The sequence below is a fragment of the Schistocerca piceifrons genome, chromosome 2, assembly GCF_021461385.2.
Source record: "Schistocerca piceifrons isolate TAMUIC-IGC-003096 chromosome 2, iqSchPice1.1, whole genome shotgun sequence".
In the NCBI taxonomy this organism is placed as follows: Eukaryota; Metazoa; Arthropoda; class Insecta; order Orthoptera; family Acrididae; genus Schistocerca; species Schistocerca piceifrons.
Window position 1 is genome coordinate 1,035,633,495 of NC_060139.1, and position 576,716 is coordinate 1,036,210,210.

A 576,716-nucleotide genomic window follows, 5' to 3' on the forward strand; every position below is an offset into this window, starting at 1 on the left:
GGCTTAAGCAAGCAGAAAATATTGAAAACAGGGAAAAATGTAACAGCAGTGGTGCTGTGCACTTACAGGAGAGATGTCAGCTGAGTGGCATTATCTGCCAAGGATTGCACCAGGCTGTGAACCACAAGAATATAGCGATGCAGAATATCTAGACAATCTAATGTAATTGCAGAGTGTATAGAAACGTTGAAGAATGAGATCGCGTTTTGAACTTCTGCATCGTATACTACGATTAGAATTGCTCCCTACGAAAACTACTGTTCGGTGTTTCTGGTACGGTATATGTGGTGTCACCGCCAGACACCACACTTGCTAGGTGGTAGCCTTTAAATCGGCCGCGGTCCGGTAGTATACGTCGGACCCGCGTGTCGCCACTATCAGTGATTGCAGACCGAGCGCCGCCACACGGCAGGTCTAGAGAGACGTCCTAGCACTCGCCCCAGTTGTACAGCCGACTTTGCTAGAGATGGTTCACTGACAAATTACGCTCTCATTTGCCGAGACGATAGTTAGCATAGCCTTCAGCTACGTAATTTGCTACGACCTAGCAAGGCGCCGTTACCAGTTACTATTGATGCTGTAAAACATGTACCGTCAAGAGCGATGTTCACCAATTATGGATTAAAGTTAAGTATTCCAACAGATACGTACTATTTTTGCTAGTCTCATATCCCTGACCTGTTCCAGACCTCACGCCAACTTGCGTGAGCTTAAACGCGTGCCTTTCGGCTACCCGTCATTGTGGATTGGCTGTCTCGCCAGTCCACAACAGTACATAAATGACGTAGTAGATGGTAGGACTGTCGATAGTATTGGTAAGTGAAGAAACATAAATGAATGCGTGAAAGAGAAACTGGTCCATTTCGTATCCGTACAAAATATAGATTGTTCTTTCCATTAGTGCATTCGGCTTCTCTTAACCCTGAGCGACCATTTGCCGAAAATTCCACACTGCCATCGGGTGGACGACGGTTCGATCCCGCGACCGGCCATCCTGATTTAGGTTTTCCGTGATTTCCCTAAATCGCTCCAGGCAAATGCCGGGATGGTTCCTTTCAAAGGGCACGACCGACTTCCTTCCCCGTCCTTCCCTAATCCGATGAGACCGATGCCCTCGCTGTCTGGTCTCCTTCCCCAAAACAACCCCAACCCCCTCAACACTGCCATCTGTTGATCAGCAGAGCTCGATAAAGGTATTGCGGTCGTTCCAGAGCTCACGAAACAGCCGAATCTGTAGTTGTTGCCAGATCTCGCCCACACAACTACGGACTCGGTCGCTTCGTGAGCTCTGGAAAGACCGCTACACCTTTATCGAGCTCTGCTGATCAACAGATGGCAGTGTGGAATTTTCGGCACGTGGTGGGTCAGGGTTAAGAGAAGCCGAATACACTAAACAAAAGAACATCGGTAAACCGAAGCACAGGACTCATAACGAAAAGGTTGCGGAGTGTACTGCAAAAGTAAGATACAAATTGCCTTTCATAAGTAATGAAAATTAGTTGATTACGTAACTTCTGCGCTTTTATGTAAGTAAAGCAATTACTTTTGATGCATGTACAGTTTACATGCACAAACATAAAACTTTCTATAATTATTTTTGTTATCTGTATTCAGTAGAACGTCCTTTGTCATGATCAAAGGCTCAAGTTTTCTCTTATTACTGGTTAGTGCGAAAGTTGTTCAGCAATAACAGAAACATATTTATATAAGCTCGACGAAGTACTGAAGCGATGTTTGATATATTTTTGTTTTGCATTTTTTCTTAAATTTTGCCCTTTTTTTGAGGAAATTGCGTTTTCTAACGCTATGTGATAAATCTCTACTGTTTTTATTTTTGCACCTTCCCTCTGTTTCACCTTACAAATAAACAGTTTTTGAGTAAAACCAAACTTAAACGTTGGCAGTTTCAGTTTTGCTACAAATACTGTTTATTTTTAAGGAACAGGCAGCGGGATAAGTATGTAGGAAAAAAATGTTCCATGGCTCTTTACATATGCTCACTCAGTTTCTAGAAGGGAATCTAGTAAGACAGTGATAGAGTACGCAAAGAAATGAGGTAACGCCTGATAAGTATGCAACACACCTAACGTACAGATGACACCGTTGCGACGTTAACTGACCAAAGCCACTAGGAAAATTGATGTAATCTAAGCTTACTTACGATGGTCTACCGAAACCTACGGTAGTATTACAACTCTTAACTACGAGTGAAGACTATCTTGGTGTCATAAACGGTGCTATAACGTGTTTTTCATAACTCGAAAACGCCTTACACAACGAAATAGCATTTCTGCCTCTGCTCCAAACTCCTCTATTGTTCTTTATTTTTTTTCCCTGCCTCTTCTAAAAGTCATTCAGTGCGTTATTCCATTCCGAGCGCGCCAGTCGTGCGCAGGCTTCATTGACGAGCAGATTATTCCACCCAGCTCAATATCGGTCCCGAATGAAGCGGCTCATTCCCGTAATGGCTTTTCTCCAACGAGCGTTTACTCGCCGGAACTGCATTGGAGGGATGCGGAACCACATTTGAGATCGAAACTACGTCAGCAGCACGCGTTTGCTCCACTAGGCCATTAATCAAAAAGCTGCCGTCAAATACAGGGCGCGCGGATTCGATTCTCGCCGCAGAACAGGCCTTAACGAACTGCTAATGTCGTATTCATTCCGACGACCAGCGCCGATTAAAGCCACGACATTAAAATTGTACAGTTTAGATCCATTTTGAAATCTCTGCAGTCAGTACAGGGTGTATCAAAAAGAATCATCCGGTTTGACACGTCTGTATTTCTGAAACTAATAAACATGTACAATGAATTTTGTTTTTTGATGAACGGGAAACTCAGTTTTTTTCATACCTTTTCATAGGTATTCAATATCACCCCCGCCCCCCCCCCCCCCCCAATGAGATGCGCGGCATATGTCAATTCGGTATTCAAATTGTTCCCACACTCCAGCAAGCATGTCTTGAATTACATATTCCACAGCTGCTTGCGGTTTCGAGGGAAATCTAGTAAGGCAGTAATAGAGTACGCAAACAAATGAGGTAACGCCTGATAAGTATGCAACACTTGCGACCTTAACTGACCAAAGCCACTAGGAGAGCTAATGTAGTCTACGCTTACTTACTATAGTCTGCCGTAACCTACGGTAGTATTACAGCCCTTAGCTACTACTAAAGACTACCTTGGTGTCATAAACGGTCTGTGACGTGTCTTTCATAATTCATTCACTGTTGTTGGTAAAGGAGGTACATAAACAAGAATATTTTATAAACCCCGGCAAGAAATAATCATATACAGCCAGGTCCGGTGACCTTGGAGACCAGTAATGTAAGGCTGAATCATCTGGTCCAGTGCAACCAATCCATTGTTCACTAATCCTTAGATTTAAAAAATTCCACACTTCCGGATGCTAGTGTGGCGGTGCCCCGTCCTGTTGGTAAATGAAGTCGTTCAAATCGGTCTCCAACTGTGGGAAAAGAAAGTTGTCAAGCAAATCGAGATATGTGCTTCCTGTAACAGTGTTCTCGGCAAAGAAAAATGGACCATACACATTTTCCCGTGAAACTGCACATAACACATTAAGTTTTGGAGAGACCCTCTAACGTAGTACAACTTCATGTGTTTGTTCCGTATCCCATAATCTCACATTATGACGACTGAACTGTCCATTTTAATGGAATGTTGCTTCGTCACTAAACACTAAGTGTGGAAGAAAACTGTCATCCTCTATCTTGCCAAGAACGAAATTACAAAACTCCACACACTGTCACCTTCACAAAGAGCTTGCAGTAGCTGAATTTTGTATGGTTTCATGTGTAAACGTCGACGCAACACACGCCAGACGGACATGGGGGGGGGGGGGGGGGGGGGGTGCGTCCATGCTGAGCTGTCGAGCTACAGGGCGAGCGGATTTCTGCGGACTCCTTGTGAAACTGTGGCGGATGCCTTCGATGTCTGTGTCAGACACTCTGGGATGGCCCGGCGATTTGTCTTTACAGAAACCACTTTTTTCTGGAAATTGTTCCCGCCATGCTCTGTGCTGTAGGAGGATCCACACCATACCTGGTACGAAAGTGACGCTGAACAGTTATTACTGACCCCCAGTTAGACAGTTCAGTTCATTGCCTGCCGTGACATCAATACAGTACTCTGAAAACTACCTTCCAACTTAGCAGTCGATGCCAAAGGAGAACAAAGGATCGTTGAGTGTCTGCATAATATCATAGACTGCCAAGAGACAGCAAATTAACATAGATATCGTTGTATGGTGTTTAGAACATAAGTCCCATGAATGAAATTGTACCAAAGTACCTTTTTGTAACATACTCTAAATAAATGTTATTTGTTATTTCTTATGTGCCGCCACATTTCTGTTTTAGTAGCACCCTACAAACAAGTGGCAAGCGCGCACATGGCTACCTAATTGAACTGTAGCAGTTTTGTGGTACTGTGGATGTTTGAGCTGATTTAAGGGGCGGTAGCACGTCAAACGGGCCGACTTGGAGCAGGAAAGGTACCACAGGACATTTTAATTTCCACTGTCTATACTTTTACAAATAAATTCATAAAACGTGGTCAGCGTGACGAGTAAGGATTCAGGATTCACACTCAACGCAGTGTTTGACGTCCAAAACCATAACAAAACAAAATTTTTTACATGTGAAATTTCATCATTTTTTCACTTATTTTGGCTGCATTTGTTGCTAGAGGTACACTTTTCTTCATAAGTAAGAGAGATTCTTCGAAGAATTTTTCACAGCATACAAACCGTACTTACAGGTGTATGAAACTGTAGAATTTATTTAACTTACGAAAAAATGAATGAAAAAACTCAATTTTATAGTTAATTATCTTAATTTTTACCACAGTTCTTAATATATTTGGAAAAATCTAGAGTTTCATACACCTGAAGTATGGTTTGTATGCTGTGCAAAACTCTTCGAAGAACCCCTCTCGCAGTTCACCCCGTCGGAGGTTCGGGTCTTCCCTTGGACATGTAAGTGTGTGTTGTCATTAGCGTAAGTTAGTTTAAGTTAGATTAAGTAGTGCGTAAGCCTAGGGACCGATGACCTCAGCAGTTTGGTCCCATAGAAATTTCCACAAATTTCCAAACTTTCCAAGAATCTCTCGTACTTATGAAGAAAAGTGTAACTGCAGCAAAAAGTGTATCAAAATAAGTGAAACAAAAGATAAAATTTCACATGTAAAAAAATTTATTTTGTTATGTTTTTGGACTTCAAACACTGCTTTGAGTGTGAATCCTGAATCCTTCCTCATCATACTGACGAAGTTTTCTGAATTTATTTGTAAAAGTATAGACAGTGGAAATTAAATTTCCTCTGGTGCCTCTCCTGCTCCATTTCGTCCCATTTGGCGTCCTACCCCCCTTAATAGCAGCATTCTGTTACTAAATTATTTCTTGCTACATCGCACCCCCCCCCCCTCCCGCCCCCCACGTATTTAGTGGTAAGTTGGCCGATTGGATAGCGCGTCAAAAACTGAACGCTGACCAAACATGTACTGACTCGTGGGAACAAAAAAACCACACACACGTGCAATATCGAGTGTCGTTGATGACCGTCGTGTCTTGGTTGTGTGGTCACGGCATTATACTACGAAGGGGGGGATGAGGGTTCAAACCTCTCTTGTGCGCATTTTCTTTTCACAAAATTAAGAACTGTCGCTCCAGCCATTGATGTGTCTCTTCGCTGTATTCAGATTTGTGAATGTGTCGTGGCGTGATAACCGTTTGCAACAGCGACGTGTAATGAAGGGGCCTCCGGACATATGTTCTCCTCTGTGTTCTACGTGGGTACCTAAAGTAAATCTTATGCGTTTCATCATGGAAGTTTTGACTCGTGAATTCCTTCGTTGTAATGTAGTTCACACCCGTTTATTTGTTGTTTTCATATCTCTGAGAGGTCTATGCGGCATCTCGCCTGCGCTCGCTATTCATCACATCTACATCTACATTTATACTCCGCAAGCCACCCAACGGTGTGTGGCGGAGGGCACTGCATCAGTTCCCTGACAAGGAATGTCTTATTGTTCGGCAAGTAGTATAGACGATGCACGCCATGTTGTAACGCCCAGTGCCACCATCCGATATGTTTCTTAAGCTAGCTAATGGGCAAAACGAACATTGTCACTAAAAGCAGTCACCGCTTGCTGCGCACACGCGTCAAGAGAACAGGTGTAACAATAACTAAGTAAAGAGTAAATGCAGGTGTTGTTGCCTGAGTTTCAGCGGCCGCGATGATAATTACTGTTGGGAAAGCGGTCGTTATTTACTTTCCTGGTATGTGACTTCATGTACTCCAAGCAAGACCACGTAGTGCATAATTCGGCGTTTCTCGGCGTTATTACCTGCTCTCGGCTGTAACGAGGGCTAACGGGACAACCGGAGCGAGATGGAATACGTACCGAGTTGATGAAGCCGTTGATTACTTCCCGCCAAGTTGTCAGATAGTTCCGCCGGAAGGCAACCCCGTAAGCATGGTATTTACCTCAGCTAACGAGGCCACCGCCGAGCGGTCGGTAATATAAAACTTTTGGAGATATATTCCGCTTCATATAAGACACTGTTCGTTTAGTTTTCCTTTACCCAAACATATCAGCACTTTTGCGTTGTCTTGAATACCTTCTTATTGTTCAGACTGAAAATTGTTACTACATGGTAACATTCCAATTTCAGCTGAACATTATTTATATATCTATGACTGATAATTAGGCGTCAGATTTTTGCGGCGGTTACGTATGTAGCTAATGACACGTTTTACATAACGGAGACACAAAATGTTGCATGTTTATGGGGAAAAAACGTTTATATAGCTTTAGATATACACTATGTGATCAAAAGTATCCGTACACCTGGCTGAAAATGACTTAACAAGTTCGTGGCGCCCTCAATCTGTAATGCTGGGATTCAGAATGGTGTTTGCCCACCCTTATCCTTGATGATAGCTTGCACTCTCGCAGGCATACGTCAGTGAGGTGCTGGAAGGCTTCTTGTGGAGTGGCAGCCCATTGGTCACGGACTGTTGCACTGAGGAGAGGGTATCGATGTCGGTCGGTGAGGCCTGGCACGCAGCCCATTGGTCACGGACTGTTGCACTGAGGAGAGGGTATCGATGTCGGTCGGTGAGGCCTGGCACGAAATCGGCGTTCCAAAAGATCCCAAAGGTGTTCTGTAGCATTCAGGTCAGGACTCTGTGCAGGGTAGTCCGTTACAGGGATGTTATCGTCGTGTAACCAGTTCGCCACAGGCCGTGCATTATGAACAGGTGCTCGATCGTGTTGAAAGATGCAATCGCCATTCCCGAATTGAATTTCAACAACGGGAAGCAGGAAGGTGTTTAAAACAGCAATGTAAGTCTGTGCTGTGATAGTGCCACACAAAACAACAAGGGGTGCAAACCTCCTCCATGAAAAACACGACGACACCATAACACCACCGCCTCCGAATGTTACTGTTGGCACTACACACGCTGGCAGGTGGCGTTCACCTTGCATCCGCCATACCCACACCCTGCCATCAGATCGCCACATTGTGTACCGTGATTCCTCACTCCACACAACCTATTTCCACTGTTCAATCGTCCAGTGTTTACGCTCATTACGCCAAGCGAGGTGTCGTTTAGCATTTACCGGCGTGATGTGTGGCTTATGAGCAGCCGCTCGACCATGATATCCAAGTTTTCTCACCTGCCGCCTGTCATAGTACTTGCAGTGGATCCTGATGCAGTTTGTAATTCCCGTTTGATGGTCTGGATAGATATCTACCTATTACACATTACGACCCTCTTCAGCTGTCGGCGGTCTCTGTCAGTCAGCAGACGAGGTCGGCCTGTACGCGTTTGTGCTGTACGTGTCCCTTCACGTTTCCACTTGACTATCACATCAGAAACAGTGGACCTAGGGATGTTTAGGAGTGTGGAAATCTCGCGTACAGACGTATGACACAAGTGACACCCACTCGCCTGACCACGTTCGAAGTCCGTGAGCTCCGCGGAGCGTTCCATTCTGCTCTCTCACGATATCTAATGACCACTGAGGTCGCTGATATGGAGTATCTGGCGGTAGGTGGCAGCACAATGCACCTAACATAAAAAATGTATGTTTTTGGGGTGTCCTGATACTTTTGATCACATAGGTACCTTACATGACGCTAACATATACTTCTTATAGAGTGTCATCTGCAAACAACAAAACAGTTTTTATTCTTCTGTTTTTCATCCATTTAGACCGAATGTTGCGTTATTCAGCATAGCATATTATTCACGATTTTTGATTCTGTAGGTTTTTTACGGTTAGTTGCGACGTTCTGTTGTTTGCAGATGACAGGCTGTAAAAGTGTGTTATTCTTATAGCGCTACAAGCACAAAATAATAGTAATTAGAAATAAAAGAAACTAATTAGAAATAAAAGAAGGGCTATACTTAAAGTTCTGAATGATCCATTTACAGTAATTGCGTTTTTATGGTAACTTTAATTTGCGTTAGCTTGCTTTGAGCAAAATTCTACTGTAGCAGCACAACCCGGATGCTTCGATTACCTTCTGTTCTGGTTTTCACACAATCCATGTGATTCTCTACCATACAGTGCTGTCCTCCAAACGAACATTCTTCGAAATTTCTTCCTCAAATTAAGTTGTGTGTGTGATACCAGCAGACTTCAGTTGGCCAGGAATGCTTATTTTGCCAAAGCTCCGCCCGTCTTGAATTATTTTGCTGCGTAATTCCTTAACTTTATCTATTTCGTGATCACCAGTTATGATGTTAAGCTTCTCGCATTTTTTATTTCTGCTACTTCTCATTACTTTCATCTTTCTTCGATTTACTCTCTGCCCATATTCTGTGCTTACTATACTGTCCATTTCATTATTTTGTTGGAGGCATCAGCGGGAAAAAGTTTCCAAAAGGTTTAAGATTATGTGTAAAGTTTGTTGGAAGTCACAAAGTGCTCTCAGTTTCAAATTTTGGATGACTATTACTGCGCGTCGTATGTTACGCTGGGTCACGTAAAACAGACAGTTTCTAACATTAATACTTGTCTTAATGTGTTATGATTTAAAACTGAGGTAATCACTGAATAAAACAAAACTTTTTTACTTTATAAATTTTTTTAAACTTCATAACAAACAAACTGTTCCATCAGATTACCAGGACTGTCAAAGTGTTCCGTCAGAGGAAAAGTTTGGGAACCCCTGAGGTAGGAGAACTCTTCCGGTTAACTTTGAATCCACTTTCTGTTACGGTTTTATTCGGTCAATTTTCGCGGCCCCATGTGCGTGCACTCTTGGCGGTGGCCTATCTCGCAACCCCTCGGTACGACCCTGGTATAGGGATGTGAGAAACCGACCGATTGAAATCGAATTCGGTATATTATTTATGAATAAGCGGTATTTTTCAGTATTTGTTTGGTCTTGGTTGTGAGAGGCTTTTTTTGATGCTAATAACTGGGCAAAAGAAGTTACATGAATTTGTGCTAAAATTTTAGGTTTTTAAATTTACGACTAATGTTTTTACTAAAATTTCATTTGCTTTGAAATATTCCATTATTAAAAAACAGGGAAAGCGATCTGTGCTATTTTATTAACAACGCCAACAGTTAGAAACGAGCAAAAAAAAATGCGTGACATAAGAATCTGTGAATCGATACAGCTTTAATGAGGCAATAATGTACGTGCTGTCATTTACTAGGCCAAGCAGTGAGCCTTTTGTATTTGGGTAACAGAGCAGATGTACGCCAAGTTTGTCATTTGTAGCCCAAAAATATTTGTCGTTGCTAGGGAGTTCTCTGACTTCTGAACGATTGGTATCATCTTTGATATTGTTTGTGCTGAAAGGAGTCGACTTACAGAACAACACATTATAGAGCGAGTATACATGAACAGACTGGACAGTAAATAATGGCCAATGGATTATTACTGAAATTTTAACTCCTATCAAGTAATTGTTCCTGATAAACATTGTATTTTGCCACCTACCGAAATTCTTCATTTGAGTTTTTGGAAGAGCGTTTTTACTTTTTTCATCAACAATATCAATTGTTATCAAATTCCTGTTAAAAAATAAATAAATATAGTTTACTACAAAACGGACTTTTCATTCGAAGCAATCGAAGAAAAAGAACGCTGCAAATTTTACACAAAAGCTTATTTGTCTGATATTCGTAACAAATAATGAAAGAGAGAGGAAAATAAGGCAACAGTAATAAATTCAAAACTTAACAATTCACCGATTGTTCGTGATAATAGCAGAAATTAGCTGATATGCTTCCTGTGTCTACATAGTACGCCTTTAGCTGTGCAGCCGTTGGAAACGAGCGACATAACACAATAATCATTCTCCAACCCCAGTCTTCATCCTTTAACACTGTGTCGGCCGGAGTGGCCGTGTGGTTCTAGGCGCTACAGTCTGGAGCCGAGCGACCGCTACGGTCGCACGTTCGAATCCTCCCTCGGCCATGGATGTGTATGATGTCCTTAGTTAGGTTTAAGTAGTTGTAAGTTCTAGGGGACTGATGACCTCAGATGTTAAGTCCCACAGTGCTCAGAGCCATTTGAACCATTTTTTTTAACTACAAATAAAAGAATGGTAATAGATACATAAACCCATAGTACCCGAAACACCAACATGAAAAAAGAAAAACATTACAAACTTATGCACCAGCCTAACAAAAGGTTGAAAATTTCTAAGGCTCCTGAGATATTTGCGTTGTACATTACAGGATAACATAAAATCAAATCATCAAATAAAATAGGTAAATCAAAGAAACCTTAGTCCGTATACTGTTTGCTGGTTTTCTCGAGCCGGCCGCTGTGGCCGAGCGGTTCTAGGCGCTTCAGTCCGGAACCACGCTGCTTCTGCTATGGTCGCAGGTTCGAATCCTGCCTCGGGCATGAATGTGTGTGATGTCCTTATGTCAGTTAGCTATAAGTAGTTCTAAGTTGTAGGGGTCTGATGACCTCAGATGTTAAGTCCCATAGTGCTCAGAGCCATTTGAACCATTATTGACACTATTCGGGAGTTGGTTTGGGAATTCATTTCGCACCCACCTTATTCACCTGATCTTGCGCCCTCAGATTTTCATCTTTCCCGATCTCTATCAAGTAATCTTTAAAGAATATCCTTTCTCGATGAAAACACGCTCCGAACATAGTCGACGAGTCATTCGCCTCAAAACCACGTGATTTCTACGGTCGCGGAATCGAAAAGCTGCTCCAGCGTTGGGAGACTGTTGTAACTAGCGAAGGAGAATATATTATTGATGGATAAAGTCTCTGTTATGTGTATCTATCGTGTTTATCAAACTTACGCAAAAACGCTGCGAACTTATGCACAAACCCAACACGTTTGTTACTGGAGATAATAACAAAACAAAATTTGGATTATTACAGAAAGAGCTTATTTTGAGACGTTACAACATTGACATTAAATTGAAGATGAAAAAGAAAAAAAACAAAATCGGTGTAACCGAAAACTGGTTGCCTAACATATAACCGTCATTCCCACACTGGTGTCGGATGGGAGGTGCACGGACCAGCTACTCGCGTTCCCTTGCAGTAGCAGGTGCAACGGCAAACGGCGGTCTGGTAGTGGTGAGAGCGAAAAGTTGCGCGCCGTTGTCTGCAGCAGGTGCGGCCTTGGGGAGTTGCCTCCGCAGCCATTACCACTGCTGCCGCCTCCCCCCGCCTCCCCCAACCACACCAACTCCCGCCCACAACATCCCTCAGCCTCTCTGTAACCGACTCCAAATCACCTGCCTCTGCACTGGAATATCAGGTGCCCACTGTCCGACATCTCTCTCTCTCTCTCTCTCTCTCTCTCTCTCTCTCTCTCTCTCTGCATTCATGCTATCAGCTTTCAGCGCTAGATCACGTGTACTCCTGCTTAGAGCTGTTGCATATCGTATATATTCGTCACTGAGTAATGAGTACCCCATTAGACTGGAAATACCGTTGCTGCCTGAAGTGTTTCGTTACTAACATGTTTTCATCCCGGCACGCAGTTCGCTCCCGACTCGGGCCAAGTCGGTAGTTTTCCTCTTCCTCCAATTCGTCACCCTTAGCAGATTCGGAGGAGTAACGGGAACATTTCTTTACTCGCCTGCCTTCTTTCCCCGAACGTTCGTGCCTACTCGGTATTTTTGGTGTTTCTCCACTTCCATATTCTCAGCAGAGCTCTTCCCCAGTGAGTAGAGTTGTAAAACTAACGTAGGCTACAGTAACTATCATACAGGGTGACAGTTATTTAACAGTATGAAATAAAATCGTGATAACTCCTGAACAGTTTACGTTAGGACTTTCAAACTGCACGGTTGGCCACGGGGCACGATGGGAATTAGTATGCGCATCCATGGTTTGGTTTAGCGACGAAGACCAGTTTCATTTGGATGGGTTCATCAATAAACAAAATTGCCGCATTTGGGGGATTGAGAATCCGCTTTTCGCGATCGAGAAGTCTCACTGGGTGACTGTGTGGTGTCCAGCGTCCAGTCACGGAATAATCGTTGCGTTATTGCTTGATGGCACGGTGACTACGGAACGGTACGTGAAGGCTTTGGAAGATGATTTCATCCCCATTATCCAAAGTGACCCCTGATTTCGACAAGATGTGGTTCATGCAAGACGGAGCTCGACCGATCGATGCAGGAGAGTGTTTGATGCCCTGGAGGAGCACTTTGGGGGCAACATTCTGGCTCTGGGGTACCCAGAGGCCACTGCCAAGGGCCTCGATTGTCCGCCATATTTTCCGGATCCGAACACATGCGACTCCTTTTTGTGGGGCTATATTAAAGACAAGGTGTACATCAATAACTCCAAAACTATTGCTGAGCTGAAAACAGCCATTCAGGAGGTCATAGACTGCATCGAAGTTCCGATACTTTAGCGGCTCATGCAGAATTTCGCTATTCCTCTGTGCCACGACGTCGACAGTGATGTCTGCAGCTCGTGGTCTAGTGGCTAGGCTTGCTGCCTCTGGGTCACGGGGTCCCGCGTTCGATTCCCGGCCGGGTTGGGTATTTGATCTGCCCGGGGACTGGGTGTTTGTGTTGACCTCATCAAGTCATCCTTACCATCATTTACCAACATCATTCGTGACAGTGGCTAGATTGGACTGTGAAAAAATGGGGACTTTGTACGGGCGCTGATGGCCCCACAGTGATGGCAGGCATATCGAACATCTCATAGCCTAAATCCGAATATCTGTAGTGACGTTTACATGTTGAATAAAATGTGTGCACGCTATAGTTTGTAAGTAATTTAAGTTTTTTTGTCATCTAGTTCAATAACTGTCACCCTGTAAGCAAGCGTAGACTATGGAAGTTTCCGTAGTAGCCTTGGTCAGTAAGATCGTAACCGCGTTGCCTGTACTTTATATGTGTTGCATACATTTACTAGATTCCCATAGAAAACGAAAGCGGTGAACAGTTTAGAAACTGAATGAGAATATACAAATGGCAGCGTAACTTCTGGAACATTTTTCTTCTACATAGTTATTCTCCTGCTCGTTATTTAAAAATAAACTGAATTTACAGCAAATTGAAATTGGCGATGTTCAGTTATTATCCGAATAGTGTTTATAACGTGAAACTTCGGGATGTTGTAGTAAAAAAGCAAAACAGATTTATCATACGGCGCTACAAAATGCAATTTCCTAAATGAAAGAGTAAAGTTTATAAAATCGCAAAGCAAAAACATGTCAAACATCGCTTCAATACTTCGTAGAGCTTGTATAAAACATGTTCCTATTATTCATAATAAACTTTCGCACTCAGCAATAATATCACGAAATTCCTTCCTTTGATCATGATGAACGTTCCACTGAGTACAAAATACCAAAAATAATTATATAGATTTCTGTGGGTGTAAACTGTATTTGCATCAAAAGTAATTGATTTGGTTACATAAAAGCGCAGCAGTTACGCGATCAACCAATTTTTATTTCTTGTAGAACGCAATTAATATTTTGTAAGAATATAAATACACAACGGACTGCCGGCCGGAGTGGCCGTGTGGTTCTAGGCGCTCCAGTCTGGAACCGAACGACCGCTACGGTCGCAGGTTCGAATCCTGCCTCGGGCATGGATGTGTGTGATGTCCTTAGGTTAGTTAGGTTTAATTAGTTTTAAGTTCTAGGCGACTGATGACCTCAGAAGTTAAGTCGCATAGTGCTCAGAGCCATTTGAACCATTTTGAACACAACGGATTAACACTAGACGATGTGCGTATCTAATTATGTACAAAGCAAATAAAAAAACCACAGGGAAGTCGTCGGCCCCCAGTCTCTCTCTCTCTCTCTCTCTCTCTCTCTCTCTCTGTCTGTCTGTCTCTTCTTTCCCGAGTAGTGCTACGAACACTGTGGGTAATAGTAACATTTACTACGTCATTTACGTACTCTACCGAACCTACCAAACCGCAGCTCTAGTAATGATAGAATATATCTTGTCGCTCGTCATGTTTTCTTCCACGCATGCAATTTGTGTCCGACTCGGACGGTGTCCGCATTATTCGTATTCCTCCAGTCTCTTCGTTCCACACTTAGGGTGTTTTCGCCGTACGGGAGATGGCCGTATTTTCCACACCTCGTAACGTTATACGGGATATGTAACAGTGCTACGACACATGGCCGGAACACAGATGATGCCGTTCGGCGGCCGTACAGTACAGTGTACACTATGAGACCAAAAGTATCCGGACACCCCAAAAACATACGTTTTTCGTATTAGGTGCATTGTGCTGCCACATACTGCCTGGTACTACATATCAGCGACGTCAGTAGTCATTAGACATCGTGAGAAAAGAATAGGGCGCTCCGCGGAACTCACGGACTTCGAACGTGGTCAGGTGATTGGGTGTCACTTGTGTCATACGTCTGTACGCGAGATTTCCACACTCCTAAACATCCCTAGGTCCACTGTTTCTGATGTGATAGTCAAGTGGAAACGTGAAGGGACACGTACAGTACAAAAGCGTACAGTCCGACCAAGTCTGTTAACTGACAGAGACCGCCGACAGTTGCAGAGGGTCGTAATGTGTAACAGGCAGACATCTATCCAGACCATCACACAGGAATTCCAACTGCTGGATCCACTGCAAGCACTATGACAGTTAGGCGGGAGGTGAGAAAACTTGGCGCTTCAGTCAGGAACCGCGCTGCTGCCACGGTCGCAGGTTCGAATCCTGTCTCGGGCATGTATGTGTGTGATGTCCTTAAGTTAGTTAGGTTTAAGTAGTTCTAAGTCTAGGGGACTGATGACCTCAGATGTTAAGTCCCATAGTGATCAGAGCCATTTGAACCATTTTTTTGAGAAAACTTGGATTTCATGGTCGAGCGGCTGCTCATAAGCCACACATCACCCCGTTTAATACCAAACGACGCCTCCCCTGGTGTAAGTAGCGTGAACATTGGACGACTGAACATTCGAAAAACGTTGTGTGGAGTGACGAATCGCGGCACACAATGTGACGATCCAATGGCAGGGTGTGGGTATGGCGAATGCCCTGTGAACGTCATCTGCCAGCGTGTGTAGTGCCAACAGTAAAATTCGGAGGAGGTGGTGTTATAGTGTGGTCGTGTTTTACATGAAGGGAGCTTGCACCCCTTTTTGTTTTGCGTGGCACTACCACAGCACAGGCTTACATTGATGTTTTCAGCACCTTCTTGCTTTGCACTGTTGAAGAGCAATTCGGGGATGGCGATTGCATCTTTCAACACGATCGAGCACCTGTTCATAATGCGCGGCCTGTGGTGGAGTGGTTACACGACAATAACATCTCTGTAATGGACTGACCTGCACAGACTCCTGACCTGAATCGTACAGAACACCTTTGGGATGTTTTGGAACGCCGACATCGTGCCACACTCACCGACCGACATCGATACCTCTCCTCAGTGCAGCACTCCGTGAAGAATGGGCTGCCATTCCCCAAGAAACCTTCCAGCACCTCACTGAACGTATGCCTGCGAGAGTGGAAGCTGTCATCGAAGCTAAGGGTGGGCCAACACCATATTGAATTCCAGCATTACCGATGGAGGGCGCCACGAACTTGTAAGTCAGTTTCAGCCAGGTGTCCGCATACTTTTGATCACAGATAATATGTGGCCTTGGCTTGCCACTGCAGTCGTCGGCGGACGTACAGCTTAACTACAGTGTGTCCCAGTAGAAGCCTACGTCAGACAGTGGCGTGGCGATGCAGTTTGGATTTTATTTCGATATGACAACTAATTCAATGTTTGAAACTTAATGGCAGTACATCCATTGTGGATGTTCAGCAGTACGTACAAGAGAAAAATATGTTCGGGAAAGGGAACCAGCTCAGGTGGCGCATTCATAAACACAGCTATACCCGTAACTTGATAGGTTAGCAAAACAGTATTTGTGTGTATTGGTTGTATCAGTAGTGACGTTAAGAACGAAAATAACGACTAATAAATAATTCGTAATGAGTATGTGTCGCGACAACACAACGTTAAAAAATTTAATTCTTAATTTTACAGCCGTACTAGTGGTTCTCGACTGGTTTTTTTATTTGTAAACACGTATTTTCAAGGAGCCTATCGCTGACGTATAATACTCGCGTAAGCCTATATCACCTGTTTTATTAACTTCACAGAACAATAGTAAATGTTCATTTTTTTATTAGGTAAAATGGTTTTTGGTCATTGATCCATACTGCAACTCATTTTTTACTATTGCATATAGTTCTGCCACAACGTTATTTCATTGAAAAGTAAAGTATTAGCAAAATGCATGTAACAGGAACGAAAAATAGTTGAATTTATCGTTATAAACGTACATTTTATTGCAGAATAAATATTAAAACACTTCTTTCTTGCACGGATAGTAGTATTGCCGGTAGTATTGATAACATTGGAAGGGGATGAAATACGAATGAATGTGTATAAGAGCAACTGGGAGCCGACGAGTTCTTTTGGGTTTTGTGTGTTTGTTTGTTTTGCACATAATTAGAAGGGCACTTCGTCCAGTGTTAGTCCGTTGTGTATTTCGTATCCTTGCAAAACGTATCTTACGTTTTGTAATTAATAAAAATTAGTTGATCGCGTATGTTTTGCGCTTTTATGGAACCAAAGCAGTTACTTTTGATGCAAGTACAGTTTACACCCACAAAAATTAAAAATGTACATAATTGTTGTTGTTGTTTTTGTACTCAATACAACGTTCATCATCATGATGAAAGGCAGTGTTTCGTGTCATTATTGTTAACTACGAAAATTATTTGTAAATAACTGAAACATGTTTTATACAAGCGGCGTTTGATTTTTTTGCCTTGAGGTTTTTTTACCTTTTTTTGAGGAAATTGTGTTTTCTAGCGTTGTATGATAATTCTGTACTGGTTTTTTCTTTATTTTCAGTACAACAGTTTTCGAATGAAAACTGTATTAAACATTGACAGTTTCAATTTTGCCATAGATACTGCTTATCTTTAAGTAACGGACAGAGGGATAACTTTGTAGAACGAAAAATTCTGTTGGTTACGCAGCCCCTTTCTATATCCTCATTCAGTTTCTAGACGGTTCACCGCTTCCGGCTTCTAGGGGGATTTAGTAAGACCTTGATCGCTTGCGCAAACAAAGCGATCGCAATGAGGTAACGCCTGAAAGTATGCAACACACCTAACGTAAGGTAGCGTGGATACTCTGTTAAGAGACTCGGACTACTAGAAGAATTACCGTAGCCTATGCTTACTAGGTCTACGGTACCCTTCCGTAGTTTTACGACTCTATTCATATCACGTTGCTATTCTAGGATCCCCGCTGCCGTCCTTGCACCACTTTGATGTTTTGATGAAAGCGAAGTCCTCGTGCTGGCAGAGGTGGCCGAGCGGTTCTAGGCGCTACAGTCTGGAACCGCACGACCGCTACGGTCGCAGGTTCGAATCCTGCCTCGGGCATGGATGTGTGTGATGTCCTTAGGTTAGGTTTAAGTAGTTCTAAGTTCTAGGGGACTGATGACCTCAGCAGTTAAGTCCCATAGTGCTCAGAGCCATTTGAACTCCTCGTTCCTCACTGACATCATCCAAACTTTCAGGGAAGAAATCATGGTGAGTGTCCAAAGAGCGAACGTCGAGGCTCATAACAGTATAACTCCTCCAACTTTTCGAACATGTGGCCCGCGTTAGAAATATCTGGTAACCCCAGTTATTCAGAGTAAGTGCCGGACAACTCACTTTTATAAGGAACGCAACACTGGTCCCTGACAGTGTTCAGTTAAATGTGAACACGACGAGGCCCTGAAGGCAGTTCTAGAAGAAGGGTCGAAACGTCGATCATACAGAAGAAATATGACGCAATTTAACAACTCAGAATTTTTTCCTTCGGTAGAAATACACTTCGAGACCTTTTTACTGCCTGATGACTCACTGGCAACCTCCCTGAATGATATCCCGTGCCCCCCCCCCCCCTTTCCTCACTAACAGACATTTTTGCAATTGAAAGTATACTATCTGATCAAAAGTGTCAGGACATACCTGTGCAGTGCAGGAGAGGTGGAGCCGCGAATTTAAAAGAAGACAGGGAGTGTTGTACCGTCTGTAGAGAATCAGTAACGGCGGAATGGGTAGGTCTGGAGAGCTCAGCGACTTCGAACTAGTCATTGGATGTAACCTGGATAACAAAACCACGAGGACATTTCAACCCTTCTAAAGCTGCCCAAGTCGATTGGTGATGTTATTGTGAAGTGGAAACGAGGAGCAACAACCATAGCTAAACAAAGACCAAGCAGACCTCGGGTAATAATGGAAAAGAACCGTCGAGGACTGGGGAGCATGGTTGTAAAAAAAAGAAAAAAAAACCACGTGAAATCAGCAGAAAGAATCACTCGTGAGTTCCAAACTGTTGCCAGCAGTCGAGCTAGCACAGTGGCTGTGCGCAGGGCGTTAAAAAGAATTGGGTACAGTGTTCGAGCAACGCCTCGTAACTCATGTACATTTCTATTGTCATTCCTAAGAGACGTGAGAGGTGGCGTAAAGAACGGCACCATGGGACGTTTATGGCAGGAAACGAGTGACTGGAGTGATAGACTCACGCAATACTCTGCCAATCCGATGGAAACGACTGCCTTTGGCGAACGCCTGGAGGACGTTACGTGCCATTATCCACAGGGCCAACGGCGAAGTACGGAGGTATTGCCCTTAAGAAGGGATATGAACACATTTTACAGTTTTATGAACTGCTTACAGTCCGGAGACGATTATCGTTTGTACCAGCATGACAGTCCACCAAGTCAGCATCTGTGAGGCAATAACATTCCTGAAATGTAGGACAGAAAGGAGATTAGCATTGCTCGTAATGACATTGCAGATCTAGATTTCTGCTGATAGTGCGGCATTCATCAGCGTGTTATAACTAGTCGTTTAGACTGGTCGTTGTTATAACGACACATATTCCAGTGTAACTCAGGCGTGTAGCCGGCCGGAGTGGCCGAGCGGTTCTAGGCGCTTCAGTCTGGAACCGCGCGACCGCTACGGTCGCAGGTTCGAATCCTACCTCCGGCATGGATGTGTGTGATGTTCTTAGGTTAGTTAGGTTTAAGTAGTTCTAAGTTCTAGGGGACTCATGACCTCAGAAGCTAAGTCCCATAGTGATCAGAGCCATTTGAACCATTTTTTTTTTCAGGCGTGTACAAGAATTAATAGATGAACGTGTACGTACCTGAGTTAGATTGGATTGTGTGTCGTTATAATTACGTTCAATCTACATGACTGCTTATAATGCACTGATGATAGCTGCACTGTCAGTTGAAATCTAGATCTACAGTTACAATCACTGTACTCCATAACTACGGCAGTGGCATTGGTATAGCAACCTTAATAGATCCTTAGTCTTGATTGCACAAGATAGGTTTATTTAATCTTCACGTATGACGTCTTTCGCTCTTTCTAGCCATCATCAGACAATCTGAGGAAATTACAAACTGGTATAAGTATTAAATTGTTATTAAAGACAATAATAAATGAATAAATTAAAAATAACAGAAGGAAGACAAACATCGATTGGGCTATGGAGCACAGGGCCACGAACAGGCAGATCTTTCGCTGTTAGGTTTAACGAGTATTTACTGACAAAAAAGATCAAGGGGAAAAAGTTTTCCCCCTTTGCCCAGCACCTCAAATGTTCTGGTCATCGGCTCCCAGTTTCAGAAAACCTTAAAATCCTTCATTTACGCAATAAAGGCAAGAAACTGACTCTATTCGAAGAATTTGAAATTTCTAAGCATGTCTCTTCCAAAGCTCCGAATCTAATAAACGAGCAAGTCTGTTCGAAACATGAAACATTTTTTTATATAAAATTGCGTATCTTTAAATGGCGCTTGCTACCCACATTACTTACTGAATATTTTATTTAAGCCTTAGAAAACAGCCAGTTAAGTTGTAGCGCTCCACCTACTGAGCCCTATCTCACTAACGTCCCACAGGGCCTTGACAATTACTTGGCAGCCTAGTTGCCGGCACCACAGCGCGTGCTCTAATTGTTATAAACAGACCATAGTTGTGTTCATGGGGCGGTTTCTTCATGGGCAAGTTACAGTGGTTAACGCTGCTTATGACTCCGTCGTTTCATATTTTACTGAAAATATTTTAACCGTTTTTCTGTTATTAGTGCCCATTTGTCTGCGAAAGGTGTATTAGCCTAGCCTTTATATGAGTGTATTTTGCACTCATGAACTTTTCTGCTCACTTCGCCGATTTGCCTAAGTCGGGTACTTCTTGCACGCCTTAATAGCTTTCTTTTTTCTACTGTCATTAGCTTTTTTCGTGTTGTTGCTAGCTTATATAAAAAGCATTGACAGTAGCTATCTGGCTATAACCTCCCGATTCTATGGGATTTTTAATTATGTTCGACGCCTCGATCACGATTAGGAAGAGTTTTTATTCGTTAACCGTGCAATATTTTATGAGTTGATATTTATACCCCTCACCCCCCTCTGAAACACAAATGTGGCTCTGTGCTCCATAGTCCAATTGATGTTTGTCTTCTTTCTGTCATTTTTAATTTATTTATTTGTTTATCATTGTTTTTAACAGCAATTTATAATACTTTGTAATTTCCCCAGATCGTCTGATGGCGCCTAGGGAAAACGCGTCACATGCGAAGGTTAAATAAGCCTATCTTGTGCAAACAAGACTGTTTTTTTTCTATATCTAGATCTGCAATGTCATTACGACCGAAGCTGACCTACTTTCTGTCCTGGATTACATTACGGTCGTAGTGCACAATCATTCCCATGGAATCGCACATCATGATTCCTGAAACGGACTGGCCTGCCCACAGCCCCGACCTGAACCCAATGCAACACCTCTGGGATGAGTCAGGACGTCGACTTCGCTGTAGAGTGAAACGGGACCCTTGATACGTCCGTATACGACTCTGACAGGGTACGCGTACGTAAGCATCCTGTCTGATCACCTACATACATTCATGTCCATTGTGCGCTCCGACGGACTTCAGCGATTCCAGCAGGACAACGCTACACCCCAAACGTCCAGAACTGCTACAGGGTGGCTGGCCATCAAACTCCACAGACATGGACATTATCGAGCATATCTGGCTGTTCAAAAGAGGTCTCCACCCTCTCGTATTCTTACGGATTTACGGACAGCTCTGCAGGATTCATGGTGTCAGTTCCCTCCAACACTACTTCAGACGTTAGTCGAGTCCATGCCACGTCGTGTTGCGGCACTTAAGCGTGCTCGCGGGGGACCTACACGATATTACGCCGGTGTAGCAGTTTCTTTGGCTCTTCAGTGTATATTTGTTTCAGGCTATGCTTAGAAGCAGAACGCTGATGGTCGAAGTGAAAGCTGCAGGGCTAGACTGACAACTTTTTTCGAGGATAACGTAATAGGATTGTGGACATTCCTAATGATAATGCAACTGTTTTATTTAACGTTACATCTAAATGTGCATTGAAGGCAATTCCGCGTAATTTTGACAGTTACAATTGTGGTTTGATGGATTTACATTGCAGATTTTGTAAGGCAAAACGTTTCGCTTCAGAGGTTAGTGTACATGATACAACGGCATTCATATTGTAAGGTCGAAAGGAAAAAGTTAGTGTACATTGCCGGTATTAACACGAAATATATTTTTCAATGTTCTTTATCCAAGGACGCACACTACAAATGACCGAGAATTCAAGAGAAATCAAAGAATTATTTCAATAATATTTGTAGCTGCAATCACCATTTTCTGTGGTCCGTTCTGATGCCAAAATTTCAGACAGTTTTATTTGGGGTTTATCACAGACGTCATTTTTTATCACAGGTCAGGTCCAGTGACTTTCCGTATGGTCGTTCACCATGTTATGCGGAATTATTTTGTTATGACATCGAAACCGCTATTCGCTAGATACCGATTGAACAATGAAATCAGTCATGCAATAATAATATTAATGTAATGACTGAAACTACCATTGAATCAGAAAACGCGACTCTTTTTGTGCGTTCTTGCACTGTGATGAAAGGTTGCTGTGCAAGAGTCGAAAAATGGTTCAAATGGCTCTGAGCACTATGGGACTTAACATCTTAGGTCATCAGTCCCCTAGAACTTAGAACTACTTAAACCTAACTAACCTAAGGACATCACACACATCCATGCCCGAGGCAGGATTCGAACCTGCGACCGTAGCAGTCCCGCGGTTCCGGACTGCAGCGCCTAGAACCGCACGGCCACTGCGGCCGGCGCAAGAGTCGAAAATGAAAATAGAGTAACTTGTATTGCTATTATTTGTATTAACCGATAAAAATTTAGACTTCTGGCGTTACAATGACGTAATTCAAACAATATGGCCTCTAAGATGGTGAGCCACCTTTCGAAAGAAAAAAAAAAAAAAAGATACGGTGTCTTTTTTAGGAAACTTTGGTACAGTCGAAATCATCTCTGTTTTAGATTCGTCAGTGGATCCCTTAGCATATTCATTATCACTTCCTAATGGAGGTGCTGGGTGACGTGTTAATTTGTTTCATAATGTACAAAATACATCCACTGCGAGACAGACTAGAAATAAAGTTACTATGTCGCAATATGCATGCCGTCGACTTGCAGTTACAGTATAGTGTTCAGGTAAGAACTAAGAGCGGGCATGTGAATAAATTCCCGTCAATTATATAATAAAATTTGACTTGCGTTACTGTGTAAAAGCCGTTGGTCTATTAATAGGTGTCCGGATACTATTGGCCAGATAGAGTATGTGTACCGTTGTATGTGAATTTTCGTTTTAAAGAATACAGAAATTTTTATTGTACGCCCATGGCCACGTACAAGGATCTACGTCTTCTTGTTGTTTTGTAACCTATCCACTTGTGGAGACTTATACCACTTTGACAAAACACGATCTGCGTGCTGCCGTGTATTTGTGGTGCCAGAACGCGTGGTGGTGGGGCCTTTGTGCAGCGCCGCGCCGCCGCCAGGGTAACAGACGCAGCGAGAGTGCCTCTCTAGAGCCGTAGCGACGTCCGTTTGGGGACTAAAGTGTAGCCAGCCGGGGGTGCGAAGATGTGCAGCGCCGCTTTCCGCGGGCTGTGTGCACTTGGCACCGAACCAGCGCCGGCGCCGGCAGTAAAAGGGGATGAAGCTTGTCTCGCCACGTGAAATACTGCAGATAAGCCAACTCGTTCCCCGCGCCCCCCTGCTCGCGCTAATGCGGGGCCCCTCGGCGGAAGATAAAAAAAAAGGGGGGGTGGGGAGGAGAGAGTGCGCGCGTTTTATTGCACGCCGAGCGGAATTGCAGAAATTTGACGCCGAGTTCTCAAAAACCGTGCCTCTAAACTTTATTACTCGAGCCGGCGGGTGACTGTCTTACGCTGCCGCGGGTTGATTCACAAAAGAACTCCCCTCCCAGCTGTGGCGGAAGGCTGCCCCTGTAATTTCCTTCCCCCCATCAAACGCTCCGTTCAGAGGCAGGCGAGCTCTGCGACGTCGGTGGCGGTGAGAAACGGCTGAAATCGCTTACATTGAGAAAAGCTCCAGGGCCTTGGGAGATCCGCGTCTACAGATACTATACAGAACCAGTAAATCCCCAACTCAGAGTCTTTAAAGAAGAAGCGATCTCCACTGTATAAAACAGCTTCAAACGTCTGATTACTTTACAAATGAGTTAATGTGTTAAACATTTGACGTTAGGCGTATAAAATCGTTATAGCTGTAGATGCAAAATCTTAAATATATCGTGAAACTTCCTGGCAGATTAAAACTGTGTGTCGGACCGAGACTCGAACTCGGGACCTTTGCCTTTCGCGGGCAAGTGCTCTACCAACTGAGCTACCCAAGCACGACTCACGCCCCGTCCTCACAGCTTTACTTCTGCTCATCTCCTACCTTCCAAACTTTACAGAAGCTCTCCAGCGAACCTTGCAGAACTAGCACTCCTGAAAGAAAGGATATTGCGGAGACATGGCTTAGCCACAGCCTGGGGGATGTTTCTAGAATGAAATCTTCACTCTACAGCGGAGTGTGCGCTGATATGGAACTTACTGGCAGATTAAACCTGTGTGCCGGACCGAGACTCGAACTCGGGACCTTTGCCTTTCTCGTGTTCGTTACTTTCGGAGTATAGGCCCGTAGACAAATGAAAAAGTTGGAAGATGGTTTGAAATTATGTTTAAAGTCCGTTAAGTCGCGTCCACACTGAACTTCAAACATGTTTTCAAATGTTTCGGAACTGGAAACATAAACAGGTTGCAGTGTCGGTACAGATCAAAGGAAACAATGTTCCGGGCCAGTTACCACATGTTACTGCTGCACGGCGGTAGCATATGTTAATGTGTTGCGTTGTGCAGTCTCCTGTTTTCAGTTGTACCGTGTAGTTTTGTAGTAGCGTATAAAGTTTTTCCAGGGAAAATTGGAATGGATAAGCGATCAGATTGTTGGATTCTTTTTATTGTATCAGGTGGAGGAACGTTTATGGAATATAAGAAGAAAGGAATACAGCAACAGCAACAAAAGACATGACGCACTGATTAGAAACGCTGCAGCTTTTCAGCAAGACGAAGATTGCTTCCGAAAGATCAAATGTTCTCATTTTGGGCGATCTGTTTGTGTTAAAAACCATTCAACAGTCAAGCTCGCACGAGATTTTTTTTTTTTAATTTAAGACAACCGCTTTCAACAGGCTGTGCTGTCATCTTCAGGTCTTACAATCTTTTTGTTGTGAAACATTTCCATTTTACGCTGACTTCACACACAAGATGTCAAGTGGATAAAAGTAGCTTATCAACACACAAGAAAATAAAATACTAACGTCTGATATAGGGACAGACATAAGCTGCTAGTGCTAACGGGATTGATTTTTCTCATTTTCGGAGATCTGAAGGGCGACCTGTTTAATTGTTAAAAACCATTCAAGAGACAAGAACGCATAAAATAATTCAACAGCCAAGGTTGCATTAAATATTTTTTCTTAAATTTAAGACAACCGGTTTCAACAAGCTATGCTGTCATCTTCAGGTCTTAAAATCTTTCTGTTGTAAAACATTTTCATTTTACGCTGACACCACATACAAGATGTCAAGTGGATAAAAATAGCACATCATAAAATGTTTGTCATCGCTAAAAATATTTTTTTAAAAAACATAAAGCACCTTGTGTGCAGGCTATGTCTGTATACATATTGTTCGTAGTTGCTTGTTGCATCGCACAAACACGATACACAAAAGCTGTTTTTATCCACTTGACATCTTGTGTGTGATGTCAGCCTAAAATGAACATGTTTGTAACAAACAGACTTTAAGACCAGAAATGCCTGCATAGTCTGTTGAAACCGTTTGCCTTAATAAAAAAAAAGCGTTTTATGCGATCTTGGCTGTTGAATGGTCTTTAACGAGAAAAGAGAAAGATTGTGGCAAGCAAGTCGTCAGGCTGTGTTGCCGACACTATGTTTTAAAGCAGTTTGTTTGGTTATGAGCTGTTGCAGTTCGCTGACGATGTTCTCGAACGAAAGGAAACAAAACATCCTGTGGAACATGGCTCTGAGCGCTATGGGACTTAACATCTGAGGTCATCAGTCGCCTAGAACTTAGAACTACTTAAACATAACTAAGCTAAGGACATCACACACATCCATGCCCGAGGCAGGATTCGAACCTGCGACAGTAGGCTCCAGACTGAAGCGCCTAGATCCGCTCGCCCACAGTGGCCGGCCCTGTGGAAGAAGCGATACAAAAATTATACTTGCTTAATTTCATCCATAGCTATTTTTTCAAGGTACACTTCCTTGTGATCTTAAAAAATGATCTTCAAACTCGTCTCGAATTGTTTGTAAGCCTTCCGTGGTATATTCTGGGGCGCAGTAAAAGTCGATGCAGTGTCATCTCGTCTCTTTGTGCCTGGAATCATCTCACCTGTGTGTGTGTGATAGGAATCCAAGCTGCCTTGTGGGTTCTATTGCTTCGTAGCCTCTGCTTTTCTACTTAAAAAGTTGTGTAAACACACAGCAGTAAGGGTAACATTTCGTGTTTTCTCCGCTGCCTTTCGGAACAGACGAGAAACCGAAACTATAATATCGAATGTGTTCTCGTCAGCCATTCGTGCCTTTCATAATCGGTCATTAAAATTCCTTTCCTTCGAACCTTTATCATCCGTTGTGGGTATGGTTTGATAATACTTTCCTCTAGAAGAAAAGCATCGTTTGTTGCAATAACATGATAAGAGCTTTGTCCCTCCAGGTAAACATTCAGCTTGTGGAAAGTCCAGGTTATTTTTGTCAGTTAGTTCACTTACGGTCGCGTTCTAAGTTGTGGCAAGGCGTCAATGACAATAAGCAGCAAAATGCTAAATGACCCTCTGTAGTTACACAAGTCGCTCCCACTAGAAACAGGGCATTGTAGTACTATATGCTTCCCACCAGTTGCTCCACTCGATGGAGTTAGTGATGTTTGGTTGAGAACGCTTTTGCTGATTCACGCCAGTCATTTTCGGTCGGCAACATCGGAAAAATATAATGATGATTACCTGACATTGACAGCCGTATTGGAGGCGACCGCAGAGTCAAAACACGTTGTTCTTCTTACTACAGAAATTCATTCGCCTAGATAGCATAAAGATACACAGTGATTAATAGTTTCAGCGAAATTAAATCGCGATATTCAGATCACGTATTCAGAAAAAAAATTACAGGGCCAGTCAATTTGGTCGACTATTCACATTAATTGGACACAACTGTAACGTATGTAAAGGAACAATTGTGGAAAATCCTAACGTCGAATCAACATAAACTGCATACAAATTCAATGTAAACATACCAAATACAGACAATATTCAAGAGTGCCGTCTCTCGTCACACATTAAAAGAAAGATGTGTGAACTGTGCGCAGAGCCCGCATCTCGTGGTCGTGCGGTAGCGTTCTCGCTTCCCACGCCCGGGTTCCCGAGTTCGATTCCCGGCGGGGTCAGGGATTTTCTCTGCCTCGTGATGGCTGGGTGTTGTGTGATGTCCTTAGGTTAGTTAGGTTTAAGTAGTTCTAAGTTCTAGGGGACTGATGACCATGGATGTTAAGTCCCATAGTGCTCAGAGCCATTTGAACCATTTGAACCATTTGAACTGTGCGCAGTAGTCAAAAATTAAATTACATACGGCGTATTTAAAATTGTTTTATGTTGTGTCCTTGTTGACATCTGACAGGAAACTTACGAAGCAATCAACGGAATATGTCATGTTTTGAGGTGACACTAGATGGCAGCAGTCTTGTACAACATATCAATACGTCATCGAAACAAAATGCAAAGAATTTTATATTCTTTAAACATATAAAAAGCCATAAAATTAAAATGGATTATATGTGTGGTTTTACAAATGTATACGTTAAATAATTAATAAAAACATGTTTTTACTGTATCTTATTTCAGTGTTATGGTCACTGTTACCAGTTTCATAAAGTAGTAAACTATTAACGTTACAATCATACGTTCTTTGTCTATAGAGATTAAAAATACGAAAACGGTATTGTGTGACTTTGCTGCATGGGAGTGTAGAGTCTCGTGTAATAATGTGTCTTCAGTGATTAGCTGATGTGCGCTGAGTAGCTCAAGGTGTAGGTTATGGCACATATTAAGTCTGTTACCTGAGTCAAGGTTCAGGTTGAGATTTGTGTTACATGTTGACTCACTATACAAAAGCTTCGGACCAAACTCCAACATTAAACTTAAAAAGAGAGAGAAGGGCTGCAAGGTGCAACCATAAAAACACCTGAGGCGGCACGTCGTTATTGTCTATGAAACACGCTGGTGAGCTCTGTTCTAAGCTGTTGCAGCACCTTCCAACGTAATAGCAGTTACAGTTATGTAAAGATAAGAATATATTAAAAAAGCTATCAATGCAGTACATAAAAGACCATTACAATAGCAGGTATCAGATAGCATAAATATCAATAAAAGTAACGACTTCATAGAACACCCCAAGTAATAGTAGTATGAGGTAAAGATAATATAATTTCTGAAATGGTAACGACACTTGTAACAATAACACGAATGCCACGCTGAACTACTGCCTACACATCGGAGTTACGCTACGTTGCATATACGCCCTCTAACGGAAACTTCTTGATGACTCCTTGTTCTAAAATCCCCCAAGGTATTGTTCTCATCTGGATCCCGAAAAAACGTTAAGTGAAATTGCAGCGCGAACCAAGGTATTTAAGCAGCTATTCATCCTGCGCTTCATACGGAACATGAAACGGGAAGAAATGGAGTGGGACGTACACGCTGTTCGCACGCCACTTTCGGGATTCGTACTGGCATTCCGGCCACGGACGTGGAATTCTCCTCGTGGATTAACGATGACCGTCAGTGTGCCGGCCATCCTGGATATGGTTTTTAAGCGGTTTCACAATACGACTCAGCCAGTAGCGGGCTGTTACCCATGACCACCCTCAGTCAAACGATTCTCAAACTTTTAGGAAAAACGTTCACACTTTCCCGTGGGATAGCGCATGTACAGATAGATGGGGTACACAATTTCCGTCCGTCGGAGAGGGGAGGGGGAGGGGAGAGGAGGCGGCAGGAAGGGAATCCGGCCATCCTCTACCAGCAGTATTGCCAAACCCAATAACTAAAATACCGACCCCGTGAAGGCACGGCATGTTGTTGTTGTTGTTGTTGTTGTTGTTGTGGTCTTCAGTCCAGAGACTGGCTTGACGCAGCTCTCCATACTACTCTATCCGGTGCAAGCTTCTTCATCTACTGCAACCTACAGCCTTCTGAATCAGTTTAGTGTATTCATCTCTTGGTCCCCCTCTACGATTTTTACCTTCCACGCTTCGTCCCAGTACTAAATTGGTGATCCCTTGATGCCTCACAACGTGTCCCACCAGCTGATCCCTTCTTCTAATCAAGTTGTGCCACAAATTCCGCTTCTCCCCAATTCTATGCAGTACCTCCTCAGTAGTTACGTGAGCTACCCATTTAATCTTCAGCATTCTTATGCAGCACCACATTTCGAAAGCTTCTATTCTCTTCTTGTCTAAACCTTTTATCGTCCATGTTTCACTTCCATACATGGTTACAATCTATAAAACTACTTTCAGAAAGGACTTCCTCACAATTAAATCTATACTCGATGTTAACAAATTTCTCTTCATCAGAAACGCTTCTCTTGCCATAGCCAGTCTACATTTTATATCCTCTCTACTTCGACCATCGTCAGTTATTTTGCTCTCCTGTCTCATTTCCTAATCTAATTCCCTCAGCATCACCTGATATAATTCGACTGCATTCCATTATCCTCGTTTTGCTTTTGTTGTTGTTCATCTCATATGCTCCTTTCAAGACACTGTCCATTCCGTTCAACTGATCTTTGAGGTCCTTTGCTGTCTCTGACAGAATTACAATGTCATCGGCGAACCTCAAAGTTTTTATTTCTTCTCCATGGATTTTAATTCCTACTCCGAATTTTTCTTTTGTTTCCTTTACTGCTTGCTCAATATACAGATTGAATAACATCGGGGAGAGGCTACAACCCTGTCTCACTGCCTTCCCAACCACTGCTTCCCTTTCATGTCCCTCGACTCTTATAACTGCCATCTGGTTTCTGTACAAATTGTAACTATCCTTTCGCTCCCTGTATTTTACCCCTGCCACTTTCAGAATTTGAAAGAGAGTATTCCAGTCAACATTGTCGAAAGCTTTCTTTAAGTCTGCAAATGCTAGAAACGTAGGTTTACGTTTCCTTAATCTTTCTTCTAAGATAAGTCGTAGGATCAGTATTGCCTCACGTGTTCCAACATTTCTACGGAATCCAAACTGATCTTCCCCGAGGTCGGCTTCTACCAGTTTTTCCATTCGTCTGTAAACAATTCGTGTTAGTATTTTGCAGCCATGACTTATTAAAATGATAGTTCGGTAATTTTCACACCTCTCAACACCTTCTTTGTTTGGGATTGGGAGTGTTATATTCTTCTTGAAGTCTGAGGGTATTTCGCCTGTCTTATACATCTTGCTCACCAGATGGTAAAGTTTTGTCATGGCTGGCTCTTCCAAGGCTATCAGTAGTTCTAATGGAATATTGTCTACTCCCGGGGCCTTGTTTCGACTTACGTCTTTCAGTGCTCTGTCAAATTCTTGACGCAGTATCATGTCTCCCATTTCATCTTCATCTATGTCCTCTTCCATTTCCATAATTGCGCCCTCAAGTACATCACCCTTATATAGACCCCTTAATGCTTCTTCCACCTCTCTGCTTCCCCTTCTTTGCTTAGAAATGGTTTTCCATCTGAGCTCTTGGTTTTCAGATAGGTGGTTCTTTTTTCTCCAAAGGTCTTTTTAACTTTCCTGTGGCAGTATCTATCTTACCCCCTAGTGATGTATGCCTCTGCATCCTTGACGTTACATTTGTCCTCTAGCCGTCCCTGTGTAGCCATTTCGCACTCTCATTTTTGAGACGTTTGTATTTCTTTTCGCCTGCTTCATTTACTGCATTTTTATGTTTTCTTCTTTCGTCAATTAAATTGAGTATCTCCTCAGTTACCCAAGGATTTCTACTAGCCCTCGTCTTTTTACCTACTTGATCTTCAGCTGCCTTCACTATTTCATCTCTCAAAGCTACCCATTCTTCTTCTGGTGTCGTAGATTCCCACCTTTTTGCAGTTTCTTCAGTTTTAATCCATAGTTCATAAACAATAAATCGTGATCAGAGTCCACATCTGCTCCTCTAAATCCAAAGGTACGGTATAGAGGACACGAAAAAGAAGAATGATAGGAAGTATCCTCTTCCATGCACTGGTTTGTGGAGTACAGATGTAGATGCCTCGCAGCATGCGTATTCTCCGTAGCTACGAATGTATGACACCAGTACTAGCGTTTTTTCCAACACGTGAAAACACGATTTGCATTCCAATGAAGCGCATTCGAACGACAGAAAGTCAGTAAAGAACGGAAATGAATTCCTTTTCTCTGTGTGTGTATCTGTGACTGTGGAGTGACATTGACTAACAGCAAACAACGCGGGATTAGCAATCCGCAAGTGAAAGGCTTGTGCGCATTCGCCCGACATGTGTGCCAGAACAAAGCTCTGCGGGAACCAGTCGCCTATGATGAATGGAGTTGGTTCAGGATAAACACTGTAGAAATCTCTCGCAGGTTCTAACAAAATGATGCAGCAGCCCTGCAGGTAACGATGTTTCCCACAGTCACACATATATCGTTTTTTTTTTTATCCTCGGGCTGGGTTCATGAGGGCCGCCACGACTTACTATACGGAGCTAATCTCTTCATCTGAGAGCGGCACGTACACCCAACACTCTCATTATATGTTCTCCTAAAATTTTTGCCCTTTATGGCCGCCCTCTGGTACCATGGTGGTCATTCTTAGATGTCTTAAAACACGTCTTGTTATCCTGTCCCTTTACGAGGTGTGGCTAGAAAAAAACCGGACTAGTACTGGTGAAACAATAAAACGAATGCAATAAGGCTGAAAGTCGCGTGGCCTGTCACACGACTCTCGCTCCGCCTACTGCTCGAGTTTCATCTGCCTCCTGCACTCAGTCTGCCCGTGGCGTCTGTTTTAAGTAGTTGACGTTTTGTCTGTGCGTCGGAAAATGTTGAGTGTACAGAAAGAACAGCGTGTTAACATCAAATTTTGTTTCAAACTAGGAAAATCTGCAAGTGAAACGTTTGTAATGTTACAAGTGTACGGCGATGATTGTTTATCGCGAACACAAGTGTTTGAGCGGTTTAAACGATTTAAAGATGGCCGCGAAGACACCAGTGATGACACTCGCACTGGCAGACCATTGTCAGCAAAAACTGATGCAAACATTGCAAAAATCGGTAAACTTGTTCGACAAGATCGCCGTTTAACAATCAGAGCAGGTCTGAGTTAACAGGAGATGACAAGGAAAGTGTTAGGCAGATTCTTCATGAAAGTTTCAACATGAACAATGTGTGTTCAAAAATGGTTCCAAAGTGTCTCACAATTGAACAGAAGGAACGCCGAAGAATGATTTGTTCTGACATCCTGGAAAACATTGAAAGTGATCCCACCTTCTTACAAAATGTTATTACTTGCGATGAATCGTGGTTTTTTACTTACGATCCCGAAACTAAACGCCAATCGATGCATTGGAAAACTCCTGGTTCTCCACGACAAAAAAAAAGCACGAATGTCAAAATCGAAATTCAAGGCAATTATGATTGTTTTTTTTTTTTTTTGACGTCAAAGGGATTGTGCACATTGATTGGGTACCACAGGGACAAACAGTGAATCAGCATTACTACATTAGCGTCCTGGGTACCCTACGTGAGCGAGTACGGAGAAAACGGAACGATTTGTGGAGAAAAAAGTCATGGATCCTTCACCAAGACAATGCCCCAGCTCACAGTGCGTTGTCAGTGAAGACGTTTTTGGCAAAACACAACATTCCCATCTTAGATCATCCACCCTACTCACCTGATTTGGCCCCCTGTGACTTTTTTCTTTTCCCTAAAGTCAAGTCAGCTTTGAAAGGAACTAGATTTGAGACTGTTGAAGCAGTAAAAGAAAAAGCGACGGAAGTAATGTATGGACTTACCGAAAATGATCTGCAGCATTGCTATGAACAGTAGAAAATTCGTATGGAGCGGTGTAGAGACCGAGGAGGAGAGTACATTGAAGGAGATAACATGAAATTGTAAATAATTGTAAATAAATGTTTTTTCCAGCATCAGTCCGGTTTTTTTCTAGCCGCACCTCGTATAGTCGATGTTGTCTTAATTTTCGTTTTCTCTCCGATAAGATACTCTACATTTGTTACATTGATAGCCCACTTAATTTTCAGCGTCATTCTGTAATGCTGCATTTCAGACACTTCTTTTCCACAGTCCAATCAGTGGTTAGAATGAGTTTAAAACAAGCGACCACCGCAGGGAAAGAGATCAACATCAGGAAGGCTCCCGCCAGCATAAGGAAAGGATACCGATTATGCTGTGAACCGTCTCAATACACTCCTATCAATTTATTTATAGACACTATCTTTAAAAACATGTAAGATAAAGCAGTCTTATACGCGAAGACTGATTTGAGCAGGCTGTGCTTTAGTGGTGGAGATGGTATGCTCATGCCATCTTCGGATCTTTGTATCATAGAGATCAACATTTAATTCAAAACGGAGGAGGACTGCGAAGGGAAGTAAACGAAGACGTTTATGCTTTCATAAGATGAAGTATTTTGGTTCTTTTGTGTGTGTGTGTGTGTGTGTGTGTGTGTGTGTGTGTGTGTGTGTGTGTGTGTACCGGGTGATCAAAAAGTCAGTATAAATTTGAAAAATTAATAAATCACGGAATAATGTAGATAGAGAGGTACAAATTGACACACATGCTTGGAATGACATGGGGTTTTATTAGAACCAAAAAAATACAAACGTTCAAAAAATGTCCGACAGATGGCGCTTCATCTGACCAGAATAGCAATAATTAGCACAACAAAATAAGACAAAGCAAAGATGATGATCTTTACAGGAAATGCTCAATATGTCCACCATCATTCCTGAACAATAGCTGTAGTCGAGGAATAATGTTGTGAACAACACTGTAAAGCATATCCGGAGTTATGGTGAGGCATTGGCGTCGGATGTTGTCTTTCAGCATCCCTAGAGAGATATCGGTCGATCTCGATACACTTGCGACTTCAGGTAACCCCAAAGCCAGTAATCGCACGGACTGAGGTGTGGGGACCTGGGAGGCCAAGCATGACGAAAGTGGCGGCTGAGCACACGATCACCACCAAACGACGCGCGCAAGAGATCATTCACGCGTCTAGCAATACTTTGTTTTGTTTTTGGTTCTAATAAAACCTCATGTCATTCAAAGCAGCTGTGTCAATTTTTACCTCTCTATCTACTTTATTCCGTGGTTTAATAAGTTTTCAAATTTATACTGACTTTTTGATCACCCGGTATGTATGTATGTGAAGAAGGAAACTTGTTCGTCCGAAAGATCACTTTTCATGTGGCCAGATTTTAAGGGGATTAACATTAGAAGTATGGTTTAGCCAGATTATTCTCTTCGAATCTTTCACCTTTCATATTTTACTCTACGTACGGCGAATAATGTGACATGAAAACTAAAGGTATCTAAAATGGCAAGGTATTGTACTTTTCAGTTACCTGCCTGCGGATGGGTTTTTATGCTGATTGGCACCAGGAAACGTTGTTCCAGCGAGCTGACCGTACCTAAATCTTCATGACTACTCTGTAATTCACACGTAAGTGCCTGGCAGTGTGTTCAACGAACCACTTTCACCCTATTTCTCTACCGCCCCATTCGGGAACAGCGCCGCGGAAAAAAAACGGACACTCAAATGTTTCCGTGCGAGCTCTGATATCTCACATTTTATTACAATCTTCGTTTGTCCCTATGTAGGTGGGCGCCAACAAAATATTTTCACATTTGGAGGAGAACTTTGGAGAGATGTCGCTGCAACGAGGCACGCCTTTGTTTTAATGATTGCTACCCCAACTTGCGTGTCAAATCCGTGGCTCACTCTCCCCTGTATCGTGATAATACGAAACTAGCTTCCCTTCCGTGAACCGTTCCTCTGTCTTCCGTCAATCCTATCTGGTAAAGATCCCATACAGCACAACAGTATTGTAGCAGAGGACGGACAAGAATAGTGTAGGCAGTCTCTTTAGTTGACATGTTGAATCTCCTACGTGTGCTGCCAATAATTTGCCTTCACACAACATTATCTATGAGAATTCCTGTGTATTTAGTTGACCTGACAGCCTTTAGATTTGTGTGGTTTATCGTGTAACCGAAATTTAATTCCTTTTAGAACTCATGTGGATGACCTCACACTTCTCATTAGTTAGACTCTGTTGCCACTTTCGCACCATACAGATATCTTGTCTAAATAGGTTTACAATTGGTTTTCATCTTCTGATGACGATGCTAGGCGGTAAATGACAGCATCATCTACAATCAATCTAAGATGGCTGCTCACATTTTCTCCTAAATCACTTATATGAATAGAAGGAGTGGAGGGCCTACAACAGTTCCTTGGGAAACGCCAGATGTCACTTCAGTCTAGCTCGATGACTTTCCGTCAGTTACTTTGAACTGTGATCTTTCCGACAGGAAATCACGAATCCAGTCGTACAACTGAGACGATACTCTGTAGGCACACGATTTGATTAGAAGTCTCCTGTAAGGAAGGGTATCAAGAACCTTTTGGAAATCTAAAAATATGGAATCAATTCGAGATCCCCTGTCATTACTTCGCTAGAGTAAAGAGCTAGTTGTATTTCACAAGAACAGTGTTTTCTGAATACGTATTGGCTATTTGTCAGTTAACCATTTGCGTCGACGTAATTCATAAGGCTATATGTTCGAAAATCCTACTGCAAATCGACATCAGTGATATGGGTCAGTAATTCCTCTGATTACTCTTACTTCATTTCTTGAGTATCGTTGTGAACTGCGCAACTTTCCAGTCTTTCGGTACAAGTCTTTCGTCGAGCAAGCAGTTTGGATATGATTGTTAAGTACAGAGCTAAACTATCAGCATACTCTGAAAGGAATCTAATTGATATACTTTCTAGAGCGGACGAGTTGCATTGATTAAGTGAATTAAGCTGCACCGAGGATATCTACTTAAAATTACTCATGTTGACTGCTGTTCTTGATTGGAATTTGTGGAATATTTATTTCGTTTTCTTTGATGAAGGAATTTCGGTAAACCGTATTTACAAACTCTCCTTTAATGGGACTGCCATCGGTAATATTACCATTGGTATCGCGCAGTGAAGGTATCAATTGCATCTTGTCACTGCTGTACTTCAGATACGAGCAGAATCTCTTTGGATCTTCTGCCAGTTTTCGGAAACAGTTTCGTCGTGGAAGCTGTTAAAAGCATCTTGCATTGAAGTTCGGGTTAAATTTCGAGTTTCTATGAAACATCGCCAACTTTAGTGATTTTTGCGTTCATTTGAATTTGGCATGCTGTTTTCGTTGTTCTGCAAGAGTTTTTTTGACCTTGTTAGTGTACTATGAGGAGTCAGTTCCGTCTCTTATTAATTTGTTTGGTATAAAACTCTTCATCGCTGTCGGTACTATTTCTTTGAATTTAAGGCACGTCAGGTCTGCGCTTACATAGTTCGAAAGAAAATGACTGTCGTCGTAATAACCCATAGCTGGTTTTGAATGACTGGCGGCATCATTACTTCGTGATGACAGAGGTTGCGTCCATGTTTGCAGTGGTGGTGCCGGCGCTCTCGTAGCAACGTTCAACGGATTTCTCTGCTTCTTCTGAGTGTCGAGAGTTCGCGCGCATACACACACACACACACACACACACACACACACACAGTATAGTTGCTGTCCCTGTTGAAGCTGTTTTCGCACATTTTAATTTCTACTGTTTCTTTAATGTATGTAGAAGAGTGGTACGAGTTTTTAGTTTCATCAAACACTGTTCTGTGTTTATTTGTGGAACTATATTCAGCAATAGCTGGTTTCTCGAGTTCTCTATTTTTAATGTGCCTTTGGTGTTCTGCACAGCGATCGGCAACTATATGGATAGAATGAGCGATGTAGCTGCTTATGTACTCTCAGGAAATCTTATAAATTCTAGAGACGCTGATACCGATAGTGTCTCCAACCTGACGCAACGTCTCATTTATCATCGCAGGTAGGAAAGTAGGTCTCCTGTCTCATGTTCCAATGACCGTAAACATTTTATTTGATGTAGCACGTCAGGGAGGAAGAAGTACAGTAAGTACATCGTCACGTTGTTGTTCAATATTTCCGCGTTTTCGTTCTTGGACAGCGCTAACTTTATATTTTGAACCCTACACCCATTCTTTCAAAACACGTACTGTAGACTATTAATCTCGGAATCCAGGTGGTTCTCGTCACAAACAGTTGTAGCCTCGTGTGTTAATGTACTGTTTAAAACAGCTGTCTTCTGGACAGAGCCACCGCAAGTATTTGCCCTGAGTTGTGAATCAGTGCGGCTCGACTTGCTGTATACGGAGTGGGCGAGCCGGGAGTCCTCCAACCGATTTTATTTCAACCAGAATACCTGGAAAAAAAAAAGGCAGCTTCCCCTCTCTCTTCGTCACGACAGTGAACCATATGTTCCGAGGGATACTATCCATGTAATCAATGAACTGTTCCACAGTGTATTGTACAAAGATGCCGTCGCGAGAAACTTCGATCTCATTTCTTAAATCACTGCATGGCACACAGTTCTCAAAGTTTCATATAATGAACGCCTTTGAAGTGCAATGTTCCTCAACGTTTTGCTGCAGCGATGGACTGAACTCTGATGTAAAAAACTTACTTTTTTCTACTATTATTGTAATATTAAAACATCTCTATTGTTATTATTATTATGATTATTATTGTTGTTGTTACTATTATTATTATTGTTACTATTGTTAGTGTGGCTATGGTGGTCAAGCAGGTGGAATACTAGACTCCAGCCCTGGGGGTCCTGGGTTTAATTCCAGATATGGGTGGGGATTATTCCTCATTCCAGTCCTCTAGACGGCACCAGATCCACTCGGCCTGTTATCAAATGGGTACCGGACATCTTTCCTGGGGTTAAAAGGCGGCCAAGGTGATGAGCCTGCCACCCTCCCTCTCCTTATGCCGTGACGAAGATCGCCTGCGCCTACACTAAGTCATACCAATAGCCCAGCCTCGAGCTTATTCCAGAGACTTTACTTTTATTGATGTTACTAGCCTTTTCCATGCAGCTTTGCTTGTGTATGTGTTTGACACATATGCTGCAGACATCTTCTCCTACTCCCTTTCTGTGTTCATATCTTCCTCCTTCCAGTATCTCTGCTCACTTCATCCTCCCAACTCTACTTACCATGTCTTCCTTCACATTCTGTCTCTGTATCTCCTCCTCCCACTCTCTTTGTCCATGTCCTCTGACCCTCTCCTTGACCAAATCCTACACCCTCACTCTGTCCTCATCCTGCTCCCCTCCCTCTGCCCATATCCTCCTGCCCTTTTCCAAATGCCCAGTACCCCTCTATACATTTCCACTTGCCTCCAGCATCTACCCCCACTCAGTGTATATCTCCTCCTCCCTGTCCCTCTATCTGCCCCCACCTCATCTAACTCTCTGAACATCTCCTCCACTCGCTCTCTGTGTCTCTCCTCCTCATTCCATTTCTCTGGTCAGCTCATTCTACCTGTCTCTCACTATCCATCTCCTCCTTCCCCCCCTCTCTGCTCAACTGTCCCCATCTGCAGGTGTAGCCCCTGCAAGGCTATCCACACAACACACCTCCTCCCCCCCCCCGTCTTCTCCACACTTTCTTGCCTCCCCCCCCTCTCTGTCCATCCCCTTCACCCCCCCCACCCCTCTGTTGATGTCCTCTTTCCTCTGTCCACCTCACCTTTGCCCTCTCCCACCATCTCCATCCCACCCCATCACTCAGCTCAGCCGTGCCCATCTGCACATGTAGCATCGGCAAAGGAGGTCGATCAGGAAAACCGATACTACTACCACACAACATGCCTCTCGTGCAGGGCAGCCTACAAATTCTGGGCTGGAAACCCGTCTCATGTTCCTGATGTGTAGACTGCAACATCAAAGCAAGGCTGTAAGGCAGATCAATACTATCCCCACACAATCTGCCTGCCATGCAGGGCAGCCTATATGCAGGGGCCGGGAAAAACGCAAACGCGTTTTTGGCAGTATCTTCGCTTCTATTGGAGCTAAGAGGTTATAAGCACCACAGTGCTGACACTTGTGAGCCATGCTGTTTTTCTGCCAAATTTGTTGAAATCGATCCAGGGGTTTCAGGGGAGATCCCAAACATACACACAAACACTCTGCTTTATATATACAGACATTATCATCAAAGTCCTTGGCATGTGTGTCATGTTAATATTGGACTGTAGGGAGGGGGGAACAGGAAAGGGAGGTAATGACAGTGTCACGTAAAGTGCCCTCTGCCACCCACCGTTGGGTGGCTTGCGGAGTATAAGTGTAGATGTAGATGTAACAGTGGCTGTGGACTGGGCAACATACAGTGAGAGCAGCTTACATACTAAACAACAAAAGTAAACTCTGAAAGGAGTGTAGACGTTTCTCTCAGACTCCCCTCTTCCTGTAACTGAGACACTGCGCTGAAGATAAAACATAGTTGTAATACCCTACTAAATGACGAACACTCTGTGACATTCCATCAGAGCTGGACTCGGGATACGCCTGTCGAGTTGTAGCCACAGCACGTTTATGGCGACCTCCGCTCGACAGGCCTGCCTTTGGGACAGCGCCTCTGCCCTGTACACACACCTAGTTTTACTGTCGTCTGCCGCCATTCCAATGCGCTACGTCACGTCTGCCGCTCCCCCGCGTCACCCCGCCGCTCGGGCGATGACGGATGCGTCCTTTTCCCGCCCGAGCTGGCACAGGAAAATTACAGGCTTTCACCCGGAGCCGCGCTCCTCCCTGTCTCCGCCGAGTTTTCAGAGGAGCGCCGCCGCGGGAGCGGTCTGGTGTTTTCGCGAGGGAGCGCCGCGGACTTTCCGCGCCGTCCCCCGTCACGATGTCACTGACCCTGCCATGCCAGCGGCGACTCCCGCAGCTACACAAAGTTTCGCCGTCCTGCCGTCGTTGCTGCTACCCGCAGTGTTTTTGCAGAGGGAATTCTCTCTCGCCGTCGGGCATTGCATTCAATTTGCTGCTCCGAGCTAGTCGCTTCGTCGCAATTCGTTGGCCGCTCCTTCCGCCTCATTTACTGGAACGCCCCTGCACGTCCTGTCACTTGATGACGTCTGCTGGACCCTCCTGCACCAAGTTCGCGAACATAAACCGTGAATTGCTCTCATCGCCCTATTGACTGCAGCGATTTGCTCCAACATATGCCAACACAGTGGTAATACGCTAAGTGAAAAAACTTTCGCATATCTCTGTAAGTGTACGAGGCCTGTTCAAAAAATTCCGGAACTTCGCCTAAAAAAGTATTCTACGCTTACCTTTTACTTATTGTGCATGGTCTCCTTCGACATACTCTCCTCCAGAGTTGGTATACCGCTCCCAAAGCCGTTTCCACTTCCGGAAGCAGTCTTGGTACGCCTCTTGCTGGATCGTGCGAAGTGCCATCTGCGACTTTTCTTTTATCTCGTCTGTCGTTGCAAATCTTCATCCTTTCAACGGGGACTTTCAACTTGTAAATAAAAAAAAAAGTCTCCAGGGGCCAGGTCTGGAGAGTACGGATAATGAGGCAGTACAGTGATTTCGTTTTTTGTGCAGAAGTCATGCATCAAGAGGGGTGAATGTGTAAGTGCGTTAACGTGATGCAAGAGCCAAGAGTTGCCCCGCCACATTTTAGGCCGTTCCCTTCTCACATTTTCTCACAGGCGTCGCGACACGTCCCTATAGTACCATCGATTAGCACTTTGTCCCCTTGCCACGCATTCATGATGAACTATTCCTTCAAATTCAAACAAAACTATCAGCATGGCTTTGACATTTAACCTGACCTGACGAGCTTTTTTTGGCCTTGGAGACCCTTTCTCTACCCATTGTGAATATTGAACCTTTGTCTCAGCATCATAACCGTAGATCCACGTCTCATCACCAGTTATGATTCTCTTGAGAAACATCTCGTCCTCATTTGCGCGGTCCAAAAGCTCTTCACAGATTGCGACGTGGTCTTTCTGGTCTTGACTCATGAGCCGTGGGACGAACTTGGCGGCACAACGATGCATTCCAAGATCCGATATCAGGATTTCATGACATGATCCAACTGAAATGTTACATTCTTCCTGCAATCTCCTGGACAGTGAATCTTCTATCGGCACACACAATTTCCTTTACGTTCCTAACATGAGCGTCGTCAGTAGACGTCGAAGGTCGTCCTGAACGAGGGTCATCTTTAAGCTTAACACCGAGCGCGGCTTAAGCACTCATCACAGTAGGCTTCCTGCATCATTTGGTGTGAGCTTCACGCAAAATTTAATGCAGACGCTTTGCTCCCCTAACTGTGCCATCTCCAAATTCGCAAACCGTTCGACACAATGTTCTACTCAATACTTCACTGGACAGTACATAACAGACATACAGCCGGCCGGTGTGGCCATGCGGTTCTAGGCACTTCAGTCTGGAACCGCGTGACCGCTACGGTTCGAATCCTGCCTCGGCCATGGATGTGTGTGATGTCCTTAGGTTAGTTAGGTTTAAGTAGTTCTAAGTTCTAGGGGACTAGAGCCATTTGAACCATTTGAAAAGAAATACAACAATGAAACTTCCGGCAGTTACACGTTAAACACAGGCGTGTGCAGGGATGCCAACCGTATTTCGCTTCAACACACCGTTTATGCTTAATTACGAATGTTCCTGAGTTTTTTGAACAGATCTTGTATATCAGTAACCACCACTACCAATTATTTAAAGAATGGAACTCACATACATAAAATAGTTTGAAGCGTTTTGGCTTTAGCTGCGCTTGAGTGTTTATGACGTGGCTGTTGAAATGTGTGTCTTACAATGATATAAGTTTGTAGGTAAATTCATTGGTATTTGTAGATACTGTCTGCAAAGTGTTGCGAATTGAATTAGCTGTAAAGGAGTGATAATTCAAAAGTAAAAGCCTGATGCTCAAGTCTTACTATATGAACAGCGAAAATTTAGCGAGCGATAAAGTTTTTTTCCGTTCATCATTTCGTGACGGGTGTCAGCGAGAAAGAGTTTTTATGTGCCCAGTTTGCTGGAGGTCGCTAAGCGCTCTTGTTCTCAAATACTGAACAAATGTAGTTTGGGTAAGTTGCTCGGCATGACTTGCGCTGCGTCGAGACATTTACACAATTTTTACCTAGTAGTTCACTTACTGGACTGAACCTTTAATGTAAGGCTACACCTCCCAATTAATAGAGTGTGCATAGGTTTCAATGACGTTAGCTGCATTTGGGCATTGAAATGTGAAAATTTGTGCCAGACCGGGACTCAAACCGGGACTCCCCGCTTTACGCGAACGATCGCCTTAACCGCCTCGACCATACGAGATATTTCCCTTCCGACCCAATTTCCAGCCTGTTGCTCACTGCTGACGTAGCGAAAGAGATCGGGCATTGGTGTTTATCCGCACTGAAGGAAAGGATCTTTGGTCGTGGACACCTTATTAGTAATCGCAGTACGTAAATTAATAGCTGACGGCATCATTTTTAATTTTTAAATTGTATCAAACACTGAAAAACTGCCGTTGGATAGGCAACTTGTGAGTGAGACTGTGTGACCGCTTTGCTTATCTTATTGCGCAAAAGGAGTAACGACTGCGAAACGAGACCCCGGCGCGAAGAGCCATCTGAAGATAGATTTTTAATAAATCCGAAACTGTCAATGGTTATTTTCCATACACTTTTTAAACCACGAGTGTGGCTGGTTGGTGTTTTAAATTATAAACCTTACGACTGTACCACATCCACGGTTCCCATAATGCCTAATGTCGACAAGACAACGAATTTCAAGGTGTCCGATTGTGGAATTTGGGCCCGCATCGTCTTTCGGCGGGGAGACACGGCTAATAGCGTATTCTGGTCGAAAATGATGCTGTCATTAGAACAGAAAACGTCAGATTTTTTTTTTATTTTTCCAAAATCGTCGAACTATACGCGGATAATCCGCACCCGCTTCCTGCATGGCGAAGTCTGGGCTCGGAGCGCGCGTCCTGTTCAGTCGTGGAATTCGCCTCATAGAGCACTGATAGCAGAACTCGACTCGTTTCAAAACTAGCAGGCAGTAAATGCGCCTGTCGGCCCGCGGCGTTTTATTCGCCGCCGTGGCCGCTGCCGGCGAGATAACGGCCGGCGGCCGCAGTTCTATCTAGGCACGTGCATCATCTGCCCGCCGTCCGGCCAGTGGACGGAAGCGGCCGCCGTGCGCCTGGGGCGCCGCCGCCGCGGCTGCAGCCGACATCGATCTGGTTGCTGGGGCAACGCCGCTCCCCCCACCGCCACTCCCCTCCAGCTCCTCATCCTCCCTACCACTCGAGCTGCGGCAGGCCCGCCACTGCCTCGCTGTGCGCACGCCCTCCCTCCCCCCCCCCCCCCCCCTGTCATTCATGTTTCGCTGCTTTAACCTGCCAAGGCCGCCCCGCACGTGCTCCCAGTGCTCTGGCGACCCCCTTCGAGAGATCGAAACAATAAAATCGTCAATTTCAAGGATTAAACGTGGCGTATCTTCAGTCTTCGTGGGCCAGCCTTATCCGTGCCATTTCTTTTTGACTCTTCAGACTCCTTTTTCACTATACAGGGTGGTCCACTGATAGTGACCGGGCCAAATATCTCACGAAATAAGCATTAAACGAAAAAACTACAATGAACGAAACTCGTCTAGCTCGAAGGGGAAAACCAGATGGCGCTATCGTTGGCCCGCTAGATGGCGCTGCCATAGGTCAAACGGATATCAACTGCGTTTTTTTAAAATAGGAACCCCCCTTTTTTTAATTACATATTCTTGTAGTACGTAAAGAAATATGAATGATTCAGTTGAACCACTTTTTTCGCTTTGTGATAGATGGCGCTGTAATAGTCACAAATGTATGGCTCACAATTTTACACGAACAGTTGGTATCAGGTAGGTTTTCTAAACTGAAACACAGAACGTAGGTACGTTTGAACATTTTATTTCGGTTGTTCCAATGTGATACATGTACCTTTGTGAACTTATCATTTCTGAGAACGCATGCTGTTACAGCGTGATTGCCTGTAAATACCACATTAATGCAATAAATGCTCAAAATGATGTCCGTCAACCTCAATGCATTTGGCCATACGTGTAACGACATTTCTCTCAACAGTGAGTAGTTCGCATTCCGTAATGTTCGCTGACGCATCTTGTCAGGCGTTGTCGGTGGATCACGATAGCAAATATCCTTCAACTTTCCCCACAGAAAGAAATCTGGGGGCGTGAGATCTGGTGAACGTGCGGGCCACGGTCTGGTCCTTCGACGACCAATCCACCTGTCATGAAATATGCTATTCAGTACCGCTTCAACCGCACGCGAGATATGTGCCGGACATCCATCATGTTGGAAGTACATCGCCATTCTGTCGTGCAGTGAATCTTGTGGTAACATCGGTAGAACATTACGTAGGAAATCAGCATATATTGCACCATTTAGATTGCCATCGACAAAATGAGGGCCAATTATCCTTCCTCCCATAATGCCGCACCATACATCAACCCGCCAAGGTCGCTGATGTTCCACTTGTCGCAGCCATCGTGGACTTTCCGTTGCACAATAGTGCATACTATGCCGGTTTACGTTACTGCTGTTGGTGAATGACGCTTCGTCGCTAAATAGAACGCGTGCAAAAAATCTGTCATTGTCCCGTAATTTCTCTTGTGCCCAGTGGCAGAGCTGTACACGACGATCAGAGTCGTCGCAATGCAATTCCTGGTGCATAGAAATATGGTACGGCTGCAATCGATGTTGATGTAGCATCCTCAACACCGACGTTTTTGAGATTCCCGATTATCGCGCCATTTGTCTGCTGCTGATGTGCGGATTAGCCGCGACAGCAGCTGAAACACCTACACTGGCATCATCATTTGTAGCAGGTCGTGGTTGACGTTTCGCACGTGGCTGAACACTTCGTGTTTCCTTAAATAACGTAACTATCCGGCGAACGGTCCGGACACTTGGATGTTGTCGTCCAGGATACCGAGCAGCATACACAGCACACGGCCGTTGGGCATTTTGATCACAATAGCCATACATCAACACGATATCGTCCTTTTCCGGAATTGGTAAACGGTCCATTTTAACACGGGTAATGTATCACGAAGCAAATACCGTCCGCACTGGCGGAATGTTATGTGATACCACGCACTTATACTTTTGTGACTATTACAGCGCCATCTATCACAAAGCGAAAAAAGTGGCCCAACTAAAACATCCATATTTCTTTACGTACTACACGAATATGTAATAAAAATGGGGGTTCCCATTTTAAGAAACGCAGTTGATATCCGTTTGACCTATGGCAGCGCTATATAGCGGGCCAACCATAGCACCATCTGGTTTCCCCCTTCAAGCTAGACAAGTTTCATTCTTTGTAGTTTTTTCGTTTGAAGCTTATTTCGTGAGATATTTGGCCCGGTCACTATCAATGGACCACCCTGTATAAGCAAAGAGTGTCGTCCAGTGTGAGGCCCCCACTATTAATGAACGAGCGAAATATCGCAGGCTAACTAAGGCGGGAGACTGTCGAAGACTTCGACCCGGTCTTGTAGCAGCCGCCGGCCATCCTATTTTGTGGCTGTAGAGGGCGCTCGAAGGCATGGCTCAGCGGGAGTGCAACATTGGATCGGCCGAGCTCCTGCACGACGACTGTCAGCAACGTCCACTTTCCATTGCCGACTATGAGTCACCGGTGACGTTGGAATCGATCTATGATATCATAATTTCAAAATAAGAAAAGGAAGCAATGGCTAATGCACAACCGAAAGAAAAGTGGAGTACTTAGAGACTTCACATTTTCTTTTATTAGTTTCAGGCGAAAATCACTCCACAAGATGCTGCAACATCGCATAAGGATGCACACTAGGCGTTTGTCTGACTTCGTTACAAATTATAAAACATAGGTGTACGAGATACTTACTCGACGAAGTACATTTGTATGATTGCACCATTGCAATAAAGGCCACGTAATTCTTAATTTAAAATCTAGTGAAACTAAATTAAATGTGTGTATGTCCTTTTTGGCCGTCAATCGCTGCCTTAGGAGTATGGCTGCTTGGTATTGTCCGTGTATTTAACGCCAATTCGGCGACTTGCGCGTCGATGATGATGAAATGGTAATCAGTACTTCACGAAAATGTAGTCGCGAGTGGACAAAACACACGATCCAGTCGGGAATTGAACCCAGCGCCCCGTAATCGAGTGTTAGCAACACCAACGACAAGACTATGAGCTGCTGACAAAATTCCAGCTATACACTATCTCATGAAAAGTATTCAGACAGGTGATAACGGACATTACTGTGGGCTGTGTCGACTCTTCGCCTTTAAGACGCCTTGAACTAGATTGAGAACACTGTCAATGAGTTCTTTGAAGGAGTGACAGCCCATTCTTCCTCAAGAACCGAAACCAGAGAAGGTAGTTAAAGTTGGACACTGGGGCCTGGAGCAAAGTCAATGTTCTGAATCGTCCTAAAGGCTTCAGTTCGGGGCTCTGGCAGGGCAGGGCAGTCCAGTTCGGGAGTGTTATTGTCCTCAGACAATGACCTTATGGATGACGCTTTGTGACAGCGAGTACTGTCGTGCTGATACAATCACCATCGCTAAACTGGTTCTCTGTTGTGCGTAGTACATTATGCTCTACAAGTGTTTTCTATACCTCCCGAATTTAGGGTCTTCTGAGGCACATTAAGGGGGACACTCGCTAACACGAAAACACAATCTCCTGTGTACTTCACTGTTGACACTACGCATGATGGCAGGTAATGTTCCATAGGCAATCACCGAACCCACATCTTTCCAGCGTGATACATCACTTCAGATAACTCGTTTCCAGTAACGCACGGTTAAGTGGCGTCGTCTTTACCCTACTTGCAGGGTCGCTTAGAAAGGACTACAGATGTTGTTGTTGTTGTTGTTGTGGTCTTCAGTCCTGAGACTGGTTTGATGCAGCTCTCCATGCTACTCTATCCTGTGCCAGCTTCTTCATCTCCCAGTACCTGCTGCAACCTACATCCTTCTGAATTTGCTTAGTGTATTCATCTCTTGGTCTCCCTCTACGATTTTTACCCTCCACGCTGACCTCCAATACTAAATTGGTGATCCCTTGATGCCTCAGAACATGTCCTACCAACCGATCCCTTCTACAGATATACGTGGCTTATGAGGAGACTGCTTGACCGTTTTACCCCATTATTTGTAGCTCCCTATGCACGGTCTTTATGCTAACTAGACTCCTGGTAGCACCTTGGAACTCACGGGTGAGTCCTTCCGCTGATTCCATGCAATGTTTTATAACGACCCTTCGCAATGGCCGACGGTCCCTGTATATGAGGGCATGATTTAGCTTTTGTTCTTCCTTCTCACTTCCATTTCACAGTCACATCGCCAACAGTCAGCTTGGCAGCTTTACAAGGTTGCTGATGAATATGTTACTCAGGTTACATCCGGTGACTCGCCCGCGTTCGAAGTCTCTGAATTCTCCTGACTGACTCATTCCGCTGTTACTGCCCTCTACCGACAACGCAATACTCGGAAAAGCTTCAGAAAACGAAAAGCTCGCTTTTACAAAGACAGATGAAATGGCAAGTAGATTTGACCACTTACCTATTCATTGAAGAAAAATAGTCCTCAGTTTTTAAAATATTGCACTGTGTAATTGTCCTTGGGTTATAGTAAAGCGCGTAAAATATTTGGTAATGCCTAACGCGCAATTGCCTGCCCAAGATGGCAGTGGCGTGAAACTGCTATTTCGGACGGGACCTCAGCCGGTGTCTTAACGCGGCCATAGCTGAAAGCGCCCTGCACCTAAACCTGCCACGTTAAAGTGCCCGTATAATACATATTTCATGGCTTGCAATGGTAAGCACCGCTCTTATTTTCTCTCTACATGGTCCTTCAATATTAATCTATTACATCATTCGTTGCTGGAACTTAACTCTCTTCTAATAGCTTCATTTTTTGTTTTTTCTGACATTGCAAGTCCTTTCACGGCTCTTTGCGACTTCATTTCAGACACTTGAACCTTGTTTCTGAGACGTTTGGTGAGTGTGCGGGTCTGACTAGAGAAGTACAGCAACTGCCACTGTTTATACAATTCCGTTTCTGTTTATTTCCTCACAATACCTTTTTGGAGTGCTGTCAAATGCCACGAATATAATATTGCTATTCTACAAGATTTTTACCTGCATTTTGATCTTCCTGGTAGCAGATATTGGCGTCAGTGATCACAGAATTAACGAAAATCGCAGACAAGTGGAAAGGCGTCTGGACCGGGTAGTTTATCGTAGGTTGCTGAAACAACGAAGGGTACCTAGCGATTGAAAAAAAAAACACCGGCCGTTCTTGTTTTCAAAAAGGGCCATCAAACATAGTTAGAAACCTATATCGGTCACGTCAATGCGTTGTATAGTTATGGAACATGTTTGTATAGTTATGGAACATGTTCTACGTTTACACATTATGACGTTTCTCGCGAACGAAATCTCCTCTATAATAACCAAAATAGATTCCGTAAACAGAGATGTTGCAAAAGACAGCTTGCTGTTTTCATCCTCGATATCCAGAGCCTCACAGACAAAGGCGCCCAGGTTTGTTGTTGTTGTTGTTGTGGTCTTCAGTCCTGAGACTGGTTTGATGCAGCTCTCCATGCTACTCTATCCTGTGCAAGCTTTTTCATCTCCCAGTACCTACTGCAACCTACATCCTTCTGAATCTGCTTAGTGTATTCATCTCTTGGTCTCCCTCTACGATTTTTACCCTCCACGCTGCCCTCCAATACTAAATTGGTGATCCCTTGATGCCTCAGAACATGTCCTACCAACCGATCCCTTCTTCTGGTCAAGTTGTGCCACAAACTTCTCTTCTCCCCAATCCTATTCAATACTTCCTCATTAGTTATGTGATCTACCCATCTAATCTTCAGCATTCTTCTGTAGCACCACATTTCGAAAGCTTCTATTCTCTTCTTGTCCAAACTATTTATCGTCCATGTTTCACTTCCATACATGGATACACACCATACAAATACTTTCAGAAATGACTTCCTGACACTTAAGTCAATACTGGATGTTAACAAATTTCTCTTCTTCAGAAACACTTTCCTTGCCATTGCCAGCCTACATTTTATATCCTCCCTACTTCGACCATCATCAGTTATTTTGCTCCCCATATAGCAAAACTCCTTTACTACTTTAAGTGCCTCATTTCCTAATCTAATTCCTTCAGCATCACCTGACTTAATTAGACTACATTCCATTATCCTTGTTTTGCTTTTGTTGATGTTCATCTTAAATCCTCCTTTCAAGACACTGTCCATTCCATTCAACTGCTCTTCCAAGTCCTTTGCTGTCTCTGACAGAATTACAATGTCATCGGCGAACCTCAAAGTTTTTATTTCTTCTCCATGGATTTTAATACCTACTCCGAATTTTTCTTTTGTTTCCTTTACTGCTTGCTCATTATACAGATTGAACAACATCGGGGAGAGGCTACAACCCTGTCTTACTCCCTTCCCAACCACTGCTTCCCTTTCATGTCCCTCGACTCTTATAACTGCCATCTGGTTTCTGTACAAATTGTAAATAGCCTTTCGCTCCCTGTATTTTACCCCTGCCACCTTTAGAATTTGAAAGAGAGTATTCCAGTCAACATTGTCAAAAGCTTTCTCTAAGTCTACAAATGCTAGAAACGTAGGTTTGCCTTTCCTTAATCTATTTTCTAAGATAAGTCGTAAGGTCAGTATTGCCTCACGTGTTCCAGTGTTTCTACGGAATCCAAACTGATCTTCCCCGAGGTTGGCTTCTACTAGTTTTTCCATTCGTCTGTAAAGAATTCGTGTTAGCATTTTGCAGCTGTGACTTATTAAGCTGATAGTTCGGTAATTTTCACATCTGTCAACACCTGCTTTCTTTGGGATTGGAATTATTATATTCTTCTTGAAGTCTGAGGGTATTTCGCCTGTTTCGTACATCTTGCTCACCAGATGGGAGAGTTTTGTCAGGACTGGCTCTCCCACGGCCGTCAGTAGTTCCAATGGAATATTGTCTACTCCGGGGGCCTTGTTTCGACTCAGGTCTTTCAGTGCTCTGTCAAACTCTTCACGCAGTATCATATCTCCCATTTCATCTTCATCTACATCCTCTTCCATTCTCCTCCTCTTCCTCTTCCGCCCAGGTTTATCGCAAATATATTATCTCTCGGAATGTCGACAGGTTTTAGAGTGCTGCAGACATACTGATATGACCGAATTTTCAGAATCTAGTGAGTGTACATGTTTCGCAAATTTAGACAATTCAATGGACAGTGTTATTTGAACGAGGGGCGTTCAATAAGTAAAGCAACACATTTTTTCTGAAAGCAAGTTGGTTTTATTCAGGATTCCAATACACTATTTTATTCCCCACTCTCTTGGCTAGAAGACACTATTTTTTTAATATAATCCCCGTTCAATGCAACGCCCATACCCACCTTACTGGGATGGCCTGTATGCGCACGTGGTACCTATCTGCTGGTGCACTTCGGAGCCAACGTATTGCTGCACCAATAACTTGCCCATCATCCACGTACTGCTTGCCGCGGAGTCCATCCTTCATTGGGCCAAACAGATGGAAGTCTGAAGGTGCGAGATCCGGGCAGTAGGGTCGATGACGTAGAACAGGCCAATCAAGTTTTGTGATCTCCTCTCGGGTGCTCAAGACGTGTGTAATGACTTGCGTTGTTGTGAAAAAGGAGAAGTTCGTTTGAATTTTTGTGGCGATGAACACACTGCAGGGGTCAGTTGTGTCCGGCCCGCTGGCACGTGGGAGCTCAGACAGGTTTGCCTTACCTTGTTGTCATGTCCTCGCCCAAGGACTCGCCGTGCTTTTGTTCAATGCCAGGTCTTGCTAGACATTCTGCAAGCGCGTATGAATATCTGCGATACTCTCCTTTTCCGTGAACAGAAACTCAATGACATGTTTCTGCTTAGAAAGCACCTCCGTTACAGATTTTGGAGACTGTCTATAGCGCCGCCACGTATCGAAATTTTATGAAACAATAGGGGGCCGGCCGAAGTGGCCGTGCGGTTAAAGGCGCTGCAGTCTGGAACCGCAAGACCGCTACGGTCGCAGGTTCGAATCCTGCCTCGGGCATGGATGTCTGTGATGTCCTTAGGTTAGTTAGGTTTAACTAGTTCTAAGTTCTAGGGGACTAATGACCTCAGCAGTTGAGTCCCATAGTGCTCAGAGCCATTTGAACCATTTGAAACAATAGGGGGCTGGACCGGGAATATTCCACGATGTCCCACAACCAATTCTGCATTTTTTCAACGAAACTGACCGAGGAAAAAAGTATTGTGTTACTTACTGATTGCTCCTCGCAATGTAAGTCGTTTCCAATATCTTTTGGACGTTGCTTATTGCGTCATCGTAACTTTTATCAGAGGTACCTGTGTTTGTGGCTCAATCCTGTTCTCCTGCAGAAGACACGCTACTGATTATCTCTGTTGATCCATTTTGGACATGCGATAGCGACTGTGTCAAATATTGAGCAATGAAATTCGCCGTGCAATTGAGATGTTATTTTATGCTCGCTACCAGTTTTGGAAATTCATTACGCCATCTTCAGGCCCCATGTACTCCTCTAAAAAATAGTAGATATTGGCATAGTGGGGCCATATGTTTGTGAACGTCGTAACACAAATGCTTCCTTCAAAGACTTGACTGCAACTCCGTTACGTCTTCGAATGTTTAAACAGTCTGAGCTCCGAAAATCGAAATCTGGCATGAGCCCTGGAGGAGATAAGAAGGAAGTCGGTCGTCTAGAGAGAAGCAAGTGGTCCCGTGAGTCCAGGCCGCGGCGTGTTATGGACCGTTCGTAGTAGCGTTGATGAGCGTGAAAATGAGCAATAACGCCGTGTAATGGCGTCGGGTTCCCCACAGAGGCGAGGGAACAATAAGCGGGGCACTGACGTGCTATCACGACACAGTGCAGCAGAGAAAAGGAGTAGAGCTTCGCATCGTTTCTATCAAAAGTTTTATTTACAATTAGTTAACGTCATCACATCCGTATACTATGGACACCATAAATAAGTGGTTCTTTATCTTACAAGGGGAGGCCACTACATTAGGATTACGGATTTACTTAAAACTTTGTACACCTTTAGTAGGCCATTAAAACAACATATTGTGCAAATAGTAAAGTGCACTACCCTGACAATTCCGAGGAGAAGTTTTACACGTCTGTTATGTAACTGATGTATCTGTGCGGAGGTACTGCCTGTTGGAGTTCATGGTGGTCAAGTGGTTAGCGTTCCAACTTCGTAAGACAAGCGTGTATGAGGCGACGGTTCGACTCCCGCTGAAAACTTCATTTTTTTAAGTACAACTGTAAATTCTGCGATATTCAAAAAACTTGCACCTACGCTATTCGTTCTCGCTACGTGAAACATAAATCCACGTGTTGTCTCTTGTCTTCCTTTTAATAAACAGCAATCACGAACTAATATCTGGACGGCAATATGAGAATACACACATCAAAAAAAAAGTTTTGCGTCACCTCGGTTCCTTGAGTTCCGGAACTTGTACAGAAAATTGGAATAGAGATCAACATAAACATCATTTCCGCCCTTTTTATTGCTCATGAAAACCACACATTGCATGTTGTACCACCTTACAGTAAGACCTTCAGCAATGGTGGTCCAGATTGCTGTACACACCGGTACCTCTAATACCCAGTAGCACGTCCTCTTGCATTGATGCATGCCTGTATTCGTCGTGGCATACTATCCACATGTTCATCAAGGCACTGCTGGTCCAGATTGTCCCTCTCCTCAACGGCGATCCGGCGTTGATCCCTCAGAGCGATTGGTGGGTCACGTCGTCCATAAACACCCTTTTTCAATCTCTCTCAGGCATGTTCGATAGGGTTCATGTCTGGAGAACGTGCTGGCCACTCTAGTCGAGCGATGTCGTTATCCTGAAGGAAGTCATTCACGAGATATGCGCGATGGGGGCGCGACCTGTCGTCCATGAAGACAAATGTCTCGCCAATATGCTGCCGATATGGTTGCACTGTCGGTCGGAGAATGGCATTCTCGTATCGTACAGCCGTTACGGCACCTTCCATGACCACCAGCGGTGTACGTCGGCCCCACATAATGCCACCCCAAAACAGCTGGGAACCTCCATCTTGCTGCGCTCTGTGGACAGTGTGTCTAAGGTGTTCAGCCTGACCGGGTTGACTCCAAACACGTCTCCGACGATTGTCTGGTTGAAGGCATATGCGACACTCATCGGTGAAGAGAACGTGATGCCAATCCTGAGCAGTTCATTCGGCGTGTTGTTGGGCCCATCTTTACCGCGCTGCATGGTGTCGTGGTTGCAAAGATGGACCTCGCCATGGACGTCGGGAGTGAAGTTGGGCATCGTGCAGCCTCTTGCGCACAGTTTGAGTCGTAACATTACGTTCTGTGGCTGCACGAAAAGCATTAGTGGTGATGTTGCTGTCAGGGTTCCTCCGAGCCATAATCCGTAGGTAGCGGTCATCCACTGCAGTAGTAGCCCTTGGGGGCCTGAGCGAGGCCTGTCATCGACAGTTCCTGTCTCTCTGTATCTACTCCATGTCCCAACAACATCGCTTTGGTTCACTCAGAGACGCCTGGACACTTCCCTTGTTGAGAACCCTTCCTGGCCCAAAGTAACAATGCGGACGCGATCAAACCGCTGTATTGACCGTCTAGGCATGGTTGAACTACAGACAACACGAACCGTGTACCTCCTACCTGGTGGAATGACTGGGACTGGTCGGCTGTCGGACCCCCTCTGTCTAATAGGCGCTGCTCATGCCTGGTTGTTTACATCTTTGGTGAAAGAGACTATGTCTGTGATACAATATCCGCAGTCAACGTCTATCTTTAGGAGTTCTGGGAACCGGGCGATGCAAAACTTTTTTTTGATGTGTGTATAAAAGGCGGGAGGCTTATGCTCTTATCCGAGTTAGGTATCTTATTATTTCTACGTAGTCAGATTTGAAATTTAATCTGTAACAATTATCACTAAAAAGTAGTAAGTTATACTAAAATATGCTAATGAACACACGAAATATGTTCTGTAGTTTTTCATTAACACTAACATAAACATCTGGAATGTTTGTGAAGAGGTAAACAGAAAGAAGACAAAAAATGAGTGCGGTTTCAGTGTCACAAATCAGATTCGTGGTTAGTTTACCATAAACTGACGTAAAAAAAAGAAAGATACAGGGTACCTGTATCTGATATCCTCTTCAGTCCTGAGCTTGAATTTTTTCAATGAAAAGTTTTCACTGGCGGTCACTGCATTATTCTGAGACAAAACAAGATTAAAATACTAAATTTCAAAAACTGGTGTGATGCACCAATGTTTTAGAAAATATTCAAAGTGAATAGTATTTATGTGGTGTCACCTCCAGACACAACACTTGCTAGGTGGTAGCTTTTAAATCGGCCGCTGTCCGGTAGTATACGTCGGACCCGCGTTTCGCCACTATCAGTGATTGCAGACCGAGCGCCACCACACGGCAGGTCTAGAGAGACGTCCTAGCACTCGCCCCAGTTGTACAGCCGACTTTGCTAGCGATGGTTCACTGACAAATTACGCTCTCATTTGCCGAGACGATAGTTAGCATAGCCTTCAGCTACGTCATTTGCTACGACCTGGCAAGGCGCCATTATCAATTGCTATTTATCCTGTGATGCATGTACCGTCAGACCGATGTTCACTAATTACGAATTAAAGTTAAGTATTCTAGTCGTTACTTACGTTCTTTGCTACTATAAATTCCCTTACCTGTTCCAGACCTCACGCCAGCTTGCGTGAGCTTAAACGCGTGCCTTTCGGCTTCCTCTCCTAGTGGCTTGGCTGTCTTGCCAAGTCACAACAATTTAAGTTAGAAAATAACTGTTGTGTTGTTGTGGTCTTCAGTCCTGAGACTGGTTTGATGCAGCTCTCCATGCTACTCTATCCTGAGCAAGCTTTTTCATCTCCCAGTACCTACTGCAACCTACATCCTTCTGAATCTGCTTAGTGTATTCATCTCTTGGACTCCCTCTACGATTTTTACCCTCCACGCTGCCCTCCAATACTAAATTGGTGATCCCTTGATGCCTCAGAACATGTCCTACCAACCGATCCCTTCTTCTGGTCAAGTTGTGCCACAAACTTCTCTTCTCCCCAATCCTATTCAATACTTCCTCATTAGTTATGTGATCTACCCATCTAATCTTCAGCATTCTTCTGTAGCACCACATTTCGAAAGCTTCTATTCTCTTCTTGTCCAAACTATTTATCGTCCCTGTTTCACTTCCATACATGGCTACACTCCATACGAATACTTTCAGAAATGACTTCCTGACACTTAAATCAATACTGGATGTTAACAAATTTCTCTTCTTCAGAAACGCTTTCCTTGCCATTGCCAGCCTACATTTTATATCCTCTCTACTTCGACCATCATCAGTTATTTTGCTCCCCAAATAGCAAAACTCCTTTACTACTTTAAGTGCCTCATTTCCTAATCTAATTCCCTCAGCATCACCCGACTTAATTTGACTACATTCCATTATCCTTGTTTTGCTTTTGTTGATGTTCATCTTATATCCTCCTTTCAAGACACTGTCCATTCCATTCAACTGCTCTTCCAAGTCCTTTGCTGTCTCTGAGAGAATTACAATGTCATCGGCGAACCTCAAAGTTTTTATTTCTTCTCCATGAATTTTAATACCTACTCCGAATTTTTCTTTTGTTTCCTTTACTGCTTGCTCAATATACAGATTGAACAATATCGGGGAGAGGCTACAACCCTGTCTTACTCCCTTCCCAACCACTGCTTCCCTTTCATGTCTCTCGACTCTTATAACTGCCACCTGGTTTCTGTACAAATTGTAAATAGCCTTTCGCTCCCTGTATTTTACCCCTGCCACCTTTAGAATTTGAAAGAGAGTATTCCAGTTAACATTGTCAAAAGCTTTCTCTAAGTCTACAAATGCTAGAAACGTAGGTTTACCTTTCCTTAATCTTTCTTCTAAGATAAGTCGTAAGGTCAGTATTGCCTCACGTGTTCCTACATTTCTGTGGAATCCAAACTGATCTTCGCCGAGGTCGGCTTCTACCAGTTTTTCCATTCGTCTGTAAAGAATTTGTGTTAGTATTTTGCAGCTGTAACGAATTAAGCTGATAGTTCGGTAATTTTCACATCTGTCAACACCTGCTTTCTTTGGGATTGGAATTATTATATTCTTCTTGAAGTCTGAGGGTATTTCGCCTGTCTCATACATCTTCCTCACCAGATGGAAGAGTTTTGTCAGGACTGGCTCTCCCACGGCCGTCAGTAGTTCCAATGGAATATTGTCTACTCCGGGGGCTTTGTTTCGACTTAGGTCTTTCAGTGCTCTGTCAAACTCTTCACGCAGTATCATATCTCCCATTTCATCTTCATCTACATCCTCTTCCATTTCCATAATATTGTCCTCAAGTACATCGCCCTTGTATAGACCCTCTATATACTCCTTCCACCTTTCTGCTTTCCCTTCTTTGCTTAGAACTGGGTTTCCATCTGAGCTCTTGATATTCATACAAGTCGTTCTCTTATTTCCAAAGGTCTCTTTAATTTTCCTGTAGGCGGTATCTATCTTACCCCTAGTGAGATAGGCCTCTACATCCTTACATTTGTCCTCTAGCCATCCCTGCTTAGCCATTTTGCACTTCCTGTCGATCTCATTTTTGAGACGTTTGTATTCCTTTTTGCCCGTTTCACTTACTGCATTTTTATATTTTCTCCTTTCATCAATTAAATTCAATATTTCTTCTGTTACCCAAGGATTTCTACTAGCCCTCGTCTTTTTACCTACTTGATCCTCTGCTGCCTTCACTACTTCATCCCTCAAAGCTACCCATTCTTCTTCTACTGTATTTATTTCCCCCATTCCTGTCAATTGCTCCCTTATGCTCTCCCTGAATCTCTGTACAACCTCTGGTTCTTTTAGTTTATCCAGGTCCCATCTCCTTAAATTCCCACCTTTTTGCAGTTTCTTCAGTTTTAATCTACAGGTCATAACCAATAGATTGTGGTCAGTCCACATGTGCCCCTGGAAATGTCTTACAATTTAAAACCTGGTTCCTAAATCTCTGTCTTACCATTATATAATCTATCTGATACCTTTTAGTATCTCCAGGGTTCTTCCATGTATACAACCTTCTTTCATGATTCTTAAACCAAGTGTTAGTTATGATTATGTTGTGCTCTGTGCAAAATTCTACCAGGCGGATTCCTCTTTCATTTCTGTCCCCCAATCCATATTCACCTACTATGTTTCCTTCTCTCCCTTTTCCTACACTCGAATTCCAGTCACCCATGACTATTAAATTTTCGTCTCCCTTCACAATCTGAATAATTTCTTTTATTTCATCATACATTTCTTCAATTTCTTCGTCATCTGCAGAGCTAGTTGGCATATAAACTTGTACTACTGTAGTAGGTGTGGGCTTCGTATCTATCTTGGCCACAATAATGCGTTCACTATGCTGTTTGTAGTAGCTTACCCGCATTCCTATTTTCGTATTCATTATTAAACCTACTCCTGCATTACCCCTATTTGATTTTGTGTTTATAACCCTGTAGTCACCTGACCAGAAGTCTTGTTCCTCCTGCCACCGAACTTCACTAATTCCCACTATATCTAACTTCAACCTATCCATTTCCCTTTTTAAATTTTCTAACCTACCTGCCCGATTAAGGGATCTGACATTCCACGCTCCGATCCGTAGAACGCCAGTTTTCTTTCTCCTGATAACGACATCCTCTTGAGTAGTCCCCGCCCGGAGATCCGAATGGGGGACTATTTTACCTCCGGAATATTTTACCCAAGAGGACGCCATCATCATGTAATCATACAGTAAAGCTGCATGCCCTTGGGAAAAATTACGGCTGTAGTTTCCCCTTGCTTTCAGCCGTTCGCAGTAACGGCACGGCAAGGCCGTTTTGGTTATTGTTACAAGGCCAGATCAGTCAATCATCCAGACTGTTGCCCTTGCAACTACTGAAAAGGCTGCTGCCCCTCTTCAGGAACCACACGTTTGTCTGGCCTCTCAACAGATACCCCTCCGTTGTGGTTGCACCTACGGTACGGCTATCTGTATCGCTGAGGCACGCAAGCCTCCCCACCAACGGCAATATTTAAAAACCTCAATATTAACACATGAAAATTATGAAAATCTTGCCACTGGAATGTGAAAGCGTAGGCCGTTGCGGAATTTAGTCTCAGTGCCACATGGAATAAAATATTTCCCTGTATTGTTGTGATGAAATAAACAATCACTTATTCGATGGTGTAGGGTCAATTAGCTTATTATACCATCTGCTAAACACATTCTAGTCCAAAATAACTAAGAACAAATACAAATTACCCTTATTTCTCGCAGACATGCTGACACTGGGATAAACAGTTTCGTTAAGCAGATGCTGTCACCTGCTGGGAACATGAAGAAAGCACAGGGTGTAAACTGTAATCTACAATCAGTTAGTGCTAGTTTGTTCCATGAGCTAGAAAAAAAAATTTGGATATAGCACATACTATACGTAAGGACTGAGGAGGATATGCATTGCAGACACATGACAATGGCTACACACAGGCGAAACTACGTTTTAGTGAACAATATGAAAGAGAAGGACGTTTGTCATAACAATAAGATCTACTGCAGATCGAAATAATTATATTGTACTTGTTAAATATTGGCACAAGTTTTATTTGCATCTTTTGCATTATTACGGCTTGATGCGTAACACAGAGTGGTTAAACTTTCGCTACTTGACCCAGTACAGACGGAAAACAATTTACCGTGTGGGTACCCAGCTTTATGGGATTGATGTTCAGACTGTGCGCTGCAGGATTTCCGTTGTTAGTAACGTTTCTGTCATGAGTTCCCAAAAGGCGCCGGTACTGATACGGCGGCGTAGGGTTGAAACACAGGCATCAGGGAGCATTACTGCTCGGTCAGCACGGGTCTGGACAAGGGGACCAGTGCTGGGCCGAGTGGCCGAGCGGTTCTAGGCGCTACAGTCCGGAACCGCGCTGCAACGGTCGCAGGTTCGAATCCTGCCTCGGGCATGGATGTGTGCGATGTCCTTAGGTTAGTTCGGTTTAAGTAGTTCTAAGTTCTAGGGGACTGATGACCTCAGAAGTTAAGTCCCATAGTGCTCAGAGCCATTTGAACCAAGGTGACCAGTGTTTTATTCGTAAAGCTGTCTTATCAAAACAACAGCAATACTGCCGCTACTCTTCGCGAGTATCGACGCATGAAATGGTTCGCAGGTTCGAATTAAACAGCGATTTGGGAATTCCTCCTAGGAGAGGCAAATTGCGCAACAAATTGTTAAAGAAGTTATTGTTGCCATGACAGAATGCTGGACGGAATGTGCGATATTCAAGCAGTGCACGATCTGTGTCACTACAGCGGAACTCTCCATGACGCACTGTTCGAAAACTGCTGCGAACAATTCTCCTGCACTCTCTAGTGCGCCTCCAGGCTATCGTGGATGCAGATGGTCGTTACATTGGCCAACGTTTGTAACCTATAACGTAACTATTGGACGCAATTAAGAAATATTTTTCAGTTGTTTGCTCGTTATTTCTCTTCCGCATGTCCTTACAAATATTTCCACAAAGTTTCTTTGCCCTACTATCACTCGCTTCTCATCGGGGCCCCGCTCCAGTAGCGAAAGCTCAGTTATAACTACGCTGCGCAATATTGTCAACGGAGAGCATTTGTTGTAAATTGTTGGCAAAAGCTCGCCTGTAAATCATTTGTTGATGTTCCCTTACCACTAAACGTGGATCGCTCAGCGAAACAATCGGACAACCAGAATACTTCCTAACTTTCACTGCTATTCTTTTCAATGAAGGGCTGGTTTTTTACGTTACGTGATGTAATTTCTTTTCTCTGTGCTCAGACCCAGTGTGTCTTTACACCATATTTCAGCGCGTTTTTGTAAAGTTACCCTGCATGTTTTAATGTGTAACCCATTCACATACGCCAGTGTAATCATCTTCTGCCGCCCAGTGTTGCAGTGTTAGTTTTACAGCTTCCAGCGCTAAGACTTTCCCAAACAGAAGTTTAAGACTTTTACGTGTGAAAGATAACAGTGCCGCTAAGCAATAGAGATAAGGCAGCGGACATATAGTAATTGTCAACCGTGCTGATGTAGGACTCTGATGGCTGTGAGCACTATGGGACGTAACATCTGAGGTCATCAGTCCCCTAGAACTTAGAACTACGTAAACCTAACTAGCGTAAGGGCATCACATACATCCATACCCGAGGCAAGCTTCGATCCTGCGACCGTAGCGGTTTCGGGGTTCCAGACTGAAGCGCCCAGAACCGCTCGGCTACAACAGCCGGCCGATGAAGGACAGGAACGCCCTAGGCAAGACCATCTCACCAACCTTATGGCCAACATGGAAGCACACAGTAGAGCATGGACTGCCTTCCGTTGTGATCACATACTCTGTTGAGAACCATGCCCCTCCTTAAACTGTCCGCGGGACGATCATAAATTGCCATGACTTCAGTGCAATTATTATCTTTTATAAAAGTGTCATTTCTGTTCGTTTCACTGCGTATTTCTTTCAGTTACCTTCTGCACTTCTATTTCTGCATTTTCCAAATTTCATCGAACTATGTCACTTGCTAGTGATACATTATGCGAAAGTTACTTCCGTTCTGAAGTTTTGCACACCACTGTATATGGGTAGCGAAATACTTGGCGTAACGTTCAATAAAGCATCTTTCTGTGGTTGGAAGTGACAGTACACAGTCCACATTTCAACTCATCCCACAGACCAAAACCACCACCCAAATAATACTGAAATTGATCTCAAGATCTTCAAAGAAAGCAATAGTCTCTACCAAAATCTTACAGTAGAGGAGAACTACCGCAAACAAGAAGTAGTAATACAAGGAAAAATGTTTGAACGAATAGAAAATAGTACGCAACAAGAAACTGTTTTGCAACACTTAATGAATTTTACAAAGACGCTTCCTCTTTCGCTCGGAGACACACACACACAAAATCAAATAACTTTCTCGGCCAGAAGACGAACCACGAAAACTCGCGCAAAACCTTCAAAATTGGCGCCACACTGAGGGGGAAAAAGAGATGAACACGTGAGTGGTGTTGTGTGTGAAAACGGGTGATACCAGATGAGGGTAAAACGTGAAAGGCGTGAAAAGAGTGTACATTATTACAACCGAAAAACTAAACGAAACAAAGACCCACAAAAAGACTGAAAACATAAGTACAGGACACACATCACTACTACTCTCGAAGAACGCATTTCAAAATTAATAACTCTTGAATCAAGTTCTTCTGACAACTGTGAAGATACTCTCAAACCATAAAAGGGCGTAAACGCAAGCCGATCTGTACAAATTCGCTTTCACAATTTATGTAATTCCAGGTGAGCGATCAATACAAAATAACGCATATCTTATAGTTTTTAGGCCTAAAATAGAAAAACTAACATAATTTTAGTACAGTACTTTTACAGAAACAAATCGACACCCACAAAAAATGACGCGTAGGTTTCCAAACGTGTGTGTGTGTGTGTGTGTGTGTGTGTGTGTGTGTGTGTGTGTGTGTGTATATTTACTAAGTTTACAGATTCTTAATGGCATGCTCATGCGAAGCAACTGGGAGGGAAACGCCACTGAGTTATACACCAGAGATGTGGCGGTCGTTTGCTGTTTGCGCTCTCTTAGCAGCAGCACATCGATAATGAATGCTGCAACGAAATCGCAAAAACATCTTCGCTGCGCGAAGCACCTCACAGTGCCACGAGTGGCCTCAACAACCAAGGCCGGCTTTGTTTACCCGTGCAAATATTTGCACTTCTCACTCCACCACTCCGGGCGCCTTATTGACTAGATACCTGCGATTTCAGGTTCGCACCAGCATTTTTCTCCGGTAAAAGGGACCACGTTCATCAGACGTACAAATTGTAGTCGATACTGTTGGTGTGCCACCAGTTAGCTCCTCCTTGTACTCTGCCGGCCTTTCCAAGCAAGTAAACATGCCTCTTACGTGTTTATTTTAAATTTTAAATGCTTTCGGGCAACGGCCTATACGACGGAATTCAAAGTCAAGACGAAATTGAAGTTACTTCGTACGTAGGACCCATCCATACGGAATATTTTCAAACTTAATGTCTAGACACTTTTGTCGTCAAATACTGAATTGAATACTGAGTCATTACAAAGTTAATAAATTAGCGCGGTGGTCATTCTTGTGGTGATTCTTGTGGAAAATATGGAATTCTCATGGAATTAAATTTTACCTGGAAACATCAGGGAAATCTCAGGGAATGTCACTAATTTCATCACTTTTCAGAAACCTCAGTGTTTTTAACCTAGCACTGAAATTTAATTTTATTGATTTATAAGTCACAAATATGAATGTCAAAGTGTGTTAATTGTATGAATGTTATTCCACGTAATTATCAAGTGTGAATAGTCACCCTAACTAATCGAATTAAAGAAAGAATGAGTTACGAAATAAAAAATTAATTAAGTTCCTTTTACAAAGCATAATGAACACAGATTTACAGATATAATTGCGTAGGCTTCCGCGGCCAGAGTAAGTCGACATAAAAGTTTTCTGGATTTGGTACCGCGTCATAATGTGAAAACTAATGCTGCTGGAGAAAAACCAACGTTTCGGCCACTATTGCAGCGGCCCAGAAAACTTTTATGACGACAGATTTACAGGTTTTACTGTTTATACAACTAGTCGGAGTGAGAGCTTAATATACTGTAATATTTTTGCGCTTTGTTTTGTGTTACAATCCTCACGAAATATGTAGTAATTGCAACTGAGACAGAAAAAGGTGTTCCGTTTTGTTGATAATCTCGTAACATGCTATTAACCTATTAATGGTGACAATTTCATTCCGCTTGGGACCAGCGGACGTGCCGTCTCTTTTAGGCAACACTCGGACGAATGTGGTTAAAGTTTTAAAGTTCTGTGCCCTGTCAAATGTTTTTACAAAGATTTTAGGGAGAGGCTTTTAATTTGCTCACTGAGTGACAAGCTCGCCCATATTTTATGTAAGTGGCCAGCCAATAACAATTTCCTGTGACATTCTTGTTGCTATGTTTCCCCTTTCCTTAGGTTTTGCTTTCTTATGTAGCATTTTCCTTCTCTTCCTGCTTTCTTTGAGTGTGTGCTTTAGTTTTCTTAGGTCTGTCCACATTCGTTCCTTTTAATGTGTGTCAGGGCGCTGATGACCTCGATGTTGAGCGCCCATAAGCCCCAACACATCACCACCACCACCGGACGGTAGGCAGATTGGTTATGGACTGTTGGATAGCCTGGAACGAAACTCCTTCGAAGTTAATGTCCTCGTTACACTCCGTTGACCATTCTGCCTTCGCCTTCACTGCAAGAAGTCGATAGTAGAATCAGCACGGAAGGTATATTGAAGTGTGTGCGCCGGCCGCTGTGGCCGAGCTTCTCTACGCGCTTCAGTCCGGAACCGTGCTGCTGCTACGGTCGCAGGTTAGAATCCTGCCTCGGACATGGATGTGTGTGGTGACGTCAGGTTCGTTAGGTTTAAGTGCTTCTAAGTCTAGCGGACTGATGGCCTCAGATGTTAAGTCCCATAGCGCTCAGAGCCATTTGAACCGTTTGTGCCAGTCGTAGTGCAGCACCTGGACATGGTATGGACTCAAAAAGTCGTGTGAAGTCCCCTGGAGAAACAGTCAGCCACACTGCATCTGTAGCCGACCACAATAGCGAAAGTGTCACCGGCTCTAGATTTAGTGCACGAACTGACCTCTCGATTGTGTCCAATAAATGTTCGATGGTATTCATGTCGGGCGATCTGGTTGGCCAGATCACTCACTCGAACTGCAGAGAGTATTCTCCAAACCAATCGCGAAAAGTTGTGGCCCCATGACATGGCACGTTCTTTGTTCGGGAACATGAATGGCTGAAAATGGCCTCGAAGTAGCCGAACGTAAGCATTTCCAATCAATGATCGGTCCATTCCGTCTAAACACAGCCCACAGCTTCATGGAGCCTCCGCCAGCTTGTACAGTGCCTTGTCATCACATTGAGTTCTGCGGTTATTTCACGCAGTGTTGCTTGTCTTTAAGCACTGACAACTCTGCGCAAACGCCGCTGCTGTCGGTGGTGAGATAATGCCTGAAGACAGGTGTTCTGGGCACACTTTTGACGCGATGGATCTCGTAATATTGAATTCCCTAACTATTTCCGCCTAACTATTTCCGAAATGAAATGTCCCGTGCGTCTGGCCCCAACTATCATTCAGCGATCAGAGTCTATTAATCCCCGTCGTCCGACCATAATCACGTCAAAAACTTTTTCACCTGAGTTACCTGAGTACAGTCCGCCCCTGGTAGCTGAGTGGTCAGCGCGACGGAATGTCATACCTAACGGCCCGGGTTCGATTCCCGCCAAGGTCGGAGATTTCGTCCGCTCAGGGACTGGGTGTTGTGTTGTCCTTATCATCCCTTCATCCCCATCGACACGAAAGTCAACTCGAAAGACTTGCACTCGGCGGACGGTCTACCGGAGGCCCTAGCCACACGGCATTTCCATTTTACCTGAGTGCAAATGACAACTCCGCCGATGCGCTGTCCGTCTATACCTTGCATACGCGATTCTATCGCCATCAGTATATGTGCATATCGCTATCCCATAATTTCTGCCACTTCAGTGTTAGTTAGGATTATTTGCTTTTTTCATTATGTTCTACTCGCCCCTTTTGTTTGCGCCTACAATAAACACCCTGTATTCATGCCACTGTTTCTGCTCCTCCTCTGTTTCTCCTGCCTTCGTCTCTCTCTCTCTCTCTCTCTCTCTCCTCTCTCTCCTCCCTCTCCTCTCTCTGCCGCCCCCCTCTCTCTCTCTCTCTCCTCCCTCTCTCTGGCCCCTCTCCCTCTCTCTCTGTCTCTTTCTCTCTCTCTCTCTCTCTCTCTCCCCTCCCTCTCTCTGGCCCCTCTCCCCCTCTCCTCTCTCTCCCCCCTCTCCCCATCTCCCCCCTCTTTCTCTCCCCCTCTCCCCTCTCTCTCCCTCTCTCTCCCCTCTCTCTCCCCTCTCTCCCCCTCTCTCCCCCCTCTCTCCCCCCTCTCTCTCCCCTCTCTCTACCCCTCTCCCCTCTCTCTCCCCTCTCTCCCCCTCTCTCCCCCCCCTCTCTCCCCTCTCTCTCCCCCCTCTCTCTCCCCTCTCTCTCTCCCCCCTCCCCCTCTCTCCCCCTCTCCCCTCTCTCCCCCCTCTCCCCTCTCTCCCCCTCTCCCCTCTCTCCCCCCTCTCCCCTCTCTCCCCCCTCTCCCCTCTCTCCCCCCTCTCCCCTCTCTCCCCCCTCTCCCCTCTCTCCCCCCTCTCCCCTCTGTCTCCCCCTCTCCCCTCTCTCTACCCCTCTCCCCTCTCTCCCTCTCTCCCCTCTCTCCCCTCTCTCTCCCCTCTCTCTCCCTCTCTCCCCTCTCTCTCCCCTCTCTCTCTCCCCCCTCTCTCCCCCCTCTCTCCCCCCTCTCCCCTCTCTCTCCCCTCTCCTCTCTCTCTCCCCCCTCTCCTCTCTCTCTCCCCCACCGCTACCTCTCTCCCCCTGCTCCCATTTTCTCCCTCCCCCGCCATACCCTCGGCTCCTCAGGTGCTGTGTGTAATTTCGTTTCGGCCCAAAGCGCGGCATCTTGAGGCAGCGGCGCGCGCGCCAGCGCGGCGGTATCGACGGGGCTGGGTGCGTGGGCGGCGGTCATCGATCCTGGTGCGCGGTCCGCGGGCCGTCCCGTGACGGGGCGCAGGCAGCCCTCGTTAGCAGCAAAAGCGGGCTCTGCCGCACAAACTTTCGCCGCCGCCGCCGCTCTCGATTCTGCGGCCATCCGCGACAGCTGTGCGCTACTGTCACACCGGGCCTCGCTCTGTTCGCCGACGAGACCCAGACCTGAGCAGTAGACACCGGCGTCTAGGTTGAAGCCGGGTTCTTCGACTTTTGGAAGGCGTTCGATACACTTCCGCACTGCCGCCTAATCAACACAACGAAATATCAGACCAGCTGTATGACTCGATTGAACAATTTCTAGCAAACGGATAGAAAGCTTCAGACGTGAGAGTAACTTCGGGGTATCCGAAACTAGTGTTATTGGGCCATTAATTTTCACAATACGTTTGCGACGTTCAATAAATAATGCAACATACGAGGGTAATCCCAAAAGTAAGGTCTCCTATTTTTTATAAGTATAGAACTCTGTGTGGCAGTTGGTCACACTGTTGTGAAGAGTGCTTCACGCGCTGTGTGTAAACATGCGCACGCCGCGCTGAGCGCTAAGTCTTGGCTTGGCAGCCGTTGAGAATAGAGCTCCCTTTGGATGTTACCGCCAAGTGGGAACTGCGCGCAGTTATTCGGTTTTTGAACGCAAAGGGCACTGCGCCGATTGAAATCCATCGCCAACTGACGGAAGTGTACGGTGAGTCGTGCATGGATGTCAAAAATGTTCGTAAGTGGTGTAGAGAGTTTGCAGCTGGTCGGACCGAAATTCACGACGAACAAAGGAACGGGAGACCGTCAACTTCTGAGGAGACAGTGTTGAAGGTTGAGCAAAGCTTGTGTGAAGATCGGCGGATCAGCCTGGATGACCATCTGCACGTTGGTTCCTGAGGTTTCCCGAAGCACCGCTCACAGAATTTTAACGGAAACATTGAACTACCGGAAGGTGTGCGCAAGATGGATGCCATGCATGCCGACTGAGGACCACATGCGGCAACGAGTTGATGCTTCCCGCGACAGGACAACTTTCTGGACAATTCTCACGAGTGGCGAAACTTGGGCATACCACTTTACACGTGAGACCAAGCAACAATCACGCCAGTTCATAACTTTGTGAACATCGTAGCGGCGAGCTGGTATGACATGGGCATACAAAAACTGCCACAGTCTACAAAAATGCATCTACAGAAATGGTGATTATGTCGAAAAATAGCTAAATGTTCAAGCTGTAAACTGATGTAAACCATTGTAGAAATCTTTTGGGATTACCCTCGTATTAAAAAAAAAAATAGGTTGTTTTTGTTCAGGATTCCAATATACCATATTATCCCCCGCGCTCTTGGCTACATAACTCTATTTTTCAACATAATCTTCGTTAAATACGATGGCCTTATGCCACCTTACTGGGGGAATCTGTACGCCCGCGTGGTACCACTCTGCTTCCCACGAAGTGCATCCTTCATTGGGTCAAACGGATAGAAGTCGAAAGTGCGAGGTGCGTGAAACCTGGTAGTCAAGGAAGGCTGGATTCGGTTATTATTGTGGACGGGGTCGTAATCAGTTTCTATTGGTTCCCTTTTGCAATAGCACACATTTATTTTAACTCAATAATTCCAGACTCAGCAATAAATCAAGATATCACATGTTATTAATGAAGGAATCAACAACTGTGTAATTAATAGTGCTTTCAGTACGTTACAATTTACCAAATGAGCATAAAATACAGACACAGCAAATGATGTTTTAAAAACAAGCCAATGTGATCCCAATTAGAATTTTAAGGCAAGTAACGACGGTCACGGCTGAAGGCCTTTAGCGCCAAGAACGGCAATTATAAAAAAAATTAACAAACATACTGTAAAACAGCAATGCAGTAGCAAAGGTTAATCTGAAAAGACAGGCATCTCATCACCAAACGGGCGAGACAAAATGATGATAAACTTGGTAGCACAACCATTTAAACCTGCTGTAACGCCAAGAATGGCAATTATATAAAAAAATTTAGAAACATACAATAAAACCGCAAATACAATAATAAAACACGTGGGCCAGTCACAGACGATGCACCAGGAATCGACCTCTGAGTAGGTCCGACAAAAACACTTTTGCAACTGATGAGATAGCCAAGAGTTGCATTCACTTCACGAGATGGTAACTCAGACTAGTGGCAGTCTAACGAATGACTAATGATAATCTTGCTGAGGCTACCTGACGTCCAATAAACCAAATGCAAGGTGTAAAAACATGGCAAAGCCGGGGCGGGCGGTCTGGACTCTGTCCGCAGAATACTGTGCATAGAGCGCCCGGAACGAGAAAGGAATCACTATCACCAGAGTAGAAGAATCTCCAACCAAACTCCAATCAAGAAAGCTGTGAAAACTGCACGCCTCACCAGACAGCAGCGGCAAGGCGAGGAAACGTAGACTATCGTTACATACACTAACCCCCAGGGCAGGTAACTGGGGCGTTAGCGGCCACGAGGCAGGAAAAATACCGCTGGTTGAACTTAACAAATAGTAACAAACTGAACGCAAAAAATAGTAATTACAAGTCCAGGAAAGCTAATCAGATCCGCCTTCCCTAAGCACTCCACTCGCTGCTCTTCGCCTCGGCGACACTACGAGCAGCAACACGAACCCAAGTCACTGGAGAGTCGCAAGACCTCGCAATGTGGAGGTTTCTCTACTTGAATCCAATCTACTTGACACAAAGGTACTCCGTATGTGAGAGTGTGTGTGTGTGTGTCTGTGTGTGTGTGTGTGTGTGTGTGTGTGTGTGTGTTTCAAGTTTGCTATAGCCAGTTAGCTTGTCTAACAAAACCTAATTTGTCATTGTCTTCCGAGAGGCAGTGTCCGTAACTGCCTGCTGCATATCCTCGTCCCACAGGAGTCGTCGACCCTGCAGGGCTTTTTCTGATGGACCAAAGCCGTGATAATCGCACGGGGTGAGAGCAGGACTGTACGGGGGGGAGGCACTTGAGCGTCTTCCACTTGAGTTGGTGTAACTCCTTCATTACGACATTTGTGATATGAACTATGCGCAACATTCCACAACGGTAGTTTTCGACACACGTACTGCTCCATAAACATTCTTCATTCTCCAATGGATGTCTACCATTTTACCATTGTTTGCCTTTCGGCACCTAAGAAAAGAATGACACAACGCTGGTCTCGATTGGAAGCATTTAATAACAACGTCGCCATAGTTCACCTTCCGCATTTACCGCATGCACATCGGAAGATCACCAATGCCTTACTACTCCGTTGCCTACATGTCTTTGCTTATCTACCAGCATCGGAGTCGCCCTACGTTGCGTATACACTGTACCAACGCCCTGAAACGGAAACTTTTTAATCCTCTCTTATACTTGCCCTTTAATACTAAATCCGTTGCTACTCTTCTTTTATTCCACGTTGTCATCGTCAATTCATACTTCTTTCCATTAAATTTGAATCCATACTGTCCCACCACCACCACCACCACGTCCTCCTTCTCCTATATATTTAGTGTTTCAGGTATCATGTTGTGGTCTTCCGTCCAGAGACTGGTTTGATGCAGCTCTCCATGCTACTCTATCCTGTGCAAGCTTCATCATCTCCCAGTACCTACTGCAACCTACATCCTTCTGAATCTGCTTAGTGTATTTATCTCTTGGTCTCCCTCTACGATTTTTACCCTCCACGCTGCCATCCAATATAAAATTGGTGATCCCTTGATGCCTCAGAACATGTCCTGCCAACCGATCCCTTCTTCTAGTCAAGTTGTGCCACAAACTTCTCTTCTCCCCAATTCTGTTCAATACCTCCTCATTAGTTACGTGATCTACCCATGTAATCTTCAGCGTTCTTCTGTAGCACCACATTTCAAAAGCTTCGGTTCTCTTCTTCTCCAACTATTTATCGTCCACGTTTCACTTTCGTACGTGGTTACATTCCATACAAATACTTTCAGAAACAACTTCCTGACACTTAAATCTATACTCGATGTTAACAACTTTCTCTTCTTCAGAAACGCTTTCCTTCCACTGCCAGTCTACATTTTATATCCTCTCTGCTTCGACTATCATCAATTATTTTGCTCCCCAAATAGAAAAACTCATCTACTACTTTAAGTGTCTCATTTCCTAATCTAATACCCTCAGCATCACCCGATTTAATTTGACTGCATTCCATTATCCTCATTTTCCGTTCTTTGACATACATCTTTTATCCTCCTTTCAAGACACTGTCCATCTGTTCAACTGCTCTTCCAGGTCCTTTGCTGCCTCTGATAGAATTACAATGTCATCGGTGAACCTCAGGTAACATTTCCCCTCATAATTAAACCATCTACAAACAGTATTGCTTTCATATTTTCACATGTTCCTCGCGCAGCCACTCCTACGGCTATCCTATCGATAACGGTGATGAAAAACAGAGCTACGTGATTGACTGGGTCAATCTGACCACAGGTCTCTAATAGCATCCCGCCCAGTAAAGTGCCGCGGTGTGAACAGCAGGCTTCCGGATTATGACCGTCTGTTTCACCGTACAGGTGGTACTTACCGTACAAACTGTTACGTACCCGATTGCTGGTAATTTACGCGGAAAAATTCCAGCTCTTAAGAAAATTTCAGTGTTGGAATGGTTATTGCTTTCCGGCAGGATGGCCCTTCATTAGTCACATCCGTACTTCGGGCTGCGCCGTGTAAGTCGATTACGCGGGCTCTGGAATATCGGGGTCGCAGTCGTAATCAGTGTGTGGGAGATAGACTAGGCCAGGCTAGGCGCACGCCAATGGATAATTCAGCAGAGGCGCCGGGTCGGCCAAGGCCGTGCGGCGCGTATCCAGGTCAGGCATGCGCCCTGCCGAGACGCGCCGCCACCAATTACGTCACAGCAGGTGAGCAGGCGGCCGTTGCGGCAAAACAGGCCCAAATACGCGCGCGCCACGGACCGAACTGCCGCACAGGGCTGCATTGTGACTGCAGGCAGGGGCGGAATTCATGGTAGTCGGTTCAAAGAATTGTCTGAAGCTGACGTGGGCGACGTCTGGTGAACCCCGGGCCTGATTCACATACCTGCTGTTGTCAGCGCATAAAGTGAGAACTGTAGCGTCCGTGACGTTAATACACTGCTGGGAAAACATTAGTATACCCTTTAAGAAGTTTGCAGTTTACTCAAGATTTATTGTTGCAGTAGTGCATATGGAGTATATGTAATGATTACATTATACGCTCATGGTCATAAGTTAAGGATAATTGCAGAATGTGGTGCCACACAACGTGGCACTACACAAAATTGGCGCTAATAGCATAGGCACATAGGGAACACACACGACACAGATCTGTAAGTCCACAGTATTGGTGATAAGTTGAGAAAACTGTCCCGAAGCACATGTGCTACAAAACGCCACTGTTTCCTGCCCATGTACCCTGACATCAGTCTGGGAGATGATCACCATGCACACGTACACAGTCCGCTCAACGGTTTGGCATACTCTGGATCAGGTGGTCGAGCAGCTGCTAGGGTATAGCCTCCCATTGTTGCACCAGTGCCTGTCGGAACTCCTGAAGTGAAGTGTCGTAGGGCTGTGAAGACGTGCAGCGATACGTCGACCTAGAGCATCCCAGACGGGGGTTTAGGGGATTTGCGTCTGGAGAACAGGCAGGCCGCGTCATTCACCTGATATCTTCTGTTTCATGATAGCAGCTCGGTGGGGCCGTGCGTTATCATCCATCAGGAGGAAGGTGGGACCCACTGCACCCCTGAAAAGGCGGACATACTGGTGCAAAATGACATCCCGATACACATGACCTGTTACAGTTCCTCTGTCGAAGACATGCAGGGGTTTACGTGCACCAATCATAGTCCCACACCACACCATAAAACCACGACCTCCATACAGGTCCCTTTCAAGGACATTAAGGGGTTGGTATCAGGTTCCTGGTTCACGCCAGATGAATCACTGCGATGAATCACGGCGAGAAACACTGTTCAGACTATACCTGGACTCGTCCGTGAACATAACCTGGGACCACTGTTCCAATGATCATGTACAGTGTTCTTGACACCAGGATTTACGGGCTCTCCTGTGACTAGGGTTCAATGGAATGCACCTTGCAGGTCTTCGGGCGAATAAACTATGTCTGTTCAGTCGTCTGTAGACTGTATGTCTGGAGATAACTGTTCCAGTGGCTGCGGTAAGATCCCGAGCAAGGCTACCTGCGAGCACTGGTGGTCAGATGTCAGTCTTCTTGTGGTGTTGTACACTGTGGACGTCCCGTACTGTAGCGTCTGGACACGTTTCCTGTCTACTGGAATGGTTGCCATAATCGTGAGATCACACTTCATGGCACACGGAGGGCCCGTGCTAGGACCTGCTGTGTTTGACCAACCTCCAGTCTCACTAGTATTCTAACCCTCACAACGTCATCAATATGTTCTCTTTGAGCCATTTTCAACACAGAGTCACCATAAGCACGTCTGAAAACGTCTGCACACTTACTCGCTGCACTGTACTCTGACATGCGGCAACACACCTCTGCGTATGTGGACTGCAGCCAGCGCCACCGTGCGACGACCGCAGGTCAGATGCACCGCACGGTCATACCCCGAGGTGATTTAAACCCGCAAACCGCCCACCAGCGCGTTGTTTCACCATGTATCAACACTATCGTTAGTTTATGAGCATGAGTGTAGATCAATAGCACAAGCGCTTCTGAGATACCAGTTATCGACCCATGCGAAACACGCATATCAGTATCTACATCTACATCTATATGGATACTCTGCAAATCACATTTAAGGACCTGGCAGAGGGTTCTTCGAACCTCCTTCACAATTCTCTATTATTCCAATTTCGTTTAGCGCGCGGAAAGAATGAACACCTATATCTTTCCGTACGAGTTCTGATTTCCCTTATTTTATCTTGGTGATCGTTCCTCCATGTGTAAGTTGGTATCAACAAAATATTTTCGTATTCGGAGGAGAAAGGTGGTAATTTCAATTTCGTGAGAAGATTCCGTCGCAACGAAAAATGCCTTTCTTTTAATGATGTCCATCTCAAATCCTGTATCATTTCTGTGTCACTCTCCCCCATATTTTCGTGCTAATACAAAACGTGCTGCCTTTCTTTGAACTTTTTCGATGTGCTCCGTCAGTCCTATCTAGTAAGGATACCACACTGCGCAACAGTATTCTAAAAGAGGACGGACAAGCGTAGTGTAGGCAGTCTCCTTAGTAGGTCTGTTACATTTTCTAAGCGTCCTGCCAATAAAGCGCAATGTTTGGTTAGCCTTCCCCACAACATTTTCTGTGTGTTCCTTCCAATTTAAGTTGTTCGTAATTGTAATACCTAGGTATTTAGTTGAATTTACGGCTTTTAAATAGACTAATTTATCGTGTAACCGAAGTTTAACGCGTTCCTTTTAGCACTTATGTGGATGACCTTACACTTTTCGTTATTTAAGGTCAACTGCCACTTTTCGCACCATTCCGATATTTCTTCTAAATCGTTTCGCAATTTGTTTTGATCTTCTGATGACTTTATTAGTCAATAAACGACAGCGACATCTGCAAACAATCGAAGACGGCTGCTCAGATTGTCTCCCAAATCGTTTATATAGATAAGGAACAGCAAAGGGCCTATAACACTACCTTGGGAAACGCCAGAAATCACTTTTGTTTTACTCGATGACTTTCCGTCAGTTACTACGAACTGTGACGTATCTGACAGGAAATCACAAATCCAGTCACATAACTGAGACTATATTCCATAAGCACGCAATTTCACTACGAGTCGCATGTATGGTACATCGTCAAAAGCCTTCCGGATATCCAGAAATACGGAATCGATGTGAAATCCCTTGTCAATAGGACTCAGAACTTCATGTGAATGGAGAGCTAGTTGTGTTCCACAAGGACGATGTTTTCTAAACCCGTGTTGACTGTGTCTCAATAGACCGTTTTCTTCGAGGTAATTCATCACGTTCGAACACAATATGTGTTCTAAAATCCTGCTGCATATCGACGTTAACGATATGGGCCTGTAATTTAGTGGATTACTTCTACTACCTTTCTTGAATATTGGTGTGACCTGTGGAAGTTTCCAGTCTTTGGGTACGGATCTTACGTGGTGTAACCTCAATGGGCAGCAAAGCAGGCGCTGATTCTCGCATCCAGTCGACCGTACAGATAGCGAATACTGTCCTGGGATACGTTATCCACATGTGCTCAACTTGTTCGTATAGTTGTGTAAGAGTCGTTGCTTGACGTGTCGCACGAGTCACTTGCGTCCTGTTATATGCTACACGTGCTCAACTGGAGTCTAGTCCGGAGATCGGGAAGAGCATGTTGAATGTGGGCGAGCATTATACTAATGGAACAAAACATCATCTTCCTGTTGCAAGAACGGCAAATTAACGGATCACAACATTCTGCATGTACCGAGAACTTGTTTGCGTGCCCTCCAGAAACACCAAAGGTGATCGAGAGCTGTGACACCATAAGGTATGGGGGTGGTGCCAGTGTGTCTTGGACAAATGCACTCTACGTGCCAGTGTTCACCAGGTCTACATAGTAGGCGTGGACGACCGTCAGTTGCCTGCAGGGAGAATCTGCTTTCATCGCTGAAGACCACAGCGCGCCATTCAATCTGCCAAGTGATACTCTGACGGCATCAGCCGAGCCGTGCAGGAGGATGCTGTGCCGTGAGTGGAAGACAGGCCTGAGGGTGCGTGCCGTCACACTGCTAGTAACCGGTTCTCAACAGTTCGTGTTGACACATCTGCGACTCACAAGCCCTCTTACCTGTGCCGTAGTAGCTGTAGGACCTGCCACTGCTGCTCTTACAATACGACGATCCTGGCGCGCGCCTGTGCTACACGGACGTCCGTAACCTCGCCATGAGGTGTGAGAATGTTCATTTGACAACTGATACCAGGATACACAGCACGTCCAACTTACGCCGCAATTCGCCGAAAGGACCGTCACGGCGCACCATCACGGCGCTCGGAAGACCACAATTGGACACGTTCCAAACTCGCTCAGGGGGCTTTAGGAAGCATGAGTACGTTTCGGTGGCATGGTTGCCTGCTTTCTTCACACGTTTGCGCTGCACTGAGCCTTCTGGCTTTCAGCATTTCGTATTGAAGGACAGACACAGATGGCGCTCTGGCAGCTATGTCACTACGCTGTCTGTTGGCGGGCGACGTTGAAACCACTATCAGTACATCTACTAGTCCCCAGGTGGCATACATCAAAATCAGCGTCGTCTTTGCAGGTGCACTAATTTCTTTTTTCTAGCAGTGGGGTAACGCTACGATATGAATGGTTCCCTATCCTCGACACGCCACCCCAACAAATTATGCCTCTATACTTTTTTTTTTTTTTTTGTATAGAGAGACAGAGAGAGAGAACACTCAATTTATGTTCAGCCCTTCTTCACATGTTTACATTTATTTACGCGTCGTTGTCAGTTTAATTACGGCGCTGTATAGTTACTTTTTTTAAAAACTCCCGTTACGAAATTACACAACGCCTTTAGTAGAGAAATAATGTTCACAACACACAAATAAATGTAAACAGATGAAGATGGGATGCCATGCACCTTGAAATGTCACTGTGGAAAATAAACGCCTGTAAAAGCAACAGGTTGCAGCTAGTTCATTATAAATTATCTACAGTTTTTCAACCGGTGGAGTGTTCTAATACGTTCAAAAGAATTATTTATTAATGTTACCGCGAGAAAGGACACAAGAACAGAATGCCGCAATGAGATAGGCAATTCCAGTCAACAAGCAATTAGTTGCGATTATTGGATACAGGCAGCTCAGTCGAGTGTTTGAAATTTGGTGTGTTAATATCCACAGACACTATTAGCAAACATTTTACAATATTTGTCCAAAAATGCTGACACCACATAGGCAAGGGTTGTTTCTCTCTCTCTCTCTCTCTCTCTCTCTCTCTCTCTCTCTCTCTCTCTCGCTAACCCTCCCTCCCACGGGCCGAACTGAAATCAACCTCTGACCCGATCCGAACCCTTGCCTGCCCGTGGTCTAAAGGAATTTACAAAAGTTGGATAAGATTTTAATGACTACGCTAAATCGTTTCGGGGCCGCGCCTGTCTTTTCAGTTCCGTGGCTTTTGTGTACGACAGGTAAGCAGGTCTTCTCCAGCCTGGCGGAGGTGGTGCGGTCATTCTCTAATCTTCCTAAACGGATTCTGAGCAGGCCGGAAATGTTGTCTCAGGGGGTGAGCGATTTTCCCTGTGTTAGAATCGTTTCCGTGCTCCTATTATTTTGGTATGGGAATGCCGGCCGAAGTGGCCGCGCGGTTCTGGCGCTGCAGTCTGGAACCGCGAGACCGCTACGGTCGCAGGTTCGAATCCTGCCTCGGGCATGGATGTGTATGATGTCCTTAGGTTAGTTAGTTTTAACTAGTTCTAAGTTCTAGGGGACTAATGACCTCAGCAGTTGAGTCCCATAGTGCTCAGAGCCATTTGAACCATTTTTGGTATGGGAATGGGTTAGCTCGAGCGGGGGAATGCGGTAGTGAAATTGAATTGAATGATGTGGTGCAGACGAATAGCGAAATTCTGCACGACCCGCTAAAGTGTCGGAATATGATGCTGTCGATGACCTCCTGAATGGTTTTAGGGTTATTGCTGTACACGTTCTTTTTAATACAGCCCCAAAAAAGAGTCGTATGTGTTCAGATCCGGAGAATATGGCGGCCAATCGAAGTCCGTGGCGGTGGCCTCTGGGTACCTCAGAGCCACGATGTTGTTCCCAAAGTGCTCCTCCGGTACATCACTCTCCTGCTTCTACGGGGACGGGCACCGTCTTGCATGAACCACATCTTGTCGAAATCGGGATCAATTTGGATAATATGTATGAAATAATCTTCCAAACCTTCACTTACCGTTCGGTAGTCACCGTTCCATCAAGGAATATCGCACAGATTATTCCGTGACTGCACACCACACAGTCATCTGTTGAGGGTGAAGAGACTTCTCGATCGCGGAATGCGGATTCTCAGTCCCCCAAATGCGCCAATTTCGCTTATTGACGAACTCCTCCAAATGAAAGCGGGAGTCTTCACCAAACGAAACCATACAAATTCCCATCATGCCCCGCGGCCAACCGCGCAGTTTGAGCGTCCTAACGCAAACAGTTCAGAAATTATGACGATTTTATTTCATATAGTACAGTAATTGTCACCTTATACAAACGAAGTGATGATGCTCTTGGCGTCAGTTGTTGCCTCAAGGTAGCTGTGGAGCCTGAAACCGTATACGTCCCTTACCTTATTCCTACTGCTACGGGAAAACAACACATATTCCTTCCAATACTTGCGACCTGTGGCAGATGTCTTCCCATTGTGTGTGTTGTGTTTTTTTTTCTTTTTTTAATGTGGCCTTCGGCAACTATCGGTCATACATCTAGTTGAAAGGTAAATAATTGACATACTGTACAAAACAAAATGACTTGCCATATGAGAACATAGAGATAGAAGTTTAACAAATGGCTGTTTGAGCCTGCTGTTGATTGACTTGCATGTAAATTTTTGAACAATAGGTTTGGTTAATTTGTATGAAAAACTAGAGGAACGATATAACAGTTTTAAGCATGGTGTTGTGGCACAGATATAGAAAGACAGATACGCGGCCGGCCGGGGTGGCCGAGCGGTCCTAGGCGCTACAGTCTGGAACCGCGCGACCGCTACGGTCGCAGGTTCGAATCCTGCCTCGGGCATGGGTGTGTGTGTTGTCCTTAGGTTAGTTAGGTTTAAGTAGTTCTAAGTTCTAGGGGACTGATGACCACAGCAGTTGAGTCCCATAGTGCTCAGAGCCATTTGAACCAATCCAGCTCTCACTGTCTGAAAGAAGTGGCTCAAAGCGCAAATGGACTGTGGGCTGCCGCCGGTCGTGCTGTATTACGGCGGCAGAGGGCATTTGTTGTCCACAGCTACCGGAGGCTTGGCTCAGCGGCCGCGCGATATTGGGTCCACCGGATCCCGCGCAACCTCTATCGGCGGCAAACGGAAAATTGGAATTTCTTTGCTGTGACGTGATACCACATTGTACATATAAAAGACGTATTGACATGCACTGTTAACATAGCTCCCAGTGCTGTGTTTTTACTGCAGAGATATGTTGGAAGTTTGTGAACAAATTAAATAGCTCTTTGCCATATGTGGAATTACTCAAAGACAGTAGAATTGTGGCTCTCGTGTGGAAACTCTCCTTCAGATGTCGCAATTTTTGCAAAAACAGTAGTCTGTTCCTCCCTCGTTTTCCACACGCAAATAGTGCATGACTGATGTCACGCTCTGTAGTGTTAGTATACTCGCAGAGTGGAGTAGGGTTAATTGCAACAAGCTGAAGGCGCGTCGGAAAACTTCCTTGGCTGAATCTCGTGAGGACCATCACGAAATCAGGGTCTACGTGGGATAACAAGCTGAACACAGGCATAATGTCTTCCCCAGAATGATAAATGTTCCAATCCTCTTGCCATTGTCCAAAGGCATTTTGTGTGACGAGGCGATGTAGTTCAAAGGCGAAATTATGTGGTTGTGAGGGCTTGCGAATAAAGAATGAAGCTGTGGCGTGAGCGAGAGCGGGGTGGGGGGCTGAACTGGTTTGCAAGGGCAGGTGGCTGAGGCTATTGGGCAGGTGTAGCCATGGCTGCAGCTGCAAGCACATGAGTTCTGCTGCGAGGCATTCCCCCACTATTGCTGCAGCTTTTTACCGTTACCCGCTGCTTGTAGATAGCCTGTGGAACTAATAGCTCGCCGAATGTCATTTGTGCTCGTTCTAGGAACGGTAGGTAACGTAATTAAAACGTGTGTGACATTTCTTCATGATCTAGTACCCAAAGTGGGAGTACATTACTTTCTCCGTTACGTATTGTAAACAGTAACTGCTTGATTTGAGTAACGGCACACTGCCGTATTTGCGTTACTTGTGCGTAGCACGATGCTTTTCGCGAATTTATTACTATTTTTAAACGCATCTACTATGTTGACATTGTATGCTACTCTGCTTCTCACTAGCCGGCCGGAGTGGCCGAGCGGTTAAAGGCGCTACAGTCTGGAACCGCACGACCGCTACGGTCGCAGGTTCGAATCTTGCCTCGGGCATGGATGTGTGTGATGTCCTTAGGTTAGTTAGGTTTAAGTAGTTCTAAGTTCTAGGGGACTTATGACCACAGCAGTTGAGTCCCATAGTGCTCAGAGCCATTTGAACCATTTTTTCTGCTTCTCTTGCCCTCCCGTCGTCTTTTTATGTTTTACAGCAATCGACAAATGTAAATCTTGAAATTTTTTTATACGTTAATGTTAGAAAATAGTACATTTCGTGTATTTACTTACAGATACTGTGATTTCTTCATTGCGCGCGCGCCGCGCTCGCACACACACACACACACACACACACACACACACACACACACACACACACACACACACACAGAGACACACACACCAAATTCAAATGGTTCAAATGGCTCTGAGCACTGTGGCACTTAACTTCTGAGGTCATCGGTCCCCTAGGACTTGGAACTACTTAAACCTAACTAACCTAAGGACATCACACACATCCACGCCCGAGGCAGGAGTCGAACCTGCGACCGCAACGGCCGCGCGACACACACATCCTCAACAACACTGGTCACGTGAAATTAAAATACGGGATCAACATTCATAAAACGGACGAACTGCAGGGACGGATTGCTGACTGGAAGTCGAAGAGTAAAGGTCCTGTGAACGTGCGTCCGGCAATGCGTCGTTGCCACGGTAGACAGCGCTGATGAATGAAAGTTCTTCTGAACACATGCCGTGTGTTCCTTGTGTGTTGCTGGCTGTGTGGTTGACGCAGAGTGCTGCAAAAATGGTCAGGCTTTCGTGTCGGAAATAAGCGGAGATGATGTTTGTGTACGTCCAAGCAGGTGGAAATGGTCGAGAGGCAGCACGGCTGTACCAAAACAAGTACCCTCACAGACATAAACCACATCACACAACATTTCAAGTCCTGGGCGTTTGTATGAACATGGGTCCTTTCAGAAAGACGAAAGTATAGGGAGGCGGCGGACTGTACGTGCACCAGATTTGCAACACCGGTCTCAACATGATATGGAGACGAACCCTAGTGTGAGCTCCAGGCAAGTGGTACACCAGCGTGCGAACATTGTGTAAGCCAGTGTACGATTATGTGTATCCTCCACGACAACCGCGTGCGTTGCATCCCATGCAGCCGGCCACTGTGGCCGAGCGATTCTGTGCGATTCAGTCTGGAACCGCGCAGCTGCTACGGTCGCACGTTCGAATCCTACCTCGGGCATGGATGTGCGTGGTGTCCTTAGGTTAGTTAGGTTTAAGTAGTTCTAAGTCTACGGGGGACTGATGACCTCAGATGTTGAGTCCCATAGTGCTCAGAGCCATTTGAACCATCCCATGCAGGCTACTTTGAACATCTCTCTTGGCGTGGGTGCGATGCAGGTCTGTATCGCGCTCCCGGACGATTTGTTGCCGTTGCACGCACAGTGTCCATTTCCGGACGCATGTTCACAGGATCTGTTTTCCTCCGTTTCCACCGAGCGAGGTGGCGCAGTGGTTAGCACACTGGACTCGCATTCGGGAGGACGACGGCTCAATCCCGTCTCCGGCCTTCCTGATTTAGGTTTTCCGTGATTTCCCTAAATCGTTTCAGGCGAATGCCGAGATGGTTCCTTTGAAAGGGCACGGCCGATTTCCTTCCCAATCCTTCCCTAACCCGAGCTTGCGCTCCGTCTCTAATGACCTCGTTGTCGACGGAACGTTAAACACTAACCACCACCACCACCACCACACCACCACCACCACCACCACCTCCGTTTCCATTCAAGAATCCGTCTCTGCAGTTTGTCGGTTTTATTAAGGCTAAGGGGCAGTCAAATGAAAACGAGACAGACATACATTTAACCCGCTGTGGGACAAGACGGTAAATGCTTCTGCGCTGCGGTAATTTCGATATTCTGCTCAACCTGCTCCAGTGTCAGGCTGTGGGGAACCCAGCGCGCACAGGTTTTCCGGAACTCCAGACGCCCCGTCATGATAACGTGAATGGTACCGTGGCTGATGATGTCCAACAGAAGCCGAATACCTTATACCGCCCGCCGACTGACCTTCCTGACGGAACGTCCGCCGCAGCAGTGGCAGAAGGCGAAATAACAAGTTGAGCCTGTCCCGGTTGACCGCTGTCTATCAGTGATACCTGACCTTCTCGAAATCGTTTAGTCCACGCAAACACATGCACGTGACATACTTTGCTCACAGTACACGGCAGACATTCGGGCATAAATTTCACTTCCTCACACTCCTTCCGCAGTCAAGAACCGTAATACACCTTGCTGTTCCTCTTTCCCGACCCACAGAGAAGTAGGATGCACACACAAATCGCTGACCTCTCGTCGAGCGCGTCTAACACACAAATGGCACAGCTGTGAACTTTTCACGCTGTTACTTCCTGGTTACCAATAGCGGGCACTTCTATGGCAACGCAGATAGGTATGTACACACCTATCTGCGTTGCCAACGTCCGCCCCATGCCCGTTATAAAGTCTCTCTCTTCTTCATTTCACTGCCTCTTATAACACACAGAAATTACGACAATATTGATCCCCAAAAAGTGTGGATACAGTCAAAGGCGTTCCATTTTTACATCAAATCGTCGCTTAAAACTTCTGTTAGTAACACCACTGACTACCAAAATTATCATTTACGCTTTAAATTCCCTTTTATGCTATTTTGTTGCAAGTACTGAGTGGAATGTTTGACGGAGTGACATATGGATTTACTGCAGTTATTATGCACAGAAGAACCATTTGAACAAATTAATCGATTCACTGTCCAGCTTGTCATGAGAATATTTTCCCCTGAGATCTTGTGGTGAACAAGGATTTCCAGCTTTTCCATTAAATCCCTCGTATGTGATGGAGTATCAAGATCTTCCGTATTTGTGAATGGGCGTCGAGCGTTTCTCATGTGCGTTATTATGTCTGATTTTGTGAATTGGTTAAGTGTGTAACAGCTAACGGTTTCAGTGTAGTACGAAAATTCTTACTATTCTGTTCTATTTGGCAGCTTGAGCAAGTTTTACACGTGATTTTGTATGTTACTGAATCTAAAAAATTTTCCCTTTTTATTGTTCAAGGTATGAACTAATTTGTATTGTTTGTGGAGAACGCTACTTTCACTGTGTGTGACGTAAGTAGAAACATATGCTGGTCACACATTTGATTGTGTTATTTGTCGCTTTAGTACAGCCAGGAATTTCTTTCCGGTGTGCTATGTGTTGCTGCGTTTTGTCCATTATTGATCTGGCGAAGTCATTAGGCAATATAATTTACTTAATAATGTCAAATTCTTTGGTCCATTTCTCTTCCTTGAAAGGAATTTTTTTGCTGTGTGTACCACCGTTTCGTAAACAAATACACAAATGATACTTAATAAAAGGAAACTTGCTCCGTAGTAAACTGTAATGTAGACGAACTTTATTTAAGTCGTGCGATTAGTAAATAACGATCGTCTACATTACAGTTTACTATGGACCATCTTTTCTTTGATTAGGCATTTGGATAAGAAACAGAAAAGAGACAGACACTATTATCTAACGTTATCGTGTAAAGCTGCAGAAGGTTTGTATTTACCGATTACAGTAAAAGCATAAAAGGACTTCTGCAGGACAAGTGAAGCAGAACAATATCCATGCACACATCCCATACAGTAACAATATAAATAGTTGCACTTGAAAAAGGGAACAAATTCATGAAACAGTTCATGCTATTTCGTGTTATGCATTGAAAAACGTAACAGAAACAGCATTTTGTTATTTAAATCATTAAAGACACAATCACAGGCTTTCAAAAAATACCGATTATGATGAATGAATTTATATTTTCAAGAGATTTCGAATGTCGTCAAAAACAGCACATCGTACCTTTAAAAAAAAAAAAAAAAAAAAAAAAAACAAGCTCGAATATCTCGGTTGGTATGAGAGTTTAGAGCATTAAACATACAACAAAACTGCGCACCCTTTTGCGTCCCATGATTTGCCGACAACTTCGTTTCGCTATCTTGAAGCATACACGAAATTATTGATGATACAGGTGTTGAGTCATTGACCATTTACAGGGTGTTCCGAGTAATCTGGTCCACCCTAAATAAATTTTTGTGTAGAAGCAAATTAAAAAAAAAAAAATGTATCAAGCAAATATTGTTTCGCTTCTGGGGGAACGTCAACGAGCAAGATTCCCTTTGTTGTAAACGTTTCGTTACGCAGGTACAAACAGCTGTATTTTTTTTAACAGCACCCTGTATGTTTTTTTTCGATAATCTACTCCCTCTCCTCAAGATACGTTCAAAACTTATCGGAGTGTACGCGAGGAGACGTAAGTCTTCCTCGTGCAGAAGTTGACAGTAAACAAGTGGAGACACAAGGCAAGTGGACACCGGTTATTCAGTCGACCGTCTTGAGGTGAAGATTTGTGAGAGTGCATTTTACACGAAGAATGACAAGGCACCGGTGTTACCCATTTGTGGAGAATGTAAATTAAACCTTCAGTTACATAATAGCTTCCTGTGCTCCAGTGGACAGGTGCAAGTCTGTCAATTGGATGCCACTTCGGCCGCTTACATGCCCTCAATGTACTCCAGTAATCCAATCGGGGAAAGGGGATCTGCAGCTTAAAGGGGAATTCGAACCGCGTGTCGTTTCTGGCGGCTTCTCACGTCGTTGAGAGGTGAAAGCTAGGTTAAAGGCAAGACTCAAAATTTCCGTAGTCCCGCCATGCGACCCCGCGGTCTCTCGGTTTCCAGGTACGCGATTTACCGGCAGATCACGGGAGCCGACGACCTTCTACTACATTAAGACGCTTTTGTGATTAAGCACTCCACCGAGTGACTATACATAGGGTTCCAAGGACCGAAAGAAAAGGAAAAAAAAGCGACACTGTGACTGCTATCAATTAGTTATGTGGAAACATCTTGCTAAATCTAAATCGATGATACATTTCGGTATTTATAGCAACGAACACGCAACATGTTAGACTGCACAATGGTTAAAGCGACTTCTCGCAGGAAAGCGAGAAACACCTTTGTGTCGTCTCGTTACTGAAGGCTTATACCATGGAAATGGAAATGAGCGTTCAGCCTCATTGGCCGGGAGGCCCCTTACGGGGCAGGTCCGGCCGCCTTGGTGCAGGTCTTATTACATTCAACGTCACACTGGGCGACCTGAGCGGAGAAAATACCCGACCCAGCCGGGAATCGAACCCGGGCCCGTAGGACGGCAGCCCGTCACGTTGACCACGTTTTTTTAAGTCTCATTTTGTTCGTTGTATCTGCTCGTGGCGGACGTCGCAAGACACCCGTTTCAGTTCGTCGTTGATCTATTAATTCAGTTTTTTTTATTACGGAGGGCAGTTAACCCTGTGACCGAACACGCTGAGTTACCGTGCCGGCGACCACTAAGCTATCGAGGCAGATTGGCTTATACTATGGGAAGCAAGGTTGTTTGGTGGCCAATACCCTCTTTCTATAATACAACTGCAGGCATGTATTAACAGGGTTCGCCGGCCGTGGTGGCCGAGCGGTTCTAGGCGCTACAGTCTCGAACCGCGCGACCGCTTCGGTCGCAGGTTCGAATCCTGCCTCGAGCATGGATGTGTGTGATGTCTTTAGGTTAGTTGGGTTTAAGTAGTTCTAAGTTCTAGGGGACTGATAACCTCAGACGTTAAGTCAGTCACATAGTGCTCAGAGCCATTTGAACCATTTTTTTTTTTAATGAAACAGATCTGATGATGGTCATTAAAGACCGAAACCGGCAATTCGTTAACAAAAAGTTGGTGACCATAGATGTATATTAAAGGAAAGTTATTAAAAGGCATGTTGTCCTGTAGAACACAATGAATAGCTTTGTCCATCAGAAAAATCTTCATATCTTGAGGTAAAACAAAAAATTGCTGTGTAATGAATACATTTTTATCAACAGCCCCACCCGAGTATTTTGTATAAATTTCGAAAAAATTAATAAATGCATTTACAATATATGGATTTCGCACTTCTCCAGAAAATTTCCATTTCTGTGACGACATGCCTCTCGAATAGTTGCTTCTCACACGTGGTTTCGATTGCCCGCAGCGGTCGCAACGTCTTTAGCGTCCTCGGCGTGGAGAGAGAGAGCAGGTAGCTGCCGCTGTGCTGTGGCACGGCTGTCGTGATGGAACTGGGACGCCGCAGCTGGGCGGGCAGCCTTTGTCGCCGGAGCCGCTCTCTCCCGCCGCCACGATGAATTTCTTCAGACTTCAAACGGCATATATAGAGGTTATTACGGCGTAGGGCCGTGCGGCCGCCCGCACCGGCAATGCCGCGGCAGCGGCGCAGCGGAAGCAGTGCGCATGCGCTGCTACCGTAGGACCGATCTCGACCGTTAATCGTTTCTCCTCTTTAGAGAGTCGCATCTACATCTACATTTATACTGCGCAAGCCACCCAACGGTGTGTGGCGGAGGGCACTTTACGTGCCACTGTCATTACCTGTTCCAATCGCGTATGGTTCGCGGGAAGAACGACTGCCGGAAAGCCTCCGTGCGCGCTCGAATCTCTCTAATTTTACATTCGTGATCTCCTCGGGAGGTATAAGTAGGGGGAAGCAATATATTCGATACCTCATCCAGGAACGCACCCTCTTGAAACCTGGCGAGCAAGCTACACCGCAATGCAGAGCGCCTCTCTTGTAATCTGCCACTTGAGTTTGCTAAACATCTCCGTAACGCTATCACGGTTACCAAATAACCCTGTGACGAAACGCGCCGCTCTTCTTTGGATCTTTTCTATCTCCTCCGTCAACCCGACCTGGTACGGATCCCACACTGATGAGCAGCACTCAAGTATAGGTCGAACGAGTGTTTTGTAAGCCACCTCCTTTGTTGATGGACTACATTTTCTAGGGACTCTTCCAATTAATCTCAACCTGGCACCCGCCTTACCAACAATTAATTTTATATGGTCAGTCCACTTCAAATCGTTCCGTACGCATACTCCCAGATATTTTACAGAAGTAACTGCTACCAGTGTTTGTTCCGCTATCATATAATCATACAATAAAGGATCCTTCTTTCTATGTATTCGCAACACATTACATTTGTCTATGTTAAGAATCAGTTGCCACTCCTTGCACCAAGTGCCTATCCGCTGCAGATCTTCCTGCATTTCGCTGCAATTTTCTAATGCTGCAACTACTCTGCATACTACAGCATCATCCGCGAAAAGCCGCATGGGACTTCCGACACTATCTACTAGGTCATTTATATATATTGTGAAAGGAATTGGTCCCATAACACTCCCGTGTGGCACGCCAGAGGTTACTTCACCGTCTGTAGACGTCTCTCCATTGAGAACAACATGCTGTATTCTGTTTGCTAAGAACTCTTCAATCCAGCCACACAGCTGGTCTGATATTCCGTAGGCTCTTACTTTATCAGGCGACTGTGCGAAACTGTATGGAACGCCTTCCGGAAGTCAAGGAAAATGGCATCTACCTGGGAGCCTGTATCTAATATTTTCTGGGTCTCATGAACAAATAAAGCGAGTTGGGTCTTACACGATCGCTGTTTCTGGAATCCATGTTGATTCCTAAAGAGTAGATTCTGGGTTTCCAGAAATGACATGATACGCGAGCAAAAAACATGTTCTAAAATTCTACAACAGATCGATGTCAGACATATAGGCCTATAGTTTTCCGCATCTCCTCGACGACCGTTCTTGATAACTGGAACTACCTGTGCAGTTTTTCAATCATTTGGGCCCTTCCGTTCCTATAGAGACTTGGGGTACACGACTGTTAGAAGGGGGGCAAGTTCTTTCGCGTACTCTGTGTAGAATCGAATTGGTATCCCGTCAAGTCCAGTGGACTTTCCTCTGTTCAGTGATTTCTGTTGCTTTTCTATTCCTTCGACACTTATTTCGATGTGAGTCATTTTTTTGTTCGTGCGAGGATTTAGAGAAGGAACTGCAGTGCGGTCTTCCTCTGTGAAATAGGTTTGAAAAAAGATGTTTATTATTTCAGCTTTACGCGTGTCATCCTCTGTGTCAATGCCATTATCATCCCAGAGTGTCTGGATATGCTGTTTCGATCCACTTACTATTTGTACAGATCGCTAATTATCAAGCGCCGCTCGGAGCTGTGCGAACTAAACATTCGCCACCCGTTAAAACTTCTACGACTTGTGTAGGGCTGAGAGTAGTCTACATAATATTTGGAAAAGGAACCCATGTTCGGAAACGTCATCCAGCGACGCTACAGAGCGTCAAAGTTATAGGCGCCGGCGCCTGTAAATGTATGCATACACGGTGAGATTCTGTGATAATGTTACAAACGTTCTAGGACGATGGAGAAGGATAAATGTATCAGTTTGGGTAAGGGTCCCTGTACAGGAAATTAACAAATCGAAAGTTATATGCGAAGAACGTTCTGATACCTCTGACAGTGGTATATGTTTACTGGTACTGTTGTTTCTAAGATTTGTGGGTAGGCAGCTTTCGGATATGATAGTATGGACCAAAATAAGAACAAATACCTAGTAAACATGGGCTAAACTGGTACAAGCATGCGTATTCAAATACAGAGATATGTAAACAGGCATAAAACGGCGCCGCGGTCAGCAATTACTATACAAGAAAAGTGTCTGGCAGAGTTGTTAGATCGGTTACTGTTGCTACAATGGCAGATTATCAAGAATTAAGTGAGTTTGAACGTGTTTGTCTCTCAGATGGCATTGCACGTTGCGTATCCTGTATTGTCGATGCTAGCTTTTTCTAGATAAAGCGCCGTAATTCGAGAAAATACCAGGTTTCTCCAGTAGTACGGGGCTTAAACCATTTAAGCAACGGCACGTGGAGCAAACGGGCAGTTCCTATTTGAATAGCGATCTGATAAGACGGTTCTTTCTAATCGTAATGCAAACAACGATTGGAATTTGGCAATATTTGAAGTGTTCACTGCGGGTATATTGGGCTTGAAGTGTATTTCGATACTGAAGTGTTGTTGTCAATTGTTTGCCGTTAAACAGATGTATCTTGTCATAGGTTACGAAAATGCCAAAGGGAGGAAAGAGGAAGTGTCACTTTTGGATGATAACACAAAAGAGTAATCTTTGTCAAGAGAGGACGTGCAGATCAGGAAGCGTTGTGTGAGATTTGTATCTCAGTAACTCGCGGAGGTAAGGCAGATGTGAGGCATCACATTTCTACGAAGAATAATTCAAGCAGATTCGCGGCAGCATCGACATCAAAACCTATTTCTACATTCGATATTAAAGAAGATACCCAGGAAGAATTGCTCGTTGCCTGATTTCGAAAGTTGTGGAAGAAGCAGTGACTTTCTATACCATAGCATTTGATTACTTAGAGAAACGGGCTGGTTCTTTAGTAACTAATCAAATATTTGATTGGATGATGCTATGTGAAACAGCATATTGGGTGTTGATTGAAAGCACTTTTATACATCTCACTAAAAATGGTGTGAAGATTTCATGCGACAATTGATTTCGGGAATATAAGTATCTGAGGAGCTTTTTGGATACTAAGCGTGACACAGAATGGAAGTCTAAACTCTCCGTGGAAGAAAGGTGGATTTACTTTCTTAAGGAAACCGAAAATCTTGAGTACAAATGCCAACTACTAAAATTATGCGAGTATATGTTTTCCATTCCCGCACACAACGCTACGGTGCAAAGAATATTTTCGCTGTGTCGGCCTAGTGGACTGATGAAAGAAAGCGACTTCCGGCAGGTACTGCGGAATCAGTCGTACAGTGCCAGTTTAACTACAAGCTGACTGCAAGAAGTTTTAATAATACGTAAAAGGGAAGAATTGCTGAAAAGGATGAAATCTTTGGAAAAATATGGTGTACCACTACTTCTTCCGCAATAAGTTCCATGTAATTGTGTTTTAAATAAGAAGTAATTACATTAAGTAAATTTTGTGCTTTATTTCTGCAGCCCCATCTCAAGAGTGTCGCAGCGAGGTTCCAGCTAGATATAGTAACCCTATGCTGCAACAGTGTTGCCAATATCGCTGTCAACTACTTATATTTCATAGTTATGTTTTTATTCGCTGTGTGCGTATATTCTGGCGAGTCCGAAAAGCACACGAACACAGCTTTCATTTGCTTTGTTGTGAGCTGTAATTCAGTCTATTAATATGTTTTTATGCAGTATTAAAGCGTGGTTTGAGATCTTACATCAATGCAAATAATTTTGCTTTAATCTGTATGAATTGTAATACTTTCATATAGTAAAAAAAAAAAAGAAAGCCAGATAGAATGCCAAATGACTGTGAAAACTGACACTCTTTGGGTCCATCTAATTCACTTATTAGCGAGCTAAATGGTATTTAAAAGAGCCAGAGTTTGCTCTAAAAAGCTGATTTGGCAACACTGCTCATAAAATGCTTTGAAATCGCAACGAATTGAGCCAAAACGGTTAACGGCACAAGAACAACAGTGAGGTTAAGGCAGGTCATTGATGAGTAGTCCTGTCGAGCCTGGAGCAGAAGCAAAACGCCTTTACATACGGGGCTATTACAAATGATTGAAGCGATTTCATAAATTCACTGTAGCTCCATTCATTGACATATGGTCACGACACACTACAGATACGTAGAAAAACTCATAAAGTTTTGGTCAGCTGAAGCCGCACTTCAGGTTTCTGCCGCCAGAGCGCTCGAGAGTGAGACAAAATGGCGACAGGAGCCGAGAAAGCGTATGTCGTGCTTGAAATGCACTCACATCAGTCAGTCATAACAGTGCAACGACACTTCAGGACGAAGTTCAACAAAGATCCACCAACTGCTAACTCCATTCGGCGATGGTATGCGCAGTTTAAAGCTTCTGGACGCCTCTGTAAGGGGAAATCAACGGCTCGGCCTGCAGTGAGCGAAGAAACGGTTGAACGCGTGCGGGCAAGTTTCACGCGTAGCCCGCGGAAAATTGGCTCATGCCACAACTGGAGACCGACAGCACCGACTTCATCTTTAAACAGGATGGTGCTCCACCGCACTTCCATCATGGTGTTCAGCATTTCTTAAACAGGAGATTGGAAAACCGATGTATCGGTCGTGGTGGAGATCATGATCAGCAATTCATGTCATGGCCTCCACGCTCTCCCGACTTAACCCCATGCGATTTCTTTCTGTGGGGTTATGTGAAAGATTCAGTGTTTAAACCTCCTCTACCAAGAAACGTGCCAGAACTGCGAGCTCGCATCAACGATGCTTTCGAACTCATTGATGGGGACATGCTGCGCCGAGTGTGGGAGGAACTTGATTATCGGCTTGATGTCTGCCGAATTACTAAAGGGGCACATATCGAACATTTGTGAATGCCTAAAAAAGCTTTTTGAGTTTTTGTATGTGTGTGCAAAGCATTGTGAAAATATCTCAAATAATAAAGTTATTGTAGAGCTGTGAAATAGCTTCAATCATTTGTAATCACCCTGTACCTAATTGCCTTGTACGTGCATGCCGTGTTAGGTAGGTCCAACAGTGGGGCGGCAGGTCAGCTACATCCGTCATCCTGAAGAAGCACATTTTAGTCACGTACGCGCCATTTCGTTTAAGTGAAAAGGGGAAAAGGCAGTATGTATCGCGTGCGGCCATATTTCAAAGCAGTTTGTGACGCTGCCCCCTCTGGGAGCAATTCGCACTGTTCGGACGTCATCGGCACGCCGTTTGCCCGTGCCATTACCGGAGAAAGTGACACGTGTAACGCGTTGTGATACGCCCGTGCGTCGAAATTGATAAAAAAATATAAGGAAATTTCACCTGTGAAAAATGTTGCGAGAGAAATATATTCCGTATTACTGCAACGGCTCAGAATCACAGCGCTGGAAGAACAATGCGAATGAAAGATTACTATGCTCCGTTCATCGTAAGAATAAACCTGATGTAAACAAACACAAACACGATAACTGGTCAGAAGCCGTAGCACACGTACACTGGTGTTATGCTCTTGGAAGTAAGTCATGTATTATATTATTAGTAAGTTACATTTAGTGAAACTTTAAGATATTAAAATTTATATATACATTGTACTCTCATACCCTCTGTTCTGTTGTGCTCGGATTGTCGCGCTGTTTATGCGCAGTATGAAACTGGCTGAGGCTGCTTTCTGTTCCGTAGTGACCACGCCTGCAACACGGTTAAGGAGTGCCGAGAAGTAGGTTGTTCTTAATGTTTTGCATAAAATTACAGAAGCTTTCCGAGGGACTGTATTAGATGCAGTTGAGACACAAATACACTCCTGGAAATGGAAAAAAGAACACATTGACACCGGTATGTCAGACCCACCATACTTGCTCTGGACACTGCAAGAGGGCTGTACAAGCAATGATCACACGCACGGCACAGCGGACACACCAGGAACCGCGGTGTTGGCCGTCGAATGGCGCTAGCTGCGCAGCATTTGTGCACCGCCGCCGTCAGTGTCAGCCAGTTTGCCGTGGCATACGGAGCTCCATCGCAGTCTTTAACACTGGTAGCATGCCGCGACAGCGTGGACGTGAACCGTATGTGCAGTTGACGGACTTTGAGCGAGGGCGTATAGTGGGCATGCGGGAGGCCGGGTGGACGTACCGCCGAATTGCTCAACACGTGGGGCGTGAGGTCTCCACAGTACATCGATGTTGTCGCCAGTGGTCGGCGGAAGGTGCACGTGCCCGTCGACCTGGGACCGGACCGCAGCGACGCACGGATGCACGCCAAGACCGTAGGATCCTACGCAGTGCCGTAGGGGACCGCACCGCCACTTCCCAGCAAATTAGGGACACTGTTGCTCCTGGGGTATCGGCGAGGACCATTCGCAACCGTCTCCATGAAGCTGGGCTACGGTCCCGCACACCGTTAGGCCGTCTTCCGCTCACGCCCCAACATCGTGCAGCCCGCCTCCAGTGGTGTCGCGACAGGCGTGAATGGAGGGACGAATGGAGACGTGTCGTCTTCAGCGATGAGAGTCGCTTCTGCCTTGGTGCCAATGATGGTCGTATGCGTGTTTGGCGCCGTGCAGGTGAGCGCCACAATCAGGACTGCATACGACCGAGGCACACAGGGCCAACACCCGGCATCATGGTGTGGGGAGCGATCTCCTACACTGGCCGTACACCACTGGTGTTCGTCGAGGGGACACTGAATAGTGCACGGTACATCCAAACCGTCATCGAACCCATCGTTCTACCATTCCTAGACCGGCAAGGGAACTTGCTGTTCCAACAGGATAATGCACGTCCGCATGTATCCCGTGCCACCCAACGTGCTCTAGAAGGAGTAAGTCAACTACCCTGGCCAGCAAGATCTCCGGATCTGTCCCCCATTAAGCATGTTTGGGACTGGATGAAGCGTCGTCTCACGCGGTCTGCACGTCCAGCACGAACGCTGGTCCAACTGAGGCGCCAGGTGGAAATGGCATGGCAAGCCGTTCCACAGGACTACATCCAGCATCTCTACGATCGTCTCCATGGGAGAATAGCAGCCTGCATTGCTGCGAAAGGTGGATATACACTGTACTAGTGCCGACATTGTGCATGCTCTGTTGCCTGTGTCTATGTGCCTGTGGATCTGTCAGTGTGATCATGTGATGTATCTGACCCCAGGAATGTGTCAATAAAGTTTCCCCTTCCTGGGACAATGAATTCACGGTGTTCTTATTTCAATTTCCAGGAGTGTACATACTCGACCTGTAGTGGAATCCGTAGCGTAATTGATTGAAAATCTGTTACAGTTTGCTGGTTCAAATCCCGTCTTAGTTAATGTTTTTTTCTCGTTCAATATGAAATACCTGCATCTCGTAATTGTAAAATTCATCATAATTTTTTGTGAATAATGCACGTCTTATTGTTTCTAATTAAATATTGCACGCGAAATTCCCGTTTTCATTCCAAATATAAATTTTTAATCATTGATATTTTATGAAAGACTGTTAATAAAAGTTGCTTAAATTAAGGAAACATAGTTTAATTTTTTAAGGCAAAAATGAAAGATCAAATACTCTTTAGCACGTTTCTTGTAGTTGCCACTTTCGCAGCAGCTGTATATAAATTGCGGTTGATTCAAAGGAAATGCCTTTTTTGCATGCTGCACATCGAAATTTGTATTTTTATTTATGCACCCAGATGCGTTTCGCCTTTTTTACAAGGCATCTTTAGTGGGTGTTGTGAAATATTACATGATTTGTCATTTCTACACATGGGCTATGGTTTCATTTAAAAACAGTTCCTTAACGTTTTTTTATGAAATCGAAAGGTACTTACAGGTAACTTCTAATCCACAGTGAACGGAAAGTGAACTGTAAGATGTCCACCTGGTTGCCAGATGAGAAAAAGCAGTTTGCTTAGAAGCAGTGAATTAGAAGTTACCTGTAAATACCTTTCCATTTAAAAAAACCGTTAATGACCTGTTTTTAAATCTAGAACCTAGATGTAAAACCATAACCTATGTGTAAAAAGGACAAATCGTGTAATATTTCAGGACACCCACTGAAGATGCCTTGTAAAAAAGGCGAAACGCGTCTGGGTGCACAAATAAAAATAAAGTTTCGATGTGCAGCATGCAAAAAAGGCATTTGCTTTGAAAGAACCGCAATTCAAATACTCTTCATTTGGACTATGTCCATCGTTTTATACCACTGACGTAGATAAGTGTCATATAAACATGAGAAACAATATTTTTCACAGCATCGAGCACACCGTGCAAATGCTGCATTTTTACAGTTGCCGCTGTACCATTTCAATAGGAACAGAACTGACCTGGAGCCAAGTTACGGGATGAGGGCCTAGAATTAACAAGACCTGCCAGACGTACTGTAACTGACGGACGCAGGTTTTTCATGTGTCACTGCCGAACGCTGGCGGGGTATAGAATGGGTCGTCATAAAAGAAGAGGAGAAAATGCGGCCTCTGGTTGGCTTCGTGGGTTCTGTTGCTGAGAGGCTCAACGTAGCAGTTTGACACATCCAGAACTGAAATGTATTTCTCTGATTCGGATAAGGAAGGAGCTAAGAGATTACCTGACGACTGACTGTAATTAATACGTTCAGTTGTTTCAGTATTCAACAGTACGGTGAAATCCCTGCAGTATGCTTTTGCATCACACACAGCTCACCCAGAAAAATTACCGTGTGTTTAAGTTAGAAATTTTCATCACTCTTGTTTGTCAGGTGACAACGAGAGCATTTTATGCTTTCCCTCTGGTCACCTAAGAAGCATACAGTAGTGATGAAGTTTTGTCGAATATTATTTCATTCTGTTTAAAAATTAAATGACATTCGAAGCTATATTGTTTCCATGCTCGTCTCTTTTTTTACGTCTGATCCGCAACTGCTCACGTCATTACAGGTTAGTTGGACCACTGGCTGGGCAGTGCCGTCCCAAGTTTAATGCGTCGGTAATGCTGTTGTCCCGCATTTATCGCTCAGTCTGTGTTCATGCAACGCAGCATAAAACGTATACTTACGATCATACTTGACTGTACTGGTCACAGCTTGGCTTCCGTTCCACGTGAAACGAAATCCAATGAGATACAAGCAAACGCGGAAGAATACATGGCGTAATGTTTACATCAGGTTTATTCTTATGATGAACAGAGTGTAGTGTTGGTATTGTAAGTGTCAAAATAATATCATGTACTTGGCGTCCTGTAATTTAAGCCTCCATGGGTACACGTCGTAGTAGCCTGTCTCGTGTCGCTGACTTCATCGACCAAATATAGACCATGATAAATACGACACCCTATTCTTGCCGATAATCTGCTGTATTCACGTCTCTTTTTGTGTGGAGGCCATTAATGAACCTCTTTGTCCCAGAAATGGCCTAAATAAGATTTTAGAAAAAGCCGTAGTATACATCGTAGGTGATGTGGCAAATGCTTTCCATCGTATTTACTTATTCATTTACCTATTTATTCATTTATTTATTTGCGAAAAGAAATCTGAAATACTTCACATTTTATTGTAAAATGTCATTAATCTTGAGCCAGTCTAACTTGCTTTTTTATTATTTTTTTGGTAACCGTTTTCAGCCATGCGACCTTCCTACCAGCTACATAAGAACAGGTCATAGAAATACATGGCTATTACATATGATTGAAGCGATTTCATAAATTCACTGTAGCTCCATTCATTGACATATGGTCACGACACACTACAGATACGTAGAAAAACTCATAAAGTTTTGTTCGGCTGATGCCGCACTTCAGGTTTCTGCCGCCAGAGCGCTCGAGAGCGCAGTGAGACAAAATGGCGACAGGAGCCGAGAAAGCGTATGTCGTGCTTGAAATGCACTCACATCAGTCAGTCGTAACAGTGCAACGACACTTCAGGACGAAGTTCAACAAAGATCCACCAACTGCTAACTCCATTCGGCGACGGTATGCGCAGTTTAAAGCTTCTGGATGCCTCTGTAAGGGGAAATCAACGAGTCGGCGTGCAATGAGCGAAGAAACGGTTGAACGCGTGCGGGCAAGTTTCACGCGTAGCCCGCGGAAGTCGACGAATAAAGCAAGCAGGGAGCTAAATGTACCACAGCCGACGGTTTGGAAAATCTTACGGACAAGGCTAAAGCAGAAGCCTTACCGTTTACAATTGCTACAAGCCCTGACACCCGATGACAAAGTCAAACGCTTTGAATTTTCGGCGCGGTTGCAACAGCTCATGGAAGAGGATGCGTTCAGTGCGAAACTTGTTTTCAGTGATGAAGCAACATTTTTTCGTAATGGTGAACAGACACAATGTGCGAATCTGGGCGGTAGAGAATCCTCACGCATTCGTGCAGCAAATTCGCAATTCACCAAAAGTTAACGTGTTTTGTGCAATCTCACGGTTTAAAGTTTACGGCCCCTTTTTCTTCTGCGAAAAAAACATTACAGGACACGTGTATCTGGACATGCTGGAAAATTGGCTCATGCCACAACTGGAGACCGACAGCGCCGACTTCATCTTTCAACAGGATGGTGATCCACCGCACTTCCATCATGATGTTCGGCATTTCTTAAACAGGAGATTGGAAAACCGATGGATCGACCGTGGTGGAGATCATGATCAGCAATTCATGTCATGGCCTCCATACTCTCCCGACTTAACCCCATGCGATTTCTTTCTGTGGGGTTATGTGAAAGATTCAGTGTTTAAACCTCCTCTACCAAGAAACGTGCCAGAACTGCGAGCTCGCATCAACGATGCTTTCGAACTCATTGATGGGGACATGCTGCGCCGAGTGTGGGAGGAACTTGATTATCGGCTTGATATCTGCCGAATCACTAAAGGGGCACTTATCGAACATTTGTGAATGCCTAAAAAAACTTTTTGAGTTTTTGTATGTGTGTGCAAAGCATTGTGAAAATATCTCAAATAATAAAGTTATTGTAGAGCTGTGAAATCGGTTCAATCATTTGTAATAACCCTGTATATAAAATTACAGTAAATTAAGAATGAGAGTAAGTAGTGTGTTCCTGTGTTGGCAGCGAAGCCAGGAACGAAGATTTAACTGTATGTGTTGCTTATGTCTCTCAAAATAATTGTTCTGTCTCTGTGCTGCTGCCTGACACTTTTTTGTGATCTTCAGAGGTATGCGTAGTTAGTGTGTTTTCTTTGTCCACAGGTAAGCGTCGGGACGATGTGCTTGGGGGAGATTTGGAGGTGAAGCGAGCCGAGCCGAGCACTTAGCTACCATCTATTTACTTTAGTCTGCCATGGAGGCTTCATTCAAACCGGCACACATGTGACGTCACAAGGTAACATTGTTAAGAGTGAGCTATTTTTTTCTCTGGTGAGAGTTAATGAGTTTCAACAGTTATCTGTATGCATCTTTCCATAAGAGATGAAGATATCTTCTCAGCACTAGTAAGAAACTATAGTTTAAATTTAAGTGTTTTATTTTGTAAGCTAGATAGGAATTGAGGGATCGGAACTTAATTATTCTTTTTACTTTTGAGAAAGACGATCCGGGAATACGACGCGGCATGAGCGATGGGAAATTGAGAGAGAGGAAATCAGTGACTGTTTAATTATGAGGCGTCGAAGTGGTTATAAAAGTGTGTAATGTTCTTTAATTTAGAAGTCGACGGTGATGTAGAATTTCTGTGATTGTAAAACAAAGATGTGCGTTGTAGTTTGTTCTAGGCTGCAGTATTTTGACATACTGTAAATTAAAATCTCTTGTTCTAGACTGGAATATCTACGCGTACTGTAAATTAAAATCTCCCACCGCGATTTCAGTTTGTATCTTCAGGCTAATCCCAGGAACCACTGGTTTTCACGAACAGATTGATTAACGAGGAAGGTGTGCGTGTTAATTTATTACCACTATGTCAGACAATTGGTCGAACGGTAGACATTATGTGCAGCCCGTGCGAAGCTGAGTGCGTCGCTAGTTGTATGTATATTGTAATTACCGGCGTAGATCACTTCAGAAATGGCTCTGAGCACTATGGGACTTAACATCTGAGGTCATCAGTCCCGTAGAACTACCTAAACCTAATTAATCTAAGGACATCATACACATACATGCCCGAGTAAGGATTCGAAACTGCGACCGTAGTGTTCGCGCGGTTCCAGACTGAAGCGCCTACAACCGCTCGGCCACAACGGCCGGCCGCAGATCACTAACTAGCGGCTAGAGCCCTACAAAAATTATGTAGTAGGGAAGTTGCAAATGCTGAGCAGGACTACGGTTACGTTTAATCATACACGTAATTTATGTAGTAATTTGTGTTTGTATTAGTGTTTAATAGAAAATAAATTTTATGCTATAGTTAACTAAGTGGGAGGTCGTTCTAAAATTGCAGCAAAAAACAACGATTGTTTCACATATTTGCTACGTAGTATATCTACATTAAAAGTGAAAGACGGGCATATGTATTTTCGCGCTGTAACTGCACGCCGGTTGCAACACCACCAAGCGGTGCTCGCCCTAACTCTACTTCCATCCTAAAGGTAATGTGGTCGTGAATGCCGTACACACGTTCTAAGAATTCTCCCAGTTTTTCACATCCATGGGGCCCCAAATGATAGGGACTTAATTGCTAAGGTCATCAGTCCATAAGCTTATACACTGCTTAACAATTATCTTAAGGACAACACACACACACACACACACACACACACACACACACACACACACACACACATATGCCCGAGGGAGGACACGAACCTCCGCCGGGACCAGCCGCACAGTCCATGACTGCAGCGCCTGAGACCGCTCGGCTAATCGCGCGCGGCTCAAATTTCTCCATTAAAAAGGTTGAATAAGGATAGAGTTAACGGACTTCACGCCGATGTCATCGTGTGCTTAAACAACCGTTCAATTGTACTGTCAAATAACTAGGAGAGGAGATTTGTTCAGTCTTCGACAGAAACTACTCTGTCATACTCTCCACCTGAGATTTCAACTTCCTAACAAGGGAACCTCCCCATCGCACCCCCCTCAGATTTAGTTATAAGTTGTCACAGTGGATAGGCCTTGATAAACTGAACGCAGATCAATTGAGAAAACAGGAAGAAGTTGTGTGGAACTGTGAAAAATAAGCATAATATACAAACTGAGTAGTCCATGGGTGACATAAGCAACATCATGGACTAAGTGTGCTTAGAAGCGCCGTGGTCCCGTGGTAGCGTGAGCAGCTGCTGAACGAGAGATCCTTGGTTCAAGTCTTCCCTCGACTGAAAATTTTACTTTCTTTATTTTTGCATAGTTATTATCTGTCCGTTCGTTCATTGACATCTCTGTTCACTGTAATAAGTTTAGTGTCTGTGTTTTGCAACCGCACTGCAAAACCGTGCGATTAGTAGACGAAAGGACGTGGCTCTCCAATGGGAACAGAAAACATTTGATCGTAAGGTCATAGGTCAACCGATTCCTCCACAGGAAAACACATCTGATATATTCTATACGACACTGGTGACGGCATGTGCATCACATGACAGGAATATGTTGTCGACCCACCTAACTTGTACACTTGGCGAATGGGTAAAAAGATTCTTCTACCTTGCCCGATTTAGGTTTTCTTGTGGATGTGATAATCACTCCCAAAAAAGTGATGAAAACATAAGAGTTTGTCACATAAACTGAAAATAAAAAATAAAAATTTACACTTGATGAAAGATTTGAACCTAGGACCTTTCGTTCCGCAGCTGCTCACGTTACCACGAGACCACGGCGCTCCTACGTTACTATTGTCGTTATTGTTGCTTATCTTCCCTTGAACTACTCAGTTTGTATATTTCGCTTATTTTTTCACAGTTCTACACAACTTCTTCCTGTTTTCTCAATTGATCTGTGTTCAGTTTTTCAAGGCCTATCCACTGTGCCAACTTATAACTAAATCTGAGGGGGGTGCGATGGGGAGGTTCCCTTGTAAGTATCCCTAGATCCACTGTTTCCGATGTGATAGCGAAGGGGAAACGTGACCACATGGAACTGACCATTGTATCACCTTGCCCAAGCGCAGATGTTTACTGCGGTTGATGAAATTGTCGGTGCACATAGCGACCCTCATGCGGTGTAAGGAGACTATCCACATGTTTTTCCTGTCTATAAGCTGGTGACCCAGTGGCGTACCCAAGCTGTGACAGTTAATGGAATCTATACCGTGCGATGATAAGTGATTTTTCGGGGGCTCATTTCAATGTAATTGGCGTTCAGTAGCTGTGGTTTCAGCAGAATGATGTCACTTGTCATACTTCCGGCGAAACAAATTAATAAAATTCATAAACACGTTCATGACTCCTTCCCATTTAAAATATGGAAAATTTTGTCTGCCATGCGGCCTCTCTACTGCGACGGTAAGCAGGAGTTCTGAGCGTGAAATTCTCTACGTCTGCATGACGAAAGCCGGCCGGAGTGGCCGAGCGGTTCTAGGCGCTTCAGTCTGGAACCGCGCGACCGCTACGGTCGCAGGTTCGAATCCTGCCTCGGGCATGTATGTGTATGATGTCCTCAAGTTAGTTATGTTTAGGTAGTTCTACGTTCTAGGGGACTGATGACCACGGAGGTTAAGTCCCATAGTGCTCAGAACCATTTGAACCATTTTTTTTGCATGACGAAACTCCACTTCCATTTCTCCCACAACACGTCGAATTTCGCCCTGTAACTGGAGGCCAACGGTTCCCGGATAATCTGATCTCTCGTAATGGCGACCAGCACTGGCCAACAGCACTTGATGACCCCTTTCGACGTTTTTCTTTGGTTTATGTCAATAAACCCCGAAATATCCACGAGCTAGAGGAGCAAATTCGACGTGTTGTTGGTGAAATGCAAGTGGAGTTTCGTCAGGCGGTCGTGGAGGATTTCACGGACAGAATTCTTGCTTGACAGTGCAGTAGAAAGGTTGCATGCCCTACATACACTGTGTGATCGAAAGTATCCGGACATTCCCAAAAACATACGAGTACGTTTTTCATATTAGGTGCATTGTGCTGCCACATACTGCCTCGTACTCCGTATCAGCGACCTCAGTAATCATTAGACATGGTGAGAGAACAGAATGGGGCGGTCAGCGGAACTCACGGAGTTCGCACGTGGTCAGTGAGTGGGTTTCACTTGTGTCATACTCTGTACCTGAGATTTCCACTTCGTAAGTATCCCTAGGTTCACTGCTTGCGATGTGATAGTGGAGTGGAAACGTAAAGGGACACGTACAGCACAAAAGCGTGCAGACCGACCTCGCCTGTTGACTGACGGAGACCGCCGACAATTGAAGAGGGTCCTAATGTGTAATAGGCAGACATCTACCCAGACAATCACACAGAAATTCCTAACTGCATCAGGATCCACTGCAACTACTATGACAGTTAGGCGGGAGGTGAGAAAACTTTGATTTCATGCTCGAGCGGCTGCTCATAAGTTACACATCACGCCGGTAAATGCCCAACGATGCATCGCTTGGTGTAACGAGCGTAAACATTGGACGATTGAACAGTGGAAAAATATTGTGTGGAATGACGAATCACGGTACACAATGTGTCGATCCGGTGGCAGGGTGTGGGTATGGCGAATGCCGGGTGAACGTCACCTGCCAGCGTGTATAGTGCCAACAGTAAAATTCGAAGGCGGTGGTGTTATGGCGTGGTCGTGTTTCTCATGGAGGGGGCTTGCACCCCCTGTTGTTTTGTGTGGCAGTATCACAGCACAGGCCTACATTGCTGTTTTAAGCACTTTTCTGGCTTCGCACTGTTGAAGAGCAATTCGGGGATGGCAATTGCATCTTTCTACATCTACATCTACCCCATACTTCGCAAGCCACCTGATGGTGACTGGCGGAGAGTGCTTTCGATACCACTATCTGATCCCGCCAAACCTGTTCCACTCGCGAATAGTGCGTGGGAAGAATGACTGTCGGTAAGCCTTTGAATTGGTCCTAACTTCTCGAAATTTCTCCTCGTGGCCAATATGCGAGATGTATGTGGGGGAAGTAATATGTTGTCTGACTACTCCTGAAAAGTGCTGTCCCGAAATTTCAATAGTAAATCTCTCCGTGATGTACAACGAGCATCTGTTCAAAATGCACGGCCTTTGGCGGAGTCGTTACACAACAATAATGTCTGCACAGATTCCTGACCTGAATCCTATAGAACACCTCTAAGATGTTTAGGGATGCCGACTTCGTGCCAGGCCTCGCCGACCGACATCGATACCTCTCCTCAGTGCAACAGCCTGTGAAGAATGGGCTGCCATTCCCCCAAGAAACCTTCCAGCACCTGATTGAACGTATGCCTGCGAGAGTGGAAACTGTCATCAAGGCAAAGGGTGGGCCAATACCATATTGAATTCCAGTGTGGTGTCACCGCCAGACACCACACTTGCTAGGTGGTAGCTTTAAATCGGCCGCGGTCCATTAGTACATGTCGGACCCGCGTGTCGCCACTGTGTGATCGCAGACCGAGCTCCACCACAAGGCAGGTCTCGAGATACGGACTAGCACTCGCCCCAGTTGTACGGACGACGTAGCTAGCGATGCACACTGACGAAGCCTCGCTCATCTGCAGAGCAGATAGAATAGCCTTCAGCTAAGTCAGTGGCTACGACCTAGCAAGGCGCCATTAGTAACATTGCATGTATCTAAAGAGTCTCACTTGTATCGCCACAATCTCCAGATGTACCAAAAGGATGGATTAAAGTTAAGTATTCCAGCAGCTACGTACTTTTCTTTATAACATTCATTACGTATCCTGTTTCAGACCTCACGCCATCCTGCTTTAGCTTAGCGCGTGCCTTTCGGCTTCCTCTCATTGTGTCTAGGCTGTCTTGTCTAGACACAACATCCAGCATTGCCGATGGAGGGCGCCACGTACTTATAAGTCATTTTCAGCCAGGTGTCCGGATACTTTTGATGACATAGTGTATCTAGTAGCAGTTTGTAGAGGGTTTCGCTTGACGTCACTGAAAGCTTGTCATTTTCAGCCAGGTGTCCTGATACTTTTGATCACATAGTGTAACTTTCCGTATATTCAATCGGAAGGAGTGATGAACTTGTTTGTGAATTTTATTAATTTGTTTCGAGAAAACTTGAGATATGAAAACAGGCGCTCTTTTTGAATGTGCTCTATGCCGTGAAAGAAGGGAGTTTTAATGATGGAAACGACATTAGCATGCCTGGTCTAGAGACGAGTTTTGAAAACTGACTTTTACGTTCCCAGTAAGACAGACGAGACGCTGTCGGAGCCGAGGGAGCAGTTTGCGTTGTTCGGTGCTGCCCACCCTGCCGTGCTCTCTCTCTCGCGGAGGACACCGCGTCACAGGCGATGTTCCCCTCCCACTACTCTGTCGCTTCTTCTTCTTTCACGGCCCAGAGTTTCTGCAGCCGTACAAGTTCGCCCCCCTGTTGTCCAGTTTATCGCTTTGCATCGCTTCTTTGTGCAAGACGCGACCTTGCTCCAACTTGGGCGAGAACTGGGCGCCCGCTGCTGCGGGCGGTTCTGTGTAGTAGTGTACTGCCGGCTTCAGGTGCAGCACAAAGGGCTGTGATTCTTGCACGGCGTAGTCGCTAGCTGACGCCGCCGTCGTGGTGTGCTGGTAATGTCGCAGATGCCCGGCGACGGACGGTGCACAGTTACAGTAGTGGGCCAAGTCTGCTCAGGCTTCAACGGTTTTTTCAGTCCAAAAGCGTGCTGTAATCGCAGTTTCTCTTTTGTGTGTGTGTGTGTGTGTGTGTGTGTGTGTGTGTGTGTGTGTGTGTGTGTCATCAGTCATTTGGCTGACATGTAGCTGCCTCTCAAGTGCATTTCGCAAAATTCGTAACACAAAAGTGTATTGGGTTCTTTCATGGTACCAACGTTTGAGTTACAAAATATCATTTGGTATCTGTAGCAACGTAATTGGAACGTGAATTGCAAAAATATAACTACAATCACAAAAGTAAAATGCAAATAACAAGAACAGTACACTGAAATATTTACGAACAGTTACACCGTATATGTTACGAAAACGGAAACTTAGGAATGCAGTTACTGACACTGCCATTCACAAAAATACCTCAGCCAGGTAACACTATACGGTATTAGGAACCGACAAGCAAACTGCATGTGTATAACTGAGATATAAACACCTCAACCGCATACTAGTATGAGCAAGGCACACGGAATTCAAAGAGCAACAAGTGAAGTGCAGAGATCGATGCCAGTCAGAGTGCAGTACTAAGCCGGCCGTTGTGGCCGATCGGTTCTAGGCGCTTCAGTCCGGAACCGCGCTGCTGCTACGGTCGCAGGTTCGAATCCTGCCTTCGGTTAGTTAGGTTTAAGTAGTTCTAAGTCTAGGGGACTGATTACCTCAGATGTTAAGTCCCATAGTGCTCAAAGCCATTTGAACCATTTTTTTGAAATAATACAGGCACTGCAATACCGTATTTCCAGCAGATGGCTGGCTATTGAACTGCTTGGGATGAGGGGACGATGGATGACTCCACTGCACCGTCGACGCTTTCGTTTTCGGATTCCAGTGATAGTACCAGCTTTCGTCGCCTGCAACAATGCACGCACTTGGGGAAAAATGTGAATGCTGCACTAATCCCGTGCCTGCATGTCGGTGCTTATATACGCGCACCGTAGTCGCACTACGTTGCATACACGCTGCTGCAAAGCACGCCAACGGAACGGTTTTCATCCACCCTTATAAGTACGAGGTGCATTCAAGTTCTAAGGCCTCCGATTTTTTTTCTAATTAACTACTCACCCGAAATCGATGAAACTGGCGTTACTTCTCGACGTAATCGCCCTGCAGACGTACACATTTTTCACAACGCTGACGCCATGATTCCATGGCAGCGGCGAAGGCTTCTTGAGGAGTCTGTTTTGACCACTGGAAAATCGCTGAGGCAATAGCAACATGGCTGGTGAATGTGCGGCCACGGAGAATGTCTTTCATTGTTGGAACAAGCCAAAAGTCACTAGGAGCCAGGTCAGGTGAGTAGGGAGCATGAGGAATCACTTCAAAGTTGTTATCACGAAGAAACTGTTGCGTAACGTTAGCTCGATGTGCGGGTGCGTTGTCTTGGTGAAACAGCACACGCGCAGCCCTTCCCTGACGTTTTTTTTTTGCAGTGCAGGAAGGAATTTGTTCTTCAAAACATTTTCGTAGGATGCACCTGTTACCGTAGTGCCCTTTGGAACGCAATGGGTAAGGATTACGCCCTCGCTGTCCCAGAACATGGACACCATCATTTTTTCAGCACTGGCGGTTACCCGAAATTTTTTTGGTGGCGGTGAATCTGTGTGCTTCCATTGAGCTGACTGGCGCTTTGTTTCTGGATTGAAAAATGGCATCCACGTCTCATCCATTGTCACAACCGACGAAAAGAAAGTCCCATTCATGCTGTCGTTGCGCGTCAACATTGCTCGGCAACATGCCACATGGGCAGCCGTGTGGTCGTCCGTCAGCATTCGTGGCACCCACCTGGATGACACTTTTCGCATTTTCAGGTCGTCATGCAGGATTGTGTGCACAGAACCCACAGAAATGCCAACTCTGGAGGCGATCTGTTCAACATTAATTCGGCGATCCTCCAAAACAATTCTCTCCACTTTCTCGATCGTGTCGTCAGACCGGCTTGTGCGAGCCTGAGGTTGTTTCGGTTTGTTGTCACACGATGTTCTGCCTTCATTAAACTGTCGCACCCACAAACGCACTTTCGACACATCCATAACTCCATCACCACATGTCTCCTTCAACTGTCGATGAATTTCAATTGGTTTCACACCACGCAAATTCAGAAAACGAATGATTGCACGCTGTTCAAGTAAGGAAAACGTCGCCATTTTAAGTATTTAAAACAGTTCTCATTCTCGCCGCTGACGGTAAAATTCCATCTGCCGTACGGTGCTGCTATCTCTGGGACGTATTGACAATGAACGCAGCCTCATTTTAAAACAATACGCATGTTTCTATCTCTTTCCAGTCCGGAGAAAAAAAATCGGAGGCCTTAGAACTTGAATGCACCTCGTATTTCCGCTCCATGGGTTAGATACGAAATGTGGGTTATAACCCGTATGTGTAACATTACATGCAACAATGACAGCTACGAAAAGTACTGACTGACCAGGTCCACTAATTACGGAACATTAAGCCTGAGAGAGAATAAAAAAAGTTACTTAGAAAGCACGATAAAGCGATCTGTCGTGTGTTTACAGATGTCTCGATAGTTACTTATAGCGACGGTGTATGTCAAACACAGAGCGTGTGTATGTTGCTCTAGATCATAGGTTCCCAACTTTGGTATACCGCCCACTTTTCAGGAAAGAAAAATACTCAGTACCACCTTTCAGAAAAACACACTCCCGTTTCTTAAATCAGTAATGTAACTAGTTACAGTTTTGCAGGTTTCTCTGGCGGTAGTACACGTTTTCCCACTACGATTCGATGACGTTCCCCTAGAGTCGTGGATAGTGTATATTGAAGAAAAGGCCAGATTTTAAAAATAACGTTATTAAATGATTTTAAAAGTATTGGCGTCATTAATAAACATATACTATCGTAAATTAACATTGTATTATTACTGAGAGGAGTGAATGCGATGCAGTGACCCTGATTTTTCGATATTCTATGTCATATTTGTCACCGCCGTTGTTAAATCGCCACCTTCTCCACTTGACACACTGGTAACCGTCTTTGTTAGTAAATTTTGGCAAGACTAAATCCTCTTTCGGCTACATCTGGATGGCTGGACGGGGTTTTAAGAGCGCCAGCCTGCCAAGTACGAGTCTATTGTCATACACCAATGCACCATCCCGCGTGGTACTGGTAGACCAGACATCCAGAACAGCTGTTGCGCACCCAGCGTGGCTTCAACACCAAACTACACAATTGTTGGAAAACGGCTGCGGCAGTTCAACTCAACACTCTGACTCCTGATTATTTTCCTTAATTCCTACGTTTCCCGATGAAATGTGTTCATGGTATTTTATAGTTTTGTAAACAACATGGCATGTATTCTTGGTTTTCAAATGGTGTATTGAAAAGTCCATTGAAACTAAGCTCGCCTTGGGTGTGTTTTGTCGTGTGGTAATAAGTTGGTAAAGAGCTAGGGCAGATTTCTTGTTGTGTGCTCTTAATTCCGTTGAAAGCCGCCGTGTTTATTTGCAGATTCTTTCGCCAACCTCCCAAGTGTCTCTCCAACTCTACGTAGACCAGAGTAGCTGAAACGTTATATAGTAATTAGCATGACTAAAAACAAAAATATTTACTTTAGAGTCTCACCTAATTATTTATCAGAGATGAGCACTCGTTTATTTCTTCCTTGAACACTTTTACTATGAATTTGTAATATTCACAATTATAAGTTTCTTTGTCTTTACGAGAGCAAGAACAAAATCGGAGTCATAAACATTACATTTAATAACAGATATAAAAATCACAGATAATGGGCTGATAATGGTTGCTTTTCTTATACAAGGAGTAATGTCTTTGGTTCGTACATACAACACAGCATCTGACACAGTTACTTCCGTATTACAGTACACAACACCCCCCTCCCCACCTCAAAATTTACCACTGATCAAGAAAGCCTCTTAGATCTGTGTAGCACCAATTGGTGGGCGGTATCACCCCCGTTGGGAACCAATGCTGTAAGAGTTAGTGTTGCAACAGTTACTATGAAGGTTCATACCGTTGAACTTACCAGTAACTTCTCACCCCCCCTCCCCCCTCCCCCAGATCTCCGATTACTTAAGGATTCGAACTCCCAGGGTTGGGTATTGCCCGGGTAATTTGCGCCCCTTCTTAAGAGAAGTTGGTTTTTCACGCATCTCAACGCTTATGGCGTCATGCCTCATGATCTATAAGTCGTACAATGTTATAATCTTGCAGGTACATTCAATGGTACGTGTGGACATTGAATGCAAAATGTGTTCAGCATACCCGGCCTCTGTGGCCGAGCGGTTCTGGGCGCTACAGTTCGGAACCGCGCTGCTACTATGATCGCAAGTTCGAATCCTGCCGCGGGCTTTGATGTGTGTGATGTCCTTAGGTTAGTTAGTTTTAAGTAGTTCCAAGTCTAGGGGACTAATGACCTCAGATGTTAAGTCCCATAGTACTTAGAGCCATTTGAACCATTTGTGTTCCTGATAGAGGTAGACGTAAGGAAGTAATAAATCAAAACGTCATGCCTGATATCGAAGTTTTGCTACATTAGCTGCGGTAACAAAGTAAGCGATAAACATTTTTCCTTTCATTATTTTGTGGATATGTGAGCGAGGAGGCATCAGCAAGAGAAAGTTTGTAAAAGGTTTCAAATTGTGTGTAGAGCTTATTGGAAATCGATAAGTGCTCCCTTTCTCAAATACCGAAGTGATAGTGATTCTCTAGCAGAAAGAGGTTCCTACTGAATGGCCTGAAGATGACCACAGTAGTGGTGGAAACCAGTCACCTGAATAAATAAATCGTCATCAAGACTGTTTTTTAATAGCAAATGATCAGCTTAATTTGTGCGCTGTGACTTACGTTGTCATAAGCGATATACACAGTGTCTAACTTTAATACTCGCATTTGATGTATTGTGTTAAAAATTTAATTCAGTCTTACGCCTCTTAATGAGTCGATCTTGATAACATTAGATCAGTCGTTATATGCAATACTGAATATCAAATTTTTGTTGCTCCTGCGAAGCGCTAGATAGGCAGTCAGCAACTATGACTCGGTGATCGAGCAACCGTTTTACCCGTTTAGTAATATTTAATGTATATATCATTATGTACCCGTCTGTGTAGGGTACGGTATCTGTCAACATTAATGTGATATTCAAACCGGCAGTGGTATGTTGTAACGTCATCAACTGGCTGCCAAGACGGGATTTGCATATGAAAATGGAATGTACCGGAATTATGGAAACAGAAGCGTTCGCGGGTTTTGAGCCATGTTCGCTGTAATTTCGTCGTTTTTTTTCTGTACAACTATACGTTCAGTGAATATGTGACTGACGTGTTTCCCGAGGCATAGAGAAAATTTACATGGGCGTTGGCAATGAATGTTACATCGTCTGCGATAGCATGACCATTTCCCCATCTGCAATACAACTAGCTTGCTCTTGCGTGCAATTCAATTTAGATTAGCGCGATAGGATGTAGTCGCAGCCGTCGGATCAGCACGTCACTAAATCCATATTTGCGGTCTTCGGCAACTGCGGGGAATATGCCACATCCTCTGCCGCGGTCGAATATAATTATTTTCATGTCCTACTGCGCAGAATCCGTTTGGAATTGCGGACGATGGGTGCCGGAGTGGTGTTAAGCAAGCGATCATCGGAAGAGATCCTGCCTTCCGATCGGTTCCAATGGTCGGGTACTCATGTTTCGCGTTTTGCATGTTATTTCGCATCGGTGGTGGGGTCGAGACCCACCGTTAGCCTAGTGGAGAAGTACCGGGTGATCAAAAAGTCAGTATAAATTTGAAAACTTAATAAACCACGGAATAATGTAGATAGAGAGGTAAAAATTGACACACATGCTTGGAATGACATGGGGTTTTATTAGAACAAAAAAAAACCGTACAAAATGTCCGACAGATAGCGCTGGACAGCAAAACGTCAGTGACTGTGCAAGACAATCGTGTATAAAAGGAGCTGTAATGAGAGAGAGAGAATCAGATGCGCCAGCAGTCGCAGCATGTTGACGTTACCTGAAAAGGCGCTTTTAGTGAAGCTGTATTATCAGAATGGGGAATGTGCTAGTTCAACGTTACGATCCTATCGCCATAGGAAGGGGGTTCGAACGGGTAAAGGTCCGTTGACAAATGCAGCTGTGGCGAGAATGATTTATAAGTTCGAAGCCACGGGTTGTTTAGACGATAGACCCCGTAGTGGCTGACCGAGCACAAGGCGTAATGCTGGTGAGACAGTACAGAAAGAAATGGAGACTGTAGCGGGTTCGTCTATGCACGGGAAAGTCAGCGCTCGTGCAGTCGCACGTCGCACCGGCATTCCATATACTACTGTTTGGTTGGCACTTAGGCGTACCCTTCGATGCTATCCGTACAAAATCCATCGGCCTCTGGCATCTGGCGATTTAGTGAAGCGGAGGGCATTTGCGGTGTGGTCGTTTCAAAAGATGGCGGAAGATGACGATTGGTTGAGTAACGTGTTGTGGACCGACGAAGCTCATTTCACGCTCCGAGGGTCTGGTAACGCCCACAATTGCAGAATTTGGGCTACCGAAAATCCTAGAACTGTCGTGGAAACTCCATTGACGGGTGAGAGGTACGCCGATATGTTACAGAATCACATCATGCCCAGCGTGGCTGATAAACACCTGCTGGAACGTACGATGTTTATGCAGGATGGCACTCCACCCCATATTGCTAGACGCGTGAAAGATCTCTTGCGCGCGTCGTTTGGTGATGATCGTGTGCTCAGCCGCCACTTTCATCATGCTTGGCCTCCCAGGTCCCCAGACCTCAGTCAGTGCGATTATTGGCTTTGGGGTTACCTGAAGTCGCAAGTGTATCGTGATCGATCGACATCTCTAGGGATGCTGAAAGACAACATTCGACGCCAATGCCTCACCATAACTCCGGACATGCTTGACAGTGCTGTTCACAACATTATTCCTCGACTACAGCTATTGTTGAGGAATGATGGTGGACATATTGAGCATTTCCTGTAAAGAGCATCATCTTTGCTTTGGCTTCCTTTGTTATGCTAATTATTGCTATTCTGATCAGATGAAGCGCCATCTGTCGGACATTTTTTGAACGTTTGTATTTTTTTGTTGTTGTTGTAGTAAAACCGCATGTCATTCCAAGCATGTGTGTCAATTTGTACCTCTCTATCTACATTATTCCGTGATTTATTCAGTTTTCAAATTTATACTGACCTTTTGATCACCCGGTATGTGTGTTGTTGAACTTTCTTCTTTCAGTTTTATTCTTTAGTGCGCAACGTTAACCCATCACGCCACGAATAATAAATTTGATTAGTTTTTGCCGTAACCTGCACATCACTGCAGTTCTAAATAGTTAAATGTTTATTGTTATTAAAGACTGATGGCTAGTTTTCTTCTTAATCTTCGTTGTAGACGTGCCGCGCAATTTTATTCGTAGAACAAGCCAGCGATATTACTCTGTCGAGTGGCAGCGATGTTCCGTTTCGCTGAGCTCTTGTTATTAAAATACGAAGGTCTGGGCTGCCCATAGTGGTGTTCGAACGGGCTCGAAGTATCTCGATACGCCGCAGCGGTCGACGGTACCGACCCTGCTCGAAGAATCACGTGGCATTTGTTTCGCGCGATGCGAGCGCAAACGATACGCGAGAATTTACGAACTAGACACACAACTAGAAGCTGTAGCTCTGCTTGAGTTTTGACAATTTCGTAAACCACAGTTCAAGCTTTTGTTTATTTTAATAATATTTCAATACGAGTTATCATGCAATATATATGGGTAAGGGTATAACATTTACCGGTGCTGATTTTTAAGTACAGATGAAAATATTATCCTTGAAAAGTGTTGCTTGATTTTAAACCCAGTGAAATATTTTATCGCGTTATTAGAGACCAATGATTTACGAAGTGGGTAGCATATGAGTATTTAGGTCTCTGTTCATATGTTAGAATAACGTGTAAAAGCATTAACGGCGTATAATCAGCTTGTAACCAGGATGGTAATATTCAGATGAAACAAGGAAGAAATTAATGTTGAATAAAATGCCTACTAAACGACATATATCATGCTAAACTAACTGCCATAAATAAAATTACAGCTACAAACCCGTCGTGGAGACAGTACTAACTCAAGTCACCAGATAACGGAACGAGCGAAAGCTTGAGTATTGGATTGAGTCATGACTGCGATCTTTCCTTTGTTTATTAGTTGCTATTGTTACTTGTGGCCTGCACCGTTGAAGATATTTCAGTCTTTGTTTCACAGTCACTTTTATTATTAAAATCCATAGTATGTTAATAACTCACAGACGTGTCGTGGAGATAGTGCCAACAAAAATCATTAGATTGCAGGGCGATCAAAAGAGCGAGCAGAACGCTCTATTTCCCGAGCGATGTAAACTACTGCTGCCGTTAGAGTCGTTCTCAAACACGTCGCTATGTCACAACACACCAGCTTCCGTCGTCCGACTTTAGTTTTCTGTACGTAACAATTTTTAAAAAGTAAACCTACTCAGTCTGAAAAAACATATCTGATTAACCTTTATTTAAATAGAATCTCATACTGATATTTAGGTGATTGTGATACTGCTGTTGGAATGCAAGAAACAATGGGTGATTCTTTACCAGAGATTGATGTTTATAAATCGCTATCTTACATTTCATTAACAAACATTTCCCCAATATAAAAATACTTTCTTGGATATTAAAAATTTTTTTGGTTTTATATCTTTTAAACCGATATATGATAGACAAGTTAAATTCAACTTTTTAATATTTACTATTGCATAAGGTATTAATGAATACAACCAACGGCCTTTCCTCAGTGGTAACAGCGGTTCCCGTCAGATCACCTAAGTTAAGCGCTGTCGGACTGGGCTAACACTTAGATGGGTGACCATCCGGTCTGCCGAGCGCTGTTGGCAAGCAGGGTGGACTCAGTGCTTGTGCGGCAAACTGAGGAGCTACTTGATTGTGAAGTAGCGGCTCCGGTCCCGAAAACTGACGCTGGGCGAGGGAGAGTGGTGTGCTGACCACATGCCCCTCCATATCCGCCTCCAGTGAATGCCTTCGAGCTGTAGATGACGCGGCGGCCGGCCGGTACCGGCCTTCATGACCTGTTCGGGCGGAGCTTAGGTTAATAAGTTGAAATTCTCTTTTTTGCACATAAAAATATCGAACAGATGACGTACTGGTCGAAGTAAAGTTTTGAGGACGGGTCGTGAGTTGTGCTGGGAAACTACAGTCGGTAGATCACTTTCCCGTGAAAGGCAAAGCTCTAAGTTTCAATCTCCCAGGAAGTTCAGAAAACACTTTGATTACTTGTTGCATCTATATCGGATGGTGTATTGGTCAAAACTAGAAGAAAATTTCCTGTAGAATTCGTCCGGAAACCAATAAATGTTGAGACATGGGCCATACATGGTGTGGTGTCACCGCCAGACACCACACTTGCTAGGTGGTAGCCTTTAAATCGGCCACGGTCCGTTAGTATACGTCGAACCCGCGTGTCGCCACTATCAGTGATTGCAGACAGAGCGCCGCCACACGGCAGGTCTAGAGACACTTCCTAGCACTCGCCCCAGTGGTACAACCGACTTTGCTAGCGATGGTTCACTGACAAATTACGCTCTCATTTGCCGAGACGATAGTTAGCATAGCCTTCAACTACGTCATTTGCTACGACCTAGCAAGGCGCCATTATCATTTGCTATTTATCTTGTGATGCATGTACCGTCAGACCGATGTTCACCAATTATGGATTAAAGTTAAGTATTCCACAGCTACGTCCTGTTTTTGCTAGTTCATTCCCTTACCTGTTCCAGACCTCACGCCAGCCTGCGTGAGCTTAAACGCGTGCCTTTCAGCTTCACCTCCTAGTGGCTTGGCTGTCTTGCCAAGTCACAACACATGGAAGACATGGGCCAGTCTGATTTCCATCTGCCTATTACGTTGATGGAGACACTATAGGGAGTTGCAGTTTATTCCTGAAAACCCGGTAAGGCGACCGGTCGCGATAAGTGGGGAACCCTTGTACGGACTCTAGTCTGGTACAAATTTTCACGTGTTTCTTTGGATAGTCCATCTATAGCTGTTATAGCTAGTTGAATTTCGGTTCGGTAATAAATTTCAATTTTGTAACTGTAGTTCCTCATCAAGTATAAAATTACTGAGGTGCTGCACGTGGTTACCACGCATCCTCACACATCCTTCGGGCTTTCTTCGCCATGACTAACACACTTTTTCAAGTACACCTGGCTCCTTTCTGATTGCGTCACATGTGTTAGTTACACGTTCCTGTAGCCTCAGCATATTGTCGATGGGTAGGGCCTACACCACTGCCTTATACACTGAAAAGCCAAAGAAACTGGTATACCTGCCTAATATCGTGTAGGTCCTCCGCAGGAGTGCCGCAGGACGACGTGGCATGGACTCGACTTGTGTCTGAAGCAGTGCTGGAGGGAATTTACACCATGAACCCTGCAGGGCTGTCCATAAACCCATAAGAGAACGAGAAGGTGGAGATCTCTTCTGAAAAGGATGTTGTTAGGCATTCCAGATGTGCTCAATAATGTTCATGTCTGGGGAGTGTGGTGGCCAGTGGAAATTTTTAAACCGAGAAGTGTGTTGCTCTAGCCCCTCTGCAGCAATTCTGGACGTGCGGTGTGTCGCACTGCCCTGCTGGAATTGCCCAAGCCCGTCGGAATGCACAGTGGACGTGAATGGATGCAAGTGACCAGACAGGATGCTTGCGTTCGTCTCGCCTGTCAGACTCGTATCTAGATGTATCAGGCGTCCCATGTCACTACAGCTGCACACGCTCCACACCATTACAGAGCCTCCACTAGCTTGAACAGTCCCCTGCTGACATGCAGTGTCCATGGATTCGTGAAGTTGTCTCCTTATCCGTACACATCCGTCCGCTCGATACAATTTGAAACGAGACTCTTCCGACCAGGCAACATGTTTCCAGTCATCAATAGTCCAATGTCACTGTTGACGGGCACAGGCGAGGCGTAAAGACTTGTGACGTGCAATCATCAGGGGTACGCGAGTGTTCCTTCGGATCCGAAAAAGCCCATACCAATGATGTTTTGATAGATGGTTCGCACACTGACACTTGTCGATGGCCCAGAATTGAAATCTACAGCAATTTCCGAAAGGGTTGCGCTTCTGTCAATTTGAACGATTCTCTTCAGTCGTAGTCCGTCCCGTTCTTTCAACATCTTTTTCCGGCCGCAGTGATTTCGGAGATTTGATGTTTTACCGGATTCCTGATATTCACGGTACACTCGTGAAATGGTAGTACGGGAAAATCCCCACTTTATCGCTACCTCGGAGATGCAGTGTCCCATCGCTTGTGCGCCGACTATAACATCACGTTCCAACTCACCTAAATCTTGATAACCTGCCATTGTAGCCGCAGTAACCGATCTCCTCCAGACACTCGTTGTCTTATACAAACGTTGCCGACCGCAACGAAACTGACACTGAAAAGCCTATTTACAAATCTTTGTATTTGAATACACATACCTCTTCTTTGGCGGTTCAGTGTATATCACCACAGCCAAAATCCAATGAATTCAGGTACGGTGAACGGTGAGACCGTGGTACCGGACCTCTTGACTAATCCATTGCCCATGAAACGCTGCGTTGAGGTCCTGTCGCACGGGCCGTAGAAAATGGGATAGCGTACCCTGGTGCATAAACGACAGCCGTGTTTCTGGGTAACGTTCTCCAATAGCGCTGGCAATTCATCGCGCAGAAATCGGTGATACATAGCACCGATTAATCTCTTTGGTAAAGTGTATGGCTCTATTAGTCTGTCAGCGACGATTACTGCCCACATATTGATACATCCTGACCTCTAGCCCGTTCGAGGATTTGCATAAGGCTATACGTGCGTGTTGTCGAAATTTGCTAGATACCATAACTTGCGAATCCTGCCTACACCACCGAATACTGCTCATTACTCGTCACACGCAAAAGTTTCGTACATTGTCCTTTCGCCGAGACTAATTTTATTGCTGGCGTGTAAGCGATGTCAGCGCAGTTATGCGGTAGCAGGTTGTACTAACTAGTGTGAACGACAGATTTTCATTCGACTAGTCAGTTGTGAGTAGGTAGTGTTAAGGGGAGACATTTATGAAAAACATACACTATTTAAGGTGCAAAAAATCTACAATTTCTAAGATACGGCAATGAAATTTTGTAACAAGCTTAATGTGAAATTAAGTTTTACTGTTAAGTTCATTGTATTGTATGTACTTAGCTTTTTTATGAAATTTAAAAATATTTTCTAAAAATAATATCTGTACCTTTTTCTGAGGAACTATTCAGAAGATTTCTACAAAATTTTTCTCTGTTTAATCTCCTTGCATAATAGTAAGCTTCCCTCATCAGGAATTGTGAATATATCGAACTGGAGAATTTTAATAGCTTTTTAATTATAATTCTGTGAATATAATATACAATTCATGCAAAATTCCAAGCACTTTGCCCCATATCTCAGCTTACAGTCATAATTTCAAAATTTAATCATGAGACAGTATTTATTGGGTTTATGAAAATAAGTGTACAACATTTCATAATTCTAGCCTTCATTGAATCCTAAAAAAAGGTACACAAATATTTAAAAACATAAATATCAGGAGATGCTAGGGCGATATGTGTACTTGGAGTCCTCTTTCCTTTCAAGGCTTCTACTTTTTTTTTTTTTTTTTTTTTTTTTTTTTTTTTTTTTTTTTTTTGCGCCATCTTTCCTCTCCCCGGTTTTCAACTGACTTTTCAGCTTCAGAGCGGCATTATAAATCTATTTTTCTCAAGATGTCTTGAGTGAGATTTCGTATCTTAAAGCCCACTCTCTCTAATATCGTCATCGTCGTTACGTTCTGATCATTAAATACAAGAACTCCATCATAAATTGCAATTCTTACAACTGTACCAGATGAAAATTTGGTTTTTGGGCATCGTTTCCATATGAATGAATTGCTTTGGATTCTCGATTTTGCCATGAACAGATGTTTTTAGAATTCAGCATCGGCGATAAACTAAGTGGGCTTGACAACATCCAGGATACAATTTGGAAGACTGTCCTTCTGAATGTATGACTTGCTATCCCTCTGAGCCTGTAGATATTTAGACCAGCTAATGGAGCACAGGTGATGAATGGGATGTTCGTCTGTTGATACCATGCGGAAATATGTAACCCTAGCACAGCTGATAGCATTACTGAATGATGAAAGATTCTAACAGTTGCCTAAACCTCCATGAGTAGCGCAAGGCTAAATAAGAATTGCCTCCTCGCAAAGAAAACAGCTGGTTTGTTATTGTTTCTAAGATAAGGAACAGACTCACAAGTGATCTGTAAAAGCAAAGAGTACACATTACAGCCTTCTAGATATATCCTATGCAAGTTCGCTTCAAAGTAATCCACGGAATCGTTGTTCACCTAGCTAGAATTGAGGTTGGTAGGTTGGTTGTTTCGGGGAAGGAGACCAGACAGCGAGGTCATCGGTCTCATTGGATTAGGGAAGGACGGGGAAGGAAGTCGGCCGTGCCCTTTGAAAGGAACCATCCCGGCATTTGCCTGGAGCGATTTAGGGAAATCACTGAAAACCTAAATCAGGATGGCCGGACGCGGGATTGAACCGTCGTCCTCCCGAATACGAGTCCAGTGTCTAACCACTGCGCCACCTCGCTCGGTCTAGAATTGAGGTGCTGCTTCAAAAGGTGGGCGTGGCAGGAAGGTCGCGTCACGCATTTAATTATTTTTCAGGCACTTAGAATGATTTCATCTTTGAAACTTCGGGAACTTATTGTTCATGAGTTATACTAATAAATACTCGAGATGCAGCTGTAGTGTGTCAACGTTTTGTGTCACAAGTAGCAATGGAGCAGCATCTCTAAAATAGTTGTTCAACAAATTCTCCAGAACGCTCCGAAGAAGAGGAAAGTGCGTACAAAGTTTGTCCCGCACCCTCTGACTACCGAACGTAAACAAAGACGTGAGGACACCTGCCGCGATTTTATTGAAATGAAAAACTCGGACAGTTCTTTTCTTTAAAAAAAAAAGGGTGACGAGTTTCGAGTTACAGGGTGACGAGTTTCGAGTTATCAATACGATCCTACCCCAGAGCACCACATGAAGAGTCAATGCCTGACGCAAGAGACGTTCAAGCCTATGTGACGCGCGAGTTCGTGTTCTAAATAAAAAGAAGCTTACAACTCAGGCGACATTTTCAACCCGTTAGGAAGTCCTAGGTCCAGTCAGAAAGCTGGTGTGATATTCCGTAAGCTGGCTAACGCGTGCGCTCTGGTGTCCGTTGGCCGTGTGCCCTGAGGAGGTGCGTGGCAGTGGGTGCTGAGGAGTGCTACTAGCTGAGGCGCGGGAGAGTGCCGAGTGTGGTGTCGCGTCGTGTGATTGCGAGCAGCGGTGGCGGGGGCGGCGTGGGCGGCGTCCATTGTGTCGCGCCGTGTCCCTGTGTGTCGGCGGCGGCGCCTGCGGCTGTGTGCGTGTGTCGCGGCACGCGTCTGTTACGCACCTCTGGAGGCGCGCCTCACCGCCTCTAACTCTGGCGCTTTGTGAAGTTCCCCTCGTTGCTGCGAGCGGGACCCAGTCTAGATCTGAAGTATGCATTTACCAACGTGCCCATTCACACTTTCCTTTTAGCGCACAATAAGAGTCCGCGCTGACAGCCTGAAATCGCTACTCTCACCTTGTTGCTGCAAGTCGCCGTGAACCGAAGACAAGTTTATACTGTCTGCTCAAAAGTATCCGGACACCTCGTAGTGGACATTAATTTGGAGTTTTGAGAAGTTATTTTATTTAGACAACTAGTTTCGGCATCTCAATAATGTCTCCTATATACTCCATGTATACAGAATGAAATTTTCACTCTGCAGAGGAGTGTCCGCTGACATGGAACTTCCTGGCAGGTTGAAAGTCTGTGCCGGACCGAGATTCAAACTGGGGACCTTTGCCTTTCGCAGGCATGTGCTCTACGGACGGAACTGCCCAAGCACGACTCACGACCCGGCCTCTCAGCTTCCAACTAAAGAGGACTTGCAATACGGCGGCCGAATTTCCCCACATTGGGGCTTCCGACCAACAATGCCATACGATCATTTCATTTTTTCAGATTCAATTCTGCCAGTACCTCGTCTCCTATCTTCCGAACTTCACAGAAGCTCTCCTGCAAAACTTACTGAAGTAGCTCTCCTGGAAGAAAGGATATTCCAGAGATATGGCTTAGCCACAGCCTGCGTTTCACTCTACATCAGAGTGTGCGCAGATATGAAACTTCCAGGAGTGGTAGTTCTGCAAGGTTCGCAGGAGAGTTTCTGTGAAGTTTGGAAGGAAGGAGATGAGGTACTAGCAGAACTGAAGCTGTGAGGACGGGTCGCGAGTCGGGTAGCTCGATGCGTAGAGCACTTGCCCGCGAAAGGCAAAGGTCCCGAGTTCGAGTCTCGGGTCGGCACACGTTTTTAATCTGCCAGGAAGTTTCACTCCAAGTATAGACAATCGGATGTATCAACAGGAGCCATCAATATCTGTATTTCGTGAAGTCGTTTTTGGAGTGTTTACTTCGAAGAATTGACAACAGCTGTTGTTGTTTATACATGGAGTCCATGCAGGGAATTCATAGGGGCCTGAAGATGGTGTTATTGAGATGCCGAGATTGGTTGTCTAAATAAGTTAACTTCTCAAAACGTACGGCTCTTTGGCGATTTTCGACGTAAGTATTTGACTGGCCGCTTTCCTGTATCCACAGTGGATCAACAGACATTAATATTGAGTGGTCCGCCCACGGCCTTAATGATGGCTTTAACTCTGCTGTGAACACTTACAGTGAGGTGTCTAAATGTCTGTGGGGGAACAGCGGCTCGTTGTTCTTCATGAGCCGAAACCAGAGAAGGTAGCGATAAAACCTTAAACATGACTGAACTTCAGCATCCGTATGATGGCCGGCCGCGGTGAGTTACATTTCGTGCCGGCCGGAATGACCGTGCGGTTCTAGGTTACAGTCTAGAACCTCACGACCGCTACGGTCGCAGGTTCGAATCCTGCCTCAGGCATGGACGTGTGTGATGTTCTTAGGTTAGTTACGTTTAAGTACTTCTAAGTTCAAGGGGACTGATGGCCTCAGAAATTAAGTGCCATAGTGCTCAGAACCATTTGAACAATCCGTATGATAGTAAACTTGCAGAGGTGGAAAAAAGTCAGTCAGCTAGTTGTAAATAAAGGCTTATTGGAACAGTGACATTGGTTCCAACAATTTTAAAATTATAAAACGTCAAATCAAGGACACCTTCAGCCGTTCCAGCTTTGTTCTATTTTTGCTACCGGTTTCTGTGTTCGGCGTTAACTACGTCATCTTCAGGATCCTTGACCGACGTGTATGAAGAATCTCTCGTCATGTACAATCGAAACAGGGGCTAGCATACAGTCTTTTTAACAAAGCGATCTCTTCGATCAGTACTTGCAGACTTGGACTCTCCGATGATATTCAGTCCTTACATCGAACAAGCATTAAAGGAATCCGCCGCAGGCGTGCCTCTTGGGAGTGTTATTGAAGCATTACTTTTCACAGTATGTATATATGGCCCAGTACCTAACGTCGGAAGTTCCATGAGGCTTTTCGTGGATGGTACTTTTGTATGCAAAGAAGTCGCGACCTAGAAAACTGTGGTGAAATGCAGGAAAATCTGCAGAAGGCCGAGGCTTGGTGCAGAGAATGGCAATTGACCCCCAGCATAAAAAATGTAATGTATTGCAAATACATAGGCAGAAAGACACTTTGTTCTATGATTAAAAAATTGTGGAGCAGTCACTGGAAGCAGTTGCTTGCAAAAAATATGTAGACGTATGTGTGCGGAGCCATTTTAAGTCCAACGACCACATGAAATTAATCGCGAGCAAGGCAGATTGCAGACTCAGATTTATTGGAAGAATTTTGAGGAAATGTACTCCATCAACAAAGGAAGTAGCTTATAAAACATTCGTAGGAGCAGTACCTGAATATTGCTCCTCAGTATGGGGTCCATACCAGGTAGGAATGATAAAGGAAATGGAGAATATCCAAAGAAGAGCAGCACATTTCGTAACAGGTTCGTTTAGTAAGCGCGAAAGCGCCTCGCGTATGCTCAGACAATTCCATCGGCAGACGTTTCAAGAGACGCTTTCTGAGGTCATCAGTCCCCTAGAACTTAGAACTACTTAAACCTAACTAACCTAAGGACATCACACACATCCATACCCGAGGCAGGATTCGAACCTGCAACCGTAGCAGCAGGGTGGTTCCGGACTGAAGCGCCTAGAACCGCTCGGCCACAACGGCCGGCCTGAGTTCAAGCCTCACCCACGCAACGGTACCACTTAGCTGCCTTGTACCGGCCGTCTGCAGCGCCCGTTGTTCGAAGAACTTCATACGTGAATTGACAACAGCTGGGTACTCGATAGGATGTGTCGGAGAGACGTCGCACGGTGATAGGCGTCCGGCTGGTGTCGGTGTGTTTTACGAGGTGGCAGCGACGGGTCAATCAACCTGTTGCCGCCGGGCCCGGCTCGACTCTGCGCTAACTCGCTAGGCGGGCCGATGGCCAGATAGGGCACGCCACGCCACGGCACAGCACAGCGGGGCCCCCACTGCACTGCCCGACACGCTCCGCTGCTCACCGCCCGCCTGGCTGCATCTCGCTCTACGGCGCAGAGGGTCGCGCAACACGTCCATCGTTTATTTTTTCCTTTATTGAGTTTCGATTCTCACCGAAGGGTGGGGGGGGGGGGGGGGGAGGGGCGCTGGCAGCAGCTTACTACGCCGCTCTGCAGCCTCTACAGAATTTGTTTTAAAAATGAAGATGATAAAAGCAGGCGATAAAATAGGTGACTTTAATGGTAAAATGGCGGAAAATTGTGTGGAACTTAAAACATAAAACAAAGGGTTGGTGATACTAATAAAATACACAGGAAGCAGACTGGTAAAATAACAGACAGACAATTATAAAACACGGCGACAGCCTGGTTTCTGTTCCCAAGAGATATAAAAATCACAGCCGGCCAGAGTGGCCGAGCGGTTCTAGGTGCTACAGTCTGGAACCGCGTGACCGTTACGGTCGCAGGTTCGAATCCTGCCTCTGGCATGGATGTGTTTGATGTCCTTAGGTTAGTTAGGTATAAGTAGTTCTAAGTTCTAGGGGACTGACGACCTCAGAAGTTAAGTCCCATAGTGCTCAGAGCCATTTGAACCATATAAAAATCACACCCAGCGACAGCATGATTTCTGTTCGCAACACTTTGGAAAGACGCACAACGCTGAACACTCACTTGAGCACTGCACTAAAAATCTGGCACAAATATGACGCACCACAGCCGAGGGCAGACGGGGGGAACCTGGACGGATGATGGGAAAGAAAAGAGGGGAAGTAGAGGTAAAACGTAGTGGGGGGGGGGGGGAGGAGCCGACGGAGGACGAGGACTCATAAGAGGGGTGGGGGGCTGTGCAGATGCGAGAGGGAGTGGAGAAAGGCAGAGGAGGGGAATGCAAAATGACTCGGGGGGGGGGGGGAGAAGGGAGGCAGAGAGATGGTAGGTGGGGAAAAACCAGGATGGAAGGGATGGAAGACGGAGCCTGGGGAAAGGACAGACTAAAGGAGGGGGGATGAGTTGATAGGAGGGATAAATGGAGGGAGAGAGGGCATCATCCAGGAGAGGGAGTTGATGGAAGCCACCTTGGGAAAGGAGATGAAGGATGTAGAGATGGAGGGTAGGGGGGACACAACAGAGTGAAGGCGCTGCAGAGGGCGGGGGTTGGAGAGGAGAGGAGCAACCAGGGGGTGAGGGGCATCAAGGCGGCAGGAGGTGTAGAGTATGAGGATATGTTCGAGGAATAGGAGCAGATGGGGGAAAGGAATGAGGTCATAGAGGATCCGCGTGGGGGACGGGAGGCGTATACAGAAGGCGAGGCAGAGAGCATGGCGCTCGATGTTTCTATAGGGACTTATAGAATTTGTGTGTGGGGGGGGGGGGGGGGAGAATATTCAGGTGGGACTGGCATAACACAGGATGTGACGGATTAAGGATTTGTAGGTGTGGAGGATGGTAGAGGGGTTCAACCTCCATGTCTGCCCAGAGAGGAGTTTGAGAAATCGGGGGCAGTTGTGGGCTTTGGATTGGATGGAGCGTAGATGAGGATTCCAGATGAGGTGACGGTCAGTGGTGAGACCAAGGTAGGTGAGCGTGGGAGAGAGGCGGACAGGACGGGCGCAAATGGTAAGGGAGAAATCTAGGAGCCGGAAGGAGCGAGTGGTACATCCTACGATGATTGCCTGGGTCTTGGAACGATTGATTTTCAGGAGCCACTGGTTACACCATGCGGCAAAAAGGTCAAGATGATTCTGGAGAAGGCGTTGGGAACATTGGAATGTAGGGGAGAGGGCAAGGAACGCGGTGTCATCGGCATAGTGCAGGAGGTGTACTGGAGGGGGGGGGGGGTGTTGGGGTGTATCTGCCGTGTACAGGAGGTAGAGGAGAGGGGAGAGAACAGAGCCTTGGGGCACACCTGCAGAGGGGTAGAAGGTGCGGCAATCGGCGTTATGGATGGTAACATAGGAGGGGCGGCGGGAGAGGAAGGAGGCAATCAGACGGACATGGTTGACAGGAAGGGCGTAGGTCTGGAGTTTAAATAGGAGACCGGGATACCAGACACGGTCGTAGGCCTTTTCGAGGTCGAGGGAGACCAAAAGGCGGAGCGACGGGAGTTGAGCTGGAGGGAGAGGAGATGAGTGAGGCGTAGGATTTGGTCATCGGGAGAGAAGGAAGGTCGAAAGCCACAATGGGTGTCGGGAAGGATGTGGTTTCGGTGCCCATCGCTGCACTGCACCACTCCTTTATAACTACGCTGACGATACAAAACATAATGACCATTGCCCAGCGCGGGAGATTGCATATCGCTTGGTGCCGTTCGGGACATATGCATAGTAAGGAAAGTACAGGATGATTCTTATTAACTTTTAGCAATCCCGTGAAGACACGTACATGACGCTGAGACAAGTACATCTACATCCCTGTGGCTACTGTGCAAATCAGACTGAAGTGCTTGGCAGAGAGTTCATCAAACCATTTTCACACTAATTCTCTATTATTCCACTCTCGAACACCGCACGGAAAAAACGAACACCTATATCTTTCCGTGAAAGCTCTGATTTTCCTTATCTTATTATGACGATCGTTTCTCCCTATGTAGGTTGGCGTCAACAAAATATTTTCGCATTCGGAGGGGAAAGTTGGTGATCTAAATTTCTACATCTACATAGTTACTCTGGAATTCACACTTCAGTGCCTGGCAGAGGGTTCATAGAACCATTTTCATACTACTTCTCTACCATTCCACTCTCGAATGGCGCGTGGGAAAAAGGAACGCCAAAATCTTTCCGTTTGAGATCTGATTTCTCTTATTTTATTATGATGATAATTTCTCCCTGCGTAGGGGGTGTCAACAAAATATTTTCGCATTCGGAAGAGAAATTTCGTAAATAGATCTCGCCGCAAAGAAAACCGCCTTTGTTTCAGTGGCTGCCACCCCAAATCACGTATCATATCAGTGACACTCTCAAATCTATTGCGCGATAGCACGAAACGAACTGCCCTTCTTTCCACTTTTTCGATGTCCTCCGTCAATCCTACCTGGTAAGAATCTAATAGCGCGCAGCAACATTCCAGAAGAGGAATGTAGGCTGTCTCTTTAGTGGGTTTGTCACATCTTCTTTCCAATTTTAGTTGCTCGTTATTGTAATTCCTAGGTATTTAGTCGAATTGACAGCCCTTAGATTTGTGCGATTTATCGTATACCCAAAATTTATCGGATTTCTTTTAGTACCCATGCGGATGACCTCGCACTTTTCTTTGTTTAGTGCCAATTGCCACTTTTCGCACCATACAGAAATTGTAGATCATTCTGTAATTGGAATTGATCGTCTAGACCAGACGTTAAATTACAGCGTCATCTGCAAAGGGCGCCGCTCAGATTATCACCTAGATCATTTATGTAAGTCAGGAACAGCAGAGGGCCTATGACACTACCTTGCGGAACTCCAGGTATCACTTCTGTTCCACTCGAAGTTTTACCGTCTATCACTACGAACTGTGACCTCTCTGAGAGGAAATCACGAATCCAGTCACACAACTGAGACGATACTCCATATGCACGCAGTTTGATTAATAGTCGCTTGTGAGGAACGGTATCAAAAGCCTTCTGAAAATCTAGGAATAGGGAATCGATCTGAGATCCCTTGTCGACAGCACTCATTACTTCATGGGAATAAAGAGCTAGCTGTGTTGCACAAGAACGACATTTTCTGAATCCGTGAGACGATCCCGCCGCAACAGAAAACTCCTTTGTTATAATGATGTCCACCCCAAATCGTGAGTCCGCAGCTCGTGGTCGTGCGGTAGCGTTCTCGCTTCCCGCGCCCGGGTTCCCGCGTTCGATTCCCGGCGGGGTCAGGGATTTTCTCTGTCTCGTGATGACTGGGTGTTGTGTGATGTCCTTAGGTTAGTTAGGTTTAAGTAGTTCTAAGTTCTAGGGGACTGATGACCATAGTGCTCAGTGCCATTTGAACCCAGATCGTGAATCATGTCCATGACGCGCTGTCCCCTATGTCTGGCATCTGGGTCGAAAGGTGCTTCTCGTAACCTGTTCCTTACAGTCTGATTCGACACATCGCCTCCATTGGCCGTACTGGGATCTTTTTGCAGTGCTCCGGCAGTCACGACGCCGCAAGACTTCAAATGGTTCAAATGGCTCTAAGCACTATGAGACTCAACATCTGAGGTCATCAGTCCCCTAGAACTTAGAAATACTTAAACCTAACTAACCTAAGGACATCACACACATCCATGCCCGAGGCAGGACTCGAACCTGTGACCATACCGGTCGCGCGGTTCTGGACTGAAGCGCCTAGAACCGCTCCGTCACAGCGGCCGGCGCCGCAAGACAGAGATGTACAGATATCGGTCTTCACTTGGGTTTTAAAGCGTCGTCGACCTTGTACAACTCGCCTCGCGGGCTGACCTCTCTTAAAGTAGCGTGTGCGCAACCTATAGATGACTCATGGGGAGACATTGGCGTCTGCAGCAAACGACTGAAAGTCCATCCTTCTCGGGTCTGCACTTGTAACTTGCATGGCACGCCGGTTTGCACCGAGCGCGGTGGCGCAGTGGTTAGCACACTGAACTCGCATTCGGGAGGACGACGATTCGAACTCGCGTCCGGCCATCCTGATATATGGCTTTTCGTGATTTCCCTAAATCGCTTCAGGCGAATGCCGGGATGGTTCCTTTGAAAGGTCACGACCGACTTCCTTCCCTAATACGATGGGGCCGATGACCTCACTTTTGGTCTCTTCCTCCGAATCAACCAACCAACCGATTTGCATGTGGTTGACTGAATACAACGTCCACAAACTGCTGTCTGTTTACCTCACTAGAGAATACGGGGACATCGGTATTAACTTTTTCAGAAGGGTGATGTAGCACTGTAATGCATAAAACAGCCGATACGTGGCGAATGGCTATAACTGTTCCAGAAATTGAAAGGGTAGGTCTCAGGCAATGTTATAAGAGTGTCAAAGTACATTTAACATTCCAAACCTTCATACACGTGTTTCCCTAAGTCTTTTCAGCAGTGTACAGGGTGTCCCAAAAAGAATGACCCGATTTTAACTTGTAATAACATTGAGACAAATGTCACTAGGTAACTGATGTAATCGGCATAGTTTGAGATAAAATCCGCTAGATGTCGCTACGAGCGCTGACCTGGAGCGTGCAGCCAGTCTCGCACAATATGGACCCTGCTTTTCTGAGGAAGAAATCGTAACAGGACAATCATATCTTGAAACGCTACGGGACTGGTTATTCCCACAACTTGACTCTGACAATTTCATCTATCGGCAAGATGGAGCACCACCGCACTGACACAAAAACGTGCGCAGTTTCCTCAATGTCAACGTGCCCCAATGTTGGATAGGGCATACAGGACCGCGAAACTAGGCTTTACACTCTTGGCCTCCTAGGTCCCCTGACTTAACACCATGTGATTTCTTCCTGTGGGGATATCTTAAACAATGTGTTTACGTTCCTCCCTTACCTCGTGACATTGATGAACTACAAACAAGAATATCAGCTGCTGTAGCTTCAGTGACAGAAGACACCTTACGCTCAGTTTGGGATGAATTCGGCTATGGCTAGATGTCGTCTGTGGAGCCAATGGAGGAGATATTGAACATTTATGATAGATTTTTATAAACTCCTGTCTTTTCTGAGTAATTCAGAATGCAGTTTGTTGGTGTTAAGCCCTTCTTCCTAATAAATAATTCTATTTAAAATCGGGCCATTCTTTTTGCGACAAACTGTATTATTGCGGACTACATGCATCCGTTCATGCATGTTGTCTTCCCTAAATGCGGAGCGTCTTCCAGCAGGATAACTGTCCGTGTGACAAGGTCAAAGGTTTGAGGAGCTGATAGTGAAGTCACATTAATGTTCAAATGGTTCAAATGGCTCTGAGCACTGTGGGACTTAACTTCTGAGGTCATCAGTCCCCTAGAACTTAGAACTACGTAAACCTAACTAACCTAAGGACATCACACACATCCGAACCGTTGCGGTCGCGCGGTTCCAGACTGTAGCGCCTAGAACCGCTCGGCCACTCTGGCCGGCCCACATTAATGTCTCGGCCACCATATCCACCCGATGTAAAACTGGCGGAAAACAACTGGGACACTGTCGGTCGCCATTTCCGCGCCCACAGGCCACGAGTCCGTAACTCACGGCAACTGGGTGACTGTGCGTAAACAGCTGGTGCCGTATACCTCCAGAAAAATACCATCGACTTATCTAATCCATTTCACGCATAATCGCTGCTGTATTGCGTAGCTAAAACCTACCAACACGCTCTTAGCCAAGTGGTTATAATGTCCTAGCTCCTTAGTATGTAAACAATGTACCGAAGACAGATGAAATCGCAGAAACAATGGTACAGATATTTTTCTCGTGGCTGCTCACTGTCTATTGTCGTCTGTGCGTGGATTGACAGGTGGTTTGCAGCAGTCGCTCTTACCGTCAGTGATTCCAGGCAGCGAACTGTGTCGTCATGTCTTTCCCAACGGTCATTCATTCGCGAGGCGGATATGGTTTCCACCACATCGTGGATCTCGAAGTTATAAAATAGCCGCTCATACTAAACATCACTAAATTTTGATGTATTCATAAACTCCTGGCCAAATAACCAAAACACATCACCATACGCCGGAGATAAAGTGGATGCAATAAAAAGTTAAACCATTTACTGAATTTTCCGTCGGTGCTTGGCATAACATGATAATATTAAACAGGAACCACTTTTCAACGTTCTGCAAAATTGTTTTCAGTTGCTGACGCAGCGGCTTTCGGCTTCTTAGACCGTCTTCAGCTAACAACTGAATTTCCCAAACACAGACAAATTTGACGTGCGGCTTACACAGCTATTATTTACACAGAAGGTACAAAAGCTACAAAAATGATGACATGCAAGATCTTTACATTGCCACGCAGAAACAGAGATATAAACTAAAATCGGAAACGAAGTTTTTATTTGGAGACATATTTAAGAACTGATCAGAAATGAACTTTAATGTAAAATTTCGACCAGATGTCTGTACCTAAATCATAATTTAAGAGTGGAAAACGAGGGGATTCTGTTTGGTCATTTAATACTAGGCTGGCATTTTATGTCATGTTTTTGTTGATTTCCAGTATTTCCAGAAGGGGCATTCTTTCTGCATTTCTTTACAGAATGTAAAACTCCGCATTTTACATCGTATGAGTGGTTTTCTGTTAACAGATGATCGGTAAAGACTGAGTCTTTCTGTCTTAATCAGCAGCTTCTCTCATCTTCAGACAACGTAATAGCCATAGCTGTGCGTGACTGACCATTATATACTTTGCCACTGTGCTTGTGCACACCACACGGCCACAGCTGTAGCTATTACTATAAGCAATAGGTCTGATGGTCTGTAGTTCTGTTTGAAAGGTAATTTCAGGTAATACTCATACGTTCAAAATTTATATTTACCTTTGGTGCAGGTTAACAAGGCATGGACTCTTATTTCACTCACACTTACACTTTGCATCCGACTTTTATTTTAATTTCCTCCAGGCGCAAGATAAAGTTACAGACATAGTCAGAGCTATAATTACTCCTTCGCTGTCTCTGAAAGAGTTACAGTGCCATCGGCAAGCATCAGTATTTTTATTTCTTCGGACTGGAGTTTAATTCCCTAACCAAATTTCTCATCGGTTAGCTTCACAGCTTGTTCAATGTACAGATTGAATGACAAAGAGTTCTTGTTAGGGGGCGGCCACAACTGTGTAAGTCCATTTTGTAAAATGAAGAAACCGCACAGCAGTTGCTTAATCAACAATCTTTTATTGTAAACACAATCGGTTTCGGAACACTTAAATTTCCACCATCTGGTGTATCCTGTAATAAAGTAAATATTGTGTTACAAGACAATGGAAAGGGGACCCTCAAGTTTGAAACGTCACATAAGGAACTACGCGACGAAAATTTCTAAAATGAATTAAAATGCATTAAAAGAAAGAACTGGACGTTACTTACAAATAAAATAACTTAACCATCTGAGGTCATCCTCACACCAATGTTGTCATGGAATAAAAACTCCGTGTCAGTAGGATAAAACGTGGAACCTAGAAAAATCCGAAAATCGATATCACGACCGTACATGAAAGTCACCACAATCTTGAGACATTTAAGATGCATTAAGACTGAATAACGACGAAGACAGGCTGGAACCTTGTACTACTTCCTTCCATACAACGGCTTCCCTTTCATGTCCTTCAACATAAGCAAATTAAGAACCACAAAATCTCTTTAAGTGGCGCTCCACAACTGTGATTAAAGACGTTTGTATACATGGCACAAAAAAGCTGCTGTCGAGTTTTATTTTTCTGAACTAGTTTCGACTGTCGCGTTATGTTTTGAGTATTGGGTGATGTTCTGCATACACCAGAGGCCTACTTGTTCCCAAAGCATTAGCAATGTATCTTAACACTTTTTGCAGTAATTGACATGTCATATATACTATTGTAAGCTTTAAGGTCTGCATGTGATTACGGTTATGTAGTCAAAACTAGTTGCAGCAAAATAAAGTTTGGTGGTATATATGAAAGTATCTGATTAAAAAACAGCTTGTCTGAAGCACTAAACATATGACAGCAATTCTTGTGTTGACTTTCAAAATGTTCTGATTTCATTCTTTCGGTATATATTCCCTTTAGGTTGGCGCAGAAAAGGCATACAATAAAATACGAAGTATTTGAAGAACGTGAACAATCTGTTCAGCACGTTAATAAAATGTGGACAACAACACCGAGTTTCTGACTCCCTGTTTTCAAAACAAGGCAGGTGTTTTTCTGTTTATTAATTGTGGTTGCTGCACGATTTCAAACCCGTCTGGCCGACAACGTTGCTCTTTGCAGGCAGGAGAAAGAAAGAAAGAAAAAACAGGACGGTGCAATGCACGAAGTATTTTACGACCTGTGTAAATTCCGCTTTACGCAATTGAGATCACTGTCAGCTGTTGAAAGCACGTGGCTCTTTCATGCGGCTAGTAGCGAGCGCCTGCCAGTTACGTTTCTGCAACCCGCGCAGCAATGCCGTTTGACGGGAAGCATACGGGATAGGCGATTTGTCCGAAGACGACTGAATTAGGCCTACTTGAAAAACCACGACTGCCCACTTTTTAATGCTTTGGCTATGCCGAGACGGATTTCGAGCTTATAACCATTTTCTGTTGGCGTACTACAGATATATATTCGTCGTTATTTCACTAATGTCGAGTGCATTTTGAATGGTGCAGGTGCCCTGTGCACAATAATATTTCTAGTTACTACCTTTTTCCGAGACGTATATTTACGTCAGATTTTTCAGTTGAGTTAATGTTTCGTGTTATGTATGATGAAGCTCCTTGTTCCAATATTATGCACATTTCAGACACACTTCTACGTACGCAGGTTTGCCGTCGACTTATGGCTTAGTTTACTTTTGAAATTACACCTGAAGTCAAATTGCAAATTTTGTGTATGTTCGCAAAAGGCTTCTGAGGTCAACTAGAATATTAATATCCATCATCATCGGTTTCCAACTCCAGGCCGTTTGGAGCATAAGCCTCGCCAACTCGTCCTGTTTGTCAGCCACCTTTGTGTGTTCACTCTGGTCCAGTCCTTGCCTATTTTTTCAACACACTCCTCCATATATTTCACCCATCTATCCATTGTTCTTCCTTTTGATCGTTTCCTTCGCATCTTGTTGGAAATCATCTTGTTGTCCATTCCCATACGGTCTTAACCTTCATGTTTATATCCCGCTCTGTTGAGGTTACTCTTTCACTATTTCCCTTGCTATTTCATTCCTGATCGTACCTTTCCTTTTCAATATTGATGACTCTCAAAATTTATAAAACCTATTGTTTGAGTGGAAAAAAATGAAGCTTTATATGGTGTCGTATTCATTGCTTAACATACTTTATGTACAGTGTGTGATGCCGGTGACTTCGTTAGTCGTCTGGATTACTATTACACAGCTGCAATATTTCCGCTGCTGCAGAAAACAAATTACTGAGCGTCGACGACAGGCCTATTGTTACGGAATCGAGGAGTGCACTGGAAAAACTAGGACAGCAGCAATGGAACTTCAGTAACAACCGCCATGTGCTCGATGTGATTAAGTTACTTTACCAGTATGAAAGCCAAACTAAACGTGTCGAGTTATTACGGATCCAGGGACACTCTGCTATCTCATGTAACGAGCTGGAGAACCACCTGGCGAAACAAAGTGTGATTGATGGTCAACCTTACCACACTTGCTCTCCGCTTATAGATTTAAGTTGCAAATGTATAGAAACGTGTCTTTCAAGAACGTTCACAGACGCGGCATATCTCACAACAGTCCAAAGGAGGACATTACATCGCAATACAGCCGAGCATTCCGCAAAAAACCTGGTTTTCCCAAATCAAGCTATCTATCTAAAATCTGGTCGGGATTCGGGCAAGGAGAGGGACTCTCGCCTCTACAATTGTGGACTTGAAGAAGAGATCAGCGACTGGGTGAGTGACAAACGTGTTGAAAGTAGAGTCAGACGTGGCTGTAGAAATATGAATTGTCAGTTGAGTGCCTAATCTTTGCAAATTATCTCGCATTTTTTTCCTCATTCGCTGCACATAACTGCAGAACAAGCCAGCGATCTGAAGACACAAGCAGCAAAGACAAGACTTGAGATTTGATGAGAGTACAATTGATATGAATAAACTATATGCAGTAGCGGCCAAAGACAATAATTAATATGCCGCAAGTGGTTACTAACTCTGTCTTTTATCGCTCTCCGATTTCAACTATTTTAAATTTGTTGCGAATCTCAAGTCACCGGCCAGAATGCTAGAAGCAAAGGAAGGGGAAATAAAAAGGACGGAATAGTGTAAATATCTAGGAGAGTGGATACAGGCAAACACTTCTGAGAAAGAAGTCGTTGCATCACGGATCAGAAAAAGAAACTATGTCAACTAACTAAAAGTGTGTTCAAGAAGAAATCAGTATCGGTTAATACCAAGTTACGTTACTCCACAGTAGTACGATCGAAGGCACTACATGCTGCAAAATACCTTGTGTAGTGTCTTATTACTTACTACAATTTGTAGATGCTTTTGCCGGTCGGAGTGGCCGTGCGGTTCTAGGCGCTACAGTCTGGAACCGCGCGACCGCTACGGTCGCAGGTTCGAATCCTGCCTCGGGCATGGATGTGTGTGATGTCCTTAGGTTAGCTAGGTTTAAGTAGTTCTATGTTCTAGGGGACTGATGACCTCAGAAGCTAAGTCCCATAGTGCTCAGAGCCATTTTTTTGTAGATGCTTTTATGTAATTTAATATTTTGCCGTCTGCCCGGAATCGACACGGACTCGTAGCTTTACTTAATTGTAGAAAGATATAAGACTAGTAAAGGATGCTCAATAAAGGTAATTAGAAAAACACTTTGGCGAGGAAATTTACGTTTTCATTTCTTTAATCGAAAAATTTGTTCGCCCTTAATGAACATATCAATCTTTATATAGAAGATGCTAAACGTGGCCGATTTTATAATGCAATATAGAAAAAAGAATATTTAAGACATACATCCGAGGACGACCACGTAGGCACGTGTGTATTCTATCACGGCTAAAACAGGAGCGAGAGATTACATGAACACGCTGTGCGCTGCCAAGAGGAAAAATTTGGACGAGTGTCAAAAGTAGTTGAAATTGGGTAGAGATATAAGAATTTGTATCTCTTTACTTTAGGCGTATAGATTATTGCCTTTGGCAGCTACTAGATATAGTTCATTCATATGTCTGTTCGAGGGCACAAGAGTGTACTACACTTGCTATAAATGGAAGAGATCTAGTCGAGGAATTAGAAGCGAGTGACAGACATATCTCGAGGAAAACCCGTGGCCCAATTGAAGAAAATCGTGAATTCAAGAGACGACACAACACTGAACACTCTACAAATGTAGAGAATATCACAGACACTATTTGTAGTAGGGGTTGTTTTCTATTGCCTCATTGTCCGTATAGGAGTCCTGCAAGGTTCACAGATCGGATATTCCGTTACTTTCTCAACAAGGAAAGCTAGGAAGCGTGCTTTACCGAGGAAGAAAAAGACCTGCAAGAAGTGGGGATGACACTGGAGCATATCCACAAACTCATTCTGTACCTTGATTTCTAAGAAAAGCCAAAACAGAAGCGAGGAACGATCAGCATAGTAAACAAATGCGGGAGTAATGGGCTAAAGTTGAGGTCCAGGCGCAAGGGAAAAAGAAAGGTGCAGTTGAAACAGCGAGACCCGGAGATGGCCAACACGAAAAAAGGAAGCAGCCTAAGCAACTTTATATTTTTCCTGTTTGATAGTTAAACCACCTCCCCCCCTCCTTACCCGTACATCGCCGCGCCTAATCACGACGCGTAACGCAGTAACTTGTTGAGCGGCACGCTGCCACGGTACAGGGCGCCCCCCACCGCCTGTGTCGCACGCCGGCCGCGCTGCCCCCACGCGCTCCGCAACCCGCCGTGTTTGTCGCAGCTTCTCCCCTCTCGTCGTCTCTTCTGCGTCTCTTGGGATTCGCGGAAGTGCCGCCGCTCGCCTTTGCGACCTCCAATCGATTTGCGCAACTGTAACCGGATTCCGCAAATAGCCTCGCATCCTCCGATACTTTCACAAAGTGGAAACACCGCCCGGACTCGGGAGTGAAACTTAAGGGAAAATACTTCGATGAAATTCGCTATACGCGAAGAAACTCGCGGAAACCAGGACGAAGATTTCGTGTTCGTCGAGAGGACCTTTCTCACTAACTACTCTGGAGTTTGCATTTTGTTTGTCTCTTACGATCATCCGGCGATTGCAAAAGTTCTCACTACGTGTGCAGCCATATCGTCTGTCCTTAAGGACACGGCCGATGTCCTTTCCCATTCTTCCCCAGTCTGAGCTTTGTTCCGTATTTAAGTGACAAAAAGACGTTAAACCACAATCTCCTTTCATTTGTGAAGAGCATATTACTTGATTCATTCATGATCCATTGCGGATGTTGCTTATCCCGCAATAAAGCGTCCTTTCGCAGAAATGTAGGTAGCAAGCAACACTACCGTTCTAACGCTTCGGTGATTCGTCGGCAAATTCCCACTCCCGAAATAGCTGTTAACTCTGCAGACAATTATCTTGCAGTCACCTTTGAATTTCGTTCTACGCTGACGTCACACATCCGACTTAAAGTAAAGAGTTTGCTTGTGGTCGACCTTTTGGTTGTCTGATGTCCTCTGAAGAATATTGTCAATGCTTCGAAATGACGCTTGTGACACATTAAAAGTTGCTATGACAGTGGTCTTCGAATGACATGCCTTAAGACATTCGTACTATAATCTACTTCTATACGGAGAATATATAAAGATCCTCCTCGGTTTCTTTCTATACGTTCAGGCTAATCTCAGGAACTACTGTAAGGATTTTGATACAGTTTTCACTAACAGATTGATTCACAAGGATGGTTTGTGGGGGTTGTTTTGGGGAAGGAGACCAGACAGCGAGGTCATCGGTCTCATCGGTTTAGGGAAAGACGGGGAAGGAAGTCGTCCGTGCCCTTTGAAAGGAACCATCCCGGCATTTGACTGGAGCGATTTCGGGAAATCACGGAAAACCTAAATCAGGATGGCCGGACACGGGATTGAACCGTCGTCCCCCCTAATGCGAGTCCAGTGTCTAACCACTGCGCCACCTCGCGCGGTGATGGTTTGTGCATACAGGGTGAATCGCCCAAAACTTGCACCGCAAATATTGCAGAAATGGAAAGTGCCATTGAAGTGCTGTTTTTATGGAATGGATTGGTAGTCAGTGGCTCGTATTGGTAGTCAATAAACAGGTTGTAATAATACTTAGTGTATTTTCTGTACAAACATACTCTTTTATAAATGGTACAATGCCTGTTGACATTAACAAACAAAAGTAGGGTGAATTAGAATGTCAGTGGTGTTTGTTCCAGGATTCTAGTGAGAGTCGTTTACGAGATGTCGTGTAACTACTGTAAGGATTTTGATACAGTTTTCACTAACAGATTGATTCACAAGGGTGGTTTGTGGGGGTTCCATACTGTCGCTCGTACAATACCTGTGGTAGCACACACTAAAGGACAACAGAAGTGCATACACTAGTTATGTGCATTCTGACCAGTAAGGAAACAATTGCCCGTCACAGGTTGCGTTCAGAATGACGGCACGCTTTCAGTCTGGTATGGATCGACTACTGCACACGTGCGAGCGTTTCAGCGGAGATGTCGAGCAGGCTGCTGTAAAACGTCATTGAATATCATCTGGTGTAACTGGTATGTCGTTGTAGAGAAGGAGTCATATCCGGGGAACGGGCCGGCCAAGGCGCAGGTCCTTTGCGACCATCCCAACGATTTGGAAAAATTTGGGAAGACGTACATACATCATGTTGGTCCCACAGGTACCTCCTAGACTGCAGAGGAACGTCGTATAGCATACGTGGAAGATAGTCGTTAGGAGGCTGCAATACTGGTGCGCAGTGAGTCTTCCATCTATGAAAAACTGGCCATTCACTATCCCACATCACAGATTTGCACTGTATGGGCGCTGACGTTACTCCTGACTAAGCCAACGAGGGTTGTCAACAGACCAATAGTACGCGTTTTCGCAGTTTACTTGGCCGTGATTGGTAACTATTGTTTCATCACTAAACGAGATACATGATACATCTGAAGTACCGTGACCCGACGGGAGGCCGTAGCCACACATTTCCATTTCAATGCCCATATACAGAAGTTAACACGATTCTAATAATCGTTTCTATGCAGCTCTTTGTGGAGACATAAGGGTGGAACCTGTGTCGATAGAGAATGCGTAGGAAACTTACCTGACTCATGCCACTTCCTCGTGCGATTGCACGGAAAATAACAGGCGGATCAACAGCAACAAGAATATTAATTTCCCCCTCTTCTGTCGTCACTTGTTTCCTTCTGTTACGTTGTCCACATGTTACACCACCACTTTCACGTAACTAGTTGAAGAGGTTGATAAATAATTGCAGGGACGGTCGACGTCTGTTGGGATATCTTGTTGCAAACACCGCACAAGAACGAATTGTATTTTTCCTATGTTCTCCATACACCAAGAGCATCTCGGCTTGTTGTACATTGGTGAATCCTGTTGTCCACTCACGACCTAATGGTTGGACTGTCACACACTAACTGACTAGTAAGTCGCAGTGCCCTCAAGGAACTTACAAGCACACTGTAAGCAAACGTAACCACATCGTACCTAGCAGCTAAGCAGGTTGAATGGCAAAAACAAGTGTCGATGTGGGAACGTTTCAAAATACGATACCTCGTAAACGATTCGCACTAGAATCCTGTAACAAACACACCTGACAGTTGTTTTTGCGCAACTACTGTATTATCAGCCGAAAAGAAGCGGCTTTCGAATTGGAACCGCAAACGCTTGATGCCAAGGAGACAAGTTTAACCGAATCTTCCACCGGGAAACACGTGTGGTGCGTCATATATGGCGTTAGTGACAGCATGTGTGTCATATGACAGGAATCTCCTATCGACGCATCTCATTTATACGACTGGTAAGTGAGTCAGATATGCCTCCTTGCCCGATGTAGGTGTTCGTATGAATGTGATTACTGCCAACGAAATGATGAAAACATAATAGAGTGTCGCATTAGCTGCAACAGATGAACGCAAATGTTTCACTATCACACTGTTTGTCTGTGCTCTGTCAAAATATATGTCTTTAACGTTGCGTTCCGTTTTGGAAGTCCTGACTTTTGAATTCCTTTGTTGTAACTTGGTTCACACCCGTTTATGTATTGTTTTTCATTTCTGTGAGACGTCTGTGTTGTATCTCGCGTGCTCTCACTATTCGTCACATTTGCTTGCGGCGGTAACGTATTCTTACCACATGATCCATATTCTGTAACCAATGTATTTTATGACAACTGACAAGACTACAGAAAGAGAACAAACATTTTAAATGGTCGGACGGACAGTTCGTAATATTGTGAGGGAAAAAATTGCACAAGGGAGTCTTGAACATGGCTCGCCCGCATGGCGGTCCAAAACTATAACCACATACCCACGCCGCCGTTGCTGTTTCAACCCTTGCATGTTTAGAACATGTGTGTATTCGAAGCAGCGACTGTTCGTTTCCTACGCAGATACCTAATTTTGATCGTCATTTATAGTGACTTCTGTCAATTTCCATTGACTGTAGTCACTGGATAAACAGACCTTCGAACATCTGTGTAAATGGACAACAAGTAGCCATGGATGGAGCTGAAAGGTTTTTTTTCAAATAGTGAGTGTTGCACATAGTAAGGAATTGATATGTGTAGGATCTCTGGTACAGTCTAAACTAACTTCGTAGCTTCTTATTCTGTCTAAACTGCACTCAAGCTTTACTTTAGTGACTATTATCTTGCAGCGGGAACTTCTAGTTTATCTACGCGAAGCAGACTGTACTTGAATAAAGGTGGCGGGTGACTGGGATTTGTAAGTTTCCTGGCGCCGGCAGTATAAGGTTGAGAGCTGCGAAACTCCTTCCTAAGCCGGAACTTAACAGTATCTCCCCTGTCCTCTACGAAGCCCATCGTTGTTGTATGCAGAGCCTCGTAAAGCGAATAATGAGTGTCTTATCCCACTTACGTATTGTCTGGATGTGGCGAGCAGTCGTGAAATCGTGACCCGGCCTTTTATTGCAGCTCGAATGGGAATAGTAATATGAAGTGCTGTACAGCCCAGTCACATTAACGTGACCACCGCTAGTGTCAGACGTCAACGTGCAGTACCCAGTCATAGACGGCAGGTAGCAGCACTACCAGTGAAGAGTATGTTGTTGTTGTGGTGGTCTTCAGTCCAGAGACTGGTTTGATGCAGCTCTCCATGCTACTCTATCCTGTGCAAGCTTCTTCATCTCCCAGTACCTACTCCAACCTACATCCTTCTGAATCTGTTTAGTGTATTCATTTCTTAGTCTCCGTCTACAATTTTTACCCTCCACGCTCCCCTCCAATACTAAATTGGTGATCCCTTGATGCCTCAGAATATGTCCTACCAAGCGATCCCTTATTCTACTCAAGTTGTGTCACAAATTTCTCTTCTCCGCATTTCCATTCAGTACCTCCTCTTTAGTTATGTGATTTACCCATCTAATCTTCAGCATTCTTCTGTAGCACCACATTTCGAAAGCTTCTATTCTCTTCTTGTCTAAACTATTTATCGTCCACCTTTCACTTCCATACATGGCTACACTCCATACAAATACTTTCAGAAAACCTGACAAATCTATAATCGATTTTAACAAATTTCTCTTCTTCAGAAACGCTTTCCTTGACATTGCCAGTCTACATTTTATATCCTCTCTACTTCGACCATCCTCAGTTATTCCCAAATAGCGAAACTCATTTACTACTTTAAACGTCTCGTTTCCTAATCTAATTCCCTCAGCATCACCCGATTTAATTCGACTACATTCCATTATCCTCGTTTTGCTTTTGTTGATGTTCATCTTATATGCTCCTTTCAAGACACCGTCCATTCCGTTCAGCTGCACTTCCAGGTCCTCTGCTGTCTCTGACAGAATTATAATGTCATCGGCGAACCTCAAAGTTTTTACTTCTTCTCCATGGATTTCAATTCCTACTCCGAATTTTTTTTTGTTTCCTTTACTGCTTGCTCAGTATACAGATTGAATAACATCGGGGAGAGGCTACAACCGTGTCTCACTCCTTTCCCGGCCATTGCTTCCCTTTCATGCCCCTCGACTCTTGTAACTGCCATCTGGTTTCTGTACAAATTGTAAATAGCCTTTCTCTCCCCGTATTTTACCTCTGCCACCTTCAGAATTTGAAAGAGATTATTCCAGTCAACATTGTCAAAAGCTTTCTCTGCTAGAAACGTAGGTTTGCCTTTCCTTAATCTATCTTCTAAAATAAGTCGTAGGGTCGGTATTGCCTCACGTGTTCCAATATTTCTACGGAATCCAAACTTATCTTCCCCGAGGTCGGCTTCTACCAGTTTTTCCGTTCGTCTGTAAAGAATTCGCGTTAGTATTTTGCAGCCATGACTTATGAAACTGATAGTTCGATAATTTTCACATCTGTCAACACCTGCTTTCTTTGGGATTGGAATTATTATGTTCTTCTTGAAGTCTGAGGGTATTTCGCCTGTCTCATACATTTTGCTCACCAGATAGTAGAGTTTTCAAAAATGGTTCAAATGACTCTGAGCACTATGGGACTTAACATCTGAGGTCATCAGTCCTCTAGAACTTAGAACTACTTAAACCTAACTAAACTAAGGACATCACACACATCCATGCCCGAGGCAGGATTCGAACCTGCGACCGTAGCCGTCGCGCGGTTCCAGACTGTAGCGCCTAGAACCGCTCGTCCACTGTGGCCGGCGGGTAGAGTTTTGTCAGGGCTGGCTCTCCCAAGGCTATCAGTAGTTCTAATGGAATGTTGTCTACTCCCGGGGGCTTCTTTCAGTGCTCTGTCAATCTCTTCACGCAGTATCATAGTTCCCATTTCATCTTCATCTACATCCTCTTCCATTTCCATAATATTGTCCTCAAGAACATCGCCCTTCTATATACTCCTTCCACCTTTCTGCTTTCCTTTCTAAGCGAAGGGAAGGGAAGGGTATGTAAAGCGTGGAAATCAGTGCTCAAAAGGGCACCATCATTCGCCTTCGACTAAGTTCAAAACTGTCCGTGTACCGCCCTGGTTTATATATACTGTGCATGGGAAAATGGCGCTATCCAAAACTGGTGGCGCCGAGCTAAGTGCGGTGGACAATGGGCCTTATGTGACAGGGGTGAACGACGGTTGTGTAGATGTGTACGGGCAAATAGACGTGCAACTATCGCTCAGATAAACCAATGGTCTACCTACAGTGTCTCCTCAATGACTATTCGCCGATTGTTGCTGCGTATGGGCCTCTGTAGGAGGTGCCTGGTTCATGCACCCATACTGACTGCCGTTCATCGACGACGAAGGGTATAATTTGCCCGCTAGCTCCGCAACTGGACGTCCACTGAACGCCGACAGGTGGCCGTTCTAGATGAAACGCGTTTTATGCTCCACAGGACTGACAGCATTTGGTGTGTACGGCGTGAAACATGTAGGTCCAGGCCGGTGGAGGTAGCGTTCGGTCTGTGGAATGTTTTCGTGGCATTCCCTGAGTGATCTCGTCATCCTGGAAGCCACAATGGATCAAAAGAAGTATGCATCGATCCTTGAGGACTGTGTCCACCTCACCGTGCAGATTGTTTTTCCTCGACACGACGGTACCTACCAGCAGGATAATGCAACGTGTCACACAGGTCGCAGTGTACTTGAGTGGATCGAACAGCGGCAGGACGAGTTTACCAGCAAACTGGCCGGATTTAAACCAAAAACAGGATCTATTGGACTACCTCGATCTGGCTGTTTGCGCCGTGGATCATCAAACGAGAAACATAGCGCAATTCGCCACGCCACTGCAGTCGTCATGGCTCCACGTCCGTCCCGGTACCTTCCAGCACCTCATGGACTCTCTTCTACATCTACATGGATACTCTGCAGCATACATTTAAGTGCCTAGCAGAGGGTTCATCGAACTACCTTCACAATTCTCTATTATTCCAATCTCTTATAGCGCGCGGAAAGAACGAACACCTATATCTTTCCGTACGAGCTCTGATTTCCTTTATTTTATCTTGGTGATCGTTCCTCCCTATGTAGGTCGGTGTCAACAAAATATTTTCGCATTTGGGGGAGAAAGTTGGTGATTGGAATTTCGTGAGAAGATTCCATCGCAACGATAAACGCCTTTCTTTTAATGATCCCCGGCCCAAATCCTGTATCATTTCTGTGATACTCTCTCCCATATTTCGCGATAATACAAAACGTGCTGCCCTCTTTTGAACTTTTTCGATGTACTCCGTCAGTCCTATCTGGTAAGGATCCCACACCGCGCAGCAGTATTCTAAAAGAGGACGGACAAGCGTCGTGTAGGCAGTCTCCTTAGTAGGTCTGTTACTGTTTCTAAGTGTCCTGCCAATAAAACGCAGTCTTTGGTTAGCCTTCCCCGCAACGTTTTCTGTCTGTTCCTTCCAATTTAAGTTGTTCGTACTTGTAATAGCTAGGTATTTAGTTGAATTTACGACTTTTAGATTATACTGATTTATCGTGTAACCGTAGTTTAACGAGTTCCTTTTAGCACTCATGTGGATGACCTCACACTTTTCGTTATTTAGGGTCAACCGCTACTTTTCGCAGCATTCAGATATCTTTTCTAAATCGTTTTGCAGTTTGTTTTGATATTCTGATGACTTTATTAGTCAATAAACGACAGCGACATCTGCAAACAACCGAAGACGGCTGCTCAGATTGTCTCCCAAATCGTTTATATAGATAAGGAACAGCAAAGGGCCTATAACACTACCTTGGGAAACGCCAGAAATCACTTCTGTTTTACTGGATCTCTTTCCGTCAGTTACTACGAACTGTGACCTCTCTGACAGGAAATCACTAATCCAATCACATAACTGAGACGATATTCCATAAGCACGCAAGTTTCCTACGAGGCGCTTGTGTGGTACAGTGTCAAAAGCCTTCCGGAAATCCAGAAATACGGAATCGATCTGAAATCCCTTGTCAGCAGCACTCAACACTTCATGTGAATAAAGCGCTAGTTCCGTTTCACAGGAACAATGTTTTCTAAACCCATGATGTGTGTCAACAGACCGTTTTCTTTGAGGTAATTAATAGTGTTCGAACACAATATATGTTCTGAAATACTGCTGCATATCGACCTTAACGATATGGATCTGTAATTTAGTGGATAACTTCTACTACCTTTATTGAATATTGGTGTGACCTGTGCAACTTTCCAGTCTTTGGGTGCGGATTTTTCGTCGAGCGAACAGTTGTATATTATTGTTAAGTATGGAGTTAATGCCTCAGCATACTACGAAAGGGACCTAATTGGTATAGAGTCTGGACCAGAAGACTTGCTTTTATTAAGTGATTTAAGTTGCTTCACTACTCCTAGGATATTTACTTTTACGATACTGATGTTCGCAGCTGTTCTCGATTCGAATTCTGGAACATTTACTTCGTCTTCTTTTGTGAAGGCATTTCGGAACGCTGTGTTCAGTAACTCTGGTTTGGCCTCACTGTCTCCGATAGTATCTCCATTGCTATCGTGCAGAGAAGGCATTGATTGTTTCTTGCCTCTAACATACTTCACATACGACCAGAATCTCTTTGGATTTTTTTTTTTCCTGAGAGCCTCGCAGCGGTCCGCGCTACAAAAGGCGTTTATTCAGGCTCTTGACGGTGGTACAATTAATGTGACTGGACAGTGTTTTAGTAGAACAGGAGTAGAGGTGGCTTTAACCTTGACTCACTGATGAAAGCGAAGGTGACACCCATTTTTAGACTTTTTTTAAAAGTGTAGCGGTGCAGAAATCTGATCCCAATTCGCCAATTAATGTTTCTAAGTACGTCGACTACATAGCCGTGCGTCGTATAATTTGCTTCGCGCGCCGTAATGTGTTCTGGCAACGGCCGCAAGATGGGATTTCGTATGACTCCACCTAGCTCGTTGGACGAGACGAAAGGAGCGTTTTATTGCTACTTACTGAAAGAGGTACAATTTACTGAGTACGAAAAGTACCTGTCAGCATTAAAGGAAATATTGGAGACTGCATAACACTATTACTGTAGCAGAGTGTATATTGACTAAATAGTACAAGAAGTGCAACGTTGGACCCGGTCTGTAAACTTCATCTGTTCAGCTATAACTAGTCGTTGATCTTATTCATAACGTGAAGGGGCATTGTCTTCAGTTGTGAAATAGTAGTCGTTCTCGAACAGATTTTGCTGGAACGTCCACCGGATGCTAACTAGATGGCAGAAGGAAGACAACAACCTTTGGTCACCGTTTATCAGGCAGTAACTGATGCGAATTTCAGCTTCCTGGACGCGGCAGTCGCTTCTTCTCTTCTGTTACGCCGATCTCACGCGGGACGTGAAAACAAACGCGCGTGTGGAGCTGGTGGAGTTCCTCGCTACGCCGCATCGTGGAATTTCACGTTCCGGAACATTTTCAAGCGTGATAGACCAAATCACACACCAAATATTCACTTCTTGGTGAGGAACGTGGCCAACGACGTGCAAAATTTTCGGACTGGTGCTGCCATCTCGAAAGTAGGAGTAATAGATAATTGCACCGCTAGGTGGCGAGAGCTGCATATCTGATGAGTCAGTGTGCGGAGTGGCATTCAGCTGGGAGGACGTGATGTGTGTCCACAGTGACTTCCGTAATACTCTGTTTGGTGTGTGGCTATTTTACGATGGATCCGCGAACAGAAAAGCGCGTGTGTATCAAATTCTGTGCGAATTGTTGCCAAACTTCAACAACTTCGTGCGGATCGACGTCGAACCATTCAAGACCTTGTGGATGAAGGAGGTATTAGTTATGGGACATGAATTGGGCGTACATCGTGTCGCCACAAAATTTGCGCCAAGGATCTTGACTGCCGATCAGAAGGCACAGTGTGTTGAAGTGTGCACTGACCTTCGTCACACCGCATCTGACCACCCAACCTTCTTGTCACGGATCATCACCAGCCACGAGAGCTGGCTTTACGGTTATGACCCAGAGACAAAGCAATAGTCGTCCTAGTCGAAGAGCCCGGGCTCTTCAAGACCCAAAAAAGCGAGACAGGTGAAGAGCAAAGTGAAGAGCATTATCATCGTTTTCTTTGATACCAAGGGAATTGTGCACAAAGAATTCGTCCCACCCAACCAAACAGTGAATTCTGCGTACTACTGTGACGTTTTGCGATGGCTCTGTGAAAACGTGCGGCGACGACGGCCCGAACTTTGGCGTCAAGGGAACTGGCTGCTGCATCACGACAACACGCCCTGTCACTCGTCCTTGCTCACCAGGACCTTTTTGGCAAAAAACAACATGACGGTTGTACCCCACCCACTATACTCGCCAGATTTGGCACCTTGCGACTTCGCGCTATTCCCAAAACTGACACTGAAGTTGAAAGGCCGTCGGTTTGACACTCAAGAGAGGATTCGAGAAGCATCGCTGGCAGTGGTAAACACCCTCAAAGAACAGGACTTCCAGAAAATGTTTGACCAGTGGCAGAAGTGCTGAGACTGTGTCTACATGTGGATGGGAACTACTTTGAGGGTGATGGTGACCATTAGTCCAAAGGTAAGGTTTTCAACAGATGGCTGCACCAGCCCCAAAATTTTGGATAGCACGTCGTATTGACGTCGCAACCACAAGTTAGGACATGTCATTTTGGATTACTTAGTTGGAGTTCATGCCCGTATTTGATGGGTTTTTGTGTTGAGTTTTATGGATATATGCGGCACACTGAGGATGTCTCGAAAAACACTTCGTTTTTTGTTTTTAGTATTTCCATCTGTGAGTATTATAATTTGCATGCTATAGAACTATAACGTTTCAAGGTACCTGCACATTGAAGATTTATCAAAACCAAAAATGTTCAAATGTGTGTGAAATCTTATGGGACTAGACTGCTAAGGTCATCAGTCCCTAAGCTTACACACTACTTAATCTAAATTATCCTAAGGACAAACACACACACACCCAGCCCGAGGGAGGACTCGAACCTCCGCCGGGACCAGCCGCACAGTCCATGACTGCAGTGCCCTAGACCGCTCGACTAATCCCGCGCGGCTATCAAAACCGATTAGTTTATGGCACAGTTTGTTATAATTAAGTTTTATTTACTGGCATAACGATAGTTAAATCCTAGAGCACATGGTAAGATCAAAGATATGGTCTTAAACTTATATCTCTTAACAGTAGTGTAATGGATACAAGCAAATGCTGACGTGTATAAAGTTGCACATTCGCGTCAGCTTAATAGAAGTACATCTTGTTGTATTGGATGGTATGTATGTAGTAGAGCACTCTCCATTCAGGAGTGAGTTTGTTCGATTGCTGCCTATATTACTGCCTTATTCCCTCGCAAATCGTTATTTACGTATTTATTCATCCAAAAATCTTTCCCGATTTCAGGATACATGAATAGTGTGTATGAATGTACGCACAAACATGCATTTGTGCAAACACACACACACACACACACACACACACACACACACACACACACACACACTACCACCTACACCCACCCAACCACACTCCCACCCACTAACCCCCCTCCCTCCCCATACACAAACCCTACACACCACCCATACGAACCCACACTACCGCCACCACACAACCCAACAACACCCCATACAGCCGCCATCCACATACGTACCCCCCCCCCTCCCACCTACACACAGACCTACATGTGCACTCCCGAGCGGTTAAAGGCGCTACAGTCTGGAACCGCACAACCGCTACGGTCGCAGGTTCGAATCCTGCCTCGGGCATGGATGTGAGTGATGTCCTTAGGTTAGTTAGGTTTAAGTAGTTCTAAGTTCTAGGGGACTTATAACCACAGCAGTTGAGTCCCATAGTGCTCAGAGCCATTTGAACCATTTTTTGCACTCCCCCCCCCCCCTCCCACACACACACCCGTTTTCTTGCTTTTCATCTTGTTCATTGATATAGAAATTTTTATGACAGACCGAAATGGATAGCTTATTGACGATGGAGCGAATGTACGTTTTAATGCCAATTTTACACACGTCCATTTTCCTAAATAAATTGTGTAGTGTGCATGCCAGATACAGCCAACAACTGCTGTTGGATAACGCCACAGTCTAAGCTCACGATAAGGTGCATGTTGTGTCTGGTGCAGTAGTTTGATTCTGAACGTGCTCCAGTCAGACCTCGATAATGAAAAGTGTGACGTCATCCTCATGAGTACTAAAACGAAAAAGCTAAATTTCGGTTACACGATAAATCATATAAACCTTAAGGCTGCAATTCAACTAAATACAAAGAGATTGCAATTACGAACAATTCGGACTGGAATGATCTCATAGATAATGTTCTGGCGAAGGCGAACCAACGACTGCGTTTTATTTGCAGAACTCTTAGAAGATGCAACAGATCTACTAAAGAGACTGCCTACACTATGTTCGTCCGCACCTCTTCTAGAGTGTTGCTGCGCGGTATGGGATCAGTACCAGAGAATATTGACAGGGGACATACGAGAATAAGTAGAATAAGTTCAAAAGAGGGCAGCTCGTTTTGTATTATCACAAAAAATGGGAGAGAGTGCCACGGATGTGATTCACGAGTTGGCATTCATGACAACAAATGCGTTTTTCTTTGAGAGGTCGTGGTTTTGAATGTCAATGTTAAAAAATATATCGGCTCAACCACTTGTTCATAGTGTAAAACACTAAGATTGACGCGTTTCGGAAGTCAGGCTTCCATCATCAGAATAATAAAAAGTAAAAGAACCTGTTAAAACTCGCTAAAATGGAACATGCACCAGGCAATTGATAATAAAATTAAAACGGCTGCAACAAGGGAAGTAGCAACGATGTTTTAATTTTATTATCGCTTGCCTGGTGCATGTTCCATTTTAGCGAGTTTTAACAGGTTCTTTTACTTTTTATTATTCTGATGCTGGAAGCTTGACTTCCGAAACGCGTCAATCTTAGTGTTTTACACTATAAACAAGTGGTTGAGCCGATATATTTTTTAATATTAACAATGCGTTTTTCCTTCCGGCGACATCATTTCACCGTCTTTCAATCACCAACTTTCTCCTCCGAATGCCCACCTACACAGGGAGAAATGTTCATCACAGTGAAATAAGAGAAATCAGAGATCGTACGGAAAGTGTTCGTTATTCACCTGCGCTGTTCGGGAGTGGTACGGTAGAGATGTAATCTGAAGGTGAACCGATGAGCCATCTGCCAGACAATTAAGTGTGAATTACCGAGTAGCTATGTTGGTACAGATGTAGATGGAATCCACAATGAGAGAGACGTCTTGTGTGAGAATGGCTTTGCAGACAAAAAAGAGGTTACTGCCTAGTGGATGCACAACTTTACGACACTGAATAATTACGATCGTTTCCACGTGTGTTTCGTATTGAAACTTCATTCATGTGGCACTGTCGCTTCTTATTTCATGCCCCACTACTTTATATTCTAAAATACTTTTCCATAAATGCATTTGATAAGTTTTTTTCTAAGTGGGTTATGTATAAATGTATAATCATAATTCTCTCACATAAATGTTTTTTTATAAAATTAATCGTTGATTTATACATTTTTAAGAATCTGCTTAACGGAGTTTTCGTTCAATATAAGCAGAGTGGACGTCCTCTTTTGTGCCAGATGTCAGAGCACCCATACGTAACAAAACGCGTGCAGTCTACCGATAAAATACATGTCGTGGTTTTATTCGTGAATCTGCGCTGGGGAATAACCTCTCATGTCGCGTATAATTGATACATGTATGAAAATTAATGTCTGTCATTAGCAAATAATAATCTCATTTGCCAGTAAAATGGATTAATTTCCCTATCGGTCTTGAAAACAATACGCCCTTTACGAAACAGAAACTGATAAAATATTTTTGTTTTTGTCGAAATGTCTGTAATCGAATATGAAACAGGGTTCGGCAATTTATAATTGGTGTTCGTTTCTGTACACAGTTGTGATGAGAGAGCTCTGACGTTGCTACCGTTTGTATTTATTTTATTGCCTGCGGCCGCAACCCTTGTCCCTCGAGAGCTGTCTGTTTGCAAGGAAATCGGCTGACGCGAAATGTGCAAACAGTGAAACAAATATTCTTTGTTCGATGTTCTTGTACCGCACAATCGCCTCACCTAAACTGGCTGCCTTATACGCTGCTCCAATCTCAATGTCAGCGAATGCGATTCTGAAACTTGAGTTTACTTGAAACTGCCTGGCATATTAAAACTGTGTATAAGATCGGGGTCTCGAACCCGGAACCTCTGCCTTACGTGGGCGAGTGCTCTAGCGACTGACCTACCCGAATACGACTCTCGACCTACCCTCACGTCTTCACTTCCGCGAGCACCTCTTCTCCCAACGTCGAAACTTCGCGGTGGTTAGAAGAGGAGAGGCAGTTTAGTGTTTAACGTCCCGTCGACTACGAGGTCATTAGATACGGAGCACAAGCTTGAATTTCTAAGGCGCTGCAGTCACGGACTGTGCGGCTGGTCCCGGCGGAGGTTCGAGTCCTCCCTCGGGCATGGGTGTGTGTGTTTATCCTTAGGATAGTTTAGGTCAAGTAGTTTGTAAGCTTAGGGACTGATGACCTTAGCAGTTAAGTCCCATAACATTTCACACACATTTGAACACACAACAAGCTTGGATTAGGGAAGGATGGAGAAGCCATGCCATTTAGAAAGAACCTTCCCGGCATTTGTCGTAAGCGATTTGGGGAAATCATGGAAATTTTATAAAACGAATTTTAACCATCAGCCGTTTATAAAATGTCGTGTGACTAGGGCCCCCCTTCGGGTAGACCGTTCGCCGGGTGCAAGTCTTTCGATTTGACGCCACTTCGGCGACTTGCGCGTCGATGGGGATGAAATGATGATTATTAGGACTACAGAACACCCAGTCCCTGAGCGGAGAAAATCTCCGACCCAGCCGGGAATCGAACCCGGCCTCTTAGGACTGACATTCTGTCGCTCTGACCACTTTTTTTTCTTTTTATTCCTCAAAAGCAGTAACAAAAATGGCTCGCTTACAATAATATGACATAAATAAGGTGACAGATAATCGCAGTCATAAATTTCAGCATTCAAAGAATGAGGAATGATATTCAGTCTTTAGCAGTAGCACACATTTATCACCTTCACTGTCACCTCCAACTGGTGGCACTTCAGCACGCACATTTTCTTCTTCTGCAGCCTGAGGTTCCTCATCATCATTTCCCAGACCCAAATTAATCCTTGATGTGTGTTCCTTCCAGAGTAAATTACCTGGACAGAAGATCAGTCCCGAACAGCGACATCGCAAAATCCTTCACTGCCTTGTTATTTTTGTCAGTTCCAGCCTTCTAAACGCATCCTTATGGAGTTCAAGATCTTCCTTTATAACAGACCCCAGATGTTTGCCGTCATATTCTGTACTACTGTACAACTGTTTTATTTTTCATGTGTGACTTGCAGGTGAGGTTAGGGTCGGGAACGTGACCCCACCCATCCCCTATCCACGAAGAATCCACTTCGTAACCTATACTCATTCTGTTGAAGACAATTCGGAGCACGTTACCATATTTCTTAGTGTGATTCTGATACTTAAGTGTTTTCTCGAATTCATTTTCCATATACATCTTGTATTCAATATGTTCATCGATTCCCAATATTGTTAAAGAAGTAACTAGTATATTTGCCCATTAACTAAATCACTGCGTTATTTTTTGCGTGAGGGTAATAACTTTCTTCTGGTCTAAAGAAAATGTTAGTCGGTACAGTGTTTACCGAAGTTCTTGTTATTTGAGCAATTTTCTCCCTGGTCCACCTCCAGTTGATAATCCGATCTCCACATGTGTAACGATGGGGCACACTATCAACGAGGTTGCATTTGCTGCAGAGGTTAGTGTCACTTAAACCGATGGTAAAGAGTCGCTCATTAGTACTGATGATGTTACTGACTACCTTCTACCACGCTGACCACTCAGCTACCGGGGGCCGACAGCTGTTTATTGTCCCATAAGTCATCTACCGGTTATTAGCCATCATCCAGGATGTGGGATACAACGAATTAGCGTCCTTGAAATGACCTTGGCCATGATTGCGCGCAAACTCATTGGGTGGCAAGGCTGTGCTTAGCAACACATTGTTTCGGTTGTAGATGCATTAGTTACGGTGACGCAATGGATGCTGATTGTGAGCAGAGAGTGAACATTAAATTCTGCATTAAGCTCAGGAAAACCCGTAGTGAAAGGTGGACAATGATTAAGCAAGCATAGGCAGGCGAGACACTTCCAAGAAATCGTGTTTTCGAGCTGTACAAAAAGCTTCGTGAAGGCAGAGATTCAGTGCAAGACGATACCAAGGCTGACAGCCCAAGTACAGCACACACTGAGGCAAACGTGGAGCGTGTCAGGCAGATATTTAAAAAAAACCGTCATGTAAGTGTGCGTGCGATATCAGAAGGACTTAATTTGAATCGCGATGTATGTCGTAAGATTTTACGCGAAGATTTAGGCCAGCAGGATCTTAACAGACGCGAAGAAGTTTTGCTAAACTACTGGATGGAGCCAGACGTAATCCCACATTTCTGTCGAAGATAATAGCTGAAAATGAAAGTTGGTGCTACCAGTATGACCCTCACACGAAGCGTCAGAGTGCTGAATGGTGGAGCTCTGATCACCAGCCTCGAAAAAACTCAAAAGACAACCTTCAAGAACAAAGACAATGTTGGTCACATTCTTTGACAGTAAAGAATTAGTTCACCATGAGTATGTTCCTCCAGTTCAAACAGTGAACCAAACTCTTCACATAGAAGTTCTGAAGCGTTTACGACAAGCAGTTCGACGCCGCCACTCTGTTTTGTGCCATTCTCAGGACTGGTTCTTACTTCATGGCAATGCAAGACGCCATACAGTTCTTTCTCTTAACGAGTATCTGGCCAGACATTTTCTTATTGCCATCCCACATCCGCCATATTCGCTCGACCTCTCGCCTTGCGATTTTTTCTTGGTTCTGCGATTGAGAAGGCGACTGAAAGAAGCTTCATGAAGATATCGCAGACATCCAACGGGCTGTAACAAATGAGTTTACAAGCATCGCAGTTGAAAATTTCCCTGCTTGCTTCCAAAACCTCCAGAAACGTTGGCAACTGTGTAGAGATAGCCAAAGGGACTACTACGATAGGAGTGATGACACTTTCTGTAGGACCTGACCGTCATTTTGCAGGACAATGCTGAAGCACGTACAGTGCGAGCTGTTACTGATTTGTTTGACTGATGGGGCTGCTAAGTGCTATACCACCTACTGCACTCTCCTGACTTAAGCCCTCGTGAGTTCAACTCGATTTCTAAACTGAAGGAAACACTTCACGGCATTCGCTTCAGAACTGCCACAAATTCGTCGGCCAATAGCCGCGCCGCTCGAAGTGTCAACACAACTGGCACTGCTAAGAGTATCCTACGACTTCCACGTCGCTGGCAACGGGTTATACACAATGCTGGTGACTACTTTGAAGGTCATTAAAACTTTGAAACACATATCTATTTTGTACGAACTGTAAATAAATAGTTTCCACTATTAAAGTTGCAACCCTCGTATGAATTACTTTGAGATATGGCCTTATACATCTCTCTTCAAGCTATAAAATATATGATTTCGGTACGTTTTACACTAAACAAGCAATAATGGGCAAGATATAATGTGTACTCATCAAGTCTTACTGCCTTTTCTAATCATTAGGGTCATGGTCATATCCTTTAATAGGTTCACCTTTGGCGCTTATTGCGCCATCTGCATCCGCCGTGGAACTACTTTTGTTTAAACAAATGGCACATTAATTGAATCAAAACTACAAAGTATGAAATAAAAAAGTCAAGAGACGCAGTTCCCATTTTACAAATTCAAAATATCTATATTTTAATTATTTCAAATGCAAGACAAAAATATGTATTTTGCCTTTTGTATTTGCATTATAAATACACGTTATTCGCGTAATTCACATCCCTGTGTGCAGGACAGAGTGGAGAGCGTTCGCATCATACCTGTTGTAAGACATAGGTGCCTCAGAGGAAGACTGTGACTGACTTCTGCTCCATTGTCGCTTTCGCAAGTCGGAACAATGTGTGTGTTATTAGAAGCTGTGAATGAGCCTCTATTGTCATGTCCATGCGACTTCCACTCGCTGTCTGAAGTGAAAGAAAATCTCGAAATACTCTGTAGGACGATTGTACAACGTCTAAAAGTTTATGACACCTCTGTGACAGGCCGCGAAATTAAAACAAGCGCGGATACGTAGTGGTGATATACAAATACTAGCCACACTTATTGAATGTTTTTCAACATAAACCAGCATGGCAACCGAGACACTTTCCGTAACGATGTACTACACCAGCTTTCCTTCCTTCTACTTTCTCTGGTTGATACACGTCTAATCGTAAAATCTATAACCTGGCCGGCCGCTGTGGCCGAGCGGTTGTAGGCGCTTCAGTCAGGAACCGCGCTGCTGCTACGGTCGCAGGTTCGAATCCGGCCGTGGGCATGGATTTGTGTGATGTCCTTAGGTTGGTTAGGTTTAAGTAGTTCTAGGTCTAGGAGACTGATGACCTCTGATGTTAAGTCCCACAGTGCTTAGAGCCATTTTGAACAGTGCATAGTGGATGTACGAGTGCAGGTTGTGGACGCGTGGTTGACGACATGTGGAAGTCTGGCCGTGAGCTGTGCTCGGATAGCGTACTGCAAAGGCGACCGCTCACAATAAGCAGGAAATCCGGGTTCGAGGCCCAGTCCGTTACAAATTTTCATTGTCGTCATCCCATTTTACAGCTGATAGTTGTCCATAGTAGCAATTGCGAATACATTTCACGTGATTCAGATCCGCGTGCGACCATCCTGATTTACATTTTCCTTGATTTCCCTAAATCGCTCCAGGTAAATGCTGGGATAGTTCCATTGAAAGAGCACGGCCAATTTCATTCCCTATCTTTCAAACCATGCGAGTTTGTGCTTCGTCCCTAATGGAGTCGATGTCGACGGGACGTTCAATAGTAATGTTACTTCCTTCATTCCTTCGAGTACGGGAGATGAGGTGCTGGTGGGAGCAAAGCTGTGAGGGTCCGTCGTGAGTCGTGTCTGAATACACCAGTCAGTACAGGACTTGCCCACGAAAGGCAAAGGTTCCACATTCGAACCAGATCCAGCTACACAGTTTTGAACTGCTAGGGAGTTTGAAATTTTTTGGAGGTTATTGGCCATCGTGCAATGTCGTTGAGAGATAACAGTTTCAGAAAGGTTGGGAACCACCTCAGAGGACCGTACAACAGACGGATACTAGAATACACGGTAGGGACAACCAGCTGTATGCGCAGTACCAAGCTGCGCCGCTGACGTCGGAGTGAACCCAACGGGCGCTCAATATGATGCAACTGCCGTAACGTATTGCGTTGTAATTGCCTTTACGCGCGAAACCAAGGTTGTCTGTGGCACAGTTTCTGTTAGTGACTAGCGACTCAGTTCAGAGTTCCGCTGTGATTATCAGTGTATTGAGGGATTTTTTTAGAGTAAGTTTTGAAGTGAAAGCTAATGGTATTGCTGCACGATCGCCAGTTATATTAACGCTTGTAAACATGAGGATCTGTTTTGAGTTGAAAATGGTTGTGTGTGCTGCGTACATTTCACTGATTTGGATTATGAAAGGCATTTGAAAAGTGAGGAGTATTCGTTCGAAACACACGTTGAAAACTGATGCTGTTCCTGGTCTAAACCTACCATCCTCCGGTGCTGATTTAGGGCGTAGTAATGAGCCTAATAGTAAGAGAAATGTTCGGGCACAAAAGCGAAGCTATCATAAAGGAGCTGAAGAAGTTTTACGAGCTAATATACTATCAACTAATGAAGATATTACTACTAGATAAAAAATTAACCGTAAAAACAAACACTGCTGTAAATGCGACTATGCGTGCTTTTCAAAAATGGCTCTGAGCACTATGGGACTTAACATCTATGGTCATCAGTCCCCTAGAACTTAGAACTACTTAAACATAACTAACCTAAGGACATCACACAACACCCAGTCGTCAAGAGGCAGAGAAAATCCCTGACCCTGCCGGGAATCGAACCCGGGAACCCGGGCGTGGGAAGCGAGAACGCTACCGCACGACCACGAGCTGCGGACTGCGTGCTTTTGGCAACCATTATAAATTATATGGAGATGGTATCTTTTCTTTTGGACATGTTCAAAACAACAGATACCATGTCCATATAGTTAAGGCTAACCGGCAGTTAACCTTCTGTGTTGGGTGCACACGCATTGCCCGAACTCTTACGGGACTCGGTAAGATTGTCTGCCGCGAGTTATGAGTGTAGTGGGCAGGGGCACTACGAATGTAGTGTGTGGGCATTAAGTTGGGAATATGGGTCTCACGGGGAGCGTGCAAGGGATAAATCCCTGCAGTCGTACTATCCTCTGTGCCCTCGGTGTCTCAGATGGATAGAGCGCCTGCCATGTAAGCAGGAGATCCCGGGTTCGAGTCGCGGTCAGGGCACACATTTTCAGCTGCCCCCTTTGATGTATGTCAACGCCTGTCGACAACTTAAGGTATTGATTTAATTATCGTTTCATTATAAAATATGGCAAGAGAAATAAAAGACCTTAGTCAAACAATGCAGATTTACAGGATCGTCTGTCTCGGCGTAGGGCTGAGTTATATGAAATTAAAGATGTTCAAAAAGCGATTAAGGGCTCTTTTTCTGACTGTCAACAACGAGTGGGTACAAAAGACGGTGTACCAACTAGTCATCTGAAGACATTACGAAGGCTTCGACTGGACTTTGCCTATCTTGTAAAGCATTATCTTTTGTCAGAGACGTTTTGAAATATCCTCTTCCTAGTGCTGTCAATATTAAAAAGAAGATTCAGGCAATTTAGTATTCTACCAGGTTTCATTGATTTAAGCCTTAGTGTTTTGAAAACTCAACGTTATTAACAAAATTTGAAAAAAGACGTAGTGCGGAGGCTTTACACTAACATTTCACCGCCCATAGAGAAAATAACCCAATGTAAAGCTAAATGATAATTACGGTAACAACAGTACACCAAAACGAGGAAAATCTCGATTACAAAATGGCTCTGAGCACTGTGGGACTTAACATCGGAGGTCATCAGTGCCCTAGTACTTAGAACTACTTAAACCTAACTAACCTAAGGGCATCACACACATCCATGCCCGAGGCAGGATACTAACCTGCGACCGTAGCGGACGCGCGATTCCAGACCGAAGCGCCTAGAACCGCTCGGCCACAACGGCATCTCGATTACATCCATACCTTCTTATGAGTTAGACATGAGTGTGCCGTGTGTATTTAAGCTTCAGCGCAGTTTTGCCGTGGCGTCATATGTTACAGCCCGCCTGCGCATGGCCCCTACCGTGTACTGCAGTATCCGTGGCGCCACTGGCCGAAGCTGGAAGCCCGACAGCTGCGTAGGATGCTGTACGAGTACTGGCTCACGGTGGAGTGTGGATTCTGCGCACGCGCGGGCTCTCCACTGACTCAGGACCGGCTTCCGTTCCGGACGGCGCTCTTTACTATTTATGACCCGCCGTCGGCTCTCTCTCTCTCTCTCTCTCTCACACACACACACACACACACACACACACACACACACACTCACTCTCTGTGTCCTAAGCTGCCGTCCAAAATACGGAGCTCCCGCGGGTCGGAATAGCGCGCCGCGCACCGCACGCAGATTGGCTGATCCACGGAGTTCGCCATTTCGGCCGTATATGGGCAGCACTGCATATTTTACAACTCGAGAGGCCACCCAATGGGAAACTGAGAATGCGGATACCTGTATAACAGGTAACCCGTTGAGAACTTTTCGATTCGAGGCCACTTCAGCAATTAGCGTCAAATGTGTTATTCCGTTGCCATTGTTTCCCGCGCAGGAAACTCTGCAGCAGTACGATTATAAACGTTTAGAAAATGTCACACAGTTGTTCATGCTTATGGCTGTCAAACAATTAATAGTTTACAGAATGAGATTTTCACTCTGCAGCGGAGTGTGCGCTGATATGAAACTTCCTGGCAGATTAAAACTGTGTGCCCGACCGAGACTCGAACTCGGGACCTTTGCCTTTCGCGGGCAAGTGCTCTACCATCCGAGCTACCGAAGCACGACTCACGCCTGGTCCTCACAGCTTTACTTCTGCCAGTATCTCGTCTCCCACATTCCAAACTTTACAGAAGCTCTCCTGCGAACCATGCAGAACTAGCACTCCTGAAAGAAAGGATACTGCGGAGACATGGCTTAGCCACAGCCTGGGGGATGTTTCCAGAATGAGATTTTCACTCTGCAGCGGAGTGTGCGCCGATATGAAACTTCCTGGCAGATTAAAACTGTGTGCCCGACCGAGACTCGAACTCGGGACCTTTGCCTTTCGCGGGCAAGTTTGGAAGGTGGGAGACGAGATACTGGCAGAAGTAAAGCTGTAAGGACCGGGCGTAAGTCGTGCTTCGGTAGGTCAGATGGTAGAGCACTTGCCCGCGAAAGGCAAAGGTCCCGAGTTCGAGTCTCGGTCGGGCGCACAGGTTTAATCTGCAGATAGGTGGAAAGAATACATTGAAAGCCTCTATGAGGGTGAAGATTTGTCTGATGTGATAGAAGAAGAAACAGGAGTCGATTTAGAAGAGATAAGGAATCCAGTATTAGAATCGGAATTTAAAAGAGCTTTGGAGGACTTACGGTCAAGGAAGGCAGAAGGGATAGATAACATTCCATCAGAATTTCTAAAATCATTGGGGGAAGTGGCAACAAAACGACTATTCACGTTGGGGTGTAGAATATATGAGTCTGGCGATATACCATCTGACTTTCGGAAAAGCATCATCCACACAATTCCGAAGACGGCAAGAGCTGACAAGTGCGAGAATTATCGCACAATCAGCTTAACAGTTCGTGCATCGAAGCTGCTTACAAGAATAATATACAGAAGAATGGAAAAGAAAATTGAGAATGCGCTAGGTGACGATCAGTTTGGCTTTGCGAAGAGTAAAGGGACGACAGAGGCAATTCTGACGTTACGGCTAATAATGGAAGCATGGCTAAAGAAAAATCAAGACACTTTCATAGGATTTGCGACCTGGAAAAAGCGTTCGACAATATAAAATGGTGCAAGCTGTTCGAGATTCTGAAAAAAGTAGGGGTAAGCTATAGGGAGAGACGGGTCATGCACAATATGTACAACAACCAAGAGGGAATAATAAGAGTGGACGATCAAGAACGAAGTGCTCGTATTAAGAAGGGTGTAAGACAAGGCTGTAGCCTTTCGCCCCTACTCTTCAATCTGTGCATCGAGGAAGCTATGATGGAAATAAAAGAAAGGTTCAGGGGTGAAATTAAAATACAAGGTGAAAGGATATCAATCATACGATTCGCTGATGACATTGCTATCCTGAGTGAAAGTGAAGAAGAATTAAATGATCTGCTGAACGGAATGAACTGTCTAATGAGTACACAGTATGGTTTGAGAGTAAATCGGAGAAAGACGAAGGTAATGAGAAGTAGAAGAAATGAGAACAGCGAGAAACTTAACATCAGGATTGATGGTCACGAAGTCAATGAAGTTAAGGAATTCTGCTACCTAGGCAGTAAAATAACCAATGACGGACGGAGCAAGGAGGACATCAAAAGCAGACTCGCTATGGCAAAAAAGGCATTTCTGGCCAAGAGAAGTCTACTAATATCAAATACCGGCCGTAATTTGAGGAATAAATTTCTGAGGATGTACGTCTGGAGTATAGCATTGTATGGTAGTGAAACATGTACTGTGGGAAAACCGGAACAGAAGAGAATCGAAGCATTTGAGATGTGGTGCTATAGACGAATGTTGAAAATTAGGTGGACTGATAAGGTAAGGAATGAGGAGGTTCTATGCAGAATCGGAGAGGAAAGGAATATGTGGAAAACACTGATAAGGAGAAGGGACAGGATGATTGGACATCTGCTAAGACATGAGGGAATGACTTCCATGGTACTAGAGGGAGCTGTAGAGGGCAAAAACTATAGAGGAAGACAGAGATTGGAATACGTCAAGCAAGTAATTGAGGACGTAGGTTGCAAGTGCTACTCTGAGATGAAGAGGTTAGCACAGGAAAGGAATTCGTGGCGGGCCGCATCAAACCAGTCAGTAGACTGATGACAAAAAAAAAAAAATGTTCCAAAATGGACTGTCCCACGCGCCTAGCTTCTACTACCATTCCGCGTTCAAAACCTATTAATTCCCATCATGGGGCCACAATCACGTCGGAAACATTTTCACACGAATCACCCGAGTAAAAACGACAGCTCCGCCAGTACATTGCACTTTGATACCTCGTGTACGTGATACTACCGCAATCTGTATTTGTGCATACCGATAACCTGTGACTTTTGTCACTTGAGTGTAATCCAATCAGCAGACTCATCGAGGCTGCCCTTGGCTGCCGTATCCACCAATTCCCATGTGAGCTGGTAGCTTAGAAACCAGCAGAGATCTTGAAATTGGACCCGCGGAGAGTTTGACGGTCGGGAAGAAGACGACCGGGATCTGGCGTTTTTGGGGCGCGCTGCTGTACGTATCTGGTAAGGGTTTAATATTTCATGAGCGAGGCGCGCGAGCGAGGCCGGGGCGCTGTCGTCGAATCCCGCCCCCGCCTCGGTCTGCGCCCGTGGCGCCAGATGAAACCCGCAGCCGCGGCCGAATTTAATCTCCAAGAGGCTGGCGGCTGCCGGCTGCCGGTTGCCGGCGGGCTGGAGCACAAGGCCGCCATATTGCTGGCGACGTTTCCTTTCCCCTCCTCCACCCCCGCTCCTGGCACAGCCGGAAGAGGAGCGCAAGTCGGCAAACCGCCGCCACTTCCCTAGCTTCCAGACCGCACTGCCACGACACTGCACCAGCTTCCTGTATGTGGGAGAGAGAGCATCCAACGGATCTCCGTGCGACGTCTACCTGAAAAACGTTCCATTCCCTCGTTTGTTCACGCAGAGGCGATAGGAGGAGAGATAGTTTGCACAAACTTAATTCTGATTTTCTTATGGATACAAGAAGACCACAGCGGCATGGTATAAAACATCTCAGATGTAGGAATCAAAGACGTTGGAACCAAAAGGAGCTCATAGGAAATTGGGTTACTGGGACGTTACTGTAGCTGCAGTATCCACTGAAGGTCAGGACAACGTCGCAACAGTTTCAACTGAAATGAGCGTTTGGCGTCATTGGCCGGAAGGCTACTTACGGGGCAGATCCGGCCGCCTTGGTGCAGGTCTTATTACATTCGACGCCACATTGAGCGACCTGCACACCGGATGGGGATGAAATGATGATGAAGACAACACCTAGTCCCTGAGCGGAGAAAATCCCCGACCTAGCCGGGAATCGAACCAGGGCCCCTTAGGAAGGCAGTCCCTCAAAATGATCTCTTCTATCTGTCAATGTCCCGTGTAGATAAAGATGGGCGGTCATTGCTAAAGAAACTGGTCGAGTCCGTGTTTCCAGAAAAGTGGCCTTCATATGATGATGCTAATCATTTTGCTCTTAGCAATACTGGAACCATTGCTGACGTGGTGGGAGCAGGGAATCTACGAGGGGCGTTGAAATATGTAATGCAACCTATTTTTTCTCGGTCAGTTTCGGTTGAAAAAATGAAGAATTCGTTCTAGGACACCGTGGAATATTCCCGCTGCAGCCCCTTCATGAAGTTCCGATACGTGGCGGCACTTTGTGTAGCCTTCAAAATGGAATCTCTGACGGAAGTGCGTTCGAAGCAGTGAGCTGCCATGGAGTTTCTTTCAGTGGAAAGCCAGAACATCGCAGGTATTCATAGCCACTTGCAGAATGTATAAGGAGACCTGGAAGTGAACAAAAGCACGGTGAGTGGTTGGGCGATGTGTGTCATCATCCTATCTCCCACGTGCCGCCCGGCTGCACATAGCTGTGGTTCCTGTAATGTTGGAACGTGCGGACACACTCTTTCGAGGTGATCGACGGTTCGCAGTCAAACACCTCGCTGCACGACTGGACATCTCTGCTGGTAGTGCTGGCACGCTTGTCTACCAGTTACGGTACACAGAGATGTGCAGCTAACAGAGTACTATAAAGGGCAACGAAGGGCCATCTGTGCGGAGCTGCTTGCGCTTTACGAGACATTGTGACAATTATCCGTCGAGCATCGGTCACAGGTGATGAAACGTGGGTTCGTCACTTCGAACCGGGAACGAAAAGGCAACCCATGGAGTGGCGCCACACGACTCGGCCTCGGCAGAAAATGTTGAAAGCCGCATCCTTCTTCTTCTTCTTCTGGGACTCTGAGGGGATTATTCTGCTTGATATCCTCCCTCAAGGTGCTACCCTCAAAAACTGAATAAACGACTTCAGCATGCAAACGAACTACTTCTGCACGACAACGCAAGTCTGCGCACCCGAGCGGAGCACAGAAAACTTCATTGGATTGTTCTTCCTCGTCCAACCTATAGACCGGATCTTGCACCTTCCGATTTCCATCTGTTTGGGCCAAGGCAGAGTGGGAAACAGTACGTGGATGACGATTACTGATGTAGCAAGACGTTTGCTCCGACGTCGTCCAGTAGGCTGGTACCATGCGGGCAATACAGACATCCCGGTAAGGTGAGCTAAGACCGTCGCATTGCACGGAAATTATGTTGAAAAATAGGTTATTGTAGCCAGAAGAGTGGGGAATAATAAGGTGTACTGGAATGCTGAATAAAACCGACCTATTTTCAGAAAAAAAGTATTGTATTACTTATTGAATGCCCCTCGTATAAAGCAATGAAGGGATCGTCTCGGTCCAGGTTTAAGGGGACCACACCCTGCCTATCTAACCCATGTTAATTTAGGCAAGTATTTGACCAATTTCTGAAAACTATTTGATGCAGGACCTTAATATTTTTACTGTATGTTAGATGATGCTAATAGAGTCAACTATACTAAAATCTACTTTATCCATTTCATAGTTTTTTTCTGCAGAAAATATTTTTTTGTGAACTTCCTAATGGGGGAATATTAATTAATGTAGTACCAGAGATGGCTTTTTATGTTATGCAGAGTCTCTGAAAGTTTCATTCATTTATCTATAATAGTTTCTGATGTAATGGGGCATATGTACTGAAAATTTTAGTTTGCGGGAAACTGACTTTAAAGAAAAAACTTTTGAAATTTGTTACTTACAGTTAATTAAAACTGTCCTGCTGCATATATAGTCCTCCTTTGGCCTCTAGCAGGTCTTCCAGCTTCTTTTTCACCTTCCTGGACGTTTGTCTTGCTTTCTTGGCCATATTAGATGCAGAACTGTCTGCATCGCCTATCCTCATTTTATTGCAATGTTGCAGCCCAGTGATCATATTTTCACCAGGATTAATTCCCAGATTTTTCATTACCCAACACATTCCAATGTTACCACAGTTGAATGTAATAACAGCATCATGAACTCCTAGTTTCATTGTATGCATGCCTACTGTTTTAGGAAGATAGTTCCAAATTACACTGTTGGAACATTCATTTGGGTTCTGTGTCTGCCCATGCAGATATTTCCTTAAAAGGTCAGAATGAGCCAAGTCTCTCTAAATAGGTGTAATTGCCGTAATAACAGCAGCAGGAAGAGAATGCTGGTGAGAATAAGATTCTTCAGTTGCCTGAGCCCTATTGCATTTGCACCACAAATTTTCTCCTGACGGACACAATCTATGATATGGCTTATCATCAGTAGAGGACTTATGGAAGATTATGGCCCAAACATCTCTCTTCATTGCCTCCAGATTTCCTTTATTTCTCCTAACTGCCTGCCCGTAGTATAACTGCAAGTTTTCTATAACAGCTACTCGCAATCACACTTGAAAAAAACTAACTGCGTGTTTGAAAACTTGTTGTTTACAAATAGCAGAAACAAAAGAATACATACCGTTGCTTTCCAAGGATAGCCAACACACTCGGAAGTAAAAAAAAAATCCCTAACTTGCAATGTAGGGGATATAAAGATCTAAAATATTTGCAGAAAAGTTGGCGTGGCACATAAACACACGTGGTAGGAAAACGCTCTTTAAATGCTCGAAAACAAATTTTTTCAGCAAAATCCTTTTCAGAGTACTTAAATGAAACCTTAACCTATCGAAATATGATGAAAACCGAAAATCAATTATTTTTCGACCTGAACCATGGTGTGGTCCCCTTAATGGCGGCGAATGACCTTATATGAGATTTAATATGGTAGTTATCACAGGAATTCCTTCTCGGTGTCACTGCAATGTGGGGGACCCGGTTTCAGTTCCCGGTAATGCGTCCCTGGTGGGAGGACAGGAAAGGGGTGCTGTCAGTTTTGTGAAGGCAGTTGAGTTACTTGAGTGTAAGTAGCGGCTCGGAGAGCGGTGTGCTGGACGGATGCACCTCCGTACCGCACCCAGCTGCTGAATGCTGCTTCCACTCGCCTGCGTCCGCGACGCGCATGTTTGGGGCAGCCGTTCACATAGATAATGGCGTATCCGGTAGTGGCCATGGACCTGGTGTAACATGAAACGATTCGTTCGACCAGGCGACATGTCTCCATTAATCGACAGTCCAGTCTCGGTGATCTCGCGACCACTGCAACCGTAACTGACTGTGTCGTGGGGTCGTCTTTAGGGGAGCCCCTTCCTCAACAGTGTGCGCTGAATGCTGTGCCCCGCTGCCCCGCAAGGAACACCACCAGCACTTGGCTCTACCACTAAACAGTGGACAGCTGTTCGGTCGCCTCTGTGTGGTGCGAATATGTTGACAGCGTTAACGCCGATTACAGTTTTAAGTTTCCTTTAATTTACGTCAATGGTCACAAACTTTTTGTTAATAATTACAGTTTTATCGTGAATGTGTACACTCCCTAGCACAGTTTTAATAGATTTACGACATAATTTATATTATGATATGATGACGGTGTACTGTTCATGATTTTTATCATCTGCCGATAAAGATACTTCACTTAACATTACACTGTGCATACTTTTGTGAACCTGATGGTGGTCAGACGACTGAAACTGGATGTGTAAATAAGGTATTTTCCCCAGCAACTGAAGGTAGCAATATGACTTTTTGTAATTGTACACTATAGTCAGACCTCCCACAGACCGCCCGGGTCTTGCTTTACAGCGCGGGCTAGCCTCCGATCCCCACGTGCGGTGATGAGGGGTCCCAACACACTGTCGCGTACTCGTGGTTTCAATGACCTTCGTCGACTCTTCATAGATACTGCGACAATAGCGCGCTTAAAGCTGACCAGTTTTTCCCTTAATCGTTTCTAAAAAGCGTGTTCCGAGGCGCCGGAACGTAAGAATTCACCCATTTTGCCCATTGTGAAAGTCGCTTGGATTTCGTCATTCATCTCTGCTCCGCTTACATTTTTTTCCTTAAGATGCGTCCATACGATGGCGTTGAACTTTACGCATCCGCTTAAATTTCTAACAGCGGAACTACGCATGCGCATTTGTTCGTGCGTAATTTCCTCGAGAGATAGTCCGTAGTTGCACATTTCTTCTCGGGTTAGATGGTAATCTTTTGCGCTATTTAGCAGAATGAGGCCAATGTGTGTTTTTTGTTTGTTGAGATTATGCTGTAAGGTGATCTGTTTGCAGTAATGTCTGTAAACACCAAAGAAAACACGCCGAAATGCGTAGATTATTATTGACAAAGAGATGTGATATTAAACGCCACTTCTGAAGATTGTTTAAATAAAAATCGGAGATGCTATTCCTTGGGCTTGAACTGTCAGATAAAAAGTCTCCGATCATATCAGGAAGGTCAAAAAGTTTCTATTCCAAGGTTGTACAGTCCTGAATTCCCGTGAGCATTGTGGTACCAGGTTGAAGATAATCGTTTGCTAAAACACTTTGTCTTGCTGCTTGAAAAGTCCGTAACTGCCTGCTGCACATCCTCGTCCGACGGGAATCGTCGACCCTTCAAGGCCTTTTTTAAGGCACTGAAGGTGTGATTATCGCTTGGGGCGATTTGGGGACGTGCGTTAGTAACGCCTCTTGTCGCAGTTCTCTGAGATAACTTCGCCTTAATTGCACGCTTATATGCCAGCATCGGAGTCGCTCTGAGTTGCATATACGCTGCAACAGAAGGAAACTTTTTGATCGCCCCCTCATATTATTGTAAAGATTAAGCTAAGTTTGTAAGTTTCTAAGTAGGCCGGCCGGAGTGGCCGTGCGGTTCTAGGCGCTACAGTCTGGAGCCGAGCGACCGCTACGGTCGCAGGTTCGAATCCTGCCTCGGGCATGGATTTGTGTGATGTCCTTAGGTTAGTTTGGTTTAATTAGTTCTAGGCGACTGATGACCTCAGAAGTTAAGTCGCATAGTGCTCAGAGCCATTTGAACCATTTTTATAAGTAGGAAAACCGAGAAGAAGAAGTCCATAAATTCATGAAAGAAGTGTGTGAAAACTGTGGACGAACATTCATGCTACGGAGGGTTAATAACACAGCAATCGATGAATCAGGTAACTGAACAAAGAAAAGGGATATGTATGCATCGTCAACACTACTAGATACTGAAATTAAGGACTTTGATGTTGCAAAAACATAGAAAATTGCAAATTACTACCTTAGTTCTAGTGGGTTCTGGTATATGTGACATTCCCCGACTGAACGACGCTGTGACGAAACGCGGCGCATTCGGCTGCATGCTCTTTATCTCGTCTATCAGTCCTACCTGGTAAGGATTCCAGATTAATGAACAATACTCAAGAATCGGTCGAACAAGGGTCACTTCTTTCGTGGATGAGTTACATTTCCTTAAGATTCTTCCCATGAATCTGTCTGGGATCTGCTTTTTCTACTGTTTGTTTTATGTGGTCATTTCACTTAAAGTCGCTGTGGATAGTGTATACTGTTTCCACCAATTTGTCATCATTACATTTTTACCCACTGTCGCCTTTTCATCACAATAAACGCAGAACAATCTGCCGAGGAAAGAAGATGATATATAAAATGCTTTCATATTCCAGTCTCTGATCACAAATGAATTCTTTAGACGATTACCATAATGGCCGTATCACTTTAGGACATGGTGTAAAAAAAGATCTGAAGATGGTCATTACAGACTGAAACCGGTAATCGTCTAAAGAATTCATTTGTGATCAGAGACTGGAATAACAAAGCATTTTACAGTATTGGATCACTGTTTGTACACGCGATTATGTCGCAGTTGGTGAAAGATGATATATAGCAAACCGCTTGAGCAATGAGGTATCGTGTGAACACGAGAGGCCAGCCGGTGTGGCCGTCCGATTCTAGGCGCTTCAGTCTGGAACCGCGTGACCGCTACGGTCGCAGGTTCGAATCCTGCCTCGGGCATGGATGTGTGTGATGTCATTAGGTTAGTTAGGTTTAAGTAGTTCTAAGTTCTAGGGGACTGATGATCACAGATGTTAAGTCCCATAATGCTCAGAGCCATTTGAACCATTTTTTTGAACACGAGAATGCGCATACGTACTTGTCTTCTTCGCACTGATTTCCGTGCATGCGCTTTTATTCCCTTGTGTACGCTATTTCGCACCAGGGAATGTGTGGACATACACTCCTGGAAATTGAAATAAGAACACCGTGAATTCATTGTCCCAGGAAGGGGAAACTTTATTGACACATTCCTGGGGTCAGATACATCACATGATCACACTGACAGAACCACAGGCACATAGACACAGGCAACAGAGCATGCACAATGTCGGCACTAGTACAGTGTATATCCACCTTTCGCAGCAATGCAGGCTGCTATTCTCCCATGGAGACGATCGTAGAGATGCTGGATGTAGTCCTGTGGAACGGCTTGCCATGCCATTTCCACCTGGCGCCTCAGTTGGACCAGCGTTCGTGCTGGACGTGCAGACCGCGCGAGACGACGCTTCATCCAGTCCCAAACATGCTCAATGGGGGACAGATCTGGAGATCTTGCTGGCCAGGGTAGTTGACATACACCTTCTAGAGCACGTTGGGTGGCACGGGATACATGCAGACGTGCATTGTCCTGTTGGAACAGCAAGTTCCCTTGCCGGTCTAGGAATGGTAGAACGATGGGTTCGATGACGGTTTGGATGTACCGTGCACTATTCAGTGTCCCCTCGACGATCACCAGTGGTGTACGGCCAGTGTAGGAGATCGCTCCCCACACCATGATGCCGGGTGTTGGCCCTGTGTGCCTCGGTCGTATGCAGTCCTGATTGTGGCGCTCACCTGCACGGCGCCAAACACGCATACGACCATCATTGGCACCAAGGCAGAAGCGACTCTCATCGCTGAAGACGACACGTCTCCATTCGTCCCTCCATTCACGCCTGTCGCGACACCACTGGAGGCGGGCTGCACAATGTTGGGGCGTGAGCGGAAGACGGCCTAACGGTGTGCGGGACCGTAGCCCAGCTTCATGGAGACGGTTGCGAATGGTCCTCGCCGATGCCCCAGGAGCAACAGTGTCCCTAATTTGCTGGGAAGTGGCGGTGCGGTCCCCTACGGCACTGCGTAGGATCCTACGGTCTTGGCGTGCATCCGTGGGTCGCTGCGGTCCGGTCCCAGGTCGACGGGCACGTGCACCTTCCGCCGACCACTGGGAGACAACATCGATGTACTGTGGAGACCTCACGCCCCACGTGTTGAGCAATTCGGCGGTACGTCCACCCGGCCTCCCGCATGCCCACTATACGCCCTCGCTCAAAGTCCGTCAACTGCACATACGGTTCACGTCCACGCTGTCGCGGCATGCTACCAGTGTTAAAGACTGCGATGGAGCTCCGTATGCCACGGCAAACTGGCTGACACTGACGACGGCGGTGCACAAATGCTGCGCAGCTAGCGCCATTCGACGGCCAACACCGCGGTTCCTGGTGTGTCCGCTGTGCTGTGCGTGTGATCATTGCTTGTACAGCCCTCTCGCAGTGTCCGGAGCAAGTATGGTGGGTCTGACACACCGGTGTCAATGTGTTCTTTTTTCCATTTCCAGGAGTGTAGCTTTACCCCATTCAGTGGCTGCAACGCCATGAAGGGAAATTCATTTTCGTGGTGGGTAGTGGACGCAGTATTTTTGCTCATCAATCTATCCTTTTTGCGTGCTTTTAGATGTGGATTGTTGGAAGAACAATTATTCAGTCAGAATTTGAATGTGGAGAATACTTTTACATACTTTTACGTGCTTTAAGTGAGGGGCGAGATACCTCCGTATTGACTGAGTTGAAGATCCGGTGGTAAGACATTGCAAACTATATGGACTTGAGCTGCTCCATCAGTTAACTGAAGGGAAAGAGGAAGAACGGGGATTGTCCCCATACCCATGCACAATGTGGTCCTTCGGAGATCTACACTATGTAATCAGAAGTATCTGGACACCCCCCCAAAACATACTTTTTTCATAATAGGTGCATTGCGCTGCCACCTACTGCCAGGTACTCCATATCAGCGACCTCAGTAGTCATTAGACATCGTGAGAGAGCAGAATGTCGCGGCGACCTCAGTAGTCATTAGACATCGTGAGAGAGCAGAATGTCGCGCTCACCGAAACAGCACCGAAACGCCGAACGGAATAAAAGCGTACAGGCCGACCTCCTCTGCTGACAGAGGCCGCTGACAGTTGAAGAGGGTCGTGATGTGTAATAGGCAGATATCTATCCAGACCATCACACAGGAATTTCAAACTGCGTCAGGATCCACTGCAAGTACTATGACAGTTAGGCGGGAGGTGGGAAAACTTAAATTTTATGGTCGTGCGGCTGCTCAAAATCCATATATCAGGCCGGCTTATGCCAAACGATGCCTCGCTTGGTGTAAGGAGCGTGAACATTGGACGACTGAACAGTGTAAAAACGTTCTTGAAGAGACAAATCACGGTACGCAATGTGGCGATCCGATGGCAGGGTGTGGGTATGGCGAATGCCCGGTGAACGTCATCTGCCAGTGTGCGTAGCGCCAACAGTAAAATTCGGAGGTCGTGGTGATATGGTGTGGTCGTGTTTTTCTTTGAGGGGGCTTGCACCCCTTATTGTTTTGCGTGGCACTATCACAGCACAGACCTACATTGATGTTTTAAGCACCTTCTTGCTTCCAACTGTTGAAGAGCAATTCGGAGATGGCTATTACATCTTTCAACACGATCAACCACCTGTTCATTATGCACGGCCTGAGGCGGAGTGGTTACGCGACAATAGCATCCCTGTAATGGACTGGCCTGCACAGAGTCCTGACCTCAATCCTATAATAGAACACCTTTGGGATGTTTTGGAACGCCGACTATCGTGTCAGGCCTCACCGACCGACATCGATATCTCTCGTCAGTGCAGCACTCCGTGAAGAATAGGCTGCCATTCCCCAAGAAACCTTCCAGCACCTGATTGAACGTATGCCTGCGAGAGTGGAAGCTGTCATCAAGGCTAAGGGTGGGCCAACAACATACTGAATTCCAGCATTACTGAAGGAGGGCGCCACGAACTTGTAAGTAATTTTCAGCCAGGTGTCCGGATACTTTTGATCACATAGTGTATCTAGTAGCAGTTTGTAGAGGCTTTCGCGTGACGTCACTGAAAACTTGTTGTCTATTGATTGGCAAAATTATCTGACGAACTATTTTACGGCAGCACCAAGTAGAACCATTATGAGCTGGAGTGGAGACTGGGTCAATGACCATAGATAAGAAAAAAGTCATTCATTCTGGAGCCCCAGAGCCTGTTGTGTAAAACGCGTCAAAACTTCAGTAAGTTTTTAAATTGTAAGTTGAGGGATCGACAGTCGTGGAGTAAAAGTAGCAGACTCTGAGGGACCCGGAGACTGACAGTTATCGCCAGCTTCGAGCTTTGAGTTTCGCGAATTTCACACGGTTATAGGTGACTTTACGGCGACTACTTGGCTGTCGTGGTAGTTGATCGACAGTTGTGATTTAACAGGTTTGCCTCTTTCAAATGTGGTAAGCTCAAATAAAGTGTTCTCGGGGAAAGTACACAACGGAATTTACTGGAATGCACGGGGAAAGGATCTCAGCTAAACACTGGAAGTGACACATGACGATGGAGCCAAGCATCCGACACGCTCGTAAATTTAAAAATAATAAGTTCAAATTTTGTGACTGGTTACGTTGCGATTTTATTTATATTTAAAAAAAACTTAATAACCGATTCTGTGACGTTACTGTTACGTGATACTATTTTCTTTCTGATATGGTGGCTGTTCATTATTTTAATATTATTACAGTTTTTATGCAGGCCTAATATAACAATGTGCGATAGCCCTGTTCAGCTTTAGCGGCCTCAGCCAGTTTGCGGCTAAAGTGAAAGTTTTATCTTTTATTTTACCTGAAGATGATGGGCTGGTTATTCCCTAATCATTCTAAATTGGTGGTGGTCAGAGCGGACTAGGAGGATTTTAAGGTTGGCATGTTCCCCAGAACGGTCGGTATTTCCAATGCTGCAGAGCCATTACTAAGATTTCTGGCAGGAGGCACACCTCTCGGTAGAGTAGGTAATGGCCAGAGGAAATGCCTACATACTACTCCTGATTGAAACTCGTTGGAAAGTCTAAATGTTAATTAATTTCGTACATCGGCAGGGAGCTTGCAAAATCGGTGAGTATGCCGATAACCCTCGTGAGGTTAAGCTGGTAAGTTGAGAACCGTCTGCTGCAGAGTTTATGTTTCTAAGCCCTTATCACTTTGAATGTCTGCAGCTGGTGATCTTTGTGATGAATAAAGCGATTTGTCCGGTACGGAAAGCCCTCAAAGCATTCAAAAGTGCGTTGCCGTGTGTGCGTTGAAATCTGTTTTCTTAGTTTCCTTCCTTTTTTCTGCAAGTGTTTCGAATTGAAGAGTTTGAACTTGTTCGATTAATGAAGCCCTCAGAGCAGAGTGTGCAGCCGTTAGTTGGCTGGAAGTGTTGAATAAAAGTGGCGGACTTGCGTCGGGTTAATTGATACTGATAAATTTTGTTTTCGCGCCGAGTTGAGCGTGGTGTTTTTGGCTAATATTTTCCGTGTTGACTTACACCTGTGTCTCTGTTTCGTTGTTGTGATGAATATCGGTGAGAGTTGCTAGAGGCCAACTTGGGACGACGTATGAACTGTCAGCGGCGTACATACGCCATTCCGGTGGTCGGATCTCGGAATTGCCGGCCGCTGTGGCCGAGCGGTTCTAGGCGCTTCAGTCCGGAACCGCGCTGCTGCTACGGTCGCAGGTTCGAATCATGCCTCGGGCATGGATGTGTGTGACGTCATTAGATTGGTTAGGTTTAAGTAGTTCTAAGACTAGGTGACTGATGACCTCAGATCTTAAGTCCCATAGTGCTTAGAGCCATCTGAACCATTTGATCTCGAAATTTTTCTTAAAAGTGGTTACATAGCTACAGGGTTTCTGATTACTGAAATTGGCGCGCTTGATCGAGAAATTCCTGCTTTTACTCGTAGCTGTATTTTTATTATAAGATCTTGTTTCTGTCCGGAGGATTCTGCGACAAATGAGCTGTGAAGTCACATTTTTGTCGATGAGAATAGGTAAAACCATTTCTCCCAACACCTGCAGAACTTTTTTGCGCGATGCACGTAGCCATTTGGCCACGCCGCCCGACGCGATGCAACTTGCCTGTTTGTGAATAGCAGCCCTATCTGAGGGGAACTCGATCGGCAGCGGCCGCAGGGTGACAAAATGGAAGAGTGCGGGCCGTACTGTAATTAAGAGAGTCGGAATTACACAGTGGATGCGCCCGCTCTGTGCATTCACCGCCGTTCTGACGTCAGCGCTGCGGGTTAACGCACGCCGGTGTGGCTTTTTAGGGCTTAACTTGGGCCGTTTCAGAGGAATGCCTACCTCTCAGGGCAAAGTTTAACCGTTCTATTAAAATTTTTTCGCCCGTAGTGATTACGTCTAGTAAGCCACAGTACTTTGTTAGGTGTTGGACGTCCGTTCTCTGCCCTCACCTCGCCTCTCTTGCCGCTTCTGTGATTCTACAATGAAAAAGTGGACCAAAATATTTTTTCGTGTTAATGATAAATGCGAAAAAAATGTATTTTCAATCGGGTCGAATTTTATTCCATTGACCACCAATTAAAGGGAGAGCAACTTGATCTTAGGAAGGGAAAGGAACCAGGGGATCTATAATGGCATGGTTTTAGAAAGAAGAATTGAGACGAACAGGAAAAGGTGTGCCACATTCGTTGAACTATGCGCTGAGGTGACAGAAGTCTTCGGATAGCAATATGGGCAGACACAGAGGGCGGTAGTGTCGCATACACAAGGTATAAAAGGGCAGTGCATCGGCGAAGCTGTCTACCATTCTCCACACCTACAAATCCCTCATCCGTCCTATCCTCTGTTATGCCAGCGTTGCCTGGATCTCCGCACCCACCCGCTTTTACAAGGCCCTCCAAATCCTTGAACGCCATGCGCTCCGCCTTGCCTTCCGTATCTGCCTTCCTTCCCCCACACGGCTCGTGTATGAACTGATCCCCTTCCCCCACCTCCTCCTGTTCCTCCAACATCTCCGCATCCTTTACATTGTCCGCAGGCTTGATCCCCCCCCCCCACCCCCCACCCTCTGGTTTCCTCCTTCCTCTTCACCCCCCACCCGTTGCCACGCCTCTATCACTGTATCCCTCCCTCTCTCCACCTCCACACCCTCCATCTCCTTCATCAGGGCAACTTCCAGCGCCTCCCCCTCCCAGATGATGAACTTCGCCGTGACATCTACCCTTCCTTCCAACTATAACCTGGCCTCGTTCCCCCCCCCCCCCCCCCCTCCGCAGGGCCCCGTTTTTCCTCTCACCTCCTTCTCCCATAGCGGATTTTCCTCCTCCCTCCTGAAACCCTGCACCCCATCCTTGCCTCTTTCCTTCCCACATCCCTCCCTACCTGGCCTTCTTCAGCGTGCTCCCCGCTCTTCTCCCCCATCCCATCCCATCCCCTCCCTCCCTTCTTCAGGTCTCCGTCATCTCCTAGCGCCTGGCAGATCCTCTGTTTTGATCATCGTCAGTGTGCCACGTCAGTGTTGTGTTTAGTGCTGTTTCTCCTGTGTGTCAAGAGGTGTAATTTTTTGAGGTTCGCTGCCCGTGTGTTGTTACGTGCTACACCATCCATCGATACATTTATGCTCCGGTCATACTGTGCCTTGTGTTCTTTTAATTGTCCCAGTGTGTGGTTTTTTGTGTGGGCTACTTTTTTACCGTTTTTATCTCCATTTTACAGTCGCCCCTTTTTTGTCTATTGCCTTCCATGGTGTTCCCCTTTTTTATATCTATGTTCACCATATTCTCTCCTTTGTATATTTTTAACTGTCTTCTATTGTTTGTTCTATGTCTTTCGGCTGAAGAGCAGCGCATATGCTGCTGCCAGCCCGCCCCGATGGGGAATTGAATTACAATATCATCATCATCATCATCATCATTTAAGACTGATTATGCCTTTCAGCGTTCAGTCTGGAGCATAGCCCCCTTATACAGTTCCTCCATGATCCCCTGTTCAGTGCTAACATTGGTGCCTCCTCTGATGTTAAACCTATTACTTCAAAATCATTCTTAACCGAATCCAGGTACCTTCTCCTCGGTCTGCCCCGACTCCTCTTACCCTCTACTGCTGAATCCATGAGTCTCTTGGGTAACCTTGCTTCTCCCATGCGTGTAACATGACCCCACCATCTAAGCCTGTTCGCCCTGACTGCTACATCTATAGTTTTTCTTTGATTTCCTCATTGTGGACACCCTCCTGCCATTGTTCCCATCTACTAGTACCTGCAATCATCCTAGCTACTTTCATATCCGTAACCTCAACCTTGTTGATAAGGTAACCTGAATCCACCCAGCTTTCGCTCCCATACAACAAAGTTGGTCGAAAGATTGAATGGTGCACAGATAATTTAGTCTTGGTACTGACTTCCTTCTTGCAGAAGAGAGTAGATCGTAGCTGAGCGCTCACTGCATTAGCTTTGCTACACCTCGCTTCCACTTCCTTCACTATGTTGCCATCCTGTGAGAATATGCATCCTAAGTACTTGAAACCGTCCACCTGTTCTAACTTTGTTCCTCCTATTTGGCACTCAATCCGTTTATATTTCTTTCCCACTGACATTACTTTCGTTTTGGAGATGCTAATCTTCATACCATAGTCCTTACATTTCTGATCTAGCTCTGAAATATTACTTTGCAAACTTTCAATCGAATCTGCCATCACAAATAAGTCATCTGCATATGCAAGACTGCTTATTTTGTGTTCACATATCTTAATCTCACCCAGCCAGTCCATTGTTTTCAACATATGATCCATAAATAATATGAACAACAGTGGAGACTGGTTGCAGCCTTGTCTTACCCCTGAAACTACTCTGAACCATGAACTCAATTTACCGTCAACTCTAACTGCTGCCTGACTATCCATGTAAAGACCTTTAAATGCTTGCAAAAGTTTGCCTCCTATTCCATAATCTTGTAGAACAGACAATAACTTCCTCCTAGGAACCCGGTCATATGCCTTTTCTAGATCTATAAAGCATAGATACAATTCCCTGTTCCACTCATAACACTTCTCCATTATTTGCCGTAATAAAGATCTGGTCCTGACAGCCTCTGAGAGGCCTAAACCCACACTGATTTTCATCCAATTGGTCCTCAACTAATACTCGCACTTTCCTTTCAACAATACCTGAGAAGATTTTACCCACAACGCTGATTAAAGAGATACCTCTGTAGTTGTTACAATCTTTTCTGTTTCCATGTTTAAAGATTGGTGTGATTACTGCTTTTGTCCAGTCTGATGGAACCTGTCCCGACTCCCAGGCCATTTCAATTATCCTGTGTAGCCATTTAAGACCTGACATTCCACTGTATTTGATGAGTTCCGACTTAATTTCATCCACCCCAGCCGCTTTATTGCACTGCAATCTATTGGCCATTTTTTCCACTTCCTCAAATGTGATCCTATTTCCATCATCATTCCTATCCCATTCTACCTCGAAATCTGAAACATTACTGATCGCATTTTCACCTACATTGAGCAACTCTTCAAAATATTCCCTCCATCTGCCCAAGGCATCCACAAGTTTCACCAGCAGTTTTCCTGACCTGTTCAAAATACTTGTCATTTCCTTCTTACCTCCCTTTCGAAGACTACTAATTACACTCCAGAATGGTTTTCCAGCAGCTTGACCCATAGTCTCCAACCTGTTTCCAAAGTCTTCCCAAGATTTCTTTTTGGATGCTGCAATTATCTGTTTGGCTTTGTTTCTTTCTTCAACATAACTTTCTCTGTCTACCTGGGTTCTGGTATGTAGCCATTTTTGATACGCCTTCTTTTTCCTTTTACAGGCTGCCTTGACTGTATCATTCCACCAAGCTGTTTGCTTCATCCTACTTTTACACACTACTGTTCCAAGACATTCTTTAGCCACTTCTAGTACTGTGTCCCTGTACCTTGTCCATTCCTTTTCCAATGACTGTAATTGACTACACTCAACTAACTGGTACCTTTCTGAGATCGCTGTTATGTACTCGTGCCTGATTTCCTTATCCTGAAGTTTCTCCACTCTTATCCTCCTACATATGGACCTGACCTCCTGCACTTTCGGCCTCACAATCCCAATTTCACTGCAGATTAAATAATGATCAGTGTCATCAAAGAATCCCCTGAATACACGTGTCTCCCTCACAGCCTTCCTGAATTCCTGATCTGTTATTATATAGTCAATGACAGATCTGGTTCCCCTGCCTTCCCAAGTATACCGGTGAATGATCTTATGTTTAAAAAAGGAGTTTGTGATTACTAAGCCCATACTGGCACAGAAATCCAAGAGTTGTTTCCCGTTCCTGTTGGCCTCCATATCCTCTCCAAATTTACCCATAACCTTTTCATACCCTTCTGTTCGATTTCCAATCCTGGCATTAAAATCACCCATGAGCAGAACACTGTCCTTGTCCTTTACTCTAACAACTATATCACTGAGTGCGTCATAAAAACTATCCATCTTATCTTGATCTGTCCCTTCACAATGCGAATATACTGACACAATCCTAATTTTCTTGCTAGACACTGTCAAATCTATCCACATCAGTCGTTCGTTTACATACCTTATTGCAACTACACTGGGTTCCATTTCTTTCCTGATGTAAAGCCCTACACCCCATTGTGCTATTCCTGCTTTGACTCCTGACAGGTAGACCTTGTATTCTCCCATTACCTTTTTTTTTCTCACCCCTTACCCGAATGTCACTAACAGCTAAAACATCCAGCCTCATCTTACTTGCAGCCTCTGCCAGCTCTACCTTCTTCCCAGAGTAGCCCCCATTGATATTAATAGCTCCCCATCTCATTACCATTTGTTTGCCAAGTCGTATCTTAGGAGTCCCTGGTTTGTCAGTTAGAGGTGGGACTCCGTCACCTCCAAAGGTCCGAGGCATTTTGCTCTGATTGTTGCCAGCATCATATTTAAAGTACCAGGGAAGCAGGTTGCTAGCCTTACTTGCCCCGAGTCCCATTGGGTTTTACCCCTAACGGCTGAGGGACTAACCGGTGGATTTGGTAGTCTTTGCCGTATGAGCACAAAGGTGACCACGACTCAGAATATGTCCGCGATGCCCAGCCTTATTCCAAAGTAACTGGTATCCCGACTGTCGGGACCACTTACTTGGCCACTCATACGTTGCCCGTGGTTCATGAACTAGGACATGACTACAGGAACCCACACCATGAACCACAATGAATTACAATAAAGAAAAAAAAAGTGAAGCTGTCATTTGCACTTAGGTGGTTTGTGTGAAATGATTTCCGACGTGATTAAGGCCACACGACGAAAATTAACAGACTTTGAACGCGCAGCGGTAGTTGGAGCCAACGGATGGGACACTGAATTTTGGAATTCGTTAGGGAATTCAATATTCCGCGATTCACAGTGTCAAGAGGGTGCTGAGAAGACCACGAACAGCGCAGTGGGCGGCAGCCTTCGCGTAAGACCGAAAGCATTGGCGTTCGCACAGTGTTGTCAGTGCTAACAGCCATCGCTCGTGACCATATCGTTTGGACCCCAGACGACTGGAGAACCGTGGTCTGGTCAGATGAGTCACGATTTCAATTGGTGAGACCTGATAGTAGGGTTCGAGCGTGGCGCAGACCCCGCGAAGCCATGGACGCAAGGTGTCCAAAGGTACTGTGCAAGCTGGTGCTAGGGTTCTAGTGCAGCGAATGCCTCACGGAGTCATGGATCCAGGGTGTCACCAAGGTACTGTGCAAGGTGGTGGTGGCTCCATAGTGGTGTGGGCTGTGTTTACATGGAATAACTTTGTCCTTTGGATGTTCTGTTGCTTGGAGACCATTTGCAGCCATTCATGGACGTCATATTCCCAAACAACGATGCTATTTTTATGGGTGACAATGTGCCATGTCAGTGAGGCACAGTTGTTTGTAACTGGATTGAAGAACATTATGAACAGCTCGAGTGAATCGTTTGGCCACCTAGACCGCCCGACGCGAACCCCCATCTAACCTCTATAGGTCATATTCGACAGGTCAGTTAGTGTACGAAATCGTGCACTTGTAACACTTTCACAATTGTGGACGGCTATACAGGCAGCATGGGTCAATATTTCCGCAGGGGACTTCCAACGACTTGTTGCGTCTACGTTATGTCGTGTTGCTGCACTATGCCTGGCAAAGGTAACCTATGGCTTTTGTCACGTCAGTGTTGAAGGCTTTTCAAAGAGTGGACAGGACGAGACAGTCAGAGAACTGAATAAAATTGGAATACAGTGGAGAGAGAAAAGTTTGGTTATAAATCTGTTCAAAAATTCAATGACAGAAATAAAAATCAGTGGCATGAAGAAGGAAGCTAGAAAAAGAAGAGATGTCCGACAACGCTGTCCTCTCTCTGCGTATTCATTATACGAGGGTTGGAACTTAAATAGTGGCAACTATTTATTCACAACCGATACAAAAGAGTTACATGTTTGCACCTGTTACTGTCTTTCAAAGTAGTCACCAACGTTGTATAGGATCCGTTGCCAGCGATGTGGAAGGCGTAGTATACCGTTAGCAGAGCCTGTTCTGTTGATGGTTCGGATGGAGCGGTCTACTGCCTGTGGCGAATCTCTGGAACAGTTCTGAAGCGAATGCCACGAAGTGGCTCCTTCATCTTCGGAATCAAATCAAAGTCACAGGGACTTATGGTACAGTACTTCCCAGTCCCATCGACCGAACAGTGCAGCCACAGCTTGCGCTGTATGCGCCCGCGCATTGTCGTGTAAAATGATGGGTGGGTCGCGCAGAAAGTGTCGCCGCTTCTTCGCAAAACTGGTGATGCTCCAAAAACGAACAGTAATACTGTGCACTGACGGTCTGCCGTGGAGGAACGTAATGCGTTAGGATAACACAATCACAGTCATACACGAGAATCACCATAACTTTAGACAGCTCCATTCGCGCCATCAACAGAACAGGCTCTGCTGACGGTATACTACGCCTTACACATCGCTGGCATCGGGTTCTACATATGGTTGGTGACTGCTCTGAAGGACAGTAACATGTGCAAACAACTAACTCTTTTATATCGGTTGTGAATAAATAGTTGCCACTATTTAAGTTGCAACCGTCGTATTTATTTTTGGAAAGTCCAGTACCAACAATGAATAGCGGCAACAAAGAGATCAAATTTGATGAGAAACAAATACATTGCCTTCGATTTGCTGATGAAATAGTAGGATGAGAAGGTTGTGAAAAGAACACGTACTCTTGAGTTTTACACTGCTTCTTCTTGTCTCGTCTCTCACATGTTACGTGGAACGATCATCCTGCTGTACATGCGAAACTAACGCGTTGCCAACGTGTGAGCAGTACAGAAACTCTACAGTCAGTCATAGGCGTTGGCTCTGATCTTGATTTTAACCGAAATAATGATTTCATTGTCAGATTCGCCATCCGCCACCCCCTTCTCCTCGTCCTCGTCCAAAGCGTCTTCTATAAAGGTGCGAACTTACGAACTCAAAAAATTTCTTCATCTGTCTTTATCATCATCATCATCATCGACTGTAACAAATTCGTCTACGTAAAAGAGTATAATAATGTAGATACTTTCTTTATCACTCTGTAAGACTAAAATAAATTTGGAGTGCTTCTGTTAAGAAACTATTTTGACACATAGTCCGCTGATTTCAGCAAACAATTGACCGACTTCAAAAACTGACGGAAGTGTCCTAACAGTGACAGTCGACATAGACAAGCGTTAGTATAGCCAACTGTTCTTGCTTTGTTCGCTCTAACTTAAGAAAAGCCAATAAGTCTCGGAGATGTCGTTACTGTAGAAAACGCAACCTGTATCTGTTCGTCCGAGAAGCGAAATTCTTTCGTGTTAAACGATTTTTACTGCGTGTTAAAAAGAACAAAAATGTTTGAAATTATACGATATTTTGTCGGGATGGCAGTACTCTTTCGGATTAAGCGCGTTTTTCATTGTATTCATGTACGGCTCCCAAACTCGGACCATAACAATTTTGTGCACAGGTTGCGAGAATTGCATAACGACGTCGTCCGGGATTTGAGAGTTTAGAATGCGAACTTTCACAGCCTCGTGGAAAGTAATCAGAATTCAAAACACTGCAGTGTACCGCGCGAAGTTTGCACCTTGGCTGAATGCACGTTGCTCTACTACAAATTATTGTTGTTGTTATTGATGTTGCTGTTGTGGTCTTCAGCACGAAGAATGGTTTGATGCAGCTGTCCACGCTACTCCATCTTGTCGAAGCCTCTTCATCTCTCAATAACTACTGCAACATTCATCTATTTGAATCCGTTTACTGTATGCATCTCTCGGTCTCCCTCTACAGTTTTTACCCCCGCTCCCACACTTCCCTCGATTACCAAATTAACAATTCTTTCACGCCTCAGGGTATATCCTATCAATGAATATCGTTTTAGTCAAATTGTATTATAAATTCTTTTTTTTCCGAAATTCGCCGGCCGGAGTGGCCGTGCGGTTCTAGGCGCTGCAGTCTGGAACCGAGCGACCGCTACGGTCGCAGGTTCGAATCCTGCCTCGGGCATGGATGTGTGTGATGTCCTTAGGTTAGTTAGGTTTAATTAGTTCTAAGTTCTAGGCGACTGATGATCTCAGAAGTCGCATAGTGCTCAGAGCCATTTGAACCATTTTTCCGAAATTTGATTCAGTAACTTCTCGTTACTTGCTTGATCTCCTCACCTAATCTTCAGCATTCTTCTGTCGCATTGCATTTCAAAAAATCAGTTCTCTTCTGTCTGGATTGCTTATCGTCCACGTTTCACACTTCAGACAAGTACATTCAGAAAACACTTAAATTTATAAGGGTGTACATAAATTCCGGGAACACTTTCAATTATTTATTGCACAAGAACCAAACATTGTACAGTTGTACATATATAATTTTGAAGAGAAACCCTGGAAGTTTTTTCATGTATACCGCCACAGCGTAATTTGATAATTTGCCGATAGTCAGCGCTAGTCGCAAACATGGCGAGTTCAGGTGCGGAGCGAGCTTTGTGTGTGTTGGAGTTCGACAAAAACAAGTGTGGCTCTGAGCACTATGCGACTTAACATCTGAGGTCATCAGTCCCCTAGAACTTAGAACTACTTAAACCTAACTAACCTAAGGACAGCACACAACACCCAGCCATCACGAGGCAGAGAAAATCCCTGACCCCGCCGGGAATCGAACCCGGGAACCCGTGCGTGGGAAGAGAGAACGCTACCGCACGACCACGAGATGCGGGCAAAAACAAGCGTGTTACAGCTGTTCAACAGATATTTAGAACAAAGTACGGTAAGAAGCCACCAACAAGGAAGGCCATTTACCACTGGCACAACAAATTCGTTACGACAGGTTGCTTGTGCCCAGCCAAGAGAAGTGGACGTCCCAGTGTGAGTGAATGAGCGCGTACGAGACACATTCATAAGGAGTCCGAGGAAATCGGTGCGCCGTGCATCCCGTGAACTCGAAATGGCTCCAGTGACGGTGTGGAAGGCCCTGCGACAGAAGCTCTCTATGAAACCATTCAAATTGGAGCTAGTACAGAAACTCAATGACGACGAATAAGAGAAGCGTTTTTTGTTCGCAGTTGCAATAATTAAATGAGGATGGGGATGGCATTGTTGATCGCGTAATTTTTAGCGACCAAGCCACTGTCGAATTTGGGGTACAAAGGATCCACACGAATGCATTGAATTTGAGCGTGATTCCCGAAAGGTAAATGTTTTTGTGTGTTGTCCCGGCGAAAACTGTACTGGCTAGTCTTCTTCGTTGAGAGCACTGTCGCTGGATATTCCTAGTTGGACATGTTGCAGCAATGGCTGATGCCTCAAATGCAATCGGACTCTCCGTTCATCTTTCAGCAGCATGGGGCTCCATCCCATTTTCATCATGGTGTCCGTGGGTACCTGAACACGGAGCTGCCGTATCGATGGATCGGCCATTCTATGGAAGGAGGCAGCTGCTTCGTGAAATGGCCGCCCCGATCACCAGCTCTCGCTCCGTGTGACTTTTTTTTTCTGTGGGAACACATTAAAGATCTGGTGTATGTACCGCATCTACTACGTGATGTAGCAGAGCTCCGGAAGAGAATGCGGGAAGCGACTGCCACAGTCGACGATGCTCTGCTGGGACGGGTATGGCAAGAATTCGATTACCGTATTGCGGGTCACTCATAAATCGCATATCAAATGTTTGTAAAAAAAATAACTGTCAGAGTTTCTCTTCAAAATGCAATATGTGCGACATCTGTACAATGTTTATTGAAAGTGTTCCCGGACTTTATGTACACCTTGTATTTCAAATGTTGAAACTTAATCCGGAAATTTAACTTAATAATCTGTGAGAAGAAATAGATTGGTGTGTGCGATATGGAAGTTTGGATCTGTCCAGGGAGCACGCTCAGATAGCTTATGCGGTAAAGCGACCGCTCGCGATAAGTGGGAAATCAGGGGTTCGAGTCCCGGTTCGACACAGACTTTCATATGTCGCTTTAGGTAGTACAGCTATATCTATTACAGTTCAGTTGAATTTCAGTACTTCAATTTATGTTCAGTGTTAACAAAATTCTCTTATTCAGAAATACTTTTCGTGTTGTAATCCGTCTATAAACTGAAGAACAAGCAGAGTTCTTGTGGGGGTGGTGGTGGTGGTGGGGGGGGGTGACCCTTCCCCGGAGAACGCTACCACTGCTGCACAGGGCGACTAAAGGACAATTCCCTTGTGGGGGGGGGGGAAGTGACCTTTCCCGGAGAACGCTACTACTGCTGCACAGGGTGACTAAGGGACAATTTCCCGTCTAGCAGTCCAGTGCGACACGTGGTGATTTAGGTAGATATTATTCGTATGCATTTCTTGTGTTATATTAGTTATTAATTTCTGTTTTCCGTATAGTATTCCCTTTCCTGGCATTTATCCCCTCTAGTGCGGGATCCGCTTTTTCAGGATTTGGCAAGGTGTATTTTATTATTCAATTGTGTGGCCGCACGCCCTTCCTGACGCCACATTCATCAAAGTAACCTAAGAGGGAGGGCGCGTGCGCCATCTACCTGTGAATTGTGTCAACTATATTCTGTGTGTTACCGTACTTTAACCATTTGTGTGTTTGTGTGTCGTATTCTCTGAGGTGCAACTTAGGAACCAGCCATTTCCTTAAATACGGATACCCCCTAATATCGTGTCGGACCTCTCTTTGCCCGTCATTTGACGTGGCGTGGACTGAACAAGACGTTGGAAGTCTCCTGCAGAAATATTGAGCCATGCTGCCCATATAGCCGTATTGCGAAAGTGTTGCCGGTGTACGGTTTTGTACACGACCTGGCCTCTCAATTATGTCCCATAAATGTTCGATGGGATTCAGATCAGGCGATCCGGGTGGCCAAATAATTCTCCCAAATTGTCGTTCTTTGGGAACATGGAGTTCGTGAATGGCTGCAAATGCTCTCCAAGTAGCCGAACATAAGCATCTCTGGTCAGTGATCGGTTCAGTTGGACCAGAGGACCCAGTCCATTGCATGTAATGCGGTCCACACCATTATGAAGCCACCACTAGCTTGCACAGGGTCTTCTTGACATCTTGGGTCCGTGGCTTCGTGGGGTCTGCGCCACACTCAGACCCTACACTCAGCTGTTACCAACTGAAATCGGGACTCGTATGACTAGGCCGCGGTTTTCCAGTCGTCTAGTGCCCATCCGATATGGTCACGAGAGCAGCAGAGGCGCTGTAGAAGGTGTCGTGCTGTTAACAAAGGAGCGTCGCTCGTCTGCTGCCGTGGCCCATTAAGGCCAAATTTCGCCGTACTGCCCTAACGTTCGTCGCACGTCCAACATTGATTTCTGCGGCTCTTTCACACTGTGTTCCATGTCTGTTGGGACTGACTACTCTACGCAAACGCCGCTGCTCTCGGTCGTTAAGTGAAGACCGTCGGCCGCTGCGTTGTCCGTGGTGAGAGGTAATGTAAATAAATTGTAAATTTGTGGTAAGTTCTTATGGGACGAAACTGCTAAGCTCATCGGTCCTAAGCTTATATACTATTTAATCTAACTTAAACTAACTTACGCTATGGACAATACACACACCCATGCCCGAGGGAGGACTCGAACCTCCGACGGAGGGAGCCGCGCGCACCGTGACAAGACGCCCTAGACAGCGCGGCCTGGAAGGTAATGCCTGAAATTTGGTATCCTCGGCACACTCTTGACACAGTGGATCTTGGAATGTTAATTCCCCTCGTGTGGCCATAAGCTCGTCGGAATGTTCAAATGTGTGTGAAATCTTATGGGACTTAACTGCTAAGGTCATCAGTTCCGAAGCTTACACACTACTTAACCTCATTCTACTTAACCTACATTATCCTAAGGACAGAGACACACACACCCCTGCCAGAGGGAGGACTCGAACCTCCGCCGGGACCAGCCGCACAGTCCATCACTGCAGCGCCTAAGACCGCTCGGCTAATTCCACGCGGCGAGCTCGTCGGAAACCTTTAAAAAGAAACATATGAGTACCAATGACAGTTCCGCCAGTGAACTAACCTTTTATACCTTGTGTACGAGATACTGCCGCCATCTGTATTGTAACTCGTGTATATTTCTACTGTCAAACCACAATTTATGAAAGATGTTTACATTTTATTAATAGGATTAAGTAGGAATAATTAATATTTGTCATTTTGGAAATAATTGTGGTAGCAGGGAATGTCTGCACCAAAGTACTGTTGGCGGGGGAGACCGCACACTGATACGATTTTAAAAAGGGAGGTTCAAATGGTTCAAATGGCTCTGAACACTATGGGACTCAACTGCTGTGGTCATCAGTCTCCTAGAACTTAGAACCACTTAAACCTAACTAACCTAAGGACATCACACACATCCATGCCCGAGGCAGGATTCTAACCTGCGACCGCAGCAATCGCACGGTTCCGGACTGCGCGCCTAGAACCGCGAGACCACCGCGGCCGGCTAAAAAGGGAGGGAGAGACCGCGCATGGATAGATTTTAAGAGAAGAGCGGGAAAGACCGCGCATTGATGCATTTTGTAATGGTAGCAGGGATTGTCTGCACCAGAAAGCATTGTTGGCGGGAGAGACCGCACTTTAGCGTTCTTAAGAAGTCAGTAGTAAGCGAGATGTGAAGCGAGCAGGTCTGAAGCGAGAGGTTGAGAGGAGCGGTGTGCGTACCAACCACCAGCTATGATTTACAAGAGATTATAAACGGATGTACAGAGACATCAGCTAAGTATTATCGTAAGGCGAACTAATATTATTGAATTATTTATTTGAGAAACTCAAGACTGCTGAAAGTGTGTTTGCGCAATGCTAGTTGTAAGATTATTGTAAAAAGTAAGTCCCATTTGAACGTTTGTAAAATCATGTCATTACCAACAGTAAATATTTGAATAATCGTTTTCAGAATGTAATTAATTTTTACCAGCAATATTGCATTACTGATTACAATCCATCCCAAAAACCATCAACGTAAAACTTTGCAAAATTTTATTGTTGTCAAGAAAAAGTTTAACTATGAATTACGTAACTTCAGTGCAATTACTTAAAGTTAACGTCAGCTTTGGTATTAAAGAATAACGTCAGCTTTGGTAATAAATACAGCCACTTATTATGACAGCCCACCAGCAGCTAATAGAGTATAGTAAAACAGAGTAAGTATATTCATGTCACAGTTCGATGTAGCAGTCAGAAGGCGATCTAGTAACAGTAAAAAAGTTGAGGAACAGTTTTGGGTTATTGCAGGTAACGACTGAGGGCCACGACGACGACACGTTCTATGTTTCGTCGAAATAATCAGCAAATCACTTTTAAGAAATAGCATTTAAATTTGTGTGCGAAGATTGCACTTATTATTATTGAGAAAGGGAATTAATTTCAAAGGGAAGATTTCATTTGTTGTTATTAAGCAAGAGATAGAACTCCCAAGGGAAGGTTTCATAGGTTATTGTAGAAGGGAAGGTTGCGCAACAAAAGAGGTATAGAGGAGACGTGAAGGTTTCAGTATATATGCATATCACTGTCCCATAACTTTTCTCGCCTCTCTGTACAGCTGTATATTGCTCAAGTCATGACTTTACCGGCAGAGGAAGAGGATTTGGACTGTATCTTCGGAGGAGAGGTGGTTTCAAGCCACTCCATGAGTGCCGTTTTGTTTCCGGTTCGAAATGATGAACCCATGTTTCCCCAACCGTGACGATCTTTGAGAAATAGTTTTCGTATAAGCCTCGTAAAGCGCAAACAATGCCACACAGTCGGTCCTTCGTTGCCTTTTTATGGTCTCCTGTTAGGTGACGAGGAACCCAGCCGCTGCAATCCTTTGAGTACCTCAGCTGATGGACGAGTGTGTCGGTGCTACCAGCAGAGACGTGCAGTAGAGCAGTGAGACGTTTGATTATGATCTGTCGATCACCTCGAATGAATGCGTCCGCACGTTCCAACATTTCGGGAGTCACAGCTGGGTGCGGCCGGCCGGCGCGCTGGAGCTGGGACAGGTTTGTGCTACCTTGTTGCGACGATGATAGACGCCTCGCGTAACGATTCACCGTGCTTTTGTTCACTGTCATGTCTTCGTAGAGATTGTGCGAGCGCCTAAGAATATCTGCGATACTCTGGTTTTCCGCCAAAAGGAACTCCGTCCTTGGAACGCACCTCAATTGCAGACGCCATTTTGAAGTCAACGTAAAGCGCTGCCACCTATCGGAACTTAGCGAAACTACAGGGGCTGAAGCTGGAATATTCCACGATGTTCCACAGCAAATTACGCAATTTTTTCAACCTAAATTGGCTGAGAAATAAACTGTGTTGCATTACTTACTGCCCGCCCCTCGTAAAACTTAAAAGTTTTGCCTGCTGTCCACTCATATGGAACTGCGGATGAGGTAATGAGTAAATTCGCCAGATACCATTTTTTTATTTTTTTCCTCGTTTCTCTTCAACCACCATCAGACAGGTTCTGAAGGGGAACTGCTACAGCTTGCTGTTATCTCCCTCTTCTTGTTCAGTTTGTGTGTGTGTGTGTGTGTGTGTGTGTGTGAGGGAGGGGGGGGGGGGGAGAGAGAGAGAGAGAGAGAGAGAGAGAGAGAGAGAGACGTATGATGCCTGGGGTTAAGATTAATGGTTAATTTCCGGGTGTTTTGCCTAACTGTTGTTTCTATATTGATATTTCGAAGGACGAACCATTAATCTCCTTCAGGTGCTGCGACCATAGATGTTATGCGTACTCGCCGCCTGAATTCCAACCAGATTGTGAAGTATTGTGCCCTCGCGGCGCTATTTGTAGCTCCTGACGCCTATTACGCTCTTTATTTGGCGCTGTTTTGTTTTTCGCAACTCGCGCTTTTATTCCTTGAAACGCACATTTTTTGAGCGTTTCACACGTCTGGTGGCTGTGATGGCCGGCCATTTATTAATAAATTATCTTGTCCCCAATCTTGTGTAAACTGAAACTCTAGGCCGGCCGAGGTGGTCTAGCGGTTCTAGGCGCTCAGTCCGGAACCGCGCGACTGCTACGGTCGCAGGTTCGACTTCTGCCTCGGGCATGGATGTGTGTGATGTACTTTAGGTTAGTTAGGTTTAAGTAGTTCTAAGTTCTAGGGGACTGATGACCACAGTTGTTTAGTCCCATAGTGCTCAGAACCATTTGAAACAAACTCTCGCCCTTCTTTACTATGTTTTCCGGTGTCTGTAGAAGACTCTTTGGACGGCGTAGGTGGTGGTAAGTTCCTGTGGGACCAAACTGCTGACGTCAACGGTCCCTAGGCTTACACACTACTTAAACTAACTTACACTAAGGACAACACACACACACACACACACACACACACACACACACGTCCGAGGGAGGACTCGAATCTCCGATGGGGGGAGCCGCGCGAACCGTGACAAGGCGCCCCAGACCACGCGGTTTGGGACAACGTAATTGAGGAGTCTGTCGAAATAAAGATGCTGGAAAATCTTCTAAACAGGGACAGAGATGTCAGTTCAACCCTTTGAGTTCCAATGGTTCTTGCCTGAAACCATCATTTATTTTTTTAAATACCAGTGCCTTTTGTATGAAATCACCGATTCTGTTGCAAGACAGAGATTCCTAGCAGTACACTGAGGTACTTATACAACGTAATGCATTGTGCCAGTCAGATATAGCGTTGAAAGCAACAGTCGGCGCAGAGATTGTGACACTTCATTGTAGGAGATTATGACGTGGGCGTTTTTGTTTTTTATAGTGGCTATATTGAGGAGCTCAATGACAGTGAAAGTAAGTTCATCTAAAGTTGTTGTAACGTATATTTGAGTTTGTACTACTGCCTTTTTGAGTGGCTTCGTAATGAAACAATTGGGGCAGTATGTCGTTTAGACACACAAATTTTTTACAGTTCAGGATTACTTTTGCTTTTTATTTGAGAATACAAGTTGTTTAGGCATTATGGGTTCTTGGAAGTTGCAAGATGTCGCATTGTGTCTAGAAAAATATGAATTTGCTTTCAAATATATCACATGAAATCACGGGCGCTTTGAAACTGTATCTTCCAGTGGTTTCAAAGGAGAACTACCTCCTTAAAACAATTTATGATTTACTTTTTGCCAGTTTCTTCCGATATGCGTTGCTTACTTTGATATCAAAGGTTAATTTTGTGAAAATTTTTGAAATTATATATTTTTCCACGTTTTTGGGACTCATAGAGTTCCTGGAGCAGGACACTGAATTTATTATGGTTACGCTGGTACCACATTCAACAGAGCTGAGGAATGCTGAAGGGATGTGCGTACACGAAATATCAGTGCAGGCTGCGAAAAACGAGAGCATCAAAGGGCGCAGTGGTAGACGGGAGTCGAACTTGCAGCCAGCTGTAAACAGCGACGTTAGAGCGACATTAGTGCACAGTCTGGTTGGAGTCCACACAGCGAGTAAACAAGCAGCTCCTGATCGGTCGACCTTCGAAATATAAATACGGAAATAACAGATCGGCTGAACACTCGTCAATTAGAGAGCGATGTGTGGTATTTCGCTACGAATTTTGAACCAATCGCTGACCAACTCTTCCTGCGTGTAGCAATTAGAATCCGTGACAACGCTTTCTTCCCTGTCACCCAGCAAAGCTTTCGATGACAGTGAAAAATGTAAAAATTAGAATTACAGGAGATGACTAGCCGTTGAAAATAATCGTAAAAAAGAATAATGACGACACTTTGAGCGTGCATGCGCCATCAGCTGGGGGGCGATAACCCTCCCACGTGAAGGCCTTTCCACGCCTAACGACGTGGGTGTGTTCCCTTATCGATAAATAAATTAGAGCTACTCGTCTGGGACAATGGCTCGTTTGCGCAAAATGGGAAGCGCTACGGAGAGTAATTACGGCAACATTATCGGTGCACGTCTATCAGAGGTTTAATCGGGTTATGGAGTATTAATTAGTGCACTGTGTAACGGGAGATTAACAAATAGCTCGCCCGAACTCGACCCAGGAGCTCACGTGGCGCCGAGCACACGTTGCCAGGTCATTTTAGTTCTTGTCTCACAAGGGGAGGCCGCCAGTTGTGAAATTCAGATTCGATTCATACTGCGCATAATAAAAGCTCATGGCCAGATGTGTAATGTGGCAAAGCACCAAGATGCACTTCTCAGCCGTTGTCGAGAAAATCGACAGTTAAAAGAAACCGTTCCGGTGAAATACTCTCTACGATTAATAATATTCTGCAGCGTCGTGGCGCAGCGGTAAGCGCTCGGGTTCGTAATCCGAAGGTCGCCGGATCGAATCTCGCGCCATGCGACTTTTTTTATTTTTTGTTTCGCCGTGCAGCAAGCTGTTTTCCAGCTCCGCAAGACGACGGTTGACATTCCGCTGCCACAGCGGAATGTCAGTGTGCACCGCCTTGTTAGGTCCTGCATTTTTCCTCATTGGAGCCCACGGCTTTGGCCTCAATCGCGGCGTGCACCTTCTCGTCTACTTTCTTTATAAATTCGTTTTCAATTTTGTGCACTTGTTGGGACATTTTCTGATCAATTACTTGACTTGTATATATATAATTCCCGGAAATCAGTTGCAACAATTATGCATATATTAAGTTGTTGAAAGTCGTTTGTCGTGGAAAAATAAAGCTTGAAATAAAACACAATATCACAAATAACATTCAAGTGGGTACAATTTATCGAAAAGTTCGGTATACACTCGCACATGGTTAACAATTAGTGACCAGAAGTAGCTGGAGTATCGCACGAACCAGAGTGATAGTTATCACAGAAACATGGAGAGCAGAAAACAGCACCACATCGAGCACATCTGATAAACGATGCGCTTTTACAAGAACAATTGTTTTTTAAATTATCTGTTGGGAAACACACCTGATTGACAGTCTGAAAAATTGTTCCATCGTTCGTCAGGTTTGATGCATACCACGCGTATCGTATCATATCGGCAAAAATCGGAAAAAAAGTTGCATAGCAGGAGATTCGATCCGGTGACCTTTGGATTACAAACCCGAGCGCTTACCGCTGCGCCACGATGCTGTAAAAAGTTATTAATCGTAGAGAGTATTTCACCGCATCGGTTTCTTTTAACTGTCGATTTTCTCGACAACGGCTGAGAAGTGCATCGTGGTGCCTTGCCACATTACACCTCTGGCCATGAGCTTTTATTATGCGCAGTATGAATCGAATCTGAATTTCACAATTGGCGGCCTCCCCTTGTCAGCTTGCACTGCACCCAAGTGGCTCTGAAAGCAAACGTGAGAGGAACCGGGTTAAATTCCCGTCTGGACGTCCTTTGCAGATTTTACTCCAGCTTTCCCTTAATTCAGATACGGCGAATACTGCGTTCGATCACGGACGATGCCTGATCTCCGACGTTGTGTTGACCAAGTTTTGACACGCCTTTAATGAGCTCGATGTTGAGGACCAACACTCCACCTTTCCTTCGCCTACTATCGTCCGCCTAGAATCACTTAATGAGTCAAAATGCCTCATTGCTCTTGACGCTAAATAAATTTCTGAGACGCTAACGAGGCATAGTTGTTTGCTGTATGGACTTTTAAGGACAGAAGGTACCTTGAAAATGATGACAATATGAAAATTTCATTAGAGTTTATGATCGTTTGAAGTAAGATTTTTGTGCGAATATAAAATATTTTTAGTCAAATCCTCATTTAAAGGTCCGAAGTGTCAGTTTAAATGGCAGCCTGCAAAGTGAGACATAACTACTTGTTGCTCTGTGACACCTTTTCTTTGCATTCATAAGCCGAGGGATATTTTTTCCCTGTTGCTTCGAGCTTTCAGCTATTAGCAACACTGTTATGGACTATCAGATCAATTGTGTGATTGGATTGAAGAGTTCCTAGATAACAGAACGCAGCATGTCATTCTCAATGGAGAGAAGTCTTCCGAAGTAAGAGTTATTTCAGTGTGCCGCAGGGGAGTGTCGTAGGACCGTTGCTATTCACAATATATGTAAATGACGTTGTGGATAACATCGGAAGTTCACTGAGGCTTTTTTGCGGATGATGCTGTAGTATATAGAGAGGTTGTAACAATGGAAAATTGTACTGAAATGTAGGAGGATCTTCAACGAATTGACGCATGGTGCAGGGAGTGGCAATTGAATCTCAATGTAGACGGGTGTAATGTGTTGCGAATACATAGAAAGAATGATCCTTTATCATTTAGCTACAACACAGCAGGTCAGCAACTGGAAGCAGCTAATTCCATAAATTAGGTGGGAGTAGGCATTAGGAGTGATTTAAAATGGAATGATCATATAAAATTAATCGTCGGTAAAACAGGTGCCAGTCTGAGATTCATTGGAAGAATCCTAAGGAAATGCAGTCCGAAAACAAAGGAAGTAGGTTACAGTGCACTTGTTCGCCCACTGCTTGAATACTGCTCAGCAGTGTGGGATCCGTACCAGATAGGGTTGATAGAAGAGATAGAGAAGATCCAACGGAAAGCAGCGCGCTTCGTTACAGGATCATTTAGTAATCGCGAAAGCGTTACGGAGATGATAGATAGATTCCAGTGGAAGACACTGCACGAGAGACGCTCAGTAGCTCGGTACGGGCTTTTGTTGAAGTTTCGAGAACATACCTTCACGGAGGAGTCAAGCAGTATAGTGCTTCCTCCTACGTATACCTCGCGAAGAGACCATGAGGAGAAGATCAGAGAGATTAGAGCCCACACGGAGGCATACCGAAAATCTTTCTTTTCGCGAACAATACGAGACTGGAATAGAAGGGAGAACCGATAGAGGTACTCAAGGTACCCTCCGCCACACACCGTTAGGTGGCTTGCGGAGTATGGCTGTAGATGTAGATGTAGATGTAGATCTGCCATTGTGAACTTACCTAACTCCCATACAAAAGTTCAGAAATATAATTGTTTACTGCATGCTGCTTGCAAATCACTGGCAGAGTAATCTGAGACAGATGCAGTGAAAGAAGCTGTGAATTTTAAATGATAAATGCGTAGCAGGAAAATGTTGAAGAGTCTGCAAGTGCAATAAAGCCTTAAACCCAGTTTCCTGTAACTTTTGTTTTTTTAGCCTAATGCACTTTTTCCCTGAAACCAGTTATCTACAAGCAATCTACATCTACATGGATACTCTGCAAATCACATTGAAGTGCCTGGTAGAGGGTTCATCGAACCACCTTCACAGTTCTTTGTTATTCCAATCTCGTATAGCGCGCGGAAAGCAATGAAATTCTATCAGTCGATTGTCATTGCACACCTGCATAAAGGGACATTTGTTTTGCTTTCTAGCTGTATTACAAAGGAATTATGAACTTTTTTATTTTTTGCCCGAAAAATGGATCACCATTGAAACATTTGTCGAAAATACGATTTTAATGTACTGATTTTAAAAAAAAAGTCAGACTCTTAGCAGACGGTGTAAATGTATGTAGAAAAAAAATTCAGTCTTCTACTGTTAACACTTGCTAAGAAAAGGTACATTGAAAACGGTCAAGTTAACGTGGCGAAGATACAAGGTAGTTTCTTTCTTTAACTTTTACAGAAGTCGATGGCGATCTAGAAGAGTGCTTCTCAACCTTTCTGAGACCATCGCCGCTGAGTCTCCCTCCCTCCCTCCACCTAAAATCAACAGTAGCACTTATCTACATTTCAGAATGAAAAAGAATTTTCTTTGAAAACTTGCATTTTCAAAATGACGAAAAATAAATGATATTTGGTTTCTGTAGGTTTTTTTGTTAAACCACGAACTAATGAGTCGATGAGACTATTGGCGCTGTGTATTTCTGACAACCTTTTCTTATAGAATGACGAGCAAGTCTCAGTGCGTCGTGAATGCTATCGACAACCACATCTCAGCAAATAAAGCTAACTATCCACATTGAGAATAAACACTCGTTACAAAAGATGTTTCCTCTGCATCATTCCTCCTCATAGAGATATTTATGCTTAGCCCACATCCTGTACTGCCTCCTCTTCCTCCCCCCCCCCCCCTCCCCCACCCCTCATATTTAAAATCAACCAAATTTATATGTTTGCACTCATAGATACTGATGTGCTGTCACTTAGTCCGTTAATTGGTGCGAAGTGCATCTTGAAGCAACTTCTTGTCAGTTGCGGCAACTACGACTCAGAGAAGGGATTTTCGGAGATATTTAAAAATCTGTGATGCATGTGTTTCAATCCTACTGTCGCAGACGCATGGTACACAATAAAAAATATGTTCGTAGCGGGGGACCATGTGAAAACGAATGTTTGTGTGTGTGTGTGTGTGTGTGTGTGTGTGTGTGTGTGTGTGTTAAGTGTAATATACATGCGCATGAGGATAAACAATGCACATAGAAAACAAAACTTGTCTTCTAAAACCCAGGTGAAACGCAGTTCAACTCTTCGACTGCGGTCTCTGTTGTCAAAGAAAGTAAAAATCAGTTCTTAGTATAACGAGCGGATAGGAATAGTAAATTGTAAAAATACGTATCACACTCTGAATATCGTACAAGGAGGCGTATCGAATCGCGTCTGTAAAAAAACTTTCTCGAATTGCAATTTAACTGACGTAATATTGGTAATATGTAAGTAACAGATTAATTCTAATACTTTCAGTGTGTCAATTCCTAATCTAATTCCTTCAGTATCGCCTGATTTAATTCGACTTAATTGCACTACCCTTCTTTTGCTTTCCTTGACATTCATGTTATAACCTCTTTTTAAGACATCGATTCCGTTCAACTGCTCCCTTCGTCTTCTCTGACGGGATTGCAATCTCATCCTCAAAATTTGAAGTTTGTATTTTTTCTGAAAATTTATTCCTTTTCCAAATTTGTTCATGGTGTCCTTTACGTTTTGCTCAGTGTACAGATGTAATAACATTGGGGACAGGCTGCAACCCTGTCTCACTCCCTTGTCAACCACTACCTCTCTTTCATGTGTCATTCTTATTACTGCTGACTGTTTTCTGCACAAGTTGCAGGAAACCTTTCGCTTTCTGTACTTTACGAATGTTACTTTCAGAATTTCAGAGTCTATTCCAGTCAAAATCGTAACACTCTTTCTCCAGACATAAGGTAAGGCATAGTGTGGGTGTTTCCTCTGCTGTTCCTACTTTTTTGCGGAACCCAAACTGACCCATATCATTAACGCAGATTTGCAGCAGGATTTTGGAACATGTACTGTGCTCTAACATTGTGAATGCATCGAACAGAACAATTTATTGACAAATAGCGAACACGAATTCAGAAAGTATCTTTATGGGTGAAACATAACTAGTTCTTTATCCTCACGAAGTAATGAGTCCTATCGACAGGGGACATGAAATTTATTCCGTATTTCTAGATTTCCAGAAGGCTTTTGATACCGTTCCTCACAAGCGACTTTTAATCAAACTGCATGCCTACGGAGCAGATTCTCAGCTGTGTGACTGGATTCGTGATTTCGTACTAGAAAGGTCGCAGTTCGTAATAATTGACGGAGAGTCATCAAGTAAAACGGAAGTGTTATAGACCCATCTTCTGTTCCTGATTGTCATAGTGATTTAGGTGACAATCTGAACAGCTCTCTCAGGTTGTTTGCAGATGATGCTGTCGGCCGGCCGGAGTGACCGAGCGGTTAAAGGCGCTACAGTCTGGAACCGCACGACCGCTACGGTCGCAGGTTCGAATCCTGCCTCGGGCATGGTTGTGTGTGATGTCCTTAGGTTAGTTAGGTTTAAGTAGTTCTAAGTTCTAGGGGACTTATGACCACAGCAGTTGAGTCTCATAGTGCTCAGAGCCATTTGAACCATTTTGATGCTGTCGTTTACCATGTTGTTAAGTCATCAGATGATGATAACCGCCTGCAAAATGATTTAGACAAGGTATCTCTATGGTGCAAAAAGTGGTAACTGACTCTAAATAATGACGAATGTGAATTCATCCATATGAGTACTGAATGGAATCCGCTAAATTTCGGTTACACGTTAAACCACGCAAATCTAAAGGCTGTGAACTGAACTAAATACTTAGCGATTACAATCACGAATAATTTAAATTGGAACAATCACAAAGATAATGTTGTAATGTTGTGGCGGAAAGCAAGCCAAAGACCGCTTTTTTTTTTTTAGAAAGGGAGCGTAACAGGTCTACTGAAGAGACTGGTTACACTACGCTTATTCGCCCTCCTATGCAGTATTGCTGTGCGGCGTGAGATACACATCAGATAGGACTGACGGAGGACATCGAAAAGTTCAAAGAAGAGCAACTCGTTTTGTATTATCTCGAAATGGGGGAGGAGTGCCACGGATATCATACGTAAATTGGGGTGCCGGTCATTAAAACAAAGGCGTCGCTCACTGCGGCAGGACATCTCGAAATTTCAGTCAACAATTTTCTCCTCAGAGTATGAAAACATTTTGTTGGCGCCCACATGCATAGGGAAAAATGATCATCATAATAAGATAAAGCACATCAGAGCTCGCATGGAAAGGTTTAAGAGTTCGCTTATCCCGCACGCTGTTCGTCACTGGAACGGTACGGAAATAGTTTGAAGGTAGTTCGATGAACCCTCTGCTAGGTACTTAATTGTGAATTGGAGAGTAGTCATATAGATGTAGATGTTTCCCGAGGTCAGCTTCTATCGTTTTTTTTTCTATTATTCCGTGAATAATTCGTGTCAGTATTTTTCACAGTTGTCGACGACTCACGGTACCTGTGACACTGTTAGTGGATATCAGCGATAACTGCACAGTACGTGAGAGTATCGTATTAGCTACAGGCTGCGTGGCTGCCATTGCGAATAGACCTCCCGCATGGCAGGTAGGCCTGCGTTGAACCAGACCACTCGCAAGCGGCCCTCGCGCAAACTTCTTCTCGAGGCGGGAGAGCTGCAGCCCCCGAGTGCTTTCTGCCGAGATGCGTGTCGAAGCGTTATTAAAGCTTCCGGAGGAGGCCGGGGAAAGATATGAAGTCCGCGAGAAAAGTCGGCGTTTGGCCTACGTTTAAAAAGAGAGACGCAGTAACACAAATTTACAGAGAAAGTAACGGCTCCTATTGCATGACAGTTTTGATTAAAAGCGAGAAATGTCACACAACGTACAATGCTTCCACACAAGAGACACTTCGACTACATACCCGTATCGTGCACGAAGCTAAAATCAAATTGGTGTTCGTGAAACGTATAATTTACTATAATTTCGTTGCAGAAGAACATTTTTAATTTTTTTCTCCTATTTTGACTCATCAGTCTTCTTACAGGTTTGATTGGCCCGTCAATTACTTGCTGCATGTAGCCCAATCTCTTGACTTCTTCTACAGTTCCCTCTAGAATCATGAACATTTTTCCTGGATGTCTTAACAGATGTTCTATTATCCTGTCCTTTCTTCTTGTCAATGTTTCCCATATATTCCTTTACTCGCCCAAAGGCTTAAAGTAGTAAATAGAGAAGATATAAAATGTAGACTGGCAATGGCAAGGAAAGCGTTTCTGACGAAGAGAAATTTGTTAAGATCGAGTGTAGATTTAAGTGTCAGGAAGTCGTTTCTGAAAGTATTTGTATGGTGTATAGCCATGTATGGAAGTGAAACATGGACAATACATAGTTTAGACAAGAAGAGAATAGAAGCTTTCGAAATGTGGTGCTACAGAAGAATGCTGAAGATTAGATGGGTAGATCACATAACTAATGAGGAGGTATTGAATAGAATTGGGGAGAAGAAGAGTTTGTAGCACAACTTGACTAGAGGAAGGGATTGGTTGGTATGACATATTCTGAGGCTTCAAACGATCTCCAATTTAGTACTGGAGGGCAGCGCAGAGGGTAGAAATCGAAGAGGGAGACCAAGAGATGAATACACTAAACAGATTCAGAAGGATGTAGGTTGCAGTAGGTACTGTGAGATGAAGAAGCTTACACAGCATATAGTAGCATGGAGAGCTGCATCAAACCAGTCTCTGGACTGAAGACCACAACAACGTCGCCAACGGTAATTTTTTTAACGTTGGAACGTTTATAATGAATTTGCCTTTTATGGGTGTGAAAGTAGTACAATAAACGGCAGAGACAAGAGGATAACAGAATCTTCTGAAATGTGGCGTTACAGACGAATGCTGAAGAGTTATTAAATTGAACTGTGGGGAAAGGAGGTTTATGCAACAATTTGACTAAAATGAGGGACAGATCGATATGACACTTCATAAAGCATCAAGGGGGTAGTGTGATTGTGAAGGGTGGGGGAAGGAGAGTAGAGCGCTGCGTTACATCAGTCTACGGACTGAAGGCAACAATAACAACAAAATCATTAACAATGATTCTGCTTGTTCTTATTCAGCAGTTAAGAAACGGGCACTTGAGTACATACTACATTTTTCTTGATGATGATCGACGCGGTGGACGTCAAAAAACTGCAACCGGTGTCAAATGGCTAATCATGTTGATGAAAATTGCAGTCAGTGACAAATTATTGATGATGATAATGTAGAAAGGAAACAGCCCTGCTGTCTACGAGTAGTTACGGTTCGCACCATGGAAGAAAGCGAGGAGACGGAGCAGCAGCGGTGATTAAGGCCCAGAAGCAACAGGAGCGCAGCTGACATTTCGCTGTGGGTCGTTTCGTCGCGGTCCGCTGTACTTCAGTTAAAGGGCCAAGCTCGGCAGCAAGGGACGAGCCGGCAGCGCCTGACAACTCGGCCAACCCGCAACGCTCGCAGCGCCAGCACTATTTGCTCCGCACAGCCGAAAAAAACAATACCTCAGCGTATTCAGCTTCTTACAGCCTTGTTTATACCGGAACAGACGGCTACGAACACATGCGAACGAGCATTCACTACAACTCGTCAGTGCTCACAACTATTCGTTTGACCTGTGAACAGGTATTTACACTGGAGGGAAAACAATAGAACGCTGCGTTATTTTTCTTTTTTCGCTAATAAACGTCCCTAAAGTTGCACCATGTACAATCAACACTAGTTACAGCAAAGCCTTGATATTCAGAGAGGACTATTTTGCTTGGCGAGTACACTGTCCTTCACACAGCAAGCAAAATGACGCGGAAAGAAAAATTGTGCTAAGCTCAGATGTATCGCGCGTTTACGTAAGCTAACGCGCGATCGAATTTCAAGAGAGTTAAAATGACGAGCGCTAGAGCGCGTTATTCACTGCAGTGTTTTTCGGCTTCAGGTATTATTTAAGTGTATGTTCAGTGGTGGAGCTGCATTATACATACTAAATTGGAAAATCGACTTTATCTGGGATAATACGTAAAGTATGTAATGTTATCTATATGAAAGTAAAAGACACTGTGATGAATAAAAATGTATGGAAACATTTCAAGGACTGGAACAGTACGCAGTGTTTCTTCAATGCATCGGAGCTCTAGATGGTAAACATGTCGTAATACGAAATCCAGAACATTAAAGTTTTTTATAGTTCAATTATACCAGTAAACATTTTGTTCTCTACTGATGTTGGCCCTATGTGACTCTGTCACTGTATCCGGGCAGACATTCACGCGTATGGAAAATACAGCGACTCCGGAATTTCCGTTGTATGTGAGAAACTCACTAGAAAATCTTTGGATATACCGAAACACATATCTCTATCAGAAAATCGCAAGTTCCCACTTTCTTACGTGAACGTAGCTGATCAAGCATTTGGGCGGATAGAAAATTTTATGAGACCTTTCGGCAGAAAGCAGCTGACTTGTGAAAAAACAAATTACTATTGGCCAACTGTAGCACGTAGGTGAGTGTGGTTTTGGTATAGCGTGTAGTAAGTGGACAATACTACATCGCCCATTAGTTTCCATTGTAGAAGCGATTACAGTACTGCAGCACTATGTACGAATGAGAGATGATGTAAACATGACGACATCTTATAAGTATAAATGGACGACCCGGTTCATCAGCGGATAACGCTCTGCCGAAATTTTCTGTTTTGTTAATGTCGGTAGCCTTGGAAAATACAGGTAGCTTGATACGAATTAAAGTGTTCTTGTTCAAAATGGTTCAAACCACTCTGAGCACTATAAGACTTAATATCTGAGGTCATCAGTCCACTAGAACTTAGAACTACTTAAATCTAACTAACCTAAGGACATCACACACATCCATGCCCGAGGCAGGATTCGAACCTGCGACCGTAGCGGTCGCACAGTTCCAGACTGAAGCGCTTAGAACCGCTCGGTCACTGCGGCCGGCTGTTCTTGTTAAGAATAAAGTTCTTCTCGTCAGTATTGTTTTTTTTTTTTTGGATTTTTCCCTTGCAGAAAATTAAAACCAATTCTTCCCGTACCCGCTATACCAAAATTTTATTTTTGTGCAGTTGCGACGCTGTATTCAAAAAAATGGCTCTGAGCGCTATGGGACTCAACTTCTCAGGTCATTAGTCCCCTCGAACTTAGAACTAGTTGAACCTAACTAACCTAAGGACATCACAAACATCCATGCCCGAGGCAGGATTCGAACCTCCGACCGTAGCGGTCTCGCGGTTCCAGACTGCAGCGCCTAGAACCGCACGGCCACTTCGGCCGGCGACGCTGTATTCCAAAACGCTGTTGTCTTATATTTTGTCAATTAGTAGCTCCATGTCAGTATTCACGCCTTAGGTGTTACTCATTCTTCCCAACGTCCAACTAAGAAAAAGACCACAAATACGCAGAACATACTTCTGATCACGACGGAAAAGCGCGGTCAGCCGAACACCTAAACGGACGCCGTCTGAGTTTCGAACTACGCAACTGTCTGCGTCTAGAGACTCTTTCCGTAAACGTGACGCGCGTTAACGAGCGTTCAAGTGATCGGTTGTAAGCTGAATGTTGGATGCTTGAACGCGCGTTTCGGAAACGCGCGTCAGATTTGCATGTGAACATGGCCTTAAGTCCCTGTATTTGTACGTAGGCTTGAAATGCTTAACAATGAATTACAGCTCCAGCTTGCCTTCGCATTATTCCAGTACTTAGCATATAGTTATGTCGGTTGAAGTTGACGCTTTTCACTGGCTTCTCACTAAAGTTGAGGGGGAAATTTAAAATCGGGAAATTTATTACCGACGACGAATAGAACCCTAAGAAAGCTAGCATTTAGACTCTGGCAATTACCAACTTGAGATATTTACCTTAATATTGTTCTGCATTTCAGTAGCTGCTGTATCTCAGATAGTTCCTAATGTCTGCAGTGACGTGCGTGAAGCAATCCAAGGATTTCATTGAAGCACATGTAAGGAAGGTAATGTCAATAAAGTATGGTTCAAATGGCTCTGAGCAGTATGGGACTTTACATCTCAAGTCATCAGTCACCTAGACTTAGAACTACTTAAACCTAACTAACCTAAGGAGATCACACACATCCATGCGCGAGGCAGGATTCGAACCTGCGATCGTAGCGGTCGCGCGGTTCCAGACTGAAGCGCCTAGAACCGCTCGGCCACCAGCGGCCGGCAATAAAGTATAATTAGTGAAATTTGAATACACATCTTGTCACATAGCTACTTGATAAAATCTGCTGTATAGCTCTTAAGGGGGCACACAGCATGATCGCGGAAAAACGATTTTTCTTTGTTCTTTTATTACTTCAAAAACCTTTGAAATAATAATGATACATCAGCCATGTATTTAGATATAGCACGAACGCAAGCAGCAAGAATGATGAGGTCTTTGGTATAATTTCGATTTTAAGCAGAATAATAGATAATTATTACTACCTGTTTACGCGTTTAATATATGTGTAATGCGATACATTTTATCTTATTCAGAGTCCAGTACACCATATTATTCCGCACTCTTTTTGGCTACCAAACTCTATTTTTCAACATAAGCTCCGTTTAGACACCAATTTGGACGCTACGTACAGCGCCACCACCGTATCGGATCCTAGCGCCGCCACCGTATCGGATCCTCATGGAACTATAGGGGCTGAAGCGAGAATATCCCACGATGTCTCTCAATAAATTCCGCATATTTTGAACCGAAATTGGCCGAGAAGAAAAATATGTTGCCTTACTTACTGAACGCACCTCCTCGTAAAAAGAAACACAAAGGTTATGCTTACTCCCTCCTCCCGGTGGATCATCAAAACTTTTTTGGGCTTTTGACCCTGTATTCTTGTATTTTACACTGCATACTCTGTGACAGAAAAAGGAACAGAGAAAAAAAAAACCTTAGAATCTTAATTGCGCTCAGAATTGGATTCGTCACTCACTTGTCGAAAAAAGTTTGTAGAAAAGAAAACTTTCTCGTAATATTTACGTATGCCAGGGTGAAGTATGACCTGACAATGTGTACGAGGTGCATTAAAGTTCTAAGGCCTCCGATTTTTTTTCTAATTAACTACTCACCCGAAATCGATGAAACTGGCGTTACTTCTCGACGTAATCGCCCTGCAGACGTACACATTTTTCACAACGCTGACGCCATGATTCCATGGCAGCGGCGAAGGCTTCTTTAGGAGTCTGTTTTGACCACTGGAAAATCGCTGAGGCAATAGCAGCACGGCTGGTGAATGTGCGGCCACGGAGAGTGTCTTTCATTGTTGGAAAAAGCCAAAAGTCACTACGAGCCAGGTCAGGTGAGTAGGGAGCATGAGGAATCACTTCAAAGTTATCACGAAGAAACTGTTGCGTAACGTTAGCTCGATGTGCGGGTGCGTTGTCTTAGTGAAACAGCACACGCGCAGCCCTTCCCGGACGTTTTTGTTGCAGTGCAGGAAGGAATTTGTTCTTCAAAACATTTTCGTAGGATGCACCTGTTACCGTAGTGCCCTTTGGAACGCAATGGGTAAGGATTACGCCCTCACTGTCCCAGAACATGGACACCATCATTTTTTCAGCACTGGCGGTTACCCGAAATTTTTTTGGTGGCGGCGGATCTGTGTGCTTCCATTGAGCTGACTGGCGCTTTGTTCCTGGATTGAAAAATGGCATCCACGTCTCATCCATTGTCACAACCGACGAAAAGAAAGTCCCATTCATGCTGTCGTTGCGCGTCAACATTGCTTGGCAACATGCCACACGGGCAGCCATGTGGTCGTCTGTCAGCATTCGTGGCACCCACCTGGATGACACTTTTCGCATTTTCAGGTCATCATGCAGGATTGTGTGCACAGAACCCACAGAAGTGCCAACTCTGGAGGCGATCTGTTCAACAGTCATTCGGCGATCCCCCAAAACAATTCTCTCCACCTTCTCGATCATGTCATCAGACCGGCTTGTGCGAGCCCGAGGTTGTTTCGGCTTGTTGTCACACGATGTTCTGCCTTCATTAAACTGTCGCACCCACGAACGCACTTTCGACACATCCATAACTCCATCACCACATGTCTCCTTCAACTGTCGATGAATTTCAGTTGGTTTCACACCACGCAAATTCAGAAAACGAATGATTGCACGCTGTTCAAGTAAGGAAAACGTCGCCATTTTAAGTATTTAAAACAGTTCCCATTCTCGCCACTGGCGGTAAAATTCCATCTGCCGTACGGTGCTGCCATCTCTGGGACGTATTGACAATGAACGCGGCCTCATTTTAAAACAATGTGCATGTTTCTATTTCTTTCCAGTCCGGAGAAAAAAAATCGGATGCCTTAGAACTTGAATGCACCTCGTATTAACAAACAAGCTGTGGAACGTCAAGCATAAAAGTTTTTCACAAACTCTACGTTTTGGCTAGTTATCCACACAAGTCGACGAAACAGATGGACAAAAAAAAAAAAAAAAAAGGAATGTTGCGCGATGAAGTAATGCAAGAGAATGGGGAGAGGTCCCAGAGGACGGAATGAAAGCCGGCAGCGGATTCAGCGGACATCGAGCAGCGCAGGTTTCGGCGGGCCACGGGCCACGCCCATCCCGGCAGAGGTAAACGCGCGGGTGGGGTCGCCGGAAGATTAAAACGCCACCAGAACCCATTCCGGGAGATCGATACCCCGTCCCCACAGCGTATAAACGTCCCTCCGGAAAACCCGCTCGCGCTGAAACCTAGCCAAAGTGGCCGGCTTAGCCGTCGCCGCTGCCTGGCGCATTGGTGGGAGTGCCCCGCTAAGTACCAGCCAAACGTGTCTCGTTACTTCATGCACTTACACACCACGTGGATTTTCATCAATAGGGGATATCACATGTCACACGGATCATCATCCAAACTGATTGTGCGTGGTGTAGCTTCAGTCAGTTTCCTTCTTACGATTTGCACGCTAAGCAAATACCGCTCCAGAGGCTAGGCCACTGCCCCATAGCGATTGCGAAGATACAGCTCTGATCCGGCAATCCCATAATCTGCTAAATTACATTCACTGAATTCTAGTTTTTTTTTCTTTTTGCAGATACCACAGTCGAATTTCTCCTTGGCTGCATGCAGTGCGGCTAGCCTTTCGTCACTAGTAACTGTGACGTCCCCGGGAACTAAATTCTACCGACCTTTCCAACCATCGAACCAAGTCGTCACCATGGAAACTACCAGTCTCAATTTATCCTTTTCATTACTAATATATATTCTTGATTCCGTAAAGTGTTTAACACTCTCTGCGACAAACTTCGAATAGCTGTTGACTTTACACTGGCGATCAGCTGTCCACATTGCGAAACGGGTAATATGCAACACAAAGACAACAAATATTTTCAGTATTTTATGTTAGCATTGAACGAACTTAAAAATTCAAAATGGTGTCATAATCTACGCATTAAGGGGTATAATCTTAAGTTAAAGGCTTAACGCAATAAATCAAATATTAAAAGTTAGAAACTGTGTGTATGTCTTAAAGCAATATAACTCACAGCGCGCAAATTTCCTAGACTGTATTCATCCACTATTTGAGACTCCCAACAAACGTTACGCGTAGTTTTAAACCTTTTCGAAATGTTTTTCGGCTGAGAATCCGCACAAAATAATGAAAGGAAAAACATACATGGCCTACTACGTTTTTATTGTTCACGCGGTAAAACTTTAGCACGATGTACGACATTTTAATTTATTACTGCCTTACTGCTAATTTTATTCACAACACATTTTGCAGAGAGTGTCGACATATACTGCTAAATGCCACTTGCCCTAATTATTTTAGAAATTGCGGAGGAATGTTATCTGTACCTTCCACCTTATTTTATCTCAAGTTTTCCAAAGCTCAATTAAACTCTGACTGCAGGATTTATCCCCTACATCTACATCTACATCTACATGACTACTCTCCAATTCACATTTAAGTGCTTGGCAGAGGGTTTATCGAACCACAATCATACTATCTCTCTACCATTCCACTCCCGAATAGCGCGCGGGAAAAACGAACACCTAAACCTTTCTGTTCGAGCTCTGATTTCTCTTATTTTATTTTGATGATCATTCCTACCTATGTAGGTTGGGCTCAACAAAATATTTTCGCATTCGGAAGAGAAAGTTGGTGACTGAAATTTCGTAAATAGATCTCGCCGCGACGAAAAACTTTGCTGTAATGACTTCCATCCCAATTCGCGTATCATATCTGCCACACTCTCTCCCCTATTACGTGATAAAACAAAACGAGCTGCCCTTTTTTGCACCCTTTCGATGTCCTCCGTCAATCCCACCTGGTAAGGATCCCAAACCGCGCAGCAATATTCTAACAGAGGACGAACGAGTGTAGTGTAAGCTGTCTCTTTAGTGGACTTGTTGCATCTTCTAAGTGTCCTGCCAATGAAACGCAACCTTTGGCTCGCCTTCCCCACAATATTATCTATGTGGTCTTTCCAACTGAAGTTGTTCGTAATTTTAACACCCAGGTACTTAGTTGAATTGACAGCCTTGAGAATTGTACTATTTATCGAGTAATCGAATTCCAACGGATTTCTTTTGGAACTCATGTGGATCACCTCACACTTTTCGTTATTTAGCGTCAACTGCCACCATACAGCAATCTTTTCTAAATCGCTTTGCAACTGATACTGGTCTTTGGATGATCTTACTAGACGGTAAATTACAGCATCATCTGCGAACAACCTAAGAGAACTGCTCAGATTGTCACCCAGGTCATTTATATAGATCAGGAACAACAGAGGTCCCAGGACGCTTCCCTGGGGAACACCTGATATCACTTCAGTTTTACTCGACGATTTGCCGTCTATTACTACGAACTGCGACCTTCCTGACAGGAAATCACGAATCCAGTCGCACAACCGAGACGATACCCCATAGGCCCGCAGCTTGATTAGAAGTCGCTTGTGAGGAACGGTGTCAAAAGCTTTCCGGAAATCTAGAAATACGGAATCAACTTGGGATCCTCTGTCAATAGCGGCCATTACTTCGTGCGAATAAAGAGCTAGCTGCGTTGCACAAGAACGATGTTTTCTGAAACCATGCTGATTACGTATCAATAGATCGTTCCCTTCGAGGTGATTCATAATGTTGGAATACAGTATATGCTCCAAAAGCCTACTGCAAACCGACGTCAATGATATAGGTCTGTAGTTCGATGGATTACTCCTACTACCCTTCTTAAACACTGGTGCGACCTGCGCAATTTTCCAATCTTTGAATTTGAGCCACATCTCGTCTACATTTGCGTAGTCAGTTCGGAAGGAATGGAGATTGTCTCTTGGGAAGGCTTCTAGTGGCACTTTATCCGCTTTTTTAAATAAAATTATTTTGCGTTTGTTTCTGGTGGATTTGGAAGAAACGGTATTGAGCCTAGCTACAACGACCTTGTGATCACTAATCCCTGTATCAGTCATGATGCTCTCTATCAGCTCTTGATTGTTTGTGGCTAAGAGGTCAAGTGAGTTTTCGCAACCAGTTACAATTCGCGTGGGTTCGTGGACTAACTGCCCGAAATAATTTTCGGAGAAGGCATTTAGGACAATCTCGGAAGATATTTTCTGCCTGCCACCGGTTTTGAAAATGGTTCAAATGGCTCTGAGCACTGTGGGACTCAACTGCTGTAGTCATAAGTCCCCTAGAACTTAGAACTACTTAAACCTAGCTAACCTAAAGACATCACACACATCCATGCCCGAGGCGCAGGATTCGAACCTGCGACCGTAGCGGTCGCGCGGTTCCAGACTGTAGCGCCCAGAACCGCTCGGCCACTCAGGCCGGCACCGGATTTGAACAAGTATTTTTGCCAACATATCGAGGGAAGGTTGAAGTCCCCACCAACTATAACCGTATGAGTGGGGTATTTATTTGTTACGAGACTCAAAATTTCTCTGAACTGTTCAGCAACTATATCATCTGAGTCTGGGGGTCGGTAGAAGGAGCCAATTATTAACTTAGTTCGGCTGTTAAGTATAACCTCCACCCATACCAATTCGCACGGAGTATCTACTTCGACTTCACTAAAAGATAAACCACTACTGACAGACACAAACACTCCACCACCAATTCTGCCTAATCTATCTTTCCTGAACACCGTCTAAGGCTTCGTAAAAATTTCTGCAGAACTTATTTCAGGCTTTAGCCAGCTTTCTGTACCTATAACGATTTCAGCTTCTGTGCTTTCTATTAGCGCTTGAAGCTCAGGGGCTTTCCTAGCACAGCTACAACAATTTACGACAATTCCGACTGTTCCTTGATCCAAGCACGTCCTGTATTTGCCATGCACCCTTTGAGATTGCAGCCCACTCTGTACTTTCCCGAGGCCTTCTGACCTAAAAAAAAACGCCCAGTCCACGCCACACAGCCTCCGCTACCCGTGTAGCCACCAGCTGAGTGTAATAAACTCCTGACCTATTCAGCGGAACCCGAACCCCATCACCCTATGGCGCAAGTCAAGGAATCTGCAGCCAACACGGTCGCAAAACCGTCTGAGCCTCTGATTCAGACCCTGCACCCGGCTCTGCACCAAAGGTCCGCAGTCGGTTCTGTCAACGATGCTGCAGATGGTGAGCTCTGCCTTCATCTTGTAAGCAAGGCCGGCAGCCTTCACCAAATCAGATAGCCGCTGGAATCCAGAGAGAATTTCCTCAGATACAAAGCGACACACGTCATTAGTGCCGACATGTGCCACCACCTGCAGCTGGCTGCACCCTATGCTCTTCATGGCATCCGGAAGGATCCTTTCCATATCATGAATGACTCCACCCGGAATGCACACGGAGTGCGCACTGGATTTCTTCCCCTCCTTAGCCGCCATATCCCTAAGGGGCCCCATTACGCGCCTAACATTGGAGCTCCCAACTACCAATAAGCCCACCCTCTGTGATTGCCCGGACCTTGAAGGCTGAGAATCATCCTCTGAAACAGGGCAGGCAGCTGCATCTCGCTCAGCTAGAGACGGTGCCTGAAACCTGTTTGTCAGACGCAGCGGGGAGGCTTTCTGATCAGCCTCCGGGGACGTCTTTCGCTGCCTGCCACGCCTTGGAACGACCTCCCAATCAACCACAGGCGAGGACTCAGCCCTACTGCGGGCAGCAACGGGGGCAACCACAGCGGCAGACCGATCTGGGGACAGACGGGACGAGGTTGACATCCCCGTGATACCCAAGTCCGGCTCCCCACAGTGGTGCCCATTGGCAACAGCCTCAAGCTGCGCGACCGAAGTCAGCGCCGCTTGCAGCTGTGAGCGAAGGGGTGCCAACTCAGCCCTCATTCGAACACAGCAATCACAGTCCCTGTCCATTCTAATCGATGTTGAACAACAGTTACTGAAATACGAGTCCGTGCCTAGATAACGCAAGGGAAACACGCAAAGAATGTATTAACTAACCTGTACAAATATCTAACGACTGCGCTACAATCTGCCTGAATTTGCGATTACAGTAACTAAAACTCGAAATTACACCTCCTATACGAAACTCACTCGCAATTTAAGTAAGAATCTACGAAGTAAACACTAAAGCGCGATGCTTCAACTCTCAAATACTATAATACGCCCGAAATTTATGAGTTAAACAATGCAAGTACCCAAAAACACGCAAAAAATTAAGAATTAAACTATGTAACAAATAAGTAAGCTAGGGGTATGCGACCTGCTGCTGCAGCTGCTTATTCAACGGCGGCAGGGAGCACACTCTTCCATGTCGACTCGCATTGCGATCACATCAGACAGTTCCTCGCCCTCGTAGTGGCCTTGAATTTAGTCTTTCCTTTAAATGCGAACATTTTCAGCTAGGCGTTGCCGTAACTGTTATTGATGTTGAATGAAACAAGAAAGATACTGCTACCGGTCACTGTTTATTTACATCCACAACCCGTTTCGAAGATTAAACCTCTGTCATGCGTATTTACATGTGTTAGTATGAATTGTGTATGTGCTGTGTTACGATTTTGCGGTAGCTTGTGGCACTCTCCAGTGGTCACAGGCTCGTTTCTTTGTCGTAGCACACCACATGTAAACTGTCATATTTTTGGTACTGACTACGAACAATATAAATTTGTACTCTTTCCACCTACCCGCTCTTTCCTCTGCGTTTAACTGTGGAATTCCTCATGCACTTTTAATGTTGACGCCTTTACCTTCAGCTTCAGTCTTTGCGACGATTATCTCTTTTTTTGATATCTTCGCATATTTTCTGCAACTATTTCATTTTAGTTCGCCTGTAGTTCCTAGTTATTCCATTCCTAACCCATATGGAAAATGTATAAGCTGCTGAGTAATACGAAAGCTTTTGCAGTCGCTGGAATAGGATGTTTGTGTAGCGCGAGAGTAAGATGATGTAAAGGGGCAAAAAGGGAAACTAATTATATTTTTTATGTTTGTCCTTTTAGCTGTCCTGCTCGTATAGCGTAACGCGTAGCGCGATAGCTTGCGAGATAGGTTGAGCCAGACATGGATGAAGGATGAAATCCGCACGGCTGATTAACGGCCGTTGCTGTGCTTTCTAGGCAGTTTCCACGCCCGTTTAGGCAAATGCTGGGCCTGTCCCTGATGGCCGCCTCAGAAAATGCGGTACATAAACACTTACAGTACGTCACACACAGAACAAAGTGTTTTTTTTTTTTTTTTTTTTTTTTTTTTTTTTTTTTTTTTACAAATGTGTCGGCTGACAGAACAAAGTTTGCACAAAGATGGAGTACACGAGTTCTCTCATGACTGCGGCTACAGGAAGTTAAATAAAATGAATTTGCCAAATCTTGAGTGTCGCGGACCCCCGTACTAGATGGGATTAACGGTAACGAGGAGAACACGGCAAGTACCATAACCCGATTTCCCGTAAACAATAGAAGAGGGGCCGAAATAAGCGAACACGTGTCTCGACATATCTGTAGATTCTCGACCGTTCTGAGAATACGACCGCCAAAGTTTTTGGCGTAATTTGGATGTCATTTAGGGCACGACGAGCTCAGCCCAACTGGTGGCAAAGTGACTAACATCGCGGCCTTTCGCTTTTGCGTCCCGTGTTCGAAACCCGATTAGTCTTTTTATTTACCTGTTCATGTCCGTAGGAGGTTACTACGCGAATGTTTCTTATTAAGTTAGGGGAAACAAGGGTGTTACATTAATTGTAAAATTACAACTGTGTTTCACAATACGTCTCATACAAGGTGTTTCTGTAAGAGTGTGGGAAAATGTAATAGGACATTAAAAAAAATATACCACTGAACAATTCGAGGTAGGGAACTGGAGTCGGAGAAGCCAGCTTAAGAAGATATGGAAATAAACTTGTCTACCGCTTTATCTAGCATTACTGTTTTCCATCTTATTTACATCTAACATGCGTACGAGTTTATATGTACTGTGCTGTTTATTTACAGATACATTCTTTATTTCCTGCAAGGAAACGGGGAGGACAAGCCTGATTACTGGGGAGTCATGACGCAGGTTTTGTTTACTTTACTTGTCCATAAGGCAGCCCTGTTTTATCGCATTTACATTGTCCCATGAGGACAACACAAACACCCAGTCCCCAGGCAGAGAAAATCCCCAACCTGGCCGGGAATCGAACCCTGGACCCCGTGATCCAGAGGCAGCGACGCTAGACACTGGACCACGAGCTGCGGACAATAGTACATAGAGGATGCTCCGCTGAAATAGTCGACACAGGGAACCTGGGGTCGGAGAAGCCAGTTGAAGGAGATAATAGGAATAAAATCACTGTACTGTGTACTTTTTTTATTGACAGTAGTTACAGTTAACTGCAAACACCACGACTGACACAATGAACGTACCATTAGTACTGTATGTTACAAAATGTGCTGAAACTGACGGCCATCAAGCCTCAATACAAGCATGACATCGGTAAACAAGATTCTGACGGATCCGGACATAATATACCTGATGTGTTTCGAATCACATCACAGGCAGCTGCAATTCTACTATGACTCAACAACATGGCGGCGCACCGCCTCATTTCACTGTGGATGTTCGAAACCATCTCAGTGCTATATTTCCTGGTCGCTGGATTGGAAGGGTAGGTCCCAGGTCCAATTCCATGGGCTGCAGGCACACCTGATCTGAATCACCTAGGATATTTCCTATGGGGATATATAACATTACTTTTAAATTTTTGCGCGCTGTTACGGAAACACCCCGTACGTGTACGTTATATTTCACACTTACATGAATTCTTAATTCTTATATTTTATTCTGGTAGTAAGGTGGGTAGATCACGTAACTAATGAGGCGGTATTGAATAGGATTGGGGAGAAGAGAAGTTTGTGGCACAACTTGACTAGAAGAAGGGATCAGTTGGTAGGACATGTTTTGAGGCATCAAGGAATCACAAATTTAGCATTGGAGGGCAGCGTGGAGGGTAAAAATCGTAGAGGGAGACCAAGAGATGAATACACTAAGCAGATTCAGAAGGATGTAGGTTGCAGTAGGTACTGGGAGATGAAGCAGCTTGTACAGGATAGAGTAGCATGGAGAGCTGCATCAAACCAGTCTCAGGACTGAAGACCACAACAACAACAACAACATATTTTATTCTTATGTTTATTCTTGAGGAAAATTTGGAACATGCTCTACGATGGTACCGACCGTAGAAACATTCGAAACATAGAAATTACGAACGCCACGAGCATCGAGTGAATGCAAGTTTGCCACAGCGACATTTATTCGTATAAACCTCCTTGAGAAAGAAACGCCGTTAACAATGCTGAAGATTTCACCCGTTGGCAATAATTTCGCTGCAAACCACGCATAACGAATCATTTCTCCGAGAACGGGCGCTCGCAGTTGATTATGAATCAAGATACACTACAAGAATTTCACTGAAAACAATTTCAAATAATTTTTCCATTCGTTTATTGCTTCTTTCCCGGTTTCATTTTTTTAATTTAATGTACCAGACGTACAATTCATAAGCGATCAAGGACAATGGTATTTCAGTATACAGTGGAAAATATTCTTATAGTAGTACGGACACGTGTAGATAAACGAAAAACAAAAATAAAACTCGACTTTCTAACATGGGGCAAAAACTGTAAAGTGTCCACACTTGCCACTGTGCCACTTCTTCGGTTGGACTGTTTACTCGCTAAAAGGCACATAAAGTACCTCGAAAACTTTGACCGTCGTTTCCTGAGAAACGGTCGAATATCTACAGATAACCGAGACACGTGTTAGGTTATTTTGACTCTTTTTTTTTCCCACTGAAAACGGGGAGAAATCAGGTTAAGGCGCTTACCGTGTTATCCTCGCAAGAATAAGGCTTATCCTTTTGGATTTAACAAAACTTGCGCGCGCTTTTCGTTTCAAGTTTTCTTTTTTTCTTCATCAGCCTTCTGAGTGGTAAGATGCAGCCCGCCACTAATTCCTCTCCAGAACGAACCTCCTCATCTCAGAGTAGCACTTGCAACCTACGTCTTCAATTATTTGCTGGTTACATTCCAATCTCTGCCTTCCTCTACAGTTTTTACCCTCTACAGCTCCATCAAGTACCATGGAAGTCATTCCCTGATGTCTTAACAGATGTCCTATCATCCTGTCCCTTTTTCTTGTCACTGTTTTCCGTATATTCTTTCCTTGGCGTGGCGGCCGCTGTGGCCGAGCGGCTGTAGGCGCTTCAGTCAGGAACCGCGCTGCTGCTACGGTCGCAGGTTCGAATCCTCCCTCGGGCATGGATGTGTGTGATGTCCTTAGGTTAGTTAGGTTTAAGCAGTTCTAAGTTCTAGGGGACTGATGACCTCAGATGGTAAGTCCCATAGTGCTCAGAGCCATTTGGACCATTTTTTCCGTGGCGATTTTGCGGTGAACCTCCTGACTTCTTACCATATCAGATCACCTAATTTTCAACATTCTTCTGTAGCACATCATCTGAAATTCTTTGATTCTCTTCTGTTTTGGTTTCCCCACTGTCTATGTTTCACTACCATACAGTGCTGTGCTCCAAATGTACGTTCTCAGAAATTTGTTCCTCAAATGAAGGCCTGGTTTTGACATCGGTAGACTTCTCTTGGCCAGGAATGCCCTTTTCGCCAGTGCTAGTCTTCTTTTTATGTCCTCTTTGCTCCGTCCGTTTTGGGTTATTTTGCTGCCTAGGTACTAGAATTCTTTAATGTCGTCAACTTCATGATCGCCGATTCTGATGTTGAGGTTCTTATTCTTCTCGTTACTTTTATCTTTCTTTGGCATACACTCAGTCCATATTGTGTTCTCATAATGCTGGTCATTCCATTCAGCAGATCCATTAATTCTTCTTCACTTTCGCTGAGGATGGCAATATGAGCGAATCTTATCATTGATATCCTTCCACCTTAGATTTTTAATTCCGCTATTGAACCATTCTTTAACTTTCGTCATTGCTTTTTGGATGCGTAGATTGAACAGCGGGGGTGAAGGACTACGTGGCCGGCCGGAGTGGACATGCGGTTGTAGGCGCTACAGTCTGGAGCCGCGCGACCACTACGGTCGCAGACTCGAATCCTGCCTCGGGCATGGATGTGTGTGCTGTCCTTAAGTTAGTTAGGTTTAAGTAGTTCTAAGTTCTAGGGGACTGATGACCTGAGATGTTAAGTCCCATAGTGCTCAGAACCATTTGACTCAAAGACCACGTGCCTGTCTTACTCCGTTTTTAAAAATTCAAATGGCTCCAAGCACCGAGCGAGGTGGCGCAGTGGTTAGCACACTGGACTCGCATTCGGGAGGACGACGGTTCAATCCCGTCTCCGGCCATCCTGATTTAGGTTTTCCGTGATTTCCCTAAATCGTTTCAGGCAAATGCCGAGATGGTTCCTTTGAAAGGGCACGGCCGATTTCCTTCCACATCCTTCCGTAACCCGAGCTTGCGCTCCGTCTCTAATGACCCCGTTGTCGACGGGACGTTAAACACTAATAACCACCTGGCTCCAAGCACTATGGGACTTTAACACCTGAGGTCATCAGTCCCCTCGACTTAGAACTACTCAAACCTAACGAGCCTAAGGACATCACACACATCCATGCCCAAGGCAGGATTCCAACCTGCGACCGTAGCAGCCGCGTGGTTCCGGACTGAATCACCTAGAACCGCTCGCCCACAGCGGCCGGCCGACGTTTTTAATCCGAGCATTTCATTCTTGGTGTTCCACTTCTATTATTCTCTCGTGGTTCTTGTACATATTGTATGTTACCAGTATTTCCCTATGGCTTACCTATTTGTCAGAATGTCGAACATTTTGCACCATTTGACACTGTCGAACGCTTTTACCAGCTCGATAAATCGTAGGAATGTGTCTTCATTTTTATTCAGTCTTACTTGCATTATCTATCGCGTCGTCAGAATTGCCACGCTGGTGCCTTCACGTTTCCTAAAGCCAAACTATTCGTCATCTGAGCGGTACATAAAGTATCAGAGGTTTTCGGTTGGCTATTCATAAGCTCGAATGAGCCGTGAGACCACCACAGTAAAGGAGAACAGTGTCGGAAATACATGAGTTTTATCGGGCCAACGAGAACAAACCGATACGGGTGTACTCGTATATCTCTCAACAGATGAAGGAGAAAAAAGGTGGTAACTAACTCAAAAAGACCATCGGAGGCCATCAATCGCGGAGCAGCGATGTGGTAACAGATTGCAGGCGCGCGCAGCAAAAACTGCGAACGGGCGAGCGGCAGGGAAATATTTACAGACGTGCCGACGGCGCCGAGCGGTGCAAATCAAAGAGGGTGGCGCGCCGCACGGGGGCTCCGAGGCATCGATCAGCGCACGGAGCGCGCGGACAGCCGGCGCGGGCAGGAATGCGAGTTGCGAGGAAATGGCGCATTAGCGGGGGCGGCGCGCGGGAAATGGCGAAGGCGCCAATTACCTGAGGGCGGCGGGCGGCGCAGGTGCCACAGCAGCTCCACTCCTGCAATGGCTGCCGTTGACATTCACTCGCCCACTATGTCTGGCACCGTACGTTATTTTCAAATATAAACGATTGAAATAACAGTAAATGGATTCTCTGCATCTACACTGATGAGCCAAAACATTATGACCACCTACTTACAAGGGAACCTCCCCATCGCACCCCCCCCTCAGATTTAGTTATAAGTTGGCACAGTGGATAGGCCTTGAAAAACTGAACACAGATCAATCGAGAAAACAGGAAGAAGTTGTATGGAACTATCAAAAAAATAAGCAAAATATACAAACTGAGTAGCCCATGCGCAAGATAAGCAACATCATGGATGATGCGAACTCAGGAGCGCCGTGCTCTCGTGGTAACGTGAGCAGCTGCGGAACAAAAGGTCCTAGGTTCAAATTTTCCATCGAGTGAAAAAGTTTAGTTTTTTATTTTCAGTTTATGTGACAAACTCTTATGTTTTCATCACTTTTTTGGGAGTGATTATCACATCCACAAGAAAACCTAAATCGGGCAAGGTAGAAGAATCTTTTTACCCATTCACCAAGTGTACAAATTAGGTGGGTCGACAACATATTCCTGTCATGTGACGCACATGCCGTCACCAGTGTCGTATAGAATATATCAGATGTGTGTTCCTGTGGAGGAATCGCTTGACCTATGACCTTGCGATAAATGTTTTCTGTTCCCATTGGAGAGGCACGTCCTTTCGTCTACTAATAGCACGGTTTTGCGATGCGGTCACAAAACACAGACACTAAACTTATTACAGTGAACAGAGATGTCAATGAACGAACGGAAAGATAATAACTATGCAAAAATAAAGAAAGTAAAATTTTCAGTCGAGGGAAGACTTGAACCAAGGACCTCTCGTTCTGCAGCTGCTCACGCTACCACGGGACCACAACACTCCTAATCTCACATAGTCCATTATGTTGCTTATGTGGCCCATTGATTACTCAGTTTGTATATTTTGCTTATTTTTTCACAGTTCCACACAACTTCTTCCTGTTTTCTCAATTGATCTGTGTTCAGTTTATCAAGGTCTATCCACTGTGCCAACTTATAACTAAATCTGAGGGGGGTGCGATGGGGAGGTTCCCTTGTTAGAAGCGTTGGGAACGAAGTTTTTCGCGACGGCACTCATATGTAAAACATTCTCGGTATTCTTGCCGCGTCAGTTCTGGATAAAATCTCGAGCTTACGACGATTACCTTCATCGTCATCGTTAGGGGCTGACTGTCTTCACTACTGGTTTTTTTAATTTTATTTTTTAAATTGTGATTTCATTCCCCTGCCCCATATGGGCAGCGGAGCGCTGTCAGCGGCACAATCCGCCGCTCTTCAGCCGAGTGACATAACAACTTAAAATAAGAATAAAATTTTACATACATAAGGCGAGAAAGGGGAACTTAAAACAGAATGAGGGGAGAAAATGGAGGTAAAAAAACAGACTAACATGGAGACGGTCATGGAGGACAGTTAAAAGCCACCAGAAAGTTAAAAAAAAACACAGTTGGCGAGTCTTCAAAACTCAGAGAAGACACTGAATGGATATGCACACGTTAAAAGTCGGCCACAGTAGTAAAAACACTCCGGAACAACACATTTAAAACCCGCTTGGAGCACACACGACGGAGAATAAAACTGTCAGGCGGGACCTGCCGAGGGAAAGGGCAGAGGGGATGGAAAAGGAGGGGAGAGCAAGGGGCAGCAGGGGAAGTGGCGGGATGAAGAGAGGAGGGGCGTCAGTGGGTACACGAAGAGGCAGGAGACACGTGGGGTGGGAGACGAAGAGGGAAGACAGGGGAGGAGGGAGCGCAGAGACACAAGAGATGGAGGGGGAGTAGGAGGGGGAAGCCGCTCAGGAGGAGGGAGGGGGAGGAGAGGGAGCCCTGAGAAGGAGGCAGGAAGATGGGGTTAGAGTTGGTAGCAAGGGTAGATGTCAGGGCGAAGCTCATCATCCGGGAGGGGTAGACGGTGTTGCGTTGGGAAAGGAGATGGAGGGTGTGGAGATAGAGAGAGGGTGAGACACAACGGTAAAGGCGAAGCTGGGGGTGGAGAGAAAGGGAGATACACTGCTGCTGTGGTAGCCTTATTTATAGCCCGTGGATGGCTTCTGATTGGTCGGCTTATGATTGGTCGGCGATTACGTGCTGCTGTCGCAGACGATGTCACTGTGCGCCAGTGGCGCCATCGCTCCCATTGGAACGTAAACCTTGGAAGGAACTTCTCTGCTGCTTCTCTGCATCAAGCGCTCGTTTCCATGCACAGCTCAGATGGTATCCACTACTGCGGTTAAAGTTATTTTGGCTCGTTCTTATTTCGACAGCCTCCTTAATAACAGAATCCCAGTACCTGGAGGCATGGGACATAATTTTTGTTTCATCGAACAATATTTTATGTTTGTTCGTCAGACTGTGCTCCGCAATTGCCGATTTCTCCAGTTCTCTATGTTTAATTTGGCGCTGGTGTTCTGCACAGCGGTCGGAAACGGTACGAATCGTCTGACCTATATAATTGCTTCCACATTCACACGGTATATTATAAACTCCAGGGACCCAGAGGCCGAGATTGTCCTTAACAGGGCGCATCATCTCCTTAATTTTCTTAGGAGGACGAAACATCGGCCTTATACATCGTCTACGCAGGACTCTTCCTATTTTACTGGAAATCGCGCCACAAAAAGGGAGAACCGCAATCGGTGTTTCATCCTGTGAGTGTGGAGCATTTTCACGTTTCCTTTTTTTTGGACAACGCTGCCTTTATATCGCGTGCACCATAGTCGTTCTTTCGGAACACGTACTTCAGATGGTAAATCTCGGACCTCAACTGGTCCTCGTCAGAAACAGTTTTTGGTCTATACGGGGTGATACAAAAAGGTACGGCCAAACTTTCAGGAAACATTCCTCACACACAAAGAAACAAAAGATGTTATGTGGACATGTGTCCGGAAAGGATACATGCATCCACCCTCCGTCGCATGGAATCCCTGATGCGCTGATGCAGCCCTGGAGAATGGCGTATTGTATCACAGCCGCCCACAATACGAGCACGAAGAGTCTCTACATTTGGTACCGGGGTTGCGTAGACAAGAGCTTTCAAATGCCCCCATAAATGAAAGTCAAGAGGGTTGAGGTCAGGAGAGCGTGGAGGTCATGGAATTGGTCCGCCTCTACCAATCCATCGGTCACCGAATCTGTTGTTGAGAAGCATACGAACACTTCGACTGAAATATGCAGGAGCTCCATCGTGCATGAACCACATGTTGTGTCGTACTTGTAAAGGCACATGTTCTAGCAGCACAGGTAGAGTATCCCGTATGAAATCATGATAACGTGCTCCATTGAGCGTAGGTGGAAGAACATGGGGCCCAATCAAGACATCACCAACAATGCCTGCCCAAACGTTCTCAGAAAATCTGTGTTGATGACGTGATTGCACAATTGCGTGCGGATTCTCGTCAGTTCACACATGTTGATTGTGAAAATTTACAATTTGATCACGTTGGAATGAAGCATCATCCGTAAAGAGAACATTTGCACTGAAATAAGGATTGACACATTGTTGGATGAACCATTCGCAGAAGTGTACCCGTGGAGGCCAATCAGCTGCTGATAGTGCCTGCACACGCTGTACATGGTACGGAAACAACTGGTTCTCCCGTAGCACTCTCCATACAGTGACGTGGTCAACGTTACCTTGTACAGCAGCAACTTCTCTGACGCTGACATTATGGTTATCGTCAACTGCACGAAGAATTGCCTCGTCCATTGCAGGTGTCCTTGTCGTTCTAGGTCTTCCCCAGTCGTGAGTCATAGGCTGGAATGTTCCGTGCTCCCTAAGACGCCGATCAATTGCTTCGAACGTCTTCCTGTCGGGACACCTTCGTTCTGGAAATCTGTCTCGATACAAACGTACCGCGCCACGGCTATTGCCCCGTGCTAATCCATACATCAAATGGGCATCTTCGTGATGAAAACTAACCTGTTGATGCTACGTACTGGTGTGCTTGATGCTAGTACTGTAGAGCAATGAGTCGCATGTCAACACAAGCACCGAAGTCAACATTACCTTCCTTCAATTGGGCCAACTGGCGGTGAATCGAGGAAGTACAGTACATACTGACGAAACTAAAATGAGCTCTAACATGGAAATTAAGCGTTTCCAGACACACGTCCACATAACATCTTTTATTTGTGTGTGAGGAATGTTTCCTGAAAGTTTGGCCGTACCTTTTTGTAACACCCTGTATACCAACGTGTTCGAAACGGCTCTCTTCTGAGCAGGATGATGGAAACTCCGTGCATTCGGGTATAAATCGGTATGCGTCGGCTTACGGTATACAGTCAGCTCCTGACGATGACGATGGAGGTAATCGTCGAAAGCTCGAGATTTTATCCAGGACTGACGCGGCAAGAATACCGAGAATGTTTTACATACTTAAAAGCGTGTTGGTCCGCCTCTGAAACGCAATTCAGCAGTGGTTCTGCGTGCCATAGATTCGACAAGTACTTAACAGGTGTCCAGAGGTTTTCGGCAGCAAATGCCGACGCACCGGTCACACACTTACGGGCGGTTGGTTTGTGAGCGCGGAGCTGGCGCCCGATAAGCCTCCCAGCTGGGTTTCATCGGATTCAGATCAGCCGAATCTGATGACCAAGAGGTCAACGTAAGTTGACCATCGTGCTCCTCAAACCATTGCAGTACGATTCTGGCGTTGTGACACGGACTGTTATCCTGCTGGGAGATGCCATCGCTGCTGAGGAAGACATCAAGCAGAAGGGGTCACAGGTGTTCCCCAGTAACGTTGACGCATTTCACTGCTGTTGTGGTGCCTTCGATTGCTACGGCAGGTCCCATAGAAGCCCAGGTGAATGTCTCCCCCACAACACAGTTCTGGTCCCACCGGCCTGCGGCAGTGGCGCGCTGCGTTTCTCGAGCAGCCGCTCGCCTGGATCACGGCGTTTCTGGACACGACCATCGACCTGCTAGAACAGTGAACGGGACTCATCCGACCAGCTGACACGAATGCATTGAGCCGCAGTCCAGTCTCTCTGATCCCGTGCGCCTACAGTCGTAATTTCTGACGCTGGGGCAGCATGGGAACACGTATGGATCCTCCACTGCGGAACACGGTGTTCAACGCTTTGCGATGAACGGCGGGATGCGAAACACTTGTGCCTGCGCCGGCACTGTGCTTTGTCGTCAGATCTGCCACAGATCGCTGCCTATCCTGCTTTACAGAACGGACAAGCCTCCCTTCCCTGTGTTCTGTTATGAGGTTTGGTCGTCCAACTTCTTGTCGCCTACTCGTGGTTTCATTGTCCTTCAGCCATTTTCCACAGACGCTCACGACAGTAGCACGCCAACAGTTGACCATCTTCACCGTTTTTAAAACCATGGGACTTAACATCTCAGGTCATCAGTCCGTAGAACTTAGAACTACTTAAACCTAACCAACCTAAGGACACCACACACATCCATGCCCGAGGCAGGATTCCAACCTGCGACCGTAGCGGTCTCGCGGTCCCAGACTGAAGCGCCTAGAACCGTTCGGCCACCAGGGGCCGGCTCTTCACCGTTTCCGAGACGTTCGCTCCCAGGCACTGAGCCATAACAATCTGGTTTTTGTCGAAGTCGCTTAAGTCGGCGGATTTCCGCATTTGCGCCATTTATCGCCGCTAGAATGATTCCCCATTCGTCTCTTTTCTGCTCACATTCTTCTCTTACCGCGTGACGTGCACTCAGCACTACCAGCAGCATATAACCTCGCGCTCGGCATTGGTTAGTCTTTTGTTTGCCGCCTGGAAGGCGGCGCGTTGGTCTGCTCCTGAAATCTGTAACATAGGCCGAATGTAGGAAGCGAGAGGGAGCAGGTGGGGTAAAGCTTTCGGCACTGCAAGTAAAGTAAAACTGGTTTTACTATAGTCCAAAACAAAGTACACAACTGATTACGTAACTTCGTACAGATGAGCACGAAGGTGCGACGTCTTTAGAGCCGTCGTAACTGATACAAGTCTCTATAGCAAGCTAAGCTGAAGCGACGTTTCCCGGCCGTCTGCTCTTGATCAACTGGGCAGAAAGTAGAGCGGCGCTCGTCGAGCTAGACAGCGTCGGCTAGAGAGCGCTGTGGTCGGCGTAGTTTGTCCGCTCTCGTAGTGCCAACCTAGAGCGTGCACCTGCGCTGTGGCATCGAAACTATCGATACCACAGTCAGTATTTAAATTTTAGTTTTAAATGTAAATATAAAATGGCTTTAAATAGGGGTGCTTAATTATAAAATGCAAAATACGTACTTTCAGAATACCTTTATTCAAATAAAATACCTCTGGGTACTGAAATTTTATATGCCATTTATTTCAATGATTGTAAGACTAATAACACAAGCCAACGATGGAAAAACTATTTTGCTGAAAATACCTTATTCTTATGTTTTTAGGGTGGGAAATCCAAATATGGTACTTAAAAAACTGTATCACCCACCATTTCTTCACATCTAACAGTTAAATTTATTAAATTAAGCGACTTTTTAAAGAATTTAATAGCTTTTATACAGTTAAAATAATTTAAAAACGAGGCTAATAAATGTAGATGACGTTAGTAGCACTGCTGAAAAAAATTTGCTGGCAAAAAAGGTCGATTCTATTTTTGTGTTAACAGAAGGTGTTTTGAAACTTCCTGGCAGATTAAAACTGTGTGCCGGACCGAGACTCGAACTCGGGACCTTTGCCTTTCGCGGGAAAGTGCTCCACCATCTGAGCTACCCAAGCACGACTCAAGACCTGTCCTCACAGCTTCAGTTCCGCAGTACCTCGTCTCCTCTCTCCGTGTTTTGTTTACTGTCAACCTAACCTCACTTTCCCGTTTCCTGTACATGTGCTCAGTACAATGTGTAATTGTGGCTGTAGAAACTCTGCTGACAGTTCTTGCTACATTTGTGGTGAATTTCTGATTAAAAAACACCAGACAAACGTTACAGATTTTGTGAAATGGCTTATCATACTTTGGATGTAAACTTGGTGATCAAGAAAAAACTTGGGCGCTCCATAAGGTATGTCACGTGTGTGTTGAAGATCTGAGAAAATGGTCCAAAAACGAGAAAAAGCCTTTAAATTTACTGTTGCTATGATATGGAGGGAACCAAGAAATCATTCGGATGATTGCTGCTTTTTCAGTGTTGATATTACTGGTCATAATTCGAAAAACAAGAAGGTAATAAGCAACCCTAACCTTCCGTCCGCCATCCGCCCAGTAGGGTATGGTGTAGAATTACCGGTTCCGGAACCACCAGATGATTTAAATTCTATTCCAACAGAAGTATTTTCTAATCTACAATCTGATTCAGATGAACCAGATGATGATGAATTCCATTGTAATACAGAAAGTTCAGAGCCCAAATTGTTTACTCAGACGGAGCTTAACGATTTGGTTGGGGATCTGGGCTTAACGAAAGAAAAAGCTGAATTGGTTGGCTCTAGATTAAAATAAAAGAACTTTTTGGCAGTTGGAACCAGCATATACACGTATAGGAACAGAAAGCATCAATTTTCCAAGTTTTTTCGACAAGAAGGTGATTTAGTGTTGTACTGCTCAGACATTCCCAGTCTGATGAATGAGTTTGGCATTGAATGTTAGTGAGGAGCAAGGAGAGCGTTTTCACCAGGACATTAAAGTGATGGAAAAACGCTAGCGAGGCCGCTGGAATACCAACATTTTGGGGACTACTGTTGGTCACTCCATCGAGAAGTTCAGCAAGCGACTCATCCTAGAAAAGGCTACACAAGAAGCTTCAAAGAAAAAAAAAAGAGAAAGAAAATACAAACCAATTCCAGCTGACAAGTGAAACCTATGTTAACACATATCATTGTTTGAAGTAGCTTACTGTAAATACAGACCATGCTTATGTTGTAACAAAGCGTTTCATTAATTTCCCCGTTTACCTTATAACACAGGATTTTTATCCTATATAATAAAAAGCGTATTCCTCGAAAACTATGGGTGATACAAAAAAACTAAGGCCAGATTGGATTCAGCTCATAAAAATCCATAAAGATCAGCTATCAAAGTAAAAAAGTTTTTTTTAAAAAAAATTTTCGTTGGGATGTGTAATTGTTCAAATATTTCATCTTTCATGTTCCGCTTATGTGGCTTCATTGTTATTCCACCTAAGGAAAGTAGTCGTACAAAAGGAGCATAACTTGGTAAACAAGTGTTGTATTTAAGGGGAAAATAATTCAGTTGGTTATCTGTTCAAGGAACCGAAACTATTGTCATTATTTTTTAAATACTGTAGTGTGCCTAGATAACTATCAATGGCTACAAACATATAATAAGATTCAACCTTTTTTACGGAATGTTACAAGTTCTTCCCATTTTCTTCCTCTTCTTTCATCTTCTACACTACGGAAATAAAAAGTTCTTTAACGTATTCTCTGCTAACCTTCGGTAACCATTTCAAATAGAAAAAGAGGATAAACTATGCGTGGTACTAAGTCATCCTTTACAATAGAATAGAACGGAATCTCTCAAAACACCTATTAAGACTCTCTTTAATAACTTCTGTCAGCACACCACAGTACGTAGGTTTGCCCATTTGAAACCGCTTAGCATTCTTTGGATTTTCATTAGTTCTTGGAGAAGACATCCGTAGTAGGTATCTTCGTCCCCTTCTATACTTGTGATGCCATCAACAAAAGGTTTTGAACAGCACATGCATTCACTGAGAAATTGTATTTCATTTTCTTTGGAGAAGGCTGCTAATCCGAGTTTCCTTAAAGCTTCATTTAAAGTATCCATCACAGGAAGTAGATCTTGAATAGAATTGTAGTATGAATGTGTTTTTTTTTCAGCAAAATTTACATACATACGTACATGCATGAGAACGTAATTTGAAAAATACAACATTTGTAAATTGTTTAGCCATGTATTGTATTTTCTTATGCTGGTTAACAAAATTTATGGTGGATAATGGTCTTTGACCGAAACCAGTCGCACAAAGAAAATATGGTAACAGCGGTTTCAGGTGTTACATGTTGTCGTCACAAAATTAATAAAAGCTGTGCAACACAATCGGAAACCAAATTTGAAAAAGATTCTAACAGTTTAGCGGACCTCTTGCCCCTGAACATGAATTACACAGCTGAGGACCCAGCACAAACATCTGCCATGTGAAAATGCACCAATACAAAATCAATTTCTGGCAATAGTTACGCTCACCTCTTTTAGTTACAAATATCGCAGAGAATTTGTTACAGTCATTTTTAACAAATGTCGTTTTATAAACACGTGACTTATTTTATAAGCTCTTCTGCCTATTACTCATTTCAACACCACCACCATTGCCAAAACTGCAAAGTCAACTGAAATGGCACTGGGACAGCATGATAAGCCGTTTCTCACGACAGTTTGATCTTTCCGTATAAAAATGTTCCCACCGGAACAAACTAATACAGGATAATCCAAGGACTAGACTAAATCATCATACGTTGATGGGGGGAAGTTAACTGATAGCAGATTGTATACGTATTTTTCCTTATATGGAAAAGCCATGGAGGTCTTTGAAACAGCTTGACGGAATATGTTTTTCAGTTTTGGCTGAGCCTTAGTAATTTTCGAGTATCTACCGTTCCATTTAATAACTGTCATGGATAATACACAAATGGAAAAAACTAGTAGTACCTCTGACGATATAAGGCATAGAAATAATTGAAATTTCTTCAATTTTTATGAGGAAAGAAGCACAGTTTTGCACAGTTTCAGTGTACTGTTTCATTGAATTTCAGCTTGGAACTTATTATGCGGTGAATTTTGATATTAGTTCTCCAGTGTGCTCCTTATATTCGATCTCGTCCTTGTGCATCTACGAGAAACAAAATCAGCTTGCTAGTGTGGATATTGGACACTTAAATACAAATATGACCCATATGAAGTCTAAGATGTTCTTTTCAGTTGAACGCAGACTCCTAAAGGTGTTGTCCTTATTTACATTTTATGTTACGTGATACTGTTGTATGCCATAGGCCGATATACGCGACCTACATTAATAATTGTTTTTATGAAGCTATTAAAGAAGAGGACGAAAATCAACTGTCAATAGTCAATTAGATTCAAAATTAAAACGTACCGTTGAGTTACAGTTACGGTACCCCTTACGAAATATAAAATTAACTTAACGAAAACACACATTAACAATCTGTTTGAAAATCTATAATCCCATACTAATGCAACAAAACTCAGAAAATGAAGCGTTTTAGACAAAGATGGATCTGCTTAATAAAAATCTTGTAGTCTGCATACGCAGCTAGTATAGTGCCTCTCGCCTCTAATATTTTATCATACTGCTCAACATTTTTACCCAATATTTAGCCAATAGTCTCACCAAGAGAAAATCAGAAGGCGCATCCCATTGCAGCAAGAAATTAAGTCTCAAGTAAGAAAGAAACAACGCATATACAATTTAAAATAAATTTTACAGTGCAGATATATTTACCAGCGAAATTATAGACGCAAAGTTTATATAGAAAATATGCAAAAGTCATCTCTATAGGAAAAAAGAAAGAGCAGAGAAGCTTATATAAATTTATACACTGAACTAATATTAAACGCTGTAACGGGACATCCTCCTCAAGCATTACTTTTCCTCAACAGAAGTTGTCGATACCAGTATTATTTTTCGAATTTTGGGACAGGTCAGTATTATCTCAGTTGCTTTTCTGCAAACTTTCATATGATTTTATACACAATGTATTTCAAGTTGAAATATGTGAAAAGGAATTACTTTATACAATATTTCAGTTTCGATGTTACAATCCATAAGTACTAGTTCTGAATGTACAGTTAAAATTATTTTTATAGCAACATTTGAAATTACGAATTATTTGTACACTTAAAATTTCTATTATTAATTACGCAAGCCGGTACTGTTTACTATGTTTATTTATGGATTTATTTATGAAATAATAATCGAAATTCATAACGTAACGAAAACTAGTAGGAATTCATTTGTTAAGGAAAATTGTAAACACTTTGGAATATGGTTGTTTCCCCAGAGTGTGAGAGTCGTAAGCTCGACTCTAATGTGATCAGTCGGTTTTTTGTAAATAGGTGGGAACAACTAATTCGACTGTATTAATGTGAAAAATCAAAATACTCGAATAAAACGTTCTCGGTTTTCCAGCCGCGTCAGTTCGAATAAAATCCTAGAGCTTTCGATGGCCCACTCCGCCATCGTCGTCAGGAGTTCACTGACTGGACAATCAAAATTGTGTATGATATACTAAAGTGTGACAAAATCAGTGGAAACTATATTTACGTAACACATTTTGCAACAACAATCTTTCAATGCATTTAGTTCAGCCCAACCGTGAGGACCTAAGGTTAGATTTTCAGTTTCAAGAATCAGACCCGTAGACAGGAATAACTGGAGCCATATCAACATGACAAAATAAGCAAACTTGAAAGTTTATTGCAATCTTCGCACTGCTCAAATCTTCTTAAAATACTTTGCCTATTAATTACTTGGACTGGGCGTTGTTTAATGTGGGCAATAGACGGCAGGAGGAAGGAGGGGGGAGATTACAACGTCGAAGTACAACAATAAAGCTACTTGCGTTTGCTATCGACGCAGTACACTGCGCGCTCGTTTAGACTAACTTCTGACGGAAATTTCCCAGGTGATTATAAATCACAAGCTATGAAATGCACGTTATTAACGAGGTTTTATTATTGCATTACATTTCCCAGTCTTGGGCAAGGTGTACACAATATATTGTCACGTTTTGAAACAACTACATCCTGAACTGCCGTCCAGGGGATAAGCAGGAGGAAAACCATTAATATAGCGTGACGTTTCATTTGCCGTCACATCGGCGTGCGCCTGGGCGCCTGCAATAAAGTTCAGCGTCCCGGCAGCGGAAATAAATTTCTCGCAGCAGTGGCTCCCCGGTGGTAGCAGCGGCGGCTTATTACGTGACGGTCTCTCGCGCCATTGACTCCGGGGACCACTTGTCTCCGATCAGACGCCACGCGCCCCACCCCACCCCGCCGCGCCGGTATTCTGCGTGGGACTGTAAGGAATCCGGCGGCACACGTGTGAAGCTAACGGCTGCCAGTGGGCGCGTTCGTACGAACGGATCCAGTGTAGCAGGTCTTCCTACTGAACGTAGAATCCGAAATGACCGACACATTTTGATGGTCAGGTATCTATCAATCATCCTTTACGATGTAAACTAGACTACTGGCCATTAAAATTGCTACACCACGAAGATGACGTGCTACAGACGCGAAATTTAACCGACTGGAAGAAGATGCTGTGATATGCAAATGATTAGCTTTTCAGGGCATTCACACAAGGTTGGCGCCGGTGGCGATACCTACAACGTGCTGACGTGACGAAAGTTTCCAACCGATTCCTCATACACAAACAGCAGTTGACCGGCGTTGCCTGGTGAAACGTTGTTGTGATGCCTGGTGTAAGGAGGAGAAATGCCTACCATCACGTTTCCGACTTTGATAAAGGTCGGATTGTAGCCTATCACTTGCGACTTATCGTATCGCGACATTGCTGCTCGCGTTGGTCGAGATCCAATGACTGTTAGCAGAATATGGAATCGGTGGGTTCAGGAGGGTAATACGGAACGCCGTGCTGGATCCCAACGGCCTCGTATCAATAGCAGTCGAGATGACAGGCATCTTATCCGCATGCCTGTAACGGATCGTGCAGCCACGTCTCGATCCCTGAGTCAACAGATGGGGACGTTTCCAAGACAACAACCATCTGCACGAACAGTTTGACGACGTTTGCAGCAGCATGGACTATCAGTTCGGAGACCGTTGCTGCGGTTACCCTTGACGCTGCATCACAGACAGGAGTGCCTGCGATGGTGTACTCAACGACGAACCTGCGTGCACGAGTGGCAAAACGTCATTTTTTCGGATGAATCCAGGTTCTGTTTACAGCATCATGATGGTCGCATCCGTATTTGGCGACATCGCGGTGAACGCACATTGGAAGCGTGTATTCGTCATCGCCATACTGGCGTATCACCCGGCGTGATGGTATGGGGTGCCATTGGTTACACGTCTCGGTCACCTCTTGCTCGCATTGACGGCACTTTGAACGGTGGACGTTACATTTCAGATGTGTTACGACCCGTGACTCTACCCTTCATTCGATCCCTGCGAAACCCTACATTTCAGCAGGATAATGCACGACAGCATGTCGCAGGTCGACTGCTGACCTGACCAGCACATTCTCCAGATTGCTCACCAACTGAAAACGTCTGGTCAATGGTGGCCGAGCAACTGGCTCTTCACAATACTCTAGGCACTACTGTTGATGTACTGCGGTATCGTGTTGAAGCTGCATGGGCAGCTGTACCTGTACACGCCATCCAAGCTCTGTTTGACTCAATGGCCAGGCGTATCAAGGCCGTTATTACGGCCAGAGGGGGTTGTTCTCGGTACAGATTTCTCAGGATCTATTCACCCAAATTGCGTGAAAATGTAATCACATGTCAGTTCTAGTATAATATATTTGTCCAATGAATACCCGTTTATCATCTGCATTTCTTCTTGATGTAGCAATTTTAATGGCCAGTGGTGTACGTCGATTGCTAAATCTGGTTCAAATGGCTCTGAGCACTATGGGACTCAACTGCAGTGGTCATCAGTCCCCTAGAACTTAGAACTACTTAAACCTAACTAACCTAAGGACATCACACACATCCATGCCCGAGGCAGGATTCGAACCTGCGACCGTAGCGGTCGCGCGGTTCCAGACTGTTGCGCCTAGAACCGCTCGGCCACCCCGGCCGGCCGCTAAATCTGATGCAAGCTAAGTCATACTGGAGGAAGAAACCCAAACCACTACTACCAATATACTCTGAGGTCACAAAAGCCATGGGGTGGCGATATGCACATATACAGATGGTGGTAGTATTACGTATACAAGGTATATAAAAGGGCAGCGCACTCGCGGAGCCGTCATTTGTACTTGGGTGATTTGGGTGATGCTTGTGAAAAGGTTTCCGAACAGATTATGGCAGCACGATGGGAATTAACACACTTTGAACCCGTAGTAGTAGTTGGAGCTAGTCGCATGGGACATTCCATTTCAGAAATCGTTGTGGAATTCAATATTCCGAGGGCCACTGTGCTGAGAGAGGGTCGAAAATACCAAATTTCAGGCATTGCCTCTCACCACGCATAACGCAGTGGCCGACGGCCTTCACTTAACGACCGAGAGCAGCGGCGTTTGCGTAGAGTTTACAGTGCTAACAGACAAGAAGCACTGCGTGAAACAACCGCCGAAATCAATGTGGGACGCACGACGAACGTATCCGCTAAGACAGTGCGACGAAACTTTGCGTTAATGGGCTGTGGCAGCGGACGACCGATGCGAATGTCTTTGCTAACAGCGCGACATCGCCTGCAGGCTGGATAACCTTGGCTTGTTCAGATGAATCCTGATTTCAGTTGGTAAGAGCTGATGGTAGGGTTGGAGTGTGGTGCAGAGCTCACGAAGCCATGGATCCAAGTTGACAACAAGGCATTGTGCAAGCTGGTGGCGGCTGTGTTTACATGGAAACAGCTGGGTGCTTTGGTCCAACTGAATCGATCATTGACTCGAAGTGGTTGTTTTCGGCTACTTGAAGACCATTTGAAAGCTATTCATGGACTACATGTTCCCAAACAACGATGTCTTGTCATCGGGCCACAGCTATCAGGGCCCATGGCAGAGCCTGTGCCTACTGGGCAACAGGACACATGCTGAACCGAGGTGACTGAAATGCTAGTCATTTCTGCAGAACATACTAATGTTTATGCACTGTGAATATTGTAAGTAGCGTGAATAAAAGGACGCTATGTGCAAGAAGCATGAAGCGCCCTTTGAATGTATCCTGATAGCTAAAAGAGCCACGCGCACTTAGAATAAGAAAATGCTACTTGACACTGAAATCAATATAAAAGATAGGGTCGCCACCAACTCTAGCCACACGACAAAGAAGAAGTAGCACTGAGTCGGAAAATTACTTAATTTATTAATAAGAAAAACTCACAAAAGAACATTCATTGTAAAGTCATTGATAGAGAATGGGATGTAGTTATTAATATGATCCAGGCATTCTTCCCGTGAATCAAATATTGAGTAAAGTAAATAGGTCGTGAACACCATGCGTAAGTGCAGACTGCAGCAAGATTCGTGAAAACACGATCTATTCCAGAGCATTTGTTTCAGATAAAAAAAGGGACACTAATCACTACACCTGTGCACATGGAAACGCTATAGGTGGGCCAACAAGGAAACTTACAAGGTAAATGGCGAAGGTAACGGCGACGTAACATCGGTACACAAGATAAGATTGAAGGCAAAATTATTTATTCCTTAAAACATTGATGTAGTGCATCTATAGACTGCTGTTGCATGCTATGTACAATTGCTTGTGAAATACTACACGTTTCATAACAGACTCGCGTGCCCACTCGGTCCGCGGAGACAATTTCTATGGACCGTGGCCAAATTTTAATCACATGAGAAAATTCACAAATACACAAAAATTACCAAGATCCGGAAAAGATTAGAAGCATACACACGCAGTTGTAGGCACATAAACATTCACACTGAACCGAGGGCACTTCAACATATGCAACTCCTTTGTGCTGTGTTCCTCTCACGGATCAAAGTCAAGACTGCATTGGGAATCAAACTGAAAGTCTACAAAAGCCTTGCATTCCCTGCTGCAACCCAGCAAGTAAATCTTTATAAGACGAAATTCGAGACCAAAAGCTAAAAGCTCCCCTCTCTATGTGACAACGCGCCACGCGGTCAGTCCAACTCACCCTTCTTCAACTGGAGCACAGCTGTGTACGCTTCCCGTACCGGCGGCAGACTGCCTCCCGCTTCTCCAGCCTCTTCCACGCTCCGCGTGGACCGGAAAACCCCAGGACGCCATTTCCGCCACCAACCTAACGCAGGTGGATTTCTCACAAGTAGCGGAAACCTCTTTGCCGATTTGACCACTACGAGAGTTGGCAATGAAAGGTGGCTACAGGACCCTTTCAATATGAACGTCTGATGTCTAGTCGTTCAAGGTGTTCTGTTTTTTTCTGAACATGAGTGTATAATTGATATGTATATTTTAAATTTCCAAAATAACACTGAAAAACGGAGAAATAAGATAAAAATAAGGAACTAATATCAAAACGGGGGAAAAATTGTACAAAAATTGACGAAAAACTACCGAAAACTACCAAAAACATTAAACGAATTTTTCTTGTTCCTAGTAATTAATGTTGATGAATGTTACTGTTTTCGGTTTTTGACTTTGCTGTGTTGGTACTTAGTACGCTGTTGGTGGGCTGTTGCAGGAAACAACCCAAGTCTTTCGCGTTCGACCACTGCTTCTACTCGCTGGACAAGGATGACGCCAACTTCGCGAGTCAGGAGATCGTGTTCGACTGCCTGGGCCGCGACATCCTGGACAACGCCTTCCAGGGCTACAACGCCTGCATCTTCGCCTACGGCCAGACGGGTGAGTCACGGCCGCGCGCTCTGCCAGCAGGCTAGGGAAGGATACAGAGATTACTTATTTGTGCCATAAGGTATATAAGGTGAGCTAGTAGGTATTTTGATTTCAGGCAGGGTGGTTGTAGACCTCTTTGGTACTTGTATTGGAGCCTCAATGTACGAGAGCTATTCGGTAAGTAAGGAACGATCGGTCGCGAAATGGAAACCACAATGAAAACAAAACTGTTGTACTTGCAACAGCTAGCTGCACCTTCCAGGTAGTTCTGTACCTAGTCGGCGCTCCAATTTAGACATGTGTCGTAGCGTTGTGCCAATTTTCCAATAGCCTTGTCATAGAAGCCAGCCGCCTGTGGTTTCCGACAAGTCACGGGATAGCAGTAAGCACATATACATATGGTGGTAGTATCGCGTACCTACGGTATAAGACGGCAGTGCATTGGCGGAGCTGTCGTTTGCACTCAGGTGATTCACCTGAAACGGTGTCCGACATGATTGTGGTCCCACGACGGGAATTAACTGATTGTTAGCGCGAAATGGTAGTTGGAGCTAGAGGCATGGGATATTCCATTTCGGAAATCGTTAGGTAATTCAATATTCCGACATCCCAGTGTCAAGAGCGTGCCGAAAATATCAAATTCCAGGCATTTTTTCTCACAACAGACAACGCAGTGGCCGACGGCCTCCGCTTAACGACCGAGAGCAGCGGCGTTTGCATAGAGTTGTCAGTGCTGACAGACAAGAAACCGCAGAAATTAATGTGGGACGTGCTGCGGCGAAATGTGGCGTTGTTGAGCTTTGACAGCAGGCGGCCGACGCAAGTGCCTTTGCTAATAACATGACATCGCCGACAGCAGCTCTCCTGGACTCGTGACCATGTCGTTTGGACCCTAGACGACTGGGAAACCGTGGCCTGGTCAGATGAGTCCGAACTGCAGCGGGTAACAGTAGACGATAGGGTTCGATTGTGGCGCAGACCACACAAGGCCGTGGATCCAGGTTGCCAACAACGCACTGTGCAAGTTGGTGATGGCTCCGTAATGTTGTGGGCTGTGTTTACATGCAATGGACAGAGTGCTCTGATTCAACTGTTCCGATCAGTGACTGGAAATGGTTGTGTCAGCTACTTGGACACCATCTGCAGCCGTTCGTGGACTTCATGTTGCCAAACAACGATGGAATTTTTATGGATTACGATTCGCCGTATCAGCGCATCTCAGTTGTTCATGATTGGTTTGAAGAACAGTCTGGACCGTTCGAGCGAATGATTTGTCCATTCAGATCGCCCAACATAAGATATAATGCAGAGGTCATGTTCTGCACAGAATCGTGCACTAGCAGCACTTTGCAATTTCGGTCGGCTATAGAGATAGCATTGCTCAGTATTTCTGCAGGGGACTAGCAACGACTTCTTGAGCTCAGGCAACGTCGAGTTTCTGCACTACGCTGGGCAAAAGGAGGTCCGACACGATGCTGGTTGGCATCCCATGACTTTTGTCACTTCAGCGTATATTTAATGGCATTGCATACAATCACATATGCTTGATTATGAAGAACAGTCCCAACATTTGTCGTCCATGAAGACTGCAGTGCCATGCAGTGTAGTAAAGTGACAGTAGTGTGAGCACTCAAAATGCAGACGTCGACAGGCGACATGCAACTGAGGCAGCCGCTCCTTCAGAACAAAGGAATGGGCTTACCCAGCGCGCTAGCTACACCACCAGATATTTCAGCTTTACAGGGACGAAGATGGGTGTGACTGTTAACTACAGGAGGCAACATTATTCACGATTTAATTTACACACCTTCTGTATGAGTAATATAATGCAGAACTAAGGATACCTCTCCCACTTGCCGTCTACTGCTCTGCTATACCAGAAAGCAAACGCTGGCTGTGGAACGAGTTCCACTTGAATTCGGTGACGTCAATTGTCTGCTCCTTTTGATGTAGCGCAAGTACTTCATAGGGTTCTGAACGTCTTTTCACTTTCACTTTGCGCCTTTGTCCCGCAATGTGCGCAGGGTCGGCGTGGTTACAACGGATTTGGCAAGGTTGATGTAAAGGCGTTGGGCGGATGCCCTTCCTGCCGCCACCCCATACCCCCCAGGACGGAATCAGTGTAACCAAGCTGTCTGCGTCTAGTGTAATCATGAAATAGTGCGCAAGTGTTACAAATGTCTGCGTGTCTTGGAACTTAGGCGGGATGTGGGGACCAGCCCGGTATGCACCTAGCGGGATGTGGAAAACCGCCTAAAAACCACATCCAGGCTGGCCGAGACACTGGCCCAAGTCGTTAATCCGCAGGACGGATTCGATCCGCGGCCGGCGCGCCTACCCGAGTCCAGGAAGCAGCGAATTAGCGCTCTCGGCTAACCTGGCGGGTCTCATAGGGTTCTGTACGTCACTCAGGAAAAAAGGTACACTTAACAGGATGACTCCGTTTGTCTGTCCACCCTTCCGACCGTTAACAACCCTTTTTTTTCAGGAACGAGAAAACGTATCAAGTTGAAATTAATATGACATATTATGGTGTATCGTCTCATAGCGATGTAAAAAAATGAAGTTTATAAAGTCAATGTAATCATAAGATACAGTCATATATGTCAGATATTTTGATGCTCGCAAACTCACTCATAAAAACCTACAGGGTAATTCCCGTTGAACTAGAATCACGAAATTTCGCGAGAAGCAAGGTTTCACACTACAACCAAATCAAAATAAAATCGAAAACTGTTAATCTGTAATTATATCACACGAAAAAAAATTGTCATATTTTATCAGACCGTCTGTCCCTCTGTCCGTCTGTAGGCCCCCTTTTTCTAGGGAACGGGTAGACCTAACACTTCACGTCATATACTCAGGTCTGTAGTCCTTTGGTGATGTATAAATGTTAAGCTTCTAAGTCAATGCAATCAATAGATACAGCCATTTATGTCACATACTTTGATATCTGCAAACTCAGTCATTAAAAGCTGTAGGAAACTTACCCTTGATGTAGAATCATCAAATTTGACAAGAGGAAAGCTTTCACGATGCCGATAAAGAAAAAAAAATAAGAAAATTGTTAACTTTTAAGTATACCACACGAAAAAACAGCAACTGTCGTTTGTTATTCGACTTCAAACTTGAAATTAAAACGTTCTCGAATGTCTTGAAATCCCTGGAACCGATATCTTTCCAGTATGAATGTCGATAAAAGGCAAAAATCGTCGAGACCCTCTGTTCCCAAAATGGGTAAACTGTCTGTGTCAAGGATTAAGTTTGTACGGAACTTTCAGTGCGCTTGTCCTACTTGCACCTGGCCAATTTTTCGCGCTGTTTCTATTACCGGCTTGTGTGCTTCTACCTCACGTCATCTCGACAACACATACCTCTGATAAATACTGGCGGTACTTTACGGCTGCCCTTCTGGGCATCCCACGTGCGGGTCTACATCTTGGTTTCTTAACACTCTGCTTTCTGGAAAACGCAATGTATATTTTTTTTTCCCCTATGCAGTGGTCTCGCGGTAGCGTTCTCGCTTCCCGAGCCCGGGGTCCCGGGTTCGATTCCCGGCGGGATCAGGGATTTTCACCTGCCTCGAGGTGACTGGGTGTTGCTGTGTCGTCTTCATCTTCATCATCATCATTCATCCCCGTTACGGTCGGAGGAAGGCAATGGCAAACCATCTCCACTACGACCTTGGTAGTACGGCGGTGCGGGTTTCCCGCATCGTTCCCCTACGCTCTGTCAAGGAGTACGGGACTTCATCATCATGCAGTACCCAAAGAACTTCGACCCCTATGTATCATCTTCTGTGGGTCTCGTTTTATTTGTATTCTGTCGTTTTGTACCACTTTGCCGTATTTTCTTTGGCCGTTGTAATTATATACGCTGTTCAAAAATGGTTCAAATGGCTCTGAGCACTATGGGACTTAACTTCTGTGGTCATCAGTCCCCTAGAACTTAGAACTACTTAAACCTAACTAACCTAAGGACATCACACACATCCATGCCCGAAGCAGGATTCGAACCTCCGACCGTAGCGGTCGCGCGGTTCCAGACTGTAGCGCCTGGAACCGCTCGGCCACTTCGGCCGGCTATACCCTGTTTTTCATACCTTTTTCGCTTCACATCTTTGCCACCATGTTTATCTTCTGGTATCCAAGTCCCGTTTAAGGTCTAAGCGACACAAGTGCTTAGGGCACCAAAGTGAGAGGGACCCTATAGGCAACCAAGTACAATACTGTAATGTACAGCGTGCATCATTACTAGTAGCAAAACTGCCACGGGTGAAAGTATACGATAACAGAAGCAATAACGTCTCAGTAAAATTTATTTGAAATATGAACTATCCGATTCAGTCCCCTTGTAATTGGGCTCAAATTTCGCCGAAGGACTACCCTGACAAGAAATACAATACTACTTGAGCACGTTACATTGTTACAATTTACCGTACACCAGTACCTCTTAAAGGAGCCGGTTTGCGCATTGACCTGAAATGATTTTACTAATAGAATATTTCTTCTTCGCATCACACGTAAGTTTGTGTTTTCCTTCTTAATTGCAGATATAAACATTTCGACCATGTTTATCAATTTGCAAGTAATATACAACTTAACGCAGTTCAAAAGCGTTGTATATTTTACACAACAGTATAAAATTAGATGCTATTTTTCGTATTTCTGTAACACACTTTCCGATAGAAAGTTAAATGATTTGTAAAATTCCATTATTACACTAAAACTAACAATTTAATATTTTCAATGTTTCCACTCGTTTTAATAGGTAGTATATTTTGTTGTTCAAACTAGAGCAACACAAGAAGTCTAGCCTATTCCGGTTCCACCAGATGCTTTTAAAGATTTCAGAATTTTGTTTAAATGGAAATTATTAGTTCTTTTAATATTTAACACTGAAATGAGATGAAGAAATGTACAGAGGATTGTCTCTGTAACACCTGTTGCAGTCTGGTTGGATCCCATTAGGAACCGTTGTGTTCAGCGACTGTGGATTGATTATAGCCAGGGAAGAACATAGCAATGAAGATCTGTATTTTATTGCAGATCTAGCTAGATTTCAGCTTCATTGTAGCCACCACAATTGCGTTTAGTAGCGAGTCATATAGACCCATAAAGCGTGTCAAAACACAAGTAAAATAAATTACATTAAACCGTCCATAGCTCAGCTCACACTGAGTTGACTGTGAAGTGAACTGTGGCTAGAGTAAGGTTGTTTTACCATCATATGGCTTATAAAAGCGTTCTGGGTCTGTATGACTCGCTGCTGAATGCACTGATGATGGCTACAACGTAGCTGAAAATTAGTTAGATCTGCAATAAAATAGAAGTTGATACGCGACTGATTGCCGTGTTCTTCCCTAATTATACTCATTACAAAATAAAAAGATCTATTTCCACGATCATTAGTTTAAGATTTATTTTTTAATATCTTTTATGAAAATCCCAAGTAAAGGCAACTATTTCGAAATCTTCTGGGCCGGCTGCGTCATGCATGTTGTAAGAACAATATATGTATAGTAAACCAAAACTTTACTATCTTGAAAGACTTTTTATTAAGATGTTATTTTCTGATGCTATCGGCTTATTTCGGCTCCTTGCCCATTTATCAAGCTATCTCCAAAAATATGGAATAGATAGTGCATCTTTCCAAGTCTGCTTGTTGTTGATAACAGTTTTGTGTATATCTGTCGTGATACTTTCTTCCATAACATATCGTTAACGCTCTCGCTTTCTAATATCGTCTACTGCTACTTATCTTAGGTATAGCGCAGACGAAATTGGTATTCTCCAGATATGTAATGTCTCAGCAGTGTAATTTGTTGCTGAGCAATATTCGCTAAGAGCTATTTAATATTTTCTTTAAGTTTGACAGCGTCCGTTGACAGCTAATTCAACAATGTTATATGGTTGCATGGTTGGCTTATTCATCTATAGAGTTGTGTATGGTAGTACTAAATTCTTTGCTAATGTTCGCTGGCGTTGTCTTCGCCCGTAAATTTCTTTTATCTGTTATCGTGTTCTATAATTTCAGTTAAATGGTCAGTGTAATTTTTATTGTTTTAAGTCGGTTTGTCCATTAAGAATTTTGTCAGGATATTTGCGTGTGTGTATGTCGATTTCTATTTAAAAAGTGTTCATTATTGGCCCCTTTGGTGTTACATGCAGAATGTGCATAGCATTTTCGATTAGAACACGATAATGGAGAAAACAAATTCACGGGTAGCCATTCATCTCAACCTAGGTGAAGAGAGCCCTACGTCATAGTGACGTAACGCCACGTCATCGTGACGTCAGTAACCTAAATCGATTACATGAGTAGGCATATCGATCACTGCAGTTGCACCGATTACGTCAGAGCTAAAGGTAAACACATACGCACAAAAATAAAAATTGTCAGCAGATCTGTGGTATGCTCCTCCAGGATGAATTAATTATTAAGCTGTAATTCCAAGAATTTGGGATGTTTTTGTTAGTTTCATGAACATAATGAATGCCTGAAGGAAGGAACCGTAACCATAACGAAAGTCAAGAAGAGCGCGTAGTCATTTAAAAGAAAGTCGTGCGTAAATCAAGTGCACAAAACGTGAAATAGGGAGAAATTAAAGTGTTTCGTCATTTTTATAAAGGCCAATGGATTGTGCAAATTCGCGTGGACAAAAACGTGAAACTGAGAAATTAAAGTTGTCTCAAGGATAATTCTGGTTGTTGCTGGAAAGCTACCGATGGCGAAATCTTTCAGACTATCCTTGAGAATTTGCTCGAAAACTTTCGCACTTGTTGAAAACGACGCACGTGCTAGCAACACAGGGCAATGAAATCACACAAGCAATGCAGATTCAAGAATCACGAAACAGTCGATGGGTCGATAGATACAGAAAGCACGCAACAGTCGATAGGACAACTCGTGAAACTCATGATGATGACGCGTACCTACGTCTCTACGACATTGGGCTCTTCTTGCCTAGCTTGAGATGAATGCTACCCCAAATTTACGGGCAAAGACAAAACTAGCGAAGAATTTTCCAAGGTGAATAAGCCAGCCCAAGACCATGTATAACATAGACCGCACAAGTCACTATCTCTGCTCTGTTAACACTTGAAACCAACATCTAAGTCACGTGACTCGGGGCAGAAAGCTGAATTCCTGTCATTACGCGCTGTGTAAAGTGGAGCTGACAGTTACAGTTTCTCTCATTTATAGTTGAAATCAAGCACTGATTTTGATAATTCAACGAACTGTAGCACTGCTCTTACTCATGTAGTAGTGCAGTTAATTTAGTTTCACCGAAGTTCCTGATAATAAAGCAGTTGTTATCGTTTTTACATGTGGTCTAGTTGAAAGATATTGACAGTTCTTTTAACAAGCGACAGAATGACTGTTCTTTAGTGAATGCTTGTTTTCTTTTTCCACGGTGAATCCTTGCAGTTCGCCGCTTCCACAAGAGTGGAAGACAAAATAACAATTTCGAACGCAGCCTTAGTTTTCTATTGATTCCAAAAGAATATGCGTGAAATGCTTTAGTAAGCTTTTGTAAGAAAGGAAATTATTTCATGTGTCTAATGTCAGGTATTTACACAAAATAAGCATGTATGTTTTCTGACTTCTGCTTAATCCAGTACAGATACCGAAATGATATCAAGATAGAAAGCGTAATATATTACAAAACGTTGATTATACTCGTGTAGTAAGCTATATATTAACGATATGTTGTCTCAAAATCTTAGTCATTCACCAAGTTACACATCCAAGGACCAACATCCATCCTAACTTTCAACCTCTGCAATTCACTCACACAACTGAGATTTTCGTCACTTTACCTGATCTGTAGGATACAAAACAAAACGGATCTGAGCATATTTGAAGGTCTTTACTTCTGCATCTAGTAAAAATCACAGCATTTGATCTGTAACAAAAATGCCACAAACTATACAATATAAAAGCGTAATGACATGCTCGGCTTCGTGCTCCGAGGCATGTGACTTAACTGTTGGTTTCAGTAAAATGACGTCATGCGCAGTCTACGCTATCTATAGTCTATGACGCCAACTATGTAACCATATAACATCGTTGACTCAGCTGTCAATTGAAGCTATCAAACTTATTGAAAATATTAAATAGGTCTTAGCGCAAACTGCTCAGCAAGAAAGAGTACTGAAGAGACATTACATAGCTAGAGCATAATAATTTCGTCTGCTGTGCACCAACGATGCGGACCAATACAAGTTATTAGACAACGACAGCGTTGTTATTGTGGTCTACAGACCAGAGACTGGTTTGATGCAGCTCTCCATGCTAATCTATCCTGTGCAAGCTTCTTCATCTCCCAGTACTTACTGCAACCTACATCCTTCTGAATCTGCTTAGTGTATTCATCTCTTGGTCTCCCTCTACGATTTTTACCCTCCACGCTGCCTTCCAATACTAAATTAGTGATCCCTTGATGCCTCAGAACATGTCCTACCAACCGATCCCTTCTTCTGGTCAAGTTGTGCCACAAACTCCTCTTCTCCCCAATTCTATTCAATACTTCATTAGTTATGTGATCTACCCATCTAATCTTCAGCATTCTTCTGTAACACCGCATTTCGAAAGCTTCTATTCTCTTCTTGTCCAAACTATTTATCGCCCATAAAAATACTTTCAGAAACGATTTCCTGACAAATCTATACTCGATGCTAGCAAATTTCTCTTTTTCAGAAACGCTTTCCTTGCCATTGCTAGTCTACATTTTATATCCTCTCTACTTCGACCATCATCAGTTATTTTGCTCCCCAAATAGAAAAACTCCTTTACTACTTTAAGTGTCTCATTTCCTAATCTAATTCCCTCAGCATCACCCGAATTAATTCGACTACATTCCATTATCCTCGTTTTGCTTTTGTTAATGTTCATCTTATATCCTCCTTTCAACACACTATCCATTCCGTTCAACTGCTCTTCCAAGTCCTTTGCTGTCTCTGACAGAATTACAATGTCAGCGGCGAACCTCAAAGTTTTTATTTCTTTTCGATGGATTTTAATACCTACTCCGAATTTTTCTTTTGTTTCCTTTACTGCTCGCTCAATATATAGATTGAATAACATCGGGGAGAGGCTACAACCCTGTCTCACTCCCTTCCCAACGACTGCTTCCCTTTCATGTCCCTCGACTATTATAACTGCCATCTGGTTTCTGTACAAATTGTAATTAGCCTTTCGCTCCCTGTATTTGACTCCTGCCACCTTCAGAATTTGGAAGAGAGTACTCCAGTCAACATTGTCAAAAGCTTTCTCCAAGTCTACAAATGCTAGAAACGTAGGTTTACTTTTTCTTAATCTAGCTTCTAAGATAAGTCTTAGGGTCAATATCAGCTCACGTGTTCCAATATTTCTACGGAATCCAGACTGATCTTCCCCGAGGTCGGCTTCTACCAGTTTTTCCATTGGTCTGTAAAGAATTCGCGTTAGTATTTTGCAGCCGTGGCTTATTAAACTGATAGTTCGGTAATTTTAGCATCTGTCAACACCTGCTTTCTTTGGGATTGGAATTATTATATTCTTCTTGAAGTCTGAGGGTATTACGCATGTCTCGTACATCTTGCTCACCAGATGGCAGAGTTTTGTCAGGGCTGGCTCTCCCAAGGCTGTCAGCAGTTCTAATGGAATGTTGTCTTACTCCCGGGGCCTTGTTTCGACTCAGGTCAGCGACAGCGTTAACGATGTGTTATGGAAGGAAGTACTGCGACAGGTATATACGAAATTGTTGTTAACTACAAATAGTCAATAAGCACTAACAATTCTATGTGTTTGGAGATAGCTTGATAACGGCCCTGCAGCCGAAAAAGGTTGGCCGCAGAAACTAACAGCTTAATAAAATGTCTTTATTATAGCAGTGGTTAAGTTTACTATAGATATAAAGGCAAGTAATCTTCGTGGGTCAGGAGGGGGGGAGGGGAGTGCCAGATAATACGTCGCTTTTCTTGTACCAGCCCTGCTAGTGTCACACGTTTCATACATAGAAACAAGATTTAAGAGAGGACTTATATTGTCTCTCTCTCCTCTCTCTCTCTCTCTCTCTCTCTCTCTCTCTCTCTCTCTCTCACACACACACACACACACACACACACTCAACGAGAGATGCTGTAGTACAGCGTGAGGTAGCGGACTCCTCGTCAGGTGGAATTGCGGGGAAGCGGCTGTGAATGGCGGCCTGCCCTCGTCACACCTGCGCCTGCGCAGTGCGACACGTGTCCCAGTGGGCCCCGCGAGAGCTGGAGAGCTGCCCCAGGTGGGTTGGGGGTCGCCCTCGACGGCTCCCCGAGGGAGATCGGAGACGGCGCCCGAAGAAAGGGCTGAACGGTTCTGCCGGCCTCTTTTCCGCCGGATAATGGGACTACGGAGGCGGCCCGCCGGATTGCCTCTTCGCTCCGCGCGGATTTAGAATACTCACAGGGGTGCATTTTCGGTTGCGAGCACCGGGCGTTTCAAGGAGGTAGGAAGTTCTACATTGTCCGTTGGTAACTCTGAGTAAGCTGGGCGACAAAGGCGCCCTTGCTTACGACGTCTTTCCCTTTAGTTTTCGTGGATTAATTCCAGTCTCTTGTTGTTGTTGTTCAAAAATTTGTTCAAATGGCTCTGAGCACTATGGGACTCAACTTCTAAGGTCATCAGTCCCCTAGAACTTAGAACTATTTAAACCTAACTAACCTAACGACATCACACACATCCATGCCCGAGGCAGGATTCAAACCTGCGACCGTAGCGGTCGCGCGGTTCCAGACTGTAGCGCCTAGAACCGCTCGGCCACTCGGGCCGGCGTTCTTGTTGTAGTCACCAGGCCAAAGACGGCTTTGAAGCTGGTCTACAGGCTTGTATACAACATTCCATTAGAACTACTGACAGCCTTGGGAGAGCCAGGCCTAACAAAACTCTACCATCTAGTGATCAAGTTGTATGAGACAGGCGAAATACCCGCAGACTTGAAGAAGAATATAATAATTCCAATCCCAAAGAAAGCAGGCGTTGACAGATGTGAAAATTACCGTACTATCAGTTTAATAAGCCACGGCTGCAAAATACTAACGCGAATTATTTACAGATGAATGGAAAAACTGGTAGAAGCCGACCTCGGGGAAGATCAGTTTGGATTCCGGAGAAATATTGGAACACGTGAGGCAATACTAACCCTACGACTTATCTGAGAAGATAGATTAAGGAAAGGCAAACTTACGTTTCTAGCATTTGTAGACTTAGAGAAAGCTTTTGACAATGTTGACTGGAATACTCTCTTTCAAATTCTGAAGATGGCAGCTGTAAAATACAAGGAGCGAAAGGCTATTTACAATTTGTACAGAAACCAGATGACAGTTATAAGAGTTGAGGGGGTATGAAAGGGAAGCAGTGGTTGGGAAGGGAGTGAGACAAGGCTGTAGCCTCTCCCCGATGTTATTCAATCTGCATATTGAGCAAGCAGTAAAGGAAACAAAAGAAAAATTCGGAGTAGGTATTAAAATCCATGGAGAAGAAATAAAAACCTTGAGGTTTGCCGATGACATTGTAATTCTGTCAGAGACAGCAAAGGACTTGGAAGAGCAGTTGAACGGAATGGACAGTGTCTTGAAATAAGGCTACAAGATGAATATCTACAAAAGGAAAACGAGGATAGTAGATTATGGTCGAATTAAGTCGGGTGATGCTGAGGGAATGAGACACTTAAAGCAGTAAACGAGTTTTGCTATTTCGGGAGCAAAATAACTCATGATGGTTGAAGCAGAGAGGATATAAAATGCCAGGAAGTCGTTTCTCACGCTATTTGAATGGAGTGTAGCCATGTATGGAAGTGAAACATGGCCAAGAAGAGAATAGAAGCTTTCGAAATGGGGTGCTACAGACGAATGCTTAAAATTAGATGCGTAGATCACATAACTAATGAGGAGGTATGAAACAGAATTGGGGAGAAGAGTTTGTGGCACAACTTGACTAGAAAAAGGGATCGGTTGGTAGGATATGTTCTGAGGCATCAAGGGATCAACAATTTAGTTTTGGAGGGCAGCGTGGAGGGTAAAAATTGTAGAGGGAGACCAAGAGATGAATACACTAAGCGGATAAGCGGACTCAGAAGGATGTAGGTTGCAGTAGGAACTGGGAGATGAAGAAGCTTGCACGGGATAGAGTAGCATGGAGAGCTGCATCAAACCAGTCTCAGGACTGAAGACCACAACAACAACAAGAACAACAACATACAGGCTAGTCTGCTCTTGTGCAACCCTGTATGCAAAACTACTGCAGCCTACATCCATTTGACCTGCCTACTCTACTTAACCCTAGATTATGAAAGGCTTGTAAAATTTACGGTTGCAGTTGGTAAGTCTTCGCAGTTCCCACCAATCTGCATACATGAGCGACGCGTGGCAGGCATTGTTGTTAATAGTAGCTGAATTATTTATTGCCTGACTCGTGCGTTTTGCTAACACCTGTGCTCTTGTCGTTAATTTTACGAATGTTCAGTAACGGTGTGCCTTGTTTTCTAATAGTCGGCCTATTTGTTCTATGGCTTAAAATTTATCTCTGTGTGGCATCTTAGATGAAATATCGTGCAGTCACAGTTAGAAGAGTGTTAGTTCATACCACATTGGCCCTTTTCTGTGCTAATCTCGTCTTTTGCTACTGAAATTAGCACGATATAGATGGCGCTGAGTTTGATTTTCATACTAACATACTTGGTGTTTTTTTTTTGCGAAGCTGATAAAGACGCAGAGAGCTGAGAATTTAGTGAAGAGGGTGATTTTCTTGAAGAAGGTAATGTTGTGTGTACAGATGACAGTGATGTAGACCCAGACTTTGAAGCAGCAAATGAGGAAAACGAGGAATCGGAAGAAAAATCCCCGAGTTACTATGGAAGAAATACCGATTTAGATCTTTGTTGGATTGTAATAGTAGTGTCTAAAGCAAAAGATTCTCTACACATTTTATGTGTAAAAAATGGTTCAAATGGCTCTAAGCACTATTGGGCTTAACATCTGAGGTCATCAGTCTCCTAGACTTAGAACTACTTAAACCTAACTAACCTAAGACACACACACACCCATGCCCGAGGCAGGATTCGAACCTGAGACCGTAGCAGCAGCACGGTTCCGGACTGAAGCGCCTAGAACCGCTTGGCCCCAACGGTAGGCTTTTATGTGTAAAATGCTCTTGGAGCTATAATTATTTTTAACTAGAGTATAATATAAATTTGCAACAACATATTGACCAATAAAATGGTCATTGTATGGTAGAAAACAGAACATTTTTTACTTATTTCGAACGTAACATGCCAGTGGACAACTAAGAATTGTGATTAACTGATGTATAACCTTTATATTATGACTTCCTGTGAATAAAATTTGCTGTAGCAAAATGTACGGTGGTTTAGTAGCAGTGTAACATTTTCTCCCAATTATGGTTGAACCATGGTCTCCCTCTAAAATTTTGACCCCCTTCCCTTCCGCCCCCACCACACACACATACACACACACACACACACACACACACACACACACACACACACACACACTACCGACTACTTCAAGATGGGTCAGGTTGTGTCCCGTCAAAGGATTCCTTCCTTTAGTGAAGTTGTACCACTGATTTCTCTCCTCTGCGGTTAGAGTCAGTACCTCTTCATTAGTTACCCAATCGAATTTCATTCTTCTGCAGAACCGGACTTCAAAAGTTTCTGTTGTCTTCTTGTCCGTATTGTTTAACATACATATTCTACTTCCTTAAAGGGTTGTACACAGAGGCGCATGAAAGGAGGGGAGCGGGGGAGGGACACTACTCTCTACTCTACCTTAAAAGAACGAAGTGGATAACAATCGGTCGTTTAAGACGGAATTAGTATCGTATACTTCCTGTCAAAATTAGCCCTTTGGGCACGAAATATACTCAAACTCACAGAGTCAGTAATATAAAAAAATATGGCAATTTTAGAATTTTGCTTCCTCTTGGGTAAATTTGTGCGAACTCCCAGATCACATTTATTGAGAATCTACGAGAAAGATAATAGCCCTGCGCGATTGAGGAAGACCGCCAACCCACTACATTTTGTCTGGCTTCTCTACCGTAGTGCTACGTTACTGTCCCGCTCGGATTTCAGTCTGTACCGCCGACATGTACCACCAAATAAACAAAAATATGATTACGTAGCTTTAATTATTACCTCGAAAAAATAAACTTTGCACTACCTCTAGCCGCTAACTGAGAGTTGAGCAGAACAAAACGGTGTAATGTTTAGGATTCCGTGGCACAGTTGGTAAAAACGCAAACCTTGTAGGATCGCTTTCTTGTCTGTCTGAGTGTTAAGAATACTTTTTCTCAGGAAAGAGTAGACGTATCAGCTGCAAATTACGGTGTATGCTCCCTCAGCGGTGTAAACGTTAAAATGCTTCCAAGTCAGTTCAATCAAAAGACACGGTCATTTATGTCACGTAACATGATACTAGAACACTCACTCATCGAAATTTTTACGGTGCTTCCCGCTGACTTAGAGAATCATGAAATTTGCATGAAGCAAGTAAGGAAAAAATTTGGCAAGTACAAGTAAAGGAAAAGATCCGAAAAATCTTAGTTTGTAATTATATAATATGAAAAAAAATATGTTGTTATTTTTTATCCGTCTGTTTGTCTGTCCGCCTGTTGAGACCGTTTTCCTCTGGAACAATTTGGTGTACTGAGTTCAAATTTACGTCACATACTAATGTCTGTGGTGCCTTGGCCGCGTAAAAATGTTAAGCTTCTAAGTAAATGGAAACAAAAGATACGGCCCTTAATGTCACATATTTTGATGCTCGAAAACTCACTCCTGAAAACGTATTGAATGCCTTCCGTTGGCCTAGAATCATGAAATTTGGGAAGAAGTCATATTTCACATTACATTTAAACGGAAAAATCCGAAATCGTTAGTTTGAAATTACACTACTGGCCATTAAAATTGCTACACCACGAAGATGGCGTGCTACAGACGCGAAATTTAACCGACTAGAAGAAGATTCTGTGATATGTAAATGATTAGCTTCTCAGAGCATTCACACAAGGCTGGCGCCGGTGGCGACACCTATGACGTGCTGACAAGAGGATAGTTTCCAACCGATTTCTCATACACAAACAGCAGTTGACCGGCGATGCATGGTGAAACGTTGTTGTGATGCCTCGTGTAAGGAGGAGAAATGCGTACCATCACGTTTCCGACTTTGATAAAGGTCGGATTGTAGCCTATCACTTGCGACTTATCGTATCGCGACATTGCTGCTCGCGTTGGTCGAGATCCAATGGCTGTTAGCAGAATATGGAATCGGTGGGTTCAGGAGGGTAATACGGAACGCCGTGCTGGATCCCAACGGCCTCGTATCACTAGCAGTCGAGATGACAGGCATCTTATCAGCATGGCTGTAACGGATCGTGCAGCCACGTCTCGATCCCTGAGTTAACAGATGGGGACGTTAGCAAGACAGCAACCATCTGCACGGACAGTTCGACGCGTTTGCAGCAGCATGGACTATCACAGGGCTTCCCAACGTGTGGTCCGCGGACCCCTTAGGGGTCCGCTGGCTCTTTCTAGGTGGTCCGCGGCCACCCTTCACCAAATCGTGTAAAATAATGAGTAAAATTATTGAACAAAAATGTGAAAATCAAATTCATCACTTTTTCCTCGTGTGAAAAACATGTGTACATTTACTTCAGGTCGTATTCCCAAGCAGCCTTTGCGGTTCCTAAGTGAGAACACATACACAGTTTAGTGCCGGAAAATGCGGCTTCTCTGATTCTTTCGCAACAATACGGGGGTCGTTTGTGCTCCGGCTCACGGCGGTAGATACACTGAAACTTTTTACGCATGCGCGGAGCGACCTTTGTCGACCAATCACAGCGCCCGCTGGTACTTACGCGGCCCAGGCATCATTAAATGTTAAACTTGCTTTGTCAGTGCACTACGTATTTCATCTATTTCAGAAGTCGATTTTTGACCTTCAAGTTGCTTTCATTCATCTCTAAACCAAAGACTATTGATACCTCGGGGGGGGGGGGGGGGGGGGGAGGAATCATTGTGGACATGGAACTTGCATTAAGAAGCTTTCAGTTCCCATGGGTTTCGCTCTGAAATTTGAAGTTACTGTGCTCTTGACTGACTAGGGGTCCGCCATGGATTTTCGACTGAAGAAGGGGTCCACCTGCTGAAAAGGTTGGGAAGCCCTGGACTATCAGATCGGAGACCATGGCTGCGGTTACCCTTGACGCTGCATCACAGACAGGAGCACCTGCGTGCACGAAAGGGAAAACGTCATTTTTTCGGATGAATCCAGGTTCTGTTTACAGCATCATGATGGTCGCATCCGTGTTTGGCGACATCGCGGTGAACGCACATTGGAAGCCTGTATTCGTCATCGCCATAGTGGCGTATCACCTGGCTTGATGATATGGGGTGCCAATTTCTGCAGGATAATGCACGACCGCACGTTGCAGGTCCTGTACGGGCCTTTCTGGGCACAGAAAATGTTCGACTGCTGCCCTGGCCAGCACATTCTCCAGATCTCTCACTAATTGAAAACGTCTGGTCAATGGTGGCCGAGCAACTGGCTCGTCACAATACGCCAGTGGTATCGTGTTGAAGCTGCATGGGCAGCTGTACCTGTACACGCCATCCAAGCTCTGTTTGACTCAATGCCAGCCGTATCAAGGCCGTCATTACGGCGAGAGGTGGTTGTTCTGAGTACTGATTTCTCAGGATCTATGCCCCCAAATTGCGTGAAAATGTTATCAGATGTCAGTTCTAGTATAATATATTTGTCCAATGAATATCCCGTTTATCATCTGCATTTCTTCTTGGTGCAGCAATATTAATGGCCAGTAGTGTATAAATAGACATCATGTTTCAGATGTAGAAACACGCGTACCAACTTTCGTGTATGTCGCACAACTTCATCTTCGTGTTACGATTTTTTTCCGTCTGTGTAGATGCGGGAAGCGTGTATTGTAGCACAGCTGGCAGGCAGGGTGAGTGAGGGAGGTAAAATGTCTGCCGCAGGAGCCGTGCTGCGTTTGATGCTTGTTACATGTATCGAGCCCGATTAGAAGTGGCGGAATGCCAGAATGTTGTTATGGAACGCAAAAGCATAGAAATATTCCTTCTCTGCACTTATGTCCTGTTCCTCCAGCTTTCTTCCGTTGCCTTCTAAAATCAGCACGGCTCATGGCCAGACGAACTTCACTAATTTTTTGACTTGTCTCATAAACGCTGTGTGGAAGTCAGAGCTTTCACGAAAAATCTAATTGTAACTGTAGAGCTCGTACGATGAATGTTACGAAATAATCTCAAATGTATACAGGATGGACGAAAACAACCTGACATTAAGGTCAGAGCAGGGTTTCCGTGCAGAACTGCGGACGTCGAATCGAGCGAAACTTTCCACATCAACATACTTCGGAAATGCGCCGTTATGGCGCTACAGACATAAAACGACAGCCAATCAGCGACAAGCCCGCAGAAGTTGAGCCGGTAAAGGAACGCAGTTGAGGAGTGTACCTAGCCGCGCGTGACAATCATTCGCAACATGCCAGCAATTTCCGAGAGGGTGCACCAATCATTGCTTCGACGATATCAACTTTGTTGTGATGTTGGAGGCAGGAATTTCGAGCTTCTGCTGTACAAAATGTAACTTGAAAAAAAGAAAGAAAAGGTGATAAAAATTTAACTCCTTTTTCGTTTTCACCATTCACTTAGGACACTAATGATCTACAACTGGCCGCTGTGGCCAAGCGGTTCTAGGCGCGTCAGTCCGGAACCGCGGTCCTGCTACGGTCGCAGGTTCGAATCCTGCCTCGGGCATGGATGCGTGTTGTGTCCTTACATTAGTTAGGTTTAAGTAGTTCTAAGTTCTAGGGGAGTGAAGACCTCAGATGTTAAGTCCCATAGTGCTTAGAGCCATTTCAACCATCTTTTTGATCTAATGCACTTGTTAGGATAAAATTTCATTCATTCTCTATGTACCTTAGTCCGCCCCCGGTAACTAAGTGGTTAGTGCGACAGAATGTCAATCGTAAGGGGCCGGGTTCGATTCCCGTCTTGGTCGGAGATTTTCTCAGCTGAGGACTGGGTGTTGTGTTGTCCTAATCATAATCATTTCATCCCCATCGACCCGCAAGTCGCCGAAGTGGCGTCAAATCGAAAGACTTGCACCCGGCGAACGGTCTACCCGACGAGACGATCTAGTCACACGACCTTTTTTAGTACAAACTAGCTTTCAGTATTAAGAACGTTGCACCTTGCGCAGTACCTAATGTCTATTGTCTTAACGCCAGCACCTTTTGTGAAATGTAGCTTATTTTCCTAACAAATTAACTGCTTTACAGCTGCTTTTAGCGTAGTTGATCTAAGAGCCAAGCTTTACCCTGGAAACGTGTAACGAAGTGGTTCCCAACGTGGGGGTTGTTGTGACTTGGCGAGACAGCCAAACCACTACGAGGTAGCCGAAAGGCACGCGTTTAAGCTCACGCAGGATGGCGTGAGGTCTGGAACAGGTAAAGTAATTATACTAGCGAAAAAGGTACGTAGCTTCTGGAATACTTAACTTTAATCCATAATTGGTGAACATCGCTCTTGTTGATACATGAATTACAAGATAAATAGCAATTGATAATGGCGCCTTGCTAGGTCGTAGCAAATGACGTAGCTGAAGGCTATGCTAACTATCGTCTCGGCAAATGAGAGCGTAATTTGTCAGTGAACCATCGCTAGCAAAGTCGGCTGTACAACTGGGGCGAGTGCTAGGACGTCTCTCTAGACCTGCCGTGTGGCGGCGCTCAGTCTGTAATCACTGACAGTGGCGACAGGCGGGTCCGACGTATACTACCGGACCGCGGCCGATTTAAAGGCTACCACCTAGCAAGTGTGGTGTCTGGCGGTGACACCACAGGGGTAATTACCCGCTGAGGCATAAAATAAAATTTTCTGAGCCGTAAAAACTATAGGACTTAATTCTGTTCCAGTCATGAAACTAAATTATTTTCAAAAGATTTATGTAAGATTCTAATATTGATTATATAAGCTGTCAAAAATTTCTTTTTCTCAATTGGTAACATTAATCCGAACGAGGTTCAGGTACCTCATACAGTCCACTCAGTACATTCGTATATTGTGCTTCGTCCTGGACATTGCTGATGACATAAGTGAGACATACACGTAACAAGTGATAAACGTCTTCTCCACCAAGTTGTAGATAGTACATGCAGTCGTCCAGAAATTGCTTCATTACTCACTTCGAAACAGTTAAATGAATTAATTGACAGCACGACACAGCAATTACAGAAGGCTGTACGCAGTATTGTTATTATTATTATTATTATTATCATTATTAGACTGTTAGATACAGGGCATTAACAACCTGAAGTACCCCAATTTGTGCCAGTTCCCCAGCAATCAAGTGATTCGCAAACAGTAAGTATAGTCCACGCATATGACCATGTTTGATTTTCAAAAATGTTCAGATGTATGTGAAATCTTATGGGTCTTAACTGTGTAAGTAGGCTGTTTATATTTTCTCTATGTAAGTAGGCTGTTTGTTTTCTTATTGGCAACGTTACGTAGCGCTCAAAATGAAATCACTGGCTGTGCTGTGTGCAGTCTGTGGCTAGTTTGCATTGTTGTCTGCCATTGTAGTGTTGGGCAGCGGCAGCTGGATGTGAACAGCGCGTAGCGTTGCGCAGTTGGAGGTGAGCCGCCAGCAGTGGTGGATGTGGGGAGAGAGATGGCGGAGTTTTGTAATTTTTCATGAACTGATATATTTATATATGATGATATCAAGGTAAATACATTGTTTGTTCTCTATTAATATCTTTCATTTGCTAACTATCCCTATCAGTAGTTAGTGCCTTCAGTAGTTTGAATCTTTTATTTAGCTGGCAGTAGTGGCGCTCGCTGTATTGCAGTAGCTTGAGCAGCGAAGATTTTTGTGAGGTAAGTGATTTGTGAAAGGTATAGTTTAATGTTTGTCAGGGCCATTCTTTAGTAGGAAATTTTGAAAGTCAGATTGCGTTGCGCTAAAAATATTGTGTGTCAGGTTAAGCACAGTCGTATATAATTGTTCAAAGGGGACGTTTCAACTGCTAAGGTCATCAGTCCCTAAGCTTAAACACTACTTAACCTAAATTATCCCAAGGACACACACACACACACACACACACACACACACACACACACACACCCATGCCCGATGGGGGACTCGAACCTCCACCGGGACCAGCCGCACAGTCTGACTGCAGCGCAGTAGACCACTCGGCCAATCACGCGCGGCTGTTTGATTTTAAATGGGGTTGCAGTGTGCAGGTCAAGCGTATGCCACAATGGAGTGGAGTAATGCAGGGGAAGTATGTTTTGTAGCACGTGTCTACCCTCACTGTGGATAGTCAGCTTTCTTATCTGAGAAGGAGTTTTGGGTAGCACTTGCGATGCACCGCAAATTGCTTCATCATCCATTCTAACAACACACACACACACACACACACACACACACACACACACACACACACACACACACACACACAAAGTCATTCATGTCTCACATCTCTTAAAAATAAAAGTGTTCCAAGAAAAGTCTTTCGCTTTACAGTTTAGTTAGGTGCAAAAGTTGGAGCTAGTGTTGGGGAATGGGGTGGGGGGAGGGACAACAAACGACTGGGGAGGGGGTGGAGGGCGGGAATACTAGAGAATGTCTAATTGTACGCGGTGATAGTGGTCTAAGTTTGGGAACCACTGGTATAACGTAATCATCCAAAGATAAAAATTCAGAGTTGGTATAGCTTTGACCACTTGAAAAAAGTTAATTCAGCAAGTTTAATCACTACACTATTTAACGTAACATACTATTTGTGAAGGATGAAAGGAAGGGAGCTCCACCATTCTGCCCTCAGACGGGCGAAGGGGCACCAACCGACTGCCGTGTCACCCTCATAATTTGGATGCCGTATAGAGTGCCTGGGGTACAGGACACCACTCTTCCGGCCGTAGTCGGCTTCGTAGACCTTGGCGTCGCTGCTTCTCACTCAGGCAGCTCCTCAGTTGACATGGCTGAGTGGAACCCGTTCCAGTCCTCTCACGAAGGGAAAATCTTTCACAATGCCGGAAATTGAACCAGGGTCCTACGCAAGGAAATCAGCCACACTGACCAAAATGCCCATAATTCCGTGGCGCTCGTCTCCGATTGGCGATCTTTTCATGGCCATAGCTCCACAACGTTGCACATCGAACCTGTACATACGCGGAAAACTTTGCTCGATTTGATGTTCTCAAACCTGCTCACACCTTATTGTCAGTTTCTTTTTTCTTTTTTTTTTTGCATCATGTATTGATGCTACATAGAAGTCGCGTCACCGACGTATTCTGTTGCCACAGAATGCCTGTGTTGGAACGTGAAATATTGTTTCATTGTCGCGGTAACAAGCTGTAACGGAACGTTCTGGAAGTTCCTTTCAGTGAACCGTGTCCACATGTAGGCTTTCTCGCTGAAATACACCCGGGAGAAGCTTAATACTCATACTTTTCGTGTTGTCTTAACAACAGAGCGTTGTTGTCAAACTTCTCTCAGACGAAGCCAGTGTCGTCAGACGAACATGTACCACTTTGCTAGTACACAGTTAAAAGAAAATCTGTTCAAATGGTTCAAATGGCTCTGAGCACTATGGGACTTAACAGCTGTGGTCATCAGTCCCCAGAACTTAGAACTACTTAAACCTAACTAACCTAAGGACATCACACACATCCATGCCCGAGGCAGGATTCGAACCTGCGACCGTAGCAGTCGCACGGTTCCGGACTGCGCGCCTAGAACCGCGAGACCACCGCGGCCGGCGGAAAATCTGTATAGTCCCCTTTACACAGGAGTGAATGGAAGCGAACACAAGCGAATGGTGATTCACAGACAATTCACCAGTGTTCACTACCGTTCGCTTGCACCTTTGGACGAGCGATCACACTAGACGGAACGGGAGATAACACGGAATGACCAACGTAGCGTATGAACGCTGCGTTATTGTCTTTTGGCGCTAATAATGGTTACACAAGATACAACACTGTCTATAAAAGGCAGTGAAAAAGTTTCCGTTCGAAGGTCGTACAGTCCAGACTCGGTATGCCAATCAGACAAAATCGCTGTGAGCACTGAGGCAGTCATCCCACCGACGCACCAGCTTGAAGGTACCCGTTTGGCAAAACACCGTGTCCTGCTGCTTGACGAAGGCCGTAACTGCCTGATGCACATCCTCATCCGACACCAATCGTCGACCCCTTCAAGGCCTTTTTTTAAGGGACCAAAGGCGTGATTATTGCAAGGGTGGAGGACTATAGGGCTGGTGCTCGAGTGTCTTCCATTTGAGTTGGCGTAGCTTCCGCCTCTGAGATCGATCGGCGTTGTGTGTCGAGTCACGACCACCACGGAACTTGGCGCACCGTTCCAAAACGGTGGTTTTCGACAGACATGGTACCCCATAAACGTTCTTCGTTCACCCATGAATATCTACTGGGGTTTGTCCCTCGGCAACCAAGAAAAGAATAACAACACGTTGGACCTATTTGGACGCATTTGGTAATAACATCGCCATAGTTCACGTTTTCACATATACTACTCACACGTCAGAAATACACGAACGCCACACTAATCCTTTGTCTACATGTCGGTGCTTTCATATCTACATCGGAGTCGTGCTATGTTGCACACATCCTGCAGCAACGCCCTCAAACGGAGCATTTTCGGTCGCTCGTTATAATTAGAATCACTATGCAAAAATATTATATTCAGAGAGGATTATTTTACACGGCGAGCGCACTGTTTATGATGAAGGAAGCAAACTTGAATAGGAAAGGAAGAATTTACGTTTCGTAGTTTATATGCAAACGTCAAATGCATCTAGGTAGTGCACTTAACTGTGAATTGTAACTCCATCTTTTCTTAACATTAGTCGGTTGACGGTTTTGGCTGGCTTCTCTTTGCAGTGGAGGGGAAAATTTAAACCAGAACACTAATTACCGATGGCAAACATAACCTGAAGAAAGACTAGCATTTACACTCTGGTTATTAGCAAGTAGAAACATTTTACTGTAGTGATTCTTGCGCATTTCGATAACTACTACACACGACGATTCTGCTGCCCCTACCCAAGGATTTCATGCAATCTACAATGCCTGCAAAAAACACGAGCGACAAAAAAATGGTTCAAATGGCTCTGAGCACTATGGGACTCAACTGCTGTGGTCATCAGTCCCCTAGAACTTAGAACTACTTAAACCTAACTAACCTAAGGACATCACATACATCCATGCCCGAGGCAGAATTCGAACCTGCGACCGTAGCAGTCGCACGGTTCCGGACTGCGCGCCTAGAACCGCGAGACCACCGCGGCCGGCCACGAGCGACATTTTCGTATCCTGTCCATCACTACATGCAAAATATTAGTTCTACAGAAAAAAGTAACAGGAATTTTTTGTAGGAAATTTACTTCTGTTACTTTTTTTACTGGGTTACATTTTTGCTGGAGGTCGCAGTTTTCGAGTCATTTAAGAAAAACGCGTTTATAGGTCACTTTTGTATGCTTTTCTTGAATAACTCGAAAAATGCAGCTTGTAGCGAAAATATATTTGAGAACAAATAGGAACTATATTAAACTTCCTAGGAAAAGGTCCAGTTCGTTCTTTCTGTAGGTCTAATGCTTTCCCTGTGACAAGCGAGAGAATAGGAAAATCTTGTGCATGGTAACTGAAGGCGTTGTGGGTTGCGTAAAACACATAGGAAAGAGGAAGCTGAATCAGCTGAAATTTTGCATAGTTTGTGGTGTCCGCAGTGCTATACGTTTAGTTCTTCAAGGATTTAATTGAAGATTGTATAAGGAAGGGCCAACGGCCTTGCCACAGTCGTAACACTGGTTCCCGTCAGATCACCGAAGTTAAGCGCAGTCGGGCTTGGCCAGCACTCGGATGGGTCACCATCTGGGTCTGCTGTTGGCAAGCCCTTGTGAGGCCAGTTGAGGAGCTATCTGATGAAGAAGTAGAGGCGTCACTCACGAAAACTGACAACGGCCGGTAGAGTTGTGTGCTGACCACATGCTGCTCGGTATCCGCATCTGGTGACGCCTGTGGGCTGAGGATGACTCTGCGTCCGGTCGGTACCGTTGGGCCTTCAAGGCCAGTTCTGGCGGTGTTTGTATGTATAAAGAAAATAATGGCAATGAAATATGATTCAGGAAATACGAAACATACACTACTGGCCATTAAAATTGCTACACCAAGAGAAAATGCAGATGATAAACGGGTATTCATTGGACAAATATATTATACAACAACTGACATGTGATTACATTTTCACGCAATTTGGGTGGATACATCCTGAGAAATCAGTACCCGGAACAACCACCTCTGGCCGTAATAACGGCCTTGATACGCCTGGGCATTGAGTCCAACAGAGCTTGGATGGCGTGTACAGGTACAGCTGCCCATGCAGCTTCAACAGGATACCACAGTTCATCAAGAGTAGTGACTGGCGTATTGTGACGAGCCAGTTGCTCGGCCACCATTGACCAGACGTTTTCAATTAGTGAGAGATCTGGAGAATGTGCTGGCCAGGGCAGCAGTCGAACATTTTTTTTATCCAGAAACGCCCGTACAGGACCTGCAACATGCGGTCGTGCATTATCCTACTGAAATGTAGGGTTTCGCAGGGATCGCCGCGCGGGATTAGCCGAGCGGTCTAAGGCGCGGCACTCATGGACTGTGCGGCTGGTCCCGGCGGAGGTTCGAGTCCTCCCTCGGGGATGGGTGTGTGTGTTTGTCCTTACGATAATTTAGGTTGAGTAGTGTGTAAGCTTAGGGACTGATGACCTTAGCAGTTAAGTCCCATAAGATTTCACACACATTTGAACATTTTTGTTTCGCAGGGATCGAATGAAGGGCACAGCCACCCGGGTCGTAACATATATGAAATGTAACGTACACTGTTCAAAGTGCCGTCAATGCCAACAAGAGGTGACCGAGACGTGTAACCAATGGCACCCCATACCATCACGCCGGGTTATACGCCAGTATGGCGATGACGAATACACGCTTCCAATGTGCTTTCACCGCGATGTCGCCAAACACGGATGCGACCATCATGATGCTGTACACAGAACCTGGATTCATCCGAAAAAATGACGTTTTGCCATTCGTGCACCCAGGTTCATCGTAGTGTACACCATCGCAGGCGCTCCTGTCTGTGATGCAGCGTCAAGGGTAACCGCAGCCATGGTCTCCGAGCTCATAGTCCATGCTGCTGCAAACGTCGTCGAACTGTTCGTGCAGATAGTTGTCTTGAAAACGTCCCCATCTGTTGACTCGGGGATCGAGACGTGGCTGCACGATCCTTACAGCCAACGGATAAGATGCCTGTCATCTCGCCTGCTAGTGATACGAGGCCGTTGGGATCCAGCACGGCGTTCCGTATTACCCTCCTGAACGCACCGATTCCGTATTTTGCTAACAGTCATTGGATCTCGACCAACGCGAGCAGCAATGTCGCGATACGATAAACCGCAATCGCGATAGGCTACAATCCGACCTTCATCAAAGTCGGCAACGTGACGGTACGCATTTCTCCTCCTTCCACGAGGTATCACAACATCGTTCCACCAGGCAACGCCGGTCAACTGCTGTTTGTGTACGAGAAATCGCTTGGAAACTTTCCTCATGTCAGCACGTTGTAGGTGTCGCCTTGTGTGAATGTTCTGAAAAGCTAATCATTTGCATATCACAGCATCTTCTTCCTGTCGGTTAAATTTCGCATCTGTAGCACGTCATCTTCGTGGTGTAGCAATTTTAACATACGACGTGTTACATTGGCTACTTGATACTGTCTGCTCTAAAGATAGCGTGATCCGCGGTAAACCATTTATGATCACCATAAAAAATGTCTACCATAACAGTGATAGATCAACCACGTAAATACAGATACCATGAACGTAAACAGCGAGCATGATCAGTTCTTTCGTATATTTTCAATTTCAATCAGCATAGATACATATTCACACTTGTTTACTTTCAAGTAGATTTATTGTGCTTTTCCTTTTTAGTAAAAAGAATTACGAAACTTCATCTTATTCACTCCGTTCCTGCATGACGCTAGCGTCTAATGAATCTACGAGGGCTATCCACAAAGTACATTACGTTTTGGAATTAAAAATAAATAAAGTATTGTAAAATATTTTTATTATATACAGATGAAAGCCACACTTAAATACCACTTTTCTACATAGTTGCCATTTAAATTAAGGCACTTATCGTAGCGTTGGACGAGCTTGGAAATTCCTTCGTCGTAAAATTCGGCCGCCTGCGCCTTCAACCACGTGGTTACCTCTGCTTGAAGCTGTGCGTCGTCATCAAAACGCTGCATAGCCAACCACTTCTTCATTGCTGGGAATAAGTGGAAGTCCCTCGGTGCCAGGTCGGGTCTGTACGGCGGATGAGGAAACAACTCCCACTTAAAAGATTCGAGAACTTCACGAGTGGCATTTGCCGTGTGGGTCCGGGCGTTGTCTTGAATCAGCAAGATCTTTGAGCCCAACTTTCCCCTGCGCTTGTTTTGTATTGCTCTTCTGAGGTTGTGCAGAGTTTTGCAATACCTTTGAGAGTTTATTTTAGTGCCTCCTTCCAGGAAATCCACAAAAATCACACCTTTTCTGTCCCAAAAGACAGTCGCCATCACCTTCCTTGCCGACATTGTCTGCATGCATTTCTTGGGTTTTTGGGGGGAATTTGTGTGCCCCCACTGCATTGACTGAAATTTTGTCTCGCAGTTCACATGCTTAACCCATGTTTTGTCAGCAGTAACGATGCAATCGAGTAATGAGTCGCCATCTTTCTCGTAAGCGTCCAAAAACGTTAACGCTGCAGCCATTCGCTGATTTTTGTGAATCTCTGTCAAGATTTTTGGTATCCATCTTGCACAAAACTTGTGGTAATCAAGCTTTTCGGTAGTGATTTCGTGCAACAAACTTCGTGAAATTTGTGGAAAACTCATAGAGAGTTCCTTTATTGTGAAATTACGGTTTTCACGGACCGCGGCATCGACTTTTTCGACAAGTTCGCCAGTCACTATGCTGGGTCTTCCACTTCGCTCTTTGTCGTGAACGTTAGTTCGGCCATTTTCAAATTTTATGACCCATTGACGCACTCCACCTTCAGTGATTATGTTGTCCCCATACACTTCACAAAGCTGCCGATAGATTTCTATCGGTGTACAGTTTTTTGCAGTCAGAAACCTTATTACAGCACGCACTTCACACTTCGCGGCATTTTCAATTAACGCTGACATTTCAAACTGTCACAGTAACTCAAAGGAGTACAGCGCGAACCTCTCACTAGCAAGGCAGGATGCCGACTAAGCGGCGGAATGCCATGACACCAAGATGGCCGCGCTAACCCCGCCCATAACGGACACAAACGAAAATAGTAGCGCCCTTGAGTGCTTCGGCAATTTCTACCAAACACATTCCTTTGCCTGCAGCATCTGCGTTCTGGTTCTCTTGGATTCTAGAAGCACATGTGATAGCTATATGCTTGTATCACCAATATTACATTGTCTCATTTTCTCACGCAATCCATATCAATAACAATAATAGAAGACAAGACAGCAGACGAAAGCTTTCTGTACTGACAGCCCGAAGCGAACTTCGTTTGGAGGTTTCCGTAAAAGAGCGACAACCAGCGGAACCACGAGCGAACACAAGAGATTGCGGACCGAACACGGACGAATGCCGTTCGCACACGCGTGTCTAGCGTTTATACCGCACAGAATTCTGGTTCGCTGTTACACTTTCGCTTATGTTCGCTTTGGTGCGAAGGAGACTTAACAAATCAGAAATATTAACACATTCTCTTTGAGTACTGTTTTAGGTAAATATATGTGCGCTGCGCTAATGTACGCCTGCTTGAAAACTGAGAGCTCTGGTTTGGACTGTCCGTTGTTTCCGACGTCTCGTCTCGTTGGCCGATGTTAGGTAAAGTTCGGAGAAGACCCGCCATATTTTTGGCGACGGAGGCCCTCTCGCTGTTGCATTATTCATGACGGCAGCTGGTTACTTTCAAGGACGTTCCCTGTAACTTTGTGGCTCGCCCAGAAAGCGGACGATTCTGACAGCTGACTGGTGCTGCGATATGGAACTGCGTTTGTGTTTTCGATTTTGTGAAAGAAGTGGCCCACCAACCGGTGACTCACTCAAGAGATTATAACAATCCATCCATTTGTTTAAGTTTAATTTGTAAGAACCGCATACAAATAAAATTACTGTGTTTAATTTTTGATCGATAAACATTTCCAGTGCCCGTAATTTTCGTAGTTCTCTGAAATAGCGTTTCGTTTTACATCGTTCGCAGTTCGTGAAAAAGCTACACATATTGTGCATACCTTTCAAGAGGATCTTTTGTTTATAGAGGGTGATTCTTATTAGCGTTTAAAAACCTCTGAAACGACGTAGATGACACTGAGCAAAGTAATTTAATACAAGACAACTGGGCCGCAAATGTCGGGAAATACCCCAAAAGTGGATGAGTGATCTTGAACATGTGACGTCATCAGAGGACATACCTCGCCGGAAGTGCGACGGTGGAATCTATCGGTCTATGGCACCTGATCATCCCAATCCAAGTCAACTGTTAACGTCGGTGTGGCTCTCGATCTACGTGAGCGACTCTAACGCCTGGGGCTCAGGGTTCGAATCTTGCGTGTGGCAGGCATTATCTTTTTGCTTTGCTTTTGACAGTTGTGTGTTTACTTTGAGGTATTTATTTATTAGTTTATTTGCCAGTTACGCTGTCTTCGCTGGTTTGTTGCGAAGTACAGGACAACAAAAACCGACAGTATTACGTCACAAGTAAATGAGTATAAGCTTCCGAATTTCATCGTTGCCAGTAAATAAAGTACGTTTTCTTTCCCAAATAACATCTGTAAATAAAAAAGTAGGGACAAAGGAATGAACCGCAAAATCAGAACAGCTTTTGCCCGGATACAGCGAGGACAATAATTTTGTAACTTCTATATTTACAACAGAGCACATTACACAAGGTGTTCGGAATCTTAACCGTTCGCTAGAATGCAAGTATTGCGTGAATCATCATCCCATCACGCACACGCTCGAAAATACCCTCCCTGTTTTGGAAGTGACGTCACATGTTCAACACTTGTCATCCACTTTCGGGGTATTTTCCAACAAAAATGGTTCGAATGACTCTGAGCACTATGGGACAACATCTGAGGTCATCAGTCCGCTAGACTTAGAACTACGTAAACCTAACTAACCTAAGGACATTACACACATCCATGCCCGAGGTACGATTCGAACCTGCGACGGTGGCAGCTGCGTGGTTCCGGACTGAAGCGCCTAGAACCTCTCAGTCACAGCGGCCGGCCTATTTTCCAACATTTGCGGCCCCATGCGTCTCACATTAATTTACTTGCCTCAGCCTCATGTACGTCGGTGAGCGAATTTTTTAACGTTAATAAGAATCACCCTGCAGAAATGCGATATAAGTACATGTACTAGTAAAGTGTTCTTTGGATTCCCTCTGAAATTATGAAAGAAATTTCTGTTTTCGTAGTGCGTTTATGCAAGAAAAATGGAGGGCTTGGTGCTCAGAGAGTGGTGTATGACAGTCGAGGCGATAAGTGGACACCAGCCACGGATCATTTTTCAGCATCCTGCACGACCTAGTTAACATGACAAAGGTCGACTCCCGCTAGGATCCGCATCTGCTCACCCCCATTGAAAAAGCCCGCAGAACCTAGAAAGTAGCGCAGATGTTGAGACAGTGTCAGGCCCAACCAGATGACTTTCTTGGCCACCTATACGCCTTGGACGTGTGCTGGGTGTATCGCTGTGACGCCTGGAGCCACTGGGAATGTGTGGATTCACCATTGCTGGGAAGGACGGAAACCCTGCCGTCATAAGGACAAAGTGAATCTGGGTGTTTTTGGAAACTGTCATGTTGGTGTGGTCCTCACAGATTATGCTCGTATTGGAAATACCGTCGCAGGAGCGTACTACCGAGGTTGCAGCAGGTTATTGTAGTGACTTGGCAAGAGAGCCAAGCCACTCGGAGGTAGCCGAAAGGCACGCGTTTACGCTTACGCAGACTGGCGTGAGGTCTGGAACAATTAAAGGAGTTGAGTCTAATAAATAAAGAACGTAGTTCTTGGAATACTTAACTTTAATCCATAATTGGTGTACATCGCTCTTGACGGTACATGTTTTATAATCTCAATTTTAACTGGTAATGGCGCCTTGCTAGGTCGTAACAAATGACGTAGCTGAAGGCTATGCTAACTATCGTCTCGGCAAATGAGAGCGTATTTGTCAGTGATCCATTCCTAGCAACGTCGGCTGTACAACTGGGGCGAGTGCTAGGACGACTCTCTAGACCTGCCGTGTGGTGGCGCTCGGTCTGCAATCACTGACAATGGCGACACGCGGGTCCGACGTATACTAATGGACCGCGGCCGATTTAAAGGCTACCACCTAGCAAGTGTGGTGTCTGGCGGTGACACCACAGTTATCAAGACAAAGTGTCGCGGGTAACTGTATAAGCGGTGCTTTTGGTCCTCGACAACTGCCCTTCTGAGTTCTGCAACGGGGCACAGTCACAAGTGCTGCTTCTATGGAATGTCAGTGTTCGCTGCACCACCCTCATTCTTCTGACATGTCACCCAGTGACATCATCAATCCTTGACGAAGAAACCATCGCGTGGCAGGCATATACAGAATGACGACGAGATGATGTTTCAAGTGTAACGTTTGCTGAACAGTTAAAATGCAGGCTTCTACAGTCCATACCCCCGCCTAGCCGCCCACCATCGGGAAAAATTTGTAGCATTTTTGATGAGTGACTATGTAGAAAAGGACCAACACCATCACCAACTAAAATACTCTCAGCTTGATTTTTAGGGTTTCGTACCTCAATCGGTAGAAAACGGAACCGTTGTAAGATCACTTTGTTGTCCTTCCGTCTATCGGTCTGTCTTTCTGTCCGACTGATTAAAACCCTTTTTCTCATTAACATGTAAACATATCAAGTTAAAAATTACGTCAACAAGTAAAGTTTACGGTCCCTTGGCGGCGTAAAAATCCGGAAGTTCTAAATCAATACACTCAAAAAATGCGGCTGTATTTTGATACATGCAACCTCACTGATCAAAACCTTTACGGTACTTTCCGTTGACCTAGAAACATGAAATTTGGCAAGAAGCAAATTTTCACAGTACAAATAAAGAAAAAAATGCGAAAATTGTTAGTTTGTTTGTATAATACACGAAAAAAAAATTGGTCATTTGTTATCCGTCCGTTTGCTAAAGTATGCTTTTCTCAGAAACGGGTAGGTCTATGAAATTGTTATCACGTTATGTCGGATACTAAGATCTTGTCGGTGAAAAAAAATTTAGTTGTCCAAGTCAGTGGTGTCAAAAGATGCGGCCATTCGTGTCACATATTTTGATGCTCGCAAATTCACTCTTCAAAACCTATGGGGCACTTCCCGTTGACCTAGAACCATGATATTTGGCAAGAAGCAACGTTTTACACTAAGAGCAAAGGAAAAAAATCCAAAAATTGTTAATTTGCAATTATATGAACCGAGGAAATTCTTCTTTGTCATTTTGTATCCGTCTGTCTGTCCTTTTGTTAAGACCCCGTTTCTCCGGAATAAGAAGACGTATATCTCACCTGTGTCGATATCGATAACAAGTAACAATCGTCCAGATTCTCGATTCCTGAGATGGATGAAGTATCTGTATACGTAATAAAGTTTGTACGGAATCCTCGATGCGCGACTGCTACTCACACTTATACAGATTCATGTACAGATGACGATTAAGTCTTAACTATTACCCTTCGTATACCAATATAAATTGAAGGTGATCGGTCTCGGATTTGTATTGCTGCATATACAAGTTGTTAATACTCTTTAATTCGAATTAAGTTTGCAAATGAAATATATTCGAAGTAAACAGTGAGGAACTGCAGTTTCCTACTTTCATGACAAAGCATTAAACATTTCATGAAAACAGCTTAGTTTCAAGTTTGTCATTCATCGACATTGATTGAGGTAATTATTCTTTTTTGTCCCAGCTCCAGGCATTTTTATGTTTATTTGTAATGATACAACGATCTGGCGAACGTGTTGAAAACGAGGGAAGAAGAATGAAACGATCGTGGTTATTCCTGAGGTGTGCTGTTACGACTCCTTAACGTAGGCAACCAGATAAATCTGCATGTAAGCTCCATCGCTATCCACGCATAGTCATGTATCATGTGGCTATGCATAAATAACAATAAAAAGCGTCTAAATGTTTCACTATCGCATGATAGTTAACTTAGCAGTATTCTGAGCCGGATCAGTTAAAACAAAGCGAAGAATTGGAAATGAAATAATAATTAAAAAGGCAGTAAACTACCTAAAAGATAAATACCTAGTGTTATTGATAACGTCGCAGCTTAAAAAGTACACGCATTAGATCCAGAAACGAAGCATGTGATCTATATATTAATCAGTGATATGCATTAAAGGTGGTGGTTCCAGAGAATAGCACATGAACTCAGCGAAACTTTGAGCGTTGCATCCCCTGCCTCTAGCCGACCACTGTGGCCGAGCGGTTCTAGGCGCTTCACTCTGGAACCGCGCGACAGCTTCGGTCGCAGGTTCGAATCCTACCTCGGTCATGGATGTGTGTGATGTCCTTAGGCTAGTTAGGTTTAAGTAGTTCTAAGTTCTAGGGGACTGATGACCTCAAAAGGTTAAATCCCATAGTGCTCTGAGCCATTTGAACCCATGCTTCGAAAACATTAAAAAAAAATAATACCGTAGATGCCTCGGGAACAAAACTGAAGACAATTTAGAGAAAGACCAGATTGGCTCCCGAGAAAGTACACGCTCTAGATGTTCTATTCCATACATACGGAGCAGTCAAATGATTACGAGACAGGTGGAAAAAAGTGAGTAAACTGTTTATCATTTCAAACTGTGAGCTAAGATTGTCAGTGTCTTCATGAACAAATGTTTGCGATTGCCTACAGAACCATGATTGTACCCAGCCGTGGACTACTTCCGAAACAACACGATGGCCATTTCTTCAGGCCACCAAAAATATGGAAAAACGCGTGGGGACAGAGCGTGAAGGTGTGGAGGATGCGTAATGGGCTTCCGAGCGATATTTCTGCAGTGTACTTGAAACAACCTTGGCAACATGTGGGCGGGCATGATCCTGCAGAAGAATGATGTCGTCAGTCAACATTCCCGGGCGTTCGGAGTCGATGGCGCGTTTCAGTTTTTTGCAACGTGACCACGGGCTCAGCCGCCCGTTGTGGCCTAGCGGTTCTAGGCGCTTCAGTCAGGAACCGCGCGACCGAAACGGTCGCAGGTTCGAATCCTGCCTCGGGCATGAATGTGTGTGATGTACTTAGGTTAGTTAGGTTTAAATAGTTCTAAGTTCTAGGGGACTGATGACCTCAGATGTTGAGTCCCATAGTGCTCAGAGCCATTTGAACCACGGGCTGATTTGCGTTAATTGTGGCGCCGCGTTCCAGAAAGTCAATGAGCTGCCGTCCGTTGCACCTAATGACAAATGTCATCATGACTTTCCCGGAACTGGCATGCCTGTTATTTCGACTATGTTGCGGAAGTTTTGCTGGGAAGCCATTACACGCTCTCCATATAGCCCCGATTTTTCCCCAAGTGATTTCCATATTTTTGGAGCTCTGAAGAAAGACATTCGTGGCAGTCGATTTGCTTTAAACGAAGAGGTGCAAGCCTGTTCACAATTATGGTTCCGTAGACAGGCGCAGGCATTTTTCCATGAAGGAGTTGACAGTCTTGTCTCACAGTGGGGTAAATGTTCAAAAATGGTTCAAATGGCTCTGAGCACTATGGGACTTAACATCTGAGGTCATCAGTCCCCTAGAACTTAGAACTACTTAAACCTAACCAGCCTAAGGACATCACACACATCCATCCGAAGCAGGATTCGAACCTGCGACCTTAGTGGTCGCGCGGTTCCAGACTGAAGCGCCTAGAACCGCTCGGCCACACCGGCCGGCGGGGTAAATGTATTGACAGTTGCAGCAATTACTTTTGAAATAGTAAATAATTTGTTTACTTTTTTCTCCATCTGTCCCGTTTTCGTTCGACTTCTTGTATTTTCTACGTAGTCTTTTTTTCCATTGCGGTCAAATATTTGACCGAAAAAGTAATTTAATCTGTGAACCAATTGCGAAATGCATCTTCCCTGCCCGTAAATTTTCTGGCTGTCCACTGCTTCAAGAAAATAATTTAATATACTGAAGACACAAGACAGAGTGGGCGGGCAAACTCGACCGGGTGTTGTCAAATATGACGAACGAGGGAGGCACCCGCGATAGAGTAGCAGTAGGTGCTGTTTAAAGTATTTTATTGGACGTCGATAAAAGCTGTGCGGGGAACTTCGCTCTCCCTCCTTGTAACCGCCAGACAAGTCTAGCGATACATTTCAGTAACGAGGATAAGAGACGCTTTCGCGAAGTTGGAACTAGGGCGCGAGGTGCACACAGAAGGGCTGTTTGGCGCGCCCCATATCGCAGGTCGGCGGCGCTTCTTTACGGTGTCTGGAGCGGCATCTGACTGCTCGCCTCTCCCTTACCCTCTACTGGAAGTGCCTCAGTTTCTCTGAAACCATAACGAAGGAAATACCGTAAAGGAACTTGTAGTGTCCACATTACGATGGGATGAACCGGCTTCTGCCAGAGCGCTATGAAATGTGAAAAATCACTAACCCTAATACTGTTGCCAGTACACTTTGTTCCAGTAACACCTCATCCAAACGAATATCCAGCTGATAGCCAACTGGCACCTCCAGGCCACAGGTCCTTCAACAGCTAGAAGTTAGCTGATTCTACTACTGATTTTTCATTTTTAGGGTTCCGTCCCTCAATCGGTAAAAACGCAACTTTGTTGTCCAACTTTCTGTCCGAGTGTTACGATCTCTTTTGCTCGGGAACCGATAGAGGTATGAAGTTGAAATTTCTGTCAAATGCTGAGGTCTACGGTCCCTTTGTGGTGTAAAAAAATTTAAGCTTCTAAGTCAATACAATCAAAAGATACGACCATTTGTGTCAGTGTGAAAAAATTTGTCTGCAGCCAAAAGGTCTTCTTTATTACAAACTTGTTTCGACGATAGCATCATTCTCAAGTAAAGATGTTACATTTGGTCAGTCAACTTACTTTTATAGAAGCTGTACATAAAAGTTTACATACACTGGTGTCCAAAATTGAAGCAATGAAAGGAAATGTTGCAAGGCTGTGTTTATTTTGTCACAAAACAGAATAAACACGTGATAGTACAGTAGGAACAGTGTAAAAACATGCAGAACGCGCAAACAACTGCAACATGCAAAACAGCAGACAAAAATGTTCTTCGTTTTTTCCAACTTAACGAATTTGCACACATATTCCGACAACTGCTTAATATGCTCAGAACGGGGTGTTCAAATGGCTCTGAGCACTATGGGACTTAACATCTGAGGTCATCAGTCCCCTAGAACTTAGAACTACTTAAACCTAACTAACCGAAGGACATCACACACATTAATCCCGAGGCAGGATTCGAACCTGCGACCATAGCGGTCGCGCGGTTCTAGACCGCTCGACCACAGCGGCAGGCAGAACGGGGTGTGACCACCTCTGGCAACAACATAGGACTTACAACGACGGGGCACGCTGTGAATGATCTCATCAGTCTCATGTTGAGGCAGTAACGCCCATCATCCCGCAGAGCTGCTCGCAGACTTGATCAGTGCTCAGTGGATGCTAACGTTATGCAAGCCCCCTCCGTAGTGCATCCTAAAAATGCTCTATGGGATTCATATTGGGAGGGCAAGCAGATCACGCCATGCTTGCAAGATCTTCCGTTCCCAAGAAAACATCAACTACCCGTGGTCAATCAGGTCGAGCATTATCGTCCATGAATACGGCGTCTGGGCACACAATACCTCGCAACAACTGCAAATCAGGTTAAAAAGTTCTCGGTTTACTTGCCGCGTCAAATATGGATAAAATCCCAAGCTTTCGATGACTACTTCCGTCATCTTCGTCAGGGGTAAGTCAGGGGTCAGTCAGTTTTACCCCTGACGAAGATGACGGAGGTAGTAATCGAAAGCTTGGGATTTTATCCAAATTTGACGCGGCAGGTAAACAGAGAAGTTTTTGTGCAAGGACTCCGTCGCGCCGGCCAGTGTGGCCGTGCGGTTCTAGGCGCTTCAGTCTGGAACCGCGTGACCGCTACGGTCGCAGGTTCGAATCCTGCCTCGGGCATGGATGTGTGTGATGTCTTTAGGTTCGTTAGGTTTAAGTAGTTCTAAGTTCTAGGGGACTGATGACCACAGAAGTTAAGTCCCATAGTGCTCAGAGCCATTTGAACCATTTGACTCCGTCGCTAAAGACTTCGTAGTCAACTTCAGATCGGGTGCCAACATCTCGTCACGATACCTGACAGCACTTAAAACGTGCCGATTCACCTGTACAACTTTATGAAGAAAGGTTCGAGTGGTAAACATAATCCCTGCCTACAGCATTAGGGATCCTCCTCGATCTCGGTCTCTTCCCACAATGTTTGGGTGCCGAAATCATGTTCCAGGTTCCCTCCAGATGCGAATCCATCGGTAATCACTCTCCAGACTAAATCGGGACTCATCTTTGAAAACAACATTGGTCCATTGTTCGACCGTCCAGGTGGCATGTTGATGACTCCATTCCAGACGTTCCGTCTGTGAAGACGCGTCTACATCTACATCTACATCTATACTCCGCGAGCCACCTTACGGTGTGTGGCGGAGGGTACTTATTGTACCACTATCTGATCCCCTCTTCCCTGTTCCATTCACGAATTGTGCGTGGGAAGAACGACTGCTTGTAAGTCTCCGTATTTGCTCTAATTTCTCGGATCTTTTCGTTGTGATCATTACGCGAGATATATGTGGGCGGTAGTAATATGTTGCCCATCTCTTCCCGGAATGTGCTCTCTCGTAATTTCGATAATAAACCTCTCCGTATTGCGTAACGCCTTTCTTGAAGTGTCCGCCACTGGAGCTTGTTCAGCATCTCCGTAACGCTCTCGCGCTGACTAAATGTCCCCATGACGAATCGCGCTGCTTTTCGCTGGATCATGTCTATCTCTTCTATTAATCCAACCTGGTAAGGGTCCCATACTGATGAGCAATACTCAAGAATCGGACGAACAAGCGTTTTGTAAGCTACTTCTTTCGTCGATGAGTCACATTTTCTTAGAATTCTTCCTATGAATCTCAACCTGGCGCCTGCTTTTCCCACTATTTGTTTTATGTGATCATTCCACTTCAGATCGCTCCGGATAGTAACTCCTAAGTATTTTACGGTCGTTACCGCTTCCAATGATTTACCACCTATGGCATAATCGTACTGGAATGGATTTCTGCCCCTATGTATGCGCATTATATTACATTTATCTACGTTTAGGGAAAGCTGCCAGCTGTCGCACCATGCATTAATCCTCTGCAGGTCTTCCTGGAGTACGTACGAGTCTTCTGATGTTGCTACTTTCTTGTAGACAACCGTGTCATCTGCAAATAGCCTCACGGAGCTACCGATGTTGTCAACTAAGTCATTTATGTATATTGTAAACAATAAAGGTCCTATCACGCTTCCTTGCGGTACTCCCGAAATTACCTCTACATCTGCAGATTTTGAACCGTTAAGAATGACATGTTGTGTTCTTTCTTCTAGGAAATCCTGAATCCAATCACAAACCTGGTCCGATATTCCGTAAGCTCGTATTTTTTTCACTAAACGTAAAAGTGCGGAACCGTATCAAATGCCTTCCTGAAGTCCAGGAATACGGCATCAATCTGCTCGCCAGTGTCTACGGCACTGTGAATTTCTTGGGCAAATAGGGCAGACGTACAGCATGTCTCCGACAATAAAGCCCACTCTGCCGAAGCCTTTGCATACAGATTGCCTCGATACAACTTGTCCAGTGGGTGCTGTGAGCCCACATGTCAGTTGCTGTGCAGTACTAATGCGGTAATTTTGTACCCTTACAACCAAATAATGGTCCTCTCTTTCCGATGTTACATGTGGTCGGCCCTGTTGTGGTCATCGGGATACAGTTTCGGTCTCTATAAACTGTCGCCACATCCGAGAAACAACAGAACAATTTACATGAAGCCATCGGGCCAAATGACTTTGCTACTCTCCTGCATCCTTCCTTTCTTTCTTTCTTTGTATGTCTGTTCACCGCAGAGTGTCTGCTAGGCATCTTGTCTGTGCCATACTGCACCGCCTGTGACTGTGTACACAGCGATTGTGGGTGCGCGGCTACCCGGCAAATACTACCTCGTTTCATAGGTGCCATGACATCATTGGCATGATTGTCCGTTGATGGGAATGCTATCTTCCGTACAGAACACGATCGTACGGATACCTGGTTGTCTGTATGATAATATCGAGAATTAGACGCAGGACGGGGAAATAGCGGTTTGTTGCTTTAGTTTTGAACACCAGTGTACTTACAGCTAGTTGGAATAGGTCCCTATAGTGTACCAGCGAATAAACCGTCGATTGTCTATTCGTCGATAGATTGTTATATACACTTAAGTATATTTGTAGAGAATATTTTCTTTAAATACTTTTGACAGCTAGTTTGACAGTGTATCTCATTGATGCCACAAATATAATGTCGGTAGGTATGATGGTTTTTGTTTAGTTTTGTTTCCTCGTGTAAATTTTATGTCTTTGGGTGTGGTTTGGATTTAGATTTCGTATGTTTTTCATACAATTTGTGAACTATATAATACAGAAAAAAATGAACCAAATCTTAAATAAAACAACCATAAAACTAGCTAGCCGAACAAACAACAATCTAAAACCGAAAATTCGATTTGGAAAAACCAAAATCCCTCTTTTTCTCAATCCAGACTTACACACCACAAGGTGTCACCCGACAATTCTAGTTTTTGAAAAAAATATGTGATAATTGGAAACTTACGTAATCAGTATTACACTGTTTTGAAGTAGTGATAATAATAATGATCCTTTAAAAATTTAACTTTACCCATTAGATGGGTATTACCCCGGTTTGGGATTCACTGATCTACAGATTATTAAAGGAAATGTCTCATGCATCAACATGCTTGACGTATCGTTTGGTAACCATGAACTAAATTAAAGTTGGTGTGTACAGGTAGTAGTTGATTCAGATATTTTTCATTTCCACGTATTCCGTCCTTGTTTTCACGGTTTATGGATCTGAAAATTTTCGTTACGGTTCCACGTAAATCGATTTCATTATTTACACTCTTGTGTATTTTCTGCACGTTGTTATGGTTAACAACGACAATTTTCCCGTAGTCACTCGTTAATTTTCTTCATGTGGCAGTCAGTGTGAGCATTTCCCTTGTGTTTTTTGTGCAAGTGAGTCGTCTGCCAACTTGAGTTTTGAGCGCCGTTGAGCACCGCTGATTCCCATCCTCCCATTTTTAAGTTAGTCACTCCACATTTTTGCTCTAATTAATGTCAAGATCCTGGCTCTTGTGCGCAGAAAGACTTGTTCTCGTCGTCGCATTCATCTGTTTTCAGTTTTGTAGCGCTGTGTAGCCTTCATGCTTGGCGAGACTGGTGTAGAATTAGGTAGAAGGATTAAATAAAATAATGTGTGCTTTCTGAAGTTTCTTGCCGTGTGTCGCATTTTATCGAAAAACATACCTGTTGTGCGTTGTATAATGTGTGACACTTACTGGAGCATTCAGTCCCTAGTAAAACTCTCTTACTGCTACAGAACCAGGGTTTACAGTGCTAATGAGTAATTAAAACTTTCGGTAAGTTCAGTCCAGAATCTGAAAATCAGAGTTTCATAGAAGCAGATCACTTTAGACAAAAATCCGCTAAGAAGATCCGCGAACGTACTGGCAGCAAATGATAAAACACTTGCGTGATTACAAAAATAATGTATCAGCTAGTGACGCATTTCGGGAGAATCTCATCATCAGATTTGTGCGACGAAACATACAACATTGGAGGGTATATTAAAAGGAATTTCTTGCAACACGGCAGTGTAGCTAAGAAATATTTCTATTAAAATCAATACAGAGTATCTTGTCACTTCCTCTTCATTCCGTAACACGATAAGTGCGCAACTGACATGGGCAGTTCGGCATGGTAAAAGGTAAACAGTTGCACCAGTAGGTGCCGCTAGTGACTGCCCTTAGGGGGGTGTGCACAGAACAAACGCAGCTATTATTGTTTGTTAATAGATATGCCCTTAACTGTGTTTTCGAACAGCACATGTTGTTCATCTATCTGATACAGTGTGGGAGATTATTCCAGAGTCGAAATCGTGTTACTGAAAAGGACTTCAAGAAGGTCGCTGAGTGGAGGAGTAGAACAGGAAGTGTTTTACTCAGATGGGAATAAGTGTTTCCACTGTGTTGTTTACACAAGAGATTAAAGTCTAGAGAAGATATTATTGTACACATTGATAAGACGGTAGAGGACACTATGTGTATGAACTGCGCTTGTTTGCGCGTAGTTAGGGTAGCTGTGAGTAAGATGGTGAAATATGATAAAAAAAGTCCAGTGTAACAGATATACTAACGCAGGCGTTCATTACCAGTTCAAGCTCCGTGGGCTTTTCCGAAAGAGACCATGCAGGATGATATCACTGTAATCAACAGCTGGTTGTAAAACGTTTCTTTTTCTAGTTTTTATTTTTATTTTTATAGGGCATGGAGAGATGTTGATGTTTTCTTGCACGTTGTAGCTATTTTCTCAGCCTAGTTTAAGATTTGATCTATTATTATTCCTAAATTCTTTGTCCAGGCGGGAAAAAATCTAAATTTTTCCTACTTACGATGAGAAATGGCAGGGATGTGTAATATGTCGGGCTAATGAGACTACAATGACCAACTCCAACCACAGGTGTATTGAACGGGCCGAGCTGTAAATTTGTATTCTGTGCCTGTTCTGGTAATCCACTTAGATCGACACGACATAGCGGTCTTCAGTTGCTTGGTTCTCCACGTACGAGGGTTGCCCTGACAGTAATGCACCGCATTTTTTTCTCAGCTGAAAACAATGCTACGAATGCGTAACGTTACGTACGTATTATTTGAAGTCTCCGGAGTGAGCGCGCCAATTTTCCCTCACTTCCGACAGATAGCGTAGCTGCAGCACAGTTTCAAAATGGCGTCTGTAGGTGATGTACGTTTCAAGCGACGTGCCGTCATTGAATTTCTCACTGCAGAGAAGGAAACTCTGCGGAATATTCACAAACACTTGTGTAAGTCTATGGAGCATCTGCTGTCGACAGAAGTACAGTTAGTCGCTGGGCACGTAGGGTGAGGTCATGAGAAGGCGGAGCTCCACGATTTGCAGCAGTCGGGGAGACCTACACGCCACCTGACATGTTGCAGGGAGCTGATGTTGTCACTCGCGAGGACAGATGTATGCCGGCCGTTGTGGCCTAGCGGTTCTAGGCGCTTCAGTCCGGAACCGTACTGCTGCTACGGTCGCAGGTTCGAATCCTGCCTCAAGCATGGATATGTGTGATGTCCTTGGTTAAGTTTAAGTAGTTCTAAGTTCTAGGGGACTGATGACCTCAGATGTAAAGTCTCATAGTGCTTAGAGCCATTTGAACCATTTTTGACAGATGCATTACGTCTCGCCAGTTGAGGAGCATGAGGAGGTGATTCACACAGTGAAGCACTGGCTCCGTCATTAGGACCGACAGGGCATACACGCCCTTGTTTCGCGCTGGAGGAAGGCCATAGGACTGGATGGAGATTACGTGGAAAAATAGAGTGTGTAGATAAAACACCATTCTTTCAGTGTGTAAGTCTCATTATGTCCAATTAAGAATTGGTGAAGAAAACAAGATGGGTGCATTTCTTTCTGGGCAACCCTCGTATTTACAGCGGGGCAGAACTATTAACATGTCCTTAAAGGCATGCTACATACAATCTCACTACTTTGACGGGACTTCGCCGCGTGGGATTAGCCGAGCGGTCTGAGGCGCTGCAGTCATGGACTGTGCAGCTGGTCCCGGCGGAGGTTCGAGTCCTCCCTCGGGCCTGTGTGTGTGTGTGTGTGTGTGTGTGTGTGTGTGTGTGTGTGTGTGTGTGTGTGTGTGTGTGTGTGTGTGTGTGTGATTTGTCCTTAGGATAATTTAGGTTAAGTAGTGTGTAAGCTTAGGGACTGATGACCTTAGCAGTTAAGTCCCATAAGATTTCACACACATTCGAACTTTTTTTTGACGAGATTTCGCCGCACTGCACTCGAATTCAGACATATGGTTCTTAAAAATTTTCTGGTATGAGAACTGGTACAGATGGTTACGAGACTTATGCTCGCACGCCTTAATGTAACGCTACATCAAATACAATGTTTACAGCAATAATATGTACCAGATTCGTCGTCTCGTAACACTGTTTCTCTTTTCGTACACTATCTGATCAAATTTAACCGGACACCCCTGTGAATGCGGAACTGATGAGTACATGGCAAGAGAGGTGCAGTCTTCTCCCACCCCAGTATTGTGCAGTTAGTATAAACGCATTAACGGCAGATTGGGGCGATCAGGAGAGCTCTGAGCATTCGAACGTATACTAATCATTGTGCGAGCATGTCACCTGAATAACAAGTCCATCATGGACAAATCAAACCTTCTAAGCTGTCCAGGTCGACTGTTGGTGATGTGACTCAAGTGGAAACGCGAAGAAACAACCACAACTAAACTAAGACCACGCAGACGTCCTGTGTTCTGGCGTAACCACAACCGCCGGAACGAAGAAGAAGAGTGCAAGACCAGGATGATGAGGTCCCATACTCGAAGGAGCGTAGGGGACGATGCGGGAGACCCGCACCGCCTTACTAGGCAAGGTCCTAGCGGAGGTGGTTTGCCATTGCCTTCCTCCGACCGTAATGGGGATGAATGATGATGATGACGATGAAGACGACGCAACAACACCCAGTCATCTCGAGGCATGAAAAATCCGTGGCCCCGCTGCGAATCGAACGCGGGTCCCCGTACGCGGGAAGCGAGAACGCTACCGCAAGACCACGAGCTGCGGACTGCAAGGACAGAGAAGGCGGTGAAGCGGCGTCGGCCAATAGGGTGCTGACCAGGACGTCACTACGATAGGAGCGGCATCTAGCACGAGTGAAAATAAGCGCGGCTCCTGCCAGCCTCGGCCGGACGCCAGTGGAGTATTCGCAGAGTATTAGCACCGCCTAGCGGAGAGTGCTACGAGAGCAGTTATTACTGATCCATATCCATTGCTTGTTTGGAGTTTGTCTATAGCGAAGAACATTACTGTTTGCATGTCGCCCATCGCTTGCGACACTTGTTCTAAATACAAAGTTAAGTACGAGATGCATTCAAGTTCTAAGGCTTCCGATTTTTTTTCTAATTAACTACTCACCCGAAATCGGTGAAACTGGCGTTACTTCTCGACGTAATCGCCCTGCAGACGTACACATTTTTCACAACGCTGACGCCATGATTCCATGGCAGCAGCGAAGGCTTCTGTAGGAGTCTGTTTTGACCAGTGGAAAATCGCTGAGGCAATAGCAGCACGGCTGGTGAATGTGCGGTCACGGAGAGTGTCTTTCATTGTTGGAAAAAGCCAAAAGTCACTAGGAGCCAGGTCAGGTAAGTAGGGAGCATGAGGAATCACTTCAAAGTTGTTATCACGAAGAAACTGTTGCGTAACGTTAGCTCGATGTGCGGGTGCATTGTCTTGGTGAAACAGCACACGGGTAGCCCTTCCCGGACGTTTTTGTTGCAGTGCAGGAAGGAATTTGTTCTTCAAAACGTTTTCGTAGGATGCCCCTGTTACTATAGTGCCCTTTGGAACGCAATGGGTAAGGATTACGCCCTCGCTGTCCCAGAACATGGACACCATCATTTTTTCAGCACTGGCGGTTACCCGAAATTTTTTTGGTGGCGGTGAATCTGTGTGCTTCCATTGAGCTGACTGGCGCTTTGTTTCTGGATTGAAAAATGGCATCCACGTCTCATCCATTGTCACAACCGACGAAAAGAAAGTCCCATTCATGCTGTCGTTGTGCGTCAACATTGCTTGGCAACATGCCACACGGGCACCCATGTGGTCGTCCGTCGGCATTCGTGGCACCCACCTGGACGACACTTTTCGCATTTTCAGGTCGTCATGCAGGATTGTGTGCACAGAACCCACAGAAATGCCAACTCTGGAGGCGATCTGTTCAACAGTCATTCGGCGATCCCCCAAAACAATTCTCTCCACTTTATCGATCATGTCGTCAGACCGGCTTGTGCGAGCCTGAGGTTGTTTCGGTTTGTTGTCACACGATGTTCTGCCTTCATTAAACTGTCGCACCCACGAACGCACTTTCGACACATCCATAACTCCATCACCACATGTCTCTTTCAACTGTTGATGAATTTAAATTGGTTTCACACCACGCAAATTCAGAAAACGAATGATTGCACGCTGTTCAAGTAAGGAAAACGTCGCCATTTTAAGTATTTAAAACAGTTCTCATTCTCGCCGCTGGCGGTAAAATTCCATCTGCCGTACGGTGCTGCCATCTCTGGGACGTATTGACAATGAACGCGGCCTCATTTTAAAATAATGCGCATGTTTCTATCTCTTTCCAGTCCGGAGAATAAAAATCGGAGGCCTTAGAACTTGAATGCACCTCGTATTGTCAGTCTGCTTTATTGAAATAAAGCTATTAATGTTATTTGCTTGAATTGTTGTATAGCATTCAGAGAAAGCAGCATCCTTTAGGCAACCTGTACGAGACGAGTGGGCAGGAGCCCACATCCTGTACTGGCACCAAGGCATCGGCGAGCACTGTGGAGTGTGGCTGTCAAACATTGTATGAAATTAGCGGAAGAAATGGCTCATTGACTTCCATGGTGCTACCAGCAGTCCAGTCAGTGCAGTCTGGGTAGGGAGTTAAAAACAGTGGAGTACGGTTGTCGAGCAGCTCCTTGTAAGCCACACGTTTTGTAGTCAATGCTAAGCGACGCTTGAAGTGCTTGTGTGAAGAGCGAAGCCTCTGGACAACAGACGACTGGAAACGAGTGGTCTGGAGTGACGAATCACGCTGCACCGTGTGGCAATCCGATGGAAGGGTTAGGTTTTGGTGAATGGCAGGAAAACGTTACGTACTGTCACGTACTGTGTCAACAGTGAAGTACAAAGCAGGTGGTGTTACGGTATGCAGGTGTTTCCGTGGTTAGGGCGTGGTTCCCTTGTTGCGCTTCAGGAAAAGCTAAATGCTGAAGGATATGGACAAATTTTACAACATTATGAACTGCGTACATTTCAGGAACAACTCGGAGTCGATGACTGTATCAGCATGACAAGCCGCCCTATCATAAAGCAGCGTCTGTGAGGCAACGATTTGTGGACTGTAGCATTCCTGGAATGTACTGGCCCACCAGAGTCTCGACCTGAACTCAGTGGAGCACCTTTAGGATGAATGACCCCAGCGTCCAACATCATTACATTACTTTCTTTGCTTTAGGCTCTTGAGGGAGAATGGACGGCCGTTCCGCCACAGACATTCGGGCGTCGTGTTTGTCCCCAGATGAGTTCAAGCCGTCATAAAGGCGAAGAGCGGACACAGCCCAGATTAATGTCCACTAGTAGATGTCTGTATACCTTTGTTCAGAAATAAGCGTCAAACGAAAAAACTACAAAGTACGAAACATGTCTAGCTTGAAGGGGGACACCAGATGGCGCTATGATTGGCCCGCTATATGGCGCTGCCGTAGGTCAAACGTATGTCAATTGCGTTTTCTTTTAAATAGAAACTCCCATTTTTATTACATACTCGTGTATTACGTAAAGAAATATGAATGATTTAGTTGGACCACTCTTTTCGCTTTGTGATAGATGGCCCTGTAACAGTCACAAACATATGGCTCACAATTTTAGACGAAAATTGGTAACAGGAAGGTTTTTTTAAATTAAAATACAGAACGTAGGTACGTTTGAACATTTTATTTCGGTTGTTCCAATCTGATACATGTACCCTTCTGAGAACGCATGCTGTTACAGCGTGATTCCCTGTAAATAATTAGTGCAATAAATACTCAAAATGATGTCCGTCGACCTCAATGCATTTGGCAATACGTGTAACGACATTCCTCTCAACAGCGAGTAGACCCCTTATCATTTAGCTACAAAATAGCAGGTCAGCAACTGGAAGCAGTTAATTCCATAAATTATCTGGGAATACGCATTAGGAGTGATTTAAAATGGAATGATCATATAAAGTTGATCGTCGGTAAAGCAGATGCCAGACTGAGATTCATTGGAAGAATCCTAAGGAAATGCAATCCGAAAACAAAGGAAGTAGGTTACAGTACGCTTGTTCGCCCACTGCTGGAATACTGCTCAGCAGTGTGGGATCCGTACCAGATAGGGTTGATAGAAGAGACAGAGAAGATCCAACGAAGAGCAGCGCGCTTCGTTACAGGATCATTTAGTAATCGCGAAAGCGTTACGGAGATGATAGATAAACTCCAGTGGAAGAGTCTGCAGGAGAGACCCTCAGTAGCTCGGTACGGGCTTTTGTTGAAGTTTCGAGAACATACCTTCACCGAAGAGTCAAGCAGTATATTGCTCCCTCCTACGTATATCTCGCGAAGAGACCATGAGGATAAAATCAGAGAGATTAGAGCCCACACGGAAGCATACCGACAGTCCTTCTTTCCACGAACAATACGAGACTGGAATAGAAGGAAGAAGCGATAGAGGTACTCAAAGTACCCTCCGCCACACAACGTCAGGAGGCTTGCGGAGTATGGATCTAGATGTAGATGTAGTGTTCGCTTATGCATTGACAATGCGCTGACGCATGTTGTCAGGCGTTGTCGGTAGATCACGATAGCAAATACCCTTCAAATTTCCCCACAGAAAGAAATCCGGGGACGTCAGATCCGGTGAACGTGCGAGCCATGGTATGGTGCTTCAGCGACCAATCCACCTGTCATGAAGTATGCTACTCAATACCGCTTCAACCGCACGCGAGCTATGTGCCGGACGTCCATCATGTTGGAAGTACGTCGCCATTCTGTCATTCAGGGAAACATCTTGTAGTAACATCGGTAGAACATTACGTAGGAAATCGGCATACATTGCACCATTTAGATTGCCATCGATAGAATGGGGGCCAATTATCCTTCCTCCCATAATGCCGCACCATACATTAACCCGCCAAGGTCGCTGATGTTACACTTGTCGCAGCCATCGTGGATTTTCCGTTGCCCAATAGTGCATATTATGCCGGTTTACATTACCGCTGCTTGTGAATGACGCTTCGTCGATAAATAGAACGCGTGCAAAAAATCTGTCATCGTCCCGAACTGTGGCAGAACCGTACACGACGTTCAAACTCGCCGCCATGCATTTCCTGGTGCATACAAATATGGTACGGGTGCAGTCGATGTTGATGTAGCATTCTCAGCACCGACGTTTTTGAGATTCCCGATTCTCGCGCAATTTGTCTGCTACTGATATGCGGATTAGCTGCGACAGCAGCTAAAATACCTACTTGGGCATCATCATTTGTTGCAGGTCGTGGATGACGTTTCACATGTGGCTGAACACTTCCTGTTTCCTTAAATAACGTAACTATCTATTTCAGTCAGTTCGCAGCAGGCGTCCACGAGTGATTGTTTTTTCTTGTGGAGTTAAGGTGTGCGGGTCAGACTTTGCACACAATTTCCTCTTCTTCAAATCATTCTGGAGAACGTCTTGAACACTTGATTTAGAGATGTTCAGGTCGTTGCTCCACTGCCGTTGTTGTACAACAACGTTGATACACTACAGTCGCACGTCCATTGCTTGCCACTGCCTGCTCTCAACTGACTGATCGAATGCACATCTGTTGTTTACAGTTGTTGGCTGAAGTGGCCACCGTAGTTAAGGCGACAAAGTCGCTTATATGCCAGGAATAAAGTCGTCCACGGAACTTTTTGAGCGTACAGTGTAGTTCTGATAGCCTGTTTAAAATCCAATATCAAGTTTCTTAAGTTTGTCTTTCGTTTGCTCCACCCGGTATCTCCTCTGCGCTAAAATAGCAGACAAAACTAAACTCACGACCGCACTAATATCTATGAGAAGCTCGTTCGTGGTCAGCCTCCCGCTGTCAACTCACAAGGAGACAGTGACTACACGTCATCATGGATTTCGTCCAAATTTACAACTTTTGACGCGGGTCGGGCGAGGTATGAGCCATTTATGCTAGCGTGGTTTCCAGTCAGCTGTTTGGCCCTCGCAAAAAGAATACAAAATGATAATCCGAGGATCGTGGAACCTGTCCCTATGCGGAAACATTTCTCTAAAAAAAAGTCTGTTTTTACTTTACCTGCACTTGTATTTGATGTAATTGAACCCTATGTGCAAGAGAACAAATTACTTCTGTTAACTGACTTGTTGGAATGACAAAGAATTTCACAATTATGCGACGAGATTTTTCAAGACGAAGAGGGATTTCAGCCGTTCAGTATTTAAGTGATTCTCTCCCTCCCCCCAACCCCCCTCCCAAATCCATGCCTCTATTGCAACCCCCTGCGATGTCTGTCTTTGTCTTCATCTAACGAATTTGGCCATAAAGCTTCAAAATTGCTGTTATTTTGTCGAGAGGGTAAAAGAAATCACATCCTAAGAAGACTACATTAAATGTTTTCCACTGTACGTCACAAGCGAGCCTCACCAGTAGTTGGCGAAATGGTTAGTTACGCTTGGTTTACTATCAGTCTGTGCGATGACAGAGAGTCTTTTATGATTGTAAATCAATTTTATTTTTGATTAGAAACTTTAAAACAACCATGTAATTGTAAAAATGCCGCGTTTATGACGTGTGAAAGACGCCGAGAAAATTACTGCTTCCCTGTTTTTACAATGAATATTAGCGCATCTCGTGTAAATTGTCAATTGTAAAGTAATGAAAGTACCTAATTTTATGTACGAAATTCTCGTGGGCGTCGTACAATTCCTTCCTCGAAATTTATTCGCAATCCCAAATTTTCCTTTGCCTTTTCTTTTCATGCCTTATATGAAACTATTCATAAGTACAATATAGTGAGCATTTTCTTGGTTTATTTACAGTGTAAGTAACATAAAAAATGAAAATTTAAAAAAAATCCACATAGGACTCGATCCCGCGACCCTTGGTTTGCCGTCCTGTCCTCCTTCCACTGAACCAACCGCTGCCTGCAAAGTGCGCGAACATAAATGCTCAAGCATCGCCCGCCCTCGCAGAAAATGCTGTTTTCTTCTAAACGCTTGGCCATGCGTAGCTCCTACTTCTGTCGTTTTCATTTCTGGCCAACACCTAAACACACCATAAAAGTGGACGAAATCACTGGTGACGAGTAGGTGCGGTCTCCTTGTCAGTTATGTCCTTGTAGATGCTTTAATCCCTGTGAACATCCGCGACCGTCGGGGTCACGCCCGCAAATGCACGACACTTACGACGAAAGCGTAGCACTCTTTCCTATCCGCGCCCCGTGGGGACGTTAACTTAAGACTCTCAGTCCTGAGATTAGGTTTTATGAATGAAAAGTCTATATTGGTTATCAATGCGTTGTTCTGGGACAAAGTAATATTAAAATACTAAATGTTAAAAATTTGGTGTGATTCACCAGAATTTTAGGACATGTACAAATTGTGTACTATTTATGTTAGAAAATAAATCAAATATATATAATATTCAGAAAAGTCAATGTCAGAAATAAAAATTGGGAAAACAATACCACTGGAATGTGAAAGTATATATATATATATATATATATATATATATATATATATATATATATATATATATATATATATATATATATTTTAATTTGTGGTAAGCTACTATGGGCCCTAACTGAAGAGGTCATCGGTCCCTAGGCTTACACACAACTTAATCTAACTTACGCTAGGGCCAACACCCACACCCATGGCCGAGGGAGGACTACAACCTCCGAAGGGAGGAGCCGTGCGAACCGTGGCAAGGTGCCTGAGACCGCGCGGCTATAGATCGTTACCGAGTATAGACCGAGTGCTAAATAGGAAGAAAAAAAAAAACGAGGGTTGTAAGTTCAATAGTGGCAACTATTTATTCAGAACCGACACAAAAGAGATACATGTTTGCACCTGTTACTGTCCTTCAAAGTAGTTACCAGCGTTGTGTAGAACCCGTAAACCAGCGATGTGGAAAGCGAATGCCACGAAATGGTTCCTTCATCTTCGGAATGAAATCGAAGTCACGAGGATTTAAGTCCGGGGAGTATGGTGGATGGTACAGTACTTCCCAGTCCCATCGACCGAACAGAGCAGCCATAGCCTGCGCTGTATGAGCCCGCGCATTGTAGTGCAAAATGATGGGCGAGTTGCGTAGAAAGTGTCGCCGCTTCTTTTGCAAAGCTGGTCGCAGGCGATGCTCCAAAAACGAACAGTAATACTGTGCATTGACGGTCTGCCGTGGAGGAACGTAATGCGTTAGGATAACACCATCATAGTCGTACACGAGAATCACCATAACTTTCACCATACTGGGCCTCTGACGCACTTTCGACTTTCGCGGCGACCCGTAATGACGCCATCCGTTGGATTGGCGTTTCAGTTTTGGCTCGTACGATGTGGCCTATGTCTCACCCAGTGTTACGATACGGCGTAAGAAAGCCTCTTCTTCGCGCTCATAGCGCTCCAATTGCGTCTGAGCAGCTTCGTAACGCATCTGTTTCTGCATTTACGTCAAGTCATGCGGAACCCATCGTGATGCAGTTTTTCGCATGCCCAGGCGTTCCTTCAGGATGCGAAGCACAGTCGTATGCGATAATCCGGTTTCTTCGGCGAGCTCACGAATCGTATGGCCTCAATCACTGTCCACTAACGCGACAACAGGATGCACTTCTTCTTCAGAGACGCTAGGACGACCTGACCGACGCATGTCTGTCACAGTTTACCGACCTTCGTTAAAGGCTTTTACCCAACGTGCCACTGTTCTGTACGCCAATGCCGATTCCCCGCACGCCTCTTGAAGAACTTGATGACACTGTCGTGCTGTACGACCTCCGGCACACTCAATCTTGATCCAACTCCGTTGTTACTGTTCCGAAAATATAGTGTCACCGTTACGTCAGACAGCTCGTTCACAAGTGACTGTTTTTTCCTCGATTGGTCGTACGCCGGTGACGTGGGACGGGCGAGTCCATTTGCTCGGAGGTGAGGTAGGTATGTCAACAACGTGTGCTATCAGAATCCATTGCATAGTGTCTCCACAGCAGAGTTGCCACTATTTAAGTTCCAACCTAGGTACATCAGTGTTTTGTTGTGATGAAATAAACAATCACTTATTCGAAAGAGTAGGGTGTATTAGCTTTTTACAGCATATTCTAAACACATCACACTTTTAAATTACAGAAAACAAACAGACATAAACTTAGTTTCTCGATAACAAGCTGGCACCGTGATAAACATCTTTCCTCAAGCAGATGCTGCCACCTTCTGCGCACATGCGTAAACGAAAACAAATGTTGAACAGTAAGCACATGGTGTAAAATATGTACTACAGTCAGGCACAGAGAGTTTATTTTGAGGAGGCGATGATATACAGCTTCTAGAAGCTTTTAGAAAATCATGGTATGCACACAGCTATGCTATCACTTTATTAAATTGTCAGTGTCTGTCATAAACTGACCATCCTGCGACTTCATAAGCAGATCCGTTATATACCATAACTGTTAATAGGTATCATGTCGTAAACCAACAATGTTAGTTCAAGTGTAAATCTGGAGCACATACAGCATACAGTAAATCTGTGGCGAAGCAGATGGCACAATGCATATTAATAGTTACGGTTTGTCATAGATCTGATTACGATGTCGCGTTGTACCCGAGGATGATCCGTTAATGACCGAAACTGTTAGTTTAATAAAATGAGGTTACAGACATCTGCAAACGAGATTTTCCAGAAGTACAGAGTTGATTCCCTGAGCTAGAAGAAAAATAAAAGTAGGCTGTAGCATATACAGGGTATTTCAAAGTCTTCGCGAGAAACGTCTAGGGTTGATAGTTACCTTCAAGAGTGTGTGTCTGTGAGCTAGAAAGAAAGATATTTTAGCAGCTCCGCCTAATCCCTGGCTTATAGGCAACACACATTGCATGCAAACCCCGCAGAGCGCCTACGCGTTGTCGCCTCTGAAGCGTATAATCAACCACATGAAAAATGTTCATCTACATCTGCATCTACATTTATACTCCGCAAGCCACCCAACGGTGTGTGGCGGAGGGCACTTTACGTGCCACTGTCATTACCTCCCTTTCCTGTTCCAGTCGCGTATGGTTCGCGGGAAGAACGACTGTCTGAAAGCCTCCGTGCGCGCTCTACTCTCTTTAATTTTACATTCGCGATCTCCTCGGGAGGTATAAGTAGGGGGAAGCAATATATTCGATACCTCATCCAGAAACGCACCCTCTCGAAACCTGGCGAGCAAGCTACACCGCGATGCAGAGCGCCTCTCTTGCAGTGTGTGCCACTTGAGTTTGTTAAACATCTCCGTAACGCTATCACGGTTACCAAATAACCCTGTGACGAAACGCGCCGCTCTTCTTTGTATCTTCTCTATCTCCTCCGTCAACCCGATCTGGTACGGATCCCACACTGATGAGCAATACTCAAGTATAGGTCGAACGAGTGTTTCGTAAGCCACCTCCTTTGTTGATGGACTACATTTTCTAAGGTTTCTCCCAATGAATCTCAACCTGCCATCCGGCTTACCAACAATTAATTTTATATGATCATTCCACTTCAAATCGTTCCGCACGCATACTCCCAGATATTTTACAGAAGTAACTGCTACCAGTGTTTGTTCCGCTATCATATACTCATACAATAAAGGATCCTTCTTTCTATGTATTCGCAATACATTACATTTGTCTATGTTAAGGGTCAGTTACCACTCCCTGCACCAAGTGCCTATGCGCTGCAGATCTTCCTGCATTTCGCTACAATTTTCTAATGCTGCAACTTCTCTGTATACTACAGCATCATCCGCGAAAAGCCGCATGGGACTTCCTACACTATCTACTAGGTCATTTATATATATTGTGAAAAGCAATGGTCCCATAACACTCCCCTGTGGCACGCCAGAGGTTACTTTAACGTCTGTAGACTCTTCAATCCAGTCACACAGCTGGTCTGATATTCCGTAGGCTCTTACTTTGTTTATCAGCCGACAGTGCGGAACTGTATCGAACGCCTTCTGGAAGTCAAGAAGAATAGCATCTACCTGGGAGCCTGTATCTAATATTTTCTGGGTCTCATGAACAAATAAAGCGAGTTGGGTCTCACACGATCGCTGTTTCCGGAGAACAAAAAAAGACGAATATGCTCCTCGTTAAACCAACTGCCTCACTCTCACTGCGCGTTCCTCACCAAAAATGTTGGCATGCGAACATATTTGCGCTCTTTTAAAGCAAAACATTCTAAATCCTTTTACCCAGCCTCTTACCGTAGTGGAGCTATCATACTCAGCATCTTCGTGTCACTGCCAGCCCCCCCCCTCTCTCTCTCTCTCTTTCTCTTTCTCCCCCTGTCTCATTTTTTCCCATTGTCATTTTCTCCTGTCTCTTCCACTCTCACGGTTTTCATTCCTTTCTCTCGCCCTGCCTTACCACTGTCTGCTTCTCCATTACTTTCGCTGTCTCTCTGTACTCACTGCCATTGTCTTCTTTTTCTCTCTCATTGCCACCCTTTCGTTCTCGCTTATAGTCTGCTGTCTTTGTCTTCAATCATCATTCTCTCCTCTCCACACCTAATCTTGGGTATCGTTCTCTCCGGGTTTTCGCCGCTAAACCGGGAAACTTCAACACGTGGGCATAGGGAATGAGGAGTGTGGGTTAATTTTTTCTTGTTTAAGTTAGCCGATCTGGGCTGGGGTCCAGATCCCCAAGCTATGTTTGGTCTCGAGTCATCTGTCTTTTTTATTTCCACTGTCTCTCTTTCGCTCCCACTGCTATTATCTCCATTCATCCCACTTTCTCTTTCACTGAAACCTACTCTCTCCCACCATCACCGTCTATTTCTCTCCCACTGCCACTGTTTCTCTATTCCGCCATCAATGTATCTATGCCACTCCCTTTTAGCACAAAATAAGCGCGAATATGTCCACATGTCGAAGTTTTTCGTGAGGAAAGCGGAATGAGAACTGAGCCAACTGGTCTCTCACTTTTCTGTCAGAGCCTTTTAAACAGCAGCATATTCGCCCTTTTTGTGCTCTGACAGATCCGTTTTTCCGCTGGTTTCCTTCTTTTCCGTGCTACAGCAGCGTGTGCTGCTTATACACGTATAACGAATTCTGCAGGTCAGTAAAGTTTTGACAATCTTTTTTTTTTCTACTTTATCACATTTACAGACATGCGAATAACAACTAAGTACTCATAATATGAGGCTAAATCAAAAATATCTGTCGTGCAATGCAAGTTCACTCTACACTACTTTACATACAAATGCGCAACATTTTTAGGTTACACGTGCAGTACACCGAAAATTGCACGTTTGAGTTTCACGTAGGCTGCAAAGAATTTCGTATGCCACAATAATTTTTTCGTAAGGTGCTTACTCATCAGTGTGGCAACATCGAATAATTTCCGGGTCAAGACAGGGTGTATAGGCTTGATGAGCCCATCTGCGAGAGACAGAGTGTCATAAAATGTTATTCGTGAAAAAATGGGGGCTAATAACGTAGCTTGGCGATGTCAGAATCCTTGCGACGATCTCACGAACCCTTACCATGAGTTCACTAAACTACATTTGCACCTCAAGGCGGATATTACGTGTATATTTTGCGTGCATAATTACGGCAACTTTGAGCCTGTAGACCTTGGTAACGGATAATCGTAACGAAAAAACTTTCAAGTTCTCCGAAAATATCATCTTAAGAACACATGGTAAAAATTTCGACGACTTGCCATGAACAGAAATTATAGAAGTGGCCGTCCTCACAATTGGTACTTTTGGTACCCAAAAATCGTGGTTTCTCGGGTGTATTGAGATAACGGGTAAAAATTATCGGAAACGGGAAAGTAGAGTGCACAGTTAAAATTTGAGCCATTTGCATTGGTGAGTCATATAGATAATTTCGGCCCACTGTGCAAAAACGGTTAAAATCCTGTTTTTTCGGTTCTCTACATAAGTACGGTAACTTTGAACCTCTGGAATTCGGTAACTGATAATGACATCGGAGAAAGGTTCGAAGTTCCCTAAGAAAACCATCTTAAGAATATGTGGCAAAAATTTCGACGGTTTGCCGTGAATAGAAATCATAGCAGTGGCGAGCCCCACAATCGGTACCCAAAAAACATGGTTATTCGTGTTATCCTCAGGAACCGCCCGTGAACAAATGGTGCCTTTGTAAGACATCTAACGCCCATCCTAGACCGCATCTAATGCAAAAGAACCAACCGATCATCTCCATTTGCATCGCCTAGGGGAATTGTGCGCTGTTTGAATTTGATCCTGTGCTATAGGTTAGCTACAGTATGCCCGTTCTTCCGCTAGATGTACAAACGATCGTTAGACCAAAGGCTATAGAGCTATCCAAAACACTTGACCCGTTATATCTGCGATCAATAGAATCCGAGATATCATCGTCTCAGAAAAAGCATTTTCGCTCGAGACTTTTTGGAACATATTAATTGCGTGGACTATCGTGCACAGACCAATTATCAAAAGAAGCAGAGTATAGCGTCGCCGGGAAGCGTCAGTGAACATTTAATCTGCAGCAAAAGTTGTCCCCTTGACGGTATCTGTCACCACAAGACATTTGATTCGAAGACTTTGTACGCTACAAAAAAGACTGATAAGGTTAAGGCAAGGAAGTTGTGTGTGCCATCCTTTGAGTGTATCGTATAAACATTCTAAGGCTGAGGTTCGGGACCAGCCCAGCATTTGCCGAAAAGAGCGTGGAAAACCGTCTAATACCGCCACACACAGGATGGCTGCCATTTCTGTTAATCCGCAGCGTATTATTTGCGCAAACAAAGTTGACACCTGGCGCGGTGCCTGATGATGTACATGGGAAATGCCTTTACGGTTGTTTGCGCATAAAGTAGATTCTGTTCGGTTCTGGCTCAGCTAGTGCGCTACGCGTTTAAGCTGCGAGAGGAGGTCGTGTCTCTATCGAAATAAATCTTGACCGGTGTAACCTGTGGCGGCTCGTAGGTGTACTATCTGGGTGCCTCCAGATTTTAAATTCAGACAAATATGAGAGTGCTAAATTAATAGCATCTGCTGTATAACATTTATGCTTATCGACATACTTATACAACTTCAGCTGCTGTCAATAATAATAATAATAATAATAATAATAATAATGCGGATGTACAATACTAGCAAATACAGAATACCCCAGAAGACATGACAATGTAGCAAAAATAATACATCAACAGCTTGCCTTGCAACATAAACTTATAAAACAACATGTTCCCACATACAAGTATGCACCACAAAATGTACTGGAGAACGATGAATACAAATTATACTGGAACAGAACCATTATAACAGATAAAACAACACTACATAACAAACCTGACATCATACTCACCAATAAAAAGAAGACATTAACACAACTAATCGAAATATCCATACCCAATACAACAAATATACAAAAGAAAACAGGAGAAAAAATTGAAAAATACACCCAACTGGCTGAGGAAGTCAAGGACATGTGGCATCAGGATAAAGTTGACATTATACCAATTATACTATCAACTACAGGAGTCATACCACACAATATCCACCAGTACATCAAAGCAATACAGCTACATCCAAACGTACATATACAACTACAGAAATCTGTAATTATTGATACATGTTCAATTACCCGAAAGTTCCTAAATGCAATGTAACATGTTTGAAAAAAGGAAGAATTGTTTTTGTGGAATTAAGTACAGTTTATGGCAAGAACGAAATAACGTTTAAGCTTTCGCTACTCTCCGTTTCGCTTTTTTATGTAAGTGGGAGTTTTCGTACTTTTTTATGTTTTCGGTCAAATGTAAAAGATTCCTAATTTACGTATAAATTAACGAATTAACTTCCGGGCTGAAAATCAGGCATTCTTACGTTACACACACACACACACACACACACACACACACACACACACACACACACACACAGCTAATGCATATTATACACTTCTTTGTTAAATGTTCACATGTAGTCACGCTTATATGATTTCGTCATTTTCTCAGACAACGGGTCTGGTCTGGAATGCCTACTTTCTTTGCGACTAAACTTTCCTGGTAATTTTCTTTTCTGTTACCGCTTAATACAGGTTCAACATAGTTTGTTTTGACACTCCACAGGAAAGCCGATTCCTGCACAGTAGACAATCAACTCCAAACACAAACTGCCGTAGTACTACCTACCAACAAGGTCACTTGACTAGAATACAAATGAGGCGCTGAGAGCCCTAAGGACCAATAGCACACCGTCTTCGACGCCCCATATTTAAATGAATATCAGAGAAACCAGTGAGATAGCGTTTCGTGTATGTTCAAATATACGTACAATGTGGACCTACAGCACAGATAAACCTGACCCACCATAATATCAACAGATGTCAGAAGCTACAGTCTCGCAACCGACGATAATGTGCTTTATGGTTCTCATTGCCTCAAATGGATTACTCTATGATAAAATCCAAAACTTAATGTTCTATATATATCATTTAGAATCCCGCAAAATAGGTTTTTCTGTCAGTATAACTAACATATACTAATGCCCGATCTGATTTTACTGCACAGTGAGTGAATTCGCTTATCTGTGGAATGTGCTCCCGCCTTGCGGGACTGAGCGAGGTGGCGCAGTGGTTAGCACACTGGACTCGCATTCGGAAGGACGACGGTTCAATCCCGTCTCCAGCCATCCTGATTTGGGTTTTCCGTGATTTCCCTAAATCGTTTCAGGCAAATGCCGGGATGGTTCCTTCGAAAGGGCACGGCCGATTTCCTTCCCAATCCTTCCCTAATCCGAGCTTGCGCTCCGTCTCTAATGATCTCGTTGTCGACGGGACGTTAAACACTAACCACCACCACCACCTTGTGGGATTTATGCCAAGCGAACGTTGGCAGAGGTCTACTGCAGTATGTTACCACCTGGCGGCATTGATGTAAACTTTTAGTTGAGTGGTAAGAGCTAGCAGTGCACATCGTAGACGTAGACCGTTTATCAAATCCATATGTATTTGCCCCCTTAAGGCAATTACGTCATGCCAATTGCGCATGCGCAGAAGCTCCTTAAAACGTGCACAAGTGAAGGTAGGCTCGCGACCCTGATGCCAAGATTAGCGAGTCTAAAGGAGCAACTTGTAGCACACCGCTGTAGAATTAGTGCTGTGTGTTTCAGATTACCGCCTATACAGTACGTTTAACAGCATCAAAAGAAAATTAACCAATAAATCCGCAAGGTGTCAAAAGTTTGGTTGTTCACGTGCTCTTACACAGCAGCCGCCACTGGATGTAACTGTCTCCATCAAGCTGTTGCGTCACTTTGTGTTGAAGAAGCTCGCGTATCGAACATCTCTGTATTAACCATTGTAATGGGCTCTTACTTTGGCTGTTGAGGGCTTGCCTTCCGGGCGACAATTGCCTTCGGTCCCCTTGAGCGATTTTCCTGCCTCCCTGCCTTAGGCATTAATGCAGCCAACGGGGCCGGCCTTTATTTTTCCGTGTAACAAGGTACTAGCACAGTATTAAAAAGCGGCAGCACGGAGCCCCAGGTAAAGCGAGAACAATGGCGGCGTTCTGTGCCCTTTGTTTGCGCTGTTTTGTCGGCGGCGGCCATTCTGCCCGAGCTGTGACGCCCTTTGTTTCTAGGGCTGCAACTAGCTTTTAAAATGTGCCCCCGTTTCATTAAGAGTTTTCCGTGCGTTTTAATAGCTGCAGGCCGGCTTTGAAAATCCTTCGCCCTCTCGTTGCGCGTACAGTTTATTTCAGTATCCGCTACCTGCCCCTAAAAGCGTGCTTTATGATCCCTTCCAATCAGCGAAGTGTCTGTATGCTAATTGCGCGCTTCCTTGTTGAGTTCGGTCGTATCCACTCGTTCGTGGAATGAAGCCCTTCATTCCAGGGTAAGTAAAAAGTATTTGTTGGTGGGCCACAAGCTCAGAAGTTTGTTTTCCATTCGTGTACGCAGTGTTTGAGCACAACAAGCGGGTTCAAATGGATGTAGGTTGTAGTAGTTATGCGATGATTTTAATATCTTGAAATTTTTCCGCCTGCCGTCAAAGGTCTTCTCCTTCTTCTTCACTTCATGATTTAGATAATAAACATGTCCTGACTTCACATTTTAGGGCGACAATTTTCTCGGCCTTGCAAAATCTCTTCTTCCTGATTGCTTGTACTACTTGACAACTATTGGAATTTTGTGATACATGTAAAATGTTACCTTTTTTCTCCCTATGTTCTTCCACTTTATCGCTTAAGTTAAATATTTATACTTCTTCTCGTATTTTATTTTATCCATATTTTGGAGCTTCAAACGTGATTGTATCGAGTACACTGGAAGTATGAGTTAATAATATAATGGCGTGTGACGAGGGCCTCCCGTCGGTTAGACCTCCCACCCGTTGCAAGTCTTTCGATTTGACGCCACTTCGGCGACTCGCGCGTCGATGGGATGAAATGATGATGATTAGGACAACACAACACCCAGTCCCTGAGCGGAAAAAAAATCTACGACCCAGCCGGGAATCGAACCCGGGCCCTTTGGATTGACAGTCTGTCGCGCTGACCACTCAGCTACCGGGGGCGGACAGTACGCCTTCAGTCACAAATTTTCATGTCTGGTCAAATACACGGTGCATTTCGAACTCTTTGGGTCCATCATCAGGTATAACTTGCCTTAATACATGATTTATTTTTTTCTGTTGAATGCCGGCCGCAGTAGCCGAGCGATTCTAGGCGCTTCAGTCTGGAACCGCGCGACCGCTACGTCGCAGGTTCGAATCCTGCCTCGGGCATGGATGTGTGTGTTGTCCTTAGGTTAGTTAGGTATAAGTAGTTCTAAGTTCTAGGGGACTGATGACCTCAGATGTTAAGTCCCATAGTGCTCAGAGCCATTTGAACCATTTTTCTGTTGAATGAGGTGAAATGCATATTCCTGCCATGAAAAGGTTTGAGGTTAGATTATGAATATCGTAAGTCAAGTCAGAGATAGAGCCGTGCTGCCGCTATAGCATTCCAAAACGCGAAAATGTTGCCGGTGCATTATTTTGCTTACGAACAGACCTCTCGATTGTGTCCCGTAAATGTTCAATGGGATTCTTATCGGTCGATCCGAATGGCCACATCATTCGCTCGAATTGTCCAGAATGATCTTCAGTCCAACTGCGGCATTATCATCTATAAAAAATTCATCGTTGTTTGGGAACATGACATCCATGAATGATGCAAGTGGTGTCTAAATAGCGGAACATAACCATTTCGCGTCACAGATCGGTTCAGTTGGACAAGAAGAGCCACTCCACTCCACGTAAACACAGCCCACGCCATTATAGAGCCATCACCACCATGCACAGTGCCTTTTTGACAACTTGTGTCCATGGCGCCTTTGGCTCTGCGCCACACTCGACCCCTACCATCAGCTCTCACTAAATGAAATCGGGATTCATCCGGCTAGGCCACGGTTTTACAGTAGGACCCAACCAACTTGGTCACGAGCTCAGGAGAGCCGATGCAGGTGATGTGGTGCTGTTAGCGAAGGCACTCACGTCTTCTGCTGCCACAGCTCATTAATGCCAAATGTCGCCGCATTGTCCTTACGGATACGTTCTAGATACGCCCCACATTTATCAGCGGTTATTTCACGCAGTGTTGGTTGTCTGTTAGCACTGACAACTCTTCGCAAAGTCGCTGCACTGCGTTGCCCATGGTAAGGCCGGTATTACACTATCAAATTTCTTTGTCAAATATCTTTGTCCATTATCTTTGTCAAAGATATTTGATGGTGTAATAGGGAACTTTGTCAATTGTCGTCCAATATTTGATCAATTCTAGGACCTCGCTGTAGGTTTGATCAAAGAAGTCGCTTGTCTTCTGTTCACTGCGATGTGACATGTTACCACACGGAGCGCTAGCATCACTGCAGCATTCTGTCGTGTGTAGTGTTTTTATAAACATTGCTGGTAAATACAATTGGTGTGTGCCGACAACTACAAAATTAATAGAGATGTATGAAGCTGATGAGGTGATTTACAACGTCAGGCACGCTGAGTACAAAAATAGATTAAGAAGATTGGAGACCTGACCTAATCTAACCTAACCTAACCCAACCCTCTCCTGTAGCAAGGAATCGGAGTGTTACAGTGAGCCTGTCTTCTGCAGATGTAGCAATTCTTAAGTGAATATTGTGCTTTATGATATGTGGGTACACTTCATTGAGCACATACAGAAATGTATGCTCATCCATTCTTAAGTAATTGATGTACGACCTGACGTCCTCCACTGTAAGCTCACGTAACAAGTTTTGTTGAATGCTTTTATCATGTCGTCGTAAAACCCACGGCTTCACCCAGGTATGTTTCCTTTTTTTTCCCCCGCTTCTCTTCCGCATGTGCACACAGTGCAATTGTGGTACATGCAACTGCTGCGGTTAATAACAAGCTGTTGTTGTCAGCCATCTTGAACTTCGACGAAAAATATGATGACAGTGTAATACCCCTTCTAGCGCTACGTCAAAGATCTTTGTCAAATATATTTGACGGAATATTTGATCACATCTTTTATCAAATCTTTGACAAAGAAATTTGATAGTGCAATACCGGCCTAAGAGGCAATGATTGGAATTTGATATCCTCGACACATGGCTGACACTGTGGATTTCGGAATATTGATTTCCTTACAGATTTCCGAAATGGATTGTTCCGTGCGCCTAACTTCAACGAGCAAAGTCTGTCAATTCCCGTCTGCGTCTGAAACGTTTTCACATGACTCACCTGAGTACAAATGACAGCCCCGCCAATGAACTGCCCTTTTATACCTTATGTATGCGGTACTCCCGCCATCTGTATACGTGCATATCACCCTTCCCTTTGTTGTCACCGGCAAATAGTCTTCCCGTAGGTGTCCACAAAGATGAAAGTCCAGCGGCGTGAAATACGCGCTATGCGGTTGAACGTGAGCGCGGCTAGTGTGTTGTGATTTCCATCCTGTGTACACGGCCTCGGTATGGAAAGCCATATGGCGGCTTCACATTCACACTGCACAGACCTTTGTCATCCGAGTGCCATACGGCAGCCGCGAAGTTTCGCCCGGCGCTCCCACTGCAGTGGACGGCTGCCGCGCCTTTCTCACGGTGACGGCTGTGTTTAGAGGGGAACTCTCTGTAGTCCAGCCGGCGCAAGTTGACCTCTGACAGTTGGCAACACTGTTGCCGGCTTTCAACTACGAAGAGCGAACAGTTGCAGTCGAAAACAATAGCGATCTACAGAGCTCGAGTAACTCTGAGGCGAGGCGTTGCTATAGAGACGCTAACAAAATTGCGTAAAGTGATTGGTTACATTAGGCACTAGAGTTGGGCAACACGATTCTTTTTCACGATTCGATTCCTACGATTCAATCTCACATTGCGAATCGATTCCTACGATTCGTTCACTATTCTTTCACGATTCATTCTAGTCTGCGATGGCACGATTCTTACGGAATGCAAAAAGTTCTACATCTTACTCACAGATGGCAGGACATGTCTGAAATCGTCAATGGGGTTAGAATCGAACTGTGTCAGAAATAGTGTATTTATGAGTAAACATGCATATGACGTTACAAGTATGATTCTCGATTTATACGTGTAATGCCTTAATTGACGGAAGGTCACGTTTGATTTGATTGCATCTATTGTTTTATTTCAGTATGCCAAGGAAGAGGAGTCGATTTGTGCGACAGGTGGTGAAAAATTGCTTCCTTTGTTCACCCGCATCCTCCACTTGACTGCCATCTGGCGGTCGTAATCATTCGGCACGACTCGGCATGATTCGGAAGTTGCCTTCGAAGCATAGCGTAGTGCGTACTAAGAATCGATGAACCGTTAGAACTTGGAAACGTCACGACTCGGAAACACGCAATCGTTCTTACGATTCTTTTGAACGACGATCCGTCCCTATCACGATTCGATTCTTACGATTCTTTATTTAGAGTCGTTCAAGTGAACGACTCATTCACGAATCGCCACAACTCTATTAGGCACGCGGAGCTGCTGCGCCCAGGGCTCTATATCTGTCAGAGATCTTCCTACAGCGTCTCGACATTGTAAACATTGGCGCCTTCACGTTTGTCAGGCACAACACGGTACTGCAACGCAACAACAGCGTGCACATCATGTCATTCGTACTACTGTTATTTGCCTTTTTTGTTTTCGTAACTACTTCTCGCAGGACTGCACATAGCTCTTCTTTAGCGGAAGAACTTTCAAGGAAACTTACAAGGACAGGATTCACACAGGAGTGCGTGGATCGATGCATAGGAGTGGATTCTTTCAAAACACGAACGACAAGGAAAAACTGAATACGGCAAGTAAGTTATTCAATCACTTAACACTCAAGCTTGCGGCCAGGACAGCTGCTAGGTGTTCTGCCACCCTAGGCAAGGACTGAAAAATGACACCCACCTAGACGTGAGTGTTGGTCGACCGGGAGGCGCGCCGATATAGTCCGCGCAGTTGCGACAACACTGTGTCCTGATGGTGCAGTGGTTAATGAAACTGGCTAGTAAGCAGGACATCCTGGATTCGAGTCCTGGTTCGGCACACGTTTTCACTCTTCGCCGCTCATTCTGCATAAAGTCCCGATGTAACTGTTATCAATTATGTATGTATGTATGTATGTATTGAACTGGGAACCTAGAAAAGACGGAGAGGCTCCGTTCCCGCCGTAGCCCTCAGTGGTTCACAATCCGACAACAGGCTACAGCAGTCCACTCACCCCACCGTCGCCGCACACCGAACCCGGGGTTATTGCGCGGTTCGGCCCAATGAAGAATATACTCCTCGGGAAGCAGTACGTGAATAATGAGGAGGTTATTGACTTCGCAAGACGTGGGTCCGACGTCGACCAGTAGAAGGATACCATGCGCGTAAACAAACCATCACAATGAACGGGAAGAGTGGGGAATAATATGGTGTATTTGAAAATAATAAAAAGGGTCTGCTTTAAGAAAAAAATGTGTTCCATTACTTATTGATCGCGCCTCGTAATAAGGAGATGTTTTACATGAATGGTACACTGCGATACGTTTTTGAATGGGTCTAGCAGAAAGTGGATTACCGTTTGAAAACTTTGGGGTGCGGTTAAAGAAAGGCGTACTGCTGTTCGTACCTTCGTAATAAACAAAACTGTCAGAAAGACAATCATGCTGATTAATGGCACGCCCCCCTCACCTCCCCCCACCAAAGAGTTAAACAACTATTACTTTTATTACTTGACACATTTGTGTTTCACTTCGGGAGAAAACTTTGTTTTAGGGTTGGTGGGATAAAATGGATCCCCAGTATTGTGGTCTATAGTGTCACCGCTGAATCCGCGTTTGTTGTACACTGAAGAGCCAAAAAAACTGGTACGCCTGCCTAACTAATATCGTGAAGGGCCCCCCGAGCACGCAGAAGTGCCGCAATACGACGTGGAATGGACTCGACTAATGTCTGATGTAGTTCTGGAGGGAATTATCACCGTGAATCCTGTAAGGCTGTCCATAAATCCGTAAGAGTAAGAGGAGGTGGAGATATCTTCTGAGCAGCACGTTACAAGGCATCCAAGATACGCTCAAGCGGAAGTGTTGAAAATCAGAAGGGTGTTTTGTAGCAATTCTGGACGTGTGGGGTGTCGCGCTGCCCAACTGGAATTGCCCAAATCCGTAAGAATGCACACTGGACATAAATGGATGAAGGTGATCAGACAGGGTGCTTACCTATGTGTCATCTGTCGAGTCGTGTCTAGACGTATCAGGGGTCCCATATCACTCCAACTGCACACGTCCCACACCATTACAGAGCCTCCACCAGCTTCAACAGTCCCCTGCTGACATGGAGGGTCCATGACGTTGTCTCCATACCCGTACACGTCCATCCGCTCGACACAATTTGAAACGAGACTCGTCCGACCAGGCAACATGTTTCCACTCATCAACAGTGAAATGCCGGTGTTGACGGGCCCAGAAGAGGCGTAAAGCTTTGTGTCGTGCAGTCGCCAAATGTACACGAGTTTCGTTGAATGGTTCACAGGTTGACACTTGTTAATGACCCAGCAGTGAAATCTGCAGCAATTTGCGGAAGGGTTGCACTTCTGTCACGTTGAACGATTCTCTTCAGTCGTCGTCAGTCCCGTTCTTGCAGGATCTTTTTCCGGCCGCAGCGATGTCGGAGATTTGATGTTTTACCGGATTCCTGACATTCACGGTACACTCGTGAAATGGTCGCACGGGAAAATCCCCACTTCATCACTACCTCGGAGATTCTGTGTTCCATCGCTCGTGCGCCGACTATAACACCACGTTCAAACTCAGTTAAATTTTGATAACGTACCATTTTAGCAGCAGTAACCGATCAACAAACGCGCCAGGCACTTGTTGTTTTCTGTAGGCGTTTCCGACCGCAGCACCGTACTCTGCCTGTTTACATATATCCGTATTTGAATACACATGCCTCTACCAGTTTCTTTGGCACTTCAATATATTTTTTTATTTACTTAGTGGCGTATGGAACGTGCCAATACAGCCCTCTTAGTAGTATAATGTCAGGTATGACGATACACGAACGTAATGACATCACAGACCCATTCCCCGAGCGGAGAAAATCTTCGACCATATCCGGGAATCGAACCCGGGCCTCTTCACTTAGCTATCTGTCACACTGGTCGCGCAGCTACCGAGGCGGATTCAATTTCTTGTACTGTGATGCGACGGGCTAGCTGAGGGAGCGGCACTGCAGAAACAGGTGTCCGCGTTAGCTGTTTGATAAAGCGGTCGACTCGCGCGCCATATGTATGCAGATGGAGCGGGGCGGCGCGGCGTTTACTTTGCTGGGCTAATCTGATGGGCTGCCGCCGGCCAGGGAGAGAGCTTTTTACAGCGCTATATCCCGGCCCCCACCAGTAATTTTTCCGGTAATGGGATTAAATCCTCCGCGCTCCCGACGGCCGGCGATGCTAGACGGGGCGGTAGTATTAACGGGGAGGCCTCCCTCCGTCTGACGTCTTTAAAGGCCGAGAGGAATGGACTTACCCAACGGGGCCGCACTCCGCCGAGAATCTGCAGGGAGCTGTTTCCGATGCTGGTCGTTCTAACTTATTTACGACGGCGAAGTTAGAAGTTTCTCTCGTGCCCGTGATAGGCTGTATTTTTTTACATCGAGATACTTTGTACATTGTGCACATCTAGGGACGTTCGATGGTCCTCGATATTTACAAAGTATCCATGTTAGGAATTTGATTATCTGTGTTTCAGTTTCGATAATGTGTTTGAAACGTTGTAACATCGATACCAAAGATAAAATGTCGACCTTCGATAATGGCACATAAACCATGCTACTTCTTATCTTTTAAAATGTTGTACATGACTGGAGCAGCAAGCGTAGAATTAAATCTTTCTTGTAGAAACAGTAAACAACAACTGGATTACATGTTGTGGCTGATGTACGTTAAAATATAGCCGGAAGCGTCAGCCAAATAGAAATTTTCGCGTCCATAATAAATTAAAACATACACAACATGGTTGTTGTCATCCGGTTTTTCTCACCAATTTAGCACTAGCCGTACATTGGTGAGGAATACTATATGACAACAACCGTCTTGTGCATGTTTTAATTTATTGGCTCTGAGCACTATAGGACTTAACTTCTAAGGTCATCAGTCCCCTATAACTTAAAACTAATAAAACCTAACTAACCTAAGGACATCACACACATCCATGCCCGAGGCAGGATTCGAGCCTGCGTCCGGAGCGGTCGCAGCCTTTTATTTTATTACGGAGGTGAAATTTTCTACTTAACTTGCGCCTTCCGGCGGTATTTTAACGTACCTCGGTCACACCATGTAATACTGTTGTCTAAGCGTATTTCTGAAGACATCTTTATAAACGTTGAAACCTCGGTAAAGGGGTTTATAAATGTTCCAATTTGCAACAGATTGGCCATTTATTGTTTCTACAAAAAGACTACTTCCTAACTTTGTCAGTAGTTTCTTCGGCTTTTATACGAGCCTTTTTATGAACGTGTCTCATAAGGACACCAGGACAGCACATTTATGACTTGACAAAAGTAGTCGGGCAGGTGAGCATTATTATTATTTCTTTACTTTCTCAGACGTTAAGTCTGGTTAAAAATGGAAAGTGACGCGGACCTTGATCAAGCGTCACTTCCTTTTAACTGTACGGTATATGTTATATTGCATTTAGGAACTTTCGGGTAATTGAACATGTATCAATAATTACAGATTTCTGTAGTTGTATATATAAGTTTGGATGTACCTGTATTGCATTGATGTACTGGTGGATATTGTGTGAGTTTTATTATTATATTACTGGCCATTAAATTTAACCGACAGGAAGAAGATGCTGTGATATGCAAATGATTAGCTTTTCAGAGCATTCACACAAGGTTGGCACCGGTGGCGACGCCTACAACGTGCTGACATGACGATAGCTTACAACCGATTTCTCATACACAAACAGCAGTTGACCGGCGTTGCCTGGTGAAACGTTGTTGTGATGCCTCGTGTAAGGAGGAGAAATGCGTACCATCACGTTTCCGACTTTGATAAAGGTCGGATTGTAGCCTATCGCGATTGCGGTTTATCGTATCGCGACATTGCTGCTCGCGTTGGTCGAGATCCAATGGCTGTTAGCAGAATATGGAATCGGTGGGTTCAGGAGGGTAATACGGAACGCCGTGCTGGCTCCCAACGGCCTCGTATCACTAGCAGTCGAGATGACAGGCATCTTATCCGTTGGCTGTAAGGGATCGTGCAGCCACGTCTCGATCCCTGACTCAACAGATGGGGACGTTTGCAAGACAACCACCATCTGCACGAACAGTTCGACACGTTTGCAGCAGCATGGACTATCAGCTCGGAGACCATGGCTGCACTTACCCTTGACTCTGCATCACAGACAGGAGCGCCTGCGATGGTATACTCAACGATGAACCTGGGTGCACGAATGGCAAAACGTCATTTCTTCGGATGAAGGTTCTGTTCACAGCATCATGATGGTCGCATCCGTGTTTGGCGAGATCGCGGTGAACACACATTGGAAGAGTGTATTCGTCATCGCCATACTGGCGTATCACCCGGCGTGATGGTATGGGGTGCCACTGGTTGCACGTCTCAGTCACCTCTTGTTTGCCCTGACGGCGCTTTGAACAGTGGACGTTACATTTCAGACGTTTTACGACCCGTGGCTCTACCCTTCATTCGATCCCTGCGAAACTCTACATTTCAGCAGGATAATGCACGAACGCATGTCGCAGGTCCTGTACGGGCCTTTCTGGATACAGAAAATGTTTGACTGCTGCCCTGGCCGGCACATTCTCCAGATCTCTCTCCAATTGAGAACGTCTGGTAAATGGTGGCCGAGCAACTGGCTCGCCACAATACTCCAGGCACTACTGTTGATGTACTGTGGTATCGTGTTGAAGCTGCATGGGCAGCTGTACCTGTACACGACATCCAAGCTCTGTTTGACTCAATGCCTAGACGTATCAAGGCCGTTATTACGGCCAGAGGTAGTTGTTCTGGGTACTGATTTCTCAGGATCTATGCACTCAAATTGCGTGAGAATGTAATCACATGTCAGTTCTAGTATAATATATTTGTCCAATGAATACCCGTTTATCATCTGCATTTCTTCTTGATGTAGTAATTTTAATGGCCAGTAGTGTATAATCATCCTGTATTTACGGTTTCCTCGGAAATTGGCTGTGGGATAGGGAGAGGACTGGGAGGCGAATCTCACCACCCTTGCTGTGCGGGACGTTCTGTAGCTGACAGAAGTGCCTCCGCAGACTTAGTGGCGGTGGCCAGCGGGGACATTTTACGCCCCTTGGTAAGCCGGCGGTTTTCGTTCAGTGTGCCAGAGTCGTTGTCGTGGGCAAGAGTTTCGCTTTGGGGCGAACTGCCGTAATTACCCGGAATTGCTTCTGCTGGCACTGCCTTCGGGGTGGGCGCGTAATGGCCTTCATTTAATGAAATTTCGCGGCCACGCACCGCACGTCGTCGCAGCGAGGGTAGCTCGTCTGCCGAGGGCGACCACAGGCGCAGCGGGCTCACGGCCGCCGCCTCTGATCGCTGTTTAATGACTTTCAGCAAGTGTTCCTCACTCCTATAGTTTTTATGTCGGCGCCGTACCGCTGACACTTTGTCTTTAGCCGGGAGCCATTGTTACTTTATTACCTATTTGTTGCTTTTAGTTACATGGTAATGCACCTACTCTTGACTCTCAATATGCACTGAAGCGCCAAAGAAATTGTTATAGGCATGCGTATTCAAATACAGAGATATGTAAACAGGCGGAATACGGCGCTGCTGTCTGAAACGCCTTTATAACACTTGTCTGGTGCAGTTATTAGATCGGTAACTGCTGCTACGAGGTGCATTCAAGTTCTAAGGCCTCCGATTTTTTTTCTCCGGACTGGAAAGAGATAGAAACATGCGCATTATTTTAAAATGAGGCCGCGTTCATTATCAATACGTCCCAGAGATGGCAGCACCGTACGGCAGATGGAATTTTACCGCCAGCGGCGAGAATGAGAACTGTTTTAAATACTTAAAATGGCGACGTTTTCCTTACTCGAACAGCGTGCAATCATTCATTTTCTGAATTTGCGTGGTGTGAAACCAATTGAAATTCGTTGACAGTTGAAAGAGTTATGTGGTGATGGAGTTATGGATGTGTCGAAAGTGCGTTCGTGGGTGCGACAATTTAATGAAGGCAGAACATCGTGTGACAACAAACCGAAACAACCTCGGGCTCGCACAAGCTGGTCTGTGACATGATCGAGAAAGTGGAGAGAATTGTTTTGGGGGATCGCCGAATGACTGTTGAACAGATCGCCTCCAGAGTTGGCATTTCTGTGGGTTCTGTGCACACAATCCTGCATGACAACCTGAAAATGCGAAAAGTGTCATCCAGGTGGGTGCCACGAATGCTGACGGCCGACCACACGGCTGCCCGTGTGGCATGTTGCCAAGCAATGTTGATGCGCAATGACAGCATGACTGGGTCTTTCTTTTCATCGGTTGTGACAATGGATGAGACGTGGATGCCATTTTTCAATCCAGAAACAAAGCGCCAGTCAGCTCAATGGAAACACACAGATTCACAACCACAAAAAAAAATTTCGGGTAACCGCCAGTGCTGAAAAAATGATGGTGTCCATGTTCTGGGACAGCGAGGGCGTAATCCTTACCCATTTCGTTCCAAAGGGCACTACGGTAACAGGTGCATCCTACGAAAATGTTTTGCAGAGCAAATTCCTTCCTGCACTGCAACAAAAACGTCTGGGAAGGGCTGTGCGTGTGCTGTTTCACCAAGACAACCCACCCGCACATCGAGCTAACGTTATGCAATAGTTTCTTCGTGATAACTTTGAAGTGATTCCTCATGCTCCCTACTCACCTGACTTGGCTCCTAGTGACTTTTGGCTTTTTCCAACAATGAAAGACACTCTCCGTGGCCGCAGATTCACCAGCCGTGCTGCTGTTGCCTCAGCGAATTTCCAGTGGTCAAAACAGACTCCTAAAGAAGTTTTCGCCGCTGCCATGGAATCATGGCGTCAGCGTTGTGAAAAATGTGTACGTCTGCAGGGCGATTACGTCGAGAAGTAACGCCAGTTTCATCGATTTTGGGTGAGTAGTTAATTAGAAAAAAAAAATCGGAGGCCTTAGAACTTGAATGCACCTCGTACAATGACAGGCAGGCTATCAAGAATTGAGTGAGTTTGAGCATGGTGTTACAGTCGGCGCATGAGCGATGGGGTACAGCATCTCCGAGGTGGCGATGAAACGGGGATTTTTCCCGTACAACCATTTTCACAAGTGTACCGTGAATATCAAGAATCCGGTAAAACATCAAATCTCCGACATCGCTACGGCCGGAAAAAGGTGTTGAAAGAACGGGACCAACGACGACTGAAGAGAATTGTTCAAATTGACAGAAGTGCAACCCTTCCGCAAATTGCTGCAGATTTCAATGCTGGGCCATATCATCGATATGGGCTTTCGGAGCCGAAGGTCCACTCGTGTACTCTTGCTGGCTGCACGACACAAAGCTTTACGCCGCGCCTGGGTCCGTCAACATAGACTGGAAATTTGCTGCATGGTCGGACAAGTCTCGTTTCAAATTGTATCGAGCAGACCCTGCATGTCAGAAAGGGAGTGTTCAAGCTGGCGGAGGCTCTGAAATGGTGTGGGATGTGTGCAGCTGGAGTGATACAGGACCCCTGATACGTCTAGGTACGACTCTGACAGGTGACACGTACGTAAGCATCCAGTCTGATCACCTGCATCCATTCATGTCTGTTATGCATTCCGACGGACTTGGGCAATTCGAGCATGAAAATGCGTCACCCCACACTTCCAGAATTGCTACAGAGTGGCTCGTGGCACACTCTTCTGAGTTTAAACACTTTCCGCTGGCCACCAAACTCCCCAGACATGGAGATTATTGAGGATATCTGGGGTGCCTTGCAACGTGCTGTTCACAAGAGACCTCCACTCACCAATTTATGGACAGACCTGCAAGGTTCATGATGTCAGTTCCATCCAGCACTACTTCAGACAACAGTCGAGTGCATGCCACATCGTTTTGCGGCACTTCTGCTTGCTCGTGAGGGCTCTACACTATATTAGGCAGGTGTACCAGTTCCCTTGACTCTTCAGTGTAGTTCATTATTAACTTTCTCTGTGTATGATGCATGTCTAGAAATTAAGAGTACAGAGGTCAGAGGAATTTACAGGGTGTCCAAAAGGTTTTTTACGACTTCAGTGTCATGTAACTCGACTTGAGATTATTTGTTGTTGTTGTTGTCTTCAGTCCGAAGATTGATTTGATGCGGCTCTCCCTCTCGCTCTATCCTGTACGAGGCTCTTCATCTTCGAATAACTACTGCAACCTACATTTTTATGAGTCTGCACTGTCTTCCCTCCAGCACTAAATTGGGTTTCATTACTATACATGGGAACACCCCAGACAAATACTTGCAGGAAAGACTTCCTAACTCTTAAAACTATATTCGACATTAACAAATTTCTGTACTTAAGAAATGCTTTTCTTGCCATTGTCAGTGTATATTTTATATCCTCTCTACTTCGGCCATCGTCAGTTATTTTGCTGCCCAAATAGCAAAACTCATCTCCTACTGTAAGTATCTCTTTTCTTATTCTAATTTCCTTAGCAGCACCTGATGTAATTCTACTGCGTTCCATTATTCTTGTTTTGCTTTTGTTGGTCATTGTATATCCCCTTTTCAAGACACTATCCATTCCTCCAACTGTTCTTTCAAGTCATTTGCTATCTCTGACAGAATTACAATTTCTTCGACAAACCTTAAAGTTTTTATTTCTTCTCCCTGAACTTTAATTTCTACTCCAATTTTTTGTTTGTTTGCTCTACTGCCTGTCCAGTATACAGATTGAATAACATTGACGATAGGCTACAACCATGTCCCACTCACTTCTCAACCACTGCTTCCCTCTCATGCCCCTCGACTCTTGTAACTGCCGTCTGGTTTCTGTACAAATTGAAAATAATCTTTCGCCCCCTGTATTTTACCGCTATTACCTTCAGAATTTCAAAGAGTGTATTCCAGTCAACACTGTCAGAAGCTTTCTCTAAGTCTACAAATGTTATAACATAGGTTTGCCTTTCATTAACCTTTCTTCTTAGATAAGTCATAGCATCAGTATACCATTGGGTGTTCCTACATTTCTCTGGAATCTACACTGATCTTCTCCGAGGCCGGCTTCTACCACTTTTTCCATTCTTCTGCAAAGAATTCGTGCTGGTGTTTTTAATATTCCCCAGCCATGACTTATTAAATTGATAAATCGGTAATTTTCACACCTGTCAGCAACTGCCTTCTTTGGAACTGAAATTATTGTATTCTTCTTGAAGTCTGAGGGTACTTCGCTTGTCTCAAAAATCTTGCACGCCAGATGGAAGAGTTTTATCGTTGTTGGTTCTCTCAAGGCTATAAGTAATTCTGACGGAATATCGTCTACTCCCGGGGCTCTATTTTGAATTAGGTCTTTCAGTGCTCTGTCACATTCTTCTGGCCGTATCATATCTCCCATCTCATCTTTATTTACATCCTCTTCCATTTCTGATTTCCCATCCGAGTTCTTGGTATTCATACTGCTGCTTCTCTTTTCTCCAAAGGCCTCTACGTCTTTGTCCAAAGGCCTCTAGGTCTTTCTGTGTAGACTCACAGATATTTTGGTGGATCCCAAGGCGACTATTTCAGGATTTAGTCATATCCGGTACATGCTACATGTCTTAATAGAAAAACTGTCATATAGCATTGCCCAAACTCTGACCATGCGTCAAGGATATGTACCGAGTCATTAGTCAGGCACCATTTTCCTGTTTTCAGAGACCTACTACTCAGTAATGAATTGACTTACAGACCTCAGTTTTTGTATGCAACCAGTATGTAGGCAACTAAGTTAATATAATGTATAAAAAGTAGCGTACATCATTCAGATTTTTATGAAAAATTTTGAAAAACACACTTTTATTATGCTGTGCTTTAAATTTATGAATTTTAAAAACTCTTAGCTTTCCATAGGGGAAACAGTACAGACCACAGCTTGTGTTCTGTAACTCTTTGGTCCTAGTATTAAGTATAATAATGAAAAGCATTTGGCACTGCAGTTAGAACTTCTTAACTTTAAGTAAAAGTGACACCATCGTGAAAAAAAGTCGAAGTTCACGTACTTCAAAGTCCTGGAGCGGTACGTAGACAGTTGTATTTCAATTTCATTTGTTGCTGATATGTTTACAAATCTGGTAGCAGTCTTAGGTGCAAAGAAGAATATCCAAACTCACTTTATTCACTGGCAAAGAACAAAATAAAAATGCCAGTTGCAATACCATCCACATTCACCACTACAGGGAATTAGTAAATAAAAGCCATGTGTATTCCTTGAAAAATTGTTCCTAAAAAATATTTATGGCTGACCTTCAAGTTTCCACTTCGCTATCACATCAGAAACAGTGGACCTAGGGATGTTTAGGAGTGTGGAAATCTTGCGTACAGGCGAATGACACAAGTGACACCCAATCACCTGACCACGTTCGAAGTCCGTGAGCTCCGTGGCCCACCCCATTTTGCTCTCTCACGATGTCTAATGACTACTAAGGGTGCTGATGTGGAGTACCTAGCCGTAGGTGGCAGCACAATGCACCTAATATGAAAAACATAAGTCTTTGGGGCGTTTGGATAATTTTGATCACATAGTGTAGCTTCCTAACTGCCAGAGAAAATGTATTTCTGTTGATGGAAATTATGTAGAAAAATAAGGCACTCCTTTTGTATTGGTATGTATAGCTAATAAAACTGTGTTACAATATTACAGTTTATTAGAATGACCCACATTTCTTCTTTTGTAATGCTTTACTCCTAGCAGTGTCAATGCATTTTTAATACATGTACTACCAATGTAGGAGTATGGTCGGGATGGGGTAGGGGAGGGGTAGGGAGTGAACCATAGAGAAAAATTTAAAAAGCTACAGGTTTTGTTAATATTTTTGGGCTTTTACTAACAACATGCTTTCTAAAGATTTAATGATGTGTGATCATTATCCAGAACTTAAAAATTTCTCTTAACACTGTCTTAGTAATACCAACGCATTTTCAATAACTTAATGCCCACCACAAAATATATTTAAAAAATACCAATTCCTTTAACTGTTACAGACTTTTATTAACATGGGCCATGCTTGAAACTAGTAGTGCTGAATAAATTATTTCAAGTACTGCCCAATGGTATGATGTCTTTCCTCAAATGTATCAAAGCTGTGGTGCCCACCCAGAAGAAAATCATAGGTCCTTTTATGTCTGTGTGAAGGTAAACTGAATGGCCGCAAGCATTTCCACAGGTGTTCTAATGAAGCAGTCTACTGCTCATCTCTGCATCTCATCTGCATTTGTACTGAATGTCGTATCACTTTGTGTGACAATTAATCATTATTTAAACAATATGACTATCCTGGGGTGTGTCAGTGATGAAGTAGTTGAACACTATTGGAACCTTGCCTCTGTCATTGTGCTTTGTTAAAATAGGGACAATGAATATATGGAAACCTTGAGAGAGATTTGACTGAAACCATAAGTATGCTGCAGTGGAACACTATATCTAACTTATCTCTTTATCTGGGTACATACACAGTAAAGATTGGATGATATATTAATTTTATCTATACTTTTAAAATGTAAATCGTGTGTTAGTTGTTTCCCACCAAACCAAATACTAAATTTATTTGTATGTAATCCTGTTTGCAGTGCAGTTAAATCTCTGGCCCCCTTTGACCAAGAACTATGTTTTATTACATTGGATAATAAGAAAACTTTTCAATCATTTGTTACACTTAGTGACAAATCATTGGTGTATTTGTGAAGAGACAGCAAACCAACAACTGAGCTCAGTGGTGCTGATTATTGTAGAACCTTGCATATGGGTGAGCCCTACAAATAACACAGACCACTTTGAAAATCTATCATAGTCAAACTCCTGCTATGATGCTTTACGACGACGATTTTTGCCCAGAGTAGTATTGTATGTTGAACCATTTTAGTGACCTAAATTACAAGATAAAAACTTTCCAATGAAACATAACTGTTAAGTTACACAATACAGTGACTGAAAGAAGGGAAGTAACACTCACACTCTGTCAAGTGACGCTATTTTTAATTTCTTTCTGCTGAACAGTGTGGGATGCTGCACTGAGCACTGCAGAACTTCTGTCCATCTGCCATGAAATCATCTTTGCTTCCCCCTCATCTCATTGCTAGTTGGTCACTACTCTTGTTTTTTTTCTTTTTCTCTCTCTCTCTCTTCAAATCACAATTGTTACTGGAAAGCAGGATGAGGAATTCTTATTCATGGAAGATGGACATGAATGGTGTTCTTTATGATATAGAAACAAAACAAGTTGCATACTGAATAGAGTGCATCAGTATTTTTAAAAAAAATGAAATGAAATGAATGTATGACATTATTGGCTGGGATGCCCTGTCTGGAGGTTTTTGACTGCCTGGTGAAAATGGAAAAAAATGGTGCCTTAAATATAATTCAGCACAATTTTTAAATGCATTTAATTGTCTTATTTACATTTCTGATGTGCTACTTTGGTGTGTATGTTGACTGTATGGTTATTTATTAGGATATCAGGAATCAAGGCTTTTTTAAATGAATGTATTTAATTTGCCATTATCTGTGCACCTGTTATTGACTCACCACTTGTAACTTTTCTTTCAGGGTCAGGAAAATCATATACCATGATGGGAAGCCAAGATAGCAAGGGCATAATTCCAAGACTGTGTGATTCACTCTTTGACCAGATTTCCAGACAACAGAGCCCTGAGCTGTCGTATAAAGTGGAAGTAAGCTATATGGAAATTTACAATGAGAAGGTGAGTTGATGAGTCAGATGATGTTCATGAGAAATGAGTGTCATGTTCATGGGAAAGTGAGCAGAGGAGGAGTAGGCACTCATATAACAAATGTTTTAACTATACTGTAGCGTGGTAAATACTCCCTTTGTCAGAAAAGCTCCAGGACAGTTTTTTTTTAAGAAATGTAACATTGCACTTACTAAGTAATGATCCTAGCTCGTATTGAAGCAATCCACATAACTATTTATACACAGTTTTTGCAGGACCTGGAAGCAAGCAGGGAACTTTTCAACATCAATGCTTGTAAGCTCATTTGTTACTGCCTATTGGCTATCTATAATATCTCGATGTAACTTCCTTTTCTGTCACCTTTTCACTCGCAGAAACGAGGAAAAAATATCAAGGCGAGAGGTCGGGCAAACGTGGCGGATGTGGGATGTCAATAACAGAATGTCTGGTCAGGTACCTGGTAACAGATAAAGCAGTATGGGTTCGTGCAGTAAGAACTAGTCCTGAGAATACCACAAATCAGGCCATTGACATCAAATTGCTTGTTGCAGATGTTTCAAGATTTGGATGTAAAGTGTTTGGTTCACTGTTTGATCTGGACGAATGTACTCGTGGTGAACTGATCCTTTACTTTCAAAGAATGTGATCGACAATGCCTTTGTTCTCAAAGGTTGTCGTTTGACGTTTCTTGAAGCTGGTGATCCCGGACTCCACTATTCTGCACTTCGACGGATCATGTGAGGGTCATACTGGTAGCACCAACTTTCATCCGCACCAGTAACTTTTGACAGAAATGTGGGATCACATCTGGCTCTACCCAGTAGTTCAACATAAATGCTTCACCTTTCCTCTTTCTGTTTGTCTGTTAGTGCATTAAGTTCAATTTCCGTATATCTTTGCCCAAAATCGTATGACACACATCATGATTCAAATTAAGGTCTTCTGATATTGTACATACAGTTACATGATGGTCTTCTTGCAATGACTGCCTTACACACTCAATGTTTGCATAAGTATGTGCTGTAGACAGGGGACCAGTTCTGTGATCTCTTGCACTGAATCTCCGCCTTCACGAAACCTTTTGTGCCACTCAAAAACACTGCTTCTTGATAGTGTCTCATATGCATGTTGTTGCTTAATCATTGTCCACATTTCACTAGAGTTTTCCTGAATTTAAGGCGGAACTTAATGTTCACTCCTAGCTCACAATCGCATCTATTGTGTCATTGTAACTAAAGTGCCAAGAACCCAAACAGTGTGTTGTTAAGCACACCCCCGCTACCTAGTGAGTTTGTGCACAAATGTGGCCAAGATAATTTCAAGGATATACACATATCAGGTAACATAAAATTAATGTTTGTTACTTTTTAGTATTGCAAACTCAGAAATAAAAAAAAAAACTGTAATGGAACTTTCCTGACAAAGGGAGTAGATGGTCAAGTATGTATTAACAAACTGGTGTATCTTTATTTATACACGATGAAAAATCCAGGATGGATTTATTTACACACATGACTTATTTATACACAGGTAGAAAGAGTTCATTGTGGAACTAATAACTATTGTTATTTTACAGGTTCATGATCTACTAGACCCAAAAACGAATAAGCAGTCATTGAAAGTTAGGGAACACAATGTTTTAGGTCCTTATGTTGATGGCCTTTCGCAGTTAGCTGTCACATCATTTCAGGTAATAGCACACAAAAACTATACTAAATATTTAAAAACTTAATTGAGTGAGGAATCATATGGAAATGTTCATAAGTGCTTGAATTTAAACACATTCTTATTTATTTACATTCTTGTAATCACACACAAAGTCAGGCTCTTTGGTTTTGACATAAATATTAAGATACAGATACAACCTTTTGACATATGTTGAGTACAATTAACTAATGTAAATGTACATTCTATTCCAGGACATCGATAACCTAATGGCAGAAGGCAACAAGTCACGCACAGTTGCAGCTACCAATATGAATAGTGAATCTTCGCGGTCGCATGCAGTGTTTTCGGTGGTTTTGACACAGACACTGACAGATGCAAAAAGTGGTGTTTCAGGGGAGAAAGTGAGTCGAATGTCTTTAGTGGACTTGGCAGGTAGTGAGAGGGCTGTGAAGACTGGTGCTGTTGGAGATCGTCTTAAAGAAGGATCGAACATCAACAAGTAAGTCACAATTAGCTCAATAAATTGCAGCAGTAAATAAGCATCAAATGACTCATGATATTTCATTGTTTAATACTATAAAATTTGGACTGAAGCTGTGGTAAATTTTGTACAGTCATTATCATTGAATGGGACCCCAAGAATTATATAAATTAATTATGGCTTGTATGTTGTACCTCTTTGTATATTTTTTCCATTAGTTCTGTGCTGGTATTTTAAAAGCAGAATCTCTGTTGCCTTTATATCATGATCTTTTGAAAAATGTATGAGGGAGATATGGTTCAGAAGCAGCAGAGGTGAAAGAAATTGAAAATATTCAGTAGTAGTCTACTGGATTGCAAAAATTAAAACTTGGTGCTTAAGAAACAATTATTATGAGTTTTGTGCCATTAAATTCTTTTACTGCCTTACAGGCACTGAAGTTCAAGCACGAGCAAGTAAATTTGTTCGTCCCATTCTACACAAGATGCCACTTAAATAAAGATAGGAAAAGAAATGCCTTTCTGCTGACATAATGTCATCGAAACTTGAGAGGAAGCAACATGACTTACGCAACCACTAAGATTGCAGACTTATATAACCCATAAGACTGCATCCCACAGCAATTATTTTATCTTGGTACTGAGCCAGTGTATGATTTGTGCATAGAAGAAAGAGTGCAAGTCAAAAAGATGATGTTATCAGTAAAATATCAACACAGACAGTGCATACTTCCTTACAGCTACTTAGGTGGAACCAAAAGTTCCTCACTACTTTGGAAGCAAGGAAGATTAGTGTCCAACCTCCCATTGACAATGAGGACATCAGACACGGCTGCTGCTCTGAGTTGGACACTGCCTCTAATGAGTAAGAATCCACAATCTCCAGTGCAGATGCACACTTACATTAGATCTCCAGTGGGAATCTAAAATTAGCGAGCAGGAGTACATGGACAGGGGCTGCAGATAGGTGGTGCTAGGTGGAAATGTGAGTTGGCAGGGGAGCTTGCCAAGATAGTCCATGCATTTGCAATAAACACTGTTTCCAGGTGGTGCAGTGCTTAAGGCAACTGCCTGGTAAGGAGGAGGTCGTGGGTTCAAGTCCTGGTCAAGCACACATTTTCCTTGTCACCACCGATTCCGCACAAAGTCTGATGCAGCTGATACCTTTTGTGAACCCTTGTCACCAGTTTTGTAAAGGCGTCATCACTACTGCTGTGAAAGCCAAGTTGCCACTGTTGTTATAGTAGGCAGAGTCTGTGAGTTCGTCCAGTACAGTACACTGCTAAGACAATTTTTCCCTTCCAGGGTCAGGTAACAGGATAGGAGGGTGAAGGTTCTACAATACTCCAACAAATTAGTAACAAAGTCACACAAATGAGTTGAAAAGGTTTACTTATCTTTGTGACTAATTGAATAATGAAGTCCGCAACACTGCATGTAATATAACACAAGACAGGCCCTTAATGGCTAAGTGCAAATAATCATATGTAAACTTCACAGTACACAGCAAATGCAATTTACAACAATTGTGTATTCATTTCTAAGAGCTCACTAAAAGAGGTTCATGTCTAAGTCAGCCTTGTAAGATGATCTATAACCAGATGCGCGTGAGCTGCTCTTCTATCTTCCAAGTAGGCTTCTGTCTGTTGTCGTCTGGTCATTGACAGATTGTACTCGGCCAGCAATTGGCTGAGGGAAAGTCGATATCTTCATCCTCACCATCGCCCTTGGCGCTGGTGGAACTCCTGGAGGTGGCAAGTCTCTATGGCACTGGCACCAGCTTGCATCTTTGCATCTTTCCTTTCCTTTCCTTTCCTTTTTCCTTTTTCCTTTCCTTTCCTTTCCTTTCCTTTCCTTTCCTTTCCTTTCCTTTCCTTTCCTTTTTCCTTTTTCCTTTTTCCTTTCCTTTCCCATGTGGGAATTATTATGGAAGAACTAGTATTCCTTTCTGGTGAGTACTAGTAGTATTAGTATTAGTAGTATTGGTTGCCATAATTTAACTGTTTAAATGGCAGCACTGTGAAAAGAGGCAGACCTGGGTCAGCTGCTTTGGCATATGCCTGAATTAGCTGTAAGCAGAGCCACGTGAGAGATGTATAGGATTTGGCATCTGGTAGAGAAGGAAATATTACAGTCTTTTCATTGGAGTTAAAGAAGAAAGGAGGAGATAACAAAAGCTCACTAAAACTGTGAAACTCAAGAGATATGCACACTTTTGAGCAATAGAATTAGAGGTAGCTACTTTGTGTCATAATTCTGTAAAAGAATTATCATCAAACAATGAAAACTCTGGCTTGGAATATCAACGTTAAGAAAAGGACAGACTGCTACTCACCACAAAGATGACCTGTTGAGTTGCTGACAGGCACAACAAAAAGACTTTCACACATTATAGCTCATGGACAAATCTTTCAGTGAAGAAGAAAGCACAGACACAGTCACACAAGCAAGCACACTTCACCTACCCGACTGCTATCAGAGACAGCTCTGGTTGGGTGAAAAGCAGTAATATGTTACAGTCTTTTCATTGTGCCTGTCTGCAACTCAACCAGTCATCTTTATGGTGAGTAGCAATCTATCCTTTTCCTAATATTGTTAAAAAATTATTGTATTTAAGGCTTGTTGCACAATGAAAACTCTGGCTTGGAATATCACCAATGTTAAGAAAAGGACAGACTGTTACTCACCGCAAAGATGACCTGTAGAGTTGCAGACAGGCTCAACAAAAAGACATTACCTATTTATGTGATTACTGTTTACAAAGATTTCTCAGGAAAGAAGAATGTATCCCTCAACCAATTACAATCACTTTTAACTTGGCTGTTCTCAAAGACCAAAGAAATAGTTATGCTTGGTGATTTTAATGTAAATGTTCCTATTGCAATAGTGATAGGACAGATTCTGAGAATGTGATTCGCTCTTCCAGTCTGACTCTGACAAATGACTGACAAAAAAACTGTACAAGCCTGATTAACAATATTTTTGTGAACAATAACAGACTTGATCAAAATTTGTGTAACACAAATCTTAAACTGTCTAAAAATTTAACCCATTCCTAAACAAATTTGTTACCCAGTTTGAGCCTGTATTTTCTAAAAGAATTTCAAAAAGTACAAATTAGAATGATTGCAGGAGACAGTGGCTTGCAAAGGAAGTAAAACAACCTGTAAAACAAAACTACACTCAGAAACTCTAATGAACCTCAGGATAAGTAGCACTACAAATTACACTGTAGCATTTTAAAGAATGTGATTAAAAGATCCAAGACCATGTTCATTAAATCTGGGAAGGTGGTACAAAGGAAGACAGACAAAAGTTCAGAGGATACAGACTGTATCGAAGTCGTCATGGCTGCATGGTGAAATAGTTGATGATCTCTTCAACAACCTTTTTTTGACAGTAGGTAATCAAATTGGGTGTAAAGGATGCGTGGTTGAAGCCATGAATCTTCTACAAAAATCAGTGCAGAACAAGATTAGGCAAGCTCATGTATCCAATTTCACAACAGAAGAAAAAAAGAAGAAAACTGCTACTGGTGTGGGCACTATATCAATCAAAGTACTGAAGCACTGCTGCAGATTTATTCTTAAAGTTTTCTGACACACATTTAATGAGTTCCTAAATCAAAATACTGTTCCTAATAGACTCAAATATGCAATTTTCAAACTACTGTACAAAAAAGTGATAAAACTGAGGTTTACAACTACCATTCACTTTCATTGGTTGCAAATCTTTCTAAAACCCTAGAGAAGCTGATATACTGATCATCTGAATAAACACAATGTCCTTAATAAAAAATGATTTGGTTTCCATCAGGTTATTTCAATTAACATATCTTTTCTCATTTGTTAACTGTTTACCCAAATCTACAAACAATAAAATGTCACCATTTGGAATTTTTTGTTATCTGTCTAAACCATTTGCCTGGTGTATTGACCACAAAATTCCAAGTATGAACACTATAGCTTAAATTGTAAAGTAGGGATGTGGTTCTAGTCATATCTAGAAGACAAAAAGCAGAAGGTAGTACTGAATAGTTCTTCAATGACAGCTGCCTGCTCTTATTGGAACACAAAGAAATGTGAATTGCTGCAGGGCTTCGTGCTTGGTCTCTTACTATTCTCAGTCTTTATCAATGACCTGTCTTGCAGTGTGAGCCAAAAGGCACACTTCAGCTTATTTGCAGATGCCACAATCATTATGATTGAGAAAGCACCTAATTATAGACTAGACACTGTGACAACCATATTCAAAACCTCTAGATTGGTTCACTTCACGTTATCTGCCCCTTAATGTTAACAAGACTCGGTTCATTCAGCTTCACATAGCATGCATAGAAATAGGAAGATATCGAATTAAAATGTGGTGACAAAGAAAAATTTAGAGTGGAGTCTTTCAAATTCCTTGTGTTGACCCTTGGTGCAGGAGTGGCAGTTGACACTCGAGATAAACAAATGTAACATACTGCTTAGATATAGGCATAGGCAGAAGGACCCATTATTATATGGCTACACGCTTGCAAAACAATCGCTGGAAACAGATATTTGCCCAAAATGTCTAGGAGTATGTGTATGGAAAGGCTTAAAGTGAGATGACCACATACAACTAACTACAGAAAAGGAAGACACCAGACTTAGATTCACTGGAAAAATCCTTAGGAAATTCAATCCATCAACACAGGAGGTAGTGTACAAAACACTTGTTCAACCAGTACTTGAATATTGCTTATGAGTGTGGCATCCATACCAGACAGCATTGGCAGAGGAAATGGAGAAGATCCAAAGAAGAGAATCCGGTTTTGTTACAGGTTCATTTAGTTAGCATGTAGGGTCACAGAGATAATCAACTTCCTCCAGTGGCAGACTCTGCAAGAGGCATTTGGTATCACAGTGTGGCATACTGTTAAAGTTCTGAGAGCATTCGTTCCTAGAAGAGTCAACAGATATATTGCTCCCTCCTACACACAGCTCACAAAAAGACCATGAAGATAAAATTAGAGAGATCTGAACCCACACAGAGGCTTACTGGCAATCGTTCTTCCCACAAACTATTTGCTACTGGAACAGAAAAGGGGGGGATGTGACAATGGTATACAAAATACCCTCCACTACACACTGCAAGGTGGCTTGCTGAGTGTAGATGTAGATATAGATTGACAGAATGCAGCTTGTATGAATTAAAGTGTAAGCTTTATAATTTGTTTGTATGACTATTACTATTACTACACTGGAGAAAAAAGGAACGGGTGCACCTGTGTTCCACAGCAAACAAGCAGAAGTGCCGCAGCATGACACGGCATGGGCATGACTAATGTCGGAAGTTGTGCTGGAGGGAATTGAAATCGTGAATCCTACAGGGATGTCCATAAATCTCTAAGAGTATGAGAGGGTGGAGATGTCTTCCGAACAGCATGTTGCAAGGCATTCGAGATATGCTCAATAATGTTCACGTATGGGGCATTTGGTGGCCAGCGGAAGCATTTAAACTCAGAAAAGTGTTCCTGGAGCCACTCTGTAGCAATTCTGGATGTGTGGGGTGTCACTTTGTACTGCTGGAATTGCCCAAGTCTGTCAGAATGCACAATGGACATGAATGAATGCAGGTGATCAGACAGGATGCTTATGTATGTATCACCTATAAGAGTCGTATCTAGACAAACCAGGGGTCCCGTATCACTCCAACTGCACATGCCCCACACTATTACAGACCCTTCATCAGATGGAACAGTCCCCTGATGCCAAGCAGGATCCATGGATTCATGAGGTTGTCTCCATACTCTTACACGTCCATCTGCTCAACACAATTTGAAGTGAGACTTGTTTCCGGTCATCAACAGTTCAATGTCAGTGTTGACGGGCCCAGGCAAGGCATAAAGCTTTATGTTGTGCAGTCATCAAGGGAAGACAAGTGGACGTTTGGTTCCAAAAGCCTATACTGAGGATATTTCATTGAATGGTTCGCACGCTGACACTAGTTGATGGTCCAGCATTGAAATCTCTAGCAGTTTGTAGGAGGGTTGCACTCCTGTCACATTTAATGCTTGTCTTCAGTTGACGTGGGTCCCGTTCTTGCAGTATCTTTTTCTGGTCGCAGCAATGTCAGAGATTTGATGCTTTACTAGATTATTGATATTCACGGTACACTCATGAAATGGTCATATGGGAAAAATCCCCAATTCATCACTATCTCAGAGATGCTGTGTTCCATCGCTCATGTGCCAACTATTAAACCACTTTCAAACTCACTTAAATCTTGACAACCTGCCATTGTAGTAGCAATAACCGATCTAACAACTGCGCCAAACACTTGTTGCCTTATAAAGGTGTTCGAGACTGCAGTGCTGTATTCTGCTTGTTTACATATCGCAGTATTTGAACTGCATGCCTACACCAGTTTCTTTGGTGCTTCAGTGTATTACCTGAGTTATCTGAACAGTTGTGCTTCACTTGTCCTATATCTGTTTACATATGACTTAGATTGTAAGCCTTGTGACCCTTTACATGTGGTTACTTCTGTAATAATCTGACATGTTCTACATCCTAGTGATGGATTTGCATAAAGAATCTATGGAACTCAAAAGTAAATAAGAAAATCAAATAAATCGTGTGTTAAAACTGCTCAAATTTGTTTTGTTGTCATTATCTTTTAGTGCATTTCACTAATTGCCTATATGCAAAAACACTTGTTGTTTAGTTTATTTAAAACTACTTGAAATTATGTTACAGATCTCTAACTACCCTGGGTTTAGTCATCTCGAAATTGGCTGACCAGGCGATGGGTAAAAATAAGGATAAATTTGTTCCGTACAGAGATTCTGTGCTCACGTGGTTGCTCAAGGTTAGTATGTTGACCAATTACACCTCTCATCATAGAGATCTGTATGTAGTTGAAGCAAACATTGTAATCAGAAAATGTTAAGAACAAGATGTTCATGACTCTTTGTGTGCAATTAAAACTGTAGTGATCTTACACTTATTTGAAACATCTGTGACATCATAGTGGAAAGTAACATAAAGAATTTGTAAATAATGTGGGGAAAAAACAGAAGGCACATTAAGTTGCAAACAGGCAAAATTGGAAGACACTTACATAAAGCTTTCGGCCACAGCCTTCATCAGCAAAACAGAAACATTTACCATCCACACACACTAGCAAGCACACCTCGTGAACATATGACCGTCAACTCCAGCATCTTGGGCCGGCATTCCAGCCCAAGATGTTGGAGTTAGTGGTCGTGTGTGTATGAATGGTATATGTTTCTCTTTTGCTGATGAAGGCTGTGGCTGAAAGCTTTATGTAAGCATATTTTAATTGTGCCTGCTTGCAACTTAATGTGTCTTCTTTACCGTAAGTAGCAATCTGTCTTTTCCTATGTGGTTGATATTCCTCCGTGGAGTTTCCATTGTTTGAATTTGTAAATAACCTTTTTTTCCTACATAAAAACACTAGGTGGGCTGAAGGCTTCTATCTTGTCTCTCATAGACCAGTCTGTTGTGGCAGTAGAAGACAGCAAAATGAAAGCTGAAGTTTTAAATTCTATGTTTAAGAAATCATTCATCCATGAGGCTCCACAGACAACCCATCATTTGACTCTCTTATGGAGGATATAGAAATAGGCATCCCTGACACAGAGAACAAATAAGTCACCATGTCTGGGTGGAATCACAGTTCAATTTTACAGAGTGTGCTCTTCACCATTCGCCACTTGCTTAGCCTCCAGTTGTTGCAAATCTCTTGGTCAGTGCAAAGTCACAAGTGACTGGAAAAAAGTGCAGTTAACTGCTGTATGTAAGAATGGTAAGAGAATGGACCTGCAAAATTACAGACCAATATTTTTAACATTGGACTGATGCAGAATTCTTCAACATACTCCAAGTTTCAATATAATAAATTTCCTTGAGACAGAAAAGCTACCATCCATCATGGATTTAGAAAGCATCACTCATGCCAAATCAACTTGCCCTTTTCTCATGTGATTCTGCGTGACCCGAAGATGAAGGGCAGGAGACAGAGTCCATATTCTTAGATTTCCAGGAATTGTTTGACACAGTGCCCTGCTGCCAACTGCTAACAATGGGCTGAGCATGTATAGTAGGTTGTTGGGTTGGGTTGTTTGGGGAAGAGACCACCCAGTGAGGTCATTGATCTCATTGGATTAGGGAAGGATAGGGAAGGAAGTCAGCCGTGCCCTTCCAAAAGTACCATCCCAGCATTTGCCTGAAGCGATTTAGGGAAATAACAAAAAACCTAAATCAGAATGGCCAGACACGGGATTGAACCGTCGTCCTCCCGAATGAGAGTCCAGTGTGATAATAGGTTGTAAGGCATGTGAGTGGCTCAAAGATTTCTTAAGTAATGCAATCTAGTACATTGTCCTGGATGGTCAGTGTTCACCAGAGAGATCTTGTTCTCTGTACACACAAATGATCTAACAGACAGAGAGCAGCAATCTGTGATTCTTTGCTGACACTCGTGTTGTGTACGAGAAACTGTCATAATTGAGTGACTGTAAGATGATTCAGGATGACTTAGTCCAAATTTATACTTGGTATGATGAATGGCACATACTCTAAATTTGGAAAATGTAAGTTAATGCAAATGAGTTGGCAAAATAAACCTGTAATGTTCAAGTACATTATTAGTGCTTATCACTTTCACATCAGTTAAATATCTAGGTGTAACATTGCATAATTATACGAGATGAAACAAACACCTAAGATTGGTAATAGGAAAGATGAATGGTTGATTTCGGTATTTTGGGAGAATTCTAGGAAAGCGAAACTTACCTATAGAGGAGACCACATATAGAATGCCGATGTGACCCACTCTTGAATCTTGCTTGAGTATTTGGGATCACCTCCAGTTCACATTAAAGGTAGACGTTGAAGCAGTTCAGAAGTACGCTGTTAGATTCATTACTGGTAGGTTCTATCAACACATGAATATTACGGAGTTCCTTTGTGAACTCAAATGGGAATCCTTAGAGAGAAGATGACCTTTTCAAGATAAACTATTGAGAAAATTTAGAGAACTGCAGAATGACTCTGTTGCCGCCAACGTAGATTTCACTTAAGGACTTCAGAGACAAGATACGTGAAATAAGGACTTGCACAGAGTCATGTTTCCCATGCTCCATTTGTGAGTGGAACAGGAAAGGGAGTGGCTTGTACTGGTAAAAGGTGTCATCTACGATGTTGGCTTGTGGGATATATATGTAGATGTAGATTAAGTAGTGTAGAAATAAACACTGGAAGGAGTAAAGCTAAAAACTCACCATATAGTTGAAGCCAATTGACACTAAACAAGATTGAAAGTATTACTAAACTTTTGGACTATGTCCTCCTTCAGAGGTAAATAGTGGAGAATACACACATTCATACACTAATATCTGAATTGTCCTGACCATCTAATTTTACAGGGAAGGGTACAATTTAGTCTGTCAGGACAACATAGTCGTGTGTGTTTTGTGTTACTTAGCTAATGCAATACAAAACATTGCTTTTTCCGTTTTGTAGCAGAAAGTTCGCTGCTTTAAAATTTAATCAAAATACAATAAATGTTTCAAAACAATGTTGAAATATATTTACATGATGTAACTACTTTGCAGGATAATTTGGGAGGCAATAGCAAAACTGTGATGGTAGCAACAGTATCACCTGCTGCTGATAACTATGAAGAAACGTTGTCAACATTAAGGTATGCTGACAGAGCAAAGCGAATTGTCAATCATGCTGTTGTGAATGAAGATCCCAATGCTCGAATCATAAGAGAGCTGAGGCAAGAAGTAGAAGCATTGAAAGAGATGCTGAAACATGCAACAGTAAGTTGAAATTATTTAATTATTTATGACAGTGTGTTATTTCCCATGTTGCTGATTTATTATTTATTGCATGCAATTTTTTATTAACTTATTACTACATGTCAACATTTGGTGATGCTGGTTTAATATAAATTCTTTTCTTTTTCAGGGCTCCGAAGGTTTTAAAGATGTAAGTAAGGACTACATTTTAAGCCATATAGAAATGAGAACACATTTGTTTCTGCAATTTGAACTTTTATTATTAATAGTTTGTAAACAGTCAGAAGATACTGGTGAAAACTGCATTGTATTAATTTTAGTTTATGGGTTCACTAACCAATTTTTTGTGTTGGAGATTAAATGAAAATTATTAAGGAATGAGATACAGCAAGAGCTCCAACATGTGGGTGGATCACTCCTTGGGCGGTGGAGGAGATATACTGGTTAAAGAATATGGTTCTGCAACACTGCATGCCAAAAGCACCAATCTTTCATCATTAAATAATTTTTGGGAACACTGAATATGTAATTGTATCACAGAGAACATTCTATAAACACTTTTTAGAGTTGGCTAATATATACCCATTTTTTTTTTATTAAAAATGGTATTGAAACAAAAGCCCCAATGCAAAAGTCAAAACATTTGAATGTAAGACATTATGAAAAGTATCATCTGTGAACATTGTCCACAAAGTAAGTATCATGTCATTCTACTGTCACTGCAGCATTAGTGTCGCAGTTCTGCACATTCACACTTTGCCTTTACACTGACACCATTAGAAATGGATGGATTTTGTTGTGTTTACATTTGTTAGTGATCATTCAAAATACTTAAGAGCTCACCAAGTGTGAAGTGCGTTCTGTTGTACAGTTTTTGAATTAAACCAGCTGAAATTTATCATCAGTTTGTAGAGATTTATGTTGAAAATGTAATGACTGATGGAATGGTAAGAAAGTGGCTGAGAAAGTTCAGTCATGGATGAACCAGTGTTCATGATGAAGCATGGAGTGAGTGGCTTTCTGTTGTCAGTGATGATTTATTTGAGAAAATGAATGAGAAAAGTCATCAAAATAGATAGTTTACAATAAGAAAGCTTTGTGATGAGTTTCCACAAATTTCAAAAACTGTTTTGCATGAGACTGTCACAAATTGCTAAAATATTCACAGATTGTGTTCCTCTTTGGTTCCAAAAATCTTTACAGATATCCACAAAATGAAGCGACTTGGCAGTGATTTACCATTTATTATCTGAAACAGTGATGATGGGGATGAATTCTGAAACGAAATTGTGACCGGTGATGAAACTTGGATTTGTCATGTCACTCCAGACAAAACAATAGTTGATGGAGTGGAGCCATTCATGATCCTCCAAAAAACAAAAATTCAGAACATTATCAGCTCAAAAAATCATGTGCACTGTGTTCTGGGACAGACAGGGCATTCTGCTTGTTGAGTTCCTTCCCAGAGGTGAAACTCAATGTTGTATGATACTGTGGGGTATTGAGAAAACTTTAGTGCGCAACTCAAAACAGAAGGTGTGAAATGCGCAGTCAAGAAATTGTGTTGCTTCCTGACAAAAAATGTCCCCATTCTGCTTGTGTCACTCAAAATCTTGTTCAACAGTTCATTTGGGAGCAGTTCAATCACCTTTCATACAGGCCTTCTTACTCCCATTCGTTCTTGAGCTTGAAGCATAATTTAGGAAGAAGACACTTTTACAGCAATGACGATACAAAAAATGCTGTTCAACAGTGGTTATCTTCAATGGTGGCATCTTTCTATGAAGAAGACATAGAAATGTTGGTTTCCTGCTATGACAGATGTCTGAACAATGGTGGGGACTATGTAAAAAATAGTTTAAGAAGTCCTATTTCCTGTAAAGATAAATTTTGATTTGAAAAAGTGTTTTTATCAGTTTTTTTCCAAAACAGCACTTACTTTCCAGACATGCCTCATACAGTGTAACACACCACTGCCCTTGGGATTTCAGGTAAAAATGGTAGCAGAATCCTGCACAACCAGTAATGTCACCACCCTCTCTGTCTTTTCTCTGTCATAATAGTTGCTTGCAACTAAGAAGGTGACTGTAATGTTTTCTGCTCAGAGAGAGACAGTATGCATTTCTTTGTCTCCAGTGTGCTCCCTGTCTCTGTTCTATGACTCAGACTTCAGTCATTGCCTACACTTGTAACTGACAACGCTGGCATGAGTGCCCCATTGGCCCACTGTTTTTCTTCTGATTCTCCCTACAACTATTAAAATGCTTGGAAAACTATCACTGTCAGTTCTTAACACATTAGTTCTCATGTTTTCCATATGCCACCCATAAGGAAAACTATTGGCTGAATACCCTCACCAAACCCAGACTAACATGATAAAGCATGCCAAGAGTTTGATGTGCACCAGAAGCACATGGAACAGTCATTCACACGGTAGAATGATGCTATTGGCTGGAGCATCACATGGTAAACTGTGCATCGCCTTACCACACGCCTTCTTATGTGCACACCACTATAACAACACCAATGTAGCATTACATTTTAACGGTCATATATGCAGGCTGGTAAAGACTTTTTTTTGGTCAGTAGTGAGGATAAGATTTTGGGTTCTGTAAATGCGTACTTTGGGAGTTGTGGAAAGGTTTGATAGTGACAAACTCATTTACAGATTTGATGAGAGAAACCTGCTCTTTGGTATTCAGGCGAGTAAATAGAATCTAGTACAGCGTAATAAGGTGTATCAAGAGGAATTCTGTTCTTGTTGTTTTGGATGGCAGGATTTTCATGATTACTACTTGCACATTGGCTCTGTTTGGTTAGTTTATGGAGAAAAACTAATCCATTGACTTATATAAGCTTATGTGCAAACAAGAAATATCCTTGCACAAACAAACACACAGACACACACACACACACACACACACACACACACACACACACACACACACACAGTTTCAAAGAATATTTTTTTCAGAAGTCAGTTTAGTTTTAAAATGGTGAAATTTTTATTCCACATCAAACTGTATATACTACACTTGCTTTAATTATGGGCAATAACATTGTTTTAGGCCAGAATTTAAAAACATATATACCTGACTTCTCCCAATTATTTGAAAAATACGCAATCCTCAATTCACTGTATGCATAAATTACCTCTTCCTACTACCTTTTAGTACAAGAGGAAGAATAGCGTTTGTGAATCAATCAGTCAGAGTTCCATCCTCATTGAGAATATACTCTTTTGCATATATAATTCAGCATAATGCAAAAAATATACTGAATATAGAAACTGCAACCAAAAGTTAAAAAGAATTTACTTGAATATGAAATAAAAAGTGCACAAGAAAACTCTAAACTGAAGTATCTTCTGCAGCCACAGGCATTCAGGTGTGTGTAAAGATAAGTAGGCAAGAGTGCAAAGTGCAAATTTTGAATGTCCTTGTGCCAAAAGCCACAGTGAAAGATAAGTGAATGATGTTGTAATGTCTCCCTGTTCCTGTAATCCTAGAGTGTTATATGACATACACTATATCGTGGTTGAAAAAAATCTCACATGTGTGACCATTCATGATAAAATTTCAATAAAGTTTTATAGTTAATTAACTCCATCACTTACACCTATCCTGTGAAAATGGCACCATAGTTTTTATATGGACCAGTTTGTACTCTTCTGCAAAGAAAGGGAGTAAAACAATGTAGAAACAGTGAGGTAATCATCAAATGACAGTGCTTTGTGAGTCACTAAAATGAGTAGAAGTAAAAAAGAGAGAAATAGGAGTGAAATAAATAAAATAGAGTGAAAGTGGGAGCCCAGATAATGACAGAAAATACACAAAATGTGGTAATGGATGAGTGAACTGAGATCAGAGTGACAAGATATCCCTGAATTTTATCCTGAGTCTCATCAAGAGTTCATTCATCACCGTTCATTTCTTCGGATGAAGCTGATACTAAGACACAAGAACAATGAGTAGTTTATCAACACTGAACTGTGGTCAGTAAGTAATGAAAACAATTTTGTTGTTTTCAAAGTAATATCCTGCTTCTTCTCATGTTCACAAATTTAGTATATGAAGAATAAGGATCATGTTTCAAATGTTTATTTATACAAGAATGTCTTTCATAGCTTTGTCTCTGTGCCTTTTAAGGTAAACAAATAATATGGTAATATGTCTGACAGAGGACAGTACTTATGTAGTGTGAAAACTGAATGATTTATGAGCATTCTCTTTAGTCTTTGTGACTTAAAGATGCCATTTACTCTCAGAATCCAGTGGTTAATACACAGATTGGCATCTAGATCTCATATATGTTCTATGTGTGTGTGTGTGTGTGTGTGTGTGTGTGTGTGTGTGTGTGTGTGTGTGTGGGCGCGCGCGCGCAAATTGTGAATTGTTGAACCTGTTCATGAGGGTCTGCTATTACTGTCTTCTTCTCTTGTTTTTCTTGCAGCAAAGAATAAATCTGCATGAAAAACTAAGTGAAAGTGAGAAGCTTATGAAAGAAATGTCGCAGACATGGGAGGAGAAACTACAGAAGACAGGTAATGTAATTTTTAGTTCTAAAAGGTTGTCTCTCGTAGCATAATAGCATCTGATGTGTAGTACTATTTGTGAGATTTAATTTATATAACCAGCATTTAGCTCACATCATAATCATATTTATTGGTAATCCACACATGGAGCACTCCCTAGTTTGATCAAACAAAATTTCATCAGACTTTGTCATAGGCAAGATTTTTTGCCAATCTTCCTTTGTTTGCAGTTCTTTGTCTGATCACCAGAGATCTGCTGCAATTCCATGATAATAATTACATAAGAACTGTCTCCTTGTGAAAATGTGCTTATAGCTATAAACTTGGTTTTGTAATAGGAAACTGATAATTTTTTTAATTTTACTATTTATATTGCTGGTAATCAACCCTGGGTTGTACTGCCCCGTATTGTGCATTCCAGCTTTCATGGTGGGCATTAGACAGTAGTGGATTTAAAAACATTTTCATTAGGTTTTCATAAAATTCCACATTGTAAATTTGATTTCAGAAAATATACTATTTGTATTGCCTGTGCATATGTTTAGTTTACATTACACAAGAGGGACTAAACGGCACTATAGAGCGAGTGCAAACAAAAGAGCCTCATTGCACAATATCTCATGCATCTCCCTGCACACCAACCAGCTGTAACAGATAAACAGAGCTTGTAGTCAGTGCTGTTCCAATCCCAAACCCAGTCCACAATGCACAAGAGGCATGCACAGGGCATGGGTTCATTCATTTGTGGTTTCACTGATCAGTATGCAATTAGATTTTTGAGAGTCAGCACATGCGTACAGCTTCAAAGAAAATATTGGTAATTATTTTGAGCCTGTGTCTCATAAAATGAAATATCTTCATGGCAGTATTTGTTCATAGAATCTGTTGTAAACCATCAACACCCAATGTATTTGTTGCATCATAAAACATTATTCAGTGAGGTTGTGATGCAAAATTGACTGCGAGAACATCTCTCTACAAAGCATCTAACTTATTAGGACAAGCCCACTGAATATTTTCTGGAAATGTATAAATATCTCAAAATAGTTCAACAACTGTTCAGTTGTTTAAGAAACAACACACAGTGAACGAACATGGATAATTGCAGATTATTACATTTCACAATTAATTGCAAAAGTGATAAAAACTGTAATATTGGAGAAACTCCTCAACAGTAATGCTTCAGGATGTACCTGAAATTTTAATAATGTTGCCTCTAAACGACAGCACAGTAAGCCAATGAACTGCAGAAATGGCACTTAATGGTGATAAAAGACTTGTAAGTACTCTTCAAAACTCTTCATTTTCCATGCAACTGCCAGTTTTTGCAGAGAATAACGATTTATTGATGCCATATGTACATTATTGTGATGGGAATGGTGCATTATGGGAAGAAATCCAACAAATTTCATTACTGATACAACAGAATTATTTATGTTTAATGTGTGAAATCATACTTTAGAAAAAAAAATCCTTTCATAATGTATTTGCATGCATTAATGATGGAGCACTATCAATGATAGGTTACAGATGTGGATTTGTTGCTTATTGGTTGAAGAACTGCCAAGTGTTATATGCATTCATTGTGTGGTACGCAGACAACTTCTTGTACAAAAACATTCACGTGCAGGTTTATAATAGTTCAGGTCATAAAAAATAACAAATCCAGTTCAAAAATGATGGAATGTTTCTACAGCTTCGCCAGAGCAGCTAGTAAACAACTAAATAAATACAGCACATAGAATCAAAGACTTTTCAAATGGTTTGCAAATGGGCAGTATCTGTAAGCATCCCGAGAATGGTGCATGTAAGGCATTTTTGCAAAATGTCTAAATAAACAACCATTTACACACAACACACAGATAAAAAATATAATTTTGACGTGTTCTCAAACTGCACGCATATGAAGATATCATATATCCAGTGTGTCATTAATTGGCTTTCAGTAACTGCACTGTTGTTGTGATCAGCTTTCTGTAATGTCCATTGAAGCATCATCATGTACAAAAATGAGTCATAATATGACAATTTACCATGTGAATGATCCCACCTAGTGATCAGCTTTCTGTAATGTCAATTGAAGCATCATCATGTACACAAATGAGTCATAATATGACAATTTACCATGTGAATGATCCCACCTAGATCGCCTGACAACATCAACTTTCTCACAAAAGACAGAGTGCCATAGTCAAGTTGTTAGGAACAAGCATCATGGAAATCATGTTGGCTATTCAGAGGTTGCCAGTAATGGATTACAAGTCATTTCACATGTGTACTACATTCACTAACATGAACATAAAGGCATGTCCATACCGTGTAACAGAATAAGAATAATCTGTGATTTTTTTTTAATAAAGAAAGGAACAATGTAATCTAACCTTCAGAGTGATGTTGGAAACTTCTGGGCAGAATGTAAATAACGGAAGGTGTAAATCCAGTGACTCTTCATATACTTGAGTAGCTGAATGAGTGACAGGCATGTAGGTAAGATTGAAATCATCACTTAATCTGTGACTAGTGCCACACAGAATAACATTGGTTCAGGCTGCAGTGTTAAGTTAGCGACAGTATTTAGTTTATAAAAAGTTCTAATTATAGATTTTCAGAGCAGATAAATTGTAAAAACTCCTTTTTTCAGAACGCTTACAACAAGAGCGCCAGCAGGCATTAGAGAAAATGGGTATTAGCGTGCAAGCATCTGGTATCAAGGTGGAGAAAAACAAATATTACCTTGTAAACCTGAATGCTGATCCATCACTTAATGAACTGTTGGTTTACTACCTAAAGGTAAGGTAAAAACTTCTGAGGGAATCAAATTTATTTATATCTTTCTTATACTGTATGTTACAGAAGTGCTCCCTGTATGTAAACTGTCATTTGTGTAAAGAAATTACAGGTGTCAGGATATTTTTTTGAGGTGAATATGAGAGTTATAACAATGAAAACAATTTTTTACAAAATAATGTAATTGGATTGATAGTGATGTAGATCTACTCACCATGTGGTGGCAGAATGCACACATAAAAGAAGCAAGCTTTTGGAGCCAGTGGCTCCTCTTCAAGCAGAAGGGTTGATGGGGGAAAGAAGAGGGGTGAAGGAAATGGACTAGAGAGGTCTAGGAAAGGAGTAGATTTTGGGAAAGTCACCCAGAACCACACTGGCTTCAAAAACTTGCCTAATTATAACCTCCTTTTGTGTGTTTGTTCTGCCCCCTCTTGGTGAGTAGATTTTTTATCTCTCCAATTTTATTAAATATGAGAGTTAAATAACTAACCACTTCTGTTGTAAATAGTTTTATTGGATCAAAATTAGACCGGTTTTGAGCAATTATAAGCACATCTTAAGGTGTACAAGAGTCCCAAAGGGAAAATGAAGACGCTGTAATAAGAGATTGTATAAGACTTAACACTTTTTTGCTATAGTAATAGTGGGGATTCACTGTCCAACTATAAATAACATTTTATGTTCAGCTGCCCGTCATGCCACAGTGTGGTGTACTTTGCTCCTGGCAGTGGACATTCATCCTGGTGGGCAGCTGGTTTAGTCATACCAATATAAAAAGCTGAGCAGTGATTGCAGCAGAGCTAGTATATGATGTGGGAGCTTTCATATTTGGCCTGGGGTGGCATAAGTCTGTAACAGGATCGGAATGGGAAGTAGTGGGTTGATGGTTTGGGCAAGTTTTGCACCTGAGTCTTCCACAGGGATATGATCCCTGTGGCAAAGAGTTGGAAGTGAGAGGGCCGTAGGGATGAACTAGAATTTTATGGAAGTTGGGTGGGCAACAGAACACCAATTTAGGAGGGGTGGGAAGGCTTTTAGGTAGGATGTCCCTAATTTCAGGGGCACGATGACAGATATCAAAGTCATGATGAATGATGTGGTTCAGTTGTTCCAGTCCAAGGTGATACCATCACAGGAACTATGCCTGACTGTTGTGAAACTGCTGAGGCTCTCACTCTGATGCCAAGAGGATGGCATCTGAGCATCTGACTGGCTAGGTTATATCATGATGACATCATGGAAATGGTGCGTGCTGTGTTGGTGCCCTGTGCATCTGAAGGTTACATTTATCCTTACTAACCAATGATGCTTCCAGTATGATGACTGATACCTGATGGTATGCCATTTGAAGTCTTTCTTTATGTAGTGCACACTTCAATGCATGGTCCAGTGCATAGCTGGTGTTATTACTGAAGTTGTTATCACATTTTCTAACTTCACTGCTTCCCTGATCATAGTGTCCCAATAGTTCAAAGTGTGTCAGAATTCTCTTATATTCAAACAAAATATTGTTTTTATTTCTTAGACTGTGCTCGACCACTGCTGATTTTTCAAAATTTCTGTACTTTAGATGATATCAATGTTCAACACATCAGTTGGCAGTAGTTCATATGGACTGCCCCATTTAAATGCTGTCACACTCACAAAGAATATTATAAGTCCCTGGTATTCACAGGCCAACATAATCTTTAAGAATTCACTAATTTTCTTTGGTTTTCCTGAGTGGTTGGAAAATCCGTCTTCATTTTTGCGTGACAGAATGGAAGCTGCACTATTTATTTACTCTCCTGTCTTGTGCAAATATCTTCATGTCTTGATTTCCTCAAGAGAGTTGACTTAATGCAACAGACTGAATACCTGTTCTTTCTGAGCTCCACCATCAGATGATTATTCAAAGAGTCTTAGTCAGAAAAAGACCTGACTGTGTATTAGGATATTCAGCATAGTTCTCTTCTGAGCTGGATAATGCAAGTTAGGCCCATAGAGATTCAGATTTGTATACACAGAATGGCTGAGTTGTCCACCTGTTTTTTGTTCGATGACACATTTAAGAAAGAGAATTTCTCATCCTTCTCCATCTCCACAGTAGAGCCTATGGTCACATGATGTACAAACTTTGCTACTGCTAATCCACAGCACAAAAAAACCTCCACCATATCAGGTCTACATTTCTTCAACAAATCCTGAGCATCTTTGACTGTCTACTACTCTAAATATTGTGAAGGTTGTGCCCCACTGCTCGTAAGTATTAAAAGAAAAGACAATTCACATAAAAGAAGTTATAATAAATTCAGCCAGATGGATGAGTGGATTTAAAAGTGTAGGTTTCATTCCTCACTCCCACATCAGGTATCATAAGACAGTATCACAAGGCATTTAAAACATCTTGCATAGTTATATAAAACATATGGTGTCAAATAGTGTAAAATCCAGCATAACTTACTGTTGCCAACTAGTCAAATATGTTACAATGTCAGCAGTAAAATGTACCAATATTTTGTCCACTATTTTATTAACATAGTCATGACCTATCCTCATATAAATAATGTACTTTTATGAAAGCTGACATTCGATAATATCTTACAGTAGTTAAGTGAATGCTCTTTGAAAAAACCTTGCTTATGCTTAATAATCCACTTTTCGTTGTTGCCATAAAGGAAGAAATGAGAAACATGTAACTTGAGGCTACTGCAACTATTGTAGAACATTGTCTTATAAATTAAAATTGTTTTCATAAATACATTCAACAGAAATGTGTGATACGTTTTCTCTTTAGGAACGTACCCTCGTTGGGGGTCGAGATGCCCCATCAGAACAAGATATACAGCTGTCAGGTTTAGGTATACAGCCAGAGCACTGTGTGATTACAATTGAAGATGGTGGTCTTTTTATGGAGCCCATTAATAACGCCCGCTCATATGTCAACGGTTACCCTGTAACTGAAAAAACACCTCTTCATCATGGAGACAGAATACTGTGGGGCAATCACCATTTTTTCAGGGTCAATTGTCCGAAGTCTTCAGGTGTGTATTACAGAATTGTATAATGAGCAAATACTATAGTTTCATCAATACGAGTTTTGTCGATTATAGATTAAGAGGTATGTAGGGACAGTTTATATATAATCTTTTTTCTGATTTTGTGTGGTGATAGTTAAATTTTCATGTTATGAACATTTGTGTTATTATCTGTATAAACAAAAATGTAGAAGTTTGTTTGTCAAAAATGATAAATTTTCAAAAGCTCTTCACTAATTTCTTTGGAAGTTTGACACAATGTTGTAGTCAAATATGAGTGTTTGTTTGTACCTTTTTAAAAAAAATATAAATGTGTGAATAAACATGTAATATATGAAGAGGAAACCTTATTACCAAAAATCTTGAAAATTTTCTTAACTGAATTACTTCAAAGTTTTACACAATACTCAAATGAATCTGACTTTGCAATAATGTCAAAGGTGGCTAAAGTTCAGTTGGGGGGGGTGGGGGGGGGGGGGGGAGATGGAGATGCACAGAGGGGATGGAGGAAATGAACATAAAAATGGAAAGGAAGAGATGGACAGAGAGAGGGCCCAGGAGGAGATGGAGAGAGAGGGGGCGGAAAAGATGGAAATAGAAAGAGGGAAGGAGGTGATGGACAGAGAGATAAGAAGAAAGAGAGAGCAGGAGGAAATGGAGGGAGAGGGGGAGGAGGTAGAGGAGGAGGAGGAGGAGATGATGATATTTGGTTTGTGGGGCACTCAACTGCATGGTTATCAGTATCCATACAAATTCCCAATCTTTTCACTGTCCAGTCTCACCACTTTCCCAAATGGTGATGAAATGATGTGGACAACACAAACACCCAGTCCCCAGGCCGAGAAAATTCTCAACCTGGCTGGAATGGAACCTGGGACTTTGTGTTCCAGAGGGAGGAGAAAGAGAAGATGGGCGAAGAAAGTGGGAGGAGGTAATGAACAGAGAGAGGGATGAGGAGGAGACAGACAAAGAGAGGAGGGATAGATGGATGAAGAGAATGGGAGGAGGCGGAGGAGGACAGAAAAAGACAGAGAAGGAGATTAGGACATATATCCAGTTCCCATATATATATTAAAAATGTGTGCTTTCTTTTTTCTTTCTTTTCCATTAACCAACTGAGCCACATAAATGTGTTGCCAATAATAGCTAGTCATTATTATTATTATTATTACTACTACTACTACTACTACTACTACTACTGCTGTTACGATCATCATCCACACCAGAACTTTGTCCTTTAGTCATTGTTCAGCTCCTCATTGGTTCTGTCTATTATTATTATTATTATTATTATTAATTATCATTAATTTTAACAAAGCCAAACTCTAGTCATAAAGTATTTGAAGGACTGGGTAACTCATGAATACCCTTCTACATATATGCTGTGAAAGGGAGGTGGAGGGAGGGGGTAGAAGCACAGGTTTGCGTTGAAGTCTGAAATAGTTTTCGATGTATATTTGTGTGCACATCACTTAATTCTCTGGTAACATTATTAACAAACTTATCATCCATGTTTGTATTAAATCTCACATTTGTCCTTTTATTTATAGCCATGTCAGAACCACAGACACCTGCACAAACAATTGACTACAACTTTGCAAGAGAGGAACTTATGCTGAATGAACTGAGTAATGATCCTATACAGACCGCCATTGCAAGATTAGAAAAGCAGCACGAGGAGGACAAGCAAGGTAAATGTTAATATTTTTCTTGTATGTGACAATAGCTTTCTGTTTTGTGGTGTGGAATATAAAAGGTTTGAATATTAGAAAGCACCTTTCTCATCAGTATAAATAATTTTCACAGTTGCTCTGGAAAAACAACGACAAGAATATGAAAGACAGTTTCAACAGCTGAGGAATATTTTGTCCCCCTCAACGCCATATTCGCCATATGTACCTTTTGACCCATTCCGCCTAGGAAAAATAACTCCATGTACTCCTACAACACAAATGAGAGTAGAAAGATGGGCACAGGAAAGGTAAGACTGCATTACAAATATATGATCTTAACTTTTTAAATTAATTTGCATGTAATAATAACCAACTGACCCAGATCCATGCCTGCTCTTGTAATTGACAAGTCTGTATTATTATACTTCTATCTTATGTTTGTGATTCAGAAATAATCCTTTATAATCTGAATTTAACATATTTATTCAACAGTGCTCAGCTGTATACTAAATTACTAAAGTAATTCATTTCTTGTGATTATTTCTCATCATACACCATATTAAATATACTTTTATCAAGCCACTTCCCAAGGCATAGATAAAATAGGGGTAAAGAGTAACAATCCATGTTTCTGTTGTCATACTTTTAGAATTTTGAGAATTTTATGGGAAGTGTTACACAGAAGTATTCCTTGTATTGTAGTACTTAAAATGTTACCTGTGGTCATTAGATCACCTATGGTTTTACACATACATATGGCAAAGTTACTGAACAAAGGTGCACAGTTAATCATGGATGAAAATCAAGAACATGCTGTTTTAAATATTGCAAATTATGTTTTTGTTATGTAAGAGAAAATCATGGTTCACAAATCAAATGACTTAGTTACATCAAAAAATAATTCCCAGTCATAACTATAGTAATTCCACACACAAATAAGAACACTGACAAAGTTCTAAGCATTTTAATGTGACAGTTCCAATACCCCACACAAGTCCAGAGTACAAGCCAGGCTGAGACTGAGGTACAAATCACAATTCATCCCTAGAGCAGAGTCTGAGTTAAAATGAGAAACTACAATAGCAACATGAGAAAAGTGCTCTCTGCACCAGTATTATATGACGATAGTTTGTTGATTGATGTGTTGAGGTGGCAGTGACTATTGGCAGTGTGTGCAGACCTCGATGTGGTGCTGCCTTCTGACATTTGATCATGCTGCACCTGGTGGCTGGCCCTGCACCATCAGCCATGGTGGAGGCACCAATACAACACAGAGTGCTCTTCTCCCTTGGAGAGGGAGTGACAATGATTCAGTGAAATCCAGCATCTCTCCCCTATACTTTGGAGTGCCATGTGGGATGCAGGAAGCTGATGTCCATAGCCTCCCAGGCAACAGAGAGCACTGCCTGTGGCGCAGGTAGAAACTCCCTTTTTGCAGCAACCGGAGAGTATGACCACAAGTGGCTCTGGTGGTGATGAGTACACTGTGGGCAGACACACTGCAGTGCAATGTCATCCACCAGGGTTGCCAATGCCAGAATGGGTGTCATATGGATGTCTAGCCACTCGGGGGATGGGAGCAGGAATGTGCTGTTGTGGCGCCTGTGGTCCTCCCCCAGCAGCTTTGCCTGTTGAAGGACGTCTTTCACCACCAGCACATGACAACATTGCAGGGATTAGAGAGAGACAGCAGATGAGGAGCTGTGGTCAAGGGGGAGCGCACACAGGAGGCTTGACCAAAGAAGGACATGCCATAACAACTGGTGGAGAAGACGGAAGACCAGGCTCTGAAAGGTGGGATGGCTTGAGAAGGAAGTGTGAGGGTGGTTCAAATGGCTCTGAGCACTATGGGACTTAACTTCTGAGGTCATCAGTCCCCTAGAACTTAGAATTACTTAAACCTAACTAACCTAAGGACATCACACACATCCATGCCCGAGGCAGAATTCAAACCTACGACCGTAGCGGTCGCGCAGTTCCAGACTGTAGCGCCTAGAACCGCTCGGCCACTCTGGCCAGCCTGTGAGGGTGGCAGAGGTCAGTACCCTACCCTTGGGTGTAATCGGTTGTGGTGGCAGGCCACCAGCCTGTCACCTGGCTGCAGCTTGGAGACATCTCGAACCCACTGTCCGTGGATGACTGCCAAACCCCAACACACTCAGTGACTGAAGGCGTGAGTCCAGACGGGGACCCTGGCACATGGTATGGCAACTGAGGCACATCAAGTAGGTGAGGGGTTGGCAACAGGATGTGCAGCACTGCACAGTTGGTGGACATGCAGCAACTCCTCCAGGCTCTTCTCACCAGTAGGAGTGGACCTGCAAGTACTTAGAAAACACGTGAATACCTTCTCTGCTGGGGTGTCCTTGATATACTTCTTCATTTGCATTTTAAAGTTCTGTACAAGCATTCTATCTCTGCGTTGGACTGTGGGTGAAGTGGGGGCATCCAGACACGGTGGATGTCATGCTGCACCCAAAAATCTTAAAAGGTCTGAAACGTGAACTGCGGGCTACTATCCATCACTGGGGTTTGGCGAGGGCCTTCAGTAGCCAAAATCTGCTTGAGGGTATGCACAGTAGACTCTTCTGTTGTCGAGCACATTTCACAATGAATGGGAACTGAGATTAGGCATCAGTGATGAGTAACAAAAATGCATCCGAAGAGGGGCTCACAGAATCCAGGGGGGTGCATTACCATGGCTGCGTGGATGTCAGCCGCAGCGAGTAACATTGCCACAGAGTGGCTGGTAACCTGTATGCTTGGGACACACAGCAGTTAAGTGTTCAGTTTCCTGGTCGACACAAGACCAGTTGACACAGTGGTGAGGAAACATCTTCATCCATAATGCCAAACTGATCCCCCTGTGGCTATGATGAAAGAACCAAAGGTCTGTCTGTAGCACAGCACAAAATATTTTGGATAGGGTCCAATGCATGTGCCAAAGGTCATTCTCGCCACCACCACTGGATATGTTGCTGCATCTGGCATAGAACAGGATCCACACTGATAGCATAAGAAATTTGTGAACCCGTAATAGAAAACCTCTTGATTGCCTGCTGAGCTTCCTCATTGAGACAAAAGCAAAGAATTTCCTCCAGGTGGAAACTGGGGTTGGGACCCTTCAGAGGGCATGAGAGAGCATCCACGTTGGAGTACTGATCTGTTGGATGGAAGTGGATCTCTTAATGGTAGTGGCTCAGGGACGGGGTCCACTGTTGCAGTGTGTGGGCCATCTTGTGTGGCAGGCGCACTGTGGGGCTAAAGATAAGCTACTTATCCAGCTGAAACATGGCAGGGCAGGGAAGCCAATAAAGGACTGCCCTTCAGAATCCTGAATGCTGGGTCACATGCAATCATACAAAGAAAAATGGTGCACCCTTTTTCAGTAACTGATTTAGAGGATACACGATGGTAGCTGTTTGTGGGATGAATTTTGTAATAAAAAGCTATTTTGCCCAGAAAAGCCTGGAACTCCTTCTGGTTGGTGAGTTGAGGAAGAGTATAAATGGCAGCAATGTGACTGTTAGTTGATTGGGTCCACCGATGTAAATGATACTCAATAGCGGGCTGAAAGAAGTGTGGTTTATCCAGATTGCACTTGAGACCTGTGTCCTGCAGAGTCTGAAATAGAAATTGAAGGTTCCACAAATTCTCCTAAATGGAGGGATCCTTGCCACAATATAGTTCAGATAGTTGATAGAACAAGGAATATGTTATGTGAGTTGCTCCAAGAAATGATGAAAAAGAGTTGGAGCACTTTTACCCCAAAAACTGACCATTTATATTTCTGGAGGCTGTAGGAGGTGTTGACGGCAAGTAACTCCTGAAATGCCTCATTAAGAGGGAACTGCATATATGCCTCCAATAGCTGTCTCCTGTCAGTTTTGTCACCAAATCCTCTGGACACGGAATAGGGTACATGTCAGTCACAGACTGTGTATCAATTGTCACCTTACAATTGCCACAATGACGGAACTAGCAGAATAAAATTCTTGATCACTGGTGGTGTAGCCCATTGGCTGGATGAAATAGGTTCAGTCATCTCCAGAACTGTCAACCTATTGAATTCCTCCTTGAGTTGGTCATAAATCAACAGGAGCACCAGCCTGGCCTGGAAAAAAAGAAAGACAAAGCGATGTCATTGGTTTAAGGGTGATATGAGTGGTAAAATCCTTATCCTTACTGAGTGTAGGCAAAAAAAGAAAAAGAAAATTGAATAAACCCTTGTAAAGTTCATGAAGTTCCTGTTATGGCACTACGACAGAAACCAGGTAACTGATTTGGTGAATGTGAACCCAGACAGTGTGAAAGCATAAAAGCCAAACAAGCTTTCCATGAAAGCATTGTCTACCACAAGAAAGATTAATGAGTGGACCACCACCTCATACGCCATGTTTGCCATAGATTGTCCAAGAATTTGGATCTGTTGTCTGTTGTAGCTTACAAGAGGTCATGTAGCAGGAGATTATGATGGTGCACTGAGACGTAGATAAGTGTGAGAATTAATAAGAGACACTGCAGGACCATCTTCTTGCAGCTGAAGTAGATTCCCATAGATACACACACTGGTGAACAACTTGTTCCCAACAGTGATAGCAAGAAGACCAACACTTGGAGCAGTTATGCCAGCAATGCTGAAAGGCATGAAGGAAGGGGCTTGCAGGAAACGGCCCACCATGGATGTGTTTATGTGGGATGTGGCTTACAGAACCAGTGGGATGTGGCTTACAGCACCACCATGATTTCATACTGTGAGCATATGCCTGAACCCAAATGTGTGCTGTTGGCCAAGATACAGTGGCCACATCGAGTCAGGAATCCAGATAGTGGGCTACCACACAAGGAACTTGAAATGATTGAGCAATAGAAGGACCTCTTCTAAGGTAGGGCGTTCAGATTGTAGTTCCTGTTGGTGGACCTCTTTATCTGAGGCTAGCCTGATGATAGCGTAGTATTGGCATATGTCACTTTGTACTGAGGGATAAAAAAGTGGCACTTTTGACTGATGCCCTGCAACTGTACAGCTGAAGCACAATATTATTGAAGAGTTTGCTTCATGTACTGATAAAACTCCATCCTTAAGGAAATAACATGAGTGTGCCAGTGATAATAAGACATTTCTTACCATGAGAGGCAAGCAAGTTCATGAAGCAGGGCCAATGCTACAAACAAGTGATACACATGGGGCATAATCCACAACAGAAAAAGAGCTGTAAGGTTATCAGTGTCCATTACCTTGAAGGCAGTGAAGTGTTGCCATAAATCTTCTCACATGTTTCCCAGTCTTCTGCACACTCTTCACAGATGTGGAAGAGAGGCAGATGGGGTTGCAGTTGCTGTCGGTTTACCAGCAATCTGGTCAACATCCAGCCAACATGGCTGTGTGTTCATGCTGTTGCAATTCCAAATGGCATTGGCTTCCCAGATGCTGCTGCAGTAAACTTTGCAGCAGCACCACCTCCAAGAATGTGCCAGTCATCATTTTCTACTTTGTGAGACACACACACGAAAGTCCGACGACTCTCGTGCCACTTGTGCAGTAATTCCACACATAAATAAGAACATGCACGAAGTTCCAGCATTCCATGCAAGTCCAAAGTGCTCCCTGCTCTGGGTTTTATGACATTAGTATGGTGATCGGTGTGTCGAGGTGGCACTGACTGGAAGTGGTGGGCACAGGCCCTGATGCGGTGCTGTCTTCTGATGTTTGATCATCCTACCACCTGGTGGCTGCCCCTGCTCCACCAGGTGCTGGTGCACGAAGTTAAATAGCGATGGATCACTTAAGTGCCTTGCAAAATGTTGTGATGGTGATACCAGTGCAACACGAGTGGTAACACTATGAGTTATCACAGTAACAAATTCTCATTTATTGATTCTGCAGTAATATACCATACATCAAAATGAGTAGCCAGTTCAGTCAATAATTCATTTTGAAATCAAAGGTGTTTGTCCCTGAAAATGTTTCCCTGTTTTGGATGTTGATAAATTCAGCTGGATATTAAATTCACAAAAAAAATCAGGGTCCAGTGGAATATGTAAATATTTCAGTGACAATCAGTTTTGAATATTAAAATGGACTATGAGCTGAACAGGATATATTCATTTTGACATATGATACACTCGACTGTGTGAATCATGTTATTCTCCTGCAGAAGTTAAAAATAATTTACAATATTTAAAACAGCAGATTCATGATTTTCATCCAGCACTTAATTTTATGCCTTCTCTCTGTGACCCCTCGATATGCTTGGATAAAACTCTTAAGTGCTTTGTAATGCCCTTAGATAATGTTTTAAGTACTCAAAGTTCAAGAAATACTTCTGTGTAATACCTTTCTTGATTTTTTTTTTTTTTTGAGTTTCCAGTAAGAATCACTTTTATTTCTCTGATGATAAATCATTCAAGAAAGTTTCGCCTTTGTTGCTCATAGTAGAAAGGCATTTCATTGTAAATACCATGCAAAATAATGATAATTAAAAGAGTCTAGCCCTAAACAGACTTTAATAATTTAACTCTCAGATAATGTTATACATTTTCTATAAAGAAAGCTCTTACCCTTTTTGTTAACTTTATGATTTGGGTCATTTGCAGGGATGAAATGTTCAAGCGCAGCCTTGGACAGCTCAAGGCTGACATACTAAGAGCCAATTCTCTGGTTAAAGAAGCAAATTTCTTAGCAGAAGAAATGGGACGACAGACAACATTCAGTGTCACACTTCAGATTCCTCCAGCCAATCTAAGTCCTAATCGTAAGGTATTTATGTTTACTCTTTGAATCATTTATTTTCTTCTGGTTTTGATTTATCTGCCAGTGCAACTTGTTTAGAACTTTTCTCATTTAGGACTTTATCATTTAATGAGAACTTTGTATTGGTTTGGTCTATAATATTTTACTTTACTAAATTAAATATGCAACTGTTGATCAGCATTAAATGTATACCTATACTCCATTACAGCGAGGCTCTTTCGTAAGTGAGCCAGCAATACTTGTGAAACGTAAGAAGCAAGGCAGTCAGGTATGGTCTATGGAGAAGCTGGAAAACAAACTCATTGATATGCGAGAACTGTATGAAGAAAAGAAGGAGAAGGGGCTTCCTCTGGTAAGTTATCTGATCCTTTTTTTTTTAATGTAACTTTCATTTAGCTCTCAAAAGATAATATTTTTTGTACTTTGTTTTCAGGAGGATGTTCCAGCAAAAGGTCTTGATCCTTTTTATGAATCTCAGGAAAATCACAACTTGATTGGTGTTGCAAATATATTTCTGGAAGTTCTTTTCCATGATGTAAAATTGGACTATCACACACCCATTATTAGTCAACAAGGAGAAGTTGCAGGTCGTTTGCAGGTTAGTAACTCATTAACTTCTAAATGGCTTTTGTTTGCAAAAGTACTTGACTGGATTTCCATGCATTTTGGTACAGTTTTCTTGTTGGTCTCTACTTGCCACTGCCAGTTTTTAACAGTGGGCAGAATGGCATCGAATTTATAAAAATACCACTTTCTTTTACCTGTGATGGAGCTTATTGTACTATATAGTTGTTATTCAGTGAAATATACCTGTTTTGCTAAATCACACCACTTTGCCATCAAAGAATACTAATGGTTTATGATCATACATGCACACCAGATATAATTTTACAGCTTATGTTGAACTTTCAAATTCACATCTCAAAAATAACTTGTAGCTGTTTATGAAAAGATATAAAGTAATTTCCATAGCCCATGACAGAACAAAACTGCTAATATAGTGAAGGATAAATTGTAAAATACACTAATCAGCCAAACCATTATGACGACTGACCTACTATTGATATAAACCCATCCAGGCGATAGCAGCATCACCTGGTGAGGAATGACTGCTAGACAGACACACACATGGTACATGTAGAATCAATGAGCAGGCTGTCCGTGTGTAGAATGGAGGAGTGTGACCTGAGTGTGACCTATCTGACTTTGGCCGAGGGCAGATTGTGATGGCTTGAGGGCTCAGCACCAGCATTGCAGAAACGGCATGACTTGTTGGTTGTACTTGGAGTGCTGTGGTGAGTGTTATCAACATGTGGCCAAACCAAAGTGAAACCGTATCCAGACGTCGTGGAGTTGGATGGCCACCCCTCATTACAGATGTCAGACATCATATGCTGGGCAGACTCGTAAAACAGGACAGGTGGTGAACTGTGGCCAAAACTATCATCAGACTTTAATGCTGGGCAGAATACAAGTGTGTCTGAATGCACAGTGCACCAAACGCTCCTAACAATGGGCCAAGTGCCAATATTAACACCACAACATCAATACTGAAATTGGCATGTGACCATCGGCACTGAATGTTGGCACAGTGCAGAGGATTGCATGGTCTGATGAATTCTGATACCTTCTTCATTGTGCCAATGGGAGAGCATGAATTCATTGTCTTTCAGGGGAACAGCTCCTTGAAATCTGTACTGTGGGATGGAGGCAAGCTGGCGGCGACTGCATTATGCCTTTGAAACATTCATGTGGGCATCCATGGCAATGGAGTGAGTTCATGCAAGGCACTGTGACAGCCAGGGATGTTGTACACTGGTTGGAGGCCACACACTCTCCTTGATGATGATCATGTTTCCCAGCAGCAGTGACATTTGTCAGCAAGATAATGTGCCATATCAAAATACCAGGAGTGTGACGGAGTGTTTCAATGAAAACAGTGGTGAGTTCCAATTGATGTGCTGTCCACCCAACTCACCAGATCTGAACCCTATTGAACATACCTGGGATATGATTGAATGTGGCGTCAGAGCTCACTGCTCCCCTCCCCAAAATTTACAGGATTTAGGTGACTTGTGTGTGCAGATGTGGCACTCTCCAGTGACCTACCAAGGCTTCATTTTTTCCGTGCCATGATGTGTTGCTGTGTTATCCATGCCAAACTTGGACATACCAGCAATTAGCTAGGTGGTCATAATGTTTTGGCTGATTAGTGTAGTTTATGATGATAAAAAGGGAAAAGAATGTGGAGTTGCATAAAATACTAAAGAAATTTTCCCACAAAAAATTCTAGGTCAGAGTGTTTTTGGCATCTCTTGTTGGCATGTTCAGAATGTTGTTAAGCAGTAAATTTTTAAAAAAGAAAACCTGTTTCAATTAATAAAATGTTGGTAATATCATACAAGTAAAAATTCAAGGAAACCTTTATTATTCAGTAGATATACAGGTATGATTTGATGTATCCAAGGAAGGTGATACAGGAAAAGTACCCAGGTAGAAAATGTTTCTCCAATGTGAATTAGTTATGAAGACAATAACTAAAAGCTAGTCACTTCTTGAATACTGAAGATCTGAAGACTGGAGGCCTGATAATGTAGTAGTAAACTGAAAGTTCCAAAATCGGATGCCCCTACACATAGCACTCCACAATCAAAGTGTGGAAAGGATGTGCAATAGTTAAATTCCCAAGAGGACAAGCAAAATTTAAAGTCCCAGAAGGATACACAAAAGTTTAAATATGGCACATTGCTGATGGAAACCAAAGACAAATATTACAAAGTCCAATTGCTGGTCACAGTATCAGAGGCCAGGTCTGTTCGATGTAGAGGCTACAAATGGTATAAGTCTGTAGCTATCATCTGCTGGAGGTGAAGGTCGACATACAGTGGCATTGTCATAGCAACAGCTCCCGAGTGTGATCCTAATTGTGAGAATGCTTTTGCATCAGTGGCTGTCCCAGGAAATTCCCTCAGAATGAACTGCTTGAGTGTAGACTAGCTGCCAGACTAAATACTGCCTGGGTGCTAGGATACTGTAGATACTACTTTCCTTCACGAAGACTGCAGAAGAGAAAAGGTCTGCAGAGCCAGTGGACTCTGGGGCACTTGGATTGCTGCCCAGTGGCCAGGCAGAGTGTGATTATCTCTTGTCTGTCATCTGAAGAGCAGTTCCCTGTCAGGTCTGTGCTGACATAACTCAGCTGTGTTGTTGGTTACTGGCTGAGTAGCCACAAAGCCTTGACACAACATGATTTTTCCTTGCTGTGAGACTAATGTGCAGAAACTTGATAACACAGCATATTATCTAGAGGTCATCTTTTTGTATTTCTGTGAGTGAACACTTGTAACAATGAAGATAATCAATTATTGACTATATAATGTAAGTGGATTAATATAAAATCCACTCACCAAGCGGAAGCAGGAGAAGGCGCACACAAAAAGGTTTAACTTTTACAAGCTTTCGGAGCCAGTGGCTCCTTCTTCTGGTAGAAGAGTTGAAGAGGAAGGAAGAAGGCTAAAGGAAAAGTACTGGAGAGGTTTAGAAAAAGGGGTTGAGTTCCAAAAAGTCACCCAGAACCCTGGGTCAGGGGAGACATATGGATGGGATGAGAAGGAAAGAGTCTTTCCTGTTATTATACTCGTGGCTAGATTCTACCCCTACATCGGTGATACTGTGGGTCAATGATATCAAGATAAATCAGAGAGTGAGAATTGAACAAATAAAGAAAATGATCAAGATCACAAAGGGGAGGGGTCGTTGAACTGGCTCCCTACCATATGGCAATGCCAATGTCAGTTTGCTCCTCCTGCGCTATATAGTTCTGCCTGCAATGTCAAAATGGTGGTGTGTAATTGTGGGCAACATTCCAAGCTTGTATCTAAGGTAATGGACATTAAAACTTTATCATGGCTCAAGGGGCTAAGTACCAAGAGCTGACTGCAATCCTTGTCAGTGACATCTGAGTGCATCATCTAACTGCAACCACAGAAGTTGTAGAAAATTGCTGAGGTGGCTTTGTGCTGGAATTTTGTGACCTCAGAATGACAGCTCTTCAGAAAGCTTTTGACATCAGAAATTAGTTTTCATACCTGCTGGAAAGATGGAAAGAGCAGTGGCCAAGCTCTAGCTGCTGGGGCAAAGAATGAAAATAGTGTCTTCACTCCACAAAGGTTCTTCATTCTATCTTGATACCAACTGATGCAAGCATCGTAATTCTTTTGCGTCACATAATGATCATGCCAGAAATCAGATTACAGAATACTGGTTTTGAGTGTATAAGAAATCTGACTATTATTGCCTCCATTCCCTCCATTTTTTTTTGTACGGAATAACTTTGCTATGAAGTTTTACATACTTCAAAATAATATAAATAGCAAAAATACACTGGGATAGCAATACACGCATGTGACAGATGGTTGAGGTACTGCATACACGAGATATAAAAGGGCAGTGTATTGGCAGAGCTGTCATTGTACTCACGTGATTCAAGTGAAAACATTTCCAATGTGATTATGGCCACATTACAGGAATTAACAGACTTTGAATGCAGAATGGTAGTTGGAGCTAGACGCATGGGACATTTCATTTCAGAAATCATTATGGAATTCAATATGCTGCAGTCCATTTGGGGCATTACCTCTCACTGTGGGCAACATAGTGTCTGGCGGCCTTCACTTAGTGACCGAGAGCAGCAGCGTTTGTGTAGAGTCTTGAGTGGTAACAGACAGGCAGCACTGTATGTAATAACCACAGAAATCGAGGTGTAACTTGCAACTAGAGGATCCGTTAGGGCAGTGCAGCAAGATTTGGCATTAATGCGCTATGGCAGAAGATGGCAAACAGAAGTGCCAATAACATAACATCGCCTGTAGCACCTCTCCTGGGTTCTTGACCGTATTTGTTGGACCCTAGATGACTGGAAAACGGTGGCCTGGTTGGATGATTCCCAGCTGCAGTTGGTAAGAGCTGTTGGTAGGGCTTGAGAATGGTGCAGAAAGGCACTGTGCAAGCTGATGGTGACTCCATATAGGCTGTGTTAATGTGGAATGGACTGGGTCTTCTGGATGTTTTGCTACTTGGAGGCCATTTGCAGCCATTTATGGACTTCATGTTCCCAAACAATGATGGCATTTTCATGGATGACAATGCGCCGTATCACTGGGGCTTCAATTTTCCACACCTGGTTTGAAGGACATTCTGGAAAATTTTTATGAGTGGTTGGTTTGACCATCTGGTTCACCCAAGATAATTCCATCAAACATTTGTAAGACATAATTCAGAGATCAATTTGTGCAAAAAATCCTGCACTGGCAACACTTTTGCAATTACCATTGGCTATAAAAGTAGCATGGCTCAACATTTCTGCGGGTGACTTCCAACTTGTTGAGTCCATGCCACATTGAGTTGCTGCATTACATTGGGCAAAAGGAGGTCCGGCACGATATTAGGTAGTATTCCTTGACTTTCTTCACCTCTGTGTAGTTCACTGGCATATTAATCATAAAGAATGGGTTCTGGTTCTGAGAGAAATGTATTATGGATTTTTAATTTATTAAGATCTCTCTCTTTGTTAATATCCTCATATGAATGCATATGCACATGTCACAACACATGTTGAGGCTGGCTGGGGTTATTGTATCACAGATTGGTAGTCAAGAATCTGCCTACTGGCCTGCAAATGCGGTTTGGAGGGTATTGTATGTGAAAGAGGCGAGCTGCATTTTACACAAGTGACTCTTTCTCCAATGTATAGTGATTTATGGACAGAAGTGTCTCTCTGTTGAAGCAAATTATGTGCAGTATGTGCAACATGATAATACCATATATGAAAACAAGCATCACACCACCTTCAAATTTGAAAGAATGAACCCTTCAAATGATGTGGAACTGATTTTCTAAATTTTGTTTACTTTCAGGTTGAACTTAGTCGTGTTGCTGGATCATTTCCACAGGATCGAACAGCAGAAGCTGCGTCAGAAAGTTCTGGTGACAGTGGAAAGGATGAAGAAGAAATTCCTTCAAGTAGTCAAGTTACTTGCAGGGTAAGTTTAACTGCTGCTGTCACAACAATGAAACATTAAAGAAGTACAAACAAAACATAATATGTTAGAATTTGGCACTGGCAGCAAATAAAAGCATCACTGAAAGTGAATTCTCAGTTTTAGAGTCTATGCATACAAACATGTGCAACGATGTACGTAAAATATAGCATCACATGAATTTTATCTTTTCATGTTATAAAGGCAGACAAGTTTTCTGTTTTCTTTTACACATTTGGTTCTCATTCTTTTTTGCTAATTACAGAGGTACTTGTATTAAAACACATAACTTGTTTTGATCTAGGTAACTATCAAGCAAGCAACAGGTCTACCTCTTTCTCTTTCAAATTTTGTATTCTGTCAGTATGTGTTCTGGAATCATCCAGAAGCTATTGTTGTACCGCCAGTGGTAGACCCAGAATATCCTGCAGCATGTTCATCAGGCAATGCATCTATGACCTTCAAATTTGATCATACAAAGGATTTTGTGGTGCCTGTTACAGAGGAATTTTTGGAACATTGTTCAGGTAAGAATAAGCAAAGTATGGAAAGAGCTGTAAATTTATGTACAATAAGTACAGAATGAGTAGTGTGTGTATTAAGTCCATCACTTCTGCAACTTGTTTTTGCAGCCTGGACCTAGAGCTACCATTTGATACCATTAATTATTTATGTTGGATTAATTTTCTGAAATATCTTTGTGGAAATTGGCAGCTGGGTTAATATTGGCTGGAGTAACATGCCTATGGTATGGGATGCCTGTGCATTTACTGCATTAAACAATTCTTCAGAGTAATGGACAAAATGTTTCCGTTGTATTTACCACCACCATTTTAATATTGTACATATTTTCTTCCATTTCAAATGATTTCAGCAGCATATCATTGATGACAGCCATTTTGACAGTTTTTAGCGTAAGAAGGTTATATGTACACAACTAATCCATAGGTGCCATTTTAATGTAAGAGCAGACTGGTAATATTTTCAACTTCATTATAAAGCTTCTGAGATAGGTTGTTTTTGCTTTATTTGAAATCAGTCTGTTCAAAATTGTTAAAAAGCTATAAGTAGTATAGACATTTTGTTTCAAAAGTCTGAAAATTTACATTTTTTGCTCCTAGTGACGTTTTCTGATGACATTGTGAACTTTTGAGTGTGTGTAACAGCGAACTGCAGTGCCTGTCCTTGCTACTGCAGTTGTCTGCCCTCTGTGTCACTGAACTGTTGAGGTCCGTTCACATACAATATTAGCAGCAGATAGTACTGTTTTGCTACGTAATTTTAATATCTGAGAGACACACCTCTTGAATAGTGGTACTACCTCCCCATGAGAGACATCTCAGTCTATGCAAATGTAGATTTTGATGTGTTGCATCACCTTATTAAAAAAGATTAAGAGTCATGTCCAAATGTTTCCCTGGTACTAGAAGACAGAATTACACCATGTGGAGACAATACAGTGTGCTGTATATTCTGTTTGATTACCGTAACACAGTCTACATCATTTATTATGTAGTATTATTATACTATTTATTATGCACCATAGTATAATAAAATTGTGATCTAGACTATTATTGAGATAATGCTTCCATTCACTTGTCCACACTGTATAATTACAACAAATTAAACACCTAAGTTCATTTTCATAATGTGAATGATCAGTGCACCAAAATGTGTACAGCTGTAGTAAAAGATTAATGTTACTCTGCAACCTGAAATTTTCATTCTGCATGTAGCATTTTAAAAATAAAAGTAGAAAAATTTCCCTAATTTTTCACAGAAGGAGCATTGTCTATTGAAGTGTGGGGTCATCGCTGTGCTGGTTTTACCCGTTCAAAGGATGGTTGGGAGGTGGAGCAACAGCAGCTTGCAAAAGCAAGATCTCTAGCAGACAGGTATGTAGTTAAAATGGCTAAATTGAGGTATGTAGTTAAAATGGCTAAATTGAGGTATGTAGTTAAAAATGGCTAAATTGCTGATCCTGTTAGAACTTTAATAATTGTATTATAACAAATATGGATTTTGATATTTTTGTTACAAATGTGTAGCATTTCCTAAGCATCTGACCACATTGATGTAAGTTATAGTTATTATTTTAATAAACATAAATAGTGAACAGATTGTCATAAGGTGGGAGTTACAGTACCTTCCAACTGAGATGTGGCATGTTAGTTGTGATAAAAGAATATAGCACATCTCTTGAGCCTTCATAACGATGAAAAATGCTCATGAGATTTGAAGAAAATTTATTTTCTTTCTAGCTAAGTTTTAGATGTCACACTGTGGGAGAAATGGTTTGCAATATGCGTGGGTGTGATGAAAGAAATGGGCGCATTGCATCTACAATGCGGGACAGCAAATTAGCATATCCACTGCTTGCTTCTAGATGTCGTGGCTTGAAGATGTTTTACAGGCAGAGGGGAAAGGGTTGTCATGTCAACAATAGAAACAGGATGACAATCAAAAATTGTGAAAGTTATTGTGATTGGAAGTAACAAGGTATTGTATTAAGAAGAGTTAATACAGGTGTCCAACAGGGAATTCTTCTGAACTATTTCAGTAGTTTAGAAGGTATTCCATGCTGTCTTTCAGAACCCAAACAATGCAAGGGGAGGTGAAGTCCATAAACTACTGCAAGTACATGGCTGTGCCTTGTAGGCCCAGATCATCGAAATACCAAAATAGGTGACTGCAAGAAATTTTATTAGTATGTGTCATCAATGCCAAGAGAGTGACAGATCATAATTTTCAGAGATCACACTTCCTTGCCCATAGTTCACTTCACAATTAGTCATTAATATATGTGGTCATAAATTGGGACATAAGTTAGGTATTATTTTGTCAAAACTGGCATAGCAATAGAGTTTCTCATTAGAAAAGATATTCAAACATTTTCTAAGCTCCCCCTCTCCTATATGGAAATTCAAAATTCCACTAATAATACTGAGGCAATATGTTCATGATATTTGTGTGCAGTTATTACATTTGCACTAGATTTTTCATGTATCTTCCCTTCCATTAACATCCTTCCTTTACATAAAAGTATATGAAAGCAGTGTAATTTGTAGTGAGCAGATAGCATGGAATTGAGAGGATGCTAGAGACACTGTGTTCATTAAGTCTCTCTCTTACATTTTTGAAAGCTCTGAAATTTTGAGACAATGATTGATGAGATGCATTTATCACTTACTGCTCTATTTACATCAGACAGTTGTCTTTCGTGTAAAATATACTTTTCTGAAGTCTTTAGGACATTATTTTATTTGATAATTTATGCGTGTTTCCTCTTTTGTGGTCAGGTGGAGTGAACTAACTCGGAAGATAGAACTTTGGGTAGAAATCCAGGAACTAAATGAACAAGGGGAATACTCATCAGTGGAAGTGTCAGCCCGACCAGACCTGCTGACGGGTGGTGTGTATCAGCTCCGCCAAGGCCAGCAGCGACGCATTCGGGTGCAAGTCAAACCCGTCCAGAACTCGGGAACATTGCCCATCATTTGTCAGTCCATTGTCAGTATTGCAGTTGGAAGTGTATCTATTAGGTAAGCATCAATGTGACCTGGTACTTCCTTGAAACTGAATTACAGTGGGCACATTTTCTTCACTGATACGAGATACAGAAATGAACTGCAACATTTAAGGTAAAGTTTTTTGTGTTTTAATTTTGCTCCTATTAGGACTTGGAAAGGGGGGGGGGGGGCAATGTCAAATTAAGGTTTCATACAAATTTATTTTGAACAGTCCCAGTGGGTAGGGCTAAGCAAACAGTACTTGGATTTGAATAGGCTCAAGTTTTCCCGATACACTAAAGTGCTCGATATAGTGTTGACCTTGTTCAAAGAATCATGGGACATTTGACTCTTGGAGCTAATGCAAGGGATATGAATGTATCTCTGAACTAGCTATCTAATGCTATAAACTAATGCTCTGCTTAAAATATTAACAATTTTGTGAAACAGAGGAAGACATAACATTAAATTCTATGAAGTTACAAACTTTTGTTGTATTTGAACAAGTTGCAGTAAACGTTCTTGTACATGTGCAGATACCATGTAAGTCTTATCCGTCAAAAACCATTATTTCAATATAATAGAGGGAAACATTCCACGTGGGAAAAATTATATATAAAAACAAAGATGAGGTGACTTACCGAACGAAAGCGCTGGCAGGTCAATAGACACACAAGCAAACACAAACATACACACAAAATTCTAGCTTTCGCAACCAACGGTTGCCTCATCAGGAAAGAGGGAGGGAGAGGGAAAGATGAAAGGATGTGGGTTTTAAGGGAGAGGGTAAGGAGTCATTCCAATCCCGGGAGCGGAAAGACTTACCATAGTGGGAAAAAAGGACAGGTATACATTCGCGCACACACACACATATATCCATCCACACATACAGACACAAGCAGACATATTTAAATATGTCTGCTTGTGTCTGTATGTGTGGATGGATATGTGTGTGTGTGCGAGTGTATACCTGTCCTTTTTTCCCACTAAGGTAAGTCTTTCCGCTCCCGGGATTGGAACGACTCCTTACCCTCTCCCTTAAAACCCACATCCTTTCATCTTTCCCTCTCCTTCCCTCTTTCCTGATGAGGCAACCGTTGGTTGCGAAAGCTAGAATTTTGTGTGTATGTTTGTGTTTGCTTGTGTGTCTATCGACCTGCCAGCGCTTTCGTTCGGTAAGTCACCTCATCTTTGTTTTTATAAAAAACCATTATTTGATTTTCAAAAACCCTTACTTGATTTTGAACCCAAGTCAATATTTTATTTGGTTATGAGAAAATGTAATGATTTCCCAAGTTGGTTGCAAATGAGAAACTTGGTTACTGTTCACTTAATAGAATACTGGGAAAAATGTTCCCGGCTTTTAATCAGCCTTGGAACAAGGTGATGACATTTATATGTTACAAGAAAGAAAAATAATCCAGAAATTCTCTAACAAATGTGGAGATAGTACCAACAGATGTCACTAGATTGTGAAACCAACAGATGTCACTAGATTGTGGGATGAGTGAAAGTTTACAATTAAACTGAATCTGTTTAGGATCTTATATTTATGTGTTAATTGCTGTTGTTACATATGACATGCACCCTAGAAGATATTGCCGTCCATGTTTCACTGTTGATCAAGCACAGCACTGCGGAATGTTGGAGGGGGAACAGTGATACTAGGTTAGTTGTGAACAGTGATGAGTGTGGGGAGGGAACTGTCGTGCGGGCATCAGATTTTGCATACAGGTAATCATGGGAATGTATTCTGCATACTTTGATTTTTTATGAACATCTACCATGTTTAAACTGCAGTTTTCCTGACTCCATTTGTACTCACAATCAAATTGACTTCAAAATAGGACAAATTCTCAACAGTAGCATGAATTTCTGTAGGAGATGCTAGAAGTGAGGATTGGGAGTAGAGGCATACATACGAGGTCTGTCTAAAAAGTATCTGACCTGTGATTTTCCCACGCAAAATAGAGATGATAGCATGGTGCCACTGTACACAGTACTTTATGCACATGTCGGAATTTTGTCCCCGCCTTCCAGCACATCAGTTGTTGCCTGTCGGTCGCTGAGTGAGGTGCTACACAACATGTTCGTCAGATTACCAATTCTCTCAAGATCACTGAATGTGTTGAGCAAAGATACTGCATCAAATGTTGTCAAAAGCTTGGTGATCCTCAAAGCGAAACATTTTGTAAGCTTCAACAGGTGTCTGGAGAAGATACGACGGGTGTAACACAAATTAAGGAGTGGTTCAACCGAATCAAAAATGGTCGCACATCAGCAGAGAGTGACCAGCATTCTGGCAGGCCCCAAACTGCTTGGAGTGCAGCTGTTGTTGAGAGGGCGCAAAATTTGGTGATGGCAGATCATCGTTCGACTGTGCAGGAGATTGCCCAAGAGGCTGGAGTGAGTAAAGATTCTGCACATGCAATTTTGCATGATGATTTGAACATGCACTGAATGGCTACAAAATTCGTGCCCAAATTGTTGTTGCCGGAACAAAAAGACCTCCATTTTGATGTTGCAAAGGACCTTCTGGACACCACCAACACTGATCTTGGGTTTCTGAACACTCATATAATTGGAGATGAATCATGGGTGTACGGGTAAGACCCAGAAACAAAAAGACAGTTGCCGCAATGGAAGCATCCTGAGTCTCCAAGGCCAAAGAAAGTGCAGCAGGTGTGAAGCAGAATCAAGGTGATGCTGACTGTCTTCTTTGATGTCTGTGGAATTGTGCACCATGAATACGCACTGGAAGGACAAACAGTGACAAGGAGTACTATCAAGATGTTTTCTGGTGACTCTGTGATGCAGTTTCATGCAAAAGACCAGACATGTGGACGGCGAAAAACTGGCAACTGCATTACGATGATGCCCCTGCACGTTCATCCCACTTGATCCAAAATTTCTTGGCCAAACAGGGAATTACAGCCATTCGCCAACCTCCCTACTCTCCAGGCATGGCTCCTTGTGACTTCTGGTTATTTTCAAAATTGAAGACACCCATTTTGAGAGTAGAGAAGAGATAATGCGTAAAACGACGATGGGGTTGAACACCAATCCGAAAGAAGATTTCCAGAGGTGGTTCTGGCAATGGAAGGATTGGTGGGCTGTGTGTGTGCCAGCACAAGGGGCCTACTTTGAAGGGGATTAGGGTTCCAACCCCATCAGGTATTTGAAATATTTTTTCTGGCCAAAGGTCAGATACTTTTTAGACAGGCCTCATATGTGTTTCCTGCATCAATGTTGTCAATGATGACCATGAGGTATGACAGGAATGATAGGGAGAGTGTCAACTGCTGGTTCTACACAGCCAAGAGAGAGTGGCGGGCAGGCAATATGTTTGGAAGTAAGAGACACTGTAACGTTCTCACATCAGTATAGAAGCGAAATTCGCTATGTGTTCAGGTCCCACCATAACCAAAACCTCAGAAATCTAAACATATTCAGAACAAACTGCAGAATATTTGTGGCAATGAAGATATATGTTTTAAAACTGTCCTGTCAGGATGAAAATGATGATGATTAAAAATAGTGTTGCCACAGATGACAGACTAAGTAAATTGAAAAGGCAGTGAAGATAAAAATTAATATAAACAATTTCTTTTTGTTTATTTTTTCTGTGTATTATCAAAGTGTAGAAAATCAATAAATGACTAAGTTCAGAATACGTGCAATGTTAATTTTTTAGGCAGATACCTAATATCAATAAAAATTTGTAATTCCAATTACTCAGAATATGTTAAAAAGGTACTTTTTTCTCAAGAGTATCTTGAAAAAAGGGAATCATCTTATTCTCAGATTCATCTTATACTCAGGTGAATACAATAATTATGATAATTTTATAACATTTTACCACAAAAACTGGAAACTTGGATCCCTTATCTTTATATGTTCCAGGTCACGTCTCCAGAAACCATTAGACTCATACCAAGAAGAGGACCTTTCCATCCTCAGAGAAAAATGGAGTGATGCCTTGATGAGGAGGCGGCAATACCTAGACCAACAGATACAGAAGTTGATAAATAAACAAGGTACTACAGTTTCTGCTATATACGTAGTCTCATTCACCAATTGAGACTGTTCACCAAAACACAAATGAGATACCGTGGAAGTATGACCATGTCACAATAGCATTTCATTAATCTTCTATATTATTTTGGTTTATTATTACAATAATTTAAAGAACCACATGGACTGAAAACGACAACCAGTTACTTTAAGATGAAATGTTAACTTCAACAGCTCAGTAAGCAAATCCTTTTTGTACATGCAGAGTGTCCAACAGAGGGCTCCCTGATTTTAAAATAATTAACAAAAGAAGCATGAAAACAAATATGAATGGGAGAAAGCAACAAATCTCAGAAAAATGGTAGATTGATATCACCATAAAGATGACTCACTGAGTTGCAGGCAGGTACAACAAAAAGACTGTTACACATTATAGCTTCCAAGCAAAGTCTTCTAAAATAAAGAGATCACACATGCATATTCACACAAGCAAGCACACCTCACTAACACATGACCACTACCACAAGTGGCTCCAGCTAGCACAGCTGGTAGTAGTTGTCACTTGTGTGAGATGTGCTTGATTGTGTGTGTGTGTGTGTGTGTGTGTGTGTGTGTGTGTGTGTGTGTGTTTGTTTTCTTTGCTGAAGAACGCTTTGGTCAGAAACTATAATGTATAACAGTCTTTTCGTTGTGCCTGTCTGTAACTCAATGGGCCATCTTTATGGTGAGTAGCAATCTGTCCTTTTCCTAATGTTGTTGATATTCCAATCTGTAACTTCCATCATTTCAGAATGCAACATATGGCATGTTTATTGTGAAATCAGTAGGAGTTTTATACAGAAGTTTCACAGCAGTTGTTACAAAGGCTACTAACAGACGGTGCTGTAATTGCAATACACAGTGCCTTTAAATAGCACTCCAAAAACCAGAGTGATCAGTTCCACAGTTGAAAATTTGAAAGAAGTTTAGCATACCAAAGGAAGAGGTTGAAATTGAGTATTCCCTTGAGCAATATGTGATTCTTTTTCAAACACAATTTAATGTTCCAAAAGGACTCAATGCAAAAACTGTGAGCTCTTCAACAAATTTGAATGGACAGGCAGCATGTCTAATGATGTAGTGGGGAATGGTGGCCCCAGCTAAACTAATGTTACTCCTGGAAATGTCACCACATTTTCAGGACTTATTAAACAAATCCATCCAAAGAATTGCAACAAATACTATTTTGAAGTGTTCCAGCATGCATACAATACTGAGAATCAGTCTGCACATGTTTTCATTCAAAATCTAGTTGCCACGTCATACCCATTGAGTGTCAGAGGGCTGTATTTGTGGAGCAGGTTCTCATAGTGGTTCATGACGAAGGATTTTATGTTGACTATATCTGGTTCACAGATAAAATACACTACCACTTGAATGGATTCATGAATAAACAAAACAGACAATTTTGGGGTTCCAGAAATCCACATTTGTGTGAAGCAAAAGCACTGCATTCTCAAAAAGTAACTTCTGAGACGTGGTATGCAGCAGAGGTGAAAATTGGTGACTAGTGAATGCAAATTGTAATTTTGGAACAGTTTGTCATTACACAGCAAGCATTGAAGTATCGACGAGGCAGTGAGAGGTTCATATGAGGTAGAGTTTGATCACATTGCACAAAGCAAAGTCTTCTGCTTTCTTGACGAATACTTCAGGAATAGAATTCTTATATTGGATTGTACCAAATTTACTGGTGCAGGCATGGATTGGCCTCCATGTGACTACTTTTGTGGGGCACATAGAAACACTGTCTCTGGAACTATCCCACCACTCTGAATGAGCTTGAATCTTCACTCAATGTAGCAGCTGAATCCCTTTCCATTGAAATACCAGAAGATGTGGTGGAAAACTTGTTTTTTGTCTGTGCCATCTCATTACTGTGAGCTCTGATCATTTTGAAAAATTGTGAAGTGATTGCAGAGACTCTTGCAGAGAATGAGTTTATTTATGCATGCAGATGTGATCCGTACAGCATGAAGAACTGTCTGTTAGCATATTTGGTAACTAATATTTTGAAACTTATGTAAAAAGTTCTTACAGCATTCACAATAAATGTATTGCTCATTGCATTCCACTCTTGGTCTTTTTTTGTGTTCTTCATTTCTAAAATCAGGTAGTCTTTTGTTGGATGCCCTGTATCTATCCCCCCACCAGTTTTTTGCCTCCAAGTTGAGTTGTAATATGTAAGAGTATAAGTTTTCACAGTCAATACCCAATTCAGTAGGATTCTTTTAGGTGTGTAATTGCATCACGGTGTGATAAAACTGCAGATGTTTCGGCTGCTACTGCAGATTGCCTTCATCAGTATGACTGGTGATTTGTAACTCAGATAAAAACAGAAACCTATGACTACCAATAAGAAATTGCTTGTATTGTACAAAAAAGACTGTGTCCTGATCTGTTGCAAAACTTCATAAACTGTCTTAAAAGCATAAACACAGTTTTTGGCACAAATTATATCCTATAACTTTACCAGAAGTGTGGTGCATTGTAAATTTATGTATTATACCATTTTTGTGGGACTTATGTAATTATTTTGCAACACTAGTCTATTTTAGGATTATTTCAACTAAAGGCCCTATGAAAGTGACTGTTCCAACAGGTCCAAATGTACAAAAGTTTTCAGACTTCACTTGTATTAAGAAATTTCTGTCCATTAGCAGTTTGCAGTTCACTTCTACACTGTGAAATACTACAGTTAATTTACTTTATAGCACCTGTTTGACTTTGTATGTGTGATTGTGAAATACAAACAACACGGAGGCTGAGGTCTGTCACTGATAGTAGACAACATATTGATGGCTGAGCAGGCAGTCTTTTTAATTATCTTCTTTCAAGAAATTGTAGAGAGAGAAACTACTTTGGCAGTTTGTACATTGACTGCTGTTAAAATAACCCCATCATGGACCAGTATTACTTGAAAATTACATAATTCACACTGAAATGGCAGAATACATTAATTTATTTCATACAAAAATTATTTAAGGACATTAAATCAAGCAAATAGTTACATGAATATTTGCAATTATGAAGAAATATGTTTTTTTATATTATTATTATACACGTGTGCAATTAGTTACATCTGTGTTTAGTGTTAGAACAGAAAATACATATTTTCAAAACTCTGTAAATTTTATGAACAAACAAGAGGCTCATTTGTCCTTTTCAAAATCCCATGATAATCTGAAGAAATAAGATAACGTTATGTTTCACATCACACAATTGTAATAACAGTGAATCTATGTTGTGTGGTGGTGGTTGTGTTGGTGGTGGTGGTGGTGGTGGTGGGATGTTTTGGTAGTCCCAATATGTTCCCTGTAAGAAGTCGAGCTACAGTGTCCTTTCCTCACTTCTTTAGTTACAGGCAGTGCCTGATACTATGGTCTGGTCAAGATACTTCTAGACCTCCACCACTACTCTTTGTAATGGTTCATTATTGGCACTGTACAGAATATCTGTACAAATATCAGGAACAATTTATTGTTGAAATAACTTACTGAAACTTGTTAAAGACTTGTAACTCTTTCATGATCAATTTTGTATGCCAGCACATATTGAGGGATACAGATGCGTCTTGTTATACCAGAATTCGTCCCATTCTTGAAAGCCATCTAGAATCTATTTTATTGTGTAATTTTTGATCTTGCAACCTTAGTAAATTTACTAGCTTTACTGTTTTCACAATACTGAGTTTTATTTAATGGACTTGTTTTTTCTGTGTGGATTGCAGCACAATCTGTAAGGTATTTTTCTAAAAAATTGCTCTTCTCACTTTTGAATCTTGAGGTTGATATAACAGTTAACAGAGTGAATAATATAAAACAGCAAACAAAGAACAAATTTCTAAGCCATGTCAACAAGTACTGTTTTATGTTACACATTCTACAAAGTGACCCCACTTCTGTTTCACTTGCCGAGTCATTTATTTTACAGACAAAACAGAGCAAGACCTCGAAAGAGAGCAGAGCCTGGTAGACCAGTGGGTGAGCCTGACAGAGGAACGTAATGCTGTCCTTGTGCCTGCACCAGGCTCTGGGATACCAGGAGCCCCAGCAGATTGGGAACCGCCTCCTGGGATGGAACCACATGTGCCTGTTCTCTTCCTGGATCTCAATGGTAGTATCTGCAATTGCCTACTAATCTTTTATAATGGCATCAGGTGGCTGTAGTATTTCTTGACTTCAAGGAGGCATTTGATTTGGTACTACACCAACATTTATTAACAAAAGTACAATTTGTGGAGTATCAAAAATATTGCCACTGGATTGAGAATTTCTTGGTAGGGAGGATGCAGCATATTGTCTTGGATGGAGAGTCATTGGCAGAAGTAGGAAGTGACTTCAGTTGTGCACCAGGGAAGTGTGTTGCTAGCATTGTTGTTCATGTTGTATATTAATGACTTGATAGACAATGTTAATAGTTAATTCAGACTTCTTGAAGATGATGCAGTTATCTGTGATGAAGTACTATCTCCAAAAAGCAGTGCAAACATCCAGTCAGATCTTGATAAGATTTCAGAGTAGTGCAAAGATTAACATATGTTATATTTAAATTTTCCCTGAGACATTTAAGTCTCATCTTTATCTACAATAATGTTGGAAGCTGAAGAAATGAATTAAAAACTGTGCCACGGCCGGTACCCGAATCCGGGTCTTCTTGCTTACTAGGCAGAAATGCTGACCATTACACCACTGTGGTCAACATTGCTGCACAAATGTTGAGTGCCCTCCCCAACACAAACTTCAATTCATATCTCCAGCTTATTTTCAGTACAGGACTTCCCCATTACGTCCAACACCGGGGTGCTATTCCAAAGCTGGAAAGCCCTGGTAATGTGATAATGTATGGGGAAAATAAGCTGGAGATATGAACTGAAGTTTGTGTTAGGGACGGCACTCGACTTGGGTAGTTTGTGCAGCAATGTTGTCCATAGTGCTGTGGTGGTGTAATGGTCGGCATTTCTGCCTAGTAAACAAGAAGACCCAGATTCGAGTCCAGGCTGTGGCACAAATTTTAATTCATTTCTTCAGCTTCCAACATTATTGTAGATTGACAAATGGTTTTAAATATTCAGAAATTTAAGGCTGTACCCTTCAAAAATGCAGAATAGTATTGTCCTCTCTGTTCAATATCAATGAGTCACAATTGGAATCAGTTGACTCGTACATATACCTGGATGTAACAGTTAATTGGGATATAAAGTGTAATGATCACATTGGCTCAGTCATAGTCAAAGAAGACTGTTTACAAATCACCTGTGCATCTCTGCTTGGAATAGTGCACAAATGTGTTGGATCAGTAGCATTTAGGATTAACATGGGATATTGAATGTTTAAAGAGAATGGCAATATGAATGTTCCCAGGTTTGTTAGTCAGAAGAGATCATCATGGAAATATTGAAAATCATTAATTGGCAGACTCTTAAGAATGGATGCCAATTATTCCATGAAAGCCTACTTAAACATTTCTGGAACATGTGTTAAATAGAGAATCTCAAGATCTTCTCAGGCCACTACAAGTCACTCCCATAGGGTTTGTGAAGCCAAGATTAGACTAATTATGTGTGCACAGCAGCAATCAAGCAGTCATTCTTCCCACACTCTGTATATAGTTGGAATGGAAACAAATCTTTGACATGTGATACCATGCTATGCGCTTCACAATGGTTTGCAGAGTATGTATGTAGGTACCATACGCTTCCATGTATGGTTTGACTGGTCGGTTCTGCCTCTTCTTGTCCATTGTGAAGAGTGGAATGTGGCCTAGCATATTCCTTCTCCAATTTTATCCATTACAGTGACTCTACAGGAAAAATAGTCATTGAAAGGAGATAAATCACCTGAATGCAAACTTAGCAGCAGTGTAGCACTTCCATAATGACATTGTTAAGCCTGGGGTAATCAAGGTTGATGTAATGCTATAAATACACAACATTGTTTTTTTGTGTTTCCATGTGTTGTGAGAATGCAGCAATCATTCTAAAGGAGCAAATATAGTGACAAAATTAGTGGAGTAATGAGAAGCTTTATTTTAAGTTTTACAGCAGTGAGTTGGAAATTTGCAACACTGCATTTATAAATTATCCAATAATCAGGTTTTAATTTTAAATGTTGAAATATTGAAAAAACACCTGTATGGAAAGGATAGTTTTGTACTTGCCATGTAGAGGTGGTTTTGACTTGCAGACAGATGCAATGAAAGGCTACTAAACATTTAAGCTTTTAGTCAAAAGTCTATCTTCTCAAACAGAACACACACATTGGCACACAAGCACACTTAGCTACTGGGGTCTCAGTGGCTGGAGACAATAGCAATGTGTGTGTGAGTTGTGCTTATGTGAATATGTTTTGTGTGTGTGTGTGTGTGTGTGTGTGTGTGTGTGTGTGTGTATGTGTATGTGTGTTTTTCTGTTTTGGAGAAAGGACTTTTTTGTTCAAAAGCTAAATGTGTAGCAGTCTTTTCATTGTGCTCATATCCAACTGAACACCTCTTGTATTTGGTGAGTAGCAATCTATCCTTTTCAAGTTGTTATTCCATCCTGGACTTTCCATTCTTAGAGATTAATGTTTTCCCTTTGTCACAAAACAGCTGATCTTGGATGATAGGGAAATATTGGTGACCATGAAAGAACCATTGCAAAGGAATGAAATTTTGTCTATGTACAACCTGTACAATATGGCTCTATACAGAGAACTATGAAACACATACCTAAAATTAAACATTTCAGGGATCTCTCGTGATATTTGATAAAAACTGAGAATTTTATTTCCCTTGAATTAGACAGCTTTAGAATATGTCCTCAATGTACAGCAGACAGATTATGTCCAAGTCTATAGTTAATCAGTATTAGTTGCTGACCACAATCACAAGTGAGCACTGCTTAGCAAACTTCCAGACACATTCACTGTGCACTGTCTGTGGGCAGCATACTGGTCGAGGAAGGATTGCAGTACTTGCATAGATGTTGGCTTGTTGGAATAAGGCTACATGGAGGAGGGAAACATCATTTCTAAAACTGAATTGTAGCTGTTGCTGTTGGGAGTTCTTTCAGCTAGGGGTAACAAAGTCTAATGAGTAACCACAATACTTAGCAGTGCTGTACAGTGTTGCACCAGGCATTCGGATCTTACTTTGCTGGATAAGCACTCTGAAAAGTAACATTCATTTCTCTTGTCTCTCTTGTGTGCTTAGTCTTTCAAATTATAGTGATATTCAATGGGAAAGACGTTTTATTGGCTCTTGATTCATCAGTCATAAGATGGCGGTGAATATGGGTGTGCGTGATTTTGCTGCTAAAATGAATTATAGAAATGCAGCTAAAAAGATAGCATGTGTGAAGGGCATGTGTGAAATTGCAAAATATAATGAACATATTTACATCTCTGCTAGAAGGAATAGTCCCAGACAGGCGAAAACTAGCTGTAGTGATACCACTCTTTAAAAAAAGGTGAGAAAAACAATTAATTTTAAATTAACTACAGTCTAAGTTGCAATGGTTAACTAGATTTACCTACCAACAATCTTCAGAATAAAGGAGCTATGATTTGTCCATAATGGACAAAGTCAAAAACTAAAAACTGTAAAATTATAATACATAGTCATATTGCAATAACTTATCTGGGAAACAGCCTCGGCCCCACTTCGCGACCACAGTACAGCAGCAACGGATGTTGTACTGGAACTGGCTATAGCCTCGAGAGCGCATGCATGTTAGTGTGTCATGCGTACTTGTTAACACTGGTACCAACATGTACTCTTAAACCTAAAATTTTATGAATAACCAGGTGCAGCTAACGATATTGATGTATACGTTATCCTGTAAGGAACAAAGATATATCAATTGTCTTAACATTTGTAATAAAATGTTGACGTCAAAAGTGAAGGGAGGAATGCGTTTAATATTTTAAGCCAACCTAGCACATTCGTGCTAATCATTGAACTTAACCGCATGAGGATAACTACAGGTTTGAAATACCAGATAATCCCAGCTATTGAGCAAACAGGAGTACTAAAAACACGTTGGCAAGGGTATAATGATCACTCCCTAAAATTATGGCGTGATTACTCCCTAAAATTATGGCGGATGGAATAATGGTTGAAAGCTTTCAAAAAAGTTTTTGTTTCACAGCTGCAGCTGGTTGCTAAGAAGGTTATTTTTGTCATATAGTAAGTGTTTAAAAATTTTCATTTCTTCAAAAATATCCAACCTCACACCCTTCACTTCACAACGCAAGAGCTGAGTATTATCCAGAGGGTTGGGTGCGTGAGTCCATTGCACTAAGTGTTCAGCAAATGTCGAACCACGCGTGCCATCTCCAACAAAATAATAAATGCATTGCTCCCTTCACTTTTGACGTCCAACATATTATTGCAAATGTTAAGACAGACGATATATTTTTGTTCCTTACAGGATAACATGTATGTCAGTTTCATTAGCCACACCTGGTTATTCATAAAATTTTGAGTTTAAGAGTACATGTTGGTACCAGTGTTAACAAGTACGCATGAGACACTATCGCGCATGCACTCTCGAGGCTATAGCCAGTTCCAGTACGACATCCATTGCTGACGTACTGTGGTTGCGAAGTGGGGCTGAGGCTGTTTCCCAGTAAGTTATTACAATATGATGATGTATTATTATATTATAGTTTTTAGTTTTTGACGTAGTCCATTATGGATAAATCTTAGTTCCTTTTACTCTGAAGAAGGTTGGGTTATCCCAACTGAAAACTAGGTAAATCTAGGTAAACATTACAACTGAGGCTGTTGTTAATTTAAAATTAATATTTATACAGTTGCTGACAGGGCCATGAAGTGTTGAAAATATTATGAGGAAAACAATGTTACAAGCTATTGCCCAATCTCCCTCTTAACCATCTCTTCAAAAATTCTTGAAAAACTCATGCACAGGTCGATTGTCAGTCATCTTAGCTTCCACAGCTAAACAAGAGTCAGTTTAAATTTTGTGCTGGTCTTTCTACAGAACAAGCACCTGTTTCACCAACCAGGTTCTGGAAGCCATGAACGAAAAAATGTCTCCAATAGGTATTTTTTGTGACCTCTCAAAAGCCTTTGATTGTGTAAACCATCTAATCCTTTTGAAAAAGACAGAATATTATGGTTTGGGTGGTATCGTTGGTTCGTGGCTCCAATCATACTTAAAGGACCGAAAGCAGACTGTAATGCTGAATGGCTCATCCAGAGAACCTGCCTCATCTGAGTGGGGCTTAGTAAGTTGTGGTGTGGCACAAGGCTCTGTTTTGTGTCCACTACTATTCCTCATCTTCATTAATATTCTCCCACTTTGTTCTGACACAAACAGTAAATTTACTCTTTTTGCAGATGACACTACAATTCTAATTGATGATTTTACAGACAACAATATTGAACAAACCCGAATAAAGTTTTCAATGGTATTGTAAACTGGTTTTCTTCTAATAGTCTCTCACTCAATACAGATAAAATCCTTTGTATGAGATTCCATACTCCACAAAGAAATCTGGAGGAAATTAACATTAAGTGCAGATATAAAGAAATACAAAAAGCTGAGGTTACAGAATTCCTGGGTGGTTATATAGACAGTAAATGTAACTGGTCAGCACACATTCTTCATCTTTATAAAACACTTAGCTCAACAATATTTGCACTATGGGTTATTGCTTCAGTGGCTGACGTAGACACATTAAGTCTTCGTACTTTGGCTATTTTCATTCATTAATGTAATATGCTATTATATTCTGGGGGAACCAACCTCTCACAAAGAAAATTTTCATTGCACAGATAAAAGCCGTTAGAATAATGAGTGGTGACCATCACAGGCACTCTTGCAGGCACTTGTTTCGAAAGATGGGGTTCCTTACCACCTCCTTACAATATATCTTTTCCTTGTTGACGTTTGTCTGTAAAAACCCTTCTATCTACAAAGATAACAGCCAATTTCATGGCTATAACACAAGAACCAAAACAGTGTGTACATCGAACTGAGAAGCCTCACTATGGTTCAAAAAGGAGCTTATTACTCCAGCATTAAGCTGTTTAATGCTCTCCCACCACACATCTAATGCCTTCACAAAAAATTGCCAGCATTCAAACTAACTCTCAAGGAGTACCTGATAGAGAAATCTTTTTATACAGTTGATGAATATGTGAAAGAAAATATATGATCACTAAATTTGTAAGTGTTGTAAACTTAGTATAATTAATTTTATTTTGAGTGCTATCTTAGGCATATGACAATTATTTATTGGTATTCCTGTTTTTCCTTTGGAATATTTAGTTTATCTTGGCTCCTATATATATTACACGTCCTTAACATGTGAAACAAAAATGTTCTGTTAACTGAATGTGCTGTTGCTTAGCTGATATCTTATTTATGTCGTATCTTTTCTTTGTGTAAGATATATTTCAACTGTTTACAATCTGACAAATTGCATATCATAAATATATTCCTCATCCTTAACATGTGAAACACAATTTTCTGTTAATTGATTGTGCTGTTGTTTAGTTGACTTTTATGTACATTGTATCTTTTTATTGTATTTATACAAGTTATATTTGAACTATGTAGAATCTGACACGTTCCAAATCCTTGTGATTCACTCGCTACCAGTAACTACGGAACATGAAATGAAATAAATAAATAAAATAAATAAATACTCTCTATTTAGGCAAGTGCATTGCCTTTGTTGCCTATTCGATTGGGAACATCTGTATACAAAAGTAGATAAATTGTGAAGGCTTGTAATAGTGTAACAGTGTTTCGGATTTAAATAAATAAACAATCTACAACTGCTGTGTGGATGAGGTTTGGTATTTACCATCCAATTTTGATGTACAAGTGTGTGTGTGTCTGTGTGTGAGGGGGAGGGGGGAGGGGTTACATCAATGGAGAGGAAGTAAGGGAACTTGGTACATATTACATATTTATGATTTCATGCATGCTATCAAGTTTTAAAATTTGTTTTCTATTATTTTGCTTTGCATCTGTATCATTATGGTGTCAGCCTTAAATTATTAAATTTGTTATCAATGTATCTTACTGATCATGGATGGTCATCAATTTGATTGTTCATAACTGTGTAGATTTGTGTGGTTAAAACTGGGCTGTAACTGCCTCTCCGCCCTCCATCCCTTCTATCCATTTTCTTTCTGAAAAAGTTAATGATTACTGTAGTTTAACCTGTGTTTTTATCAGACTAAAGTATCCCCAAAATATTTGGCAACTATTAAAATTTAAAAAAGGATGTATACAGAACTGTGGCTTCATTGATTCTTACCCACATTGCTTTAGAACAGCTGTTCTACTTTATTATTTGTCTTGCTATGTAAACATGACTCAAAATGAGGAAATGGAAGTTGACATTGTGTATTATTCCACGCATTAATTGTACCCTTAATTTTTTGTCTTCATTTTGAAAATATTTTTATTAATATTTTTGATTGTTTTCATGCAGAGATATTGAAATATTCAGTTTATTAAAAAATTTGAGTGGCTATCAGTAATTGTATCTAATTTTTTGCTAATACTTTTCTTTACTTTTTCTGCTGTAACTTGGCATGATTCTTCATTATTACAGCTGATGATCTATCTGTACATCAATCTGGGGAAGATGTTTCAATTACTGGAGCAAATTCAATTCTACCAAAGGAACACGGCAACAAATTCTATAACTTACCTATAATTAAACATGAAGAAAAAGATGTTTGTGCTGTAGCAGCATGGGACTCATCCATCCATGACAGCTTGCACTTAAATAAAGTTACAGAAGGTACAAAAAAAAGCACTGCTTGCTTGTATTCAGTATGGACACAAATTTGTTTGTGGTGTAGTTACGTAGCTGTTGGTCACATATGTGTTTTACTGTTGTTATATTTTTTAAAAATGGTTAATCCTTTGAGTGTACTAAAACATAAATAACAATTAGGTGTTGAACCCTGGATGTGTTGAACCACCATAACCAAAACAACCGGCATCCAAATGTCATTACCCAATTTCCTTCAGGTCATTGGAATCCAGCAGAGAAATTCCTGGTACACCTACCATTCATATTTCTGGCTTGTGTACAGAATATCAATGTGAAGTATGCCAACATACCATATTTGAATGGATGGTAGGTATTCTCAAGACTGTGCTAAAGGGGGTCTTACAACAGAGAATAAATAATATGTCTGCAATTGGATGTTCCTGGATGATAATTGTAGCTATCTTCAAACTCCTTGCTCTGACTACTTCTCAGAATATATAAAAGGAATTACAATGTTATAATCTTACTTCAGAGTTATTACAACTTCAATTAGGCATTTGTGGAATGATGACAGACACTGGAAGAAGATACTTGATCTCATTAAAAGAAAAAGAAAAACTGAATATCAAAAGTATTTGCAACAAAAGGGGGTGGGATTGCCTATTTATCGGCTTCTCAATCAGGAAAAACTGGAGCAGAGGTGAGAGACACATTCCTGATGAACCGTTTCTTAAAATTTTGGAAACTTTACATATTCAACTAGTTTTTGAATTTGCCCCAGTGGCTGTTTCTCTCATTTTAAAATAAATTTGTCCCTCTGCCTCACAAATCACTGTTTATTGTATTGGATTTACATCCTCTCACATAAGATTGCACACCTTTTCCTTCACTTCTTATGATAGTGCTGTATGTTTTGTGTGTTTAATGGTAAATTAATCTTTCATTAAACACTTCAGCATTGGGGAATGTATTCATGTCTTGATTTATGACCAAAGGTATTGTTTATTTTAATGTCCATAATGCAGACAAAAGTGAACAATGAGTAATTTACAGTGACAATAATGACGGGGAAACTATTGGGAATGCACAATTTTTTCTGTGTAGACAGTCCCTCTTAGTTAACAATCAGTCCTTAGATTTGAATTGCGACTTGTATTGTGTTTGCTTATTAAGATGCTCATATCTCACCATTCTTTTTATTTTACTTCTTATAGATCCTGCCATCTACACAGGTTTTGAGCCTCACCAGACTCAAAACTGATAGATATGTGAAATACCATAAATATTGTTTTCTGTCAATTGAAAACATAAAATCTATAAACAAGTCTGTGGTTATATTTGGTACTTTGTTCATAACTGTCCTCTTGAATGTACTATTCATAATTGTCCATTTTGATCACACCTTATTGAATAATTCACAATATGACCAGTTTTGGCTTATTGCAATCATTAAGAGTATTCTGATGCTAATGTCCATGTTGTCAAATGCTTAGCACATGCAGTTACATAAACAGGCGCACCTGTTCATGTACCTGGGTGTACGAAGAATTTGGCATTGATACTCATAGCAGTAAGCTAAACCAGTCATACCGGTGTGATCAATACAGACAATTACGATTAAATTATTTTCTGTCTCAATAAGAAATATATTTTTAAAATATTTCTTGATTTTAAACACATTTTGATGTGCAATGAATACTTGGAAATTAATCATGGACTAGAGCAAGAAATTTAAATTTACTGTCATATCCTGTTCAGGTTACAATAATAATGATATGACTGAAATGTTTTTGCAGCCAATGAAAGGGTTTATCTGATACTGAAAACAACTGTCAGACTGTCTCATCCAGCAACTATGGATTTAGTTCTTAGGAAGAGACTTGCTTTGAATATATACAAGCGACAAAGCATAACTGACAGGATACGAAAAAAGATTGTTCGAACAGACTGCCTGACACAGAGTGGTGTCACATATGAGATTGTATCAAACATTCCAAAGGTAAGAAAGTGCTTAAATTTAGTTTTGTATAAGTGAACTGACTGTTAGTCTGCATCTTTTAATTTGATATTTAGCATTTACACACACATGCACACACGCACACACGCACACGCACGCACACACACACACACACACACACACACACACACACACACACACACGTATTCGTAAGTTAAGGAATGTCTAGATCTGTACTCTACAAACCACTGTGAAGTGCACAGCAGAGGTTACACCCCATTTAAAGGAATACCCAAGGTTTACAAAACAACATGAAGTACGGCAATAATGTATGCACTAAAAGATGACCCCCACACCATTCTGACTTGTTACATGATACAAGGTGTACCAGAAAACCAGCTTTAAGTTGCGAGTGAATACTATACAGTGGAAAATATCCCTCCAACAGGAAAATATCCCTCCAACAGTGGCATACAGAAAATTGATAGTGGGTATGATACACTTGTACAGCGATGTAGGATGTAGGATGTATGATGAAACCTCATAGTGTGGATCATGTCATGTCATAGATTGCAGAGACATCTCTCATGGTTGAATACCATATTTACTCGAATCTAAGCTGCATCTGAAAAATGAGACTTGAAATGAAGGAAAAAAAATTCCCGAAGCTAAGCTTCACCTGAAATTTGAGACTCGAAATTTAAGGGGAGAGAAAAGTTTTAGACCGCAGCTCCAAGTAGAAACAAAAGTTGGTCCATTGTAACATGAGACACAATTTAGGTCGAATGGATGTCTGTCATACAGTAGTTTGGTTCGAGTCATAAGCTTAGCAGTTAAGCTTTACCAGGTAGCCATTGCTATGTGTTAGGCGTCTGTATTCAAACGGGTACCCTTCCTTGCCTCATTAGTGAAACAATGACAAGAGACTGCTATTTGTTGTTACTTACACTACTGCTTTCTTTGATAATGATTAACTAGAACCAAATAATAGACTGCATATGATAGAAAATGTTCTGAATGAGAATTTAGCGAAAGTTTTTCTCCGTTTGAAAACCTCTGCAGACGACTCTTTATTACATTACATTCTGCACAGAAATTAGTCATCTTAGATTCAAAAATCTAGTCAGTTGCCGTGTTTCATTTCTGACTGTATCACTATCCAGCATAGGAATAATACGAATAGAAACATGACATGATATGTATATTCTTCCGCATTTGCCATTGTCTCACTCTAGTTTTGCAGTTTATTAGGCAGACATTATTTAAATGAAATAGCAGCAAACATGAAAGAATACGTGGCATAATGTTTACATTCATATTATTCTTATGGTGAAGAGAATACTGCGTGTGATTCACGATTCATAAAAGTTCCTATTAGCAACCATCTCTTGTTACAGGTAGGAAAAAATTCAGAATGTAGAGTTGGCCATATTGACATACACCCCAAACAGTCTTGCCAGTCGTATTTTCGTAGTAGATTTTTAATTATGACTTCAAATGCTGAGTGTGTTGTTGTTGTCTTCAGTCCATAGACTGGTTTGATGCAGCTCTCCACGCTTTTCTATCCTGTGCAATGCAGAGTAGCAACACTTATAAAATAAGAATGAAAATAATTTAGAAATTAAACACTGAAATTTAAAACAAAATTTTATTAGGTTTGTAATACATCTTATACGAAATGTTTAAAATATCATTCATGATTCTGAATGACTATCATTCAATTCTTTGTTGCTCATTTCTTCATACAGAGCATCGTCCTCTGTACCATCTAGTGCATTGGATATCGGACATTTTTTAAATGCTTGTTCCACAGTCTGATTTGGAACACACTCCCATGCATCATAAATCCATTGGCACACTTGTGACAAACTTGCGCATTTTACACGTCCTGTTGGTGTCAGTTGTCTGTAGCTTTTTGAAAGCCAGTCTGTATACATGCGTTTAAGCTTGTCCTTAAATTGTTTATTCAAACAGATGTCAACTGGTTACAGAATTGACGTCATCCCGCCAGGAATTACTGCCGAGTCCATTTTGCTTTCCTCTAATTTTCATTTAACTGCAGATGCTGTATGGCCTGCGTACGCATCTGATACCGACAGATTGCATAAACCAAGCATTGTGCCAGGATGACGATTTCACACACGCCTAATCTATTCCAACATCATGTCCTCCGGAAACCACCCAGTTTCGTTTGCTCATACAATTACAGTTTTTGGAAACACTTCTGATTTTGGTAAAGTCTTTCACTTGAAAACTATGGGGACAATTTATGTCCATCTGCTGTGCAAGCAAGCATGACAGACATCCGCTGTTTTTCACCCCCTGATGTAAGAACACTTATGTCTGTCTTTCCTTTGGCATCAACCATATAATTTGTCGGCATGTTAAAATATACGGGAGTTTGGTCAGCATTTCATATCTGACCAAGAAGGTATTGCTTTTCTGTGCGCCGCCTAATTATGAATCGCTGAAATTCCACAAGTTTTTCTTCATAATTTTTTAGCAGTTTCTGTGTAACTGATGTTTGCCTCCCAAGTGAAAAACACCAGCACTTCATTAACAGATCAATCCACCTGCGACTTGCCTTAAAATTTTTGATTTTTTGCTCTCTAGCCATTTCATGTGCCGTAATTTTTAAAATTTCAGCATTCACAGGCATGAATTTCTGACGATGTTCCTTAACAAATTCATTTACAATCACTTCTACTGCATGATATCGGCCACAGTTTGGCCCACTAAATGCTTTCCTGCTACTAGAACATTCAAATAATTTGTCTCTCTGCAGTCGCCATCGCCTGATGATGTTCTCATCAATCAAAAGAAATAACTCCCCTCTTGAATTTGGTACTATAATGAAAGCGCTTCATTATGGTTCACTAACACCAACAAGCACTTCACAAAATTCCACGAAGCTATAGGTGCGCTACATGAAATCTTAATTAGCCCCAGCGTATCAACTCGTGCAACAATCCTAAAGATTTGTGCATTGTTGGTATTTTTGTGTTAAGAAATTTATTTTTGTTGCTATGAATATTTGAAAGGCTGCTACATTTGAAGATGAACAATATGGAATGTCTATTTACTTTGTTGGGTAATTTATGAAAATGCAGTGGTCGAAACTCGGGGCGGAGAACAAACCTCTTCTTCTACTTTTTTTTAAAATTTATGTACTGACGCAGAGGTTTTGGCACCACTATTTACCTTTGTGCCTGCAAAGCATGCCTGTGTAGCGCTACATATATTCGATGGCAGAAGTTAGTTGTGGCGGCACCTACCAACATTTTTCAGAACTTCCACTTACTTTGCACTCGATTCTAAGCCACAGGCGGTTTTTTGGATTACAAAAACTGGAAAAAAAGTGCAGCTTAGATTCAAGTAAATATGGTAAGCATCCTCTGGAGATCATCAGTTGTCTTCAGAAGCAGTTCAATTCATTTCAATTTATTGCTCTTAACACACAATTTTACATGCATGTGCATTTTCAACTAAGTATAAAGTTTTTACAATTACAATTTTTTTAGTTTACATTATTTCTTATTACATTGTAATTCATGATAAATTCAAGTTATAACGGCATTTTTGGATAAGCCACTGCTTGACTCAATTTTTTAAAAGTATTCCCTGTCAATATCTTAACTACATTTGGTAACAAGTTATTAAAAACAGCTCCTTTGATAAGGGCTTTTCGCTGTTAAAGTAAATCTTCTGTTAACCATATGAGAATCTTTTCTATGCCTTGTTAAATAGTTTGGAAGATCCATGTTTGTTTTTGTGATCTTAGCGTCTTCCTTCACTAGCACTATAGTTTCTAGTACATACATGCCATAAACTGTGAGAATATTGTGTCTAATGAATATGGGTTTTCAAGAAGTTCCTGATTTTATTTTTGCTGTGTTCCTCAAGGATCGCTTCTGCAATATGAAAACCCTTTTCATATTAGTTGGCATGTCCCACCCCACAGTAAGACAAGAAAGGATACACTAATTCATAATATACAATCATTAGGGTTTCAGAATTAAGGTATGGTGATAATCTCTTAATACATATAGACTGGGTGTTATTTTTGCTACAGACATAATCAGCTTGCTTCTTCCATGAAAGTTAATCATCTATGCATAAACCGAAGAATTTACAATCTGTACAGGTTTTTGGTAGAACTTCATCAATCACAGTATTTTGCCTGTTTGGACCACTTGGTTTAAAATGAATAATATTAGTTTTTTATGTTTACTTTTAGTTTCTCTCTTTCAAAATGTGCTCTTACCTTTTCAATAAAGTTACGTATCTCTTCAACTAGGCTGGGCTCATTGTCTGCATAGCAGACACCAGATGTATTGTCTGCATACATAGTGATCAATTGCATATTGTCAAGAGAACTTGGGAAATCATTTACATAGCGTAGGACTGGACCTAAAACGGAGCCCTGAAGAACACCAAAACGTACATTTCTTATACTTGATCTTCTCTTCTCCAGTATTTCTCCATCAGAGTACATAATTCTGTGCCTTGTTTTATAGCCTTTAAATATGTTTCTACCAGTTGCATAAGTTTTCCAGTGACACCACTCTTCACAATTTTTGATTAGAGCACATCATGCCGTACTTTATCAAAAGCCCTGGAGAGGTCCAAGAATACTCCTGCTGCTTGGGATTTTTCATTTATTTTGCAAGTACATGATGGACAAATTGTACTGCTGCTGACGTGGTACTTCGACCTCTTCTGAAACCATGCTTGAAGGCACTTAATATTTCAGCTTCATTGTAATGTTCCAAGATTTTTTTAATATTATTTTCTCTATCAGTTTGCTGGAAGTTGAGATCAGGGCAATGGGTCTGTAGTTCTGTACATGCTTTATTTCCCCCTTTTTGTGTATTGGTTTCACTACAGACAGTTTTTAACTTGTCAGGGAACACACTGTCTTCGAGAACACAGTTTATTAGATGAACTAGTGGTTTCATTCATTCATGTTTGCATTTCTTCAATAGATATGGAGAAATTTCATCTAATCCTGTTGATTGTATGTTTCTGAAGTTACCAATAAGCTGCAGAGTGTCATATGTGCTTACTGTGGGTAGTGTACTGCAGTTCTGTTTGTTACAGGACTCATATGATTGCTGTATATCCTGTTTCATAGAGACATCATTTTCAACAGTATCTATGAAGTAATTATTAAAAATATTTTGCACTAGAACAGGATCTGAGATATCTTCATTATTCACATTTAATTGTACATTATTACTTTTAGTTTCTGTTTCACTGTTTCTGATTTTATTTACAATTGACCAGCAAGTCTTTGAAATGTTATGTGAACCTTCTATCTGTTGGCTGATTCTTCCTCATTTTAATCTCCTGACTACTTTGCAGTATTTATATTTGTACTGTTTGTAGAGTTCTTTGTGTAACTCTGAGTTAGTCAGTCTCTGTAAGCTATACAAGTTTTCCATTTTTTCTTTCAGGTCTTTTGTTTTAAAATCTAATGGCACAGGTTTTGATTTTGAAGGTTGATTTTTCTGGATAGTCACTTTTTTTTAATGGCATGGCTCTGTTTAAGTGCTCAGTCATAATTTCTATGAACATGTTCCATTTATTGTTGACCCCAATGGCAGTCGTAACTGATTCCCATGATTCCTGGCCTAAACTATGTCTTAGTGTAGCAATGTTGTTTGCAGATTATATTCGCCTGTGCTCATACATTTTTCTTGGTTTGAATTTGGTATTACATTTTAGCACTAGTGCTTGGCCTAAATGATCTGAGAGGTGACCATTTATTATGTCTGTTGAGATGATGTGGTCATAATTTGTGGTAACATGATCAATTATCAATTGAACTACTATGTGTGTTAGCTGTTATGATTGGTACTAGTCCAAGAAGATCTTTAGCTCCATAAGACAGGATACAATCTCACAAATGTTCGCTTTCCTGACCATCACGTTAAGTGTTGATGTTCAGATCTCCCAGTGTGACAAGATTTACACTTCCACAGCATGACATTAATTTATTTAAAACTCCATCAAATGATTTCAGAAAAGTATCATAGTTTCCACAGGGGGGTCTATATACACCTGTGACATAGAAATAATAGATGGCAACACCACCACCTTTATTGTGTGTTCTGCAGTAGAACACAGCTAGGTTGTAGCCTTCTAATTTGCAATATTGAATGTTGTCCAATGGTTTCTGGTGTATTGTAACTATTAATAGATGTTAAGATAGTCCTGTAATAATGTTTCAAAAGCATCTATTTTGTTTTCTAAACCGTGAACATTATAATGCAAAAGTGATAAATTGTTCTTGTGTAGACTGATGTCTGTCTGAGGCACATATGAAACACGTACACCTGCATCTGGTGTTGCACTGGTGGAGGGTCTTACTGTCTTTAAAAAAAAACATTGCTCTTGTCCTGCTGATGTATTATTTTACTGACCTGGCATTTTGTGTTTGATTCTCCCAAGTATTCGTTATTTTTGCCCTTGAGAGCAACACTGCACATTCAATTTGCTGTTCACTACTTCTGGATCTGTTTTATAAGTAAGTCCTTCCCTAGTCTGTTGAGATGTAAGCCATGGGATGTGTGGATTCCTCTTCCTATGCAGCTTATGTCCACAAATGTAACATTTTTGAATCTCGGGCATATGTTTAGTATCTGTTTATTTGCACTTCACACTTCTTTATTTACACACAACCGGATTGGCAAGTCATGTTGATGTGGAACAGATAATATGATCATGTTTGAGTTTCTTAGCTGATGTAGCCTTCTTTTAAGTGAGATCTCTAGGTCTTTCATTTCATTTTTTGCTATGTCATTTGGTCCTGCTAAGTTTTCATGTCATGGTTCGTAGAAATCACTGCCTGAAATTTTTTGCCTGGTTTCAGTAAGCTAGTTATCTTGTGACTGCCTCTGGACTGAAATTTGGCTGCTATGTTCCATCCTCGACTGTCTGCAAATAGGTTTATTTTATATGTTTTTGATGGTTGATGATAACCGTTTTAGGACTGCGGGTACTTGGATGTTGCATGGTGGCACTGTTTGTTTTGTATCTTTTGTCCCTATTAGTCGATAATCCATCTTGAGGAACACTTGATTCTGATTCACTGTTAGCAACTACAATCACGGTTGAATTTGTTTGTTTCTTGTCGTTGAAAGTGACTCTGTCATTCTTTGTTTCTGATGTCCTTTTTCTTTCCATGTGGTTTGACACAGCTCGTTGAGATATCATAGTCTACAGCTGAAAAGACTTCAAAAGGATTTTCGTGCACAAAGATTGTGTCAGCAGTACTTTTACTGTTTACACAATCTTGCAGTTCTTGCATTCTATTTTTTGTAAGTGACTTTAGTCCACTTTTTGCGATGCTTTGTGGAACTTGTTGAGTATTCGGCTCACTTTTTCCAAGCTGAAAATTAGAGATATCCACTTTCAGAGCACTGATTATAAATTGTAAGCTGGACGCATGTTCATTTAACTTCGTGATTTCTTCTTTACAATTTGCGCATGCCTTCTTTTTAATGGCAAAATCAACTAAATTTTCCAGTGAGACTGAAGCATTACATCTTACTTTTTGAGTTAGTTGACTGGTCTTACAGATTTAGAGCTTTTGTGATTGGTGTTTACAGTTAGTGGTAGGTGGCTTGATGGAATCGTTGCGTTAACCTGAACATGATTGGTAAGCTTTGAGCTCAATATGCTGGATATGCAACTTTTAATATAAAGTAAATTCTGTGATGTATTAAAATATTATTGCTGCTGTTTAATAAAATATATACATATATTCATATTTCTAATTAAAGGCAAGTGAAGAACTGGAAGATCGTGAATCGCTAGCACAGATTGCTGCTTCTGGTGAAGAGACATCAATGAGTGATGGAGAAACATACATAGGTAACCAGTTGCAGTTTTTCTATAAATTTGTTATCTAACATAAACATGTGTGAAGTTGTGTATCAATAGTGTTTATCTTTTGTGCTGTTTCTTTCCATATCTTCGACATAGTTCTGAAATTCATTGTGCCCATGTTCTAGTTCTTTTTTCTTTTATATTTCTTTTCTCTTTCATTCTTCTTCTTAATTCTGCTGTCATTTTCAGTAGTACAATCTTCTGATATTAATCAAGGGTGAGACCTTATTTTAAAGTCAGAACTAATTTAATTTTTTAAATGTGTTGAAAGAATACCTGAGTTGCATGTCAAGACAGTGAAACATTTTTTTTCTTAACTTTCATTGACTACAGGTACTAATGAAATTAGGAAAAACTCCAGCTAAACACAAACAGTGGAATGAATAGAAATATCCACATATCACATAGTGAAAAACTTTAATTTTTGTGTAGGCAGATAAATAAGACATTGAACACTGCAACTCAGCAAGAAAGTGTTTTGCTTCATAGTAGGGAAAATAGTGCGTGTGTGCATGCACACTAATTAATACTGGTGGTCTTTGAGATAGAGACAAATGTGTACACTCAATTTCTTATTGCTGTCACTCTGTTAGACCATCTCTATATTGCGTTGGGTTGCCAGTTTCACTTTTTCCACTTTGTACATTCTGCTTATTTAATTTCTAGTACCTTGCAGTTTTACACCTCTCCTCTGTATTTAGTACTTAGTTGGTTTCTTTGGAATGCAAAAAAACTTGTCTCCTTAACCTAGTTGGATATACAGCTCATATTTTCTGTAGATTAGTCTTTACTTTTCCATGTCTCTTGTGTTGTTGTCCACTAAGTGTCTATTGTTGAATGGGCAGAATAATTAAAAATAAACTGAACAATAAATATAGCACCACCAATTATGATAAAAAATAAAATATAAGGCTTCTTAATATGATGCTGAAAACTACAACTGATGACTCTTCACTTTATGTAATGCACTTTTCAATTATTTTTTTCTAGAGAAATATACTAAAGGAGTAAGTGCAGTGGAGAGCATCTTGACTCTAGACCGTCTGCGCCAGAATGTTGCTGTGAAAGAGCTGCTGCAAGCACAGGGTCAGACACACATGAGGAAAACAGCTAGTGTACCAAACTTCTCGCAGGTAAATTGTTATGATAAAAACCAGTGTCTTGCTCTAGAAGCCCTTCTTCATTCGTTGACTACTGTTTCATGTTTATGGACATGAAATTTTCTCAAAAGTGGTGACGTGTGATAACATTTGCCACAGTTCGTAGTTTTACAGATACTGGTGGTAACACTGCTCTGTTTTACATGAGTGACATCATATAATCATTTATAATTTTACACTACAATATATTTACATTAGCCTTTTTTCAGTATATTCACACAAATGGGTTCCTTTCACATGGAGTTGACAATGAGGGTACAGTGCATGAATTAAGATTGATGATGTATTATCTGTAATGAGAAAATAAATAAGTTCTGAGTATAGTTCAATTATTAAAAATAAAAGTTCTCTATAACTGAATGTTTTTATTTGTAAAGAATTTTATTTATTTTTCAAAGAGTTGGAAAGTTACCTTGAAATGAAGCAAAAAAATAAGGTTTGCATAAATGAATAATTGTAATTTTGGTACTCGAATAGTTCAAAAATTTAAAAAAATACACTGAAATAGAATAAGGAAGTAAGACAGTGCTCCACATTTCTGACTTTTCTACAAAGGAAAAAATATTGTGATTTGTGGAGTTTCATCAGATTTCTAAGAAGTCTGGTTTGGTTGCTGCTATAATCCTCGGATACTGAATAATAGAAGGTAACATTTTATCTGTTTTGAGTAAAGATTAAGAAGTAGAGGATACAATATGTAGTTTTGTGATGTAGTATCTGAGGACTTTAACACTAACCATATCAGACTGATGAGGAATGTGAGGGAAATGCACAAATCAGAATATATTTCGTTTCTGTAGAAAAGTTACAAATTTGGTATGTTGTTTTACTTTCTTATTTTATTTTACCATATTTTTGCAATTCTTGCAGGTTTGTGTATATGTTTCAATACAGCAGATTTCTCGAAAATTTAATTTCTTGCATATAGTAAAAATATTTTCTAACTGTTAATCACAGATAACTATCACTCATTGCTATACAAAAGGATTGTATTAAACTATCAGAGTACCAAAATTACAGTTATTCATTTGTGCAAGCCTAATTTTTTTGCTTCATTTCAAGATAACTTTCCAGTTTTTTTGCAAAATAAATAAATCAAAAACACACAATAGCAAAATATTTTTCTTTTGAAACATTCTGCTATCCTCTCCATTTTATCTATCTCGTAATTACAGAGATGCCATCATAAATACAAAATATTCATGAACTGTATCCTTTGAAAGATAGGCGAGAACTAACTCATTTCATAACATTCATTACGGAGTACAGCTGCTGTACTGCTCCCTCTTCTTGCAGTTGCTGACAATAATCTATCAAATATTAGTGTCTATCACTGAAAAGCTTCGTATCAGTTGAGAAAGTCGATACCTCATTGACAGACATTGTCAGTTACACATGAAACAAGGAGAAATATGTTTGTGTGAATATGCTGAAATAAAGCTAACATAAATACATTGAAGTATGAAGCTATAAATGCTTACCTGGCGTTACTCTGTTGGGCAAGGCAGCAATATTACAACTAATATTTCTAACCCTACAAATTGCTTAATTGAAGCTGATATGCAGAAAAACAGTGAACTCTAGTGGACAAAGTGTTAAAGGATGAGAAAAGAACCAAAAAGTTGTGACTAATTAAATGGGTGCATTAGAGCTCAATAATGCACAAATGTTTGGTTGGTTGATTTGGGGGGACAGTGAACTCTAATGGACAAAGGATTAAAGGGTGAGAAAAGAACCAAGAAATTTGTGACAAATCAAAAGGGTACATTAGAGCTCAAAAATGCACAAATGTTTGGTTGGTTGATTTGGGAGAGGGGACCAAATAGCTAGGTTATCGGTTCTGCGTTAATTGAATGTAGTCAGAAGCCATGTGATGCTTGCTGCTAGATAAAGCCCTCCTCCAGACTTTTCCATCAATTACTGACTTCAGCAATATATGAGGCCTGTCTGTAAAGAAAGTAACATTTTTAAAAAAAAAAAAGAAAAAAAAAGCTTATCAGACATTTTGTTAAAACCACAATTTGTTTTCACAAGAAAGAACATGTATTGAACTATTTTTATACATGGTTGTCATCATTATTTAGACATTTGTCATAGCAGCAAACCAAGTTTTCTTTGCCCTCTTCATAGAAAGTTGCTGCCAGTGAAGACAGCCAGTGCTGAACCCCGTTTCTTGCATTGCCATCGCTGTCAAAGCACTTTCCTTCAAAATCATGCTTAAAGTTAAAGAACAACTATTAGTCAGAAGGTGCAAGATCGGGGTTGTAAGGTGGCTGATGTAACTGCTCCCAACCAAATTGCTGAATAAAGTTTGAGTGACACCAGCAGAATGGGGACTTATGTTGTCATAAAGCAACACAATGCCTTTAATGAGCATTCAATGCCATGCATCCCTGATCTCACACCTTCTGACTGCCACTTGTTCTTGAACTTCAAGCATGATTTTGGAGGGAGACACTTTGACAGCAATGATGATGCAAAAAACAATTTTCTGCCATGGCCGTCTTCAGTGGTGGCGTATTTCTAAGAAGATGGCTTAGAAAAGTTGGTTTCCCACTATGACGGATGTCTGAACAGTGGTGGCAGGTATGCAGAAAAATAGTTTAAAAAATGCTCTTTGTTATAAAAATAAATTTCAGTTTGAAAATATGTTTTTGTGTGTGTGTGTGTTTTTGTTTTATTTTATTTTATTTTTTACAAAATGGTGCATACTTTCTGGACATGCAATGTACATCCAAGCTGTTCCTGCATGTTTCTACACATTTTCTAATTTCCTCTTCTCACCTTCCATTGCATCATTAGTTCAGTCTTTTTTTTCTGCCATCAGTGAACTGTCTTGTCCCATCCTTTATTTATACTGCTCACCCATATTTCACTTTCATTAAAATCATAATTATGGCTTCTCCCTCAGTCTGTTGCCTGATCAATTTGTTTGTGTCTCTGCTCTTTCCAGTAATTCCCAACACACTTAGCATGAACGGTTAACACTGCTACATAACTGAATGACATGGATTTAGTGATGTTATTGATGATTTTCTGAATGACTTATTTCCACTCTTTAAGATGAATGGGAAGCCCTTAATGAGTATTACAACTGCTACAAGAGCCTGAACACAGTAGTTTCTGGATCTCCATTATATGAAGTTCCACTTATTATTCACATTTCTATTAGAGTGGAGTGATCTTTTCTTTAGCCTATAGCAATACTCATTAGGTGTACGCCAAGTGTTTCCAGACATTACATTTTTCCTGGGACATTTTAGGATACCTACTCCAATACCCTACTTCTTCTTGTATTTATAACTGTGCACAACCCACAGACCCTGAGTTACATGGTAGCAATAGCAGAAACTATTGTGCTTGATATACAGGGTGTCCCAGAAGGAATGATCAATTTTCAGGGATATGACAGAAATGATCATTTGAAGCAAAAAAGTCTATCAAGAGCTACGAGTACTTCATCATCTTCAACACTGCAAAACAAATCTCTTCTACTGCAAGCTCTTTGCTTTCTGTATTTTGTGAGGAGATAGTATAGACAAAAAAAAGTCTAATAAACATGGACTCTAAAATGTGTACCTTAAGATCTATTAGCACTTGTTCAGTAGGAGAGATGTGTTTCTCAATAGTGAAGATGAACAAGCACTCATAGCTTTTAAGATATGCACTTTAGAGTGCATGTTTACTGGATATTTTTTTCGTGTTCTTACTACCACCTCTAAAAACATGGAAAACAAAGAGCTTGCAGAAGAAGAGATTTGTTTCACAGTATGAAATAGCTCATAGCTCCAAGGTATGCATTTTAGAACCCATGTATATAATGTTTTTAGTAATTTTTGTGAACATTTCTCTCTGAGGACAACATTTTTTTATTATTTTCAAATGAATGTAAACAGTCTCGACCACAAGAAACGGGATGCAGTAATATATAAAATATGTCTTACATAACAAATAATAAAAGAAGAAATTATGCTCATGATGATAGGTTGTGACAGTGAACAGAGCAGGTGTTCCGATCCCACGAATGCTAACCGCTAAGGAGAGCAATGCGGCTGTTGCTTAAATATGTGATGCTCTGCCCACTGCATACCAAATTACATCAGTGATAGCCAATTAGGCATACAGGATGTAAAAAAGTTGTTTCAGTACAATATATATGGAATGGTTACACTAAAGCTAATAACAAATGAAGAAATAGATGCCTTATATTATACAAAGTAACTGCTATAAACAGCATTTTATCTATCTGTGATAAAAAATATGTGTAAAAGAGATAACCAGTCATAATTGGTTGTGAGAATACTGATAGTCATCTGTGGAGATTTATCATAAACTCATAGATTGCATGGCAGCAATGTTGGTAGTTAGGCAACACTAGTGGTTCCCATGGAGATAGTGTGGTCATATTGATATGCGTCATCCAGCAGAAGAGGATTTCAGAGCTGCGACAGCAGCTGGATGTCAAATACATAGAGGCATGCAGGTGACATGTAGAAATGCATGCAAGTAATTGCATATTGCTCTTAGATCATAGTGGCAGTGAAAATACTGGTTGACCGACACCATTATTTACCATGGTAGTGGCTTGAAGGTGATGATACGCATGTTTCACAGGAGCTGATTTCAAAGTTGTGACAGCAACTAGTTGTTGCAAGCTACTGGTGATGTATCTTGTATGTTACTACATCCCTCTAATTCTGTTATATGTTCATATTTCAGTATGACATCTGAAGGTGGTCTAAAACAGACCAAAACCGGCAATGTCAAAACAAAACATTTCTTGCAGTTGAGACTATTTACATTCATTTTAATATATATTTTTTTGCTTCAAATGATCATTCTTGTCATATTCCTGACTATTAGCTGATCCTCCTGGGACCCACTGTATTAAATGTAGTGCAGTGTTTTGAATTCCGAATTTCAGATACCGTTCTAAGGCAAGGTTGGTTACTTTGCTAAAGTTGAGCACATATGGCATTTACTATAACTACCTACCTTTCTTTATATATGATGTGGTCCCTGATAAACCTTTGTACTTTAGGCATCATTATACATCACAGATTTATTATTTTAAATTTTATTTTTGCTTGGTTATTGCCACATGCCAACATGTACAAAACTATCTTCTTTATTATTGAGCTATAAGCCTTGTACATGTACAGCAGCATATCAGTGGAATTACCAAAGTTTTTTCTAGATGTAATGTTGTCAATATTATGAAATAATATGTGTGTGTGTGTGTGTGTGTGTGTGTGTGTGTGTGTGTGCGCGAGTGTATACCCGTCCTTTTTTCCCCCTAAGGTAAGTCTTTCTGCTCCCGGGATTGGAATGACTCCTTACCCTCTCCCTTAAAACCCACATCCTTTCGTCTTTCCCTCTCCTTACCTCTTTCCTGATGAGGCAACAGTTTGTTGCGAAAGCTTGCATTTTGTGTGTATGTTTGTGTTTGTTTGTGTGTCTGTCGACCTGCCAGCACTTTCATTTGGTAAGTCACATCATCTTTGTTTTTAGATATATTTTTCCTACGTGGAATGTTTCCCTCTATTATAACCATATTATGAAATAATTTGATACTTTTGTATGATCTAGTTAGTTTCCGTCTTTTCAGATTATGCGGTTTGATAGCAGTTCCGACGTGGGTGGAGTCGCAAGGTCCGAGAGTGTTACAGACCTTAACTTGGAGCATCTGAACAATTCTATGCATAGGGAAAGCAGAGGACGCCCTTCAACATCTCCGGGTTTTGCAAAAGCCAATTCAGCAGATGGCGATATGATAACAACACCAACAAAACCATTTGGACTGGGTAAGAATTTTTCAACCAATGTGTATGAAATTAAATGTTTTAGTTATTTGCCCTCCAATATCATTTGCTAATGACAGTGCTCTTTTTTTCCTTTTGTAAGACAATCATCTTATATAGCTGTGTAGATAGCAGTGGAGCACAAAATGTTTTAATATAACAGACATTTGTTTCATTCACCGATAATGGTAAGATTACAGTTACTTCCCAAATTTGGTGTCAAATTTTTTCCAGGTATATTCAGAATCTTGCAATGTTTTCTGTTATGGCAGTTCCTAACTTAACTATTTTGCTTATATTGTGGAAGTTCTTTTGTCTGTGTAATATTTGAACTATTCAGTTGCTGAATCATATCTTCCATGATAACAAATTTTAAGAATTATTCTGAAGCTGTTCCTCAGATCATAAATGGACAGAGAAAAATTGCTTATTTACACAAGTTACATCAGAAATGAAGAAAGAAAAATACAAACACATGTAAGGCAGACACCTGATTTTATAGTTAATAAAGCAGACATCCTTGTGGTCAGCAACACAGGGATAATTATCCAACCACTTAATGATTTCTTTGAATGTTTGTATTGATCAAGAGAATAATCAGGAACAGAGATAATTAATAATAAAAATAATGTGTCAGAAGTAATGCCAGATGAGCAATGTGAAACCATTCGATGTGAATAAAGGAACAGAAGTTAAAGATGAGGAAGTTTTTGTGTCTTTAAGTAGGGAAAATGAAAAAAGAATGTGGATTAATATAACATATCTGAACCAATTTCCTTATTGAGATGCTATAGTATTGTTTGGCACTAGTTCAGATATACAACTACTAATAAAGGTTTGAAAGTAAACCAGAAAATAAACAATAATTAATTTAAAATAATGTATAATCTGCCCATTGAAATAGTGATGTATTATCGGTATTATTCTGCTTTACCCCTCCTAAGCAAGTTAAGAAACATTTTATCGGAAACATTTCACTTTACTAGTAAAGAATAATCAGTGGTGATCATATAAATTTTTTGCTATTTCAAGTACTGTAGGCTACAACAACAACAGATGCCAGTAGCAGTAACAGTCCTCCTGTATTTCAGTTTTAAATCTGAAGATCATCTACTTCAGTTGAAACCAGTCATAACAGCTAAACAAAAACAGGGTGTGGACTGTTTTGTTTATAAAATAGCTATAGAGTTGTGTGCAGTTTTGCTTCAGGATTTGATGTTTTCTATGAGTTGCTAATAGTGTTTAGTGTTTCTTTTCCCTATTATTTTGACAACTGTAGTTTTCTTTCATCATCAGTTGAGTTTAAAGTGAAAAACTTTACTGGTCATCCATTACTCAGTTATCCTGGTTTTTCAGAGCCCATATTTTTCTTGAAGTGTGAGGTTTCTGTATGCACTTAACATCAGATTCATAAAGATGGAGTTACAGGTAACCTCTTGCAAATTTTAGTGTGTCAGTATGCATTTCACACTCAGTACTGTGTTGTGCATCCTTTTTTAAAAAAAATTCCTACTTTGACAATACTATGTTCGTATGTTCACTGTTTGTATTTGTGATATATGTCTGTGTCTTTCATGAGGATAGCAGGAAGGACAGAAGCTTTAGGAGGGGGGGGGGGGGGGGTGGAGGAGTGCTTTTAGAGTCAAAACGATTACAGAATCATCACTGAATATGCTTTACTAATAAATTAAAACATGCCTGTTACCCATTTTGTTTTAATTGTAGAAGTTACATTGATGATGAAGTCATAGTACCAGTATTTTTAATGGTAATGACTGGATGGACAGTAAAATAAACTATTATAATATTAAGTGTAGGTTTGGAGAGCTGTATTGAGTTTTCAAAACAAAGATTCCAGTGCATTGAATGCAGAAGGTTTACCAATCAGTGTGGGTACTAGCTTCAACTTAATGACCGTGGGCATGGACTTTTAATATGAAAACCATTTAAAAATGGAGATATCCACACTGGTGTATATTACAGTCAAAGAAACAAATTGTATAAACAGCTTATCTGTGCTTATAAGTACTTCACATGGAAGATATGTTTTCATTTGCTCTCATTTTCACCTGTGTGTGTTTTTGTGATCACAGATCCCCGTAAGTGGCAGCTTGCTTTGATTATATTTACTTATTTGTTTTTTTGCTGCTGTTTGGGTTGTGCTCCCTTTTACTATTTTAATGTAACTATGGCTCAGTATATCAACTCTTTTGCCTATGTCTGTCTCCTAGCACTGCTGTTGCTCTTGGTACAATGACAGATTTTTCACAAGTAAGATATTTATTCCACAGTTATATGCATTAGAAATTTGCACAGGTTGTTGACAAAATACATTTACTGTTGTATGGGTTCCCATCTTCAATCTAATATTTCATGTAGATGTGAATATGAATTATAGCTTTAGTTTCTTTTGCACAGCTGACATCTATATTGTATTAATCTCTTCCTTGTTTGCATTCACTAACATTATAAGAAAATACTTGCACAAAAATAATTATAATAATTTGACTTTAAATGTAATTTTCCTTCTTTCTGTGTGTATTTCGTAACTTTCTTAATTTCCAAGTACTGTTAGGGAACCCAAGAATAGTGACCTAATAATGAGAAAAATAGTGGTTATTGTACTTGCCATGTCCAACAAAAATAATCATCCTGAAGGTAGGATATATTTTTAAAACCAGCTGCCAACATCTTTACTCTGACATATTGTTTCATTTTGTTCTGCAACCTAGGCTCCATCCTCTCAGGTAAAATGGAGCTTGTTCTCTGTTTTGCTATGAATTTTAAGTAGACCTTCAGCATTTGTGACATTTTACTTGCACTGAGTGTGACGTATTTTGGTCTGTGACTAGATAGTGAAAACCTAATGCTACTTCTTGTTTATGAAATTGAACATTTAACATACGTTTGTTTTGGTCTAGAGATAGTGCATTTCATTGGCTTAATACCTTTGTGAAAAGAAGATGCTATATGCAGAGAGAAAAGACAATAATCTCTATATTGTATATTGTGAAATAAATGATCCACTCAGTTGGGTAATATCGTGAATGCTGTTTGTTCTAGGATAGACCAAGTAGCTTCTGTTGCTGTATTTGTAGTTTGACTAGGAATTCCTGAGACACTACTGTTTATCTTATTGCTTTATTGCATGGCATTACCTTTCCTTTTAAAATTCTGTGGGGTGTAAAATTTCCTCTGATATTTTTCATGACTATGTTTTGCAATAATTTACCAAGTTGAAAATCTGGCATTTTTGTTTTTGCTAATTTCTGCCAGGCCTTAAAAGTGCAAAATATTTGTGTCTTTTGTGGCTTGTTGCAATATCAGCACTGTATACTGTTGTTTGTCATTTCTGATATTACAACCTAATTATTTTCTTCAATTTACTAAAAGAAAAAATATTGTGGAAGAGTGTTTTACCCATGAAACAAACATTTGCATACTGTAGATATCATTTCACCTGTTATAGTGATTTGTTTCACATAAATTCAACCCTAGTCTTCCACAGAAAGTTTCGCTATAAGAAACTCATTGATTTTGTGAGTTTTAAGCATTGTGTTGTGTTGACTTTAGAGTAGTATCCTACTCCTGAATCCTGAAGAAATTGAGAAAATGAGTTGTGTATCATAGCAGGAATACAGCAGGAACATCAACAAATTATTTTGTGGTCATCTGTTGACATTGCACAGTGTTTTATTGCTGTTTTTGGATAGTTACTCCCATAGCCTCTGTCTGGGTTATAAGAAATCAGTGTTCATAATTACACTTAAGATCACAGAAGGTGTTGTATAGTTGCATTTTGTGTAGTTTAGAACAGTGTTATTCAAACATCAATGGTCTTGCATTTGTAGATGATCTTGTCAGTAATGTTTCAGTTACTTGAGTTACACTATGATTAAAGTTATTCTAGCAGCTTCGTAGTCATTTCAGTGATTTCCTTATTTTAGTTTACCATGTTATTAGGGAGAGAAATCTAAGTTAGAATTCACTTTTAAAGCAGTTAGATGTACATATTACATAGAAATATATCAATGAAAAACAAAATTTTGCTATATATGAATTTATAAATAATGTTATACAGAATGTTCTTCTGGTTGAAATCGATAAAATGGTATATTTGATCTGAAGGTGCATATGAGGCTTTGCGAATGGAACAGTGAAGGAAATGGCTAGTAGTGGTACCCTCTGCCATGTGCCATACAGTGGCTTACAGAGTATGTATGTAGCTGTACATATAGAAGGTAGTAAATAGCAGATAGAGGAATGGGTGGTGATGGAAAATTTTTGGAGCTAGGACACATAATGAGACAATGGAATATATTATCTTCCTTGGCATGTGGAAATCCTTAGAAGATTTTTTTGGGCATTTGTGACGTGCACCCAGCACTTTATTACATAAATGGTACAGATAATTAATTAAAATTGTGTGAGGCCATTATAAGCACAACATCTGATAACAGATCATAACAGCATAGTATGGCAACTGAACATTTACAATTCTTTTGTATTGTTGAATGAAAAATGGTAAAGATTAGTGGCAGTTTAAGTTACCTTTTGATGCTGAGTTGCACAAACAAGTTAGGTAGTGTCTAATGCCTCTCCTGTATAGATGATTGGGGAAATTTCCATGATGGAAGAACATAATTAAAACAGATGTTACATGCTATGTACCAGATCTCCAGTCTGTAAACTTTTATTTTGTGGGGGAAATAGGTTGTCTATTATAGTAGTAAAATCTTCTGTCCTCCATGTTTCTGCCCTCTTTTCACACATTATATGCCCTTGCTTTATCTTTCGGAATGTGATCATATTTGCTGAAATAGGGGAATAAGCAAGGAGGTCCACTTAAACATTTTGCTGAATGAAGTGGTGCACTGGTAGATGAAGAAAAGTCTTCAATGTCCATACCACTGTAGCTCAACCATTTTCCACATTTTCATTTACATCTAGATTGCCCCTGTATTCCCCAAGGAATGGAGTGCGGGATGAACTATTGTTGGTAAGCCTCCATGTGAGGTGGTATTTCTTTCATGACAGATATGTAGGAGAAAGCATATTTTGGTTGCCTCTTCTAGGAATGTACACTCTAAGAATTTTGACAGTTAAGTGCATTGTGAAGCACAGTGCCTGTCTTGTAGCACCTGCCATTGAATCTGGGTGAGCATCTCCGTGACACTTCCATACTTACTAAATGAACGTGCAATGAAAGGTGCTGCTCTTTTTTTGGATCTTCTCTGTTTAATGTATCAATTCTACTTGGTAAGAGTCCCAGGCTGACAAGCAGTACTCAACTATTATTTGAATGAGACTCTTGTGAACTGTCTCCTCCATGGCTGGACTAGTTTAGCAGTCTTTTCATAATATCTATCTGTGGCTCAAAATCTCCTCTTTAGGGTGACTAGCTATCTATCCTTTTCATATTTTTGTTATTCCACCCTGGACTTTCAATTGTTTGACATACATAATTGGTGGTTTCTCCTTACACGCTCTGACTGTTGTGACTTCTTTGCTGCTAATAATTTGTCTGGAAATATGGTGGTATGTTTCTCCGATTTATTGATTTTGATTACTGGATTATTAGACCTGGTTTCTGTTTGAGAACTAATTTCTGTCAGCAGTACCATTTTAAGCACTATTAACATCTTGTGAGACAAATACGCTTCTCAGGTTTGCCGCTGGATCGTATTGTGTAACTCACACAGTATTTCATCGATGCAACTGCTCAACATCATCAGGAGGTGGTAGCTCTGCTGTCACTGGTGCAAGGCGCAACTGATGATAATTGAGGAGCAGCGTCGGAAATTATCATGCCAGGAGCAGGCAATGTGCGTGCATGGAAAGACGCACGTAGTTGGAGGAAAGCAGCGTTCCTGGCGCCCCCTGCTGGGAGCCGCAGAAATTCCATCTGTGTGTGCTATGGGCAGCAACTGTGTGCCAGACACTAATGCGGTTAAAGTCTGAACTATATCTCAGTTGTGCGTTGTGTCACTTGATGAATCAGAAGTTCTTGTTTTCCCTGTTTTTGATTTAATGGCAGCCAGTGCTGGATTTCAGGCAGCACTTTGTTGAAAACCTGCATCTCTGTTGATAAGTGTGTCCGCCGTACCGATATGTATGGCCTCCTTGACCACACAGTCCCAGAAAGATGACATTGGGGATAAAATTTCCGTCTGTTCGGAAAGCATACAATGTCCCATGACCAGGCAATGCTCCGCTACCACTGATTTATCAGGTTGCCCCAGGCACGTATGACGACGATGTTCGAGGTAACATTCTTGTGCAGTTCGCCATGTCTGTCCGATATAAGATTTTCCACATTGGCATGGGATTTTATACACGCCACATTTCCTAAGGCCAAGGTTGTCTTTGACCGAGCACAATTTATTCCTTAATTTTGCTGGTGGCCAAAAAGCACACTTGATGTCATGCTTTTTGAGGATTCTTTCTATTCTCGAAGACATGCCATCAAAATAGGGCAAGAATGCTGTTGCAGTGGGTGCCTCTGCATCTTCGTTTTCATTCCTGCTTTGAGTTTGCTTAGAACGGAAGGCATGGCAAAGCATATCGCATATTGCCTGCTTCCGGAATGATAAATTCCGCCACCGCCGCATGATTATCATCAGTCGCACCTTGCAGCAGTGACAGCAGCAGCTACCACCAACTGATGATGTCAAGCAGTTGCATCGATGAAATAAGTTACACAATACAATACGACGGCAAACCCAAGAAGCGTATTTGCAACAGATCTGTCAGGAAAGCATGAAAAGTCACATCTTCTGAGATGATTAACAATTATTAATAATGATCATTTGTGAGTAAGCATGAAATGGTAAACCAAGAGAGAACAAGAGAAGAACAGGCAAGAAAGGGCAAAGAGAAGAAAGAATATTGAGGAAATATACTTTATTCAGCTGTTACCTCATTTATCCCTGTAGGTTTTTAGTTGTCAGTTTAAAACTGAGTACTGAGTGGCACTTCTTGCAACCTTGTTTATTATGTAGATATGTAGCATCAGCATTATGTGAGGTGATGAGCTGCAGGACATTTTCTGTATGGTGCTGTATCAAACTATGTAATTGAAGAGGTACAGTGATAGTGTAACTCTCAATTATATTTTTGCACTTGGATTTTGAATACATTAGAGCCAGTCACCATAAATAACTTGGTGTGTATACCAGTAGTTGTGAATCATGAAGTTTGAATAACACTGCTCTGATTTCAATGTTACATGTAGCTAGTTTAAAGTCACAGAGGTTCAGAATTGTTCCCGGTACCTCAGATGGAATGCATCTTGAATTGCATGACACCATTTTAAATTCCACATAATGATTCCTTAAAAAAATTTGTTGTCACTACAGTGATTTGCACTGAAAGATGGTAATGCATTGCATACTAAGGAAATAGTCCTGTGTTACCTTCGGAAATAATATTACATTCTAACAAATGAGGAAGAAAGAATGGTACATTATGAAGTTACTTTCCTTGGAATATTAAAGAAATTGGTAGATTGTGGTAACTGCCTGCAGTGTATATGTCAGTTTCATTTTTTTTACAAGCTCGTTATACAATCTCTCTATGGCCCAGAAGAGGGACTCACTTCCTTTATATAGTTTATGATTTCTACAGGAGAGTGTACTTATAATTTAATGTAGTTTTTTTAGATTTTCAGATCTTTTCTGTTGTTACCTATTATATGTTTGCTATGAAATTAATTATATTAAAGACTGGTAAGGCTCTGTTGAAAGAATCCCTAACTGAGTACAGAACCCCACTTTAGGCCCTGGACAAGGTGGCAAAGTCTATGTTGAAATCATTTTGTATAAATCACAGTTCCTCTAAAACTTATTATTATTAAGGAACACCATTAACAAATAAGCGCAGCTGGAAGTGAGTGCAATAGACTTCTGTGAAATGTGCAGTTACCTACTTTATAAAATATCCTTACTGCTATTACTAAATTATTACCAAATAAATACTTTATTCCCTTTAGCTGTCTTGCATCCAAAGGGAATTCTATAAAGCAAAAGGCAGTAAAAATTAGCAAAATAAGCTGGCAACATTGTCTTCATATCAGTACCATGTAAGATAACTGAAAAATGCAGAACATTGCAAATTGAGCTTCTTGACTAGTTTATTTGCATGTTGACCCTATTTTAGGTGGTTTTCCAGCAGGATACTGAAGGATTTTACATGTAGTGTTTAATTTACTTTATGGCCATTAATATCTATTTCCAAAGCAACCAGAAATACCAAGAGTAACTGTAACAGTGTTGACAAAAACACAGATACCTGGGTAGCCCTTCATCTGTGGCTGAAGGGAAGACATAAGAAAGGAACATAGAAAATGGCAGTATTGTTTGTATAGAATGTGTCAAATCCTATCATAGTAGATATTTTTACCACATGTGGCGAACACAGAGTGATTTTCCTTAAATAAGTTGGGTGTGTAGCTTTACAATTTCAAGGAAAGTAACAGCCTTAAATTGTAAACAAATGGCAAATAGTGTTTGGATAACTGTCTTGGGATATCAATATATCTTATGTCAGTGTCTGTGCATGCTGATTCTCATTCATACGTGAGTCCCAGAATTATATTTATTTTCTAGAAAAGCTAAAGAATCTTTATGTGGAATGTTATTCACTGTTGACAGAAATGATTGCAATAAGAATTTTAAAACTAAACAAACAAAATTAAGTTTATGTGATCCGGATACGTAAGGTAGTAAAATTATATGTTCGTGATATGAACCGTGTAGAATCCTTTCGAATAAATATTATAAATGCATGGCATCCAATTTTTTTTCTGTTGGAAATTGATTCCACATAATCTTAAATGTTAGTACAGAATTGATGTTTTGTCCTTGTGTAACAAATTGAAGATAGATGTTTGTCATTTTTTTCTTCCAGTCTCTCTGACTTTAAACAGAGGCTGAAAAATTGTAACTTGTATCTTTTAACAGTTATTTGTGTGTCTTGAATTTTTATTTTGTCAGATATCTGCTGAAAGGAATGCTTTATCAGTTCATTGTTTGAAATATTGAAGAATATTCCATGAAATCAGAAAATTTAAAGAGATTTAACTAATGGTTATGAAGGATTACCTAATTTTATGCAGTTTCTTAATATTGCTCAACATAAAAATTAGGGTGTAACTGTTGATTTCATGGATTTTTGCATTTTCAGTGCAAGCATAAGTATCTATTCAGCTTCTTTTCAGCAATCACCTCAGTTAAATGTCAATATAAATGCAGCATTTACAGTAATAGTAGCTTTTTATTGTACAACAGTGGATACGTTAGACATGTTAAATGTTGCACTATTCATTGTTATCTATTTTCTTAAGACATCTTCAGAAAAACAAAATAAAATATTTCTGAAATGGAATATCTTTGTAAATTTCAAGCTTAGTTGAGAATGAGTTGCTATGATTATTGAAGATTTTGATTATTGAAGAGTCACTCATAGTTATTTTATTCAGTCACCACTCTTTATGAGATAATTATCAATACCAACAGGTTTAGTTGCCATATGGCGAAAATATGTAACCAAATGTTTTGGTCTTTGTGAAGCAGTCCCCATTATCATTATTTTCATTAACACAGAGCTCTCTCTCTCTGTCTCTCTCTCTCTCTCTCTCTCTCTCTCCTCTGCCTTTAATACCCAGTCCAGAAATAAATATTTATTGGTAAATTAATTTTCTCTTTTATCCCTGTTGTAATATAACTGATTTACTCTAGGAAATTGTCTGTTTTTCTGAACTTAATTAACACATCCGTATCTTAATACAAAACTGTTGAATAATGCATGAATCATTTATTGTATGGTTTTTATACATATCATGCTCTTCTTATTCTTTATCTATTGCTGTTGATGACATGCCAAACATTAGGGTTTTGTCTGCCCACATGTCTATCTTTAAAAATAAATTCTTACAGATACTGAACAAATCTCAGACATGATAACAAGATTTAAAAAAAAATAAATATCCATATTTCATGGAAATTGTTCATCTCTATGCACCAACTTGCACATATTCTTAAGATGAGGTAAAAGAAACTGGAAAGTGAGAGCAAAGCCCACTGCAAGATGATAGCTGGGGATTTTAAAGTGCAAGTAGGACAGAGATTAGAGAATGACTGTTCTCCAGGAAACTTCAGGGATGATTCCAGAGAAAATGTTGTACAAGCATTTGAAGACATAAAAAGCTATGCTCTATCGACATCTACCCTAAAATGTATGTATATCTCCATTTACTACCCTAAACGTATCACCAACTGCATTTTAGAAAGGGGGGGGGGGGGGGGGAGGCGGCATTGGATTTCAATCCAGCAAAGGAACAAACTGTCATCGTAAATGGATTTAACACAACGGGCCATTCATAAGTCATGAACAAAGTTATAAAAGTGAGTAATGAATATGATTATCTTTTTATCTGGGATTTATAAGACTGTTTTTCACTCACTTGTGAGAAATCTGTACAGACAGCCTTGGTGAAACAAGGAATTGGTTCAACCATTCATACAATGTAGGCTGTTGTGGCTGGTGTTTACTTCCATGAAAGCTTTTGGGCTGAGAGGTCATGGTCAATATATAAAACTATTGCTGGACATTTTTTCTCCAACTGCAAGACAGATATTCAGAAGTAAAACTGTAACAGCAGTTGTCTCCCACATTCAGGGATGAAACATCAAGGAATAGTTTTATATAATGATCACATCTTCTCAGCCTGGAAGTTTTAACTGAAGGTTCACCTTTCATTAGTATATACTTCATTAGGTACTAGGAAATTGAGAGTTGAAACAATAGTTGGGCAAGAAGATTCCACATCATCCAAAGCTATTCTCTGCAGCCCTAAGGAAAGAATCCTTAAATGTGGAAATGAAGAAGGAATACAAATTAATGGAACATATCTCAACTGTCTTTGTTCTGCTGCTGATGTAATGTTTTCCTGTTGTGACACAAATTTCAACAAATAATGAAGAACATAACAGAGTAAGTTTGAAAGTAGTCCTGAAAATCTAGTATAAAGCAGCTGAGGACTCTGCAGGTGGCAAAAATGGAATGACACACTTTTATAAACTATATAGTTGTTTCAAATCTGTGCTTCCAATCTGTGCAGGAAGGAAAATTCTCAATTAGTCTTTATTGCCAGTTTTGCCTTGTGAGAATGAGACATCAACTGTTCAAGTATTATAGGTGGAGAGATGCACATTGGTAATTGCTTGGAGAGCCAAGAGAATAAGGAAATGGATTAAGGATCAGATCAGAAATTGACAAAAAATTATAATTCTGATGAAAAAGAATTGGAGGTGGGGTAGGATATGTAGCAAGGTGAATGGATGATGGATAGACCAAGGAAATATTTTGCTGGATCTTAAAACAGTAGAAAAGACAAAATAGTTATCTAATTGCAGGTGGGTAAATTGTAAAACATGCAAGAGTAGTATGAATGCATATAACTGAAGACAGTAATGGAATAGTCAAGAGAAAACTTTTTCCCAGAAATGGGTGTCAGATGTGTAACAAATAATAATGTATTTTGAATTTTGTCACTCCAGATCTCAGATGGTAATTATAACAATAAGTGCATTAGAATTTAGAAGTTCTTGGATTAAGTTTTTCTATTTCTCTTCAGCCTTTATTTCCTGCAATGCAAATCATATACACCACAGTGGAAAGTTTGTGTCCGTTTGGTTGAGCTGCATGTGCATTAAGCATTTGCAAAAACAAAAAAGAAAAAAAAAGATGGTTTCCCTTTGGCATCCTGATATTGCATCTGTTATTTTCAGGGCATACCACATGCTTATTTGTAAACTGTTAATAGTTTTGTGCTCAAGAACTGGTTTAAGGGCATTGACTGGATGGACATGGACACAGATTGTAGATGGAGATGGACACAGATTGTAAATTGCAGTATTAGGGAATCCATATATGAAAAGTAGAACATTATATTGTGGAATATGTGTTACAGGTGGCAAAATGACATCTAAAAGGGAACCCTGATTTAAGTAAATTGTAGGATTATACGTATGCTCTTCTTTCACTCGTTCCTTAAATATCTTAAAATCTAATTGAAATGGACAGATAAAAAATCTACTCATCGAGCAGCGGTAGGAGAACAGAGACACAAAAAGATTTAACTTTTACAAGCTTTCGGAGCCAATAGCGCCTTCTTCTGGCTGAAGAGCTGAAGTGGAAGAAAGAGGAATAAAGGGAAAGCACTGGAGAGATTTAGGGAAAGGGGTACTGTTCAGATTTGGTGAAAGGGGTACTGTTCAGAACCCTGGGTCAGGGGAGACTTACTGGACGGGATGAGAAGGAAAGACTGATTGTTGGGGACTGCACCGGATGAGATTTGAAAACCTGAGAGCTTAAAGGTGGAAGATGGGGTAATATGTAAGACAGAGAGTACTATTAAAATATTGTGCAAAAGTTAATAAGAGTGAAAAGCTAAGTGCATTGTATGTAACAAGTGGGAGGGGGGGGACATTGAAAAATAGACAAGTCAGAAAATGAAAGATATAGAAAACTAAAATAGAGTGAAAAAAGGAATAGTTACTGTGAATAAAATCCGAGACAGAAGAAATTTACATAAATTATGGACAGGTGGGTGGTGAGAACCAAGGACATGTTGTAGTGCTAGTTCCTCCCTGTAGAGTTCTGAGAAACTGGTGTCTGGAGGAAGAATCCAGATGACATGCGTGGTGAAACAAGTACCAAGGTCAATTTGTACAGCATGCTCTGTGAAGGATATTGTGTGTTGTCTATGTATACCCTCTGCCTATGCCCATTCATCCTGACTGATGACTGGGTGGTAGCCATGGTGATGTAAAATGCTGAACAGTGTTTACATAGCAATTGGTATATGACGTATCGTTTCGAAGATGGCTCTCCCTTTGATAGTATATGTTTTGCCAGTTACAGGGTTGGAATAGATGGTGGTAGGAGGGTGCATGGGGCAAGTCTTGTAGCGGGGACGGTCACTGGGGTAGGAGCCATAGGGTAGGGAGATGGGTGAAGAAGGAGCAAAGGGTCTGATAAGGATATTGCGGAGATTGGGAGGGCGACAAAAAAGCTACTAGCCATAACCCTTTTCATGGATCGCTTGGAGGGAGATTTCCTGCGGTCCATAAGCCTTCACCCACTGGTTTGATTTAGATACATTGATGACATCTTTGCCGTATGGACACATTGTGGGGCTGACCTGTTAAAATTCCTGGAGTCTCTAAATACCTTCTCCCAATTAAATTTCACATGGTCCTATTCCAAGTACCAAGCCACTTTCCTTGATGTATAATATTGATCTCATCCTCATCGAAGGCCAGCTACACACTTCCGTCCCCATCAAACCTACTAACAAGCAATAGTACTTACATTTTGACAGTGGCCATCCTTTCCATGTCAAACGTTCCCTCCATACAGCCTTGGCATTCATGGCAAACGTATTTGTTTGGATGCAGACTATTTACAGCAATACATCACCTCTCTCACTCTGGCCTTCATTGGACGTAATTGTCCCAACGGCCTAGTTCAAAAGCAGATTTCTGGGCCATCACATCCAATCCTGGTACTGCTGACCCCCTCCAAAACAATAACTTTGGAGCACACCAATTGTCTCCCAGTATTATCCTGGTGTTGAATGTATCAATCACACTTCATGAAGACTATGACTACCTAAAATCATGCCCTGAAATGAGATCTATTCTGTCTGAGATTTTGCCCACCACACCTGGAATAGCTTTTCATCACCCTCCCAATCTCTGCAATATCCTTGTTAGACCCTATGCTCCTTCTGCACCCATGTCTCTACCCTATAGCTTCTATTCATGTGCCTGTCCCCACTGCATGACTTGCCCTAAGCACGCTCTTACTACCACCTATTCCAGCCCTGTAACTGGCAAAAGGAAAGAGTCTTTCCTTCTCATCCCATCCGGTAAGTCTCTCGTGACCCAGGGTTCAGGGTAACTTTTCTAAACGTTCCCCCTTTCCCTAAATCTCTCCAATCCTTTTCCTTTGCCCCCCCCCCTTCCTTCCCCTTCAATTCTTCTGCCAGAAGAAGGAGGCACTGGCTCCGAAAGCTGGTGAAAGTTAAATCCTTGTGTGTGTGTGTGTGTGTGTGTGTGTGTGTGTGTGTGTGTGTGTTTTCTCCTGTTGCTGCTTGGTGAGTAGATTTTTTTATGTATCCATTTACATTATATTATCAGTAATTGATTATTTTTGTTGTTAAAATCCAATTAACATCACAGTTAAAAGAGAATGAACAGTGGATCAGTTTATTTAGTTGATGCAGATCCTCATTGTCTTATCCGCATTAGTCATATGTTGATATAATGGAAGGAAACATTCCACGTGGGAAAAATTATATATAAAAACAAAGATGAGGTGACTTACCGAACAAAAGCGCTGGCAGGTCGATAGACACACAAACAAACACAAACATACACACAAAATTCAAGCTTTCGCAACAAACTGTTGCCTCATCGGGAAAGAGGGAAGGAGAGTCATATGTTGTGATGATATACTCCTTGCTCACTGCTAGGGTGATGATGTTGCACACTGGAACTAGTGGGCTGAAGTATGACACTAAAACATATAGCAGAGGAGACAAACATCTATTAATGGATATCTAAAATGATGTAAAACTACCCTGATGGTAGACCACAAATATGGGAACAAATAAATTCTAACTATGGGACAAGAAGTACCTCCATGAGCAAAAGAAAATCAGTGATTGAAAGAAGAGAGACCATTCAGAGAGGAAGTAGAAATGGTGTCGGTACGTTGCTCTGCTTCTCATATCGAGAAGCATGCACAGCAAGAGAGAAATGGAGATGAACCAAGACAGTTTAATGAATGTTAACTGCCAGTGAGGTTTCAGAGAGAGAGAGAGAGAGAGAGAGAGAGAGAGAGAGAGAGAGAGAGAGAGAGAGAGCACTTCAACAACACTTCTGCAGTATTGTAGTGCCTCCCTCCCTCTCTCTCTCTCTCTTACGTATTGTACATTGTAATAAGTGTTCTGTGGCAATGCAACAATGTATACATGTATGACCAGATCTATGTGATAAGTTTTGCTACTATATATTCTGGGATATTAATTTTTTATCTTCTGCATTAGAAGAACCCTGCTTTTTTACCCTAAATGTACAATAAAATATTCCAGATCTGTGTTTTGTACAAAGTGTTTAACAAGTTTCCCTAGCTTTATGTGTTACCCTTCAATATCTGAATTGCACTGTATAGTATCTGTAACCAGAGGAACATTGTTGTGTTGCTCCCTGCATATTTGTGTAACTATCCGGAACTTACTAATACTCAGTTTCACACCCAGGATTTAGCTACAAGCACCTTCTTGTCACTGGTGTCTGTTGTTTACTGTATTATGATGGTGTGGTGCTCTTTTCAGCTCGCCCTACATTCCTCAATCTGAACCTGAACCTCAACTCTCTTCGCCTGCAGCCGGCCGGGCCCAAACGTAGGTTGCTCCCCCATATTTCTGTCTTTTCCAGTGATTGCTACATGTCATACCTTCTGTGTTGTTTCAACTCTTTGCTCGGTTGGCCGTGTTATGATCCTTTCCTGTTGGGAGAATGCAAAAAGGAATTTTACTATGGGTTGAACACACAATAGTATTGTTTGGTAACAGTCAGTATGAGAAAAGTACAGGTACAAATTAACAATATTTTTTCAAAATTTCTGGCAATGTTTTTTGTTAATAACTGCTCTTTTAATATTATATCAAGAAACTCTGTAGTAGTCAATGCTGAACATTTTAAGTGCATTTTTAAAGCTGCATAAGCTTTGCAGTATTGAATAAATACAGTCATAGCAATCAGCTTCTTTTATTACCAGTAGTTTTCTGGCAAAACCTGTTTGGCTTTCATTTTTCAACAACTTGGAGACTTATCTAAAATTAATAATAACATTTTTGATTATTTAACTCACTCAACACAGTAAAGGATACCAGGTTGAGTGGTTTTGTGTTAGGGTGTTATTTCTTGTCAGTCTTTATACATAAATATTTATTTATTTATGGTTTAAAGTAAGATAAACAGCATTTTTGGAGAAAGAAACTCTTCATCCATAAGGGAAGGGATCATATGTTACATTAATCACTTTTTTCCACCTTGTAAATATGCTTCACATTGTATGATCCTGTATGATTATCCTTATGTTGCTGTTATTGTTTTGTACCCCACAAGGAAGTGCTGACTAGTTACACCTAACATTTTCGTTCTTAACTCATTGAGCTTTTTAGTGAAATTAAATGTGTGGCCACATCCAAGTCGTCTTTATATTTTGTTTTTGCATGCTGCACCAGCTGATGTCTCTACCAATGTATCACATCCATATTTAGAACTGGACTGATGTTTTTCTCTGAATGTTGAATATAGTTTAAAGTTATGGAGCAATGCAAAATTGCTTATCACCTATATAAATGCTGGAGAAATCTTAAGAATCTAATTTAAGTGTGGCAAAACGTAAAATGGAAATGGATATTATATCACCTCATATAACTCTGTATTAATAAATACTAATGCAGCTTTTATTTCAGTATCCATTTGTCAGAAACTATGCACATTAAAATAAGATGGCTATGTTTGCCTCACTTTAACAACAGTAATGTGAAGGATCAGGTGAGGGATAGCTTTTTTCTTTTAATTTCATTGGAAAAGTCATAAAAATCTTGAGAAACACTTATATCACAGGCCTTTTTACCAGTCTACTCATGGGAGCTGGCTCGTGCTTGTGCCACAGCAATGAGCAACCATCTGGTTCACAGGGACTAATGGCATGAGAAGGGGAAGGGTGGGCAGGGGATGGAGGAATCAAATAAGGTACCTCTACATGAGATGTTGTTGTCAATGAATCTGTTCTGTGGCCACTAATGTTATTTCTACAGTGATGGGTCAGTCCACTGTGGCTAATTAATGCCTTTTGCAGAAAATTTAGTTACATTGATGAGAAATGGCAAATGAAGTGAAAGTTACCTTTCTTTTAATTAGTGGGATGAGTATGAAACATATTTTTCATGATTGAACAGTCTTATGATGATTGCCATTTTTGGGCAAAGTTTAAACTGACATCAACTTGTATTTCATGACTATTTCATTCACATGTTAAACATAAAAATACTGGAATTCAATCAATACTATTTATTTGGCTTTTCACTAAAGCATCAATGTCTTGTATCACTTTCTGAGCACTGCTAATTCAAAGATAAGCTTTTAGGTTGAAATCTGTCAGTGAGACTCTTAGATAGATTACATCCTCTTCATTGAAGAAAAAAGTCATTCACACAAGTACACATGTCCAGACATTGACGTAATCATAACTACAAACTTTTAAATTGGAAATTTATACTAGCAGCCAGAACATTATGACCACTGACGTACTACAGATGTAAACCCATCCAGGCACTAGCATCATCATCTGGCAAGAAATGACTGCTAGTGAGACACACGTACAGTGCATGTAGTATCAGTGCTCATGCTGTTTGTGTGTAGAATGGGAATGGTATGTGTGATCTCTCCGAGTTTGACCAAGGCAAATTGTGATGGCGTTGAGGCTCGGCATGAGCATTTTGGAAACTGCACGACTTGTGAGGTGTTTGAGTAGTGCTGTGGTGAGTGTCTTCAACATGTGGTGAAATAACGTCCAGACGTCGTGGGGTGGGCGGCCACCCCCTCATTACAGATGTCTGGCATCGTAGGCTGGCCAGACAGGTAAAACAGAACAGGCAGTGAACTGTGGTGGAACTAAAATTAGATTTTAATGCTGGGCAGAGTAAAAGTGTGTTTGAACACAAAATACACCGAGCACTCCTAACTATGGGCCTCCTCAGCTGACGACCCACGCATGTGCCAGTGAGTGACTACGATTGAAACGGGCACGTGACCGTCGACACTGGACGTTTGCTCAGTGGATGAGCATTGCATGGTCTGATGAACCCCAATACCTCCTTCATCATGGCGATGGGAGGTTGCGAATCTGTCATCTTTCAAGGGAACAGCTCCTTGACACCTGTAGTGTGGGATGGAGACAGGCTGGCGGCAGCTCCGTTAAGCTCTTGGAGAGATTCCTGTGGACATCCATGTGTCCAGTGGGGCTCGTGAAAGGCACCATGACAGCCAAGGACTATCATACACTGGTCGCAGACTACATACACCCTTTCATGATGATCATATTTCCCAATGGCAGTGACGTTTTTCAGCAAGATAATGCACCAAGACACAAGGCCAGGAGTGTGATGGAGTGGTTCAAGAAACACAATGGGTCTTCTAGTTGATGTACTGCCCCCCCCCCTCCCCCCCCCCCCCCCATTCACCAGATCTGGATCTGATCAAATGCATCCAAGATGTGATTGAATGTGGCATCAGAGATCATCCCCCCCTCCCAGAATTGAGGAATTAGGTGACTCTTGTATGTAGGTGTGGTGCCAACTCCCTCCATTGACCTACCACGGCCTCATTGTTTCCAAGCCATGAAGTGTTGCCACTGTTATCTGTGCCAAAATAGGACATATTGGCTATTAGGTAGGTGTTCATAATGTTATGGCTGATCAGTGTATGTTGAAGAAATTTTTTATACAGCTGTACATACTTATTTTATTTTGAAACTTATCACACAACTGCCTGCCACACTGTAGGTTTATAAGTAGTAACTGCAACTAAGCATCCTACACTGAAGTCATATTAATTTATGTTAGTGTGTCTCACCTTTGCTTTGAAGTTCTTAACCCGGCCATCGTGCTGCTTTTCATCAATTTAAAATGAGCTACTCTGCACTTTAAACATTGCCTGTAAGTATATACACTTATGTTAAAGACTTGGGGAACTTAATACATGGTCATTTCTCCAAAGACAGCACACAGTTTTCTCTTCCTATGCATGACATATTGAGTCAGATTGCCATAGTATAGCACAGGTGCTCACTTCCCAAGTGGTGAGCAAATGTTCTTGCTCACCTAGCCGCATCCTGAACAGACCTGTTACAGCAGACTGTACTAATAATATGTAAAGTTACTCTCCATATCTTGACATCTGTTCTCTCAACACTACACGAGTATTAGACTAGGAAATATCTCGCCATGTTTAATTTCCTTTCTAATTTGTATTTGATAGTAAAACACACAGAAATATGTTGCCTATCATGAACAAAAGGGAAAAATTCATTTGTTTATGCTGACACCTTATCCACTGCGGTTTACTCTACAAGAACTCAATTATTGCTTTAAATGTCCAGAAAAATGGAACATTTATCCCTATTAAGGATACATCAGAAAGGGATTCGTACTGTTGACTGCATCATCATTTAGAATTTCCACTAGCCACAGTACTTTGTAAGACTGAAAATGAAGTGCTGCACATATATAAAGTGAACCGGCAAAACAAATAAACACTCAAGTATAAATATAAGTTGATTGTTTCCGGAGTTAGGGCATAGTGACAGATTTACTAGAGAGATGTGTGAGCTGTGGGGATGTTATCAATGAAAAATAGCTGTACATGACACTAAATACTGTTCATTCTTGAGTGCTACTCTCTCTTGTGGGACTCATGAATTGTGAACATAGCATAAAAACTAGTAGATAAATAAAGAACTTTGAAGGTAACATGGAGTATACAAAGCCATCTAAAATTTTAATAATTGTACCAAATCAACTCTAAAGAAACCCATTCTGTAGCTTATATGAAACTGGCAATTTAACTGTCTGCCACACTTCTGAATAGTGAAAACTTGTTCTTTGAGTTACAAGCTTTGTTTATAGAGCTTCCATTTTGTAAAACTCATTAACCTTTTTAATTTTGCTTATGTACAGAGTACATTTCTGTAATATGCACGCCAGAATGCCTGAATCTAGTTGTATATTAGAAATAACAATCTCTGTTAAACATCAATATTTATTAATTACTAATAGCACTGATGTTTTTGTAATCATACAACTGCAGCATGGACTTTTAGTGCAGTAGTATTCATTGATATACATAATACCCATGACTATACTTTTGTAACCTACCTTTTGACATTCCAGCATAGTTGCCTTGTACTCTTAAGAAAACTATGAGAATTACACTGTGCATGCCATTTATTGTCAAAATTTCAGTTTTAGCCAAATAAAGTGTTATTTATAATTATAATCTACTGCAGAGTTTTTACCATGTTCTTAATCTGAAAAATGCTGCACACAGTTTCTATCGGAAAGAACTGCATAATTATCTCTTGCTGAAAGTAAGATCATAAGTGGACTTTCTTAGATGTATTTCTTAGTTCTTAAGTGTCTGTTGTTGGCAACAGCATCTCCCAACCTTGCAGCCACGAAGCTCGGTCTCCGAATGACGACACTCCATGAGGAGCAGTGCAGCCACTCAGCTACAAGCAAAGATGCCGCGACAGTCCAGCAGAAATGTTCGAGTGCTCCCAAGTCTAACGCGATTTCAAAAGCAGAGCTGGCAGACCCAGATGGCATTTACAGTGATCCTGAATTTTCTGAGTCAGAGTCTTATCAAGTAAGTGTATAACCATATTTGCTATTTTCAGTTTCAGTTGGGCAGTATGAGGGTGTTTGGTAAAAAAGAGGATGCTTTAATTATCATCAAACAAGCTCAACAGTAAGATGCAAAAATTACAGAACGTGTATGTGAGTAAAATATGACAGACATGACAAATCTTCTATAACTGTTAACATATTGATGGTGGCCATTATGTATTACCATTTTGGTGTACCGTTGGGCACCAGCTTTCTCACTAGTCACTATTTATGTCCTATGGAAAGATATTTGGACAAGTAACAACACTAAAGTGCACTGCTAAATACCTCACAGAGATCCTTTTAAAGTAAGTAACACATATTCACTAATTTTCTGTAATATGGCTAGAGTGAGTAGTACTGAAGACGTGGAAGAGACTTGGGGTGGAGAGAGAGTTAAACAGCAGTGGACAATGTTAAGAAAAGTTGCGCCAGTGTGTAAACACACAGGTGTATGCAGCGGACATGGCAGCCTCTACGTCAGAGATATGGTAAGTGGTTGCTAGGAGAAATTCTGAGGAAATATTACAGTGGGAAGGTGGAAAATTTGGCATAAGAGACTTCAAGATGGAGATGATGAGGAAGGGAAAAGTTCTATGGGAAGTTGGAGGCCAACACTGAGCAAGAAAATGACAGGAAGAAATTTATATTGAGGCAAGGGGTTGTGGGAATATAGGACGTTTTGGAGGCAAAATTTAAAGACCCACAATTACAAAAAGCGGGTTTAGGAGTAAGATCTAGATGGCTCATGATGTGAAGTAGTTATTAAAATTAACCATATTGTGCTAAACACCATCCTCTACAACTGGGTGTTGCATTTGACCCTGGCCTCAATTTAGCAGAGGTCATTCATACATGTGGATTATTAGTTCATGATGTTACCCACATCGAATATTTTGGGTGGCTCCAGTGAAGTTGGTAGGTGATGTGGCTGTTTTCACAAGTGGCACTGCTTCTGACAGCATAAGTAATGCCAGTGACAAGACTGAAACAGAAAGTGATGGCCAATGGATAGGGACAGGTCTTGCACTTGGGTCTTCCATAGGGATGCTGTTAGTGGGGCAAGAGTCAGGGGTGGGTGTAGTATATGTACAGAATAGGATACTACTCAAGTTGGCTGTGTGGCAGAATACCACTCTGGGAGGGGTGGAAGTCTAGTGAGGAGTAGCTTGCATAGAAGGCCTGGTGATGATCGTAGTTCAGTTGTTCCAGTCCTAGGAGGTAAATACTTAGACTTATGACCTGTCACACATTGTTAGTTCCATATATACTGTGTGTGTTTTCAAGACAGGTGTTAGAATATGCAGAATCCATGTCATGAAAATGCTGTTGTGTTTTGGCAGAAGTCTCTATTATTTAAGTAATGTTATTTGTTTTCAGAGTTCTGGTCAACATACAAGACCAAATTACTTGGTAAAATCTGGTTTACCTAGTTCAAGAACACTGGACTCCTTAGCAGAACTTCAGTCAACAAAGATGAGTACTCCAAGTGCATCTTCTAGGTAAGAAATAACTATAAATTTTGATAATACTTATCATTTCCTTTCTTCTCAACATTCATATGGTATAACTAATTATTATAATCATATGTATTTTATATCCACTCTGTGTCCTCCCATTTGTTGCTACTGCTTCTGATCTGTAAATAATGTTACACTAAGGATGTTATAGCATTTTATTCAATGATTCTTTTGTGGGGAAAAGGTCATAAAAATGATGCAAATTAATTGTGTAAACTTCTGAAGCTCACAAATGACACCTACAACTGAATTACCCGAAATTACTGAAACCTACCACTTTGATAATGATGGTTCCCTCTCTTTATGCTTTTAGAAGGGCCTGTCTGACACCTCACACATTGTGGATATGCATCTCTCAGTTTGAAGATGTTCTTTTGCTGTTTAGAACTTACTATGTATAAACAGATGATGATGTGATTTAACATAATTAGCATTTTTTCCCTTTTTTTGAATGGTTGATTATGTTACATCAATAAAACAACACTGAGCTATGTGAGGTATAATTCAGTCTGTGACATAACAGGAGGTATATGGTGCTTGTTTCATTGTTTCTGCCATATGAATTGTCCCAGTTGTACTTATCCATCTGATTGTAGTCTTTCTAATTCATTCTTATTTTCCCTTAGTTCATGATCAACCATTGTGAGTGGAATTCTCAAAGGTGTGAAGTGCCAAAATGGTCATAATTTTTTTTTGGTCATAAAGTGCTTTAAGCTGTAGCCATTTTCTTCTCACAAGCTCTGTGTTCCTGTGTATCATCTTTGAGTTGAAACTGATGATGATGATGATGATGATGATGATGATGATGATAGATAGCACTGGTATGAACTACAGCAGTCATTGTCTCTTGAAAAGTGTTAAGTGCCACATTGATATTATCAAATGGCTCTGAGCACTATGGGACTTAACATCTATGGTCATCAGTCCCCTAGAACTTAGAACTACTTAAACCTAACTAACCTAAAGACAGCACACAACACCCAGTCATCACCAGGCAGAGAAAATCCCTGACCCCGCCGGGAATCGAACCCGGGTTGATATTATCACTGATGAGATGCAGATTAGCATTGTTATTGTGGGAAGTTCTGAGTTCAGTGTGGTTCATGCTTTATGAGGCGAAGTTATATACATTATCTTTATTTAAAGTGAAAAGGTTATATTTTACTTTTGTAATCAAGCCTGCTAGTACAAAACCTAAAGAGAAGATCCTCCAGCACTTGAAGTACATGAATTGCATGTTGAAATTATTTTAAAATGTGGTTTAAAACTGAAACCATTGTTGGGTTAGATATTGGTTATTAACTTGGTAACATGCATCCTTATAACTGCAGAAAATATGTAAATGCAAATTCCATTGCAGGGAACTTGACAAAGATTCAAAACTGCATGTCTTCCCTGAATTCTGTAAGCTAGATCAGATAAACAAGAAGATCTTTCTTATGCAATATAGTTACCATGGATAAGTCCAGTGGCACCAAATATATGATACTGAGAGTGAAGATACCAATACGTGGCAGATTACTGCAATGTGTCCCAAATGGGAAAGGTGACTTGATTTAGTTCTGCAAAAATACATTCATGAACATGTATTATTTAGGCCACAAGGAAATAGAAGTGATAATTTCTAAGAAGAAGAAGAAGAGCGATATAAATTACATTGTTCACAGGAAATCTAATGCACCAACTAAGTATACAAATAGTTACTAGTGCAGAGTGAAAAATTATATTAATTAATTTCCAAAGGATGAAAGCAACTACTCATGTGCAAAGTCTAGCACATAGTTTGTATGTCCAGACTTGAATATGTTTAATGAAATACTTCCAAACAACAGGGTTTGATACTAATGCTATAAGGCTGTCTTAAAGAAAAATTTTCCTGAACTGAAATTCCATCGCCCCAGGGTATATAGATTTAAAACCTGTGACAAACTACAATGTGAAAGGGCAAAGTCTAAAAAGTGTACCTGCAAAGCAGGCAATAGAATTGCACCTATGTAAGGCGAAAAATGCTACAGACAAGATGAAAGCCACAATCACTCTTGCTTATGTGTCAGAAAGTGAAATATCTTCTATTTCTATGGATTTACAGCAAGTACTGTATGTTTCTACACTTCCTCATTCAGAAATATTTTATCATTCTCATTTGAGCCATTTTAATTTCTGCATCAGCTTAGGTGACACCCAGACTTCCTACATGCTTTTAGGGTGTGAAGGTATTGCTAATAAAGGAGGTAACAAAATTGCTTCATGTCTTTTATGTATTGTCAATCTTGGTATTACAGAACAAAAGGATCTACATGTGTTTATTGATAACTGTGTAGAACAAAATAAAAACAGAGTAATAATACTTTTTGTACCTATTTATAATTTCCTGTGGAGTTTTTGAAGTCATTCACCATAATTTTCTTGTTAGCAGTCACAGCTGTTTACAGTGCAACTGAGATTTTGCTCTTGTTGAGAAGCATAAAAGAGTAATGAAGCTGTTTATCCCAGCAGATCTTAAAAAAGTGATTGCATCAGCAAAAAGTATAAGTAAGTTCAAAGTTGTACATGTGGAGGCAGACTATCTCTTTGACTTGCAGTCTGCTGCGTATTCCTTAATTTCAGTTAACACAATGAACATAACAAAAACCTCTTGCTTCCAAATGGATGCGAGATATCCTGAAAAGTTTTAATGAAAACAACTTTCAGCATTATATAAGACTGGAAAGAATTTCATGTTTTGAACAAAAGTAAAGACACTGAGGGATATACAGAAAGCTGAAATACCAGTCCTGAAATGTCAGATAGTATCACTGTTGAAAAGAAGAAAGATCTGTTGTCAGTGTTGGACTGTCTTCCTGTAGGAGTAAAGTCATTCTACATTTAACTCTGTCAGGAATAATAGTAAAAAGTGTTTGTATTTCAACTGTTTAATACAGTTTTGTATCAGTAAAGTTTTATTATTGTTTGAAAAATAGGTTTTTGCAGTATCAGTAATACAACACTTTCATGTTTCATACTGTTTAACTCCAGTTTGGTATTGATAAGGATATTGTAGTTATATTATCATTTGAAACTTTTTTTTGTAAGTTCAGTGGCACAACACCTTTCACAGGAAATCCAATTTTTTTTAAGTACCAGATTTAAGTATTGCTTTATACGCATTTTAGCTCAGTGTTATTTACATATTGTTAATATTGTAAATAGTCCAATAAGAGTGCTTTAGTTTCACATAGTTCCTGGTATAAAAACCAAAGAAAATACTTTATTAAAACATAATATTGTGTATAATGTTTTGTCACTTAACACCTTTGAGAATTTCACTCTTCAGTTATTTAATGTGCATATTTGAAAATCACCTTACAGCGTACGATGCATACATATTGTGCCACTAACATTTTTCTCCCTTTCCTTCACCATTCATGTAATGCACAATGGAAGAACTTCTGACTATTACTGCAGATCATACACTGAATAATGTTGCTCTATAACGACAAAAGGATTCATTAAGTGGAATAAGTAGCATGTGTAAATGTTTATTGAGTTTCTTTCTATAGACCTGATGCTTTTCTCAAACCAGCAAATAATATGTCAGTAGAAACTAATGGGACCTAACAGGAGGCTGTCTATGAAAATACATCCAACATTGATTGAGAAATTAAATTTAAAATATTGTTAAATTATTTATGTGGATTTTGGTTGGGTAATTAGTTATAACTGTTTGGATTGAAATACATGGTTAAACTGTGGGAGCATTACCTCATCTGATAGTGACAGAGGTACCTTGGCTTTATCATAAATGACTTTCTTATTCCTCTAGATTGTATAAGTGTCATTATTCAGTTGACAGAAGACAGTTGAAAAAATCACAGTCTTGCTCAATGTACTTCAAATGCTGCCACAGACTCCTGGATCAGGAACTCTGGCCCTTAGATAATATCAGCAGTACTCTTCTAAAACGACTATGAAACTGCAAATACAAATGGTTCAAATGGCTCTGAGCACTATGGGACTTAACATCTCAGGTCATCAGTCCCCTAGAACTTAGAACTACTTAAACCTAACTAACCTACAGACATCACACACATCCATGCCCGAGGCAGGAGTCGAACCTGCGACAGTAGCAGTCCCGCGGTTCCAGACTGTAGCACCTAGAACCGCACGGCCACCACGGCTGGCTGCAAATACAATATCTGTAAACAGTTAGCATTGATCACTCTTGTGGTATTTTGTATTCCACTATAACAGTGTATAATAACACAGCATTTGTGCCACAAACAACAAACCAGTCACTTGTTTAAATACTGAGTGTGAGATAGCACAGCTGTTAAGACATGTGACTTGCAACCAGGAGGAGCAGGGTTCATATCCCCATCTAGCCATCCAAATTTGTGCTTTATGTGGTTTCCTGAAATCACTTGATGAGGTTGTTTCATCTGAAAAGAACACTACCAATTTCCTTTTCCCTTCCAAGCTTGTGGTATTCCTCTAATGACCTCATTGGAAAGATACATAAAATGTGCAACCTTTTTTTATGGCATCGAAACACAAATAACAGAACAATTGTGATGCTACTGGCATTAAAACAAACGACTGGTGTTCTAATGACTATTCAGAACAGATCACATGTTCAATATTATTTTACTCAAATATGCCAGTGATATATTACATATTCCTTGTGGGACATTCTGTACAGTTCTTGTTCCATGAGGTGAACAGAATGGTTTATCACAGAGGACTCAGGCAGATATAGCTGGTTACGGTCATGGCAAACCCGGGCGCCTGTAGCTTGATGGCACTGAAGCAGACAAGACATATTTGAACTATGAATTATGCCTTTGCCCCCATTCCCTGGGTGTTATGAAAGCCATCCAGTGCATGTGACCAGCAGTCAAACCAGTCTAGTCCACCCCGGACACATTCGTATGCCTACAACATCTATGGAAAGGGGTGACAATGTTCCGGCTACCAGACAAGGCAATGCCACAGAATGGACTGGTGGTGGAAACAGTCAAGGAGTCCTGTGCAATACCTACTCTGGAAAGAATGTTGAGATATCCTACATATAGTGACCCTGCTATTGAGGAGCAGCACAATATGACAGTGGTGGTAGAACTGGCTGAAAGGAAGGGACAACCATCACCCATTTTTGATTAGAGATGTGCTGTGTGTGGGGCATAGTGGACAGGCTTTCTGCTTTAAAACTTTGAATAAATTAGCTTAAATCCAAGATATTGTACAAATATATCACTGTCTTTTCCTTTAATATATCCAACTAGACAATCTATTAATAACTAAAGTTTGTAATTGAGTTGAGTCATGAATAGCACACACAAAAGAAGGAAAACTTCCTAGCTTTTGGAGTAATACTTTTTTTGAGCTAGAGTAAAACACACACACACACACACACACACACACACACACACACATCTGTCAATGCCTCTACGTGGTGCCAGCTTGACAAACAGCCCCAGTGCTGTATTTTGGCAGGTGGACTAGCTGTGGTGAGGGTAGTGTCATGTAGGGTGGGGAGGGAGAAGAGAAAAAGAGAGGGGAAAAAGGCAGTGAGAGGGGTTGGGGTTGGATGGCTAGCGGCTCAGAGGGAGGCAGTTGGTTTGCCAGCTAACAATGTGGGAGGGAGAGGTGGCAGGTACATAGGCTAAGTGTGTGATGCACGGTCGTCAGAGTCAGTGGGGATCGAGGCACACTGGAGGTGACATGGGGATGTGAACTATTAGGGGTGACAGGGCAGAAGAGGGGAAAACTGTTGGGTGGAGGATGTGGAGACAGTGAGCTACTGGAGATGGAAGCCAGACAATTACGGGAGTGAAGGGTGTATTTTAAAGATAACTCCCATCTGCCTAGTTCATAGAGGCTGTTGGTGCAAGGAAGGATCCAGATGGCATGGGTTGTGAAGCAGCCATTAAAGTTGAGCATTTTGTGCTCAACTGCATCTTGTATCGTACCATCAGGCAGTCAACTTCATTCTTGGCAACAGTTTGGCTGTGGCCATTCATCCTGGTGGACAACTTGTTGGGGGTCATTGAAACATAAAAATCTGTGCAGTGTTTGTAGCAGAGCTAATATATTTACAGTTTACCAGAACTTACCTGCACATTAATAAATAAAGTTTTGTTTACCTTATTGCAATACTGAACTATTTGCAGCAAAAGCTGTACACAATGTTTATGAGTGCACTGCTATTTGAGCCAGCCACAGTGGCCAAGCGGTTCTAGGCGCTTCAGTCCGGAACCATGCGAGTGCTACGGTTGCAGGTTCGAATCCTGCCTCAGGCATGGATGTGTGTGATGTCCTTAGGTTAGTTAGGTTTAAGTAGTTCTAAGTTTTAGGGGACTGACGACCTCAGATGTTAAGTCCCATAGTGCTCATAGTCATTTGAACCATTTTGAACTACTATTTGATGTAGTTATTGAATTTGTCATAGTTGCTTCATTTTCTGAAGCTAGCAGATTCAAACCTTGTTTTTACCGGAATAATAAGTGTAACTAAATATTTGTACTATTATTTCAGTGGATATGGATCTCAGGCTGTCTCCTACACGAATCTTACTAGTGAAGATTCTATGTCTGTACGGAGTATTAGTGTTGATGAGACTCCAGATGTGGAAACACGACCGCTGGCTATTGCTGAATTACACCCCGTTGCTGAAGCTAATTACCATGAAGAAGAGATAGAGAACTATGGAAATATCTCTGAGAGGCAAGAAATTGTTGAAAACAGGATGAGCTGTTCCACTGAAGCCGAAGCTGAAGGAGAAGTAATTCCTTGGAAATCTACTGAAGCAGCCAACAAAGGAAATGAATCAGTGCAGGCTGTTTCAGAGATTCCTGTGGAAAGTGATACTCAGAATGTCCAGCCTTCTGCTGCGAACATACCTGATAGAAGTTCTTTAAGTTTGGATTTGAAAAATAGCCACACGAGTGAAAAAGAATTGTCTGAGAGCAAGGAACTGAAAGAGGAGCCCCATAACATCGAAAATTCCATTCCGAAAGACAGTGAATGTAACATTGATTCGGAAAGTGATGTTAGTAGGTTAACCAGTGATCAGATATCAGAAAGTGATACTGTTCAACATCAAACTCATGAACTTCAAACAGGAAGTGTTTGTGATTCTGCAGACATTGTGGATGAACTGACAGGAGGTGCGGATACAATAAATCTGACCAAAGCTGTTTCTTCACATTCTCCTGCAACACCAAACTCAGGCGATGACTCACCATCAGAAGGAAGCTCAGTTGTCCACACCCGTTTACCTCCAGGGAAAGTAAGTACATTAAATAAATTTTCTAAGCTGTTGTAACTTGTCCCAGTCCTGCCCTCCCATGTGTGTGTGTGTTTTGCACTTAACATCATATACGTTGCATTTTAAAATATTGTAAAACTGCGTATAGTTGAAATATTTGGGGATTCATGCATTATCCAGTGTGTGCATTATAAAATACTATGCCCAGTCTTGATCATGTTACTGCTCTGCAGATAGAGGAGGGTGGGGGGGGGGGGGGGTGTGGAGAGAGAGAGAGAGAGAGAGAGAGAGAGAGAGAGAGAGAGAGAGAGGAACTTTTAGTGCTATAAAATCTACTGGACGTACTCTGAAAATCCTATACAGGTTCCTGCTGGTTGTTTATAGAATTTGTCTAAGGAACTGTGTTTTAACGTTTTCTGTCACTGACAATGTTCAATACTAGTTAGGTAACTAGAGAAACTGATTTCATTGACAAAAAGGGGCTGCACTACTCATGGAAATGATTATGCTGTTCAGGTCAAAGTGGCACTAAGAAATATTATTATTATAGGAGAAATATTACCATGTACATGGAATGCTTGTTCTACAGTAAAATCGCAGAATGGGTAGGCAATGTGAAGATCACACCATCAAAAGGTTTTGTTCTGTAGTGTAATATGGAAGTGGTATTAAGAGCTAATGTCTCGGGACATATTAAGTTTATAACAAGTTATTGTTTTTTTTTATAATAATGAATGCTTCAAAAAATCTGGAAGATGCAAATAGCAAATGTGAAACTGTATTTCGACAGTCTTCGACTGCAGAAAGTATATATGTGTGAGATACTACTGTGTATTAAAATGTATTCACAAGCTTCTGAAATGATGTTAGAAAAGAAATATGTATATTAAACTTTGAATCTACAGCACAATGTTTCTGAGATGAGAGTTCTAAGTGTTCCTTGTACACTGCATCACAGAACAGCTCAGTACAAGGGAGATAAAGCACTAACATTGCAAAAACATGCTCACATTTTCTGCAATTTTCTGCTGCAGAGCTCATGATTTGCTGTTATTCTCTTGTGTGGACAAACACTCTTCTGCTTTTTATGACTGTTCTATACTATACATGATGTACCATAATTAATAGCAGAAGCTCACACAGGTTGAAGTACACAAGAACAGAAGCAAATGTTTCAGTAAATTTGGGTCTTCTAACGAGCCTTTTTGTTATAGTTGTGAGTATGTGGTTATGAGCCAACACTGATTTCAGTATGAAATATCATCTTTGTTAGTACAAATGTATTTTAAATAAGTCCTCATCTAATCGGTCTGAAACTTCACCAATGTCCCATGGTTAAGGAGTATAGTATAAGCATGATGGGGCACTGGCACATTTTATTACTGATGTAGGATGGCATGTAATGTGCCAGTACAGTCCAAAATAGTTAGGTCAAGCAGAGTCTGTACCTTGGCCTCCAAGATTTATGGTACAGTTTTATGGACTTTTCTGTTTGGAGTCATCTCAAAAGTGTAGTGCCCAGCAATACCATTGATATGGTTGAAGAACTGCAGCAGCAAATTTTATAATATTGCCAAGATTTACAAGATGATCCAGGGGGTTTTCGAAAGAATTCATGCATCACTGTAAGGATGACTGCAGTACTTCATCCATATGTGAGGACAGTACATAGAATAGACCCTTTAACAGCTATGAGTGTACAGTAAGTTGTAACATGTATAGTATTGTATGTTAACCGGGGGCTCAGAAACGACGGAGAGGCTCCGTCCCCGCCGCAGCCGTAGTGACCCACAACCCCACGATGACTACCCCAGTCCACCTCACCCCTCCGCCGCCTCTCACTGAACCACTCTTTGAGGGTTGTTGTGTGGTTCGGCCCCCGGTGGACTCCCCCCAGGGAACGTCTCACACCACACGAGTGTAACCCCTATGTTTGCGTGGTAGAGTATTGGTGGTGTACGCTTATGTGGAGAACTTGTTTGCGCAGCAATTGCCGACATAGTGTAGCTGAAGCGAAATAAGGGGAACCAGCCCGCATTTGCTGAGGCAGATGGAAAACCGCCTAAAAACCATCCACAGACTGGCAGGTCACCGGACCTCGACCCAAGTCTGCCGGGAGGATTCGTTCTGGGGACCAGGCAGTCCTTCCCAATCTGGAAAGCCGTGCGGCCTAACACATGGCTAACCGGGCAGGCTGTAACATGTAACTTGCTGAAGCAGTATTGTATTTCTTGTTATGGTAGTTCATGAGTGAAATTTGTGCCCAATTGAATGGAAATTTAATTGAAAAATTTACATTTCAAATACATTCCACTAATGAGGACTATATGTCACGGCAGCTCGTAACAACACATTCACAATAATCATGCAAACAGCACATTTGTGGGCCCATGGTTACTGGAATAGCTTTGTCTGGTACCAAGTACCACAGAGGTTGAATGCCTACCAGAGGAGTTTGACCTCAATAGCTGATGGAGGGCTGCACTGCACTTTCATGGCGAGTGTGCCACAGTCTCTCCATTTGAATTTGCCAGTGAATACCATTCCATGTGGCCAGTATTTAGGCAGCAACTCACACCATGCAGTTCAGTGCTTGCACTTGATACTATACATAGATTGATCTTCACTTTACTCTACCGATTGGATAACTATGTTGCATGGTAGCTGATTATTCTCTCTGGTTGCATCTTTGGTCTCTCTACTGCTCTTGATCTTGTTGTCATCATTGTGGCGACTGCTTTGCTAAGTGCCTTGTTGTTGTAAGATTGCTTGTCCTAGTCTTGGTCTGTTGTCTTGTCCACACGCTGTCTGTCGTGTTTCGTTCTCTATACCATTGGGTTGGGTTACTCTTCCACAGGTGGCTCTCCTGTCTGTCAGCTTCCTCCATTTGTGCATTGACTGATATGTGCACCGCTATCCGTCTACCAGGGATATAGCACTTTGCTTTTGTTGTCATATACTTTCATCCTTGGCAGCTTTCACTGTTAATTATGATGCACCATGTACTTCACACTGTACTGCCCATGGTCCATTTGTTTAACATATTCCTGTTGTTCAGGCAGACATCAATGCATCTGTCTGTAGACCAGCAAATCATCATTGGAAAGCCCATCCAAAGTCTGTATAAGGTTTACAGCATTCTATACGAAACAGGGATGATAATTTTCCATTAGTATGATATAATGGAGTTAGTGAACACACAAAAAATGTACAGAACACTGCCACAGGTGTAGTATTAAGTAATTTATTTTCCTGATTTTGCTGCATTGCCCTATTGACAACACTTTACAAGTTAAAAGCAGTGCTCGACAGTATGATAGTATGATGGTATGACCTGTGAAATTTCCTAATTAGTACCTTGTTAGTCTTGTGACCCATGGCTGCATTCTGTACATTAATCAGAACATTCGCTGTGATGCCTGCATTTGCTAAGGACATAAAATTGTCAATATCCCAGAGAACATCTGTCATCAGGTATGTTTATTACAAAGTATTCTTTTATAAGTGTGAAGATATCCATGGCAAGTGTCTATTCGAATAAAATCCTCTTGGGAATTAGGCCACATTATTTTGAAACTAAACCCTCAACTATCTTCACAGTGACCCTCTGCAAAGCTGCTTTAGTGCTGGTATATATTAATACATTGCAACTGAGCTGTTTAATATTACAAGGATTAAAAAGGAAATAAATTAATTAGAGTTGCACATCAAAAGTACTGATCATTGGAACATAGTTCTATCTGAGGTACTGTAAGTCTTTGAGATCCCCAAGGCTTTTGGCTATAAACAACATGTAACTATTATTCTGTCAAAACAAATACATATCTACCAGGAGAAACATCTCAATAATCAAATGTAGATATGAATTATGTCTAAAACTGATAGAAGGGGATGGACCACATTGTCATCAAAACCAGTACCTTTCAGATACAATTATTTTTTCCTTCGTCGGTCAAAGAAGAGGAAAAGTTTTGAGGAAGTAAGACTAACATAATATTAATTAAGAAATTCACTGATGTAGTGCCTGTCCCTGCAACTGTAATATATTAAACTTCTATTGTGATTATCATTTCAGCTTCAGCTGTGCATGACTAATATTTCAACTGTAGTGGGAGTACTGATTTTGTTAATTGGTAGTGTATTAAACATGATTTTGTGGAAATTATAAGTTTTCAACACAAAAGTGAAATGTTAATAACAGAGTGTTGTGGAGACTGACATAGGCACTGTGAGTCATAAAATCTGTGTGCCCACTTGCGTGGGCAGTGGGTGCTGCCACTGGCACATGCCCCCCTCTCCCCCCCCCCCCCTCACACACACACACACACACACACACACACACACACACACACACACACACACACACACACTCTCCCTCTCTCTCTCTCTCTCTCTCTCTCTCTCTCTCTCTACTCCGTGGGCGCACAAGACCATTTATATAAATCGTATTTATTGTGGTCCAAGCATTTTCAGAAAAAGTGGTAATGATAAGAACATTTAAAGTGTCATCTGTTTTTATTGTTATCTGTTCATCATTCACAATTTCACCATACACTAAGTGGGAGTTTGTGACTTCTAATATATAATAAGAGGGGGAATCCAAAATTTTTGGGACTGGTGCTGCCATCTGGAAAGTAGGAGTAGTAGATCTTTGCACCGCTAGGTGGCGAGAGCTATCAGATGAGTCAGTGTGCAGAGTGGCATTCAGCTGATAGGATGTGGTGCATGTCCACAGTGATTTCCGTAATACAATTTTACGATGGATCTGCGAACAGAACAGTGGACCTTCGTCAGACCGCAACTGATGATCGAACCTTCTTGTCATGGGTTATCACAAAGCTGGATTTACGGTTATGACCCAGAGACAAAGCAACAATCGCCCCTGTGGAAGAGCCCGGGCTCTCCAAGATCGAAAAAAGCAAGACAGGTTAAGAGCAAAGTGAAGAGCATGATCATCATTTTCTTTGATTCCAAGGGAATTGTGCACAAAGAATTCATCCCACCCAACCAGACAGTGAATTCCATGTACTATTGTGACGTTTCGCGATGGCTCCGTGAAAACATGCGGCGATGAGGGCCCGAACTTTGGCATCGAGGGAACTGGCTGCTGCATCACGACAATGTGCCCTGTCACATGTCCTTGCTCACCAGGACATTTTTGGCAAAAAGAAAAAAACATGGCAGTTGCATCCCACCCACTGTACTCACCCGATTTGGCACCTTGTGACTTCGTGCTATTCCCAAAACTGAAATTCAAGTTGAAAGGCCGTCAGTTCGACACTCTAGAGAGGATTCAAGAAACATCACTGGTGGTGATAAACACCCTCAAAGAACAGGACTTCCAGAAAACATTTGACCAGTGGCAGAAGCACTGGGACCGGTGTGTACAGGCTGATGGGAACTTTTTTGAGGGTGATGGTGACCATTAGTCCAAAGGTAAGGTTTTCAACAGATGGCAGCACCAGTCCTGAAAATTTTGGATAGAACCTCATATATCAAATTCTGGGCTTATTGACATACGTATTTACAACTGCTAACACAGCAGTTAACAGAAATTTCAATACATTTAAATTCACTTTATTTTGGTTCATAGTAGTTATAACACCACTGCTTACATTACAACAGCAGTGAATAAACATCTTTGCTAAATGCTTTACCTGACAAATCCATCATTTATTATCACAGTGTGTGCTGAACACAATGTTTGGGCTGTGGAACAGATAGAATGTGGTGGCAAAGTGTTAACACACTGGTCTTGAATTCAGGAAAATGGTGGTTTGGTTGCCATCTGGCCAGCCAGACATAGGTTCCCATCGTTTCTGCAAATTGTTTACTGCAAATGCTTTGGAAAGAACACCTGATTTCTGTCCCTATCCTTCCCCTAATCAAGCTTGTCTTCCATCTTTACCAACCTCTTCATCAACAGGGCATTAAGCCCTCGTCTTCCTTCCTTTACCACAGAACTGTCAGAGCGTGTTCCTTTTTAAGGTGAGTTGTGTCATTCCTGTTAAATTATGTTGATGATCACATCAATATATACTTACTTCCAGGAAAGGTCCTGTTCAGTATAAACTGAAGAACATCAGGAGGCTTATTGGTGGTCATATTTTGCTATTTCACTTCAGCTTATGTGTGGTATATTCCGTTACACTAACCACCATGAAATCTGTGCACTTCTTCAATATTTCTGCCGATCGCTTGTATCCCTCTATGCTGATGTATTTGCATCATACATGGCACCTTCCAGCAAAGACAGTAAGCTTATAACATCAATGGTAGTGTCTCAGTAGCAAAGGCTTCTTGTCACCGCTACTTCTCAATGGGCATTATTCATTTTCTCAAATCATTCCTCATTTTTTGTCTCCTGATTCCTTGACAAAATCTTCTAATGGATTCTGATTACATACTGCTTCAATATCTCTTGTTTGTACTCTAGAGTTTGAATTTTAGCTGTGATTCCATCACTACCTTTTATCTTTTATGGAGATTTTTAAATTACGGTAAAAGGCACAATATGAAATTATATGTATGTATAAGTGATATGAATGTTACAGGCCAAAATTCATTGTTCAAGAATTACCATATACCGTGGCAACTTTTTTTTGAAATTTTCCAAGATGGAGTTGAGAACAATTTTTTACTTTTTTCGTCAATATTATTGATTCTAAATTGGGGGCATCAAATACTAACAGAAGCATTGTAATAGTGCCATTACTTTCATCTTACAGTAGTTCATTTTGTGACTTTTAATGTCTGTTTAAGAACTTGATTAAAATTACATTATTAATATAAACAGTGTTCTATTGTGTTACATAATTTACTCTTATTCAAGTGCTAATGGGGTCCTCAGCTGTAACACCAAATCTTTTAGAAACTGTAGAATTGCCCCCTGAAAATAACAAACTGCTGTTGCTAAAGAAATAGAGAACTTAGTTTGATGTGGAATTTATTTTCTTATTAGTTACACTGTTGATCCTACACTGTACAATCTGCAGATGGCACTAAATATGTTTAATAACCAAATACATTTCAATTACAGGTTGTCAGAAGACGTAAAACAACTTCAAAGAATGCAGTTTCAACACAGCACCGTGCTTCCTTTCCCATGGCCCGTCCAGCAATGTCTGACAGCAAGGCTGCTTATAAATTGGAACAGAGGCTCCAAAACTTGGCACTTGGACACAACGGAGTGTCAAGCCCACACAGCACATCTTCAGAAAGACTTCCACATGAAGGTACAGTGTCTTAATTTGCTGCTCTCATAAACTGTTCATGAAAATTGCTGCCACAAGAGTGTGAAATTTAGTTTGATGCCATGGGTATATCATATCTGAGAAACAGTTTAGCAATACTAATAATAGCTATAATTCCTGAGCTTCAGCTCTCATGTTTGTGACACCAGTTTAATCTCAAATCATCAGTCTTTGCTCAAAACAATGTTATCTATGAGAAATACAGATGATGGTATACATCTAGTTCTTATTTCATATTGGGACTCGTTGAGAACTGGTTTTTTACACTGTATAATTTTATTCCATCACTTACTATATAGCTGCTGTACCCAAATGAACAAATTGCACAATGACTGTAATAAGCTATTTATTCCAGTCTTAATCTCATTATGTATGCCTGTGATTAATACTGGAATAAATGATATATTAATGGTATTGTATTGTACTTACTCGTACTTTATTGTCAGATTTCTACATTCAGGTCTCTTCTCTCTTGAGATGCTGTTGGAATAGGTGCAGGAAAGGGAAAACTGTAGGATACTGCTCATTCAGCATCCTCACTTTTATCAGTTAACACCATTTTAAACTTTGGTTTTGAGAAACCTGTTTCAGGAGAGAAACAGAAAATAATAATGTGCTGCAAATCTAAGAATTTAATTTCTATTTCACACTCAAGAATGACACAGTCAATAGGTCTGAGGTGAATACTAAAACATTAAAGAATTATTGGGTGCAGATTAAAAGAAGAGATAAAGAAAAATGGTGGAAAGATGAAGGAAGAATGTTGGGTCGGTGGATGTGCATGGAACGCAGAGAAAAATGCACAAGAAATTATTAAAAAGGACAGTAAGAGATACTGATTTACAGGGAACTGAAAAAAGAAAAGAGGAGCAAGGAAAATAGCAGTCTCTTGAGTATCTGCTTCAAGTAAAATAACATAAAAGTTCATTGTTAGATAAGAGTTATTTTCAAGTGCTACCACCCCCTGAGTCACCTGTTCCTATGAAATTAAAAACATTCTTAGGTATTCAAATAGCTGTTTGTTCATGACCTTATGTGTGTCTTGTCTGGGAAGTAATACCGCTGATCTCTGGAAGGTGGCACTGAAAATTCATACAAAGCTTAATCTCTACTTTTGATCTTAGTTAAATCATGAAATCAATGACAGTTGTGAAGTCAGATAAACTTAAATTTTATTTTTAACAGGGCTTCATGAGAGCTTTACATGCCACAACCTGTCAAATTTCTTTTGAATCAAACAAGTGAATTCCTTCTTTTTTCTTAATTTCATGTGACAGATGAACATAGGCACTAAGCAATAAATATTACCAACAAAACCTAATTAATTTCTATGCAAGAGAACATTATGCACAAGTGTGTCGTCATACATAAAACTCATATTAAAATAAAGCAAAGACAAAAGGGGAGATATTATAGTGCCTTGTGGTGCTGTTGATTGAAAGTTAGCAATGACATACTTTTTCCCTGCATGTGCTTTTCTCATATGTATGAACATCCTGCCTTTACTGCTTGATATCTGCCCCTTTCTCCTGAGGATGAGAGTTTAAAAGGGGATGAAAAATATGTATTATATTTTATTATTATTATTTTCTTTTTTAACCTTTTTGGGCCACCTGTGGACAATGGTTCTTGTGTTTTTGCTGGACTGTTGTCGTCTGCCACTTCTGTTGTCTTTCGTGAAGTTTAGTAGCTGTTTTCTTGTTAGTACCTTGAGCTTTGCTGTTAGCCCGGTATTCCTTCATTTTTCTCCTGAATTCTTATCATGCATTCCTCGGACCATTTCCTGATCTCATTGCAATTAACTTTTGTAAGGCAATGACTTGATTTCAGTAGCTAAATGGTAGTCACCCCTGTTAATGATTAAGTCTTGGCTAATACGAAGTTCTGAAAGGTCTTTCTCTATTTGCTTTATCTGCAGGAATCCAGTAGATTTACCCTTGATGGTTACTTTGAAGGTCTTATAGGACAGCATTTGGGAGTCCTTTCTGTACAGGTGGCCGTAGAAAGTTACTTGTCTTCTTCTAATGGCATTGGTAAGGCTCTTTTGGTGTTGGTGGAGATCATGATTAGGTTTGTACCATTGTCTCCCATCTGGTAGGATCCTTGGCCCCACTATCTTTCACAGGAACTTGTTTTCTTGTAATTTGAGGTTTCTTATTGGGGTGTCTTGATTAGGGATAGGCACACTTCTGCAAAGAGGACTGATTACTGTATTATACCAGGTGCACCGGTATGAAATGAGTGTTTTTTTTGTGAAAATGAAACACTAATTTTGAATTGAAAAGTAAAAATATTTTATTCAAAGTACTGACCATTGCTTTCTTTACATTTTGATCACCTTCCTGCAATTTGTGGACACCACGCCAATAGAAATGTTCGTCTTTTGAAGCAAACCAATCAGATACCCAATTTTCGACTTCCTCATAGGAATCGAAGTGTTCCTGAGCCAATGCATGTCCCATTGATGAAAAAAGAATGGTAGTTGGAAGGGGCCAAGTCTGGTGAATACGGCGGGTGGGGTAGCAGCTCCCAGCCAAGTGTTTTGATTGTATCCTGAACCAGTTTTGCTTTGTGTGCAGGTGCATTGTCGTGTAAAAAAAAAATTACTTTGCCATGTCTTCTGGCCCATTCTGGTCTTTTTTCGATCAATGCATAGTTCAGATTGATCATTTGTTGTCTGTAGCAGTTAGTATTCACAGTTTCACCAGGGTTTAGAAGCTCATGATACACCACAACTTTCTGATCCCACCAAACACAGAGCATTGTCTTCTTGCCAAATCGATCTGGTTTTGCAGTCGATGTTCATGATTGTCCCGGCCATGATTTTTCCCATTTAGGATTCTAAAAATAAATCCATTTTTCATCGCCAGTAACAATTCGATGCAAAATTGATTTTCTTTCATGTCTTTGAAACAAAATTTGACAAATGGTTTTTCGGTTTTCTATCTGTCTTTTCTATCTGTCTTTCATTCAATTCATGTGGCACCCATTTTCCATACTTTTGGATCTTTCCCATAGCTGTCAAACGGTCAGAAATTGTTTGTTGTGCAACATTTAGCATTGCTGTCATTTGCTTTTCTGACTCAAAGTATCATCTTCATCCAATATTGCTTGCAATTCGGCATCTTCGAACTTTTTTGGTGGTCTTCCACGTTCTTCATTTCTTACATCAAAATCATTATTTCTGAACCGTTGAAACCATTTTTTGCTTGTTGCTTCTGATAAAGCATGATCACCATATGCCTCAACAAGCATTCGATGCGACTCTGCAGCACCTTGATATTCGTGGTAACGGTGACTCATAATTTGTGGGGTATCTTTAATACTGGTAATGATTTCAGTCTTTCCAATGCTAACCAACAGATCAGCTTTCTCTGCTATTAAATGCAGTGCTTGGAGTTGCATAAAAGCCTCTTGCATTACATTTGCCAATAAAGTCATTCATCAGCAGAAGCAAGGTGTGGCATCCTTAGATTGTCTGTCTTGATCCCCATCCCTAGTCCAGTGTTTGGTGATAGAGATCTGCTCCGTCTCTTGGCCATTTTTTCTGTGGCATGGTTAAACAATGTACATTAAAACTGGGCAACCTTGTGACACTTTTAGCACCTTCTGTACCATAACTTATAAAAATAGGTAATTTGACATTTAATATCCACATATATGGAATGTTTATCCTTTACTCTTGATGGCAATAATCTTTTATGTGTAACAAGGCATATAGAATATGGAATATTAGTTGTCACAAAGTTCCCCTCCTCACAGCTCAGGACAATTATAACATAAAGTCTAAGGCAGGGAAAGTATAGTTAAATTCATTTCTCAAAAAGATGGGCTGATCTAGTGTTTCTTTATGCCATACAGTTTTGCCAATTTTGTGAGATTTATTTTTCTAATTTTCTTAAAAGCTATTGAAACAAAATAAGAATGAAACAAACTTAAGTATATTAAGCCAGGTAATTACAGAAAGCATTTACTTATTTACATATGTGTTCAGTGGAACCACGCGAGCAAGAACAAGTTGGACACTTACTTAAAAGTTCAGTGCTATGAGAGAAAACAGTCATGACACATTTAATACACTATTCTGAACAATTGTATGTTCTATTTGGAAAAAAAGGTTATAATGTGAAATAAAAATTTGTCTTTTCTACTAAACTATTCACAGATGACCCTAAATTCATTTATGAGGGTTGTTTTCTACAATCTCAGTTGTCACAGTCATTTATGCAGGTTATTGTGCTGCCCTTTAATCTGAAGAAATAACTTATTTCTTTTTCTAATCACTGAGTCTGTCTTCTCGTCCTATTCAGTAAGTCTCCCCTTATCCAGGGTTCTGGGTGACTTTTACGAACCCTCACCCTTTTCCTAAACCTCTCTAGTCCATTTCCTTCTCCCCTAATCTACATCTACATCCACATCTACATTTACATAGATAGTTCGCAAACCACTGTATGGTGTGTTGTGGAGGGTACCCTGTACCACTACTAATCGTATACTTTCCTGTTCCATTCACCTATATGCCTCCATACGAGTCCTAATTTCCTGTATCTAATCTTTGTGGTCCATATGCCCAACTTATGTTGACAGCAGTAGAATCATTCAGCAGTCAGCTTCAAATGCTGGCTCTCTAAATTTTCTCAATAGTGTTTCTCGAGAAGAATGTCACCTTCCCTCCAGGGATTCCCATTTGAATTCCTGAAGCATTTCTGTAACAGTTACACATTGTTCGAACCTACTGATGACAAATCTAGCAGCTCGCATCTGAATTGCTTTGATGTCTTCCTTTAGTCTGACCTGGTACGGATACCAAACACCTTAGCAGTACTCAAGAAGAGGTCACACCAGTGTCCTATATGCAGCCTCTTTTAAAGGTGAACACCTGTTTCCTGAAATTCTCCCAATAAACTGAAGTCAACCTTTCACCTTCCTTACCACAGTTCTCACATGCTTATTCCATCTCATATTGACTTGCAACACTATACCCAGATATTTGAGTGACTTGACTTTGTCACGCAGGACACTAGTAATATTTTATCTGAACATTACAGGTTTGATATTCCTATTCATCCATGTTAATTTACATTTTTCCACATTTAGGGTTAGGTGCCATGCATCACATTAACTGGAAATTTTGTCCAAGTCATCTTGAATCATCCTACAGTCCACTCAACTTTGACACCGTTCTGTACACCACGGCATCATCAGCAAACAACCACAGATGGTTGCCCACTCTGTCTGCTAAATCATAGAGAGAGAGAGAGAGAGAGAGAGAGAGAGAGAGAGAGAGAGAGAGAGAACAACAGCAGTTCTAGCTCACTTCCCTGGGGCACTCCTGACGATACCCTTGTCTCTGATGAACACCTGCCAATGAGGACAACATACTGGGTTCTACAAAGTTGTTAAGGCTTTCATGGCCACTTGTTGACGAACTGCCTATTGGCTTCTGTTCGGGTTCTTTGGCCGACGTTCATTTAATGATTTTTCTGACATTTCGCCAGCACGAGTGGCTGGCATTGTCAAAGCTTCACCCTCCATTGCCGGTGGTGAACTGGAGGTGAGCTCGCGGCCGCAGACTATATGTACCTGGCGCGCCAATGTCTGAGGGCTTCTCCGTGGTCATTTCTGGTGCGGTTCTCCTCTTGCTACCTGCGACGGTCGTTTGCTGCAGTACGGGCAGCTAGGATCCGTTTACCTTAAGGCTTTCCTCTTTCTTGTTGAAACTGTTCACGTGTTTTTGGATTTCTACACGCCAATAGGCAGTTTGTCATACTGGGTTCTATTATTTAAGAAGTCTTTGAGCCACTCACATATCTGTGAACTTATTCCATATTCTCATACCTTCATTAACAGCCTGCAATGGGGCACCATGTCAAATGCTTTCTGGAAATCTAGAAATATGGGATCTGCTTGTTACCCTTCATCCATACTTCGCATTATATCATGTAAAAAAAAATTTTAAAAAAATGAAATGATCATATGGCATTGCTGGCTGGGAGGTCCCATTTGGGTTTGGCCGCAAAGTGCAAATCTTGATTCAGTCAGCCTCACATTGTGCAACTTGTGACTGATGATGAGGATGAAATGATGATGAGGACAACAAAATACTCAGTCCACGAGTGGAGAAAATCTCCAACCCGGCCGGGAATTGAATCCGGTCCCAGTGCATGGGAGGCAAGCACGTTACCACCCAGCTAAGCAAGTGGACATTATATCATATGAGAAAAGGGAGAGCTGAGTTTTGCATGATTGATGCTTTCTAAAATCGTGCTGATTCATGGACACAAGTTTCTCAGTGTCAAGGAAGTTTATTGTATTCGGACACAAGAGAAAATGTGCAAGGATTTTGCAGCAAACAGAAATTAGGGATATTGGCCTGTAATTTTGTGGGGTCCATTCTTTTACCCTTCTTATACAGTGGAGTCACATGCACTTTTTTTCCAGTTGCTTGGAACTTTATGATGGGTGAGAGATTCATGGTAATTGCGAGCTATGTAAGGGCCCAGTCCCGTAGAGTTCTCTTTGTAAAACTGACCTGGGATTCCATCTGGAGCTAATGATTTATTTGCTTTCAAATCTTTCAGTTGTTTCTCTACACCAGGAATGCTTACCACTGTGTCGTCCAAATGAGAGTCTGTCCGATGGTCAAATGATGGTGGTGGTTGAAGACATACTACAGAAATGATCCTGTGGAGTATGATCTTATGTTTGTACGATTCTGCTGCGTGAATGATTTCTTGAATGTGAAATTTAAAACTTCGGCTTTTGTTTTGCTATTGTGAACTGCCACTCCAGGCTGGTCGACAAGGGACTAGATGAAAGCCTTAGACCCACTTAGCGATTTTACGTAAAACAAAAATTTTCTAGGATACTCTGTCAGATCTTTTGTTAAAGTGTGATGGTGGTAGTTGTATGCTTTGCACATAGATCTATTCACAGATGAACAAATCTCTACTAACCTTCGCTTGTTGTCATTTGTGTGTTCCCTTTTGAACTGAGAGTGCAGCAGCCTCTGCTTCCTGAGCATCCTTTGAATTTAGTTATTAAACTATGGTGGATCTTTTCCATCTTTTATCTATGTATGAGGCACATAACTCTCCAGACCATGATTTATAATCTTCTTAAAATTCTTAAAATTTGCCCATAATTTCTCTACATCCATCTTACTAGAACTAAGTAATGCCAATTCATTGTCCAAGTGAGATGGTAATAACTGCTTATCTGCTCTATCTAGCAGAAACACTCTCCTAGCCTTCTTTACTGATTTATTAACTTTGGTAATTATAGTTGCTATAATGACTTCATCATCGCTAATCCCTGGCCTATTTGTAGTTAAAAGGTCTAAGATATTACCACTGTGTGTGGGCTGCTGAGCTAGCTGCTCAAGACAGGTTTCAGAAAACATGCTCCCAGCTGCACCTCCCACAATGAATCCATAGACATCCCAGTCTACACTCAGTAGGTTAAAGAAGAAGGAGTCACTGGCTCTGAAAGCATGCATACATAAAACCTTTTTTGATATGTGTGTTCTCCTGCCACTGCTTGGTGAGTAGATTTTTTATCTATCCAATTACACTATAGTGAAGAAAATTTTTGTAACATTTAACTCTTGTACCTAGTGGTCTCCATATATAACATCTTATCTTCAGTTAGTCAGCCTTCCAAATTTAGTGGAATTAGCAGAATCCAAACACACTTTTTCACCTGCAAGCAAAATGGCTTTGTGATCAGCTGAGGTGTAATGCATATACTGGAAGCTTCCATCACTAACAGTCAGCAGAACTATATGTTGAATGCTGATCCAAGTTACAGTATTTAAGAATAAAAAATTACAGCACACTTTTGTCACTGCGTAATACCTAAGTCACAAAGTTGCATACATTTATTATACATGAAATACCATCTCCTTGCCTTACCCCCCCGTATTGGTCTGGTAACTCTCAGAGAGCTGTCCTCTAAACTCTACTTTCGATCTAGTGTTGCACAGGGTGACTTGCACCAATCTATTGAGTTTTTTGTCCAGTCCTAGTTCCTTTCACATTCCAAAGAGCATGGTTCTATCCAAAGAGTCATATGCCTTTTGGAAGTCTATGAAGGTAGCTACCCACTGCCTGGCTTGTTTCTTGCTGTATAGCAGGGTGGTCTCAAAGTTTTGTATTTGTTCAATACAGGACCTGTATGATATTCCTCTAACTCCTTGTTCCACTGTCTCGTTATGTGTCGTTGAAGATCTTTGAAAAGCTTTTGTATGTGACTGCAAGCAACAATATTCTTCTGTAGTTACCAGGATCAGATTTGTCCCTGCTTTGCGAATTGGGTGGATAATGGCTGAGGTCCAGTTATCCGGGAGTTTTTAGCTAGCTCGTGTGTCCAGGATTATTGTGTGTACTGTATAAGCTTGTGTATGTTTTCTCCAGCTAATTTCTATGTCTCTATACCATATTTCTCAGAGGCTTTGTTGTTTTTGAGGAGATGTATGACATTTTCCTTTCCTATGTATGTGGGAGGAGGGATATGCTTGGTGTTGGGGTTAGTAGGTTCTCTAACTGGGAGTTATTGAGTGGATTCTTTGGCACTTAGAAGTTTCTAGAAGCAGTCAGCTACCGTTTTAGTCCATTTTCTATCACTGGTGCACAGTGGTCCATTTTCTCACTGGAGATGTAAAGTAGGCAATATGTACTGCATTCTCTGTTGTTTGAAGCCTTTATATAGTTCTCTGGTTCTTCCCTTTCAGGTTGTCCTCCACATGCTGAATAAATTGTCCGTTGTACTTCCTCTTTGCCCCTCATATGATGCTGACTGTGAGCTTCCTGTGTGTAATAAAGGATTGTAAGTTGACATCATTCTTGTGCATCTGTAGTATCGTCACACTTGCTGGGCCACCAATTGTGCTTATTCCTCTTAGCTCTGCTGGAGAATGTCTCCTGAGCTGTTGCTACTATGACGTCTCTGATTTGGTTCTGGTGTATAGAGGTGTTCACCCTGTTGGTATTCTGGTTCAGCCATTCTTGTTAGCTAGTACTATCATATTAAAGTTTCGTAAATCAAATCTAGGGATCTCTTATTCTTCACTGGTGTATTATTGGTGTATTTTTAGAGGCCTTAGATTCATTTTGACCAGTGATAGGTAATAATTGGAATTGAAGTTAGTTCCTCTAAGCACCATAACATTCATAATGCTGCAATGGTTTTGTCTGTCTATTGCTACGTTGTCGATCTGGAACTCACCCAAGCTGCTGTTTGGGCTGCGATGTATCTTGGTCTTCCTCAGTAGATGTTTAAATGCCTTTGACACCAGTAGTAGTCCATAGTTAGTGCATAGGCTGATTAAATGTTTGACATTGATTGTGTCATAGGCTGGATATCTTCCAGTAATCTTTCAGTTTTCATGTTAGCTTCCGATTTGGGTATTGAAATCTCCTAGCAAAATAGACATATGGTGATGTAGGGTCTCCTTGAAAGTCGGCTAGCATTGGTTTGTGGTCTCAGGATTTTTCTAATCACAATCATTGATAGGAGCATGGAAATGGAACAGAGAGTTTTATTGTAGGACCTGAAGAACATTACCAAGGTTCTGTCATTGGATAAAGAGAAGCCAAGCTTGGTCATAACCTATTTGTAGTGTGTACTGCAAAACCATTCCCCTTGAAGGATACATTCTCCATAATTCTCAAACCAGTTTTTCCTTCATTGTTATTATTATTATTATTATTATTATTATTATTATTATTATTATTATTATTATTATTTTGTATGATAACCCTAATCCAGATGGTAGCAATTGGTAGGTACACTGCTTCTGTCTCACATATAAACTAAAACATCATTTCCAAAATATACTTAGTGGCAAAAGTAAAGAAACAAAAGCTATAAACTGAAAAAATAATAATAAATAACTTGGAATCTAACCAGCACAACATAAAAATGATTGATTTTCTTTTCTATTTTTGAGATGCAGTTTGTAATATTTGGTTGTTTATAACGTCTAATTGAAACTCCTGTATTATGTTACAGATGATGGTGATGCTGGAAGTTCATTTGGATCACGTCGTGATCTAAACAGAATTTCAGATGCACCCATACCTGAATGGGTTGTAGTAGGTGAGAGTGTACTTATTCGACCCTATAACTCTTCAGGTGTTGTTGCCTATGTAGGCGGAACTGAATTTGCGCAAGGAACATGGGTAGGCGTGGCTCTGGATGCCCCAACAGGTAATAAATTTTCTGAAATACATGCTAAAAGGCCATGATTTGCCACATGTTCATGTTCATGTCTTTTGATTGTTGTTCTTGTCTGCATGAAACTTTTTTTTAACTAAAATAGTCTACAGAAGTAGGGTCAGTGGTGGTTTTTGTAATTCCAAGAAAAGTTTGAACTTTGAGAATCAGACACTTAAGATAAGAGCAGAAACAGATGATAATGAAGTGCATTCTACTTACTTCATAGTAAGTGATACTGCAAGGGAGAAGATAACTGAGATTAAGTGATGTAAGTAAACTGATACATGCCCTGTATATTGTACATTTGTGCATTTAAGGCACCTGGGACGATAGTAATAGATAAATAAAAATGGAATTTTTTGGGAGAAAGACCCATGAAAAGCTTTTGTCTTGAAGTAAACTGTCATGATGAGAATTAGATAGTAATAAAAAAGACTTTGGTCTCTTGGTGTGTCGAATGAATGGTCCAGATATCAAAACAACAGTGAATAGCTCTGTATGGAGCGGGAAGTGGATATAAATTTAAAAAATATCAGTATATGCAGTGCAGAAACTGCGAGAGGTTTCTGTACAACATAGGCCTAAAATATATGCATGCAGGACATGCAGGTAGAGGCGGTTGACAGTGTTCAAGTCTTTGGATTAAAACTTAATAGTAAATTCAGTTGGGAAAAGCTTACAAGAGAACTGCTGAAATATACAGACAAATCTTTTACTTGCTATGAGAATTTTATCAGGCATAGGTGTTTTAAACATAAAAAAGTTGGCAGACATTACTTACTTTTATTCCTCAGTCTCATATGGTATCATATTCTGTGGAACTCATCAGGACAAAAGCATACAGTTTGAATTCAATATCTTTCAGAAGCCCATTTACAGAACTGTGTCCCAACTAGTACTTCTCAGTGTATTTATTCCTGTATGAAATTTATCATAAGTAATTTATCTCCGGTTGAAATCAACAACTTAGTTCATGGAATAAGTACCAGAAATAACAGCCTTCATGAAGATATAACCACTTTGACCCAGCAAGGTGACCATTATTCAGGAACACACATTTTCAATAGTTTCCCACCTACCATAAAATATTTATCTACGATTTAAGTGGCCTAAAGTTTTTATTGATGAATTTATTAGCAGACTCGCCCATGTGCAAGCTTTATAAGAAAAGTACACTGAGGTGATAAGTTTTAGGATAGTGATATACACATATACATATGGCAGTATATTGCATACGCAAGGCATAAAAGGGCAGTGCATTGGTGGGGCTGTCATTTGTACTCAGGTGATTCATGCAAAATGATTTTGGCTGCATGATGGGAATTAACAGACTCTGAATGCTGAATTGTAGTTTGAGCTAAACACACAGGACATTCCATTTCAGAAATTATTAGGGAATTCAATATTCCAAGATCCACAGTGTCAAGAGTGTGCTGAGAATACCAAATTTCAGGTGTTATCTTTCACCACGAACAACACAATGGCTCACGCCTTTCACTTGACGAACAAGAGCAGCATCATTTGTGTAGCAGCACTGCATGAAAGAACTGCAGAAATCAATGTGGGATGTATGATAAACATATCCCTTAGGACAGTGTGGTGAAACTTGATGTTAATGGGCTATGGCAGCAGATGAATGATGTGAGTACCTTTGGTAACAGCACAGCATTACCTGCAGCACCTCTCCTGGGCTCATGACCATATTGTTTGGACTCTAGATGATTGGAAAACTGTTGCTTGGTCAGATGAGTCCCAATCTCAGCTGGTGATAGCTGGCTGTAGGGTTCAGTTGTGGTGCAGACCTCACAAAGCCATGGACCCAAGTTGTGAGCAAGGCACTGTTCTGAGCTGGTGGTGTGGGCTTTGTTTACATGGAATGGACTGCATCCTCTGGTCCAACTGAACTAATCATTGATTATAAATGATACGTTCTGCTACTTGGAAACCATTTGCACCTATTTGTGGACTTCATGTTCCCAAACAATGATGTTATTTTTATGGATGACAATGCACCATGTTACTGGGCCACAATTGTTTGTGACTGTTTTGAGAACATTCTGAACAGTTCGAGTTGGCCAACCAGATTGCCCAACATGGGATATAATCAATAGGTTAGTTTGTGCACGATATCCTACACTGACACACTTTTGCAGTTATGGACAGCTGTAGAGGCAGCATGACTCAATATGTTTTTCAGGAGACTGCCAGCAACATGTGGAGTACATGCCACGTCATGTTTCTGCACTAGGCTGGGCAAAAAGAGGTATGTCATGATATTAGGAGATATCCCGTGACTTTTGTCACTTTGGTGTATGCAGACTACACTTAAGTGGAGTGTACGTTTTTTGTTAGTGTCAGAGGGCACTGCAATTATCTACAATATAAAATTCCATTCCAGAGTGCTCCTGCTTATGCCCATGCTTCTAACATTAACTTTAGAATGTAGACAAAATTGCTCCCTATATGCAGCATAACAGTCAAGCAAATCTGCTATTGCAAAACACCACCTAGATAGTGTACAGCCTATGGAATGTAACAACATATAGATTCTGGTGTGTACTTCCAGCTATTGGGATAGTGTTATTAAGGAAGCAGTTTAGATTAAATTAGCAAGTGATCTTAGAAATTGAGACAGAGGTTTTTCTCTAAATTCTGCTTCAAGTCCTGCTGTCTCCTTGGTTGTGCTACAGAGGGGCAGAGATACTGCTACTTACTCATCTACTGATAAGTAATATTCACTATCTGTAACTTATGATATCGGTCATTTTTGATTTTCTGGTGGCACTAGTTGTTTATAGTGTTTGGTGGTTGTTCTGCAAATGCCATATTATGTTACCAGGTCAGCATAACCCCACCTACTAAGGACTTAAATTGCCTTGCACAACCATCTCACACTGAATTTGTGCCTTCAAAATGACAGGCTTAGTTTGTTGGGTAGTTTCATGAACCATGGATCATTTGCATGGTAAATAATAATGAAATGATGTGGAACAAGCATTTTAAATTAACATCACACATTATTTTGTAAACACAGCTAAATGCTGAACATTTATGTCTTTTGTTTATTATTATTATTATTATTTTATTGTTATTATTATTTTATTGTTATTATTATTGAATACAGACATGAGTTAGTATTCTTACCCACCACACTTTACACATTACAATAATATAAATTCTTCTACAGAATTGAAGGAGTTGATATGGAGAAACTTTTTCAGCTTGTTTTCAAATTTTACTTTGCGAAAACTGATGTGCCAGGAAAAGAGCATACTCTCTTATCATCTTACAATGGAAGATCTGAATAGAGCACTGAATAAATGCAAAACTGGTAAGGCGGCAGGTATGGATGACATCTGCATTGAACAACTTAGAAGATTTGGTCCTGTCAGTAAGCAATAGTTGTTCGACTTATTCAACAGTTGAATCAGCTACTGCAAAATCCCCAAATTGTGGAGAAAAGCCAGAGTTATTGCCATACTCAAGCCTGGCAAGAATGCAAGCGATCCCAACAACTACTGACTAATCTTCTTACTGTGTCATTTATCTAAAATATTGGAAAGAACGATTCTGGACAGACTGTCTGATGTGGTAGAACCATTGCTCATGTCAGAACAAGCTGGATTTCGACCAGGGAAAAGCTGTACTTCACAAGTACTTCACCTAACACAATATATAGAAGACTGCTATGAGAACAACAAAGTCACTGGTGTAGCTTTTATTGACTTGACATAAGCCTACGATACTGTTAACCACCGTACATTGCTAAATGAAGTGCTTAACATAACTGGGGATTACAAACTCACCCAAATGATTGAGTGCTGTCTTCAGAACAGAAGGTTTTTTGTTGAATTTCAAGGTAAGCGGAGCAGATGGAGGAATGTAAAGAATGGCCTTCTACAAGGGAGTGTGCTAGCTCCTATACTTTTTAACATCTGCACAAATGATCAGCCCTGCTCACAAGGGACAAAGATGCTGGTCTAGCAGTTCAAGGAACATCTTTTGAACATGTTGAAGACAAGCTCTCCCATGCTCTAGAAATTCTAAGTGGCTATTAACAAGACAACCAGCTGAAGCCAAATCCAGCAAAAACACAGATTCATGCTTTCCATCTTAGAAATAGACATTCAGCAAGGAAATTGCAGATGTTCTGTGAAGGTAAGCAATTAGAACACTGCTTCACCCCCAAATATCTTGGAGTAACTCTTGATCAAGCACTTATCTACAGAATACATTGCTTGAACACCAAACAGAAGATGTCTGAAAGGAACGACATTTTCTGGAAATTATCGGTTTCAACATGGGGAACGCATCCTTACATGTTAAGAACTTCTGCTGTAGCTCTTTGTTATTCAGCTGAAGAATATGCTTGCCCTGTGTGGTGCAGATTTAGTCATGCTAAACAAATGGATATCACCTTGAATGAAACCTGCAGACTCATTACGGGATGTCAGACATCTACACCACTTGATAAAGTTCATTGTCTAGTGGGCATCCCACCTCAAGATATCCATCGTGAATGTGTATCCAGACTGGAAAAGTCTAAGGCACTGAACCTGAAGACCCACGCACTACACGGGTATCAGCCAGCAGTACCAAGGATCGAGTCAAGGAAAAGCTTTCACCATTCAACAGAAAGCATCACTGAACCACCTTCGAACTTCAGACTCGACTCGTGGCGTTCCAGATCCAGCCACCTTACAGGGTGGATAATCCTGACCGAAAGCCTCCCATCAGGTCACAAAAAAAGCTGGTCAATATGGAAGACCCTCAACAGGCTGCATTCTGGAGTTGGAAGAACGAAGACCGACTTGAAAAAGTGGGGATTTGCATGCGACTCCACAGCATATGAATGTGGTGAAGAACAGACAATGAGTCATCTTCTTGTCTGCAGCCTATGCCCAACGTCATGCAAGCCACAGAATGTCATCAATGCCACCAAGAAAGCATGCAAAGTTGCTGCATACTGGTCACACTGCATTTAATTGTAATTGTAATGCATATAGTACCATGTTTTGGAACATTTTGTATAACTTGTAAGCTATATTGTGTGTTTCTGACATGATTAAATAAAAAATATTAATTAAAGTGTGTGTGTGTGTGTGTGTGTGTGTGTGTGTGTGTGTGTGTGTGTGTGTGTGTGTGTGTGTGTGTGTGTGGTTTGAGGTTTTCGGGCGCTAAACAGCGTGGTCATCAGTGCCCAAACGCATAGAAACAGGAACACATGCAGTGAAGGGACGAAGACGGACAGCGAACAAGGAGAACGGCTAAAAGACACAGACCTGACGCAGTTACAAATCCTCACATACAGAGGCAAAACAAGAGGAGAAGAAACGCACTAAAAAAGGAAAGAAAACACAAGGAAAAGAGAACAGAAATCGAAGTGAAACAAGTAGGTAATCGTGACTGGTGGACCTCTTACCTAAATCCTGGGTGAGCCAGTCACGAAGCAGCACATTAAAATCCTCTCCCTAAAATCCGAGGCAACAAATTGGACAGAACACAAAACCGTAAGACCTTAACCACAGTCGTTGCGTCGTCTTGCAAAATAGAGGGCAAATCCGGTGGCAAGGAAACCACCGCCCTCTGGTCAGAGAATAAAAGACAGTCAAGTAAAATGTGGCAGACAGTAATCTGGACGCCACAAGCACTGCGGATTGGGGGGTCCTCCCGCCGGAGTAAAAAACCATGCGTTAAGGGACCGTGCCCGATGCGGAGGCGAGTGAGAAGAACCTCATCCCGCCTGCATGACTGGTAGGACGTATGCCATGGCCGTGTGGTGGCCTTGACCAGACGCAGCTTATTTTCACCGACTGCCAGCCACTCCTCTTCCCATTGACGCATAACATGAAAATGCAAAAGGGAGGTAACAGCATGGAGGGGGACGGCACATTCAACAATGTGAGGGAGGGAACATGCATCTTTGGCAGCCACATCCGCCAGTTCGTTTCCCCTAATACCCATGTGCCCCGACACCCAGCAGAAAGAAACCTCCTTCCCCTGCCGTTGCAGGTGGAGTAGGGCATCATGGATGTTCTGGACGACCGTATCCGCTGCGTACAAGTGTTGCATGGTCTGAAGGGCACTCAGGGAGTCAGAACAGATGAGAAACTTAAGACTGGGAACACATCTCATCTGCTCCAATGCTCACAAGATCGCAAACAATTCGGCATCAAAGATGGTAAACGCTGCAGGAAGCCGTAACTTGACGACTCGATCAGGGAAAACAACAGCACAACCAACAGAGTCCCCCTGTTTAGAGCCATCCGTAAATACTGGTACATGGTCAGCATGCTGGTTTAAAATATCGTAAAATAAGGAGGTAAAAACAAATGCAAGAGTGCAGCTCCTCCGGTACTCTGACAAGTCTAAAGGACACTGGGCCTCTGGAGCAACCAGGGAGGCAGGCGGGTAAAACCCTAAATTTCTGTAGAAAATAAGCATTCTTTACTTTCTGGATGGCCCTCATATTTACTACATTATCCCTTTTGAACTGCAGTGGATTATTTAAAATAAATTTCATGATGGAATAAATGTACTGTGAAGCAGTAGCCAGAGTGCCCAAATCCTTAAACAGATGCCTACAAGATGATCATGGGTGAGCACCACATATTACTCATACAGCACATTTCTGAGCAATGAAGACTCTTTCTTAAAGATGAATTACCTCAGAACAGTATTCCATATGACACTAATGAATAAAATCTGAAAAGCATGTCAACTTAGTGACTTGTCTCTCCCCAAGATTTGCAATGATTCTAAGTGAAAATATGGCTGAACTAAGTTGTTTTAAAAGTTCTAAAATGAACTTTTTCCAGTTTAAATTCTCATCAATGTGGACACCTAAAAATCTTAAAGTTTCCTCCCTATTTATTATTTCCACACTGTCTGCACACTTATTTATGTAGTACCTCTAGATGTTCATAATTGAATATGTTGTATCTTTTCAAAATTGAAAGCAAGACCATCTGCAGGAAACCAGTCAGTGACACTGTTAAGAACATTTTTTACTGTTTCTACTGTTGCTGTGTGCCTGCTTGGATCGATTACAATACTAATGTTATTTACAAAAAAACTAATACTGTTTTTGCATAATAGACAGAAGATCATTTACACATATGAAGAACAATGGCGGACGTAGATTTAGCCTTGGGAACTCCATATGTGATTGCTCTCCATTCAGAAAAATCTTCCCTGATTACGTTGGTAGAACTACTAGGTGAAACTTTCTGTATTCTTTTGGTTAGATATGACATTGTATATTATTTAGTTATGCCATCAGTGCTATAAAATCTCAGTTTAACTAGGAAGATATTGTGGTTCACACGGCTTTAGATAGGTCACAGAAAATACTAACTGATGCTATTTTGTTACTAATGCTTGTAAAATTTGGTGGGTGAACATCTAAATGGTATTCTCATTAGAGCAACTCTTCTGAAATCCAAACTGTGATTTACGGAGGATATTATTGTTACATAGGTGGGATATTATTCTGGAATATGTCACCTTCTCTAAGATTTTGGAAAATAATGTAAGTAGGTAGCAAAACATGCCAGCAGTTATTGACATCTCTCCTAACATCTCTCTTAAAGAGCAGTGTAGCAACGGCACATTTCAATCTCTTGGAAAAATGCCTTGAGTAAATGATGAGTTGCATATTTCAGATAAGACAGGGGTTATTATATGGGAACAAATCTTTAGTGTTCTGTTGGAAGTACCAACCAATCCATATGAACTTTTAGTTTTGAGGGACTATGTAATTTTCTTAATTTCAAATGAAACAGTTTGTGATACATTCATATGTTTGTATTTTATGAGAATTACTTTTTCAATGCACTGCTGTGCTTTTTCCCTTGAACTGTTTATCCCTTTATCTTCTACTATACTTAAGAAATGATCATTAAACACATTTGCTACCTGCGCCTCATCAACTGTTTATCCCTATATCTTCTACTATACATAAGAAATGATCATTAAACACATTTGCTACCTGCAACTCGTCATTTATAGCTCTTCCGTTTAAGTCAGTAGTGATGTTATTCTGTTCTTTGGCCAGTTGTTCTGTCTATCATTTCACTACATTCCGTATAGCCTTAAATCTGTTTTTTGAATTATTGGCTTCTGCATAATGTGCCTGTTTCTTGATTTTTTAAATAACTTTTTGTAGTAATTTTGAATAGTTTTTTCCCTTTCAGAAGATACTTTAATCCATCTAGTGATCCATGGGTTTTTACTTGTACATTTAATGACCTTTCTGATTAGCTTAAGCAGAAAGCTATTTCCAAATAATGATGTGAATTAATCATGGAACAGATTTTTATGTGAGAATCTGGTTCACTATAAGTTTCACACCAGGTCATCTCTTGTTAACTATCCTTTAGAGATGGGCAAAACTGTTCTTTTCAGAGATTGGATCAGAACTGTTCACTCCCTGAAATGAACTAGCTCTTTTTCATGACTCACCACTCATTCACAATAGAAAATAAATGGAAGGCACATTGCCCTTTAAACTTGGTTTATTCCAGTACTATACCTGTATTTTTATCTTATTTGATCCTATTTTGAAGTAACACAGATAATGAGTAAGAATTTTGTATTGTTTATTGAAATTTCCACGATATGACAAAGTTTTTGATTATTGATTTATTTTGCACTATTGTGGTTTTTTGGGTGATCAGAAAATGTTGTAAGTTGAGATTTACATTAACAATATATTTGGCTATAATGTATTAAAATTTCATTAACCTCGTACAAATACATCGCAAGCCATATATTTTTAAAGTGAACGTTTCCTTCCGAAGACGCCTAAAATCGCAAAATCCGTACCAGAATAAGGAAAAAAATATATAAATTTGACTGTAAGACTAAAGTGCTGCATATAGCCTTACGCAGAACAAAACAAGGAAAATATTTGTGTATCACATTTTGCGATACATTTATCGGTTCGCTCGTAATTAAAGTGTAAATTCGAGTATCCATAATAAAAATACTATAGTAAGAGGAGTCGTCAGGAACCTAATCTGATCAGTTTAAACAAATAAAAATAAAATAAAACAAATGATGTATACATAACATAATAATGTAATATACATAGCGGTATTACTACGAAGAACAATATCCAGTAGAGACGAACTCCGATGCAGAGGCGCTGAGTCAAGCAGGTCGAGCCACGAGCTGTATTACTGCGTGAGCTAAGACCGCAAAGACCAGAGTGACACCTGAGTTGCTTTGCTCGATGCTCTGGCTAGAGTTGAGAACGGTGGGATGAGCGTTGAGCGGGTGAGTTCCGAGGGTGGGGGGGAGCGGTGAACGGCCACCAGTCACCCGCTCCGACGTTCTCTTGCGAGCAGGTTGTTGCAAGTAGTTCTTATGTTCTCCGCTAGGAGGCTCTGTGTCCTGTTGCTTGCATCAACTGCCCAGAGGGCAGGACATGCGACTGAAATGATCGCCGACGGAGTGCGATGCTAAGTTAAGCTGCGCCAGACTCTGCACGCGGCAGAGGAAGCACAGAGACGGCACGGCATATGTGAAACACAAAATCCGATGGGGCACTGCACAATGCAGGCAGAAGCAGGGCAGAGGCCGGCGCTGGCTGTGTTGTGTGGCTTGCAGTGTGCTCTGACCAGCAGAGGCCCCACTGATATGCTCCATCTCTCTCTCCCTCTCTCTCTCTCTCTCTCTCTCTCTCTCTCTCTCTCTCTCTCTCTCTCTCTCTCTGCTGTGGGAAACGTTTAGAGCTACCGTTCTTTTTTTCTGAATCACTGATTGTTCACACCTTTGAAAGATTCAACTCTATGAATCAGTTCAGGAGCGGATTCCCCATCTCTACTATCCTTAAGTATCATAACTGATTTCTGCTGAGAAGGGTCTGTACTGTAAGGCATTATCTCATTTATTCTAACTGCACATCATGACAAGAAAGAGTAAATGTTACTGGGTATATAGTTATTTCCTTGCTTTGATGTTCATGAAAAAAATACCTATTAGGGTCCTGCTGTCTTTACCCACCCATGTTGGAGAGTTAGATTAAATGATTAAATTGTAGGATCCACATAAGGTCTCCATATCAGTTTTCCTGTCATAATCATTTAGAAAATCTGCTTCGAAATCACCACAGACTATTAACTGCTTGCTGCTTTCTGACAGATAGCAGAGTGTTCAACTGTCAAAATTTTGGCAGTTATCAAAGATGTTACCCAGTTTAATTCTTGTAAGTTTTATATATATGTTGTGGATGCTTTAACATGATAATGTGTCCACTCATATGACTATCATTAACAAGGAGCTTTCAGTCTGAACAAGAAACACCATCCTTGAATACCCCTGTTTCTCCGAAATGTGAATATTTTATAATATTTATATGAATATTTTATTTCCAAAAATTAAAGAACATCTCAAACTGCACAGTTTTAAGGCCACTAAAAAGGCATCATCTGGGGAACTGTGATGGGCAGCGGAATAGAAATTTTGTAGTTGCTTTGAAGACTGGGATAAGCAAATGGAAAAGTGGAATAAGAGTCATGGGAACCATGTTGTTATAACTGTTACATTTAGCATTTCTTAACTGACGGATTATTAACACTTCAGTGGAAATTAAAAAAAAAAAAAATTACATCACCTTGCAATTGATTTTTTAGCTGTGAGTCAGATAATTATGACAACTTTAGCATGCTTTATCTGCATCCCTCATGATAAACTTAAATGAAGAGTGCTGAATGAAAAAGGTTCACATTTAATGTAAAGGATCTCCCACACTGTAATCATGTTGCCATGTGATCACAGGCACCCCTTCCCTTTTGCAGGAAAGAATGATGGTACTGTGCAGGGTGTGCGGTATTTCACTTGCAAACCAAAGTGTGGAATTTTTGTACGAGCAGATAAATTAATACAAGATCGACGAGGCCGTGCCATGAGGACTGGAAATCGACAATCTGAATCGGCTCCACCTAGTGGTTCAATGAAGAGAAGCAGCAGTAGAGGTATGCCTATTGCTTTTGTCAGTAATATTTTCAAAGTGTACTGTGCAAGTGTAAATGCTGTTTTTTACTAGGCTGGAAAAAAAAGAAACACAGACATTCAGAACTGATAAGGAGTCATCCTCCCAGATTAGTATGTCAGCCCTCTGCAGGTGGCTGTTTGTTATACAACATGTTTTTGTTTTCAGTATTCTCTTGACCTCATCTGATCTCTCTTGTAGTTGTGTACTACCTTTCAACCGTCACACTTAGTCTGTGCCTATGCCTCACCTCTCCTTCACATTTACTTATTTTCTACCTTGGTAAACTCTCTCATATCATGTGGAATCATCTGTTGTTCAATGTTTCTTGACAGTTTACTGTTGCTTACCATCTACACTTATGTTTAAATATTCTTCTATTCCCAATTTGTCCTTTAATTGTCTCTGCACTTCATACCTATTTTGTGGCTTGAAATTTCATTTTGCTTCTCCCTTCCGTGTCTTACCTATCATCTGCATTTATCTCCATACTCTGTAGGCCACCTTACAGTGTATGATAATACCATTTCAACCCAGCAGCCACTATGAATTAAGACACAAAGCAATTACAGACATTGGCTGCTCGTGGGCATTGATTTAAATCCCCAGGTGTGAAAAAGTAAAAGGCCAACTAGTCAAATGTGAGTCAGACACAACAGTACTAAACTGGTGATGCACACAAACTCCTTTCACTGAATTAAAGCACAATTATGAAAGGGACCATTTATAAATTTTGCATATAACACCACAGATGTTGAATAATGGTGTGTTCCTGGGTGCTCTGCCGAGTTGTTGCTTTCATTTTAAGCACAATATTTTGACTACTGGCCCAGCCATCTTCTTCAGGTGCTGCAAGTTTTGCTGTTATGTGTACTAGCTGCCTGGACTACAAACAGACTGTGAACTGTTGTTGATGCCATTTACAGCAGAGTCCTATACCTCACACCCACTATGCCCTTTGATGCATTTTTATTTTCCAGAGCTCCCACTGATATTGCACAAAAGACATATTCTCTCAGTGTTTCCCAACTCTGGCGATTGTGATAGCCAGCGAGATATTAACAAATTGAATGCCGGTGATGACGATGATGATGATGATGATGATGATGATGATGATGATGATTTATGGCAAAGGGCACTAAACAGCTAGGTCATCAGCACCCTTGCATTAATGTTATACCAAAGAAGATTTTCACAATCTATGGAAGGAGATAATTAACTGGGAAACTATGTTTGATCCCACCACAGGAAACATAAAGGAACCCCAAAAAGGTGAGGTTCATAAAAGCCCATAATAAAACCCCAGCAAGATACAATGGGATAACTAAATAAAATCATGGAGAAAATACATGTGAGGATGCTATTAAGAAAAGGGACAAATAACAATGGCTGGATGACTACTTAGAAATAGTATGTGATCCAGTCACTCTATGATACATTAAGATCTCACACCAAGTATTTTGGAAAGAATTCTGGACACTGCACAAAATTTTAAGACACGAACAACACTCTCCTCATTATCAGTTAAAATAGGGGGAAGATCCTGTGGGAGACCCAGTTAACCCTCAGATCGTCATATAAAACACACTCAGTTAAAAGATGACACTGACAGCTGTGTCCTGCATCTCTGAAATACAGGGGGCTCCTCCCGACGTAAGAGGAAGCCGTATGTCAGTGAGCAATGTCCCACTCTAAGCCGAGTGAGGGCTACTTCTTCACACCGTCACGGGCGGAAGGTGTTCCATGGTTGCCCTGAAGTTTTGATGGAACGCAGTTTATTGTTTCTCACTTCGAGCCACTGGGTCTCCCACCAACATATGGCCTTCCTGGTCACAAATGAAGTGACAGCCCGCAGAGGGACTGAACAGCTGGCAGGAGGAGGAAGCGAGCAAGCCTCCTTAGCAGCAGCAGCAGCGAATTCGTTTCCCTGGATGCCTATGTGCCCTGGAACCCAGCAAAAAATGAGTTCCTTGTTTTGCCTGTTCAAGAGGAGGAGAGCGTCCTGCACTTGTTGCACCATCCGATCCGATGGGTACATCTGTCCAACAGCAAGAGGGATACTTTGAGAATCAGAGCAGATGATAAATTTTTTGTCACGGTGCTGTTGCATCTGCTCCATCACCCCCAGGATAGCAGATAATTCCGCGTAATAAACTGAAAACTGCCCTGGGAGCCCTATCCTGAGCATAGTGTCGGGGAACACGACAGAACAACCAAAAACATCTCCCTGCTTAGAACCATCCATGTAGACGGTAATAAAATCTGGGTGGCTACGTAAAATTTCATTAAATTTAATTTTAGAAACATGGTCTGGGGTACAATGCTTCTTGTAAGCAGTTAGTTCTGAAAGCAATCTAGGCCTTGGCAGTAGCCAGGGGGACACTCTACTCCACCCCTGGCTTTGGACCTTAATGCCCCTCACCTGTAATAATTCAAGGCTCTCCCTTGCATGGATCCCAAATGGCCGTGTTGCTTGTGGTTGATGATCGAACAGCCGTTCCAGTGGTGGCTGAACAACGTAACTGCATGCTGGTTATGTAGGAATGGACAAAGCTCTGTATGCTTGGTGTACCACGAGAAGAAGATGTTGAATAGACAGCGGAGGCTCACCAGCCTCCGCACACAAAATAATAACAGGGCTCATACGATAGGCCCCCGTTGACAGCCTAATACCCTTGTGGTGAACTGCAGCCAGCATTTTAAGGTATGAAGGCCTTGCTGACCCATAAATGTGGCATCCATATTCAAGCCAGGGTCACACGAATCCCTTATAAAGTTGGAGCAGACGTGCCCTGTCAGCTCCCAAAGACCTATGAAACACATTTAAGGATGTTTAAGACCTTGAGACATCTCAGTTTCAGTTCTTTAAGATGTGGCAATCATGTTAACTTCTCATCAAAGATAAGACCCAGATACTTCACCTTTTCCTTAAAAGTAAGATTGGTGTCCCCCAGTTTTAAAACATGGAGCTGCAACAAAATATTATGCCTCCATATAGTATTGTAGGCCTTTTCCAAATCAAAGAAAACACTGATAAAGTGTTGGTTATGAAAGAAAGCTTGTTGAGTGGCCACTTCGAGCACTGTCAGGTTATCAAGAGTGGAGCAACACCTCCTGAACCCACCCTGGGAGGGACTGAGTAGGGACCCGGTTTCCAGAACCGACACTAGGCACCGATTGACCACACACTCCAGTGTCTTTCCTACGCAGCTTGTCAGGCTAATACTACGATAACTACCTGCATCTGTCCAATCTTTCCCTGGTTTTAAAATTGGGATTAAAATAGATTCCTTCCACGAGTTTGGAAAGTCACCAGTTATCCAAATTTTAAAGAGCTGAAGGAGAACTTCCTTCGACCATCGGTCAACTGTTGTAACATGCTGTAGGTTATTTGGTTGTTTCCAGGGGTTGCTCCCACAGAGAGAAAGGCTGGTTGTATTCTTCCATGTTGGTGGAACAGAAATCGAGAGCAGCCTTTGCCTGTGCCTCCTGATATTGATGGAAGGTGGGATCCTGGCTGGAATCGGCCGTTATGGATTTATATGATTCAGCCATTATCTGAGCTATATCCATTGTTGAAGTTACAAGAGACCCCTGTATTCATACAGCTGCTACTTGGCGGTCGAGAGTTGTGCCTCGAGAGCCTCCTAATGGCTTCCCATAATTTGCATGCAGGTGTGGACCTATTGATGGAGTTCAGGAACTCTTGCCAAGACCTCTGCTTACTCTCCCAAATTATTCTCCTCGCCTTTGCATGCGCCATTCGAAAGTTTGCAAGATTCTCATCTGTAGGGCATCGATTGAACTGCGCATTGCTGCCCTTCTGTTCCTGATTGCAAAGCGACACTCATCATTCCACCAAGGGGCAGGTCGCCTTCTAGGCACACTTTCACAGACTTTGGGATGGATGCATCAACAACATGGTGAATCACAGCTGTAATGTGATCCACCCAGTCCTGGATCCCGTCACATTGCTCAAAAACAGCTAACTGCCTGTAAAGCATCCAGTTAGCCTTCTTGAATAACCATCTCAGTGGCTTTCTTCAGTATCTGCTCCATTAGGCAGATGGATCCAGATTGGGAAATGGTCACTACCATGCACTGCCCACTGAGCAGTGTCCTCAAGAGCAGGCGAGCAGAAGGAGAGGTCTATGGCTGTAGACAAACCTGTAGCGGTGCTAAAATGTGTGGCTTGACCCATGTTCAGCAGTATAAGATCTGTTGTATGTAGCATATCCTCAAGTACCTGATCCTTGGGGCAAGTGGTGTTAGAACCCCATATTGCAGTGCACTGTATGCATTGAAGTCCCCCAAAAGGAGAAAGGGTCATGGTAGTTCATCAAGAAGATGAGTGAGGACCCTACTATCAAGGGGCTTATGGGGTGGTAAGTACACAGAGCACACTGGGATGTCAACATGGGCCACTATCTGAACAGCAACCATTTGCAGTGTTGTTGTTAAGAGAATAGGTGAGGAGTGAAAAGTGTCCTTTATGAACACTGCAACGCCTGTCACCAGTAAGGTCATCATTTCTATAAAGGTGATAACCTCCAAGTAAAGGTGTGTCAGTCTCTTTAAAATGAGTCTCTTGAAGGCAGAGGCAAAAGGGTCTGTCCTCTACAAGGAGTCTCAGTTCCACCAGATGAGTCCTGTATCCATTTATATTCCACTGAAGTATGGTAGCCATTTCGTCAATGTAGTCTCGATTTACCCATCTCTGTGCCAAAGTGGTGAGGCGCTTGTAGAGTGAGATGGGGTTTTGGGGCTGACTGGGTCTGGTGATGAGGCATCAAAATCGATTATGTCCTCATCATCAGTCAGACATGCCAGAATGACGTCTGATGGCGCCCGGGTCAGCTTTCGACCCGTAAGTTGGGATCCTTTCCCTGCTCGCTTTCCAGCAAGGATGAAGGGGAAAGGAGGTGGTGAGAGCCACATTTCTTCGACGAAACTTGGTGTTCAGGGACACACTTCAGGCTGTGCACTGTGGAAGCATTACTGGTCTCTTCCCTTGTAGTTGTTTGAATCGCTATGTCGTTTGCTTTACTTTGGCACATACATGTGCAATTACAGGTGCTAGAGGTAAATAAGGGAACACTAGATGTCGTCTGAGTTGAAGTGTTGACCCTAGTAACAGGTTTCTGCACCGACGAAGCGTAAGAAGTGGCAAAGACAGGGGGTTTCATCGCCTGATAGTCCGTTTTGGCTTCTGTGTACAGGATCCGCTTAGTCACTCTGATTTCCTGAATTTTGCATTCCTCTGCAAAAACAGGGCGGGCTTGGCTCCAGACTGGATGGCTTCCAGAGCAGTTAATACAGACTGCTGGAGATGGACAATCTGTCCCAGCGTCATGGACTGTCTTTCCACACTTCTCACAAGTTGCTTCGTCACTGCAACTCAGCGTTGTATGGCCAAAACTCTGGCATTTGAATGTCAGACCCTAAGAGTTATTTAAATTGCAACTGCCATCTCTGTTTACTAGGTTTTCTGACATCTTTATTCTGATAGGCTCTGTAATTATGTTGTTCCAGAAATTTGACATTTGCACCACAATACTGGTCTCACTACATTTCATTTCATTTCATGATTATATTCAGGGCAGTGCTCGGCACCAGCTGATTTGCTTGGTTCCTTTAGTCAGATGTATTGCTCATGTTCTTTGCATCTCTTCTTGACTGTTCTCATAGTCTGTCCGACGTAAGACATGCCACATTATCATGAAATGTGAGCTTTTGGAGACCTACATTACCAAAACTAATTTTTATCTTAGTTGAAGGGAGCAAAATATAATTGATGCCATGTTTCCATAGGAGTTTACCAATCATTTGAGATATTGGAAAGCATAAGGTTTTCTTTTTTCTTTTTTTTTTCCCTTCCAAACATTCTTGATTTTGACTGCATCGCCTATTAAGTCTGATGATCTGGAGTGCCCATTTCTTTGAAACATTATTCATAGGTGTTGTAATGCTTCAGCAAAGCTCTCCATGCCTGAAAGTATTTGAGCTCTATGCAAGGGTCTTTTGCACCAAATTTCTTTGTCAGATGGTGATGGCATGAGGTGTGGGTACAGAGGTCAGTGTGTGTAGGTTTTCTATATACACTGTAACCCAGAGATTCATGCATTCATCTCTTAACTAAGACACTGAGGAAAGGTAGTTGGAGATCCTTCATGAATTTTTCTATTGAAATGGATGGAGTTTAAATGTTACAGGAATACTTAAAATGATCCACTCCAAGTGGCTACCACAAATGATTTTTATAAGGAGTAGACTATCAGAACCACCAAGCAGAGATGCAAGGAACATCAGTGACATATCCGACTAAAACAGTCAAGTAAATCACCTGTCACTGGGTATTGCCTCGAATATAATCATGAAATACAGTAACGTAAGAGTAGTGCTGTGGTGCAAATGGCAAGTTTTAGGGACAGCATAATTAAAATGTTTATTGACATAAAGATGTCAGTAAACCTAATAAATAGGGAGGTGGTTTCAATTTAAATAATGCTTGGGACCTGACACTGAATTTATTAAAATCTCGCTGACTGTCACATCCCTGACAGAAATTTCGTTTCATGGAGTATCAGAGTGAGCTCTGAAAAATGAAGGAACATAAAAGAGCATAGTGGATGTTACAAATCAAATGGTCTTTCTAAAGTACACAATGAAGGAATTCCCCTGAGAGATGTAGCTAGTAATATTGGTATACCTAAATACCAGCTGGCAAAGTACCTGAAATGCATTCTCAGTGTATGCAGAAGTGCAAACACCACATCCACAACCCCACTCACATTGTACATCGCCTCAGTCAATTGCGGCTCCAGGGTGTTGATATTATGGTCAGTTTCAATGTAATCCCACTATTTAAGACACTTTTGTTTTCTGTTTCCTTGGAGCTAATTGCAGAAATGTACAGTGATTAGTTTGCTGAAATTTTTAGGCACATTGTCACATCTACTTATTTCCTGTTCAATGGAAAATATTATGAACAACTGATGGCCTGCTGATGAATAGTCCATTATCACTTGTGGCGAACCCTTAGATGGAAAACTTTGAAGCAAAGGAACTAGAATCAGCCAAGTTGAAACCAATATGTTTCTTCCAACGTGGACAATATGTTTGCCATGTGGTCTCAGTAGCAGAAAAGCTTATCTTGGAATATTTAAACTCCACCCATCGTAGTATAAAATTTGTGATGGAACTTGAAAAAGAGGGCCAACAGCCCTTCCATAATGTGTTAGTTAAGAGAAAAATGGGTGGATTCCTAAGTCAAAATGTAATTTCAAGCCATCACTGTCTACCACAGAGAAATTTGGTGCATAACAGATAAAACACTTTCAGACAAGAAGAGCTTCACTGAAGAATTGCACCATCTACAAATAGTGTTCCAAAGGAGTGGGGACTCAGATCATCAAATTGAACAGGCGATGCAGTTAAAATTAAGAATACCTGAGGGAGAGGTTGAGACTGAGGAAGAGAAATCAAAAATAACTTATCTACCTTATGCTGGTCCAATATCTGAAAAGATCAGTAGACGATTTGGTCTCTGAAAGTGGTGTGTGCATAGCATTCCATGTGAATGCTGCATGTCTTACATGGGGCAGACTATCAAAGCTGTCAAGGAGAGATATAAGGAACATCAGTGATATACCCAACTAAAACAACCAAGCAAATCAGCTGTCACTGAGCGTTGCATTGAGTATAATCACGAAAAGAAATACAGTGAGGTCAGTACCATGGTGCAAATGCCAAGTTTCTGGGACAGGAGTCTATTGAAATAAGGGTGTCAGAAAACATAGTACACATGGACAGCAGTTGCATTTTAGTGTGTGTGTGTGTGTGGGTTGAGGTTTTCGGGCGCTAAACAGCGTGGTCATCAGCGCCCAAACGCATAGAAACAGGAACACATGCGGAGAAGAGACGAAGACGGACAGCGAACAAGGAGAACGGCTAAAAGACACAGACCTGACGCAGTTACAAATCCTCACATACAGAGGCAAAACAAGAGGAGAAGAAACGCACTAAAAAGGAAAGGAAACACAAGGAAAAGAGAACAGAAATTGAAGGGAAACAAGTAGGTAATCGTGACTGGCGGACCTCTTACCTAAAACCTGGGTGAACCAGTCACCCAGCAGCACATTAAAATCCTCTCCCTAAAATCCGAGGCAACAAATTGGACAGGACACAAAACCGTAAGACCTTAACCACAGTCGTTGCGTCGTCTTGCAAAATAGAGGGCAAATCCGGTGGCAAGGAAACCACCGCCCTCTGGTCAGAGAATAAAGGACAGTCAAGTAAAATGTGGCGCACAGTTATCAGGTCGCCACAAACACTACAGATTGGGGGGTCCTCCCGCCGCAGTAAAAAACCGTGCGTTAAGGGACTGTGCCCGATGCGGAGGCGGGTGAGGAGAACCTCATCCCGCCTGCATGACTGGTACGATGTACGCCATGGCCGCGTGGTGGCCTTGACCAGACGCAGCTTATTTTCACCGACTGCCAGCCACTCCTCTTCCCATTGACGCATAACACGAGAACGCAAAAGGGAGGTAACAGCATGGAGGGGGACGGCACATTCAACAACGTGAGGGAGGGAACATGCATCTTTGGCAGCCACATCCGCCAGTTCGTTTCCCCTAATACCCACGTGCCCCGGCACCCAGCAGAAAGAAACCTCCTTCCCCTGCCGTTGCAGGTGGAGTAGGGCATCATGGATGTTCTGGACGACCGTATCCACTGGGTACAAGTGTTGCATGGTCTGAAGGGCACTCAGAGAGTCAGAACAGATGAGAAACTTAAGACTGGGAACACATCTCATCTGCTCCAATGCCCGCAAGATCGCAAACAATTCGGCATCAAAGATGGTAAACGCTGCAGGAAGCCGTAATTTGATGACTCGATCAGGGAAAACCACAGCACAACCTACAGAGTCCCCCTGTTTAGAGCCATCCGTAAATACTGGTACATGGTCAGGATGCTGGTTTAAAATATCGTAAAATAAGGAGGTAAAAACAAACGCAGGAGTGCAGCTCCTCCGGTACTCTGACAAGTCTAAAAGGACGCTGGGCCTCTGGAGCAACCAGGGAGGCAGGCGGGTAAAACCCTGGAGTTGGGGTGCCACACGCTCCACGCCAAGGGACTCAAGCAAATGCTTGGCACGAATCCCAAATGGTCTCGTTGCCCTTGGACGACTGGAAAAGAGACGTTCCATAGGGGGTCGGGCAACAGTAGGGTACGCAGGGGAGGTAGGACAGGCAAGGAATTGACACACCCGTCGCGCCATGAGGAGTTTCCGCCGGATGGCGAGCTGCGGTTCCCCTGCCTCAGCACACAGGCTGGGGATGGGACTGGTACGGAAGGCACCAGTGGCCAGCCTGATACCCTCATGGTGTACTGCGTCAAGAATCTTCAGATACGAAGGCCTCGCTGTTTAAATAACGCTTGTGGTTTGGCACTCAATTTATGGATATCTCACAGGCCATCACACCCATAAGAGTTGGAAAATGCTGAGAAAACTTGTTTTTCGCAGAATACTGATGCGTGAAAAATAAAAGAGCATCGAAGGACATAGTGGACATCAGGAATTAAACTCTGCTATAAATAGTGGCACGATACAAACAATATTTAACATTCTGGTTGTAGTCCAGGCAGCAAGTACACCTAACTGCAAAACTCGTAGGACCCAAAGAAAATGGCGTTTGGTCATTGAAATATTGTGTTTAAAGTGGTAATGTGGTGACAGTTGATTTGTTTCGTTGTTTTAGTTGGGTATATAACTAATGTTCCGTCACAAAGTATACGAGATGCCCTATGATTCAAAATAGTTGTATGCAGACGGTTTGTCAATAGTAATTGCAAAAGATGCTTATATGTGTGAAAGCATATATTTTATTAGGTAAACAGAAGTATCAATTTCCAATGTAAATAATAAAAGCTACTATTTTTACCTAATAATCAGTAATTTGATCAAATGAGAGACTGTAGGATACTGAAGTATGATGACAGCGATATAAAAAAAAATCAGATGGGCAAAGAAAGAAGCTGCATTGTTACTTTTATAGTGATATTTCAGTTATCATACCCTTATAGTTTTAATGTTTGAGTCACAGTAATGACAACAATATATTCTTTTGTAATGCCTTGTTTCACTGTAACATTCTGGGGAAATATAGTTAAAGGCTTTTGTTGCTCTGTTTAATCAAGCTTTGCTTTACGTTTGTACATAATATGTAATTACAGTTTAGGTTAAATGTTACTTCTCTCTGTATCATTTACTTTTTAATTGTAGAGTGCATTGTTCATTACTGCTTCGTATTGTTTCATAAATTGCAGGTGAAGGCCTGTCCACCTTACATCGATCCCGTAGCCGTGGTGAAGGTATGAGCACAGTGGGTACTCGAGCCACAACGAGGAAGTAACTGCCAGCAGCAGCCTGCTGTGCTGAGATTTTATCGCACAGTCTTGTTGGTTATTTGTCCAGCCAAATGGCCATCAACTTTCACTCCAAACTAAATTCACTCTGAGCACAGATTACTGTATAAGTATCTTACTTGTAGAATATGAGTGTATATTTTGAGACCGGAGGCTCAACAGTCTGTGTAATTTCAGATTTAGAGCTGTCTGTTATTTATTGTAGGCTTACCTGTTATTTAGTGTATAAAACAAAAATTCTTTCACTAAATTCTTTGTTCATTTCCACTTTGTTCTGAAACTATTGTATAATTGCCAAGTAGTGAGAAACAGATGATGACCTGGAGCTTTTTTTTTTTTTTTTTGTTTTTGTTTACATTTTACTTCTAAATAAGTATCTCAAACCTTGTAGAAACAGGGCAAATGCTGATCCTGAGCCACTGATGATACTGCAATACAATTTCCCTCCATTTTTATAGTTATGTGCACTGGTATTAAGATTTTTTTAAAGTACTGTGCATATTTATTTGCAGTTCTCTGTTTTGTGCAGTAGATGAACTTGAAAAGCAATGTTTTCATAAGTCATCTGGATTATTGGAGTAGATTGTGATTTTCTTTCTAAGGATGCAAAAGCTGCTTGCAGGTATTAATGCACTGTATCCATTCCCACTGTTGCTAAACAACAATGTCACCAGTTCTGAGTATTTCTGTACTGTGTCAGGTAGTTTTAAATGAAGTTCAAGCAATCACTCAGTGTAGTATGGCCTCAGAGATGTGGCCATTTTGTACTGTTGTAATAATATAACTGAAAGTGCAACAAATCAGTGGCAATTGCATTATTTTGCAATACAGCATTCCATGAATAATGCTTCTACAGTATTTTCCAGTAGCCATATAGCACGTAATAACAAAAAAAAAAAAAAAAAAAAGAAGGAAGATGTGAGAGGTGCACTGTACTGGTTGATTTTGACTGACTTTTTTGTCCCTTTTTTATTAATGTGGTATGTGTGTGTGTTTTTTTAAAGAGGAAGAATGTAATTTTATTTTGGGTGCGCAATTGTTACAAGTAATGAGAAATGCTTGTGGATGGGTAGATCACAGTGGAAATCATGAGGTATTGAGATTTTGTGTTAGCAATAGCTATTAATTCATCTTTTGGTACAAAGATTTTACAAGATCAAAACAGTTAGGAAAATTTTGAATATCTGCAAAATTACTGAAGAATAGAAAATGTCAAGTAAGTTGTTTATTAATTTAAAAAGTTTTTAGTTTAACAAAGAGATAAATAATTACTTAAACTCTGTGATGAAAGAAGAGCAACACACAAGTATAAGTTGCTGTGATATTCAGTAAACTATTATACTGCTTTATTTCGCAAAATTTACATACTAGCAGGTATGCTGAAATAGTTAACATGCTGCATAGTTTGTTAACTGATGCCAGTTACCTGAGCAGCAACTTTTGAAATGCCAACAGATCAGTGTCATTCCAAGTAACTACTTTCATTTAAATAGTGGAATTACGTATTTGTATAACTCCAAGCATTCCTTAATTCAATTCTGCAGCTTAAAATTTAAGTAATCAGAAATTTGTAGCTGCTCATGTGTGCTGATATTTTTCTTTATTCATTATTTATGCCATGGATAGATGCATTATCAACTTTCATATTACAATTTTAGGAGAATAAATTTACAGCAATAACTGTATGGTTATAAATGATTTGCTCATCATGTCACCATGGTAACAGCCAGATTTGTAGTGAAACATGCATTCAACAATAGTAGAAGAACAAATAAACAATTTACAACAGCAGAACACCTTAAAAGTAAAAAACAATGTCAAAATCAAAACTACCAGTATAATGGTGGAAAAAATATGCTTTTTGGACATCACATGGTTGACAAATGCATATTAATCTGCTGCCAATTGATTAATTGATCTATTTCAGTTTAGCATATAAACAGAATTTCATTGTGCAGTTTCAAAATGTATGTGTCCTTGTATCAGGGAATTTTACTTTCACATCACATCTATGAGGAATATATTTATTCACAGTGGATTACATATTGTAAACTTTATGTTCAGAACTGAAATATTGTTAACAAGAGGGAGTATTTTATTAAAATGTAGTAATATTTTATACCTGATGATTTCCTAACTTACTTCTGCAAAAAGTCAGAAAGCTGGGGGAGAGAGATGTTACAGACAGCAGTTACATGTTGACTTATTATGAGGTCTTTGCACTGGCAAATCACATAGTGATTTCCCGCACTGCTGTTTTGTTCTGAAAATCTGTAACATGTAAAACAGTATTGAACACTGGAGAAAACACACAGCTGTAAAGGACATTTCCAGTATCTATGTTGCATAGAGTAACTGTAAAAATTATATTTGTATAAAGAAACATTTTGCACATAATATTAACTGTAAAAATATTTTTTCATAAGTATAAATTGCCAAAAGTTACTGTTGCTCTCCTTCTCTCTATCTCTCTCTCTCCATTAACATTGATACACACATTGGACATCCATATTAGACAGTGCACACTTTATTCACTGGTGCATATATGAAACCCCCTCCTGAAGCTTTCTTATACTTGTGATAACAGAAGGTATGGAGAAAGTCTCCAAACATTTTGTCCAATGTAAAGCTGTCCACAGACTTAATGTAAATTTTAGGTGTAAGGAAAGAAAATTCTCCAAAAACAGACATAATATTTGCATTAACAATATTTTACCATAATCCATCCTAGAAATTTTGTCCATTTCACTAATACCGTTCCAGTTTTAGAAACATTGCCAGAAATCAATTTAAATGTTTAAGAAACTATATTAAAGAGAGGCATTCCTACTGTGTTTATTGTGAATAAAGCATTTTGTATCTTCTTGGTACAAAACTTGTATTTGCCATACTTTCATAACAATAAGGGACAATTTGTTGAAGAGGGCCCACAACTGTAATGATGTGTGCTTTCAAACTGCTTCATTTTAACTGTTCTGAAGAGGCTTGACCCAGTCCCTGAATGTACTTGTATGGCAGATTTTCAACATTATAGCGAGGATAAGGGGAGGTGAATTATTTATTGAAAAAAATGTTTTTCTGCTGCATTCTTACCAGAAAACAGCATTTTGTTTGTAAATAAACATTTTGTCTTTCATTAATCAGGGAAAAATGATTGTGTTTTATTTTGCAACTTTATGCTTCATACACATGCAGTATTTAACTAAAATTGACTGGTTGCATCCTATTTATTTATAATATTTACATTTATTACGTGAATCAAATTTTGTGGAATAGGAACTGTCAGTTTTAAAAGTAATAATGATCTCTTGTTCTGATGTTTTACTTTCGTAGTTTTATATTATGTATCTTCAGTGATTGATGGCTGTTGAGTTGTCACTGTTATGTTGAAATGTCAGGTATTTTATTTTTTATTGCAATAAAATTGTGCAGATTTGTTTATGAAATTTATAGCTTTTTAAGACTTCTCATTTATGTTACTAAAATATTAGTGGTATGTATATTTTTACATCCCACAAAAATGTACCATTTAATCATCTCCTCCATCCCCACTCCTGTTACTTTTACAAATGATGCACAAGAAATGTAACTGTCAATCAACCACTGTATAAGACTGAATTTCTCTAATAATACTGACAACTCTGTAAGATATATGAGGGATAGTCTCTCCCATCATGAACTGGTCTGTTGTGTATGTAATACACTGATGACTCACAACATCAGCAACTGCTTAGCAGTGTGTTAGTAAAATTTGAACAGCAATGATTTTGCATGGCATTATCCAATAAGTCCGTGGTAGGTTTATAAAGTTGTGTGGTAGAAGATAGCTTCACACTGGTTGCGTAATTCTCATAAAATATGGACTGTAGTTGCTGGGTATGTAGCTAGTGCCTGATAGGGTCTCAGCCATTTACCTGGATGATGGCGTATGACCATTAAACTTGTGTAACAAGAAATGTGATTCATCTGACCAGGTGACAGGTTTCTGTCTAGCCAAAGTCCAGTCTTAATTATCATATACCCACAGCAGTCGCAGCTGCAATCATTGGGTCAACATGGAACCATGTAGGGGTCATCTGCTGTGGAGCTCCACATTCAATAGTGGGCACTGAACAGAGTTCTCTGAAATGCTTGTACTTTGCCAGCATTGTACTCTGCCACAAGGTCTGCCACAGATTGCAGCTTATCCTGCTTTAGATAGAGGGCAGGCCTCCGACATCCTCATTCTCTGATAAAGTGTGAATGTCCATTATCTTGAAGCCTACTTGTGGTTTTGTCATCATTGAACCTCTTTCCCCAGATGTTCATTTCAAGGTGTTACGTATTACAATGTGCCTTTTTAAAAGCTGCTTATGTCAGTGGATTTCCCCATCTGCAATCTGTGTCATGTCATCATTAGAATGATTCCGTATTTGCTTCGTGGGTGATTCTAAATGGACATTTATTGTGATGACATAGGTGTGTGTGTGTGTGTGTGTGTGTGTGTGTGTGTGTGTGTGTGTGTGTGTGGTTTGAGGTTTTCGGGCGCTAAACAGCGTGGTCATCAGTGCCCAAATGCATAGAAACAGGAACACATGCAGTGAAGGGACGAAGACGGACAGCGAACAAGGAGAACGGCTAAAAGACACAGACCTGACGGAGCTACAAATCCTCGCATAGAGGCAAACCAAGAGGAGAAGAAACGCACTAAAAAAGGAAAGGAAACACAAGGAAAAGAGAACAGAAATCGAAGTGAAACAAGTAGGTAATCGTGACTGGCGGTCCTCTTACCTAAAGCCTGGGTGAGCCAGTCACCCAGCAGCACATTAAAATCCTCTCCCTAAAATCCGAGGCAACAAATTGGACAGGACACAAAACCGTAAGACCTTAACCACAGTCGTTGCGTCATCTTGCAAAATAGAGGGCAAATCTGGTGGCAAGGAAACCACTGCCCTCTGGTCACAGAATAAAGGACAGTCAAGTAAAATGTGGCGGACAGTAATCTGGACTCCACAAGCACTGCAGATTGGGGGGTCCTCCCGCCGGAGTAAAAAACCGTGCATTAAAGGACTGTGCCCGATGCGGAGGCAAGTGAGGAGAACCTCATCCCGCCTGCAAGACATGTTGACTAGGTGCCATCTTGCAGCAAAAGTTTCATTCAGTTATTGCTGTAGTACCAGATTCCACTGATAGGAATGACAGAAAGTTGAAAATCAAAATGGCATAGCCCAGAGCTAGGTGTTTCTCTTCCTGCATTTTATGGCAAATTCTGGCACCACAATTTCCCTATATACAACAGCTTGATGATGATCAGTTTTTATATTGTAAACTTCACATTTGTAATAGTACAGATCAGTAAACCGACAAAGATTATGACGAGTCTAAATTACAGAAACAACTGACAGTAATTCATTGCTCATACTCAATTACTGACCAGTCCACATGACTGTATCTCAGCAGTGACTCACTATATAAACACCACTCTAACAAAGTGAAACTGACACTGAGTATGATCAAGTGACTGTACATAATGTTGACTGTCAAGGAACTTTACGTGATGAATTTTGGACACAGACTGACTATGTGAACATTGCTTGATGGTTGCTTAGCACATGCTATGAACCTAATTAAAGCTATATGCAGGCTGGCTAACAGAGTGATTGTACTCTTTGAATCCTGGGCACCCTCTAGCAAAGTGTCAATACATAATGGATGTGTATCCAAGACGGACTATTTAAACATAACTTTATGAATCCACACCTAGACTGACTGTGGGTTTGTGCATATCACCTATGAGAGATAAGTTGTAGGGTTTTTATAAATTCTCTGAATACAGCACATTTGCATGTTTGAGAAAAAATAAAGTACAGTTATAATAGTTAATATGCACACATAAGGGGTATTTGGGAGAGTAAAGTCTGATTTCTTATAAAACACAAACCATCACAGATTTTTCTCCCCTCTCAGAAAACTGATTTTATTTATTTCCTTGCATGTTTCTCTGTTTTTCTGCATAGTTTCCATATTTGTTTAAACATTTATCATAATGTTCTAAAAGCTTTTCATCTGTAACTCATGGATGTGTGAGAATAACCAGTCTTTAACGTTTTTTTAACCTCATCGTCTGTTAATCATATTTTGAGTGTGAGTGACAGAATGAGGTATGGCATTGTCATGCAGCAAAAAAATCCACACATTAGAAGGCTGTGTCACTTATTCTGCATTGCACATTGAAGTTTCATTTGGGTAGTGCAGTCAGTGGCTGCATTTATTGTTGTCCCTTGCTACAAAAACTCTACTAACAAGGCTCCATGCTTATTCCAAGACACAGTTGCCATAACCTTGTGTGTTGAGATTGTAGGTGGGCCTTGACTTTGACTGGTGGTGTCACGTGACACCATTCCATTGACTGATGTTTAGATGCTGGGGTTGTATGAGGAACCTCTATATTGTTCCTTTTAACAATGTTCTCCAAAAATTGATAACCTTCCTTCGATATCAGTGCAAAAAGAATAAAGAGCACAAGCCATTCTTCCCATTTTGTGTTCCTTGATAAACAGCCTAACAATCCAATGTACACCCAGTTTGCAAAATCACAATTTTCAGAGACAATTCTGTGCAAAGTTGTGCTACCCATGTTCAGAAATTCCAGTGCTTAAGTTGAAATTGTGAGTCACTGAGCTTTTTGAATCTTTTTGTTCATGGCTTTGACCAAATATTCTGAGATCACTGATGATCGGCATGATCGCTGTTCATGATGGACATTTTCCCACCCATCCTTGAAAGCTCTCACCCTCTTATACACTTTCCTATCACTCATCACATTGGGGCCATTGACCTCTCTTATCTATTGATGAATTTCCTGTGCTGCAATGTTTCTTGTGGTCAAAAAATCACTGACCATATTTCACAATCTGTGGGTGGATCGACTGTCTTAAACATTTTGAACTTCACTGTAAACAGCACACTGTGACAAGATCAAGCAAATGGGTCGTTTGCTGAGCAATGCATACCAGGAATTGGTGCGCATATGTGGCTCAGTGTTCACACCACATCTGATTAGCTGTGGCAATTCAGACTTCGTATTTAGGAGAAATGAGTTACATAGCTCAATGAAAACTAAGTGTTCTTCAAAGGATAAAAATGATAGGTTCCATTTTACAAAGTGGAATTTTGATGTGCACTTTTATCTCTGAAACATAGCAAAAACTGCCAACAAATAAATTTCTGGAAACTTAAATTTTCTGAGATGATTCATTAATTAATTGTAATGTATATTTTTGGAAACAGAAAAATCAGGAACACAGTACTATGGCATTGGATTTTTGAAAGGATTACATTCTAAGATAGGAAAATTCTGGTAACCAACAACATTTTGCATAAAATAACATTTTAATTACATAAGTTTTCAGAAAAGATAAGATGTTCTTCAGAAAGAACAGAACTGCATACTTTTTTTATAAAAACATTTGCTCATGAATGATTTACTTGCTTGTTGTCAGCTGCCTGGAAGATATACACTGAATAAGGTCTTGAAAAATATACCTTGGTAAAGAATTTGGATATTTCATATGAGCACAGTATGTGAGCTTTCCACATTTCAAACTGGACTTCGTGGGCTCTAATGTTCCATCTTCTCTCCTACATCTATAATACCATAAATGAAGCCTAAATAAAATTTGTAATGTGATGACGCTGTCACAGGAAGCACACAACACACCAACCTAGCCTAAATGCCAGTGGACATTGTGACAGCAAGACCATGTCTCAAAAGTAGTTCCTTTTGTGGCGGTGTTCGTAGCGACAAACACTTGGCTGTAGAAATGGCTTACGAAGTCACCGCCACACGTTTAATAGCGGCCGACCGGTCCGCTGGAACAGTAAACAGAAAGATGAAACCCCAAACACTCTGATTAAATAAGTCGGTACTTATCTTTATTCATGAAGATACAGAAACACAGTAGTGAACTCGGTGTCTACAGAAATCTGTCTAGTTCAAGTCGGAGCGGCTAGGTCAGCGTCGACTGACGACAAACAACAACTCTGCTGCGATGAACACCCAACTGACTAGCAAGTACACACTCCGGTGGCGAGTATACAACTGAGCGGCGAATACAGGACTGTCCTAGCGCTCGCGACTCCAGCGCTTAAGAAGCCAGACGCCAGCGGTGGCACGCGCAGACTTGCGGCGATTTCCTGTATCACTGACGCTGCTTATGCGGACGGCGTCCGGACTTTGATGCTGCCAACCTTTTGGCAGCGGGCTCGGTTGGCATTACTGGCTAGGACATAACAGTTCCCTCTTCTTTTGCCAGTTTTGTTCAGTAAAATTCCATCTTTAAATTATAATCAACAAAGAATATCAGTGCTTTTCTTTCAACTGAAAACAGCTAGTCAAGTGACAGATTTTACTTGTGCTCCTTTCATTGTATCAGAGGGACAGAAATGAAGGTAATATATTAGAGTTACAGTCGTATTACAGGAACTGAAATTAATAGTAGCAAAGGAAAAGCTGAAATGCTTTGAAATGTTCATTTACAAAACAAAACCCAGGTGGACAGCCCCAATTTAATCCTCATACCACTGAAAACAAGAATAAAATAAGTATTAGTGTCAGTGGTGTTGAGAAACAGCTGAAATTGTTAAAATTAGACATAGGTACAGGACTCAATGGAATTGCTATAAGATTCTATACTGAATTTGCAGCCAGGTTAGCTCTTCTTCTAACTATAAACTGTGGTAGATCCCTTGAACAAAAAACAGTGCCCAGTTCTTGCGGGAAAAAAAGCACAGATCACACCTGTCTACAAGAACAGTAGTAGAAGTGATCCACGAAACTATTGTACAACATCCTTGATGTCAATTTCTTGTAGAATCTGAGAACATGTTCTGAGATATCTTGAACAGAACGATCTGCTCAATGCTAACCAGCATGGATTCTGAAAACATCGATCCTGTGAAACTCAACTCTCACTTTTCTCACGTAATCTACTGGAAGCATTGGATCAATGCATTCAGGTGATGCAGTATTTCTTGATTTCCAAAAAGCATTTTATTCAGTACCATACCTATGCTTATTGTCAAAAGTATTATCATATGGGGTATCAAGTGAAATTTGGGGTATCAAGTGGATTTGAGGACCTTTTGGTCGGGATGACACAGCATGGTATCTTGGATGGTGATTCATTGTCAGGTGTGAAGTAACTTTGGCTGTTCCTCAGGGAAGTGTGTTGGGACCCTTGCTGTTCATGTTGTGTATTAATGACCTTGCAGACAATATTAACAGTAACCTCATGTTTTTTGTGGATTATCCAGTTATCTATAATGAAGTACTATCCAAAAGAAGCTGCATAAATATTCTGTCAGATCTCGATAAGATTTCAAAGTAGTGCAAAGATTGGCAATTTGCTGGAAATGGTCAGAAATGTAAAATTGTGCTCTTCATAAAACGAAAAAACGTAGTATCCTTTGACTATAATATCAATGATTCCTGCTGGAATCAGCCAACTCTTACAAATACATGGGTGTAACACTTAGAAGGGATATGAAATGGAATGATCACACAGGCCCAGTAATAGGTAAAGCAGGTGGTAGATTTCTGTTTATTAGTAGAAGACTGTGAAAGTGCAATCAGTGTACAAAGGAGATTGCCTACAAATCACTCATGCCACCAGTTCTAGGACATTGCTTAAGTGTGTGACACCCATACGAAATAGGACTAACAGGGGATATTGAATGTATACACAGAAGGGCACAAATTGTCACAGGTTTGTTTCATTTTTGGAAGTGTGTAACAGAGATACTGAAGGAACTGAACTGGTGGACTCTTGAAGATAGATATAAACTGCCCCGAGAAAGTCTATTAACAAAGTTTCAAGAACCAGGTTTAAATGATGATGCTAGGAATATATTACAACCCCCTACGTAATGCTCACATAGGGATTGTGAGGATAAGAGCAGAACAATTATTGCAGGCACAGAGGCATTCAAACAATCATTCTTCCCACACTCGATACATGAATGGACTGGGAAGAAATCCTAACAACTGGTACAATCGCACATATCCCCTGCCATGCACATCATGGTGGTTTGCAGAGTATACATGTAGATGTAGTGTAGATACCCTGATGAAGGCGACTTGCAGTATTCGCCATAATGTTGGTACATCATTTTGCAGTATGACTCGATATACAACTGAGAAGAATTTTATGGAAATGAGATTTAAAAAATGTGGTACTTGTGACAGCTGCAAGGCATTACATTTTCCAGTGACCACAAATATATATTACCAATTGTAACCTTATCTATGATAAATTTGTTCTTTTAGTGATATAATTTCAGCTATTCTCCATTAATTACAGTATTGCATTACCTTAATTTGTTAGTAAAATGTATTAAGATTTCTTAAATCTGAAATTTACTGCCCACATTTTGTGTTTTAGCCCATTTTTATTTGCATGTTGCAACCACCACTTCCTTCCTTGTTAGTCATTACTGTTGAGAAGAAGCAGCTGTAAAAGGAAAAGTGGTGGTGGTGGTGTGTTGGGGCTTATGGGCGCTCAACATCGAGGTCATCAGCGCCCTGACACACATTAAAAGGAACGAATGTGGACAGACCTAAGAAAACTAAAGCACACACTCAAACAAAGCAGGAAAAGAAGGAAAATGCTACCTAAGAAAGTAAAACCTAAGGAAAGGGGAAACATAGCAACAAGAATGTCACAGGAAATTGTTATTGGCTGGCCACTTACATAAAAAATGGGTGAGCTTATCACACAGTGAGCAAATTAAAATCCTCTCCCTAAAATCTTTGTAAAAACATTTTACAGGGCACAGAACTTTAAAACTTTAACCACATTCGTCCGAGTGTTGCCTAAAAGAGATGGCAGGTCCACTGGCAAGTCAGCCACGACCCGCTGGTCAGAGAATAAAATGCAATCCAATAAAACGCGGTGCACAGTGCCCTGGACGCCGCAAGCACCACACATTGGAGGGTCCTCTCGCCGTAGCAGGAAGCCATGCGTCATAGGGCTGTGGCCTATTCGAAGCCGAGAGAGTAGAACCTCGTCCCGTCGATGGGGCTGAAAGGAAGTACACCACACACGCGTTGTGGGCTTGACTATACAGAGCTTATTGTCAGTCACTTCCAGCCACTCATCCTCCCACCGACGCATGACCCATGAGCTCAACAGTGAGGTGAGTGCGTGCAAGGGGATAGCACACTGAGATACTTGTGGGGCGAGACACGCCTCCTTGGCTGCGAGATCTACCCTTTCATTCGCAGCAATGCCAACATGCCCCAGAACCCAGCAGAAAGCTACAAGCTTCCCCAGTCGCTGTAGTCGGAGGAGGGCATCCTGGATGGTCTGGACAATTTTGTCTGCCGGATACAAATTTTGCAATGAGTGAAGGGCACTGAGTGGATCAGAACAGACAAGAAATTTAGGAGAAGAATGATGTCTCATGTGCTCCAGAGCCCGCAAGATCGCAAACAATTCTGCATCAAAGACAGTAAAAGTCTGAGGCAGTTGGACCTTGAGGACACAATATGGAAAAACAACTGAGCAACCAACAGAATCCCTTTGTTTCGACCCATCCGTAAAAACAGTTACATAGTCGTGGTGTTCAGATAAGATGGCAGAAAATGCTGCATTAAAAACGGTGGCAGGAGTGCAATCTCTCTTGTACTGCAATAAATCTAAAATCACTCCGGGCCTCTTCAGTAACCAGGGTGGCAGGCGGTTAAAACCTTGGATTTGGGGTTGTACAGACTCCACACCGAGGGACTCTAGTACACGTTGGACACGGATCCCAAACGGCAATGTAGCCCGGGAACAGCGGGAAAAAAAGCGGTCCAGAGGTGGATGGGCAACAAGATGGTGAGCAGGCGAGCAGGGATCTGCAAGAAACTTACAAGCCTGGGGCACCAGCAGGAGCTGCCGGCGGATGGTAAGTGGCGGTTCACCAGACTCAGCACAGAGGCTGGGTACGGGACTGGTCCGATAAGCACCCGTGGCCAGTCAAATCCCAGCATGGTGAACAACGTCAAGGATCCACAAATAAGTTGGCCTCACTGACCCATATACTGTGCACCCATAGTCCATCTGTGAACGCACAAAAGCTCCATAAAACTATAGGAGATGCGCCCTGTCTGCACCCCAAGACCTGTGGCTGAGGCACTTGAGGATGTTCAGTGCCTTCAGGGTTCTGGCTTTCAAGTCATGTAGGTGTGGCAGCCATGACAACCTGGAGTCAAAAATTAGGCCCAGAAACCGCACTGTGTCTCTAAAATGTAGGACAGTATCCCCCATATGCAAGGCAGGCAAAGTAAAAAGATGACAAGAACGATTAAAATGAACACAAACACACTTATCGGCAGAAAACCGAAAACCCGTCTTTGCAGCCCACTCCTCTAACCGCCGCACTGTTAGCTGCAACTGATGGCTCATGGTTGCAACAGTGGGGGAAGAACAGAAAACAGCAAAGTCGTCCACAAATAAGGAGCACTGTACTGGACTCCTCACTGTAGACGTTATACTGTTGATGGCTATGGCAAGGAGGGTAACGCTTAAAACACTGCCCTGGGGGACACCGTTCTCTTGCTCAAAGCGATCAGACAGTGTGTTACCAACGCGGGTCCGAAAAAACCGCTGAGACAGGAAAGACCGAATGAAAATCGGGAGGCGGCCACGAAAGCCCCATTGATGCATTTGTGCAAGAATACAGTGCCCCCAAGTAGTATCATATGCCTTACTGATATCAAAGAAGATACCGATACAGTGATGCTGACGGAGAAAAGCCTGCTGAATAGCCGCCTCTAGGAGGGTCAGGTTGTCGACCGTCGACCGAAATTTTCGGAATCCACACTGAAAGCAGCTAAGGAGCTGTCTGGTCTCTAACAGCCAGACCAGATGCCGGTTAACCATCCGTTCCAGGGTCTTTCCGACACAGCTTGTCAAGGCGATACTACGATAGCTACCGGGACATGTGCGGTCCTTTCCTGGTTTGAGGAGAGGGATGAGAATTGCCTCCCTCCACGAGGTGGGGAACACTCCTGTCTGCCATATGAGATTAAAACATTCGAGGAGGATTTCCTTTGACGCCGCTGGCAGATGTCGAAGCATGGAGTACCGGATGCGGTCGTAACCTGGTGCAGTGTCAGAAGTCTCAGTAACTGCCGATTCAAGTTCCCACATGGAGAAAGGGGAATTGTAGGCCTCAGAACTGTTCGACCAAAAGTCCAAGGTCGCTCTTTCGACAGTCGCACGGTAGCGACGAAACGCTGTATCCTGATTTGCAGTGGCAGTACTTTGTGCAAAATGCTCTGCCAGCGTCTGAGCAATGGCTCTGGGTGTCATTTGGAGGCATCCCTGGTTTAGGACAGCAGCTATTGGTAAACGGCTATGTTTACTGAAAATCCTCCGGATGGCTTCCCATACTCTTGTGGTACAAGTGGAACGGTTGATGGAGTCCAGGAACTCCTGCCATGACCTTTTCTTGCTCTCTTTAATGACACGGCATGCCCTGGCTCTCGTGATTCGAAAGGCGGTAAGATTGACCGCTGTTGGGCGGCATTTAAATCGGCGAAGAGCCGCACGCCTGTCCCGGATGGCTGAACGGCACTCTCCTGTCCACCAAGGCACAAGGCGCCGCTTAAGAGTGCCAGAAGACTGTGGTATGGACAGGTGAGCAGCATGATGGACCAACATTCTACTCAAAAAGCACTGAACAATAACTAACAGACATACAACAATTAAACTTCTGGCAGTTACACATTAAACACGTGTGTGCATTTTGCTCCAACACACCACTGGTGCAAAATTACAAATGTTCTGGAATTTTTTGAATATACCTCGTATTCAAATTGTAAAACTGAATGATGACCACTACAAAAGAAATGCCCTTTCCTGGTATCTGGGTACAGTATTTTAATTCATTACAGAATTATAACAAGTTTATAGCAAGTTTTATCTACGTCTATACAAAACTGCAGATTCAACAGTGCCATGTATGTCAGGAAATATGGTGACTTTTGTAATAGTTATATATCTTTTGTCTTTTGGTTGTTATCCTATTCACGAGAAAGTATGCCGATTCCTTATCACAGTATTAGTTTGGACACTGTTCTGCCATCAAGATAGGGGCAGACCTTCACAGAGCAGCATAAAAATAATGTCCTCAATCTTTTCTCTGCTACTTCCTCATACAGACCTTACCAAAATGCAGAAAGGGACTGGTACAACACCCTGGTGCATAGATGCCAATGTCTGTTCCAAGCACGTCTCATCGACTTAACACTAATATACTGCCTGACTTCCGTCCTGAATTCCCATATGGGCACCTCCTTCCCTTTGCTGCACGGCAGAATTACAACAGGAGTTTATTGCATCTGTGGACATTGAAGACCTGTGACCATTTGCTTATTCTACATTCAGTGTAATGCAGCTGAGCTGCACATCAGAACACCACTTAAATAATGTAACAGCTCAAGGCTTCCTATAGTGGGATACAGACTATCTGGCTGTTTTTCAAGGAGCTCTTTGTGGAGTGGAGGAGTGGCCATGTACATGAAAAATGGTATTCTGTTTGCATTTACTAAAGCATCAAAGCACTCCACTAAACAGGTCATGGAATGTTTTGCAGGAGTAGTAGAATTTAGTGAAATTCACTTTTTAATTGTAGTTATATATAGGTCCCCTACCTCTGATTTCATGACATTTGTATTCATGGTAGAGAGAATTCTAAGTTCAATTTATAGAAAGTACCAAAAATTAGTTGTATGTGGTGATTTTGAAATTAACTTTATAAATAACTGTGCAAGGAAAAGAATGTTGGCAGATCTTTGAAATTCATTTCATCTGCTGCAGACTATATTCATTTCAACCAAAGTGTGCAATTACAGACATTTTTGTTAATTCTTCATTACTATTAGGGACACACTATTAGTAAAAGGGTAAAGGGCCTTTCAGACCATAGTTACAAACTATTTAGAAATGCAAATCTGGTGGCAACAGAGACTTTTTTAAACCTCATTAAAGAAGAAGAGTGGCAGTAAGTTTACAGCATAAATAACATAGATGATATATGTAATGCTTTCCTCAGCACACTTTTAATTTTCTTTGAAACTTTTCATTAGAACATTTAAAACAGTGTACTGGAACTAATAGGCAATCTAGATGGCTGACTAATGATATAAGGATATACATAAAACAAAGTGGGAATTATATCAAAACGTTAGGGATAGCAGCAATTGAGCTGCAGTAGTCCATTACAAACAGTATTGTAAGACAGTTAAATGTCATTAGGAAGGCAAAAAGCATGTGGTATGCAAATAGAATAACTAATTCTCAGGATGCGATTAAAACCATATGATCAGTCATGAAGGAAGAGTGTGCTCAACAACACAAGATTGAGGATATAAAGTCAGTACATAGTAAAAATGTTTTAGTTATTGATGAGTCAGATACATGTACAGTATTTGACAATCTCTTTCTGAATGTAGATGGTGAATTAAATGAAAACTCAGTTTCTACATGGAATCATATAACTCCAATAGAAAATGGCTTTACAAAGCATTTATTATTTTCACAAGCTTCAAACTTTCAGTTATCTGTGTGGTTACTAGTTTAATTTTTAATATTTTTTGCATGTTTGAGTGCTTGCCAGGCACAGTCTTTTGTTTTAATAGCCATGTAGTGTAAAGAACTGCCACTCATTTGATGCTTGTATCGACCCTCGTGTCATATAGTCTTTGTTTGTTTGTTTTGGTTAAAACAGCTCAGTGTCAGATTGTCAGTGAGACAGCTCCTTAAATTCCTGCAGCAGATAAGGCAAGTACACCATTTGTTCCTAAATTATTTTTACAAGCTTCAAACTGAAGCAACTTATTTTCAGTTGTATGTGTGGTTACAACTTATTTTCAGTTATGTGTGTGGCTGCTGTGTAGAGTATATTTTGGCCATCTTTAAAATGGATAGGAACAGTGATTGCTGTGTTCAGAAGTGAGCCGAGTTGGTAATCCTTCACTCACAGCTCCAGGCAGTATTGGCTTCAGTCACACAGCTTGTGGGTGTTGTCAAGGGCATCACTGTAGAGGGCTGGCTGTGGGAATTCAAGGCATGTCCAGCATATCCCATGCATCCCTGATCGGACCATTATTGTGGCCACCATGGATACTGCCCACACTGAGGTTGACCGCTTACCTATGACTGAGTGGGACGTCATTCCAAGGTGCGGTAGGCAGCTGAAGACTTCCCAGGAGCCGATCAGAAGGCCTCTCTGGTTCATGTCAAGAACAGTTTTTGGGCTGATGAAGTCCCTGAGCTAGGTGCAGTCATTGCCCTGTTCCAGAGGAAGTATCTTGGCCAACGAAGTCTGGGCATTTTCAGATGGTGGGGCTCCTTACAGATATGGCTGCCAAGGAGGGGGAAGGAATCCAGTGTGCATTCTGTGTGCATACCACGAAGAGTCATTCCAGATATGAAAAGGCTGCGTAAGAACACCATGAACAGTGCAGGGTGCAGCCAACCACAGGTGATAGCTTTTGTCACTACTAATGAAGTGTGTCACTTTGAGTTGGAAGAAATTCTACCTGGTTTCAGGTGGCTAGCTGAAGTGGTAAAGACTGGCAGTCTCTCTTGTGAGATGAAGGCAGAGCTCACCATCTGTAGCATCGGTGACAGGAACGTGTGTGGTCCTTTGGTACAGAGCTGAGTGGAACGTCTGAATTGGGCTCGATGGTTCTGCAATCATGTGGGTTGCAGAATCCTTTATTTTTGCCCCAGAGTGACGGGTTTCTGGGTTCTGATTGATAGATCAGGAGTTCACTACTCAGAAGAAGTAGCTACATGGGTAGTTGGGGCTGTGTGGAAGGGACTGGGCAGTTTTTTTTTTTTTTAAGTTAGAGAGTCTTGGTAAAGTACGTAAAGGGCGTCAGTCTAAAATGGTGCAGGGCAAACTCAGGTAGGCGGACCTAGCAACTATCGATATTGTAGTTGTAAACTGTCACAGCAGTATTGGGAAAGAACCAGAGCTTCAAGCACTAAGAGAAAACACTGAAGCTCAAATCTTTAAAGGTATGGAAAGTTGATTAACGCCAGAAATAAGTTCAACTGAAATATTACAGAGGACCTAAACGTGTTCAAAGGGATGGATTAAATGTAGTTGGTGGTGGAGTGTATTACAATCAGAAGTAGTTTTCAATGTAAAGAAACTGAAGTAGGTAGTTCCTGTGAGTTAATATAGGCAGAGGCTGTGCTTGACGACCGGAATAAATAAATAACTGGTACCAATGATATAGCTGTTGAACAGTTCAAAGAAAACTCTATTGTCATTTCAAATAGGAACCCAACTCACACAGTTATATGTGGCGGTGACGTCAACCTACTCTCAACATGTTGGCGAAAATACTTGTTTAGTGTTGGTGATAGGCATAAAAAAATACGAAACTGTATTGAATGCGTTCTCTGAAAATTAATTTGACATTTTGTTCAGGAGCCGAACTGAAGTGTAAATAATTGCGAAAACATACTTGACCTCTTTGCAATAAATCCTTGGCAAATATGGAGCATCGTGACGACTAAAGGGATTAGTGTCACTGTAGCGACACCTTATACCTTAACATCCAGACCTACCAAAAGTAAACGCAAAATACGTATATTTAAAAAAGGAGATAAAATTGCTTGATTCATTGCTGAGAGACAGTCTCCATTTCCTCCAGTCTGACTAAGTAAGCATAGACCAAATGTTGTTTGAATTCAATGAAATAGTGTCAATGGCGACTAAAAGATGTATACCAAATAAATTAATAAGAGACCCACGGTACACAAAACAAGTCAGAACACACACAGTTTTGTGGAAGCAATGAAAAAAAGCATGCCAAATGTAAAAGAATCCAAAACAAAATTTTATAGAAGCTTGAAATTTAGCGTGAACTTCAAAAAATGGTTCAAATGGCTCTGAGCACTATGGGACTCAACTGCTGTGGTCAGCAGTCCCCTAGAACTTAGAACTACTTAAACCTAACTAACCTAAGGACATCACACACCCATGCCTGAGGCAGGATTCGAACCTGCGACCGTAGCAGCAGCGCGGTTCCGGACTGGAGGGCCTAGAACCGTACGGCCACTGCAGCCGGCAGCGTGAACTTCATTGGGAAATGTGTTTAATAGTTTCCACCACGAAAGCCTGTCTCGCAATCTGGCAGAAAACCCAAATGATCCTGGTCCTACGTAAAGTACACCATCGGCAAGATACAAACAATACTTCCACAATGGTGATGTTACTGATGACAGTACTATTAAAGGAGGGTTACTATACTCTGCCCATCATAAAAATAAACCAAATGTAAACAAACACGAACGCGATGATTGGCCAGAAGCAGTGGCACACGTACACTGGTCCTGTTACGCTCTTGGAAATAGGTCCTACTTATGTATTAGATATCTTATTACTAAGACGTTCTAATGTTTGAACAGCGTCAACATTTTTCTTAATCTCGCTTTAGTTACGCAGGTTTTATTTCAAAATTCGTTTACAGTAATAGTCTCTGTACTGTCGCGCTTTTGATACGCAATATGAAAATGGCTGAGGCTGCTTCCTGCTCCATAGGGAAACACACGTGTGGAGCACCATTAAAAAGTGCCGAAAATAGGCTGTTTTTGAAATGAGATTTTCACTCTGCAGCGGAGTGTGCGCTGATATGAAACTTCCTTGCAGATTAAAACTGTGTGCCTTACTGAGACTCGAACTTTCGCGGGCAGGTGCTCTACCAACTGAGCTACCCAAGCACGACTCACGCCCTGTCCTCACAGCTTTACTTCCACCAGTACCTCATCTCCTACCTTTCAAACTTTACAGAAACTCTCCTGCGAAGGCAAAGGTCCCGAGTTCGAGTCCGGCTTTGATACTTTCCGAGTGACTATATTTGATAAAATTGGTTAGTAATTTTGGTTCCTACTGGCATCAGCTGATGATGATGATGAAGTCCCATACTCCTTGACATGCGGGAAACCCGCACCGCCGTACTAGGCAAGGTCCTAGTGGAGGTGGTTTGCCAACACCTTCCTCCGACCGTAATGGGGATGAATGATGATGATCATGAAGTAGACGACACAACAACTAGTCATCTCGAGGTAGGTGAAAATCCCGGGACCCCGTGCTTGGAAAGCGAGAACTCTACCGCGAGACCACGAGCTGCGGGCATCAGCTAAACAGAGTTAAATTTTCGACAGTTTTTTTCCACCTTATATGTATACACTGGGTGTATAGCGGAATCGGTAGCGTAGTAGACTGATAATGTGATGCAATTAATGGATCGCTGGTTGAAGACTCGTCTTGCTCATCCTATTTTTCCCTTCAATTTGAAATACCTACAGCTCGTAATTGTAAAATTCATCATCATTTTTTATGAATAATGCACGTGTTCTTGTTTCTAGTTACATATTGCTCGCGAAATTCCTGTTTTCATTTGAAATATAAATTCTTAGTTATCAATATTTTATGAGAGATTGTTAATAAAGGTTGATTAAATTAAGAAAACATAACAATTAAATTTTTGGATCAAAACTGAAAAACCAAATACTCTCTGTTCGGACTATTTCCATTGTTCTGTGCAACACATGTAGTCTCACATTAACCAGCGTGGTAAGTGTCGTAGAAACATGAAAAACAATCATCTTCATAACATCGAGCACACCACAAAAATGCTTCATTTTTACATTTTCCACTATACCATACAATATGAATCCGACAGAACTGATCTTGGGCCAAGTTAAGGAATTTTTTGTGAGAAATAAGACTGTTAAGCTGCTAGACATAATGGAACTAACGCATGCAGCTTTTTCACAAGTCACGTCGGCGGGATATAGAACGGCACGTCATAAAAGAAGATTAGAAAGTGCGGCGTCTGGGTGATTTCGTGGATACTGTTGTTGACTGACTTGTTATCAATGTAGCACATGATAGTTCCAGAACTGTAATTCATAAGGAAGGAGTTAAGAGATTACTAGACCACTGACTGTCATTAAAACCTTCAATGGCTCCAGTATTCCACCGTATGGTCAAATCCCTGCAGTTTGCTTTTGCATCACACATAGCTCGCGCGGAAAAATTACACTTTGTTTAAGCTGGAAATTTTCATTACTCTTGTTTGTAATTAGAATACTGTTTAGATGTAGATGTAGCTGTAGCTCATTGCAGGTTAGTTGGACCTGCTGGCTGGCCAGTGCTGTCCAAGTTAAACTCGCCAGTAAAGCAGTTGTCCCACGTGATCGCTCAGGCTATGCGCGTAAAACAAAACATAAACCTTATCCTGTGTGTGTGTGTGTGTGTGTGTGTGTGTGTGTGTTCAGTCTATGCACGTAAAACACAACATAAACCGTACCCTGTGTGTGTGTGTGTGTGTGTGTGTGTGTGTGTGTGTTCAGTATATGAGCGTAAAACACAACATAAACCGTATTCTCTGTGTCTGTTTGTTCAGTATATGAGCGTAAAACACAACATAAACCGTATCCTGTGTGTGTGTGTTCAGTCTATGCGCGTAAAACACAACATAAACCGTATGCTGTGTGTGTGTGTGTGTGTGTGTGTGTGTGTGTGTGTGTGTGTGTGTGTTCAGTATATGAGCGTAAAACACAACATAAACCGTATTCTCTGTGTGTGTGTGTGTGTGTGTGTGTGTGTGTGTGTGTGTGTGTGTGTGTGTTCAGTCTATGAGCGAAAAACACAAACCGTATCCTGTGTGTGTGTGTGTGTGTGTGTGTGTGTGTGTGTTCAGTCTATGAGCGTAAAACACAACATAAATCGTATCCTGTGTGTGTGTGTGTGTGTGTGTGTGTGTGTGTTGGGTCTTACGGGCGCTCAACGTCAGGGTCATCAGCGCCCTGACACACATTAGAAGAAACAAATGTGGACAAATTTAGTAAAATGCATGCGTACACGCAAAGGAAGCCGGAAAAGATGAAATAGATTGTATAAGAAAATAAAACATGAGGAAAACGAGAAAAGAGCGGAAGGATGCCACAGGAAATTAAACCCAGACGATTTATGTCGGTAGTGAATGGGATGTCTAGTGTTGTTGACGTTTCTTCAGTCGATTGTCTCGCATGGAAGAATCTAATTCCATGCTTATCCAAGGTAGAAAATTGTTTGACTTTTGGCCGCAAATATGGAGTACTACCTGATGAGAAAAGGAGGGACTGTGTAGTCTGCGGTGGTGTGAAGAGTGTAAAACTTCGTAAGAAGAGTTCTGATGCTGAAATACCGTTACAATTTCATTGCGAACAGTGTGGAAAACGAACGACTATCAGGAAGAATACACAATTCGACTATTCCCAATTATCCATCCAGACCAGCGTAATTCTTCTGTCTTGCTGGATTCGAGCCTATAACTTTGAAGCAATAGCTCCAGAAACTGGTGGTGGTGGTGGTGTGTTGGGGCTTATGGGCGCTCAACATCGAGGTCATCAGCGCCCTGACACACGTTAAAAGGAAATTATGTGGACAGACCTAAGAAAACTAAAGCACACACTCAAAGAAAGCAGGAAAAGAAGGAAAATGCTACCCAAGAAAGTAAAACCTATGGAAAGGGGAAACATAGCAACAAGAATGTCACAGGAAATTGTTATTGGCTGGCCACTTACATAAAATATGGGCGAGCTTTTCACACGACTTATCTGTTATGTGGTAGTGACGAACGACGGTGTACCGATTGGTGTACCAAGTAAAGTTGTTGAAGTGGACGAATCGCACATAGCAAGAAGGAAGAACCAGGGAGGAAGACATTCAAAGAGTGAAATCGATCATATTTGGGTATTCGGTGGTATAGAATGAGTGTCCCAGAAGTGTTTCTTTGTGAGAGTGTTGGCCAGAGACAAGGTCACTTTAGTGGTTCTGATAAAACACTTTATACTGCTTGGTAGTAAAGTCATTACAGACGGGTTTCAGTCCTACAAGACACTCAGAGCAGAAGGATTCGACCACGAGTTAGTCAACCACTCTGTAGAGTTTGGATGACCCCAGTGTGCTCACGCAGAACGTAGAGCTGTTGTGGAAATCTGTGAAGTCCCCCATTAAAAGAGAAGGGCGTCCAGGAGAAAGAGACGCTCTATACTTGTTTCAGTACCTCTATTTCCACAACTTGCCTTTGCGAGGAAAAGTTAACGCATGTGATACTTGACCAATATTTGTGCATGATATTGGCAGAGTTTACCCAGGTTACGGCAAAAAGGGAATGCTTCCCGTAGACTTCCTCATGACGACAACACAGACGACGAGTAAGGTAAGTCGTTTCCTTTGTAATTACTTTTAGTACCGCTCTTCTTTTGTCGGTGTTGTAGTGACCACTGTAAACATACTCATAACGCCCGCTACCACAGTCACATGGTCGATTTACAGTCGCACGTTCGATATCTGTCGTTTGGACCCCGAGACTTCGATAGGCAGACCCGGGCAGACATTTGCTGATACCAGCGGAAATTTGGAGATACAGGCACACAAGTGTTCTTCGCTGTGTACCTTTCTCAGTTGTAAGCGACAGGCAGAAGTATTCGCTCCGGATTGTCGGTCGTCGTCCTTGTGTTACTTTATGACAGATCGCAAGACAGGCAGCAAGTTTTTGGTGGACATGGCTACCGATTTAAGTATTTGACCACGGACCCAGTTACACAAGTATCGGCCAACCACCTGGTTTTGCCTTTCCGCGGCTAACAATTCAACCATCGCGACATACGGAATGCAGCACATCGAATTGGACTTGAGATGACATCGCGCCTTGAAGTGGAATTTCACTGTGGCCGACGTAACCGAGCCTATAATCGGAGCCGATTTCTTAGCACATTATCGACTGCTGCCGGACGTCGCCAACGCCCGCCTAAAGTTACGTTGTGCAAGACGCGACAGTTGGCTGCGACTGCGACGCTGCCCCCTCCTCTTTTCCCACTCTGGCAGACGGCGACACGGCCACAACACGACAGGAGTCGTCGCTGTTTCCCAAGCTCCGGTCGGCGGCGGCGGATTCAAATACATAAGAAAAATAAGAATTCCGATTTTCTTGCTGTAAAAAATACTGTATGTTAATGCAACAAAGTTAGATCGGCTCCCAGAGTTAGTTTTTCGATACAGATTCTCCTTTTACTTTAAAAAATTGAAAAGTATCTCTTCCGGTTTTGCGTGTTTTTTTCACTGTATATTACTTCTCTATCAATTGTGAGGAAAGTAAAAGGCACAAAAAATTGATGTTTGCGTATCTTACAGTTTCACATCACAGCTTGATAATGAGGTGTCTATTTTTCCGATATTCGTCACAGTTATTCCGATACTTAATTTACAAGCGACCTACTGCATAAAATTTGAATTGTGTACAGTGAAAAATGTGGTCGCTGGCTACTTTACGTATGGTTCACGTTAGGTCGTACATCGTTGCCGATGAAAAGAAGCTAACATATCGAAATTATTTTTAAAGTTGAGATCAGAATGATATCGATCTCCGTTTCCGAGATTTGGGCTCATATATCTCCGGGAGCGTCGCGACTACCCGCCAGTTCTGTCGACGCGCAACGAGAATCGTGTGGTCATCACACGATAGAGAATGCATTTGTTTTGTTTCGCTGACACATTTGGACCTAATGAAATCATTTTATGTCATATATTTCTCCGGTATGAGTTACTAATATTTCTCCATATGCTCTTGACAATTTCATTTAAAATGCCACAAAATGTAGGTTTCTTAAAGCCAAGTGATCAAGCAGAACCCATTTTCTTGGTTTTGCTGAGGCATCTGAACCTGTTCCAAGCTTTCTTTCTCGTTTATTTCTCTGATACGAGTCCCGAATATTCCTCCATCTGTTTTTGTACATTTCACCTAAAATTCCAATGAAAGATAAGTTTATTATCAATAAGCGCACGATAGCGTCATTGCATTGTTTCAAGTTCTTGACAACAAGATAGGGTTACACCTTAAACATCTCTAGAATTTTCATTCTGAATGTCTACAGTATACACTGGCAGAAATGTGGAAGAAATAATGTCCGTGCTTGTTCACAAAATTTCCCCAAATTATACTTGTCAGTTTCTCCCATGCAGAAACTTTTGGAACAAGCTAAGGCAACTTTCATAGCCGACTGACTCTTTATTCGCATCCAAATGAACTTCCATATTCTTATATTCTGACAGCATACATCGTTATGGATGACATCAACATTTAATCTTGCCAAGCTGCACTCAAAAGATGACTCCAGGATTTACAAAAGACGAATTTCAATTGTGAGCTTTGTCAGACCAGAAGGGCCTTGTAAAACAGTAGTGCACTTTTGGCACAAGTTTTTTGAGCACCATCTTCTATCAATGAATTGAAGTGAATGTGACAAATTACTTATTGCAGCATACTGTCTGCGAAATCTGTTGCGAAACGCCTTCCTCAAAAACGAACATCTATTGATTACAGAAAGCTGTACAACAATCTGGTGGTGGTTTTTCACAACTAGAAGGTATCATCAAGACACCAATCTACCGTTTACTTTCAAAGTTAAGGTATTGTAAAATGTAACTTTCTCGTTGTACTTTACATTGTTCATTTTATAATGTACTTGCCGTTTTCAATTTTTATTGTCACAAAAGAGAGTAATGCGAAAATTGACCTTCAAGTTCATTTTCATCATTCTAATTCTACATGTGCATGGATTATACTGATTTTCATAACAGGCCTGAAAAATTTGCATTAATGGGAAAATATTATATATTTCACTCACCTGCCAGTTTCAACTGTGCACCAATTTCTTCCCAAATTCTGTCTCTGAACATAATGTCACTATATTTAGGGTTCTTCAAATCGTAAAGGCAAGGATGTTACGAGAGCAGCTCACAGAGCATCACATCCTGTGAGTGGCTCATTTCAGTTTTCCTTGACTGGCTCGACATCTTTCTGGCAGCCGTACGTCTTTGTGTCGTCCGACTTCCGTCGCAACACTGCTCACTGGTGCAGTGCTGCGACAGCTGCCGCAACAGTCGCGCATCGCATCCCAAACTCGAACTGCGCATGCGCCAGCAGGCAACTTCTGACGTCACGTAGCGACCCGTCGCAATCGCTAGTGTGCGTCGCGTCTTGGACAACGTACCTTTAAGCTGCGTTGTGCAAGACGCGACAATTGGCTGCGACTACGACGCTGCCCCCTCCTCTTTTCCCACTCTGGCAGACGGCGACACGGCCGCAACACGACAGAAGTCGTCGCTGTTTCCCAAGCTCCGGTCGGCGGCGGCGGATTCAAATACATAAGAAAAATAATAATTCCGATTTTCTTGCTGTAAAAAATACTGTATGTTAATGGAACAAAGTTACATCGGCTCCCAGAGTTAGTTTTTCGATACAGATTCTCCTTTTACTTTAAAAAATTGAAAAGTATCTCTTCCGGTTTTGCGTGTTTTTTTCACTGTATATTACTTCTCTATCGATTGCGAGGAAAGTAAAAGGCAAAAAAAAATTGATGTTTGCCTGTCTTACAGTTTCACACCACAGCTTGATAATGAGGTGTCTATTTTTCCGATATTCGTCACAGTTATTCCGATACTTAATTTACAAGTAACCTACTGCATAAAATTTGAATTGTGTACAGTGAAAAATGTGGTCGCTGGCTACTTTGCGTATGGTTCACGTTAGATCATACATCGTTGCCGATGAAAAGAAGCTAACATATCGAAATTATTTTTAAAGTTGAGATCAGAATGATATCGATCTCCGTTTCCGAGATTTGGGCTCATATTTCTCCGGGAGCGTCGTGACTAGTCGCCAGTTCTGTCGACGCGCAACGTGAATCGTGTGGTCATCACACGACAGAGAATGCATTTGTTTTGTTTCGCTGACACATTTGGACCTAATGAAACCATTTTATGTCATATATTTCTCCGGTATGAATTACTAATATTTCTCCATATGCTCTTGACAATTTCATTTAAAATGCCACGAAATGTAGGTTTCTTAAAAGCAAAGACATGCTGATTTCAATATATTTTCTTCTCATTCTTGGGAAGAGGATAAATTATTCACATCTAGTATTTTCTTCTGAACCTGGACGAGGATACCCAAGTAGAAGTAGACGTCCTAACAAAACCAACAAATGTCAAAAATTTACGTTTTTCAACAGAGCGAAAAAACGTTCAAATTAGTTTGCAATCAATTATATTTTTTATATGATGTGGTAGGCAAATCATAGCGACACTGGGTTTGAGTATTACTTCCCGTGAGTATCGCATTGTCGCTTCACAGTGCATCATGCGATAAGTACGGATGGGAATGCCATCTGTCGCTCAGCTGTATTTGACCTTCACTTGTCAGTATCGGCGCGTGTTTCCCAAGCTGCGGTCTGTCATTGACATGATGGAGAGAAGTAGAGCCAAATTCTGTCTCTGAACACAGTGTCCCTATATTTAGGGTTCTTCAAATTGTAAAGGCAAGGATGTTGCAAGACCAGCTCACAGAGCATCACATCCTGTGAGTGGCTCATTTCAGTTTTCCTTGATTGGCTCGACATCTTTCTGGCAGCCGTACGTCTTTGTGTCGTCCGACTTCCATCGCAACACTGCTCACTGGTGCAGTGCTGCGGCAGCTGCCACAACAGTCGCGCGTCGCATCCCAAACTCGAACTGCGCATGCGCCAGCAGGCAACTTCTGACGTCACGTAGCGACCCGTCGCAGTCGCTTGAGTGCGTCGCGTCTTGGACAACGTACCTTAAGGCTACGGCCACAGTTAAAGGCAGGCCGCAGAAGGCCGGTTGTGGCCACACACAGCGTCTTTTTCTGCCTACGTCCGACGGGAAAGCGCTTCCTCAAGGTTAGACGCTAGTCGGGTGGGCCAGGGCCCATTCCCTGCGTCAAAAGACGCTTCTCACATTGCGTTCCCACGTGAACTCAATAGTAACTCTGCAATGTGTCAACACAAAGTAGTTAGTGTGTGTAGTCAAGTGTTTCATTGAAGTTTTCTCGATGTGTGAGATGGAAAAAATTGAACTTGATAGCGAACATATTATCTTCGAAGTTCAAGCTCGACCTTTTTTATACGACATTCAAAATGCGGATTATAAAAACAAACACAAAAGAAGAGACATTTGGCTAACTGTGACATCGAATGTTGTTGGTGAAGGTTGGGACAACATGGAAAGAGAAACAAAAGAAGCCTTAGGTAAGTGTAGTATAAAAGATCAAAAATACAATAAAATATTTAAATTTCACGAAAGATATCTGGTGAATCACATTTGTTAAATTAAGCAAGTACAACAAGTCACACTCTATGCGCTTTACTGTATTTGGTGTCTTGTTACGCCAGCGATCTTTTTCACTCAACAATGTTTGCGTATCGGTTTTGCCAGGGTACAGAACCTGCGGTAGAGCAGAAATATTCAGCAAACTGATCTCTTGTGTGTGTTCCTTTCACGGTCCCTCTTGTCCCCTGTACCGGAATGCTATCCAAAGGACACGATAACGTGTCTTCAAGTTTGTACCTATCGTTTTCCCTCACAAAGTTGTGAAGTACACAAGTGGCTTTAACAATGATATCAACCAAATCAATACTGACGTCAATCGGGCGGAGGAATATACGCCATTTATTGGCTAAAATACCTAATGCACATTCCACGTACCGCTTGGCACTCGATAAGCGGTAGTTAAAAATTCTTTTAATGTTAGTCATGTCCTTACTGGGATATGGTCTCACAAGATTTTCACACAGAGCAAAGGCTTCATCTGCCAGAAACACATATGGCAGTAATCGACAAGATGTATCGTTTGGAAAGGGGGCTGGTGGTGGAAATGGTAACTTGTTGGAATAGAGTTTCTTGCCAAAATTAGTACTTTTCAGGATGTATGAATCTCCCTCGTGGCCAAAGGCCCCAACATCTATATATCTGAAGCAGTAATTTGCGTCAGCTACTGCCATTAAAACTATTGAAAAACACTTCTTGCAGTTAAAGTATTCAGTACTCGATCCCATGTGTGTGTGTTGGGGCTTATGGGCGCTCAACGTCGAGGTCATCAGCGCCCTGACACACATTAAAAGGAACGAATGTGTGTGTGTGTGTGTGTGTGGTTTGAGGTTTTCGGGCGCTAAACAGCGTGGTCATCAGCGCCCAAACGCATAGAAACGGGAACACATGTGGAGAAGGGACGAAGACGGACAGCGAACAAGGAGAACGGTTAAAAGGTACTGGCCTGACGCAGTTACAAATCCTCACATACAGAGGCAAGACAAGAGGAGAAGAAACGCACTAAAAAAGGAAAGGAAACACAAGGAAAAGAGAACAGAAATCGAAGTGAAACAAGTACGTAATCGTGACTGGCGGACCTCTTACCTAAAGCCTGGGTGAACCAGTCACCCAGCAGCACATTAAAATCCTCTCCCTAAAATCCGAGGCAACAAATTGGACAGGACACAAAACCGTAAGACCTTAACCACAGTCGTTGCGTCGTCTTGCAAAATAGAGGGCAAATCCGGTGGCAAGGAAACCACCGCCCTCTGGTCAGAGAATAAAGGACAGTCAAGTAAAATGTGGCGGACAGTTATCTGGACGCCACAAGCACTACAGATTGGGGGGTCCTCCCGCCGGAGTAAAAACCCGTGCGTTAAGGGACTGTGCCCGATGCGGAGGCGGGTGAGGAGAACCTCATCCCGCCTGCATGACTGGTAGGATGTACGCCATGGCCGCGTGGTGGCCTTGACCAGACGCAGCTTATTTTCACCGACTGCCAGCCACTCCTCTTCCCACTGACGCATAACACGAAAACGCAAAAGGGAGGTAACAGCATGGAGGGGGACGGCACATTCAACAACGTGAGGGAGGGAACATGCATCTTTGGCAGCCACATCCGCCAGTTCGTTTCCCCTAATACCCACGTGCCCCGGCACCCAGCAGAAAGAAACCTCCTTCCCCTGCCGTTGCAGGTGGAGTAGGGCATCATGGATGTTCTGGACGACCGTATCCGCTGGGTACAAGTGTTGCATGGTCTGAAGGGCACTCAGAGAGTCAGAACAGATGAGAAACTTAAGACTGGGAACACATCTCATCTGCTCCAATGCCCGCAAGATCGCAAACAATTCGGCATCAAAGATGGTAAACGCTGCAGGAAGCCGTAATTTGATGACTCGATCAGGGAAAACCACAGCACAACCTACAGAGTCCCCCTGTTTAGAGCCATCCGTAAATACTGGTACATGGTCAGGATGCTGGTTTAAAATATCGTAAAATAAGGAGGTAAAAACAAACGCAGGAGTGCAGCTCCTCTGGTACTCTGACAAGTCTAAAAGGACGCTGGGCCTCTGGAGCAACCAGGGAGGCAGGCGGGTAAAACCCTGGAGTTGGGGTGCCACACGCTCCACACCAAGGGACTCAAGCAAATGCTTGGCATGAATCCCAAATGGTCTCGTTGCCCTTGGACGACTGGAAAAGAGACGTTGCATAGGGGGTCGGGCAACAGTAGGGTATGCAGGGGAGGGAGGACAGGCAAGGAATTGACACACTCGTCGCACCATGAGGAGTTTCCGCCGGATGGCGAGCGGCGGTTCCCCTGCCTCAGCACACAGGCTGGGGATGGGACTGGTACGGAAGGCACCAGTGGCCAGCCTGATACCCTCATGGTGTACTGCGTCAAGAATCTTCAGATACGAAGGCCTCGCTGACCCATACACAGTGCATCCATAGTCAAGACGCGACCGGACGAAAGCCCTATAAAACTGCAGCAGACGCGCCCGATCTGCTCCCCAGGACCGATGGCTCAAACACTTCAAAATATTCAGCGCCTTCAGGGCCCGCACCTTGAGGTCTTTAAGGTGCGGCAACCACGACAACTTGGAATCAAAAGTGAGGCCCAGGAACCTCACACTGTCTCTAAAAGGAAGAATGGTGCCCCTCAGACGCAATTCAGGGGAGGTAAAAGCACGTCGAGAACGATTAAAATGGACACACACACATTTGGCTGCAGAAAAGGTAAAACCCGTCTTTGCAGTCCATGCCTCTAATCGCTTTATCGTAAGCTGCAGCTGCCGACTAGCAGTGACAAGACTGGAGGAAGAACAGAAAACAGCAAAATCGTCCACAAACAAGGAGCACTGGGCAGGACTCCGGATTGTGGACGTGATACTGTTAATGGCGACGGCAAAGAGGGTGACACTTAAAACGCTTCCCTGAGGAACACCATTCTCCTGCACGTACAAATCAGATAGCACATTACCAACCAGATATCGAAAGACGCGGCGGGAAAGAAAGGACCGAATGAAGATGGGGAGATGGCCACGAAAGCCCCACTGATGGAGTTGATTGAGGATAAGGCGGCGCCAAGTAGTGTCATACGCCTTATTAATGTCAAAGAATACACCTAGACAATGCTGGTTACGTAAGAAGGCCTGCTGGATGACCGCCTCAAGCAGGGTCAAGTTGTCTATAGTTGAACGACATCTCCGAAAGCCACACTGAGAACGGCTAAGGAGCTGCCTGGTCTCGAGCAGCCAAACCAGGCGACGGTTGACCATGCGTTCCAATGTCTTCCCGAAACAGCTCGTCAAAGCAATACTCCGATAACTACTGGGATGCATTCGGTCCTTTCCCGGTTTGAGGAGGGGAACCAAAATCGCCTCCCTCCACGAGTCAGGGAACGTGCCGGATGACCATATCATATTAAAACAATTCAGGAGTACTTCCTTGGATGGCAGCAACAAGTGCTGCAGCATGCTGTACAGGATTTGATCAGCACCTGGCGCAGTATCATGAGCCACAGACAGCGCCGAATCCAGTTCCCACATTGTGAAGGGGCAGTTGTAGGGTTCAGAATTTGGAGACCGGAAGTCCAAGTGATCCCTCTCGATAGCAGTGCGGTAGCGGCAGAAATCTGGTTCACAGTTCATAGTGGCAGTACATTCGGCAAAATACGTGGCCAGTGTCTGGGCAATGTCTCTCGGCGCCGTGAGTAGACTACCCTGATGCAGCAATGCCGTGACAGGTAGTTGGCTGCGTTTCCCGGAGATCCTCCTGATGGCTTCCCACACTTTTGTAGAACTAGTGGAGCGGGAGATGGAGTTCAAGAACGATTGCCATGACCGTCGTTTGCTCTCTTTAATCACTCGCCGCGCCTTGGCCCTTGCCACCCGAAAGGCGTGTGTGTGTGTGTGTGGGTTGAGGTTTTCGGGCGCTAAACAGCGTGGTCATCAGCGCCCAAACGCATAGAAACAGGAACACATGCGGAGAAGAGACGAAGACGGACAGCGAACAAGGAGAACGGCTAAAAGACACAGACCTGACGCAGTTACAAATCCTCACATACAGAGGCAAAACAAGAGGAGAAGAAACGCACTAAAAAGGAAAGGAAACACAAGGAAAAGAGAACAGAAATCGTAGTGAAACAAGTAGGTAATCGTGACTGGCGGACCTCTTACCTAAAACCTGGGTGAACCAGTCACCCAGCAGCACATTAAAATCCTCTCCCTAAAATCCGAGGCAACAAATTTGACAGGACACAAAACCGTAAGACCTTAACCACAGTCGTTGCGTCGTCTTGCAAGATAGAGGGCAAATCCGGTGGCAAGGAAACCACCGCCCTCTGGTCAGAGAATAAAGGACAGTCAAGTAAAATGTGGCGGACAGTTATCTGGACGCCACAAGCACTACAGATTGGTGGGTCCTCCCGCCGGAGTAAAAAACCGTGCGTTAAGGGACTGTGCCCGATGCGGAGGCGGGTGAGGAGAACCTCATCCCGCCTGCATGACTGGTTGGACGTACGCCATGGCCGCGTGGTGGCCTTGACCAAACGCAGCTTATTTTCACCGACTGCCAGCCACTCCTCTTCCCATTGACGCATAACACGAGAACGCAAAAGGGAGGTAACAGCATGGAGGGGGACGGCACATTCAACAACGTGAGGGAGGGAACATGCATCTTTGGCAGCCACATCCGCCAGTTCGTTTCCCCTAATACCCACGTGCCGCAAGATTGTCAGCTGAGGGACGGCACTTGAAGCGGCGCAGAGCTGCACGGCGGGCTCGGATGGCTGAGCGGCACTCAGTGGTCCACCAAGGGACAAGGCGCCTCTTGGGATGACTTGAGGACCGTGGGATCGACAATTCAGCAGCATGGGAGATCACGGCTGTAACATGGTCGACCCATTCGTGGACGCTGGCACGGTGTTCCAAAACAGCTAAATCGCTGAAAAGTGTCCAGTCAGCTCTGCAGAGGTTCCACCTGGGTGGCACTGGTAATGCTACAGTCTCATCCAGGAGGCGAATCCAAAGGGGGAAGTGGTCACTAGAATGGAGGTCAGCGGCAACCTCCCACAGAGCAGAATCCGCGAGTGCTGGAGAGCAAAAGGAAAGGTCAATAGCTGACGACGACCCAGAAGCAGTACAGAAATGAGTGGGAGCACCAGAGTTGAGGATGCACAGTTCTTCGGATACCATGAGGCTTTCCAGAATGCGACCCCTGGGGCAAGTAGTCGTAGAGCCCCATAAGACATTATGAGCATTGAAGTCCCCCAGAAGGAGAAATGGGCGGGGGAGTTGGGTAATAAGGTCTGTGAGAGCCTCAGTGTCTATGGCGTCCTGAGGCGGTAAGTAAACGGAACAGATTGTGAGCCTCTGCCCCACAAGAAGGTCAACTGCAACTGCTTGCAAGTTCGTAACGAGAGGGAGCTCAGATGAGTGGTGCATGTCATGGACAAAAACCGCAACACCACCCTTTGCCCTTTCCCCCATCAGATCATCTTTTCGATACACGGTATAGCCCCGTAAAGAAGGAGCATCAGTGGCCCGGAAATGTGTCTCTTGGAGACATAAGCACAAGGGGCGCTCTCGTACAAGGAGTTGTAATTCGGCCACATGCGTCCTGAACCCATTCAGGTTCCACTGTAATGTGGGAGCCAGTGATCAGGGTGGCTGAATTTTCACCCTGCCCCTGTGCTTTGGAGGAGAGCCCGTACTGGCCGGAGATTTATTCCTGGGGCGAGAAGATCGCCCCCGGTCGACATCAATGTCCATCAGCTCCGATGGCGACCCAAGGGAGATGTCAGATAGTACGATGGCATCATCATCGGACTGACCATGACTAGTCTCCTCAGGTGGCAAAACCTTCACCTTTGGCGTCTTCGTCTTGGGGGGCTTAGAATGCAGAACCTTGTCAACAGTTGGAGCTTTACTCGCCTGGGCAGAAGGTGCCATATGGGGAGGTGCAGGAAGTACCCCAATGTCAGCAACCACGGCCTTGTCCGATGTTGTGGGGAGAGCTGCAGGTTGCAAAACAACCGCAGCAGCACAAGTGCACTGGCAAATGCAGGTATTAGTGGTGACACTAGCAACCTCCGTTTGTGTAGCAACAGTGGCCAACTGTACCGGTTTCTGCAGAGTGGAAGCGAAAGATGTTGTAAACACAGGAGGCTGCATGGCCTTAAAGAGCTTCTTGGCCTCACCATAGGGGATGCGCTTAGATGTTTTGATCTCCTGTATCTTCCGTTCCTCGAGATAGATGGGGCAGACCCGGCTCCAGACAGGGTGACTCCCAGAGCAATTCACGCACTTCACAGGCGATGAACAATCGGCTCCTTCATGGGCAGGCTGACCACATTTACCACAAGTGGCTATCCCATTGCACCCCAACGTAGTATGCCCAAAGCGCTGACATTTAAAACAGCGCATTGGGTTGGGGAAATATGGCCGTACTGGCAAACGTAAGAAACCCGCTTTAACATGCTCTGGGAGTCTCGGGCGATTGAACGTGAGAATAAACGAGTCGGATTTGACTAGGTCCCCATCGACTCGTTTCATAATATGCTGCACGTCGACAATACCTTCGTCAGCCCACTCAGATTTCAACTCGTCCTTGGGGATATCCACCAAGTCCCTACATGTCACAACACCCTTACTATAGTTCAAAGTGGAGTGGAGCTCGATCTCGATAGCGTACTCTCCGAGACAGGTTGCTTTCCTAAGAGAAGTGACTTGACGGGAACTAGAAGTTTCAACTAACAGAGTCCCATTGCGCAGACGCTTCACAGATTTCAGTGTTCCTGCAATTCCCTCAAGACCCTTGTGGATGTAAAAGGGAGAAACTCTCTCAAAGCTACCTTCCTTCCGTTTGACAATCAAAAACACATTCTGGATATCAGCATGTGCTCTGTTACGACAGTCTGATAAATCTCTAGTAACACCAGGCGCTGGAGGACTCGCAGCACGAAGTCGCTTTTTCGATTGGGTGTGTTTTCCTACCAGTGGCCCACCCAATCCACAGGTAGGGGGAAACGTAGAGGTCGAAGGGTCCATTGTGGTCCCACGAGCAGCTAGGGAACTAAAGGTCCGCTCAGACAGAGCCCCGCGTGCCTGAGTAAGCCTTATACAACTGGGGTGCGGCAGGTGCCCCAGAGGTTGCCCGCTTGCGACTGTTCCACCCCAACAGCCATGCATCTTATAGGCGCGCAGCACACCATAAGATTGAGGGGTTTTTATAGAGGTTTACCTTCCTCGCAATCCAGGCGGTCAAGCCAAGATTACCATTCCCCGCAGCATACAACATTCCACCGCTGCGCCATGCGGTGGTCGCTGAAGCATGTCCGGGGTTTACGGTGACAGGAGACTGGCGGCGCTGACCAGTCCCCAGCTCAGGACCCCGGGGTCGCCAAGCCCGTACTCAGCAAATGAATGCTGAGCCCCTGGGGGGTTTTGATTATGAATCCCAGACAATGTCCTAATTCCTCAGAGCTATAAGCTGTAGCTATAAGTGTATTTTACAGATGAAGTGGGCACTAGGAATTCTAATTACAGGCTTCACGTTTTGCTGATCACTTTCTGGTTGCCAATATTGTAGTTAGAGAGCCAGTGTTGAGAACGGCAAACAACAACACAGCATTAAATAAATAATAGGAACATTTTAAATAAACAATTAATTCCACCCGCCGCCCCACATATGGTGCATCCGTCGGGAAAGGAAAACTGAGTAAAAGTGAAAGTGATTTTTAAATATTCGGATTTGGGAGTGAAATGCGACACGCAACTGAGTAATAGAACAGTGATAGTGTTACATGTGCAAGTGGACGACGCAATTGGATTAACAACGCATCTGGATTGACGGAGCTGGCACTGAGTCTAGCGGGGCTGCTGGCATCGCGAGAAGCCAGTTTTGCCTCACCGCAGTCGTCCGCCAGAGCAACCAGAGCCGCGCCTGCAGTTGCGGGCCACGAAAACACACAGCACCCGTCGAAGTGCCGTCTGCAGTTCAACGCGCCGCGTCGCATCAGTAATCCTGGTACGCCATGCCAGCAATGCCATACGTCGTGCAGAAGGAACTAAGTTAAGTGAAAAGCTGTTAAAATTTTACTAACCTGCACTAAAAGACTGTCGGCGATGGAACTGCCAGAAGAAACTGAGGTTAAACTTAAATCAGAACCTACATCTGTTGAGGGAAGCGTAAATCCAGACAACGGTTCAAGTGTAAATATGCATGAAAATAGTAATGTTAAAGTGAAATATGAAGTATTGTCTCCTAACAGTACTGTGAAAAGGGACAATGGTTCAATAATAGAGACCCCTGTAGTAAAGCAGAAATCAGAAATTGTTAATTTATTGGATGATAGTTTGTCTGATGAGTTAAAAACGAAACAGTCATCAGAGGTGGTAGAGTTTAAACAGGAGAAGTTAGATATGACTGATCAATCAGAAGGTTCATTTAGTTTTGATGATTCTGGTGTTGGAGCTAGTTTTTCATCACCTGAGTGTGATAAAAAACCAGCTAGTGAGCAACCCAAAGATACTGGGGCTATTGATTTAAATGTTATATTACAAGCAATAGCTACCAGTAATGCTGAATTAAAGTCTGAAATTGTGGCCAGCCAAACAAATTTTAATAAACGGTTTGAGGCAATGGACAATAAATTAGAATCCAAGAATGCTGAATTAAAGTATGAGATTGTGGCCAGCCAAACTAATTTTAATAAACGATTGGAGGTAATGGACAATACATTCAAGGCTGGTTGCAATAAGTTGAAAGAGGATCTGGACAGTTTGAATTATAAAATTGATTACAATCATGAGGATATTAAGAAAAAGGTTGCTCAACAGTTATCTGAGATGTATAAAATAGTAAAATCCGAAGTTGCTGAGATTCGCAAAGATTTCCAAATGGAAGATGCGAAGCTGGAGCACAAGTTAACAGAAAACATCGAGGCGGAATCTGAACTGTGCTCAGATAGGTTTAAAGACGTTAATATAAAAGTAAACGTATGTCAAGCAGAAGTAGATGCAATCAAAACTGACACTACTCATATTGTGCAAAGAGTAGATAATGTTGAAATGAGAGTAGAAAATATTAGTACTAACATTGCTAACATTGAGAGTAAAGTAGATTCAGTAACTTCTGGTAATGGTAGTATGCAACAAGTTGCAGCTGCAAACGCCGCTTTTATCGGGTGTCGGCAGTTCTTGCGGTTCGATCCAGATAAAAATATCCACCCGCTAGATTTCTGGAACGATTTTGAAGATGTGATTCCACCAGCTTGGTCTGAACGAGAGAAAATCTCATTCATTAGAAGCCATTTAGCAGGTGACGCCATGCGTTGGTCAGCTGATGTTATGTTGAAGTGTAACACATTAGCGGAATTTAAAACAGCTTTCATTAATGAGTATTGGTCTAGCAATAAGCAAAATGAAGTGCTGAGAAATTTTGGAGTGGAAAACGCTTCAATGCAGGCAAGGAATCTATTAAAGAATTTGCTAGGTCATGGATCTCCCGTTTGTCACATTTGGCCGAAAAGCTAAAACCTGAAATGATAATACTAGGTCTTGAAGCCAAACTGCCATGGTATTGGCAAACTAGAATTATATCTGCCCCTAGAGACAATCTGGATCGTTTCATTGAATATTTGGAACGTGTAGAGCGTGTGGCTGCCAATGACGAGCAAGCACGTAATAACAGAAATGGTAATAACACTAGTTCTAATTTTAAGAACGGGCAGAATGGCAATGTAAACATCAGAACAGTAGGTGTTCGCCATCCTAAGAGAGGTACGAATTGGAGAAATAATTGTCAGAACCAACAATGGCATCCAAATGATAGTAATTTTGTTCTGAACAAAATTATGCAGGTAAACAACAGTGCGGATAGCAATGCTGTGCCAGTTAACTATAATGGAAATAAAGGAAACAGTAGTAGGCCGAGGCAGGAAAACTAGTTCCCGTCTATGAGGACACTGGCGCTCACCAGGCGGTTAAGTTACAGTAATTAGTAAGACAGATCAGAATACTCAGACTGAACATGTGGATGAGGGGTCGGTAGCATCTAAGGATACAGCAGAAATATTAGATCACTCACAGTATTTGATAGATACCGTGTTAGAGACGCTTTCTAAGTGGGAAGAGAAAGAGAAGGCGCAGCAGTACAACGGTAGGGAAGAGCTACAAAATACTGTTTTGTCAGGTGAAGAAGCAGAAGAAATTCATGCTTATATTTACGATGAGGATGACGTGCTCTTATCTAAAGTGCCTGTGCAGGATGTTGATACTGTACTAATAGATTTATGACAGGAGGTAAGTGAGAATGTAGTGTGTGTGTGTGGGTTGAGGTTTTCGGGCGCTAAACAGCGTGGTCATCAGCGCCCAAACGCATAGAAACAGGAACACATGCGGAGAAGAGACGAAGACGCACAGCGAACAAGGAGAACGGCTAAAAGACACAGACCTGACGCAGTTACAAATCCTCACATACAGAGGCAAAACAAGAGGAGAAGAAACGCACTAAAAAGGAAAGGAAACACAAGGAAAAGAGAACAGAAATTGAAGGGAAACAAGTAGGTAATCGTGACTGGCGGACCTCTTACCTAAAACCTGGGTGAACCAGTCACCCAGCAGCACATTAAAATCCTCTCCCTAAAATCCGAGGCAACAAATTGGACAGGACACAAAACCGTAAGACCTTAACCACAGTCGTTGCGTCGTCTTGCAAAATAGAGGGCAAATCCGGTGGCAAGGAAACCACCGCCCTCTGGTCAGAGAATAAAGGACAGTCAAGTAAAATGTGGCGCACAGTTATCAGGTCGCCACAAACACTACAGATTGGGGGGTCCTCCCGCCGCAGTAAAAAACCGTGCGTTAAGGGACTGTGCCCGATGCGGAGGCGGGTGAGGAGAACCTCATCCCGCCTGCATGACTGGTACGATGTACGCCATGGCCGCGTGGTGGCCTTGACCAGACGCAGCTTATTTTCACCGACTGCCAGCCACTCCTCTTCCCATTGACGCATAACACGAGAACGCAAAAGGGAGGTAACAGCATGGAGGGGGACGGCACATTCAACAACGTGAGGGAGGGAACATGCATCTTTGGCAGCCACATCCGCCAGTTCGTTTCTCCTAATACCCACGTGCCCCGGCACCCAGCAGAAAGAAACCTCCTTCCCCTGCCGTTGCAGGTGGAGTAGGGCATCATGGATGTTCTGGACGACCGTATCCACTGGGTACAAGTGTTGCATGGTCTGAAGGGCACTCAGAGAGTCAGAACAGATGAGAAACTTAAGACTGGGAACACATCTCATCTGCTCCAATGCCCGCAAGATCGCAAACAATTCGGCATCAAAGATGGTAAACGCTGCAGGAAGCCGTAATTTGATGACTCGATCAGGGAAAACCACAGCACAACCTACAGAGTCCCCCTGTTTAGAGCCATCCGTAAATACTGGTACATGGTCAGGATGCTGGTTTAAAATATCGTAAAATAAGGAGGTAAAAACAAACGCAGGAGTGCAGCTCCTCCGGTACTCTGACAAGTCTAAAAGGACGCTGGGCCTCTGGAGCAACCAGGGAGGCAGGCGGGTAAAACCCTGGAGTTGGGGTGCCACACGCTCCACGCCAAGGGACTCAAGCAAATGCTTGGCACGAATCCCAAATGGTCTCGTTGCCCTTGGACGACTGGAAAAGAGACGTTCCATAGGGGGTCGGGCAACAGTAGGGTACGCAGGGGAGGTAGGACAGGCAAGGAATTGACACACCCGTCGCGCCATGAGGAGTTTCCGCCGGATGGCGAGCGGCGGTTCCCCTGCCTCAGCACACAGGCTGGGGATGGGACTGGTACGGAAGGCACCAGTGGCCAGCCTGATACCCTCATGGTGTACTGCGTCAAGAATCTTCAGATACGAAGGCCTCGCTGACCCATACACAGTGCATCCATAGTCAAGACGCGACCGGACGAAAGCCCTATAAAACTGCAGCAGACGCGCCCGATCTGCTCCCCAGGACCGATGGCTCAAACACTTCAAAATATTCAGCGCCTTCAGGGCCCGCACCTTGAGGTCTTTAAGGTGCGGCAACCACGACAACTTGGAATCAAAAGTGAGGCCCAGGAACCTCACACTGTCTCTAAAAGGAAGAATGGTGCCCCTCAGACGCAATTCAGGGGAGGTAAAAGCACGTCGAGAACGATTAAAATGAACACACACACATTTGTCTGCAGAAAAGGTAAAACCCGTCTTCGCAGTCCATGCCTCTAATCGCTTTATCGTAAGCTGCAGCTGCCGACTAGCAGTGACAAGACTGGAGGAAGAACAGAAAACAGCAAAATCGTCCACAAACAAGGAGCACTGGGCAGGACTCCGGATTGTGGACGTGATACTGTTAATGGCGACGGCAAAGAGGGTGACACTTAAAACGCTTCCCTGAGGAACACCATTCTCCTGCACGTACAAATCAGATAGCACATTACCAACCCGATATCGAAAGAGGCGGCGGGAAAGAAAGGACCGAATGAAGATGGGGAGATGGCCACGAAAGCCCCACTGATGGAGTTGATTGAGGATAAGGCGGCGCCAAGTAGTGTCATACGCCTTATTAATGTCAAAGAATACACCTAGACAATGCTGGTTACGTAAGAAGGCCTGCTGGATGACCGCCTCAAGCAGGGTCAAGTTGTCTATAGTTGAACGACATCTCCGAAAGCCACACTGAGAGTGGCTAAGGAGCTGCCTGGTCTCGAGCAGCCAAACCAGGCGACGGTTGACCATGCGTTCCAATGTCTTCCCGACACAGCTCGTCAAAGCAATACTCCGATAACTACTGGGATGCATTCGGTCCTTTCCCGGTTTGAGGAGGGGAACCAAAATCGCCTCCCTCCACGAGTCAGGGAACGTGCCGGATGACCATATCATATTAAAACAATTCAGGAGTACTTCCTTGGATGGCAGCAACAAGTGCTGCAGCATGCTGTACAGGATTTGATCAGCACCTGGCGCAGTATCATGAGCCACAGACAGCGCCGAATCCAGTTCCCACATTGTGAAGGGGCAGTTGTAGGGTTCAGAATTTGGAGACCGGAAGTCCAAGTGATCCCTCTCGATAGCCGTGCGGTAGCGGCAGAAATCTGGATCACAGTTCATAGTGGCAGTAGATTCGGCAAAATACGTGGCCAGTGTCTGGGCAATGTCTCTCGGCGCCGTGAGTAGACTACCCTGATGCAGCAATGCCGTGACAGGTAGTTGGCTGCGTTTCCCGGAGATCCTCCTGATGGCTTCCCACACTTTTGTAGAACTAGTGGAGCGGGAGATGGAGTTCAAGAACGATTGCCATGACCGTCGTTTGCTCTCTTTAATCACTCGCCGCGCCTTGGCCCTTGCCACCCGAAAGGCCGCAAGATTGTCAGCTGAGGGACGGCACTTGAAGCGGCGCAGAGCTGCACGGCGGGCTCGGATGGCTGAGCGGCACTCAGTGGTCCACCAAGGGACAAGGCGCCTCTTGGGATGACTTGAGGACCGTGGGATCGACAATTCAGCAGCATGGGAGATCACGGCTGTAACATGGTCGACCCATTCGTGGACGCTGGCACGGTGTTCCAAAACAGCTAAATCGCTGAAAAGTGTCCAGTCAGCTCTGCAGAGGTTCCACCTGGGTGGCACTGGTAATGCTACAGTCTCATCCAGGAGGCGAATCCAAAGGGGGAAGTGGTCACTAGAATGGAGGTCAGCGGCAACCTCCCACAGAGCAGAATCCGCGAGTGCTGGAGAGCAAAAGGAAAGGTCAATAGCTGACGACGACCCAGAAGCAGTACAGAAATGAGTGGGAGCACCAGAGTTGAGGATGCACAGTTCTTCGGATACCATGAGGCTTTCCAGAATGCGACCCCTGGGGCAAGTAGTCGTAGAGCCCCATAAGACATTATGAGCATTGAAGTCCCCCAGAAGGAGAAATGGGCGGGGGAGTTGGGTAATAAGGTCTGTGAGAGCCTCAGAGTCTATGGCGTCCTGAGGCGGTAAGTAAACGGAACAGATTGTGAGCCTCTGCCCCACAAGAAGGTCAACTGCAACTGCTTGCAAGTCCGTAACGAGAGGGAGCTCAGATGAGTGGTGCATGTCATGGACAAAAACCGCAACACCACCCTTTGCCCTTTCCCCCATCAGATCATCTTTTCGATACACGGTATAGCCCCGTAAAGAAGGAGCATCAGTGGCCCGGAAATGTGTCTCTTGGAGACATAAGCACAAGGGGCGCTCTCGTACAAGGAGTTGTAATTCGGCCACATGCGTCCTGAACCCATTCAGGTTCCACTGTAATATGGGAGCCAGTGATCAGGGTGGCTGAATTTTCACCCTGCCCCTGTGCTTTGGAGGAGAGCCCGTACTGGCCGGAGATTTATTCCTGGGGCGAGAAGATCGCCCCCGGTCGACATCAATGTCCATCAGCTCCGATGGCGACCCAAGGGAGATGTCAGATAGTACGATGGCATCATCATCGGACTGACCGTGACTAGTCTCCTCAGGTGGCAAAACCTTCACCTTTGGCGTCTTCGTCTTGGGGGGCTTAGAATGCAGAACCTTGTCAACAGTTGGAGCTTTACTCGCCTGGGCAGAAGGTGCCATATGGGGAGGTGCAGGAAGTACCCCAATGTCAGCAACCACGGCCTTGTCCGATGTTGTGGGGAGAGCTGCAGGTTGCAAAACAACCGCAGCAGCACAAGTGCACTGGCAAATGCAGGTATTAGTGGTGACACTAGCAACCTCCGTTTGTGTAGCAACAGTGGCCAACTGTACCGGTTTCTGCAGAGTGGAAGCGAAAGATGTTGTAAACACAGGAGGCTGCATGGCCTTAAAGAGCTTCTTGGCCTCACCATAGGGGATGCGCTTAGATGTTTTGATCTCCTGTATCTTCCGTTCCTCGAGATAGATGGGGCAGACCCGGCTCCAGACAGGGTGACTCCCAGAGCAATTCACGCACTTCACAGGCGATGAACAATCGGCTCCTTCATGGGCAGGCTGACCACATTTACCACAAGTGGCTATCCCATTGCACCCCAACGTAGTATGCCCAAAGCGCTGACATTTAAAACAGCGCATTGGGTTGGGGAAATATGGCCGTACTGGCAAACGTAAGAAACCCGCTTTAACATGCTCTGGGAGTCTCGGGCGATTGAACGTGAGAATAAACGAGTCGGATTTGACTAGGTCCCCATCGACTCGTTTCATAATATGCTGCACGTCGACAATACCTTCGTCAGCCCACTCAGATTTCAACTCGTCCTTGGGGATATCCACCAAGTCCCTACATGTCACAACACCCTTACTATAGTTCAAAGTGGAGTGGAGCTCGATCTCGATAGCGTACTCTCCGAGACAGGTTGCTTTCCTAAGAGAAGTGACTTGACGGGAACTAGAAGTTTCAACTAACAGAGTCCCATTGCGCAGACGCTTCACAGATTTCAGTGTTCCTGCAATTCCCTCAAGACCCTTGTGGATGTAAAAGGGAGAAACTCTCTCAAAGCTACCTTCCTTCCGTTTGACAATCAAAAACACATTCTGGATATCAGCATGTGCTCTGTTACGACAGTCTGATAAATCTCTAGTAACACCAGGCGCTGGAGGACTCGCAGCACGAAGTCGCTTTTTCGATTGGGTGTGTTTTCCTACCAGTGGCCCACCCAATCCACAGGTAGGGGGAAACGTAGAGGTCGAAGGGTCCATTGTGGTCCCACGAGCAGCTAGGGAACTAAAGGTCCGCTCAGACAGAGCCCCGCGTGCCTGAGTAAGCCTTATACAACTGGGGTGCGGCAGGTGCCCCAGAGGTTGCCCGCTTGCGACTGTTCCACCCCAACAGCCATGCATCTTATAGGCGCGCAGCACACCATAAGATTGAGGGGTTTTTATAGAGGTTTACCTTCCTCGCAATCCAGGCGGTCAAGCCAAGATTACCATTCCCCGCAGCATACAACATTCCACCGCTGCGCCATGCGGTGGTCGCTGAAGCATGTCCGGGGTTTACGGTGACAGGAGACTGGCGGCGCTGACCAGTCCCCAGCTCAGGACCCCGGGGTCGCCAAGCCCGTACTCAGCAAATGAATGCTGAGCCCCTGGGGGGGTGAGAATGTAGAGGATAGCCTGTTGGGGGTCGCTGAACCCAGTAGCTGTGACCAGTTGTCACTTGAGAAGGAACCCGACGATAATAGTAAAAGTGGTTTAGCTGTAACTAGTGTTATGCCCGGTCTGGAGGCGTAGAATCGATCAGACTACAGTAATTTGGGTCATGTTCAGCAAACTAAATGTAATGAAGTCGTGCAGTGTTTCGATTTGATATTAATAGACCGACTGGAAAAGCCAGCTGAAAATGTAATTCAGGAAACCCCTACACACTTTGACCTAAATGTAATGAAGACAGATGTCGATCACTTTAGTTGGAGACAAATCCAAAAGGAACTATTGGATGAGTTTGAGGATCCACCTGTACAAATTAGAATAAGCCACCCTATAATAATAGTGAATATGTTGGGTATCAATGTACGTTGTCTCTTAGACAGTGGAAGTGAGGTGAGTGCGATATCTCTGTCCTCCTTTGATGCATTACCTGGTAGAGACAAGCTTACAGTAATGAGGGCATCAGGACTAAGAATAATTGGTGCTACTGGCAAGGTATCAAAAACGGTAAAGCAAGAAGCTTTGATGCCCTTTGATATTAATGGTAATATAATTGATCATCCATGCTTAATTGTAAACAATCTCAGTATTGAGGTTTTAATTGGCATAGATTTCTTGTCAAAATATCAGAGTGTTGTTGACTTTGAAAGAAGCCAGTTAAAAATGGTCTTGCCGATAACCGGAGTAATTACGGTACCTTTTATTGATAAACATGTAGTAACTAGTGATGTAACGTGGGAGCTGCCTATACAAGTTCTGAAAAATAGGAGATATTGGGACGAAGGTGTTAATCTTAGTAAATACCAAGGACTTTTCAGGATCATAAGAAAACCACATGCTAAGGCATATAGGTTAGAGTACCGTAAAAGTAAAAAGCTATTAGGTCTCAGGAACGTGATCGACCTAAAGAAGTTCATAGGTAGTGAATGAATTCTGTAGGGAAGAGGTTGTTCTGTAACCTCTACACAGTGTGGCAGCTGTGCAGTCCCAGCTGTGTGAGATCTTCTTTCCTTTTCAGGTCTCACTCATTCTTCATCCTTTCTATCCACCTAAAATTTCGACCTCTTCTTTCCAACACATTAAATTTTCCGTTATGGTTATCAAGCCAATAATAAACTAATGAATTCTGTAGGGAGGAGGTTCTTCCGTAACCTCTACACAGTGTGGCAGCTGTGCAGTCCCAGCTGTGTGAGATCTTCTTTCCTTTTCAGGTCTCACTCACTCTTCATCTTTCCTATCTACCAAAGTTTCGATTCCTTCTTTGCAATACAAAAATTTTCCGTCATGGTTATCAAGCCATGAGTTCTGTAACCATTCTATCCACCGACTAGTGAAAAGAAAAAAAATGTACCTACTGTGACAAACCTAACTGTCACATAAACAACAGAGAAGTATGATGTAATTAAGATACAAATTTATTTGAGCAACAAGTATGTATAGAACCCTAGTAATGTTGTAAGTACAAAGTGTTGTTTTATTGGAAATGGTCCACCAACAGTAATTTAAAAAGATATACAAATTCGTGTACAAGCAGGATCTGAAGTGGCAGTGAAACCTATTGTATGCTGTAGAGCTAACTAATTAATAGTAAAAGAGATTGCTTGGTGTTATGAAAAATATGCAGATAAGTTGTAAGAATGAACTCACTTTGAGTAGCAAGGAATGGCATTGTAATAGAATTAAACAGTGTTTGTGGTTGAGACATGAAGGATCTTTGAAATATGTATAAGGTTGGAGGTGACCGTTATTTGGTGTAATGTGTGACAGGACACACCTACATGTATTGAGGTTATGAGCTGGAGGCGTGAATGCGACCATAGGTACCCTTATGTTAGATGAGACAGAGCAGCTCATGGTGTCCTATAGGTTTAAGGAATTTAGCATTACGCTCGTCCATAATTACTTAATGCACTGTCGTGGTAGGTCGAGAGAGACTACCTGTGGTTTCAGCGTCCGATCTAGTGGAAATGGATTGCCACGTGAGCAAACTGATCAGCTGCAATGTACTATAGATATGAAAAAAATGTGCTATCCTATGCTTCAAATTTTAATGGAGTGAGTATTACTTAAGTTCATACACTAGCAAAGTAAGTAAGTACATAATGGCAGGCGTGAAACATTATTTATAGCTCAGCATAAATACACTTCGATGAAGTAAGTACATAATTGCAGATGTGGAACTGACACAGCAGCAGAGTACCAATAAGTGGATTTAGTAGTCAACTAAACGTAGTGTGTTTTGAACACTCAGAACTGTACTATTACCACAAGTTACTCACATGTACAAAGAAACTGAGAAGACAACTACTAATCAAGTATACTCATACTATCTCTAAGAATAAGGTAATCAAAGATGAGTCAGCTAAGTAAATAAAATACAAATGAATCAGGAATGTACCGAGCATTGGTTCAGTATTCCGGCCCAGAAATAATAAATTGAAATTAAATAGGATTTATGATTGTATGCCTTGAGCATAAATTTTCTCTAGTACATGACTAACGGCATTTTGAGCCATTTGTTTACCGATTTTATGACAGTTAAGTAACTGCGAGAGTAAAATTGAAAAAGTTCTGTTAACTTTGTTCCAGTAACATGTTGTTGTTGTTGTTTTGGTCTTCAGTCCTGAGACTGGTTTGATGCAGCTCTCCACGCTACTCTATCCTGTGCAAGCTTCTTCATCTCCCAGTACTTACTGCAACCTACATCCTTCTGAATCTGCTTAGTGTATTCATCTCTTGGTCTCCCCCTACGATTTTTACCCTCCACGCTGCCCTCCAATACTAAATTGGTGGTCCCTTGATGCCTCAGAACATGTCCTACCAACCGGTCCCTTCTTCTGGTCAAGTTGTGCCACAAACTCCTCTTCTCCCCAATCCTATTCAGTACCTCCTCATTAGTTATGTGATCTACCCATCTAATCTTCAGCATTCTTCTGTAGCACCACATTTCGAAAGCTTCTACTCTCTTCTTGTCCAAACTATTTACCGTCCATGTTTCACTTCCATACATGGCTACACTCCAGTAACATATTGAAAGGTAAAATGTATATAACCCCATTTCATTGTGATCCACCCTTAGATATTAAGTGAACAGAGTCTGAGGAACTCTTCTTGTTTGTTCTACAGGACAAACCAGAAAATGGCAGCCTGGTAGTTGCGTGAAAGCGTGGAGTGACTTGGACACAACTCACAGTGATTCCTCCCCTTTCCCCATGTAATTTAGAGTGAACGTGAAGGATGCACTCCATAGCAACTTCCCCTCCTCTACCCTTGTGAATGGAAGTGTAGAACGCCAGCCAAAGCGGCTACAACCACGTGTGTAAAAATGAAATTGTCATGATTTGTGAAATTTTCTTTCAGGTTTGGAAAAGACTGCTAAGATATAATTATCTGTTTATGTATCATGAATAACTGTGTTATTTTCTTTGAATTTGTGTATGTAAAAATGTATTTAATGTATTTAAGATTTTCATAATTTTACATATTTTATGTGTTTGTCTAAGGCAATATGTATGCCAAAGTGTTTCATTGATTTTGCTTAAATTTTGAGTGATAATGTTGCTTAAGAGGCAGTGAACATGCCAGCAATTTAAATAATTGAAGTAGGTAATCAGTTATCTTTTTAATATTTCTGTATGTTTACATTTAAATTTTAATTTTTCATAGGGAGTTAAGCTGTACTCTTGCTTCCCTTTTGTAATTAATTTTTTTTCTTCTTTTTCTTCTCCATTTACAATAAAAAAAATTAAGTACAGGGTGATGTAGGGAAGCAGCCTACTCACGCCGTATAAAATTCACATCAGTCTTTCCATTGTGTGCCAGCCTAGTCCGCTGTAACTAGCTCTGACATCATAAATGTTGCGCAATACTTTAAAAATCAAGTAAATTACCTGAAACGTTGCTAGCATGTCAGGAGTAATACTAAATCAATATGTTTTGAATATAAGTTCAATAACTTTAACCATTTTCGAAATTTGAACGTTTTTCTGTAAAAATCATTGGCGCAACAGAAAAGAGCTAGAAACTTAAAAATTTATATTTGGGTTCCTTTTTCATAATAATTAGTAGAAACAGTATTCTGGATCTCATAAATTAATATTTTAATTGAAATTCTTGTTTTTCTGGCTTTTGTCTTAGAAATTGAGGAAGCAAGATAGATTAAGATAGATAAATAAGGCTAGGATGTTTAAATTAAAGTAGAATATCATAAAGATGTGAGAAGTTTCAATTGAATAACTATAAAACTATAGCGATAGCGTATCTCCAAAGGGCAAGTTCAGAGCACATCTACTGCGTGTAGTGTAATTAAATTAATTCTCTCGCCCAAAATATTTGACTTCGCCACATCAGACTTTTATTATGATTACTTACCTGTGTGCTGAATGCACATTTAAATTGAGAGCTTCATCGGCCATCAGCAAAGGAAGCGATGATTTATTCAATAACTTAAAGTGGTGCATTACTAGCCCAACGGATAGTCGGGAGAGCGGAATTGATCAGGCGTTCCCTTAGCCGTCCGCACCGCGGCTTTATATATAAGAACGCTGCGCGAGAGAAAAAGGCCCCAGTTCTCTCCAGATGCTGATTAGCGCACCACCTGTGTCGGGAGTCGCGTCGCGTCGGTATCATTGCTATAAACAGCCTCGGATGCCGTAATAAGTTACTCGGGATACGCGTAACCATGAAATAGTTTTCGAGTGAAGTGTTAATTCTGGGATGACTTTAATGATCTATCTTCAGTATGCGTATGTCGAATTTTCACGTGCCGTCGCGGGACAGACATTCTACCTTTATTTAGCGTGGCGTTTGATGAACATTATCATCAAATTATGGCGAGTATTCATTTAAACATTTAATTTGAACAGTTATAGTTGCATCAGCGCATTAGACTCTGAACTGCTCTGGTAGTTGGATTGTGTGGATTCTTTTTTTTTTTTTTTTTGTCTGTGACTTTCAGAATATAGTGAACATTTTAGACAGAATCGTTTTTGATTATGAATCCCAGACAATCTCCTAATTACTCAGAGCTATAAGCTGTAGCTATAAGTGTATTTCTCAGATGAAGTGGGCACCAGGAATTCTAATTACAGGCTTCACGTTTTGCTAATCACTTTCTGGTTGCCAATATTGTAGTTAGGGAGCCAGTGTTGAGAACGGCAAACAACAACACAGCATTAAATAAATAATAGGAACATTTTAAATAAACAATTAATTCCACCCACCGCCCCACAAGATCTGAAGTCCCATAGTGATCACAGTCATTTATGCATTGTAAACAAATAATACAATAAGTAATAAAACTTCACTTACCTCAGAGTAATTGTTAGTTTTTCTTCAGCTCTTATACAATCATGTAGTCGAGTGTTTCTTCCAGTCATAGCATTCGACTTATTAGACAGCAGAGTTTCGTATGACTTAATAGACATCCTGTAGTACTCAAAAAAACTTTTCAGGGTTTTCCTTAAGTCTGTTGTGTAGCAGATTGAATGTTACTCTCTCTGATCTGTCCTCAATTATTGGATGAGTCCAAAAACGTCTTTTTTGTCTACGTCGTCTCCGTCGAATCAGTAACAATGCAGCACATACTACTGTTGCAGATTGTTTACTTAATACATTCATTTCTAAATGCTGCGATGTCACCCAGGCAGGTCCGAAACGCTACTGAGCCATATATGGCCACATTCACGTCTTTGGTCGCTAGGACGCGTTGCGCTGAAAGAGTCTATATACACGGTCGAATGCGAGCACCACAAGGAGACTTCTGAAGCTGCTTCGCAGCGCGGTATTAGCCGAGCGGTCTGAGGCGCTGCAGTCATGGGCTGTGTGGCTGGTCCCGGCTGAGGTTCGAGTCCTCCCTCGGACATGGGTATGTGTGTTTGTCCTTAGGATAATTTAAGTTAAGTGGTGTGTAAGCTTAGGGACTGATGACCTTAGCAGTTAAGTCCCATAAGATTTCACACTCATTTGAACATTTTTGAAGCTGCTTCTTTAGACGCTGAGCGTCCAGCTTCAAAAAACGCAAGTGTGGCCGTAGCCTAACAGACAACATCACGGGACTATCTGTCGATGGATTCTGATGTAACGCGGCAGTCTATACGATGCCAAATTGATCCAGTCGAAGAGCAATGAGTATACCGTACTTCTAGAAAAATTCCCGGCTGTCACGATGCCTTCTGGGGCCCACAAAAGGTACTTCACAACACTGTACGTTATATCAATATTACTGCAGGCCCTCCGATTTCGTGTTTACCCAGGTATCTTGCTCCTGACCGATACGCTGTTGTCAAGGAGGAATTTAATATAATGTTGAAGGAAGGCCTCATTCGCTGGTCTAGTGGGCTTCGGTGATTAGTGAGCCTAGGACAATACCGGATCGGTACCCTGTTCCTCTATTGAAAGATTATAATTACGCTTTATATGGAAAAAAGGTGTTTAGCGTATTAGATTGTGCAAAGGCATTTACACAGATTCCTGTTGCCAATGGAGAAATTCCGAAAACGGCCATTATAACGCCATTTGGTCTGTTCGAAAGCCCGTTTATGCCGTTCGGATTTAGAAATGCTGCACGGACATGGCAGAGATTTATAGATTCCGTTTTGCAACGCTTGCAGTGTTGTTTTGCATACCCTGATGATATACTCATCTTTTCAGCGATCTCAGAAGAACATAAACAGCGCCTGATTGAGTTATTTAAACGCCTTGACGAATGCAGGGTAGTGATGAACACCTCAAAGTGTTTTTTTGGCCAGACAGAGGTTACTTTTTAGGCCACCGGATTTCATCAAAGGGCTCACTGCCATTACCAGAGAAAGTAGAGGCTGTATTGAGTATTCTACGGCCAGAAACTGCTAAAGAACTGCGACGGTTCTTCAGAGTCCTTAATTTCTATCGACGTCACCTAACTCATGCGGCAGAACTCCAAGAGCCTCTTTCGCAGCTTTAGCTGGTCCTAACGCCGGTATTGTGGGCAGAGTCGATGAAAAACGCGTTCGAAGCGGACAAGAAAAGTGTAGCAGACGCAGCCCTCCCTGCACATCCGGCCTTGGAAGCTCCAGACGGCAGTTGGTGCTGCCTTGCAACAGTATGTAGACGGAACCTGGCAGCCGCTCGCATTCTTTCCACAAAAGCTAGTAGTAGTAGTAGAAACTACACAAAAGCTATCTCCTTCACAGCAACAATAAAGCGCAGGCGACCGCGCGTTTATAAGTCCATTAGATATTTCCATACACTGTTGGAAGCTAGAGTTTTGTCATTTTTACAGCCCATAAACACCTCACCTATGCCTTTCGGCAAAACAGTGTGTGTGTGTGTGTGGTTTGAGGTTTTCGGGCGCTAAACAGCGTGGTCATCAGCGCCCAAACGCATAGAAACAGGAACACATGCGGAGAAGGGACGAAGACGGACAGCGAACAAGGAGAACGGCTAAAATACACAGGCCTGACGCAGTTACAAATCCTCACATACAGATGACAAATGTTTTTTGAGACAATATAATCAACTGGAGTTCATCGCACAATTCACTACCGATATATGGCACATATCGGGAATCGACAACGCCATTGCAGACTGTCTATCCCGGGTGAGCAGTACCACGAAGACTAGATTTCTCACAGCTAGCCCAAGCACAGGAGAAGTCTGTCCTGGAACTTCGAGATTGTTTACAAGATGCCACGCCTGGCCTTCAACTTCAGCCAATCGACGTTCCAGCTACAAAAGCAAAGCTAAAAATCGTTCACATGGCTCTGGACACTATGGGACTTGAGGTCATCAGTGCCCTAGACTTAGAACTACTTAAGCCTAACTAACCTAAGGACATCACACATATCCATGCCCGAGGCAGGATTCGAACCTGCGACCGTAGCAGCAGCGCGTTTCCGGACTGAATCGCCTAGAGCCGCTCGGGCACAACGGCCGCCGCAAAGCTGTATTGCGAGGTTTCAACTGGGAAAACTCTTCCGTTCGTTCCTACAGCTCTATGCAAGCTAGGCTTCCAAAGTCTACATAATTTATGCCACCCCGGCGAGAAGGCAACAATTACACTAATAGCCAGCCGTTTTGTGTGGCCTGGAATAAAAAAAGACTGTGGTGGTGGTGGTGGTGGTTGTTGGGATGTTTAAGTGGGACTAAACAGCTGAGGTTATCAGTCCCCCATTCCAAAAACAAGCGAGACAAAGTCGCAGAGCAGATAAAACCCCAAGGGGAAGGAGACTGCCCCCCCCCCCCCCCCTGGTGCTAAAGAACACAAATTAGGCAACGAACACTACAGAAAAGAAGAGTACAGACGAACACCAGACAGAAAGAAATAGAAGAAAAGAAGATGGCCGGAGACTGGTTGACTGACCACGACAACAAAAAAGGGAAAGAGTCAACCATCCGATGAGACACCAAAACAGCAACAAATATGGAGAGACGCGAGGACAAAAGACACAGAAACGGAAAAGTGCAGGACCCCCCTAAATGGATCCATAAAAAGGACTAGCACGGATAAAATGTAAAACATTGTCAGCCATGGAGGCATCGTCGCATAAAATCAAAGGCAAGGTGCCCGGTAAATTAAAAGACTGCCGAAGGGTGCGCAGTCGGGGACACTCCAAGAAAATGTGGGCGACCGTCAGCCGGGACCCACACCGACACAGGGGGGGATCCTCCTGACGCAAAAGATGGCCGTGCGTCAGGTATGTATGGCCGATGCGGAGCCGACACAGGATAACAGAGTCCCTGCGAGAAGACCGCAGGGAGGAGCGCCACACATCGGTTGTCTCCTTGACAGCCCGCTGTTTATTAGGCATTGTCAAGCCTCGCCACTCAGCAGACTACATCCCAAGCACCTTACAGCGCAACACCAGCTGCTGATCGGGAGCCGTGAGGCCGATCTCCAAAGCTGGGGCGTCGAGCGCCCCTTTGGCCAGCCTGTCAACACTTTCGTTCCCCGGGATGCCAACATGACCTGGCGTCCAAACCAAGGCCACCGAACGTCCAGAACGGGCAATGGCGGAAACAGACTCCTGAATAGAGGACACCAGAGGAGAAGAGGGATAGCAGCAGTCGATGGCCTGAAGGCTGCTCAGGGAGTCAATGCAGATGACGATGGACCTACCTGAGCAGAAACGCATATGCTCAAGAGCGCGCAAGATGGCCACCAGCTCTGCAGTAAAAATACTGCAGCCAGCCGGCAAGGAGCGTTGCTCAACATGGGCAGCGTGAGCAAAAGCGTAGGCAGTACGACCATCAACCAGGGAACCATCAGTGTAGACAGGCTCACAGCCCGGAAATGATTCGAGGAGCGCAAGAAAACGGCGACGAAGTGCCACAGGCGGAACTGAGACCTTAGGTCCCTGTGCCAAATCCAGACGGACGGACGACCGGGACAAACACCAGGGAGGCGTAGGTGTACGGACCTGGAAGGGAGGCAGAAGAGGGAATGACCCCAGTTCTGACAGCAGGGACTGGACAGGACAGCTACGGAAAGCCCAGACCTAGGTCGCCGTTCGGGCAGATGGAGGACCATGGCAGGGAAAAGCAGGCGACGATTGGGATGGTCTGGCGAGCAATGGTGGTGGTGGTTGTTGGGATGTTTAAGGGGGACTAAACAGCTAAGGTCATCAGTCCCCCATTCCAAAAACAAGCGAGACAAAGTCGCAGAGCAGATAAAACCCCAAGGGGAAGGAGACTGCCCCCCTCCCCAGGTGCTAAAGAACACAAATTAGGCAACGAACACTACAGAAAAGAAGAGTACAGACGAACACCAGACAGAAAGAAATAGAAGAAAAGAAGATGGCCGGAGACTGGTTGACTGACCACGACAACAAAAAAGGGAAAGAGTCAACCATCCGATGAGACACCAAAACAGCAACAAGTATGGAGAGACGCGAGGACAAAAGACACAGAAACAGAAAAGTGTAGGACCCCCCTAAATGGATCCATAAAAAGGTGTGTGTGTGTGTGTGTGGGTTGAGGTTTTCGGGCGCTAAACAGCGTGGTCATCAGCGCCCAAACGCATAGAAACAGGAACACATGCGGAGAAGAGACGAAGACGGACAGCGAACAAGGAGAACGGCTAAAAGACACAGACCTGACGCAGTTACAAATCCTCACATACAGAGGCAAAACAAGAGGAGAAGAAACGCACTAAAAAGGAAAGGAAACACAAGGAAAAGAGAACAGAAATTGAAGGGAAACAAGTAGGTAATCGTGACTGGCGGACCTCTTACCTAAAACCTGGGTGAACCAGTCACCCAGCAGCACATTAAAATCCTCTCCCTAAAATCCGAGGCAACAAATTGGACAGGACACAAAACCGTAAGACCTTAACCACAGTCGTTGCGTCGTCTTGCAAAATAGAGGGCAAATCCGGTGGCAAGGAAACCACCGCCCTCTGGTCAGAGAATAAAGCACAGTCAAGTAAAATGTGGCGCACAGTTATCAGGTCGCCACAAACATTACAGATTGGGGGGTCCTCCCGCCGGAGTAAAAAACCGTGCGTTAAGGGACTGTGCCCGATGCGGAGGCGGGTGAGGAGAACCTCATCCCGCCTGCATGACTGGTAGGATGTACGCCATGGCCGCGTGGTGGCCTTGACCAGACGCAGCTTATTTTCACCGACTGCCAGCCACTCCTCTTCCCATTGACGCATAACACGAGAACGCAAAAGGGAGGTAACAGCATGGAGGGGGACGGCACATTCAACAACGTGAGGGAGGGAACATGCATCTTTGGCAGCCACATCCGCCAGTTCGTTTCCCCTAATACCCACGTGCCCCGGCACCCAGCAGAAAGAAACCTCCTTCCCCTGCCGTTGCAGGTGGAGTAGGGCATCATGGATGTTCTGGACGACCGTATCCGCTGGGTACAAGTGTTGCATGGTCTGAAGGGCACTCAGAGAGTCAGAACAGATGAGAAACTTAAGACTGGGAACACATCTCATCTGCTCCAATGCCCGCAAGATCGCAAACAATTCGGCATCAAAGATGGTAAACGCTGCAGGAAGCCGTAATTTGATGACTCGATCAGGGAAAACCACAGCACAACCTACAGAGTCCCCCTGTTTAGAGCCATCCGTAAATACTGGTACATGGTCAGGATGCTGGTTTAAAATATCGTAAAATAAGGAGGTAAAAACAAACGCAGGAGTGCAGCTCCTCCGGTACTCTGACAAGTCTAAAAGGACGCTGGGCCTCTGGAGCAACCAGGGAGGCAGGCGGGTAAAACCCTGGAGTTGGGGTGCCACATGCTCCACACCAAGGGACTCAAGCAAATCCTTGGCACGAATCCCAAATGGTCTCGTTGCCCTTGGACGACTGGAAAAGAGACATTCCATAGGGGGTCGGGCAACAGTAGGGTACGCAGGGGAGGTAGGACAGGCAAGGAATTGACACACCCGTCGCACCATGAGGAGTTTCCGCCGGATGGCGAGCGGCGGTTCCCCTGCCTCAGCACACAGGCTGGGGATGGGACTGGTACGGAAGGCACCAGTGGCCAGCCTGATACCCTCATGGTGTACTGCGTCAAGAATCTTCAGATACGAAGGCCTCGCTGACCCATACACAGTGCATCCATAGTCAAGACGCGACCGGACGAAAGCCCTATAAAACTGCAGCAGACGCGCCCGATCTGCTCCCCAGGACCGATGGCTCAAACACTTCAAAATATTCAGCGCCTTCAGGGCCCGCACCTTGAGCTCTTTAAGGTGCGGCAACCACGACAACTTGGAATCAAAAGTGAGGCCCAGGAACCTCACAGTGTCTCTAAAAGGAAGAATGGTGCCCCTCAGACGCAATTCAGGGGAGATAAAAGCACGTCGAGAACGATTAAAATGAACACACACACATTTGTCTGCAGAAAAAGTAAAACCCGTCTTTGCAGTCCATGCCTCTAATCGCTTTATCGTAAGCTGCAGCTGCCGACTAGCAGTGACAAGACTGGAGGAAGAACAGAAAACAGCAAAATCGTCCACAAACAAGGAGCACTGGGCAGGACTCCGGATTGTGGACGTGATACTGTTAATGGCGACGGCAAAGAGGGTGACACTTAAAACGCTTCCCTGAGGAACACCATTCTCCTGCACGTACAAATCAGATAGCACATTACCAACCCGATATCGAAAGACGCGGCGGGAAAGAAAGGACCGAATGAAGATGGGGAGATGGCCACGAAAGCCCCACTGATGGAGTTGATTGAGGATAAGGCGGCGCCAAGTAGTGTCATACGCCTTATTAATGTCAAAGAATACACCTAGACAATGCTGGTTACGTAAGAAGGCCTGCTGGATGACCGCCTCAAGCAGGGTCAAGTTGTCTATAGTTGAACGACATCTCCGAAAGCCACACTGAGAGTGGCTAAGGAGCTGCCTGGTCTCGAGCAGCCAAACCAGGCGACGGTTGACCATGCGTTCCAATGTCTTCCCGACACAGCTCGTCAAAGCAATACTCCGATAACTACTGGGATGCATTCGGTCCTTTCCCGGTTTGAGGAGGGGAACCAAAATCGCCTCCCTCCACGAGTCAGGGAACGTGCCGGATGACCATATCATATTAAAACAATTCAGGAGTACTTCCTTGGATGGCAGCAACAAGTGCTGCAGCATGCTGTACAGGATTTGATCAGCACCTGGCGCAGTATCATGAGCCACAGACAGCGCCGAATCCAGTTCCCACATTGTGAAGGGGCAGTTGTAGGGTTCAGAATTTGGAGACCGGAAGTCCAAGTGATCCCTCTCGATAGCAGTGCGGTAGCGGCAGAAATCTGGATCACAGTTCATAGTGGCAGTAGATTCGGCAAAATACGTGGCCAGTGTCTGGGCAATGTCTCTCGGCGCCGTGAGTAGACTGCCCTGATGCAGCAATGCCGTGACAGGTAGTTGGCTGCGTTTCCCGGAGATCCTCCTGATGGCTTCCCACACTTTTGTAGAACTAGTGGAGCGGGAGATGGAGTTCAAGAACGATTGCCATGACCGTCGTTTGCTCTCTTTAATCACTCGCCGCGCCTTGGCCCTTGCCACCCGAAAGGCCGCAAGATTGTCAGCTGAGGGACGGCACTTGAAGCGGCGCAGAGCTGCACGGCGGGCTCGGATGGCTGAGCGGCACTCAGTGGTCCACCAAGGGACAAGGCGCCTCTTGGGATGACTTGAGGACCGTGGGATCGACAATTCAGCAGCATGGGAGATCACGGCTGTAACATGGTCGACCCATTCGTGGACGCTGGCACGGTGTTCCAAAACAGCTAAATCGCTGAAAAGTGTCCAGTCAGCTCTGCAGAGGTTCCACCTGGGTGGCACTGGTAATGCTACAGTCTCATCCAGGAGGCGAATCCAAAGGGGGAAGTGGTCACTAGAATGGAGGTCAGCGGCAACCTCCCACAGAGCAGAATCCGCGAGTGCTGGAGAGCAAAAGGAAAGGTCAATAGCTGACGACGACCCAGAAGCAGTACAGAAATGAGTGGGAGCACCAGAGTTGAGGATGCACAGTTCTTCGGATACCATGAGGCTTTCCAGAATGCGACCCCTGGGGCAAGTAGTCGTAGAGCCCCATAAGACATTATGAGCATTGAAGTCCCCCAGAAGGAGAAATGGGCGGGGGAGTTGGGTAATAAGGTCTGTGAGAGCCTCAGAGTCTATGGCGTCCTGAGGCGGTAAGTAAACGGAACAGATTGTGAGCCTCTGCCCCACAAGAAGGTCAACTGCAACTGCTTGCAAGCCCGTAACGAGAGGGAGCTCAGATGAGTGGTGCATGTCATGGACTAAAACCGCAACACCACCCTTTGCCCTTTCCCCCATCAGATCATCTTTTCGATACACGGTATAGCCCCGTAAGGAAGGAGCATCAGTGGCCCGGAAATGTGTCTCTTGGAGACATAAGCACAAGGGGCGCTCTCGTACAAGGAGTTGTAATTCGGCCACATGCGTCCTGAACCCATTCAGGTTCCACTGTAATATGGGAGCCAGTGATCAGGGTGGCTGAATTTTCACCCTGCCCCTGTGCTTTGGAGGAGAGCCCGTACTGGCCGGAGATTTATTCCTGGGGCGAGAAGATCGCCCCCGGTCGACATCAATGTCCATCAGCTCCGATGGCGACCCAAGGGAGATGTCAGATAGTACGATGGCATCATCATCGGACTGACCGTGACTAGTCTCCTCAGGTGGCAAAACCTTCACCTTTGGCGTCTTCGTCTTGGGGGGCTTAGAATGCAGAACCTTGTCAACAGTTGGAGCTTTACTCGCCTGGGCAGAAGGTGCCATATGGGGAGGTGCAGGAAGTACCCCAATGTCAGCAACCACGGCCTTGTCCGATGTTGTGGGGAGAGCTGCAGGTTGCAAAACAACCGCAGCAGCACAAGTGCACTTGCAAATGCAGGTATTAGTGCTGACACTAGCAACCTCCGTTTGTGTAGCAACAGTGGCCAACTGTACCGGTTTCTGCAGAGTGGAAGCGAAAGATGTTGTAAACACAGGAGGCTGCATGGCCTTAAAGAGCTTCTTGGCCTCACCATAGGGGATGCGCTTAGATGTTTTGATCTCCTGTATCTTCCGTTCCTCGAGATAGATGGGGCAGACCCGGCTCCAGACAGGGTGACTCCCAGAGCAATTCACGCACTTCACAGGCGATGAACAATCGGCTCCTTCATGGGCAGGCTGACCACATTTACCACAAGTGGCTATCCCATTGCACCCCAACGTAGTATGCCCAAAGCGCTGACATTTAAAACAGCGCATTGGGTTGGGGAAATATGGCCGTACTGGCAAACGTAAGAAACCCGCTTTAACATGCTCTGGGAGTCTCGGGCGATTGAACGTGAGAATAAACGAGTCGGATTTGACTAGGTCCCCATCGACTCGTTTCATAATATGCTGCACGTCGACAATACCTTCGTCAGCCCACTCAGATTTCAACTCGTCCTTGGGGATATCCACCAAGTCCCTACATGTCACAACACCCTTACTATAGTTCAAAGTGGAGTGGAGCTCGATCTCGATAGCGTACTCTCCGAGACAGGTTGCTTTCCTAAGAGAAGTGACTTGACGGGAACTAGAAGTTTCAACTAACAGAGTCCCATTGCGCAGACGCTTCACAGATTTCAGTGTTCCTGCAATTCCCTCAAGACCCTTGTGGATGTAAAAGGGAGAAACTCTCTCAAAGCTACCTTCCTTCCGTTTGACAATCAAAAACACATTCTGGATATCAGCATGTGCTCTGTTACGACAGTCTGATAAATCTCTAGTAACACCAGGCGCTGGAGGACTCGCAGCACGAAGTCGCTTTTTCGATTGGGTGTGTTTTCCTACCAGTGGCCCACCCAATCCACAGGTAGGGGGAAACGTAGAGGTCGAAGGGTCCATTGTGGTCCCACGAGCAGCTAGGGAACTAAAGGTCCGCTCAGACAGAGCCCCGCGTGCCTGAGTAAGCCTTATACAACTGGGGTGCGGCAGGTGCCCCAGAGGTTGCCCGCTTGCGACTGTTCCACCCCAACAGCCATGCATCTTATAGGCGCGCAGCACACCATAAGATTGAGGGGTTTTTATAGAGGTTTACCTTCCTCGCAATCCAGGCGGTCAAGCCAAGATTACTATTCCCCGCAGCATACAACATTCCACCGCTGCGCCATGCGGTGGTCGCTGAAGCATGTCCGGGGTTTACGGTGACAGGAGACTGGCGGCGCTGACCAGTCCCCAGCTCAGGACCCCGGGGTCGCAAAGCCCGTACTCAGCAAATGAATGCTGAGCCCCTGGGGGGCCATAAAAAGGACTAGCACGGATAAAATGTAAAACATTGTCAGCCATGGAGGCACCGTCGCATAGAATCAAAGGCAGGGTGCCCGGTAAATTAAAAGACTGCCGAAGGGTGCGCAGTCGGGGACACTCCAAGAAAATGTGGGCGACCGTCAGCCGGGACCCACACCGACACAGGGGGGGATCCTCCTGACGCAAAAGATGGCCGTGCGTCAGGTATGTATGGCCGATGCGGAGCCGACACAGGATAACAGAGTCCCTGCGAGAAGACCGCAGGGAGGAGCGCCACACATCAGTCGTCTCCTTGACAGCCTGCAGTTTATTAGGCATTGTCAAGCCTCGCCACTCAGCAGACCACATCCCAAGCACCTTACGGCGCAACACCAGCTGCTGATCGGGAGCTGTGAGGCCGATCTCCAAAGCTGGGGTGTCGAGCGCCCCTTTGGCCAGCCTGTCAACACGTTCGTTCCCCGGGATGCCAACATGACCTGGCGTTCAAACCAAGACCACCGAACGTCCAGAATGGGCAATGGCGGAAACAGACTCCTGAATAGAGGACACCAGAGGAGAAGAGGGATAGCAGCGGTCGATGGCCTGAAGGCTGCTCAGGGAGTCACTGCAGATGACGATGGACCTACCTGAGCAGAAACGCATATGCTCAAGAGCGCGCAAGATGGCCACCAGCTCTGCAGTAAAAATACTGCAGCCAGCCGGCAAGGAGCGTTGCTCAACATGGGCAGCGTGAGCAAAAGCGTAGGCAGTACGACCATCAACCAGGGTACCATCAGTGTAGACAGGCTCACAGCCCGGAAATGATTCGAGGAGCGCTAGAAAACGGCGACGGAGGGCCACAGGCGGAACCGAGACCTTAGGTCCCTGTGCCAAATCCAGACGGACGGACGACCGGGACAAACACCAGGGAGGCGTAGGTGTACGGACCTGGAAGGGAGGCAGAAGAGGGAATGACCCCAGTTCTGACAGCAGGGACTGGACACGGACAGCTACGGAAAGCCCAGACCTAGGTCGCCGTTCGGGCAGATGGAGGACCATGGCAGGGAAAAGCAGGCGACGATTGGGATGGTCTGGCGAGCAATGCACGTGGACAGCATAGTCGGCGAGCAGTCGATGGCGGCGAATCCGCAGCGGGGGAACCCCGGCCTCCACCAGTAGACTATCTACGGGACTGGTACGAAAAGCGCCAGTTGCAAGCCGAACCCCACAGTGGTGTATGGGGTCTAACAACTTCAACACTGAGGGTGATGCAGACCCATAGGCCAGGCACCCATAATCAAGCTGGGACTGCACAAGGGCTCAGTACAATCGCAGCAGCGTGCAGCGATCTGCACCCCAAGACGTGTGGCTAAGGCAGCGGAGGGCGTTGAGGTGCCGCCAGTATTTTTGCTTCAGCCTCAGGATTACACAACAAAAAAGACCTATTAAATGAATTCGTAGAAGAAAAAAAGATTGACATACTATTTGTTACTGAAACACATTTACGTCCAACACAATCTTTTAAAAAGTGGTGGTGTGTTGGGGCTTATGGGCGCTCAACATCGAGGTCATCAGCGCCCTGACACACATTAAAAGGAACGAATGTGGACAGACCTAAGAAAACTAAAGCACACACTCAAACAAAGCAGGAAAAGAAGGAAAATGTTACATCAGAAAGTAAAACCTAAGGAAAGGGGAAAAATAGCAACAAGAATGTCACAGGAAATTGTTATTGGCTGGCCACTTACATAAAATATAGGTGAGCTTGTCACACAGTGAGTAAATTAAAATCCTCTCCCTAAAATCTTTGTAAAAACATTTGACAGGGCACAGAACTTTAAAACTTTAACCACATTCGTCCGAGTGTTGCCTAAAAGAGATGGCAGGTCCGCTTGCAAGTCAGCCGCGACCCGCTGGTCAGAAAATAAAACGCAATCCAATAAAACGTGGAGCACAGTGATCTGGACGCCGCAAGCACCACACATTGGAGGGTCCTCTCGCCGGAGGGCTGTGGCCTATTCGAAGCCGAGTGAGGAGAACCTCGTCCCGTCGATGGGGCTGAAAGGAAATACACCACACATGCGTTGTGGGCTTGACTATACAGAGTTTATTGTCAGTCACTTCCAGCCACTCATCCTCCCACCGACGCATGACCCGTGAGCTCAACAGCGAGGTGAGTGCGTGCAAGGGGATAGCACACTGAGATACTTGTGGGGCGAGACACGCCTCCTTGGCTGCGAGATCTACCCTTTCATTCGCAGCAATGCCAAGATGCCCCGGAACCCAGCAGAAAGCTACAACCTTCCCCAGTCGCTGTAGTCGGAGGAGGGCATCCTGGATGGTCTGGACAATTTTGTCTGCCGCATACAAACGTTGCAATGAGTGAAGGGCACTGAGTGAATCGGAACAGACAAGAAATTTAGGAGAGGAAGAAGGTCTCATGTGCTCCAGTGCCCGCAAGATCGCAAACAATTCTGCATCAAAGACAGTTAAAGTCTGTGGCAGTCGGACCTTGAGGACACAATATAGAAAAACAACTGAGCAACCAAAAGAATCCACTTGTTTCGACCCATCCGTAAAAACAGCTACATAGTCGTGGCGCTCAGATAAAATGGCAGAAAATGCTGCATTAAAAACGGTGGCAGGAGTGCAATCTCTCTTGTACTGCAATAAATCTAAAATCACTCTGGGCCTCTTCAGTAACCAGGGTGGCAGGCGGTTAAAACCTTGGATTTGGGGTTGTACAGACTCCACACCGAGGGACTCTAGTACACGTTGCACATGGATCCCAAACGGCAACGTAGCCCGGGGACGGCGGGAAAAAAGGCGGTCCAGAGGTGGATGGGCAACAAGATGGTGTGCAGGCGATCTGGGAGCTGCAAGAAACTTACAAACCTGGCGCACCAGCAGGAGCTGCCCCCGGATGGTAAGTGGCGGTTCGCCAGACTCAGCACAGAGGCTGAGTACGGGACTGGTTCGATAAGCACCTGTGGCCAGTCGGATCCCAGCATGGTGAACAGCGTCAAGGATCCGCAAATAAGATGGCCTCGCTGACCCATATACTGTGCACCCATAGGCCAGCCGTGAACGCACAAAAGCTCCATAAAACTGAAGGAGACGCGCCCTGTCCGCGCCCCAAGATCTGTGGCTGAGGCACTTGAGGATGTTCAGTGCCTTCAACGTTCTGGCTTTCAAGTCACGTAGGTGTGGCAGCCATGACAACCTGGAGTCAAAAATTAGGCCCAGAAACCGCACTGTGTCTCTAAAATGTAGGACAGTATCCCCCATATGCAAGGCAGGCAAAGTAAAAAGATGACAAGAACGATTAAAATGAACACAAACACACTTATCGGCAGAAAACCGAAAACCCGTCTTTGCAGCCCACTCCTCTAACCGCCGCACTGTTAGCTGCAACTGATGGCTCATGGTTGCAACAGTGGGGGAAGAACAGAAAACAGCAAAGTCGTCCACAAATAAGGAGCACTGTACTGGACTCCTCACTGTAGACGTTATACTGTTGATGGCTATGGCAAGGAGGGTAACGCTTAAAACACTGCCCTGGGGGACACCGTTCTCTTGCTCAAAGCGATCAGACAGTGTGTTACCAACGCGGGTCCGAAAAAACCGCTCAGACAGGAAAGACCGAATGAAAATCGGGAGGCGGCCACGAAAGCCCCATTGATGCATTTGTGCAAGAATACAGTGTATCCAAGTAGTGTCATATGCCTTACTGATATCAAAGAAGATACAGATACAGTGATACTGACGGAAAAAAGCCTGCTGAATAGCCGCCTCTAGGAGGGTCAGGTTGTCGACTGTGGACCGATATTTTCGGAATCCACACTGAAAGCGGCTAAGGAGCTGTCTGGTCTCTAACAGCCAGACCAGACGCCGGTTAATCATCCGTTCCAGGGTCTGTCCGACACAGCCTGTCAAGGCGATACTACGATAACTACCGGGACATGTGCGGTCCTTTCCTGGTTTGAGGAGAGGGATGAGAATTGCCTCCCTCCACGAGGTGGGGAACACTCCTGTCTGCCATATGAGATTAAAACATTCGAGGAGGATTTCCTTTGACGACGCTGGCAGATGTCGAAGCGTGGAGTACCGGATGCGGTCGTAACCTGGTGCAGTGTCAGAAGTCTCAGTAAGTGCCAATTCAAGTTCCCACATTGAGAAAGGGGAATTGTAGGCCTCAGAACTGTTCGACCGAAAGTCCAAGGTCGCTCTTTCGACAGTCGCACGGTAGCGACGAAACGCTGGATCCTGATTTGCAGTGGCAGTACTTTGTGCAAAATGCTCTGTCAGCGTCTGAGCAATGGCTCTGGGTTTCGTTTGGAGGCATCCCTGGTTTAGGACAGCAGCTATTGGTAAACGGCTATGTTTACCGGAAATCCTCCGGATGGCTTCCCATACTTTTGTGGAACAAGTGGAACGGTTGATGGAGTCCAGGATCTCTTGCCATGACCTTTTCTTGCTCTCTTTAATGACACGGCGTGCCTTGGCTCTCGCGATTCGAAAGGCGGTAAGATTGACCGCTGTTGGGCGGCATTTAAATCGGCGAAGAGCCGCACGCCTGTCCTGGATGGCTGAACGGCACTCTTCTGTCCACCAAGGCACAAGGCGCCGCTTAAGAGTGCTAGAAAACTGTGGTATGGACAGGTCAGCAGCATGATGGACCACAAGCGTGATGTGATCCACCCATTCCTGTACGTTATTGTGGCGGTCAAAGACAGCCAACCGAGTGAACAGTGGCCAGTTAGCCCTGCCAATCATCCACGATGGTGGCCGCTGCTCCAGCGATACACCATCCAGGAGATGAATGCGGATAGGGAAGTGATCGCTGGAATGAAGGTCGTCAATGACCTCCCAGTGAACAGATTTGGTGAGGGTTGGAGAGCAGAAAGATAGGTCAATGGTGGTGGTGGTTGTTGGGATGTTTAAGGGGGCCTAAACAGCTAAGGTCATCAGTCCCCCATTCCAAAAACAAGCGAGACAAAGTCGCAGAGCAGATAAAACCCCAAGGGGAAGGATACTGCCCCCCCCCCCCCCCCCAGGTGCTAAAGAACACAAATTAGGCAACGAACACTACAGAAAAGAAGAGTACAGACGAACACCAGACAGAAAGAAATAGAAGAAAAGAAGATGGCTGAAAGGCTATGGCGAAGCCATGTCTCCGCAATATCGTTTCTTTCAGGAGTGCTAGTTGTGCAAGCTTCGCAGGAGAGCTTCTGTAAAGTTTGGAAGGTAGGAGACGAGATACTGACAGAAGTAAAGCTGTGAGTACCAGGCGTGAGTCGTGCTTGGGTAGCTCAGATGGTACAGCACTTGCCAGTGAAAGGCAAAGGTCCCGAGTTCGAGTCTCGGTCGGGCACACAGTTTTAATCTGCCAGGAAGTTTTACAATCTTTTAAACTCAGGAATATGATATGCCACCGAACAGACTGAACCAACCGACAGGGAGGCGGAACGGCCATCTTCATTCGCTCACATATACGACACAATCCTGAAATTACGCCACAAATGACATCATTAGAAGCCACAATAGTAAAAATAGAAACAGTACAAGGAAAAATAACCCTGGTGGCTGCCGAGCTCAGCCCCAGAGCGATATTCGAAGAAAACGACTTGCTGCAAATATTTGATAACAACAACAAAATCTTACTGGCCGGCGTCTTAAATGCAAAAAACACCACGTGGAACGCCCGACGAAACAATGCACGCGGAAACACACTATATAACCTACAAGGACAACTGAATGCTGCAATTTCCGCTCCTGAAGATATTACCCACATACCATTCAGTCACCGCCACCAACCGGACGTCCTAGGTATCTGCATAACCAAGAATCTCGATCCCGACCTACATCTCTGAACCTTTCAAGATCTCACCTCCGACCATCTACCTGTAATCGGCCACATCGGTAACGCAATAGAACCGCCTCACCCACGACACAAAACCACAATAAATTGGGAACAATTCCAGAGATGGCTAAATAATAACATTCGTCCCAAACAAGACCTAACAACTACTCAAAAAATAGAAGAAGACATCGGCTCTCTAACAGACAAAATTAAAACAGCCTATAAGAAACCATTTACAACAAACATATTTCCTGAAACAAACGTTCACACTCTGCCACCACTTATACAAGATCTCAAGTACCTCAAAAACGCAGCTAGACGCCGATGGCTCCAAACACGCAACCCGGAAGATAGAAGACAATTAAACAGACTCAAAAAACAAATACATCACCGTGTACAAGAATGGAGAGCTGAAGTCTGGGAAGACCAAATGAGCACCCTGCAACTCCGAAACAAAGACGACTGGAAACTAATTAAAAACCTGCGACGCACAAAAACACATAAACCGGCTTTACTGCACAACAACAACCTCATCTTCGACGCCTTCAGCCAGGCAGAACTGTTTGCAGCTACCTACGAACAACAAAATACAATAGAACCTCAAGGAAACCAACAACCTGACATACTGCAATATCAACAACATGTGACAGCTACAGCCCAGAATATACGTCAAACACCACCTCGCGACCTACCAGAACTAACCACTCCTGCGGAAATAAAAACAATTATCAACCGACTCGGCACAAACTCCGCTCCTGGACCGGACCTGATCTCCAACATTCAACTCCAGATCCTGCCTAGAAAGCCCTTAGTCCTACTGACCATAATCATCAACACCTGTTTAATCAACCATTATTTCCCACAAGCATGGAAGATCTCCAAAATAGTACCTATCCCAAAACCTGGAAAGGACCTGAAACAACCACATAATTACAGACCGATAAGCCTACTCCCAACAATGTCAAAGCTCTTGGAACGCATCCTGCTCCCTAGAATTCGACAACCATTACCCGACGGCAACATCATCCGACAAGAACAATTCACATTCCAAGAAAAACTGTCAGCAGAACTCCAGGTCCTCCGTATTACAGAATATATTACTCAAAACATGAACCTCTCCAAGTATACAGCCGCAATTTTTCGAGACGTCGAGAAAGCATACGATACAGTATGGAAGGACAACCTTGTCATGAAACTAAAAGACCAGACCGACATACCTGAATGCTATATCAAAATGATTGATAGTTTTTTACACGACCGGAGATGCTTTGTACAGATAGATGTCAAACGATCAGCACACAAAGTACTACAAGAAGGAATACCGCAGGGTTCGGTACTTTCGCCAACCCTATTTACCGTGTATGTAAACGACATCACGAAAACAGAAACCTCGACAATAGCGCAATTCGCAGACGATACAGCACTTCTAGAAACGCACAGACGACTATCAACAACAATAAATAGACTACAAAAACAAGTTGATTACACAGAAAAATGGGCCAAACTAAACAAGATCAAAATAAACCCAGAGAAGACAGTCGCTATCATACACTCCTGGAAATTGAAATAAGAACACCGTGAATTCATTGTCCCAGGAAGGGGAAACTTTATTGACACATTCCTGGGGTCAGATACATCACATGATCACACTGACAGAACCACAGGCACATAGACACAGGCAACAGAGCATGCACAATGTCGGCACTAGTACAGTGTATATCCACCTTTCGCAGCAATGCAGGCTGCTATTCTCCCATGGAGACGATCGTAGAGATGCTGGATGTAGTCCTGTGGAACGGCTTGCCATGCCATTTCCACCTGGCGCCTCAGTTGGACCAGCGTTCGTGCTGGACGTGCAGACCGCGTGAGACGACGCTTCATCCAGTCCCAAACATGCTCAATGGGGGACAGATCCGGAGATCTTGCTGGCCAGGGTAGTTGACGTACACCTTCTAGAGCACGTTGGGTGGCACGGGATACATGCGGACGTGCATTGTCCTGTTGGAACAGTAAGTTCCTTTGCCGGTGTGTGTGTGTGTGTGGGTTGAGGTTTTCGGGCGCTAAACAGCGTGGTCATCAGCGCCCAAACGCATAGAAACAGGAACACATGCGGAGAAGAGACGAAGACGGACAGCGAACAAGGAGAACGGCTAAAAGACACAGACCTGACGCAGTTACAAATCCTCACATACAGAGGCAAAACAAGAGGAGAAGAAACGCACTAAAAAGGAAAGGAAACACAAGGAAAAGAGAACAGAAATTGAAGGGAAACAAGTAGGTAATCGTGACTGGCGGACCTCTTACCTAAAACCTGGGTGAACCAGTCACCCAGCAGCACATTAAAATCCTCTCCCTAAAATCCGAGGCAACAAATTGGACAGGACACAAAACCGTAAGACCTTAACCACAGTCGTTGCGTCGTCTTGCAAAATAGAGGGCAAATCCGGTGGCAAGGAAACCACCGCCCTCTGGTCAGAGAATAAAGGACAGTCAAGTAAAATGTGGCGCACAGTTATCAGGTCGCCACAAACACTACAGATTGGGGGGTCCTCCCGCCGCAGTAAAAAACCGTGCGTTAAGGGACTGTGCCCGATGCGGAGGCGGGTGAGGAGAACCTCATCCCGCCTGCATGACTGGTAGGATGTACGCCATGGCCGCGTGGTGGCCTTGACCAGACGCAGCTTATTTTCACCGACTGCCAGCCACTCCTCTTCCCATTGACGCATAACACGAGAACGCAAAAGGGAGGTAACAGCATGGAGGGGGACGGCACATTCAACAACGTGAGGGAGGGAACATGCATCTTTGGCAGCCACATCCGCCAGTTCGTTTCCCCTAATACCCACGTGCCCCGGCACCCAGCAGAAAGAAACCTCCTTCCCCTGCCGTTGCAGGTGGAGTAGGGCATCATGGATGTTCTGGACGACCGTATCCACTGGGTACAAGTGTTGCATGGTCTGAAGGGCACTCAGAGAGTCAGAACAGATGAGAAACTTAAGACTGGGAACACATCTCATCTGCTCCAATGCCCGCAAGATCGCAAACAATTCGGCATCAAAGATGGTAAACGCTGCAGGAAGCCGTAATTTGATGACTCGATCAGGGAAAACCACAGCACAACCTACAGAGTCCCCCTGTTTAGAGCCATCCGTAAATACTGGTACATGGTCAGGATGCTGGTTTAAAATATCGTAAAATAAGGAGGTAAAAACAAACGCAGGAGTGCAGCTCCTCCGGTACTCTGACAAGTCTAAAAGGACGCTGGGCCTCTGGAGCAACCAGGGAGGCAGGCGGGTAAAACCCTGGAGTTGGGGTGCCACACGCTCCACGCCAAGGGACTCAAGCAAATGCTTGGCACGAATCCCAAATGGTCTCGTTGCCCTTGGACGACTGGAAAAGAGACGTTCCATAGGGGGTCGGGCAACAGTAGGGTACGCAGGGGAGGTAGGACAGGCAAGGAATTGACACACCCGTCGCGCCATGAGGAGTTTCCGCCGGATGGCGAGCGGCGGTTCCCCTGCCTCAGCACACAGGCTGGGGATGGGACTGGTACGGAAGGCACCAGTGGCCAGCCTGATACCCTCATGGTGTACTGCGTCAAGAATCTTCAGATACGAAGGCCTCGCTGACCCATACACAGTGCATCCATAGTCAAGACGCGACCGGACGAAAGCCCTATAAAACTGCAGCAGACGCGCCCGATCTGCTCCCCAGGACCGATGGCTCAAACACTTCAAAATATTCAGCGCCTTCAGGGCCCGCACCTTGAGGTCTTTAAGGTGCGGCAACCACGACAACTTGGAATCAAAAGTGAGGCCCAGGAACCTCACAGTGTCTCTAAAAGGAAGAATGGTGCCCCTCAGACGCAATTCAGGGGAGGTAAAAGCACGTCGAGAACGATTAAAATGAACACACACACATTTGTCTGCAGAAAAGGTAAAACCCGTCTTCGCAGTCCATGCCTCTAATCGCTTTATCGTAAGCTGCAGCTGCCGACTAGCAGTGACAAGACTGGAGGAAGAACAGAAAACAGCAAAATCGTCCACAAACAAGGAGCACTGGGCAGGACTCCGGATTGTGGACGTGATACTGTTAATGGCGACGGCAAAGAGGGTGACACTTAAAACGCTTCCCTGAGGAACACCATTCTCCTGCACGTACAAATCAGATAGCACATTACCAACCCGATATCGAAAGAGGCGGCGGGAAAGAAAGGACCGAATGAAGATGGGGAGATGGCCACGAAAGCCCCACTGATGGAGTTGATTGAGTGTGTGTGTGTGTGGGTTGAGGTTTTCGGGCGCTAAACAGCGTGGTCATCAGCGCCCAAACGCATAGAAACAGGAACACATGCGGAGAAGAGACGAAGACGGACAGCGAACAAGGAGAACGGCTAAAAGACACAGACCTGACGCAGTTACAAATCCTCACATACAGAGGCAAAACAAGAGGAGAAGAAACGCACTAAAATGGAAAGGAAACACAAGGAAAAGAGAACAGAAATTGAAGGGAAACAAGTAGGTAATCGTGACTGGCGGACCTCTTACCTAAAACCTGGGTGAACCAGTCACCCAGCAGCACATTAAAATCCTCTCCCTAAAATCCGAGGCAACAAATTGGACAGGACACAAAACCGTAAGACCTTAACCACAGTCGTTGCGTCGTCTTGCAAAATAGAGGGCAAATCCGGTGGCAAGGAAACCACCGCCCTCTGGTCAGAGAATAAAGGACAGTCAAGTAAAATGTGGCGCACAGTTATCAGGTCGCCACAAACACTACAGATTGGGGGGTCCTCCCGCCGGAGTAAAAAACCGTGCGTTAAGGGACTGTGCCCGATGCGGAGGGGGGAGTTGATTGAGGATAAGGCGGCGCCAAGTAGTGTCATACGCCTTATTAATGTCAAAGAATACACCTAGACAATGCTGGTTACGTAAGAAGGCCTGCTGGATGACCGCCTCAAGCAGGGTCAAGTTGTCTATAGTTGAACGACATCTCCGAAAGCCACACTGAGAGTGGCTAAGGAGCTGCCTGGTCTCGAGCAGCCAAACCAGGCGACGGTTGACCATGCGTTCCAATGTCTTCCCGACACAGCTCGTCAAAGCAATACTCCGATAACTACTGGGATGCATTCGGTCCTTTCCCGGTTTGAGGAGGGGAACCAAAATCGCCTCCCTCCACGAGTCAGGGAACGTGCCGGATGACCATATCATATTAAAACAATTCAGGAGTACTTCCTTGGATGGCAGCAACAAGTGCTGCAGCATGCTGTACAGGATTTGATCAGCACCTGGCGCAGTATCATGAGCCACAGACAGCGCCGAATCCAGTTCCCACATTGTGAAGGGGCAGTTGTAGGGTTCAGAATTTGGAGACCGGAAGTCCAAGTGATCCCTCTCGATAGCCGTGCGGTAGCGGCAGAAATCTGGATCACAGTTCATAGTGGCAGTAGATTCGGCAAAATACGTGGCCAGTGTCTGGGCAATGTCTCTCGGCGCCGTGAGTAGACTACCCTGATGCAGCAATGCCGTGACAGGTAGTTGGCTGCGTTTCCCGGAGATCCTCCTGATGGCTTCCCACACTTTTGTAGAACTAGTGGAGCGGGAGATGGAGTTCAAGAACGATTGCCATGACCGTCGTTTGCTCTCTTTAATCACTCGCCGCGCCTTGGCCCTTGCCACCCGAAAGGCCGCAAGATTGTCAGCTGAGGGACGGCACTTGAAGCGGCGCAGAGCTGCACGGCGGGCTCGGATGGCTGAGCGGCACTCAGTGGTCCACCAAGGGACAAGGCGCCTCTTGGGATGACTTGAGGACCGTGGGATCGACAATTCAGCAGCATGGGAGATCACGGCTGTAACATGGTCGACCCATTCGTGGACGCTGGCACGGTGTTCCAAAACAGCTAAATCGCTGAAAAGTGTCCAGTCAGCTCTGCAGAGGTTCCACCTGGGTGGCACTGGTAATGCTACAGTCTCATCCAGGAGGCGAATCCAAAGGGGGAAGTGGTCACTAGAATGGAGGTCAGCGGCAACCTCCCACAGAGCAGAATCCGCGAGTGCTGGAGAGCAAAAGGAAAGGTCAATAGCTGACGACGACCCAGAAGCAGTACAGAAATGAGTGGGAGCACCAGAGTTGAGGATGCACAGTTCTTCGGATACCATGAGGCTTTCCAGAATGCGACCCCTGGGGCAAGTAGTCGTAGAGCCCCATAAGACATTATGAGCATTGAAGTCCCCCAGAAGGAGAAATGGGCGGGGGAGTTGGGTAATAAGGTCTGTGAGAGCCTCAGAGTCTATGGCGTCCTGAGGCGGTAAGTAAACGGAACAGATTGTGAGCCTCTGCCCCACAAGAAGGTCAACTGCAACTGCTTGCAAGTCCGTAACGAGAGGGAGCTCAGATGAGTGGTGCATGTCATGGACAAAAACCGCAACACCACCCTTTGCCCTTTCCCCCATCAGATCATCTTTTCGATACACGGTATAGCCCCGTAAAGAAGGAGCATCAGTGGCCCGGAAATGTGTCTCTTGGAGACATAAGCACAAGGGGCGCTCTCGTACAAGGAGTTGTAATTCGGCCACATGCGTCCTGAACCCATTCAGGTTCCACTGTAATATGGGAGCCAGTGATCAGGGTGGCTGAATTTTCACCCTGCCCCTGTGCTTTGGAGGAGAGCCCGTACTGGCCGGAGATTTATTCCTGGGGCGAGAAGATCGCCCCCGGTCGACATCAATGTCCATCAGCTCCGATGGCGACCCAAGGGAGATGTCAGATAGTACGATGGCATCATCATCGGACTGACCGTGACTAGTCTCCTCAGGTGGCAAAACCTTCACCTTTGGCGTCTTCGTCTTGGGGGGCTTAGAATGCAGAACCTTGTCAACAGTTGGAGCTTTACTCGCCTGGGCAGAAGGTGCCATATGGGGAGGTGCAGGAAGTACCCCAATGTCAGCAACCACGGCCTTGTCCGATGTTGTGGGGAGAGCTGCAGGTTGCAAAACAACCGCAGCAGCACAAGTGCACTGGCAAATGCAGGTATTAGTGCTGACACTAGCAACCTCCGTTTGTGTAGCAACAGTGGCCAACTGTACCGGTTTCTGCAGAGTGGAAGCGAAAGATGTTGTAAACACAGGAGGCTGCATGGCCTTAAAGAGCTTCTTGGCCTCACCATAGGGGATGCGCTTAGATGTTTTGATCTCCTGTATCTTCCGTTCCTCGAGATAGATGGGGCAGACCCGGCTCCAGACAGGGTGACTCCCAGAGCAATTCACGCACTTCACAGGCGATGAACAATCGGCTCCTTCATGGGCAGGCTGACCACATTTACCACAAGTGGCTATCCCATTGCACCCCAACGTAGTATGCCCAAAGCGCTGACATTTAAAACAGCGCATTGGGTTGGGGAAATATGGCCGTACTGGCAAACGTAAGAAACCCGCTTTAACATGCTCTGGGAGTCTCGGGCGATTGAACGTGAGAATAAACGAGTCGGATTTGACTAGGTCCCCATCGACTCGTTTCATAATATGCTGCACGTCGACAATACCTTCGTCAGCCCACTCAGATTTCAACTCGTCCTTGGGGATATCCACCAAGTCCCTACATGTCACAACACCCTTACTATAGTTCAAAGTGGAGTGGAGCTCGATCTCGATAGCGTACTCTCCGAGACAGGTTGCTTTCCTAAGAGAAGTGACTTGACGGGAACTAGAAGTTTCAACTAACAGAGTCCCATTGCGCAGACGCTTCACAGATTTCAGTGTTCCTGCAATTCCCTCAAGACCCTTGTGGATGATAAGGGAGAAACTCTCTCAAAGCTACCTTCCTTCCGTTTGACAATCAAAAACACATTCTGGATATCAGCATGTGCTCTGTTACGACAGTCTGATAAATCTCTAGTAACACCAGGCGCTGGAGGACTCGCAGCACGAAGTCGCTTTTTCGATTGGGTGTGTTTTCCTACCAGTGGCCCACCCAATCCACAGGTAGGGGGAAACGTAGAGGTCGAAGGGTCCATTGTGGTCCCACGAGCAGCTAGGGAACTAAAGGTCCGCTCAGACAGAGCCCCGCGTGCCTGAGTAAGCCTTATACAACTGGGGTGCGGCAGGTGCCCCAGAGGTTGCCCGCTTGCGACTGTTCCACCCCAACAGCCATGCATCTTATAGGCGCGCAGCACACCATAAGATTGAGGGGTTTTTATAGAGGTTTACCTTCCTCGCAATCCAGGCGGTCAAGCCAAGATTACCATTCCCCGCAGCATACAACATTCCACCGCTGCGCCATGCGGTGGTCGCTGAAGCATGTCCGGGGTTTACGGTGACAGGAGACTGGCGGCGCTGACCAGTCCCCAGCTCAGGACCCCGGGGTCGCCAAGCCCGTACTCAGCAAATGAATGCTGAGCCCCTGGGGGGTCCTTTGCCGGTCTAGGAATGGTAGAACGATGGGTTCGATGACGGTTTGGATGTACCGTGCACTATTCAGTGTCCCCTCGACGATCACCAGTGGTGTACGGCCAGTGTAGGAGATCGCTCCCCACACCATGATGCCGGGTGTTGGCCCTGTGTGCCTCGGTCGTATGCAGTCCTGATTGTGGCGCTCACCTGCACGGCGCCAAACACGCATACGACCATCATTGGCACCAAGGCAGAAGCGACTCTCATCGCTGAAGACGACACGTCTCCATTCGTCCCTCCATTCACGCCTGTCGCGACACCACTGGAGTGTGTGTGGGTTGAGGTTTTCGGGCGCTAAACAGCGTGGTCATCAGCGCCCAAACGCATAGAAACAGGAACACATGTGGAGAAGGGACGAAGACGGACAGCGAACAAGGAGAACGGCTAAAAGACACAGACCTGACGCAGTTACAAATCCTCACATACAGAGGCAAAACAAGAGGAGAAGAAACGCACTAAAAAGGAAAGGAAACACAAGGAAAAGAGAACAGAAATTGAAGGGAAACAAGTAGGTAATCGTGACTGGCGGACCTCTTACCTAAAACCTGGGTGAACCAGTCACCCAGCAGCACATTAAAATCCTCTCCCTAAAATCCGAGGCAACAAATTGGACAGGACACAAAACCGTAAGACCTTAACCACAGTCGTTGCGTCGTCTTGCAAAATAGAGGGCAAATCCGGTGGCAAGGAAACCACCGCCCTCTGGTCAGAGAATAAAGGACAGTCAAGTAAAATGTGGCGCACAGTTATCAGGTCGCCACAAACACTACAGATTGGGGGGTCCTCCCGCCGGAGTAAAAAACCGTGCGTTAAGGGACTGTGCCCGATGCGGAGGCGGGTGAGGAGAACCTCATCCCGCCTGCATGACTGGTAGGATGTACGCCATGGCCGCGTGGTGGCCTTGACCAGACGCAGCTTATTTTCACCGACTGCCAGCCACTCCTCTTCCCATTGACGCATAACACGAGAACGCAAAAGGGAGGTAACAGCATGGAGGGGGACGGCACATTCAACAACGTGAGGGAGGGAACATGCATCTTTGGCAGCCACATCCGCCAGTTCGTTTCCCCTAATACCCACGTGCCCCGGCACCCAGCAGAAAGAAACCTCCTTCCCCTGCCGTTGCAGGTGGAGTAGGGCATCATGGATGTTCTGGACGACCGTATCCGCTGGGTACAAGTGTTGCATGGTCTGAAGGGCACTCAGAGAGTCAGAACAGATGAGAAACTTAAGACTGGGAACACATCTCATCTGCTCCAATGCCCGCAAGATCGCAAACAATTCGGCATCAAAGATGGTAAACGCTGCAGGAAGCCGTAATTTGATGACTCGATCAGGGAAAACCACAGCACAACCTACAGAGTCCCCCTGTTTAGAGCCATCCGTAAATACTGGTACATGGTCAGGATGCTGGTTTAAAATATCGTAAAATAAGGAGGTAAAAACAAACGCAGGAGTGCAGCTCCTCCGGTACTCTGACAAGTCTAAAAGGACGCTGGGCCTCTGGAGCAACCAGGGAGGCAGGCGGGTAAAACCCTGGAGTTGGGGTGCCACACGCTCCACACCAAGGGACTCAAGCAAATGCTTGGCACGAATCCCAAATGGTCTCGTTGCCCTTGGACGACTGGAAAAGGGACATTCCATAGGGGGTCGGGCAACAGTAGGGTACGCAGGGGAGGTAGGACAGGCAAGGAATTGACACACCCGTCGCACCATGAGGAGTTTCCGCCGGATGGCGAGCGGCGGTTCCCCTGCCTCAGCACACAGGCTGGGGATGGGACTGGTACGGAAGGCACCAGTGGCCAGCCTGATACCCTCATGGTGTACTGCGTCAAGAATCTTCAGATACGAAGGCCTCGCTGACCCATACACAGTGCATCCATAGTCAAGACGCGACCGGACGAAAGCCCTATAAAACTGCAGTAGACGCGCCCGATCTGCTCCCCAGGACCGATGGCTCAAACACTTAAAAATATTCAGCGCCTTCAGGGCCCGCACCTTGAGGTCTTTAAGGTGCGGCAACCACGACAACTTGGAATCAAAAGTGAGGCCCAGGAACCTCACAGTGTCTCTAAAAGGAAGAATGGTGCCCCTCAGACGCAATTCAGGGGAGGTAAAAGCACGTCGAGAACGATTAAAATGAACACACACACATTTGTCTGCAGAAAAGGTAAAACCCGTCTTCGCAGTCCATGCCTCTAATCGCTTTATCGTAAGCTGCAGCTGCCGACTAGCAGTGACAAGACTGGAGGAAGAACAGTGTGTGTGTGTGTGTGTGGGTTGAGGTTTTCGGGCGCTAAACAGCGTGGTCATCAGCGCCCAAACGCATAGAAACAGGAACACATGCGGAGAAGAGACGAAGACGGACAGCGAACAAGGAGAACGGCTAAAAGACACAGACCTGACGCAGTTACAAATCCTCACATACAGAGGCAAAACAAGAGGAGAAGAAACGCACTAAAAAGGAAAGGAAACACAAGGAAAAGAGAACAGAAATTGAAGGGAAACAAGTAGGTAATCGTGACTGGCGGACCTCTTACCTAAAACCTGGGTGAACCAGTCACCCAGCAGCACATTAAAATCCTCTCCCTAAAATCCGAGGCAACAAATTGGACAGGACACAAAACCGTAAGACCTTAACCACAGTCGTTGCGTCGTCTTGCAAAATAGAGGGCAAATCCGGTGGCAAGGAAACCACCGCCCTCTGGTCAGAGAATAAAGGACAGTCAAGTAAAATGTGGCGCACAGTTATCAGGTCGCCACAAACACTACAGATTGGGGGGTCCTCCCGCCGCAGTAAAAAACCGTGCGTTAAGGGACTGTGCCCGATGCGGAGGCGGGTGAGGAGAACCTCATCCCGCCTGCATGACTGGTACGATGTACGCCATGGCCGCGTGGTGGCCTTGACCAGACGCAGCTTATTTTCACCGACTGCCAGCCACTCCTCTTCCCATTGACGCATAACACGAGAACGCAAAAGGGAGGTAACAGCATGGAGGGGGACGGCACATTCAACAACGTGAGGGAGGGAACATGCATCTTTGGCAGCCACATCCGCCAGTTCGTTTCCCCTAATACCCACGTGCCCCGGCACCCAGCAGAAAGAAACCTCCTTCCCCTGCCGTTGCAGGTGGAGTAGGGCATCATGGATGTTCTGGACGACCGTATCCACTGGGTACAAGTGTTGCATGGTCTGAAGGGCACTCAGAGAGTCAGAACAGATGAGAAACTTAAGACTGGGAACACATCTCATCTGCTCCAATGCCCGCAAGATCGCAAACAATTCGGCATCAAAAATGGTAAACGCTGCAGGAAGCCGTAATTTGATGACTCGATCAGGGAAAACCACAGCACAACCTACAGAGTCCCCCTGTTTAGAGCCATCCGTAAATACTGGTACATGGTCAGGATGCTGGTTTAAAATATCGTAAAATAAGGAGGTAAAAACAAACGCAGGAGTGCAGCTCCTCCGGTACTCTGACAAGTCTAAAAGGACGCTGGGCCTCTGGAGCAACCAGGGAGGCAGGCGGGTAAAACCCTGGAGTTGGGGTGCCACACGCTCCACGCCAAGGGACTCAAGCAAATGCTTGGCACGAATCCCAAATGGTCTCGTTGCCCTTGGACGACTGGAAAAGAGACGTTCCATAGGGGGTCGGGCAACAGTAGGGTACGCAGGGGAGGTAGGACAGGCAAGGAATTGACACACCCGTCGCGCCATGAGGAGTTTCCGCCGGATGGCGAGCGGCGGTTCCCCTGCCTCAGCACACAGGCTGGGGATGGGACTGGTACGGAAGGCACCAGTGGCCAGCCTGATACCCTCATGGTGTACTGCGTCAAGAATCTTCAGATACGAAGGCCTCGCTGACCCATACACAGTGCATCCATAGTCAAGACGCGACCGGACGAAAGCCCTATAAAACTGCAGCAGACGCGCCCGATCTGCTCCCCAGGACCGATGGCTCAAACACTTCAAAATATTCAGCGCCTTCAGGGCCCGCACCTTGAGGTCTTTAAGGTGCGGCAACCACGACAACTTGGAATCAAAAGTGAGGCCCAGGAACCTCACAGTGTCTCTAAAAGGAAGAATGGTGCCCCTCAGACGCAATTCAGGGGAGGTAAAAGCACGTCGAGAACGATTAAAATGAACACACACACATTTGTCTGCAGAAAAGGTAAAACCCGTCTTCGCAGTCCATGCCTCTAATCGCTTTATCGTAAGCTGCAGCTGCCGACTAGCAGTGACAAGACTGGAGGAAGAACAGAAAACAGCAAAATCGTCCACAAACAAGGAGCACTGGGCAGGACTCCGGATTGTGGACGTGATACTGTTAATGGCGACGGCAAAGAGGGTGACACTTAAAACGCTTCCCTGAGGAACACCATTCTCCTGCACGTACAAATCAGATAGCACATTACCAACCCGATATCGAAAGAGGCGGCGGGAAAGAAAGGACCGAATGAAGATGGGGAGATGGCCACGAAAGCCCCACTGATGGAGTTGATTGAGGATAAGGCGGCGCCAAGTAGTGTCATACGCCTTATTAATGTCAAAGAATACACCTAGACAATGCTGGTTACGTAAGAAGGCCTGCTGGATGACCGCCTCAAGCAGGGTCAAGTTGTCTATAGTTGAACGACATCTCCGAAAGCCACACTGAGAGTGGCTAAGGAGCTGCCTGGTCTCGAGCAGCCAAACCAGGCGACGGTTGACCATGCGTTCCAATGTCTTCCCGACACAGCTCGTCAAAGCAATACTCCGATAACTACTGGGATGCATTCGGTCCTTTCCCGGTTTGAGGAGGGGAAACAAAATCGCCTCCCTCCACGAGTCAGGGAACGTGCCGGATGACCATATCATATTAAAACAATTCAGGAGTACTTCCTTGGATGGCAGCAACAAGTGCTGCAGCATGCTGTACAGGATTTGATCAGCACCTGGCGCAGTATCATGAGCCACAGACAGCGCCGAATCCAGTTCCCACATTGTGAAGGGGCAGTTGTAGGGTTCAGAATTTGGAGACCGGAAGTCCAAGTGATCCCTCTCGATAGCAGTGCGGTAGCGGCAGAAATCTGGATCACAGTTCATAGTGGCAGTAGATTCGGCAAAATACGTGGCCAGTGTCTGGGCAATGTCTCTCGGCGCCGTGAGTAGACTACCCTGATGCAGCAATGCTGTGACAGGTAGTTGGCTGCGTTTCCCGGAGATCCTCCTGATGGCTTCCCACACTTTTGTAGAACTAGTGGAGCGGGAGATGGAGTTCAAGAACGATTGCCATGACCGTCGTTTGCTCTCTTTAATCACTCGCCGCGCCTTGGCCCTTGCCACCCGAAAGGCCGCAAGATTGTCAGCTGAGGGACGGCACTTGAAGCGGCGCAGAGCTGCACGGCGGGCTCGGATGGCTGAGCGGCACTCAGTGGTCCACCAAGGGACAAGGCGCCTCTTGGGATGACTTGAGGACCGTGGGATCGACAATTCAGCAGCATGGGAGATCACGGCTGTAACATGGTCGACCCATTCGTGGACGCTGGCACGGTGTTCCAAAACAGCTAAATCGCTGAAAAGTGTCCAGTCAGCTCTGCAGAGGTTCCACCTGGGTGGCACTGGTAATGCTACAGTCTCATCCAGGAGGCGAATCCAAAGGGGGAAGTGGTCACTAGAATGGAGGTCAGCGGCAACCTCCCACAGAGCAGAATCCGCGAATGCTGGAGAGCAAAAGGAAAGGTCAATAGCTGACGACGACCCAGAAGCAGTACAGAAATGAGTGGGAGCACCAGAGTTGAGGATGCACAGTTCTTCGGATGCCATGAGGCTTTCCAGAATGCGACCCCTGGGGCAAGTAGTCGTAGAGCCCCATAAGACATTATGAGCATTGAAGTCCCCCAGAAGGAGAAATGGGCGGGGGAGTTGGGTAATAAGGTCTGTGAGAGCCTCAGAGTCTATGGCGTCCTGAGGCGGTAAGTAAACGGAACAGATTGTGAGCCTCTGCCCCACAAGAAGGTCAACTGCAACTGCTTGCAAGTCCGTAACGAGAGGGAGCTCAGATGAGTGGTGCATGTCATGGACAAAAACCGCAACACCACCCTTTGCCCTTTCCCCCATCAGATCATCTTTTCGATACACGGTATAGCCCCGTAAAGAAGGAGCATCAGTGGCCCGGAAATGTGTCTCTTGGAGACATAAGCACAAGGGGCGCTCTCGTACAAGGAGTTGTAATTCGGCCACATGCGTCCTGAACCCATTCAGGTTCCACTGTAATATGGGAGCCAGTGATCAGGGTGGCTGAATTTTCACCCTGCCCCTGTGCTTTGGAGGAGAGCCCGTACTGGCCGGAGATTTATTCCTGGGGCTGGAGCGAGAAGATCGCCCCTGGTCGACATCAATGTCCATCAGCTCCGATGGCGACCCAAGGGAGATGTCAGATAGTACGATGGCATCATCATCGGACTGACCGTGACTAGTCTCCTCAGGTGGCAAAACCTTCACCTTTGGCGTCTTCGTCTTGGGGGGCTTAGAATGCAGAACCTTGTCAACAGTTGGAGCTTTACTCGCCTGGGCAGAAGGTGCCATATGGGGAGGTGCAGGAAGTACCCCAATGTCAGCAACCACGGCCTTGTCCGATGTTGTGGGGAGAGCTGCAGGTTGCAAAACAACCGCAGCAGCACAAGTGCACTGGCAAATGCAGGTATTAGTGGTGACACTAGCAACCTCCGTTTGTGTAGCAACAGTGGCCAACTGTACCGGTTTCTGCAGAGTGGAAGCGAAAGATGTTGTAAACACAGGAGGCTGCATGGCCTTAAAGAGCTTCTTGGCCTCACCATAGGGGATGCGCTTAGATGTTTTGATCTCCTGTATCTTCCATTCCTCGAGATAGATGGGGCAGACCCGGCTCCAGACAGGGTGACTCCCAGAGCAATTCACGCACTTCACAGGCGATGAACAATCGGCTCCTTCATGGGCAGGCTGACCACATTTACCGCAAGTGGCTATCCCATTGCACCCCAACGTAGTATGCCCAAAGCGCTGACATTTAAAACAGCGCATTGGGTTGGGGAAATATGGCCGTACTGGCAAACGTAAGAAACCCGCTTTAACATGCTCTGGGAGTCTCGGGCGATTGAAAGTGAGAATAAACGAGTCGGATTTGACTAGGTCCCCATCGACTCGTTTCATAATATGCTGCACGTCGACAATACCTTCGTCAGCCCACTCAGATTTCAACTCGTCCTTGGGGATATCCACCAAGTCCCTACATGTCACAACACCCTTACTATAGTTCAAAGTGGAGTGGAGCTCGGTCTCGATAGCGTACTCTCCGAGACAGGTTGCTTTCCTAAGAGAAGTGACTTGACGGGAACTAGAAGTTTCAACTAACAGAGTCCCATTGCGCAGACGCTTCACAGATTTCAGTGTTCCTGCAATTCCCTCAAGACCCTTGTGGATGTAAAAGGGAGAAACTCTCTCAAAGCTACCTTCCTTCCGTTTGACAATCAAAAACACATTCTGGATATCAGCATGTGCTCTGTTACGACAGTCTGATAAATCTCTAGTAACACCAGGCGCTGGAGGACTCGCAGCACGAAGTCGCTTTTTCGATTGGGTGTGTTTTCCTACCAGTGGCCCACCCAATCCACTGGTAGGGGGAAACGTAGAGGTCGAAGGGTCCATTGTGGTCCCACGAGCAGCTAGGGAACTAAAGGTCCGCTCAGACAGAGCCCCACGTGCCTGAGTAAGCCTTATACAACTGGGGTGCGGCAGGTGCCCCAGAGGTTGCCCGCTTGCGACTGTTCCACCCCAACAGCCATGCATCTTATAGGCGCGCAGCACACCATAAGATTGAGGGGTTTTTATAGAGGTTTACCTTCCTCGCAATCCAGGCGGTCAAGCCAAGATTACCATTCCCCGCAGCATACAACATTCCACCGCTGCGCCATGCGGTGGTCGCTGAAGCATGTCCGGGGTTTACGGTGACAGGAGACTGGTGGCGCTGACCAGTCCCCAGCTCAGGACCCCGGGGTCGCCAAGCCCGTACTCAGCAAATGAATGCTGAGCCCCTGGGGGGACCCTCTTCTGGCCAGCAAAGAAATGTTTCAAAGAACAAAACTAAACATATACAAAGCTATAGTCCAACCAATGATGCTCTACGGCTGCTCGTCGTGGGGCATAACGAGCAAAACCAACAGGAAACCACTTCAGACACTTCAAAACAGATGCTTAAAGCTCATTCTTAACGCCCCATGGTGGACGAGTACAAATCGAATACACGAAGAACTAAACATGCCGACAGTGGACAACCAAATCAATACCTCTACAAGAAGACTCATCGAAAAAATAGAAAGGCTCAGACCTACCAGACCGCAATTACAAGAATTGGCAACTGTAGAACCAGCCCCTTGGCACGAAATAAGAGTTCCGCTATCCATATTACAATACAACTAAGAACCAAGATGCAAATCAATCGGAAAGATCACAACAGAACAACGAAGCTACAATAAGTATATATAAAATACCAAGACTGTGGGCCTCAAGGACCAATATACTGTGCCCAAAGGACAACACACACACACACACACACACACACACACGCACACACACATAAATTTAATAATTTGCTTTTACTGTTTTAGTATTCCTGTTACTGTTTCCTCACTTAGTAACCAAAAAACCGGTAATATTGGTTCACTGAAAATGTTTCATAACGTTTTTTCTGCTGTTATGTGAGCTTAAAATAAACCTCGTCTAAATAAAGTGTTGAACAGAATTATACACCACGCGTATCTTATTCTCACTGCGGACAAGAACACGATAACGAGATGGCAAGTACAGCACACACAACTTGCGGCAGTTTTAATCAGGTCTTTCACTTACTTTTTCGTAAACGGGTAGTAGCTCTAGCCTCCGAGCGGATAACATGAGAAGTGAGACAACATTTTACGAAAGAATTGAGAAATATATACTACTTATCTGCTGTCTACGAGTTGTATATCCTATCACACTACAATGCTGCCACTACAACTGTGAAAACGATATGCCAAATATCCAGTGAAATCTGAGTCTTAGCCTTCTCTCTTATTACGTTAAAACACTATACCCTCTGTATTTACTTTGCATTCAAGGTCTTGGCTCAACATCCTGGCGATCTATTTGAAATGCTTATATACAGTGCTCTAAATACTTTGTATGCCTCATGGAAGAGTTCTGTGCACTTGCATCTCCAACAACGTTCAAATTAGATGTAAACGACCTCCCTGTTATACCTCAAATGGTATTAGCATAAACTGTGGATAATACTGCACCATTAACAAACGGCAGGCAAGTAAATGTTGCCACAATGAGACTACAACGACACCTGACTGTCACTGAACGGTGGGCAAAGAAAAACGTAATCAAACTGAACGCTGGAAAAACTAAAGCAGTAATGTTCGCTAGACGAAGACGCAATTTACTCGATCGACTCACAATCCGTAACAAATGGACCAGAGGGAGTGGCCAAGTTAGATATTTTAGTGTCTTACTATACAACAAACTCTTATTTAAAAGTGCGCATACATAACAAAAGATAGAAAATCATTAGATCCATTTAAAAAATGACTTTACGAGGCAGCTATCGAACCGGCCATGATCACCGTGGAGAACAGCTTGCACCACGAACATCAGAATACTTCATGTTGACAGAACAGCTGTTTTAGACTAACATTCAAGACCGCGACGTGGGCAAGAACGAGAGATGTATACAAGAACTAAACAGGGAAACAGCTGAAGAAACCAAAAAGAACCTTCATCAAAGCAGGTCTAATGGGCCAAAGAGTCCGATGCCTGAAGTCCTGTTTAGGATGTGATAGTGAATCTAAAACCAAATCTCCACGAAGTCCAGCCATCAAATATGGTAGCACTTCTAAAACACCATCCACTGGAGCATTGGGAAGGAATCCTGTATCGGCGCTCAGGGGCTACTAAGTCGCTGTGGGACAACTACGAAATACGAACTTGTCCAAATGTGTGTGTGTGTGTGTGTTGGGGCTTACGGGTGCTCAACGTCGAGGTCATCAGTGCCCTGACACACTTTAAAAGAAACTAATGTGGACAAATTTAGTGAAATGGAAGCATACACGCAAAGAAAGCGGGAAAAGATGAAAAATGCTGTATAAGAAAATAAAACGTAAGGAAAACGAGAAAGGTGCGTGAAGAATGCCACAGGAAATTGTCACTGGCTGGCCATTTACTTAAAATATGGGCGAGCCAGCCATTCTGTGAACAAATTAAAACTCTCCCCCTAAAATCTTGGTACAAACATTGGACAAGTCACAGAACTTCAAAACTTTAACCACAGTCGTTTGATTATTTCCTAAAAGAGATGGCAGATCCACCAGTAACTCAGCCACAGCCTGCTGGTCATAAAATAAAACGCAATCCAATAAAACGTGGCGCACAGTGACCTGGACGCCGCAAGCACCACACATTGGAGGGTCCTCTCGCCGGAGCAGGAAGCCATGCGTCATGGGGCTGTGGCCTATTCGAAGCCGAGTGAGGAGAACCTCGTCCCGTCGATGGGGCTGAAAGGAAGTACACCACGCACACGGTGTGGGCTTGACTAAACGGAGCTTCTTGTCAGTCATTTCCAACCACTCATCCTCCCGCCGATGCATGACTCGTGAGCTCAACAGCGAGGTGAGTGTGTGCAGGGTGATGGCACACTGAAATACTTTCGGATCGAGACATGCCCCCTTGGCTGCGAGATCTGCCCTTTCGCTCCCAGCAAATCCGACGTGCCTGGAACCCAGCAGAAAGCCATCTCCTTCCTCAGTCGTTGTAGTTTGAGAAGGGCGTCCTGGATGATCTGCATACAAACGTTGCAATGAGTGAAGGGCACTTAGTGAATCGGAACAGATGAGAAATTTAGGACGGGAAGAGCGTCCCATCTGCTCCAGTGTCCGTAAGATCGTAGACAATTCTGCATCAAAGACAGTAAACGCTTGACGCAGTTGGACCTTGAGGACACGATCTGGAAGAACAACAGAGCAACCCACGGAATTCTCCCTGTTTCGATCCATCAGTAAAAACAGCTACGTAGTTCTGGTGCTCAGATAAAATGGCAGAAAATGTTGCATTAAAAACGTAAGCAGGAGTGCAATCTCTCTTGTACCGCATCATATCTAAAATCACTCTTGGCATCTCTAGTAACCAGGGAGGCAGGCGTTAAAAACCTTGGATTTGGGGCTGTACAGGCTCCACACTAAGGGACTCCAGCACACCTTGCACACGGATCCCATCGTGGCTCGGGGACAGTGGGGAAAAAAGACGGACCAGAGGCAAATGAGCAACAATATGGTGAACGGGTGAGGTTGCAGCTGCAAGAAACTTACACACCTGGCGCACCAGCAAGAGCTGCCGCCGGATGTTCCCCAGCCTCAGCACAGAGGCTGGATATGGGACTGGTCCGATAAGCACCCGTGGGCAGTCGAATCCCTGCATGGTGGACAGTGTCAAGGATCCACAAATAAGAGGGCCTCGCTGACACATTCACCATGCACCCGTATTCTAGCTGCAAATGCACAAAAGCACAATGAAACTGGAGGAGACGTGCCTTGTCTGCTCCCAAAGACCTGTGGCTGTGGCACTTGAGGATATTCAGTGCCTTCAGGGTTCTGGCTTTCAAGTCTCGCAGGTGCGGCAACTATGAGAATCTAGAGTCGAAAATGAGGCCCGGAACAATTTGTAGGTCTACATTCCGTTGCTGTGTCACAGGTAGTGATGATGTTGCTATGGGGACAGGACCTTCGAAAAAAGAAGCTAAACATTCAGCAACTAAGGCTTTACTTGATAAAATGATGGTTGCTGCCAGAAGTGGAGGTGATAGTATCATTGTGTACAGTGAGCACACATCAAAAGTATGGGCTGAAATTTTATGAGCATAAGTATGACAACAAGATACCAGGAAACCCAAATGGTTCTTCGCAGGAAATGTGTAAGTCAAGTCGGTGGTCACTGACCGATTACGAAATGGTGCATGAAGAAGGATACGCCATCAACGATTGTTTACATTTGCATGCTACGCTTTTAATTGTAAAGAAACAGATAGGATAGAGTATCTACGGTACAGCTGATGTTTCTTGTTCAGTACTTCAGTCTAGTGACCGATTTTGAATCACACGAAGGAATAAGTACTATAGACCAAATTCCAGCGTTTTCTACAGTTTCTGTCTGTGTAAGCCATGAGGTTGTGTTTCACGCAACATTTGTAAATATTTTAAGTTCTTCACATTCAAGTGCTGTATAATATGTTAAAGCTTTTCGGAAGATATTTTTAATGTCAGATTTGTATTGCAACTAAAATTCTATGTATTTTTAAAACTAGATATGCGTGTGGGTTGTTCAGCTATATTTTGTTTGTCAAGCACCATATTGTTCCTTGAAGTGGAGGTATTTGATATTTGCAAATCAACTGCTTTTCTTTGACGTCTTATCAATTTTAACAACTTCGAAGATGGAAATGTGTGCTAGATTCCAACAGCTTCTGTTAAAAAATATAATTAACATGTAACTGTTTTTTATGATAATTTTACTTAATTTTATTTGGTTTACTGATTATTGGTTTGTTCTAGGGTAATGATGTAACGGATAGACGATTAAACATAGTATTAACAAGATTTTATCGATTCCATCACTTTCAAATTTCAATAGCATAATGAATTCAGTATCATTTCATGTATACCTAGGTACATGACAATGTGATCCGCTTCCATAGCTGAGTGGGCAGCGTAGGTGGCTGCCATGTAGAGGATCTGGTATGGGGTGCACTCAGCCTCGTGTTACCAACTGAAGAGCTATGTGACCGAGTAGCAGCGCTTCCACAGTCTTGAAAGTCTGCAAAACGGCCGGGAGAGTGGTGTGTCGACCACACGACCCTCCATACCACATCTGCGTGACAGTGCAAGGTGACCAGTAAGCATCCCTTGTCCTTTAAGGCCAAGGGATGCTCGTTGTATGCTCTTGTCATACCTTGAACCATTGAAGCTTAATATATTTTCTTATTCTGTTTTTAATTGACGGCTTTCTTTCTGTGTGTGCTGGTGTCTTTCTATGAAATTACAAAAATTACTTAGGAAAAGGACATTTTTTCCAAATTTCAATAAACAGTGGGGACTCTGTCGGTAAGTTATATGCTGTGGGAGTGTTAAGTTCAATCTCAATCCTATTTCGCCCTCCTGATAATATATTTTTAATTTATTTCCTGCGCTATGAATTTGTCGTGAATACCAACTTTCCGATTGTCATTGGGTGCAGTCCACTAGCTTCCCTTGCACATTCCTCCACATGCACAGGGCGATGCAGCCGCTGCTACCAATGTCGTTTTGTGCAAATGCACTGTTATATCTAGGTTTCAAAAACCATGCACCAGATTTTCATATTTATGCGCAAATTAGTAATCCTACAGAAAAAAATTAGCAGGACCTTTTTGTAGGAAATTTTATGTACTTAAATTTTGTACTGGGATACGTTTTCGTTGAAAGCCGCGGTTTTGTGTGTGTGTGTGTGTGGGTTGAGGTTTTCGGGCGCTAAACAGCGTGGTCATCAGCGCCCAAACGCATAGAAACAGGAACACATGCGGAGAAGAGACGAAGACGGACAGCGAACAAGGAGAACGGCTAAAAGACACAGACCTGACGCAGTTACAAATCCTCACATACAGAGGCAAAACAAGAGGAGAAGAAACGCACTAAAAAGGAAAGGAAACACAAGGAAAAGAGAACAGAAATTGAAGGGAAACAAGTAGGTAATCGTGACTGGCGGACCTCTTACCTAAAACCTGGGTGAACCAGTCACCCAGCAGCACATTAAAATCCTCTCCCTAAAATCCGAGGCAACAAATTGGACAGGACACAAAACCGTAAGACCTTAACCACAGTCGTTGCGTCGTCTTGCAAAATAGAGGGCAAATCCGGTGGCAAGGAAACCACCGCCCTCTGGTCAGAGAATAAAGGACAGTCAAGTAAAATGTGGCGCACAGTTATCAGGTCGCCACAAACACTACAGATTGGGGGGTCCTCCCGCCGGAGTAAAAAACCGTGCGTTAAGGGACTGTGCCCGATGCGGAGGCGGGTGAGGAGAACCTCATCCCGCCTGCATGACTGGTAGGATGTACGCCATGGCCGCGTGGTGGCCTTGACCAGACGCAGCTTATTTTCACCGACTGCCAGCCACTCCTCTTCCCATTGACGCATAACACGAGAACGCAAAAGGGAGGTAACAGCATGGAGGGGGACGGCACATTCAACAACGTGAGGGAGGGAACATGCATATTTGGCAGCCACATCCGCCAGTTCGTTTCCCCTAATACCCACGTGCCCCGGCACCCAGCAGAAAGAAACCTCCTTCCCCTGCCGTTGCAGGTGGAGTAGGGCATCATGGATGTTCTGGACGACCGTATCCGCTGGGTACAAGTGTTGCATGGTCTGAAGGGCACTCAGAGAGTCAGAACAGATGAGAAACTTAAGACTGGGAACACATCTCATCTGCTCTAATGCCCGCAAGATCACAAACAATTCGGCATCAAAGATGGTAAACGCTGCAGGAAGCCGTAATTTGATGACTCGATCAGGGAAAACCACAGCACAACCTACAGAGTCCCCCTGTTTAGAGCCATCCGTAAATACTGGTACATGGTCAGGATGCTGGTTTAAAATATCGTAAAATAAGGAGGTAAAAACAAACGCAGGAGTGCAGCTCCTCCGGTACTCTGACAAGTCTAAAAGGACGCTGGGCCTCTGGAGCAACCAGGGAGGCAGGCGGGTAAAACCCTGGAGTTGGGGTGCCACACGCTCCACGCCAAGGGACTCAAGCAAATGCTTGGCACGAATCCCAAATGGTCTCGTTGCCCTTGGACGACTGGAAAAGAGACGTTCCATAGGGGGTCGGGCAACAGTAGGGTACGCAGGGGAGGTAGGACAGGCAAGGAATTGACACACCCGTCGCGCCATGAGGAGTTTCCGCCGGATGGCGAGCGGCGGTTCCCCTGCCTCAGCACACAGGCTGGGGATGGGACTGGTACGGAAGGCACCAGTGGCCAGCCTGATACCCTCATGGTGTACTGCGTCAAGAATCTTCAGATACGAAGGCCTCGCTGACCCATACACAGTGCATCCATAGTCAAGACGCGACCGGACGAAAGCCCTATAAAACTGCAGCAGACGCGCCCGATCTGCTCCCCAGGACCGATGGCTCAAACACTTCAAAATATTCAGCGCCTTCAGGGCCCGCACCTTGAGGTCTTTAAGGTGCGGCAACCACGACAACTTGGAATCAAAAGTGAGGCCCAGGAACCTCACAGTGTCTCTAAAAGGAAGAATGGTGCCCCTCAGACGCAATTCAGGGGAGGTAAAAGCACGTCGAGAACGATTAAAATGAACACACACACATTTGTCTGCAGAAAAGGTAAAACCCGTCTTCGCAGTCCATGCCTCTAATCGCTTTATCGTAAGCTGCAGCTGCCGACTAGCAGTGACAAGACTGGAGGAAGAACAGAAAACAGCAAAATCGTCCACAAACAAGGAGCACTGGGCAGGACTCCGGATTGTGGACGTGATACTGTTAATGGCGACGGCAAAGAGGGTGACACTTAAAACGCTTCCCTGAGGAACACCATTCTCCTGCACGTACAAATCAGATAGCACATTACCAACCCGATATCGAAAGAGGCGGCGGGAAAGAAAGGACCGAATGAAGATGGGGAGATGGCCACGAAAGCCCCACTGATGGAGTTGATTGAGGATAAGGCGGCGCCAAGTAGTGTCATACGCCTTATTAATGTCAAAGAATACACCTAGACAATGCTGGTTACGTAAGAAGGCCTGCTGGATGACCGCCTCAAGCAGGGTCAAGTTGTCTATAGTTGAACGACATCTCCGAAAGCCACACTGAGAGTGGCTAAGGAGCTGCCTGGTCTCGAGCAGCCAAACCAGGCGACGGTTGACCATGCGTTCCAATGTCTTCCCGACACAGCTCGTCAAAGCAATACTCCGATAACTACTGGGATGCATTCGGTCCTTTCCCGGTTTGAGGAGGGGAAACAAAATCGCCTCCCTCCACGAGTCAGGGAACGTGCCGGATGACCATATCATATTAAAACAATTCAGGAGTACTTCCTTGGATGGCAGCAACAAGTGCTGCAGCATGCTGTACAGGATTTGATCAGCACCTGGCGCAGTATCATGAGCCACAGACAGCGCCGAATCCAGTTCCCACATTGTGAAGGGGCAGTTGTAGGGTTCAGAATTTGGAGACCGGAAGTCCAAGTGATCCCTCTCGATAGCAGTGCGGTAGCGGCAGAAATCTGGATCACAGTTCATAGTGGCAGTAGATTCGGCAAAATACGTGGCCAGTGTCTGGGCAATGTCTCTCGGCGCCGTGAGTAGACTACCCTGATGCAGCAATGCTGTGACAGGTAGTTGGCTGCGTTTCCCGGAGATCCTCCTGATGGCTTCCCACACTTTTGTAGAACTAGTGGAGCGGGAGATGGAGTTCAAGAACGATTGCCATGACCGTCGTTTGCTCTCTTTAATCACTCGCCGCGCCTTGGCCCTTGCCACCCGAAAGGCCGCAAGATTGTCAGCTGAGGGACGGCACTTGAAGCGGTGCAGAGCTGCACGGCGGGCTCGGATGGCTGAGCGGCACTCAGTGGTCCACCAAGGGACAAGGCGCCTCTTGGGATGACTTGAGGACCGTGGGATCGACAATTCAGCAGCATGGGAGATCACGGCTGTAACATGGTCGACCCATTCGTGGACGCTGGCACGGTGTTCCAAAACAGCTAAATCGCTGAAAAGTGTCCAGTCAGCTCTGCAGAGGTTTCACCTGGGTGGCACTGGTAATGCTACAGTCTCATCCAGGAGGCGAATCCAAAGGGGGAAGTGGTCACTAGAATGGAGGTCAGCGGCAACCTCCCACAGAGCAGAATCCGCGAGTGCTGGAGAGCAAAAGGAAAGGTCAAGAGCTGACGACGACCCAGAAGCAGTACAGAAATGAGTGGGAGCACCAGAGTTGAGGATGCACAGTTCTTCGGATGCCATGAGGCTTTCCAGAATGCGACCCCTGGGGCAAGTAGTCGTAGAGCCCCATAAGACATTATGAGCATTGAAGTCCCCCAGAAGGAGAAATGGGCGGGGGAGTTGGGTAATAAGGTCTGTGAGAGCCTCAGAGTCTATGGCGTCCTGAGGCGGTAAGTAAACGGAACAGATTGTGAGCCTCTGCCCCACAAGAAGGTCAACTGCAACTGCTTGCAAGCCCGTAACGAGAGGGAGCTCAGATGAGTGGTGCATGTCATGGACAAAAACCGCAACACCACCCTTTGCCCTTTCCCCCATCAGATCATCTTTTCGATACACGGTATAGCCCCGTAAAGAAGGAGCATCAGTGGCCCGGAAATGTGTCTCTTGGAGACATAAGCACAAGGGGCGCTCTCGTACAAGGAGTTGTAATTCGGCCACATGCGTCCTGAACCCATTCAGGTTCCACTGTAATATGGGAGCCAGTGATCAGGGTGGCTGAATTTTCACCCTGCCCCTGTGCTTTGGAGGAGAGCCCGTACTGGCCGGAGATTTATTCCTGGGGCGAGAAGATCGCCCCCGGTCGACATCAATGTCCATCAGCTCCGATGGCGACCCAAGGGAGATGTCAGATAGTACGATGGCATCATCATCGGACTGACCGTGACTAGTCTCCTCAGGTGGCAAAACCTTCACCTTTGGCGTCTTCGTCTTGGGGGGCTTAGAATGCAGAACCTTGTCAACAGTTGGAGCTTTACTCGCCTGGGCAGAAGGTGCCATATGGGGAGGTGCAGGAAGTACCCCAATGTCAGCAACCACGGCCTTGTCCGATGTTGTGGGGAGAGCTGCAGGTTGCAAAACAACCGCAGCAGCACAAGTGCACTGGCAAATGCAGGTATTAGTGCTGACACTAGCAACCTCCGTTTGTGTAGCAACAGTGGCCAACTGTACCGGTTTCTGCAGAGTGGAAGCGAAAGATGTTGTAAACACAGGAGGCTGCATGGCCTTAAAGAGCTTCTTGGCCTCACCATAGGGGATGCGCTTAGATGTTTTGATCTCCTGTATCTTCCGTTCCTCGAGATAGATGGGGCAGACCCGGCTCCAGACAGGGTGACTCCCAGAGCAATTCACACACTTCACAGGCGATGAACAATCGGCTCCTTCATGGGCAGGCTGACCACATTTACCACAAGTGGCTATCCCATTGCACCCCAACGTAGTATGCCCAAAGCGCTGACATTTAAAACAGCGCATTGGGTTGGGGAAATATGGCCGTACTGGCAAACGTAAGAAACCCGCTTTAACATGCTCTGGGAGTCTCGGACGATTGAACGTGAGAATAAACGAGTCGGATTTGACTAGGTCCCCATCGACTCGTTTCATAATATGCTGCACGTCGACAATACCTTCGTCAGCCCACTCAGATTTCAACTCGTCCTTGGGGATATCCACCAAGTCCCTACATGTCACAACACCCTTACTATAGTTCAAAGTGGAGTGGAGCTCGGTCTCGATAGCGTACTCTCCGAGACAGGTTGCTTTCCTAAGAGAAGTGACTTGACGGGAACTAGAAGTTTCAACTAACAGAGTCCCATTGCGCAGACGCTTCACAGATTTCAGTGTTCCTGCAATTCCCTCAAGACCCTTGTGGATGTAAAAGGGAGAAACTCTCTCAAAGCTACCTTCCTTCCGTTTGACAATCAAAAACACATTCTGGATATCAGCATGTGCTCTGTTACGACAGTCTGATAAATCTCTAGTAACACCAGGCGCTGGAGGACTCGCAGCACGAAGTCGCTTTTTCGATTGGGTGTGTTTTCCTACCAGTGGCCCACCCAATCCACTGGTAGGGGGAAACGTAGAGGTCGAAGGGTCCATTGTGGTCCCACGAGCAGCTAGGGAACTAAAGCTCCGCTCAGACAGAGCCCCGCGTGCCTGAGTAAGCCTTATACAACTGGGGTGCGGCAGGTGCCCCAGAGGTTGCCCGCTTGCGACTGTTCCACCCCAACAGCCATGCATCTTATAGGCGCGCAGCACACCATAAGATTGAGGGGTTTTTATAGAGGTTTACCTTCCTCGCAATCCAGGCGGTCAAGCCAAGATTACCATTCCCCGCAGCATACAACATTCCACCGCTGCGCCATGCGGTGGTCGCTGAAGCATGTCCGGGGTTTACGGTGACAGGAGACTGGCGGCGCTGACCAGTCCCTAGCTCAGGACCCCGGGGTCGCCAAGCCCGTACTCAGCAAATGAATGCTGAGCCCCTGGGGGGAGCTGCTTCTTTAGACGCTGAGCGTCCAGCTTCAAAAAACGCAAGTGTGGCCGTAGCCTAACAGACAACATCACGGGACTATCTGTCGATGGATTCTGATGTAACGCGGCAGTCTATACGATGCCAAATTGATCCAGTCGAAGAGCAATGAGTATACCGTACTTCTAGAACAATTCCCGGCTGTCACGATGCCTTCTGGGGCCCACAAAAGGTACTTCACAACACTGTACGTTATATCAATATTACTGCAGGCCCTCCGATTTCGTGTTTACCCAGGTATCTTGCTCCTGACCGATACGCTGTTGTCAAGGAGGAATTTAATATAATGTTGAAGGAAGGCCTCATTCGCCGGTCTAGTGGGCTTCGGTGATTAGTGAGCCTAGGACAATACCGGATCGGTACCCTGTTCCTCTCTTGAAAGATTATAATTACGCTTTATATGGAAAAAAGGTGTTTAGCGTATTAGATTGTGCAAAGGCCTTTACACAGATTCCTGTTGCCAATGGAGAAATTCCGAAAACGGCCATTATAACGCCATTTGGTCTGTTCGAAAGCCCGTTTATGCCGTTCGGATTTAGAAATGCTGCACGGACATGGCAGAGATTTATAGATTCCGTTTTGCAACGCTTGCAGTGTTGTTTTGCATACCCTGATGATATACTCATCTTTTCAGCGATCTCAGAAGAACATAAACAGCGCCTGATTGAGTTATTTAAACGCCTTGACGAATGCAGGGTAGTGATGAACACCTCAAAGTGTTTTTTTGGCCAGACAGAGGTTACTTTTTAGGCCACCGGATTTCATCAAAGGGCTCACTGCCATTACCAGAGAAAGTAGAGGCTGTATTGAGTATTCTACGGCCAGAAACTGCTAAAGAACTGCGACGGTTCTTCAGAGTCCTTAATTTCTAGCGACGTCACCTAACTCATGCGGCAGAACTCCAAGAGCCTCTTTCGCAGCTTTAGCTGGTCCTAACGCCGGTATTGTGGGCAGAGTCGATGAAAAACGCGTTCGAAGCGGACAAGAAAAGTGTAGCAGACGCAGCCCTCCCTGCACATCCGGCCTTGGAAGCTCCAGACGGCAGTTGGTGCTGCCTTGCAACAGTATGTAGACGGAACCTGGCAGCCGCTCGCATTCTTTCCACAAAAGCTAGTAGTAGTAGTAGAAACTACACAAAAGCTATCTCCTTCACAGCAACAATAAAGCGCAGGCGACCGCGCGTTTACAAGTCCATTAGATATTTCCATACACTGTTGGAAGCTAGAGTTTTGTCATTTTTACAGCCCATAAACACCTCACCTATGCCTTTCGGCAAAACAGTGTGTGTGTGTGTGGTTTGAGGTTTTCGGGCGCTAAACAGTGTGGTCATCAGCGCCCAAACGCATAGAAACAGGAACACATGCGGAGAAGGGACGAAGACGGACAGCGAACAAGGAGAACGGCTAAAATACACAGGCCTGACGCAGTTACAAATCCTCACATACAGATGACAAATGTTTTTTGAGACAATATAATCAACTGGAGTTCATCGCACAATTCACTATCGATATATGGCACATATCGGGAATCGACAACGCCATTGCAGACTGTCTATCCCGGGTGAGCAGTACCACGAAGACTAGATTTCTCACAGCTAGCCCAAGCACAGGAGAAGTCTGTCCTGGAACTTCGAGATTGTTTACAAGATGCCACGCCTGGCCTTCAACTTCAGCCAATCGACGTTCCAGCTACAAAAGCAAAGCTAAAAATGGTTCACATGGCTCTGAACACTATGGGACTTGAGGTCATCAGTGCCCTAGACTTAGAACTACTTAAGCCTAACTAATCTAAGGACATCACACATATCCATGCCCGAGGCAGGATTCGAACCTGCGACCGTAGCAGCAGCGCGTTTCCGGACTGAATCGCCTAGAGCCGCTCGGGCACAACGGCCGCCGCAAAGCTGTATTACGAGGTTTCAACTGGGAAAACTCTTCCGTTCGTTCCTACAGCTCTATGCAAGCTAGGCTTCGAAAGTCTACATAATTTATGCCACCCCGGCGAGAAGGCCACAATTACACTAATAGCCAGCCGTTTTGTGTGGCCTGGAATAAAAAAAGACTGTGGTGGTGGTGGTGGTGGTTGTTGGGATGTTTAAGGGGGACTAAACAGCTGAGGTTATCAGTCCCCCATTCCAAAAACAAGCGAGACAAAGTCGCAGAGCAGATAAAACCCCAAGGGGAAGGAGACTGCCCCCCCCCCCCCCCCCCCTGGTGCTAAAGAACACAAATTAGGCAACGAACACTACAGAAAAGAAGAGTACAGACGAACACCAGACAGAAAGAAATTGAAGAAAGAAGATGGCCGGAGACTGGTTGACTGACCACGACAACAAAAAAGGGAAAGAGTCAACCATCCGATGAGACACCAAAACAGCAACAAATATGGAGAGACGCGAGGACAAAAGACACAGAAACGGAAAAGTGCAGACCCCCCCTAAATGGATCCATAAAAAGGACTAGCACGGATAAAATGTAAAACATTGTCAGCCATGGAGGCATCGTCGCATAAAATCAAAGGCAAGGTGCCCGGGAAATTAAAAGACTGCCGAAGGGTGCGCAGTCGGGGACACTCCAATAAAATGTGGGCGACCATCAGCCGGGACCCACACCGACACAGGGGGGGATCCTCCTGACGCAAAAGATGGCCGTGCGTCAGGTATGTATGGCCGATGCGGAGCCGACACAGGATAACAGAGTCCCTGCGAGAAGACCACAGGGAGGAGCGCCACACATCGGTCGTCTCCTTGACAGCCCGCAGTTTATTAGGCATTGTCAAGCCTCGCCACTCAGCAGACCACATCCCAAGCACCTTACGGCGCAACACCAGCTGCTGGTCGGGAGCCGTGAGGCCGATCTCCAAAGCTGGGGCGTCGAGTGCCCCTTTGGCCAGCCTGTCAACACGTTCATTCCCCGGGATGCCAACATGACCTGGCGTCCAAACCAAGGCCACCGAACGTCCAGAACGGGCAATGGCGGAAACAGACTCCTGAATAGAGGACACCAGAGGAGAAGAGGGATAGCAGCGGTCGATGGCCTGAAGGCTGCTCAGGGAGTCACTGCAGATGACGATGGACCTACCTGAGCAGAAACGCATATGCTCAAGAGCGCGCAAGATGGCCACCAGCTCTGCAGTAAAAATACTGCAGCCAGCTGGCAAGGAGCATTGCTCAACATGGGCAGCGTGAGCAAAAGCGTAGGCAGTACGACCATCAACCAGGGAACCATCAGTGTAGACAGGCTCACAGCCCGGAAATGATTCGAGGAGCGCAAGAAAACGGCGACGGAGGGCCACAGGCGGATCCGAGACCTTAGGTCCCTGTGCCAAATCCAGACGGACGGACGACCGGGACAAACACCAGGGAGGCGTAGGTGTACGGACCTGGAAGGGAGGCAGAAGAGGGAATGACCCCAGTTCTGACAGCAGGGACTGGACACGGACAGCTACGGAAAGCCCAGACCTAGGTCGCCGTTCGGGCAGATGGAGGACCATGGCAGGGAAAAGCAGGCGACGATTGGGATGGTCTGGCGAGCAATGCACGTGGACAGCATAGTCGGCGAGCAGTCGATGGCGGCGAATCCGCAGCGGGGGAACCCCGGCCTCCACCAGTAGACTATCTACGGGACTGGTACGAAAAGCGCCAGTTGCAAGCCGAACCCCACAGTGGTGTATGGGGTCTAACAACTTCAACACTGAGGGTGATGCAGACCCATAGGCCAGGCACCCATAATCAAGCCGGGACTGCACAAGGGCTCAGTACAATCGCAGCAGCGTGCAGCGATCTGCACCCCAAGACGTGTGGCTAAGGCAGCGGATGGCGTTGAGGTGCCGCCAGCATTTTTGCTTCAGCCTCAGGATTACACAACAAAAAAGACCTATTAAATGAATTCGTAGAAGAAAAAAAGATTGACATACTATTTGTTACTGAAACACATTTACGTCCAACACAATCTTTTAAAAAGTGGTGGTGTGTTGGGGCTTATGGGCGCTCAACATCGAGGTCATCCCTGACACACATTAAAAGGAACGAATGTGGACAGACCTAAGAAAACTAAAGCACACACTCAAAGAAAGCAGGAAAAGAAGGAAAATGCTACATCAGAAAGTAAAACCTAAGGAAAGGGGAAACATAGCAACAAGAATGTCACAGGAAATTGTTATTGGCTGGCCACTTACATAAAATGTGGGACAGCTTGTCACACAGTGAGCAAATTAAAATCCTCTCCCTAAAATCTTTGTAAAAACATTTGACAGGGCACAGAACTTTAAAACTTTAACCACATTCGTCCGAGTGTTGCCTAAAAGAGATGGCAGGTCCGCTGGCAAGTCAGCCGCGACCCGCTGGTCAGAAAATAAAACGCAGTCCAATAAAACGTGGAGCACAGTGATCTGGACGCGCAAGCACCACACATTGGAGGGTCCTCTCGCCGGAGGGCTGTGGCCTATTCGAAGCCGAGTGAGGAGAACCTCGTCCCGTCGATGGGGCTGAAAGGAAATACACCACACTTGCGTTGTGGGCTTGACTATACAGAGTTTATTGTCAGTCACTTCCAGCCACTCATCCTCCCACCGACGCATGACCCGTGAGCTCAACAGCGAGGTGAGTGCGTGCAAGGGGATAGCACACTGAGATACTTGTGGGGCAAGACACGCCTCCTTGGCTGCGAGATCTACCCTTTCATTCGCAGCAATGCCAAGATGCCCCAGAACCCAGCAGAAAGCTACAACCTTCCCCAGTCGCTGTAGTCGGAGGAGGGCATCCTAGATGGTCTGGACAATTTTGTCTGCCGCATACAAACGTTGCAATGAGTGAAGGGCACTGAGTGAATCGGAACAGACAAGAAATTTAGGAGAGGAAGAAGGTCTCATGTGCTCCAGTGCCCGCAAGATCGCAAACAATTCTGCATCAAAGACAGTTAAAGTCTGTGGCAGTCGGACCTTGAGGACACAATATAGAAAAACAACTGAGCAACCAAAAGAATCCACTTGTTTCGACCCATCCGTAAAAACAGCTACATAGTCGTGGCGCTCAGATAAAATGGCAGAAAATGCTGCATTAAAAACGGTGGCAGGAGTGCAATCTCTCTTGTACTGCAATAAATCTAAAATCACTCTGGGCCTCCAGTAACCAGGGTGGCAGGCGGTTAAAACCTTGGATTTGGGGTTGTACAGACTCCACACCGAGGGACTCTAGTACACGTTGCACATGGATCCCAAACGGCAACGTAGCCCGGGGACGGCGGGAAAAAAGGCGGTCCAGAGGTGGATGGGCAACAAGATGGTGTGCAGGCGATCTGGGAGCTGCAAGAAACTTACAAACCTGGCGCACCAGCAGGAGCTGCCCCCGAATGGTAAGTGGCGGTTCGCCAGACTCAGCACAGAGGCTGAGTACGGGACTGGTTCGATAAGCACCTGTGGCCAGTCGGATCCCAGCATGGTGAACAGCGTCAAGGATCCGCAAATAAAATGGCCTCCCTGACCCATATACTGTGCACCCATAGGCCAGCCGTGAACGCACAAAAGCTCCATAAAACTGAAGGAGACGCGCCCTGTCCGCGCCCCAAGATCTGTGGCTGAGGCACTTGAGGATGTTCAGTGCCTTCAGCGTTCTGGCTTTCAAGTCACGTAGGTGTGGCAGCCAACACAACCTGGAGTCAAAAATTAGGCCCAGAAACCGCACTGTGACTCTAAAATGTAGGACAATATCCCCCATATGCAAGGCAGGCAAAGTAAAAAGATGACGAGAACGATTAAAATGAACACAAACGCACTTATCGGCAGAAAACAGAAAACCCGTCTTTCCAGCCCACTCCTCAACCGCTGCACTGTTACCTGCAACTGACGGCTCATGGTTGCAACACTGGAGGAGGAACAGAAAACAGCAAAGTCGTCCACAAATAAGGAGCACTGTACTGGACTCTTCACTGTAGACGTTATACTGTTGATGGCTATGGCAAGGAGGGTAACGCTTAAAACACTGCCCTGGGGGACACCGTTCTCTTGCTCAAAGCGATCAGACAGTGTGTTACCAACGCGGGTCCGAAAAAACCGCTCAGACAGGAAAGACCGAATGAAAATCGGGAGGCGGCCACGAAAGCCCCATTGATGCATTTGTGCAAGAATACAGTGTATCCAAGTAGTGTCATATGCCTTACTGATATCAAAGAAGATACCGATACAGTGATACTGACGGAAAAAAGCCTGCTGAATAGCCGCCTCTAGGAGGGTCAGGTTGTCGACTGTGGACCGATATTTTCGGAATCCACACTGAAAGCGGCTAAGGAGCTGTCTGGTCTCTAACAGCCAGACCAGACGCCGGTTAATCATCCGTTCCAGGGTCTGTCCGACACAGCTTGTCAAGGCGATACTACGATAACTACCGGAACATGTGCGGTCCTTTCCTGGTTTGAGGAGAGGGATGAGAATTGCCTCCCTCCACGAGGTGGGGAACACTCCTGTCTGCCATATGAGATTAAAACATTCGAGGAGGATTTCCTTTGACGCCGCTGGCAGATGTCGAAGCATGGAATACCGGATGCGGTCGTAACCTGGTGCAGTGTCAGAAGTCTCAGTAAGTGCCAATTCAAGTTCCCACATTGAGAAAGGGGAATTGTAGGCCTCAGAACTGTTCGACCGAAAGTCCAAGGTCGCTCTTTCGACAGTCGCACGGTAGCGACGAAACGCTGGATCCTGATTTGCAGTGGCAGTACTTTGTGCAAAATGCTCTGTCAGCGTCTGAGCAATGGCTCTGGGTTTCGTTTGGAGGCATCCCTGGTTTAGGACAGCAGCTATTGGTAAACGGCTATGTTTACCGGAAATCCTCCGGATGGCTTCCCATACTTTTGTGGAACAAGTGGAACGGTTGATGGAGTCCAGGATCTCTTGCCATGACCTTTTCTTGCTCTCTTTAATGACACGGCGTGCCTTGGCTCTCGCGATTCGAAAGGCGGTAAGATTGACCGCTGTTGGGCGGCATTTAAATCGGCGAAGAGCCGCACGCCTGTCCTGGATGGCTGAACGGCACTCTTCTGTCCACCAAGGCACAAGGCGCCGCTTAAGAGTGCTAGAAAACTGTGGTATGGGCAGGTCAGCAGCATGATGGACCACAAGCGTGATGTGATCCACCCATTCCTGTACGTTATTGTGGCGGTCAAAGACAGCCAACCGAGTGAACAGTGGCCAGTTAGCCCTGCCAATCATCCACGATGGTGGCCGCTGCTCCAGCGATACACCATCCAGGAGATGAATGCGGATAGGGAAGTGATCGCTGGAATGAAGGTCGTCAATGACCTCCCAGTGAACAGATTTGGTGAGGGTTGGAGAGCAGAAAGATAGGTCAATGGTGGTGGTGGTTGTTGGGATGTTTAAGGGGGCCTAAACAGCTAAGGTCATCAGTCCCCCATTCCAAAAACAAGCGAGACAAAGTCGCAGAGCAGATAAAACCCCAAGGGGAAGGAGACTGCCCCCCCCCCCCCCCCCAGGTGCTAAAGAACACAAATTAGGCAACGAACACTACAGAAAAGAAGAGTACAGACGAACACCAGACAGAAAGAAATAGAAGAAAAGAAGATGGCTGAAAGGCTATGGCGAAGCCATGTCTCCGCAATATCGTTTCTTTCAGGAGTGCTAGTTGTGCAAGCTTCGCAGGAGAGCTTCTGTAAAGTTTGGAAGGTAGGAGACGAGATACTGACAGAAGTAAAGCTGTGAGTACCAGGCGTGAGTCGTGCTTGGGTAGCTCAGATGGTAGAGCACTTGCCAGTGAAAGGCAAAGGTCCCGAGTTCGAGTCTCGGTCGGGCACACAGTTTTAATCTGCCAGGAAGTTTTACAATCTTTTAAACTCAGGAATATGGTATGCCACCGAACAGACTGAACCAACCGACAGTGAGGCGGAACGGCCATCTTCATTCGCTCACATATACGACACAATCCTGAAATTACGCCACAAATGACATCATTAGAAGCCACAATAGTAAAAATAGAAACAGTACAAGGAAAAATAACCCTGGTGGCTGCCGAGCTCAGCCCCAGAGCGATATTCGAAGAAAACGACTTGCTGCAAATATTTGATAACAACAACAAAATCTTACTGGCCGGCGTCTTAAATGCAAAAAACAACCACGTGGAACGCCCGACGAAACAATGCACGCGGAAACACACTATATAACCTACAAGGACAACTGAATGCTGCAATTTCCGCTCCTGAAGATATTACCCACATACCATTCAGTCACCGCCACCAACCGGACGTCCTAGGTATCTGCATAACCAAGAATCTCGATCCCGACCTACATCTCTGAACCTTTCAAGATCTCACCTCCGACCATCTACCTGTAATCGGCCACATCGGTAACGCAATAGAACCGCCTCACCCACGACACAAAACCACAATAAATTGGGACCAATTCCAGAGATGGCTAAATAATAACATTCGTCCCACACTAGACCTAACAACTACTCAAAAAATAGAAGAAGACATCGGCTCTCTAACAGACAAAATTAAAACAGCCTATAAGAAACCATTTACAACAAACATATTTCCTGAAACAAACGTTCACACTCTGCCACCACTTATACAAGATCTCAAGTACCTCAAAAACGCAGCTAGACGCCGATGGCTCCAAACACGCAACCCGGAAAATAGAAGACAATTAAACAGACTCAAAAAACAAATACATCACCGTGTACAAGAATGGAGAGCTGAAGTCTGGGAAGACCAAATGAGCACCCTGCAACTCCGAAACAAAGACGACTGGAAACTAATTAAAAACCTGCGACGCACAAAAACACATAAACCGGCTTTACTGCACAACAACAACCTCATCTTCGACGCCTTCAGCCAGGCAGAACTGTTTGCAGCTACCTACGAACAACAAAATACAATAGAACCTCAAGGAAACCAACAACCTGACATACTGCAATATCAACAACATGTGACAGCTACAGCCCAGAATATACGTCAGACACCACCTCGCGACCTACCAGAACTATCCACTCCTGCGGAAATAAAAACAATTATCAACCGACTCGGCACAAATTCCGCTCCTGGACCGGACCTGATCTCCAACATTCAACTCCAGATCCTGCCTAGAAAGCCCTTAGTCCTACTGACCATAATCATCAACGCCTGTTTAATCAACCATTATTTCCCACAAGCATGGAAGATCTCCAAAATAGTACCTATCCCAAAACCTGGAAAGGACCTGAAACAACCACATAATTACAGACCGATAAGCCTACTCCCAACAATGTCAAAGCTCTTGGAACGCATCCTGCTCCCTAGAATTCGACAACCATTACTTGACGGCAACATCATCCGACAAGAACAATTCACATTCCAAGAAAAACTGTCAGCAGAACTCCAGGTCCTCCGTATTACAGAATATATTACTCAAAACATGAACCTCTCCAAGTATACAGCCGCAATATTTCGAGACGTCGAGAAAGCATACGATACAGTATGGAAGGACAACCTTGTCATGAAACTAAAAGACCAGACCGACATACCTGAATGCTATATCAAAATGATTGATAGTTTTTTACACGACCGGAGATGCTTTGTACAGATAGATGTCAAACGATCAGCACACAAAGTACTACAAGAAGGAATACCGCAGGGTTCGGTACTTTCGCCAACCCTATTTACGGTGTATGTAAACGACATCACGAAAACAGAAACCTCGACAATAGCGCAATTCGCAGACGATACAGCACTTCTAGAAAACAACAATAAATAGACTACAAAAACAAGTTGATTACACAGAAAAATGGGCCAAACTAAACAAGATCAAAATAAACCCAGAGAAGACAGTCGCTATCATACACTCCTGGAAATTGAAATAAGAACACCGTGAATTCATTGTCCCAGGAAGGGGAAACTTTATTGACACATTCCTGGGGCCAGATACATCACATGATCACACTGACAGAACCACAGGCACATAGACACAGGCAACAGAGCATCCACAATGTCGGCACTAGTACAGTGTATACCCACCTTTCGCAGCAATGCAGGCTGCTATTCTCTCATGGAGACGATCGTAGAGATGCTGGATGTAGTCCTGTGGAACGGCTTGCCATGCCATTTCCACCTGGCGCCTCAGTTGGATCAGCGTTCGTGCTGGACGTGCAGACCGCGTGAGACGACGCTTCATCCAGTCCCAAACATGCTCAATGGGGGACAGATCCGGAGATCTTGCTGGCCAGGGTAGTTGACTTACACCTTCTAGAGCACGTTGGGTGGCACGGGATACATGCGGACGTGCATTGTCCTGTTGGAACAGCAAGTTCCCTTGCCGGTCTAGGAATGGTAGAACGATGGGTTCGATGACGGTTTGGATGTACCGTGCACTATTCAGTGTCCCCTCGACGATCACCAGTGGTGTACGGCCAGTGTAGGAGATCGCTCCCCACACCATGATGCCGGGTGTTGGCCCTGTGTGCCTCGGTCGTATGCAGTCCTGATTGTGGCGCTCACCTGCACGGCGCCAAACACGCATACGACCATCATTGGCACCAAGGCAGAAGCGACTCTCATCGCTGAAGACGACACGTCTCCATTCGTCCCTCCATTCACGCCTGTCGCGACACCACTGGAGGCGGGCTGCACGATGTTGGGGTGTGAGCGGAAGACGGCCTAACGGTGTGCGGGACCGTAGCCCAGCTTCATGGAGACGGTTGCGAATGGTCCTCGCCGATACCCCAGGAGCAACAGTGTCCCTAATTTGCTGGGAAGTGGCGGTGCGGTCCCCTACGGCACTGCGTAGGATTCTACGGTCTTGGCGTGCATCCGTGCGTCGCTGCGGTCCGGTCCCACGTCGACGGGCACGTGTACCTTCCGCCGACCACTGGCGACAACATCGATGTATTGTGGAGACCTCACGCCCCACGTGTTGAGCAATTCGGCGGTACGTCCACCCGGCCTCCCGCATGCCCACTATACGCCCTCGCTCAAAGTCCGTCAACTGCACATACGGTTCACGTCCACGCTGTTGCGGCATGCTACCAGTGTTAAAGACTGCGATGGAGCTCCGTATGCCACGGCAAACTGGCTGACACTGACGGTGGCGGTGCACAAATGCTGCGCAGCTAGCGCCATTCGACGGCCAACACCGCGGTTCCTGGTGTGTCCGCTGTGCCGTGCGTGTGATCATTGCTTGTACAGCCCTCTCGCAGTGTCCGGAGCAAGTATGGTGGGTCTGACACACCGGTGTCAATGTGTTCTTTTTTCCATTTCCAGGAGTGTATTTACACGCCGCCGACCACAAATCCATGACCAAATCGAGTTAAACGGTACGCAAATCCCATGGACAACATCAGTAAAATACCTCGGCGTACCGAGCGAGGTGGCGCAGTGGTTAGCACACTGGACTCGCATTCGGGAGGACGACGGTTCAATCCCGTCTCCGGCCAACCTGATTTAGGTTTTCCGTGATTTCCCTAAATCGCTTCAGGCAAATGCCGGGATGGTTCCTTTGAAAGGGCACGGCCGATTTCCTTCCCCATCCTTCCCTCACCCGAGCTTGCGCTCCGTCTCTAATGACCTCGTTGTCGACGGGACGTTAAACACTAATATCCTCCTCCTCCTCCACCTCGGCGTAACAATAGACAATAAAATGTTATTCAAGCAACACTTAGAACAAAAACGACAACGCATATAAAAAACCATCCACGTAATTTACCCTCTTCTGGCCAGCAAAGAAATGTTTCAAAGAACAAAACTAAACATATACAAAGCTATAGTCCAACCAATGATGCTCTACGGCTGCTCGTCGTGGGGCATAACGAGCAAAACCAACAGGAAACCACTTCAGACACTTCAAAACAGATGCTTAAAGCTCATTCTTAACGCCCCATGGTGGACGAGTACAAATCGAATACACGAAGAACTAAACATGCCGACAGTGGACAACCAAATCAATACCTCTACAAGAAGACTCATCGAAAAAATAGAAACGCTCAGACCTACCAGACAGCAATTACAAGAATTGGCAACTGTAGAACCAGCCCCTTGGCACGAAATAACAGTTCCGCTATCCATATTACAATACAACTAAGAACCAAGATGCAAATCAATCGGAAAGATCACAACAGAACAACGAAGCTACAATAAGTATATATAAAATACCAAGACTGTGGGCCTCAAGGACCAATAAACTGTGCCCAAAGGACAACACACACACACATAAATTTAATAATTTGCTTTTACTGTTTTAGTATTCCTGTTACTGTTTCCTCACTTAGTAACCAAAAAACCGGTAATATTGGTTCACTGAAAATGTTTCATAACGTTTTTCCTGCTGTTATGTGAGCTTAAAATAAACCTCGTCTAAATAAAGTGTTGAACAGAATTATACACCACGCGTATCTTATTCTCATTGCGGACAAGAACACGATAACGAGATCGCAAGTACAGCACACACAACTTGCGGCAGTTTTAATCAGGTCTTTCACTTACTTTTTCGTAAACGGGTAGTAGCTCTAGCCTCCGAGCGGATAACATGAGAAGTGAGACAACATTTTACGAAAGAATTGAGAAATATATACTACTTATCTGCTGTCTACGAGTTGTATATCCTATCACACTACAATGCTGCCACTACAACTGTGAAAACGATATGCCAAATATCCAGTGAAATCTGAGTCTTAGCCTTCTCTCTTATTACGTTAAAACACTATACCCTCTGTATTTACTTTGCATTCAAGGTCTTGGCTCAACATCCTGGCGATCTATTTGAAATGCTTATATACAGTGCTCTAAATACTTTGTATGCCTCATGGAAGAGTTCTGTGCACTTGCATCTCCAACAACGTTCAAATTAGATGTAAACGACCTCCCTGTTATACCTCAAATGGTATTAGCATAAACTGTGGATAATACTGCACCATTAACAAACGGCAGGCAAGTAAATGTTGCCACAATGAGACTACAACGACACCTGACTGTCACTGAACGGTGGGCAAAGAAAAACGTAATCAAACTGAACGCTGGAAAAACTAAAGCAGTAATGTTCGCTAGACGAAGACGCAATTTACTCGATCGACTCACAATCCGTAACAAATGGACCAGAGGGAGTGGCCAAGTTAGATATTTTAGTGTCTTACTATACAACAAACTCTTATTTAAAAGTGCGCATACATAACAAAAGATAGAAAATCGTTAGATCCATTTAAAAAATGACTTTACGAGGCAACTATCGAACCGGCCATGATCACCGTGGAGAACAGCTTGCACCACGAACATCAGAATACTTCATGTTGACAGAACAGCTGTTTTAGACTAACATTCAAGACCGCGACGTGGGCAAGAACGAGAGATGTATACAAGAACTAAACAGGGAAACAGCTGAAGAAACCAAAAAGAACCTTCATCAAAGCAGGTCTAATGGGCCAAAGAGTCCGATGCCTGAAGTCCTGTTTAGGATGTGATAGTGAATCTAAAACCAAATCTCCACGAAGTCCAGCCATCAAATATGGTAGCACTTCTAAAACACCATCCACTGGAGCATTGGGAAGGAATCCTGTATCGGCGCTCAGGGGCTACTAAGTCGCTGTGGGACAACTACCAAATACGAACTTGTCCAAATGTGTGTGTGTGTGTGTGTGTGTGTGTGTGTGTGTGTGTCTGTGTTGGGGCTTACGGGTGCTCAACGTCGAGGTCATCAGTGCCCTGACACACTTTAAAAGAAACTAATGTGGACAAATTTAGTGAAATGGAAGCATTGAAACACGTATGTAACATAGCAGCGATGGCGAGGCATTGTAGCATCTGTGACCAGAGAGTATGCGCTTGACCGCGCGAGTGTTGCGAGCGGGTCTCAGTCTGTCGGTCAGTCGTTGCGAGTCTGTAGCTCTGTCTAGTTGAGGGCAGTAGTCTGTCAGTAGTCGTCGCGAGCAGTAGCTCTGTTCAGTGGCGTGCAGTACGCTAGTAGTCGTCATGCAGAGCGGTCGGTCAGTGGTAGCAGTCCAGTGGGATTGCGTGATGTGGTCTGGCGACAACACTGGTCAAGATGCTGAATGAGGTATACTGTTAATTAAGATAATCAACGGATAATGTAAAGTTTAATTATTGTAACTAATTTTCAACAAGTGCCCCCAATAATAACTTTGATTTCAAAAGCAATTTTACATAAAATTTTCATTTAATTGAAGTAACTATTTCGTTCCACTTCCCCTAAACAAAAGTTTCAGTTTTCAATTAGATTATAAAAAAAAAGGAATATTATTATTTGCAATGCAGTTCCTCCAAGCGGTGCGCAACAACAAGAGCAGAAATTTGACTAGGTGTTGCAATGAGGTAAGAATTTAATTTTGATTTTTGCACAGGGCCAAAGACCGATATTTCGGTTTAATTGAATCATTATTATCACTGAGATTTTCTTATCACTGAATGGACTTTAATTTTTTATGAAGAACTTATACTTGAGTCAGATCGCGATTCTCACTTTTATTGTCATTAAATTTAATTGCAGGGAGGTTACGTTTGGACGTTTGGCTCCTATTCATTTATTATTTCTGTCTTTAAAATTTCAGTGGAGAGGTTACACTTAGCGCAATGTCCATTGGCATTCATAAATAATATTTCTGTCTTGTAAATTTTTGTGGGGAGGTTACAGCATACACGCAAAGAAAGCGGGAAAAGATGAAAAATGCTGTATAAGAAAATAAAACGTAAGGAAAACGAGAAAGGTGCGTCAAGAATGCCACAGGAAATTGTCACTGGCTGGCCATTTACTTAAAATATGGGCGAGCCAGCCATTCTGTGAACAAATTAAAACTCTCCCCCTAAAATCTTGGTACAAACATTGGACAAGTCACAGAACTTCAAAACTTTAACCACATTCGTTTGATTATTTCCTAAAAGAGATGGCAGATCCACCAGTAACTCAGCCACAGCCTGCTGGTCAGAAAATAAAACGCAATCCAATAAAACGTGGCGCACAGTGACCTGGACGCCGCAAGCACCACACATTGGAGGGTCCTCTCGCCGGAGCAGGAAGCCATGCGTCATAGGGCTGTGGCCTATTCGAAGCCGAGTGAGGAGAACCTCGTCCCGTCGATGGGGCTGAAAGGAAGTACACCACGCACACGGTGTGGGCTTGACTAAACGGAGCTTCTTGTCAGTCATTTCCAACCACTCATCCTCCCACCGATGCATGACTCGTGAGCTCAACAGCGAGGTGAGTGTGTGCAGGGTGATGGCACACTGAAATACTTTCGGATCGAGACATGCCCCCTTGGCTGCGAGATCTGCCCTTTCGCTCCCAGCAAAGCCGACGTGCCTGGAACCCAGCAGAAAGCCATCTCCTTCCTCAGTCGTTGTAGTTTGAGAAGGGCGTCCTGGATGATCTGCATACAAACGTTGCAATGAGTGAGGGGCACTTAGTGAATCGGAACAGATGAGAAATTTAGGACGGGAAGAGCGTCTCATCTGCTCCAGTGTCCGTAAGATCGTAGACAATTCTGCATCAAAGACAGTAAACGCTTGACGCAGTTGGACCTTGAGGACACGATCTGGAAGAACAACAGAGCAACCCACGGAATTCTCCCTGTTTCGATCCATCAGTAAAAACAGCTACGTAGTTCTGGTGCTCAGATAAAATGGCAGAAAATGTTGCATTAAAAACGTAAGCAGGAGTGCAATCTCTCTTGTACCGCATCATATCTAAAATCACTCTTGGCATCTCTAGTAACCAGGGAGGCAGGTGTTAAAAACCTTGGATTTGGGGCTGTACAGGCTCCACACTAAGGGACTCCAGCACACTTTGCACACGGATCCCATCGTGGCTCGGGGACAGTGGGGAAAAAAGACGGACCAGAGGCAAATGAGCAACAATATGGTGAACGGGTGAGGTTGCAGCTGCAAGAAACTTACACACCTGGCGCACCAGCAAGAGCTGCCGCCGGATGTTCCCCAGCCTCAGCACAGAGGCTGGATATGGGACTGGTCCGATAAGCACCCGTGGGCAGTCGAATCCCTGCATGGTGGACAGTGTCAAGGATCCACAAATAAGAGGGCCTCGCTGAGACATTCACCGTGCACCCGTATTCTAGCTGCAAATGCACAAAAGCACAATGAAACTGGAGGAGACGTGCCTTGTCTGCTCCCAAAGACCTGTGGCTGTGGCACTTGAGGATATTCAGTGCCTTCAGGGTTCTGGCTTTCAAGTCTCGCAGGTGCGGCAACTATGAGAATCTAGAGTCGAAAATGAGGCCCGGAACAATTTGTAGGTCTACATTCCGTTGCTGTGTCACAGGTAGTGATGATGTTGCTATGGGGACAGGACCTTCGAAAAAAGAAGCTAAACATTCAGCAACTAAGGCTTTACTTGATAAAATGATGGTTGCTGCCAGAAGTGGAGGTGATAGTATCATTGTGTACAGTGAGCACACATCAAAAGTATGGGCTGAAATTTTATGAGCATAAGTATGACAACAAGATACCAGGAAACCCAAATGGTTCTTCGCAGGAAATGTGTAAGTCAAGACGGTGGTCACTGACCGATTACGAAATGGTGCATGAAGAAGGATACGCCATCAACGATTGTTTACATTTGCATGCTACGCTTTTAATTGTAAAGAAACAGATAGGATAGAGTATCTACGGTACAGCTGATGTTTCTTGTTCAGTACTTCAGTCTAGTGACCGATTTTGAATCACACGAAGGAATAAGTACTATAGACCAAATTCCAGCGTTTTCTACAGTTTCTGTCTGTGTAAGCCATGAGGTTGTGTTTCACGCAACATTTGTAAATATTTTAAGTTCTTCACATTCAAGTGCTGTATAATATGTTAAAGCTTTTCGAAAGATATTTTTAATGTCAGATTTGTATTGCAACTAAAATTCTATGTATTTTTAAAACTAGATATGCGTGTGGGTTGTTCAGCTATATTTTGTTTGTCAAGCACCATATTGTTCCTTGAAGTGGAGGTATTTGATATTTGCAAATCAACTGCTTTTCTTTGACGTCTTATCAATTTTAACAACTTCGAAGATGGAAATGTGTGCTAGATTCCAACAGCTTCTGTTAAAAAATATAATTAACATGTAACTGTTTTTTATGATAATTTTACTTAATTTTATTTGGTTTACTGATTATTGGTTTGTTCTAGGGTAATGATGTAACGGATAGACGATTAAACATAGTATTAACAAGATTTTATCGATTCCATCACTTTCAAATTTCAATAGCATAATGAATTCAGTATAATTTCATGTATACCTAGGTACATGACAATGTGATCCGCTTCCATAGCTGAGTGGGCAGCGTAGGTGGCTGCCATGTAGAGGATCTGGTATGGGGTGCACTCAGCCTCGTGTTACCAACTGAAGAGCTATGTGACCGAGTAGCAGCGCTTCCACAGTCTTGAAAGTCTGCAAAACGGCCGGGAGAGTGGTGTGTCGACCACATGACCCTCCATACCACATCTGCGTGACAGTGCAAGGTGACCGGTAAGCATCCGTTGTCCTTTAAGGCCAAGGGATGCTCGTTGTATGCTCTTGTCATACCTTGAAACATTGAAGCTTAATATATTTTCTTATTCTGTTTTTAATTGACGGCTTTCTCTCTGTGTGTGCTGGTGTCTTTCTATGAAATTACAAAAATTACTTAGGAAAAGGACATTTTTTCCAAATTTCAATAAACAGTGGGGACTCTGTCGGTAAGTTATATGCTGTGGGAGTGTTAAGTTCAATCTCAATCCTATTTCGCCCTCCTGATAATATATTTTTAATTTATTTCCTGCGCTATGAATTTGTCGTGAATACCAACTTTCCGATTGTCATTGGGTGCAGTCCACTAGCTTCCCTTGCACATTCCTCCACATGCACAGGGCGATGCAGCCGCTGCTACCAATGTCGTTTTGTGCAAATGCACTGTTATATCTAGGTTTCAAAAACCATGCACCAGATTTTCATATTTATGCGCAAATTAGTAATCCTACAGAAAAAAATTAACAGGACCTTTTTGTAGGAAATTTTATGTACTTAAATTTTGTACTGGGATACGTTTTCGTTGAAAGCCGCGGTTTTCGTGTCATTCAAGAAATGAAATTATCATATGACCTTTCTTGGCGGGGATTTCCCCTTCGGGTTCGGGCACCGTATTGCAGCCATTTTAGTTGACGCCATTTGGGCGACTTGCATGTCATTGATGATGAAGGACACACCACACCACTCCTCTCCCCTACCGGGAATCGAACCTGGGCCCTTTGGGTAACGCTACCGCAGCGCTACGGACATAGGTGACCTTCAAAAGTACCTCTACCTCCACACTCACCCATCAGGATTTCTAGTATGTTCTTCGTCGCACTCCCTTCCACCATCGTACAAAAATTTCAGACTGCATGAGATATTCCCAATATTCTACATTTTTTGATCTCTATTGATTGGGCTATTACGCCACCAGCATAGCCAGATATTTCATTAAAATTATTAAATTAAACGTGCCCTTGAGGATAATGAAAGAAAAACAACTTTTTTAAACGTTACGCTAAAACTAATTACGTTGACAATTCGATCCAAACTTAACCCTTGCAAGTACAGTAGCGCAAGGTCTTACAAATACCACGATGTAATTATTTATTATACACTGTTAAAATTCATAAAATTGTTAAGCAAAACTTACACAAACGCCAGTTTTACAATTTTTAAGTGCTCGACTAAGAAAGTGGCATAATAAGGCCAGTCAACGAAGACCAAAAAAGGTGACTGGGAAATAATTTGCGCAGTTGCAAATTTTTGTACAGTGGTAGGAGGGAGTGCCATGAGCAGCGTTCTAGAAATCCTGACACGTGTTTGAAGGTCACTGTTGTACGTTTTTCTTAAATAATTCGAAAACTGCGGCCTCTAGCCCAAACGTATTCCAGTAAATTTCCTACAAAAATATCCTGTTCATTTTTTTTCTGTAGGACTAAAAGTTTGCGCATAGCGAGCAAGAGAATATGAAAATGTCACACGTGGTTTTGAAGGTCAGATTTAACACTGCGGGCTGCGTAAAATGACACTGGTAGGGGCATCTGAGTCGCCATGTACACAGAAGGTGCCGGTGTTTCTGTCTGTAGCATCACAAGGACCGCCACTGATTGTGCCACGACGTGGAGCGACACAAGAAGCACTCGGCATGTACTGATTGTGGGATGAGTCTGCAGATAACTGCAAACTGCTGCAAAAAGTCTGCTACTTTCCTCGGTTGGTTGTCGTGCTACCCCACTGGCGAATACTGCCTATTCTCACTCACCTGTTCTTCACGCTCCATGGTCCACTTCTGTTTGGCGTTCGAAGTACCACTGCCTCTGCTTGTCATTTTCTACTTCTTAGAATTTTTAAGCACCCATGTTTAGACCTTCTTCACCTAATACTTGAACAGCATTGGCAACAGTCGTCAATGTATTGAGATTTTCGGACAACTTATATCGCCCACATTCTCCATAATCTCCGCTAGTCATAGTGGAATATGGACTACGATTTTTTGTACACCAAAATGTAAGTTATTCTCTATTTAATAAACTTCAAAATATCACAAAATTGATTTGTCTGTAGGCGAGAGTGTTCTACCTCGGAACACTTCTCAGACTTCCGCCTGTAGCCAGTCCTGTAAGGTAGGGTTTCCCAAATCGTGTCCTGCAGAACACTAGCGTTTCGTGGGAAGTGAATAAGTGCTCTGTAAAAAAACTGTTAATAACATGTCAGGCTTTTAATTCGACATTTTTGTCGATGAATATTTTTTTTTGGGAATTTTACAATGATGCCTCTGTTATTAGTTATGAATTAAAATTGAACTAATCATGGAATTAAACAATTTTTTCACATTTTTAAAAATTCTATTGTATTAACCTTCAAAATAAACAAGGCGCGCCATCAAAGTACCAGGACTCGCAAAGTGTTTAATCAGAGGAAACATCTGGGAATCCTAGCAACAATAGAAGCTTAATATATTTTCTTATTCTGCTTTTAAATGAGAGCTTTCACTCTACTCGCCAAATAGAGGTCTACATACTGTCATGTACGTAATTATGTGCCAAGGTATACTCCGAAAAGCTGATACCAGCTACCAGCTTAGGTAAAGAAGAACTCTTGCACGTGATTATTTCGCGCCAGACCATCCTGCGTGTAAGACGCATGTCAAAAAAGATGGCGACGGATGGAATTAACAGCTCCGTACCTTCTGGCACATTCGTGGCCCAGGTTGACTCGTAGGTGCTGCCAGAAGATATTACCATGCAGGCAGCCAATGGCGCTCTGCAGCAAGATGCGCTAACTGCAGTGAATCACTCGCTTTGACTGTCCCTCAACAGAGTTTCGTTGCATGCATTCCTGCCAGGAACAGCGGCATTAAACAAGGTGTGCCTAGAGTATGCACACTTGAAGAAGAGTCCCCACAAAATAATGCCGCCGTTAGATGTGGAGTCAGCAGTGCACGCACGGGAAGAACAGTAGTGATGGGGGTTGTGGTCAGACATGCTGAGCCCTGGAGGGGAAGTGCCGTTCTAAACTGAAGCCTACATTTACATTATTCGTAAATACACTCCTGGAAATGGAAAAAAGAACACATTGACACCGGTGTGTCAGACCCACCATACTTGCTCCGGACACTGCGAGAGGGCTGTACAAGCAATGATTACACTCACGGCACAGCGTACACACCAGGAACCGCGGTGTTGGCCGTCGAATGGCGCTAGCTGCGCCGCATTTGTGCACCGCCGCCGTCAGTGTCAGCCAGTTTGCCGTGGCATACGGAGCTCCATCGCAGTCTTTAACACTGGTAGCATGCCGCGACAGCATGGACGTGAACCGTATGTGCAGTAGACGGACTTTGAGCGAAGGCGTATAGTGGGCATGCGGGAGGCCGGGTGGACGTACCGCCGAATTGCTCAACACGTGGGGCGTGAGGTCTCCACAGTACATCGATGTTGTCGCCAGTGGTCGGCGGAAGGTGCACGTGCCCGTCGACCTGGGACCGGACCGCAGCGACGCACGGATGCACGCCAAGACCGTAGAATCCTACGCAGTGCCGTAGGGGATCGCACCGCCACATCCCAGCAAATTAGGGACACTGTTGCTCCTGGGATATCGGCGAGGACCATTCGCAACCGTCTCCATGAAGCTGGGCTACGGTCCCGCACACCGTTAGGCCGTCTTCCGCTCACGCCCCAACATCGTGCAGCCCGCCTCCAGTGGTGTCGCGACAGGCGTGAATGGAGGGACGAATGGAGACGTGTCGTCTTCAGCGATGAGAGTCGCTTCTGCCTTGGTGCCAATGATGGTCGTATGCGTGTTTGGCGCCGTGCAGGTGAGCGCCACAATCAGGACTGCATACGACCGAGGCACACAGGGCTAACACCCGGCATCATGGTGTGGGGAGCGATCTCCTACACTGGCCGTACACCACTGGTGATCGTCGAGGGGACACTGAATAGTGCACGGTACATCCAAACCGTCATCGAACCCATCGTTCTACCATTCCTAGACCGGCAAGGGAACTTACTGTTCCAACAGGACAATGCACGTCCGCATGTATCCCGTGCCACCCAACGTGCTCTAGAAGGTGTAAGTCAACTACCCTGGCCAGCAAGATCTCCGGATCTGTCCCCCATTGAGCATGTTTGGGACTGGATGAAGCGTCGTCTCACGCGGTCTGCACGTCCAGCACGAACGCTGGTCCAACTGAGGCGCCAGGTGGAAATGGCATGGCAAGCCGTTCCACAGGACTACATCCAGCATCTCTACGATCGTCTCCATGGGAGAATAGCAGCCTGCATTGCTGCGAAAGGTGGATATACACTGTACTAGTGCCGACATTGTGGATGCTCTGTTGCCTGTGTCTATGTGCCTGTGGTTCTGTCAGTGTGATCATGTGATGTATCTGACCCCAGGAATGTGTCAATAAAGTTTCCCCTTCCTGGGACAATGAATTCACGGTGTTCTTATTTCAATTTCCAGGAGTGTATTTAGCGGAGCCCCTCCATGCCCTCGCTTTGCAACGTACGGGGGGTTTATTGTACTCCACCTCTGGCTTTAGACCTTAATGCCCCTCACCTGTAATAATTCAAGGCTTTCCCTTGCACGGATCCCAAATGGCCGTGTTGCTTGTGGTTGATGATAGAACAGCCGTTCCAATGGCGGCTGAATAACGTAACTGGATACTAGCGAAGTAGGAATGGACAATGGCCTAAATGCTTGGCGTACCACGAGAAGAAGACGTCGAATAGACAGTGGAGGCTTACCAGCCTCCACAAACATACTAACAGGGCTCGTGGGAGAGGCTCCTGTCGACAGCCTAATGCCCTCGTGATGAACTGCATCCAACATTTTAAGGTATGAAGGCCTTGCTGACCCATAAATCTGGCTTCCGTATTCAAACCGGGGTCGCACAAACGCCTTATAAAGTTGTAGCAGACGCGCTCTGTCGGCTCCACATGACTGACACGTTTTAGGTGTTTAAGGCCTTGAGACATGTCAGTTTCATTTCTTTAAGATGTGGCAACCATGTTAACTTCTCATCAAAGATAAGACCCAGACACTTCACCTTTTCCTTAAAAGTGAGAATGGTGTATGCAAGTTTTAAAACGGGCAAATTAAACAGACAGCAGGAACGATTAAAAGTAACACAAACTGTTTTCTCTTATGGGAATTTAAAACCTGTGGTGCAAGACCATTCCTCCAGCCGCCTGATCGTCACTTGCAATTTCTGAGTAGCTGTGGCGAGGCTGGAGGATGCACAGAAAATGGAGAAGTCGTCCACAAATAAGGAACATAGTACTGGACTTCGTACTGTGGCTGTAATAATATTGATTACGATGGTGAAAGCCGTGACATTTGAAATACGCCCTAGGGGGACACCATTCTCCTGCTTAAAACGGTCAGACAGGACCTTCCCAACCCCGTATCTAAAATATCTGTCCGAGAGAAAGGACTGTATGAAGGTCGGTAGACGTCCACGGATTCCCCACTGATGGACGTGCGACAGAATATTCTGCCCCCAGGTAGTGTCGTAGGCCTTTTCCAAATCGAAGAAAACACTGATACGGTGTTGCTTACGAAGGAAAGCTTGTTGAATTGCAGCTTCGAGCACTGTCATGTTATCAAGAGTGGAGCAAAACCTCCTGAACCCACACTGGGAGTGATTGAGTAGGGAGCCGGTTTCAAGAACCGACACTAGGCACCGATTGACCATACGCTCCAGTGTCTTTCCTACGCAGGTTGTCAGGCTAATACTACGATAACTACCTGGGTCTGTCCAATATTTTCCTCGTTTGAAATTGGGATTAAAATAGATTCTTTCCACGAGTTGCGAAAGTCGCCAGTTATCCAAATTTTATTGAAGAGCTGGATGAGGTCTTCCTTCGATCGTCGGTCCAACTGTTGCAACATGCTGTAGGTTATCAGATTGTTTCCACGGGTCGTATAGAACAAAAACTACAGACTGTCCCATTTTTGGGACATTGGCCAAATGCGCTATCCAAATTCACAACCTTATTCTCCATGCATAATATTGTAAGAAACAACACAAACAATAAATTAAGAATGTTTTAATATTATTGAATGTCTATTAAGTATGAAATGAAGCAAAACACTTGTCGTGTACACCAACATTGCACCTATCACAAATTTCTCTTGTTTTTTTCTTGCAGGAAGCACATCTCCTCTGTGTTTTACTTGGTACAATGAAATGATTTCCTGGATCTAGTCCTACATCTGCGCTCACCCGTCCTCCTATCAGTCTGCTTCCTTGTGGTCCTCTGCGATTTGGTACTGATCCTGTACTCTTTGATAGGTAAAACATCACTATTCTCTGTCGGACATCCAAAAATGAGAGCTTATCATTAGAGATAGCAACTTGGTATGCACGCCATGTGTTTACTACCTAGATATCTATCATCTGTGTGAATAATGGCCACCACCATTTCTTTGACCTTATCCTCATCCTATAAAGTGATATCTGCTTGTCCAGTAGATCTACGCCACCCATATGGGCATTGTATTCTTCAATGAGATGTGGAATTGTAACAGATATTTCCTTTTTCTTTGCCCGTGAGTATCTTTTAGTAGAACTCAGAGGAGTAATAGTACATCTTCTACAACAGACTCACTGTTCAGTACATTTTCGTCAATGTCTTCTTCGTCTGTTATTACATCTGCATCGCGTGGAATAATCGCCAATTCTACGTCATCATTTTCATTGTCACTCTCTTGATGGTTCTCTGGTTCTGCTAGAATTTCTTCAAATGTAAGTCCACGCGGCATGTTTTTATCCAGATGGAATCGTAAAATTCGAATAGAATATGAAAAAAAAGCAGATATAAAGAACGTAAAATGCAATTATTCTCTGTATAATACGTGTATACAAGAATAGTGCACATAAACATTAAATGATAGTGTAACATGCCATTGTCCCATTATTGGGGATACTGAACTTACTTGAAAAAATCTGAAGTATACTTAATCTTACGCGGACATCCATATGTTCATAACAAACACGACCAGACAACTAAATCACAGCTCATTGTCGTCCAGGAACTACCAGCAGACATACAGTGTGCCAAGTGCGAGAACAAAAAATTCGGCAAGTTTATAATTTTCCTGACGTGAAGTACTTAGAAAAAAGTTATTTATTTTACATTTACAAGGCATTATAGCAGTTAGTTGAACCTACAGGTGTAACAATAAAGGCTAAAAGCTCCATTGCTTACGTAAAAATAAGTAAAATATACGCGTCCCAAAAAAGGGACAATGGCCAGCAATGGGTTAAACATACTCATAACGCCCGCCACGAGACTCGCACGTTCGATATGTATCGTTTGGACCCCGCGATTTCGATAGAAAATTATTCTTGGAAATTCCTGACTTTAATCAGACGCAGAGTAGGCAATTACAAGATTTAGCAAATAAGTTATAATTCGATATTGAAGATAAATGTAATAGTGTAGAGTCTGAATTTAGTGAAAAATTAGGATCATTTCAGAGTGTATTTAATGTTAGATTTGATGTTGTAACACAAAGATTACACACTTTAAAGGAAAGTGTTGAGAAGCAGGACAAACTAATTCGTATAGTCAAATCGCAAATTGCAGGCGTTAACACGCGAGTTGATAATGTGGAAAGAAATTTTAAAGAGAAACTAGCCACTTCAGACATACTAAATATCAGTAATCTGGAGGGACAGGTAGAAGAAAAGTCGCCGCGAGAGTAACCTCCGACAACATGTCTCCGATTTTATCTTCCGAACTTAGTAACACTAAGCGAAATGTAGATGAACTATGGAAAGAATTCACACTTATACAGGACAAAGTGGAAAATAGGGTGACTTTTCCTAAAGTAGTATTAACTAGTGAAGTAACGACAGATTTACAATGGGGATCAAATTCAGGGTTACCTAGGCAGTTTCCTAAGTTTAAGCCGGATGGGGAAGTACACCCTACTCATTTTTTGAAAAGGTTCAATCAAGCCTTGCCCAAGACTTGGAAAGATTAAAAAAAGATTGAATTTGCGGTGGGGTATCTTTAAGGAGAAGCCTCAGACTGGAGTACAGTAAACATCGAAAACTTTTTGGTTTGGGCAGACTTCCAGATGAAGCTGTAGCGGCGCATCGAAAGCTAAGTACTAATTAATTGTTTGTGTATAGTATTTTATTTAGGAACTTTAGTGGTCTTCAACCGGTGTTCTTGGTGTTTTCCGGTGAAATAACTTCAGAAGAAATTTTTGCGAACTGCTTTCAGTTTCGTTACTGTCATTAGACGTTTGATTTTCTTTCTGTGTTAGTATTTTGTTATATTCTCATTTGTTGTTGATTAATACTTTCAATAATAGTAGTTACTTCCCTTGTAGAGCAAGTTTGTGATAATTGTAGTCAGTTTTTAACATCTTCTTATTGTAGTAGCGGAACTTAGATAAAGTTGTTTTCTTGTTTCAATAATTGTAAAATTTTACCATGAGTGAGAAGTGTGGGCTTTGCCGTAGGTTCGTGAGTAGTGGATTGCGGTGTGAGACTTGTTCGAAGTATTTTCACTGGGGGGAATGCAGTGGGGAAGCCAGTGGGCATTCTGGTGAGATCCTCTCCTGGAACTGCAGGTTATGTAGCAAGAGTAAGTTGATAGAGGAGCAGGAGCGTAAGATCTGTGCCCTTCAGGTGCAGTTGAAAAACGCACAGGAGGAGCTAGATAGGATGAGGAGGGAGAAGGGGGTTGGGGAATGGGAGCTGGCTGTTGGCAAGAGATCTGCTAGGAGAAGGAGATTTTCAGATAGCTTTACTATTGGTGTTTGTAATAGATATGACCAACTGTCAGAGTCTAGTGGAGAGGAATCTCTAGTAGCTGTAGATGTAGGAAGTATGCAGCAGACCTCAGCAGTTACGGTGGCTAGGACAGTTGCAAAGTCTAAGAGAAAGAAGAAGGTTCTGCTGTTAGGTAGTTCTCATGGTAGAGGTGTAGGCCAGCAGTTGCAGGAAGTTTTGGGGAGTGAGTACCAGGTCACCAGCATTGTGAAGCCTAATGCAGGATTGGCTCAGGTGACTTTTAACATAGGGGGGTTATGTAGGGATTTTACTAAAGAGGATCAGGTAGTGATTGTGGGTGGGGCTGGTAATAGTATTGATAGGGATGGGAAGTATGACATAGATGGTGACCTGGAAAAGATAGCCACTCAGACTGGCAACACGAATGTGCATTTCGTGGAACTGTTTCAGCGTCACGATCGGCCTCATCTTAATATAGCCGTCAGGCGTAATAACATGAGACTTGGGGGTGCGCTGATGACAGAAGGCATGAGTCACATTTCAGTGGTGTCGGTGGAGTCTATCAGTAGGACGGGTTTCACTAGACATGGCCTGCACCTCAACAGGTATGGGAAGGGGAGGTTGGCAAAACTTATAGGTGACAGCATAGGTGGGGGTGGTGGGATCACTCATGGGAAAAGTCCGGTAGTTGTGGGTGTTAGAGCTGTACCTTTTTTAGATTGAAGTCAGCTGATAGGTATTCCTGCTTAAGGGAAGTCTCTCTAACAAAGAAACCACTTTCTACAAAGCTTGGGTATCCGATTAATGAGGGAATTAGTATATTTCATCAAAATATACAAGGTATTCGAGATAAAGTTAGTGAACTGCTTATAGATGTTGACTCTGAAATTATTGGTATATCTGAACACTTCTTAAATAAGGAGATAATTCAGAGGCTTCCTTTACCAGGATACAGGTTGGCTGGCAGCTTTTCTAGGAGCTCTTTGCGGTGTGGGGGAGTAGCCATGTATGTGAAAAACGGTATCCCATTTGAGTCAATTGATGTTTCAAAGTACTGCACTGAAAAGGTGTTTGAATGTTGTGCAGGTGTGGTTAAATTTAGTGGAGCTAAACTTCTAACTGTTGTTATTTATAGATCCCCAGACTCCGATTTCACAACATTTTTGCTAAAGCTAGAGGAGGTTCTTGGTTCACTTTATAGGAAATACAAAAAGTTAGTTATATGTGGTGACTTCAATATTAATTGTATAAGTGATTGTGCAAGGAAAAGGATGCTGGTAGACCTCCTTAATTCATATAATCTTATGCAAACCGTATTCTTTCCAACGAGAGTGCAAGGGAACAGTAGAACAACCATAGACAATATTTTTGTTCATTCGTCATTATTAGAAGGGCATTCTGTTAGCAAAAAGGTGAATGGCCTTTCAGATCATGATGCACAAATTTTAAGTCTAAAAGATTTTTGTGCTTCAACACATGTTAAATATAGTTACCAACTTTTTAGGAAAGCTGATCCAGTTGCTGTACAGACTTTTGTAAACCTTATCAAGGAACAAGATTGGCAAGATGTTTATAGTGCTGATACAGTAGACGATAAATATAATGCTTTCCTCAAGACTTTTCTCGTGCTCTTTGAAAGTTGCTTTCCGTTAGAACGTTTAAAACAGGGTACTAGCACAAACAGGCAGCCTGGGTGGCTGACTAAAGGGATAAGAATATCTTGTAGAACAAAGTGGCAATTATATCAAAACGTTAGAAACAGTCAAAATCTAAATGCAGCAGCCCATTACAAACAGTATTGTAAGGTGCTTAAAAAAGTTATTAGGAAGGCAAAAAGTATGTGGTATGCAGATAGAATAGCTAAGTCTCAGGATAAAATTAAAACCATATGGTCAGTCGTAAAGGAAGTGGCTGGTCTGCAGAGACAGGTCGAGGATATAGAATCAGTGCGTAGTGGGAATGTCCGTGTTGCTGATAAGTCGCATATATGTACAGTATTTAACAATCACTTTCTGAATATAGCAGGTGAACTAAATAGAAACCTAGTCCCAACAGGGAATCATATAGCGCTCTTAGAAAAAAGTGTTCCGAGACTGTTACCTGAAATGCTCCTCCATGATACTGACAAGAGGGAGATTGAGTTAATAATTAAATCACTAAAGACCAAGAACTCTCATGGATATGACGGGGTATCTAGCAGAATACTGAAGTATTGTTCCACGTATATTAGCTCAGTACTTAGCCATATCTGTAACTTTTCCTTTAGCAGTGGTCGGTTTCCTGACCGATTAAAGTACTCGGTAGTGAAGCCACTTTATAAAAAGGGAGACAGGGATAATGTTGACAATTATAGACCTATTTCTATGCCATCGGTGTTTGCTAAAGTTATCGAGAGGCTTGTATATACAAGGTTACTGCAGCATTTAAATTCACATAATTTGCTGTCAAATGTACAGTTTGGTTTTAGAAATGGCTTAACAACTGAAAATGCTATATTCTCTTTTCTCTGTGAGGTTTTGGACGGATTAAATAAAAGGTTGAGAACGTTAGGTGTTTTCTTTGATTTAACGAAGGCTTTTGACTGTGTTGACCACAAAATATTATTGCAGAAGTTGGAACATTATGGAGTAAGGGGAGTAGCTTACAATTGGTTCGCCTCCTACTTTAAGAACAGAAAGCAGAAGGTAATCCTCCGCAATATTGAGAGTGGTAATGATGTTCAGTCCCAATGGGGCACTGTTAAATGGGGCGTTCCCCAAGGGTCGGTGCTGGGGCCACTGCTGTTCCTTATTTATGTAAATGATATGCCTTCTAGTATTACAGGTGATTCAAAAATATTTCTGTTTGCTGATGACACCACCTTGGTAGTGAAGGATCTTGTGTGTAATATTGAAACATTATCAAATAATGTAGTTCATGAAGTAAGTTCGTGGCTTGTGGAAAATAATTTGATGCTAAATCACAGTAAGACTCAGTTTTTACAGTTTCTAACCCACAATTCAACAAGAACTGACATTTTAATCAGACAGAATGGGCATGTTATAAGCGAGACGGAACAGTTCAAGTTCCTAGGCGTACGGATAGATAGTAAGCTGTTGTGGAAAGCCCATGTTCAGGATCTTGTTCAGAAACTAAATGCCGCTTTATTTACCATTAGAACAGTATCTGAAATAAGTGACATTTCAACACGAAAAGTAGTATACTTCGCATATTTTCATACGCTTATGTCATATGGTATTATTTTTTGGGGTAATTCTTCTGATTCAAAAAGGGTATTTTTGGCTCAAAAACGGGCTGTTCGAGCTATGTATGGTGTAAGTTCGAAAACCTCTTGTCGACCCCTATTCAATAGTCTGGGAATTTTGACATTGCCCTCACAGTATGTATTTTCTTTAATGTCGTTTGTTGTTAGCAATATTAGCTTATTCCCAAGAGTTAGCAGCTTTCACTCAGTTAATACTAGGCAGAAATCAAATCTGCATGTGGAATGCACTTCCTTGACTCTTGTGCAGAAAGGAGTGCAGTATTCTGCTGCATCCATTTTCAATAAGCTACCACAAGAACTCAAAAATCTTAGCAGTAGCCCAAACACTTTTAAGTCTAAACTGAAGAGTTTCCTCATGGCTCACTCCTTCTATTCTGTCGAGGAGCTCCTGGAAGAGATAAAAAATTAAGCAAATTCCAGTGTTACATTCTTGATTTTCTTTATTTAAACTAACGACTTGTTTCATTTTATGTGTTTCTACAATCGTGTTATAATTTCATGTATTGACTCGTTCCATGACCATGGAGACTTCTCCTAAATGTGGTCCCACGGAACAATAAATAAATAAATAAATAAATAAATTGGTCAGCGAGTGCCCAAGAAAAACTAATATCCGATCTGTGTGACCCAAGTTATTACAATATTGCATGGGGTACGATGCGAAAATATTTCGTCCGGCATTTAAGGAGAGCGAAGTACTTAGGTAAGTCCATGGAGGAAGAGAGAGAGAGAGAGAGAGAGAGAGAGAGAGAGAGTACGTGTGTGTGTGTGGTGGTGGTGGTGGTTGTTCGGATGTTTAAGGGGGATTAAACAGCTGAGGTCGTCAGTCCCCCATTCCAAAAACAAGCGAGACCAAGTCGCAGAGCAGATAAAACCCCAAGGGGAAGGAGACTGCCCCCCCCCCCCCCAGGTGCTAAAGAACACAAATTAGGCAACGAACACTACAGAAAAGAAGAGTACAGACGAACACCAGACAGAAAGAAATAGAAGAAAAGAAGATGGCCGGAGACTGGTTGACTGACCACGACAACAAAAAAGGGAAAGAGTCAACCATCCGATGAGACACCAAAACAGCAACAAATATGGAGAGACGCGAGGACAAAAGACACAGAAACGGGAAAGTGCAGGACCCCCATAAATGGATCCATAAAAAGGACTAGCACGGATAAAATGTAAAACATTGTCAGCCATGGAGGCATCGTCGCATAAAATCAAAGGCAAGGTGCCCGGGAAATTAAAAGACTGCCGAAGGGTGCGCAGTCGGGGACACTCCAATAAAATGTGGGCGACCGTCAGCCGGGACCCACACCGACACAGGGGGGGATCCTCCTGACGCAAAAGATGGCCGTGTGTCAGGTATGTATGGCCGATGCGGAGCCGACACAGGATAACGGAGTCCCTGCGAGAAGACCGCAGGGAGGAGCGCCACACATCGACACATCGGTCGTCTCCTTGACAGCCCGCAGTTTATTAGGCATTGTCAAGCCTCGCCACTCAGCATACCACATCCCAAGCACCTTACGGCGCAACACCAGCTGCTGATCGGGAGCCGTGAGGCCGATCTCCAAAGCTGGGGCGTCGAGCGCCCCTCTGGCCAGCCTGTCAACACGTTCGTTCCCCGGGATGCCAACATGACCTGGCGTCCAAACCAAGACCACCGAACGTCCAGAACGGGCAATGGCGGAAACAGACTCCTGAATAGAGGACACCAGAGGAGAAGAGGGAAGCAGCGGTCGATGGCCTGAAGGCTGCTCAGGGAGTCACTGCAGATGACGATGGACCTACCTGAGCAGAAACGCATATGCTCAAGAGCGCGCAAGATGGCCACCAGCTCTGCAGTAAAAATACTGCAGCCAGCTGGCAAGGAGCGTTGCTCAACATGGGCAGCATGAGCAAAAGCGTAGGCAGTGCGACCATCAACCAGGGAACCATCAGTGTAGACAGGCTCACAGCCCGGAAATGATTCGAGGAGCGCAAGAAAACGGCGACGGAGGGCCACAGGCGGAACCGAGTCCTTAGGTCCCTGTGCCAAATCCAGACGGACGGACGGCCGGGACAAACACCAGGGAGGCGTAGGTGTACGGACCCAGAAGGGAGGCAGAAGAGGGAATGACCCCAGTTCTGACAGCAGGGACTGGACACGAACAGCTACGGAAAGCCCAGACCTAGGTCGCCGTTCGGGCAGATGGAGGACCATGGCAGGGAAAAGCAGGCGACGATTGGGATGGTCTGGCGAGCAATGCACGTGGACAGCATAGTCGGCGAGCAGTCGATGGCGGCGAATCCGCAGCGGGGGAACCCCGGCCTCCACCAGTAGACTATCTACGGGGCTGGTACGAAAAGCGCCAGTTGCAAGCCGAACCCCACAGTGGTGTATGGGGTCTAACAACTTCAACACTGAGGGTGATGCAGACCCATAGGCCAGGCACCCATAATCAAGCCGTTCACACTGGATATGGACACTTCGGGATGAAGAAATGTGTAGCTCATATGAATAAGTTCTATTACTTTAAGCAGCTAGGACATAAGGTAGCATCTTTAATTAGGAATTGTGAAATTTGTCAGAAGGTAAAAGAGAGTAACACTCATGTTAAATACAAAATATATCCAATCATTCCTAAGGCATTACACGATCTTACAGCAGCGGATTTCTTTGGCCAATTCCGAAAGGAAAAGTGTTGGTCGAAGTATATTACGTTGTATCCTATTAAGAAAGCAAACACACCAACCGTGATGTGATTCACTGTCTGCAACAATATTTTCTAGAGGTAGGCAAACCAAGACGATTTCTTACAGACAATTGGCCACAATTTGTCAGTAACGAATTTAAAGAATTTCTAGCGTGGTAAGATATTCGTCAAATATTAATAACCAACTATAACCCGTCTTCGAATCCATGTGAACGAGTAATGATTTTACCATGAACAATATGTCATGGGCCACGAAGATCAAAAACTTTGAACTTTTTTTAAATGAACTACCACATTCATCAACGGGTCTAACACCTTTAGAAGTAATAGGCAAACCCTTTGTTTCATTTGGCCTGAACAGCCTACTGACGATTACCAACTTAAACACGAAATAGTCTCTAAAAATCTAGTTGACAAGGCATAACAACGAGTGAGTAAACATAATGAGAAGGCTATCGACCCTTAGTACAAGGTCAATGACCTAGTTCTCGTAAAACAGCATCTTCAGAGCTCTGCCCTGAAGAAGGAGACACATAAATTTTTCCAAAAGTATGAAGGACCTTACCAAGTACAAGGGGTAATACATCACAAAGCCTTATTTTCAGTAGATCCTATAACAGGATCATTAAAAGGAAAATACAATGTTAAGGACATAAAGTTGTATATATCCCAGGGACGTTGACGTTCTGTGTTAATGGGCGGAGTGACGAAAGTCGGATCCCTAGTTGTTTTTGGTGTTTCCTCTGTCATAACATTTTCCTGCACCGAATTCCCCCTACTTCTTACACTATCCCCCGATTACAGTTTAATAGAGAAACATACCAGCGAGGAACTGTGATTACGTCACCAAAAACTTCTTCTCGTATGTGACTGAGTCGTCCTCGGTTGTTAGAGGATTCTGCCCGCTAAGTATTTGGTGGTGGTGTGGTGGTGTGTTGGGGCTTATGACGCTCAACATCGAGGTCATCAGCGCCCTGACACACATTAAAAGGAACGAATGTGGACAGACCTAAGAAAACTAAAGCACACACTCAAACAATGCAGGAAAAGAAGGAAAACGCTACATAAGAAAGTAAAACCTAAGGAAAGGGGAAACATAGCAACAAGAATGTCACAGGAAATTGTTATTGGCTGGCCACTTACATAAAATATGGGTGAGCTTGTCACACAGTGAGTAAATTAAAATCCTCTCCCTAAAATCATTGTAAAAACATTTGACAGGGCACAGAACTTTAAAACTTTAACCACATTCGTCCGAGTGTTGCCTAAAAGAGATGGCAGGTCCGCTGGCAAGTCAGCCGCGACCCGCTGGTCAGAAAATAAAACGCAATCCAATAAAACGCGGCGCACAGTGACCTGGACGCCGCAAGCATCACACATTGGAGGGTCCTCTCGCCGGAGCAGGAAGCCATGCGTCATAGGGCTGTGGCCTATTCGAAGCCGAGTGAGGAGAATCTCGGCCTATCGATGGGGCTGAAAGGAAGTACACCACACTCGCGTTGTGGGCTGACTATACGGAGCTTATTGTCAGTCACTTCCAGCCACTCATCCTCCCACCGACGCATGACCCGTGAGCTCAACAGCGAGGTGAGTGCGTGCAAGGGGATAGCACACTGAGATACTTGTGGGGCGAGACACGCCTCCTTGGCTGCGAGATCTGCCCTTTCATTCCCAGCAATGCCAACATGCCCCGGAACCCAGCAGAAAACAACAACCTTCCCTAGTCGCTGTAGTCGGAGGAGGGCATCCTGGATGGTCTGGACAATTTTGTCTGCCGGATACAAACGTTGCAATGAGTGAAGGGCACTGAGTGAATCGGAACAGACAAGAAATTTAGGAGAGGAAGAATGTCTCATGTGCTCCAGTGCCTGCAAGATCGCAAACAATTCTGCATCAAAGACAGTAAAAGTCGGAGGCAGTCGGACCTTGAGGACACGATATGAAAAAACAACTGAGCAACCAACAGAGTTCCCTTGTTTCGACCCATCCGTAAAAACAGCTACATAGTCGTGGTGCTCAGATAAAATGGCAGAAAATGCTGCATTAAAAACGGTGGCAGGAGTGCAATCTCTCTTGTACTGCAATAAATCTAAAATCACTCCGGGCCTCTTCAGTAACCAGGGTGGCAGGCGGTTAAAACCTTGGATTTGGGGTTGTACAGACTCCACACCGAGGGACTCTAGTACACGTTGCACACGGATCCCAAACGGCAACGTAGCCCGGGGACGGCGGGAAAGAAGGCGGTCCAGAGGCGGATGGGCAACAAGACGTTGAGTAGGCGTGCTGGGAGCTGCAAGAAACTTACAAGCCTGGCGCACCAGCAGGAGCTGCCGGCGAATGGTAAGTGGCGGTTCGCCAGACTCAGCACAGAGGCTGGGTACGGGACTGGTCCGATAAGCACCCGTGGCCAGTCGGATCCCAACATGTAAGTCGTCTTCAGTGTTAGAGTAGTGCCCGCTAGAAAATATTATAGCGTCGTCCTCGGTTATTCCAGGGGTGCCCTGCCGGTCTTCATGACTCATCCCGTGTTATCCCAACTTATTTTGACTTGCTAGGCGGCGACATAAGATGGGAATGGGCTGGCCACTTGCGTAAAATATGGGCGAGCCAGTCATCCTCTGAACAAATCAAGACCCTCTCCCTAAAATCTTGGTAAAAACATTGGACAAGGCATTCTTGACCAACATCAACTCACTACGTCCAATCTCAAGCGTAACTAACGCCCACGACCGTTACAGCGCGTATTTTATGGAAACCTGGATTGCGTCCTCATGGTTGCGCATCTAGCACCACTCTTAAGCACCTGGTGCGAAATTTGAGTAGACTTCATCTCTCATATATAGAAACACGCCTGTCAACTTTCGATTATCTCGTACAGCTCCTTCTTGGAGATGTTTCTTTCTCCGTCAGCATGTATAACGATAACAGTGACAGTAAATTGACCGTTCACTTGTCAATACTATCTCTGACTAGAAAGTTATTACATCTCTGTTATCTTGCTACGTGAAAAAAGTATTACAAAAATTACATAAAACTGAAATTTGTAAAGAAGAGATTTGCCACCGCATCGTCATACGATATTTAATACGTTTTTTCAACAGGGTAAGGCTAGGGCATAAATCACAAATATATGCGTTTTACGATAACAGAATCAGGTTACTAGGTGATACCATTTGATTTGTGTATGATACGCCATCTTTAAGCGTATGGATTTTTTTCTTGAAGTTTTAAATTAATGCATGTACGCTGAACCATTAAGCAAGTTTAATTAATATCTACATAACCGTTTTAGATAAAAGTAAAAGTAAAGCAGACATCGATCCGAGCCTTGTTTTTAACACCACAGTGCTTTATTAGTCATGGGCCTGTTGGAAGTGGTATGCCGTTGCCTTCCTCCTACCTTTGAACTGATTTACACACCTAGTAATAGGGGGATCTACAGTTTAACGTGGCCACAGAACCGCGACAAAAAAAAAAAAAAGAAAGTCAAGGGGTTGTGACCGGACTACTATCACTAAGCTAGTGTGCTTATACCGTAGAAAAAGTTAAACACTGTCACTAAGAATAGATTTCCTAACTAGAAAGCGCAAGGTCATACTTCGGAACAGTACAAAGACTAAATGCGTTTTTTGCGCCAAAGACCAATCTGCAGCGTACAAGGGCTACTAAGTTAATCAGGAAGCAGATGAGAAAATTATGCTTCGCATGAGTAGATGTGTAACTTTTCAAACAAAATTAACAGCGGAAGCTGGAACAATTGCAATACAGCAATCACAAACCTAATCAAATACTCTAACACAACAGTGAAACGCAATCACAATTTGAATCAGAGAGATTCATTCAAATTTACAATGTAAAACGCGTATCCAAGCCATTACTACCAGACACCAACAACGACGAACGAGTCTTTGTTAAGCGGCGCTATCAAAGAAACATGAAAACTACATTTCTCGACACCGGAACTATCACTTTATAAAAAGTATCTCAAACAGAGTCAAATTTGTGAATGACAAAGCAGAAAAAATCGTGGTCCTAGCTGCGGGCGTTGCGGAAACTCCTTGACTAGTGAACAGATGGAGTAAATCATTATGCGATATGACAATAGTCATTATGAATGCGAACGAAATAAAACAACCAGAGCTAGAACTCGAACCTTTTTTCCAACTACATAAAATCTCTATTAGGCACATAACAGGAAGTCAAAAATAACGTTAAGTAGGTCTACTTAAAAATGAACAACATACAAAAGCAGGAAGAGGTGGCTAATTTTCCGTTCTAATAAGAAATTCGCTCGTACATAATGAACACACACCAAACGTAAATGACATCGAAACAACGGCAATATCGATTCATACAGAACGCTGCAACTATTACTTTTGTAGTTTCTGAAGTCGTTATCCTCGACCTAGCTGTTTAGCGCCCTCCACCACAAATCATCATCACCATCATCATTATCATCTGGTGTAGCCGCCATCTTCCCGAAAATTTAGGCACCGTTTCCACAGAAAACGCAAGAACTAATTTCTTTCTTACGACTGTTAACGAACTATCCAAGCACCATCATCCTGTGAGTAACTCTTCTAAGAGCAACGATATGAACTGCTAACGGGACCAAACGTGCAATAAACTGGGAGAAGTATAGATGTATATTATCGGATATAGTCAGACCAACTCTAATTTTAGGCACCACCGACGAGTTAGATTCGGTAACGGGTTATTTAACACCAAAAATAATACAGCAATTCATAAACACAACAAGATAGACATCATACGATAGAGCATTGCCTCCTTTCCTACTGAAACTAAAACATTAGATAAACGGGTATAGAAACAGATGAACAGACGTCCCACATACTTTGCTGGCTTCCGAAACAGACCAAAGAGAAAGATATTGTTGCTGACAACTAAGTCAGAGATAATGCACATACTAAAAAGCATGGAGGTACAAAGGAAGGGGAGAAGGCTATCGCTGTACGTTGTTTTGAAGTCAGAGTGGGCGGGGCCTGCCTCCATCTT

At 43.5% G+C, this 576,716-nt stretch overlaps 1 protein-coding gene and 1 pseudogene across 1 annotated transcript; one reads left to right on the plus strand and one right to left on the minus strand.

Moving 5' to 3' along the window:
* The first annotated feature begins 119,010 nt into the window (after nucleotides 1-119,010).
* LOC124776104 (kinesin-like protein KIF13A) lies at nucleotides 119,011-449,911 on the plus strand. The gene is made up of 36 exons (XM_047250946.1): nucleotides 119,011-119,048; nucleotides 228,819-228,982; nucleotides 305,569-305,723; nucleotides 307,291-307,404; nucleotides 307,634-307,881; nucleotides 314,588-314,699; nucleotides 317,470-317,682; nucleotides 317,831-317,851; nucleotides 322,114-322,204; nucleotides 324,837-324,985; nucleotides 327,759-328,005; nucleotides 329,550-329,690; nucleotides 329,806-329,980; nucleotides 336,270-336,432; nucleotides 336,635-336,778; nucleotides 336,860-337,024; nucleotides 342,342-342,467; nucleotides 342,769-342,991; nucleotides 344,245-344,359; nucleotides 345,764-346,006; nucleotides 349,877-350,010; nucleotides 353,960-354,142; nucleotides 361,603-361,794; nucleotides 363,567-363,769; nucleotides 371,515-371,605; nucleotides 372,611-372,753; nucleotides 378,389-378,584; nucleotides 381,314-381,328; nucleotides 393,985-394,053; nucleotides 398,877-399,088; nucleotides 400,489-400,610; nucleotides 407,142-407,895; nucleotides 414,914-415,109; nucleotides 425,139-425,336; nucleotides 436,148-436,324; nucleotides 446,673-449,911. The coding sequence occupies exons 1-36, from the start codon at nucleotides 119,011-119,013 to the stop codon at nucleotides 446,756-446,758; spliced, it is 6,018 nt and encodes a 2,005-aa protein (XP_047106902.1). The 3' UTR covers nucleotides 446,759-449,911.
* LOC124778136 lies at nucleotides 421,700-421,828 on the minus strand (annotated as a pseudogene).
* Nucleotides 449,912-576,716: the final 126,805 nt, after the last annotated feature.

Excerpts from the sequence above, each read along its gene's own strand:
- LOC124776104 (XM_047250946.1), top strand. The coding sequence starts at position 119,011 with ATGACTGAACTTCAGCATCCGTATGATGGCCGGCCGCG. Across the intron at positions 307,882-314,587 it reads GAAGGATCGAACATCAACAA|ATCTCTAACTACCCTGGGTT; the intron begins GTAAGTCACAAT and ends ATTATGTTACAG. Across the intron at positions 344,360-345,763 it reads GCAAGATCTCTAGCAGACAG|GTGGAGTGAACTAACTCGGA; the intron begins GTATGTAGTTAA and ends TTTTGTGGTCAG.